At 36.8% G+C, this 576,716-nt stretch overlaps 1 protein-coding gene across 1 annotated transcript; it reads right to left on the bottom strand.

The window, feature by feature from the left end:
* Window positions 1-239,823: 239,823 nt before the first annotated feature.
* LOC120304818 (VPS10 domain-containing receptor SorCS3-like) lies at window positions 239,824-559,010 on the bottom strand. The gene is made up of 22 exons (XM_039335790.1): window positions 558,949-559,010; window positions 518,567-518,666; window positions 467,034-467,192; window positions 417,835-417,908; window positions 366,803-366,867; window positions 356,228-356,346; window positions 330,131-330,220; window positions 329,048-329,227; window positions 326,970-327,116; window positions 325,623-325,725; window positions 317,846-317,922; window positions 317,650-317,741; window positions 313,902-314,009; window positions 277,925-278,042; window positions 277,076-277,209; window positions 273,247-273,360; window positions 268,681-268,852; window positions 262,828-263,014; window positions 257,700-257,833; window positions 252,054-252,177; window positions 243,983-244,095; window positions 239,824-240,120 (listed from the first exon to the last, which is right to left on the bottom strand). Exons 2-22 carry the CDS (start codon window positions 518,621-518,623, stop codon window positions 239,938-239,940), a joined length of 2,550 nt encoding a protein of 849 aa, XP_039191724.1. The 5' UTR covers window positions 518,624-518,666; window positions 558,949-559,010; the 3' UTR covers window positions 239,824-239,937.
* Window positions 559,011-576,716: the final 17,706 nt, after the last annotated feature.

Raw genomic sequence — 576,716 nt, 5'->3', positions numbered from 1 at the left:
TGGCTCCGGGAGGCAAAGATCTTCATGAAACTGGACATATGTGGAGCTTACAATCTTGTCAGAGTTCGGTTGGGTGATGAGTGGAAGACGGCGTTTGCTACTCAGTACAGGCACTTCGAGTACAAGGTGATGCCATTTGGCCTCACCAGGTTTGCTGATCGGTTGAGGCAGGATACGCCTCCACTAATGGTGGGTGATGGGGTATGGCTGTCCACCAGGAACCTACCATCAACCTGGCCAGCCAAGAAGTTAGACCACTGATATTTAGGACCGTTCCCAATCAAGGCAGTCATCAATCTGGTCGCCTATCGCTTAACTCTGCCATGTTCCCTATGGGTACATCTGGTCTTTCACTGGTTTCTGTTGGTCCCTGAGCAACCGGCATGTCCACTCCACTGAGCTGAACCTCTCACACTGGAACAACATGACAGAGACAGCACTCCCAAGTACAAGGTTGCTAGCATTTGGGACTCTTGTTGGCTGAAAGGAAAGGCTATGGACTGAGAGGATGCGACCACCATTCATGCTCTTGCCTTGGTGACCATGTTTCATGAACAGTTTCCATTCCGACCGCACCCAATCTGGAAGAGCCTGGGGAAGGGTCCTGCGGTGCAGGATAGTATTGTGAGTCCGTGCAAGCCTGTGATCCCAGCAGCTGAGTCCGGGGAATCAGAGGAGGAGGAGGAGGAGGAGGAGCCATCAGAGTCAGAGGAAGGCTCTGATGAGTTAGAAGACTCACAATCGGACGAAGAGCCTGGCCCCTCCAATCATGTTCAGGATGACAGCTGTGTGGGGGAGATGAGTCAGACTTTGAGGATTCACAGCTGGACGTCATTATAGATGCTCATAAACGAAGGCAGTTATCTAGAGCAAATCAGAGAGAGTCAATACGACAACGCCAAGGGAAGAGGAGAAGGCATTGAGAAGCCACGCCTTGAAGCTGCTTTATAAAAAGGAAGGTGTGGGCAGTGCTGGTTGCTGAAGGCAACCATTTGTAAAGAACTTCAAGGGATCATGGTCTGTTTGTTTTACTGGTGAATTTCTTGTTTAACTCCTGCTCTGTTTGCTTTTTTAACCAATTATCTGTTGGAAAAGTATTCTGTTGTTTTTGTTTTGGAGAAAACTTATTAGGACTGTTTTTAAAATAAAAAGGGTTGGTTTTTCCAGCCTACTGATAAAAAATGGGTTGTTCTTGTGACACAACAAGGATGGACATAGGCTGGAACAGAACAATCACAATGGCAACAGGCCAATTTATCTTTGAGCTTCAAGTGAAGTTGCCTTAGATTTGGAGCAAAGACTAACAAAGAATGTTAACAGGGATTTTTAATAGGGAGTAATCATGACATCCTGATACATGTTGCATCATTTCTATATAAATTGATTTGTATTGGATATCAATGTATGATTAGCTATTTTTTTAAAAAAAGTAGAACAATTGATCTGTGATTCTGCTGCTCACTTTAGGCTAATAAAATCAAAAATATTGGAAATAAATTGTACTGTCTATTATGTGTTAGGAATCTGTGAAGAATTCTCACGCATTGTTCTGTGCACAAGTATTACAGGACCTTGAAATAAAGGCTCATTGTCTCTAAAAGTGGTCAGCTTCTGATTCAAAGGTGATCAGGAGTACTGTGTTCTCTATTTATGAGGTCAAGCTTTTGATAATTCCTGAATTACAGGAATTTCAGCAGAGGCATCCTTCTAGGTGGTTCGTAAAAATGGACATAAACTTCTAAGACTTAGGTTCTATTCAAGTTAAATAGACTAAAGATGGTGTCTGAATATTTGGCCATATGATTGGTCCTCTGAATGGTACAATTTAGCTCTTCAGATCATTGAATAATACAGTAACATGTTGTTTCTCAAATTTAATATTTGACAAGAAATATCCTTCAACCCCTTTTTCAAAATCAGAATGAACAAGCAGGGAAAAGAGCACAGATAATAGTCCCATGCAAATTATCTGTTGAGATGCTTTTCTTATTAGTGAGATATGTCCTATATCCTCATTTCAAATGAATGTGATCAAACATACCCACCCAAATTAGATTTGTATTAATTTGAATCTGAGTTTGCAAAGTCCTTATGGTTATTATTTCTTACAACTAATACAGTTTTTATCTCTACTTTCTTCTGCTATATAGAAGTTAATTATTACTTATTATCTATAATTTTATATCTGTTAAAGTGCCTGATATGCCCTTTTTCAGAAATATGATGATCTTAGAAAATAAGATCAAATTCTTCTGCAGTCTTTTTAAAGCTGCTTGCCTCCCATTCTCCCAACGTATTCCTCGGGATATGAGTAAAGCTATTCTGTCTGAAACAGTCTGGTAATAATGTAAATTAAGAGTACCAAGTCATTTATTAAGTAACTACAAGGTTTTAGCAGTGTTTGAAATTTATTATTATTATTTTGAATGCTATGGAATCAGTTTTGATTCCTGGCAACTTTTTTCTTGGTGGCATTTTGGAAGTACAATTGTTTGCCATTGCCTCCTTCCAGAGCAAAGAGAGAATGACTGGCCCATGGTCACCCACATGTGTTTGTACCTAAGGCATCCCTGGAACTCATGTCTGTGGAGATTCTCAGTCATCCAGATCATGGTTGTCCAAAAAGTGCTCTTTCATGAGGCAACTGGACTTTCTTTTTTCTTTTTGAATCAGGCAAGTCCAGTTGCCTGATGAAAAAGCACCTTTGGGACCTGTAACTCATGGTTTCCCAATTCCTAGTCTGGTGCCTTAACCATTATACCAAACTAGTATTCTAGAGATCTGAATATGGGTAAGATCATATAGATTTCTGAATTAAAATCTCCTCTGAAATCAGTATACAATATTTCTAGGTACTGAGTTTATATACATAAATATTAGAAAATGTTCTCTTTTCTCAATAAAGTATTCAGTTGCTAATAGCTTCAGGCATGATGCAGCATCAAGTTGAAATTCAACTAACAAGGACAACGTTAGAAAATATCAGTACAAAGGAAGATAATGAACATAGATTGTACTTTGTGGCTGATTTTAAGCCATATATTCCAGCCATACACTTGAGGCAGCCCCAGCAGCTCCAGCACCTGTGAATAACAGAAATATTATATTTCAGTGTTAATTTTTCTGAAGCTGTAATTTCTCTAGTTTTAAAGGTCATCTCTTTTCCTCAGGTATGTTTAACATCATTATTATGTTAACCTTAATGGAAGCCACCTATTTGAAATATTGCCCTGAAGATAATCGAAGCCTTATAGAGGAGAAATAGAGAAGAAAAACAGTGCTGTATAGGATTTCATTCCTATAGACTAAAAGCAACTAGATAAAGTTTGTGAATGTGGTAGAAAAATAAAAGATGAATTATTGTTGTCCTTTTATTCTGATACAATTTTAAGTTTTCATAGTTGTTGAACAGTTAAAAGAATCGTTGATATACCTGAAGAACAAAAGCAGAGATGATGATAATGATGATAATGATGGCAATAAGTACTAGCATACACAAAATAATATTGAGTCCAAAGTGACATAATTCAGACTCAGACTCAAATTATTCAGATTCATACCACCTGCTTTTAATGCAATTTATATTCTGGTCCAGTTGTATAAGATTGATCTTGGTTTCTCAAGCTTGAAGAGAGAATACGGACAAGATGCTTGTTATGTGTTGTCTACTCTATGTTTTCTTTGCCTTTTTCCATCTTAGCTCCTTTGAGCTAGCAAAGGGATTTGAGTAAATAGATTCAGAGAATGGTGAATGCATCTTTGTGTGATGGCCACACAAGGCCACTGCTGACCTTTAAAGTGGCAGTGGTCCACCCACTTAATTGATTTAGAGTGTTTTGCTAACTATTCCCAGACACAAATGTTACTTTTTGATCAATATGTTTCAGAGAAGGGTGGCTGGCAGCATCACACACTCTTAAAGAATACAAATTATCTTGATTATTTTTATGTAGTCTGTGATTATTTTTATGTAGTCTGTGTAGACCTCCTTTGAGACAGAATCAACTAATGGATCTCTTTTGAGATAGAGGCAGGTGAGTATGACTCTGTTGATCCTGCTTGATCTCTTATTCGTTTCCAATTCTGTTGACTATGATGTTCTCTTGGACCATTTTTATGAATTCGGGACCCTGTATTACAATTGTTCCACTCCTGCTCACATGAACAGTCTCAATGTGTAACATCGAGTAACTTAAGTCTACACACTGGTAGCTATGTCATAGTATGCCACAAGACAACATTTTGTGCCCTGTGATATTTTTGAATTTGCTGAGTATGATCATCAAGCATTTTGGAAATAAATAAAAAACATATACAGATGATACAGAGCTCTACTTTTATATAATATCTGAATAAATAGATTATTTGGGTGGTAATTCCTAGATCTGGAAAATGAGCTTTCAAATGAGATGCATTCCCTATTAAAGAGCAGATACACAGTTTAGGATATTTCTGAAGTTATCATGGTCACTGGAATTTCAAAAACATTCATAGATGGGAGTGCATACTGCTAGCTTCACTGTTATTCCATCTTCATCTTTTCCTGGACAGGAACAATTACAGTTATTCATATGCTAGTAGTTCCACATTTAGATTATTATAATGCACCATTTTCCACTTGATTTGAAGGCCAATGTTCTTACAGCATGTGAAGTGAAGCTGCTGATGGGATAACTGACCATGTGTTCAGTATGTTACACTTTTGATTAAGATATATATAGCTCCAAGCTCCTTGGTGTCAAGATACCTGTCAGTTTGCCTTCATAAGTAGAGACTGTCAGCCACTAAAATCAAAGGAAACTCTGTGTACTGATAGTTAATGAATGCCATCTGTTATTGGTGTTTACATAGGCAGGCCTTCCCTGGAACTGTGCCACTCTCTGTAAGACATTATTCCCTGAGGTTCAGGAGCACTCCCTCTATTTTCTTTTCAGTTTTGTTGAAAGCCTTTCCAGGACTAATGCTTGAAAATTTCTTTCCCGCACCCTTTTCAAATGAATACACTTTATTGTATAATGTTGTAACTATTGTTTTATTATTTTTTGTATTTTTATATGTATTTATGTATAATGTATTTTATTATTTATTATTTTTATTGTAGACTACAGTACAATATTTCTGTGTGCTTGAGCATATTAAGGGGCATGCACATGTATTAAAGAAAGAAACAAATATAACGTATTAGTCTAGAGCATTTAAAATTGTTCGTTTCAGGAAAATTAAAAAAATTATATTTTCTTTCATACACTTCAATTTTTCAGAGTATTAATAATAATATTAAGCATTTGAAGTATGTGCTTTGTAATGGAAGAAGAAACAGAGCTTTTCTCTTTGAATCATCAAAGCATCCATGTGCTTTTCAAAGCTTGGATGGGTGGATGGATGGATGGATGGTAAGGCCACACTTGGAATACTGCATCCAGTTTTGGTCACCACAATGTAAAAAAGATGTTGAGACTCTAGAAAGAGTACAGACAAGAGCAACAAAGATGATTAGGGGACTGGAGGCTAAAGCATATAAGGAACGGCTGCTGAAATTGGGTATGTCTAGTTTAACGAAGAGAAGGACAAGGGGGGACATGATAGCAGTGTTCCAATATCTCAGGGGCTGCCCCAAAGAAGAGGGAGTCAAGCTATTTTCCAAAGCACCTGAAGGCAGGACAAGAAGCAACGGGTGGAAACTAATCAAGGAGAGAAGCAACCTAGAACTAAGGAGAAACTTCCTGACAGTGAGAACAATTAATCAGTGGAACAGCCTGCCTCCAGAAGCAGTAAATGCTCCAACACTGGAAGTTTTTAAGAAGAGACTGGACAGCCATTTGTCCAAAATGGTGTAGGGTTTCCTGCCTGAGCAGGGGGTTGGACTAGATGACCTCCAAGATCCCTTCCAACTTTACTACTATTACTATTACTATTACTAATATTTGATAAACTGTTCAAGGTATCTCCTATGCGTAGAGAAAGAGTCATCTTCCTCTTCCCAGCACTGCAGATTAACTTGTTCTAATGTTTTGTGTAGGCCTATTTTGCATGCAGCTCTTGCAATTCTATCCTTTCTTCCATATCCTGTCCTCCATATTACTGTATTACATACTTAATTCACATTTTAGATTTCAGTTATTCACTCATTAATTTGAAAGCGTTATTAGTTATGCAAGAACAAATAGTTGCAGATGAAAATTATCTCACAGAGTGCTGTTGATCCATCTTATTCATTTCCATTTGATAATTGGTTAAATCTTAGATTATATGCAATAAAGAACATTTCATGTACTTAAGATTAGTTATATTGTTTATTTATACTGGACATTAATAAACTCCCCCAGAAACCATTTTCTTCTAGTAATAACTTTTATTTACAGTTCACAGAGAAGACCAGGGTTGATTTTAATTCAATTACTATAATTTGTGCTTTTCTTGGAAGTACTAAACATTCATAAATCTTGATTAGATGACAGCTGTAGTGGTCAAGCAGACTTTCAAAATATTTATTTATTTGAACATGACTTAGTGTAATGGTGCTTCAATCTCACAGGCATATACACAAAAATATTATGAATGATGATTTTCTGATTCACAATTGTACATTTAATGATGCATTCATAAAGTAACTGTCATAATATAAATAACATTTTCTACTATATATAAAAACATCAAATGATCTACCCAACACTCCCAAAACTGACTTCTATATAGAAATGTTTCAATATTACATCACAACTTGTAAAAATGCTATACACATTTTGCTATTAATATTTTCTATGAGACATGGGCTAATTGCTGCTTGTTATTAATAAACAGTTTAAAGAGTTAATGTTAAAGTCCTAGTGGACAATCACTTAAATATGAGCCAGCAGTGTGCTGCAGCTGCCAAAAAAGCCAATATGGTGCTAGGCTGCATTAACAGAGGGATAGAATCAAGATCACATGAAGTATTAATACCACTCTACAATGCCTTGGTAAGGCCACACTTGGAATACTGCATCCAGTTTTAGTCAACACAATGTAAAAAAGATGTTGAGACTCTAGAAAGAATACAGAGAAGAGCAACAAAGATGATCAGGGAACTGGAGGCTAAAACATATAAGGACTGATTGCTGGAATTGGGTACGTGTAGTCTAATGAAGAGAAGGATGAGGGGAGACATGATAACAGTGTTCCAATAACTCAGGGGCTGCCACAAAGAAGAGGGAGTCAAGCTATTTTCCAAAGGACCTGAAGGCAGGACAAGAGGCAATGGATTGAAACTAACCAAAGAGAGAAGCAACCTAGAACTAAGGAGAAATTTTCTGACAGTTAGAACAATTAACCAATGGAACAACCTGCCTCCAGAAGCTGTGAATGCTCCAACACTGGAAGTTTTTAAGAAGAGACTGGACAGCCATTTTTTTTGAAATAGTATAGGGTTTCCTGCCTAAGCAGGGGGTTGGACTAGATGACCTCCAAGGTCCCTTCCAACTTTATTGTTATTGTTATAGTTATTTTATTGCTGCATCAAATAAAATTACTTAAATGCATCCTGTGTAATGGAAGCTCTCTGTGTTATACTGTACAATCCAATTAGTACCATCTATATCCATTTTTCATCCAAGTTGGCTGCCCAAAAAATAATTGTACTGCTCTGAAAACTTTGAAAAAAAAAATCAGATAATCGATCAAGGTAATGTAAGAGCTATTAAAAACCACAATTATGTTATTTCAAAGCCATAACTTAAAAGTTAGGTTTTGCTTCCAGGCCCATCATTGATTTTTCTAAGGGAAATACTTTTCAGTTATGATGAAAACCCAAATAAATCATAGAATGATGAAGAAAATATATTTGTTTAGTTCATCTCACTATATATAGCCCTTATTGTGAGTTGAGTAATAAGAAATATTACATGGCTATAAATTTACAACACAGTTTTATAATCATGTGGCCTGAAATAATGAATAATTTAGCATTTTATTGATATTTTCAGTATTTAAAGCTGACAAGCAGTACATTAAATTTTATCATGTAAATCTGATCTGACAATTAAAAAAAACCTTTTGCCATCTTGTTGGTAATGATTGCAGTAAAATAAAATAAGAAATGCTAGGCAGAAAACTAATTGTTTTATCTGCTAATCTTTCTTTAGAACAAGTTATCTAGGAAGCATTTGATCACAGCATCAGTCCACTTTCTGCGTTTTATATACATACATATATCAGCAGTGAGATGCTAATCTTGCAAATAAGAAAATAAATAAAAAATATTTTCTAGATAGTTGTTAGCATATAATGCATGAAAAAAGAATTATATATGTTTCATTCTATGCAGTCTATCCAAGATTTAGTTAATAACCTGTGCAAAGTGTTGAAAGAATAACTGCCTATTATTGAAGATCTGGCACAATTCGCTCCAAGTATTTACAATTTGTTTCCACATTAGGTGTGCCTGATCAGAGATGGCAACGGGGTACCTGCATTTCAACTTGAGAAAACTCTCAAGCAACCAAAACTTCTAGAGAATGCATTGACTCATCACTGGAAGGAGGGATACATTATTTGAGCTAATATGATTTGGAAAGCACCTCTCTTGAATGTTTGCATTAATTCAGCTTGAGTTAAATTCATAGGCTTTCCTAAATCATTCCTAAGTCATTATTGTCAATGGACATTTATTTTAAGATTTTCAAAATTGTGCTACTCTACTATCATGAAAGAGGCAAAAAACAATGAACCCGCCTGGAGCTGGGAGAGGGGAAAGCTTCAAATGTTAATGTGAAATATTAATCATAAGTTAAAAGAAAAGAGGATATGTGTTTGGGAAAAACAAAGGTTTCAGTGATTGGTGGGAATGGAACATGTTTCTACATTTGGCAGAAAGAGGAGGAGGAGGAGGAGGAGGAGGGGGAGGAGGAGGAAATGCTGCCCATTTCTTGCAATAGTATTTACTAGCTCAAGCCTTTTCATTAGGACTTTGTAGACCACAGTTAGAACTTTTACTACAGCTAGAGAAAAATGCTGGCTATATCATACCAATACCCATAATTCAAGGAAAGTAATGAAGATCTTTTATATTTTATTTTCCTGGCAGAGGGGACTGAGTATTACACAAATTCTGAGAGAAATCCATCTATTCCCCAAGAATTTGGTGTGTCAGGATTCCACAATAATAACATCTATAGTTATGTGACCACTTTTGGCAGTGATTAATAGTCATGAAGTTACACAAGGCAGGAAGGTTGGGCCAGGGTTTGTAGAACCAGAAGGTTTCTAGAAAGCAACTTTGAAACTTAAACTTTTCACCATATGAGAAACCCAAACACTACAACTCCATATTGGAAATGGAAGGATTAGAAAACAGCCAATCATCATCAAACCTAAACTTTTTTTCATCCAGGTCTCAGATTGAAAACTACTTTCTTTTCTGTTTTGGAAAAGTGAAGAAAAAGATAATGACATTCTTGTTGACTCAGTTGGGAGATTTTAAATTTCCCCAAAGTTACGTGATCCTATTTCTCTTTTAGAGTGTCATAATTTATCCAGTGTTCTATATCCAGAGATATTTTCAGTCTGGTGGAGATACATGTATAGAACAAACAAGAAAATAAGTTCTGCCAATTCACAGCAATAAAGGAAATTCAACAATATTGCAAAAGGGAATTTGAGAATAAGATAGAAAAATAGCTGTTTCTTTCACAGAAATGATTTTAAACTTTGAAGGATAGGTTTTGGCATTGTACCACATTCCCAAAGAAGCAAAATAGTGTATGTAGCAGCTTTGTGGGACAATAAGCAGTGTATGGGCAATAGTAAATAGACCATCTACTGTCCTATCTATCTCGGCAGCCAATCGTATTTCGGTTGACTTATTACCAAATGACTTTTGAATTATTGCATTCTGGCTAAAATGGATTGTTTTTATCAGCACTGGAAGAAATGCAGATTATTCCAGATAGAGAAATAATATAGTTATTACTATGCTTATCACATATACCACCTTTACTTGGCATTCCAACACCAGTTGATGGAAGAGAAAATGCAGAAATAAATTCTCATTCAAACAAGCTTAAATAAAAAATTGAGCATGTGATATGCTCAAGAACACTGAGATGATGGATGGATGGATGGATGATAAATAGATGATAAATCGATAGATCGATAGATCGATGGATAGATAGATAGATAGATAGATAGATAGATAGATAGATAGATAGATAGATAGATAGATAGAAAAAGAGAGCAACAGAGATAATCTGTTTTGGCAAGAACAGTAGGCATGCTTCTGTTTATCAATTAATTACTTCTTTAATGCTGACAAGAACCTGCCATCCAGGTGATATATATCATGTGTATTTGTTTCATTTGTACACATGTGTAAAATATCCTAATAATATTCTAAGAACACAACTGGTAGCATAGAAAGTGTACAGTCATGAATGTGAAGAGGCTTCCTAAAATAGCACAATCAAATTTCAGTTTTTAAAGACTGTCAAGTTAAGTTAGTTAGTACATTCTGCTTATTGAATATTGGGCTTCGGAGCACCTATTTTTTCTTGTATAGAAGGAAAAAAAATCAAGAGTTCATAGCACCTCTTTCAATTAACAAATTTTATTAAAAGACACAAGCTTTTGTGAGCTTCACTTCATTAATGCATAAAGTGGTTACACCAGGGGTGTCAAACCCGCACGTCATGTGACATGTCGTGACAAATCATGACTTTTTTTGCCATTGCTGGCAATGGGGTGGGCACGGTTTCGCTATGATGCATCTGGCCCATGGGTCGGCAGTTTGATACCCCTAGGTTAGACTGATGAAGGATTTAAACTGGAGTGTGGTGGGGAAAGGTAATGGGGAAGGTGTGGAAACATAGGTTAGTTATGTTGGTGCAGGTTCCCTGTGAGACAGATTACAAGTATTTATCAATTAATTTTGCAATATGTTAAAATCTATTGGGTATGTAGAGACCTTCTGAGACTACCAGAAACTTTTTGATGTATAGGAATTCAACCATTTCTCACTCAATGGTGGTTTTAATGCCCCACTTTTCTAAAACAATTATTCTGAGGTCTGGTCTACCATGTCCTTGGAAGTTGAAATGCACCATTCTTTTCTCCTTGTATTGAGTCCTGATGTCAAACCTATGTCCACTATTTCTTTTGCAGTTTTTTCCACTGCTGGCAGAAGATAGAATATAAAAGCATGTACATATGCATAATTGTCTGTAGATTTACGACATAGGAATGCCACATTATACTGAATAGAGCTGGAAGGAACCTTGGACATCTTCTAGTTCAGCCCCCTGCTTGAGAAGCCCCCTATCATTTCAGACAAGTGACAGTCTAGTCTTTTCTTTAAAATCTCCAATGATGGAGCGCCCACGATTTCTGAAGGCAAGCTGTTCCACTGGTTAATAGTCCTCACTGTTAGGAAGTTTCTCCTTAATTCCAAGTTGCTTCTCTCTTTGGTCTCTTCCATCCATTGTTTCTTGTCTTGCCATCTGGTGCTTTGGAAAATAGATTGACACCCTCTTCTTTGTGGCAGATATGGTACAATGGTTCTGAGATAATATCTGCCAGCTCCTTCAAAACTCTGAGATGTAATCTGTCAGGTCATGTCTGCTCTGGTGAGGCCTCCGGTCAGCTCAACTCCACTGTCTGGTCTGCTCCTCTCAGCTGGCCACTCAGCTTCAGAGATCGGAGCTCTCTGCCTCCAAGAGTCTCTGTTGATGCTGTGTCCTCCCCCAGGTTTTGCCACCTCCAATTCCTCACAGCCAATGGATTACTATAGGCCAGGGGTCTTCATACTTGGCCCTTTTATGACTTGTGGACTTCAACTCCCAGAATGCCTCAGCCAGGCACACTGGCTGAGGCATTTTGGGAGTTGAAGTCCACAAGTCATAAAAGGGCCAAGTTTGAAGATCCCTGCTGTAGGCCTTTTGTCCTCTGCCAGACCTTACTAGCAGGAGGCGAGGGCGGGGGCTGCCAATTTCACTGGGGAGGGAGCAATGATCCAGTCCTCCACCTGGGGCAAGTCTCCACTTGGGAGTGCTGCAGGGCTGGAAGGACACAGAGAGAGGGCTGTGGTAGTCTACTTTACTGAGGCCTGGGTCGAGCTGCCTTGCTGCCCACAAGCTGGACTGCCTAGATTGGGGTCTGAGTCTGGGCAATTCTGAATAAATGTTGTGACCCACCAGTTTGCTGCTTCCAATAGTCTCCCTCCTTGTCTGCTGTTCAGCTGTTAGTTCTCTGTTTTCAGTTGCCTTCTTTCACCCACTCACCTCCAGCATTGGGCTGCTTAGTTGTGCTCTGGAACTGGCTCTCTCGTTCTGTGTTGCTGGCTGCCTCTAACACTACATGCAGCCATTTATTCATTGCACTCCTGTTTGCTGGTGTTTTCCTCCTTGCCCCAATTTCTTCTTTTCCTTCATCCTTTCTATCTTCTTTATCAAATTTTCTGCTTCTTTTTCCTTAATACTCCAGATAAAGAAAGATCAAACAATGAGAAAATGATTAAAAAACTAGTTTATAGTTAACATTATCTTTTTTTTTTTTTTTTTTTGGTCTTCATGCAATTTCAAACCATAAGTTTCATATTAGAAATCTCTTTGAAATTAAATAAATGGAGAAATAGAAAGTTGTATTAATGATTTGTGATTTAAACTGTATGCTGTTTACTCTCCTCTCCAGCCAGATAATTCAGTTTTCATGGAAGAATTAATCCAATGAATGAAATGATGTCATTTCCCTATCTTCACATTCAGGTAATTATATCTGAAGTGTCTTTTATTTTCAGTTCAAGTATAAGAGTTAAAATGCAATACAAGTATATGGATGGTACAATGCATGTAATTTCCTGAGAACAAGGTTTAGTGACTGTAATAAGTATTATTTACCCAATATTACCATTGTTCATTGCCTTTATGAATATTAAAATACTTATAAAGCAATGTTAGAAGGGCTAACTATTATGAGAATATTATTTCTTGCACAAAATAGTTTTTAAAAAGGGCTCTACTGCACCAGAAAAATTCTCAAACCAATATAGGAGAAATTTTATAACTATTAGATGCATCTGTGCAAATTAGGACTTTAGAATAAAGTATACATTTTTTTCCTCCAAATACAAATTCATAATAAGACCAGACCTCATAGACATTTATGTTTAAGGTTATAAAAGAAGATTAAAACCTTAAAAGAACATATTGTGATACAAAGCTTAGTAGGAACAAACAATGTCAAGCAATGTGTCCTTTACCATGACTCTTTTTATTTTGGAGACAATTAATATAAGAAAAGTATAATTACTTATATGGATATTGTCTATCCATATACCCTAGAAATAGACTAAAGACACATAAGTAATTAGTTTTGAAAGCTGAAATGTAGATTGACTTATAGTTTTAGAAATTGTTGGAAGAATATAAAGTGATCTCAATGGGGGAAAAGAGCATTTATAACAAATGACAGAATTTGAAATTCTTACAGTATATAGAGCCAAGACCATAGAACCAAAGATATAGGAGATAGAAAAGAGATAGCTGTGAAGAGACAGATAGATATTAAAATATGATCTGGAGACAGAACAAGTCAGACTATATGACCAAACTCTCAAATATCTGAAATATTACATCAGAAATCTAAAATATTACATTAGAAGAATGGAGAACGTATGGAAAAACTCAGTAAAGTTTACTCCAAGCTATAATTTTAGAAAAGGTACAAGATATTTTTACAGGTGATATATAATTGTGCAAGTGGATAAGAAAATGTTACAGAACATTGGATCACATGACCAGAATGGGACAACTCTATGCAGCCAACTTGCCGCAGCCAACTTGGTGAGGCCAACTCATCAGGGCCAACTCGCTATTGCACAACTTGCTGCAGGACAATTCACCAATTGAATTTTACTATTGGAACTAATTAAAAATATTTTATTTTTTGCCATTCACATTTCATTTTGTCCCTCCCTTTTCATCATTTCATTAATGATTCTATTCTACCATTTCTTCGATATTAGTATAACTCTTGTCCTGTGGCAAGTTTTCCTGTAGTGAGTTGACTGCAGTTTGTTAACCGTGGCAAATTGGCCATGGCAAGTCAGCCGTGGCAAGTTGGCCGTGCTGAGTTGGCCATGCCAAGATGTCCGAAACTCCACATGACTGCATGAAGTAACAGCACCCCAAATCAGCCACAATTCCCCACATTTCATTGTCTCGGGTGTAATGGATTCTATCATTCTATAAATTAGCTCTTTGTTGACAAGGTTTTGTCCTATGATGCATCTTTTCAGCCAGTTAAAGATTACAGACATGAGAGTTTTAGTAGTTATACAGATATACTGCTGGTATATGACTCCATCAAAATTATCCAAATATTTAAAGCAAGCAAACTGACCGCTAGTCATCTGGAAATATATTGTATCATCAGGACAAAAGCTATGTCTCAAGAACAACATAATCATGGTCATCAAAAGATGGACTGTTGTTCATTATCTTTAAGACTTTCCAGAAATAACATCAGCCTATATGTACTGTTTTCTGTCTCAGAATATATATTTCTAGTAATATCTTTCCACAAACATTAATCTTACAATGCATTTCATATGTATTTATCAGAAAAGTAGAATAGTTGGTGAACAGATTTCTATTTCTTAATATCTGCAAATCAGTTCAAGAAGTAAAGACCACCTATAGTATGTTTGTACTAGAATCCTTAAAAGTTACATTGCTAAGATAACATAGTAAGGGATGGTTTGCAGTAATTTGATTAAAGATGGATAAAAAAATATGTCAGTAACTGCTAGGAGACAATGGTGAAGATAGCATGACTTACATAACACGTGCAAGTATGCAGCAACTGATTGACTCAATGTCTTTGCAAGGTTAGCAAACATTTTTAACCACTTTCACTTTGCTAATATTAAATTTATATTTAAATAAGATAATATAATATTTAAATTTATATTTAGTGTAGATAAACAACAGATTTTTCGTATATTCTATAAGTGCAATATTTTTCATTTCAATCTATTTAAAGTCAATTATAAAAGCACATTTTTGAATAGACATGTGAAACCCAGTAATAACCCTTGCAATAAAAACTTAACAAGAATATTAATGGTCATAATTTGCATTGCAAGACCAATATTTTAAATGCTCTTTATTATCAATATTAGGTTGGCACTGTATTTTACCTATTTAGTACACTCCCCTCATCTATTTTGTTCTGCTAGAAAATTAAGGGCGCCCCGTAGCAGATTATTTTCCAATGGTTGCTAATGATTCAAAATGAGAAATAAATAAATGATAAATGAGTATTCATCATGAGAGCTACAACATGAGCCATGATTAAAAAATATTATTTGAGCATACGGATGCATTTTAGTTAACTTCTGATTGCTTTTCATATTCAGTCAATGCCTTAACCAGAAATACAAATAAGCACAAACTTAGGACATATTGAACAGCTATGGCAATTTATTTTAGTATTTGTTTTTGTTTTTTAAGAAATCTTGTGCTGCTTCCTGGGAAAAGAAATAGATTGGGCTTCTTCCAGAGAGAAGGTTATATTAATCACTTGCTGCAAAAGCAACAAAGTATTTAAAATGTAAAATGAGGACGCAGATTGTTGGGGGCCATATACTGATTCCGTAAATTGCTTAGAGAGATCTGGAAAGCACTATGAAACATATATAAGTCTAAGTGCTATTGTTGTCACTATATGCAAAATTGTTATCTGGGCAAAGAAAGTGAAAGAGAAAAGTGATTTGTGAATATACTTAGTTAGTAAGTCAATGAAAACTTTTAGTCATCCAGGTAGAATTGTCTGAAAACTGAGTCATGGCAACTAGATTTTTCTTGTTGGTTCAAAATGTTTCACTAACATCCCTGGACGTGTCCTCAAGGAATGCACAGGGGAGCTGGCTTGTGTTCTCACAGATATTTTCAACCTCTCATTGCAGCAGGCAGTGGTCCCATCGTGTTTTAAGATGGCCATCATCTTGTCAGTGCCAAAAAAGTCCACAATTACAGGCCTCAATGATTACCATCCTGTTGCATTGACATCCACCATCATGAAATGCTTTGAGAAGCTGAAAAAGGACACTATTGTATCTACCCTCCCGCCAGCTTTTGACCTGCTTCAGTTTGCCTACCGACCAAATCGCTCTACGGAGGATGCTATTTCTTCCGTTCTCCATCTGAGCCTGAAGCACTTAGAGGAAAGAAATACTCATGTGTGTTTGCTGTTTGTCGACTTCAGTTCGGTGTTTAACACAATCGTTCCCCAGCATCTAGTAGACAAACTGGGCCTTTTAGCCTTAAACACTCCTTTGTGCAACTGGATTCTTGATTTTCTTACCAACAGGCCCCAATAGGTGCGAGTTGGAACAAATACCTCTAATTTCATTTTCTTGAGCACAGATTCTCCTCAGGGCTGTGTCTTAAGTCCTCTGCTGTTCACCTGTTGGCCCATGACTGTTGTGCTAGGATTGCCACCAACCACATTGTGAAGTTTGCAGATGATACAACAATAGTGGGCCTTATTCAGGATGACAAGGTGGAAGCTTACCGCAAGGAGGTTGAAGGATTTGTGAACTGGTGTAAGGAAAACAGCCTAGTTTTAAATACTGGAAAAATGAAAGAGATCATTGTTGATTTCAGAAAAGGCAGGCACAGCCACACTTTTCTGTGCATAAATGATTCACCTGTGGCGACGGTTACCAGCATCAAATTCCTGGGTTTGCAGCTAACGAGTAGGCTGACTTGGTCGCTCAACAATGAGAAACTGGTGAAGCAGGCACAGCAGCACCTGCATTTTCTGCGCCGCATGAGAAAAGCACATCTTCCTTCCCCTGTCCTGACCACTTTCTACAGGGGGACAATCGAAAGCATACTGTTATACAGCATCACAGTCTGATTTGGAGGCATTACTGCTTCAGACAGGAAGGCGGTGCAGAGAGTGGTGAGAATAGCTGAAAAGATCATTGGCAGTTCCCTCCCTCCCATCCAGGACATAGCACAGAAGCGCTGCTTGAGCAGGGTCCGTAAGATTATCTGGGACACTACACATCCTCTTCATGACCTGTTTTCCTTGTTACCTTCTGGGAAGAGGCTTCGTGGTATCTGAAGCAGAATACCCAGATTCAGCCAGAGTTTCATTCCATACAGCATTAACCTTGCGAACTCTCAAGCTTCCTCCTTCCGTTATATATTCAAGATGGACAATATTTAATATTTATTTGCTACGTATATGTAGGGATGTGGGTCTATACATATGTTGTTCATAGTATGTTTAGGTGTGTGTCATGTACGTGTTTCACTTTGAGAGCGGGCAACTAAATTTCATTTCTGATGTGTGCTATTGTGCCCACAATATAAAAATGACAATAAAGGTTATCTTGTCTTATCTTATCTTATCTTATCTTATCTTATCTTATCTTATCTTAAACAATAAATCTGAAGGTATCACAAGATAAAAAAGGTATGTTAAGCATTATTCCTTGTCCATACCCCTGAAGATATGAAGATAGAAATGTTAGAAAATGTTCTGAAACCAGACTTGGAAGAAACTTTCTCTCAATGAAGCATTGAACGGCTGCAAATTCTTGTCCTGTGATAATGGGAGAACAGTTGTTCCTGCTTGATATTTAATGTTGAGTTGGACTTCATTTACTGTCACTATGGAATTCAAAGAAATTTCACTGCATGGAATAGATACAAAACTACCTTTGATTGTATATGGAAATAAAGAGTTCACATACCAGGAATACTAATACTGCACACAGTGAGGCCACTTCATCTTTGTCTGGTCTAGAATTTGTGTACATATTGGTGGGTTGTTTTTCTCCTGAAACACTGAGGACTTTTTTGCTTGGGTTCTACAACCACTTGATGGCCACCCATTTCTTTTATTCTATGGCATAGAATCTGTCAATTCTGATGGTGTTAATAATAATAATAGTAGTAAAGTTGGAAGGGACCTTGGAGGTCATCTAGTCCAACCCCCTGCTCGGACAGGAAATCCTACACCATTTCGGACAAATGGCTGTCCAGTCTCTTCTTAAAAACTTCCAGTGTTGGAGCATTTACTGCTTCTGGAGGCAAGCTGTTCCACTGATTAATTGTTCTCACTGTCAGGAAGTTTCTCCTTAGTTCTAGGTTGCTTCTCTCCTTGATGAGTTTCCACCCGTTGCTTCTTGTCCTGCCTTCAGGTGCTTTGGAAAATAGCTTAATTCCCTCTTCTTTATGGAAGCCCCTGAGATATTGGAATACTGCTATCATGTCCCCCCTTGTCCTTCTCTTCATTAAACTAGACATACCCAATTCTAGCAACCGTTCCTTATATGTTTTAGCCTCCAGTCCCTAATCATCTTTGTTGCTCTTCTCTGTACTCTTTCTAGAGTCTCAACATCTTTTTTACATCGTGGTGACCAAAACTGGATGCAGTAATCCAAGTGTGGCCTTACCAAGGCATTGAAGAGTGGTATTAATACTTCACGTGATCTTGATTCTATCCCTCTGTTAATGCAGCCTAGCACTGTGTTGGCCTTTTTTGGCAGCTGCAGCACACTGCTGGCTCATATTTAGGTGATTGTCTACTAGGACTCCGAGGTCCCTCTCACAGTTACTACTATTGAGCATGGTGCCACCTATGCTGTACTTGTGCATTTGGTTTTTCTTGCCTAAATGTAGAACCTTGCTTTTTTCACCATTGAATTTCATTTTGTTAGTTAGTGCCCAGTGTTCAAGTCTGTCAGATCCTTCTGTATCTTAAGCCTGTCTTCTGGAGTGTTGGCTATTCCTGCCAGCTTGGTGTCATCTGCAAATTTGATGAGTTCCCCATCTATCCCTTCATCCAAATCGTTGATGAAGATGTTGAAGAGTACTGGGCCCAGAACAGAGCCCTGGGGCACCCCACTACACACTTCCCTCCATATAGATGCAGTTCCATTGAGGACCCCTCGCTGAGTACGGCCGGTCAGCCAGCTATGGATCCATCTGGTGGTGGTTCTGTCTACCCCACATTTTTCTATCTTGTCAAGTAGTAGGTTGTGATCTACTTTATCAAATGCCTTACTGAAGTCCAAGTAAATTATGTCCACAGCATTCCTCTGATCCACTAATTTTGTCACTTGGTCAAAGAATGCAATCTATGCTGTCCTGTCATTTTATTCCTGCAATAGGCTTGTTTTGAATTTGCTCAGCTGTGCAAAAGCTGCTTATTTATTCTCTTTTTGGATGGTGAATAGAGAATCATTGCAGAGTAAGTGGGGTTAAAGAAGAAAAGCACCTCTGGTCCTTTCTTATTACAGAATCAGAGAACATCAGCACATCAGGGAACATCAGCTCAGCAAACACCATACAGAACTATAACCTGACTGATCCTCGTTAGTAAATTTCTGTTAGTTTGGAACATTGTTGCCATTTCAACAATGCTGTACTGACATGATCTGCTTATAATGAAATGTTACATTGCTCCTTGCATTCATTACTTATCCCTGTCTTTGGGAGCATTTATGCAGCTATTTAGAATGAAATGTCCTTAATGGATATTATCATAGAGCCTAATCAGTTTTAATATACAGCTTTATGATGCTATCCTTTATCCTATATCTTAAATTACTCATTGGTTGAAATCAGAACTGCAAATTTAATACAAGCTATTAAGTTATTAAGGCATATAAGAGTATATTGCTCCCATAATGTGTAATATATTCACACATATATTTCTTCTCCAACTAAACTTACTTTTTTCTAAAAATTGAAATCAAGACAATTTTAACTTGTTTTGTAGAAATGATGGAATCAAACAGGAAGCATAAAGTTGATTATAAGAATAGTAGACCCATCAGTTATTTTTAATTTTCTTTATATGTCAAACTTTTGAAGTATGTCAAAAGTTAATGTCATTTGTATATGTTCCTTATAAAAAAGCAAATGCTTTCCATTTTTTGTTGTTTGTCATCCTCATGTGAATGCTTGAGTGCACATTCCACTGTACAGTAAGGAAAACATTGTCAGGCAATGTAAACAGAAACAAAATGATTTAGTGAATATTGTTTTGGATCTGTCACTAACAGCATTTGAGACTCAGGTTTTGGTTTTGTTTCTTTGTATTTGTAGTAGAAATTTTCCTGCTGCACCTCACATAATTTCATACTTTCTTGTTTCATCAGGAGTGGGAGAAGGCAGTAAAGCAAATATCTGTACTCTCATCATGTCACAAATTGTCTCAGAAACTTAGTTCATCAGAATACTATCTTATAATGAACCATGTATATTGCAAACTTTCTTTGGCATTGCTGCACATAGCTTTCAGAAAATGAATTAGTTTTATGGTTGGTTGTACATTCAGAAGAATTTATTGCAGAAGACTGAATAAAAAACATTCAATATTTCCAATGAACATATTCAGTATGTTATTCAAAAGTACAATTTTGGAAATTTTGATGTGCTATTGTGAAAATATTCATTACTTCAAAAGACATTCAGACTGTGAGAATTGGGACAAAATCCAATTTGAATTTGTTCAGTTCAAGTTGCTATCCAATTAAATTTGGATTTCTAATTCAATTCGGAGAACAGTTGGTTTGAGTCAGACACCCCAAATTCAGTTATTGGATGAAAATATTGGATTCTGACCAAATTTATTTGGGCCCAAAAAAATCTGTAGTCACTTGAATTATCCAAATCAGCCTAACACATTTGATTTGACTATTCAAATAAATCACCTTTAAGTTAGATGTTTAGTATCTACACTTCCCCCCCAAAAAATATTATTATGCTGATTGGATTTCAATTACCTATAGCAAAATTGTTGCAAAGCCAAAATAGTTTGACTGTATAGCATTGGGAAAATATCCTTGTCTGCTTGTTTATGAAAATAATACAGTGGAAAAATGTCTATGAAGATTCGCAGTCATCCAAGTCATCTTGAATAAGTACCTTTGGGACACAGTGGAAAAATAATTGTGCTAAAAGAAAATAGGAGCAAACAATTTAAACAATAGATACCCACTTTATTAAGGATTTTGTACAAATATGTCTTATTCACCACTATCCTATAGACATAACTGAACTGCTACCTAATTTCATCAGTATAAGCTGTAATGGAAGTTCTATATTCCAATTTTACAAGATATCCCTGAATTTCAAAACATATGCATCTTTGAAAATGTTTCTAAGTGTGTGGAATAGTTAATGTAATACCCATTTTAAATCAGACCATCATATCCTATTATGTGTCCATCTCTGATGGGCTGTTATTACTTGCTTTGTTTACAAATTGACTAGATTAATATGGTGCCATAGGCAAAGGCAGCAGATGTGAGAAATAAGTGACTGTGGTGTTGCCATGTCATCTTTTTTGTAAAGAAAACTGTGTTACAGCTTCTGTCAGTTCTCATTCCCATCATTTACCAGGGCTAAACAGGTAAATGCTGGCTGATTTTTTTTACCCACTTAGTCAGGGTAAGCAGACCTTGCAGGTGCTGAAAATAAATTAACTCACCATTAACTTCAGTTGTACTTATGAACATTACAATTTCTGTGGATGAAATCATAATTCATTATATACACAGAAATTAAGAATATTCTAGATTCAAGCTACAAGCACTTACAAGAACAAGTAATCACAAATTTTGGTGATAGTACTAAATAGATAGGAAAATAACTAGTGCTGGATAAAGTTGCCAACATTTAAATTTTAATGTATTTTGCATGGTCACTCATGGTATTCTCTAGCTTATATATTGGCCAAAAATTTTATGCCTGTCATGCCTCCGTTGGAGCCTGAATCTGCTGAGGAAAATGAGCTGGAATGGGACCCTATGGAGGTTGAGGGAGAGAGTCTGTGGCTTCAGAGGAATGTGGGGAAGAGCAGGCAGATGCAGGTCAGGACTTTTCAGGATTGGGACAGGATGAACATGAGAGACAGAGCTTAGGTGATGAGCAAGGACCACCCCCTCCTGATCCTAGAGCATGGAGAGTAAAGAGAAGGAGGGAACAACGCAGGCAGGCTCAACTACTCGGGAGGAGAGTGCTCCGCCCCTCTCCACAAGGCACACCTGGAGACTGAGACTTAAGGAGACACTGTGGGGAGGGGCATTTGTCGGGAACAAACACTGATTTCTTGGAGTTTGGGGTGCTGCTGCTGATCTTGGAAACAACTCTCTGATCTCTTGTTCTGTGTTGTGATTCTGCTTGGAAACCCTGAAACTGACCATTGGACTGGCTGACAAATTTGATTTGGTGTTCAAATAATTTGGATTGTATTTTGGCTTCTCTTCTGAAACTGCTCAGGCAAGCTTGTATTTCCACAAACTCATTAGATTTTGAATATATGTTTCATTCCTTGTTATCCACATGTCCTTGAGTAAATTACTCTTCTAATCTAAGTGTATGTGAAACTACTTGCAGCCAGAGGCTGTTGAAGGTGTGTGTGTGTCTTACTTTGTTCTGGGGCTTGCCAGAAACGTGGGAACATTTGGGAAAAATTGGAGCAAATAAAGGGCAGTTTGAACTGCCAGTTGACTGTTTTGCCTCTGTGCTGTGCCCTGAATCATCACAATACCCAACAAGTTTTATTTTCTGATTCAGTTTGGTTTCTTTACTGCTCTCCTATGAAAATAATGCAAATGATGCAGTAATACACCTTCTCCTTTTAACTAGAAAAACCTGGATTTACTAGGTACTGGTAGACCATTAAGGTAGTGCTGATTGACCTTAAGTGGCAAGAGTGTTCCATTATATTAAAAAACATTATCAAGCTGCTTCTCTTGATTAATCTCTTGATAATAGAGGACCCTTAACAGGTTTTATTAGGGAACTTGTGCCAACTAGTCAATTCCACATTAAGAACATGGTATTCAAGGTACCAAGGAGACAAATCACATAAGACATTCTGGACTATAGGGTCTCCTGCTTGAGTAGGAGGTTGGAGTAGAAGATCTCCAAGGTTCCTTCCAGCTCTATTCTGATTGACTGATTGATTGATTAAAACAAGTATTTGGAATTGTTACTAGAAATCTATGAGCAACCTATTCTAGGGTTGTAATATAGATGTTGTATAGTTATAGCAACTGGCCACAGCATTTTACATCATTTCTATCTTCCAGATGATCTTCATAGACAAGCTTACATAGAGTGCATTATAGTTGTTTACTTGTGGAGTTTAAGTATATGAGTTGGGAAAATTGATTTTTTGCTTATAATGTAAGAAATATAACTGTGGCTTCTATTGGGATCTGTCAATGAAAATTATTTTGTGAATTAATTTATCTTGCTTGTACCTTATTTCTAGATTCCTAGGAAGTCAGAGCTGTATTTCTGCATTTCCCTTTGACAATTGATTGGTGGCAAATAAAAATGGGAGCTATTTATTTTTACTTTCCAGAGAATGGTTAATACCTTATAGTTCAGCCCTTTCTTTTGTGTACTTTTGTGAACCTACAAGACGTCAGCATCTTCTATTATCCAGCACACTGGATCGATTCCAGACAACAGTAAACCAAGAACTTATCTAGAGTTTATTGAACAAACTAAAATCTCTTGATTCACATACCTTTCTAAATCAAAATGACACACCCACTACACTATGGCACATTGCACACACACAAACACTAGAGTTGTGTACCTAATACACATAAATAAAATGTAAAATATATAAAACAGACATAAAAGTAACTCCCTATTATAAATAAAAAACTGAGATACCATGTATTATATTTTAGATGTAATTAAAACAATTTCTGGCATAAAACAACTTATAGAACTATATATATACTAGTCCTATTGCTATGTGGAAACAAGTATACTTGCAGATATACATGGTTGGAATTAAGTTTTGAAATGAAATAGGTATCTATGTGAGGCAAGATTAGTGATTGTATGATATGTTAATGAACCATTCAAAATAAACACATTAATGAATAAAATAACTGATGACCAAGTAATATACAAAGGCTCCTTATAATAGTTGACTTATATGCACAACTTCTAATTTCATTGCTCTGAAGATACTTTTCAGGCCAGATATTTTTCAAGCATAGTAAGTTATCTCTACCTGCTTTATCTTAATATTACTACCCTATTCTATAAAATAGGCTATCATATCTGGGCTGTAAAAATCCACATAAACACTTGGGAGCAGCAAAGACAGAGGTAGTTTCCTCTAAGATACGTTTGAGCAAAGAAGTTCCTTGGAGCAAAATTATGAAATAGTTCTCAACTTCCTAATTGAAAAGCAAAATCTTTCAAAATTTCTAATTGTTTCATTGGGGGGGGGGAGATATTCCTTACAGAATTTTAATCGCAACAGGTATCAACATCTAACTAAACATCACAGATGCTCCAAATATTATGCAGTTTGTCAATAACTTTTACGCATTATCAGGTTCTTGATTTGGATAGAAGTCATGCTGGGTGTATAATGGTTTTCAGCCAGGCAGACATCATTTTAATAATACTGGCGGTGGATGAGGATTATCAAGCGCATTCACCCTTTAAGTACTCCTTATAATGTAACCCTCAAAGCTGATGTTCATAGGAACAATGCTGGAGATTAAAATATTTTTAGGATGACACATTAAGACAGCTAGGCTGTTTTAAGATCTATTAAGACACCTAGAATATGTCAAATGTATGCCAGCTGTGCCCTTCATTTAATAAAGCTTTTTTAAAAGTGTATGATTTTACATTTGATGTTTTGCTTATTATTTTCTGCCCATTTCTCTAGGCTACATCTCTTTGAATTTTGTTTCTATTTATCTGGCATAAACTACCTTTGTCATATGTGCATCTTCGGCTAATTTAATATCTAGGCAATATATACAATTCTTGAACAGCATATAACTTGGAATCAACTTTGTGGCATGCCAGTCAAGATATTTCACTAAGAATATAACCTTTAATAAGAATTTGCTGGGTAATACTCATAGAAATTTAATGAGCATAGTACAACAGTTTTCTTTTCTAACTTTTTAATAAAAATATAAGGAAAATTTTATAGAAAAATATTGCACTGTTGTATACAAGATTGCTTTGGTTTTATATTTACAAAAACATTTAAGCATCATAATTCTATAGTTCTGTAACAGTTTATGTCATAACTAGGTTATAGAATATATTGAATTATGAGAGCCTATTGTGGATACCCTTTCAAATAACTATCATGGAAGAGGATGGGCTTATCTTTTTGAAAAACTAGTTATATGGTGGATGTAATCTGATTTTTTCTAAATTTGGCAACCTGATGACCTGGGGACTTCATGCTGATTGGAGAATTTTGGGAATTGAAGTCCAAACATTTTAAAGTTGCTAAGTTTGAACATCATTGGTGTAACCATCACAAAACCACATTTAACAGAAGGCAAATTGTTTCCACAACAATTTCCTGCACCCAAGTATGCTCTCTAGCATTCCAGCTTGTATCTGCTTTCTTCCATCCCTTGGGAGATATAACTTATTCCAAACATTTTACATAGTCATCCATGGGCAAAGGGTAAGCAAAAATGTCAAGGTGATATACATGATCAAAGGCTTTTTATGTGTAATACATAAGGATGGGAGCTACTGTTTCAACTGTTGTTTTGACTTTTTGACCCCACCTCTCCACCATCAATGCTCCACCCACTCTTTTTATTTTATTTTCTTAAAATGACTATTAGTGCTTATGTATTATGATATAAGTTAATATTAAGACTTGGCACTTTGCATAAGGAAGGAAGGAAGGAAGGAAGGAAGGAAGGAAGGAAGGAAGGAAGGAAGGAAGGAAGGAAGGAAGATAGAAAGAAAGAAAGAAAGAAAGAAAGAAAGAAAGAAAGAAAGAAAGAAAGAAAGAAAGAAAGAAAGAAATGTGACTTCCTCCATTCTAACTGATGATAATATGAAAACATTCAAGGGAACTTTTGGAATAGTTTCTTCATTAGAATTATTTATATCATTTTTGACAAGATCCTATCCTATGGTTTCCTCCAATTATGAATTTGGAACTATGGTTTGCTTGCAATAAAAAATGCAAAACTTGATTCATTGTCAAGCAAGCAGAGAATATCTGATTAATATATTTTCTCTTGCTATTGAGTACTTGCTTTAGATAGTCCATATGTTTCAGATTGTTACAATGAGTGATCAAAGATATACATGCATAACTGCAGGGAAATACTGAAAGTTTATTAGAGTCTCAGATATGGGTGAACTTTGAAAATATAAATCCATCATCTGACATCTAGCAAGAATAATAAATATGAGTGGAAACAAAGCCAAGCAAATGAGGTGTGTGAACTTGTTTGTCTTGTTGCTCTGATGATTAAAGACTGCAGATGGTACATTATCATGCCAGGTAATTATGACACATAAAACAGTCCAGCTATAACACAATCAAGCTCACAAAGGACTCAGTTGTAAGCTTTGTAAGTTATTCAAGGAAGTAGTGGAAGTGCCAGCCAGCCGGTTTTTTTAATCGTGATAAGAGAATCTTTAAATGGGTTCCTAATACACAAAGACAGCTGCCTGGGATACACCTCATTTAGCTGGAATTGCCTTGATTACATTTATGATTCCTCCCTTATTGGCCAATAGTCCAGCCATCATTTATATTCTCATTTGCTTAACACACCACTAAGATGCCTTTCTAGTGAACTGTTTTGTTTTCCTGTCTCCCTATGTACTCTGGTTGCCACTGAATCCACGAGACTGAAGCCATTTCCAAATGATATAAATATCTGCATCCCAGCAAATAGCATTCAGGGATATCTTTCTTATGATTTACTCAACACTTTTTCTCCCTTAGTGATACTTTGGAGAATAATAGGCATGTTTTGAACATGACATTTAACAACACTGTTGCTTTGCACTCTTTGGAAAGCTGGTCAAGCAGTTGCTTTGCAGGTGGAAATCCCCCAAGAAGATTTGCTATGGAGCTAACAATTTTTTTTTTTTGAAGCAAGTATACAGTATAAGGTTGAAATCTAGTGCTACAGCTGCAATACAAGTCTATATCGATTCAGGAAATCCTTTTACATTTTAGCTATATTTAATATATAAACATGAGCCAATCCAATCGATAAAGTGGACCAGTGCCCAGTTTCTCCTTAATTGTTTTTGTATTCCTTGCAAATTCTAACTTCCCAACAATGATTCAATGATCCTGAAGCAATCATTCAGGATCAATGTTTCAAGACACTTCCACTTGAACTTCAGCCAACTCAAGTATCAGAAGCTTTCAAAAAAGCTTTTAACCCAAGATGGGCATCTAAGGTGCAGCATTTAATATTTTTTGGTAAGAATGTGGGCTACAGTGAACAAGAAAGTGATGCAGAAGTGACACATGGATATTGTAGACATAGACGGATTAAGGATTTTTCCATCTGTTTTTTATTCTCTTTTTTCCTATTTGGGTACATGATGTTGGTCTTTACTTTGATGTTTAATTTATAAATACCATTTTGGGAAATTGCAGTACATTTTTATGCATATAAAATGGCAAGAAAGTGAACTACACATTTTTGGCAAGAGGACTCAGAGGACTGCAAAAATGGGGTTTCAGGAGCCATCTATCGCCATTCACTCATTCCCATTTCTTTTCAAATGCAGTTGGTTTTGTTTATTTCTAGGTTAGAAGAGAAGGTTTATTGAGAAGCTGTTTATTTATTGGCTTTTAGCATTTTTCTAGGCTGTATGTTTATGAGAATTATCTGATTATAGAAACTGTTAGTGGTTTCTTACTACCTTAGACTCTATTTCAAATATAGTTTTCTCCTTTTTAATTTATAAAGGTGAGATATAATTTTAAAATCAATGATTATGCAAATGTATCTTAATTGCTATGCACTTAAACTTTGCTTAATCTAGTTCATGCTGCAAATGAAATTTAGCAAATAAACAAACAAAAATGAAGCATCTACAGATTTACAGTTGATCTGCATTAACTTTGAGCTCTCTTGGGACATGACATTGACAGTCTCTTATATGATTAAATATCTTAGAGTCGCATAACTGTAGTCTTAATTAGTTACTGACCCACATTCTACAGATAAATAAATAATCAACCTAATTAAAGTAAGACAACATAAAATTTTGTTTAAGTCAATGGTGTAATCAGAACAGGTTTACAGACACTATAACAAAATTTAGTTACATTCAAGGAAACAAAATCATACTGACCTTATAAAATAACAATATATGTAATAATCAGAATTATCTGAGTATTTGTTAATGAGAAAGCTATAAAGACATATAGTGAATTCTTATAGAAAGGACAGTATAATAGGACATGATTTTTCCACAAGGTTTGTTGGAGTTGTAGCCCCCTCCTCGCCCCCTCCTTGCCCTTTCTTTGCCCTTTCTAGAGGAAACGTCTGCGGCAAAGCTCGCTAGCTCGCAACACAAATGGCAAACCGCATGACAGTTAAACAGGATGTTATGCAGAACTAAGCTCGAGAAGGCACTAACCACATGGTTTTGTTTTGTGTCGCCAGGTGGGCAATATAGGTCAAACATGACATGTACTCTTGACATGCTCTGAGACTAAGTAATGGGAGTGGTTTTAAGCTTATGGCGCAGCAAGAAATTATATGTATGGCACAAATGTATCACATGTAATCAATGCTTATTTGCATACTGTAATCAATAAAGTAGTTCCCGGACTTCGGTTCGGGGCAGTCCCACCCCAAGAAAGCCTCTGTGTCAGGAGTCTTCTTTAGTGTCAGTTCGTGGGATCTGCCCCACGTATGGGGGGATAGCAAAAGTACAATCCCCTCAGGTGGTGACCCCGACGTGATTCGACCCGCAAGTCGAGTGTATGTCCTGTTGCAACTCTCAGGGCCGGTCGTCGCAGAACGAAGCACCCTCCTAGACGTGTATGTCCTGTTGCAACTCTCAGGGCCGGTCGTCGCAGAACGAAGTACCCTCCTAGACATCTCTCGCAAGTCGAGTGTATGTCCTGTTGCAACTCTCAGGGCCGGTCGTCGCAGAACGAAGCACCCTCCTAGACGTGTATGTCCTGTTGCAACTCTCAGGGCCGGTCGTCGCAGAACGAAGCACCCTCCTAGACATCTCTTGGTACCCTCATACTTCACTCGGCAGGACGCCTACTGCAATTCAGGGCTGGTCGTCGTGGAACGAAGTACCCTCCTAAAACTCGTGAGTATGGGGGCAGAATTCTCTAAGCCTCAGGTTGCGCACCTCCACGAACTTAGGGAATTGACCAAGACCCGACTTAATGGTGGGAAAAATCTGGCCGTTCCCACCAAGTCAGACCTGATCAGTCTGCTAAAATATATTTATCAACAATGCCCAGCCTACCCCGAAGAAGGGTCACTTAAAGAATCTGTATGGATTAAATTAGGAACATATTTTCATGAGTCCCCTAGGGCTCCGCCGAAAATATTGATCACTTGGCGGATTGTCATGGAATATTTAAAAATACACAAGAATACCATGGTCGGGGCTTCAGACCCCCCGCCGCCATATCAATCTGGCATTCAGAACCCTCCCCAGATAGACCCTGTAACGGTGGCACAAGTAGAAGCCACGGCCCCGGCTCAGACCGCTCCGAAAACATCAGAAACACCTGCCGGCGCTATTGCTCAAGCGCTGGCTAGAGCTAAACTTTCGGGCGATTTAGAATTAGATGAATATGAAATGTGCTACCCAGTAGAATTTGACACAAATGGGGCTCCATATATCGAACCAGTCCCTATGAAGTTAATTAGGGATATTAAGCAAGCTGTCAATACGTATGGCATTCAAAACTCTTATGTCATAGGGTTAATAAGTAATCTAGCCAACTCCTTTTACATGTTGCCATCCGATTGGAAAAATTTGTGTCGCATGATTTTGACAAGTTCACAGTTTGTGGTATGGGAATCAGAGTATAAGAGGGAAGCAGAAGCCATCGTTAGAAGAATCGGGGGAAACTTGCAATTGGAACAATTGATCGGCGAAGGACGTTATGCTTCTCCTAATATCCAAAAGAACATGTCACGCGCTGCATTTGCTCATTCTAGTTTAGCAGCGCAAAATGCTTTTTCAAAGATAGACGACCCAGGCTCTTCTGCCGCAGGGTCGTTCGCAAAAATTTATCAAGGGTCCAGTCAGTCCTATGGAGATTTCATTGATCAGTTGCAGAAGGCAGTTTTTAGAGAGATCCGGAATCCCATAGCACAAAAGGAACTTATAAAAAAACTAGCTTATGAAAATGCCAATGAAGATTGCAGACGTATCATTCAGCCTCTCCTCAGCAAGCCTGATGCCGAACTGGCAGATTACATCCAAGCATGCCGAATCGTCGGCACCAATGTCCACAACATGGAAACTTTAGCAATGGCATTGCAAAACATCAAAGGGGAGACGTCTAAGAATGGAAACTGTTTTAACTGTGGCAAGCCCGGTCATTTTCGAGCACAGTGTCGTGCCCCTGGGGGCGGCGCACATCAGTCAAATTCAAATCAAAACAAGCCGAAAACTGTGTGCCCCCGTTGTAAAAAGGGCTATCACTGGGCTTCCCTGTGTCGTGTGAATCCCCCTCCCCAATCTGCCAACAATAACAACCAGAACCAGGGAAACTAGTGGGGGGGCACTCAGCCAGCCCTCTCCCCAAGGCTGATTCTTTGGCTACATTTAACTTAAAAGAAACCTTTATAACATCTATGCATGCTGTTGCTGCCGAAACTGTTTCTATGCAAATACCTGGTCTTACATATTTTCTTCCTCTTACTTTACCTGATGTTTCTATGCCGACAAAAGTCCCCTTGCTTTGCTATCCGGCTAGAGACCTCATCTCCCGCGGCGTTTTCGCTTCCCCTTTCTTGGTTGACTCCGATGATTTTTCTTCTCTGGCTCTAATTTGCATTGTTGACGCTCCTTTAGTCATCTACAAGGAAGACCTGGCTGCAATTGTGATGCCGGTGGCCCTGGAGTTCGATCCCCTCGCTTATGAGGACATGGAGCCGATTGTTCCCCCCAACCCCTCTCTTAACAATTACCGAAAGCACTTTCTTGACCACCAATTGCTTGCTTTCACTTCCACTATTCATTCGGATAAGCCTTTTGTTACCTTTGTGTTAAATAATCGTTCTTTTTCAGGCATAATAGACACCGGAGCAGATATTTCAGTAATTAGAACCTCTGAGTGGCCTGTTGACTGGCCCACCACCTCTTCCCCTGCCGTCCGAGGCGTCGGAGGCATCCAAACGGCCCGAATTAGCACCTTGCCTCTGTTAGTCACTTCCTCTCACACCAACAAACAGGCACGTATTCGCCCTGTCGTCCTTCCCCTGCAAGTTAATCTTTGGGGTCGGGATCTTTTATCCCAAATTGGGGCCACATTAACCTTTTAGGAATGGCAAAAACTGCCCCCACCCCTCTATCCCTCACTCTTTTAGACCCCACTCCTGTTTGGGTGGATCAGTGGCCCCTAACAAAAGAAAAATTGGAAGCATTACAACAGCTAGTCAATAAGGAGTTTCAATTGGGCCATCTGGTTGCATCTACTAGTCCTTACAACTCACCTGTTTTTGTGATAAAAAAGAAATCTGGAAATTGGAGATTTTTACAGGATTTGCGTTCCATAAACAGACTGATTGCTCCTATGGGACCCTTCCAACTGGGACTTCCCAACCCAAATTTAATCCCAAAAAATTTTTCTTTAATTATCATGGATCTAAAGGATGCGTTTTTTTCCATCCCTTTGGATCCCAAAGATCGCCAATTGTTTGCCTTTACCATACCAGTGTTTAATAATGCATACCCATCTGAGCGTTTTGAATGGACAGTTTTGCCTCAAGGAATGATAAACAGTCCTACAATGTGCCAATATTTTATTTCCTTTTTGTTGAAGCCATTTCGTGTGAAGTATCCCACCTTTTTATTTTATCATTACATGGATGATATTTTAATTGCCTCTTCTGCTTGTTTTGAGATTGTGTCCACTGTGGCCGCTGAGCTTAGAGACCACATGGCTAACAATGGACTGACAGTGGCACCCGAAAAAATTCAAACAAAAGAACCATTTTTGTATCTGGGCCATAAGGTCATAGCCTCCAATTCCTCTCCAATACTGCCCCAATTAACACTTCCCAATCCTGCTACCCTTGTTCAGATGCAGCAATTTTTGGGAACCCTTAATTGGGCACGACCATATATGGGCTTAACCACCTCACAATTGGCACCTCTTTTTTCAGCCTTGCAAGGTCACAAATCTCCCGGTGACAAGATTTTTCTAACATCTGAACACCTGGAAATTCTCAAATTAATCACTCAAATGTTGTCTGTCAAATGGGTTGATCGTGTCTTGCCTGATGTTCCTTTGTCTCTTATAATTCTAAACACCCTTCTTCTACCCACGCTGGTTGTGGTCCAAATTGCATCGCCTTTGATGATTGTCGAATGGATGCATTTGCCCCACACTCCACGCAAAACTATCACCTCTCGTTTCTCCCTGTATGCTTCTTTGTTGTTCAAAGGACGTGTTCGATGCCGCCAATTAACAGGCACTGAGCCAGTTGCTCTTTTTGTTCCCCTGCGACTTCCCCTGTGGGAACAGGTGTACAGGGAATCTGAAGAACTCCAAGCTGCTCTAGCCCAGTGGCCAGGACAGGTTAAGTATCATTTCCCTGCTGACCCCCGTCTGACTCTTGTCCAAACTGTCCCAGTGAAATGGCAATCTCCATGTGTGTCCTTTCCTATTCCTTCTGCCCCCACAGTTTTTGCAGATGGAAGCGCCCACATAGGCGTTTGTACTTTCTTACAAGATGGTGTTTGGCAAACCCATCGCACCCATGGCCACAAGTCTGCCCAGAGGGCTGAAATGGCCGCTTCTGTATTGGCCTTTTCTATGTTTAAGGATTCTGCCTTTAACTTAATTGTTGACTCTTTGTATGTTGCTCATGTTGTTAGTAATATCTTTCAGTCCTATCTTTCACCTTCATTAGACTCATCTCTAATGGCTCTTTTTTGTCAGCTACAAGAATTAATCCATGCCCGTGCCCAACCGTTTTTTATCGCCCACATCCGAAGTCACCAGCCCTTTCCGGGCATGCTGACAGAAGGTAACGCAAAGGCGGATGCGGCAGCAAAGGAGCCTTTAACAAAGGAACCTTTGGGTAAAGAGTCTCATCAATTTTTTCCCGTGACTCCGCTCACGGCCTGGGAAAGTCATAGCTACTTTCACCAAAATAAAAAAGCCCTCATGAAACAGTTTTCATTGACATCGGCCGAGGCTTCGGCCATCATCCAGCAATGTGCCACCTGCAGTTTACAAGCACATGCTATACCAATGGGAGTCAACCCACGTGGGTTGGCCACTTGTTCCCTATGGCAAATGGATGTCACTCAATATCCCCCTTTTTCCCCGTGGAAGTTTTTACATGTTTCAATTGATACTTTTTCAAATTTTATTATGGCCTCCCCCCAAAGGGGCGAGGCTACGAAGCACGTAATTAATCATTGTCTCCGTACATTTGCAGTGATGGGATGCCCCAAAGAGTTAAAAACGGATAACGGCTCAGCGTATAGCAGCGCGCCGTTTTCCTCTTTTTGTCAGAAATGGGGAATTGCCCACAAGTTTGGGATTCCTTGGAATTCTACCGGTCAAGCGATCGTTGAACGTGCTAATCAGACCCTAAAAAACATGCTAAAACGATTCGAACAGGAGAAAAGAACTCCTGGCCTCCCCTCACTGCAAGATACCTTAAATCGAGCACTCTATTCTCTCAATTTCCTGAACCTCACAGGCACTCCACCTTTGTCGGCAGCGCAACGCCACTTTGCCACGCCAGAGTCACCGACAATCAAAAATTTGCGCCCTCCAGTGTATTATCGCGAGTTGCCTGATCCTACTTGGAAAGGTCCGGCTGATCTCATCACCTGGGGGCGAGGCTACGCAGCAATCCAACTGCCTGATCGAGTACTGTGGGTGCCAGGGAAGCAAGTAAGACCCTATCTTTGCAAACCTGCGGGCCCACCCATTGCATCGGAGCCTGATCCTCCCTCACATCATGATGCCTGAATCCACTCCTGACCTCGGAGGGGAACCAGACCCCTTGTCTTTTCCACCACTTCCCGAATATGGACCTCCGGATAGCCCCCCGACCTACCAGGAAAACGGTCGGGGGTCCTCCAAAGACTCCCCTCCTCCCTATAAGGATCCGCCGCGATGTCCCTTCATTCGAGGTGGTCTAACATTTACCGATTTGCTAACTGCGCGAATGTCCTGCTCGCATTTTGTATATCATTTTGTAATATTGACACTGTTTATGATATGTATTTTCTTGGCTATGTGGGTGGCTTTTGCAGAGAGTGACAAGGCTAACAATACCTATCAAAAAAATCGAAACTGGAACCAGACTCCAACTCCTTCGCACAGAGTGCGCAGGGAGGTGGATGCCAGTTGTGACCGATGCATCGTTCAGGTTAAACAAGGTCTGTCAACTGTTCTCACCCTGATTCATTCTAATATTGTACCAACTCCCTGTCCCCAGAAATCTTTTTGTATTTTTAACAAAACTCAATATGTGACCTGCACCAAAGGATTGTCATTCACGTGTCATAACCCGGCCCTGCCCACACGATATAACATCTCCATTTGGGCAGGCATTGGGATTGTCAAGGGACCGCCTCAAGCAGCTCGGTTATAGTACGTGAATCACACAGTGGTCACTAAAGCCAAAAATTGGGCTATAACCTTTGATGTCTGCGGTGCCATGTCGAAAAAATCCTTCCGTGGCTGTGGACATCGACCTGCTGGTTATAACAATGATCACAAGTACTTGTGCACTAGATACCCACCCCTAGAGCCTTCTCAGTTTCCACAGCCCTGCATCGCTTGGGAGGCCTACCAAAAAACAGTTTGGCGGACAATTTGTTTGCACACGAATGGGGGCTACAGGGGCTACTATAATCCCCTTAATGTTAAACAGCGCCTTATTCGTTCCTTTGTCCGACAACCAAATAGCAACAAGGTAACTATAGAATTAAAAAAAAATCATCCTCCCATGGAAACCTATGGCATAGGCATTGATGGATATGGATTAGACCCATTGACACACATCACCATAAAGGTCCAAAACTTGGAAGATGTTCAAAGAATTGAATGGTCCGTTTATGATCATCTAGCTAAATTAGAGACCAAAGCGTCTCCCCTAATATCTAACAAAGCACGAAACCTTTTTATAGAATTTGCAGAACAAATAGCCTTTACATTGGGTATAAAAAATTGTTTTGTTTGTGGAGGTACCAACATGGGGGAACAATGGCCATGGGAGGTTCATAAAGCAGATCCTGAGTATTTGAACAATCAAACAAAATTTGCTAATTTTACTTTTAGAAACCTGGAAGACCCTGTAGTGTGGACTTTAACTACAAATATTGTAGGAACAAATTGCTTTTTCAGGAATGGCTCCATCCCTGTTGGGACACTTCTTTGCCGTGGACAATGGGAAAGGGGCCAGTGGGTCTCCCCCACCAACGAGTCCGCTCCTGTACTATTAAATCATACCTTTTTCAATTATCTCCGCAGGTCCTCTCTCAATTGGACAGCACCGCAAGGCATGTATTGGGTATGCGGTTCCTTTGCATACGAGTACTTGCCTCCAGATTGGTCAGGGGCTTGTGTGTTAGGGTGGATCAAACCTTCCTTTTTCCTCCTTCCCCTGACTGCTAAACAGACCCTGGGTGCCCCGGTGTATGACAATTGGGGTAGAAAAAAGAGGGATGTGCCCTCGGAAGGCTATGCAGGTATACGGGTAGGCAACTGGAAGGACGATGAATGGCCACCCGAAAGAATCATTGCCTACTACGATCCTGCCACTTGGGCTGAGGATGGGTCCTGGGGTTATAGGACCCCCATATATATGCTTAATCGCATTATCCGCTTGCAGGCTGTGCTTGAGTTAGGCAGCCGACGCATTTCAGCCGCTTTAACCATTCTTGCCACTGCTCAGGACAAGCTGCGCACCGCTGTTTACCAAAATCGCTTGGCCTTGGATTATCTTCTTGCTAAGGAGGGAGGAGTGTGTGGAAAATTTAATTTGACCAACTGTTGTTTAGAAATTGATGAAACTGGAAAGGTAGTTGCAGATTTGACCAAAGAACTCCATAAGCTGGTCCATGTGCCTGTACAAAAATGGACTGGGATCGTGGATGAAGGAGGATTTTTGGGCGGGATTTTTAGGAACTGGAAGCAAGCAGCCTTCATGTTTGGTATAATCTTGTTAGGTCTCCTTTTACTTCCCTGCCTGATTCCCCTTCTTCGAAACCTGATACAAAGCACTGTGGAGGGTATGGTGGACAAGAGGACCATACACCTGGTTAGGTACAAGGCACTGCCAACCATGGACATACCGGACCCTTTAGCCATAACCCTTAGCAGTGAAGAAGATGATTTTTCCTTTAATTAGAAAAAGACAGGGGAGATGTTGGAGTTGTAGCCCCCTCCTCGCCCCCTCCTTGCCCTTTCTTTGCCCTTTCTAGAGGAAACGTCTGCGGCAAAGCTCGCTAGCTCGCAACACAAATGGCAAACCGCATGACAGTTAAACAGGATGTTATGCAGAACTAAGCTCGAGAAGGCACTAACCACATGGTTTTGTTTTGTGTAGCCAGGTGGGCAATATAGGTCAAACATGACATGTACTCTTGACATGCTCTGAGACTAAGTAATGGGAGTGGTTTTAAGCTTATGGCGCAGCAAGAAATTATATGTATGGCACAAATGTATCACATGTAATCAATGCTTATTTGCATACTGTAATCAATAAAGTAGTTCCCGGACTTCGGTTCGGGGCAGTCCCACCCCAAGAAAGCCTCTGTGTCAGGAGTCTTCTTTAGTGTCAGTTTGTGGGATCTGCCCCACGTATGGGGGGATAGCAAAAGTGGAATCCCCTCAAAGGTTACAGTACTTTGTGCTTTGATTTATCTGTTGATATTCCTAAGGGAAACAGCATCCTTTAGGATGATCTTACTCCTAAAGTGAGAGATAGAAAGAGTTACTCATTCCCAAGAGACCAAGACTGTACTCCTAAATTGCTCTGCTACTTTCAATACAATAATAATAATAATAATAATAATAACAACTTTCTCGATCATAAAATAGAGAAAGTCATAGAAAATGATAAAATTAAACTGCTCTGGGACTTCAGAATTCAAACAGACAAGCACCTGTAACATAACACCCCAGACTTAACAATTGTCGATAAGAAAGACAAAAAAGTCTGGATAGTGGACGTGGCAGTGCCTGGAGACAGCAGAATAGAAGAGAAAGAACTGGAGAAGATAACAAAATACAAAGACCTACAAATAGAAATAGAAAGACTGTGGCAAAAGCAAGCAAGGGTAGTACCAATAGTCATAGGCTCCTTGGGTGCAATCCCAAAACAACTGGAGCACCACTTGAACACCATTGGCATTGACAAATTCGCTATTAGTCAATTGCAAAAGGCGGCCTTATTAGGAACTGCTTCCATCCTGCGACGATACCTGTAATACCATCAAACATCCACATCTGCCTATCCCAGGTCCTGGGTAAGGACTCGATAGGTAGACAAAATGCCAAATCCAGTCTGAACATCTGGCTGACTGTGCAATGATTGATAATAATAATAACAACAACAACAACAACAATAATAATAAAGTTGGAAGGGACCTTAGAAGTCATCGAGTCCAACCCCCTGCTGAGGCAGGAACCCTACACCATTTCAGACAAATGGCTGTCCAGTCTCTTCTTAAAAACTTACAGTGTTGGAGCATTCACCGCTTCTGGAGGCAGGTTGTTCCATTGGTTAGTTGTTCTAACTGTCAGGAAGTTTCTCCTTAGTTCTAAGTTGCTTCTCTCCTTGATCAGTTTCCATCCGTTGCTTCTCATCCTGCTTTCAGGCGCCTTGGAGAATAGCTTGACTCCTTCTTCTTTGTGGCAGCCCATGAGATATTGGAACACTGCTATCATGTCCCCTCTCATCCTTCCCTTCATTAAACTTGTTGTTGTTAATTGCGAAGTCGTGTCCGACCCATCGCGACCCCATGGACAACATTCCTCCAGGTCTTCCTGTCCTCTACCATCTTCTGGAGTCCATTTAAATTCACACCTACTGCTTCAGTGACTCCATCCAGCCATCTTATTCTCTGTCATCCCTTCTTCTATTGCCCTCAATCTTTCCCAGCATTAGGCTCTTCTCCAGTGAATCCTTCCTTCTCATTAGGTGGCCAAAGTACTGGAGTTTCAACTTCAGGATCTGGCCTTCCAAAGAGCAGTCGGGGTTGATCTCTTCTAGGACTGACCGGTTTGAACGCCTTGCAGTCCAAGGGACTCGCAGGAGTCTTCTCCAGCACCATAGTTCAAAGGCCTCAATTCTTTGGCGCTCAGCCTTTCTTATGGTCCAACTTTCACAGCCATACATTGCAACTGGGAAAACCATGGCCTGGACTATACGCACTTTTGTTGGCAGGGTGATGTCTCTGCTTTTTAGTATGCTGTCTAGATTTGCCATAGCTTTCCTCCCCAGGAGCAAGCGTCTTTTAATTTCTTGGCTGCAGTCCCCATCTGAGGTGATCTTGGAGCCCAGAAAAATAAAATCTGTCACTACCTCCATTTCTTCCCCATCTATTTGCCAGGAATTGAGAGGGCCGGATGCCATGATTTTGGTGTTCTTAATGTTGAGTTTCAAGCCAACTTTTGCACTCTCCTTCTTCACCCGCATCAAGAGGCTCTTTAGTTCCTCTTCACTTTCTGCCATTAGAGTGGTATCATCTGCATATCTTAGGTTGTTGATATTTCTCCCGGCAATCTTAATTCCAACTTTTGATTCATCTAGCCCTGCCTTTCTCATGATGTGCTCTGCATATAAGTTAAATAGGCAGGGCGACAGTATACAGCCTTGCCGGACTCCTTTTCCAATTTTGAACCAATCAGTGGTTCCGTGTTCGGTTCTCATTGTTGCTTCTTGACCCGCATATAGGTTTCTCAAGAGACAAATGAGATGGTCTGGTACTCCCATCTCTTTAAGAACTTGCCACAATTTGTTGTGATCCACACAATCAAAGGCTTTTGCATAGTCAATGAAGCAGAAGTAGATGTTTTTCTGGAACTCCCTAGCTTTCTCCATGATCCAGCGTATGTTGGCAATTTGATCTCTAGTTCCTCTGCCTCTTCGAAATCCTGCCTGTACTTCTGGTAGTTCTCGATCCACATACTGCTGGAGTCTAGCTTGTAGGATTTTAAGCATAACTTTACTAGCATGTGAAATGAGTGCAATGGTGCGATAGTTTGAACATTCTTTGGCATTGCCTTTCTTTGGAATTGGAATGTAAACTGACCTTTTCCAATCCTGTGGCCACTGTTGAGTTTTCCAAATTTGCTGGCAAATTGAGTGTAGCACTTTTACTGCATCGTCTTTTAAGATTTTGAATAGCTCAGCTGGAATACTGTCACCTCCACTAGCTTTGTTGTTGCTCAGATTTTCTAAGGCCCATTTCACTTCACATTCTAGGATGTCTGGTTCGAGGTCAGTGACCATCTCATTGTGGTTATCTGGGATGTTAAGCTCATTCTTGTATAGTTCTTCTGTGTAGTTTTGCCATCTCTTCTTAATCTCTTCTGCCTCTGTTAGGTCTCTGCCATTTTGGTCCTTTATCATGCCCATCTTTGCATGAAACGTTCCCTTCATATCTCCAATTTTCTTGAAGAGATCTCTGGTCCTCCCTATTCTGTTGTTTTCTTCTATTTCTTTGCACTGTTCATTTAAGAAGGCATTCTTATCTCTTCTAGCTACTCTCTGGAATTCTGCATTCAATTGGGTGTATCTTTCTCTTTCTCCTTTGCCTTTCGCTTCCCTTCTTTCCTCAGCTATTTGCAAAGCTTCCTCAGACAGCCATTTTGCTTTCTTGCATTTCTTTTTCTTTGGGATGGTTTTAGTTGCTACCTCTTGTACAATGTTGCGAACTTCCATCCATAGTTCTTCAGGCACTCTGTCTATCAGATCTAGTTCCTTAAATCTATTTGTCACCTCTACTGTATATTCATCAGGAATATGATTTAGTTCATACCTGAGTGGCCTAGTGCTTTTCCCTACTTTTTTCAATTTAAGCCTAAATTTTGCAACGAGAAGCTCATGATCTGAGCCACAGTCAGCTCCTGGTCTTGTTTTTACTGACTGTATAGAGCTTCTCCATCTTTGGCTGCAGAGCACATAGTCAATCTGATTTCTATGTTGACCGTCTGGTGATGTCCATGTGTAGAGCCGTCTCTTGGGTTGTTGGAAAAGAGTGTTTGTTATGACCATCGTATTCTCTTGACAAAATTCTATTAGCCTGTGCCCTGCTTCATTTTGTACTCCAAGGCCAAACTTGCCTGTTATTCCGGTTATCTTTTGGCTTCCTACCTTAGCATTCCAATCCCCCATGATGATAAGGACATCATTTTTGGTGTTAATTCTATAAGGTGCTGTAGGGCTTCATAGAACCGGTCAATTTCATCCTCTTCAGCACCAGTGGTTGGGGCATAGATTTGGACTACTGTGATATTGAATGGTTTGCCTTGGATTCGAATTGAGATCATTCTGTCATTTTGGGGATTGTATCCCAGTATTGCTTTTCCTATTCTTTTATTGACTATGAAGGCTACTCCATTTCTTCTGAGGGATTCTTGCCCACAGTAGTATACCTGATGGTCATCTGAGTTAAATTCACCCATTCCTGTCCATTTTAGTTCGCTGATTCCTAAGATGTCGATGTTCATTCTTGTCATCTCTTTTTTGACTACGTCTAGCTTGCCTTGATTCATGGATCTTACATTCCAGGTTCCTATGGAGAAAAAATCTTTACAGCATCGGACTTTCCTTTCACCACCAGATATATCCACAGCTGAGCGTCCTTTCGGCTTTGGCCCAGTCGCTTCATTCTTTCTGGAGCTACTAGTACTAGCCCTCTGCTCTTCCCCAGTAGCATATTGGACACCTTCCGACCTGAGGGGCTCATCTTCCAGCGTAATATCTTTTTTCCTTTTAGTACTGTCCATGGGGTTTTCATGGCAAAGATACTGGAGTGGTTTGCCATTTCCTTCTCCAGTGGATCACATTTTGTCAGAATTCTCTGCTATAACCTGTCCGTCTTGGGTGGCCCTGCACGGCATAGCTTATAGCTTCATTGAGTTACGCAAGCCCCTTCGCCACGACAAGGCAGTAATCCATAAAGGGGTTCATTAAACTAGACATACCGAATTCCAGCAACTGTTCCTTATATATTTTAGCCTCCAGTCCCCTAATCATCTTTGTTGCTCTTCTCTGTACTCTTTCTAATAGATTTTTATTTTATACTTACAAGAAAAGAATTAATTGTAATAGCTAGATCATTCTAGACTAAGCCACTAATTCTATTTCTTTCTCTTTTTTCCCCTGTAAGAAAACTTGTGCATTGTCCTTTACATTCTTCTAAAGTAATGTTGTACCTTGTGCCAAAGTCTCCATGGGGAATTTCATGTGCATTCTTCAGGATGGTGCAGATAAAAATATATTGAATGAGATTCAAAATAAAAGATATTTTGGTGCTTCTGTTGCATAGCATAAAAGGATGAGCGGTTTTTCCTTTTGCTATAGCAATTACGATTGATATATAATCTGCTTTTTGTTAATTTATTAGAGAAGTTGTATTTGGACTGAATCAAAAAAAGGCAACTGATGATATAGCTGTTCAGATACTGCATTATTTTAAGATATTTATTATAGTAAACTTTATTATTGTTCCTCTTTACTACATTCAAGTATACATGCCCTAGGCCACCTTTATGGCTTTAACTACTTAGGCTAGAGCAGTGGTTCTCAACCTGTGGGTCGGGACCCCATTTGGGGTCGAATGACCATTTCATGGGGGTCGCCAAACAAGGCTGTCCGCCATTTTTTCCCCCTTTTCTTTGGCCACACCCCTGGCACCCGGTGATGTATAAGTGGTTGGGGGTCACCACAACATGGGGAACTGTATTATGGGGTCGCGGCATTAGAAAGGTTGAGAACCACTGGGCTAGAGGTAAACAGTACAGTATAAACAACACTCTGTCACTCATACACGCTTGTATACATACAGAATGAATAGAAAGCACTTGATCAATGATTGTGTTTTGTTTATTTGTTGACTTTTACTAAGTTAAAATTAACTCTAAACACCATAGGTTTTGGAAAAAAAGCAAATAAAGAGGCTTATTTTAAAGTATTTTAAAGAAAATTGCAAAAATGAAATATGATTAACCACATTCTTTGCTATGTGATTTTAAATGGCTCCTTCAGATTTGTTTTTGGCTTGACACCTAAATTCTTGAAACTACTTTTAGTAATTCTCTACTGTATACAGATAGTCCCTGACTTAAAATAGTCCTTGACTTGGAACAGTTTGTTTAGTGACTGTTTGAAGTTTCAAGGGTGCTAAAAAAAACTGACATTTTTCACACTTATGACCATTGCTGCAATCCTGTGATCACGTGATCAAAATTCAGATACTCGGGAAGCGACTTGTATTTATGACAATTGCAGGGTCCTGAGGTCATGTGACCACCTTTTGCAAAATTCTGACAAGCAAAGTCAGTGGCGAAGTCAGATTCACTTAACAACTGTGTGACTAACAACTGCAGTGATTCATTTAACTGTGGCAAGAAAGTTGTAAAATGGGGCAAAATTCACTTAACAAATGTGTCACCTAGCAACAGAAATTTTGGCACAATTATGGTCATAAGTCAAGGACTTGTATATGCTGTATGTGTGTTGGTGTAGATAATACACATAAATCTATATGGTTGCCAGAAATAAAGGCCATCTGTCCACCAATTCTAAGACTATCTATCCATTTATCTATTCAGCTTGATATACATTTAAAATCCTGATTATTATCTCCAACTCCTATATGATAATAATAACTTCTAGTATTTAAAGATTCCATGAAAACATTTCAAGTGAGTCTGATCAGTCTTCCTCAGATTATGGATTCATCAACAGGCTTTGTTCTGGCCTCAGTGTTGTGGAACTCCCAACCACTGGCAATTTATGAGACACCAACGTAGCATACTAATCCTGTTCACCAAGGTGTCAGTCTAAGTTGAATGTTTTTTGGCAGGATTATGGAGTTGCTTATTGATGTTATTTTTATATTGTTTGAACTTTTTCTTCCTCATACTATTCTTTTTTATTCTCTTCTGTGCTGCCAGAATCTGTGCTACCAGAATGCTTGATGCCAGTAGCAAAAACTATAAATAAATAAAGATCACTGCAGGTTGCTACCATTGCTTTTCACTTAGTGGCAATGTTGAATTCTAACCATTAAATATTATTTTAAAAATAATTAGAGTAGAAGAAGAAATAAGAAGAATTCTGTGTCTTTTAAAACAGGGGTCCTCAACATTGGCAACTTTAAGCTGAGGAATTCTGGGAATTGACGTCCACAAGTCTTAAAGTTGCCAAGGTTAAGGATCCCTGTTTTAAAACATATAACTGCTGCTCAATAAGAAGTCTATCGCTGAAGCTTACCTCCTTCTATCAAAACCACAAGGCATCTGTGACCCATTAGATATTATGGAGCTTAAACTCCCAGCAGCCCCAGTTAATATAAAAAGTGGTGGAAATTATAACAAATAAAGAATAGGCCCTCGTATTCTAATACATGAGGAAACAAAACAAATTAAGGTGTATTTTTGGTATGATATTTTTAAATGGTTAATCTGGCAAGAAAAAAAATCTTTTGATTATTGAGAGCCAGTTTGGTCTAATGGCTAAGGCACCAGGTTGAAAGTGGGAGACCAGGAGTTCTATTTCCACCTTAGCCATGAAAGGCAGCTGGGTGACTTTAATATAATTAAGTACATTACTATGAAGACTTTTAATGCAGAAATCAAATGTTCCTAGCAGTGTATTGGGAAAACTTCCCTTTAACACATAGTTATATAATTCTAAATCACTGTAACAGAATATGCTCTATTACTCCTTGGAAAATAGGTAATATTGCATGGTACCCAGCAAGCAGCATAGAATGGATATGACAGCATTCTAAAATCAAAGAAGTGAGAATAAAACACAAACAGTTCATATCCATACCTGAATTATGTTTATCAGCACATATTAAATTACATGGCCATAAGAGTTATTGACTCACTCTAAAATATGAACTGAGTGTTTGTGGGTGGGTGAGTATATTCATGTGGATATATTTGGGAGAGGAGGAATTTCATATCCTCTCCTCCCTTTGTAATTAAAACACAAGGATTCTTTCACAATTTAACTAGAAATGCATACACTGATCAGTTGAAGAAAAAAGGTGGTTGCTGGTCAACATTAAATATGTAATAAAAAGTTGTTTAAAATGCAGTTTTCCAATTCATCAATAAACCTTGCAGGAAAATGAAAATATGATTGAATTAGACACTGAATATTTGCTCTGCATTTTCTTCAAACAGATGATTTCATCATGAAATTGATTACATAAAGAATTACTTTAAGATTTCTTTTCATTTTTAAGACTATTCCTAAATAATTTCTATGGAGTAAAATGAACGTCATTACCCCATTTTAATGAATTTGACATGATGTGCACAGAAAGTAGACTGAGTGCAAATGGCCTTTGTAAATTCTCCACTGAATTTGTGGGGAGACAATTTTTTATTCAACACTTTCTGAAGACAAGATTTCTCTGAAAGAAGTTTTCTTATAATGATTCTGGATTTTAACTGAAGCTATAGAAGTTGTGATCACAGGGTATATGATTGTTCAATAAAAGAAAGAACATTTACTCACACACTTCGGGACATATAAAAATTCTTCTCTTCACCCAAGATATTGTTTTCAACATTCTCTTCTCTTTTTAAAGTATTTTGAAAACTGTATTCATTTCAATCAATTGTTATTGAAGTAAAGTAGAGATAATATTTTGTGAAGTCTTTAATCAGTACAAACCTTCTGTCATACATTCTGAAAAATCAGATTTCACACACCTATCATTGATTCCATACATGTAGAATTAGTATTCTTCCAGTGTTTGTTTTATCACTGGACAGATGGCCTGTCATGCAGCTTGCATTTCACTCCAGCCAGAAACCCAAAACATTTGTCAATTACACTTATAAGTGCAATTAGAAATCATCAACACTCTCAAGATGTGTTGTGGTAATATGCTTCTCTAGCAGCTCTAATAATTTGAAGAGAAGAAGTCTTTCCTAGCACTTATTAAGGCTAAATGCTAATTCTTGGTATTTTTTTCTAATAGTTCCAATAAGCAATCTGTTTGTGACATTTTATACATTGTAGAAGATTTCAGTAAATCTCCCAGGCAATGGTGAAATCACTGGCTAATTGTTTCAATCCGGAAACAACTTAAATGGTATCTCTTAAATGAAATGGAATGGGACTTGTGGACTAGCTGATAAATGTACATGAATACACGTGGATAAATGCATGGGTAGAATGTGTGTATAAATGGAAACATTTTTGCTGTTTTGTTAACATCTGTGTTTCTTTATGATGTTTGTAAATTTGGAGAATGAAGAAAGGCAAGAGAGAAAAGTGGTAAACTTGATTAGACTGCTTGAGGGAAGGAAATGTCATCTGGCTGTGTGTCTCATGTAAATTGAGCTGACATCCACTATGTTTGTCTTTTGGCTTCCTTGGATTCAGCCCAGTAGCCTCTGCAAGCTCTAGGCTAAGCAGTATTGGGAGTCATGCAAAGTGAAAACAAAATGGAGAGATGCAATAAAGCATGTGAAAATGGCTTGAAAATTGAATAGGTTGTCATGTGACAGGAGTTAGATTCTTCCTATTCAATGACACCTAGAGGAGTATAAGATACTATGGTTCTATATTCTCCTTCATATTTTAGCACAATGCTAATAGGCAAAATGTTCTAATTAAAAATGTTATACCAACTGTTCAGATCCTTGGATTTCCTTCCAAAAATGGAGATACAAATAAAACTATTATTTGGAATTGCCACTGTGTTACACTGAAAACCGGACAATAAAAATATTCATGGAGAGAGAGAGAGAGAGAGAGAGAGGAGGAAGAAGAAGAAGAAGAAGAAGAAGAAGAAGAAGAAGAAGAAGAAGAAGAAGAAGAAGAAGAAGAAGAAGAAGAAGAAGAGAAGAAGAAGAAGAAGAAGAGAAGAAGAAGAAGAAGAAGAAGAAGAAGAAGAAGAAGAAGAAGAAGAAGAAGAAGAAGAAGAAGAAGAAGAAGAAGAAGAAGAAGAAGAAGAAGGGATCAAAATAAAAATGTTCATATAGCTAATTTGGGGAATTAGAGGGATATGATTCCAATCAGTGAATCAAAGAAGTAGTGGTAGAATCTAGGGATAGAGTTAAAAGAAGGATCAGCCTAGAATCTCTATGTAGCTATAAATGAACTAATCTCCCTTGAATTCTGTTGACCTTTATCCAACTCCAAGCAGGCGTTAATAATTAACAAAAGCTAATAGCAGTTAAGTCAACAACGAATAATGAATAGCTCAACCTGATTAATATAATGTATTTTAAATACTTCATACCAATTATTGTCATCTTTAGTCTTATCTTTGTAACCACTGAGTTGACTCTTGCTTTGTTGAATTTTGAAGGCTGAAGTAGTTTTTGTTTTTTTGTTTTTTAAAAACACAAAATATCTCTATTTTGTGGCCACATGTCTTAGTCTTCTCGAACTGGCGCTCCCTCAAATCCATTTCAGGGCATTGGGCTATGAAGGGAAGCTCTACTCAGTCAGGAATTTGCTTATTGTTTCAGAATGAGGAAATTAACATTTCCTTGTCTTTTGCATGACTTTCTAGGTATTGAGTAAATGCCACAAGGGGAAATATTGAATAAGCCCTCACTTTTAATGGCTTAGCTGCACTGTATTTACCAGGAAATAAGATAAAATAAAAGCCATCCAAATATATATAATGGAATATCTTACTGATTTCAAAACTACATAAAGGCTTTCAAAAGTTATTATTGATGCGAAATAGTGGGATAAGCAGTAAACAATAAGGTCAATAATTTCATGCCACTATAAATTCACTGCTGCTACAGGAAATAAAACAGAATATGAAGGGGGGGGGAAACATACAATGGAAGGCAAATGTAGCCTGCAATTTTACAGTTTTCTCTTTTTAGGAGACAAGGGCCATTCCACAGATATAACTGTTGGTAATAAAATGGTTGGAGCCATCATTATGCATTGCCAAGGATTAATATTATACTGTATGGTGAATTAGGTTTTTTAACAGACCAAATATATCATCTGAAAAAGGGATGTCAACAATGTCAGCTAGCATCTGTGCAAATTCAGTATCTTAGCTTTGTTTTCATTAAAAAAAAAAAACATTACACACACAGACATATATAAATATTCATACTTCATGGACTTTAAAAAGAATGAGATCTCCCTCCACATTTACTTGATAACTTGGTTGTTGCATTTCAACTGAAAAAAAAATGCAATTTTTATGAAGTTTGTACATTTATTTCACTCTTGGAAATTCAATTTTTCACTTCATCAAAAACTAACAGACCAAAGAACAAAAGACCAACTTAGGTGAAGAAGAGAAGCCACAATCATACATTTTTGAAGAACAATTGTACACTCTGAACAACAATATAAATCCAGTAGATATACAGTATGTGCAGGTTTAACTTTTATAACATCTAAATCATTAGCACCTTAAATAGATTTCCTTTAGCATTCTCCAGTATCTTTCTGTTAGCAAAGACTGGAAGATTTCACTCTTATCAATCCCTTCTTGACTCTTTGGCATACTAGACAAAAGAGATTTATCCATTTTGCTGCCAGAATATCAGGAGAAAGGAGAGTGAGAAAGAAGTAATAGAGCAATTTCAAGATTCATTTGGAATCATGAAAGAAATTGGGTTTGCCAGAGGTCCAGTTAAGTCATAAAAGCTCTATTCAAGCTGTTTTCAGTCAAGTCCTTTCAATTGCATGCATGCCTCACACATTAATTTTATGAAGCTTGAAATCATATTTACCATTTGTCATCTTCCCAGGTTTTCTGCAACAGTTTTTACTATAAAAATCTGTTAAGACAATAAGATTTAAACAGTAACATAATTTTAGATGATATGGTATAAATGAAAATGACTGGACCAAATGGACAGAGTTGTCTATGGTAAAGTAAATATCAGGCCTCTTGGATAAACCATATAGGAAACAGGACCAGAGAAGCTAATTTTACTTTGTTGTAACATTCTACATTGACAGAATCTTGCAAGTCTGAAAGATCTTTGCAAGATCTTTTAATTGCTTGATTAATTAGGGTGGGTCCTTACTAAGTTTCTTTCTCTGATAGTTAAGCAAGTGCAGGCTCCTCTCTTTTCTATCTGATTTTTCTTAGGCAACATCCTTTCCTCTTATACCTCAAGATCATTCCCATGTACCCTTGCAGTAGATTCCTCCACCTCCTCCTCCTCCTCCTCCTCCTCCTCCTCCTCCTCCTCCTCCTCCTCCTCTCCTGCCTCTGCCTCTCCTGCCTCTGCCTCTTCTGCCTAATTCTCCTGCTTTCTTCTCTACAACATAAAGCATTGCATGTATTTAAAAATGTTTTAGGCTGTTTTGTGCCAGCCTAAAGGACAGACATTTTCTGTTAAAACAAGAATTGATCTGTTCAATGGATGTGTACCTAATTGTGTGGGAGGAAGAAGTCAGCCCTTACTGACCTTTACATGGTGATCTACATTCAGATTATCCTATCCAATTTTCCTAGGAACATTTTTCTTTTAAAAAAGGAAAAAGAAATAGTTTTGCCCTACTTCATGAAAACAGAATATCAAGCTGATGTCCAGATAATCTGATCAAGTCAAACTTTTATCATCCTTATGAGGATGCTGAGTGTTAACTGAAGCTTTGGAAGCTGTAACCTGTTCAGTAAAAGAACATTCACCCACACTCTTTGAGTCTCAATAACTACAGAACATCATTCTTCAGCCATGTATCTTCTCTTCTGAAAGAATTTTGAAAGCTATATTTACCCCAAATTAAAAGTAATGATACTATTATGTGACATCCGCACATAGTACAAACCTTCCTTTCTATATTCTTTATAGTCAAGAAAATGGTAAAATTTAGTTGTGAAACTTAGTAGAGAATAGGAATGGGGAAATTTGCAATCCACTGCATGCATCTTTACTCATACACATAGTCAATATGATAAATGCAATTCTCTCATTCTGGATTGCAGATAATTCTCAAAATTTATTAAAAATATTTTTTTATTTTTTATTTATAAAAAATTATTTATCTAAATTATCTAAATTTATTAAACATAAATTTAGACTAAAAGATAAATGGAGGTAATATTGTAAAAGGCTTTTTTAAAAAATGGAACACACAACTGAACAAATTAAAAATAATACAAATTAAAAGGTAGAAGGATTTAATACTCTGTATTGAATCCAGAATTTATAAAAAAAACAAATAAAAACAAAACAAAACAAAGCAAAATAAATCATTATTTCATTTCTTAATCAGTGATCTATAGGGATAGAACTTAGGAGATAGCAAGTGAAGGAATTTTAAAAACTTTCACAACTGTTTCAGGACATCATTTTAGAAAGGAATTATTTCTTATAATAGGTCATTTTAGCATATTAAACTTTCCTTATGCTGAAGAATGGATAAAAGAAAAAAATATTTTATTAATTTTGAATAATAATTAAAATAGCTATCTTGCTAGCTGACCAAGCAGTTGACCAAACAGTTGTATAATCTGAACCTCTTTTGTGTCTTGAAATTTATTCAAGCTGCATCCTCCAGAAAAGTTTGGAGTTGAAGTGACCCTCTGATTTTTTTTAGGGATCTTCCTAGAGGAAATTTTGAAAGCCTCTGAAGAATCAAGAGTACCACAGTTTCCTCTGGCTGCTAGTGAGGTTACTCTTTGATTTTGAAGAATCGGGTTTATAGAGGAACGGTACAATTATACATCTCAAGACTGAGAAAAGAATTTGTCCCATTAATATTATTATTGCTTGAGATGAACAAAACTATAGATTTTGTTAAAAGGACTTATAGCAATAATACATATATGCTTGCAATGTTACTAGTAACCTTGCCAAATGATTATCTGACTGGGACCTACAAGGCTGTAGTTTATTGTGAGAACACATAATTTGTACTGAAAACGTTCTAAGGTCATTTCCACTGTGCCCAGATATGGCTAGAGGGGAAAAAGGAAAGATCTCTTAGTAATCAATAAGAGTATACTGCTCTGTTGTTAGAAATTTGTCTTGTTTGTTGTGTGTGTGTGTTTTGTATGTGACTCTATGTGTATTGTGTTTCATGTGTTTTTCTGTGTCCATATATATAGTTGAGTATGTAGCTGAGTATCAAAAAGCTGTGGTGTTCTAAAAGTTTGATTATAAAATAAAATAAGAAAAAGAAAGTGAGAGTTCAAACAATCCTCCAGTGTCCAAAGTTGTCAGACCAAATATAATTATATGAATTAAATAAGGTAAAATTTAAGTATCCTTTTGTTATATATTTCCTGTATTTTTTCCTGTATCACAGGCTATATTGCCTTTAATAAAATAAAGCTATATATTCTGTATTTAATATATTGAAATTGTTGCTTTGGTTGAGGATTTTAAAGTTTTAAAAAGTTTAGCCTAGTTGGAAAACAAGATACTTTACATAAGACTGAAGCAACATTGAAGACAGATATGTGTGTGTGTGTGTGTGTGTATGTATGTGTGTGTGTGTGTGTGTGTGAGAGAGAGAGAGAGAGAGAGAGAGGGAGGGAGGGAGGGAGGGAGGGAGGGAGGGAGAAGGAGAGAAAGAGACAGAGAGAGAGAACAGGGACAGATAGAGTTCTTCCATTGTGCAGCATGCCTGAAAGAATAAGAAAAACCAATATGGTTGAAACTCTCCCTCTGTTTCCTTTGTCACAAAATAAAACACAGTAGCTTTTGTTGAAAAAAAAAATCTTCAGGGTCCAGTCCAAGCCGGGAATAAAAAAAATGGAGGTTGCTTAGGAAAGAAGGTTCAGTTGACTGAAGAACAGCAACATCATGCACTTCTGGGAAAGCTGACAAAATGAAGCTGAGAGTGGTGGGCTTTTATACCTTCTTTGGGCTTTGTATTTGAGAGGTTCTTCCTGTTCCTGTGCAATGAACTTTGACCTGAGGTTGAGCGTTTCTTTTTGGTATTCTAATGGTGGTGGGTTAATCCTCTTAAAGGTCATGTTCCTTGGAGTCTTTGTTTCTCAAATCACATCTTTTCTGGGGCTATGACTGAAGGCATTTTGCTTATGAATAGATGGCCCAGTTTTTCTGAATAATCAATAATCTGCATTTCTACAGAACTGGTTTCTACTTGGGGCAAGGAGATGGGGTTGGTTTCTGGGGCCTGGTTTCTATCTAAGATTTTCCATTATTTCTTTGTGAAAATATAATATTCTGCCTTTTTTAATATCATCAAAAACATTTCCTTTTCGGGGGGGAGTTGCTGACTTCCTACACTTTATTACAAAAAAATAGTAAAATTATTTCTCAGTGATGCTAAATCAGCAAGCATGTAGCAGAAACAGTTGTGTATGAATATGTGTTTTCTTTCAATACGCATATAAGAAAATAATTCTAATACTGAAATTATTTTCATAAAAAAGCACCCAGCACAGAACAATAGGGGCATTGTTTCTATACCACCTTAATGAATATTCATATAAATTTAGGATTTCCAATCACTCTAATTTACAGTGTTATAGGATGTTTTACCAACAATAATTAATTCTAGCCTATTTCCCTTATTGTTCTTTATTAATCCACTTCAATTACAATCCTTATTATTTCAGTTTGATTACTTGATAAATTACTTAATAATTTACTTGTGTTTATTAGAAAAATAGGAAAATATCACTTTGAATGTAAAAAGGGAAGGTGGAAAAGGTCTGTAATGAGATAAATCTTTTCACAAATTAGTGGTGATACCTTCTCTAAGAACAATTGACATTTGAGAATATGCTATTATCTCTGTAAATTAAAATGATCCAGATAGTCTTAATGTTGTCCTATTTTCTTCTTTCCAGACGATTAAACTATTATTCTTACCTTGTAGAAATCACATACTAAAGCTTCATATAGCTTTAAAATATAATAATACATATTCACTGATGATAAAGAAATTGATGACTGTATCTCCCTCTACATGGAAATACATTTTTTAATCCCTCCCCTCTTTTTTTCTACTCATGTGAGCTACAATAGTAGAAATGGCTTATGTATGCAAGATTCATCTTTTCTGACTCGACTAAGTATCAATACGATGAATATACTTCTCAGTTGGTAGGGTGATGCTGATAGTATATTGTAGTACAAAATAGTCTCCGGATTATACAATTATCATGGGTAGCATAAGCATTCAGGGAATAAAATTGTTGTTGTTGTTGTTGTTGTTGTTATTATTATTATTATTAGTAGTAGTAGTAGTAGTAGTAGTAGTAGTAGTAGTAGTAGTAGTAGTATTTCTGGTATATAATGACCAAGGGAACCATTGAAATACCAATAGCCATTTATCCTGGTTTTAAGATCCATCATAAAGCATGCACTTTTGTTCCTTCCTACATTTTTATGAAAGTCCAACTCCATTACTTTAATGGCTATTTCAGACTGCCAATTTTATTTATTTGTTTGTTTGGGGTTTTTTATCCTGATTTTATTATTTTATAGTAAGTGCATAATGATATTCCTTCTTCCTTGACTGGCTATGCCTGGCTGCGCCTCTTGTAGAACAATTTAACTCCAATTGGCAAAATTATATTATGGGTTAACACTTTCCTGAAACAAAACAATGAGGATTTACACACTACTTCTAAAGAAAAAAGTGTGATTAAAGGGCATAAGAAAAGAGCTGGCAGTTATAATCTTGATGGAAAGGGAAGACGACAAGTTGAGACCAGACAATTCTGGTCAATTTAACAATATGATTTTAAGGTAAATCTTTTTCACAGATTATAATTAAGTCTAATTTATAAATAATTAGAATGTGATGGCAGACATGTTTGTGATATTAATGAAACTATTTCAGAAATCATTGACTTTTCATTCTTGTTGCTAAAACCTCTTTAAAATACATGAAAGGAGATGGTTTCTGACCAAAACCTCCAGGCTTGTAATGCCCTTATGCATGAGTCTATTCAAGTATATAGAATACAAAACATGAAAGAAATATGGAATTGTCATGGGTCCTGCTCTTTCTCCATCTGAATGTTTCACACTGCAGGCATTGTGTATTAAAACGTAATAAAGGTTCAGTTTATCTTTAGAACTTCTCTATCAAAAGAGGGAACTCAGAGTGGAGTAGAATACATGTTATCTTATTTGTTTCAAAGTCAATACGTTGCAACACTTGACTACGATTTAAGCATTATAGGAATTTGAGTGCCAGAAGTGAAAGGAAATCACAGTCCTTTCATCAACTTTTCATCCAGCCAGCTTTTCTCATTTAAGCCATGTAATTTAGGGCAGAGAGAATTCATTTTGCCATTCTTATTGTTTAGCAATTGGGAGCCAAAAATTATTCTAGAGCTTCTACTTTCTGATTACATCCTATGAAGATACACTGTGTAATTGCAATATAATATGTTTTAATTATTTCAACAGTCTATCAGCATGTATTTTTATTCTGGAAATAAAACATGAAAACATAATATAAATCTCTTCTTTAAATAAGTTTCTTATCTAGGTAATTTAAATCAGGCTTTAACTTACTGTTTTAAATGACTTTGTAAAGTTGAATGCATCCTGCACTGCAAGGAAGCAGAGTACTGAAAAAGTGCAGTTTCATTAAGTTATCAGATAAATTTCTCACATGATTTGATACTGCATTAACTGTACAATCTGGATATCTGTCGGGATTTTTTTTAGGACCACTGCATTGCAGAAACATTTGGTTTAGTGGTCAGATGAAGTTTCTGTCCTGTTGGCATTCCAGCACATTTGTTCAGAAGGTATAGCACCCACTCAAAAGTTGTTCAAAACACTTGGCATTGAAAATGGGCAGCAAGAGGTTTGTCTGGGCAGCAAACTAAGCTTGGATATGCCAGCTAAGCTGCATCTGTTCTGCCACATGCTGCATCTCAGTTGACATGCCAGATTTGCTATCACATATCTCTGTTGAAGCCACGAGTCAAAATTTGAAAGCAAGACACAGAAGGAATGCACGCTGGGCATTTGCTGGTCGCTATTGCTGTTTTCCTAGATGATGTTAAATTGAATATGTTCAACTTAATTTGTAAAGAAATAGCTTTTGATAATAAAGCCTGCATGTGGGGCAATGCTCTAGAATTCTCTCTTCTAATACCATGGCCCTCATCCAAATTGTATTAAACCCAAGATTGTTTTGATAATATAAAAGGGCAATTGTATATCCAGTCTTTATCTAATATTATGTGTAGTTTGGCATTTATAAATAATAGCAGTGGAAATATCAGTATGATACAGGGCTATTCCAGTTCTGTCCAAAGAACAATCTCCTACCTGATCAACTGTGCTTGCATCAAGCTCAATTATAATGCTGAGGATTGATGTATACGTCTCCCTCTATTGAAAAAAATAAAATAGATGTGAAATCTTCACATTTCCATAGAGAGAAAGATACTGAGAAAAAGCACAACACCTTTTTACCTTCCCTGTTTTTCTCAATCAGCATGTATAGGTGAAAAGAGAAATAAACTCTTAACAGCTAGAAAACCAAGGAACTTAGAATTCAATAATATCTATTGTGTCCTAAGAATCTCTATGTTTAAAATCAAAACAGAAGCTTAACTCTGTTTGTGGAGGAATAAATAAATGAAAAATAAATAGGTGCAACAAGTCTTATCAAGATGCCATTAAAGTGACAATAGAACATCATGAAGATTGTGTCTCCATCTGTGCTAAAGTAACATTAATATCTGGGGCTTTATACTATGATTATATACAAAGCCCCATTTGCTAAAAACAATTCCAGACAATATGAAGATGTTCAGCAGGGCACAGTCTTACAAGAATGATATCAAGGCTACATGTTGTTCAACCCTAGACTCTGAAATTACAAGTGTGTGTGTGTGTGTGTGTGTGTGTGTGTGTGTTTGCCTTAATTAAGAATCTTAATAGTTTATCCCGTGTTTAATAAGCATACTCAGCTGAGTCTGACTGAATTGTTACATGCCAACACTTTATTTTATAGGCTTTCTCATAGAATAAGAAATAAGAGACAATCACAGGTCATTCAATTCATATCACTTATTGCAGCTTCCTGCAATATACATTCAACATGCAGTATCCAAGCAGAATGTCGTAGAATGCCATCTGATATGTACAGCTAAATTACTTTTTAAAAAATCCCACCTTAATAGTAATATTTCTATCTTCAGCATAAATGTTGCTGGGGTGATGATCCTTACAACCAGAAAATTAATCAAGTCATGTTGAACAGATCAAAGTGGTCAAGAATTGATCAGAAAAATGAAATCCTGGCATTTGTGAATATTGGAAGAAATTTTTGATCTGTTGCATAAAAAACAGCTTGATGAAGTCAGATAAAATGATATTCCATCTAGAAATTCATGTATTTTTTTTTACAAGTGGAAGGTTATAGGGCATCTTTAGAGAGGAAAAGGGGAAACAAACGATGATATGTGTAGTATTTGCATGATTATTATGTGTCCATTTTCAATGCAGTTTGCAATGACACAACTGTGCACAAGTACCATGTAACTTCAGATTCAGTCAATACATGTTAAAAACAACTCTAAGGTAGTAGAAATGAGATATGCATTTACCCCCAATGTCTGTTCTGCCTCCTTTGTTGTGTTCACTTCATATTGTCCATATCCAATATATATATTTGTCAACTTTGCTGAGGTTCACACTGAATTTCTTATCTTTTATGACAAAAATCATTTGGTATCAGTGGGGAAAATGATTGCTCTTGCACTTTCTCTGTCTCTTTCACTTTCTACTCTTATGTCAAATTTCTTTTGCTGCTTTCCCTCACATTATACTTTTTCTTGCACTCTGATTTTCCACATTGACCTATTTCATGGGCCTTAAAATTTTACCCATAGGGCTACTAAATGGAAGAAAGGACTATAAAGAATGATGCATTCTGCTGTTGTTTGCTTTCTTAGCCAGGTATTGCACTGTATCAAGGCCCAGCATTCCCTTCTGAGTAGATGTTTGAAAAATTGAGGGAGGGATGCAAAATCCATCCAATTCATCAGTGCTGGATTGTTCATCAAGTGACTTCAATTGACTGCCAGGCCTATTTCCATTCTCTCTGCATTACCTTTCTCTACAAGCAACAAATATAACTGAAAACCAAAATAAAACAGAAATAATTGCCCTACTTTTTCTTTTTCTTTCAACTTCTTTGACAACTCCCCTACCTAAAGAATCCTAAATAAGATCAGTGATGTATTTTTTTCTAATTCCATCAGTAATATGAAATCTCTGAGCAGGATAATTAATGCAGTGTCATTCTTCTCCTCGTGTTCTTCAGAAACTAGTATTTAAAGGTGTATTATCTTTGACAAATAATGTTATTATAGCATCAGAGAAAAGGATAAAGCCAATATTTCTCTTTTCAGCACTTCCACTACAATTACAGAAATAAAATGGAATGGTCAATAATGATCTTTTATAGGAAATGTTTGCTATGGTTTTGTTATTGTTTATTGCAATTGTTTATGTTAGCAATATAGTGCATATACAGCATAACTAATATAAACAAGATAAATACATAAATTAGATAATTACATAAATAGAATGCAAGTGAAGAAAGATTTCATCACTTTATTAGGTGGTAAGAACCAATAGATTTGACCATTATTAGCATACTGTCAGTGTATGCTAATAACACTCCACTTCAGTGCCCTTGACAACTACAATTAGAATTTCTATGTAATATTGAACCAAAAGGGATCTAAAACCAAGCAATACTGTATATAGTATGATAGATCAGCAACTCAGATATTCAGCAATATTTTCTGAATACATCCCAATAAGATAGATCTGCACCAACCTTTTCCTGCCCTTTGCTGCCCTTACAAAAAGTAGATATTGTAGTTGATTGCACAGACAGACATTTAGACCGGGTTTGGCATTTTTGTCCATCTATTGAATCAGAGATAAACAGATAGTGTTTTTGATGGTGTTAAAGATATTGTTGAAGGATGTAAACCTTTTACAATTGACTGGTGGTGATTTTGTCAATGCCAATGGTGTTCTGCCACTATTGCAAACCTACACAGATGTGCAAAGCTTAAACTTGTCTGCTGCTGGGAGACTTTTGCTGTGAGATGATCATTGACCTACAAACAGCTACACTTCCTCCATGAATGCCTCTGCAAACTAACAACCCAAGAAAGCATACGCTATCAACCACCAATCAACCAGCCACAAGCATGGCCTTCCAAATGGATGCAAAATGCTCCAATTCATGATCTTGTGTTTCTTGGTCCAGGTTGCCCACAACCACCTGGAAAAATACCAATGTATCATCATTGAACAAAAAAACCACATGCCTCAACTCCATCAAATAAGATCTGACAGACAACTTAGAACGCACAATCTACAGGAATGCCATCAAAATACAAAACCAAAAAGGCAACTCACTACAAGAGAAACTCAATACCATTTCCCCAAAATCACAAGACAACAACTCAGAACTATGGATCAGAAATCTATACAGCAGATATCTATCTGATGATGAAAAGACCATCCTCACACACTTTCTCAATTTCAACCATAAAGATGCTGACCCATTGAATTTCTTACCATTCTTGAATCCATTCTAAAAACACACCACCTGGACCAAGAAACACAAGAAGACATCAGACAAAGAATCATCCCCAATGTGCAACACAACAGACAAAATGAAACACTCAGCCAAAAGGAGAAGAGAGTACTAAAGACACTGAAACAAGACAAAAGCATTGTCATCCTACCAGCAGACAAAGGCAAACTGACAGTAGTAATGGACAAAACCGACTACATCAGCAAAGCCAAAAACTATCTAAATGAAACCAATGCCTACCAAACAATCCACAATGATCCCACAAAACAGAGAACAAAATAAAAGACACCCTAAGAAAAATGGAAAAAGAAAACAGATAACACCACTAGACACTTGATCAATTACTCAACCCATTCAATAAACTCCCCAGAACAAATTCTCCAGTACATCAAGCACACCAAGTTCAACAAGGAACAAATCATGGTCTCCTTTGACGTCACCACACTCTTCACTTTGATTGACATCGACCTGGCTAAACAAACCATTCATCACTAAACACCATACCCACAAAGATGATGCCACTACAGAACATTCCATGTCCACAGAAACCACCATGAAATGTCTGGATCTGTGCCTCAACATATACTTCAAATTCAATGGAAAAATCTATTATCATGTACAAGATACTGCGATGGGATCACCCATATCAGGCCTAATAATAGAAGCAGTCATGCAACAACTCAAATCCATAGCTCTATCCATCATGCAACCAAAATTCTGGACACACTATGTTGATGATATATTCATCATCAAATGCTCCCAAATTCAAGAAATACACCACCTACTCAATAATATATTCCCTGGGATCAAATTCATATTTGAAGATGAAACAGACAATGGACTCTCATTCCTCAACATTGACATAAGGAAACTAGACAATGGAGAACTGGAAACTCACATACATGGACCAGATCCTCAGCTTCACAAGCAACCTCCACACTGCACACAAAAGATCTGTGTTCAGACCCTCTTCAGAAGGGTCAGGGCACGCTGCAGCACCACAACACTAAGAAAAGCAGAAGAGAAATGTCTGCTCAATATCTTTCTCTGTAATGGCTATCCAAAAACCTTTGTATTCCAACACATAGCACCCAACCCACAACAGACCAAACAGCCAACCACCATGCAAAAACTAATCCTACCATACATAAAAGGGGTGTCAGAAATGACAGCCAGAATTCTCTAACCTCTATGAATAGCAATAGCCACAAACCCACAGCCACACTCTGCCAGGAATTATCCAGAACCAAAGACAAGATACAGAAGGATAAAAGAAACAATGTAATCTACAAAATCAACTGTAACCGCACAGCCAACCAGAGACAGCATTGATCCTGAACCAACCCACAAAAGCTTTCTCAACCAGCACTTCACCTTCCAATGACTCTCACCTGATGTAACCTCCCCATTACAAAATGTAACCTCCCCATACAAGATCCTCATTTGACACACACCACCTGACTCATCATAAGACCCATTACAAAACCCTCACTTGACACACCCACACTTGACCATCACAAGATCTACTGACCACACAAAGCCCTTATAAGCAGAAGGACATGACATCCCCTAAACATTAGAAAAGGACTGTTTAATAATATCACAGATTAGCAAGCAAGCAAGCAAACTTAATAAGTGAAAAAGGAAAAAGCTACACCAGCGTATAGAGAAGCATAATATCCCTGTTATGTCTATTTTCCACAACTTCTAACAACCTTGTTGGTGCCCAGATATTGAACATCTTTATCTGATGGTAAAAATATTCATTATCTAATCTATTTATTCAAACAGATTTTAGCTGATAGTAAGCACTAATAAGTTCTTTTGGAATCACTTTTAGGTTGGATTCTTTTGACATTCATTCTGAAACTGTGAAAAAAGTACATTTTGCCATGAAATTTTATTATAAAACAGTAGGTAGGCTTAATAAATTCTTCATTACTTTTGTCAGCTCTACAGCTATAAACTCCTTACAGACAAATGCCATTCTTTTTTATCACTGCAATATGTCATGCATGTTCCTGGCCCTTAATAAATACTCAGAAAATAAATTGATAAAACAAAGTCCTGGACAGAAACTCTGTTCAGCAAAGTTAGGTTTCAATAGCACTCATAGTATACTGCAACTATGTACTCAAGACAGATAGAAAAATTTACAAGTGCTTTGACTAACTGTTGCCTATGAATTCTCATTATTGATAAAATATTTTTTAAAAGGGGGCATTATTGGAAGGAGCAAATCCTCTTCCTAATGAATAGAACATTATTTCTCCATGAAAGTTATGTTTGCAAAAATATGGAGAGTTCAGAACATCCTTCCATGTTGAATAATATGTATGTTGTATCACATTGGAATATTCTATGAGAGCTGTTTAAAAATATGTAAGGCAATGTAAAAACACTAAAAATGCATTGCTCATTTGGATTATACACATGTCAAGCATGCCATGATTTAAAGCTTGACATTTTAAGAGCTAGAGACAATCAAAACTCCAATCTCTGTGCATAGCTAAATGACTACTTTTAGATGGTATTAGAATTTACAATATATTAATGAGAAAAGCAGAGTACCATATCTCCCAGCTTGATTGATATTGTTGCTGAGAACACTCTGTTCACAGAAGGATTTTTGAAACCATATGAATTAAGCATAGAATCATTATCCAAATCAAACCTGTGCCTATTTGAAATAATAGACAGTATTTTTAGAGTCTTGCCTGGTTTCTTTCTTTCTTCTTCTTTTTTAATAGTCAGACCTATTTTCAATTTTTCTGTGTGAGTCCTTACTTGTGATTAAAGTCACAACAGATCCCTAAATAACTGTTTTCAAAATCCCCTTGTTTCCTTAGCCTTTAATATTTTTATTTTCAGGGATGAAATGTCTTTTCCTTTGTGAAATATAGTCAATATCCCATGTTTGCTTAGGGACAAAGTTAAAAGCCCAAATAATAGAACAAGACAATAAAAGATGATATAGCACCAACACACCAAGCACCTTCACAGAATTTTGGTAGCAATATAATTGCTACTAATCATGATATCCCCTCATTAACCATGCATGGAAAGTACCAATTAATTTGTGTCAGGCATAAGGAGTGAGATGATATTATTTTGTTTTATGTTCATTCACAATGGACAAACAAGATGCAATGAGCAGGTAATAACACAACCTTCAGTGTGCCCTTTTTAGTGTTTAGAAGACACACATAAAAGCCCTATTTAAATACTTTCCCCTGCTCATCCATAAAACTATTCACCATAAGCTTGGATTAGATTTCTGACTGTGGGCGAGGGGAAAAGGATTTTATTAGAGAACAGAAGGGATGTTCCATGAGCATGGATAAATGCAAAATGCAGAACTAGAGGTGTAGGTATTGTTTCTTCTCTTGGGAAACGTTAAGGTGACCTTTAGAAAACAAATTTAATCTTCTGGAGTTCCCTGTAAGTAATAATAATTTCCTATGGGCAGGGCATAAGCAACCAGCTATTCAGCTGGAACAGATTATCCAAAGTACATAGCCATAGTACGACAAGAGAATCATAATTGAAGCCTTGCAGTTCCTCCCAATATACTAACTTCCTCTATATCTGTGGAATGTGAGGCAAGTGAGATCAAACTGATGTCAGAAGATTCACCTTTTTCTTTCATCATTGTGATGAAAGCAATAAGTTCCTGTGAATGCTAACCTACATTTAACCATTCTTCAATCTGACATCCGTACTGTAAATTGTGTTGGCTTTCAGTTACAGTTTCCAGAATCCTTAATCCGCAGGTCTCAGAAACAGAGTTGTTCCCAATTTAAAATGGTATTTTGCTGCTTGCTATTTGAGTGGGATGAAATAATGGATTGTTGCTGAAAAATAAGAGACTTTTATACTTAAGAAATCATGACCTAACTTTGTATAGCATGGATGTTCATAGTATGATAAAGTTAAGTTAACTTGGACTTTATTATTGCACATGCCATATTTAGAATAAAGCATAGATGTAAATGCAGATTATACCTGAAAACACCTTTTATAGATTTCAAGAAGCATATTCTAGAAGAGAAATGTCAGATAAAGGTAAGAGATTGGCTTACTGCAATTTACTGGAAAATTATCAAGGAGAATAAGAAATCAATTCAAAAGAATGATTAATAGCAGTAGGCTACAGTTGTCAAAGGTTCTTCCATTTACAGTTATCTGAAAGATTTCAATGGATAAAAAGACTTTGAAATGATAAATATATAATTGCTAAAATGTAGAAAGTTTTGGTAAAATTTGAAACTGAGGAAGAACAGGTTAAAGAATGTATGATAAAATGGGCTAATAATATAGAAATATATCAATGGGAAAATATGTGGTTAAAAGGTTGAAATTTACATTGTGTTATGTTGTGTTTATTAATGATGCATTGTATGTATTTGAAACCAGAGAAATTATGTAGAATAAAGGCACTTCAAATGTATGTGGGAACATAGTATCCAATGTTTGATGGACATGTAAAAAAGCTAAAAAAATGCATTCAAATAAACAATTTGATACAAAGGAATTTAAAGATCAATATTAATAAAGGAGAATATTTGTAACACAGGGTTGATATGAGGGGTCCTTGGTGCTCTCTAAGCTTGCTTATTTTCTTGCAGATGTTTCATTACCCAAACTAGGTAACATCATCAGTGCTAGTGATATTCAATTGAAGCTGAACCTTTTCCTTATAGAAAAAATGAACTTGTGACTTATAGGCCAGATGATGAAGTAGGATAGAGTATAGAAAAAAGAGAAACATGGTGTAATTTTAGTCAGGGCGTCAGAATATACTTTTACTTGTAACTGTTTTGGAGAATATCAGAGGCCACTTCTTTATATTTTCTTTATTTTTTGCTTTCTTTTGCTTTCTTTACTTTTTTCTTCTTATTATTTTCTATTGATTTGTGCTATCTGTTATCCTCTATTTAAAAATTTTAATAAAATTATATTTTTTTAAAAAAAAGATGAGAGAGAGAAAGAGAGAGAGAAAGGGAGATGCAGGACACCAGGCTGGAGAAGATTGGCTTACTTTATATAGGTAGTTCTCGGCTTGCAAGGACAATAGAGTCCAACATTGCTAAACAAGACAGTTGTTAAGTGAGTTTTCTCTCATTTTATGATCTTTCTTGCCACAATTAATAAGTTAAATCTCTGCAGTTGTTAATTTAGTAACATGGTTATTAAGTCACTCTGACTTCTCCATTGACTTTGCTTGCCAGAAGATCTCAAAAAGTGATCACATGATCCCAGTACACTGCAATTGTGATAAATACATGTCAGTCGTCAAGTGTCCAATTTTAATCACATGACCTTGGGGATTCTGCAATTATCGTAAGTATGAAAAATGGTGATGTCACTTGTGTCAGTGCTGTGTTAACTTCAAATGGACACTAAACAAATTGTTATAAATTGAGCACTAAACTGTACTGACCCTTTATTTTCCAGTGTCATTATGCAACTAAATGACCACAGATATATGTATATATATAGCTATGGTGAAGAATCTTATGTTGGAAGATAAGATAGTGATAAAACATCTGACCCTTTACCCATCAATGAAGAACTATAAAGTTTTGAGCATATATGGAAACTATATGGAAACTAATCAAAGAGAGAAGCAACCTAGAACTAAGGATAAATTTCCTGACAGTTATAACAATTAACCAGTGGAACAACCTGCCTCCAGAAGTTGTGAATGCTCCAACATTGGATGTTTTAAGAAGAGACTGGACAACCATTTGTCTGAAATTGTATAGGTTTCCTGCCTGAGCAGCGGGATGGACTAGAAGACCTCCAAGGTCCTTTCCAACTCTATTGTTGTTGTTGTTGTTGTTGTTGTTATATTGGAGAGTACAGTGCAAAGATGCCTTTATATCCTCAGCTAACTTTTCCTCTTTTTTATCTAAAGTATAAAGACTATAGGGTTTTTTTCTCTTACATATATGCACTTTATCAAACAAACAAAATAGTAATTGTAATACTTTGAATTGTTATAATTGTTTTGCTAAATTTATTTTTCAGTAAGAATTATTTCTCCTGTTGCAATATACTGTGCCTATCTCGGTGGCATGTGTCCCCTCTTGCTTTCTTCTGTATGTAAACTTACCTTAAATAAATCTAATTGGGTTCACTTCTGAATGGACTTTTTGTCAAACTCGAAGTGCGCATGTGATGTTACTACCATTATTGCTTCTCAGCTTGCCAACGCACTAGCGGGGAGGATAGGGAGAAATAGAATGCAGGCTCCAGACAACAAGAAGTCAGCCCCTATGAACCAAGGACATTTCAGCAGGTGTTTGCAAATCCACAAAGATACTTTCTCATAACAATAATTTGAGATTCGATTGGACCATGTGACCTGCATTAATCAGGGGAGGAGATTCTATATATTAATTACTGTGGTTTGCACGAGAATTAACCAAAGCTGAAATGATGTACTCAATAAAGTTTTGCATTAAGAGATCGGATCTTGCTCAGCTGGGTTTGTCAGTTGGAACCTTGACACTTTTATTATACTGCACTATTGCTAGGCTATAAGAAGTAAAAAGCTAAAGGATTCCCAGTCAGTTATATCCGATTCTAGGGCATCTTCTTTTCTTCACCAAGGGAGCCAGAATTGTCTGAAGACAATTTCTGTGATCACGTGGCCAGCCTGGCTATATGCCAAAGGCACACAGAATGCTGTTATCTTCCCACCAAAGTAGTACACATTTATCTATTCACATTTGCATGCTTTTGGACTGCTAAGTTAGGAGCTGGGCAAGTAACGAGAGCTCACCCCATTAAGTAGAGCTCTGCTCTCAAATCCAGACTGTCATCTCTCCAGCTGACAAACTCAGCATCATTAACACTGAACCATCATGCCCCCCTCCCCCCCAATCAGTAAGTAAGAAGTACTTTGGAATTAAATGTATTTTGTTACTACTTTGCAGTCTAACTTCCTCTCAATCAACATGTAATCAATTGGAAAAGTGATTTGTAATGACATTCTAATCAAAGATGTTTGATGAGGAAATTAGACTACTCAGTTTATTATCCTTGATTAGCAGCAAATTATTCTTGGTAACAGTTGCCATTCTCCCTCTTTATTAGGCAATGATTAGAAACAAATAACTGTTAAAACAGCTGGCTTTTAATAATAGTTTTATTAGTGTCTATAATTACATGTATAGAATATCTTCAATCAGATAATAAACCTTTTTCACCTGCACCCAATTTCACAGAGTCACAATTAAGCAAACAAAATAATTTTTATCAGGTACAGTAGTAATTTTGATGGGCCTACTAGAAATAAAAGGAATATTTGTGAAGAGCACATTAGAGATTTTACTGTTAGGCCAATTTTCTGAAGGTTAGCCAATAATTTGGAATAAAAATACATAACTAATCAATATGTAGAATTATATCTGTCCCTGTCCTACAAGAAGTTAAGTATAAACAGGGTTAGTGTTAGGACTAGTTTAAAAATGAGGATCTTTTAAAAAAAACTACCACAGACATAATGGGTTTATGTTAATTATTTTCATTACTTTTATTATAAATACCAAAAAAAACATTAGTTTTTTTTTCCTAAGTGACTGAAAACTATACAACTCAATCCTTATAGAGAGAAGATTCCAGGTTTAAATCTTGTTATCTCCAGCTTATGTTTTGTCAGACTGAGAGCTGTTCCTGTTCATGTAGGAAAGATACTGCATTATTACTGTAATGCAAGGGTGTTCAAACTCAATTTCATTGAGGGTCACATCAGCATTATGGTTGCCTCAAAGGGCCAGGTGGGCGTGGCTGGGTAGGTATGGCTGAGTGGCGTGGCCAGCTCAACATTGCTCATATCCAGCGGTGCCTGTAGGAGGCCAGGCAAGGCTGGGAGGGGTCATCCGGAGGTATTCAGTGGAGGAAGGTGAGACTAGGGTGAGCACCAAAGTTTCATCCACCAGAGGAGCCTTACCATCCCCCAAGGAGAGTGAGCACAGCAGCAGCAGCCTCGAGGACCAAGTAAGCATGGAAAGGTAGCCCCTTGGGAAAGTGGGGCTGGGCTAAGCTGTGGGATTCCAGTGCTCCTGGAGCTTAAGGGCCAAGCTGGGCACTTGCCCTCTGCTGCACATGGCTCCAGACAGCCCAGGGGACCATCAACACTAACCAGGTGCCCAGATCTTCCTCAGGGTGGATCCACATGTGGCCTCTTTCTCTGCTCAGGCTGTGGTGTTCTGTTGGCCCTGTGGCCTAGAATTCAGGGGGCAGTTGTCCTTTTCCAGGGGTTGGCTAGCATGTTGCTAAGCACCCAGTCATCCCAGGCCATGGCTCCACATTGGGCATGAGTGCTACGTTACCCCCTCTGACCATGACACACAATGGAGAGGGTGACTTACTATTTTGTTGCCTTCAAATTATTCTCCAATCATTAAAATGTAGAGCACTTCATATTATTGTATAGGTTGATTTTCATTGAAAACCTGACTTTATGGATGTTTCTGTTGAAACAAATGAAGATAAATGCAATACAGGTACTTTTTGACTTACAACAGGTTTTTTTAATAATATTTTATTAATTTTCCAATTTTACCTTAAGTATTTAAAAAGCAACATGGTGGCTGGGTTAATCAATAGTTCAATAACATACAAAAATCTTTAATACAAATATCAAGTTACAACATCAAATATTTCCTCTCTTTTTTCTTAATATCTACTATTTCATATTTAAGCTAATACAGTTCTTATTATATCAGCTAACTAAAAACATTGTTATTACATTTATCAATACATTTTTAGCTTATGTAGCTTATACATATCTTAATTACTTTTACATTCAATTTTTATACACAATCAATGTCCTATTATTGGTTTTTTCCCCAATTTTAGTTTCCCATCAATATTCAAATTTAACATTTGATATTTATAATTTCCAGGCTTTAGGTAACCAAAGTTTCCCTTATCTCAATTCATAACAGAATCTAATATTCAAAATACACATCTTATCTATTTGGATATAGTCTTGTTCTATTTCCTAAAAGTTATCTATTTCACACCATATTAAATCATTTAATTAATAATACAATATCCCCTTTAATAAATCAGAACCATTACAAGGTTTATATATATATATATATATATATATATATATATATATATATATATATATATATATATATAAATCTTGAATGTGCACCCTGTCAGCCCAAATATGGGAGAAAGAAATCTTCTTTCTTTTCTTTTTTTCTTTCTTTTTTTTTTTGCCTATATCAGCTCAATCCAGAGCCATCCACAAGCAGCAGTCAGCTGTATCAGGAGAGAGACAGGGGGAGGAGATTTTACCTTGAATGTGCACCCTGTCAGCCCAAATATGGGAGAAAGAAAGTAAGTTTGGCTGAAGAGAGTTAAGAAACTCGAAATAGCTATCCCAGTTCTCTCTTTATTCTTTGTTAGCAACCTAAAAATGCAAAATGATGTCGCAGTTGGCGACTGCTGCTTGTGCATGGCTCTGGATTGAGCTGATACAGGCAAAAGAAAAGAAAAGAAAGAAGATTTCTTTCTCCTATATTTGGGCTGACAGGGTGCACATTCAAGGTAAAATGTCCTCTCCCTGTCTTTCTCCTGATACAGCTGACAAAGTGAGAAAGAGCCTGTGGCTTAGAGGTTAATACAACAGCCTAACGTGCATATAGCCCAGGTTCGAATCTCAGAAGAGTAAGTCTGGCTGAAGAGAGTTAAGAAATTCGAAATAGCTATCCCAGTTCTCTCTTTATTCTTTGTTAGCAACCATATATCTATATATCTATATATCTATATATCTATATCTATATCTATATCTATATCTATCTATCTATCTATCTATCTATCTATCTATCTATATACTCTCCTGGTGTTCGTATTTTATTTGTACTATATGCTGCGTGATCGGGTGCTTACCCCGTCTCTCAATTCATCCCTTCTCCCTATCGCACGCTCTTCCCCATTGCTGATAGGAACGGTATTCAGGCGGACACCAGGTCTCCAGATCTCTGCATTCTGATTCCCACATTCTCACTCCCCTCTTCTGTGCTCGTCTTTGGGGGGACTTCAAAGTGTTCGTCCCGGGAGGGGGCTGCATTGTTGGTGGGGGTATTCCTTGTCTGCAGGGAATCCAGGCAGAATTCCGTGTCTCTCCCTTTCACCGTATGCCTAGGCAATCGAGCCATGCTTTCGTTCTTCTTCTCCCCCCTACCCACAGCGTCAGGCTGCAGGCTCCTCATGCTGGATCTTCCACACTCTCCACAGTTGTTGTTAAGTTCTGGGGGTAGGGGTCTATCATGATGATATTGGGGAAGGGGGAGGTCTTCCATCGGTGGATGATTACGTGTGTTTGATCTGCTCCGACATCCAGTTTACAGTGGAGGAAGAAAAACAAGGTTACCTAGCCTTCCTGGACGTGTCAATATACCGTCAGTCGGATGGGACGTTACTTACAGGGGTGTTTCGTAAACCCACCCACACGGACAGAATACTCCACTATAGGAGCAACCACCCCGTATCTCATAAAGCTAGCTGCATTAAAGCAATGTTTAAGCGCGTGGACTCCCACTGCAGCACTGAGGAGTTTAAGAAGAAAGAAAGGCAATACCTTTTCCGGATTTGCCAACGTAATGGGTATCCTTTGAGGTTTATCAGACAGTACGGTCTTACACCCCAGTCCCGGAACAACCAAAAGAGAGAGGAACCATCATTACAAAGAATGCGTGTTTCTTTGCCATATATTAATAACGTCTCGGAGGCAACAGCCAGACTGCTGGCCCCCCATGGAATAGAAGTGGCCCACAGACCCAATCAGACATTACGGTCCAAAGTCGTTCGCCCCAAGGACCCACTCCCTGCCATGGATAGATCAGCAGTAATCTATAAAATCAATTGCAAGAACTGCGATGGCAACTATGTGGGTGAAACAGCTAAGCGTTTAAGATCTCGCTTGCATGAACATCAGTTAGCTATAAGAAGGGGCGAGCAGCATTCTCAATTGTGGATGCATATGGCACAACATGGCCACCAGTTTGACTTTGTGAATGTTTGCATTATGTCTGAGGATGCCACTAAGGGAGGCCGGCTATTGAAAGAGGCGTGGTATTCCAACAAAGATGCGGTTAATCGTCACATTGACTTACATCCAGCGCAACAAGCATTGAGGAAATGGGATTTTAAACACCATGCCAATTATTATAAGCGGCCTGAACAATGCTTGCACAGCTGTAAACGTGACGGGATACCTGGCCTCCATCCTGAACAGATAGATGGAACTTTGGCCAACCCTCTACACTCCAGGGACACCCCTGTTTCGCCCGATCAACACCAATACTGCTCTAATGAACGTCTGAGGAGGCTACCACTGTCAAACACATGTAATCATCCACTGATGGAAGACCTCCCCCTTCCCCAATATCATCATGATAGACCCCCACCCCCAGAACTTAACAACAACTGTGGAGAGTGTGGAAGATCCAGCATGAGGAGCCTGCAGCCTGACGCTGTGGGTAGGGGGGAGAAGAAGAACGAAAGCATGGCTCGATTGCCTAGGCATACGGTGAAAGGGAGAGACACGGAATTCTGCCTGGATTCCCTGCAGACAAGGAATACCCCCACCAACAATACAGCCCCCTCCCGGGACGAACACTTTGAAGTCCCCCCAAAGACGAGCACAGAAGAGGGGAGTGAGAACGCAGGGAATCAGAATGCAGAGATCTGGAGACCTGGTGTCCGCCTGAATACCGTTCCTATCAGCCATGGGGAAGAGCGTGCGATAGGGAGGAGGGATGAATTGAGAGACGGGGTAAGCACCCGATCACGCAGCAAACAAATGGAATGGTGGAGAACTATCGACACGAAGATTGCCAGGACAGAGGAGGAGGGCATAGACCCCCAAATATGTAACACCCGTATGAAAGTTACTCATGACAGTGGAAGAGTGAGAAGAAAGGGTGTGGAGCAGGGATTGGGAAAAGCGTGTGTGTGGGGGAGCGTCGGTGAGCCCAGGGAAGCTTGTAACACTGATAGAGGAGAAACAGATGCCCCCAGGGTGGAGAATGAAAACAAAAAGGGGAGGAGGGTCAGTGCTATGGAAGGAAATAAGGATAAAGGGGTGGTGGAGGAGATGAATACCAGTAATGAGATAGTGGAAGGAATGATCCGGAAGAACCATAGAAGGAAGCGTAAGGAGAGTAATAAAGAAAAATCTGGAACACTAATTAACCGGCCGGGACCGGTGACGCGGTCCATGAGCCGGGTGCAGATGCCGGCAAAACCCATTTAAGTCATCATTGTTTACTGGCTCCTTAGCCCTGATGATGTTTGGAGTTTCCAAACGAAAGCTTGGCAGCTTTTAGTAAAGTATATTTTTATATTTATACTCTCCTGGTGTTCGTATTTTATTTGTATCATAGACATGCCCAGGAGTCGTATTTTTATGCAAATTTTCCAGCGCATATATATATATATATATATATATATATATATATATATATATATATATATATATATATATTGTCTGAGTTAATCAATAAATCAAACATATTCATAATTTTTTTTTCTTTGGGGTCTAATTTTTAAATATTAAACAAATAGAATCCTTATTTTCAACTAGTTTCCAAATATTTTAAATTTAATGACCAAAATTCCCCTTATCTCAACTTCTCCCTTTAACCCTCTAATTAGTAATAGTGTTTATCCCTAAGAAGTCAAGACCACAATCACTTAGTTTAATAACTTGTAGGTATGGCTTCTGGAAATTGGATTACAAGTGAATCAATGAAGTTACTCCCTTATCTTTTAAATTGTAATATTAATATATCCCTTTACAAACTATATATTTGATAAAAGCTTGGAATGGGGTAATCAAGCTGCCTAATTAGAAGAGTCCCTTGTTTCAGTTATTCAGAGCAGAACCAAAATAGGCACAATCAGCTTTTGAACAGGTCCCAATTTCCATTCAAGATTAGCTCTCTGTCAACTGATTTCCATTTTCACATCATCACTTTTAGAGAAAGGAAATGGTGTAACAAGCAGTGCAAGTCTCTGGTGAAGGCAGCAGAATATAGTCAAATCCCACTTCCATCAGAGAAGTAATGGAGAGAAGACATGTGTCTTTTTTCCATCAAGGATCATGGCATTGAACCACAACACTCCTGATCTCCAATGGAAAATAATGCTGTCAGCAACATTTACGACTAGGGAGAAATCCACTGAAAGAATAATTCCTCCTAAGAGATATTTGGATAACATGTCTATTTAAAGAAATAGGAGATAATATTTCAGTTTCAACTGGAATGTCTTTGCTTCTGCAACTGTCTTGTTTTCAACAAGGAATTTTTTTTTTCTTTTTATTTCTCTTGAGAAGGAGACCAGTATAACAGCTAGCAGGGGCTGGTGAAAAATCATGTCTTTTGAATACATGAAACCTCCCTGGATTTGCCAAAAGTTCAGCAGAAGTGTTCAAATATTAAATTTTTAAGTGAAGCACAATTTTTTATTTAATTCTGAAACCAAAACTTCTGTTTTTTTTTATATTACAGTATCTTAATGGCATCTGAAAGACAACACACCTAATTGTTAATTTACTTCAATCAGAATTTGCAAAGTGTCATTAACTGTAATTGGGACCTAACCTTTGAAGCATTACAAGCCTGCTCTAGTCCAAAATGAAGCATGAATGTGAAAGAAGTGCCACTTTGATTGGTAAAGTACTATTTATCAACATCTTAGTTTGCCCAAATGTCATAGGAATTTCAGTGATTGATGAATCTTTCCAGTTTAAACTAAGTCACTTCTGCATGCATCTACCCACTCATCCACTCTATGCTTCTTATTTCTACATTAATCTGTGGACTGAGACTGAGTAGGTAATCTACAAAAAGCTTCATATGTAAATGTGATACAGGTAGTCCTCAACTTACAATAACAATTGAGCCCAAAATTTTCAAGGCAGTTGTTTAAGTGAGTTGAGCCCCACTAACAACCTTTTTTGCCCTGGTTATTAAGTGAATAACCAGTGGAACAGCTTTCCTTCAGAAGTTTTATGTGCTTCATCACTGGAGGTGTTTAAGAAAAGACTGGACAGCCACCTATCTGAAACGGTATAGGATCTCCAACTTGAGTAGGGGGTTGGACTAGAAGATCACCAAAGTCCCTTCCAGCTCTATTCTGACTGATTGAATCACTACAGTTGGTAATAAAGCAGTGGTAAGCAAATCCACCTTCCCCCATTGACTTTTCTTGACAGAAGGTGATCACATGACCTCCTGTATGGTGCGACTGTCATACATACATGTCAGTTGCCCAGCACCTGAATTTTGATCACATGACCATGGGGCTACTCCAGTCATATAAGTGTGAAAATTGATCATAACTCACTTTTTCAGTGCTGTTGTGACTTTAAACTGTCACTAAAATAGTTATAAGTTGAGCACTGTCTATATATATTTTTGGGAGTGTCAAAAGATACATTTTAACATGAGCAAAGCCTATGATTTAAGTTCAGTATAGTATAAAAATACAATGAGAGATTGTTAATTGATTTCAATCTGATGTTTCTCCCAATAAAAAGATTCAGGACAGTTAATAAAGATTAAAAGTTCTCCAGTGTTCCTTTTAAATACTAGGAAACTTGCTTTTTATCATTTTCTTTTAAGCAATACACTTCTTTTCTACCTGTTAAACTTCAGCAATATCTCCTAGATTTATAAAAGTTCAACTCAAATAATACATTCAGAAACTTCTCATTAAGTAAACCATACTTCCAGCTCTAGATTTGGATATAGAACCCAAAGTTTAATTATTATTTTTCCCAAGTCTTCCCTCCAGACTAGATCCAGCACAACAGACAAGGCATGAATTATTTATCTTTCATCTCCTGTTCCACAGTAATAAAGTATGATTAAACTATATTCGTTGTTACAAAATGTAATAATGATTGATGGCCATTAGCTTAGATGATTATAGAAATTGATGGAAGATGGGCCTATCAACAGTTTAAGTTAGGAAGGGTAAAAAAAACCTGTAATTTTAGAGATAATATCTGAATATTAGTTCCTGAGACTGTACAAAGGATTGTTGCATTGTTGCCCTGCTTATAAGCTTCTAGAGGTATCTGATTCTTTGGATGTTCTTATCTCTAATTACTTTCTTACCTACTGTGATCTTCCATTACACATTTCTCACAATTATATTTAATATGGAATCATGCTAAACTGTACAATGACATCTTAAGGCACATACAAATCCTCCTTCCCTACATCCTGAAATCTGTGGAGCCAAGAACTAAAGGGGATTATCTTGCATTATCTTGTTTTGTTCCTTCTGAATTATACTGCATTATTATTATTTCATTGAATATAAAAAGTTGAAATCTGTGTCCTCTCAAATCCCCATGGACAATATTAGGACAACTGCTGAGTAAAGAGTTTGTGAGCAAGGAATCAAAATTGGTGAGGTAACTGCTTCTAATTGCCCTCTTCTTTAAAATACTGCTGACCATATTTAACAGAAACATATTTAACAATTGGCTACTAATCACTTTACCCAAGTTGCCATGACAGGTTGCTACTAAAAGAAGATAAGTTGTGATGGATTTAAAGACTTCAAGGCAGTAAAAGCTTATCACTTAGGCCAGTGGTTCTTAACCTTTTTGAACAAATCGCCCCCTTGAGCCAATGAGGAAGTTGTCATTGCCCCCTCCCCCAACATAACCTCTCAATCACAACATAGGAAATAATTCTTCAATTTATGCAAACACTTGTTTGTTTTCTTTAAAATTGTCATCAGGACATATTGATGCAAATAATTTATTTCCAGTCTTTTTCCCATATCTCAACTGTGTGAAAAATTTTGGTGCCACCTGTCACTTTATTCCCAAACTTCGTGATGCATGTATTTCATTATTATCTTATTTATTGAAGACACTTAAATGTAATGACCACTGAAAACAAAATTCAATTGCAAGAAAGTGAAATGCCCGAAAAGAAAAACAGTAATATTTAATGATTGAATTACAAGTGAAATTTAAGATGCAAAAAGAAATATAAAAAGGGTAGAGGCTGCTGCACAACGTGCATGAAGATAAGCAATGCATATTCACATATATACTGCGTTCTGTACTGAAGCTAGCTGGAGGAACATTTGAAAACACAATTCAATCCACTAATAATGAGCGATCTGATGTTTTTGTATGAAAAATATACAGTGATTCACTGTATGAAAAAATCTAAAAAGTGTCCCCAAAACTTCTCACTCCATTGCCCCCATATTGCCCTCTTTTCGTTCCTTCGCCCCCATGTTGCCCCTTTTTGTTCCATCACCCCCCTGAAAAATGAAATTTCCCCCTGGGGGGCGATATCGCCCAGGTTAAGAACCACTGACTTAGGCCACTCAACCAAGGGAGTCAATAAATAGGAGGAAAACTAGGCCGATAAAGTTTTAAGAATCAAATGTTCTTATCCATTGTTGTTCACAGAATGTCCTGTCCCAAATCAAGAAGATTTGATTACATTAGAGGTAGATATTTACATATTGCTTTTTATCATTATGGAGCCTCAGACCAATTATTAATAGCAGGCATAAGAAGCAGGCAATAGAAGATCCCAAGGTTGGCTTTCGTTTCTCTTGAGCTGCCTCATTCTTGTTAGTGGTGTGGGACGCTTTTCCATACAACATATAATTGAGAATCTGATTTTTAAAGATTCATATTTTCATAGAAATAGAAATAGAATTCTTTATTGGTCAAATGTGATTGGACACACAAGGAATTTGTCTTCAGTGCATAAGCTCTCAGTGTACATACTAACTAGATGCAATGCAAGGTGCAGGTCATCACCTTTAAAACCATGTATATCATGTAGGTACTTTGGGACCACTTATTTCCCATGGTTTCAACCCATTTTGCAAAATCCAGCAGAGTAGTCATCTCTAGGTCCTTTCTCTGGAACAATGTCAACAATTGCAAGGGTCAGGAGATCTGCCCTCTCTATCATGGTGCCTGCACAAAGAAACAACCTTTGTTCTGAGATCCAGATGACTCAATTCCATGGTCCTTTCAGAAGGCCAAAAAGACATGGATCTTTCCTCAGGCATTAAGGCTAGGATATTTCTGAAGTCCAATATATATCTATCTGTTGGTGGTTGCAAGTTCTTTTGGAGATGGTTGGTTATAATATAGATTATATAAATTATTCTTAATTGTTTTATGTACTGTTTATGTTGGTTTTTTAATTAACTTATTTTTATGTATCATTTGTTAGCCACCCAAAGTTATTTGTTTAAGTTGAATCTCTATATGAATTTTCTAAATAAAATAAAAGAATAGCCCCCAAAGTGGAAGGGAGGGAGAATATGAGGGTATTAACTATGGTAGATTTATGTTTATCAAATAAATTACAAAAATTGCAATAGTTATAGATTGCATTTATTCTATTAATATAGCTTGCCTTTATTCTGTGAATTTTTACACTTCCCATTTTACTGATGCAGAATGACTGAGCAGCTTAATTATTTACTAAAATTATTATTAAGAGAAAATCATCACTGGACTTCTGAGTTATATGATAGGTTTATCATAATTATTTCCAGATCAATCAAGGTTAGGTCTTGGGTTTACTTCCTGTCATAATTCTATAACATAGAACTCATGTTTAATTCTGACATTAATTCATTCCATAAAAATATTTTGTTTAAAAAAAAATCTGAATTTTGAGTACATTAATTCAAAAATATAGCAGATGGACTTCTGACTAAATATGTTATATTTTATACAGATGAGAATTATTAAATGAGAAAATATCAATTTAGCAGTAGCTGCTTACAAAACCAATTTTATTCAAATTGAGATGTGGCAATATATGAAAAGATTTTGACTGTAGGCAATGAATGTCTTATAGTTGCTAATGATATTTAGTTTATTTTACCAATGATGGTTTCTAAGAACTGATAAATTGGAGGAAAGTGAAATCACAAAATATATATACTGCAAAACAAATTACGATCTTCTTTTTTCTACTTCTTTTTATTCTTTTTTCTGCATTTTGTTTTTTATTCTTCTTTCTTGGTTTCTTTGTTTTTCTTTTTTGTATTATTTTGTGTCAGTTTATATGTTCTCTTTAAAATTTATAATAAAATTTATATTAAAAAAGAAAGAAAATTGCTACCATTGAAAGAGAGAAGGAAGTTTCTTGTTATGAAACTAATGAAATCTAAAGATATGGTAGATCATATTTGGCTATCACTGTTAAAAAAATAAAGTTAAAATTTGAATTTTAAATTAAAAGTTAAATTATATTCTGGTAGGCTCTTTGCAGTTAAATTTATAATTGTACATTTTCTTGTTTTAATAGACTACATTTGCCCTTGAATACTTATAGTGATTTGGGTGTACTCACGACAAAAATTTTCCAAAGATTAGAAATTAAGAAAAAAGAGACTATGTTATTTACAACCATGTGTAGGAATGAATATGATAGTTTTAAATATTCCTCAGACAAAGATAATCATACTAAAAGGAGTAAAGAAGATAGGAAATGGGGAAAAAAGTGAATGGAGAATTTTGGAAATGGAAACTTTCCTTTTTATTTTTAGAAGCCAGAAGGACAGGTATATATATTTTTTTTCTTTTTAAACAATCCTTCCTCAAGATACATTGTGTGGTGAAATGGTTGTATCTGATGATAGAACCTTATAGCCCTGAAGCAAAGCAACTGGCAAAAAGTGTTGAAAAGAAAACAAAAAGCAGATTTTTTTAAAAAAAGGAGTAGATTTCTGAATGACCTACCATCCACTGGACAAAAATCCAAGGCCCCACAAGTAATTATCTAGAAAACGAGCAATACTTTGGGAAGGAGCAAAAGGGGTTCCATATTGCTATGTTTATATTACCTGTCTGAATATTTAATTTTGTGCTTTTTCTTTAGGCACTGAATATGTCACTGCAAAAGTATGCAATGAAAGTACTTAATTAACTGAAAAAGATTTTCTGTATTACAGCAACAATTGTACTTTGCCCAGGTTGGCATTTAAGTTCAACTGTCAACACTGCTAATATTGAATATTCTTGCTTTGATAAAATATGCAGAACTGTCTGGTACTTTTAGAGTAAATTCAGAGGAGAATGAGGGAGGAGGGAAAAGCCCGCAAAAGGGAATGGAAGAGAACCTTTGCCCTTCAAACTAATTGGAGAACGTAAATCATGACAGCAAAATAAGGGAGGAGAAATGCTAGCAAAAATAACTGCTCGGTGGGTGGAAATTTCAGATCTTAGCATCCCTTTCATCATGCTGTGCTGACATTTTGTCACATGAATAAAAAGACTTTTTAGAATAAAATGCCTGGAAGTTCTTTGAAGTGTTTCATTAGTCAGAACCATGACATCATGCTAAGATCTCAAATCCTTTTCAACCGACCTGGGGTCCTGAATTCCATCTGCTGTCTCTAGGCTTGAGAGGAGCTGGTAAAGATTCAGGAAAGAAAAATCTATCATGAAAAAAGTGAGTTTGCTTCAAGACCCAGAAGCTGCTGATAACCCAGATGAGGAAACAACAGACAGCATGCTGTAGGAAGATGAATTCTGGCAGATCTCCCAACTGGAAGCAAAGACTTCAAAAACAGAATGGTACAGAGCTAACAAATGGCCTGCTACTCAAGTTTTGGGTGAGTCACTGGAAAGATTTCAAACCCCAGATGTGAAAAGCAGAAATCGATCCCTGCAGAGAGAAGCCTACAGCCCCTCCCATGAAGATCAGATCCTGGTTCCCCCAGCCAGGAACTGCAGCCCTGAAGAGAGAGGGTATCCCAGACTGAGGCCTCTGCAGCAATGGGCAGATTGGCACCTCCCACAGGTAGATGATCAGCAGCATCTGAGCTTGCCACAGCTAATAGAGGCCTTGCAACAGCTTGGGGTGGTGAAGAAGCCAGGAGATCAGCAGCTGGTGGGAGATTGACCACAGCAGGGAGATTGGCCACAGCCCCTGAATGTGCAACCCCTGGGCATAAATCTGCAGCCAGGGTGGAGCCAGTAACAACAGCCACAGTTGGGGCCCCAACAGCCTATGATTGCACCACTTTCAGAGCAACCTTCGATGGGGACCCAGAGAAGCTGGTTTTTTTTCCTCAACTAGGTGCGCTCTCATTTGAATTGCTGGGCCTATCTCTACCCAGACCTGGGGGCCGTGGTCGATGTGAATGCGTCCAGTCAAGAGGGAGAAGCATCCGAATGGCTGAACTATTTATATAATGAGCAAACCCCCAAATTGGAAAAAACCCCAACTCTTCCTCCTAGGGCTGAGGGAAAGATTTGAAGACCCATCTATTGGTCTTAAAGCAAGATAACAGATCCACAAAATAAAACAAGCCGGCAGGCCTGCCCTGCAGTATGTGTGGGAATTTCGCAAGATATCAGGTCGAATAGAGGAGTGGCCTGAACAATCTGTAATCCATCACTTCATTGAGGGATTAGACGATCACCTCTCTCAGGCATGCTTCTATTGAGCCATACCTGATCAGCTGCAAGAATGGTACCAGGCAGCAGTGAAGCTAGACGTTCAGCTCGCCCGCTATAAAAGCCTCCCCCACACTAATCTGAGCAGCAACCAGAGCTACCCAAATAGCAATCACCCCCATGAAAGCCTTCAACTACTGCAATGGCTGAGAGACCCTGGCCACCTACAGGCCCATCAATTAAGTGTTTCCTGTGCGAAGAGGAGGGACATCGAGCAGCAAACTGTCCAGTACCCTACCCCCGATTACAGAGCAGACCAGAACCTGCGGTGAGAAGGAAACCTGCCCAGCAGCTGATGAGAGAGAAATTCAACTGGGTCACTCAGGAACCTGTTGCCCAGATTACACCCCCCACTCTGGAGAATGCCGAGACTCCGGGTGGACCCTCCCCTGCTCTACCCTCCTTTGACAGCGGCGATGAAGGAGAGAACAACCTGATGGTGAGTCGACAAATCCCGCCTTTTTCACTGGCTGCCAAATTTATAATCCCTACGTCTGTGGCACAAATGGACTTAAATGTGCTAATTGATTCTGGATGCATCCGCTGCATTATTAGTCTGCCGTTTGCCATGAAAATGGGCATACAGGCAAAACAGCTTTCCAAACCTGTGAGGTTTGAGCAAGCCGATGACTCTCTGATGGGAGGACTCTTGTCACACAATTAACCGAGCCCTTACGCCTAGAAATAGGTTTGCACTGGGAGTTTATTCGCTTCCTAGTGGCTCCAAAAATGACTGAGACTGTGATCCTAGGGCTAGCCTGGTTGGACAAATGGAAACCGTTTATCTGGTGGGAGAAAGGAATGAGAACTGTGAGACTACCTATAGGGCCTAAGATTCAACCGCTGATTCAACCAATTTGCAGGACACCTTAGGCCACCCAATGAGTGAGTGCACATGGCTGCCTCACCGCTGCCAGGTGAACCACTCATCCCCAATGAACACCGGGACCTGATGGAGGCATTTAGTGAAAAAGAATGTGATGCCCTGCCCCCTCACAGATCCAATGACTGCTCTATCGAACTGGTGCCAGGAGCCAAACTCCCATGCCCGAGAATGTATGCTATGTCCCCCCTTGAAATGGAGGAGATGCAGTGATATGTGAACAAAAACCTAGCAAGGGGGTGCATCGAACGGGCCAAATCTACCGTGGGAGCCCCTGTGTTGTTCAAAGAGAAAAAATATGGGTCTCTTCATCTCTGCATAGACTAAAAGGGTCTCAACGCTGTGAGTTTGGAAAATAAATACCCCCTCCCTCTCCTAAAGGACTTATTAACCCATCTGGCTAAGGGGAGTGTCTTCACTAAATTAGACCTGAGAGAGGCATATTACCGGGTGAGAATAAAAGAGGGAGACAAGTGGAAATCTGCCTTCAACTGTCTTATGGGGAGCTATCAGTTCAAAGGCACGCCATTTGGACTACAGGGAGCCCCAGCTGTATTTATGCACTTGATTAATGAAGTCCTACATGATCACTTGTACAAAGGGGTTTTGGTGAATCTTGAAGACATCCTGATATACACCACAAATATGACTGATCACATGATTATACCCCAGAGTTCTCAAGGAACTGGCAGATGTGATATCGGAGCCACTGAACTATATTTTTCAAAGATCCTGGAACACAGGGGAACTACCAGAGGACTGGAAAAGAGCTGATGTAGTTCCCATCCTCAAAAAAGGAAAAAAAATGGATCCAGGAAATTACAGACCTATCAGCCTGACCTCAATACCTGGGAAGATCCTGGAAAAGATAATCAAACAACTAATCAACGAACACCTAGAGGCAAACAAAGTCATTACTAAAAGCCAACATGGGTTTGTCAAAAATAGATCATGCCAGACAAATCTTATTGCATTCTTTGACCAAGTGACAAAATTAGTGGATCAAAGGAATGCTGTGGACATAATTTACTTGGACTTCAGTAAGGCATTTGATAAAGTAGATCACAACCTACTACTTGACAAGATAGAAAAATGTGGGGTAGACAGAATCACCACCAGATGGATCCGGAGCTGGCTGACCTGCCATACTCAGCGAGTGGTCCTCAATGGAACTGCATCTATATGGAGGGAAGTGTGTAGTGGGGTGCCCAGGGCTCTGTTCTGGGCCTAGTGCTCTTCAACATCTTCATCAACGATTTGGACGAAGGGATAAATGGGGAACTCATCAAATTTGCAGATGACACCAAGCTGGCAGGAATAGCCAACACTCCAGAAGACAGGCTTCAGATACAGAAGGATCTGGACAGACTTGAACACTGGGCACTAACTAACAAAATGAAATTCAATGGTGAAAAAAGCAAGGTTCTACATTTAGACAAGAAAAACCAAATGCACAGGTATAGTATAGGGGGTACCTTGCTCAATAGTAGTAACTGTGAGAGGGACCTCGGAGTCCTAGTGGACAATCACCTAAATATGAGCCAGCAGTGTGCTGCAGCTGCCAAAAAGGCCAACACAGTGCTAGGCTGCATTAACAGAGGTATAGAATCAAGATCACGTGAAGTATTAATACCACTCTTTAATGCCTTGGTAAGGCCACACTTGGAATACTGCATCCAGTTTTGGTCACCACGATGTAAAAAAGATGTTGAGACTCTAGAAAGAGTACAGAGAAGAGCAACAAAGATGATTAGGGGACTGGAGGCTAAAACATTTAAGGAACGGTTGCGAGAATTGGGTATGTCTAGTTTAACGAAGAGAAGGACAAGGGGGGACATGATAGCAGTATTCCAATATCTCAGGGGCTGCCATAAAGAAGAGGGAATTAAGCTATTTTCCAAAGTACCTGAAGGCAGGACACGAAGCAACGGGTGGAAACTAATCAAGGAGAGAAGCAACTTAGAACTAAGGAGAAACTTCCTGACAGTGAGAACAATTAATCAGTGGAACAGCTTGCCTCCAGAAGCAGTAAATGCTCCAACACTGGAAGTTTTTAAGAAGAGACTGGACAGCCATTTGTCCGAAATGGTGTAGGGTTTCCTGCCCGAGCAGGGGGTTGGACTAGATGACCTCCAAGGTCCCTTCCAACTTTACTACTATTACTATTACATAAAGCTGGTGAGAGAAGTGTTAACTATTGAATGCCAAGCTTTATGACAAATTGTCGAAATGTGAATTTCACCAGACCCAATTAGATTATCTTGGCTAAAGAATTTCCAATGAGGGTATTGAAATGTATCCAGCCAAGGTAAAAGCTATAATCGAATGGCAGCCCCCAAAGACTCGCAAACAGCTTCAGAGCTTTCTGGGTTTTGCCAACTTTTATCGTCAATTCATCCCCTCTTTTGCCAAGATTGCCCTACCCCTTACAGAACTACTCAAAACAGGCAAAGGAGGAGGGAAGCCATGACTAGCATGGACAATGGGCTGTCAAACAGCTTTTGAGAATTTGAAGGGACTATTTGCTGCTGAACCGGATCTAAAGCACCCCTGCCCAGGGGAGTCCTTTGTGATTCAAGCCGATGCCAGTGATGTGGCAGCTGGAGCTGTGTTACTGCAAAAGAATAAAAGTGGAGTCCTGCAACCCTGCGCCTACACCTCTAAGAAATTTACTGAAAGCGAGCGGAGATGGGCAATCTGGGAGAAAGAGGCCTTCACAATTAGGTGGGCACTATTAAACTGGTGACACTATCTAGAAGGGAGCAAAGTGCCATTTGAAGTATGGACAGATCACAAAAATCTAGAAGCACTGAAAACTCCCCACAAATTGTCCCCAAAACAAGTGCAGTGGGCACAGTACTTTAACAGCTTCAACTTCACTCTAAAGTACATACCAGGAGGAAAGAACTTCCTAGCTGATGCGCTATCCCAGTTACCCCAATACAAAATTGAACGGGAGGAGGTTAACGAGGCAATTATCCCCAATCCACAAACTACTGCTCAACTTACACCTTGCAAGTCCCCCAATCTTGATGACCCTGGGGTAAATAAAATAAAACGAGAGCTCCTCACTGATCAATGGGTCAAAGATAATCAAACCTCCCTAACGTGCAGGGATGGCTTGGCTTACAAAGGGGGGAAACTATATTTGCCAGAAGCCCTCCATCTTAATGCTCCCAAACACAGCCATGATATAAAACAGGTTGAACACTTTGGATATTTAAAACCCCTACACCTCACCCGCCGGCAATTTTGGTGGCCGGGGATGAAAAGGGATGTGGAAAACTATGTAAAAAGTTGTACTGTATGTGCCACAATGAAAAGAAACCCAGGGAAAACCCTTGGGTTACTGCAACCCGTGGCAGACCGTTCTCAACCATGGGAAGAAATAGCTATGGACTTTATAGTAGACCTATCTGAAAGTAGAAGAAATACTGTCATCTGGACTGTAATAGACCTGTTCTCGAAGCAGGCTCTTTTCATTGCCTGCAAAGGACTCCCATCTGCCCAATGACTGACCAAATTTTTCCTGAAACATATCTACCGGCTGCTAAGCGAATAATTTCGGACAGAGGGGTGCAGTTCACAGCGAAGTTTTGGAAGAGTTTTCTTAAATTAATTGGATCATCTCAAGGTCTATCATCTGCTTTTCATCCAGCCACCAATGGGGTTGCAGAATCAGCTAACAAAATGGTGGAGCAATATCTTAGATGCTATGTTTCTTACCAACAGACGAACTGGACTGATCTCCTCCCTTTCGCAGAGGTGTTGTACAATAATTCTGTGCACAGCAGCACTGGCTACATGCCTTTCAAAGTGGCCACAGGAAAAGAGTTCAGTCCAATACCTGAATACCCTCAGGTGCCCTCCGCTTCCCAAACACTTGACCAATGGGTGAGGAGGGGGGAAGAAGTTTGGAGAAACACAAAAACTGCTTTAAAAAAGACTTTTGAAACCTATAAAAAGCAACTGATAGAAAGAGGGCTCCCCAAAGAACATTCCAAGTTGGGGAAAAGGTTTATTTGTCAACTAAATATTTATGCCTCAAATTGCCCAGCAAGAAATTGGGACCAAAATTCTTGGGGCCTTTCCCCATAGTAAGGATCATCAATCTGGTCACCATAGAACTAAAACTCCCTAGATTTTTAGGGAGAATTCACCCAGTCTTCCATTGTAGCTTGTTGAAACCTTATCAGGCTCCACTTTAAGACCTCCCCTGAAGAAGGCACCTGGGCCCCTCGTAGTTGCAGAACAGACCCACTATGAAGTGAAACGTATTCTTGATTTTAGAATTTTTAAAGGGAAATTGCAGTACATAGTACAATGGAAGGGATACCCGATGTCTGAAGCCACCTGGGTGAAATCCAGTGAGGTGAAACCTGACAGGCTCATCAAAAGGTTTCATGAGAAATACCCCAGTCTAGTCATTAACATATGCTTTTGTTTACATTACAGGATCTGTCCTTTTTGTAAGGGGGGGGCGGATGTCAACGCTGCTAATATTGAATATTCTTGCTTTGAAAAAATATGCAGAACTGTCTGGTACTTTTAGAGTTAATTCAGAGGAGAATGAGGGAGGAAGGAAAAGCCCGTGAAAGGGAACAGAAGAGAAACTTTGCCTTTCAAATTAATTGGAGAATGTAAATCATGACAGCAAAATAAGGGAGGGAAAATGCTAGCAAAAATAACTGCTCGGTGGGTGGAAATTTCAGATCTAAGCATCCCTTTCATCATGCTGTGCTGACATTTTGTCACATGAATAAAAAGACTTTTTAGGATAAAATGCCTGGAAGTTCTTTGAAGTGTTTCATTAGTCGGAACCATGACATCAGCTTTTTTTCAAGTGAGGGATTCAAGCAAGTCATACACATTTCATTAAGGCTGGAAAATTCTCTCTCTTTCTCTTTCTTATTCTCTCTTTCTTCTATATCTATCATTAATGAAGAATGCAGATGGTCATGTCAATTTTAATTAAAATTTTCATTTCAAATCAGCAGAGCAATTCTGGTTGAAGATTTTATTATTATTATTTAGGCTATGAACAAAGTATAAACTAAATCTAAGTGGATTTTGTCCATTTCTAAACTAGACTCCCATTTCCCCCTCTATTATACAATTTAAATCAAGACATAATTTGAAAATGTGATGCAAAAACACCTCTTTGGACTAGTGTTAAATAAAATGAAAGCAATTAATAAAATTCTGCTGTTTCTTTTTTATGCTAGATTATTTGCTCGAGCACATTTGGTATAAACTTCTACATGAGGCTGCTGGGTGAGCTCAACCATTGATCTTGGGTGAGTATGCTGATGATATCCAATTATACATCTCTACTCCCAGTGAATTAAGTAATGCCATGAATGTCTCCTTGTGGTGTCTGAAAACTGCAAGGGTCTGGATGAGGTACAAGAGACTTTAGCTGAACCCTGGCAAAACCAAGTTGCTTTGGTTTTGGAGGCCCATTGATAGGAAGTATATCATCTTTAATGCTAGATGAGTTTGCACTGCCCCAGACACACCCAGTGTGTAGTCTGTGTATCTTCCCAGTTTCATGACTCTTACTCAAGAAGCAGCTAGCCCTCATGGATAAGAAGACCTTAGTACTGGTCTACCTTGTGTGCTAGTTCCACCTGTTCCTGGATTGTCAGGCCTTCCTTAGTATCATTCATGCTCTAGTCACCTGCCACTGTCACTACGGTCATACACTTTACTTGGGATGCCCTTGAAGAGTCTCTGGAAGCTTCAGCTGGTATTGAATGCAGCAGGGTGGGCTGTTATGTAAAGTCATAGAACAGTGCATATTTCACCTCTACTCCACAAGCTTTATTGGTTGCCAATTTGTTTCCAGGTGCAATTGAAGGTGCTGTTTTTAATCTTTAAAGCTCTTCATGGTATGAGACCAGGTTATCTGAAAGATAAACTCTGCCTGGTTACATCAGCCTGCCTCATTTGATATCCCATAGGTTAGATTAAATCTCCATAGAACTAGAGACTTGTTTAGATGGCTCCATTTCTGAAGGGACATTTTTATTTCTGTCAACATGATTTCTATTTTTGGGTTTTATGAGATTTATTACTATGATCTTTAAATTTATATTTATGTTTGCTGTTTATATATTTTATCTATTGTTCTATGATACTCAGAGCCTAGGGTGATATAAATATTTATATCAAATACATATACTTATTTGATAAATAAGTAAATAAATAAATCAAAAAGAGAATAAACAAATCTTTTATTCTACTAAAAATAGTACTTGCCCTATGAAGTTATACAAATACTAATTAATTAGTTATTACAAAAATTTGTATGCTATTTCATTTCTGTAGAGAAGCTTATACAGTATTATCATAATGAAAATATTCCCACTGGAAAATATCAAAATCTCTCTACATCCACATTTTCTATTGGTTGCCACTCAGTCATTTTTTTCTTGAAAGGTTAGAGTGAGGTAACACAAGGATAATTATCTAGCTAATTACACCACAATCTAAACTGTAAATATTTTTCATTGTATTGCTTGATGTCATAATACAGTATATCCTTTTTTTCCTATTGGGAGCAATAGGAGGGCTAGGAAAAAACAAACTTGCAATTAAAGATGAATTAAAATTAGCTGTTCTTTACATTTTTAATTATGTTTTATGGTTTGGTTTGTCCTAATGTAATAACTATTATAAATATGTGGGAAGGAGGACACTTACAATTCAGGTTTGTGTTATATAATCAAACTGATATTAGAAGATAAGTTCTTGTCTATATTTTATTTATCATGGGGCACTGGTAGAACTTAAATGAGGATAGGACTTAACCACTAGCAGTTAAATTTATATATTCCCTCCCTAGTATTTTATAGCTCTTTCTGAGCAGTTTACAATGTCACCATATTGCATTCAACAATCTGGGTCCTCATTTTACTGACCTCAGAATATGGAAGACTGAGTCAGTCAGGATCAAACTCCTGGCAGAAGACAGAGTTAGCCTGCAATACTGCATTCTAACTACTGTGCCACCATAGCTCTCATATTATATTTGTAAAATAGGATTTGTAAAAGTTCATTATCTTTTTCAGCTTTGTTTGAAACTGATAATTAATCATGAGGCCATCAAGAAAAATGAATTCCTTATTCAAATTTTTCTGTCTGGGAGAATATTTAACTAGCTATTTCCAAATTTCATTAGATTAGGGTATACAGTATTTGTGTTCTTTGTGTAATTATAGTTGACTTTTCTCTGGCCTAAGAAGAGTGCATTAAGATATTTGAAGAATAGACTCATATGTACTCCCAATTATACTTTTTCTAATACTTTTTCTGATTTTCTATTTTCTCTAAAACTATCATCCCTACACAACAGAAAGGGGCATTGTCTTACCTGAACGCCTTTTCTCAGCATGATGATGGAGAATCCACGGATGGGTTGTCTTAATCTATCTGCTCCAATTAGACTAAGTCTGAAATTTAGTACCACCCCCTCTGTGCCAACTGCACCCCAGTTTTAGGCTAAGACGATACTCAGACTTTAGTCCGACGCGTCTGAACAATGTGGGAACCAGGCCAACTGACCTAATGGGAGGGAGTGGATTCTCCATCATCATGCTGAGAAAAGGCGTTCAGGTAAGACAATGCCCCTTTCTCCAGCATGATTGGATGGAGAACCCACGGATGGGACATACCAAAGCCCTGTGTCCCTAGGGTGGGGAATTAGATTGGGCCTGGGTCCCATCTAACATTAATGCGTGTTCTAGAACCTTGCGGCCAAATGAAGCTGTAGAAGATGCATATATATCCTTCTTGTAGTGACAGACAAAGGAAGAGGGCGATGCCCATGTTGCTGCTCTACAAATTCCCTCTACGGAGGCCTGAGTAGACCAGGCAGCTGTAGTAGCTGCGCCCCGGTTGAATGGGCCGTGATATGCCTGGGATCTCGCAGTGACTGAGACTGGTATGCCAGAGAAATACAAACTCTAATCCACCTGCATATTGTGGTTGAAGAAACCTTCTGACCTAGTGATGAAGGCTGATAGGACACAAACAGAGCCTCTGTTCTCTGGAAAGATGAGGTTCTCTGTATATAACAATATAAGCCCTGCGCACATCTGATTTGTTCCATTGTGATGTCATTAGATGGGTTAGGACAGAAGTCCGGCAAAACTATTTCCTGAAATCTAGGATACAAGGACTTGACCTTAGGCACGAAGGAGGGGCCTAGCCTAAGGGTTACCCTGTCCTTATGGAACGTACACAGGTCCTTCCTCACTGAAGAGTAGCTAGTTCAGATATCCTTCTCGCTGAAGTTACAGCAACAAGAAATGCCACCTTCATCGATAACTGTTTAAACAAACCAGTGTCAATAGTTCAAAGGGTGCGAAACAAGAGACTATAAACCTGATGAAGATCCCACGAGGGGTATCTATGTACAGTTGATGGTCTGATGTTGTTAGCTCCTTTTAGGAAGGAGCATATCATAGGGTAATGTGTTAAGGATTCATTGCCACAGGAAATAACTGTGGCAAGTGATGCTACCTGCCTGCGGATGGTGCTTGTGGAAAGCCCTTTGTCTAGACCATCCCTCAGGAACTCCAAGATAACTGGCATTGAAAACGCCAAAAGGTCAATTTTTCGAACTGAACACCAATTACAGGAGTCTCTCCATGTGGCATCGTATATTCTATTCGTCGAGGGTCGCCTGGATTGCTGAATCATAGCTATGACCCTAGACGAATATGAGTCTCAGCCTAAGGCCTGCCTCTCAAGTGCCAGATGGTAAACTGGAGTCATTGAGGATCTGGATGGCGTAGTTCCCCCTGAATGTGGGAGATGCGATTTGCTGGGATCCTCCATGGAGGTGATGCGGAGAGCTCCATCAGGTCAGTGACCAAGAGCGTCTCGGCCAATGCAGCGCAACGAGGAGGACCTCTGCTCGTTCGCGAAGGATCTTCCTGATCGTGGCAGGAAGAAACGGCAGAGGAGGGAAGGCATAGAGCAGTTCCCTGGGCCAGGGACTGCAGAGCGCATCTGTTCCCTCCGCTGAGGGAGGTGGGAACCCGGAAAGGAATCTGGGAAGTTGTGAGTTGGTGGGGGAGGCAAAAGGTCTAAGGTTGGGGAACCAAACCTGTCCACGATCTCTCTGAACACCTTCGGATCCAGCTGCCATTCGGAATGGTCCACGGTGGCTCTGCTCAGTGAGTCCGCCTGCTGGTTGGTCACTCCGGATATGTGCTCCGCCCGGATGGAGGCAAGATTCAGTTCCCCCCAGGACCCCAGCAATTTGGCCTCCTGCATGAGAGGCCTGGACCTTGTCCTCCCTTGTCTGTTGATGTGGCCTTGGCTGTAATGTTGTCAGTTAAAATCAGGACATGTTGGCCCTGTACTATATCGGCGAATCTCTTTAGGGCCATATGTATGGCTCTGAGTTCCAGCCAGTTTATATTGTTCTTTAGGTCCTGTTTGGACCACCGACCTTGAGGCCAGTGCGTGTGGAGGTGTGCCCCCCACCCAAACAGGCTTGCATTTGTGGTAATGGTAATCCTGTCTGGTTCTAATACTGTTCCCCATGACAGCGCCGGGGAGTCCCACCATTGAAGGGAGTTCAAGTCTCTGAAATGGAAGGAGAAGCCATGTAATTCTCTGGCATGGAGGCGTGCCCATGGCACAATTTGCACGCAGGACACCGTCTTCCCCAGTAGCTGTGATAGGGAGACCAATTTGACTACTCTGGCCCTTTAGATCCGACGTACAAGAGTCTGAATAGAGTTCCTTCGGTCCTGAGATAGGTAGACCGTACAATTGTCCGTGTCTATAACAGCGCCCAAATGGAGGAGCCAGGTTGTTGTATGACTTTTCTGGAAATTAACAGAAAACCCGTGCTCCTGAAAGACCTTGATGACTGGGGCGAGGTCTGACTGAGCGTTTCAGAATGATGATGACTGAATTAGTATGTCATCTAAATAGCATTGAATTCTGATTGGAATTTGTCTAAGGTGGGCTGCGAGCACTGCCAGTACCTTGTAAATACCCTCGGTGTCGATGAGAGGCCAAATGGTAGGGCTCTGTACTGGTAGTGGGCATAGCTGAATCTGAGGAATTTGCGGTGGTTAGGAAACTCGTCTCAGTTAGGTCTATTGAGGTAAGAAAGTCACCTTGCCTGATGCTGGCCAGGATGATTGAAGTGGTTGCATCTTAAACTTCTTATACCTCAAGTAAGGTTTAGACCTTTCAATCTAAGATTGCCCTCCAGGCCCCCAAGTCTTAGGGATGACGAAGAGGTTTGAGTAAAACCTTCGTCCTTCTTGGTCTTGTGTACTGGTTCAATTGCTCGTATTTGTAATAAATGAGCTATGGCCTCTGACATAAAGTCAGCCCTGGACCTGCTCGTTGGGATAGGGCAAGAGCGGAACTTGTCAGGTGGTTGAGAACAAAATTCTAGTCTCAAACCTTGCGTCACAGTGTCTAACACCCATGCATCTGTAGTGATGGCTGTCCAAGTGCTGGAATAAGGGGCCAGCCGGCATCTGTAGTGGTGACTGCCCAAGGGGCCAGCTGGCTTCCTATGGAAAGTGAGACTGTGAGATCACTTGCCTCATTTAGAGGAACGGCCCCTTGGCCTTGAAGGGGCCGCTTGGCCTGGATCTGTGGTCTGCTTCTGCATGCTGAACGATCCTGCTGTCGTTCTTGTCTCTGAAAGGAATAGAGGGATGCCTGGGCCCAGTCCCAGGATGGAGCTGGTCGAAAGGCAGCCTCCTGTAACTGCTCTGTGACATGAGTTAACCAGAGTTTTACGTTTGTCCTTACCTTCAGTTAAGTATGGTTCTAGTGCCTTACCAAAGAGATGTCCACCTGTGTAAGGTTTAGAGGCCAGACGCCACTTGGTCTTGGTGTCTGCTCGCCAATTCCTGGGCCAAAGGAGCCTTCGTGCTGAGATGTCTGCAGCAATGGTCTGGCAGTGTATCTAGCCATGTGCAGAGAAGCGTCGGCTAGGTACTGGGATGTAGCCACTAACTTACCCAGATTTTGGTGAGCTCTGAGCTGGTCCAGAAGGATCCTGTCCTGGAGCTCACGTAACCCAAGGGCTGAAGCCCTGGCGAAGAAGGCCATGGACGTTGCCGCCTTTGTTGCCCAGGCTGATGCCAGATGGGAACTATGCAAGGCGTCGTCAATCTTTTTATCCTCCGCCCTAAGTGCCTCATTTATGTCCCCAGGGATGTTAGCATTGGGAAACAATGAGTTCAAGGCTCATCAATCTCAGGAATCTCCAATAGGGAGGCCAGAGAACGGGCAACATTGAATAATGTTCTCTCTACTGCACCCGGGCTTAAGAAGGATCCTAAGTTCTCCCATTGTTCTTGAACTATATTCAGAAAAAGGGGAGGGCAGGGAATATTGTTCTGCGAGACTGAGGGCTCGGTGTATATGGCGTGGGGACCCTTGGACGTTGTAGGTGGGGTCTCCTGTTCTTGGGGGAGGTTTGCAGTAGTGCAGGCCCTGAGTAGCAGGGAATTAAAGAATGAATGGTCAAAGAGACTGACAGGAGGGGTGGGGTCAGAGGGAGTGATGCCCTCGTCCTCAAACAAAATCAGGCCAGATTGTAGATTCCAAATCCAATGAGGGATCCTCCATCAAATCTGGAGATTGTGGATGATACTTGGCCTGGGGGGGTGGCTGTGGGGTGTTGGAGGCCATAAACTGAGCCACAGCCTGGGCTATCATGGACTGAAGGAGGTCCGGGTTCAAGGCCTGGTTCTCAGGAGGGCGAAACCCTGCTGCAGTGGGGGTGAACGTGGCCTGGGGTCCTGGGGTGTCCTGGTTGGTTATGCCCCTCCCTGGGTCCACTCTTGTGGTTAAATCTAATTGGGGAATTCCCCTGGGGCGAGACCAGGCCCCTGGGGCTGAGGCACAATGTGAGGAAAGGGGTTCAAAAATGGACCTTCCCATCGTGCCTGTCAGATCTGGGGAGGCCGCTCTCAGTCTTTGGGACTCCTCCTCCCTCTGTGGCTCCCTGCTTGGCCGGGCTCACTTGGTGGTGTTCTTTCCACTTGCCTCTGTTTGACGTTTCCTCTTGGCCGGCTCGCTGGTTTTCTCTGCCATGATGAGCTGCTCTGGGCTCAACCTTGGTAAAACACGCCCCCTCAGTGCTGTAACTCACCAAGGGAGCCTGCAGAGATGATTCGGCCCATGAGGGGGGTGGGCGGGGATTGGTGGGCACTGCGTCCCTTGGGAGCGAGTTGGCCCTCCCCAGTGCAATCCGCTGTGGAGATGATATAGTTGAATCTCGAGGCCTCTGCCTCCGGTGATCATACACTGCCCTCAGGAATGAGTTACAGGCAGTCTGGGCCTCAGTCACATACAAAATGGCCACCGTGAGTCAATTCAAAATGGCAGCCGCAGAGTTCGTGCCAAAAAAAACGGCCGTTAGAAGAAGGCCTTGAGGCCTGAGGCCTAAGCTGCGATGAGCCCTCGTTCCGAGGAATCGCTTGGGCTCCTAACGCAGCGAATGGATTCCAAAAGAAGGCCATTAGAAGAAGAAAGCCTTGAGGCCTGTGGCCTAAGCTGCGATGAGCCCTCTTTCCGAGGAATCGCTTGGGCTCCTAACGCAGCGAATGGATTACAATTAGGTTAGCTGAGAGAGGCTGAGGCAGGCCGAGGCCTAGTAAGGCCTCCAGGCTCTGAAATTGGATCAGTGCCAAAAACTTTCTCCTGCTGCTGGGGCGGTCTGCTGAGGCCGAGGGACCTAGAAAAGGCTCCCTCCAGGCCTGATGAGCCTCGTCGTCCCTTGCGGAGCCCCCCAGTCAATTGGCAAGCTTACCCCTGCCTCTAAGGCCTCCAGGCTCTGGTTAGAAGAATGGAGCCTCTGATGCAGAGGAACGGCCCCTGGTAGGAGATTTCTCTTGCTTCTGGGAATCCAATTTTCAAGCTGATTGTGAAGCTGAAAGGCTCTCAAAGGGAGAAAGGGAAAGTTCCCCCCCCCCCAAAAAGGGAGGTTTTGTCAGCCTGTCAGCCTGCTAGGCTACAGGTTGGGATGAAATAAAATAGGAATACACAGTCATCTGCTCCAGGAGCGAAGAAAAAATGTGTCTTAGAGCAAAGAGACTAAGTCTAAAACTGGGGTGCAGTTGGCACAGAGGGGGCGGTACTAAATTTCAGACTTAGTCTAATTTGAGCAGATAGATTAAGACAACCCATCCGTGGGTTCTCCATCCAATCATGCTGGAGAAAATGTGTTATACTGATTGTGAATTCTGAGAATTGTGATTCAACATATCATAAGCATCATTTTTATAGAAACTGCGATAACATAACAGACTGAAAAAAGAAAAAAAGCTAAACAGTACAGATAATATTTTCCAAGGCAGGCTATGAGTTGATTAAATATTGTACTTTTGATAAGCACTTTATGTACTAATCTATAAGGAAGCCTGCTCGTAAATGAATTCATTGGTAGTACACCAAAACTCCAAAATTACATGATTTGCCAGCAATTGCCTCTTTTTAAAATCTTTCTAGAGAAAAGAAATGGCTTTCGTTTTTGTTTTCAAAGAAAAAAGTTTGGTGAAATTCTCATAGATAAGAGGTGCAGTTTTGGCACATCTCTTATTCTTTTTTTTTATTGAAAAGTTTTATAAAAGTTACACTATACACCCTAAAACCTACCCACCCTTAACCCCCCTTCTCCCTCCCCCACTTCCCAGAGCTGAGTACAGGGTAACAAATATAATAATCATACTCTAACTAACATTAACCAACTATGTAAATAACCAAGTCTGTAATGCGCTTTAACTCCAGCACATCTCTTGTTCTTAACTAGGCTAAGAGATTTGCATGAAAGTCCTCCCCTTCTTTATACAATCTTTAGCCTTCTCCATCCTCCCTGACTTCCTATAGTTACATTTAATGCCAGGGAAAGATACCAGAAAAGGCGTCCTCTTCTGTTTAATGACTGTGGCCAGCTGGGGAAATTTAGAATAATGGAAATAACAGATATGGCTACATCTTACTTAAACTAAAGGACAGATTTCTGTTTAGCATTGCTTTATACTAAAACCTGACTTCTGCAGCTTGCTAAAGAACTTTGAGCAATGGAGAAGACTGTAGCAGAATCAAGGGAAATGTAGACCAAAGGCAATAGATTCAAATCATGTGTGATGGTCAGCATGGCTCTTTTCTCAGTTGAACAGTTGGCCCTAATTGACTTAATCATTAAGAAACAGACTGTCTGTAATTATTAAGTTGCTGACCCATATCTTTAACTTTAAGAAATTAACAGCTTTAGGGTGTCTTCCCTCCCCATGACTTTTATTTCTCTTCTGAACTGAGCAGAACAATCAAATTAATTTCTTTCCAGAGGAAAAAAAATATTTCAGCCTTTTAATCCTGGAGTCATAAATTTATGTTATCTCAAAGAATAATCATTTAGAGTATTAATTTATTAAAATTTCAGAAGAATTGGTATGTAAAAGAATAATATGGAAGTGAGGAAAAGGAAAATGATGGGAGCATTGTGAAGTAACTGATGCATGACTTTTATTTGCACTTCATTACTGGCTGAAACTTCTCCATTATTTCTTGATATTTTATGCATGTACAATTCTGATTTCCTATATAAATAGAAAAATTAATTTAAGTGATTATTCAACACTTCTAAAAGCTTCCCTGGTATGCATATAAATGTAGAAAGATAATGTGATCCCGCCTCTGTGTTACCATACTTTGGTTCATATTTTATATGAAGTGAGGTATAAAAGTAATAATACAATAATTATAGTATCAAGGACCAAGGCCAAATCCTTCTAGTCTATCGACAGGGCACAAGGTTGGATTGCATAAAAGTCACCGTCGGTAAAACTGCTGAGTCCAGATTTCCCAAAACACTGAAGCTGTGAGATTAAATCAATATATTTACTGTGTCTGTCAGCTGGTGATCAGATACCAAACAGTTTATCTGTCTGTTGCACAAGGCTTAAGCTACATTTCCCAGCAACTAAAGAGAGGGGTAAACAAGAATATTTTCTATTCCATCCTTTCTTTGGAAGGATTGTGAAGCAAATTCAATTCTACTCCCATTCCTTTCCCATCTGAAATTGAAGGAGAAGGGCAAAATATAGAACTAGATACAATATTACAACATGCATAATTCTTTAATTTGAATGTTTCACCATGACCATTTTAAGCAAGAGTACCTATTTTCTGGGGACTTTCTGCCCCATGTAAAACTACCTAATGTAAGCCATTTCAGAGAAAAAGAAATCAAACTACAAACTTTGTTTTAAAAGCTGTTGATGACATTACCTCTTCCAATTTAGGAATCTGTTTTCAATATCCTGCTTTATTAAGTGAAATCATCTATGTTGACCCAAAGTACTTTAATTGCAATGGTCAGTGTAGCTACTCTGCTATACATGCATATCAGGTATCTCCCGAACGAATGGAAAATAGAAATTAAAAAGAAATCTAGAAAGGTCTCTATAAGTGGTGACCTTACCAAATCTTTAATATTATTATTGTCCCATTCTTTCCCAACAGAAAAATCAGGATCAAACATTTTATTTTTTATCCTCTCTGGGGCCCCTTTTTAGAAAATAGTAAATTACTAATAATGAGCCTAAATACAATCTTGAAAAGGATTTAAGAAAAGATAATTGCTCATCTTTGTGGGAAAAGTATATATTACTTGTCCATAAAAACCTTAATTGCCAATCAGTGCTGAGGACTTTTGGAGAACAAAATTTCATGCACATGTACATGTGCACACATACACACACAAGATTCAAGTACTCCTGCTCACAAGAATTTCTGAAAGATGAAAAGCTGTTTTCAAAGCATAACATGATAGCTTAGTACTATAGCAGCATTAAAAATGTATGTAAACTGGTTCTTCTATATATGGGAAAATCCATTTTGGCTTCTATCAAAGAAGCAGTCATAGGATAAGTGCTTCCCCAGAGTGCCTGAGTCAAAATGGTAACCAAAGTATTTGCTGTAGTCCTGGGATCACAAAAAGCATATGTATTCTATAGCTCTATTGAATAATACTATGTGAATGCAACCCCTAGTCAACTATATAGTTCTGAAGGAAACTAGAACATCCAGTTCCATCCATTTCATTGTAATGGAGTTTGCCCAGCATATAAAGGGGTATACTTAATCTTGGATTAACCTGTTACTTAAAATCATGGTTTATAGTTTGCATGATACCTTCCTCCAGCTATCACATCTTATTCAACAAGTCCTGGTTAAATCATGGCTATTAATTTGATCCTACAATAGATATATTAGGTAGACACTACCCCAACACACGTTCTATCATAGATAAGATTTCTCCTTTGAAGCAGAGGACATCTCCTAGCATGTAAACTGTCTCAAGCAGCAGGACTGCCAACTCTAATCTCTTCACTGTCAATAGACTAGTTGACTGAGAGGTGTTATTTTTAGAGGGTCTCAGGCAAAGCTGCATTGTGACAGTGAGTCAGGAAGCCATTTGGAAATGTGTGCTCCTTTAATGCAGATTGAATGGTAACTCCAGGCAGTGGTCAGATAGGCAGCAGCAGGGACTCAGTGTCACTCTGCTGCTGAAGCCAGCCACTGCATTTGCACTTTGTTTGATGTTACCTGTTCTAATGCTATTACTAATACTATGGCTATGAGTCCTTGAAGTGAAAGCTATCTTTATTCTAAAAATAGGATCATTTTGGTTCCAGATCCTATTCAAAGTATGGTAGTATTCACAGTTCAGCCTCAGTTTGCTGTGCTTTGCTGTTAAGCTGGCTTGTGGGGGTGGAATTAATGCTTGTTAAATGAAATGAATGTCCTTGAGAAGCTGACAGTTGTGCTGGCTGAATGCTATTTGTATACAATCAAACTCTGCTAAAGCACAGAGCAGCAGCTGATGGAAAAAGATAAGACATCTTTCAACATATTATGCACATCTTCAGAAGCAACATAAAGATGAAGACTGAACTAATTAACAGTGGGAATTCAGGAAACAGTTGAATGTAATTAAGCTAGTACTCCACCCACAGTGAAATTTATTTCTTTTGATAGGATTACATAAGGAGTGATTATCAATACCTCACCTGGGAGTGGGAACTTGAAAATATTAAGTCAATCTAAATCCACATATTACCATTCCCTTTTCTGTGATCCCTGTGACTGACAATATTTGTTGTAAAATAGTGGTAAAAAGAAAAGTAAAAAAACCCTATAAATTAAAAGCTTTTCCATATATTGCAGCTTTTATCTGCTTTTGTTCCACCTGTAAATGGGTTGGCTTAAGAAAGGGTTTGGTTTTTTTTTTTAAGATTTCAAATCTTTCATCCTATTTGGCTGCAGTGATCGCCAAATGTTCTGTCTGAAGTACAGTTAAAATGGCCCCTAAAAACCAACACCAATTGCTTTCTCTTTTTTGGCACTCCACTGAGGTCAATTGTTCTACTACTCCAAGTATAATCCAAGATTACATCACCTGCTTAGTCTGTTATTTTTATTTGGGGGATGAAGGTGCAGTTAAGAGCCCTGGTGATGCAGTGGTGAGAATGCAGTAATTCTAATTCTGCTGATTGCCGACTACCTGCAGTTTGGCAGTTCAGTTCTGACCGGCTCAAGGTTGATTCAACCTCCCATCCTTCCAAGGTCTGTAAAATGGGAACTCAGATTGTTGGAGAAAATATGCAGTAAATTGTTTAGAAAGGGCTGTAAAACAGGAAATATATAAGTCTAAGTGCTATTGCAAAGGAACCTGAATAATCTGCCCTTGAAATCTCCTTCAGGTTTTAGTTATATGGTCCAATATATCCAGCACTGATGTTATCATTGATTCATTAAATGGAAAAAAAGGATATTTTCCTATTGCTTTTCCGTGCTGACTATACAGTATGCTACATGAAAAAAAGTTGCTTTTTTTACTTGTGGTTTGAAATGGGAGCTTGAAGGCAAAAAATAATCTGCTGAAAAACTTAAGTCTATAACGATACAGCACTGCAGGATTTGTTTAATTAATCCTTTTAAGTATAACAAAAATATTGTGTTAATTTGTAGCACAAAGTGTGGTGCTATCCTTTGTTTTAGGGAAATAAATCAAAATGAAATAAATTCAGCTCGAGTGAATGGATCTGATTTATTCCATATTGCCTGAGTATGTAATTTTCTCCATGGTTCCTACTTGATCCTAGCAAGTAAGCAGATTAAATGGGAACCACTTGGTAAAAGTCACTGTTGTCTCTTGCTACAAAGACTGAATGACAATATATTGTCATATATTATTGACCATGATGCATGGGGTGGAGGGAGGTGGGAGTTTTATCTTGTGGATTTTTAACGTTGCAAATTGCCCATCCTTTATAGCCATCCAACACACACAGTAGTGGGATTCAAATACAGTTCTATGTGATGCAGCCCTGGGCCTCTGATGCCTAGAATGGACTTCTGGAATTGTCATCAACGAACTTCTGCTGGGCTGTTCTAGACCTGTGAGGCCTCCTCCAGGCCTCCGATGCCAAAAACGGACTCCTAGAAGTGGTATCCATGCACTTCTGGTGCTGTTCTAGGCCTAGGAGGCCTCCAAGGCCTAGACTGGACTTCCAGAAGCCAGCTGGTTCTCTGAATTTAGGTAAATTTAGCTACCTGTTCTCCTGAACCAATGCAAACTGGCTGAATCCCACCACTGAACACACACATAGTCACTGCATGTGGGATAGCTATAAAAATGTTAAATAATAAGTAAATGATTCAAATGTTAATGTTTAATATGATAAAGTCATAACTGTAGCATTTCTATTTTGTATAGTATACAAAATTTATTCTGAAACTAGGCCGAGCTGTTTAGCCCTGAACTTATGTCCTACAAATTTAACAAAGTAATATGCCTGACAGATCTTACTGCTTTAGATTCATTCTGAGAAAATTTTACTTTTGAAAGGCTTGATTCTCAAGCCTTTATAAATTGTATCTTGGTCTTGTACAACATCTACAGAGGACCACTTTTTCTGGGCAATCTTTATATGATACAATCCATGACAAACAATAAAACTTGCACAATAGTACTTGAACACTAATAACCTCTCTACACATCAAGCTTTCCAACAATAGAAGGATAGCAGGCTGGCTGAGTATCTCAAATGAATAGCCCTTCTTCTGCCTTATCCATATGGAAAGGCAAATGTGTGAATGGCTGAGTATACAGCCTTGCCTTATTCCTTTGCCAGCCAGGAGCCAGTTTGTTTTGCTATGTTCTGTTTGGACTATTTCACTATTCAGATGGTGACCGTAGGTTTTGCATGAGGACAATGAGATATTTTGAAGAAAATTCCATAGTTTGACATGTTATCCAAAATCAAAGGTCTTTATATAATCAATGAGATACATTTTGACTTCTTATTTATATTGCTTTAGTTTCTCAATTAACCAGCCTGCTTCAGCAATAATGTCTCATGGTTTTTCAGCCCTTTCTAAATCCAGCTTGAAATTCTTGCCTCTGCTTTTTTCCATATAGGACACTGATCTGTGTTGGATGATCCTAAACATCATTTTGTTAGTGTGTGAAATAAAAAATATTTTATGATAGTTTATACACTCTTTTAAATTTTGTTGCTTTGTAATCATGATGTAGAGTCAGACTATTGATTACTGATCATGCCAGATTTGCTGTTATATTTGGTTACAATGTTTACTGATTCTTCTGTTGGTTACCATGTTTAGGTAGATATTCCATAAATACCTATAGCTTTCCATCAATAAAGACTGGAGTGCTGATTTAATTTCATATTCTATTTTCATTGTCTATTTTATTTTTTTTCTATTTTTTCCCTTCTTTCTTCCCAGTATTTGAGGGGATCAAGCAAGCAATGCAAGAACTGTAATGTTGCCCAAAGAGAACCACAAAGACACATTATATTCAATTTAATCACAGATCCACTAGATATAGACAAAGTCCTGTATGCATTTCTTTTATTATTATCATTTAAAAAAAACCTTCAAATTGAAGGAAATTTTTTGCTAGACTTGGATTTAGATAATGTTTAGTTATGTAAGACATTTTTATGTAGCATCAGATGTATACACATTTATGTTTTATACAACAGTTTTTCATTTTTACTGCCTATACATATATATGGTTTTTAAAAAAGCATGCTATTTATTGTCTACTAGTCATTTTACCCAATAGGTTCTTCCATTTTTATTTTGCGTTAGGGCCTCACAGATCATAGGAGCAGTCTGGCCTATCCTAAGGCTTTGAAAAATCAGCAACCTTTGGGACTTCTTTAGCTGTTCACTTATTATTAGATCTTATTATTTCAGTATTTTTTATACATTTTGTAGTGTATCTTGCCTTCTGCTTTTGAGCAGTACTCAATACTAAATGCATAATTAAAGATCTTCAGTTATTTCATTTGTAGAGTTGGGTGGTTGTTTCCATTAAACATTTCATACTGTAGTCTAGAAGCATGCAGAGACTTTCTAATTCAAATGAAGAGCCTAATGTATAGCTTTGAATGCCTGGCATCTGCTCTGATTGCTCTGAAAAGTAGTCTAATCTGTCTGATTACTCAGATTTGTTAAAAAAGGGATTTGTTCTGCCATTCATTAGGCTAGGAGAAACACAAATGGCTGTAGCTTTTTGTTTTTCAGCAGAAAGGGATTAAATTTGAGGGGGGGGCTGATACACCAATTTTATTCAGTTCCATATTTTGAAAAGACCAACTTTCAATCAGGAGGGATGTTGAGCTTCTGAAGTGGACAAAATCTCATACAGTGATTAGTGGGGAGAAATCAAGGAGGTAGAACTAATCCAATTATGGCGCTGAGGCATTTGGTAGTTGAAGAAGGATCTTACAAAAAGGATATCAGAGGAATGGAAAAATTGAATATATATTTGCCTATCTCCAGATTTGTGGTTCCTCTTCAGGGAAAAAAAAGGATGGGGAAAGAAAAGAACCTAGATGTTCGATTCATGATCCATTCTGCTTTTTAAATAACAAATATTTTGCTACTAATATTTAAGTGTCCTAAGCCAGCAGTGTACTTTTTAAGATAATATTAGATATTTACGGGGCCTAAATGTCTTGTAAATCATTGAAAGGTATGTCTTTAAAAATTTGTTTGACCTTAAAGTGTGTTTAATGCTACAGAAAATGTTATTTCAGATATACTGTATACCTCAAAAACTGTTTAATAAGGTTGATTGCAATGTTGGAGATGCAAGTCAAGAGTTGGAACATTAAGCCAGAGGTCTGATTTGGATTGCATCACATAGGATAGTTAATATGACTTTAGCCCAATTATTTCTATTTATAGATGAATGTGTTCTGCTTGATGACATGCCTCAATGTTTTTAAGTTATTAAAATACTAAAACTGCACAGAGAAGGCCAAAACATATGATATAATTTTGGAAAAAGAAATATATACTACATCAATGTTTGAATACGATAGACCTCCTTCCCTTCCACAAAGGAGTAAAGAAGATATATTTCAAGCAATTTGATCACTTTTAAATACAAAAATATTCTGTTTATAAAATATCTGATATGACATCATATTGTTTATACTATCACATGTAGGATTTTGATTGGTGAAAACATTGTGTCATCTAAGCTGAATGTCTAATACAAACTATCTTTTATAATTTTTCTGGTGCATCATATATCTTAGTTGGCACTTTCAAATCTCTTTTATTGCATAGTTCTTTGAAAGGGTATTTGATTTTGTTGGAGACTGGAGCACAGTCTGACATCCACTGAATTGAAGCTAATCTGCCATTTAGGAGCACAGCACTGGAGCAAAGCAGGAAAGTGAAGTGATAGTCCACTTCTAAACAGAGTGGCACTGTCACTTTGCTGAATAATAGAAACTTTTCTGAATGTGCAATGAATGTGTAGAAATCTCTGGCACTGGTTCTAAAAACCACTCTGAAAACAATGGGAGTTATATATTATTATTTTTTCTAGAAGCTATTTTTTATGAACAATATAAATCACTGATGAGTCTTCATATTTTTTCTAAAGTTTTTTCCTCATTTGAAGCAACAATTTTATCTCTTTGTAAAAGTATAAGGTATTAATACATAACACATCTGTACAAGACACTTGTAATACTCAACAAACACAGGCACAACTGAATACATGTTTTATTTTCATATATTTGTGGACTGTATTCTTGATAGAATTATAATTTAACTAAGGAAATTGGTTCGGCAATGTGCATTGATCAAAAGAAAATAGTGCCTGCCCTAGTAACAGTTGCTATGAAACGGAGCTTCAAGCAAACTGTTTGCAATGACTATAGGATAAAATGCCCATATAGGTACCAGGCAAATAGCAATACACAATTTGAATTGATCAGCTATGATTCCATCAAGAATGTATTAAGAATCTTATTCGCCAGAAATACTATTCTTCCTCTTCCTCTTCTTTTTTTAAGGTTGACAATTAAAACTTGACAGTTGAAAAACTATTGGAAAAACCTTTTGTGCTAAGTAAGTGCACTGTGATAAAGCTTCAAACACTAGATAGAGCCCTCCAGAGGAAGCTTTCCAGAGGGAATTTCAGCAAAATCCTTTAAACTTAATCGTCTTAGAAACCAGATACAAAAGAAGCAGAAAAAGAAGGCAATAAAGTATTTTTCGACAAGTGGAGAGGTTTAGCTGGGATGAAGTTGAGGAGAACCTGGTATAAGAGAAAAGCTATTGAGCGCTTATTATTTGAATAAGATTGAATTATCAAAGCATTGTTAAAAGAAAGTTTTAAACAACCTAACATTAGAAAAATGCAATCAAATTTCAGAACAGCTCTACTTTTTATTCTTATACAAGTTAACATGGATGTGTTACCAGGAATTTAGGCTTCGCTAGCACTTAAAAAGATGATATTAGCATTTTTAGCATAGCAGTCTATGCTTCTTTTTTAGGCTTAGGAAACTGGTTCTCCTTTCAGCCAAGATGCTTTCCCTTGATGTGATACAACTAGCCTTTTCAGAAACTAAAAAAAAGGACTATATTCTGAGGTTATAGAATACATTTGCACAGGGCTTTTTTTCTCACGGAGTTCTGGCACCTTTTTTGGATGGAACCTTGTAGGGTAGGCAAGGCGGGTTGCATGACGTGTGTGAGTTCTGGTACCTTTTTTTTTTTTTTAAGAAAAAAAGCACTGTATTTGCAAGCATTAAAAAAGATATAATCCTAGGTGAGAAAGGGAGGGGTGTAATCCATGAATTTGCTACTTTTAGAATGTTATCGAGAATTAATGTTTTCTATTGTTTGATTTGTTGTCTGATTATGCTTTTATCACAAATATCCAATGTTTAAACTATTTATTTAAACTTGACTTTACTCCCTTAATAAATGTTTTTTTTTGTGCTTTACTTGAAATACCTATGGTTTGTATTGTTGTTGCTGCTGGTGGTGGTGGTGTGTGTGTGTGTGTGCGCGTGCGCAAAGGTACCAAGCATTTCTCAAATTTAGGGACAATTTTCCTCTTGGCTCATATTTCTTAGGCAACATATGCATCTGTAATTTAAGAATGTATACATGCAATAGGTTTGGGATTGGAGGCTAACTTTTATGCTAAGCTGTCCTGTTAAGCGAATACCCTTCCACATTTTATTTACTGCCTTGTGACAATGGTAAAATGAGGCAATTGGTTTTCAAGGACATGATAATTCCTTTCTCAGTTGGATACAGTCTGCAGAATATGGAATGGAAAGTAATATGGGGTCATCAAATTAGGATAAATGAGAAGAAAACTACCTAATAGTACTGACCTTTTTTACTTTTTCAAACCATACATTCAACAATATAAATGAATCACCCTCCGTCTTAACAATACAATTCCTCAGCTTTTAGAAAAAGAGATGTGGGAATTAAAAGAGAGTAGTGCTATCATGGTTTCAACAGATGAAACTCTTCAAAAAAACTTTGAGGCATTGTTTACCTTAAAGTATCTTTTATTCAAGAAATAAAGTATCGGCACTACATAGTTGAAACCAAAAACTAAATTCCCCTCCTCCAATAAACAGTCATAAATCACATTACCCAATTAGCTTGAAGCATGGGCTTTCTCCCCAGCCTCCAGCCCACCAAAACACTATCAGCTCTGGGCCCAATGTCCTTGGGCTATGACTAGCTGGACTCTCATCCCTATTCCCCCTCCCAGCATCAACTAATTCTAAAAGCAATAGAGAAAATGGCTGCACTTCCGTCTGTTGTCAAAGTAAGAACATCCAATGTTAGCAGCGTTGACAAGTGCCCAATTACTTTAAATCTATTAAATGTCTTTATGTTATGCCAGTAACACTTTTAGGAAGCTGCCATTCCTTTTTTTAATAGATGAGTATTCTTCATATATCTTTTTTTTTAGATTGATCAAATTATATATTTTCAGATTTATCTTCTTCACACATAATACAACTGCAGGGCCAACTTAGAAATATATGTAAATCAAGCATTAACTATATTCAAATCAGAATTAAGGTAGCAAATTTCAGAATCATTTTATACAAGGCATCATCTTCCTTTAGCTCAAATTTCTGTGAAAAATCCATAGCATAAACAAATATGTTTTTCCTGTCATGCATATTAACAAATATATGTGTTACTGAATTTTGTGTTACTGGAAACTTTACAGAATTAGACGTTGGCACAGAAATAGATTTTTTTCTCACTTATCATCAACCACTGCAAAATTATGTTAAAGCAGTTGTCAAACAGTAATTCTGCAGTTTACTTACAAGCTCCATTAAACCCACTTTAGCCCAATTTTAAAATTTAAAAAAATGTAAAAAAAAGTTTTAGAATTACATTCTTGTACTTATTTATGCAACATTATGAAATATTTGAAAAATAAGGAGATGAAGCCTATTGTGATTATTGGCTAGGCTTCAATTAGTCTGAGGAAAACATTGGTTATTAAAGAATTCTCAAAATTAACTTCCATTGATAAACCACTTTCCAAGGTTAATGAGTAAAGAACTGCAGCTTCCTTCATATAAAGCTCATGCTTTTGATAATACAACCATGAACAAATTCCTCACATATTTTAGGATATATATATATTTTTCCATTTGAACTGCTGCAGTATCATTTGATACTGGAATCGATTATTCTCTCATTGTATTTGAATTTCAAATAGTAGATGTGCATCAAATCCATTCAAAGAATTAATGTGTTAAACAAGCATGGTATTTTAAATACAGTATTTTCTTTGAATTTCTGAAATTATTTGACTGCTATATTTTCCCAATTATGTGTACCTCTCATTGCATTTCATATTTCCAATTCTTTCCTTTCCCCTTGAATTATTTTTAAAGCTATCCTCTTTGTTACTCTGGTTATTGGTGAATATGAGATTTTGAGTTAGTGGTAATGCAGATGCTTTATTTCATACTATTAAATACTTAAATTGAATCCAGATGAACTCCAAGACTCAGGTTAAGACAGAAATAAAAATCTCCTGCTGAAATGAAGGCTGCATTTCAAAGACCCAAGTTCCATTTAAAGATTTGTTTGCACAGGTAAATTTTCATTTATTTATTGGCTTTAGTAAGTTAAAATGCGATATTTAGCAATAAAAATGCTCTGAACACTGCCAAATAAAACACAACAAACAGAGGTTTTGAGTTAAAATGTAATTCCTATTCTATTACACACCGTTGTCTCTGTAAGTAAAATATATGGCTACTCAACTCTTCTAAAGAATTTCATCAAAGTAGCCTTACAAACATCTCAACACCTTCCATACAAATTGTTTAACACAACTGATCAAGTGAAGACTCTAAAGGATAGCAGCATCCAGGCCTCCTTCAGGCAGCAAGCTCTATCTCTCTCCCCCACCCCCAATAATAAATCCAAGATTAAAGCATTGGCCCAACTACCTGTCACCACCCAGGCAGCCTTTACAACAAGGAGAGACAGAGATTGGTAAACAGATAGGTTATTTATTCATTTAATTACCATATTTATATAGTTGCTTGTCTCAGGTAGTAACTCTTTGCCGAGTACATATAAAGCAATTCAAATGCATAAAAACAATTTTAAAAGATTAAATTAAAAAGATTTTTAAAAAGTTAAAAAACAAAATGGGAGAAAACATATAAGAGAGTGCATTCAATTAACCATCATATAATCATCTAATAGGCTTCTCCAGCTGCCAAATTCTTGTTTCAGGGTCTTTACAGCCAGCCTTGTCTTGGGAAGAATTATATGAGACCATAACAGAAAGGAAGATTTTGTCCACCTTAGGATGTTCAGATTCAATTCATATACAAGAACTTGCTTCTGTCACTCTCATAGTATCTTTCTGGTCACAGCTCCATGAGAATCTAGACTCTTCCATGGTTTCCCAGAAAGTAAAAGGAAAAGAGAGGAGGAATACTTTCAGCCTTGCTATTAATGTTGCCTTATAATAAATATAGTGTTAGCACTCGTGGTTGTGCTTCTTATCTAACTATCATTGAAAAGTTAACGGCTGGTGATTTCTAATGTTCCAATCTACCTGCAGAAAAATTGTCCTCTCTCTTCCAACAAGTGTGTCTCTGTGGAACTTTTTGCTTTGTTACAATAGGAGAATCTAAAACTAAAACTACTCTGGCAGTTAAAGTTTCCCCACCCTATCCAAAGTAGAATATCAATGTCAAAGAACAACTTTGAAAAACTCACTCTTTCTACCTCTAACCACGAGCCAATGTGACAAAATCAAAATCTGAGAGAAGCTTTTTTCTTTTCCTTGGCTACTTGCCTCTCACTCCAGCTAGCATAAATCCAGTGCCTTCTTTGCTCCTCTCCCATTTCCTACTTTTTCCTGAGCTCCTCAGGAACAACAGCAACCATCACCCTTGGAAGAATCTACATTTGTCAGGACCAACAATTTGTTCTAAAGCAAGTTCAGAGTTAAGAGAAGGAGCAGTCGAAGAGAAAATGAGTAAGGTAAAGGTTCTGTGCTGGGCAAAGAGCCCAGTATCAGAGAAAAAGAATTAATTTCCCATTTCCTGTTTCTTGTTCTTCTCACAGCAACAACTATAAGGTGATCATTTGCCCTGAGGACAGTAACTCTACTGACCTTGTTCCTGAGGTGTGATGAAAGGATCCCCAGAGACTGTACATAAAAGCATTAAGATCCATCAACATTCAGTCTGTTTATTATCACAAATTGTTTATCATCTGAATGGTGCAATAGTGGAAGAAGGCCATATATATGTAGCAGAAGCTATTTCATTCATGTGACTTCTTTAAAAAAAGAAATCCTTTATTTAATAAAATAGCACAAAGAAAAAAACAAGTAAAAAAGAGTGCTAAAAATTATACACAAGACCTTCTTAATAAGTGTATGGCCATGCAAAACATTTTCCACAACAGTTTCAATAAAATATATGCCACAACATTTTACTTAAGAACTTTCTGAAAAGAGTTCTTCAGAATGGTTGCTGTGATACAATTTCAAGAAACCACACAACACTGGGGTATTCAGTCTCATTTCAATAAAAGTAATGAGAACTGAGATTCATTTGGACTTTATAAATATGATATGCTGAATATGTTTTGTTCAAAACATTTTGAAATTTTTCTCCACTAATGTTAATAAAAAATTTTTCCAATCTCCAGACATATTATTTACTATGTTATTAATATATTCTAGGAAATGCTTTGTAGCAAAGGATCCTTCATTCTTTTCATCCTATATCTAATGCTAAGGCTATTTTTCTCAATACATCCAAGTTTTTTCAATAAATTCGCTTAACATCACGGGAAATAAGATTGCTTTCAATGGGATGGCAAAGAAAATGCACTAGGTAAGCCAAATCCTCAAACTCTATCACTGAATTAGTACATTCAAAATCTTATTAATTATTAAATCCATCAATTCAGAGAGAAAAAAATATATACAGTATATGCACACACACACACACACACACACACACACAGAGAGAGAGAGAGAGAGAGAGAGAGAGGCCCCAATGAAATCATTCCAAACACACACATGAGGTTAGCTCATGGAACATATATTTACAGACTCCCAAAGGTTGTTTCTCTCCTGGGGACAGAGAGAAGCAACCTAGAACTAAGGAGAAATTTCTTGACAGTTAGAACAACTAATCAGTGGAACAACATGCCTCCAGAAACTATGAATACTCCAACACTGGAAGTTTTTAAGAAGAGACTGGACAGCCATTTGTCTGAAATGGTATAGGGTTTCCTGCCTGAGCAGGGGGTTGGACTAGATGACCTTCAAGTCCCTTCCAACATCATCATCATCGTCATCGTCGTTGTCGTTGTTAGTATTATATATATATATATATATATATATATATATATATATATATATATATATATATATATATATATATATATATATATATATATATATATGTTGTTTCCCAGGTGGAAAAAATAGATGTCTTTGATGAATATTGCAGTTGCCCTACCAGTTATATAAAAATTCTGCCTTGTGCTATTCTATGTAGAATCCTAAAGTCATAAACTTCAATATATATCTTTCCTGCATTTTCCCATGGTTTTTCCATCTTTTTTGTAAGGAAGGAGCAGATGTAGCATTATTTAAATAAAATAATTGTCTCAATACAAACTTTCTTTCAAGATGCTTCGAAAATAGATGTGATATTATTCCTAATCTCTGAATATACTTAACAAATGCAATATAGAGCATAAAACAATATGATCATTATCAAATAGACTGTACAGATTATGCCATATTTAAAGAACCTTTTGCATGTGACTCTGATGTAAAGAGATAAAAATACATAGTTATGGATATAGATAAAAATAAAAACTTGGATTGTTGCTCAGACTGCATTTACTATTTTACTTTTGAAATACAGAGTTCTTAGCTATCTCATTTTATTACTGAAGTTGAAATAATGCATTAGAAATCTCCCATATGCCATTGGGGAATATAGAGTACAGAGTGGTGTATATGTGTAATTTACCATAGCATTTAGTGTCTTCATTCATATCTTCCCAATAATCCACTCCTTTTGAGATACTATTTTGTGCATGTATATTAATAATACACCAAGTCTGGAAAAGCAGCACCAAATGATGCAATTATATGGATGAATGTTTTTGTGTCATTTGCTATCAATGAGCATGTGAACTAGTGAAACATGATATAAGTAATTTTTTTCAATCATTTGGCTTCATGAGGGAAATAATTTATTTCAAAATATAGCCAGGCTTTTGCATTGGCTTTCCAAATGCATGCCTTTTTTGCTTTAGTTTTTTTTTTAAATTTCTCTTGCTAAAATTAACAGTAGACCATTTTTCCTCTATATTACGGGTGTCAAACTCGCCGCATCACATGACATGTTGTGGACATATACTGACTTTTTTTTTGCATTGCTGGAGCTGGGGTGGGCGCGGCCTCCATATGATGCAACCGGCTCGTGGGCCGGCAGTTTGACACCCCTGCTCTACTGTATGTAGTAACAGCATTTCATGTGGCAATGAATTGCAATCTGCACTTTGATTGATGCAGTACATTTTATACTGAATTTTCATTTAATCTGCAGACTGGAAAACAAACACTCACTGAGCATATTTTTTTACCTTTTTTGCTGATACAAATTCTTTTTGTGGTTATACTTCTATATAATCAAAAGAGAAATATTTCTTTGGAAAGAGGCAGTAGGACATCCTGCCTCCCTAATGAGATGGCCTGAGACCAAAGGTTGGGTGGCTGAATAGTGGGCAACTATTCAATTTCAGTAAGCGTAGGCTGTGTAGTGCTTCATTAGTTCACTTGTTCTGAAACATCACTGACCTATAAACCACATTTTGGGGAAAGAATTCAAATGTCTGTTTCCTGATGCTGGTATTCATCTTACAAATATATATAAATAGTCATACAATGCTTCTAGCAACTACCAGGTAGCTACATTTTGTACCAATCACCTGATTTAAATATACTGGCAAACTACAATCCTCAAGATTAAGCTCAGATTTTCCTTCTTAAGTCCTATTATGCAAATGCCCAGCTCTGGAAAAGGCCCCAGTGATGGTTAAAAGGAAAGGAAAGGAAAGGGAAGGAAAGGAAAAGAAAGGAAAGGATGGCTAACCACAAAGTTGATGGATTATTACAGAAGCAATGAATGCACCATTGGAAGATCTGAAAGAACAGGTTAGGGATATGGAGAAAATCTATTTATGTGATCACTAGGATGTGCATTGAAAATGGTATCACATTTAGAAAAATGGTCTGAGTTCAAATCCAAACCAATCCAATTATTGTGGCCACTATTTTAAAACAACTACCTTTGAAGATACTCCCAACGTAGGGGATATGCTTGAATATAGAATGCCATTATGGGATGGGAGGGTTAATATGGAAAATGCTGGGCAATTGAAGTTGGTAAAAGCACTTTTCCTAGTTTTCTGTACACCAAGCTGCTTCAACCACTGCATAAGTAGTTAGCTCTACTTGAGGTTTCTGTGTCCCCAAGAGTTAATAACATGCCTTTCCTAGCACTGTGAGAACTGACAGACACCTAGATAACACCTAAGCAGATATATAAGCATCCTAAAACTTGGCATCCTTCCTCCTGCTGATGGAGTGATTGCAGAAATTGTATCCCAAATCTTGGATTTTCATACCCTCAGAGTGTCTCTGCTTTGCTGATAACAGGCAATCTGTTAGCACATCTGGATCTCTACTCTTAAATGACATGAATTTAGAGAGGGTGGCTTCTAACCTTTGTCTTTATATCTTGCATATAAAGAAAAGTGGGATGAAGTAATGCTTATTCCTACTTATCACTCATCATTGCATTCTTCTTTAGGGCCATAAAGCAGAATGCAAATGAAATCATGTTTGTTGACACAATAAGAGTGGAAACATTAATAAAATCAAGACTTCTTGAAGCTTTAAGCTCCCTTGATCAGCATATTCTAAACTGATTCTTTCCTTTGACTATCCCCCTAATTAATGAACCTATCCCATGTATAGCACTTTTGTGTGAAGTTTTTAGAGGGAAAATAATTTGAATATACTTAGTAGAGTTTATGCTTAGAACAGTTTTATTGTTGGAAAAAGTTCTTTGGATACACAGTAGAATGACCATAGAACCTCTCTGCTATTAATTATAGAATACCCTTTTTTTGAAAGCCCGAAAAAATGCCATTGTTTTAAGGAGTTGGCCCAGTATGGAAAAATAGAAGGCTGTTTTAATGAAAGAAGACATACACCTGAATACTGAAGCATTTCTTCCAAATCATTGCTGAAGCCTGCATTGCTCTGCTAGCTAGCTTGAAAATGGGGGTGAGTGAGATGGATGTTTTAAAAGCAAGTCTCCTTTTAGAGCAGAGAGGGTTGTATTTGGGAAGTGTCTGCACACATTTAGCAAACAGCATTTCTATAAATACCAGCATACATAGAAATGAAATTGAGACTTTTTTTTTCTTTTTATGCTACCTTAAGCCCTTTATTTGGGATGGAGTTGGGGCAATTGAACGGAGCTGACCTTTTATTGCCTGGATGCCCTTCATAATGCCTATGCAAAGTTTGCAGATTTTTTTTTTTTTTTTTTTTTTTTTTTTGTGCCCTGATAGACAAATATTTGCCACTGACTAAGACTGAACTCTCAACTTTCTGAGAATCTTCACCTCTGGACTACTGTGCCTGTCCAAGCTATCTTTTGAAAAAGCACCTTTGAAACATCATTGGATCAATTCCAAAACTGTGTTGAAAAGAAAAGGCATAATTGTTGATCAGCACAGAAACTGGGAGCCCTGGACAATATGGATACCTAGAACGATAACCAGCTGTTGGAGCTGGTGCATCAGGCACCACAGTCAATCAGGGATAAGGTCTAAAATGGCCTGCGTTGGAAAACATCAGTTTTGAATTGAAGCTGGAAAATATAGTCTTAGGATGCAATGATTTGAGAGCAGAAGAAAGATGATAAGATCAACTATTCCTGAATTCATATTAAGTGGTCCATGCGGGCATTGACCAAAGTTGAAAGTACAAATCAGATTTACATTAGCAACAGCAGGAAAATAATCTTCCCCCACAAGTATTCTGGTTGGGTGAAATTGGCTGTTTTGAGTTTAAAATGGATCACATTCAAACCATTTTGTATGCTTTTCTTTACTTTTCAAGACAGGGATAGGTAGAGGTTTGCTTTTTTGTTTTTCAATCTTTGAAGCAACATACTTTAATAGTAAAACCTTTTTGAGTTCAGTCTATTATTTCTATTTTGAATAGTGTTACTTGCTCTGCAGGTTCTTATAGCAACTCCAATAGATTTTCCCCTTTTGTTTCTCTGCTTTCGTACATGCAGAATATAAAACACTCAAAAATGCAATTTAGCAAAGCATCTCATTGTAATAAAGCAGGCAGTAAATACAATTATTTAGCTGGTTTTATGAACAGGAAGCATGACTGACCAGTCATTTGGGAAATAGTTTGCCTTTAAAGGCATGGATTAGGAAGGCTCATGAAACTTGTCTTGCTTAGCCTCTTGTTTTCTCATCAAAGTGTTTTGTAGTAGCTCAGATCTTGATAAATTATCCCTGCCTTTTGCATCATAAAAATAAAAGGAGTTATGTAACATATTTAACAATACTGTGGAGACTACAGAGGATTCATGTAACAATACTGCTAGAAAATGTGGAAAGCAAATGGTTTCTTAAAATGCAAACCAGCCTCTTCCATCCTTTTATATCCAGAAGGCTAAGTTTAAACATGCAGCATTATAGTTTAGTTTACTTATGAAAGAAATAGAAGTCTTGAAAGAGAAAAGTTTATGGTCTACCTTCAAAAACAATTTCAGGAAGGAAAAGATACAATTTTAAAAATACACTTGGGGATTATTATAGGGGTGAAACCAAATTGTTTGTGAATTATAATGAGTGAAGAAAATAAAAACAAAAATTGTAAGCTTTCCTAATAAAATAGGTAACGTAATGATCAGAATATGTTGTTTTCCAATCTTAGTATGCATGAATGGGGAAGAAAAATACAGGTGGAAAAGAGTGAGGGAAATATTTTACTACTGTACAGCCTTAAAGACATACACAACCATAAGCGTATTTCTCAAAAGCTCTGAAAATGCAAGAAAAGTACATACATATAAAAGGCCTATATATGCTAGAAAGTCTGTTGTAAAATGAAAGTATAAACGTGATTTGTGAAGTTTAATACTTAACTGTAATACTAATAAATGTCAATAAATTAATGTCAATAATATGAAAGACAAATGAGTGGTTAATGGCTCCTATGATTATAAAATATATTTTAAAAAGAAGGATCAGAACATTAAATTACAGTCATGGTCAATAAATGGACCAGATTAATACTGATTTGTATGTCTTAAACACAATTTATCATTTTTACTAAAATTGGGTCTGTGTCTGTATATGCATAAGCAACTCTTCTGACTAAGCAGAAGATCAGTGATGCAACTGTTATTAGATATTTAAGGTAGATGCAAATTAATTATATGTAGTGGCTTTTTCAGCATCATTTGTCTATTTATTTATTTATTTATTTATTTATTTATTTATTTATTTATGAGACTTATATACCGCTTTTAAGTGCAAGCACTCTCTAAGCGGTGTACACCAGTAAGCAATGTATATATATATTTACATTGCCCCCAACAATCTGGGTCCTCATTTTACCTACCCCGAAAGGATGGAAGGCTGAGTCAACCTTGAGCCGGTGAGATTTGAACCGCTGACCTGCTGAACACAGTCAGCTAAAATGGCCTGCAGTACTGCACTCTAACTGCTGCGCCACCTCGGCTCATTTTTACTTGGTCAGTCTAAATTCATCTGAGCCCTTGGAGTTCCCTGTTTCAATGTCTTCATGTAATTTGATTTATCATAAGCTTTCCATTTTCATTTGGATACCAAACTAAATTCATCAATTGTAATATATTGATATAGTTTGTGATTTTGAGCTAAGAATAGTGATTATATATATAAATATGAACAAAATAAGATAGATTTTTTAAAAAATATGCCTTCATAGACACTAATTGTTTCTGCTCTTTCAAAAGTTAGAATGGGAGACAGATTGTATTTCTCAGCTGTAGAAACAATGAAATATAATCTTGCAAATGAAGGCAAAACAACCTTAAAGAAATGACACTTGTAGGAAGCGATAAAACAGATAGAAACTTGCTATAACCTTATTCCAGATGGCTGAACCACAAAGCATCACATTTTTTGGTCAATTGCTGGGTATATGAAACATAGTTCAACATATTTGGAGAATATACATGGGAAGTCTTCAGTCTCTGTCCTAAGGTTAGGGGAGATGGTTTTACTTTTTTTGTAAAAAGACAAAATTGGAAGATCTGTGGCTTTCCAGATACTTCTGAAATATAGTCCCAGTTTTTTTTCCACTATTGTTCATGATGGCTGGAGCATCATTGTGACACACCTGAAGCTTCCACTTTAAGTATGAAGACAAAATTATTCTCTCTCCAACTGAAAATCAAATGTTTAGAAGCAATTACTTTATTTTTGTTTTTGTTCTGTCCTTCTATTATATTTATATACTGACTTTTTTCTACCCAGAAATCTGCTATAAACAGCCAGTGAGCCACTAGGGAAACAAAAAGAAAAGAAAGGAAAGAAAAGAAAAAAAAAACCCCAAGAAAGTCATTATTTCTTGTTTGCCCAAGATATTTGGGGAGCTGGTGACATATCTCAGTGCAAAACATTATTCCAGCTGATGACAACACAGCCAAGGCTGTAATCTAAAGTGATGTAATTTGAGCTGGGAGCAAAACTAAAGAAGAAGTATAAAAAAACTTTCAGACTTATGAACAAAAGTTGAAAAACAGGAACTTACTGTAGCTGCATTATTAAGGGAAGCTATTGCATGAAAATTTCCAAAATATTTCTTCTGTTCCATATAATACTTTGAAGGATTTTTTTTCCCTGTGAAATTGCATATAAAGAAAATTATGCTTGCTTTTTTTACAATATTTAAAGCCGAAATGAAGTCCTAATCAATGAAATTTCTTCCTTTCATTTTTAATATTAAAGTTTTACCATTGCTGAAATTACAGGGACTGGTACATAAAGACAAATAACTGACATTAGCATCTTTAGAAATTAAATTTTAAAAATTAAAAGTGATAGTAATTAATAGTGACTAGCTTTATGCTGAACATTTATTTTGATTATTGTTCTTAAATTTTATGGGAGACATTGTTTTTATTATATGTTCCTTCAAAAAAAAGTACGTAATTTTTTGATGAAATTCTTATAAATTGATTTCAGAGTTTTTATATCTTACTTGTGAGATTGCCTGTCTTCAATTGAATAGTCACCATTCCAGAGGTCTGCAGATTTTGGGCTTAGTGTAGTTCAACTGCATTCCAAGAGATTACTTTGTACATCTTCTACCATAGTAGAAGATTCTAGGCAGAAAAGAAAAAGGGACAAAAGAATTGTAAATCCTTTGGTTTTCAAATAGTGTGAAGATTTACAAAATGACACAAAATGTTTTAACATTAGAAATATTTCAGGAGATTTTCAATCAAGAAGAAATAAGCATTTATAATATCAGAATGATATCTGCTTCTATAGACTGACTAAAAACCATGTTAAACTGATGCAGAAATATTAGAAACAGAAATAATGGATAATTTAAAAATATAGATTATAAAATAGACACAGCAATTAAAGTAGAATTTCAAATGACAAGCTAAGAGAACGATATTGAAAAGTACATTTTTACTGACTACACAAAAGAAATTGATTAAAGTTTCAAAAATCAAAGTGAAATTACAAAAAAGGTGTAGATTACAAGATAGGCAAGGGACAGTTAAACTGAAATTACAAATAGCAAGCAATGAAAATGACACTGATAATGACAATAGAAACAAAAATTGGAAATATACATAAGGTTATTGTGCAAATTAGATTATTGTGGGTTTGATTGGATGTACATAGTGTATATAGAATGTAGATCCATAGTATATAAAAATGACATAGTCTGCTGAATATATACTGTATAAAGGAAAATGTTCATTAAAAAAAAAAGAAAATGACACTGATAAAGGTTTTTATCTTTTACTGGATATACAAAAGAAGCTGGCTAAAGCTTTGAAAATCAAACTGGAAATACAAATGACATACCAAGAAAATGACATGGATAATGACATTTTCCTGGATTTACAGAAGAGGTTTGGACATTTATGCTCTAAGTGGGAAATATGCTTTGATTTATTTTACATCGTCTGTTGCTTTCTGGTAATTCATGGTATTCTCAGTTTTTTTTTGGGGGGTGGGGACTCTATAGATCAAAAGCATTACTGTAATATCCATTCTATCCTTTTCTTCAGTCCAACAAATTATGTATGAAGATATAGGGGAAAAATGCTTTGGAAACCAAAAGAAAGGAAGTTGATGAAGATGCAGTCTGGAGATTAAGACAACCCATCCGTGGGTTCTCCATCCAATCATGCTGGAGAATGACAATTCTGCAATCAAATCTGAAAGGTAAATGATTTAGAAACAGTCTGTTAAGATTATAATTTCAAAAAATGATTCATATACACAAACAAAATAATGGATAGAAACTTTTAAGAATATACAAGTTTTATGAATGAGCTTTAGTTATAAATTATAACTGTAAATTTCAGAAACATTTGGAAATAGTTCTAAATACCTTTTCGACCACAGTTGTTTTTCTTTCCTAATATTCCATCTGGCAACATAACTGGTTGACTTATATAGCTGTCTTGAAGCAATTTATCTTCATCTAAATAATAATAATAATAATAATAATAATAATAATAATAATAATAATAATAATAATAACAACAACAACACATAATACAACATAATACAACAGGTAGACAAAATGCCAAATCCAGTCTGAACATCTGGCTGACTGTGCGATGATCCATAATAATAATAGTAATAATAATAACAATAATAATAATAATAAAGTTGGAAGGGACCTTGGAGGTCATCTAGTCCAACCTCCTGCTCAGGCAGGAAACCCTACACCATTTCAGACAAATGGCTGTCCAGTCTTCTTAAAAACTTCCAGTGTTGGAGCATTCACCACTTCTGGAGGCAGGTTGTTCCACTAGTTAATTGTTCTGTCAGGAAGTTTCTCCTTAGTTCTAGGTTGCTTCTCTCTTTGATTAGTTTCCACCCGTTGCTTCTTGGCAGTGGAAACAAAAGTATACTTTACAATATGCTGGTTTGCCTTTTAAGACTACTGTATATATTGATACACAAATATATACATGCTTCTTCCATCTTACCAGTCAATTGTAATAACTATTTTAGTCAACTTATATCCACAGGGTCTAGAAATTATTTCTTCCTTACTTAAAATATTCCATAACTTGTAAAGGTGTGAAAAAACATGGACTTTGTACAAACATCTGAATGCTGATCTCTTTGCTTCATTCTTCATTTCATTAAAAGTAACCAAGATTATTATAACTATTTATATTATAGTATTATAACTATTTATAATATTATTTATTATATTAATAAAATTGTATTAAATATTAAATGACTTAAAGAAATAAATTAAACTGTAATTTTAAGAACATTTTATTATATTCTGCATAAAACTAATGTATACCTGAATATAGAAAATCATAGAGTGTTTAAATGAATATCAAATTGTCAAATTAAGGTTTTGGTTTTTATTTAACTGATGTGAGTTAGCATTATGGACAAGCACATCACAACATCTTTAGTTTCTAGATTAAAAAAATGAATCAGGTGGAATATTTGACAACATGGGTAAGGGAGTTACACAGTTCTTTTGCCCAGTGAACAGATTTGTAAATTTTCAGTATACAAATACTGTATGTGGCATACACAGAGCCAGTCTGAACTACGGTAAAGATCCAGCCTAAAACTAAAAATGTCCTGAATGCTTGGATTAAGTGCTTGGATTAAGATTAAAAAAATAATGTTCCCTTCTCCATTGCCCTCACATAAGAAAAAATGAAAGCGAAGATTTCCTTTATCAGACAGACCCACTTCATTATAAAAGTAAAAATAAAATAATAGCAACAGTAATATACTGTGCAGTTTTACCATTCTCTTCTTTCATCTCAGAATTTTTATTTGAACATTCAAAAGATTTTCAACTAGACTAAGAATGTGTCTCTATATACACAGGTAAATAGATCTAGACTCCTCTTGGTTAGTCTCCCAAGTTCAAAATGACAACCAATAGTAATAGTAATAGTAAAGTTGGAAGGGACCTTGGAGGTCATCAAGTCCAACCCCCTGCTCAGGCAGGAAACCCTACACCATTTTGGACAAATGGCTGTCCAGTCCCTTCTTAAAAATTTCCAATGTTGGAGCATTCACCACTTCTGGAGGCAGGTTGTTCCACTAGTTAATTGTTCTAATTGTCAGGAAATTTCTCCTTTGTTCTAGGTTGCTTCTCTCCTTGATTAGTTTCCATCCATTGCTTCTTGTCTTGCCTTCAGGTGCTTTGGAAAATAGCTTAACTCCCTCTTCTTTATGGCAGCCCCTGAGATATTGGAATACTGATATCATGTTCCCTCTCATCCTTCTTTTCATTAAACTAGATATACCCAATTCCAGCAACTGTTCCTTATATGGTTTAGCCTCCAGTCCCCTAATCATCTTGCTCTTCTCTGTACTCTTTCTAGAGTCTCAACATCTTTTTAACATTGTGATGACCAAAACTGGATGCAGTATTCCAAGTGTGGCCTTACCAAGGCATTATAAAGTGGTATTAATATTTCACATGATCTTGATTCTATCCCTCTGTTAATGCAGCCCAGCACTGTATTGGCTTTTTTGGCAGCTGCAGCACACTGCTGGCTCATATTTAAGTGATTGTCCACTAGGACTCCGAGATCCCTCTCACAGTTACTACTATTGAGCAAGGTACCCCCTATACTATACCTTTACTATACATTTGTTTTTTCTTGCCTAAATGTAGAACCCTACTTTTTTCACCATTGAATTTCATTTTGTTAGATAGCGCCCAGTGTTCAAGTCTGTCCAGGTCCTCCTGTGTCTTAAGCCAGTCTTCTGGAGTGTTGGCTATTCCTGCCAGCTTGGTGTCATCCGCAAATTTGATGAGTTCCCCATTTATCCCCTTGTCCAAATTGTTGATGAAGAAGTTGAAGAACTGGGCCCAGAACAGAGCCCTGGGGTACCCCACTATACACTTCCCTCCATGTATATGTGGTTCCATTGAGGACCACACACTGAGTACGGCCGGTCAGCCAGCTACGAATCCATCTTGTGGTGATGCTGTCTAACCCACATTTTTCTATCTTATCAAGTAGTAGGTTGTGATCTACTTTATCAAATGCCTTACTGAAGTCAAAGTAAATTATATCCACAGCAATCCTCTGATCCACTAATTTTGTCACTTGGTCAAAGAATGCAATAAGATTTGTCTGGCATGATCTATTTTTGACAAACCCATGTTTGCTTTTAGTAGTGATTTTGTTTGCCTCTAGGTGTTCGCTGATTCATTGTTTGATTATCTTTTTCAGAATCTTTCCAGGTATTGAGGTCAGGCTCATAATTTCCTGGATCCATTTTTTTTTCCTTTTCCCATACAAAAAATGAGTTAAATAATTCTGCTTTCTCCCTATTGCTTGTCACCTTCTTGCCACTTTCACCCCCTAATGGACCAATCATTTCCTTCACTTTTTTCTTGTTTTTTACATGTTGAAAGAAGCTTTTTTGTTATTTTTAACTTTGGTCGCAAGCCTTAGTTCATTATGAGCCTTAGCTTTCCTCACTTCATCTTTGTAGGCTCGGGCTATTTGCTGATATTCTGACTTAGTTTTGTGCCCCTCTTTACACTTTCTATACTTGTCCTTTTTATCTTTCAATTTATCAGAGAGTTCTTTATGCAGCCATGCTGGTTTCTTTTGAGAGTTGTTATTTTTCCTCTTTGTTGGTATTGTGCTGGACTGGGCTTTTATTATCTCACTTTTCAGAATTTCCCAAGCTTCTTGAGTTGTTTTCCCCTTGAGGATTCTCATCCATGGAGTCCTTCCCAAGCCCTCTCTAAGTTTATTGAAATTAGCTCTCTTGAAGTCCAGGACTCTAGTTTGTGTTTTATTGCTTGTACTTCCATAATGTTGAATTCCAATATTGCATGATCACTACCTCCTAAGGTTCCTGTGGCTTCAACGCCTTCTATCATTTCATCTCTGTTAGTGAGAATTAGATTCAAAATGGCTAATCCCCTAGGTCCCTTCTCTACTTTTTGGGAGACAAAGTTGTCTGTTAGGTTTGTCAGGAATCTGTTTGATCTTCCATTTGGTGCAGAGCTTGTCTCCTAGTTGACGTCTCCCAGTTGATGAATATACTTTAGGTTTTTGGGATATTATCCTAAGGCATTGAGGACTATGTGTGATATTGCAATGCAGTTAATTTGTTTCGGGGCATATCTCTATGTATGTAAGCTGCATTGTCTAGTTAATGTAAAATAAAAATGAAAAATAAATTCCACTGATGTTCTGAATCTCATAAACCCAGACAATCTGATGGATTCTTTCTGGGAAGAGATTGGCCAGGGGCACTTGGTAACCAGTCCAAGAACTTCATCCGTGACAGTTGAAAGAAGGTTTGATAGGGGAGAAAGCAGGTCTCTGACTATTGACTTATGTTTATTCACTTGAGTTTGTACGGGAATTGTGGTGTTTTGAAAGGGAAATAATCAGATTGAAACATATCCATTGTGACCTGATGAAGCAATTTCCACATCTATCACAGCAACATCAAATTGCTTTCCTTGAGGGCTCAAGTAAGAGAAGAAAGGATCTGTAACTTAAAAAAAGAAAGAAAATGTACTTATTTCTCCATACAACTGGGGAGTTCTGTCTTGGGCTGCTAGACTGTATGGATAATATAGGGCTGATATTGGCTAAAGCTCCAAAAAGAGAAACACTCCAATTAGTTAATTGGTATTTAGAACAAAACCACCTGGGACAGCAATTAAGTACATCTTTCTGATATTCAAGCAAAGGAAACTTATTACTCCTATTATTTTCCTCTACTTTTTTCATAGTCAAATGGATTACTTGGTCTCCACTTCCTGGCCTTGAAGGTGAGGAGTTGGTAATTTAACTGGTGTTTCTTCTCCAAGAAATGGTGTCTCTGGTCTTCTCTCACACATTACTCACAAATAACCCTTGCTCTCTGGTAAAGTATTGTATTTCTACTCTTCTTTTGAACACATTATTGTTACACCATCTTTATTTTGGAGAAAGGGGATTGTATAGTTCTGTAACGTGTCACTAGATAAAGCAGTATTGTGTTTTCAGACCAGTATGCAGCTTTGAACAAAAAGAATTGCTATAGTTCAGAATTGCTCCTCCCCTAAAAACTACCAACATTTATCTCCTCTCTCTTTCTGGAAGGCAGAAAGGATTCAATCCAAGGTAATAGATAATTGCTGATCCTGAGTCAAAAGCAGCTGAATACTTTGGCTAATCTGGCATCTGGTGCTTTTTGATGTACATGTAGGAATTCAGGTACTCAGATCATGAAAACCTATCTCTCTACATAGCAAAATGAGAGGGGTAAATTAAAGTGATAGAATTCTGAGGCTGCAGAGAAGATTGCCCTATTTCAGACTCAAGGAGCATAATAGCATTTCCTAATACACCTAAAACCTAAACATTTCTCACACCATTAGAAATCCAACATAACAGCCAAGGCATGTACTTAGTTTGTTTGTTATATGGGGTCCATACATATGTGGTATCTCCCATCTGTATTCTGAAGTAGTGCAAAATGATATTACTTTATCTCAGTGCTTTTTTTCTAAAAAAAAAAAAAAAAAAAGGTGCTGGAACTTACACACATCATACAACCCGCCTTGCCTACCCTACAATGTTCCATCCAAAAAAGGTGCCGGAACTCCATTCTGGGCATTCTATGAGAAAAAAAGCCATGCTTTATCTGGTTGCACTTATGTAGTCCAGATCTAAAATAATATCATGTGCAGTGGAGATTTAGTCCTTTCTGTGTAATCTAGTCATTAAGATTCAGTTCAATAAAAATATTTTGGACTTTGCTTTGCAACATGGCAACTAGAAAGTGTCTATGTTGGAAAATAGTGAATGGAACGGAACAAAACAGAACAGCAGCAGCCAAAAAAGCTAATACAATCCTGGGTTGTATAAACAGAGGCATAGAATCAAGATCACACAAAGTATTAGTATCACTTTAGAAAACCTTAGTAAGACCACATCTGGAATATTGCAACCAATTTTGGTCACTATACTACAAAAAAGATGTTGAGACTTTGGGAAAGAAGAGCAACTAAAATTATGAAAGGCCTGGAGACTAAAACATATGAAGAATGGCTGCAGGACTTGGATTTGGCTAGCCTAAAGAAAACAAACAGGTGACATGATAGCAGTGTTCCAGTATTTCAGGGGCTGCCACAAAGAAGAGGGCATCATACTATTCTCCAAAGTACTAGAGGGCAGGATAAGAAACAATGGTTGGAAACTGATCAAAGAGAGAAGCAACCTGGAATTAAGGAGAAACTTCCTAACACTGAGGACAATTAACAGTGGAACAGCTTGCCTTCAGAAATCATGGGCATTCCATCACTGGAGATTTTTAAGAAGAGACTAGACCAGTGGTTCTCAATGTTTGTGTGACGGCGACCCCTGTCACACAAACGTGCTGCGCATGCGCGGGGCCGCCCCATGCGCGGTGCACATGCATGGCGCCGCCCCCTGAGGGGGAAAAATGGCAGATCGCCTTGTTTGGCGACCCCCGAGAAATGGTCTATTGACCCCAAATGGGGTTGCGACCCATAGGTTGAGAACCGCTGGACTAGACAGTCACATGTCTGAACTGGTATAGGTTCTCCTGCTTGAGCAGGGGGCTGGACTAGAAGACCTCCAAGATCCCTTCCAACTCTATTCTATTCTATTCTAGAAAATATTCTCTCTTACATGGAAATTATAGTATAATAACTCCATTGAAAATGTTGTATGCTATAGCCAATGGATCCTAAGGATAAACTATATTTTTATGATTCATTTGCTGATTTGTTTGTTTCTTAAATTCTTCTTCTGGTTATTCTAATGTGATTAAATCAGGAATCCATGGTAATTATGCCTCTTTGAATGCTTATCTAATTCAATATATATTTATAAATATAAGATTGGATCAATCTGTAATATATTTCTACTTTTTCCTAAAAATATTGTTATTGAGCCATGATTATTGACCACTGCTATCCATCATGGCGTTTGTGAACAAAAGCTTTACAGTAATTATTACCAAATTATTAGCCTTTGTCATACCAAATCCACATGTTGCATTCCCTTAAAACAGTTTTTTTTTTACATTTGGCTAGTAGAATCAAAGTCCAATTTTACTTCAAACATTATCAACTTTACTTTCTGAGGGGTCATTGGTGCTCTCTGAGCTTGCTTGTTTCCTTGCAGATATTTCATTACCCAAACTAGGTAACATTATCAGTGCTAACAAGGACCCCTCTTGTTAACCTTGAGCTACAAATAGTCTCCTTTACTAGTAACTTTACTTTCTCTATGCAAACTAAAAGCTTTTGAATGGGTTCAACCAAATTTTATTGTTGCCTTTATCCCACCATTTTTTATTATTTAGTTAAGTTACTATTTTAATTTTGAGGCTTTGACCGCATAGCAACTCTGAGTGATTTATAGATTAAAATAAATAAATAAATAATATATGTTACGAGAAAAACTGACTGGAAAATAGAATCCCCAAAACAAACAGCAAAGTAAATAAATAAAACAAAGAGGTTCAATCAGCATCCTGAAAAGTACATGCAGTGTACTGACAAACACTCTTGCAATAATAAGTACTTGCTCAAAGGGTAAAAATGGCCTACAGAAGAACATGTCATGCTTACCTTATTATATGCAGGAACATACAGTGAGAAAAGAGAGAACTGTGTGTCTCAGGAGAAACGTAACAATTAGTTGAATACAATGAAAATGGGGTTGTGGGTGGCACGCTTAAACAAAAAGAAACAGGATAAAGAATGATCAAGTGTCGGATGAATGTGGATTGTATACAAAAATGAGTAACAGTATGGAACAAGTAGACTGATTATTTGCTCATACAGAGATAATGAATAAAGACTGAATTGCAAAACAAACACATTCAACAAGAGCGAGTGGCTTGAGAAAAAATGGCTGAAAAGTCATGGGTAGAATACAGATTCTCAAAAAACAGTATCCAATCTTAAGAACAAAAGACAATGTATGAATCAGTCTATGGATATAGAAGAAACATTTATCCCAGTCATTCCCCAAGAATGCTCATGTAATTTTAAACAAAGCAGGATATCTACCGAGAGAATACAGAATATTAGAGTTGGAAGGGACCTTGAAGGTCTTCTAGTCCAACCACATGCTCAAGCAGGTGACCCTGTACCACCTCAGACAAGTGGCTGTTGTGAGTGATGAAGCACTCACAACTTCTGAAGGCAAGCCATTCCATTGTTTGATTCTTTAAGACAGCCTTGCAGATTAACATACTGTTTCCCTGAATTTCAATAGGAGACACCCACAGTACAATGCTTCTGTACCCTTCTATATGTATTTCGCCCATGCTCTCTCCATCTCATCTGTCTAAAAAATAATGAATAATGGAATAATGGTGTACATATATATAAAGAAGTTAAATAATGCAAATATGAAACTAGAAAAACAGATTAAAGGATCATGAGACTTTTTAAAAACAATCATAAAACATACCACTATATATTTGAGTGCAGCAAATATGCTTTCATGAAATAAAAATATTGAAAAGGGAGATTAACCATCTGTCTAGCGAGTAGTCTATCCTTGTTAATATTAGATATTGTGATAATGATAAGCTATGCACTGTAACACCTGTACAGTCACATTTGGTATACAAAAATATCTTTACAAATGCTTCTAATATTATCATGTGCTGCTTTTAAATCTTCACTAAACACAAAACAGATTTTAAACTGATTATGAAGAAGTAGTCATTTGTTTCCCAGCAGCCACATCCAGTATTGCCAATTTTTTAAAAATGAAAAATATAATCCAAGAATAGATAGAAGGTCATCATTTCCCCATTAGCATTTGTAGAATTATGAATTGGAGGCTTTAGGAATCTTAAGCCATTTTGATTACTTTTCCAGCATTTGCTGTCAAAAGGATCTTTACTCCCTTCCAGACCACACTAGCTTTCACATAGTAATTTGTCATACATAATTTTACAGGTGAATTTGTCAGTGTTTGCCACTTCAGAGTTAGACTAGGAAAAAAAATGTGCCTGCTAGCCATAAAAGTAAAGCATTCATTCTAGGCCAACCTTCTAGTTTTCCTTTTCTCCTCATCCAAACCACCAACAAATTTTCTGGGAGAGGAATGGGTTTTTCCAGTGGTGGGATTCAAATATGTGAACAACCAGTTCTCTACCGCTTCCAGGCAACAAAAAATTAGCTACCGGTTCTGCTGAAGTAGTGCAAACTGGCTGAATCCCACCACTGGGTTTTTTCTCTTCTTCTGATCATCCACATTTTCATGACATATGTTAAGAAAAGGTAGTCTGTTTTCCATCACCCAGCACCATAGCTGGGATTATTCCTTGATTTCCAGTTGTCATTGGATTCACAAATGATAATGATGTCTATGGAGATTCTCAATTATCCAGGCACCTTTGGGACAGATGAGGATCACATTTGCACAACTTCAGCAAGGGCTCCAGCTACAATCTATTGTAGCTCCTATTCTCCTGGCATTTAACAAATCTATAACAATGTTGCTTTTTTGTCAGGATTATAGCCATTAAACATTTTCAGTGTTAAAGATAATGCACCCTTTAACTTTTGGATTTTTAAAAAAATTGTTATTACTCATTTGAATAAAAAGACAGGACATAAAATAAATAAGTAAACATCTGTGAATGGGGTAACTCATCCATTTAAATTTCTTTTTACTTTGGGATTGCTTCCCCCCCTGTCCCCAAACATTGCATTCTACCAATGTCTGCCTCTTAGCACTTTTCCCAAACAGAATTTTTTTTTCTCAACTCTGCCATACCTATTGAATAATCATTTTATCTGCAGTCTGAATAGCCACTTTTTTCTTTATATGCATTGTATGAATAAGTTAGCCAGAACTGTTTTTAATTATTTTAAATTTAAAAGAAATTAATACATTAAAAAGAAAATAAAAGCAAACAAAACTCAAAGGGCAGGCTTGATGGACCACTAGGTCTTTTTCTGCCATCCGTTTTCTACATTTTTATTTCTACATTGTTTTCTTCCAGAACTCTCCCTCTCAAATTATTATTTTTTGTCCAGCTTCCACTCTGCTTTTGTATATCTGTTTGAAAAAGAAACTCCAGTATTTTGGTGTTGTGCCTTATAGCTTCCATGCAATTTTCTTTTCCAGATCATAGTGTTCTAGTAAAAAAAAAAAAAAAAATGTGATTTTCACAGTCATGTTTTACTTAGGAATTTTTTCTACATAAAAAGCCTTATTATTCTTTAAAAGACAATATCTTAACACATTGTCATAAAATGAATTATGAAGCTTAAATATTATTAAAAGGGAATCTAGAGGTCTCATTTCATGCATGAGTTTAGTATTATAACGATATTAGGAAATATCCAATGTAACTTAATAGTTGCAGTAAAATATTTATGCATTGCTTTAAAAAATAGTCCAAGACAAGATAGGGTATCCAAAGATGTAGCTAAATCAGATACCACATAAGCAGAAAAATATCAGATCTGGTCAACTAGACAGTACAATAAAGAAAGGGGAAAGAAGAAGTTTTAAAATAAAAAGATAAAAAACATTTATAGAATGTAGATAATGGTTCTCCTCATTATTCAGCTATACCAGGGGTCTCCAACCTTGGCAACTTTAAGACTTGTGGACTTCAACTCCCAGAATTCCTCAGGCAGCCAAGCTGAGGAATTCTAGGAGTTGAAGTCCACAAGTCTTAAAGTTGTCAAGATTGGGGACCTCTGAGCTGTACTATGAACCTGTTAGTATTTTAGCAGAATGTTTCCAAGTTTACATATGTATACCGAGCCAAATTCAAACTTAATCTCTATCTGTTGATTGAATTTCTGTTTTTTGCATTCAAAGTACAAAAAATGTCTTAAAGTAATCTCCATATTAATATGTCTCTCAATTATACTTTCCATAATTTTATCAATAAGAGAAGGCTCACAGTGAATCACTATAAAATAAAACAAATGATGAAAAGTCTGTCATGTGAAAATGGCAGGCTATCATATGATAATAGAGTTTGTGTGAACATTATTTGCTTGGAATTCACCTGTTGCAATTGAGTTAAAAGCCAGCAGAGATCAACTCTATCTTTAAAGGGGAGGAGCTAATTAAAACTTGTGAGAGCTTACTTGAAAGTGATGAACACTGTTCCCTACAGAAAATAAATTAAAATGTCAATTTTACCTATAGTTGGAATGCCAGAAGAGTGACTTAAAGACACCATGAGACAGAGACAGCAGAAAGGTCTGCTATGACACTAGGGTTCATACAACCTGTTGAAGCATACCAGATCCTGCTGCTGATGTCTGATAACAACAATTTCTTTTCAGTGGATGTAACGGAGCATGGTTTAATCAAAAATAAAACATAATCTTTCTTTCATTTCCTCAGTTTTGAACACTGCCTATAGCTCACAATATATCCCAGGAGAATGGGCTGTCATGAGGAAAACAAGAAAATTAACAAGGATAGCAAAGCATTAAAAAAATTGCCGTCCACATGGTGTTTAACAAAATATTTTTTCTCAAAAACATAAACCTAAAAAGTCAATGTTTGTCTTCCTTCTGGGTTAGAAAAGAAGCACATCTTTCATATGAAAGACAAACTATAAAGGAAAGCCTTGTGGGTTATATAGGTTTTTTTGTAGGATAAGAATATATAACCTATGAATAGAGACAATTTCCTTTTATTTCCTTTTCATATGCAAGGTACTGACTATTACAAGGTTAAAACACCATGTAAGAATTTCACTAGGCCTCTATCCTCAAATTTGTATTCAGTTGTCTGTTTTATCTGTTCCTTCTCTGTTGTTGTTTCCTGGGATTTTTTTGTTGTAAAGTTAAATTGGAGATGAATTGGTTTATATTTTCAAAGTTATTTTGGATTTCTTTATGGTTTGAAATCATTCTTATTTGAATTAGTTGCAACATATCATATGTCATCTCTTGAAAAGTATTTATTTTTTCTTGATAGGTTCTTTCTATAAATCTCTGATTTTCCATGATGACCAAGTATCCATTTTTTTCTCTGCAAATAGCTTTGGGGTCAGAGTTAAATAGATACTTGTAATCCAAAAAGTTCAAAAAAAGTTTGTTTTTTGTTCCCAGACAAAGTTTGTCACAGCTGTTCTCTATTGTTAGAGCTTTGAAGGTCACAAGTAGAAATTAGTTTTTTCCAGATTTTGCCAAGTCCTGCATGAAAGCTATAGTTGTTGTAGTCTTTTCCATCACTAGATGTCAGCACTGGCTGATTTTTCAAATTTTCAAAATGAACAAATTGCCTTTAAAATGAGAATCTTAACCATTCAGTAACTTCAAACTTATCCAAATTTAGGTTTTATAGTCATTTCATTTCATTTCAATACATTTTGGTCCTCCATAAAAGGTTTAATTTGCCACTTCTGTTAGTAAAAGGGTGGGGCAAAAATCCCCCTCTTTCACTTTCAGAGGTTTTTTGCTTCTTGGGATTTTTTTTTCTTTCAAGAAAGTTGAGGAGCTTCCGCCGGGGAGCGACGTTGATGGCGGCTGCCTTGTAGCCATCCTCCTGGGACGGCGTTAGATCCGCGGTGTGCAGCGAAAATCAGCTGGCCCGCGGCTCGGAATCCCCTTCCCGGGCGAAGGGAAGGGGCAGAGATTGCAAGAATAGAGGTAGAACCTCTTAGCCCCCTCTGGATTTTTCTTTTGAGGGGACAGAAAGAGCATTCCCTCGGAGTTCCTGCTTTCTCTGCCTCCCAGCTGTTTTTGCCTCTTCGGAGGCAAAAGGAAACGCCGCTACCAGCTCCGTGTTTAAAGTCTTCTGGTGAGTAATTTTTAAAATGGACAGAGCAGTTTAAAGGATTTCTTTTTAGTTTAGTATTTTATTTTAAATTTTTCTTTTTAGTTGACTCTGATTCTTTTGTTTCTTTTTTGCTGGTACGGAAAGTGAAAGTAAGATGGGGTTTTGAAAGTACTTTGTTCTTTGTTCTTTTGTTTTTTATTTTTTTTTTCCCTGGGAAGATAATTTGGACTTAAATGAATACATTTACTGCTTCTAATTTTCTCTTTTATTTTTTTATTGTGTTTTGGATACTTTTCTTGGCTTTTTTTAAACTTTAAGAACTTTAGTATTTTTTTTTTCTTTTTTTTGTCTCCTCTTTCCTTTCAAGAGGAAAGAGAGAGAGAAGAACACTTTGAAAAATGGCTTCAAAGAGGCAACTGGCCTCTATACTTTCTAAGGTGGTTTCCTCTCCTACAACTTTAACTGTACAACAACAACTTAAACCTACACCATCAGTATTGCTTCCACCCTCTCCTCCTCTGCCAGGTTCATCTGCACAAGAGATTAAAGATATAATGGGAAATGCTGTATCCCAAATTAGAGATGAAATGAAGCAACTTCTTGAACAGAGTAAATCTGAAAGCAGAGAGGAAATGAAGGATCTTCTTAAACAGATTAAACAGATTAAATCTGAAACTAAGGAGGAGATGAGAGACCTCCTTAAGCAGAATAAAACTGAAAGTAAAGAGGAGATGAAGCAGCTGTTAGAAGATAATAACACCATTTTGAGACAAGACATAGTAGCAGCTTTGTCAGGCTTGGCTTCAGTGGTCATGAAATTGGATTCCAGAGTGGAGGAGGTCGCTGATAAAGTTGAATTTATTTAAGATAAATTTCAGGATATGGAAAGAAAGGTGGAAACTTCACAAGAGGATATTCTCATGTCCCAGTACAGGAAAATGGAGTATGCTTTGAGAATCAGGGGCTTGAGAGAAGATTTGAATCAAGACCTGACACAGATGGTGCTTAATGATCTAGCTCTTGTTTTGAATATGGATAAAGATGAATTACGCAGAGAAGTGGAAAAAGTCTACAGAGTCAATTCTTGGATTGCGAAACAAAAGAATTTGCCAAGAGATGTGGTGATCTATTTTTCTAAGAGGTCTCTGCGTAATGAAATCTTACAAGCTTATTATAATAAGAGATTTCAGATTGCTGCCCAAGATGTCATTATCTTAAAGGAAATTCCATCCAAAATTTTAAGAAACAGGAAAGACTTTGCTTTTTTAGCTAATGAACTCAAAGCAAGATAGATGTCATTCAGATGGGAGATTCCTATGGGTATTGTTTTGAGCCATGCGGAGATGCATTATAGGCTTAACACGGTTGCCAAAGCTAAGGAGTTTTATAATACGGTCCTGGGAGCAGGCTCATCTTTACCTATGATTCAGAAATCTTTGGATGGCAAAGAGGCGGAACAGCAATCTGGAGGGCTAGGTTTGATTCCTGCTGGGAAGTCACAAGTGGAATGGCAACGTCAAACAGAGGTTAAAGAGCAAAGGATGACCCGTGCAGCACATAGACGTAAAGAGAAGGAACAACAGAAGAAAGAAGTTAAAGAATCTACTCATGAAATTGCTTCATTGCCGGTGGGAGGAGCAAGACCCAAGAGTTCTGCAACACATTCATCAATGGCAGACCTTCAGGCAGTCTTCTCCAGGCTCCTGGTCAAGGGAGATGGTAAAGTTCCTGACCTGGAATGTTAACGGCCTCAACTCCCCTCAGAAAAGAAAGAAAATCTTTCACTACTTAAAACAACATAACAATGATATCATCTGCTTGCAAGAAACTCACATTTTACTTAAAGATCAAAAATATTTAGTTAATGGTCGTTTGGGCTCACATTTTGTATCTTCTGCCCTGGGGAAAAAAGGGGGAGTGGTTATTTATGTTAAGCAAAATTTACCAGTTTGTCTGGTAGAATCAGATCCCCAAGGAAGATATGTAATGGTTGAACTTGGTTTATATGGTAAGAAGATACTCCTTGTGGGACTGTATGCACCAAACCAGCAACAAGAACAATTTTATAAACTGTTACATCAGAAAATAATTTCGCTGGACTATAGATCCGTTATATTAATGGGGGACTGGAATGGTGTCTTAGATACACAAAGGGACAAAAAAGGTTCTTCTACCCTTTTCAAACAGGCTAAATTACCTAAAGCCTTTTTTGATCTGAAAGAGGACTGGGAATTGAGAGACTACTGGCGTGAACGTAATCAAGAGGAGAGAGACTTTACCTTTTTTTCAGATAGACATCAATCTCTTTCAAGAATTGATTTTTTTCTGATTACAACTGACTTATATAATAGGGTAAAGAACGTAAAAAATTTTCCTAGGACATTGACGGATCATAGTCCGGTTTGGATGGAGTTGATTCATGAAAAAGAGGAGAGGAGATCTTGGAGGGTGAATGAGAATTTATTTAGACAAGAAAAGAATGTTCAAAAGTTAAAGGACTGTTTAAAGGATTATTTTGTTTTGAATTTGCATAAGGGGACATCAACATCAATGGTATGGGATGCAGGTAAAGCTTTTATGCGTGGAATTCTGATAAAAATGAATAACGTTCATAGACAAAAGCAGATTCAGAAGCGTAAGGAATTGGAAGAGGAGATTAAATTAAAAGAAAAGTTTTTGATTTTAAATCCTTCAGATGAAAAGATTAAGGAATCTATAAAGCTTTTAAGAGCACAATTTAATATGTTGATGGCTGATCAATCTGCAACTAATCTTTTGTTTATGAAACAAAATACATTTTGTAATGCCAATAAACCAGGGAGATGGTTGGCTTATCAATTAAGAAAGAAACAGAGACAGAGAATAATAGATAAAATAAATTATAATGGTAAATTAGTGTATCAGAAGGAACTGATTAAGAAATCTTTTTTAGACTACTATCAAAAATTATATAAGACTACTAATGTACAAATTTCAGACATAAATAAATATTTAAGTGAGGCTAACTTTCCTAAATTGACAGAAGATCAGAAGCAAGAAATTAATGGTCCAATTACCAATGAGGAGATTGTGACGGTTATTAAGCAATTAAAATTAGGTAAAGCGCCAGGTACAGATGGCTTGACATCTATTTATTATAAAACTTTAGTTGAAGAGATGACTCAACCTTTAGTTGAGCTTTTTAACAATATATTGCAGGGTGCAGAGATCCCTCCATCATGGCGCAGTGCTTTTATATCCTTGATTCCAAAAGAGGATCAAGATCTTACTTTACCAAGGAATTATAGACCTATATCTCTTTTAAATGTAGATTATAAGATTTTTGCAAAAAATTTAGCTAATAGGCTTATGAAGGTTGTGCATCAGCTTATACATAAGGATCAATCGGGTTTTATAACTGGCAGGTACATGAAAAATAATGTTAGACAAATTATTAACATATTAGAATATTTAGATAAGAACAACCAAGTCCCTGCAGGGCTGATATTCTTAGATGCTGAAAAAGCTTTTGATCAATTGAACTGGCATTTTATGTTAAGAGCAATTGAGGAGATCAATTTTGGAGGGAAAATATTACAAGCTTTTACTGTTATATATCAAAAGCAAACGGCACAACTTATTGTTAATGGGGGTTTGTCAGAGGTTTTTACAATAGAAAAAGATACTAGACAGGGATGTCCCCTGTCACCTTTGCTGTTTGTTTTAACATTGGAAATTCTGTTGATTAAAATCCGAGAATCGCAGGAAATAAGAGGAATAGAAGTTAATAAAAAAGAGTACAGTTAAGAGCTTTTGCAGATGACTTGGTGGTTACTTTATCTCAACCTACCTATTCTGTAGTTAATTTACTACAGCTGATTCGTCAATATGGACTTGTTTCGGGCTTTAAAATTAATAATAATAAGACTAAAATATTAGCTAAAAATATGACTATTCAGGCAAACAGACTTTGGCTGAGTTGACTGATTTTGAAATTGTTGATAAGACAAAATATTTGGGGGTCACTTTATCTGTTTCTAATGCAAAATTGTTTAAGAATAATTATGAAAGGCTGTGGGCCAGTGTACAGAAGGACTTGAGGAATTGGGAGAAGTTACAGTTATCTCTCATGGGACGAATTGAATGTCCTGCCCAAATTTCTCTTTTTGTTTCAAATGTTACCTATTTTAAAGAATGAGGTTAATTTGAATGAATGGCAGAAAGGTATTAACAAATTTATTTGGGCAGGGAAAAAACCAAGGGTAAAATTTAAAATTATGCAGGACTTCCGTGAGAGATGTGGACTCAAGGTACCGAATTTGAAATTATATTATGATGCAGTGGTTTTTACGTTAATTAGTGACTGGGTAAACTTAACAAATTCAGAGATACTCCATTTGGAGGGATGGGATTTACTCTTTGGTTGGCATGCCTATTTAATATTTAATAAAAAAGTGGATCGGGCTTTTAAATCTCATATTTTAAGGATTTCTCTACTTAGAGTCTGGAGGAAATATTATAAAAGTGATTTTAAAATACCATTATGGGCTATACCTTGGCATGCGATAGAGGGGATAAAGAGAGATGTTAAAATGGATACGGTGTCTTATACACAATTACTTAGATGGGATGGTCTAAATTGGCAGTTAAAATCTTTGGAAGATTTGTTACATGAAAATATTACCTATTCTTGGTTTCAATATAGACAACTATTAGATAGATGGAAGATGGATCGTAATTTAGGTTTGCTTAGAGAAGATCAAAATCTTTTCAAGCAAGTAAAGGATCAAAGACAAACTCATATTAAAAGAATTTATGGGGTGCTAGTGGAACTGGATTCAGAATCAGAATTAATTAAAGATTGTATGATTAAATGGGCGCAGAATTTTGGTGAACCAGTTCTACTGGATACCTGGGAAACTATCTGGGTGAGAAATGTTAAATTTACACAAGCCCAGAATTTAAGGGAGAATTTTTATAAAATGTTTTATAGATGGCACCTTGATCCACAAAAGATGTCTCTCATGTATCCTGACTTACAGCCTAAATGTTGGAGATGTGGCTGTTTGGATGCCACTTATTATCATATTTGGTGGTCGTGTAAAAATATAAAAGCTTTTTGGATTAAGATATGGTGGAATATTCAGAGAATTTTTAGAAAGAGAGTAAAATTTACTCCACAATTATTTTTGCTTGGTATTGTTACTGATTGTGATGCTAAGGAGTTATATTGATGTTGAATTTAATTACAGCCGCAAGGCTGCTAGTAGGTCAATATTGGAAGAAGGAATCTTTGCCTACTTTGCAAGAGTGGTTTTTTAAAGTATCTTATTTGGCGGAAATGGCAAAGATTTTGGCTTTCTTAAAAGAGCAAATGCAAGAGAAATTTTTTGCTGTATGGGAAAAATGGATAAATTTTATACAATTTAAATTGGATATGAAAAAATACCATTTAGCTTTTTTATAACTTGTATAAAAACTCTACTTTTTTTTCTTTGCTTTGCTTTTTTTTAAATATTTTTTTTAAGGTTTATAATTCTTTATTTATATATATTTTGTTCTTAATTATCTTATAATTTTGTTAATTTCTTTTAATTAAGCCTATATTCTGCTCTGGGAAGCTCGGGGGGAGGGAGGGGGTGATTTGGGAGGGGTTGGGGGAGGGTTGTATTGTTTTGTTTTTTGTTTTTTTTGTCTTATTGTAGTTGTCATTGTTTTTTTTCTGTCTTTGTAAAAGTTTTTAAAAAATTTTCAATAAAAAAAAAAGAAAGTTGATAAGTAGGATAGAGAAAATCAATGTTCTTACCCAGATTCAAACAGACTGTTTACAATCAGCTTAAAATAGTGCTTTTGACTTCGGTTGCCTGCAGCTTGGGCTAGACTCTGAAGTTTGGCTAGCCTTTCTCCTGTTGGTTTCTGGAAGGCTTCTCCTGGACTGATCGGGTTGACCGCTGTCTCTCCAAGGTCCCGTGGACTTCCTTCCTTCTTTGCCACTTCTTCAGGATGGCTTCTGGCCCATTTAGGGTCCCCTAACAGGAAGATATTCAGCCAAAGGGCACGGAGTCCCGAACTTCTTAACTGCTGATGGAACCTAACAAAATAAAAAAGTATGGTTTAACCCAAGTGGAAAAAATTTACAAAAAATATTGGATTTGGAAGAGACAATTTATATTTTAACACTACAAAACAAATTTGAGGATAAGAAAAAAGATTGGACAAAATGGACTGCAGAGGTGCCATGAAAAAACACTAAAACTGGAGAGACAAACATGATAAGAGAAGAAGAAAGAAAAAGAAAGAAAAAGATTTTCAACAAAAATGAATGGGCAAATGTCTCTCACAAAGATATGGTACTTGACTTACCTTTTATATCTACAGTAACACCTACAAGAATATGGAAAGATTCTTTGACTCAGCAGAACATATTGATTAAGAAAGATACTGGGCAAAAGAAAAAGGCTAAAGTGAAAATTAAGAAAATAGATGATGAGGCCTATCAGAGAAAATATTTAAAAAAGAAACACCTATTCGAATATGGTTAAAGAAATAGAAAAATTTTGGATGAGAATTTCACTTTAAGAGGGAAGAGTCCCTCAAGTAATATAGTACTTTCTTTTTCTCCTTTTTTATTTTATTTCTTGATATGAGTAATATAAAAGAGTTGGAATGGCTTATATAAAGGAAATGTTTTAGATATCTAAAGGTGATTGACTTTAAGAAAATTACAATGGATTAAAAATGTTTTGAATAAGAGTTAAAAGACTAGAGGACTAGATTTTGTAAATGGAATATTTAAAGATTAAATATATTTCTAATTATGGTAAAAAGAATGAATATTTGGAAATAAATATGTATTAGTTTATAGGAAATAGAGATTTTAATTAGCATGCTATCTTTTTTTTCTTATTCTTTTTTTTTTCTTTTTTTAGTCTTATTTATTCCTTAAGAAAGGTAAAAGTATGAGAAAAATAGACTTAAATATTTAAATATAATTAACTTTGCGAAAATCTTAACTAGTAAGAATGTTTTGAACATTGTGGGAAAAACAAATGTAAACAAGAACTGTAAACAGGATCTATGATGAGACAACCAGAATGATTAGATAGAAAAGGAATATTATATTGAGGTGATTATTATCTGTAGAAATATTAGAAAAAATTTATACTCAATCATCATTCATTAAAACAACAAGAATTGTATTAACGTAAGGTTGGTAAAAGAGAACATTATAGGAAAAAGAGGAAATCAAGTAAAGTTATTATGTGGATTATAGATTATAGAAATCAACTGTTAGTAAATGTTTCTTAAATGTAAACCCAGCCAACACAGAGAATATTTAGGTGATTATGTTAAAAAATAATAAAACATATTAAAAAAAAAAAGAAAAAAAAAGCATTTCACCAGGAAGGTGTCTCTCAATGGGGCAGCAAGCATAGGAGGAAAACAAATTATATTCTTTCAGTTGCTAATCTTCATTGGATTGTGTCTTGCTACTCTTGAAGACAGCCTGGAAGCTATAACTGGAGGGATGATTGTTAAGTGGAGGAATTAAATGAGACATTGACTCTAATAGTACTACAATGGCCACCCCCCTTTAAAGTCCTATTATCCATCTATGTAGTGCTAAAACTCTCATTGTCATTACCATTAACTGGCTGAAGCCGTGCATAACAGGGAGATAATTTTTGAACCAAGGTAGCTCAAATGAGCAAATGTACAGAATGCATTGAAAATCTGAGACGCGTGAATCCTGAGGGATGAAAATCTGGTAAAGTTGTGGCTGCTTCAGGATGCTGCTGTGGTCAAGCGGTAACATGGTGGTCATTTTGAATATTCCATGATAATCCTCCTGCCACTTTCATAATCCCTTCCTCCCTCTTCCACCCATAATTGACTCATAATGAAGCAACTTCATAAGGAAGCAACTTTGTGGTGCATGAAGAAAGGTATGGTATTTATATTGCTTTGCATGCCCCTTCTCTGACACACAAACATGCACACGTATCTATATCCCATCTTTGTTCAGGAATTCCAGGTACATATATAGTGCTCCATCTTTCCGTATTTCCTCACAACAATCCTGTGAGATAGTTTGAGTTGAAAGTCACCAAGTGAGCTGCTGTGGATTTCTCTACTATCAATGGAATACATTACCTGCTATATCTTAGACCTTGCCCATCCCATTTCAGTTTGAACTGTTTCCTACTCTGAAACTGAGTGTTAATCTCCTTTGGCCACTAATGATCAAGTAGACTTCTCCTGCCCTGGCTCTCAGAAGGTCATATAATTTTTAAATTGTCTGTCATAGTCCCCTACAATTTAATGGAGAAGCTAGTAGGGATTCCAAACAGTTTTGAAGCTATAATGTCAATATAAAACATTGTAGTTAAAAAAACTAAATTAAATTATAATATCAGCTTAATTATGGCACATGGAAAGAGAGGGGGGACATCAAGGTCAAAAGATGATAGCAAATTTTGTTGGCATGCAGCAGGAGGTAGAGAGATTAAGAAACGGAGTACAAAATAGCTGCATGTTTCCAGAATCACAAGGAAAGGATAAGGAGACAAGAAAAGATGGAGGAAGAAAGGGAAGATCAATTTAAGAATATGTGGCAGAAACTAATTAGTGTGAGAATTCTTGAACACAACAATTCCTGCCTTCAAAAGTAAGACCTTAAATGAGAAAGAGTAAGGCAAAATGCACAACTTGGATGACATAATATTTCTGCTGATGTTGGTGCCATGGCCAAAATCTGCCTTCACTGTTATCTGTTCTATTCCCTGAGTAATTGCATCTAACTAACTCTTCAATTTAAAAAGCAATGATGATACAATACAACTGCCTTTTCAAATGGCTATTCCCTTATGTACCCAACCTGACCAGCACTTCTCACACCCCTGGGCACAGTTCCCTATCTACACCACACATCATCTTTGACTCATGCACTATCTCTGATTCACACTTATATTTACCTACCCCATGGCATGCCTTGCCCACACTCTTGTACCATTTCTGACTTGTACCACCATGCACCCGCTTGCTCTCTACTCCAACCAGCAGCAACCACTTACTTGCTTGCTGGCCTTGAACTTGCAACTGGAGCAATGGAGGCAGACAAAGAAAAAAGGAGGAGGAAAGGAAAGAAGGAAGGAAGGAAATAAAAAAGAGAAAGGGAGCTTAGAAGGGAAGGGAAGGGAAGGGAAGGGGAGGGGAGAGGAGGTACAGGGAGGGAAAGGAAGGGAAGGGAAAGGAAAAAGAAAAGGAAAGAAAGTACCATTGAATTTCATTGCAAACTTCACTCTGGAAAGTAGTAAAATGAACTGTTAGTGTCCTCAACAATTTGTTTTGAGGCCATCCATTTTTTAGAAATGATTTGTCTTGACATCAGTTAATCAACACTCATAACTCTTTTATAGCAAGTTCACATATATCATTGTTATAATTTTAAAGAGCAGATGGGCTTTCTGACTCTGCTGAAATAATAATACTGCAGGAATAAAATATACACTATAAAGAATATAGGCTACATAGCAAACTTTTGCATGAATGAATATTAAGTCAAAAACAATAGCAAAATTGAAGGATGGATTTTAGCTTCCCTATGAATTGGAATACAGGGACAGATTCAAAGGTTGTCACTTTCTCATTTACTGTGTCAAGTCTGAAAAATCAGGAAATCCAGACAGTTCACAAGAGTATAAAGCAGGGATTTTCAACCTTGGCAACTTTAAGACTTGTGGACTTCAACTCCCAGAATTCCACAGCCAGCAAAGCTGGCTGAGGAATTCTGGGAGTTGAAGTCCACAAGTCTTAAAGTTGCCAAGGTTGAGAACCCCTGGTTTGCAAGCTTAATTTCTCTACAAGAATCTGAACTATTAACGCTCAAAGCAAATTGGTGGTAGATAAGAGTCAACGGAATTCAAGGTGGGCTGTACTTAGATCTCTTGTGGGCGGGAAGTGACTCAAGACTGATAACATGTTTGACTCCTCCTTCAGGCTTAGCCTGGTCATCTTCTACAGACTGGCTTCTTTCTGGTGATGTTCCAGATTTTCCATGTCTTAATCCTTCAGAACGAAATTTAATTTTTAAAGGCAGCTGCAAGTGATTTAAGATGCATAGACACTTTTTAGAGCTATTGAAACATCAGTATGCTGTGAATGTGGGCCTTATATGTTTGTAAGTCTACAACTGGCAGAGAAGCACCATCTGTCAAAAAATTCTTGGTTACTGACCAGTGTCTTCAGCTGTGTGACTAAATGCATATCTATTTTTTCTCTTCTCAAAAATAATAGTAATAGTAATAGTAGTAAAGTTGGAAGGGACCTTGGAGGTCATCTAGTCCAACCCCCTGCTCGGGCAGGAAACCCTACACCATTTCGGACAAATGGCTGTCCAGTCTCTTCTTAAAAACTTCCAGTGTTGGAGCATTTACTGCTTCTGGAGGCAAGCTGTTCCACTGATTAATTGTTCTCACTGTCAGGAAGTTTCTCCTTAGTTCTAGGTTGCTTCTCTCCTTGATTAGTTTCCACCCGTTGCTTCTTGTCCTGCCTTCAGGTGCTTTGGAAAATAGCTTAATTCCCTCTTCTTTATGGCAGCCCCTGAGATATTGGAATACTGCTATCATGTCCCCCCTTGTCCTTCTCTTCGTTAAACTAGACATACCCAATTCTCGCAACCGTTCCTTATATGTTTTAGCCTCCAGTCCCCTAATCATCTTTGTTGCTCTTCTCTGTACTCTTTCTAGAGTCTCAACATCTTTTTTACATCGTGGTGACCAAAACTGGATGCAGTATTCCAAGTGTGGCCTTACCAAGGCATTGAAGAGTGGTATTAATACTTCACGTGATCTTGATTCTATCCCTCTGTTAATGCAGCCTAGCACTGTGTTGGCCTTTTTGGCAGCTGCAGCACACTGCTGGCTCATATTTAAGTGATTGTCTACTAGGACTCCGAGGTCCCTCTCACAGTTACTACTATTGAGCATGGTGCCACCTATGCTGTACTTGTGCATTTGGTTTTTCTTGCCTAAATGTAGAACCTTGCTTTTTTCACCATTGAATTTCATTTTGTTAGTTAGTGCCCAGTGTTCAAGTCTGTCCAGATCCTTCTGTATCTGAAGCCTGTCTTCTGGAGTGTTGGCTATTCCTGCCAGCTTGGTGTCGTCTGCAAATTTGATGAGTTCCCCATCTATCCCTTCATCCAAATCGTTGATGAAGATGTTGAAGAGTACTGGGCCCAGAACAGAGCCCTGGGGCACCCCACTACACACTTCCCTCCATATAGATGCAGTTCCATTGAGGACCACTCGCTGAGTACGGCCGGTCATAGAAAGCATTGCTCCCAACACCCTGTTGTTGAGAGGCCCCAGGGGTTCAACAATCTATTTTGTGAACACAGACCATCCTACGAAGCTCTACATTGCTCTACATTGTATATACTATAATCTGCTTCTTTTGCTGCTCATAAATGGCATTTCTCTGCGCATGAATTCTATGTTATTGGCTCTGGACCCATATTCCTGTTGTTTACATTGGCAAGTTAATTACATTAACATGAGTGTCATCTCATTACACTACCAGGGCTATACTTTCATTTGAAAAATCCCACAATGATATTTTGCTATCAGGATATAGATTTTTCAAAATGTATCTGCAATGTATTCCACTATGCTGTTTATGCTGAAAATAATCATATTCTCTGGAATGCTCTGCTGACATACACACATTTAGCAACAGTTTATGTGTATATTGAAGATTTATTTTTATATTTGTTTTTAAAAGTCTGAGATAAAGCTAATCTAATTATGGGTGTGGTATGCATTTTATTTTTGCATTTTATGATCTATTTTTATTTTAGTATACATTTACAGTTTTTTTAAATGGTTATGCATGACAGATAGTATTTTAAAATATTTAAAATAATTTAAATATATTTAATGTCAGAACAAAATAGCCTTTACCGAGTGCACTTCTATTTATTTTCTATGGACTATAGAAAATTACGTTTCGACTTTCCAAGTTTCTAATGGTAGCAGCTTGATCTACAATCACAATTATCTCATTAATTTTGAAGGTTGTTTTCTAATTTGGGGGTGCTTTACAGCTTAATTGGTAAATGAAAAACTTTCTTTTCTTAAGCAATGGCTTTTGGGGAGTGAATACTGGGTTCTAAAATGCACTGTCAACAAAAGAACTGACTTCCTTCTCTCCAGCCTTATTTCTTGGTTAGTAATACAAAACAAAGAGGAGCTGAAGCTGAAAAGCTGCTTCCATCTTGGAGAAACTCTGAAGAGTTATATTAACTCTTAATCCTTCTGAGATTCCAGAGGTGATGTTTAATCTCCAGCTGCTTGTAACTTTAAAAGCTTGTGATTTAAAGTATTATAGAACTACTAAATTTCAGCAATTAAAAACTACTGCAGAGACTCTGAAAACATATGTTGAAGGAAGAACAGTGCAGTTGCACTCATTTAATAAGAATAGGAAGAACTTAAGAATATAATCACAAGGCAACTAACAAGTGTTGGGAGTAATATGCTAAACATTTTGACCAGCTGTTGAAAAGATATAAAGATGTCCAAGGTGAATTGACTCATTTACAAAATCTGTTACATGAATAAAAATTGTTTTCTGAATATTGTCTATAATGCTTAACTACGATCATATAATGGAAAACATTTCTGTATGATACTTTCTCATCACATTCTGAACACAAGCTGAAAATAAAGACTTTGTATTATTTTTTTTCTGTATCATCTATTCCAGGGGTATCAAACTGCCAGCCTGCGGGCCGGATGCATCACAAGGAAACCGTGCCCGTCCCATTGCCGGCAATGGAGGAAAAGCTCCGATACATTGTGCGATGTCATGTGACATGTGTGAACTATTCTATTATGAAGATTCAGTAATTTTCATTTACCTCAGAAGACGACCCTGGCTGTGATTTGATTTGTCAGATTCATATCCATAATAATATTTTATTATCACTCACTCAAGCTGGATCTTTGGAACAAAACACAGGAAGATTTTTTCCCCAGATTTGTGTCTTTATATGATTGGAAACTAATATCATATCATCTTCACATAATTATGTAGAAATTTTCTAAATGGATGTTGAGGAAAAAATAAGCTTTGTAATGTTATTACTGATATAAAAACTAAATAAAAAAGAAGCAAGAATTCATTCCTGTCCTGCTGACTTCCAGTATTTCTTTCCAATGTTTCAGTTAAATCCATATATACTTGCAGACTTATTTCCATCTATCAGAAAAATAATCTATATATCAATGTTTATAGCTAACAATATTTCCACATTCTAGCTGTGTGGATTAGCTAAAAGGCAGAAGGAAAGTAAAGAAATGTTGCATAAAGTCTCCTAGAAGGCTTTTCTATTGACTCTTATATTAGATTTTATAATGTAAAGCAATGATTGTGATAAATATTTTTTTAAATCCAGTTTGTTGCATATGGAATTATAGTTATTTCTTCGTAGTCCAAGAGCCTTTGTAAAACATTTCATATAGTTTGCAGCAAATACTAATTGCTTCATAGACTAATCACTAGCAGAGACAACTACAGAATGCTATTTGTGCATTCCTTATGAATCCAGCCTAAATATATCACATTTATCTGATATATGAAAACATCCAACTCACAGAGACTTTATGTATAAATAAAAATGTGTACACATTATAAATAAAATAAGTGAAATCTCAAATAGACTAAAAGAAAGTACAAACAAAAATGGTCATAGGCAGGAGGAGCAAACATGCAAAAAATATCTAATCTGATCTAATCTAATTTTATCTAATCTAATCTAATCTAATCTAATCTAATCTAATCTAATCTAATCCATATGGACACATAACACAACCTAACCCAGAACTAGAGGAAAATATTAGGTTTTCAAGTCTCATTTAAAGCATAGGCAGATTATAGCAATCTGTACACTCAGAAGGATTTTGTTCCACAAGGTAGGTATCACAAAAGACAAAACATATACATACTTGTATTGACATAATATCATCTCCTGGTACTTTTGGTCCTTCTTTTTATTGCAAAGGGTGGTTCCTGTTCTAACAACTTCTCCAATTCTCCCTGATCCTGAATAGTCTCCATCTTCTTCACCAATATTTGCTGAAAGTCTGAAATGCATACAGGAGGAGTAATCTGTGCTCCAATTATTCAGTTCCAAAGTGAGCACTATTGACCAAAAGATTTTAGAAACTCAGAAAATCAAGAACCAAAATGAGATTTCAATACATTGTAATTTTTAACTGCTAAGGTATATATAATCTATACCTTATACCTATCTTCTTCTCCTTTCCCTTATCCCAATTTAAATGCTACATCAGTCTAATATGTCCTTTGATAAAATGTTGTTATAAAAACTGTCAGACACTTTTTATTTTAGGGGGATTGCAAAAAGAAAATTAGAATTTTTAGACATTATTATAGCAAAGAGGGAAGAGAGATTTACAAGCTATAGCATTCATACACACAAACAAATTTTAAACAAGACACCAGTTTATTAACAGAGACAATTATCACTGTTCTTTGTGAAAATAGTATAATACTTTGGTAAATTATAAGGTCTAATTTGCTTTCTGCTTAATATACAGTAAAGTATCTGTAAAGAACAGAATCTTATTTGTATTGTTAGAGATTAATATTTAATTATTTCAGGTTAATAAATAGAGAGTTAAAAATCCTCATTATGAGGCAGGATAAATGTGATCAAAATGAAAAAAATTCCAGAACTAATGTATAATCTTAATGGCATTTCTATGTTAATACTTACTAATTGTTTTAAACTTATTGATAAACTATTGATAAAGTTAGTGGACAAGAAGCAATGAATGGAAACTAATCAAGAAGACAAACAACCTAGAACTAAGGAGAAATTTCCTGACATCCAGAACAATTTTTAATTAGTGGAATGGCTTACCTCCAGAAGTTGTGGGTGCTCCAACACTGGAAGTTTTTAATAAGAAATTGGACAGCCTGAAATGGTATAGGGTTTCCTGCCTGAGTATGATTGGAGTAGAAGACCTCCAAGGTCCCTTCCAAGACTGTTACTCTGTTAGTCTGCCCTAAATTATCTTTAATCAAATTTTCATATGGCTTTTAACTTTCCTCACTTCCATCTACATCATAAGGCTTATGTTTATAAATTTACACCATCATGATATTTACATGATTTATCTCAAAACCCAATTAAAGTTATAACTGACCCCCCTTTATTTATTGTTCTAGGGTGCTTGATCTCTATTTTAATTATATGTCAGTTGTTTTTTTCAGAAAAGGAGAGGGATTTCTTTAAAAAATAGTGAATTAAATAAATCTAATTAAAACATGGTTTTAATTGGTTTTATAATTTTGTCTTAATGATTAGGAGACCCCACAATCCTGAACTATTAATGTTTTGTAAAACAGTTTTTGAAATTTGAAGTTTACAATTATATATTGTATACAACTGAAATATATAGGAAATCCTGAAAGTAATTTGGAATAAACTACTGCACTAGAGATTTAAATAATGTTACATTATCCTAAAAAATAAAATTAAAAATACAAATATTGAGGGAATAGAATTTTGTTGAAATAACCAGAACATCAGCTCATGTCTAAAATATACAGAATGTATAAATTATCATATTTTCTGGCGTATAAGATGATTTTCTAGGCATGGAAATCGGCACCGAAGTCGGGGATCGTCTTATACTCCGAGTCGCCTTATATGCCGGAAAATACGGTAATATATATAACAGCAGAGTTCACTCTGTCTATCTTATTTATCAACTCTGAGTTTATATTGATTAGCAACAATATTGGCTTTCTGGTCCACCCATCTCTCACATTTGAAACCAATTCTAACCTTCAAATACAGGAAATATCATGTTGCCTCTATAAATACACCCAAAATCAGCTCTTTTAGCATTCTTCTCTCATTATATTTAATTTGATATTAAATATGCTTAATTATATCTCATCCGTGCTAATTGTGGAAAGGAAAAGAACTGCAGTGTTTCCACTGATTATAAAATTTAAGAAAGGATTAATAATCAAACACAACTTGAATTCTTGATTTTGACACCTGTTCACCTTCTATGTACAGTTAGACTGGTGGAGGAGAAGAAGAAAGGAAGTATGTTAGAATTTTATTTCAACATATTTATCTCCTGCAAATAAAACTGAAAACAAAGAAATAGATTTACCTTTATTCTTTCTGAGTATCTATCTTTTATAGCTATTTTGTTTTCTAAACAGCAGCTTTGATTCAAATGAGAGAGTGGAAGTGATTTCCCTTTATTGCATCAGATAAACTAGCACAATTTTAACAAGCTCCATTCCTGCCTTAGCTACAGCAACTACATTTGTACATTGTCAACTTGTTCAGTCTCCTGACACAATCCACATTCATTTGTAGAAACAAGACTTGCAGGTAAGATACATGGATTTCAAAAACTAAAGAATGAAGCAGTGAAACCTATAATAGCAGACCATTTATTTTGTCTTTCCAGCTACTTTCTAAGCTTCTCAGGATACTGATGTGTTTTGGGGAAAAGGCAGTATTAACACTTGATTAGGGAGGAAATCCTATTAATAAATTAGCAAAACTTTAAAGATTGGAAAAAGTAAGGGAAAGTTATTTTTCAATAAGCTCCCAAAATTCCAGTGATTTCCTAGATATGAGTTAGGAAATTTATGGTTCTCCATTATTGCTCAGTTACAGCCTCCCTGCTTAACTACGACACTGTGGCTGCTGTGAGTTTTAATTTTGCAGCATCTGTTCACAGGTTTCTTTCATTTAGTCCAGAAACATATAGATTTACTTAAAAAGCACATGCATATATTTTCGTGTCTGGAGATGTTGCCATAGGTGACTAAAGATGAGAAAAACTGCAGTAACATCCATGATAACAAATATGTAAGCACATACTGTGGGACAATGACAGAAGAGTACAAGTCAAGCATGTTGTGGAAAATGAGCAAGCAGGCCGTAATCTTCATCTTGACCCACTGTTATATAATGAAATCTGTTCTCAGACAAACTGTATACTTTCCAGTGATAAAATCTGTGCCCTAGATTTTACCATTGTTAAATGTGACATGACCAGAAATCATGAGTTTTTATTTGGGGCTTTGTGGTTTTGGTGACTCAGATCAATACGTGAACAATGAGGTTCTCAAAAATGTCTTTATCTTTCCTTTCATATAATATATTTGCAGTATGCTTTACACTTTCACCATTATTTATCATTTTTATAGACTTTAAGTCTGATCATATAAGTTGCTCTGAAAATACTTGGATGATCAATATTTTCATGTTTAATAAATGAATGTGTTGAGACTTTTCTTTGTTTTTAGTATTAGTTGCAAAACTGTGGAAGACTCTTGAGAAGATTATGAAAGGCTGTTATTTTCTTTGTTGACTGCAAAAAAGTACAGTGCATACCCAAGCAATTTTCCAATGGATGCGGATCTCTTTAAAGATTAAATATTATACCCATCTAGCCAATGTGTGCCTCCTAGACACACAGAAGAATCATATCCTTCTATGAATTGAGTACTGAATTGAACTCTCAAAAAAAGTAGGAAATATATGAAATAATAAATATTTCCATTTGAAAATGAATTGGAAATGAACAAACCTAGTGAAAGAATTTTCTAATGATACTGACTTTGAATGAACTATTTATATTCTCAAGCAGAAAATAATTTTAACAATCTATCAAAATGGGTTCCAGTATGGCACAAATATGATGGAATCAAAGTGCTGTAACTTTCAGTGGCTTAGACATGCTTCTCTCACTCATTTTCTTACCCTCAGCTAAAACTGCACTTTCTGGATGTAGTCAAAGTAGATTTATGAGAATATATCCAGCTCCTTTACGATCTAAACAAATTTAAGTGCCAAGATTCAAACCAGTAGGATCTCCTAGAGGTCAAATCTGACTCCCAGGTTTTGCAAGTTAGTACAAAAGAACAGTCTCTAGTTGTGAACCAATTAAAAACAGCTTTACTACTTGCAGTGAAAAAATAGCAGTTGTACGTGCATACAGATGGGCAACATTATTACAAAAATAAAAGAATAACCATAAACAATAAAACTGTTCAATTCTCAGTGCTGAGAGCTTATCAGACAATGTTCTATGTTTCCTGTTTGTTAATAAAACTGTGTCCTCGACACAGTATATTATAGCAGCATCTTACACATTTTGGTAAACCAGTCTTCCCACTCTTTGCAAATATCCCAAGGCAACAATTGCTGAGGTAAGCATCTCTCCTTCCTCTGTGTGCTCCTATATTGGATAGTTCTATATGATCTAGTCTCTCTCCCCTCTATTCACTCTTCTTGGCTCTTATAGTTTTATCTTTTCCCCAGGGGATTTACTTGATGATTCCATGTTGATGAAGCTTGCCAACTGTTCCCTTTGAACACCCAAGCTGTCCTCTCTTTCAAGTGCAGAAAGTGGAATTCTAGCTGGCCAAAACAGTGCAGGGAGAAAGGACTTGTGCTTTTTCTTTTGACATTTGCATACTCATGGAAAATCTTGCTCTTCTGTGTGACAGAGTAAAAAGGCTATGCAGTTTTACCTCTTATTCAGTTATCTGTTGGAATGCCTCTTGCTACACCTTTTATTCCTCTTCTATCTTGCCTTGCTGCAGGCTAAACTTCTGTTCCCTTCAACTCTTTTTCATCCAGCTTCACAGCATCTTTGGTATCTTTCCCAACTCTTCAGTTTCTAAGTTTTATTTCTTCCATTTTAGCCCTGAAACAACTATTCTTGAGTGGCCTAAAGCTATTTTTGCTTTCCCCAGAAGTTTCTATTTCACCCACACACTTCTATCTTTTTGGTTACAGACTTTTGTAAGTAGATTTAAATTTTCTTATCTCTCCTAACAAATCTTATCCATTTTCATCAATCTTTCACTAATTTAATTATTTCTCAATTCTAATGCAACTTTCTGATTCATATTAGTATAGAACTCATAAAACTAAAATCTATGTTAACCAAAATTACACAAATTCATAGAAGGAAAAGCTGTTACCACTGCAGAAATCCTGAATTGAAATTCTGAAATTTAAACCTGCTTCTTTCTTTGGGATGTTTTTCCAAATTCTTTGCACTTTTTAGCACCTATCTCACTTATTTAGTCAGCATACACTTACATTTTTAGCATGAATGTTTATTTCTATTATCAAAACATTTTTGGCCAAAAAAAAAATCTTTCAAATAGTATATATTTGGGAAAGTTGCATTAAAAAAACCCACCTGTACAGTGGCACCTTGGTACTCATTGTTAAATGGTTCTAAAGAGGTGTAATGAGTACCAAAAACAATGGGTACCAAACAATTTTTTTCACATAAGGATTAATGTTGTGAGTCACAAGGCAGCTGACAAAAACAAGTTCTAGCTTGTGTGTCAAGTACCAAACAAACAATGAGTCCTTGGACAAATGTTTCACATCAAAACGTGTTGAGTACCAAATTCAACAAGTTTCAAAGCAGCTGAGTGCCAAGATACCACCCTATATTTAAATAGGTTGCATTCTATATTAAAGCACAAATTGGTAAATTAGACAAGTTGTATAGCAAATAAGCATATTAGAGGAAGATGCATACAAAACCGTTATATCAGGGAAAATTAATTAAGATCTAAAGAATGCCATTAAAGTTATAAATATACTGTATGAAAGAAACTCCAGGAAACTAACAATTACTCACTTAAATGTCAATAACTGGATATTTTCTGGAAAAGATAATTTCTCAGACACATGGAAGCCTGAAATAAACTGGGTAATTTTTAATCATTGTGTTTATATTTTGCAGTTTCTCTGAAAGCACAAGGAGATTTTATACCCCCAACATCAATCTTCAGAAAGTGTAACTATTGTAAGTTCTGTATTTGACTGAGGACTTGAACCTAGTCCTCTCCTGGTCCAAGTGCAATGTCTCAACCACTACATCACATACTGCATCCAGGGCTCACTCCATAGTGCCTCCCAACCTTTACATTTTATGAAATGAGCTGTAAAAAATAAAGAACATGACCTTAATGGATAGAGAGATCCATTAGCAAGACAACAAAAGCAAAGCATGGCTTGAGTCCAAAATAAAATGCATGTGTAAACATCTCAGACAACATTTCAGCAAAATCAGCATCTTAGACAATCCTTACACATAATCAAACTTGCAAAAATCTTTTAATAGTCCATCTTTATTAAAAATAGTTTTAGATTTCTGTGAGGTTTATTTCTTTTTCTGGTCTATGGTATTCCTTGTGTTTGGAGTCTGAAGAGAGTGAAAGGGGATGAGTATGCAACTCCATATTATACCCATTTTAAGCCCTCATATGTCCAACCAAACTGCCTAAAGGGGTCTTTAGTCATTGAACGTCTATGGAGATTCTCAGTCATCCAGGTCACAGTTGTCCCAAAGGTGCTTTTTCAAGAAGCAACTAGACATTCTTGTTTTTCTTTGAAGATGTTTTGCTTCTCATCCAAGAAGCTTCTTCAGCTCTGACTAGATGGTGGGAAATGGAATGGTCTTCAAAGAAAAAGAAAAAAGTCCAGTTGCCTCGTGAAAAAAGCATCTTGGGTTAGTCATTGAATCAATACTTAGAGAAGAACCCTATGACTCCAAATAAGCAAGAACATATAAATCCAGATTAATTATTTCAGAGCTATTAAACAGTTCATTTGAAGACACCTTGAAGAGGTTAATAATCCGTTGATTCCATAGACCTCTAGAGGGCTGATATCGCTAATCTGACTGATCAATTGACTTATATTCCACCTTTCACTAAAGAGCTCAAAATGGCAGACATAGTATTCCCTATTTTTCCTGACAATAAACTTACCACATCAATGAATGCCTGAAAGAGATCTTATTTACCTAATGATATACATGAAAATTATTTAAGGATTATGTTGGAGACTCATACATTTTGACTCTTTGCTCTTTATCCTACTGATCACTAGAAGCATTAGGAGTAAAGATTAGGACCATGTAACACTTCAATCCACATGGGTGATGGAGATGCTTAATGTAGCTTTTACCTAAACTCTTTAAAGTAGCTCTATTTTTTTTATTTATCAAGATTGCATAAGCAACTGCTGCAGGATTCCCAGAAAAGACTAATTTAGTTTAAGGGTGTTGATTGGTATTAACAGTTTTCCCCACATGCTCCAAATCAATGCAATGCAAATTTTAAAAAAGTAAGTTCATACAAACATGTACAAAAATCTGTATTAATTTTCAGAAATACTTTTAAAACAATACCTTAAAGTTATATATAAAAAGAATGAAACAAAGTGTTTCATAGGCCCATTTATCTTTACCTTGAGTTATTGCTAACTGATGAAAAAATAAAATATAGGCAAAATATTTCACCTAGCTATTTTAGAGTATCTAGTTGTAAATAATAAGTAATATATAGGCTACAATGGACCAGAAGTAAATTACAGGCTTAAGGACATGGTTTAATGTTTAGCTTCAGGATATGGGCATAAATCCAGTGCTTTTAGAAATGCCAGTATGTATCTTCTTTCAAAGAGATGTCTGGACCAATATTACCAAGAAATTGGTGTTTCTAAATCAGAAATGAGAGTTACATTAATTACTTCATTTAAGACAAAAATACATTCTCTATTTGTCATTTGGGATAGCAAAATATATGCAATAATTTACCAGTCCATGCTACTTTTGTGTTCTCATTTATTACTTTCATTACTTTTTGAGAAGTTTATGATATATATTAATAAGGAAGGCGCTAACCTGTTTTTATTATACGAAGCACCATAAAATGTTATATGTAGTATTCCTAGAAACAATTCACAAATTGCATATTGATAGCCTTAATATGCCACCTCCTTCCTCCATACTGCTTTTTTGTCATATTTACATTGTATAATATTAACATACCCAGCACTCTCTATTTCCAGACCTGCTTTATTCTACAAATCACAGAGTAGACATGCAATAGTTGCCATGGCTTTATATTCCTCACTATAAGGAAACATTAATTCTAAGCATGCATGCTTTTTAGCTATACTGCTACTAATATTTTCTGACATATAGTACAAAATAAAGGTGTCCGCAGGAACACTATTCACTTTAAAATCGCAAAATGATCTGCCGAAAAACAAAAACATACTATTAAACATGACTAGTCAAAGAGAATCAGTATAATAGGGGAAAAATGAAAACAGACATTTCATTACATGGAATGGTTGTAAGTGTAGTACTTATGTGATCTCCCTTTGCTTAGTCTGCACCAACTTACATTTTTTTATCTTCTTGCTCTACTTTTCTGGAATCTCATTCTTGCTTTAAATTTCTTCATCCCTATTCGTCCTTATAATTAATCAATTGAGGATTCCTCTATTTGTCGATCATATGAAAATAGGTTCAAAACATTACTTTCCTGCGTTATATCTACTGCATTGTCTTGACCAGTCTTTCTTTTTCTCTTCTCCAAAATTTTAATTGTCATTGGCATGAGACTGTCATTAGTTCAAATTTCACAAACATTGTCTAACACATTCTATCTCTGAAATAAATTGGACTTTCATGTACACCAGAATCTTTTTCTGTCTTTTCCTCTCTTCCTTTCCTCACTTAAAAGTTTACCATCATGGTATATTTTATTTGAACATTCAAATGGGAATTGCAATGTTAAAAGTATAAAATCAACAAAAAGTAAATCAATAAAAACATGAGATCAAGTAAGGACATAAGAAAAGAAATTCAAAAGAGAATATAAAAGCCATTATTCTAATGTAATTATAAGACGTAAAGTTGGTGTCAACTGTTAATCACATAAATAGATTTTCTTCAGAACAATCTGTTCCCAATCTGATCCTTCTGATCTTACAATGATGCACCCATTGCCACATAATTAAGTCTATGCACATATGGTCATCCTTTCTTTTCTAGGTTGATTGCCTATTTCTTGGTATTTTTTAGGTATCCATGGAACTCACAGATGTCTTCTCCATCACCGAAGTTTATATGCATCAATATTCTTTCTATACCATTTCTTCAAAGTACAATTTTCACTTTCCTAGATTGTCACAGGAAAGCCATTAACCTTTGTAGGTATAAGCAGATCCTAGTATCTGACTGTCTTTTCTAAAGCATTCATTGCTTTTCTACCAAGCGCTAGTCTGTATTTCTTTGATTGCTGGTGATTTTATTGATGATAGTTGATTCTAAAAGACAAAAGCATTCCACCACTTCAAAATTGTCATTATCAGTTTGAAAACAAGTTCATAAACCTGTTGTTATTAGTTTGGTCTTCTTTAAAATTAATCTACATGTTCTTTATATTTAAACCTTATCCCATTTTTTACTGTAATTCTTGGTTTTCATTAGTAAAGTTTGCAATCATTTGTAATTTCAGTTATCAGTTATAATATAATGCAGGCACTAAAATGATATTATTAATATTTAAAATTTAAAATGTTTGACAGAAGACAAGTATCTTATATATATAAGGTGCAAGACATGCTTTTCAGGGAAGACATTCAACTCATTCAGCAAGGACAGGAAAGGACAAAGATGACCAAACTGCTCAATCAAGCACATAGTGATGCAAAACTCAGTCTCAAGCCTACATTCAGATCTTGAAAATCTAGGATATGGCCAAATAGGTTTGCAAAAACTTACTAACATTCTCTCCCTCTCTCTCTCTCTCTCTCTTTCTCTCTCTCTCTCTCTCTCTCTTTCTCTCTCTCTCTCTCTGTGTGTGTGTGTGAGAGAGAGACAGAGACAGAGACAGACAGACAGACAGACAGACAGACAGACAGACAGACAGACAGACACAGAGATAGAGACAGAGACACAGAGAGACAGAGACAGAGACAGACAGGCAGACAAAGACAGAGAGGCAGAGAGAGGGAGAAAGATACAGAGTGAGAACACTTACTGTCTCTCTGGGTAATTATTTTCAATGTTAAATTATGGTTCTTACTATAAAAGGTTCCCCAGATCTACTCCTCCATTCAGTTAGAAACTGGATTCCTACTAGCGAAATCCATTATTTTGTGTCCTATAAGAGCAAGAGCAAGAGAACTCACATCAATTTTTTTTCTGATATAGGTTTTCAGGTATATGACGACTTCTACTGTATTCTTCTTCAGTTATTAGTTCTCAGAACTAAATATACTCTACCTCTTTATAGTTTCTGGTATTGTCTTAATGCATGTTTTCTTTCCCTGGACCTGTTTCATTTGCTCTGAATGTGTTATCCAGAACTGGAGATATTAGTCTAGCTAGGATCTGACAAAGGCAGAATGATGGTGGAACCATCTTTTCCCATTGTTTCTGCTTGCCCCACCAGCTCTAGCCTCATGTAAATATATTAACCAATCATAGGTAGTAAATGAGTAGCTCTGTGATTAACAAAAGTTTCCTAAATAGATAGTGTTGAAATGCAAGAAAATTCTCAAAACTGTTGTTTCTTTACAGAAGCAGCATTTGCTTTTCTTAATCGTTTGATACTTAATAATGTTTCGTTTTGTTTTTTGTTATAGAATTTATTTGGTGGTGTTTTTTTAGTTCATTTTACTGTGAAGATAGGAGGAGATGTTGCGGTTGATTCTGATATTTTCTGTCATGGGCATGTATTTTTTTCTCCTTTACAATTTCTTGTAGGTGATTATCCATGGAATAATGTAAGAGTGCTGCAATTTTAAACAGCTTCCACCTAATTGCTTCTCTTCCTTTTCTTTCTCCACCTTTTCATTTTCTGGTTTCACTTTTAATGTTAATTTTATCTGAATTATAATATACACACTTTGCTTCTACTTATATGCATTTTTCCCAGAAACTGGTTTTAGGCACTTCTCAATCAATAGATGCTCTTGTTTATTATTTATAGCCTGAGTCAACTCACATCATGTTATAAAATATTCCTTTCAGGCAAGCCTATCACCAAACAAACATCTCATGGTCCTAATTTCCAAATTGGCTCCTTTATTATTCAAAATACCATATTTCCTTTTCTTTTCAGGGGCAAATGTTCTGGGCAAAGTAATCATTTATAACTATGGTTGTAAGTTTTTATTTGAAAGTTACTTTGGTTAATATTACATTTGAGGTAAATATTAGCATTGGTGATATGTTGCTATATACAATTTAAAAGAGGAGTGATAAGAATACTCAAAACCTTACTAATCTTTCTAAGTAGAACTTGATTGTCTACACATAAAAAGTTTCTATGTGAGCTGGAACTATGTGAGACAGACTGTTATTCTGTATATTGACAACCAGTTTTTTACAACTGCTTAAACAGAATTTGGAAAGAGCAGAAGCTAATCAAGTACTGAATTGTCTTTGAAAATTTACACATTTAAGAGTTTTAATATGATGCCAGTTTGTAAACTAATAGAGGTTCTGCACTTGAATAATATGCTTCGGTTTCATCCAATTTGTACCAATATTTGTTAATATTTTATTCATTGCATTAACTTACCGACTGCTTTATTCAACTGAATGTAAAGCATATACAGAAGCAGCAGCCCCGAGTCAAAGAAAGAAAAGTAAAAAAAAAAAAAAAATGCTCAGCAGGGTATTGAAATACAAGGACACTTGGACTTTCAACTTATGATAAGGAAGTTCTTAGCATCAAAGCTATCAGAGGATCCGTAGCAGATTTTACTGGCGCTTTTGAAGAATTTGTTCCATAACAAGTTACAGATATGAATTGCAGTTGTAAAATATACAAGAACCACTACTGACCTTTTCCTAGAGAGTTTATATGAAGTAAAAAGAAAACCCTGCAAATTTATGTATTTATTGTATTTGCATGATATACATTTTTCAAACCTCTGGGCAACTTAAAGTATTCTTTTGCCTGATCTCTCTCTCTCTCTCTCTCTCTCTCTCTCCATACACACACACACACACACACACACACACACACAGAGAGAGAGAGAGAGAGAGAGAGAGAGAGAGAGAGAGAGAGAGAGAGAGAGAGAGAGAGAGAGAAGATTCTTCTAGCTATTCCATGAACTCGGGACATAAATTATAAAATTATTTGTGTAATGCTATCTAACTGTGTGTCTGTCTGTCAGAATTGCAATACATATCCTTATTTTGGAGCAATTAGTCATACATAGTGTCTTAATGGTACATCTGAACCTGTACTGGATTGAGAATCATTTGCTGAGCGCATATTTTGTAGCAGAGAAAGTAACCTAATATTGATCAAAACTTGTAAAAAGATATCTATCTTGGTTTCCTTGTCTTGAATGTTACCAATTTTATGTCTCTCTTTCTTCTCAAATATGGAAAAGAATCCTCTTATAACAATATGTATTGTATATGCAACCGATTTTAAATTAATAAAATGTATTACCTTTTTAAGGGAAAAAGAAAAAAAAAGATATTTAACTTTAAAAACTTAATATGGCCTCCCAAATATGGAAAAATATGACATCCATTTGCAGCAATCAGTGATTTCTGTCATCCTTCTCTTCCATTCCTCACATCAGCATTATTGTCCAGCTATGTTGCTTATTTCCAAAATAGAAATACTTAAGTTTAGCATATCCCACTTATAGAATTTTCTAAGCATCAGGTAATGACAAGCAAAGCAGGATAGTTCTTCTTGAGGAGACTATTTGTTTTTAAATATCCTAAATCCACCCAACAGTAGCTGTCCCTCATCATGAGGCAAATTCATCATTAGGAGTTTGAAAATGTTTCTCAATAGTGTAATGGCATCCCAGTTACTGATTCAGCTTAGAAGAATGTAGATAAACTAGAAGTTTCTTCTTCATCTATAGTACTTTTCAAAACTCTTTCCTTTGTTGGGGGGAGCATTTCAGATTTAAAGGCTTTTTTTAATGCGTTGTATACATTTACAGTTCTAATATGCATGCTGTAATATTTAGACCATGTAATATGAATATTTTTAATTCCTTTAATTTTTTTCAGTTGGGTATTTTGCCCAAAAGTATAGATTATTCAGAAGAGTGATATTTGTATTATAACAAGTAAATAACTTACACGACTAACACAACAATTACCTAGTGATGTATGAATGGACCTCATTAGAATTTGCCAAGGGGTAGAAAACAGAATGATCAATGTTGGTTTTTTTTAATGCAAAATCAATATTACATAATCTTTTTATTCCTATGGAGAATTTCATTCTCCTTTCAATGCATGTTCCCTCCCCATCACAGAAGGTTTTATTCTTAACAAGGATTACTCTGCATAGATTAAAGTTCCCAATGAGTCTAAATATTCTAAACTCAAAAGAGAAAGCCATAGAAAACACTAGAGAGCTTGGAGAAGAGATCCAGAATCAAATTCCATCCTTTGAATTGTATACTGTGCTTCTATTGTATTGTACTGCTATTACTTCTGATGACTTAGAAAGAATTATTTTTTGGTTACTTAGTCTCCCAATTACTGTGTCAGAAATCACAGAATTGTTCTTTAAGTAATTAAAGAAAGCACTGGAACTGTAAATGATTTAAAAGCCTTGAGACAGCATTTTATTTCTGTGATTAACTAAAATCTCTTTAACTCTGTTCAACTTTACAGATTATGCATGACAAACAGAATCAACATAAATTAGCCATTCACAATCCTTCCTTGCAAAATGTGAATGATAAAGTAATAGTAGTAATTTGAAACTATGCCAGGATTAGATTATATCTAATTTCAGTATAACTTTGAAATTATGGATCTCAAGTCATTTAGCACAAAAATGTGATGCAATAGGAGCAAATGAGAATCCAGAATATGAAAGTTATCCTAATGAGAGAACAACAAACTGTTACTGTCTCTTCCTTTTACAATGCTACTAGATAAGCTAAAAAACAATCCATACAATCACTTGACTAGCCTAAGTATCAGCTTAATACTGCCTTTGTTGTTGTTGTTAACTGCGAAGTCGTGTCCGACCCATCGCAACCCCATGGACAACGTTCCTCCAGGTCTTCCTGTCCTCTACCATCTTCTGGAGTCTATTTAAATTCACACCTACTGCTTCAGTGACTCCATCCAGCCATCTCATTCTCTGTCGGCCATCTCATTCTCTGTCGTAATACTGCCTAGTAAGTCTTAAAAATTCAACATCCAGTAATGAATTTGAAATGCAGCTTTCAAAATGATACTTCATGGCAATTCTTGATGAATGTCCTGTGTTCATGTCTTTCTGCTCTTTCTTTCATATCTTCCCCCCTTTTGTGTTTGCCTTTTAATATGAGACTATTTAAATAATCCAGGGACAAATTAGTCATTTTTTTAAAAAAAAAATGTAAATGTACTTTCTCAATTAATAGAATCACTCAGTTAATGCAACACCTATTGGTCTTTCTTTACTTTGCCTCTTCTCCTGTGGGGCTTTTTCAAACTATTCTCACAAGGACAGCTTGACTTGAGTTCCACATAAATGTTTTTTATTAGCTTCTGACTCCTCTATCATTTTTCTTTTCTATTGTTTATCCATTAAACAAGCCACTTATAGTCAAGTCTAGTTTACTTACTCCTACAATTCTGAGCTTCCCACTTCTTGCATGTCCTACTATTTCTTTCCCTCTCTGCCACTGGCCTGTCTTTCAAATAACAATTATTGTTGCTCTTATCTGCAGTCAGATTATTAACTAATCCTCCTCCCTGAATAATATATAGACACTCTCAACATGTGACCATGTAGATCAAATAATTAGAAGTGGGGTTGTTTTCAGTAACCTGACTTTATCATTTATTACTCCCATTAAAAGAAAAAAAAAACAAGTGAACTCATTTGTGGATGCCTCTACTGTAGCACAGGGTCAAAGGCACTTTCTTACAATTTCAATTCTCTGTCAGCTTCACTTAGAGTTATAACTGCCTTTTTCATTTGACTTTCAACCTTTTCCTGCCTACCTATGTAGGAAGGCATCAAATACAATAGCTGAGTTTGTTATTACAAAGCAAACTTATAGAAATTTGCTAGAAAAAATATAGAGAAATAGCAGACTCAGAAAATCTTGATTCCTTGATCCCTTTCACCTATTCTAATTCCTTTCCTTTTCCTTTTCATTTCCTCTCCAGGCTCATTCATAGGCAGTATAAATGTTACAGCAGTAAACATCCGCTTTCAGTTTTTGGCTCAAATTCTAAAGAAATATATTCCTAAACTTTCTTGAATGCAACATTTTACACATGGATGTACTATTGCCATCTCTGTCTTCATCCTGAAAACACATATCACTTTGAATATATAGACCAGAGGTCACCAGGCTTTTCATGCTGGCGGTCCGGAGGGAAAGGGAGTAGCTGGGAAAGTTGTGTGTGTGTGTGTGCGTGCGTGTGTGCAGGGATGGAGCTGCATATGAACAGGGCCGTGTGCATCCGCACGGCACTAGCGGCCCCGTTTGCGCAGGCATACAGGCGCTAGCCACCAGTGCTAACACACACATGCATGCATAAATGGGTTGTGCAACCCCATTGTGCAGGCACACAGGTGCTAGCCGCTAGCAATTGCATGCATGTGCAAATGGGCCACGCAACCCTGCATGCATTAGCAGACCTATTTGTGCAGGTGCAAAGGCACTTGCCACAGCCTCTAGCCCCACACTCATGTGCAAATGGGTCCATGGGCACTAGCGTGAGTGGGATGAGTGCGCATGCACACCTGCCCACACTGGCTAGCCTGTCCTGTGGCCCAGTGGCCAGTAGGCCATGGCCTGATAGTGGTCTCAGCCTATAGATTGGGGACCCTGATATAGACATCTGCTGCAAGTTGAAGGCTGGCTGAAAAGAAATATTGCTGATATTCATAACTGACTTTTGGATTTTGTTTGCCACTACAACAAGCTTCACTAGTTAAAATTCTAACATTTGAGCCTAATTGTAGTGAACAGATGGAGGCTGGATAAGCTGCTTTCATTGGCTGAGCTCTTAAAGGAAACAGAAGTGCTAGAAAGCTGTCTGTAGCCTTGCGTTCAAGGGGAGTTTGCTGTGTGGGACTGAGCTTGCCTTTCAGCCCTTCGTGTTTTCCAAGCTAACTGATGATTATCTCAGACAGTAAATGATTTGTCTGATGACTGAATCTTTTCCTTATGGCAGAAACGTATTTTCAAAAAATGGCTGCAATGTACATGGCTAGGCCTAAATTTCATTTGTCAGAAAGTCGTATTGAAAGATTGTAGTACCATTCTTTGCTTCTAGACATCATTCATAATACGTAATTTTAGCTGATCATACTTTAAAACAAAGCAAGGAGCTTTACCCACCCACCATTTCTATTTCTTAAGAATCCCACAATGCTTTTATGGCAACAGGTTATTCCTAAAAACAAGGAAGATGGTTTTCAGCATGGTAGCTTCTCATTCTTTTTTTAAAAAAATAGGTGGAAAAGGGATCTCCGTGATTTTCAGGGGAGTTTCAGTTCTGAAGCACTGAACTGTCAGTGTGTCATATTTCTGAAGCACCTTCAACACATGTTTCATTTGTGTTTCAGTCCTCGGTAGCTCATTTCAAATCAGTTAAAATGCTACAAATGAATCTATTCTCTCAACTCATATCCAGTTTTATAATTTTTGGTGTTTTTTTATTTTTGTAAAAACTTTTGCCTGGCTTATTTTATATAACATTCCATCATTCTAATTATGTTCAATTATTAGCTCAGTTTATTATTTTAATCCTTTGTTTAAACTATCATTCATAGTCATGGGTTATAAACCACCCTATCTGTATTTATGAATAGAATTAGTGAATCACTTTACTATAGATGACAATTCAATGAAAGATGAAAAGGAAATGTGATTGAGCTATGATAAAAAAAGTAGATAAAAGCAAATAACTTAGGCACCATTTAGCAATGCCAGAGCACCAAATATATTTGAGTTTTAATTAAATTGATTGGTTTGCTTCCATTTCAGAGATTTCCCTTTCTTATATAGAATCAAATTTTAAATGCACAGTTCTTGCAGCTTTTTCAGGAAATGGCTGGTCTAATCAAGTGTCTTACAGCCAAAATTTCTGTTCAGAACATTCTGTCTTATGATAATTTAGCTTTGATGCTGAATGATAAATTATATTGAAAATCATGGCTACAAAACATAAAAGCATTCCAGTCAGAAGAAATTTGGCTTGGAGTTCCAAAAACACCATTGATCAGAAATGTCTGCATTTTAAATATACACAACAGGAGCACTTTAACATCATGCCCACATGCTACTTAATTCATTTTAATATAAAGTGGCCTGAGAAAGCTCATGTTGACAATTCTACAGTCTGTTGCCTTGCTCTGTTCTCACATACACACAAAGAAAGAAATAGTAAAAGAAATAGAAAAAGAAAAAAAAAGAGATGCCCCTTCACTTCAGGGAAAGAAGACAAAGAAGGGAATAAACTGGCTTTTCCATGTTTCGACTTTTTAATTTTCCAAAATTGTTTCATCCACTGACATGAATGGTATCTATGAATGCAAAAACTCCATGCATAAATATATTTTCCTTTAGGCCAGGGGGAGAGGAGCAGAGAAGAGAGAAAAGGAGGGCTGTGCAATCCCAATTAAAAAAAAAATATTTCACTATGCCTGTATTTATTTTCAGGAGTATTGGGGACATCAAGATGATGGCTATACCCACATGATGAAAGTCCTACTGTTTCTTTACATATAACACATGCAATGCATATAAAGTTGGGGAGAGGGTTTAAATTGTATAGTAACACTCACCATCTTGACATATTTTGATTCCCTGCTACATGAAACTCTGGCATAGACCTTTGCATGGCTATTCATTTTTTTAATTTATTTTATTGCTTTCAAAAGACAAAAGAAAATGAAACTGAAAGATAATTGTGATAAAATTATTACAAACAATTTTCAAAGAAAAGAAAACAAAACAAAAAAGGATTTTTTTTAAAAAAAGTGAAAAATACAAGGGAAAAAGAAATATATATCATCTTAACAATAAGAAGTTCCATATATTCTATAGATTCCCTATCTGAATGCTCCTGTTTTAAAAACAGCTAGTTATGAGGTAGACTTAGATTCTAAAGAGCTATCAATTCTATTTTTGAAAAATTCCTTAGTTGCAATATTTTTCTACCCATTTACTCCAAAGTTGCAGTTTACTCTCTTCTACTATTCTTTTGCCATCAGTAGTTGTTTTTTTTCCCCTACCATAAGGGAAATGCAGAAAGTATTACTTGCCCTGAAAACCAGCAGCATGACATTTCCGGCCCCTTGTAGTCAGAAGCAGGAGAAATCAGCTGCCTTCATTTTGCCAGCCCTGGTCTCATAATACGTGTGCACTCCCTGTCCCTTCATCCCTTTAGCAGTAGGAACAGTAACCTTTCATTGCTGTCAGTTTCCTCCTTGCAGCGAACTGGGCCTTTCTTTGTGCATCCCCTGACCTTTCCTCAACATTTCTCTGTTTGCCTCTTTTGTCCTTTTCAAAAAGCTCCTTATTGATGTTTCAGCATAATAGAAGAACATAAACAAGTAATAAAGAAAGTTTAACAATACTAAATCAATGGCAAGTGAGGAAGGGATCAGAAAAGGGTGCAAGAGAAACTAAAAGGCCAAATTTAATCAGTGCCCTATTGGCAGTTTAATTGCATTTGGATACTTCTCTTCATCTTTAAGCAACATCTAATAAAAGATCTGCCTCGTGCTGTACTGTTCCAGCTACCATGATGAATCTCTATACATGAAAAGAAAATGTTTCACTGATGCTTTTGTTCTCTTTTATTGGATTGTGTTGCAAAATAAATAAAATTAGATTTTCCATAATTCTCTACAGCTGACTAAATGCTGAAGGTGTTTTCACTGTTTCCTTAAACAAATGCAAATAGCAGGACATTTTCTCATTTTTTTCTCAGCAGAGGTCTTTAAGCGAGATTAAATCTCCCACTCAATTGCTAATGCATTTTGCCATGCTTTTTCTTTCTCTTTTAAAGATGGCTGATTTAGGATTAAAGACTGTGTATGGTTTGAGAAAAGACTGGAGCATAGTCATGGTTTGTAAGAGGATCCAAGGTTCCAGTTTCAGTTGCATTGTTGTGATATTCCTCTAGGGACAGTTTTTCATTAGTTCTTCATGTTTTTCAGATTTATGTTGATGCATTTAATACATGGGAGCAAGAAGGAGGATAAGATGGAGTAGCTTTTGGCAAGCTTCAGGATTATGTAAGATTCTGCTATCTTTAAAATGGGATTATTGAGTCAGGTTTTCACAATTACAAACTTGGGAATGAGATGTTAAAAATCAGTGTAGAAGTCTGATGACATTTATTTAAGACACTTTAATCTATAGATGGTAGTAGTTTGGTTCTTTTTTGCAGCTCAGTAAAAGAGTTCTTTATTCAAATTTCCTCTAGAGATAATGGGGTAAAAGCTCATTAAATAAGGCCTTGATATTTCTTCTGAAGGTTGTTGTCATGGTTCCGACAGATGAAACTCTTCAAAGAACTTCGAGGCATTGTTTACCTTAATGAATCTTTATTCAAGAAGCATAGCATTGGCACTTACATAGCCAAAGCCAAAATCTGAATTCCCCTCCCCTGAGCACATAGTATTAAAGCACAATTTCCTCCTCTGATTTACAGTCATAAATCACATTCTCCAATTAATTTGATATGCAGACTTTCCCTCCAGTTCTCCAACCTGCTAATTCTTATCATCTCTTATTTCAAAAACCTTGGTTCTCACACTAGTTACAATATTGTTATGTCTAACTAAACTCCCAAGCACATTCCTTCTCTTCTCCCCCCCCCCCCAGTATCATCTAATTCTAATTCTAATTATAAGATTAAAACATAAGAAGGAAAATGGCTGCATCTCCATATGTTGTCAAAGCAAAAACATCCGATGTTAGCAGTGTTGACAGTTGTCTTCCCTAACAACTTTAAATGATCTGGAGTTGGTTGTTATCTGGCCAATTGTTTCTGGAAATGGCCAAAGCATTGCATCGGTACTTTTCATTAGACCAGACTGATTAGTTATACAGACTATTAAAATGTGACTTGGGTAAATCTGAAAAGTTTGCAGAAATTTCCTCATTTTAAAAACACTAAGTGGAATAATTGGGGGAATTAAGATTCTATAGCCATCAAAAAAATCCGGGGAACCATTCTACCAGTTCCTCATTAATTTGGGTATTGGAATATGAAAGAATAGTTGCCTTATAGGAAATCATGTATGTTTATTAAAGGTGCTGTTCTTAGTGGAAACTATTACTTGAGATGTTTGGTACTTCCTCTCTGCTTATATTCTTCAGAAAAATGGGCTAAAATGCCTGAAATCTGATTTTGCAAGATGTTGAGCAACAACATAATCTTGCAAGTTTTCTAGCAAAAATATTGGAACTTTACTGGATATGGCAATCATATTAGATGTAGTCCATTTATAAAATAAATTGTCATTTTCTCACTTGCACTAGGAATAATAATAATAATAATAATAATAATAATAATAATAATAGACTAAAAATGTGTCTCTATATACACAGGTAAATAGATCTAGACTCCTCTTGATTAGTCTCCCAAGTTCAAAATGACAACCAATAGTAATAGTAATAGTAAAGTTGGAAGGGACCTTGGAGGTCATCGAGTCCAACCCCCTGCTCAGGCAGAAACTCTACACCATTTCAGACAAATGGCTGTCCAGTCTCTTCTTAAAAACTTCCAGTGTTGGAGCATTCACCGCTTCTGGGGGCAGGTTGTTCCATTGGTTAATTGTTCTAACTGTCAGGAAGTTTCTCCTTAGTTCTAAGTTGCTTCTCTCCTTGATCAGTTTCTATCCATTGCTTCTCGTCCTGCCTTCAGGCACCTTGGAGAATAGCTTGACTTCCTCTTCTTTGTGGCAGTCCCTGAGATATTGGAACACTGCTATTATGTCCCCCCTCATCCTTCTCTTCGTTAAACTAGACATACCCAATTCTAGCAACCGTTCCTTATAGGTTTTAGCCTCCAGTCCCCTAATCATCTTTGTTGCTCTTCTCTGTACTCTTTCTAGAGTCTCAGCATCTTTTTTACATCGTGGTGACCAAAACTGGATGCAGTATTCCAAGTGTGACCTTACCAAGGCCACATTACACATCTTGTAACTCGTGTTAGTTTTGTGAATCACCCTTGGCCCTCAAAACACAGCTTGGAAATCATGATTAATAAAATTATATCTGGATTTATTGAGTGACAATATCCATTTGTTCTAAAACTGACATTTTCTGAAAATATATTTCAAATGTGGATCACATTTCCTCTACACTTACAGCGCTTTACCATTGAAGCAAATAGAGAGTATTATTTATTCATATATTGGAAAGGGTCATATGCTGTAAATTTAAAGATTATAATTATACTCTTTATAAGATTATAATTAATTAATGTAAAAATAAATTCCTTTTTTTTTTCAATGTAGGGACTCTGTTCTTCCAACTTCAAGCTAGATTCCTACATTTTTGCAAATCTTGAAAGAAGCATATAAGGTAAGATTTATTTGCAAACACTTTCAAATTATCAACCCTCACACCATTTAGCAATTATTGGAAAAGAGAAACTTTTTCATTGTATCAGTTACTACAACAGCACATGAAAGCATCAGAAAAAGATCAGTGGGGTATTGATATAACCAAGATCTGACTCTCTGTTTCCAGAGTATTCTCAAAGTAATGGATTATTTTCTCCTTCATGTTTCTATTTAGTATAATTACAGGGAAGAACAGAAGCAGGGCATCTTTTGACCAAATTTTGCAGTCATGGTGGTCTTTTCATTTGCACTAAAGCATAAAAAGCGGGAGGGTAACAGTATCCATAAAATTTGTTAATCTAAATCAGAAAATTTCATAGCTGAGAGTCCATATGCTTATTCAGAGAACCATTCTGGATAGTCTTGCAGCTAATCTAGTAAACTGCTGAATTTATGCATTTATGCTATATTACTTTTCTTTCCACTTTTGAGACAAACATGGTTCTTGCCTGTATCACATAAGTTAAAAATGAGCAACATATCTGTCCTTAGGCTCATACAGATATAACAAGGGAGGCAGACAGATAAAGTGGATGAGGAAGAGCAATTTGAAAATGCCAGAACAGAACAAAAGGACTTTATATCTATTTAGACACAGGCAGATCTCTCTTCTGTGTGAATTTACCTGAATAGGGTTGACAAAGCTGATCCAGCAGGCCTTGTGCTGGCCATGATTCCAGTGGCAATTAATTCTTGTGGTCTGATGTCAACTCACAATTGGAGCATTACCTTCTTTTTTGTAGGAGAAAGGAAACAAACGGCATGAAACTGTACATTTTTGTGCATTCAATAGACAGGAATTGAACTGTCTTGTGTTTGTGTGTGTGTGTGTTTGTGTGTGTTTGTGTGTGTTTGTGTGTGTGTGTGTGTGTGTGTGTGTGTGATGTTAGGTTGGCTGGGCTGCATCTCTTATGACCAGTGACAAGAGATACAAAATGCTTGTCTACTTTTCTGCAGTGCCAGAACAAGATATGAGAGTTCTACTAAACTCAATAGGTGCTTTTCTCACCCGACTCACTATTATTCAGGACTGATCAAACTGTACTGTTTTAAAATATAAGTAGCCAGATTAATGGATTGTAAAACTGGCAGTAGCTTGCTACTAACCATGTGTCTTTAGAACAGTGTTTCTCAACCTTGACAATTTTAAGGCATGTAGACTTCAACTCCCAGAATTCCACAGCCAGCATTGCTGGCTGTGGAATTCTGGGAGTTGAAGTCCACATGCCTTAAAATTGTCAAGGTTGAGAAACACTGCTTTAGGAGAATATAACCTGCCCATTGAGTCAGACTATGGAACAATTTGGTCTGGTATTCTGGGTCAACACGATCCAATTCAAAGGTCACAGCCTCCTCTTCCATGGTTGTTTCCTAGCAACCAGGATATAAAGCATTATACTAAAGTAGTAAAATACCACCAATACTAGTAGCATTGATAATCTAATCATTCATAAACCTGTCCAGTTCACTTTTAAAATCATTCAAAGTAACTACTGCTACTGAAACTGCTTGCAACAGATTCTACAACTTAACTATGCCCTGTGTGAAGAAATGTTTCTGCCTGTTAGTATTTAATATTAATACATTTAGTTTAGCTGGGTGACTTTCTGGTATAATATTATCAATATTCAACCCCTGCTTTTACATTATCTCCCCCTCCCCAGTGGTATCATCAGCAAACATGGCCACATTCCTGTTAAAAGCAAAATATACAAATAATTTATATGCAGATTAAAAATCAGGGTCCCAGCACCCATCCTTGAAAACCACACTATACATGTCTTCCCTGTATTAAAAATGCCAGTAGAAAAATGTTTCTACTATCTGTTTTCAACCAGTTGCCAATGCATTAGATCATCTTTTCTGTTTGCCCATTGTAGTTCACCTTGTCCAAGAGCTTTTGATGAAGGGCTTTTTTTTACAGATGTTTGAAAGAGCATGAATACAGTTTCTAATGAATTTCCCTTAGCCTGCTTGCTTATTGATATCCTCAGTGAAATCTAGATGATTAACAAGACAAAAGTCTGATCTGCAGAAGTCATATTGCTTTATTTCAGCAGTCTTTTATACTTTATTTAAAATAAAATTGTCAACTATTTTCTCTGGCATAAATGTTAATAGCATAATTTTCTCTATTGCTCTTGATTTCTTTTCAAAATTGAATTCACAATGGCTGTTTTCCAGTCTTTGGAACAAATGCTAAAGTTTAGCAGAAGTTCATTTCCATATTTACATTATCTAAGAACTCTTGGGTGAATGTGACTTGGACTTGGAGACATCCAAAGGGATTCAGCTGAGGAGCTAGTCATTTTGTGGATTGTACTTTATGCCTTCTTTGAAATGTAGGGCAATTCCACACCCAGTATGTCCTTCCTTGTCTTTTCTGAAAGATAATTATATATTCAGAGATAGTAATCTCTAATTCATTTTTATCCATTCTACAAATTTATGTAATTATTTTTCAGAACTCAGGAACAAATGCGGATGTTAAACAGAAGTTGCATGTTTCTAATATCAGATACTTTGCTTCTCCCATTTTAGCTCAGAAGCTCTTACATGTACAATATCTTAAACCAATATTAGGGCTTATGGCACATTTTTTCTTATTTACAAATGGCATAATATTGTGTTATTGATTTTCAGCAATAGTAATTGGTTGGATCAATAATTTAGATACTATTAATGCCTCCACAAATATGAACATATTTTTGGAGCCAAGATTGCAGAGGAAAAGTTGCTCATATTCAAGAAATTCTCCCTTAGGTATTTGCCATGATTCAATTTGACCCTTAACATATAGGTTCTATTTGAATTAACTATTCTAATATATATCTCATTGTTTCAGTTTATAAACATTGCCAACAAAACTTGTTGTTGTCCATATAGAAAATATTATACATTTATATACTTTTTTCATTTTATACAAGTTGCACGTAAAGAGTATACATTTGCTTTAATTTTTTTTGCTGTTTTATTATTTGATTAAAGTCTCTCTAGTATTTGAGGGGCTTCCACAAAGAAGAGGGGGGTCACGTTATTCTCTAAAGCAACAGAGAGTAGGACAAGAAACAATGGTTGGAAATTGACCAAAGAGAGAAGCAACCTGGAATTAAGGAAAAACTTCCTGACAGGAGGACAATTAACCAGTGGAACAGCTTGCTTCCAGAAATCATGGATGCTCCATCACAGGAGATTTTTAAGAAGAGACTAGAGATGGTATAAGTTCTCTGAGATGATAAGTTATCTGATAAGTTATCTGATATGGTATAAGTTCTCCTGCTTGAGCAGGTGGCTGAACTGGATGACCTCCAAGGTCCCTTCCAGTTCTATTCTATTCTATTCTATTCTATTCTATTCTATTCTATTCTATTCTATTCTATTCTATTCTATTCTATGTCTTTCTGTTTTAATATCTCTTTACTCACAACAAGGCAGTATACAAATAATGGACAGAATTGTATTATTATTGTTAGATTTTTTTAAATTCCATCTTTTCTCAATGAATTCAAGATTATTGTTAATTTTGAATTCATTATTGTTAATAATCCTGCATAGACAAGGCACATATTTTAATTCTAATTCATGGTTTATAATTCAGTATGGTCTGTAAACCTAACTAATTGTGATTTATTCAATAAATTGTGACTAAACTGTTTTTTTTTTTAAACTGTTGATTATTGAACCCCCAGGTTGGTTGAGTCATCAGGTAGTATTTCTGCTTCTGGGGTCTGAAAAACATCTCAATATTTCATGGAATAATGATGACTATCCATATGAAAATTAATCCTTAGAAGATATCAAATATTTTTAGATTCTCTAGCCTATTCAGAGCTACACAGATTCACAAGGTTTCCTGAATGTAAATATCAAGAAAGTAATGTGATAGGCAGAATAATGTGACTTAGTTCAACAAAAGTGGTGGGATGATCCATTTCAAAAGTAGAATATTCTTCTCAGGGCTTTTTTTGTCATAGAATGCCCAGAATGGAGTTCCAGCACCTTTTTTTGGATTGAACCTTGTAGGGCAGGCAAGGCACTGATTCTTCTTTCAAGTCAGGTTTCATCCTTTATCTTCTCAGATGTCTGTGACATACCAGATTTATGCAACCCCTTCAAATAGTTAGCATCATAATCCACATCATAACAATATATTATTACTTTTTAATAAACATTAAAAAAAATTTAAAAGCTAAAACTTTACTTGCTTCTAGGAAAACAATATGCCCTTTAGAGTAGTTTTGGGGGCAAAGGACAGTATTTGAGATCTTCTGATTAGCATAAAAAAATAGGGAACAAATTAAGAATTTAATTGCATAAATTTTTCTATTTAGAATAATTCACATGGAAAGAAATTTATTTGTGTTCAGTACCAAAAAACTGTCCCATTGACCTTTGCAATAGATTATTCAATACCCTCTTGTTTAAGTGAAAACAAATAAAAGAAATGCATGTGATCCAGAAATTTCAGCAAAACAAGAGCAGTACTTTAAATGAATGTTTTTGTAAAGCCTACAGTTTAATAACATTCTTGACTGCTACTGATACATAAATGTACATTACAAAATTTTACTATAAAGATGCAAAAATGACGAGTCAAATGTTGCTTTTAGCAGAAAATGTGACTTTTATTAATGAATTCAAATAAAAATAAAAAAGACAATAAGTCTGCTTCTGGAGCATTCTTTGATTTGACCAGTTTTGGAATTAATGTCTTTTAAAAGTTTCCATTGATGATACATTGCCTTGAAGATATTATTGCTTATTCATAACCTAGAGAGAATAAAAATTCCAGAGAAAAGAGAAAACAAACACAACATGGAGATATGCTAAACAGATTTTGTTACCATATGGGGGATTACCCCAAAGGGCTTTGGAATGAGGTTTACAAATCTCCACAGGAAAATTGACTAACTACCCTGCGGGGATTTAATCCTGAATCATCAACTGCTGGTCACCCAAAGTGAGCTGAATCTTTCTTTTTAATCATGCTGATTCATTGATGGCAAATTCATTTCTTTCATTTTGAGTTTTAGCAGCGACTTATATTCCCTTTTCAGGTTTCAAAGCTGTTCAGTAATAAGATTGTTAGAAAATTTTGTTTTGGTTTGGGGAGTTTGTTTGCTTTTGGTATTCTTGATTAAACCAACTTTTAGATATAAATACCAGGGTATTGATTGCATGTTTGACTAAGTAGCTATTTTAGACAGTGACAGCTGGTTGGGAGTTCAGGTATGTTTTGCAAATATGTGAAATCTTTGTGGAATCTTTTATTATTTCATTTGATAAATTTAGGATTTCTATGTTTATTCTTTTAATGATATTTATTATTAGGATTTTAGTGTTTTAATACTGGAATCTACCTAGAGTCATTTGTTATGAGATAGGTGGCAAATAAAAGATATAGATAGTTGTGTGTGTGTGTGTGTGTGTGTGAGAGAGAGAGAGAGAGAGAGAGAAACTACTTTTGTGTAGCAGTTAGTGCTTACTTTTATATAACCAGGCACCATCACAATATTTACATAATCTCTGAGAATATTTGTCAATTGTACTTAACAGTGTGCTTTCTCATTTTTTTTCTCTCATTCTACAAAAATTTACTTTAGGTATAGAGATGTTGAGTTGATAAATACCATTAATCAAGAGAATTATACACATATTCATTACTCAATTTACACTTGAGTAATCCAGTTGTCGGCCAATTGGCATGCCAGTAAAAAAAAATCAACCTTTCTAACTCCTGTATAAATGTAGTAATTTACAGAAATAAAAATATAGCACTACCCTTTTCTTCACATGTGCAATTTCAAGAATGTTTTAAGGATTTCTATTATGTGTTGCTAGTATTACTAACTGCTGAATGAAATGTGCCTTAGTAGTTTCTCACCTTTAATTTTATTTTATGTAGCAGGCAACTCCAATACCAGGCTTCATGGAATTGTGTTTGGTTTAGGGTGTGCTAATGCAGTAATGTTATAAATGTATTATGTCATTTTTTTTTCTTATGAATTTAGGTGAATATTTTTAAACTGCTGTGACTTTAAGACCCCTTCCCCGTTAAAATATAAAGTAACAAAGATGGCATTCTTTTATAAATATGACAGATCTCTATAGGTTTGCAACATTATTTTTTAGAGTCCAGAGTAGGTCTTAAGAACTGTAATCATGAAAGAAAGGAAAATCACTGAAAGAAACTAGAATGGATGAGAAATCCATGCAGGCAGAGAAATCATAAGTCATGAAGAACTATTCAAAATATGTTTGTACGCCAAATGAATAAATGGAAAGTGGGCATTACAAAAATGTTGTGATTGCTGCTTGGAAGTGAATGAAAGGAATGATATTACAAACTGTCACAGAGGTGTGTTGTGTTAAATTAGTGAAGAAGTAAGGATGTTTTGTGCAATGATGAAGTTAAAGAGGTTGTGAATGAGGGAAAAAACAAAAATGATTAGTGCAAAATGATGATCAGAGAAAGGTCCTATTTAATAGAAAGAAAATGATATTGCAAATAACATGGCCAGAGAAAGCAAGGAAAATTTTTAAAAGGCACAAAAAATGCAGAGAAATGTTTATGGAAATGTAACCTGGTTTTGGAAATATATAAAGGGGGCTAAATAAGAACATTTTGACAGAGTGAATGTAATTAACAATAAAAATGATGAAGTGGTTTGAGATGAAACTGAATTGAGAAAATGCTGGAAGAAATATTATAACTTGCTATGGCAACAATAGTAATACTTCAAGAAGTAAAATGGATATGAGTTCCTGAATGCAATACAAGCAGTATAAGAAAAAAATTCAATTATGTGTCGTCTTTGTGAATAATTCAGCCTTGAACATGGGTTAAACAAATATTTGTGATATTCCTCATTTTAAATATGCTGCTTGAGGAATGGCAATTAAAATTCATAGACTTATGTACTGCCCCATAGTGCTTTAAAGCACTTTCTGGGCAGTTTACAAGTCAGCATCTGAATCCTCATTTTACCAATTTTGAAGGGTGGAAAGGCTGAGTCAACTTTGAGCCTTATCAGATCTAACTCTAGGCTGTTTGCCTTCAATGCTGCATTCTAGCCAATGTTCCATCAGAGGTCCTAAATATATTAATTTATAAGGAATGTCTATAATGATAGATGTTGATTGGGGAACTTTTGTAGGGAAATGTTGCTATTTTATTCTAGTTGGCTGAGAACCTGAATGAACCTGACCGAGAACCTGACTATTTGCAGCAAATATTTAAAAAGTTGTATGGTGCAACAAGAAATATAAAAATTAATATACAGAAACCAAGGTACTTGTGTTTGAAAAGGAAAATGAAGTGAGGGATTACAAGTTATACATAAATGGCAAAAATGCAGATAAATTGATAGGCCCTCCTAGAATATTTATTAAAGAAGAAAAAACAGATGGAAACATTTTCAGATATGAAAAAGTTGATATAAAGTTTGCAAAGAATGTATCACTTTCTGTCTTTAATTTCTTTTACTTAGTACTGTTTAGACTATTTCTGTGCTTTATGTAACTTTGCTTACTTCACAAAAGAATAATATAATAGGGAGGGAAGAAAGGAGGGATGATAAAACTACTGTAGCAGTATTCAAACCTTTACCTTCTGGATGTATATACACTGTTTAGGCCAAAGTAGAAATATAATGTATCTGAAACCCTGCCTCTGGAAACGTTATCCATCATCATCATTGTCATCATCATCAGAGAATCCTACTATATAAATAGTTGACCTGAATTGTCTAATTTTATGACTGAAAACTCATCATGAAATATATCTATTACACTTCTTGTAATATTACAGATGAAAAGGCACATACTGCTTTTTTTGCATTCAGGAATTCTGTTTCCTGAAGTATTACTATTGTTTCCCTAGAAGGCTGAAATATTTCTTCCACATAGTCTCATCCTGGGCAAGGTGATTTGAGCTGCATCTTTTTTGGCTAATATCACTGTTACCACTATAAACATGTTAGCTTTCATGACCAGATAGGGTAGACAACTAGAATGAAACAATCAGCAACATCCTAAACTGCTACCCATCTGACTCTTTTTTTCAGCATGTATTGGAAAATTTGAAGAGATACTGTCTCTCACTCTCCTCCTCCCCCCAGATCTTGCCCTGAAGTGGCCCATTTTCTAACTCAGACGTTCCTTTGTCAGCATGACCCACCACATTGCATTTGCTGATCTACTTAGTTCAAGGAGATTCTGCTGATGAGTAGACAAATAGAAAGAATCATAAGCCTTTTTTTTTTCTTGAGAAGTTTTCACCAAAAGTATTCCTGGCTATCATTACAGAGAAAATATCTCATCCAGGAAGAAAGTTATGTAAGAACTTCCTAGATGTTCAATGATACAGGTGTTATTGAAGCATTTTTTAATGGAAAAAAAAAGATTGTCTATAGATTTTCTATAGTATTGGACTGAGAACTATACCCTTCTGAGTTATCTTTTCCCAGTAGAGATTTAAAAAAGAGAAAAGAATATCTCAATTAATTAGGATGTCCCATGTGAAAATTTTATATACAAGTGATTCTTTAAAAAATATTCTGAGTATGTCTTATTTAATACCATTCTAAAAATGCTGATCTAATTTAAGGCCTACAACATGAACCCAACAATTAAGCACTGAAATGGCTGATGTAGCACATAACTTGGTCCAGGTCAATGGAGTACCAGCTTGATAAAATCAAATGAATTAGCATATAAATGGACTGGACTTTGCCACACATCTATGGATAATAAATTGCAGAACATAAAACAGAATATAAAAACATTGCTAAAAAAATCTTCAGGATGTAATTAAAAATTAATATAGCAGCCACAATGGTTTGATAAAAGCTTTGCTTGGGTCTTGTGTGTGTGTGTGTGTGTGTGTGTGTGTGTGTGTGTGTGTGTGTCTTAGATGCAGCACACATTTAAATAAAGCAGATGGAATTTCAAATGTAGTATGATTGGCACCTTGACTTTTTTGACCACATCCTGTGGATTCTCCTGAACCACATCTTTTTCAGCATCATCCAGTTGCATAGGTTGTTCCTGGTGATATTCACATACAGTATGTGTGCTTGTAGAAACACCAGAAGCTTCCATTGCAATCACAACATCTTAGAGAAAGATGTTATTTTAAGAACTCAAAAAGAAATATTTAATCTATGCTTTTGTCTATTTTTAAGCATCTCCTTCGAAGTATTTGCATAGTTACATTAGTAATTACTTGAATTTTATTTGTTAGTTAGTTTTAGTGATTTAATGTCAGCTCTGGTTAGCTTACATTATACTCGGATGGGAGATGATGAGCAAATACTGGGACTACATAGGGTAAGCTGGGAAACTGAAATATAATCAAGGTCAGCAATAGCAAAATACTCCATAATCACAAGGAGTCAAACCAGACTTGCTGAATACTTTTGGAAAAACAGAGACTTCAAAGAATCATTCCAATTCTATAAATAAATAAATAAATAAATAAATAAATAAATAAATAAATAAATAGTAAAAAAGTAAAATAAACAAACAAATAAATAAATAAATAAATAACACCCATCTGCCATTACTTTTGATTTTGCAGCATTACCACAACATGAATAGCACGAGGGCACTGTAGCACTGAAAACTGATATAAAGAAAAAATGATTCTGTATCCTCTTCCTACTTCTGTTGGTTTTTAAAGAGTGAGATTCACAAATTATTCTAATATTTTCTGCCCTCAGAGAACCTTTCACAGAACTGGAACTGTAGTTGCAAAGATAAGGGTTATGAAAAATGGCTTCAATAATATATTGAAAACCTCTGAAAAATTATAAGAGTTCTGGTTGCCTTAAAATGTGGTTGTAGAAAAGTACACAATTGTTAGCCAATACAACTTTTTATTGATTGGTGCTATGGATAAGTTTATAGCTCATCAACCCATTTTACTACACAAGGGTAAAATATTGTTGAGGCCAGTGGAAGTTGAAAGGGGTGAAAATATTCAGTTTTTATACATTTGATTGGACAAAAGATGCAGTAGGAAAATTCAGTATTTCCTTCAGGTGGAGATTCTGAAATGAAGCTGCAGGCAGAGACATTGTTAGCTAGCCACATTGATGCCACTAGGACACTGCAATTAAAGCATTCCAAGGGATATATAGGTAGGTAAGAGAGAGATGATATATAGAGAGCAGAGATCATAGAGACAGAGATTATAGAGATGTGTGTGTGTGTGTGTGTGTGTGTGTGTGTGTGTGTGTGTGAGAGAGAGAGAGAGAGAGATGATAGATAAAATCTTTCCAGTTTATTAACTATAGGTTTAATCAGTGCTTTTTTTCTAAAAAAAAAAAAAAAAAAAAAGGTGCCGGAACTCACACACGTCATACAACCCACTTTGCCTACCCTACAAGTTTCCATCCAAAAAAGGTGACCCAACTCCGTTCTGGGTGTTCTATGAGAAAAAAAGCCCTGGGTTTAATTATATATTAAAACACTCCTGCAACTCTTAATATCTCTTTCTCCCTCTGATATTTACATGCAAAATTCAAAAATACGGTAAATCTCTGGCTTAAAGTAACACAGAACTGAAATAGAGGGAGGAGGGAAAAGAGGAGCAATAATTACATTCTGCAGTTATTACCATACCATTAATTCCCAAAGGTTTTTTTGCCACATTGGAAGGATGGATTCATGCATGCATAGGTCAGTCAATAGGTAGGTAGCTTGATTTAGATTGATCACTGTATTGCACTATATCATTTCGTATATCATTTTCTGGAAGCTCCTGAGACACTCTCTGTGCCATCTCACTGATGTGAAGGCTCCCTTTGACATAGGCTACTATAGTATCTACTATAGACTGCTAACTAATAAGTACTGCTAATTAGGATGCTCCAAGAAAACACTTTCATGTGGATAAATTAGATCACTATTGGAATATTTTCTGATCTACTATCTAAAAATAGCTTAAGCAAGAATATGTTCTGATTGATTATATGCCATTAAGTCAGTGTTAACTCCACAAAGATAGATCCTATTCACTATGGTTTGTCCCCCAAATGATCCTTTGGGTCTTCCAACAGTGTACCTAGTACTACTGAAATTGCCCTCCTTTCCTTCCACTTTCTCAAAGATGTGTGTCTTCACATAATATGTCCAAAATATGATAGTCTGAGCCTAATTATGTATGTCTCAAATCAGAGGTTTGGATTGATGGATTTGGGGTGGGGCTGTCCATGATACTTTTATAAATCTTCTCCTACTAAAGTTCAATATTCAGTATCAGTTCAGTATCAATATCCTTTTTATTCCACTTCTTCAAAGTAAACACATGGCATCTGAATATCTTACCTAGCTTTTCATGGCAAGTGCTAGTCTTTGGCATATTTCTGAAAACTTGGTACCTTTGTTGTTGATAATAAATCCTAAATGTAAAAGTTATTCAGCACATTATTATCTTTATTGTTAATTTTAAACTATATATCAGTTTAAAATTAACAATAAAGACAATATATATTGTTTTTCATTGATCTTTTTAAAATTTAATCTTATTCCCATTTTCTACTGTGATCCTTGCTTTTTATTACTAGAGTTTCCAGTTAATTTGATTTTCAGCTAACAAAGTAGTCAACAAAATAGCACAGGTTATTTATGTTTGTTTTCTCTGCTCATCTTCTTCCAATCCAGCTTTCCTTAATACGTATTCAGTATATATAGGTTGACTAAATAAGGAGCAGCATACAGTTTTGTCTCATTCACTACTTTGCCAACCTGGACCCAATCTGTTTCACCACATCCTGTTCATTCTCTGGCTTCCTGACCTGCATATAGGTTTGTCATAAGGAGAATGAATTGTTTTGGGATTCCTATTTTTCTAAATGCACCCCACTGATTGATGTGATTGACACAATCAAAGTCTTTTCTATAATCAATGAACCATTCAATGACTGCTTCTAGTTTTACCAAGTTTCCAGCATGCATCAGAATTGTTTCCCAGTCTATTTGAAATCCAGCTTAAACATCTCCCTTTCTATGCATCTCTTGTAATAAATGAGCTTAAGCATTATTTTTCTGGCAGGTGAAATTAAGGATATTGAATAATAGTTTTCACAATTTGTTAAGTCTCCTTTGTAATACTGTATGTAGACTTTCCTGCTCCAATCTGTTGTTGGGCATTGTGTTATTCTCCTAATTTGTATAGTTTGATTAGAACCTTTACTGATTCTGCTTCTTGTCATATTTCTGTAGTTGTTCCAACATATCCTATAATCTTCTGTTTTGGAAGCAACTAAGTGCTGATTTTATTTCATCTTCTAGTAGTAGGGGTTCTTATAAATGGGAAATATTTTCTAAGGTGGCTTTGATGTTAACGTCTTAAGTATATTCCTTTAATCTTTATTTGAATCAGTCATTATCTGTCCATCGGCATCCTTTAGTACAATAATTCAGGATTAGAATGTCCTTCTGAGTTCAGATATCTTTTAGAAAAATCCCTTGCCTTTTGTTTTTACTGTATGCTTCTATTTCCAGCATTTTTACAGATGTTGTAAAAACATCTTTGTCTCTTCTGACAGCCCCCTGAAAATCTTTTAAGTTATTTTCTGAGATCTTTGTCATTTTTGATTTTGGCTTCTCTTCTCATTAATTTCCGCTGTTTGCTTTGATATTCAGTTTGCCTTCTTCTGTTCTCATATGAACCAGTCTTTTTCACAATCATACCTGTTTGATTTTATTGCACACTTCTTCGGATACCCTGTCAATTACAGTCAGAATTTCAAAGAATTTCTTATGTTCTCTTTGAAATTGGGGGGCATATACTCAAGATTATATCATGGAAACTGGTTGGATTTGTCTTGCTTTATCTAACATGGAACTTTCATATAAACAGTTTGTGATCCATTCTACAGGTAGCAACAGGACCACAGCTTTGCTGATGACCTTCATAATTCCTCTTGGGACTATATATTCTTAGTGTACATTGTTTTCAAGCTGCAAATGTTCAAGGGATAGGGAATAAGCATATTAATTTCAAAAGGATGCACGTTTATGTTTCATGACTATAGTAAAAAACTTTAGTTATGTTGATTTAGAATAATTAGGTTCAATTTAGGAAGGGTCTAAAATGGGCATTCCAGAACACTTGATTTATTTAATAAAATAAATGGTACAGATAGATCTTGACCTATAACCACTCATTTAGTGACCATCTGAAGTTACAAGAGCATTGAAAAAAGTGACAATCAGTCTTTAAACTTACAACTGTCACAGCATCCTCAAAATTTGCAACTGGCATGTATTGATGATGGCTGAAGCATCCCAGATTCATATGATTATCATTTGCCACCTTTCCAGCCAGGTCCCAACAAGCAAAGTCAATGTGGGAAGCTGGATTTGCTTAATGACCCCATGAGTTGCTTAACAAGTACAGTGATTTGTTTAACAACCATGGTAAAAAGGTTGTAAAATCACACACAAGTCACTTAACAACCTCTTCCCTTTGAAATGGAAATTCTGGTCCCAACTGTGGTCATAAGTCGAGGACTATGTGTACAACAAGCAACAAGTTATTATCAGAATAACTTATGGAAACACAGACCGATTCAAGATTGGGGAGATTTTGTGGCAGGGCTGCATTTCATCAGCACTCCTATTCAGTTTTAAATTCAGAGGGAGTTTTAAGGAACTTTAAGTTACATAAATAAGAAGTTAAAATAAAAATTGGCAGTAGAAACATTAAAAATCTTAGATATGCAGACAATGCCACTTTACTGGCAGAAATGAAGAGGCTATAAAACTACTTACCCCAAAATCAAGACAGTGAAAAAAATGGATTGCATCTACCATATATTCTGGCGTATAAGACGACTCGGTGTATAAGACGACCCCCGAGTTCGGAGGCTGTTTCAATGCTCTCAAAAGTCATCTTATATGCCGGAATATACGGTAAATAGCAAAAAAAAAAAAAGACTAAAGTGATACAAAAATTGAATACAGTAATATTAAGATAAAATCTGACAACAAAGAAAATGAATCATTCTAGAATTTTATTTTCCAAAACTGACCAATAAGAAACATTGAACCTAAAATTAAATGCATAATATTACTCAGGTGCACCATGATGACTAGCACAAAAAAAGAATGTGTCTTAATACCAAGTGCAAAATAATAAATGCAACTGTTTTTTCTATAACCAAATGAAAATCGGGCAATAAAAAGCATATAAAAGAAAACCAGATTTGTTTGAAATATGAGTTTGGGATCACTACTCCACATATCTTTAACAGCCAAAATAATGAACATTGGAGATTTCAGACTGCATCAAGAAAGAAATATCTCTAAAAGCTAAGACTACCAAGCTAAGGCTATCTTATTCTGGTCATGTCATGCAATCAAATTATTTAGAAAAATCAGTTATGAAAAAAATAGTTGGAGCGAAGTCTGCAAAGAATGAAAGACATGAAGTAAAGGATTAGATTAAACTTGGAGGCAATAAATGAAGTTTTAAAACATCAGAAATTATGGAGAGAATGAATAAATAAAGTCTCTGAAAGTTTGATGTGACCTAAGTGGTGGAGGGAGAGAGAAAGGAGGAAAGGGAACGAGAGAGTGAAGGTGAGGGAGGGAGAGACTCAATAATACATATTCATGAAGGCCTGAGAAGTCATTTCAGATACATTAAAATCACAAATCCTGAAAAGGTTTTCAAATTTCTGAAACATGCAGTGTGTATTTTTATTACTGCAAATATATATGTATTTTTATTTATATATGTATATATACTGTGTGTGTATGTATGCATGAATATATATATATATATATATATATATATATATATATATATATATATATATATATATATATACACATATACAAAGTTAGATACAAAAGCTGCGAGTGGCACAATGAGCTGTGGAACGATTCATGTCTTGGCATCACAAGACAAAATAGAAAGACCTGCACATGGATTAGAGAACAAACAAAATTATACAATATCATGAAGAGAGTAAAAGAATTGAAATGAAAATGGGATGTTCTATAGTAAGATGAACTGATGCAGGTGGACCAAGAGTCCAAGATAGTCATAGAATGGATCCCACTTGATAAAAAACATCCACAAAAGAGATCTAAAATGAGATAGAACGATGACATCAGTAAGTATTGTGGGCCCAATTGGCAAAAGAAAGCTCAGGACCATATAGATTGGAAACATGCAGAAGAGGCCTTCACCCTACAGTAGATATATAATGGCTAAAATGAAGATGATGATGATGATGGTGATGATGATGATGATGGTGATGATGATGATGTGTGTGTGTCTATGTAGGTATATGTATAATGTTTGTATATAACAATAATTAATAACATCAATAGATGATAGGAAATATTTGTTTCCTGAGGCCAATAGAAACATGCGTCATTTGCAGATGAGATTTCAGGAGAGGACATCGACCCCATTTTTATATAATCCTTAGCTAAGAATGACTACATAGAAAACATCAAGTAGACAAGAAGTACTCATTAAAGATCTGTGACTATGCACCAGAATGACACAGGAGACTATCATAATTTTGACTGCATCATAATTACATACAACAGATTTTGACCATTCTGTTTCTGCTATATTTTCTCCCAAACATATACAGTACTTATCACACGTAAATACTAGTGCCTTGAGCAAAGGTAAATTTCTACAACTGGACATTCAGAGTGGATAGGCTTGTTCACATATGTCCTCTCATCAAAGTGATTTCATTTTGTTTTTGGTTGGACAGTGTAGAAGAGAGCTGAATTCCTTCTTTCACCCCAGGATTGATTTTGATTTTATGTACTGCAAAACATAGCTCTTACACAGTAGAAAATCATCCCATGCCTCCCTCCTTCCATGCCTAGCTTGTATTGCTTTATTGAAAAGTATCCTGTTTGTTTTTTTCTTATTCTCCACTTTTTTTCTTGTCTTCATTAAATGCCAATTGTCCTTGATGTGTCACAGCTTGCCTTGATAATATTTCAGCTGCCCATGTTCCCGTCACTTGCAGGTTGCTGGAAATTGATGGAGAAGTCTCTCATGATCACCAAACATCCTTCTTACTATCAAATGAAAACTAGAGTAATATGTGATACGTGTGGTTTTAGATTTGTGACACAAAGCTCTTAGAGAAGGTTATTAATGAAGCTGCCAGGAAAAGCAATATGTGAGCAAAATTGCTTTAGTTTAACTTAAATTGAAATAAAAATAAAAATATACATATCTTAAGATTATTTTAAGAACTGGAAGGTGGGAACAGTCACAAATAGCTAGATATATGATAGCTAGATAGCTAGATAGATTATATAGATTATATACATATAATCAGTTTCTGTAAGAAAAAAATATCAATAATGTTTTAAAAATAAGAACAGATTAGAACTGGCAGAAATCTTGTTTGTTGGCATTTATAGCCACAACTGCAGTAATTGAAGGAAAGCTGCAGTGAAATAGAGATGTTGGTTTTAGTTTCAAATACATTAACCCTTTTAACCATTGTCTATCCACTGCAGGATGAAAGTTTCCTCTGCATGTTTCCAACCATTACAATCCTGAGCTTTCTTTTGCCAATTAGGCCCACAATACTTGCTGATGTATATATGTTTCTACAGCCTCCCATCTTAATCAAATGAGTCAAGGTAGCTTACAAATACCCATCGGTAAATTTGTTATCATAAATTATTATTCAAGAGTGTTTTTGTTTTTTAATGAGGTAGATTATGTAGGGGATAAGAGAGAACAAGCTGTTTATTTCACACTTGCCCATGTTTTCTTATTTATTTCATTTATATATTTATTTATAAAACTTATATAGTTGCCTACTGCTCACAGAGACTCTAGGCAGATTACAAAAAATAAAAACAACAGTATAAGATAAAAATAAAATAAATAAAATAAAATGATAATAATAATAACCCCACCCATCCACCCCAGTGACAACACAGAGTTAAACTATTTGATAGGCTTGATCACACTCTGGATTCCCCAGGCCTGCTGGCAAAACCATATCTTCAGGGCCTGCCAAAGTGGGGGCCAGTCTAATTTCTGCAGGGATGATGTTCCATTTCTTACTGTTTTATTAGCAATTATACAATTATACAGACCTCACATTTAAATGATTTCTATGAAGTGCACATAATGTAATAGAATTAGTACTGATAGCCATATTCTATTGTTCTGTTTACACATCACAAATTATTGACCATTATTAATTTGAATAATTGAGGGTTGGTAGATTGGACTAGATCTGATTTGAATCATAAGTCCGATCTGGATTTCTGAATGATTGACTTATTGGATCAATTCAGCTTAATGTTGGAAAGCTGATTCTATTTGAGAAAAAAAAGTCTACGCATGGGAGAGCCGAATATATGAACTATGAGGTTATTATATCAGGACTAGAATGAATGGTGAAGAATTGTTGAGTAAGCAATTACCTTTTTAATGTATTTAAAGACTGTTTCTTTTCATCCCCTCCCTCTTTTCAGCTGTGCCAAGAATGACAGATTAGTAGCTTATGCTTCTATATTAGCTTGACATATAGTCTGCATGAAATGTCATAGGTATTAATTGTACCTTACTAAAATAAGGTAATTCTGTAACATGAAGTTTGCCATGTGAAATTGAGGCCTTTATTATTTTGCTTTGCCAAGCCTACTTTTAAAGTGGGATGAGGAGTAAAAAAAAGCCATTATATATTAAAAACAAGTCTTCAAACTGCTCAGAAAAATAAACTAGTAAAGACATATTATCAGTGTTGCACAACTGAACTATTCATTTTTATTACTAGGTTGAACGATGTTTTAGGTTGTGAACTAGCAAATGCCCTAGCTGCTTTCATCTTCAATATCTTCTTACTGTTCATGCTCTTTCCCACCCCTACTCCCCTCACTTTTCACTGCAAATGTAAAGCAATAATCAACCTGAAGTTTGATGGTCACAAGAAATGATTTGATAGAAATATTTCCACCTTGCCTAAATCATATACTGTCAGTTCAAGGCACTTCCATATAGTCTTAGATCAATTGGTTTCAGTGCTGGTTCAAAGTCTCATGTTTTCTTTGCAAAGATGCAAGTCTGTGACTAATAACAGATTGTTATCAATCTGTTCTTACATCTATATTTTAGATCCTGAATTCAAGGAAATGCCATATCCATTCCAACATCCTGCTCATTAAAATTTATTTGCTGCTTTCTGTCATTCTAATCCCCTTAGCAATACGCCACCATCACTACAGCTTTGATTTAATATTTCAAATCAAATTGCATTTTTCATGATCCAAAGTAGATAGAGCTTGGTGCTACGGGGCCCAGAATGGTTCAGGAGATACACCACTGAACCAATAACATTTTTCACTCTCTGTATTAATTAACTGAAGCAGTAATTAGCTCATGGCATTCAATGCATGTTATCAACATTTCAAAATTTATAAAAAATTTACAAAAGTAAAGATAAGTTACTTTCAAACTGGGAAGCAGAAATTATGATGTTTTGAAAGTATCCTTGGCCAGAAAGGTATAAATGGTATCTGAAACCATTTGAATTTTTTTCCAAACTTGTTTTTAACATATGATGTATGTTGCAATTTATATTAAATGAGAGTATGGAAATTGGCTTTGATATCCAATTTGGAAAATTGAGTCAATTTGATATGATATTTCAAGTCAAAGTACTGATTAGGATTTATTCAATTTTCTAAGTTCAAAGAAAGCCATTTTGCTATACACAAAATTCCCTTTATATACTATTCAAAGGAGACAAAAAAAGAATAAGAAAGAAACAAAAACTCGGAACACATCCTCTCGAACAACCAACACCTGGATAAGCAGGGATTAACACTAGATGAACAATTGAGCAGAAAACAATACCTTAATCAAGGAGAAGCCCTATCAAAGCTGGAAGGGAAGGTTCTGTATATGAACAGGAAGCAAACCCCACACTTACAAGCACTGATGATGTTATGTAGTTCAGTAATGAAATGTATATAAGCAAAGTTCAGAGACCATCAAGGGTCCATAGTTCAATCCTAAACTACATGTAGTATGTACCCTTTTACTGGAAACACAAAACTCTTCTAAATATTTGCATTCAATTTATTTTATCTGATTCCACAATTTGTTTATGAAAATTAATGTTTAGACCTCTTCAATAATTACCAACTTTTAATATAAAAGAATGAAAAATTATTAAAGTAAGCGAGTGTTTCATAATAACAGCATTTAATTTAATAATAATAATAATAATAATAATAATAATAATAATAATAATAATAATAACAACCCCCAGTGAGGCACTACCTTGACGTGGTTGTGGGGCTTGTGTACTCTGAGGAAGATGAGAGCTATGCCAGAGGTTCAACCATACTGGACAGGTCTCATCAGAGGAGTCAGACAAAGAGTGTCTCTCCCATAAAAAATATGGTGAGACATAAATTGCAGAATGCCATACTGGCTCGGACATCGCCCGGGTTAACAAGGTCCGCGCTAGATATTGGAGTTCCTGGATATCTGGTGAAAAATGGGTTACAGGACTCAGGACTGTTGGCTGAGCAACCAGGGCCAGCAGCTGCAGAACTACTGGAAGAAAAGGTGTTTACCCGTCGCAGATACACAGTGATTGAAAACAAAGAAATAATGATCTGTTACTACAGATCAAGTCCAACAAGAAGAGGATATCTAAAACGAATGCACCAGTTCTGGAAAGAACAACATCCAGAATCAGAAATAACAGAACAGAGACTAGCAGATCAACGCCGATTTATAACACGAAATAAAATATTCACAGAAACAGAATTGGACGAACTGCAAAGGTTTACCCAGGGCAAAGAAATCAAAGCCTTACCAGAAGTAATTCAGAATGTAGAGGCAAACCAGGGGGAGTTGGCAGTGAAGGAATCCAGCAGAGATATACAACTGTTCTCATTTGGAAACCAGGCACCTCTTCCTCAGGAAGAACAAAACCCTCTAACTAAAGAAATAAAAGAATTGAAACAAAGAATAACTGAGCATCTAGAACAGCACAAAAACAACAGAATAAGGCTACCTGCATTGAAGCTTGTTCCAAAGAAACAGCTAGCACAAGCATTAAAAGATGCAAATATTGCAATATCAAGTATAAGCACCAATTCACTGCAAGAAACAAACCAACTAATGTACAGCACAGCTGCAGTTATAACAGAATACCTGGGATGCAAAATCAACAAAGAAGAAAAACAAACAAACAGTGCACCAGAAAAATGGAAGGTTAGACTAGAAAATAAGATCAGCAAGTTAAGATCACATGCAAGCAAGCTAGAACAGATGAAAGAAAAGAAGCTGAAGAACAAGAAGACCAAAGAATACCTAATCAAGAAATACCACTTAGAAACAAGGAAGATCAAGGAAGCACTGGAAATAATAAAGCAACAAATAACAGCTATAGCCAGGAAAATCAGTAGATATGAAGCTCGAATTGCAAACTATAGGCAGAACCTCCAATTTCAATCCAATCAGAAACATTTCTACCAATCCATCAATGGAGAAACTGCAAGGAATCAGTCAGTACCTGACAAGGAAGAAACAGTGCAGTTCTGGAAGCAGATATGGGATAACCCAAAGAAATACAACAAGGATGCGGCTTGGTTAAAAGAGGTGGATGCAAATAAAACAGAAGTTGAAATGAAAGAACTAGTAATAACAACAAAAATGGTAGAAAAAAGAGCAAGGAAAATCAAAAATTGGTCAGCACCAGGTGAAGATGAACTGCATGGGTTTTGGTTGAAACATCTGTTATACACCCACTCATTGCCAACCAGTTCAACAATATACTACAAGGAGGAGAAATTGAAAAGTGGCTAACAACTGGGAAAACCTACCTAATAATGAAAAATCCAGCAAAAGAGGCAACACCAGGTAACTACAGACCAATTACCTGCTTACCAACAACTTTCAAATTACTAACTGGTGTGGTAGTTGATGCAGTACAACAGCATCTAGTTGAAAACAATCTCTTTCCACCTGAGCAGAAAGGAAACCGCCCCAATAGCAGAGGAACAAAAGATCAACTCCTAATAGACAAAATGATCTTGGAAAACTGCAAGAGAAGGAAGACCAACCTGAATGTGGCATGGATTGACTACAAAAAGGCATTTGACTCTCTGCCACATGATTGGATAATAAAGTGCCTAGAAATAACAGGAGTCAGTAGAAACATCAGAAAATTTGTGCAAAGATCGATGGCACAATGGAAGACACAGTTGCAGATCAATGGTGAGAGGCTGGGAGAGGTTAATATCAAGAGAGGAATATTTCAAGGAGATTCATTATCACCATTACTATTTGTTATTGCACTGTTTCCTCTGTCAACAATACTGAATAACTCAGGACATGGCTATCAAACATCAAAAACATCTGCCAGACTATCCCACCTCCTTTATATGGATGATCTGAAGCTGTATGGAAAAACATCATCTGAAATAGAATCGCTGCTCAACACTGTCCGTATATATAGCCAAGATATTGTAATGGAGTTTGGCTTGGACAAATGTGCCACACTTACTATCAAACAAGGAAAAATAGTGAAAACTGAAGGAATCAAGATGCCCCACGAAAATAACATTAAGAGTCTGGACGAGGAAGAATACTACAAATACTTGGGTATCCTTCAAGCTGACAACATCAAGCACACTGAAGTCAAGAAAAAGATTAGAGGTGAATACATCAAGAGAGTGAAGAAGATCTTAAAATCCAAACTCAATGGAGGAAATACCATAAAGGCAATCAACACCTGGGCAATCCCAGTCATTAGGTACACAGCTGGAATAGTGGACTGGACTCAAGCAGAACTAAAAGCAATGGATAGGCAGACCAGAAAAATAATGACAATGAATCATGCCCTTCATCCACGCAGTGACATTGATAGACTTTATCTACCAAGGCAAATAGGTGGGCGTGGAATGCTACAAGTACATCAGATGGTTGAAGAAGAAAAAATGGCTTTGGAAGAATATCTGAAGAACAATGATGAAGATGCACTGAAATTAGTATATCAGGAAGGCTTACTAACTACTGGAGAGACCAAACTGGCCTACAAGAAAGACCAAATGAAGAACAGAATAGAGGCATGGGAAGACAAAGCACTACATGGCCAATACATGAAAAAAATAGCTGGAAAAGCAGATAATAATAAAACCTGGCAATGGCTAAGAGCAGGAAAATTGAAGAAAGAGACCGAGGGACTAATTCTGGCTGCACAAGACCAAGCCTTAAGGACAAATGCATACAAAGTCAAAATTGAGAAGACAGCAACAGACAGTAAGTGCCGCCTATGCAAAGAAGCTGAAGAAACAGTGGACCACTTGGTAAGCTGTTGCAAGAAGATTGCACAGACTGATTACAAGCAGCGGCATGACAAAGTAGCAACAATGGTGCATTGGAAGATCTGCAAAAAATATCATTTGCCTGTAAGCAAAAACTGGTGGGATCATAAAATAGAGAAAGTCATAGAAAATGATAAAATTAAACTGCTCTGGGACTTCAGAATTCAAACAGACAAGCACCTGCAACATAACACCCCAGACTTAACAATTGTCGATAAGAAAGACAAAAAAGTCTGTATAGTGGACGTGGCAGTGCCTGGAGACAGCAGAATAGACGAGAAAGAACTGGAGAAGATAACAAAATACATACAAATAAAAATAGAAAGACTGTGGCAAAGGCAAGCAAGGGTAGTACCAATAATAATAGGCTCCTTGGGTGCAATCCCAAAACAACTGGAGCACCACTTGAACACAATTGGCGTTGACAAATTCGCTATTAGTCAATTGCAAAAGGAGGCCTTACTAGGAACTGCTTCCATTCTGCGACGATATCTGTAATACCATCAAACATCCACATTTGCCTATCCCAGATCCTGGGTAAGGACTCGATAGGTAGACAAAATGCCAAATCCAGTCTGAACATCTGGCTGACTGTGCGATGATCGATAATAATAATAATAATAATAATAATAATAATAATAATAATAATAATAATAATAATAATAATAATAATAAAGTTGGAAGGGACCTTGGAGGTCATCTAGTCCAACCTCCTCTCCAGGCAGGAAACCCTATACCATTTTGGACAAATGGCTGTCCAATTTCTTCTTAAAAACTTCCAGTGTTGGAGCATTCACTGCTTCTGGAGGCAGGTTGTTCCACTGGTTAATTGTTCTAACTAAGGAAGTTTGTCCTTAGTTCTAGGTTGCTTCTCTCTGTGGTTAGTTTCCATCTGTTGTTTCTTGTCCTGCCTTCAGGCGCTTTGGAAAATAGCTTGACTCCCTCTTCTTTGTGACAGCCCCTGAGATATTGGAACATTGCTATCATGTCCCCCCTCGTCCTTCTCTTCGTTAAACTAGACATACCCAATTCTGGAGTGTTGGCTATTCCTGCCAGCTTGGTGTCGTCTGCAAATTTGATGAGCTCCCCATCTATCCCCTCGTCCAGATCGTTGATGAAGATGTTGAAGAGCACTGGACCCAGAACAGAACCTTGGGCCACCCCACTACACACTTCTCTCCATGTAGATGCAGTTCCATTGAGGACCACATGCTGAGTATGGCCAGTCAGCCAGCTATGGATCCATCTGGTGGTGATGCTGTTTAACCCACATTTTTCTATCTTATCAAGTAGTAGGTTGTGATCTACTTTATCAAATGCCTTACTGAAGTCCAAGTCAATTATATCCACAGCATTCCTGGGGCACCCCACCACACACTTCCCTCCATGTAGATGCGGTTCCATTCTCATCCATGGAATCCTTCCCAAACCCTCTCTAAGTTTATTGAAGTCCAAGACTCTAGTTCAGGGGTGTCAAACTCAATTTCATTGAGGGCTGCATCAGCATTGCGGTTGCCTTTGGGGGGGCCGGGTGGGGGTGGCCAGGGTGGGTGCGGCCCACTGGGTGGATGTGGATGGAGTGGGTGTGGCCTATTGGATGGGCATGGCCATCTCTATATCGTTCATGACAAGGCAGGCAGTTGGGCACTCTCCTCACAGTGCCGAGAGGTTGAGCCAGGCGGTGCGAAGCTTGTCAGCTTTGCACCTTGCTGCCTGCTGAAACTGGGCAAACTGGGGGCTAGGCAGCATTGCACTTCTCATCAGATTTGCACCACCTGGCTCAGCTCTTGGTGCTGTGAGGATAGCGCCCCACTGCCTGCCGAAACGGGGCAGGCTGGGGACTGGGCAGCCTCACGCTTCTTTTTGGATTTGTACTGCCTAGCTCAGCCTCTCGGCGCTGTGAGGAGAGCGCCCTGCTGCCTGCCGAAACCCCTCCCCCAGAGCCCATCAAGCTGGATAGGTGAGGGCCATTTCCAGGTGATGGTGCATTTCTTCATTCCTCACAAAGGGTGACACCTCCCCAGCATGCACCCAGGGGGTGGGGCCGATGCAGCAGGGGCTGGTTCCTCACTGTTTCCAGATGGCCTTGTGGAGCTAAGACTGAATGCATTTCAGCATAGATGGCCACCACAAAATTGTACATTGGCTCCCGGCCGATCTGGGCCAGGGCCAAGGCAGTGGGAGCCGTTCCCTCACTGTTTCCAGGATGGCTTCGCGGGCCACATGAAACCACTTCAGGGGCTGCATCCGGCCCCCGGGCCTTGTGTTTGACATGTCTGCTCTAGTTTGACTGTGTTCTATTGCTTGTACTTCCATAATGTTGAATTCCAATATTGCATGATCACTTCCTCCCAAGGTTCCTATGGCTTCAACACCTTCTATCATTTCATCTGTTAGTGAGAATTAGGTCCAAAATGGCTAATCCCCTAGTTCCCTTCTCTACTTTTTGGGAGACAAAGTTGTCTGCTAGGTTTGTCAGGAATCTGTTTGATCTTGGTGCAGAGTTTGTATCCCAGTTGATGTCAGGGTAGTCCCCCATTACTATTGTGATGTGCTTCCTACATACTTTAGTTAGCTGACTAGCAAAAAGTTCATCTATTTCCTGTGTTTGGTTGGGTGCCCTATAGTATACACCTATGGCAATGTGATTTCTCCCCCTTTTATATTGACCCATATGCATTCAGGACAGTTTTCATCATTGTTGTGCTCTATTTCTGTAGAGATGTAGTTATTTCTTATATAGAGAGCAATTCCACCTCCTCTTTTATTTAGTCTGTTTCTTTTAAATAATTTAAATCCCTCTAGCTGTATGTTTCCTTTGTGGGTTTCATCCCACCATGTTTCCGTAAAGGCAACAATATCATATCTGCCCTCATTAACCTGAATTTCTGGTTCACCCTGTTTACTGTTCATACTCTGTGCATTTGTGTATAGACATTTGAGTCCTTTATGACCGACTTTGTGTTTATTTCCTACATAACCAGTGTGGTGCCTGAGTTCCCCTAATGTCTTACCACCTATTTCGTTAGTGCACTTTGTGTGGCACTCACTATTAAGAGATTGATTTTGCTTGACAGCAAGGTTGATATTCTTGTCCACACACACATCTATGTTACATGCACTGATAGCCCTATAATTTTTAGATTGCCAGGGACAGGAATGTTATGTATCAGTTAGCTCACTGTCCCCACTGTTTAATTTAAATATTCCTCCAGAAAATCTATGAATGTATAGCCAAGTAACTCAGTCCCTTTCTTTGATGGAAGCAAACCATCCCTTTTCTACATTTTTTCATTGGACCAGCTGCTGATATCGTGACTAATATATCCAAAGCCTTCCCCTTTACTCCACTCCTTTAGCCACATATTGAATTGTGCTATATGCTGGCCTTTTCCATTTTGGTCCTTATACACTGGTAAGACCTCTGAAAAAATAAGCTTATAGCCTATTCTGTAAGATCCTGTCCGAGGCTCTGGAAGTCATTCTGCACAGTGAGTACATCTTTTTGGGACAGATCGTTAGTGCCAAGATGTACAATAGCCTCCACATCACAGTCCTTGCTGGCATTCTTGATTATTTTACAAATACGCTTCTTGTCCCTACTGGCAGTAGCACCTGGAAGACACTTGTGTCCTTTCGAAACCTCTGTTTCCTTTCCTAAATTTACATCCTTTATAACTGAATCACCAACCAGAAGGTGGCTTCTCTTTTGGGGTGCCTTTCTGTTCTTGCATGACTGATGTGTAATACCTGATTCGCACTTCATCTCAGACCAAGATACCCTGTTTATTTGAGTTGTCATCACAAATACCTTTACCTGTCTCCTTAATGTCCCTATTAAGGTCAGCAAGGGCACTGTATCTGTTGTGCAGGGACACAGCAAAAGCTTTGTGTTTATGGTTCACAGCTCTCACCCTGCCAGATCCCACAGTTTTCCAAACTGCCCTTCTCCTGCAGGATCTTTGTGGTAGAGGGGGCTGATAGCTTGGAGGCTCAGTGGAGTAGAAGGGCTGAACTGGACATCTAATTTCTGCCTGAAGAGCAGAGATTACAGACCCTAGATAAATAATCTGTCCTTGTAGACTAGTGATTTGTTTACAGATAGGACAGTTTCCAAGATTGAAAAGGGTACTGCGAAAGACAGCTGCAAAACAAGTGTTGCACTGAACTATACCTGACATTCTTAGATAAAAGGAATCACAGACGCACTTGCCCTGAATGTACTGCTGCTGTTTGATTTTTGGTTAAATGTTTAAATGCAATAGATCCAATCAGCAAAGTCCCAGCTACTTTTGGAGCTGAACCCCTGCCCCACTCACAGTTATGCAAGCACTGGGAAGTTTAAATGCAATAGATCTAATCAGCAAGGCCTCAGCTACTTTTGGAGCTGAACCCCCACCCCACTCACAGTTATAGCAAGCACTGAAGTTTAAATGCAATAGATCCAATCAGCAAGGCTTCAGCTACTTTTTTAAAAAATACTTGAAATAAAATTAACTTTAGCTTTTTTTTCCTGGAGCTGTTTCTTCCAATCTAATTTTGTGTGATTTCTGTGTTATGTGCTCCTGGCTACTTGCCTTCATGACCAGAGGCAAACTCACCTGACCAATAACCAGCCAAGAGACAGTGAAGCCTTTTGTTTTGTTTATTGCAATATGTGGGGAGAAAAGCTTTCAAAGTTTGGTTCTCTCCAAAGTTTCAACCCAAAATATTCTCTTCTTTATACAACCCTGTCCTGGCTGCCACATCCCTCCTCTTTCCCCATTGGCTGAGGTACTATGAGATTACACTCTTTCTGACTGCCTCCCACCTATTTCCTTCTACATACTAAATCATACATCACATGTACATTAATAATATAAAATATTAGACATATTTGATTGTTTGTTTTGAGTTCTGGGCCCCTTAGAACAATAGGTTTTTTCCTGTTTTTCAGTTTAGTTAAGTTTTCCTGGCTAGCCATTTCCTCTTAGAGATGTTTTTATAGCTTGTCTTCTTCCTTTCCCACTCTAAGACCCAGCTAATTTTTGCCTATGTATTTATTTTACATCCTCCCTTTATGCTATCCTTTCTTGTTTCCCATACATTATAGTTTTTAGTAAGCTTGTGTATCCAGAAAATAAGTTTCCACTGCAGCAAATTCAATTTTAATTTTTTCTTTCAATATTAAATTTTGAAGACCATTCACTTATTCCTATCACCTGCATTCTATTTATACAAGTTTTCTCATATAAATAGCAAACAAATACAAGTTTTTTCTCTCTCTCCTTCCCTTCCCCCACCCCATTGTGCAACCTGATTTAAATCCAGCTGTACTTCTTGGTTCTAAAACTGAATTATTTCATCTACTGCAGTTGGATGAATTACAGCTCTTGGCAAGGAGTTTGGTTTGACGGAGGGAAAAAGACAAAGCTTCCAAATGCCTTGTGTTCAAATCACTCTGCTAAATTCCCTGGGTAATGCTCTTCCAATGACAAAGCTACTCTCCTTTAAAGATCTTTTATCAAATGATATAGCAGTACATTTTCAATAATCTCCATAGCAGAATGAAGAGACCCTGTTAGTGTTGTTCTCGGGGGGGGGGGGATCATAAAATTCACTGGTTAGCTACATTTAGGGATTAATCCTGGCTTTGAGCTCTCATGAATTTTAGCAACAGTGAGAGAAATGTAATTCAGTCTTTTCAGCTGATATGTATTCCTGTCAGTGGCTTTAAGAAAAGGAAAAAACTGAAGAATGAAATTTTGGATTAATAACCCAGAATACAAGGAATAATATACAAACATTTCTCTCCTCTCACTCAAAATAATTCTAGGTGGTTTTTCATTTTACTCCTTGTCCTGTTCTGCAGATCTTTTATACTTTAAAAAAGAAAGCACATGAGAGTGTCTCTGTGATGAGGGGTGCATGTTTTTGACAGAAATAAGTCTTACATGCAATGCATTCACTCTTTTATAGCTTAAAGGCCTATCATAAAACCATTTGGAAGGGATTCCAAAATTGTCTAGTCCAATCTCCTGCTCATTTCAGCAAACTTCTTATGGCAGCATATCTATTGGTATGTCTCTAATAAATTGAAGCAGATGATTTATGCAGTAAAACATATCTTATTAGCTATTATGGTGGTAGTGAACCTCAACTTATCGATGTAATAATATTTTTCCAAAATTTCATTCAGATTCATATCAGAATCATGATTAATATTTCTGGTTTTCAGGAGATAACGGGTGAATGTAATGAGTGTCACTTCTCACCAAGGACCGTCCTTGTAACCACTTTTTCTATTTCCCATTAACTTGCTTCTCTCTCTTGACACACTTCATATCAACTTCCCAGAAGGAGAGGGAAAATGGTGCAGTGGTTATTGTTATTTTTCCTCAAACTCTCATTGCCTGCTCACTTGCAGAAAATTAAACATTTATATGAAAATAATAATAATACAAAGTAATAGAGCAAATGTGGAATTTGTACTGATTCCCCTTTTGATCCTGAACTAAACAATGCACTCCTCACATGTCTGCTTGAACACATGAGACCTCCAAATAATATGGCTCAAATCGACATTCTCTAGATATGTGTGATTTATATTTCCATAATGGTAAGTCAGCTTGGCCATCTGCTTTCATAAGAGCTGAAATCCAATGCTTCAAGACACTTGGTTGAAAAAAGCTCAGACATGATGCCAGTCTGCAGTTTCCAGGACTGTTCTATGAGTATTCAAAGGACTACAAGTAAACTCTCTTCAGATCTTGACAACCAATGTGGCAAGTTCTAAACTGAGGCAGTAGGCTGTCTGCTCAAGAAGGATATTGGTGGCAGCTCCATCACTATTCTGCTACCATGAATTGGTTGCCATTTTTAGTTTCAGCCATATCCTTAATGTAACATGTCCTTTGGTCTCTGTAACTCTCCCCTTATGATTTTTGGATGGTCCAGGGGTCTTGATGTCACACAGTGATGTATCTTTTATTATTTCTTTTTATGATTGATATCTTTTCCAAATGTTCCATACTGTAGAATCACACTGAGAACTGGGTAGAAGCTAACATTTTTTTACAAATACACTGTGATACGTTTCATAAAAAATGTGCACTTTGCTAATTAAAAAATGCCAATTCTGGCCTCTCATTAGGAATAGCTATTCAGTTGCTTCAAGATGCTTATTCTGGATAGTCTGCACAGACAGCAAACCATTATTTATTATTGTTGGTTTTTTTATTGCTAGGAGAGAAGGAAAGACTTGTAAATGTTGCAGGATCATTAAACACTTTAAAGAGCAACATTTTATCTGTACTTTACTCTTTCCTGCTTCTTAAAACCTACAACATCTCTAATTAGGAATCACTGAGCATTACAAATTCCGTTGTCTCAGGGAACACAACATAATGAGCCTAGAGCACAATTCAGTTTCTTTCCCCATATTTGCCAAGGAGATGGATGTGACCATTTGGAAGCTAGGAATTAGTTTGAAGGGAAATGGTATACATTGACACAGATACCGTATTTTCCGGCGTATAAGACGACTGGGCGTATAAGACGACCCCCAACTTTTCCAGTTAAAATATAGAGTTTGGGCTATACTCACCGTATAAGACTACCCCTCTTCCAACGCACACCAAATAAAAATTAAAAAACATCAGATTTGATTTCAATATGGTAATTTTAATTCAAATGCTTATGACATGCAGGTACTTAGCAGAAAAACTGTCATTTATAAACATAAGGCTGTCATCAAACATATAAACATAAAACAGTGCAAGTGGATTAAACTTTTCCTAATTCACTCTAAAGCTGAAAGGAAGGATAAGACAATAAAACCATGGGAGCTGCCATGCTGTTTGTTTTCTAAGCTGTCAACCAAACTGAACTGATGATGATAGGAGGAAGATAAAAAACAATAGAAAGAGCAAGTGCCGGGCAAGTCAGCAACGCCCATCATAACTGCAAGCTATTTTTACAGGTTTTGCTTGCGTGACAGTTTCCCTTTAAAAGCCTTCAAAATCATCCTGTTCATCATCTGATATCATAAAAATATCAATGACATCTTGTGGTACATTTGTAAGGCAGTCATCATATGGATCGAATTCCGTATCAGATGGTGTGGTCTCAGCTTCAGCTTCCTCTTCATCTTGCCACAAGTAGTCATCCTCCATACCATCTAATGAATTTGATATGCCACACTTCTTGAAAGACTTGATTACTGTTTCTGCATCAATATCATTCCAGGCTTTTATGACAAACTTGCACAAAACATCCAACTGTGGAGCACGCATGTTTCCTCCTTTTGTGAATGACTTTTCGCCGCTAACCATCCATTCATTCCACTGTTCTCGAATGCGATCTTTAAATGGCTTGTTTAGGCACACATCCAGTGGCTGTACCAACGATGTCAATCCTGCAGGAATAACTGCCGCATCTGTGTTTATTCTTGCAAGCCTCTGCTTGGTGCTGGGAGTTAAATGAGCCCTGAACATATCCCACACCAGTAGACTACGTTTTTGAAGAAGTCCACCTGGTCGCCTGCTCCATACATTATCAAGCCATAGCTTTACCCCTTCTTCATCCATCCAGCCTTTTTCATTCACATGTACAAAACAACCAACAGGGAACTTGAGTTTCGGCATTGTTTTTCTTTTAAAAATAATCATTGGTCTCAGTTTGGCACCATCAGCTGTGCATCCTAGTACCACTGTAAAACTGGACTTCTCATGTCCTGTTGTTTTAATTAAAATTGTTTTTTCACCTTTTTGATGGACAGTTTTATTTCCAACCATATCAAAATTCATTGGAGTTTCATCCATATTTCCAATACTACTTAACGCATAGCCATGTTTAATGCGCTGTTGTATTACGTATCGATGGAAACTAATTACTTTGCTATCAAGATCTGCAGGTAATTTGTGTGCCATTTTTGTCTTTTGCCTCAGTACCATATTATGCCTTTTCAAGAATCTAGTACACCAAGATACAGTGGCCTTAAATCTGTTGCTGTGATCTGGGTTAGATTTGGCCCACTGAAGTGCAGACAAACATATTTTATTTCGTGTCACTACATAACCATTTTGGCGATGCTCATTCACCATGTCTGCTACATGTTTTTCAAGTTCTGGCCAATGTGGGGTGCCTCTTCTTAATGCACACTTACCCCTTGCCATACTCTTTAACGCTTTTTCATTTGCTTTCCAGTCCCGAACCATCTTTTCTGTTACTCCATATTGTCTTGCAGCAGCGCAGTTATTATGTTCCATGGCAAAGTTTACAACTTTAAGTTTGAAACTGGCTTCATATTTCCTTCTTCTTGCTGGTGGAGCCATGATGGCATCTTGACTGTTGGACATTTGTATACAGTACTGTATGTACTGGTGCTCTACTGTATGAACTGGTACAGATACTGGTGCTGTACTGTACCGGTACGTACCCAGTATACAACAACCAGCCAATCATGGCAAGCGATATACCTTATCACTGGCAAGCGATGTACCTTACCGGTGATTGGCTTGTTGTTGTATACAAAGCCTGGTTGGATTGGGTGGGTCAGCTCTCCCTGCCTGCCCAGCCCTCCCTGTCCTCTTATATGCCCTAGGGAAAAAATGGACATGCTAATACACCCTTTCGCTGAAGAAGGGGAGAGGGAGGGAGGAAAGGGAGCGAAGTTTTCTGAGTTCTCATTGGCCACCTGTAAGCCCAAATGAGTACAGTATTCTCTCCTCCGCAGGCGCCCTTTTATGCCAGTGCTGAGCGTGTGTGTGCGTGTGTGTGGCATGCATGCGACTCCCCCGGGCTGCGCACCGGGATCTCCGGAGACTGGATCTCCTCCTCTTGGTCTTCCATCCCACATGCGCGCGCGTGCACACACACACATGCCTCCTTTCCCTCTTCCCTCTCCTTCCAATCCTTCCCAGCTCAGAAAGCAGCGAGGAGAAGCGTGCGCGCACACACACACACACACACCCTCCTTTCCCTCTTCCCTCTCCCTCCAATCCTTCCCCCCCACCCTGATTTCCAGCTCAGAAAGTGCAAAGCAGCGAGGAGAAGTGTGTGTATGTGTGTGCGTGCGCGTGGCCTCCTTTCCCTCTTCCCTCTCCCTCCAATCCTTCCCCCCCACCCTGATTTCCAGCTCAGAAAGTGCAAAGCAGCGAGGAGAAGTGTGTGTGTGTGTGCGCGTGCGCGCGTGGCCTCCTTTCCCTCTTCCCTCTCCCTCCAATCCTTCCCCCCCACCCTGATTTCCAGCTCAGAAAGTGCAAAGCAGCGAGGAGAAGTGTGTGTGTGTGTGTGTGTGTGCACGTGCACACCAGACTGCCAGAGACACTTAGGGACAGGGAGCACAATGAGAGACAGCAAGGGAAAGAGGAACTTGCCTTACTCTGTTTCCTGGAACGCCATGGAGAGAATGGCACGTCAAGCGGAGGGGGGGGGTGACGCCTCTGCTAATTGCTTTTATTCACCACAGGCCAGATGCTGGTTTGCCGGGCGGGGGGTGGGGGTGGGAACAGCAAGTGGGAGCCTATGTAAAGCACTGGGAGCAACTCACTCCCAGTGCTAACTTTGTTGCTGTATGGATTAAAGGCCATTCGCTTGTCATTCGTTCCTGTTTGTCGGCTCTTTTCTGGGCACCGAAGAGGACGCGCTGACAGATATTTCAGTAGTTGCTTGTTGTAATTTTTAACTTATTTAAACCTTGCTGATTTCTGTACAAAATGATTCACCTGCTGAAGCATGCATATCTGCATTGGCTATTCATGGCACATTAATGAAAATTAAGGAGTGAGATAAGGAAAAAGTAATTTTTGTGCAGTACTGTAAAAATGGCTATTGATTTCCAGTAAGCACGCACGCACGCACGCACGCCTCCTTTCTCCCTCCAATCCTTCCTTCCCAGCTCAATTTCCAGCTCGGAAAATGCAAAGCCTGTGTGTGTGTGTGTGCGTGGGCGTGGCCTCCTTTCCCTCTTCCTCCAATCCTTCCCAGCTCAGAAAGCAGCGAGGAGAAGCGCGCGCACACACACACACACACACCCTCCTTTCCCTCCTCCCTCTCCCTCCAATCCTTCCCTCCCACCCTGATCTCCAGCTCGGAAAGTGCGAAGCAGCGAGGAGACAGATTGAGACCCCCAGGCATTTATCAGCCTGTGACTTCAAGTTAGCAAAAAGCAGCTGCAAACCACACGCGTGGTAGAGGTGAGCCGCAGGGACGGATTGCTGAAACAAACAGCTTAGAGTTTAATTGCTCTTCCCACCGCCACTTTACCAATCAAGGACTCTTTTTGAGTGAGGGGGGGAGAGAAAACTTGACGAGTAATATACCAAACCACATGTGTAAAGGAATAAAATAGAATACCCGTATTTTCCGGCGTATAAGACGACTCGGCGTATAAGACGACCCCCAACTTTTAAGAAGGTTTTTGTGTCTTAGAAAGTCGTCTTATATGCCGGAAAATACGGTATTTTAATTATTCCTCACCTGTTTGCTATGGAGGTTTTAGGCACACTAAGAAGACAATCAGTTTCTTTGTGACTGATATTGAGAATCATCATTTATATCACCAGAGTGCTCAAAGTAAGTGGGGTACATGTAATTGTTTTTAAGATGGCCTGACCTGAGCTTGTGTCTTGAGGCTAAGATCAGGATAGCACTTCTGTTCAAGTTCTTTAGTTTGTGGTACTGAGATTTTCCTCTAATATTGTCAAAATAATATAATTATCTGATTCATCCGAATGCAGCCATTTAGCTCAATATAATGCAGACCTCTATGCCAATAATCTCCATTATTTCTCAATGTCATCTGAGGCAGGATGTCATCCATTCATCACCATGTCCTGGAGGTTTGAGCATCATTCTATGTTAATTTATTTTCTTCCAACTATTGTTTTACTCTGGAGCAAAAGAAGGATTTGATGAGAGAAAAAAAATATCAAATGCTTTTCTTTTAAAAGATTTTTAGCTTTAGACTTGCCTCTTTTTTCACATTGAGATGGAAGACAGAAAAACATAGACACCTAATTATTTACAAATGAAAAGTTAGCTTGCTAAAAGCCATTCTGTGCTGAAAATGAGCAGTGAGGAATAAACAGTTATTTATTTATTTAGTTATATATTATTTATTTATAAATAAACTTATTTATCAGCTATTACTTCATCCTAATTTGACAGACTGATGTTTAAAAAATGAACCAAGCATACAGAGGAAAATCACAGAACTCTCTGTTCGATGCAGTTTGTAACTTAATAATTACTAAAGTTAGATTCATTTAATTAGTTGTGTATATATGTGTGTGACAGAGAATATTTTCCTTTAGAAGACTTATTGGCATGAAAGTGAAGCAATCACATTGCTAAATTTTAAAAATTGCAGTTGTTAAAACAGCTGAACTAGATTTTATTTCTAAAGATACAATATATCTTTAAATGGTGCTTAGTCAATTGTAATTTAAGGCTAAACAATTGATTCAAGGAGCAGTTAAATAATTTTAATCTTTTATTATGTAACTTTTATTGTATTTAATAACAGCAACTGTCCATCAGTGAAAAATACAAGTGCACATTTTAAATTAATAAAATTATATTGCTTTCTTTCTACTAAGAAAATCAGTTGATCATTTGGAACGATACCAGCAAAACTAAATCTGGACAACAAAAATATGAATGAATAAATATGAATAGCTGATAAAAGATACAGAAATATGAACTTTTTGCTTCCATTTAATGGACATTCTGATTTTGTAGCCCAGATCTGATCATCCTAAACAATGTCCTAGGAAATGCAATAGCTGGATGTTTGCAATAAAACTTAATTGAACATGTTTCTTTAAGATTGTGCAAATCTACTGGCATATATTGTTGCTATATTTTGATTGTGTAATTGGTTATATTCATATAGTTTTCTTTCATACAAAATTCCAACATACCAAATAAAGGATTACAGATCAGTGGTAGTGAATATATGACACATGTGTCAAAGGTGACATGCCACAGTGTTTGGGAACACACCAGTGTTCACCAACACCTGACAAAAACTTTTTTCCAAAAGCATGTCCTGTTCTCGCATGATTTTGGGGACCAGCTGAGACCAGAATGAGCTTTGTTCTCATACTACATCTAGATTGAAGTTTTATCAGAAGGCCATGCTCTCATGCAGCCCCCAGAGTCTTTGAAAATCGTGTGAAAATGGACATGCTGTTTTGTGCATTTTCTTAATCTGCAGAGTCCACAGAAGAGCATTTTCCAAAGCTACTTCAAGAAAGGCCTTGTGCAACCCAGAGTTGCCTCAGCTAGGCTGCAAGGGCCTGTCAACAGAAAGATAATTTTACCTGAAGATAAATGGCATGCTAGAGATCCTGCTAAATACACAAACATTTGTAATACTGTGTTTGTACACTCATGATCATTAAATAAATGAATATGTAAAGAATTATTTCTCTTTTGTTTGGGGACAAGGTAACACTCCAGCAGATTTTAGTTAGGAATTTTTAAAAAAAATTTTTTAACATGCTTAGATCAAAAAGTTTGCCATATTTGCTATAGATCGTAGTTATAGTTCATAATTTATAGTTAATGCTTAGGGTCCAATACTGTAGACACGTAGTGCTTTCTTACTATAATTCTTACTATATTATTATTAATAATAATAATAATATAAAGTTGGAAGGGACCTTGGAGGTCATCTAGTCCAATCCCCTGCTCAGGCAGGAAACCCTATACCATTTCAGACAAATGGCTTCTTAAAAACTTCCAGTGTTGGAGCATTCACCACTTCTGGAGGCAGATTGTTCCACTGGTTAATTGTTCTAACTGTCAGGAAGTTTCTCCTTAGTTCTAGGCTGCTTCTCTCCTTGATTAGTTTCCATCCATTGCTTCTTGTCCTGCCTTCAGGCGCCTTGGAAAATAGCTTGACTCCCTCTTCTTTGTGGCAGCCCCTGAGATATTGGAACACTGCTATCATGTCCCCCCTTGCCCTTCTCTTCATTAAACTAGACATACCCAATTCCAGCAGCCTTTCCTTATATTTTTTAGCCTCCAGTCCCCTAATCATCTTTGTTGCTCTTCTCAGTACTCTTTCTAGAGTCTCAACATCTTTTTTACATCGTGGTGACCAAAACTGGATGCATTATTCCAAGTGTGGCCTTACCAAGGCATTGTAAAGTGGTATTAATACGTCATGTGATCTTGATTCTATCCCTCTGTTAATGCAGCCCAGGACTGTGTTGGCCTTTTTGGCAGCTGCAGCACACTGTTGGCTCATATTTAAGTGAATGTCCACTAGGATTCTGAGGTCCCTTTCACAGTTACTACTATTGAGCAAGGTACCCCCTATACTGTGGCGCAGCAGTTAGAGTGCAGTACTGCAGGCCACTTTAGCTGACTGTGTTCAGCAGGTCAGCAGTTCAAATCTCACGGGCTCAAGGTTGACTCAGCCTTCCATCCTTCCGAGGTAGGTAAAATGAGGACCCAGATTGTTGGGGGCAATGTAAATATATATATATACATTGCTTACTGGTGTACACCGCTTAGAGAGTGCTTGCACTTAAAGCGGTACATAAGTCTCATAAATAAATAAATAATACTATACCTGTACATTTGGTTTTTCTTGCCTAAATGTAGAACCTTACTTTTTTCACCATTAAATTTCATTTTGTTAGATAGCGTCCAGTGTTCAAGTCTGTCCAGATCCTCCTGTATCCTAAGCCTGTATCCTAAGCCTGTATTCTAAGAGCTATTATGATAAACGGGAAGAGAGAACCAAGAAAAAAGCTTGAAATTATTGAAAGAAAAAGCTTTCTATAATGAAAAGCAGAGTAAATACTCTAGGCAGTTTATATATTTAATCATTGTAGATAAACCAATGTAGTGTATTTACAATGACTAAATATATAAACAGCCTAGAGTTGTTTATAGAAAATAACAACTTTTTTGTAAAGAACAAATAGTCCACCTATCACAAGACATATAGCAAAACTGAAGATGAAATTACCTTGTTTGAAAACATTTCAAGCTGCCTTGTGCTAAATCAGACAGCTGGAGATGACAGGGAATGTGTATAGAAATATCTGCATGCAATGTTGGGGTAAAAATGTCACTTGTGAACAATAATAATTTTATTATTATCAATAGAAACATTAGCTATATAGAATAATTTTAGCGAATCAGTACTGAACTTAGTGATCCCTTTTCTCTTGTAGAAAGCCAGTAATATACTATCTCTCACTCTCACACTGTTGCCTTGAACTGCTTGCTGTAGCTGAAGAAGCCTTAAAGGCAATAAAACCAATCAGCTGTTCATGAATAACTCACATTCTTCACATTCCTTCTGAATATTGGCTTTCCCAGAAGACTCTGTCTCTATGGATGTGACCTTTTTCCTGTGGTTCAGTATTGTGAACCAAAATTCTTGCTCCTCCATGGATTACTCTCCTCCATCTCAGAGAAATATAAGACAGATTTCTTATCTCCTTAGCTATCTTTTTTCCCTTTCTTCTTCTTTTCCTAGCCATATCCATTATTGCTCTCTAGAACTCTTCCTGATACTTCTCTCTGTGCCACTACCTAATGTCTCTTTTCATGTACCCATGGTTCAATTAGTTTTATAGCCTTCTAATTCTTCACTCATTGACAAGCAATTTCTTCCTAAAGTTGATGTCCCTTACTTTAAATTTAATTCTTTAATTCTTTGTTAGAAAAAGTAATTGGATTTGTAATGTTTCGCAGTTGCGACTTGAGCCTGCTTAACGCCCCTAGTTGGGGGCTGCAAGGCAAAAGAGATTGTAAAAAGTAAAACTGCAGTATAGCAGTTAAAAAAATGTCAAGGTGTAATCAATTAGACATCTGTCTGAAAAACTTCCTGCATATATATATATATATATATATATATATATATATATATATATATATATATATATATATAATGTTTTCTGAGGTTTTCGCGGGTATTTGTATGTAGGTCTTTGGTTGTTCGGGTTTTCTCCCACGTAAAATTGGAAGTGTCTTGGCGACGTTTCGACGAAGTCCCATTCGTCATCTTCAGGCTGGTGCTTTCAGCTTCGTGCCTCGAGCCAAGACACTTCCAATTTTACGCGGGAGAAAACCCGAACAACCAAAGACCTATATATATATATATATATATATATATATATATTCAATAATGATGGTGAAAATGCGACTCCCGGGCATAATTATAAATGGAATGAATAAAGCGCATTCACCAGGAGAGTTTAAAGTTAAAATACTTTAATTAAAGTATTTTACTATATTAAAAGGTTGCCAAGCTTTCGTTGGGAAAACTCCCCAACATCTTCAGGGCTGAGAGACCGTTTCTAACAAGTTAGAAGCTTGGCAACCTTTTAATATAGTAAAATACTTTAATTAAAGTATTTTAACTTTAAACTCTCCTGGTGAATGTGCTTTATTCATTCCACATATATATATATATATATATATATATATATATATATATATATATATATATATATATGTGTGTGTGTGTGTGTGTGTGTGTGTGTGTGTGTGTGTGTGTGTTTTCTGAGGTTTTCGCGGGTATTTGTATGTAGGTCTTTAGTTGTTCGGGTTTTCTCCCACGTAAAATTGGAAGTGTCTTGGCGACGTTTCGACGAAGTCCCATTTGTCATCTTCAGGCAGATCTAAGCAGAATCCATCACCTCACATGTAAAAAACTCATTCCAGTTTATAGAGATCATAAAGAAACAAAACTTACAGCCCAGCGACCTACTAGTGAGCTTCGATGTCATATCCCTCTTCACCCAAGTGCCTATCAAAGAAGCCTTGACAGCTATCCAAAACAAATATAACCCCCCCAAACACATCTTAGATCTGACCAACCACTGCCTATCCAACACATACTTCATCTATAATGGACAAAAATACAAACAAACAGAAGGAGCACCCATGGGATCACCCCTCTCACCTGTCATTGCCAACCTCTACATGGAACACTTTGAAACCCAAGCTCTAGAAAAATCGGATCACAAACCCAAACTCTGGCTCAGATACGTAGACGACACCTTCATAATCTGGCCACATGGGAAAGAAAAACTGGACAACTTCCTCACACACCTCAACAGCCTACACCCCAAAATACAGTTCACCATGGAAACAGAAGCTAACAACCAACTTCCTTCCTGGATGTCTTAGTCTACAAGAAATCCAATGGCTCCCTAGGACACACCATCTACCAGAAGAAAACACACACAAACCGCTATCTGCACGCTCTCTCACACCACCACCCAGCACAGATCAACTCTGTAGCCAAGACACTCATCTCCAGAACAAAACGCTTAGCTGACGAACAACACCTAAAACCCGAACTACACACTCTCACCAATGTACTAACATCCAATGGATTCCATAGAAATAAGATTACAAACCTAATCCAAAAAGAAACCCCCACTAAAATCCAAGACAAAGAACAAGAAAACGGCAAAGCCATCCTCCCATACATAAAAGGCATCACAGACAGAATCAGTAAGATCCTCCATAAACACAACATCAAAACAGCATTCTGCACAAACAGAAAAATATCCACCATCCTTAGAAACCCCAAAGATAAAATTGAATTAGAAAATCAAGGAGTATACGAAATCCCATGCACCACTTGTCCCACCACATACATCGGACAAACCAACAGAAGAATAAGTGCACGCATTGAAGAACATAAGAACTCAGTCAAAAAAGAGGAACCAACATCTTCCCTGGTCCAACACCTTAAAGCCACAGGACATGAAATTGACTTTAAAAATACCAGAACCATTGCCAAAAGTGAACATTTTAATAACAGAATAATCAGAGAAGCCATCGAGATAGAAAAACGCCCACACAGCATGAACAAGCGAGATGATACCTCCCGCCTACCAGCCATTTGGAAACCCGCCCTCATTGACAAACGACTCCCTAACACAAAAAATGATACCAGACCCACACTCACAAAAACCACACAGGATGTCACCACCAAACATCCACGCAAAAAACAAACCCAAAGCCACACTGACTATGAGGCACGACCACAAACCAGAAGCCAGACCACAGCTGCATCATTAGCCACTTTAAACCCCCCCAATCCATACATGAAGCAAACTGACACCCTCCATGAAGAGGAAGCACGACCACGAACGCGAAGCCAAGGAATGGCAGGGCAGCCCAAAATCTTGAATCCCTCTGCAACTCAGACTAACCTGAGCACAACCAAACAGAACACTCCCCCAGCCAATCAGAGCACAGCCAACCCCCCAGCCAATCAGAGCACAGCCAAGCCCCTAACCAATCAGAACACACCTCCACCCAATCAGAACACAGCCAAGCTCCCACCCAATCAGTTCATACCCCCACTGGCAGTTAAAAGGAAGAAACAGCCAAGACCACACACTGCTGCTCGAGGCACGAAGCTGAAAGCACCAGCCTGAAGATGACGAATGGGACTTCGTCGAAACGTCGCCAAGACACTTCCAATTTTACGTGGGAGAAAACCCGAACAACCAAAGACCTACATATATATATATATATATATATATATATATATATATATATATATATATATATATATCCCTCCCCCCCACCACACACCTCTGCCTCTGTGATCTCTGTTTCTCTATCTATAATCTCTCTTTCTCTACCTATATATTCTATCTCTAGAATTCCTATTTTATACCAAATGACATAACCTACAGAAACTTATACAACATTGGTTGTTCCTTGGGTCAACAAAAATAGACCGTATTTATCAAGAAGGTGGCCATGAAATGCTGCTACTACACAAGGCAGCTGAAGAAGAAAAAAATACATTGGAAGAATATCTGAAGGACAGTGAAGAAGATGCACTGAAGCTACTATACTATGAATACCAAGGAGACCAAACTGGCTTATAAGAAAGACCAAATGAAGAATAGAGAAATGGCAAGGCATAGTATTACATGCCCAGTACATTAATAAGCTAGCAGACAAAGTAGATAACAAGAAGATCTGACAATAGCTAAGAGCAGGAAAATTGAAAAAAAGAGAGACACAGTGGCTAATTATGGCTGCACAAGACTATGCCTTGGGAACAAATGAATATAATGTTGGAATTGAGAAGACAGCAACACACAGCAAATGCCAACTGTAAGAAATACCATTTGCCTGCAAGCAAGAACTGGTGGGATCACAAAACAGACAAAGTAATAGATAACTAAAATGCTCTGGGGATTTTAGAATTCAAACAGGCAAGCATTTTCCATGCAACACTTTGGAGTTAACAATTGCTGAAAAGAAAGACAAAAGAGTCCAAATAGTGGACACGGCAGTATCTAGAGTCAGCAAAGTAGAAAAGAAAGAGTTGGAGAAAAATCACTAAATACAAAGACCTGCAAATAGAAGTAAAATGATTATTACAAAAGGAAACAAAAATAGTGCCAATAGCAATAGGTATCTTGGATGCCATCGCAAAATACCTAGAGCAACATATGAAAAGCATTGGATTTGACAAAATCATCAGTCAATTGCAAAAAGCATCTTTCCTTGCAACAGTTTACATCCTGTGACAATATCTGTAAAGTATATCTTTAATAGTATTAAACAACACTTGCCTTTCCCAGGTCCTCAATAGGTATGCCAAAATGCCAAATCCAGTCTAAATATCTGGCTGATTATGTGGGTAATGATAATATATTAAATGTATGTGCTGCCTGACTCCCAGAAACTCTGGACAATCTACAAATTGTTTTAAAAAAGACACAATGGGAAAAATCAACACTACAAAATAAACATAGATGGCAGAGAAAACAGTGGATATTAAAAATATAATTGTTTTTCTGGTAACAAAAATCTCTCAATAACTTGGACTCTTATGTTCCTCACCAGTGCAGAGTTCCACAGCTGGTAGTCTGGAAAAGAGAAAGAAGGGTTGGAAAGAGATGGGATGAAATTATTAGGATTCAACAAAGCCATTCTTGTCTTGTCTATGTTGAATTTAAGATAATGGAAGCACATCAAGACTGAGATTCCATTAAGGCACTAGAAAGGAGTACTATTGCATCATCTAGAAAAATAACGAGAACATATGCCTGTGTAGTATTCAACATTCATGTGATAATAATAATAATGATAATGATAATAATAATAATAAAGTTGGAAGGGACCTTGGAAGTCATCTAGTCCAATCCCCTGCTCGGGCAGGAAACCCTATACCATTTCAGACAAATGGCTTCTTAAAAACTTCCAGTGTTGGAGCATTCACCACTTCTGGAGGCAGGTTGTTCCACTGGTTAATTGTTCTAACTGTCAGGAAGTTTCTCCTTAGTTCTAGGTTGCTTCTCTCCTTGATTAGTTTCCATCCATTGCTTCTTGTCCTGCCTTCAGGCGCCTTGGAAAATAGCTTGACTCCCTCTTCTTTGTGGCAGTCCCTGACATATTGGAACACTGCTATCATGTCCTCCCTCGTCCTTCTCTTCATTAAACTAGACCACAGGTCGGCAACCTGCGGCTCCGGAACCGCATGCGGCTCTTTGAGCCTTCCCCTGTGGCTGCCAGCCTCCTCTGCCTTTGCAGAGAGAGAGACAGAGACAAGAGAGAGGCATTTGCGCTTCCCTGCTTCTCTCTCTCTCTCTCTCTCTCTCTCTCTCTCTCTCTCTCTCTCACTCACTCTCTCTCTCTCTCTCTCTGTGTGTGTGTGTGTGTGTGTGTGTGTGTGTGTATGTGTAAAAGAGAGTGCACTCACAGTGTTCTCCGAGGAGTTGAAAAGCTTACTGGGCGGAGCTCCTCCCTTTGCTGCATCTCTGCAGAAGCAGGAAGCAGGAAGTGCAGGAGAGAGCTAGCTAGCCCAGCTAGGCTGACTCAGGAATTCTGGGAGTTGAAGTCCATGAGTCATAAAAGAGACGAGGTTGCTTACCCCTGAGTTGCTGGACAACAGCTTGAAGCTTGCCAGGTGAGCAGCAGATAGGAGGGGGGGATAAAGAGAGAGAGAGAGGGAGGGAGGGAGGGAAGGAGAGAGAGAGAGAGAAAGAGAGAGTGGGGGGGGAGAGGAGTGGCAGACCAAGAGCAGATAGAGAGGGAGGGAGAGGGAGAGACAGAGAGAGAGAGATCCTTTTGACATCTAAAATGAAGATAACACTGCATATATCCTTTTTTTACCTATGTGTGTATGTAATTTTATTCTCTTAAAGCATTCTCTTGGTGATCATTGTTTTAATAGTATGGATATTCCCAAGAGTCATATTTTTACTTTTATTTTTAATGTGTGTGTGTGTGTGTGTATGTATGTGTGTGTGTGTATTACATACACACACACACACACACACACACACACACACACCTATAATAAAGGTAAAAAAGGATATATGCAGTGTTATCTTCATTTTAGATATCAAAAGGGTTTTGCGGCTCCGGGTGTTTTGTTTTTGGTGGGAAATGGGTCCAAGTGGCTTTTTGAGTGTTTTGGGTTGCCTACCCCTGAACTAGACATACCCAATTCCATCAACCTTTCCTTATATGTTTTAACCTCCAGTCCCCTAATCATCTTTGTTGCTCTTCTCGGTACTCTTTCTAGAGTCTCAACTTCTTTTTTACATCGTAGTGACCAAAACTGGATGCAGTATTCCAAGTGTGGCCTTACCAAGGCATTGTAAAGTAGTATTAATACTTCATGTGATCTTGATTCTATCCCTCTGTTAATGCAGTCTAGCACTGTGTTGGCCTTTTTGGCAGCTACAGCACACTGTTGGCTCATATTTAAGTGATTGTCCACTAGGACTCTGAGGTCCCTCTCACAGTTACTACTATTGAGCAAGGTACCCCCTATACTATACCTGTACATTTGGTTTTTCTTGCCTAAATGTAGAACCTTACTTTTTTTACCATTGAATTTCATTTTGTTAGATAGCGCCCAGTGTTCGAGTCTGTCCAGATCCTCCTGTATTCTAAGCCTGTCTTCTGGAGTGCTGGCTATTCCTGCCAGCTTGGTGTCATCTGCAGATTTGATGATTTCCCCATCTATCCCCTCGTCCAAATCACTGATGAAGATGTTGAAGAACACTGAGCCCAGAACAGAGTCCTGGGGCACCCCACCACACACTTCCCTCCATGCAGATGCGGTTCCATTGAGGACCACACACTGAGTATGGCCGGTCAGCCAGCTACAGATCCATCTGGTGGTGATGCTGTCTAACCCACATTTTTCTATCTTATCAAGTAGTAGGTTGTGATCTACTTTATCAAATGCCTTACTGAAGTCCAAGTAAATTATATCCACAGCATTCCTCTGATCCACTAATTTTGTCACTTGGTCAAAGAATGCAATAAGATTTGTCTGGCATGATCTGTTTTTGACAAACCATGTTGGCTTTTAGTAATGACTTTGTTTGCCTCTAGGTGTTCGCTGATTTGTTGTTTGATTATCTTTTCCAGAATCTTCCCAGGTATTGAGATCAGGCTGATAGGTCTGTGATTTCCTGGGTCCATTTTTTTCCCTTTTTTGAAGATGGGAACTACATAAGCTCTAAAGGATATAATGAAAGAATGTCTACAAAAAGTAAAAAGGATCCAATCAATGATGAAAAAACCTGAGAAGTAGAATAATTCTACATAATAGAAACAATGTGATGAATTAAGTAAGAGTGCAACTATTGAAATATGATGCTGGAAACACTAGGAGAACCTAGGTGAGAAAATAATAATTGATGCTTCAAGATATCAAATATAGGAGAAATAATATGTATAGCATTGATAGATGTTTTGCCTTGACTAACAACAGATTATTTATAATGGGAACCCATGCCAACTTGGTAGAATATTCCATAGAGAAACTGATTGCAATGTTGATAATAAGATCTAGAATGAAGAGAGAAAGGGCTACTCTCTTTAAAAAATTGTATAGGAATGGAAATAAAGTATCTGAATGATGAATGGAATACTGAGAAAGTTCAATGACTCTTTTTTTGTTCTTCCAAAACAGGGCAAAGGTAGACATATTTTAGGTCCTCTGAAAAATTGCTCATGGAAAAAGAGTAATTTGCTAGGAAATAGAAAGAAAAGGGCAATAAAGAAATAAAGGAAAGAGGAAAAGGATCCATTAGCTATGGGGGCTGCTAAAATTATTTTGGCCACCGACACTTTTATTATTATTGAAGGAAAAGAAATTTCTGTAGGAATATTACCTTCTCAGTTTGAAATGGTAGGGCACAGAACAAAAATTATGCTTGGTATTTTCAGTTTTGGAAACAAAATAATTACCAATTTTTCAGTTCAAGCAGGAAAAACATTCCCTAGCAGCAACCAAAGAAGGTGGGGTTAAAAGAGAAAGAAAAATCTGCCTTTACCTGAGCATATACTAAGTTTTAATAATAATGCTGGTTTGTCTGCTTCAGCAGAATGAAGCAATTAGAAAGGAATTGTTGAAACCCAAATTTATTTCAAATGATAGTTTTTCACTAGTTGGGGCTAAAGATCTGTTTGAATGACAGAATTATAGGTTATTATCCATACCTCTGGAGATTATAGTGCAGATGAAATTGTACTACTAGGACAGTGGTGGCGAACCTATGCACGGGTGCCAGAGGTGGCACTCAGAGCCCTCTCTGTGGGCATGTGCGCCGTCGCCCCAGTCCTAGGCCTTCAGCTGGGTTTTACAAAACCTTTTTGCTTTAGGCCTCTGCTGCTGTGTGCAAAAAAAAAAAAAAAAAGGTTCAATCAGTCAATTTCAACTTCTCATGGGAAAAAAAAGATCTTGCAAAATTGGAATTGATTGATTGAACTTTTTAGTCCCACCCAGTCTGCCGTTACCACTGCAGCCACACCCACCCAATGGGCCACGCCCACCCACTGGGCCACGCCCACCCGGCACTCGATGATGCATAAGTGGGTTTGGAGTTGTAGTTTGGGCACTCAGTCTCTAAAAGGTTCACCATCACTGTACTAGGATAATGCATTAAGGCAATTTATGTAAAAGATCTAATAGACTTTTTATGAAGTGGACAGACTTTATCCTCATTGAAATACCAGAGAAGGGGGAGATGTATCTCCAAGAGTAACAATATGATAATTGCACCAAGTTTTCTTAAATATGTAATTACATTCCCTCTTTGTTTCATTTCTTTCCATACTGTTGAATTTCTCAAGGAAACATTTTTCTTAGGTCAGATAAAAACCAACAATATTGCCTGGCAATGAATAGAGGGAGTCTATTCTAAATTATAAGATTTACAATTATTCTAAATTATAAAACAATTAATAAATAGAGAAAATACTTCTCCATTTAAAAATGATCATTTGTTTACGCTATTAAAATGTACCAGATGATAGCTCTGTCATTTAAAATGAATTGAAAAGAAATTCTGTAAGGTTATGCCTGCAGAATTCCATAGGCTAAAAGTCAATGGGCCCTTAATTTATTCCAAACATCTGGTCATGAAATTCTATAATCTGACACACTCATTTAAAATGCATTGCTAATTGGGAAAGCCATTAAAATATTCTTGTTTTTCATTGTTTTCAAACAAACATCTGGACTCTAAAATGGAGATTAACATCTTTTTTATTACAGTCCTCTCTAACATGATACTTCCAGAGACACTAGAAATTCCTAGAGTATTCCTAGTAAAAGATAAGTTGTAGCCAATGATGATGAAACATATCAATAAAATAAAACTAAATTGTATACAGTTTTAATGCCTCAGGATTCAATTCTGAAAGGCCTTCTGGCTGCCAGGTCTCTGCAACTTTTCAGGAAAGTATTAAGAAGAGGATTTATCGTTACCTCAACTCTTTTTTAACTCTTGTATCTCCTGATGGCTGGAAACCCAAGTATCCCCTGATTATTCTAAGAGGGTAGGTTTTATTAAGGAAACATGATCACTTAGATTCATGTACTCGAGGTCCCTATTTTGCCCATTTTAACTGAATAACACAGTATTGGATTATCACTTTAAATAAAACCAATATTCACCACCAATACACTTGTTTTGTCTTCTTTCTTAGATGTACTAATTATGGAACTACATCTTAATAAGTGAGAGTATTCATAGAAATGATGCAATTCTATATAGTTTTCTACCAAATGTTAGCTTCGTTTCTGAATTTGTACTGGAGAAAAAAATGGCAGCTACTAGTAAGACTCTTGTACAGTTTTGTGTGGCATACAAAGAGAAAGAGAGAGGAAGAAAAAGGAACTTTCTGCTCTAAAGTGCTGGAACAAATGAAAACATAATGTACACCATATTGAATGACTAAATAGCTCTTCTAGCAGAAGTATATGGTGTTTATGTCAGTAGGAACAGTTAACCAGTTAGCAACCATATTTTTGTGTGATGCTAGCTAAAGGGCTCCTTTTTTTCCTCATAACTTATGTTAACAGCTTATATTTCCTGCACTCACTCTTTGGGTTTCATAATTTTTTTGTGGGGGGGAGAGAATATGTCCCTCCCTTTCAATCAAAGCTCATGAAAATTTGGTTTATTGCTAACTTGAAATAATGATTATAGTTTTAGTGGGCAATCAAACCCATTCTACAATTTTGAGCTAGTAGTTGGTTGCACTTAGTAAAATGTGTTAAAATTATATCCTTTTAAAAGAGAGCAATCAGATATCCTTGCATTAAATGTTCTTCCCTTTATCATTCCCTTATAGCACTACAGATAGATTTGTTCCACAGCGAAGGAAAATCTAAACGTGTGTTTCTTAAACAATGTGTATGATGTGCAAGTGAAATACAAGACCATCGACATAGCACAAGTTATGGTCATTTTTGAATCAATTCTTAAAAAGTAAGATTCAATTTCTGCTCTGCTATAGTTACTTATTGCTAGAGTGAGCATCTTCAATGCCACTGTACACATATTAGGTTGTATGACTTTATTACTGTTATTTCTCTGCTTTTCTTTTACAGTAACCTCTCAACTTCAGAGAAAAGCAACATTATAAAATGTTACAGAGTATCTCTGTCTTTATATCTTGAGTTTTCAACTATCATTCAAGTTATGATGCACAAAAAATCATGAGAAGAGAGTCACACTTAGCAGATATGTTTCAATAATATGTCAATAGTCCAACAGCATTTTCTTAATGTATATTACTGTATGGAGAAAAAGATGAACAAAAGAAGAATGGGGAGGAAAGGAAATTGCTTCGACATAATGCATATAAGGTTAAAATCTTGTACTGAATATAAATTTCAGTCTCTATGCATATAGTACATCCTAAGGCTCTGTCTCTTGAGACTAAAAAACTGGAAGCAGCAGACTATGGAAAAATGATTATTTTAAAATAATCATTACCGAAGCTAAGGAATATTTAGATTAATTTTTTTAATCATAGAGAAACAAAATTGAAGGACTAATAAAATTAATACAATGTGCAAGTGTTTTGGGTTCTCTGTGATTCTTATTCAGATTTCAACCTTTCCCCCTTTTTCCTCTCCATTTCTTGTTCCTGTAACATCAGCTCAAAAAAGAGTGTTCAGGATCATGAATGCTGCAAATCAACCAATCAACCAATCAATCATAGATCAGTTAATCTGTCTTTATTCTGTCATAGAGAAGCAGATGCTGCATATCTTTTTGTATGGAGTTAATCAAGCATTGTCTAAGCTTCCCTTTGTATTGGATTTCAGATATTTTTCTTCAGTACATCAGTATGATTATGTTTGTTTTTACATCCCCTTAAAGACATAGCTCAGCTACTAACCAAAATTACTCTCTTCTTTTTTAATATGAGAACTGTGATTCTTCTGTGGCTAAACTCTTCTAAGTCTCTGCCAGGCTATTGGGGATGGGATTAGGGATAGAGTGAGATGCCATGCTTTGACTACTTCCAGTGGTGGGGTTCAAATATGTGAACAACCGGTTCTCTGTGTGGATTCTGCTTCTGGAAGTCCATTCTGGGCCTGGGCAACAAAAAATTAGCTACCAGTTCTGCCGAACTGGTTTGAATTGGCTGAATTGCACCACTGAATACTTCCCTCTAAACTGGTTGCATTCAGATACTAACTTCATCTCAATATTAAGTTAAATATTTATGAAAAAGTTTTGGAAAATTAGATTAGTTTTAAATAAAATCATGTATAACCATATGCATTAAAATTTGTGAAAGCATCAATGGAACACTGGAATAAAAGATTAAGTTGAGGGATATCCCAAATGCTTTTCTCCCAAATGTGCATCACATACGGCTTTGACAGCAAGACATCCAGAAGAAGCTAGTGATGTTGAAGGCTTATTGTAGCAAAAATTGCTATTTTTCTTTAAAACTGTCCTCCAAAGACCCCATGTCAAGGAAGGACATGAAAGCAGAGTACATTTTATGTAGCATTTGAACTTCTGCCTAAGAAAGAAAAATACTATACCACGAATCCTTGCTTTATAGGACAGCTACTAAAATAATATATATCAACAGCTGTGATGTACAAAAATACATTTATTCCCAACAATTTCAAAATCACTGCCTTTTTACAGTAGAAATATTCAAATGCAACAATAAAACCAATACAGTATATATCTATTTTTATGTATATTTATATCTTTCATGCATTTGTCTTATTTATTTTTTAAGTATTACAGTTGTCTGACTCATTTAAACCTTAAAATGAGAAACAAATGAACATCAGTTTGTCTGAGCTGAAATCACTGTAGGTGTCCATGAAAAGATAGTTATTATGTTTATGGCAACTTGATAGTTGTAAAATTGGACAGACTTGTTTTTTAAGCATTCAATAAAGATGCTTTACTTTATATATGCAAGCCACACATAGCATTCAACTATGTGAACGTTTCCAACAGCCTACTCCCAATAATCTCAGGGAAATTGTTAAAGGGAGGGATGTGCATTGCAACATCAGCTTCCTGGACTTTAGTTGCCACAGTGGGATGATTACAAGAGAATTGTTTTTTAAGAAACTCTTTTCGGCTGAGGGCATCTCACTTTTTTTATATGCAAGTAGGCTCTTGAAGGGAGTGCTTGATATGGATGGTTGGAGAGTTGCAACATAGTGGTAATAAATGCATCAGGAGAATGGAAGATAATACGCAAAGTTTTAAGAAAAAAATAAGAACCTGAGAGGCCGTACCCTCACTGTTTAAGGGAACAGTGATGGTGGCTCTTTGAACATGAAACCCCTCCTTTTTTTTAGGTCAGATCAGTTACTAACAAAACCTCTCATATCCAGAATTCCATCCCCAATGAATGGACTGTTGTGCTATAAATTACAGACACCTGGCTACAGAAGAGCAAAGAATTCATCTTTCTGAATGTTGACTACCAGAAGATTGAAGCCTCCCCCACACACATACCCCCCAAAAGAAGAGTTTTTCAGACATGATGTTCTTTTATTCACAGATATCACTGGATTCACAGATGGAAGATGCTGTGAAGAGTATCTCTATACCAGGGGTGTCAAATTGCCAGCCCATGGTTTGATCATACCAAAGCAGTGGCCACCCCCTTGCAGCAATGTAAAAAGAATTGCAATACGTCACAACACGTCACATGACATGGTGAGTTTGACACCTGTGCTATATATCCTCATATTTAGTACTCTAACAGCAAGCTTTCCTGGCTAATTTCTGTTTGATGATAGTTATACAACCTGTATTTACTACTCATATCCAGTAGGGTAGGTTAGTGGGTTGACGAAAGCAACATTATAGAATTGCAGCATAAGCCAAATACCTTTTCGCAATGTCAGAGTTTTCATTGCAACAATCTGATACAGCTTTTGTCATTCTAATTAAAGGTGCTAGTTCCTATGGATGCCATTGCTGCAATTACAATGAAGCTACCTTTGAATAGTGTGCAGAAGATACAATTGGTATGGTAACAGTAGCATTTATTCCATGCCTTAGTACTTTACAACATTCTCTGGGTGGTTTACAATGTAATCATTACTTGCATATTGCCTCCAACAATCTGGGTCCTCATTTTACTGACTTCAGAAGGATGGAAGCTAACCTTGAGCCCTGTCAGGAGCAAATTCCAGGTTCATTTTAACCATTGAGCCATCAGGTCTCATTTACAGCAATCAGATGGCTAATTGATGCAAGGACAGGGAGCATTTTGCCTGTATTAAAAATGGCACTAGTTGCTTATGAAGCATAATCTAGGGCAAGGGTATTAAAGCTCTAGAAGGCTTAAACTATTTAAATAACTTTTTTTTCTGTTAGAAATCTGATCAGTTGTTAAGATTTATATGGAAGCTTTAATAAAGAAGTCCACCACAGCCTGTGACCATCTTTCTGGCACATGGAAGAAATTCTTCCAAATTGCTTGTGGTGACCATACTTATACAGGAAATACATTGGACCCAACTCTCTCATTGTTTAGATAATTTGTAAAGATTCAAGTCTTTCATCAGTCTTTTGTTATAAATTTAGGTTTTTTAAAAAAAGCTTTTGAGCAATCTTTAGTCCTTATTTAGTATTCTGTCTGTCTTCGTGCTCATAGAGGAAGAATAATTTACATTTCATAATAAATTGTGCTAAGCCTGTCTTTCTACAGACTTTATGTAATGAATATATATGAATACTTTCAAGAATGTCCCCACAACTTCTTGCATCCTCATTATGATTCTTTATAATGCTTATAATAAACTGCAAAAAAATCTTATAAATCCCTATGCTCAGAAAAATAAAAAGCTCCCTCCTCAAGATACATCACTATATCACTATCCATATCTCCTAAAATCTTATATATGTTTTAAAAAAATGTAGGCGTTGACTGAAAATACATTCCCTATCTCTATTATAGAAGCTAACATTAATAGTATTATTGGCAGAGGTAGGATAATTAGATATAAGACTACTTATGAGATGAATAGTCCTTATTTCCAAGTATCTAAATAAACTATATTCGTGCCAATTATTGGATTAAATTCAATCTGTATACCCATGCCTCTCAAGATATCCACCCACTTAAAGTAAATAAATAAAAGAGCAGAAATCATTTAATTAAATTTCTCCTGCTATCTCCAAAAAGCCATTCAAGTCTCATGAAAGTGTACGTGGCACAATTTGGCATCTGGATACTATTTTTGCATCCTTCCATAGTTCCTTTGGCCTGGTATTCTCCTATGTTCTTAAATTCTAAGAGGTTTCAGCTTAAGTATAAGTGAGGCTTTGCAGACTGCATTTTTAAGGCCTGGAAAAAAAGATGTCTAATAACTCACAGCATAAACAAAGAAATAATTTAGTTACAAGTATTTCACAAATACTAACAAAAGAACATGATTTACTTACACAGGCTAACTTGCTGAGTTAGTTGTTGTTGCTTTTTTTCTTCTTTCCCATTTCTTCCCCTTTATTTTTTTTATACAAATCTCTAGAATAAACATTTTTTATAGATTGCAGTTGTCATTAGCTGGACAAGCAACATTAAAGATTTGAAATGTAACCGAAGAGAGAAAAGCTGTGGGAGATGCATGGAATTTATTGGAAGGATGAAGAGAGGGTCAATCATGCTTTAGGCAGAGATAAATCATTAATTTCCACTTTTTTGCATATAGCAGGGACAGACAAACACACCTTTTTTAAAATCACCTGGTAACTAATTTGCTGAGGATAAATTGAAAGAAAGGAACAATTTTATGTGACACCATTAATCTAACATTGTCTCTCAGATTAACTTATCTTGGAGAGTTGTGAAACAGGACAGGACCACGTATGCTAGCTTGAATTTCTTAGATGAAGAATTAGAATAAGGGAGAACTGGAACCTTCTGTAATTGTATTTTGTGCTGCCTATGTAATAAACTTATTGACTAGGACCATCACTATTTCCACAGTTCCTGAGGCATAGTACTCATGAATAAGGAAGATATTCTTTACATTTTGGAGGTTACTGTATAAACATGAACCTAAAAAATCATTACAGATTTTTTAGGGATCAGCACTCTAGCAAAATACATTATTAATAAAAAGTATATTAATACAAATTCTTCTGAATACACAGAAACAATCTGTACCTGAAATGACACTCTCAGTAGAACAGTTTGCATATACTACATTGTTCATGTTTTTCATGTTAACCTGTGGATTTGTAAATTCTCCAATTCTAATATTTGTTTTGTAGAAACATTTTAGAATGTTTCCACAAGATCTAAAAGGGCTGCACCAGCTTTTAAACTGATCCTTCTGAAGTTTTTATTTTACTCAGAGCTATAATCTTTTTTTCTTCTCTTTGATAGATTTCTTTTCTCTGGATGTAAAAATAATTAAAATCTGTTGAATGACAGTAACTAGTTTCAGGCTTCTTTTTCCATTCCTGATACTTTTGCTGATCCTGTTTCTGAACATCACCAGTCATCAGGCAAATAACAGCCAAAAGACACCCATCCATCATTAGATGAACCTAAAATGTGGATCTTTTTACTACACAGATATGATCTCAGAATAGTTAATCAATCAAGCATAGTATTGCTAATTAAGGTCATTGAAATATGCTTCCAACAAACAAAATGGTCATATAATACATTATAAAGTGAAAGTCTATGTATATTAGCCTATTATATTCTCAGTGAAAATAATGTCATAGAAGAAATTTCCCCAATCTGGGCATCTTTAAGGATTTCTTCTGGAAGATCCTTAAAACATGGTTGGGTCAGCAGACTTGGGGAGTCTGACAGAAATGGTGATCTAATGAGATGCTGCAATACTTTTAACATCAATCTTCTCTACTGTCTTCCTATAACAATTTTGTGAGGTTTGTAATTGTATTTGTTTTCATGTTTTGATTTTACTATTGTTTTTTACTGTCATCTTTCTGAGATGAGCAGTTATATAAAGGTGATTAATATATAAAATAAAATTTCAGAATTTCAAGTCAACATGGCAGTAGCAGATTGTAGCACATAATATTTCTATTTCAATTAAACAGCAGTTTAGAACAGTAAAATCCAAAACCAACATTACATAACCTATTTAACTTTACCCATCTGATCATATCAGATGAGCTGGAAGCAAAATACAAAGTAAAATCATATGTGCTGAAAGGAGTATAGAGAAAAAAGTGGGGAAGAGTTGAGATTAAAATGTTAAAATAAAAAGAACAAAGTCCCAGATAGTGGCCATCACTACAGGTTAAAAGTCAGTCTTGGACTTTTTATTTGGCTTCCTTGTGGTGAAGAATATTTCTCTATACAGCTAACTAATTAAAATGGGGATATTATGGATTTTTCATCATATACCAGAGTTTTGCAGCTAAATCTATTAGAAGGTATAATTAACACCCTTCTCCTTACCACCTTCCTGTAAGGAAGAGAAAACTGACTTAACTAAATTGTATTTTGAAACATGCCTAAACCAGTACACACTTCCTTCTTTAGGGGATTCCTTGGCACTGTATTGTTAAAATAAGGCAACAGATTTAAATAGGACAGACAACTGATATACATTTAGATCCCATATGTGACACAGTTGTTCACTGCAGGTTTTCATTTAACAGTTTTGCTTCTGATATCAATGCAAATGTGTGTGCTGTGTGTATGTCTGTGTGTGGTTTGTTTTAAATTTATCTTTTGCTAAACATTAAATTATTTCTCAAGAAATAAAAATATATTTACATGGTAAGTATCTACATTATATCATCAGTATGAACATGCACCAGTGAGAGTCTCTTCAGACATTTGGTCAATATTGGTTGGGCCATTTTGTGCACTCCACCCACCCTCATTGGGATCTAAAAATATTATTCAAAGTGACCTCACAGAAACAGTTTTCAAGATTTATCCGATAATACCAGTTATCTGAATCAGAATAAGAAAGCACTGTACACAGACAAGTCTGGTAAGAGCCATTAAATAGCCTTTTGAGATTGCCGTTGGCAAAAAAAAAAAAAAAGCACAATTCTTTCAATTGAAATTTGGGATCTTATATCACGATTCATTCAGCTGTATATCATATTGTGATATGGTTTGCCAAATGCTCACTTATAAATGTCCCCTGGAAAAGAAAACAAAAAAGTTCACACCATTAATATTAATAATAATAACAAGAAGAATTTCCCTCCATCTAATCATAATATTAATTACAAAATAAAAACTGGGAAATGTTATTGTCAAAATGGACTCCTGGTATTAAACACTAGTGCAGTTCGGTATTTCCTTTGTGCTTTCACTGTTGGAGATCATTGAGATGCTTCCTAAGCAGAAGGAAAAAGAGAGAGAAAGTAAATTTGCAAATTGCATCTTGATTTCATTCTGAAATTATTTTAATTTGAGCAGACATTTTTTTCTTTTTTTCTGATAGGTGAATGGTATGTGAAAATTAATGCACAAACATCAAAACTGTTTTTTCATCTATGGTTGGTTGAGAACCTAAGAAATTACTCCAGATAAAATAAGGATGCTATATACTAGATATCAGAAAACACTGAATTATGGAAAAGAGTGATGGATAGTGTGACAGTAGAAGATGGAAGTCAAATGAGAAAGAGTTAAACAGAAATTCAGATGCTGAAATGGAAGTGGTAGCTTCCTTTTTGAGATATGAACCATTACTGGGCTGTCAGTTCCAATTTCTTATTCAATCTTTTTTTCTGTATTTATTGAAACACAATTTATGTGTTTCAATGGTGGCCTTCTAATGCTTTATTATTTTTCAATAAAAATAAATTGAAAAATTTGAAAAATTTTCTTGAAAATTTTCCAGGCAGAAAAACATTGTAATATTATCCAGAAGATAATACATGTATGAATTAATTCTCACAAAATCAGGGTAACAGAATCTGCCTACTGCAAATGTAAGGAGCAGATGGTTTTTCCATACAAAAGAAGGGGTCAAGCAATCGGGTCCATGACAGGGAAGAAAAAGAGCTTCAGAAGAGTTTGAATACTTTTTTTTTGTTCTTGAAACAGTAGTTACTAGAATTCTATTGTTATAGCTTCCTAATTTTTCTTTAATAAATATTATTTATTTTAATAAATATTTATTTATTTCATTTTAGTCCTGCTTGTTAGTTAAATTTGACAATCTATTTCTTATCTTTTCTATTAATGTAAATCTATTTTATCTGAGAAATATTTACATTCATCAATGGGAGAAAATAAGAAGCAAAGAATTTTCTATATGTTTAAGGGTGGTACAATTATATTTTGGGCAACACTTTAATTCTGAACCAGCACGAAATAAAGTGTTGGGGTTGGGGGGCGGTCACATCAAAAACTAAAACTGACTTAATTTGAATTACATTCTTAATATAATAAGAATTAATTAAAGAAAATATTATGATCACTTTTCCTCCTCCTTTCACACTGACAATTCAGATCCTTAGGTTGGGCATATATGATTGAGGATGGTTACTGTCACTCTCATTGAATGGATACCCATGTTGTTTACCTATAACCCGTGCATCCAAATCTTTGTCCATGAGTTCTTCAGGGTCTGTGAATTCACTAAGTGTAATTTTGGGTGCATTTTCATTTTGGCTAACAGAACCAATCATCTCCTGTTCTTTGTCATGTTGGACCTGAGCATAGATGTTGATCCATGGAATTTTCCTGCAAATAAAAGAAACAGATCTTCAGTTAGGTAACTGTTTTAAATAATAAAGATATTGGTCTTCTTAATAGTAATAATGATTTATTATTTAGCTAAGTCATGTCACAAAAATAAGAGGAAGAAAGGAGGAGAACTTTTTCAAATGTATCTGAAAGTACTAGGACTAATTTCATGCGGAATGTAGGAGAAAGTATTTAACATCTTAGAAAAAATTCACAAGAAAGTCAGATCTGGAAGACTGAAAACTTAAATATTCAGTTTATGAAAGCTGACACTCATTGGCATTTAATGCAAATCCTAAGGAGACAGACAGACAGACAGACAGACATCAAAGGGAGGAAGGAAGGGAGGAAGGAAGGAAGGAAGGAAGGAAGGAAGGAAGGAAGGAAGGAAGGAAGGAAGGAAGGAAGGAAGGAAGGAAGGAAGAAAATTTACACTACAATATTACAAGATAAGCCCTTGCATATATTTTTTATTTGAATCCTGACTAGAGAAAAATTTTCCACTGGATCACATTTTTGTAGCATTTGTATGCCAGTAAAATCCTATTTAATGAAACAATTATGGGAAGAGATGACTTCATGGGAGCACTGAAGTGGAAAAAATGAGTTGACTTCTCTAATCTGAACCTAACCAAAATCCCCTGGAAATTTTGGTGAGATAAGGTATTTTGCTATCCAGTATGAAGACTGATTCTCGCACATTGATTGAAAAAAAACTAATCAACAGTCCAACAGTCAAGAACGCATTAATCATCATCAATCAGAATAGAGCTGGAAGGGACTTGGAGGTCTTCTAGTCCAACCAAACCAGGTCCAGCAGAAATGGTAGAGCATTAAGAGCATGACAAGATATTTAGACATCCTTGTCATCCACTGCAGAAAAGAGGTCCCCAGTTGTAACGATCCTCTGTGCCACTGGGTTACTGAGAGAATGGCAGCTGCTTCACTTAGTAAGGTTCTACATTTAGGCAAGAAAAACCAAATGTACAGGTATAGTATAGGGTGTACCTTGCTCAATAGTAGTAACTGTGAGAGGGATCTCAGAGTCCTAGTGGACAATCACTTAAATATGAGCCAGCAGTGTGCTGCAGCTGCCAAAAAAGCCAACACAGTGCTGGGCTGCATTAACAGAGGGATAGAATCAAGATCATGTGAAGTATTAATACCACTTTACAATGCCTTGGTAAGGCCACACTTGGAATACTGCGTCCAGTCTTGGTCACCATGATGTAAAAAAGATGTTGAGACTCTAGAAAGAGTACAAAGAAGAGCAACATAGATGATTAGGGGATTGGAGGCTAAAACATATAAGGAACGGTTGCTGAAATTGGGTATGTCTAGATTAACGAAGAGAAGGACGAGGGGGGACATGACAGCAGTGTTCCGATATCTCAGGGGCTGCCACAAAGAAGAGGGAGTCAAGCTATTTTCAAAGCACCTGAAGGCAGGACAAAAAGCAACGGATGGAAACTAATCAAGGAGAGAAGCAACCTAGAACTAAGGAGAAACTTCCTGACAGTTAGAGCAATTAACCAGTGGAACAACCTGCCTCCAGAATCAGTGAATACTTCAACACAGGAAGTTTTTAAAAAGAGACTGGACACCCATTTGTCCAAAATGGTATAGGGTTTCCTGCCTGAGCAGTGGTTTGGACTAGGTCACCACGATGTAAAAAAGATGTTGAGACTCTAGAAAGAGTACAGAGAAGAGCAACAAAGATGATTAGGGGACTGGAGGCTAAAACATATAAGGAACGGTTGCGAGAATTGGGTATGTCTAGTTTAACGAAGAGAAGGACAAGGGGGGACATGATAGCAGTATTCCAATATCTCAGGGGCTGCCATAAAGAAGAGGGAATTAAGCTATTTTCCAAAGCACCTGAAGGCAGGACAAGAAGCAACGGGTGGAAACTAATCAAGGAGAGAAGCAACCTAGAACTAAGGAGAAACTTCCTGACAGTGAGAACAATTAATCAGTGGAACAGCCTGCCTCCAGAAGCAGTAAATGCTCAACACTGGAAGTTTTTAAGAAGAGACTGGACAGCCATTTGTCCGAAATGGTGTAGGGTTTCCTGCCTGAGCAGGGGGTTGGACTAGATGACCTCCAAGGTCCCTTCCAACTTTACTACTATTACTATTACTAAAATTACCTCCAAGGTCCCTTCCAACTTTTATTATTATTATTATTATGGATCATCACACAGTCAGCCAGATGTTCAGACTGGATTTGGCATTTTGTCCACCTATCGAGTCCTTACCCAGGACCTGGGATAGGCAGATGTGGATGTTTGATGGTATTACAGATATCGTCGCAAGATGGAAGCAGTTCCTAGTAAGGCCGCCTTTTGCAATTGACTAATAGTGAATTTGTCAATGCCAATGGTGTTCAAATGGTGCTCCAGTTGTTTTGGGATTGCACCCAAGGAGCCTATGACTATTGGTACTACCCTTGCTTGCTTTTGCCACAGTCTTTCTATTTCTATTTGTAGGTCTTTGTATTTTGTTATCTTCTCCAGTTCTTTCTCTTCTATTCTGCTATCTCCAGGCACTGCCACGTCCACTATCCAGACTTTTTTGTCTTTCTTATCGACAATTGTTAAGTCTGGGGTGTTATGTTGCAGGTGCTTGTCTGTTTGAATTCTGAAGTCCCAGAGCAGTTTAATTTTATCATTTTCTATGACTTTCTCTATTTTATGATCCCACCAGTTTTTGCTTACAGGCAAATGATATTTTTTGCAGATCTTCCAATGCACCATTGTTGCTACTTTGTCATGCCGCTGCTTGTAATCAGTCTGTGCAATCTTCTTGCAACAGCTTACCAAGTGGTCCACTGTTTCTTCAGCTTCTTTGCATAGGCGGCACTTACTGTCTGTTGCTGTCTTTTCAATTTTGACTTTACATGCATTTGTCCTTAAGGCTTGGTCTTGTGCAGCCAGAATTAGTCCCTCGGTCTCTTTCTTCAATTTTCCTGCTCTTAGCCATTGCCAGGTCTTGTTATTATCTGCTTTCCCAGCTATTTTTTTCATGTATTGGCCATGTAGTGCTTTGTCTTCCCATGCCTCTATTCTGTTCTTCATTTGGTCTTTCTTGTAGGCCAGTTTGGTCTCTCCAGTAGTCAGTAAGCCTTCCTGATATACTAATTTCAGTGCATCTTCATCATTGTTCTTCAGATATTCTTCCAAAGCCATTTTTTCTTCTTCAACCATCTGATGTACTTGTAGCATTCCACGCTCACCTATTTGCCTTGGTAGATAAAGTCTGTCAATGTCACTGCGTGGATGAAGGGCATGATTCATTGTCATTATTTTTCTGGTCTTCCTATCCATTGCTTTTAGTTCTGCTTGAGTCCAGTCCACTATTCCAGCTGTGTACCTAATGACTGGGATTGCCCAGGTGTTGATTGCCTTTATGGTATTTCCTCCATTGAGTTTGGACTTTTAAGATCTTCTTCACTCTCTTGATGTATTCACCTCTAATCTTTTTCTTGACTTCAGTGTGCTTGATGTTGTCAGCTTGAAGGATACCCAAGTATTCGTAATAATCTTCCTTATCCAGACTCTTAATGTTATTTTTGTGGGGCATCTTGATTCCTTCAGTTTTCACTACTTTTCCTTGTTTGATAGTAAGTGTGGCACATTTGTCCAAACCAAACTCCATAACAATATCTTGGTCATATATACGGACAGTATTGAGCAGCGATTCTATTTCAGATGATGTTTTCCATACAGCTTCAGATCATCCATGTAAAGGAGATGGGACAGTCTGGTAGATGTTTTTGATGTTTGATAGCCATGTCCTGAGTTATTCAGTATTGTTGACAGAGGAAACAGTGCAATAACAAATAGTAATGGTGATAATGAATCTCCTTGAAATATTCCTCTCTTGATATTAACCTCTCCCAGTCTCTCACCATTGATCTGCAACTGTGTCTTCCATTGTGCCATCAATCTTTGCACAAATATTCTGATGTTTCTACTGACCTGTTATTTCTAGGAACTTGATTATCCAGTCATGTGGCAGAGAGTCAAATGCCTTTTTGTAGTTGATCCATGCCACATTCAGGTTGGTCTTCCTTTTCTTGCAATTTTCCAAGATCATTTTGTCTATTAGGAGTTGATCTTTTGTTCCTCTGCTATTGGGGCGGTTTCCTTTCTGCTCAGGTTGAAAGAGATTGTTTTCAACTAGATGCTGTTGTACTGCATCAGTTACCACACCAGTTAGTAATTTGAAAGTTGTTGGTAAGCAGGTAATTGGCCTGTAGTTGCCTGGTGTTGCCCCTTTTGCTGGATTTTTCATTATTAGGTAGGTTTTCCCAGTTGTTAGCCACTTTTCAATTTCTCCTCCTTGTAGTATATTGTTGAACTGCTTGGCAATGAGTGGGTGTATAACAGTTAGATGTTTCAACCAAAACCCATGCAGTTCATCTTCACCTGGTGCTGACCAATTTTTGATTTTCTTTGCTCTTTTTTCTACCATTTTTGTTGTTATTACTAGTTCTTTCATTTCAACTTCTGTTTTATTTGCATCCACCTCTTTTAACCAAGCTGCATCCTTGTTGTATTTCTTTGGGTTATCCCATATCTGCTTCCAGAACTGCACTGTTTCTTCCTTGTCAGGTACTGACTGATTCCTTGCAGTTTCTCCATTGATGGATTGGTAGAAACGTTTCTGATTGGATTGAAATTGGAGGTTCTGCCTATAGTTTGCAATTCGAGCTTCATATCTACTGATTTTCCTGGCTATAGCTGTTATTTGTTGCTTTATTATTTCCAGTGCTTCCTTGATCTTCCTTGTTTCTAAGTTGTATTTCTTGATTAGGTATTCTTTGGTCTTCTTGTTCTTCAGCTTCTTTTCTTTCATCTGTTCTAGCTTGCTTGCATGTGATCTTAACATGCTGATCTTATTTTCTAGTCTAACCTTCCATTTTTGTGGTGCACTGTTTGTTTGTTTTTCTTCTTTGTTGATTTTGCATCCCAGGTATTCAGTTAAAACTGCAGCTGTGCTGTACATTAGTTGGTTTGTTTCTTGCAGTGAATTGGTACATATATTATATTTTGCAGTATTTGCATCTTTAATGCTTGTGCTAGCTGTTTCTTTGGAACAAGCTTCAATGCAGGCAGCCTTATTTTGTTGTTGATGATGATGATGATGATGATGATGATGATGATGATTTACAACTTCATTGTACAGAGATTTCTGTTCTGCAATTCAGCTTTATCTACAGCTCATCTGCAAACCCTCTAGGGCCAAATCTAATTTGTTGAATCCTGCAGCAATGGGGGAGTAGCAAAGTAACACCTGAGGGTGACCACTGGCAGTTATAGCCACAAACTTGCACATGGTTGTTCATCTCTGTATGAACATAAGCAGAGATGTCTGACAACATCCAAGGTACTAGGCAGCCTTTCTAATCTAGCACCACCCACATTTGCATGATGGAGTGGATTTAAAAATATACCCTAAAAATTGCCTGCCCCACAACAACATCTCATTAGTTAACTGCAGGTGGCTGATTGTTTCTATAGTAGTTGGAAATTAAGAAAAAAATGAAACTTATTTTTGGAGCCTGGAAGGTCTATACATTGCTGAATAAAGGCAAGATGTCAAGTCCTGAAAGACAAGCAACACTCATAGCATTGAGTGAGATCATGCTAGCAGACAAAGGTTCATTACAGGAAGTAGAGGCAGGTTGTTCCACTGATCAATTGTTCTAACTGTCAGGAAATTTCTCCTTAGTTTTAGGTTGCTTCTCTCTTTGATTAGTTTCCATTCATTGCTTCTTGTCCTGCCTTCAAGTGCTTTTTGACTCCCTCTTCTTTGTTGCACACTTGAGATATTGAAACACTGCTATCATGTCACCCCTAGTCCTTCTCTTCATTAAATTAGGCATATCCAATTCCATGTAAACAGCTTTAAATACTTGAGTGATAAATCTTTGGACATAGAAATAGATTTCAAGATCAGCAAGACTAACTAGGCACTGAGGTAGCTTCTCACAAGAGTGCTCAGTCAACATCTATATCTTCATAAAGTTAAAAGTTTACAGGGCTGTGGTTATTCCTTTCTTCCTAAATGAATGTGAGTCCATGATTCTATAACAAAGGCACATCAAATAACTGGAGAAACATGGCATGCACATTCCCTGCTCCACTCTTGGCATTCATTATTTCTCCAATCTGGAAGTCTTGGATTATGAAGATTCTACCAGCATCCAATGCCTGATTATCAGAGCCCAGATGAGATGGGTGGGACATGTCATCAGAATGGTTCCAGTTGTACTATAATGTACTGGAGTCTGGGAAAAGACCTTGAGGTTGATCATACAAGCACTACAAAGAGACTGTGAAAGAAAAATCTATACCACTGTGACATCCAGCCAAAGGAAGTAGAAGCTGTAGCTTCTCTGCTACAAATAGGAAATAATATAATTTTCTATTGCTGCATAGTATATCTGACATAATGAAGAAGACAATGTCAACTAATAAATTCAAATTCAGAGAATCTGATTAAACAACAGTAACAACAATTGAAGCAAACGCATCAAAGAGAAGGAGATAGTGTTTTTAAATAAAGAGCTTACTTGTATCAAAATTATCAAACGAGAAAAATAACAGAAATTATTTAACAAATTGGAATGGTAACATATACCTTGATTGCTTTTCTAGGCAATTAGAGATATCATGAGCTTTCTACAAAATAAATGTTCTGTGACTTTTCCTTTATTCACCTCCTTTTGACATCCTTTTAAATGACTGTTAAGTGGCTGGGAGGAAAAACAGTCAACACTTCTGTTTAATCTTATTTTCTCTAAGACAAAGTTATCAGGTACCTTTGATCTTTCCCTAAGATTTATCTTTTAAACTGTGTATGATTGTCCTAGTGCTCTTGCAGATTATGAGCCAAGCTCATTTAGCTCTAGTGCACGCTTGCCTGATTTTATATATCTTAATTAGGTCATTAATAACTCATATAAATATGTCATTATTTCTTGGAAATCTTACCTGATTTCTTTTCTCCTTCTAGCCCTACTATCTGTACCAGCTGTTATGCATTTTAAGCTTAAATGGGTTTTATGTTTTCCCTTCTCTGTCATGTTAGAGTAGATAAGAGGGCAATAAAATAAAATAAAATAAAATTCCATACTCTCAACTTAATCCAAATTTTTCTACCATGTTACATGAGTCACCTAAGTAAATACATTTCCAAAACAATATATGAGAAATACATATGGAATTGTACAGAGCTTAATGAATAGAAGGCCTCACATCAGAAATTTCTTTTCCTTTTGATTAAACTTGGATGGGCACAAAGGGGTATGCAGGGTGAGCTGGCCCAGTAAGATCCTTTATGCCGAAAAAGCAATATATTCTATCTTGAATCTTCAATTAGAAGCAGAAAGGCAGTGCTGATCTGTCTTAAACAGCCATTTTACTTTGATAAAGGGGCTTCCACACATACGCAGAAGTCATTTTTCTTGTCCACTTTGCTGCTTAGAAATAGGAAGGTGCTTTACTTTGTAGCGTTCCTTGAAGTGCTTCAACAGTGCTTTCATCAAGACAAAAGCACTCCTGTACAGATCTAGATATCATACTAATGAAAGAACTGGGTTTCTTGAACTCATTAAATCTCTCCTTCTCGGTACATAGTAGACCAAAAGAAAACTGAAAAGATGGTGCCCTCAGTCTAAATACTGTTGGAATTATAAAACAAATGTGGATCAGTTAAGGCAGTCTAGACTTTATTGACATTAAATATTCCACTTTTTTTCTCCACATATGCCTTTCTGTTTTATGTTCTTGAGAATATATTAAAGTATCATTTTAAAAATTCCTATGACTCTTTTAGTGGCATCATAGTCATCCTCAGTCAGATCAGAAAAGAAAATTAGAATGTGATGAATGAATATTAGAACTCTTAACATAAAATAGGCCAATATTCACAACTTGTTTTCTACTGTAGTATTGATCTACTATTTTCTTATTGAAAATGTTATATAACCTTTTCTTGCCATATTTGAAAAGGAAAATTAAAAACTGGGGATATTTCCTGGGAATTTTCTTGTAAATTCCCCTCATATCCAAATATATTCATACAATGTTTGTTTCAATTTTGAAATGTTGTACAGATAGTTTTCGGCTTATGACCGTAATTGAGCCCAACATTTTTGTTGCTAAGTGAGACATCTATTATGTGACTCTTGCCCCATTTTATGACCTTTCTTGCCACAGTTGTTAAGTGAATCACTTCACTTGTTAAATTAGTAACAGGGTTCTTAAGTGAATCTGATAAGACTTAACTTATCAGAAGGCTAAAGAAGGTGATCACATGACCCTGGTGGACTGTAGTCAACCTAAATATGAGTCAGTTGCCAAGCAACAGAATTTTGATTACATGAGAGGGGGATGCTGTAATGATTATAAGTGTGAAAAATAGTCATAAATCACTTTTTTCAGTGCTGTTGTAAATCTGAATGGTTACTAAATAGATTGAGGACTTCCTGTAGTAATTTTGGAGACAAGCAGTAGCTTCCTTCTTATTTCTAGCATGGTAACTAACTAATGTCATTATACTAAACCTCTACAGAGATTTTATTCTAAACAACGAAGACTACAACTGTGCTTTCCATCTTACTTCAGCTTTCCTTTGTTTTATAGACTTGTGTAGGTCATAAATGTAAGAATTGGTCACCAACTTAACATTTCATTGTCCTTGTAATGGTGAATGACTACCAAATGAGGCAGTCATCAAACAAGGACTATCTGTATATGTAATCTAGGAAAGATTTTTTTTTTTTCTGTCCTGTACACTCAACAAAGAAGCTGAACCAATTTTTTTATACCTGCCATGCTGAAGAAATATAGACTCACTTCCATCTGTTTTAGATGGTCTGTGGGGAAGCTCCCTAAGGGTATACACAGAAACATTAATTTTGAAATAACATATAACACAATTAATATTCTTCTTATATCATCATTTTTTTCACAATACGATACTTTTTATTCCTCTCAGTTTTCTTCCATGTGCACTTATCCAATGGCATCTCTTGCTTTATGCAGGTCTTTAATAAACCACCCGCATATGTGGTAGCAGAGTGCCAATTGTAACAATTTATAACATTAAAAATTGATGCAAACACATGTTTCCCCTGTCTCGGGTAAATAAAAAACAATATTCTAGCTGGAATTCTATTTCATCTCAAAAATGCACTTTGCTTTCCTGATGAGATAAAATCCAAATAATCACAGCAGACTAGGCTACAGATTCTCCAATCCTAAATAGTGAAATGTTCTTTGAAACAGTATTATAAAAATTTAAAAACTAGTTTTTCTGGACGAGGCCAATGCCTCTTCCAGCAAAGTACCTCTTCTAGGAATCAACAGGTGTATTTACAAAACTGAAATATACATAGGGTAATAATAGTTCTTGTTTACTTTCACACCCAGAAGTTGACATTTAAGCTACTAAATAGCCATCAGTAAGTACTATGAGAGGTTGAGAGTACAGTCCAATTTCCCTTTTTAAAAAAAAAAAAAAAACCCATCAACATCTAACAGTAGTGATCTCCCTAGTTTAACTCTGCTATCAGGCATAATTATCTTTGTTGGTGGCAGTATTGGAAATATTGAGATATTTGCCTTACTATAGATGAGTAGGTACTTCTACATGACAGTAAGTTGTTACTTTTATGTCCAGTTCCAAGAAAGACTGAGAGATGCATTGGCAAAGTCATGTCTTTAATATAAGCCCTCTTGAATTGTTTACCTGAACTTAAAAAGAGGTGCAATTGAATGAACAAGTATGTGTGAAAGAGGGGCCATGAATGCACGCATGCCTACCACTTCACACCTTACTACACTGAGTTTTTTATGGGTTCATAAAATGGGTTCATTATGGAGAAACAATCTCTCCCCATTCTATCACCCATAAAATTAACAATAAAGCATATCTGGATTTGTACCTGGTATCTCCAATTTAAACTCATGTTTGGCACAGATAAAGCTTTTTTGACAAATTCTCATTTGGAGCTGTGCATTACTAGCAGGACTTATTTATTCTTCAGCAGAATGAAAAAAAATGGAAACACACAGCAGACATGACTTTATATCAAAATCAAGTAAAGATTTTCCATGGAAACCTTCCTTCCTTCCTTCCTTCCTTCCTTCCTTCCTTCCTTCCTTCCTTCCTTCCTATCTTCCTGCCTTCTTGCTTTTCTCTGCATTTCCAAATGTTTATTGGCAGTTTTATCTCAAAATTGGATCTTTTTTTGTTATCTTTAGTTTGGTAGATATTATATGTATACACATGTATACATATGTACATGTATTTTTTCATACAGTATATTGCATTCTTTTAGAAATGAAGAGGTTTGCACATTCAAATGATGGCATGAACTATACTCAGAAGAATCACAATAATGAATAGATCATAGATGAGATTAAATATAAATCACTGGAGAGGAAATAACAAACATACCAGTATTCTGCCAAGAGAACATTCAGAAGCATGTCAATGTCCACATAATAGTGGAAGATGAATCTCTCTCATATCAAATGTATGTAATGAGCTACTGGGAGCAGAGGGCAAGTATATTACTACTGGTATGTATTATATAAAATTTTTGAACACCAATAATAATAATAATAATAATAATAATAATAACTGCTCTGTTCAAACACAAAAGGGAAGATACATGAAACCATTAACCAATGTGAGTTATATACTGCAAAGCAAAAATTGTTGGAACACCGATATACTGAAAATAGCAAACTGAAATGGACTGGAATGGTCACTTCTCATTACAGATGTTTCTAATCTAAAGGAAAGAAGAAAGGAAGGAAGGAAGGAAGGAAGGAAGGAAGGAAGGAAGGGAGGGAGGGAGGGAGGGAGGGCCATTATTGCTATCAAAAAAGTGTCAACATCCCTAAAATAAAAGAATGATTTCCATTTGAGTTCAGGACAATCCAATTAATATTATGATAATGTAAGTCTATGCTTTATTTCAGCCACTGACTCATAGGAAGGAGAACATACGGCAACTAGCAACCCCATCAACATGACTGGAATAGCTTATCAAAGTTTCATCACAATCAGTGACCAGAGGATTGATTATGTGCAATTCCCAAAAAATAATAATAATTGGAGCAAACTAGTATGTTTATATGTATGCATCCCTGCATGTATGTATATATGTATGTATGAATGTATGCATGCATATAAAAAAGAAATGTTTATAAAAGGGATTGTGCTACAAAGAGAATTACAGATACTGTACAATTACTAAAATTATTAAAATGCAGAGGTGCTAAAATATTTGAATTCTGATTCAGTGATTATTAAAAGATAACAAAATGATAAGTAAATATAATTATATAACTAGGGAAAACCATGGGCATGAGAGTAGATCAGTAATTCTGTTCACTAATGATTTTTTGAATTCCCAGTTCTTAATGCCTGATTACCCTATCCCTGCCACACCTTTGTTTCAAAGTAAGTAAGTATTCTATAATCTTCCCCTCTGCCATATTTTCTGTGGGCAATTGGATAGACTGTTGTTAAGGGGTTTGTTGCAGAATCTTGGTAGCCATATGAATTTTTTTTTAAAAAAAATTGAAATATATTACTCCATCCCAAATACAATACAACTTCTTAACACCTAATTTAAGTACATTAAAATAAAAAAAAATTGTTGTTTCCTACTCCTTTAATTTCACAAGAAAGATAGAGTTGCGCCTCCCATTCAGAAGATTGAAAGTTCAATTTCCTAGGTAGTGGCAGACATTTCTCTCTTAGGGCGCAAAGAGTAAATATCTGCTGAGAACTCTACGTAGGCATCAGGAAGGGCATCCAGCAGTAAACTCTCAGCTCCATCCAGTCACCCTGACTGTACCATGAATTAAGGGACTACAGAATCATAAAAAGAAAAAAAAACAGTTCTTGCCCAAGTAATGGTAACCTCTGGCAGATAGACATTTCTTTGCTATAAAACTATGTATTTTCTGAAACATGGGTTAAAAATTAGGCCAAATGTACCTTTTCTCCTGTTCCCACCCACTTTCTTGTATCATTATCTATATTTTGGAACATGACTCCAATATACTATCTTCTTGGTAGTCTTGGCTCTGAATAGTAGAAATATTTTCACTGATATGGATAACTGCATTCTAAACATTATATCCTAAATTATTTGCATTATGCAATGCAACTACTGATCAACTAGGCTTAGGATTAGAGTTTATTTGTAAGTTAGCAATAAATCTAATCTTCCTTCTCTTTTCTTGGTGACAGAAAACAATGACAAAGAGTTATGAAACATGTACCATGAATGAATAAGCAAACTATTTTATTGCGGTCATATAATTAAATAGAAATAATATAGAAAGACAGTGTAAAACTCTCAGCTCCATTATCTTCATTATAAAGACTGTTATTGATGGCATGAATCATTATGATAAAAATAAAAATGTGGTTAGGTTTGTGATGAATAACTTCATTATTTCAAATGTGGCAGATCTTGTAAAGTTGCAGCCAGATTTTGATAACCTTCTGCAAGTGCATTTTTCATAAAAAAGATAATTATGTCTGTTCTCTGACATTTTGGCTCACTGACCTACTGAAGTGTTAAGTATATCATTGTTTCATCCTGAAAGACACTTGAAAAAAGGATTAAATAGGTATGAAACTGATATTTTGCTAAGAAACTGAGAATGGAGATATTAATTACTGTGATTTGTTTCAACCAACAAATTTACATACTTTTCCCCAATATCCATAAACAATGATGGTTAGATATAAAATCTATATGCACATATACGAATACTTCTACTGCCTCTAATTGAAGCCCTAAGATTTCTTGGGGTTGTGAAACAGCAGTCATTCATGAAATTATAATTATAGAAGTTTCCCAAAATATACCTTCTGAAAGATCACTAAAACAGCATGGGAAAACTCTGTTAGCTTTTTTGGACAAATGACAAATATTTTGCTTCCTGAAATGGCAATGCTGGAGTCAGTTCAATCTATCAGTCAATCCATCATGCTTTCAGCAAGCAAAAATTATGCTGCTTTTGAGAACAGAGAGAATTCAGTTCCTTATTGACAGATATTTCAATGGAAAAAGCAATCAGCTGCATTGACCTTCTTTCATTTTAGTGGGCAGGTTATTGAGATGTAAGTAATGATAACTAATAACACTGATTTTTAGGCAACTATCAAAATGTATATACTGTAAATCCCAAGAGACAGAACATATGTAATGAAAACATTTTGTAACTTTTTTAAAATAAGCAACACTACAAAACCAGAAAAATGTAGATCAAAAGCAGTCTGAAAAGAATTGTATGCAATGTTATGTGAACCGACTTCTGCTTGTACAATATAAATATATCTTCCTCATTTTCAGAGCAGGCTGGGAAGAGAGAAGTGTTTGATGTCAATAGAAAATCCAATCCATTAGCTAATGGGCAAAACTGAGTATGACCCAGAGGGGTTAAAAACAAGTTCAACTTTTATCATGTCTTTCCAAATTTATAATTATGCTCTATATAAATGACTCTGTTACTTATATTTTATGTGCTAATTCTTGGACTCTGGGTATTCGGTAACCTGTATACCAATTAAATCTATGATGATAGAAACCAAGTGGATGGAAACATATACAGTTAGAAGTCTTTTAAACTTATTATTGCTAATTTCTATGATGTATATATGAAAATTAGATGTAATAATAATGAAATAGTGACCAAATACTAAATGAGCAGCAGCTACTAATCAGGGCCATAACCAGCTTAATTGGTTAATAATAAACAGTATTTTCCTAGAGGATCTGAAGAGTGGAAGAAAAACTGCAAAAATGCTTATCCCCTTGAAGTTACAGCACTTATTATTGTCCTTAAGAAGCAGTTCTGTTCAGCTTAACTCCATGAACTGGCTCCACTGATAATGGCTTGAACAATTAATTCAGAATGTGTACATTACATTTCCTAACTTTAAAGGGTTAGTAAGTCATATGTCTATCATCTCAGTGTACACGACTGATACTCATATTTATAATGAATGCCTTGAATTAATCTTTGCTTCCCTTCCTTGAATAAAGCATCCCCAATCCTCTCTTTCCCATCTTTTCCTGAAATCTTAAATCAATTTGTTGGAAAGCCAGCTACATTGTTTCATTTTGTTTCATTTGAGCAGATTTTCTGTGAATAGCAGAAAGGAGTACCAACATACCTTTTAAACTTGTAGATTAAAAAAACAGCCAAGCCGACAAAGACCACTGAGAGTAACATCAGCATTGCAGAACTGCTGTGTCCAGCGCCAGGATCAACAAGAGGTGCTGAGAGGTAGAAAAAGATAATATTATATAATAAGATGAAGTCATTAAATGTAGAGAAGGCAAATTGTATCTGTCTTTACTGCTGCTAGGTTATTATTATTAACAAGAGAACAGACACTGTGTGTTTGTATGTGTTTCTCTCTGTGTGTGCTGTAGTCAGAGGTAAGGTGAGGGATCAGTACTACTCCCTTGGAACTCTCAAGGTTCCAAGTAGCTCCATAATGAAAAAGAAATAGCAGGCTGCCCAGTAACTAAACCATTTCATTCATGCCATATATGCTCTTTTTGTATCTGCTCCCTGTTTTGTGGTCTCCAGTTGATATACTGCAACTATGCTGGAGACAGCTGCTAATCAGGAACAGTGTTTGCAAGAGTCAAGTCAATACCTTAAACAGGATTTATCATAACGTTGGCTGTAGTTTTTAATGCTAGGCAGAAAACAAATCCTTCATGCTTTTTTCACTTTTCATTGATTTGATGAAAGAAAATTGCTTTCAGTTTTCAACTATCCTTTTAGTTTTGAAAAGCCATTTGAGCTAAGAACAAATCACTTGCTACCCCCTCCCTAATTTTAATATGGTCACCAGGAGTTAAGATGTACTTGAAAAAACTTTATTTTATATTTTCCTTTTTAAAACCTATTTATTAGCTGTCATGATTGCTTCTTACAGTAGAAAAACCAAATAAAATTCCTGTGTTTTCTGTTCTTCTTTTGCTAGGTTATAAAAATAAAATTATGCTAGCTTTGGTTGAAAGACAAAGAAACAAATCTCTTCTTATATGCCACAGTCATGTTTTTATAAATTGGAATAGAATGTTTCATTCCTACTGAACATCAGTCAGTACCAAATTAAGCCTTTTCAAATAACTCTTTCTGTTTTTGAATCAGTTACATCAATTGTTTTATCCTCTAACTAAAACTAAATTTATGAATAGGGGATGACTGGATTTTTCAGGCACATCTCTTTTCAGTTTTTTCCAAGTAAAATATATTTAAGTGGATTCTACTTAGAGCAGTCTTCACCCACCTAGTGCCATTAAGAGGTATCTGGATAGCTCTAACAAGCTTTTCTGAATGTTTACTAAAAGTGCAGCACCAACTTGTTCAAGAACAATGCCCAGGATAAATATGATAGCTTTCTTTAATGTTTATTTTTCTTCCAGAAAAATATAAGCTGATCATAAGATATTACATTGTGTTCCCTAGATATTTTCTCTGGTGCCAACTTACCTAATGTTAACTGAGTGACATAAACAATTATTTCCACACCAGGCTTCAACTCAAATTGAACCAGGTTCTGATTTAGAGCACTGAAAAGGATTTCAACAGCCTGAGGAGAGGTAGAAGAAAATTAAATATTCATAAACAACAGAAATTAATAATAATTCTCCCTGGTATATGTGTATTAACAGCAGAGTTATTCACCACATGTTAGTTCTTTCTAAAATCCAAATTATTATATCAATCACACACAAAAAGAATCCTTTTGTGTCTCAGAATAATCCCAAAATATGAAGAAGAAGGGAGGGGAATCTTCTGGAAATAATGCAATTAGAGTTGAGAGTGGAATTGATAGCAATTACATTGCATTTTTTAATTACTAAGTTATTGCTGTTACATTATTTATCAGTCACAGAAATACATTTTTTAAGATTATGTTTGGAACTAACTAGAGCTGCAGCAGATTTAATTCCAACTGTAATTTTCTCTCTCTTTCTACACTCATGCTCACTTATTTATATGTGAATGTGTGCTTGCACATACACACACACACAAGTACACACATAAACACAAAAACACACACAAAAGAATATGGTATGTTGTACTTGGTTTTGCTTTCAGAAAAACCTAAGTTCAGTGCCCAGTCATTTAAGAGAGAGCTAAAAAAAATTCTACAGAAAAGTATGAATTTGTCAATAGGGAATTTATAAAACTCACAACTTTTGAATTACACATTTGGTACAGTGGGTTCACCTAAATGACAGAGATTTAATAGCCTGAGGGGGTGAAGGGCATTTTAACTGTTGTAAAAGCAGGGTTAAGATATAATATAAGACATCATGTGAAAATGTCCCTAAAGCTACATTAAATTTAGCTAAATTATAACACAGCATTATTTTTTTGACAACTATGTGTCAGAGGAAATGGCAGGTGCCAAATGACCTTGGGAGTAGAATGAAAACATTATGAAACAAAAACTCCCTCTTCCAAAATCACATCCATTTCACTTTATCATATGTTTTCACTTAGAAGTATTTCAGTTCAACACTTACATGAACAACACTTATATGCTATAGATTGTTAGACACCCATGCCTGTTTAGCAGGCTATCACCAAGAGTAATGAAATTTTCTGAAAGGACATAAGTCTTGCTCTTTAGAAAAAATTCAAAAAGAATACCTCTGATTACTAGAATGCTGAACTGAAATATGGAACTGGTTAAAAACTGGAGAGGGAAGATGTTAAACCACAATAAGATCAATGGAAAAGTCCTTTTGTCCAGTAAGCTTTCTGAAAGGAAAATCTCAAAGTCTGGGTTACAGCATACAGGCAGTCATTCAGTTCTCTTGATCCCATGTTAGTACAGGTTTAAAAATCCAATCTGGCACTTTGAGTAGGTTAGAACAAATGGAAAAGGAGCCAATTAATCTGGAAAAGCACTCATGTGTAAAGCAAGAAAATCTTTAAAAAATTAAAGTGCCTTATGCCTTTAGTTGTTTTCTGGAAGAAAGATTTTGACAGGTATAAGCTAAATGCAATGTACAAAGACTAGAAAAGCTGCACCTGCTGAAATATTGTATTCTACATAATTACTCCAAATACAGTGTGTTCCATTAAATTTTGATTATATTAATTACAGTAATTGTCTGATACCAGTTCGCATGTCAAAAATTTGCTGGAACAGTGAAAATCAGTTTGATACAATTATATTTGTCTATACAAAGGACAGAGGCAATTGTATTCTGTGATGGTGTTCCATATTTCAAAGAATTCAAAGCATGGTTAAAATGGAAAGGGAAAAAAGAAAGGGGAAAAATGGAAGGAAGCTAAAATAACAGATAACTGCAACTCCCTTCCAATTGGCTAAGTAATAGAGAGTTATATAGGCAAAAAATGGTGGGTTTTAGAAAAAAAATATTGAGCAAACAACAAGAGAACTTTTATTTAATTGACAGTTGTACAATCCCTTTCATTGCTACTCACTTATTATGATTGCTGGAAATCAATTGCAATACTTTCTACTATTTTGATAAAGGGAAAAAACAAGCAAATTTGAAATTTTAGTATTAAGCCAAAAACCTTTGGGCAAAAAGGGAAACTTTAGCATCCCTATTTTATCATGAGGCCACAACCATTTCTTGTCACTGCCCTACCTACCTTAGGCCTCAGCAAAAATTAATTGCCAGAAGTTAAGTAAATTAAGTAAATTCTCATTCAAATTTAATCAAACGTGTGGCCAATTTCTGACTTAAGGGAATTTATTACAGCATTACTATATATCCTGCTTTCTGCAGCTATTAGCATTTGTTTTCTATCCTACATATTTCATTGATATAGTACAAAAAATATTTGAATGTTTTGTTGCAGTTCAAAAAGCAATCTTGAATTGGTTGCCTATTGCTTTAGGATTTTTTTTGCACTGTGATTTAGCTACTGCCTACCTAATTAAATTCACGTTGATTAATAGTGTAACTTTCTACTGAAAAGTAGAAGTATGCTTATCTGGGTTCAAGAAAATTCACTTCCAAATGAGCAAGAGATTGTAATCAAAATTCAATGCAGAAGGGCTCCTGAGGTTATCTTCTAAACCACATGCAGTTTTTATGTACTTTGTTTTAATTGTCTAGGTGTACAAAGCTGAAGAATTAAAATCAGAAAAAATAATCAACAGTTTGGAATCATGTTGAAGTAATTTGCATCTGATGCAAAGTACGATACAGCAAACATATGATGCAGAGATCCTTATCTTCAGATTAATACAAGCCAAATCAAAGGCAGCATAGGATACAATAATCAATTCTCTGGTGTTTATGAGCATTTTCAATCAGGAGTTGGAAGAAAGTAGCAAGCAGAGATAGTTAGTACTTACAGTATGTTAATAAAGTTATTCAGAGTTGTAGTAATAGGAACATAAATTATAAATCTGATGATGGATGAATGAGTGATATATTTTTTCTTATATATTTTATCTGGATCCTAAAACCATCTTTATAGTCCCCATCTCCTAGTACTTTCATTTCTGCAAGTATGGCATTGTATTCGTTTTCCTCAAGTGTATACAGTATTATGTTTTTCTTCTCCCAATCTCTTTAATAAATCTCTTTAGTAACTTTCTATTTACTCAGTAGTATATTTGCCAAGAGAGCCAATCTGGTGCAGTGGTAAAGGCATCAGGCTAAAAACTGGGAATCCATGACTTCTAGTCCTGGCTTAGGAACAAAGCCAGCTGGGTGACCTTGTGCCAGTCACCCTCTTTCAACCTGAGGAGCAGGCAATGGCAAATCACTTCTCAAATCTTACCAAGAAATCTGTAGGGCTTAAGAGTCAAAAATTGTTTTGAAGGGACCCAATATATATATATATATATATATATATATATATATATATATATATATATATATATATATATTTGTGGAACAAAAGTATGCTATCCCATTATGTATTTTATTTTCTTGTTGACTTAACAATTTTATTGCTTCTACTGCATGCTTTTGTGTTATATTGTATTTTTAAATATTGACTTAAATTCTTAGATACAGGTTTTAAAATACTGTGTTTTAATTGGTTACAAACAAATATCTCACATCTCATGACAGATGGATATCAAAATGTTATATCAATTGTTCTAATAAGTCAACCCTCCAAAAACAAATACTTCAAAAATATTTTTTTTAAAAAAAAATTGAAATCATATGATTTCCATTTTTAGGTGGTTATCAATCACCAGTTTAAAGACAAAATCAATATTTATACAGAAAGTTTGGCAATCTTAAACATCCCAAATCAGTGTTTCTCAATTTTGTCCACTTGAAGATGTGTGGATTTCAGCTAGCAGAATTTCCCAGCCAGTGATGTTTCTGAGAATTGAAGTCCAACCATCTTCAAATGGCCATAGTTGAGAAACACTGCCCTATATTATAGTACTTTGAAATTCTTTTCAGTTCAGAGCCTGCTTAACAATTAAAGGAATGCGTAACCACCTGAAAAAAGGGGAACCCGTGTTTTACCCACCTGCTCTAAATCATCTTCACTGTATTTCCTTCTTTCTGAGATGTTTTGATGTGGTAAGATGAAAAGCTCAGCAGAGGTAGGCAATCCAGGGAATACTGCTACAAGAATTTGTTCCTTGGGAATACCAGTCACCTAAGCAAAGTGAGAAAAAATAAATAAAAACAAGATGATTCTTTAGTACATGCTATATCCTTAGTTTGTAAGTCATATTACTGTCAACAAACTCTAAACAATGGAAGAAAAAAATGAGCTTGCATCTCAATGTCCAAGGGAACTGGTATTTGGAAGCCAAATATACACCTAGTATATTTATAATGGGTAAACATTGCCTAAAAGAAGACCTGTTTTCACATTTGAAATTGTTTCAGAATTCTTGCTCTGTAATGTGTAATGTTACGTAATGAAAGTGATAAGTGATGTGAATAATATTGTGATTTTGCTCTATGATGTTCTTGGAAGACCTGGTGCATGTCAAGTTAGGAGGGTAGAATGACAACTTAATGTTCCTTAACTTAGCAATATTAAGAGTACCAAAACTTCCCTTTTTGGAGAATCAGCTGGCAAATGGTGTAGAAAAGGTGATAATATTCGATAAAAAAGAGGACATGTTTCTATTTTGATTGCAAATGCATGGATGAAAATTTGTATTAAAGTGAAAGTACTAAAGTCATAAGTTGTTCAATTAGTAAGTCATAATGTATTGTCACACATCGTGTTCTTCCCAAACCCATGCTAAGCATGCCTTATGGAAAGCTTATGACTGTGGAAACTTTTGTTCAGACTGCATGAAGAAATAAAAGTCTGAAAATAATATTTTTAATGTATAGGAATCTGTTTTTTTTAAAAAAAAAAAAAACCTGTTTTTTTGTCCCTGGTTATTCTTGGTGTGTACATTTGTTTTACTAAAGAAGACAAGCATAGATAAATGGTCTTTCTGATAAATGGTCTTAGCACTTGATACAACATGGAAAAGCATAACAATATATGCATGTGGATTTTTTTTAAAAAAATCACTTTTCATTGTACCAACAGTTTTTATTTCATTCAACAATTTTTGAAAGAAAACATTTAATGTAATAGTTCTTTATATAAAATACATCTCCAAAACAATAGAATACATTAATGTCAATAAAGTACTAACTACTTGACTAGATCTATACGTATTCTGAATTAGTGAATATTCTAGATCCATTTTTAGGCCAAATAACATTACTGAACATGTAATGGGCCTATAGGGGTTTCAGTAGTGTACCTAAACAATATATCCCTTCTTTCCAGCTTCAGATTTGATAAATATATTTGATATATTTCAGTCACACAAAATATCTTTTTGAAGCTAAAATTAGGAATTCAAACAATATTAGCATCTTGTTCTGGTCATAGTAGTTTCTAAGTCTGAAACTGCAATTCCCTAAAGGACTTTCCAAATTTAGAGAATAAGAATTTTGGAAGACTATACTCAATCTTTGTGCTGATTGTCTGTCTGTCTGTCTGTCTGTCTGTCTGTCTATCTGTCTATCTATCTATCTATCTATCTATCTATCTATCTATCTATCTATCTATCTATCTATCTATCTATCTATCTACCTACCTACCTACCTACCTACCTACCTACCCACCTACCAACCTACCTACCTACTTACCTAATCAGGACTAATCTATGCTGGATTGAAAGAAATATAAATTCCATTTATACATTTCAACCTCTTATGCCTTTTGTCTGTCTGTGTGCCTTTCCCTCTTCTTTCTTCCTCCCTCCCTCTCACACACAAAAGTTAAATTTTATTCTAAAGATAGAGTGATGTAAAACTCATTAAATAGAAATTTAATTATTATCCATGCAAAATCCTTCTACTTTTTTTAAAAAAAAATACATCAAAATGCATAGCTTCAGCTATATATATAACTATTAAAATAGACAGTACAAATTTTCACAAAAGTGTTTATTGACTGCAAAAATCAGTATTTTCTTAAAAGGGAATATGATAATAAGCTCTCTTTAATAAATAGAATTCATAATTTGTCTCTTTATTTTAATTATCTAGGACAGTGATGGTGAATCTTTTAGAGACCAAGTGCCCAAAAACTGTCCGCGCCCTGTTCCAACCCATCCCCCCCTGCCTGCCCACAGGGCCACTCACCGCCTCCAGGGCCTGCCGCAGATCGCTCAAGCAGCCCAGCAGCGCTATGGCAGTCACATTCTCTGCCACGCCCTGCAACATCAACTGTGCACAATGGGGTATGAGGGCAGTCTTGTCTATGCTGCCTGGCTGCTATGTCCTGGGCTGCGCTTCACCGTGTGGGCCACGCTTAGGGGCAAGTCTCCTTCAGGGGGGCTGCTGGAGAGGAGGGGTCGTGGGGGGGTGAGGCTGGGGCAACAGCATGTGTGCTCACAGAGAGGGCTCCGAGTGCCACTTGGGGCACCCGTGCCATAGGTTCACCACCATTGATCTAGGAGAACAGGAATTTTCTATTCTATCTATAGAATGTCCATGGGAATTATATCTCACTCTGTTTTATGTTTTAATATGGCTGTCAATCCTTTTGTAATTTGCTTAAAAAAGAAGTATCAAGTGGGTTTGAAGAACACACTGAATAAATGCAGGACATAGAGTATAAGGTTTGAAACAATACTGAAAACATTTAAAAATCAAGCTTGAGTTGTTCGCTTCACAAAAACAATTTTGATATCATTCACAGAAGTCAACCACTAACATCTTTGTCCTGTCCAGCTCCATAACCAGCTGCTCATGTTTTGAAAGAGTGTGAAGGAAGAATAGAAAGCAAGGTATTCATAGTAGCCTAAGATAGGATTTCTAAGCAAGCTAGCTCTCAGTCACCACAACAAACAGGGCTAAGAAGAAGAATGTGAAATTTGTGATCTGGTTGTATAAAGAGTAAGTCTTGATATTGATATGAAGACAGAAACTGGAGGGAGCCCAGAAATCAAAGAAGGGAAAACTATCTTTCCCTAACTATTGCTGGGAGTTCCCCTCACACATTATCAGCTGTTTATCCTGCCTTATAGAGTGCTTATAGCTGAGCTTATGATTGAGGAAAGCTTTGATCAGTACACTGGAGGCAGATGTTTCTAAAACAACAGAAAAAAGTGTACAAAAAGAAATGTGTCTTTCATATTCTTTTGTAATATAGCAAGAAAAAAAATAATTTTCAAAGCTCCTCTAGGTTCTGTTGAGAAAAGCCAGAGAATGCTTTTCTTTATCTTGTTTATCTGAACTTGCTGATTACTATTCGTTGTATATTTTTTAAGTAGAAGAAACAGAGTAAATTAAAAAATAACCATGTGCAAGATTATGTGAAATACAACATATATTTGTTTATTCAAAACCTATGTAATAATTGCAAAAAAGTGAAAGGGTTCATACTTTTTAAAAATCAATGCATTTATCTCTGATGAATTAAATACATACACCTTGTACTGCAGTATTTCTATAATATTTGCTAAGGTGGTAGACATAGAACTGAATTATGGAAATAAATAGAAATGAACATAAAGATAGCATCATTGTGTGAGTCAACTAAGCTCTATTGATCATGAAGACAGACAATATATCCATCTTGAATAACAAACATACATGCACAAAGTCAGTAATCATGGATTCACTGGAAAAATGCTATAATTAATCCCCCTTAATATTTTTGATTATATCATCTTATCATCAAAGGCTGCACAGATAATACTTCAAGGACTGCAAAACATTGTAGTACTAAGAAAACACAATAAAAAAACAGAACAAAACAAACATCCCTTTTTTTAAAAAAAAAAAGTCTGGGTTTATTGGGTGCTAAAAAGTGCTATATAATATTTATCTAGGTAATTGCATGTGTGTACCAGAATGATAAGCCTAGCTTTATCAAAGTTGCAGTGTGTAATTGAAAATTATAATCTCCTTTCCTGAATTGTGCTTGTATAGACTGTTCAAACTTCAAGAAAATTACGCTTATTATTAAGGAGATTTCCCTAGGTACTCACATGCACCAAAGCTGCTTTGATGACTCGGCCAATGTCTTCTCTCCACTCTGGGATATCAGGATTGTGGTAATCCAAATTGGGTGAGAATGATAATAGTTGAGACTGAAAATATTCTGCAAAAAAAGAGTGTCACGGTAAAATTCCAGTACAAACTATTAAGGTTCTTTACATTGGTATGGTTAAAATGCATTCATTACAAAGTCATACAACAAAGTTCTACATATAGCTAAAAAAGAAGCATATATTATCAGAGATGCAAAACATATCAAATATCTTGTATGTGGTTGCGTATACACATACACATATGGTAAAAATATAAAATGAACACCAGGGTAATAAAAACTGTAAAAGTTTTTAATAAATTAAAACTATAAAAGTTTTAAAAAGCGCCAAGCTTTCGCCGTCACCTGCCAGCATCCTCAGGGCTGGCGCGCCAGAGAATGAGAAGGTCTTTTATAGGCGTGTCAAGGTTTGCGCCCGGCTCCTTGATCTTGTTATCGGGCCTAATTGGTTCAGCCGTGTGCAATTAACCTGTACTTCTTTTCTCTTTTTGGTTGCATTTTTATCCTCATCCATTTCCAATTCTCCCAACTCCGAATTAGCTAGATGGCAATTCCAGTTATTTCGGTTGCCTTTATGTTCTGACCTCCCCTCAGGCTCAGGTAGTGCACATTCCACATTCCTTTCTCCACCGTATCTTGTCCGGTTGTTACTTATAGAATCGCATTCATTTCCGGTCTCAATACTTTCGTTTTTAATGTGTCCGTCATCCTGATGATCTCGTAAGTTACTATGGGTCCGGTGCAGCGTGGAGGGGTATTCCGCAAGGTGGAGGGGTCGTCTCTTATTCGTTGTCATGCCCAGCTGTCTTGCGCGTGTCCTACTCCGAGTACTCAGTCCAGGGGGTGTGTGTACAGCAATCAAGCCGCGCCCCTCCTGGTTGCAGCGCTCTTCCTCAGTTCTCCCCTTTTTTACGTTGTTAAAAGCGTTCGCATGTGTTCCATGGGAGTCCTCAGGATCGTCGGGTAGGGGGTGTGACGGCTCGATCTCCCGCACCCTGCCGCTCTCCGATCTTCCCTCCTCCTCTATAACGGTGTGCGAGAGTTCATCATCAACCACCTCCTGTGGTTTGTCCTCATTGGAGCTGATCGTTCCGGCTGCATGAGGGGGTCTTCTCCTCCTTTCCGGACCAGCCGTGATGTTTCTTTTGATGTGTAGGCAGGCCGTTACGTTTGGCGGTTCGCCCGCACTTCCACCTGCCGTATCTTCCCTCGTCTCTTCTTTGCTGTCAGGGGTCCGGACCTTGGTTCTTATCACCCCCCTAATCCTCTGGGATTGCAGCAGTCTCACGGGGGTGGTCGAGGTATCTCGCGATTGCTTTTCTTCCTCTGAATTGCACATGGTTTGTGGGGTAGTTCGGGTACTGCCCAAGTTGTTATTGGGCCATCGGGGGTGTTGCCGCTGATTATTGGCACTCCATGATCTTAAGGCCAAATAGGACGGACATAGGTCAATATGCCTGTTAATGGACTTACTGTCCGAGAGCTATGCCTCTCTAAGAAGGCGGCCCCCTTTAGTACTATCATTTGCCAATACACTGACGCCACTAAAGTTAAACTTATGGCCCAGATCCACCGTGTGGGCCCATATTTGGGAGTGACAGTCTCTCCTTCTCACTGCCAATTCGTGCTCATGGACCCTGGTCTTAATGCGTTTAGCAGTCTCCCCAATATAATTGCATTGGCAGTCCATGCAGTCAATCCTATAGACGGCTGCCGATCTTTCGATGCTGGGGAGCAGGTCCTTAGGGCGCATTATTGCCGCCCGCAGTGTTTGGTTGGGTCTATGGGCCACCTGTATTTTATATGGTGCCAGGATCCTAGCTGTGGCTTCTGATACATTATGGATGTAGGGGAGGGCAATGCGTGTGGTGGCTTGAGGCATGGATTCTTGAGATACGGAGTTACTCCGGAGTCCAGGTAATTTCCTGAACTGGTTAATAAATTTGACTGGGTAGCCGTTACGTCTACATATTTGGAAGAGGTAGTTTCTCTCTTCCTTTTTAGCTCTGACGGTGCTGCAGTGTGTCTCCACCCGTTGAATAGCGTCCTGACACAACTGGATTTATGGGCCATCGGGTGATTACTCCCAAAGTGGAGAATCCTGTCTGTACATGTTGGTTTTCGGTATACCCTGGTAGCTAGACATCCATCCACCTGGCGCTGCACTAATACATCCAGAAATGCTAAACTGCCCTGATCTTCCTCCTCCATGGTGAATTGGATGTCCGGGTATACCGAATTCAGGACGCCCATAAAGTCAGTCTTGTGTTGTTTCTTAATGACCGCAAACGTATCGTCCACATAGCGGGCCCAAAATTTTGGTTGATGCTGGGCCATGTATCAGAAGCCACAGCTAGGATCCTGGCACCATATAAAATACAGGTGGCCCATAGACCCAACCAAACACTGCGGGCGGCAATAATGCGCCCTAAGGACCTGCTCCCCAGCATCGAAAGATCGGCAGCCGTCTATAGGATTGACTGCATGGACTGCCAATGCAATTATATTGGGGAGACTGCTACACGCATTAAGACCAGGGTCCATGAGCACGAATTGGCAGTGAGAAGGAGAGACTGTCACTCCCAAATATGGGCCCACACGGTGGATCTGGGCCATAAGTTTAACTTTAGTGGCGTCAGTGTATTGGCAAATGATAGTACTAAAGGGGGCCGCCTTCTTAGAGAGGCATGGCTCTCGGACAGTAAGTCCATTAACAGGCATATTGACCTATGTCCGTCCTATTTGGCCTTAAGATCATGGAGTGCCAATAATCAGCGGCAACACCCCCGATGGCCCAATAACAACTTGGGCAGTACCCGAACTACCCCACAAACCATGTGCAATTCAGAGGAAGAAAAGCAATCGCGAGATACCTCGACCACCCCCGTGAGACTGCTGCAATCCCAGAGGATTAGGGGGGTGATAAGAACCAAGGTCCGGACCCCTGACAGCAAAGAAGAGACGAGGGAAGATACGGCAGGTGGAAGTGCGGGCGAACCGCCAAACGTAACGGCCTGCCTACACATCAAAAGAAACATCACGGCTGGTCCGGAAAGGAGGAGAAGACCCCCTCATGCAGCCGGAACGATCAGCTCCAATGAGGACAAACCACAGGAGGTGGTTGATGATGAACTCTCGCACACCGTTATAGAGGAGGAGGGAAGATCGGAGAGCGGCAGGGTGCGGGAGATCGAGCCGTCACACCCCCTACCCGACGATCCTGAGGACTCCCATGGAATACATGCGAACGCTTTTAACAATGTAAAAAAGGGGAGAACTGAGGAAGAGCGCTGCAACCAGGAGGGGCGCGGCTTGATTGCTGTACACACACCCCCTGGACTGAGTACTCGGAGTAGGACACGCGCAAGACAGCTGGGCATGACAACGAATAAGAGACGACCCCTCCACCTTGCGGAATACCCCTCCACGCTGCACCGGACCCATAGTAACTTACGAGATCATCAGGATGACGGACACATTAAAAACGAAAGTATTGAGACCGGAAATGAATGCGATTCTATAAGTAACAACCGGACAAGATACGGTGGAGAAAGGAATGTGGAATGTGCACTACCTGAGCCTGAGGGGAGGTCAGAACATAAAGGCAACCGAAATAACTGGAATTGCCATCTAGCTAATCCGGAGTTGGGAGAATTGGAAATGGATGAGGATAAAAATGCAACCAAAAAGAGAAAAGAAGTACAGGTTAATTGCACATGGCTGAACCAATTAGGCCCGATAACAAGATCAAGGAGCCGGGCGCAAACCTTGACACGCCTATAAAAGACCTTCTCATTCTCTGGCGCGCCAGCCCTGAGGATGCCGGCAGGTGATGGCGAAAGCTTGGCGCTTTTTAAAACTTTTATAGTTTTAATTTATTAAAAACTTTTACAGTTTTTATTACCCTGGTGTTCATTTTATATTTTTACCATGAATATTCCCAGGGTTCATATTTTTAACCTTTTTAATCACATACACATATATGCATATGTGAGTGCTATGTGTGTATTGCACAATTCTCAAAATTATTCTTGTTCTAGAGAAAATTGGCATTTGTGTCAGATGCTAAAAGTTGTTTCCAGTATGTCAAGTATTAAGATTAAATTATCATGTATTTAATAAAAATGTTTCTGGTCTCCCTTTACGTTTCCAGTGAATTATGTGTCTCTAAGTGGAGAAGATTTTATTCAGTATAAAAATCAACTATACATAAACTTACAACTTTCCAAACAAAAGAATCTTAGTCACCTTCTAAATAAGAAAAGTAGCAACAAATAATATTCATAAAAAAATACAGGCACTTTCACATTAGTGTTCTTTGAACTTCTCTTGGACTGCACCTTTGACTAATCTCACAATGTTGTATGGGTTCATTCCCTGTGTTTCCAGCTCTGTTCCTATTTTATTTCCTTGGTGCAATTCTACAAATGTGATGGCTCACTTTCCTATGGATAAGTTCTCACCTCATTTCAGGTCCCAGGTTCTGCGGTGAAGTCATTACTGCTCTTCCCTCCCCTGTTCCTACAATTTATGTCTTCTTGTATGCATGAGCTCAAATTTATTTCTGATAAAAATCCAATCCAAATATCACAACTACAGGCAGAGACCACCGTTGGGAGAGTACTACTTTATTGAATTGTCAGAATGCTACATTTCATTTTCAAAACTCATAGGATTTTTAATCCAATAGATTAAAAGTGGTCAGGCAAATAGGATAGTAGTAAGTTGTATTTAGCTGACATCCCTTTGCATAATTTCCTATCTGCATTTTAATAGCAGCATAAGTGAATACAACATAGGATGGTTTCAGGCTGTTTTCTGAGGCACTGGTGTGGAAACAAAAGCTCTGGGATACCTTGAACATAGGACTGCACTGCACTCCATATCCCAGGAGGAATCTGAGAGGGAGTCAAAAAGAGAGAAAAAGGAAAACAAACCTAAAACTTAAACAAGAGACATAAATTGACAGGAGATTTTTTAAAAAATAGTTTCACTAAGAAACTAATCAGATACTGGTATAAATCCTTTGTGTGACATTTGTCTCTTGCCTAACATTCTAAACTGTTTTGGTTTCATCAATATGTTTCACAATTAAACAGGACCAAGAGTAAAATGAACAGCAGCTTCCATAAACTAGTTTTTTCTTCCGTTGTATTTGATATGCTTTGTGCTCCACTCAGTACATCCTTAGTACCAGTACTCTGTTTTCCAAAAGCAAAGAGATACCTGTTTTAGCCTTATGTGCTGCCAAGACTACATAATGCAGAACAAATCAGATTAAGGTAATGACAGACAAATCAGGGTACAGCAGTTCATGAGACATGAAGAAATCACTCCCAAATTAAATCCTTGCAGTAGAGCAAGGCTAATTTAAGTGGTAGACAAGTTTATAAATGGACTTTTGGCTTTTAGTAGGGTTCTTGTCTTATTTGTTTGCTTTATTCTTCATCTTTGCTGATAGAGTAGAATAGAATTATTTATTGACCAAGTGTGATTAGCAGTGTTAATTCTGCTAATTTGAGATAGATAGATGATAGATAGATAGATAGATAGATAGGTAGATAGATAGATAGATAGATAGATAGATAGATAGATAGCGTAGATGGTTCTGCTCTTCCTCATCTTCCTATTTTCAATATTTCACTCTCTTTTTTTATGTTTGAAGATGTTTTTAAATGTTTTATATGTTTTTATATGTTTTTATGTTTTCATATATTAACCTAATGGGAATTTTAGAAGCCGAAAATCTATGACCTGATACTAATGATTTAGCGCACAGAAGTAAAACCCAAGACTGGGCCTCCAAGTACTCCAACTTTGAGTACAGACCTCAAAGACTTATAATCAAATTGTATGTTTTAACAGAACAATCAAGGACAGCTATTAAATAGTACTGATGGGGTGGGCAAAAGGTAAGTTGATGCATATAAAAATGAATTATGTCTCACTGCAGAAATGAAAATGTTTGATTATATTATTAGGCCATCTCCTTTTTATTCAGTATGATGCATATGGACAGAAATATGTGCCAATATATAATGCAATGCATATTACTTTTAGCTATCTTCCTGCCAACAAGATCCAATTCACTAAAAAGTAAATCGACACATTTATTGAGAATTAGAGATGTGAAAAGAATCTTTATACCACACTTTATACTTAATCATCAGAATATTCTCTGTAAAGTGTCATTATTATTTCAAGTCCAATTGTTTACTTGATAACAGAAACATAATGTAAAATCCTCCTCTGTGTGTGTGCACGTACATGTACATGTACATGCATGACTGGCCCAAGGTCACCAAGTTGGCTTCATGCCTAACGTGGGAGTAGATATCATGATCATCTAGTTTCTAGCCTGGTGCTTTAACCACTGTGCCAAACTGGTTCTCAAAGCCTTATCACTGATACACAATTTTCTAAAAGTTTTCTTCCCCAGCAAAGCAGTACTCAGTTTTTACATCTCATATGTAGAATTCTTTATAATTTATTTGGGTTGCAACTCTAAGCTTTCTTTATTGTTGAGAAGTGTCAGAAGATGCTGTGCTACCACTATTTTCTATAATAAGTCTTTCCATCATTCTTCATCCTTCCTAACTTCTGAATCTAAAAAAAATTCCATGGATTGTCTGCAGAATGTTTTCTTTTGGAATTTAATAAAACTTGAAGATTACATACAGCTGGACAAATGGACAATGAAATACTCATCAGCAATCTCGTGATTATGGTGAGTACCATAATGCTGTTTTTCTCTCATAAAAGTTTTATAACTTTCTTTTCTTTTCAAAGAATCTTTTAAAAATCTATCAAACTGATGAAAATGATCTTAAAATGCAGAATGAGTATGTATTATATGTATGTGTCTATATATGAATAAATATACTTTATATATGTGTGTGTGTATTTGTACAAATGTGTGTGTGCGTTCATGAATATGAATGTATGATGTGCACTCGTACTAAGCACAGTTCTGTCTCAGCTTATATATTCCAACCTTCAAAAGTGGATCTTTTATAAAAGAGCACAGCATGAACATTTGATCCAGAGTTTCTATTGGAATGAAGAATAATTTTTATGTACAGTTGTTCATACTATTAACTCTTTATATGCTTAACATGATTTATGCCCGGTACAATGTCAAATAATTGGGAGTTGCCACTTTATGAATATGATATGTTTTCATAATTTTTCCCAAAATCCATCAGAAGCACCAGTGTCCCTTTTTGATGGTACATTGTGATTGCACTTTCATTCAAAAACATCCATGTGCTCCAAACAATGCTACACATATGATAGAGTCAGAAATATATGTAGAAGGTAGTGTTACTGCCCAAATCATAAGACAATATTACATTGTTGTGATACAAGCTCTACCACTTTGCTACCTATTTCTGACTTCACAACATACATATAAAAGGGGCATAACTTGCATTAGAGTGGCTGCTTTTGCCATCCATCTTCCCTTGATCCATTCTGCAAATGCCTCTGATTTACAGAATGTGCATCAATGCTTGAGTTATATCTAGGAGAAATAATTCACATCATCATTCAATGTCTACATTTAAGACTTTATTTCCAACAAGACCAGAAATAAAAGATGCCATGATTAAGACAAACATATGTCTTTCACAGCTTCTAATATTCCTAACACTGTATAACTTAAAAGATGGATTGGTACTATATTCAGGAAGCCAAAAGCTAATTTTCAAGGTGATTTTTCTCCAATAAAGCAGGATAGATGCATGGTTATGACTATGATCTTGCTGTGATATTATACTATCCAATCATTAAAATAATTTGTTTTGAAGTATTTCTGGAAGATGTAGTGAGTCTGAGTGCTACATCCTTCATTCTTTCTCATATCTCCTTCCTAAACAATTATTACCAAATATATATTTAATTCTACCTTGTAAGTATACTTTAGATCTCTTTGCCAGGTCTTAAATTTCAAAACTTAGGTTTGAAGAAACAGGTGTGCACACCTTTTCAATTGCCTTTTGTCAACTCACCATGCACAGCAATATTTCGGGTGTCCTGAATCAGGACATTGCCAGCTGAGACCTGCACTGTGATAGTATTCTGTCCTTCATTGGTAAAGATATAAGAGATGCTGCTATCCAAGGTGATGAATGGCTGTAAAAGTGACATGCAGTTAGCAACAATTCATTAATTTATTCATAGTCATTTCATTAGCTATTGCCCAAGAATTTTAGAACTGTAAGACAAAAATCATAAGTACAATTGTAGATATGAGTATATCATTAAATCTGTATTTTTGATGGAGAAGCAATACAAATGAGAGCAGTATCTATGATAGCTAAAACCAACTTAGGTAATCTTCTGCATCACATTGCTTTTATGCGAGAACAAATCAGTGATGATTGATAGCTGAATCCATTTCTACAGAAATTGGCCTCTGTACAAAGCTCATCTGGCTGGGATACAATCTTTTAGAATGAACCAGCTAAAGACTTGTTCTATCTTTTTCTTTTCATTCCAAGTAAAGCCATTGTCAAGGCAATATGAGATCTTCCCCTTGGAAAAAAATATATAGCAATTGTTCACCAGCAATAATGATTGTACAATTGCAGGGTGATTACCAATTATTCTTCATAGCACAGTCTGAAGGATGCTGTGAACTGTGAAATTTCCATAGGAGTATTTGTACAACTGCAATTGTGGCCCATTGCAATCTCCTGCTATATTATAAGTTTTCAATTGCTGTTTGAAAAAGGATTCTTGACAGAGTGATACCCATTTGGGGCATGGAGGTTCATTGATAGGGACAAGTCTTGCATGTTTTCCTCCCAAATTGCTTATTATCAACACTTCTCCTTGATTATAAATATAGGGTATATATTTAAGGGATGAATATTATATAGAACTGTGACAGAGATCTCTGTGCAGGAGAGAGAAGTTGATGTGAAGTAATGCCCATGCCCTTACCCTTAGGTGTACCACATGTAAAGTAGGAGTGGAACTTGCTAGCTGGCATCTCAACTTTCTTTTTACTCTTCTGTAGGATGCCCTTGGCTGTGATTATTTAGAAATTATTTCCTCCATGTAAACTTTTCTCAAGTTTCTTTCCTTATATCCTCACAATTCCTCAGATACAACTTTCCTGGCTCTGTGTTTGTATACTTTTATTTGTCATGCTACCAAGAAATCCAGTTTTCTTTTGAAAATTTCTTGGTAGATGTTGCATTATCATGGCTGATTTCACCTTCATCATAGAAATTTAACATTCTGGTAGTTCCTTCAAATTTAATTCCAGCACTGAAGTCTGGAAACTAGCTCTAAATTAAATCAAGGAGTTTAAGGTTCATTTGTTCAAAGCCTAATAGATATCCAGATTCATTTATTAAACTGAGGTGATGCTATTCCAAGCAAATTAGCCTTTTGTATATATTGCTAAAATAGAGGACTTGCACTTCACTACAATACTCCTATTTAAATAAGCAAATAAAATCATTGTCCAAAATTGTATTGTATAATTTACAAAGATATTCTTAATATAGGATGGTTCAATGAAGTTAAACAAAGACTAGAATTTTCTTTGCACCAGTCACCTCATGGCTTTAGTTGAATCAGAAACTGACTGAACTACACTAATCCAATGAAGGTTGTGCAATACAGTGTCTTAGAAAATGGCAGGATAAGTAAGAATCGGTCCAGGATTTTGCCCTGCCTGCTTTTACTACTATTCAGTATGGAGTTTGTTATGCATTACACGGGAAAGGGGAAATCCTTTGTGCTGTATGATGGATTCTTCTTAGTTTACCATTTGTTAGCCAGCTAGCAAGAAGGGAAGAAGACAACCTTTTAGATACACATTAAGTTGTAATGGAGAGCCAGTTTGGTGTGGTTGTTAAGGCAAAAGTCTAGAAAACATCATGAATTTTAGTCCTGCCTTGGGCACAAAAACAGCTGGGTGACCTTGGGCCAGTCAGTGTCTTTCAGTCCTAGGAAGGAGGCAAGAACAAAACAGTTCTGAAAAACCTTGCTGAGAAAACAGCAGGGACATGTTCAGGAAGAATCTAAGACTCAGATTAAAGCAGAAGAGAAAAAAAGAGAAAGAAAATCAAGCACACAGCACAAGCTATTTCTGATCTTTCTCAAAGGTAGGTAAAAATGTCCCTGCAGATTTTACTCTGCTAGTTGTTGTGAACTAGAAGGAGCAATGCTCATCTCTGTTTCAAGGCCATTGAGCCAGCACTGCCCAAAGACATTTCTGTGGTCATGTGGCCAGCATGATGATATGGAGTGCTGTTATCTTCCTACCAAAGTTATGCCTATTTATCTACTCGCATTTGCATGCTTTGGAACTTCTAGGTTGGCAGGACCTGGGGCAAGGATGAGAGCTCACCCCACCATATGGTGCTCGCAGTCTTGAAACTGGGCTGCTGGCTTTCCAGCCAACAAGCCCAGTGTCTTAACCACTGAGCCGCCATGCTGCCCTTTTCAAAGACAGAATCTGACGAAATGATCCCATATTCTTTGAAAACTGAAAAGTGACTGGTGAAATGAGAGATTGCTTGTCTGCAACCTTCACTTATGTATTACATGTAAAGCAAAAATATGTTTAGCCAGTCTGAATGGAGAAATGGACAAACTCAATAGACTAGTGCTATTTCTAATGATTTACAATTTTTTTCTTATCAGCATGTAATTTCTTTATGATACAAAGAAATTACAAAATTTAAAATTCACAAAGTATCTTGTGCTTGGTTAATTGCATTGCTGTGTGATTTGCAATCTGTCTGCAGACAAAGATCTCTGCAATCAGGATTTCCAATGTGCTCATACAATGTGCAGAAACTGTTTTGTCTTTTGTTTTAAACAAGGATATTTAGATTGGGTTCCTTCTTTTTTACTGATAATATTTTTCTGCAGATTTTTGGAGAACTTTGAGATCCTTTTCCAAATCTCAGGAACTCCTGGCACTTGAGACAATAGTCTCTAAAGTAATTTGCTTGAAGAGACTGCATAAATAGAAGTCAGAGAGTGACAACAACTAGGGGACCCCTGAAGAGTCAACAAAGCACAAAAGCCCTGGGAGAACAGCAGTCCTCCTGCAGCTGTTTTTAATCCATGTTGTGAATAAGTAGATTTTTATCAGTGGAAAATTATGAAACTGGCTAAATGGCAGCCCTATTTAGTTTTCAGTTCTATCATCCTATGATTATCATCATTTTGCAAAACCAAATTTTCTGCCAGCTTTACGTTGTCCTCTATTTTGGCCATATTTTGAACTCACAATTTGAGGTTTATTGGTGATGCATAGATAACATTTAAATTGCAGATACAAAACTTGGTTTTCCAGATACTGAAAAATAATGCTAAAGAAATATTCATTTGGAGCTAAAACAAAAATTAGGTTTGATCTCCTGTTTTCCTTTGCCTGATAAGCTTATACATCTATTGTTCATATAAATTTATGTTTAAAATAATTTGAAAAGTCTCCTATGCCCATTGAATAAAATGTTAGATGCAGGACTGGCTTTAGGTTAATGCCCAGTAGGTACTGACTTAGGGGTACCAAATTTTAGGGAAGACCAATATTGCAAAGACTCTGAAAATACTATAAAAAAGCAACTATCGGTACAGCATACTCTGGGCCAGCATTGCCACTTGAGGGTTAAATATTCTTTTACAAAATTGTTGCTATATGACAAAAAATGAGTACTGATGTAATTAAAATTGCTTAATGTGTAAATAGGATGACAATGTCTGAGAAAATAACAGTCATTAAATGTCTATGGGGGAAAAAAGCACATTTGGGACAACCAGAATACCTATCTCTAATGACAATGTCTAACTGCATGCCATACATTTGTGGGAATGGACATGTATGAAGGATGAAATACATAAAATCCTTCCTATCATTAAAATGAAAATGTTTATTCAACAAGATTTATTTCTGCAACCCGAAGAAGATGACAGTTCCAAATCAAAGTCAACAAGGTACCAGACATATTGTTTCCACAATAGTAACAGATCAGCTGGATGAGGCAAAGACACTGTGATAGAAAAAGTCCTTGGAGATTTGATAAAAATGGGACTGACCAAATTTTGGTCCTGTCTTGCTTCTTCTGGAAGTCCAGTTTAGCATTTGAACAGTTATGCATGAGTGATATACCGTAAATGTGTAAATGGCTGGCCAGTACTAATTCACAAACTGAAAACAGGTGTAAACCTATTTGTTTCTACATTTCTTTCTGAGTCTCCCAATAAAACAGACTAAAGAACTGCAAATAGCATTGGAAATATTTTTCAACTCTTAGGTGCTTGAATATATTTTTAGGGTATTTTAGAATATGATTTTGGAAGAGTGGTGGATCTAAAGACTTTCTTGGCTCTTTTAAATATTACAATGGCTATAACTTCCTAAACAATTAGTCTTCTAAAGGAAAACCAGGCAATTAACATTATTTCAAGTTTATAGTATAATTTAAAAAAGGCTTTATTTAATTACACAATATACATTTTGCTGTTCATAGATATAATACCTAACATCTCCAGGTATAGCTGGGAAATATTTCTCTCATTTCCTAGGAACTGTTGCCAGTTACTGCAGATAATATTGATCCAGATAATTTAGTGCTTTGCTGTAAAGAAGATCCAATAGTATTTATTACTAAGTATTACTGCCATGATTCTTTAAATTTTCCAGTTTTAGTCTACCAAGGAAATCCTTGCCTTCTTTTCCCTGAACATGTACTATAGACCCTTTTATATTTTAGTAGATTACAGGAAGTATTCTTGGACTCAGGTGTACTTTCAGGCAAGGGTCTGAATTTAAAATATATATATCAATGGATGGGAAGATCAGTGGGTGGCAAATAATATCTTGTAGGAGCTTGTGTCTAGTATACATTCCAGAACCCCTATTAGGGTTCCAAAGAATTTCAGTGCACAGTTTGAAACAACTGTATATTTATGTGCTTAAAAAAAGCCAAAAAATCTTGGAGCTGTTGAACAATCTTACTGACGTACACATTTATCATCTACAAAGAGTATCAGACTCAGCAATCAAACAAAACTTCATTATTATTTCAAATTTAGGTTTAGAAATACATTAGCTGATAATTGTATATGTAACTAGTAACTGTCATTGGGCATTCATGTAGACCTCTGACATGTGTCCAAAAACAGAACACACAGCACGGGCAGACAAGTACAGAGTTGTTCAAAGTTGTTTAATTTGAATTCACAGAGACCAAAAGTGATTTGATTCCCAGTGGCTTTAAAATATGTGTCAAATTCTAAAATTCTATGCACAAGCTAGCCCTCTTAGAAATACTGTTTATTTGATCATCAGCCGTTTTTAAATGCTGAGCAGAAACCCAGAATTATCTACTATATACAATGGGTATAATTTTGAATTCTAGTAGTAATAATAGCTTCTAAACATAATGTTCCAATAACAGACAACTGTACATTGCAGAGACTCCTGCAAACAGCCACATGAGGTAGGATAAAAGGGAAAAAAAGAAAGGAAACAAAGTTTGGGAAATGAAGAAGCTGTTTTGACAGTAATAGAAAATTATACTGTTCTATTGCAGTTCCAGGTGGCATTCTTTTTCCAGAATAAAGATGAATCAATAGTTAATCCTGTCAGAGAAAATAAATATATTTCTAAAAATGGAACGAACCTTGCTATTGTTGCCAAACCACCAGAAGTAAGTGAGAGTGCCTGACTGATTTGGCCAAACTACAGCCGTGAGATTGACTTCCTTATTTCTGATGGCCACAAAAGGAGCACTCAGGTGGACACGTTCCACTGGACCTGTAGAAAGAGAATATGTATTGTAAAACAGACCTGTTTTTATCCATATCTTAAAGGTAATTAAAAGAAAAATAAAATTAAGCAGTTAAAAAAAAACATGTAACAGTCCCTTTTTCTACTTGGCACTTCTATCTGCTTAAATAACTATAAAATAATAAACAGTGCTAACTATTTAAAAATTATGAAGATGTCACATCTGAAGGAAAGCAAGCTGAGGAAGACTATTGCAATGAATGCTATTATATTGTGATTATATCAAACTGTGATCAATGTAAACAATATAAATTAGTCTAAAGTTTAAAATACCCACTAGCAATAGCAACTATCTCAGATGCAGAATTTTTTTCCCAAGTTTTTGGAAAATGGCTGAAATACAAATTAACCCTGGAAAACAGATAAAATCCCAAATGACTGCAGGGCAGTATTCTTCTCTTTCTTCAAAAAGGAAAGAAAGAAGATCCAGAAAACCACAGATGGATCTGATATATTGTAAAACAGTTCATAAACTGGGTTCTTAAGGGCTTTTAAATTAATTAATTAATTGATTGATTGATTGATTAATTAAAAAAAACAGATACGAGGCAAAGTGGTAAAGTCAGCATGGATTTCTCTGGAATATATCTTACCAGATTTGATCTGTTAATTTCCTTCCACAAATTATTGGAACATTTTAAATGCAATATTTCTTTCATTTCAACAAAACTGAAATGAAAATATCCCCTGATATTTTTCTTAACAAAATAGAAAATATGTATGGTTGTATGGTTTCTTAATTAAGTGACTACACATTAGGCCATAATCAGAGTGTTATGGTTCATCAGTGGTTCTTTTTCAAATTGGGAAGAGGAAGATGGGTGCAACATAATTCATTTTTTTTCTCAAAGATTAAGATGAAAAGATACATAATGCTTATCACCTTTGCAGATGCCAAGACCAAATGGACAGCATCATTAATAATTCAGAAAACAGAACTATACACTTCAAATCAATGGTAATAAGCAAGAAAAATATGATGAATGTAATAGTGAAATTGATAGGGTAAGTGAAGAAGTCATTCAAAGGATAAAAACTAATGCACAGATATAGGTTGGGGAATACCTGAGTTGGTAGTGGTACATACATACATGCATTTATACTGATGTATGTACATGGGGAAATATTTGTATATATCTACATCTATATTGTCTATATGTTCACTTTGATCCCAGTAGTGGATCATAATTGTTATGATCTGAATGGAGTTAGTATACATGATAGCTCTTTTTTTCTATCAGTGTCTCTCAAAACTATCAACCATGGTATCCTTCTGGAGCAAGTTTGGGCTGGAGAATGGGAACATTATTCAAATTCATTTACATTGCCATAAACTTCTGTTGTTGAAGAAAATAATTCAGATATTGTGATTGAATGCAGCAGTTTTCTCCTGGGTATCTGGACCAAATTCCACCACAGGTATTTTTAAAATAAATATATATTGGCAGAGAAAAATGTATGACTTATTGGTAAGAATTTGCTCTGGTGCTCCCAGTGCAATGCAACAGATGGCTATTTAAGTTTTCATGTGAAGAAATTAGTCATTTACTTTGTTGCTAATAAGGGGACAAAAAGAGACAGAAAAGGGATAAAAACAGTTGGAAAAGAGTGAAGTTTTAACTGCAATATAATTTGTCTATCCATCTGTTTTTCCTCCTTTAGTTTTCCATTAACATTCACATGCTGAAGTGAATTTTTATTTGTCCCTATTGTACATCAGGCATGTTTGGAATAGCTGATAGCTTCTTGCAGTTGTTTGGGTGCTCCAGTTAGTTTAAATGCTCTAATTGGGAGCAGGTGAGACCTTGCAATTAGTCATCATAGATATTATCCAGGTCAGTTCAAATATAATGTTTTACATTTAGAAGGGACTTTTTGAATTATTCTTTCGAAAAGAAAGGAGGAGGAGGAGAAGGAGGAGAAATGAGAAATAAAATTATAGTAGGAAAGAAGGAAATAATAATGGGAAAGCAATTATCTCATGCTAGTGTAATAAATATATATCATGTTCATATATTTCCAAGCACAAAAATTAGAATAAAATGATGGAGCTTTGACCACTGAATATGACAAGCAAACAGTGTGTTTCCAAGGGCACCATAGATATCAGAGAATACTAAAAAGTTGAATTTAAGGATTGTGAGGGCTGCTGTTTCTCTGAAGCTAACTGCAAATGTCTCCTGTTTCTTAAAAAAAATAATCACAGAATCACATATGGTAGTAATATGTTTTACATTTTAAAAGAAGAAAAAGAAAAAGAAAAACTAAAATCAGCACAAGAGCATCACAGTTTATAAGTCTTTCTATAAGATCTTCAAACCAAGTTACCCTATAATACTGTAGGTATATAATATGTTGTTTCTTCAGGACAAGTCTTTAATATACCAACAGTTGTAGAGAATCAGTTGCTGTCTTTGGTGAAGAGTGATTTAAACAAATGAGATTAGGATTCGGATAGAAACAGGCAGCACAAAGAGGGGGACTCACATTTCATTGTTTGTTGACTTGCTCTTAGCTTCTCTTGATCTTTATTCTTTTAGAAGAACAATTCTTCCTGTTTCTAAGTATGCATGATATCAATTATGAAACTGATTAGAAACTGACTGGAAGGATTAAAAATGTTTTGCTGATAATCTCTATAAAAATGAATAAAGGGTCATGAAAATCCATGATTTTATAGAGATTATGAAATTAATTAGAATAATTAAAGTTCAGTTTGTTGATAAACACTGCTTCTATAAGCAGAGAAAACAAACTGAAATTAAAAAAAATTGGAAGACCACCTGGATGGTTCAGCTGATCTAGAAAGCAGTGGCATGCCAATGGCAAGCATGCCTCCATATGCCCATGTAACACCTCTGTTTTATTAGCTGCGTTGGTTGCCAATTTCCTTCTGAGTATAATTCAAGGTTTGTGTTATTATTATTATAGTCTTATATGGCATGGGGCCTAGTTACTTGAAGGACTTCATATCTACCAGAATATTAGCCTGGCTAATCTTATCTATAGCAGAATAACAAGAGTTGGAAGAGACCTTGGAATCCTTCCAATCCAATCCCCTGCTCAAGTAGGAAACCTTATAACATTTCAGACAAATGGCTGAACAATCTCTTATTTAAAACCTCCGGTGTTGGAGTACCCATAACTTCTGGAGGAAAGTTGTACCACTGATTAATTGTTCTGATAGGAAATTTCTCCTTAGTTCTAGGTTGGTTCTCTCTTTGATTAGTTTCTGTCCATTGCTTCTTGTCCTGCCTTAAGTGCTTTGGAAAATAGATTGACACATGCACCCATTTTCTTTGTGGCAGCCCCTTAGATATTGGAACATTGCTATCATGTCACTCCTAGTCCAGATAGCAGTGGGAGTCAATCTATTTTACAGTCTAGTAGAATTGATGTTCCCCAGGTTCCATCAATTGATCAATACCATCTATTTGGACCCTGGAAGAACGCCTACTACTTTTATTCCAGTTTTTGCTTTGTGTTCTTTTCTTGCCTGAAATGTTTTAAACAATTCATAAAGAAGTCAGAATTGTTGGCAGCTGTGCAGCATATAAATTTATTGTATTATGGTTGGTCACACAGCTAGCCAGATGTTTAGACTGGATTTGGCAATTTTGTCCATCTATCAAGTCCTTCCCAAGAACCTGGTGTGATGATAATTATCTTGAATTGCAAAATTAAATGCAGCCTGACTAAAAAGGTTAACACTGGATCCACTGATAAAGTAGTTTGTGAAATCTATTTGCTCTCTGTACAAATAAAGCTATCTTGCCTCTTTTAGCCACCTCCTACAATGTTATTGATTATATATGAAGTACATATGGGCTATCCTATCTTATCCTATCCTATCTTATCCTATCCTCTAATCATAGAGCAATAGACTATTCAATATTATTGCAGTAATGTTTATGTATGATTCACTAACTTCAAATATTCCAATCATATTACAATACTCACCAGTCCCTAAAGACGGCAGGCTATTGTATGCTTGAAAGACCCCCTGAGTTCAATAAGATTTATTATACAGGCAGTGTATATAGAATAACAGCCTCCATCAACATTGTTTCCAAGGTTAATAGACCAGCATGATTTACTGAATGTACTGCACTTCACATTAACTCTGTATGCTTACAAATTTAAAAAGAACATTATGACATATTCAGGGCACCAAATTCCACAATTATGCCAAACTAACACCCACTTCTGTATTTATCAAACTACAAGAATTCTAATCAATGTACAAAAAGAGTACATGTCTATTATAAAAAGTACAAAATGTCACAATGTGAACCTAAAAAGTACATGCAGTACATAAAGTTGCAAGATGACACAATCAAATAGCTGAATTTACATACAGGCATTTTTCACATTGGTCATTGTTTTTGTACTAAAGCACTAAGAATTCTCACACTGAAATATGAATGTTTTCCATCTCAGGTAAATGATTACTCATACAAAAAAATGACAATTTTGAGAGCACAGTATCAAACCATGGATGAAATCCAATTAGATAATTATGACAAAAATATTCTTAAGCTATCTTTATAATATTTTACTATTCTTAGAATAAATAGTAATTTAAATTGATAAATGCTTCTAATATTTTCAATTTTTCATTAAATATGGTATGTTTTTGCAACATTATACTTTATACTATATAAGGTATGTTATTTGAATTTGAACAAAATGTGGAACTAATTGGAAAAACAATATGCAAGTCTATCATGTCCCTGCAATTCTCTTATTAGGAGTAGAATCTATTAAAGTTTGTAGGCCCAAATAGCACTCTATTAATATGAAATATTTGAACTTTTACAGTGTTTAAAAATATAGAGAAGAATGAGCTAAAATGGTAAAGTAATCAGATTATAGAAATTGGATTTAAGAGGCAAGTCTTCCAGAGCTATGAACTCTGCATTCAATCAAACCAAGAGACTTTTTGGAGACCATCTACTTACAAACCACATGCAAAAAAAGTGCTGCCAAATCAGAACCCAAGTTATTTTCTGCATAAGCTGTCACATGGAAGATTCCAGTGCTCTTATAAATGTGTCGGATACCATCTTCTATAGGACTGAAATTAGCATAGGATACAGCAGTACCATCCCCAAAATCCAACTGGATATTTGTCCTCTGGAGGTCACCCTGTAAGAAGGAATACCATTGTTTATTAATGTGGTTGATAAGGTCCACTTATATTACAGAGGAGATAGTATGGATTGCACCATATAGTTCAGGTTTACTATATATTTTCCCTGTACTTAAGTCCACTAATGGCTAGGTATGCATGAATCAATTTCTCAGCTTTTACAGTTTATTGTATAATTCCAGGTTAGAGATAAGTTATGAATCTTTTAAAATAATCTTTCTTAGGCACTAAGATAGTAATCATATTGTGATAGTAATATGATAGTAATAATATTATTACTATTAGTATTAATACTAATAGCACTAATAATAATACAACTTGCACGAGAGAAGGAAATTCCAACTGAGCTGTTGGATTTCAGCTGTTGCAATCAATTTTCTTTTCTTTCCATGAGATCCATGAGTAATATATTACATTCTGCAAACTCCAGGCCCTCCCAGAATGAAATCTGTACTATACTCATGCTTCATTTTCTTATAAATTTCTAGAGTAGAAGTACAAAGACAAACATACTATCCTCTTTCTGTAGCAGAATATACAAGTCCTGGAAATTGACAGAAGGATTTGCTTCATAAATTTTTAAGCTACCTGGATACCCTGCCACTATGAGTGCTTCATCCCTAAAATAATTCATGTTTTTTTCAGATATATGAGTTACTAAAACAACAACAAAAACTCTAGCCAGAAATATGGAGATAGGCAATATATGAGAAAACAGGGGCTTGGTTACCAGCCAATCAAAAGGAAGAATATGGGATAGAGATGATCAGCAGGCCTTGAAGGCAAAGATTAGTTGCAACATCCCAGTTTCATAATTTCACATCTCAAGGTATATAAAACTAGACTGAGAGAAAGAACTGCGAGTTCAAATTTGTTTTTCTTTAGTCAAATTTAGGCAATTGTGTTGACTACCATATTAGAATTGCAAAAATCAACATGACTTCCATGTAACAGAAAAGAGTTAAATTTTGCCATATCTCTGCTGGCATCTGCTAATCATCTTGATTTTTCTAGCAGTCCTATCAAAGTGTAATGTCTGGCAAGCAGAGGAAAGCCCTTTGGTTTGTCAGCCATATAGAGACTGGTTTTAAATTATTGAATGTATTAAGTCTAAATATATAACAGGGATGAAAAAAAAAAGAGAAAGTAACAAGACAATTTATTCTCTAATGGAAAAGATATGTTGGAGTACACTGCTTCTCAAAGTGTTCCAATGGTGTCCAGACTGATTAGCCTAGTGTTCTGCCCTTTCTTAATAAGGGTAATCCTCTACTTGCAGCTGCTGTTTGAAGCCCAGCCTAACTCTGGTTTTAGGATAAAGAACTAAGAGATAGCTGGAACTTTGAAATTATCCAACAACAGTAAGTTGAACAGAAGCACAAGTCTTTTACTTTTCCCTTTACGGAGAAATATATTATAATATATATACAGTATTATATATTTTTAAATGTGCATGAAAACGTTGAATTTAGCATATGGACATTATGTGGATCTCCAGCTTTTTTGTCTTTTGAGAAAAGCAGTGATGCGTAAGTGACCATTTTGTCTCTGTATAATAAATTCATTATCATTTGGTAAATGCAGCAAACTATTATATACAATAGCACCAAAGAGGCTGCTCTCTTCAAGGCATTTAGACTTTACACGGCTTAGCCTTATTTACTTTATGACTTTTACCCTTGCATTTAGTAGATAAATGTGGCCTGTTAAAAACTTAATTTGCTTTTAAATTATGTTTCCAAGTCCCTAAATTATCTGCATCTTCAAAAGAAGAAATGAAGTTATCAAGAAGACAGAAGTATTATATGATGAAAACTTGAGAAGACTGGAGTTCAAGATTGGAACTGCTGCAGTTTAGATTATGTGTTCTCACAGCATAGGCTAACTGCCGGCCAAAAGAAGAAATGCCAAGAACAGCCCAAGCATCTTTGTCTCTTATCTAATCTAGGACCACTGAATATGGGGGTCTTCTAAAGGTTGTTGAAATACAAATTCAACAACCTCAAGCCCACATGGGTAGTGATAAGATTTACTGTCACAGCTTGAAGAATTATCAGAATTCTGGAAAAGCATAGGTCTAGGATACCTTATCATCACTCTATGGTAACAGGTAAAGGTGATTTCATCATAGAAAACTAACTACTACTTTTCAGCCCAGCATGAGTGACGGTGTTTCCTTCAATAAAATACAGTCTTCAAAACACAGAAAACTTGGACCAAGGTAAACTGATTAAGACCAAAGGGTCCTAAAGGAGTTTCCCACTGCTTTTTGATTACTTTTTTAAACCAGCAGTTTTAAATAAATCTCATAGAAATTAAATGAAATGTCTCTTCTTCAGTCAAAGGAACAGCAAGTCAAAAATTATCTTCTTGGCAATAGATTTTTTTTTAATAACCTCAGGCAGATCATTGTGAATAGTTATTAATTTAAAATTAAGAATGCAAATGTTCAAAACACATACCATTTTTCTGTGGATTTTTGTATTTAAACACAAAATAATAGTGTCCTTATATCTAAATACTGACAGAACTTATTTCATCTTTTTACTAGCTTTTTCCGCATTGCAGTGATCTCCTAATCCCTTTTCTCTAACTATATCTCGAATATATAAAATAGTAAAATGTGTATCATTCGCCACACATGCTATGTCAGCTGTCCCTGGTTTATGAATATAAATTGCAATGGAAATGAAGTGGAGACATTTCAAATGGATAACTATCGCAATTCTTGGGATATATTCAACAGACCCCTATTTTAGATGGTGTAGGTCATATAAAATATCAAATGGGAATGTGACAATATATGCCAAAAAGTCTGGAAACTGAATACAGTTGAAACCTGATAGCTAGCACATGAGAAAGCTATGTTACTTACAAGGCACCTTGGAAAATCAAAAGGATAGCAGTCCTGTATAATAAATAAGCACCTTTGTGCTTCCTATAAATGTAAGCCCAGTGATGTAGACATTCAATATAAGGGACAAGCTTTTAATAATTCACAAGCATTTCCCCCATGTACCTGCCCAACTTTACTAAGCAATTCATAAAACATAAAAATAATGATTTACCCATATGAATATAAAACCTATTATTTCTATATATTAAAGAGAAATAGCTAAGTATTATAAAAACTACAGTAATTTCCCATTTAGACATTTATGAGATTAGTTAATATATATTAATTTTCAGACCTAGGCTTCAAGAGTTACTTACAAACCTGGTATAATTTCATAGGTGTTTTATTTACAGACACAGTGCTGAAAGGTATTAGAGTTTATTATGTGTGTCTGAATGTTAATTTGCTTCTCCCCTCTTCCATGCTACTATTCAACCTTTACCCATAACTTCCACACACACACCCAACGAAGACACAATTACATTAGCTAATGTGCCACAACTTTTGACTCATGTTTGTTTCTGGTGCTTAATAAGACAAGGTGGCATATCAATTTGTCTGGAGTTCTCAGAATTATTTATCACACGATGCTTCCTGCATAAATCTGAGGTCAGTATAACATGCACATAAATGTAAAAAGTGGCATTTCTAAAGGTTGGATATTCTAAGGGATTCATTGAAGGAACAGATTATTATACATTCTTTGAAATTAGAAGGTTTTACTATTAAGGCTTGCTTGCTTATTGATTGTTTCATTGATTTGACTTCTATATCTGACCATCTTATGTAATAGATTTATGGGCAAACACCAACAACAGCAGCAGCAGCAACAACAACAAGAACCGCAACAACAGCAGCAACAGCAGCAGCAGCAACAACAACAACAACAACAACAATAATAATAATAATAATATACCAAAACCTCAACAAATATTATTCAATACTAATAGTCCTCAGTTTACACCCAATCATTCAAAGTTAGGAAGACACTGAACAAAGGGAATTATGACTGATCCTCAGAGTTCCAGTTGTAGAATGTGATCCAATACCATCGGAATGCTTGACACCAGGCTCACATTACATCACACCTCCTGCAGTCTCATGACCATAATTTCCAATGTTCCCTGCCAGCTTCCACAAATAGTCAATGGGAAGCCAGCTGGAAGTTGAATATCATGCTTACTTGAGGTGCTTACTTAACAATCCATGCTAAAAATAGCAAGAAGGAGTATCAGAATTATGTCAGTAAGTGGAGCAGTCATGGCACATTTTATTACTATGCTGCTTACATTGGCAATTTTGATTCCAATAGCTGTCATAATCTGAGGACTACCCAGACAACCAACAATACAGTCCCCAGATCCTATCCCCTGTTTGGGAGAAAAAAACAGCTCTTCATTGATTTCTGGAAGACTAAAAGTGTGGAGGCCTACAGAGTCTGTTGTTCCAGAGGCTGAAGCTACTACAAAAAAGGCACACTTCCTAGATCCTGTTAGATGATAACATTTGAGAGAAGGGATCTGAGGCATGTCTCCTTATCAGACTTGATGGAACAGGCAGATACCGATAGGAAGTGGTAATCTAGCGAACAATAGCACATTTGTTGCTGTAGCAAATAGCAATGAATGTTCATGAGGTAGCAGATGTGTCAATCCAGACTTACTGCGAGCCAAATTCCTAATCCCAATTGCCATTTTCTTAGCTTTACAAACCATACAGAAGCACTCTCTTTACTGAGTAGCTTGTTTCTAAAATTAAAGCAGACAGCTGAGAAGATCACTGAGGCAGAAATCAACCTCAATCTTCTAATAGCTGAGTTCACTTTTACAAGAAAATGAACGAAAACAAAACCTTTTTTAAAATAAAACAAGCAAATGAACAAGCGGCACAGTACAATAATCAGTGCAGCACATAGGGAAGCAGGCACTGATTTGAAAGGAGACACCAAAATTGGGAAAATAAGACCATTTCCTCCTTGGGGACATAGCTCTATCCATCAGCTATCATTAAGACAAAATAAATTCTATTATCACTATTGTAAATTCAGCATAAGAAGACTGTAGAAGATGCTCTAAGTTATGGAGGAAATGGCTAACCGATCTCAAAGCCATTCATGGTACGGATATCCCAGCACAGAGCACTGAAAGCAATTGAAACCCTATGCCTATCCTCTTTACCCTGCAGAGTTTCGTCAGGCACAATCCTATGTCTCAGCTTTCTATCCATCTTTATTAATTTTTTGTTTGCTTCACCTGCAGTGTTATTGCCTTTTTATGTTTTGTTCATTATGTGTGAAAGTCTGTTCAGGATCTTTAATAAACAGCTACTGGCTTTCTAATTTGTATATTGCATCTGCTCTTTTCTGAATTCCTACATAGAAGCATTCATACAAAGTTTTGCACCATAGATGGATACAGAGTAAAAACATTGCATCAATAGAAGATGCAATTTAAATTAGAAGTTATATTTTGAACTATCAAATCATCAGTTCTGTTGTAAAAGGCATTAAGATTTGATTTGTATAACCATTCCAATTTGTATAACCTTTGCTACTTTCTTTTCTATTATACAGTATATCCATCCACCCACCCCAATTGTGTTACCAATAAACATTTACACATTGATAAAACACGGAAAAGGAGTATCAATTAAAAGTTGTATTCTTATTGTTTGGTTTGATGCTTTGGGTTTTCAAAGTTTTCAAAAATTGCACTAGGACAATTATTATACTTGATATGCCATTATTAATATTGGACATTATCTTACCTCTTCCATAAGAATTATGAAAGTAGTGTTGTAACCTTGTTCTGTAACCAACTTGCCAGTGGATGTGAGAATATGTAGCCCACGGGGAGCTTTGCCTGGGCACTGTTCAGGCTTGGCTGCATATTTTTCTAGCAAACCATCTGTGCAGTTATTAGAAACAATCCTCCGATACCTATGGAATTTTATAATTTCATATTTTAAAATTTCACAAAACTCAAATTTCATAGTTTATGTATTCAGCTTAAAGAAATGGAAAGGAAACCTATATTGTCTGCAAATGTTCATATCAAACATCTGAAAATATCTTCAGGTGCTGTTCAGGTAGCAAACTTCATTAAGCTGCAGTTCATTAGATGTTTACCTATTTTCATATCCCTTATTCCCCACATCTTTAGTGAAGTATTCCTTTTACATTACGGTACTTAAAAAGTAAAAGAAAAAATAGGAGACAAATGAGCTTTTATTTCACTAAGTTCTAATAAAAGTTATAGTGTTTCCCTTCCACTAGTGTGTCTCCATTTGAATTAAATCAGTACTCCATTACATCATGCTAGCCACATGACTGTGGAAATTCTTCAGACAGCTCTGGCTCAGTGGAAATGAGCACCATCCCCAATAGCCAGCAATGACTAACAGAGTAAAATCCACAAGGACCCCATTTACTTTTTGTTTTACTCCATTTGAACTAAATCTGATACAAATATACATTTATTTTATTTTGCATCTTCCTGAGGTTGCCCTCATCTTGACCCTAATCATAGTAAAACAGATTTAACTCATTCTTAGATTAACTGATATTAAAGAGAATTTTTCCTTCCAGCCGACAACATTCAATATTATGCTTCACTAGTCATAATGCCAGAAGCAAAATCAAGTGAGGGGTGGACTCATAAAGACATTTACTGGCTATTTCAGATTGATGCCAGTATATATCTACAGTCTGGTCCCTGATTTTCCTTCTGTACCATCTTTCTGCTTATGTCTCCCTAAAAAGCTGAACACAGAAATTCTGTGTGGATGGCTCTGGATTTCTACAAGACAGACAAATTAGGAAAGGGGCAGTGGGCATTTAACATGGGGAGTCCTTTTGTGTTCCATTGACAGCCCCGTTCTAACTATGTGAAGCAGTTTCCTGCTACAAGCTCATATCTACTCACTGTATGAATAATGGATGTCAACATTTTACATCCTCTGTGGAATGGTGAAAGCCATCAGCAGCCAGCAAATTTAATAAGTGGTCTATCAGTATTGGGTAATAACGCTGGTCTGCTCATTTGCAGTAAAGCATTCAGTAAAGCAGTAAGTGTTTAAGATTTATGGCCCATTGGAAATTTAGCACAAAGCTGAAATAGCATAACAGTAGAACCACAGTATGAATCTGCTCCTCTATGCCCTCTGAACAGAATACAGAGGAAACTGAAAGTTGGCATATGTCCTTTTTGTAAAGAAAGGAAAGATTTTGAAACAATTCTAAATAAAATAATTCTACCTCACATATTTATGTTATATATCTTAAAATAAACAGATAGTTTATAAACAGATCTTTCTTATTTTTGCTTTTATTACCCTGTTATGTTGTGCCATTAACTTCCATCTGGAGAGTATTTAATTTAGCTTTACTTTTTCTAGCATCCTTTTATGTCAAAATCATGCCATTTCCAGCCCCCAAGGTTGCACGTAGCTTCAGGAAATTAAGATGCAGGTACTAGTTGTTGTTAATTGCGAAGTCGTGTCCAACCCATCGCGACCCCATGGACAATGTTCCTCCAGGTCTTCCTGTCCTCTACCATCTTCTGGAGTCCATTTAAGTTCACACCTACTGCTTCAGTGACTCCATCCAGCCATCTCATTCTCTGTCGTCCCCTTCTTCTATTGCCCTCAATCTTTCCCAGCATTAGGCCCTTTTCCAGTGAGTCCTTCCTTCTCATTACGTGGCCAAAGTATTTGAGTTTCAACTTCAGGATCTGGCCTTCTAGGACTGACCGGTTTGAACGCCTTGCAGTCCAAGGGACTCGCAAGAGTCTTCTCCAGCACCATAGTTCAAAGGCCTCAATTCTTTGGCGCTCAGCCTTTCTTATGGTCCAACTTTCACAGCCATACATTGCAACTGGGAAAACCATGGCCTGGACTATACGCACTTTTGTTGGCAGGGTGATGTCTCTGCTTTTTAGTATGCTGTCTAGATTTGCCATAGCTTTCCTCCCCAGGAGCAAGCGTCTTTTAATTTCTTGGCTGCAGTCCCCATCTGAGGTGATCTTGGAGCCCAGAAAAATAAAATCTGTCACTACCTCCATTTCTTCCCCATCTATTTGCCAGGAATTGAGAGGGCCGGATGCCATGATTTTGGTTTTCTTAATGTTGAGTTTCAAGCCTACTTTTGCACTCTCCTTCTTCACCCGCATCAAGAGGCTCTTTAGTTCCTCTTCACTTTCTGCCATTAGAGTGGTATCATCTGCATATCTTAGGTTGTTGATATTTCTCCCGGCAATCTTAATTCCAACTTTTGATTCATCTAGCCCTGCCTTTCTCATGATGTGCTCTGCATATAAGTTAAATAGGCAGGGCGACAGTATACAGCCTTGCCGGACTCCTTTTCTAATTTTGAACCAATCAGTGGTTCCGTGTCCAGTTCTCACTGTTGCTTCTTGACCTGCATATAGGTTTCTCAAGAGACAAATGAGATGGTCTGGTACTCCCATCTCTTTAAGAACTTGCCACAATTTGTTGTGATCCACACAATCAAAGGCTTTAGCATAGTCAATGAAGCAGAAGTAGATGTTTTTCTGGAACTCCCTAGCTTTCTCCATGATCCAGCGTATGTTGGCAATTTGATCTCTAGTTCCTCTGCCTCTTCGAAATCCTGCCTGTACTTCTGGTAGTTCTCGATCCACATACTGCTGGAGTCTAGCTTGTAGGATTTTAAGCATAACTTTACTAGCATGTGAAATGAGTGCAATGGTACGATAGTTTGAACATTCTTTGGCATTGCCTTTCTTTGGAATTGGAATGTAAACTGACCTTTTCCAATCCTGTGGCCACTGTTGAGTTTTCCAAATTTGCTGGCAAATTGAGTGTAGCACTTTTACTGCATCGTCTTTTAAGATTTTGAATAGCTCAGCTGGAATACTGTCACCTCCACTAGCTTTGTTGTTGCTCAGATTTTCTAAGGCCCATTTCACTTCACATTCTAGGATGTCTGGTTCGAGGTCAGTGACCATCTCATTGTGGTTATCTGGGATGTTAAGCTCATTCTTGTATAGTTCTTCTGTGTAGTTTTGCCATCTCTTCTTAATCTCTTCTGCCTCTGTTAGGTCTCTGCCATTTTGGTCCTTTATCATGCCCATCTTTGCATGAAACGTTCCCTTCATATCTCCAATTTTCTTGAAGAGATCTCTGGTCCTCCCTATTCTGTTGTTTTCTTCTATTTCTTTGCACTGTTCATTTAAGAAGGCATTCTTATCTCTTCTAGCTACTCTCTGGAATTCTGCATTCAATTGGGTGTATCTTTTCTTTCTCCCTGGCCTTTCGCTTCCCTTCTTTCCTCAGCTATTTGCAAAGCTTCCTCAGACAGCCATTTTGCTTTCTTGCATTTCTTTTTCTTTGGGATGGTTTTAGTTGCTACCTCTTGTACAATGTTGCGAACTTCCATCCATAGTTCTTCAGGCACTCTGTCTATCAGATCCAGTTCCTTAAATCTATTTGTCACCTCTACTGTATATTCATCAGGAATATGATTTAGTTCATACCTGAGTGGCCTAGTGCTTTTCCCTACTTTTTTCAATTTAAGCCTAAATTTTGCAACGAGAAGCTCATGATCTGAGCCACAGTCAGCTCCTGGTCTTGTTTTTACTGACTGTATAGAGCTTCTCCATCTTTGGCTGCAGAGCACATAGTCAATCTGATTTCTATGTTGACCGTCTGGTGATGTCCATGTGTAGAGCCGTCTCTTGGGTTGTTGGAAAAGAGTGTTTGTTATGACCATCGTATTCTCTTGACAAAATTCTATTAGCCTGTGCCCTGCTTCATTTTGTACTCCAAGGCCAAACTTGCCTGTTATTCCGGTTATCTTTTGGCTTCCTACCTTAGCATTCCAATCCCCCATGATGATAAGGACATCATTTTTTGGTGTTAATTCTATAAGGTGCTGTAGGGCTTCATAGAACCGATCAATTTCATCCTCTTCAGCACCAGTGGTTGGGGCATAGTACCTCTCTCAAAGTTGTCTTGAATTGTAATTTTAATGTGACAGAAGGAAAGAATATTAATTACATGGAATAAATCATATTAATATTTTAACTTAACTAAAATTAAATTTAAATGTAATCTAAAATAAAACAAATTTAGTCTGTGTCTTGGCCTTGCTCTTTATCTTGCCCTCTCCTTTCTTTTGACCTGCATCCTCCAGTATGATACCTAAAGGCAAAATGCAGCCTGCAACTAGAATCAGGACGCATCTAATTTATGATCATTCTTTTTTCTTATTTGCTAAATTTCTGCAAAAGATAGACTAATTTCCAGCTGTAAGCTCTGGAAAAGAGGCAGACATCAAAGGAACTTTTTACTTACCCAGTGCTGTTCAAGTAGCTCTGGCCAAGACTGCATTCTTTTAACCAAGAAGATGGGTTGAACCAGAATGCTGGGATGCATTGATTATTATTGTGTCTTTCATAACCATAATCACTAAGAACATAATTTTAAAAATACATATACATTTATCTCATCTTCCTTCCACAGAGAAAATAGAAATGCATAAGAATGCTATCCTCACAAGAACTTTGTGAAGTGGGATTAAGAATAGAGATAGTGACATGCAAAAGGGTATGGTATGAGTTGTTAGTTCAACAGAGATTAGCATTAACATCAAAGCTTCCTGGTCCATATCTAATGTGAGAGACAACACTTATGTCTAAGCCAAATGTGCAGAAATAGTGCACAAGAAAAGAAGGAATAGCAAGTATGTTTCATTTATGTTTGTCCGTGGGTTTCCTTCCAGCCTACCGAAAATTCTATTTCTGGTAAGGGAGAGAGTTACAATAGGCAAATATTTCAAGAGGAAGCCCAGTCCTAATCATTAATTGCTCTCTACTGTTTCTAACTAGAACTATTCATAATACTGATAACATTTAAACTAAAATCTGATGCTTCAAGAATGGCAGCCAAAGTAGGGGATATATATATAGCCCTGATGATGTCGGCAGTTGGCCGACGAAAGCTTGGCATTAGATTAAATGTTTTTAGTTTAAAATTTTTTTCCTGGTGTTCATGTTTGTTTGTTCTTATAATATGACTATACCCAGGATTCATGTTTTTAACAAAATTAGTTATATATACATGAATGACTGAGTAAACAAGCAATGCACAGATGCTTTCCAAAGTAATGTGAGGCCTCATTTATAGGAGCAAACTAACAGCTGGATGCTGTTTGCCTAGCTCTTTTGCAGCTTGTTAAAGCTTTGGAAGTATGGAGGAGGCTATAAGTGCAAAGCTCTTTGTCACATGAATCCAAGCCACCTCACAAAATCCTTTTAACATCTTGGTATGTGTGCTATTAACAGGAAGAAGCCATCATTCCTTTACAGCAGTCCTGGGGAATGGGATTTTCCTATTTTTCTCCCAGATTGGATGTTCCTACTGATCCACAGAATTAATAGGATAACTTTGGATCAATCTCTCTCTTGCTCTCCTCTGCCTAACTGAACTCATTGGACTGTTTTTGTGCAGAGAGACAATTGAGAGAACCCCAAGTAACAATACTGAGTTCTCAAAGAAAAAGTTCTCAAAGAAAATACAGATTATAAATGCTATAACAGCATCATACACCACCCAAAAGAATGTCTTATCCTTTCAAACAAATTTTGAAAGCAATTTTTCTTACATCAAATTTAATGAGAAATGATAGCAGAAATACAATTGTTTCAGCAAAGCACTAATAGTAAGTAAATTTGTGCTCTCTATGTGTATGTGTGTATGTGGAGAGAGAGAGAGAGCGCAGTAATTGGGTCTATGAATTTAGTTGCCACTTTTCAAGTTCTCACACTCACAGAATCTGCTGTATCTATATGTAAAAGGTCTGTCTGAAATTTATATGAACTATATTTTTATATCAGCCAAAGAACTGCACCACCTCAGAGCCGAGGTGGTGCAGCAGTTAGAGTGGAGTACTGCAGGCCACTTTAGCTGACTGTGTTCAGCAGGTCAGCGGTTCAAATCTCACCGGCTCAAGGTTGACTCAACCTTCCATCCTTCCGAGGTAGGTAAAATGAGGACCCAGATTGTTGGGGGCAATGTAAATATATATATATATACATTGCTTACTGGTGTACACCGCTTAGAGAGTGCTTGCACTTAAAGCGGTATATAAATCTCATAAATAAATAAATAAATAAATAAATAAATAAATAAATAAACTTGTATTTTTAAATCCACTTTCTGATTATTTTTGGATTGAAATTGCATTTTTTTCTGTTTATGCTTTTTGCCATTTACTGGTGGATGGTATAATGTACAATGGTTATTATTATGTTCTGATTTTACAATAGTGAACTCTGAGATCTAAATAAATAAATACATTTCTACCTAAAAATATTCAGTGAAATGCCATTGTAGCTATTCTGTAAAGGAGTAATCCACAACTACTTCATGAAATAGAACAATATCAATGCATTATCTAATTATGCAAAATATTTGGAGAAGGATTAAATCAGAGCAGTCTTTCATAACAGCCCTTTCACTGATGGCAAGAAAATAACAAAGAATAATGGATTATCTGACACAGGTACAGTATGTGGACATTGTAGTTAAAATATTTGTTAAATTTCTGGACTGCTTTTAATGCTTTAGTTTTTTTGTTGTTCAAATTTAATCATTCTCAGTAGGTCACCCCTGCACATTTTAAGTATGCCTTGTAGTAACTTAGTAATTAAAATTGTTCAAGAGGGTCACATGTTGCCTCAAAGAAGGGAAGAGATGCATTAATATTAAATAATGTTAATGACTACATAACTCAAGGTCCTGAAGGCTGCAGACGTGTTCATTAACTTTTGGTAAATGTATATTAAAAACTCACATACTGCCCACCTTCGCACTAGAAAGCCCTGGAGTTTGTATGTTAAAAATTACTGAGTCCAGCTGCTGCTTCAACTTATTGGAAAAAAGCTTCCCTGACGAGGGTAAATAAAGTACTAAAGGGAAAATGAAAACTTCAAGCAAGAACTGTAGAAAGATTTCATGATTCGTTTTTCTGTGGAGCTTGAAAATAAAATCTGGATTATTTTCTGACGTTATGTAATTGTATGATCATTTAGAAGTTATTTTTCTCCTCCAACTCATTTCTCAAGAGAGAAGTGGATATTGAGAAGCTACTACTTTGTAGACTTTGGAGAGGCAAAAGGGAGTAATTAAGACTTCTTTTCAAGTATAAAATGTAACTTATTTTGCCAATTAATGGTAGAATGTAAGTCTGTGAAAGCATTCCTATGAAAAAGGAAAACAAGTAGTAATGGACAACCTCTTTATACAATACAGCAAAGAAAACAATTCACTGACTTATTCTGCAAAGCCCAATCTAAGGGGAAATAAATCACAGCTCAAAATTCAGTTGGAACAGGGTTATCTACACTCCTGCTGCACAGTATTTTTGTGCTAAAATTCAAGCTGAGCAATGTAAGTATGGTTTGATGCCAAGCATGTAAAATAAAAGGAGGGTTCTAAGAAATTTTTATAATATAGAACCTGGCTACAGTGACTCATGTCTTCATTACTGTCTAGTCAGACTACTGTAATGTGCTTTATTTGGGGCAGCCCTTAAAGAATATTTGGAAAGTACAATTAATCCAAAATGTAGTGGTTCATATCCTTTGTGGTTCCCAGCACTGAAAGCATAATTTTTGCAGACCCTGCATTGAATATGAATTGATTTCTGGATCTAATTTTTAAGGTGTTGACCTACAACATGTTTATGGCTTGGTGCCTGGGTACCTCCAGGACCATCTAATCTACCGGTATTTGCCCAAGTAACTTGATCTCTCATGGAGAAATTGTTGTAAATCCTACACTTTGATGAGGGGTTAAAGTAAGGTAGCGTACTTCTCTGTAGCAGTGTGAACCTTGTGGAATAGTTTCCTCATGGAGATCATACTGGCTCTGTCTTTGTTGGTTCTTTAGATGCTTTTAAAAATTTAATTGTTCCAGAAAGTTTCCTTCTGATATGAATATTATTATGATTAGTTTTATTTATTTACACATATTGCTACACATTTTTAATATGTTTCCAATTGTGTTATTCCTACCATGGATATTTTATTTTTTATTTTAGTTTGTCTTCATTCTGTTTAGGCTGCTGAAACTCTCTTTGGATTGTGGTGCCATACAAATATGTTTAACTGATAAATCTTACCATTCAAAGTCCCACTCAGCACAGATGCATGGTTCTGAAACAACTGTTCTTGAATAATCTCTAGACAATGCACACCATGCTCCTGATTTACGTTTCTTATAGATCTTCCTTTCTCCCATGACACATGGTTCACCCTTCAATGCAAAAGAATACTGAGTTGGGATATCATGGAAAAATGTACAGGTTTATTATACAAGGTGCATAGATGCTTAATACTAGAGCTTCTCACTATGAACATTGAGTTCTTACACTATCTTTATGACAGAAATAAGAACCAAGTACAATTATGTGTGAACTGAAAGTATAATGAAATGTAAGAATAATGGAAAAGCACTCTGTTTATTTCCTGATGAATGTTTTTCTATTGTCAGTCCTTCAAAGTAGCAGAGTTATTTTGAGTTTCTTTATCACAGTTCTCTTTTTTAAAGATTGTGTAATATTTTTGGCAAGTCTCCCCTTAATGTCTCATACCTTCCTTTCCCAAGATCAGTTTTACATTTATCTACAATTTGGCTATAAGCCAAATGCAGAAAGCAAGCTTTTCCCCATTATTTTGTTTCTTCCCTGTAGTACCATTTCATTTATTTGGCTATTTCTGAAATTCTGTCACTCATAACTTTGTTTTTCTGGCCATATCATTACAGGTAGATAATGAAAGCAATTATTGTCTGACATTTTATGAGTGGCCATATTTACTTTTCTAGTATCCTATTCAGATTTGCATTGCTTCTCATCTTCCAGTATAACTAAATCCTGTGACTTACATTCATTAATTTATAATAACACTCACAGCTAGGAATAGTAGCCCATCTGGGAAACAGAAAGATACAGTAGTTGGTGTATTCCTACCTGATTGTGTAAATGCCACGACTGGAAATCATCCTTGGTACATCTTCTGCTAAAGATAGATTTATAATCCACTTTTACCAGTTGCCATTCAGAACGGAGATTGAGATGGCCAAAGATTCTGAATATTTGAAGATTAAAGAAAAGTAAAAAAGAGAAGAAGAATATATACATAGATTAATTTTGCATACACAAAACATGTATTTCAAAACTTTTTTGTAACTTTAAATTATAGAAAGAAAAAGTCCTAATTTTTGGAAGAAAAACTGAATTAGATTTTTCTACTTTATTTAATACTCTATATGCATCCTTTGAATCAGTTCAGCAGACTCATCTTTTCTATAAGTGTTGATCTATGACTTCTGGAATTCTCATTCACTGTGGTTATACTTATATAGCTGAGAAAAATGTAATCTTAGATTGTAAAAGAAAGACTAGATTTGTTTAAATCCTGACATATTTTATTCTCTTCATAAAAGTATTATGTCTTCAGGCAACTTAACCCCATGAGTTTATTTTGATTTTAATAAAGATGGGGCAATGATAGCTGCTTGATAGATTTTGTTTTTGCTAATAAGATTATTAGAAATGATAAAATATTTGAATTCCAAGTAATGCTTATATTAGATATCTTATTAACTATATATATTTTATTATATTTAAAAACACTGAACTATTGGACTAAACCTATATCGCTAATTGTGATGGCTAGATAATAAGCATAATCTTCTGTTTGATAACTAGGAACCCTTCATTAGAATTTTAAATAAACACTTAACATTAATAGACAGGTAAATTTTGCTGGCTGAATTGCAAATGTTTTTTCACTAGTTAGATATTGTAAGATTAGAAACAAAGGGCACATGTGAAGAGATTTTTTTTTATTTTGGAGTTTGGGTTATGTGAGAATAATTCAAAGAACATCATGAATGAAAATAAATCCTGGATAGTAATAGGAATGCGTATCTCAAGAGTATCTCTATTCACTTTCCTCTCCATCTAATAATCACATGAATACAGATAACTGGAGCTGCATTAAAATGTCCATGCAAAGCTTTTCAAAAGAAAAACTGCCCTGGCTATGTGTGAAAGCGGAAAATGGATGTATTCCCATTTCTCTTACTCTACATAGTATGTAGAACATTTTGTTTACAGACAGTGTTGTCATCACATAGCCAAATCTAATTAGCTTCTTGGCAAAATGAGTTTGTAATTTTAATTAAATGATCTTTGTTGTTTTGGAATAACATGGCCTTCACCAAATAAGAACAACAATTGGGGGGAGGGTATCTTCAACGACAATCACAGCAGAGTGGATAGAAAAATATGCAAAAAAATTAACTTGAATAGATCCCTTGAATAGCAAATTTATGGTGAATGTGAACACTGCTGATTTTTAAAGCAATAAAATGAGATAAAACTCTCTAAAGTACAAAATATAAGCTTACACTCTTTAAGTGGCCACACGACCATATATGGGACCACTCATATCTGGCAGATGAAGTAAGTCACTCATATCTGAATATTGTGTATACTTCAAGGTTATTTGTTTGTTTATTTATTACATTTTTATCTCAACTTATTTTTATAAATAACTCAAGATTGCAAATATATACAATGCTTCTTCCTTTCCTAATTTCCACACAACAACTCTGTGAGGTGGATTTCTGGAGAGAGCGATTGGCCCAAATTCACCCAGCGGTTATCATGTCTAAAGAAGCAGTATAACTCATAGTCTCCTGGTTTCTATCCTGGGTGCCTTAACTACAGCATAAAATCCTATATAGCATAATGATTTGTTATTTGACTATGGTTCTGCCACCCTATTCCTTCAGATAAAGTTGGCATGCTTCAGTCCCAACCATAACCATTGAACCTTGAAAATCTGATTTTACTCTTATACCTTGGGCTTGGGTAAGTGAAGGGTACCTTTGGATAATTCTGTGTGTATGGAGGAGTCCTTTGAGGATTATTCTTTTTTGGACTATTTTTTCTCATATTCTTTTTTCCATTATTGTTCACCACACATAGTCATTTGGAGTTGGAAAGCCTTACATATATGATAAATAAGCTTATAAAATTTTCATTTACTGGTTACATAGATAGATATAAGATTACTTCCCAAATAATTTCCCCGATACATTGGCTTTTATTCACATTTTACATTCAAATCCTTGCAATAATAGATTCAAACCCCATAATATTTTAAATGATTATTTCAATTGATTCACAGCCAAAATTTACAAATATAATCTAAAATTTGGCATTGAATAAAAGAAGCAAATTATTTAAGAAATACTACATAATAACCTAAAATTTCAACTCATTGATGTGTTATTAAAAAACTAGCTTTAATAGCCAGACTTAAAAATCTGTCACCTTTCTAATTTTAGAATTTTCATTTACAAGCAAAATCTTAACATACTCTTTCCTACCTCTTCCTGCCAAAGTCTCTTATATAATTCACAAAACAATAAAATATGATCCACCATTTCAAGATTGATATCATTAGAGGGACAAAATCTTTGACATATGGGGATTTGAAATCTACCATACAGCACAGATATGTCCAAGTCGTGGCCCAGGAGCTGTATGTGACCTTTGACAGCTAGTAATGACGTCCCACATGATCATGTTATTGTAAAACTATATTAAATGTTTTATATGAAGCTCAAGACAATTCCTGTTCACTCACTGCAGCTCAAGCAAACCAAAAGTTTGGACACCCATGTTATGCAAGATTCGATAGCAACACATTTAATTTGGCTATTGAAAAGGCTATTCTGTATTTACTTAAATATAAACTATTCAGATATTTATGGAAATGAAAAGTATTAATTCTAAAAGTTATAAGTGAACACAAAACTTTGGCTTAAAACCATAATTCTGTACTGAACTAATCCATAATGTTTCTTTAATATAATGAAATTCTAATGTCATATCTCTGGAAAATAAATAACAGGGATCAATGCCAATCCAACTAATCTTTTGCGTCATCTCTTTAAATTACATACCTACAAAAGATTCATTTGGCATTTTCTAAAGCAATCCTTCCTTGGTTTTAAATATATATTTTTGCAAACAAAAGTTAATAATGCTTAGCCAACTCTTTGCTTTTAAATGGCATTGTCCAGCTTTCAGGAGAATAACAGAATTTGGAACACTTAAAAGAAAACGTTAAAATTTTACCTACACTTTGGCTACCTTATTATTTGGAAATGTCATCAAAATTGGAGCCCCATATAAAATTTGAAATGAAATTCTTGCACAAAAATCATGTACTGCTGCAGGAACAAATCTTCCCATTTTTGAATAAGCATATTCAAGCAAGGACATAATAGTAGATTTTGTTTTAAAAAATACTGCCCTGTAATAATATTGCAAGCATGATTAAATAAAGTGCCAAAATAACTAAAAATCTCTATTTGTGTTATCACATGATTATGAATTTTACAGATATAGTTTTAATTTTTTTCTCAAAAGTCAAAATTTTTTATTATAGTTAATTTAGCCCAGAATTTTAATTCTATTAACAGAATAAATAGTTACCTTAGAAACAGCAAATAATTTGCCTTTCAGAGAAATATAATATTTTCCTGCTAGGTAGGCTAATATAAAACACTGGTTGATTGTTGATCTGCCTTTTCTAAAAGCGGCCATTAGTTAAAGCTAAGTGTTTCTCAAGCTAAAAGATTATTTTTTTTTCATTTAAATTCTTTTTCATTATTACATAAAGTTTTCCTGGGACTGATAGCAAACTATTGGCTATAACTCACAGGGTCTTCTGTTTCTCCCTTCTGGACAATATTTAATATTTATTTGCTATGTATATGTAGGGATGTGGGTCTATACATATGTTGTTTATAGTATATTTAGGTTTGTGTCATGTATGTGTTTCACTTTGAGAGCAGGCAACTAAATTTCATTTTTGATGTGTGCCATTGTGCCCACAGTATAAAAATGACAATAAAGGTTATCTTATCTTATTATAGTCCTATTCCAGCCAAAGGAATTAAATCAGAACTATCTATTGTAGTAAATAGCCCCATTAATAAAGAGCCTCACCAATCTAGATTTTTTTTAAGATTTTGGTTAAAGTGGTTATATTATTCTGGCTGGCAGCCTTAACAGATTTTATTTTTGAAATAAGGTCAACAATTTCTCTGTCTGACACTAGTTCCCTCTGTGGAAGGGGCAGTAACTTTGATCTGATATTGTTTGCTATATTTCCAAGCTTCTCCCTGCTTCATAATAATTGATTAGAAAACTGTTTCCCAGGTCCAAGATAGTATGCAGCAATCTGGGACTGAGGGAGCAGTGAAAGTTTTAGAGTCTTTGTACAGAGAAATATTTATTAATACAGGTAATGCTTGAGGTACAACAGGCCATACAATAAATGTTCGAAGTTACAATGCACACCCCAAATGCTAAATACGAATCCATTTCAAAATTACAAATTTTGCAGCCCCATCTCCCATGGTCATTCGTCCTTACGATTGACTGCAGGGCCACATGGCACAATCAAGAAAAAGAAATCCAATATATTTTGTTTCCATGGCAATCATTTCGTCCCAACCAGCATAAATTGGTAGTGATTTGCCCTTGCTGGGGAGGAAAGGATTGCCACGGAAGCAAAAGAGATGGGATTTCTTCTTTGCTCAATCAGCACTAGCTTTACACTAGTCTTATGCTGGTAGAGCAAAGAAGAAATCCCATCTCTCTTGCTTCCACGGCAATCCTTTCCTCCCCAGCCAGGGTAAACCACTGTAATAGCTTCTTAGCACGACCAGCGTAAAACTACGCAGATGGAGCTAAGAAGAAATCATAGTAGTTTATGCTGCCTGGAGAGTAAAGGATTGTAGCGGATGCAAAATAGGCATGATTTCTTCTTCTTGATTGTGCCATGTGGACCAGAGAGGGAGTGGCCTTCTCTATCCTGACTTCCTGAGCTCGTCAAAGTGTAAGTAAGTGAATGGTGATGGGGTGGGATATGGAGGAAACCCATAGGGCAGGAGGCAGATTATGGGATATCTTATAGGATGGGGGAGGCCTCCTGGGAGTGCTTGTGACTGCACTAGGCCTCCCTCAGTGTCTCCTATCCCTAAGTCACCCCATGTTTTACATAAAAATTCACACATTCATTTAATGAAAGCATTGGGGAAAGCAGGGACAGGGAGGTTGTTAGTTAGGTGCTTCATTTAATGTAATCCTAGACTTCCGACATGAATGGGCAGGCTCCATTGATGTTATAAGTTGAGGACTACCTATAATGACCAGACATTTCCCTCTGCTTTCTGTTTCTTCTGATGTATCAGTATTCTATAATTTTTCTTCAGTTCATATTATCTTAAATGGGATTATTTTAAATTAAACTTGAGTATTTCAAATCTCAGCTGATTTGATTTAGTGGCTGCTTCAGGTACTAAAGTTTTATTTATTAAATTGGTTAGAATATTAATTTTTATGTGTGTGTGTAAAATCCCATTTGTATTATACATGATCTAAAAACTAAAGCTTCAATAAAGTTTAAAATTGAAGAGAAATACTAATTCAAATGTTCTGCCCCAAAAAATCCTGCAGTGTAAATTGCTTTCATGAATAATGTCCATGGAATAACACTGTGTCAGACTAACATTTCTATCTTTGGTTAGCAAATTTAAAAGAATAGGATAATAATAATAATAATAATAATAATAATAATAATAATAATAATAATAATAATAATATATTATATTCACTCAAGAGAGTGAAGAAGATCTTAAAGTCCAAACTCAATGGAGGAAATACCATAAAGGCAATAAACACCTGGGCAATTCCAGTCATTAGGTACACAGCTAGAATAGTGGACTGGACTCAAGCAGAACTAAAAGCAATGGATAGGAAGACCAGAAAAATAATGACAATGAATCATGCCCTTCATCCATGCAGTGACATTGACAGACTTTATCTACCAAGGCAAATAGGTGGGTGTGGAATGCAACAAGTATATCAGATGGTTGAAGAAGAAAAAAATGGCTTTGGAAGAATATCTGAAGAACAATGATGAAGATGCACTGAAATTAGTATATCAGGAAGGCTTACTGACTACTGGAGAGACCAAACTGGCCTACAAGAAAGACCAATGAAGAACAGAATAGAGGCATGGGAAGACAAAGCACTACATGGCCAATACATTAAAAAAAAGCTGGGAAAGCAGATAATAACAAGACCTGGCAATGGCTAAGAGCAGGAAAATTGAAGAAAGAGACCGAGGGACTAATTCTGGCTACACAAGACCAAGCCTTAAGGACAAATGCATACAAAGTCAAAATTGAAAAGACAGCAACAGACAGTAAGTGCCGCCTATGCAAAGAAGCTGAAGAAACAGTAGACCACTTGGTAAGCTGTTGCAAGAAGATTGCACAAACTGATTACAAGCAGCGGCATGACAAAGTAGCAACAATGGTGCATTGGAAGATCTGCAAAAAATATCATTTGCATGTAAGCAAAAACTGGTGGGATCATAAAATAGAGAAAGTCATAGAAAATGATAAAATTAAATTGCTCTGGGACTTCAGAATTCAAACAGACAAGCACCTGCAACATAACACCCCAGACTTAACAATTGTCGATAAGAAAGACAAAAAGTCTGGATAGTGGACGTGGCAGTGCCTGGAGACAGCAGAATAGAAGAGAAAGAACTGGAGAAGATAACAAAATACAAAGACCTACAAATAGAAATAGAAAGACGGTGGCAAAAGCAAGCAAGGGTAGTACCAATAGTCATAGGCTCCTTGGGTGCAATCCCAAAACAACTGGAGCACCACTTGAACACCATTGGCATTGACAAATTCGCTATTAGTCAATTGCAAAAGGCAGCCTTATTAGGAACTGCTTCCATCCTGCAACGATATCTGTAATACCATCAAACATCCACATCTGCCTATCCCAGGTCCTGGGTAAGGACTCGATAGATAGACAAAATGCCAAATCCAGTCTGAACATCTGGCTGACTGTGCGATGATCCATAATAGTCTGCTGTCTCCAGGCACTGCCACATACACTGGATAGTGGATGTGGCAATGCCTGGAGACAGCAGAATAGAAGAGAAAGAGCTGGAGAAGATAACAAAATACAAAGACCTACAAATAGAAATAGAAAGACTGTGGTAAAAGCAAGCAAGGGTGGTACCAATAGTCATAGGTGTCTTGGGTGAAATCCCAAAACACCTGGAGCACCACTTGAACACCATTGGCATTGACAAATTCGCTATTAGTCAATTGCAAAAGGTGGCCTTACTAGGAACTTCTTCCATCCTGCGACGATATCTGTAATACCATCAAACATCCACATCTGCCTATCCCAGGTCCTGGTAAGGACTCAATAGATAGACAAAATGCCAAATCCAGTCTGAACATCTGGCTGACTGTGCGATGATCAATAATAATAATAAATAGTAATAGTAGTAGTAATAATAAAAGTAATAACAACAACAACAACAACAACAATAATAATAATAATAATAATAATAATGTTGGAAGGGACCTTGGAGGTCATCTAATCCAACCCCCCTGCTCAGGCAGGAAACCCTATACCATTTCAGACAAATGGCTGTCCAATCTTTTCTTAAAGACTTCCAGTGTTGGAGCATTCATAGCTTCTGGAGACGGGATGTTCCACTAATTAATTGTTCTAACTGTCAGGAAATTTCTCTGAGAAGTTTGCTTCTTTCTTTGGTTAGTTTTCATCCGTTGCTTCTTGTCCTGTCTTCAGGTGCTTTGGAAAATAGCTGACTCCCTCTTCTTTGTGGCAACCCCTGAGATATTGGAACACTGCTAAACATTGTTGATGATCACCATCTGGCCCAAATCTGATATTAAATAATTTGATGAAGGAAAATCTTTGAAATAATAGTTTCATAATCCATTGCAAAAATCTGTTGATTATTAAAGAATTCCATGTATTCAGGCAAACATTCTGTTATTTTTTTCAGATTTGTTTTATTTTGGCTTTATTATTTTTATAAGTAACTTAAGGTGCCAAACATGTCTAATATTCCTTTCTCCACCACAACTTTGAAAAGTGAATTGGGCTATGGGACACTACAGTAACTAGCTCAAAGACACCCAGTCAGCTTTCATATTCATTGGTCTAGGATGTCCAATCTTTTGGCTTGACTGGGTTACATTAGGAAAGATAAATTATCTTGGCCACATATAATCTATACAGTATAGTTATTTTTTTAATATAAATAATAATGTTAAAAGTTTATGATCTTGTGAAGCTGCATTACTAGCTCTATGCAGAGCCACATGCGTGCTATGGGTTGGACATGCCTAGTATGAGGATATGAAATCAGTGTTCTGGCATTGGTATAAAAACTGAGTTTCAGTGAATCACATCCTATTATTTTTAACTAGACCAACTAAGTTACCAAAAGATAGAACTTCATAGTGTGATTTTAATTGTTAGAAAGATTTTTAAAAAGGACTCTTTCTCTTGTGTGATAAATCATTTTATTATATAAAAATAGTCCAAAAAATAAAAGGAAATTTAAATATAAATAAGATAGCATTTAATAGCAAAATACTGTTGAAATCTTAAAACAGCTTTAATTTTACTGTTTGCTCAACCCAATTATTATCTAGTCCCTCATCTTTAGCAGCTTTAGAATGATATCTCAAGAACTACCTTAACTAGTCTGATGGTTTAATTATAGTTTTCTTTTATGAAAAGGATCAGTAGTTAATTTCCCATTCCTTTTCTTATAGTCTATTCCCAAAAAAATATATTCAAGACAAGGCATCATTATTTCTTTTGATTACGTCTTTTTCTATTTTATTAATATTCTTCATTCTCCTTATAAAATATAATGTTCCTCTAACTTTCATTTTCACTCCAACATTGTATAACATATATACGAATGATCAACCAGTCCCTGACAATACACTTCTATTCATCTATGTGGATGATACAGCAGTGACCGCACAAGGATCAATTTGATGAAGTAGCTGGAAAACTTATGGTAGCACTTGAAAAATTAGGATGATATTACACATTGGCCATTTAAAGCCCAACCCAAATAAGACCCAAGTATGTGCTTTCCACCTCTGAAATTGAGATGCAACGGAAAAGTTGGATGTTATGTGGCAAGGAAACCAACTGCAGCACTGTCCAGCACCAAAGAAGCTTGGCACAACACTCAACAATACGCTTTCTTTTAAACAGCGTTACCTGAACACTAAGGCTAAAGTCAGCTTATGGAAAAATATCATCAGAAAATTGATTAACTATACATGTGGGGAGCTCTACCATCTCTGCAGCAGAGTATGCTGCTCCAATGTGGGGCGTAGCTGATATTGTTATCAAGGAAGCAGTATTTATTTATTTATTTATTTATTTATGAGACTTATATACCGCTTTAAGTGCAAGCACTCTCTAAGCGGTGTACACCAGTAAGCAATGTATACATATATTTACATTGCCCACAACAATCTAGGTCCTCATTTTACCTACCCCAGAAGGATGGAAGGCTGAGTCAACCTTGAGCTGGTGAGATTTGAACCGCTGACCTGCTGAACACAGTCAGCTAAAGTGACCTGCAGTACTGCACTCTAACTGCTGTGCCACCTCGGCTCATCATAGTGTCTCAAATCTACACCAATTGACAAAATTGGTATTGCCCCACCTAAGATCAGGAAAGAAGTAACAGCAGATGTCGAGAGAACTAAACAAGAGAATCATCATCTTCTGAACAGATATATGCCCCAAGACTGCCAACTCAGATCCAGGGACAGCTTTTTCCAAGACACTCTGTGAACTGGTGGGAATTAGAAGATAGGTTTTCTCTGCCATAGCTCTTGGTTAAGGAATATTCTCCTCTAAGAGAGTAAACCCTCCCAAACCTTCTGGCTTTTTGCAAGACTTTAAAAACTTAGCTATCTGAGATTTGGAAGGTGTTAAGGGCCTCATTTCTTGGCTTTATTGATATTTAATTTAATTAATTAACTAATTAATCAATTATCTCGGTTGTTTGTATTTTTAGAAGTTTTTACTGTTTTTATGATTTTTAATTGTTTTATAATTTTAGAATTTTAAGTCACCTAGAGTCACTTGATTGAGTTGGGCAGCTATAGAAATTGAATAAATGAATAAATAAAAACTTTTAAAATAAAATAGTAATGTTGATGAGTGAAAGAAAGAGAATAATCTCATACCATTATCTGGGAATGTGTATACATGAGTATGAACATTGATGGATCCCATGCCCAGATAGAGCAATATTTTCAAACAAAAATGATAAAAGGTAAAATCTTTTTCTTAGTGAAAAGGAATATGTCAGAATAAAATAGAGTATTAGCCATTCTTTAATGAAATGATTTAAAAGAAGAGCTATGCAGCTACTATGTATAATTTAGGCAGAAACAATACTTCAGTAAATGTAATTCAAGCAGTACAAATAAAAAAGATTTAAGATGAAAATAATTTTTCTCTAACATACATGTGTGACAAGAAATATATGTACAAGAACAGGGACACTACATCCAAGAAAAAGGGTACAATAAAATGAATGCCACCATTACAAAATAATAACAAAAGTAATTTTAAAAGTGAAAGTAAGCCTGCTAAGAACAAAACATCCAAGCATAACTCAATTTTGGGTTTCTAACTTTTGCTGTACCCCCTTCTCAGCTTTCTAAAAATTCAGACTAATACTTGTCCTCAGTGTAGGGGATAGTCTGATATTAGTTGGCAAACTATTCCAAAGAAGTGGGGTTGCAAGAGACAGAAGGTATGATTCTTTGGGTCTAACAGACGGCAATCCATAAAGAAAACCTCCTGGAATAAATAATACTTTACTCAATTTATTGGATCGGCAGAAGCTGCTGGCAGTAGTTATCCCATGGATATCCAGAATATTATTGGATATTATCCAAAGGAAGGTTTGAAATTGATTTGTAGAGCCTTTGCAACCATCCCATGCAGTATTAGGTAGGGAGTAATCCTAGAAGAACTTGCATCATTGAGAAGGAAATTGCTGAATTGGACTGTTGGGAATCTCATCTAGGAGGTAGGAAGTGTTCTATTTATTCTTCTTGTTGAAGTTATGCTAGCATGAGCAAACTCTGCCTTTTTAGAAAGAAGGTGTTCCATAGGTATATATAAAACTCCAATGGTAGAATAAAATGTATGATGAGTTCATAAATATATCTTTGGCCTACAGAATTCTAAAACTGAGAAAGGGGCGTTGTCTTACCTGAACGCCTTTTCTCAGCATGATGATGGAGAATCCACGGATGGGTTGTCTTAATCTATCTGCTCCAATTAGACTAAATCTGAAATCTAGTACCGCCCCCTCTGTGCCAACTGCACCCCAGTTTTAGGCTAAGGCGATACTCAGACTTTAGTCGACGCGTCTGATCAATATGGGAACCAGGCCAACTGACCTAATGGGAGGGAGTGGATTCTCCATCATCATGCTGAGAAAAGGCGTTCAGGTAAGACAATGCCCCTTTCTCCAGCATGATTGGATGGAGAACCCACGGATGGGACATACCAAAGCCCTGTGTCCCTAGGGTGGGGAATTAGATTGGGCCTGGGTCCCATCCAATATTAATGTGTGTTCTAGAGCCTTGCGGTCAAATGAAGCCATAGAAGAGGCATATATATATATCCATCTTGTAGTGACGGACAAGGGAAGAGGGCGATGCCCATGTTGTTGTTCTACAAATTCACTCTATGGAGGCCTGATTAGACCAGGCAGCTGTAGCAGCTGCGCTCAGGTGGAATGGGCCGTGAAATGCCTAGGAGCTTGCAGTGACTGAGACTGGTATGCCAGAGAAATACAAACTCTAATCCACCTGCGTGTTGTGGTTGAAGAAACCTTCTGACCTAGTGATGAAGGGTGATAGGACACAAACAGCCTCTGTTCTGTGGAAAGATGAGGTTCTCTGTATATAACAATATAAGCCCTGCGCACATCCGATTTGTTCCACTGAACCTCTATGTCATTAGATGGGTTAGGACAGAAGTCCGGCAAAACTATTTCCTGAGATCTATGATACAAGGACTTGACCTTAGGCACGAAGGAGGGGCCTAGCCTAAGGGTTACCCTGTCCTTATGGAAAGTACACAGGTCCTTCCTCACTGAAGAGCAGCCAGTTCAGAGATCCTTCTGGCTGAAGTTACAGCAACAAGAAATGCCACCTTCATCGATAACTGTTTGAACAAACCAGTGTCAATAGTTCAAAGGGTGCGAAACAAGAGCCTATAAACCTGATGAAGATCCCACAAGGGGTATCTATGTACAGTTGATGGTCTGACGTTGTTAGCTCCTTTTAGGAAGGAGCGTATCATAGGGTAATGTGTTAAGGATTCATTGCCACAGGAAATAACTGTGGCAAGTGATGCTACCTGCCTGTGGATGATGCTTGTGGAAAGCCCTTTGTCTAGACCATCCCTCAGGCACTCCAAGATAACTGGCATCGAAACCGCCAAAAGGTCAATTTCTCGACTGAACACCAATTACAGGAGCCTCTCCATGTGGCATCGTATATTCTATTCGTTGAGTGTCGCCTGGATTGCTGAATCATAGCTATGACCCTTGACGAATATGAGTCTCAGCCTAAGGCCTGCCTCTCAAGTGCCAGACAGTTAACTGGAGCCATTGAGGGTCTGGATGGCGTAGTTCCCCTGAATGTGGGAGATGCGATTTGCTGGGATCCTCCATGGAGGGGATGTGGAGAGCTCCATCAGGTCGGCGACTAAGAGTGTCTCGGCCAATGCGGCGCAACCAGGAGGATCTCTGCTCGTTCGTGAAGGATCTTCCTGATCGTGGCACGAAGAAGCTGCAGGGGAGGGAAGGCATAGAGCAGTTCCCTGGGCCAGGGACTCCAGAGTGCATCTGTTCCCTCCACTGATGGAGATGGGAACCTGGAAAGGAACCTGGGAAGTTGTGAGTTGATTGGGGAGGCAAAAAGGTCTAAGGTTGGGGAACCAAACCTGTCCACGATCTCTCTGAACCCCTTCGGATCCAGCTGCCATTCGGAATGGTCCATGGTTGCTCTGCTCAGTGAATCCGCCTGCTGGTTGGTCACTCCGGATATGTGCTCCGCCCTGAGGGAGGCAAGATTCAGTTCCGCCCAGGACCCCAGCAATTTGGCCTCCTGCATGAGAGGCCTGGACCTTGTCCTCCCTTGTCTGTTGACGTGGCCTTGGCTGTAATGTTGTCGGTTAAAATCAGGACATGTTGGCCCTGTACTTTATCGGTGAATCCCTTTAGGGCCATATGTATGGCTCTGAGTTCCAGCCAGTTTATATTGTTCTTTAGGTCCTGTTTGGACTACCGACCTTGAGGCCAGTGCATGTGGAGGTGTGCCCCCCACCCAAACAGGCTTGCATTTGTGGTAATGGTAATCCTGTCTGGTTCTAATACTGCTCCCCGTGACAGCGCCGGGGAGTCCCACCATTGAAGGGAGTTCAAGTCTCTGAAATGGAAAGAGAAACCAAGTAATTCTCTGGCATGGAGGCGTGCCCATGGCACAATTTGCACGCAGGACACCGTCCTCCCCAGTAGCTGTGATAGGGAGGCCAATGTGACTACTCTGGCCCTTTGGATCCGACGTACAAGAGTCTGAATAGAGTTCCTTCGGTCCTGAGATAGGTAGACTGTACAATTGTCCCTCTATAACAGCGCCCAAATGTAGGAGCCGGATTGTTATATGACTTTTCTGGAAATTAACAGAAACCCCGTGCTCCTGAAAGATCTTGATGGCTAGGGCGAAGTCTGACTGAGCGTTTCGGAATGATGATGACTGAATTAGTATGTCATCTAAATAGCATTGAATTCTGATTGGAATTTGTTTAAGGTGGGCTGCGAGCACTGCCAGTACCTTGTAAATACCCTTGGTGTCGATGAGAGACCAAATGGTAGGGCTCTATACTGGTAGTGGGCATAGCTGAATCTGAGGAATTTGCGGTGGTTAGGAAACATGTCTCAGTTAGGTCTATTGAGGTAAGAAAGTCACCTTGCCTGATGCTGGCCAGGATTGATTGAAGTGGTTGCCTCTTAAACTCCTAATACCTCAAGTAAGGTTTAGACCTTTCAAATCTAAGATTGCCCTCCAGCCCCCCAAGTCTTAGGGATGACGAAGAGGTTTGAGTAAACCCTTCATCCTTCTTGGTCTTGTGTACTGGTTCAATTGCTTGTATCTGTAATAAATGAGCTATGGCCTCTGACATAAAGTCAGCCCTGAACCTGCTCGTTGGGATAGGGCAAGAACGGAATTTGTCAGGTGGTTGAGAACAAAATTCTAGTCTCAAACCTTGCGTGACAGTGTCTAACCTCCCTGCATCTGTAGTGATGGCTGTCCAAGTGCTGGAATAAGGAGCCAGCCGGCATCTGTAGTGGTGACTGCCCAAGTGCTGGAATAAGGGGCCAGCCGGCTTCCTATGGGAAGTGAGACTGTGAGATCACTTGCCTCGTTTAGAGGAACGGCCCCTCGGCCTTGAAGGAGCCACTTGGCCTGGATCTGTGGTCTGCTTCTGCATGCTGAATGATCCTTCTGTCGTTCTTGTCTCTGAAAGGAATAGAGGGATGCCTGGGCCCAGTCCCAGGATGGAGCTGGTCGAAAGGCAGCCTCCTGTAACTGCTCTGTGACATGAGTTAACCAGAGTTTAACGTTTGTCCTTACCTTCAGTTAAGTATGGTTCTAGTGCCTTACCAAAGAGATGTCCACCTGTGTAAGGTTTAGAGGCCAGACGCCACTTGGTCTTGGTGTCTGCTCGCCAATTCCTGGGCCAAAGGAGCTTTCATGCTGAGATGTCTGCAGCGATGGTCTGGCAGTATATCTAGCCATGTGCAGAGAAGCGTCGGCTAGGTACTGGGACATAGCCACTAACTTACCCAGATTTTGGTGAGCTCTGAGCTGGTCCGGAGGGATCCTGTCCTGGAGCTCACGTAACCCAAGGGCTGAAGCCCTGGCGAAGAAAGCCATGGACGTTGCCGCCTTTGATGCCCAGGCTGATGCCAGATGGGAACTACGCAATGCGGAGTCAATCTTTTTATCCTCCACCCTAATTGCCTCATTTATGTCCCCAGGGATGTTAGCATTGGGAAACAATGAGTTCAAGGCTCATCAATCTCAGGAATCTCCAATAGGGAGGCCAGAGAACGGGCAACATTGAATAATTTCTCTCTACTGCACCGGGGCTTAAGAAGGATCCTAAGTTCTCCCATTGTTCTTGAACTATATTCAGAAAAGGGGGAGGGCAGGGAATATTGTTCTGCGAGACTGAGGGCTCTGTGTGTATGGCGTGGGGATCCTTGGACATTGTAGGTGGGGTCTCCTGTTCTTGGGGGAGGTTTGCAGTAGTGCAGGCCTTGAGTAGCAGGGAATTAAATAATGAATGGTCAAAGAGACCGACAGGAGGGGTGGGGTCAGAGGGAGTGATGCCCTCGTCCTCAAACAAAATCAGGACAGATTGTCCAGCCCCTGTAGATTCCAAATCCAAAGAGGGATCCTCCATCAAATCTGGAGTTGTGGATGATACGTGGCCTGGGGGGGGTGGCTGTGGGGTGTTGGTGGCCATAAATTGAGCCACAGCCTGGGCTATCATGGACTGAAGGAGATTTGGATTCAAGGCCTGGTTCTCAGGAGGGCGAAGCCCTGCTGCAGTGGGGGTGAATGTGGCCTGGGGCCCTGAGGTGTCCTGACTGGTTATACCCCTCCCTGAAACCACTCTTGAGGTTGAATCTAACTGGGGAATTCCCCTGGGGGGAGACCAGGCCCCTGGGGCTGAGGCACAATGTGAGGAAAGGGGTTCAAAAATGGACCTTCCCATCATGCCTGACAGGTCTGGGGAGGCCACTCTCAGTCCTTGGGACTCCTCCTCCCTCTGTGGCTCCCTGCTTGGCCAGGCTCGCTTGGTGGTGTTCTTTCCACTTGCCTCTGTTTGGCGTTTCCTCTTGGCCGGCTCGCTGTTTTTCTCTGACATGATGAGTTGCTCTGGGATCAACCTTGGCAAAACGCCCCCCCTCGGCGCTGTAACTCACCAAGGGAGCCTGCAGAGATGATTCGGCCCGTGAGAGGGGTGGGCGGGGAATTAATGGGCACCGCGTCCCTTGGGAGCGAGCAGGCCCTCCCTGGTTGAAAACGCTGCAATCTTGAGCCTCTGCCACCGGTGATCGACCACTGCCTTCAGGAGAGAGCTCCAGGCAGTCTGGGCCTCAGCCACACACAAAATGGCCACCGAGGGCTTCAGCCACACACAAAATGGCCACTGAGAGACAATTCAAAATGGTGGCCGCCAAATTCGCGCCAAAAAAAGGCCGTTAGAAAGAGGCCTTGAGGCCTGGGGCCTAAGCTGCAACGAGCCCTCGTTCTAAGGAATCGCCTGGGCTCCTAGTGCAGCGGATGGCAGGTAAATAGGCCAGCTGGAAGACGCTGAGGCAGTCCAAGGCCTGATAGGCCCTCCAGGCTCCAAAAATTGGGCCAGCGCCCAAAACTCCCACCTGCTGCTTGGGGTGGTCTGCTGGGGCCGAGGGACCTAGAAAGGCTCCCTCCAGGCCTGACGAGCCTCATTGTTGCTTGCGGAGCCCCCCAGACAATTGGTAAACTTACCCTTGCTTCTTAAGCCGTTGGCAGTCAGCGTGAGGAATCTGCGGCCTCCGACGATCAGCTGGCAGCAGGGAGTTCGTCGGAGCAGCGTTTGGCAAAAAACGGATCCTTTGAAGCAGAGGAACAGCCCCTGGTAGGAGATCTAATCTCCCTTGGGAATTTAATTTTGGGCTTGATTTCCTTAAGGCTGAGGAAGGAAAAGGTGAAAAAAGGGGGAAGGTTCCCCCCCCCCGGAGGGAGAGGTCTGTGAACCTGTCAGCCTGCTTAGGCTACAGACTGGGGATGATGATCCCTGGCAAAAAATCTTTATGTTGTCAAAGGTAATAATAAATGGAAATAAAAAGTCTTCTGCTCCAGGAGCGAAGAAAAAACATATCTTAGAGCAAAGAGACTAAGTCTAAAACTGGGGTGCAGTTGGCACAGAGGGGGCGGTACTCGATTTCAGACTTAGTCTAATTGGAGCAGATAGATTAAGACAACCCATCCGTGGGTTCTCCATCCAATCATGCTGGAGAATGTATGATACTGATGGAATGAAATAAATGTTTGATCATGTCCTTTTGGATTAACTGCAGAAGAATAATGATAGAGGCCTGTATTGCCGGAACTCTCTGACCAGCATGTTAAAGCTCTTTCTTTAAAAATGATGCTTCTTGGTAATACAGTGATTCAAAAGGCTGCTATACAGCTTTTGTGGAGATTTTTGAGAGATTCTGGTTTAATATGAATAACTAAACTGTACACAAGGGGGTGGCAACATATCTTGCATTAGCCTTGTTTGGCATGCATGGAAGAAGGTAGAGGACCATTGCACTTTGAAAAGCCTTGCAGATATTAATTTGTTTGTAACTGATGCTGTAGAGAAGGTAGAAATAACTGACTGCTAGGACAGATTGGTATACAGGAAGCCAGAGTAATATTGATGAAGGTATGCAGGAACCATTAGCAGATAAAAAAAGTAAATAACAACTCAGCTTTGGGAAAGATGGGTCCATGAGGAAGAGACAGAAAATAACCTTACCTTGATTATGTATGGTATGAGAAGGAACAGAAGGAAATTCTGGCAGACTTTCAAGATTTTGTTGGCAATAAAATGGAGTTTCAGTAGTTCTTACAATGGCTGTGATGGAAGTTAGCCCCCCCAGAAGGAAACATTAAAAAGGAAAATATATTTTTCCTCAAAAGGACTTTTTAAAACCAAACCTGGCCCCAAATCTATCTTTCTGCCCCAAGCAAGACTTTAGCCCCATACAAATGCAGATGTAAAACCATCATAAATTTGGAGCCAGAGCAATCAAGAAGGCAAAAGAGAAGATCTGCATACCCCACCCAAACTCTAGGAGTCAGCCTCATCACCTGGGAAGCAGGATATGATAATAGAATTAAACCACAGATATCAAGGCCTAGACAAACACTCAGAAACAGCCTCAAGGTTCATGCCACAGGAACAGGAAACTTGCAAACAAAAGGTTAGGGGGGGTATAAAACCTACTGCCCATGTGCTCAATCTCTCTTCTTCCCTTTTCTCCTCTGCACTTTCCTGAAGAACCATCTTTCTGCAATAAACTGTAACCTTCTTCCCAAAGCAGTCACCATGTTTGCTTATTTATTCCAGGCTTGGATGAACCAGGATGAAGACTTTACTTCTAACAATTTGGCACCCCGAGATGGGACTCCAAGCTAACCTCTCCAATGGACTGACACTGGTAAGCCCCATCTTGCCGGCAGCAGACCCCCTTGTGTCTGTGAATGGGTTTCCCAGGCCTTGCCCATGTGGAGCTAGGGTAGTAAAGGGAGTTTTGAGAGTTTGAGCTCAAGGGCTGCTTTGGAAAGAAGGTGAAGGTGAGTACCTCTAAATTTTAAGTTTAAGCCCAGGGGAACAAAGAAAATGTGTGTATTTCTGTTTGTGTGAGTGAGAAGACCTTTTTTTCCCCAATCACAATTGGATTTTGCTCCTTCTGGTCTTTCCTAGCCGCAGAAAGGATCTGTTTAATTGGCAGAACCTGGACAGCATGGGGGTTGGCCAGAGCACAGAACCTTTTGTTAGGGAAAAGGGAGAGACTGTGTGAAAATGAAATGGAATGAGTGAATGAAAGAATTGGATTTGGGCAACTAGCTGGTAAGGCCCTGTAAGCAAAGCAAAGTTAGGAAAGAAGTCTCACAAGGAGACTTTGACTGTATTAGGAAAGAAGTCTCACAAGGAGACTTCGACTGTGTTAGGAAAGAAGTCTCACAAGGAGACTTCGACTGTTAGGAAAGAAGTCTCACAAGGAGACTTCGACTGTGTAGTGCATGAAAGAAAAATAGACTTTGCTTAGGGCTTTGCTGGGAAACTAATTTGGCTAAATAAAGGTACTTAAAAGAGAAAATAAGAAATAGTGATTCTCTCTCTCTCTCTCTCTCTCTCTCTCTCTCTCTCTCTCTCTCTCTCTCTCTCTCTCTCTCTCTCCTCTATGCAACCACGTGGTATGTTTAAAATGTGTGCCTTCCCTAACTTGAGTTATCTGAAATTTATGGTGGGAATGACTAGGATGTGTAAAACTAAGACTTCTGTTGCTTGTCTTTGTGTATATATGTTTGTCAAAGTCTGTGTGTGAGAGGTAAATGTGACTGTTAACTGTTTCAAATCCAAAGGAAAAAGAATTTTAAAGTCTGCTAGAAATTCTGCTTAAAATAAGCCACAAAAAGGAAAAACCTCACTCTGTTTGTCTGGCCAACAAACAGAGTGAAGAAAAAAAAATGTGTTTGTTTGTTTGTTTGTTTTCCTCTTTCTCTGTGTGTACGCTCAAGAACAACCTTAAGTTACCAGGAGGGATTGTTTTAAGTTTATCTGTTGGAAAAGTTTCACTTGCATTTACTGTATGTGTTTTATCTATCTTTTTCCTGAAAAATGTGTGTCTATCTACAAGAGCCTTTTGAAGCTCAAGTCTGCTTGTGTGGGGAAATAATTTCCTTAAGTTACTTTTCATATCATATCACTTATTGGTGATGCTACTATGAAACTTTTCTTATCCCAAATATATAAGCATTTCTCAATCTCTAAAACGATGTGGTCTATTTTAGAATAAATGTTCTCCTACCTCTGGAAAGTTGCACACCTTAAAATATTAGGCTTTTAAAATTATTTGGAGTTTTCAGTATTCTCAAACTGTCTGCAAGCTACCCCCCTTCCAATTTTTTCCCCTGCCCTTTGTTCTCCATACCTTTTGTCTGCCTCTCCTGGGAGAGTCCATCCAGAAAGGGGGGGAGACCTTGTTCTTGTATCTTTCAGCCCTGCAATCCTCTCCCAAACCTTTGGAAGCAGAACACACAGACCCAGATGCTGCCTCCATCCATTTGAGCCATAGAATTGGGTTTTGAATCCAGCCATCCACTAAAAAGCCACCATGCAATCTAAGTTGAAAATCTTCCCAAGTCCTACCATTTCCCCAGATGCCTGTGAGAGCTGCAGAAGGAAGGATTCCTGGTGCCATGTGAAACCTCAGAAGAGAAAATTAAGACTGTGGGGGGAGGGTGGAAACTCATTGTAAACTTTTCTTTCTTGCCCCATTTGTATTGTAACAAGCCAGTTGAATGTATTAATGGAGATATGGCATTTAGGAATAGGTGGCAGAACAAGTACTGAACACCTTGGACTTCTATCTGGTGGGAGGGAAAATTTATACAGAATGTTTGTATTGACTATTTTGTAAAAGTGCACACACACACACCATTCAGAATCATACTTGAGTCTATCCCCTCCACCTACTTTTAGTAAAGTTCCTCAGGCTGATTTTTGCTCTATTGCACCAAAGCTTTATGGGACCAACTTCCAACAGATTCCAAGGGGGAGGGAACCAAGCCTCCTCAGGTAATTTGCAATTCATATGCCTGACTAAGGAAGCAACAGGAAAGATCCCAAACTTCATCTCTGAATATCTTGCACTGTTGGGCTCAGATTGGGATTCCTAGAGCTCATTATGTGCAATTTAAAGACAATTTAATAGCCTGGCATATTGGCTAACCTCAATTGGACATTACAAACCTGGATGCATTGAATTAAGAGCTAAGGCAGGAAACAACCCTTGAAATTGGGCAGCCAGTGGTCATGTAGTAAGGAAAACCATGGCTGTGAAGAATTTTGGGGGGTATGCAAACCTGACTGGAAGCTAAAGGTGATATCCAACATTTGAAAATCATTGGCACAGAATATTGGACACTATAAATTTCTTTTCCACCTAATAAAATTTTGCCCTGACTTTTAGAACTTTATGGGTGCAAGCTCCCCTTTTGGGAGCCACTAAAGGGATCTTTTTCTGCTGCCTCCATTAATGTCTCTCTTTTTTTTTTTTTTTTGCTTAATAGTTTAAAAGCTTGTTTACTAAGTTTCTCTGACCAGATCAATTTTAATGTTGTGCCAATAAGTGTGTCATACATTTACACACTTAAGGCACAAAGTGGGGATTGCCCATGTGCTCATGTGCTCATGTGCCCATGTGCTCAATCCCTCTTCTCCCCTTTTCTCCTCTGCACTTTCCTGAAGAACCATCTTTCTGCAATAAACTGTAACCTTCTTCCCAAAGCAGTCACCATGTTTGCTTATTTATTCCCGGCTTGGATGAACCAGGATGAAGACTTTACTTCTAACAGCTATTTCCTAATTTGGCTTATCTTGAAAGGCTTATAATTGTCTTGTTCTTGTCCTTTGGTTGTCACAATAAAAACTTCTTTTTTAAATAACTACTGCTTTTTCTAACAAATTCACAGTTATTGTTGCACAACTTTCCACTGCTTGTCTCTTGCTCTTATTTGAGAGTCAAGTTAAAAATATTAACAATAACAGCTACAGCAACACCCTTTCACAATACAGACCAACACTTAGACTTTTGAGCCAATGTGATCAACCATTCCTAAGAATTCTGAAACTAGAAATCTATACATCAGAGGAATAGTTAGTTATTAATCATGGTATGATTTTCTTGAAATACCAAGGTTAGTATTTATCTTTCCTTCCAATGTATCCATATGTATCAAATCATACCTGTGTAGATTTGATCAAAGCCAGCTTGAACACATTAAAAATCTTACTTTCAGAAATGCTATTCTTTATATAATCAATTATATAGTAAGACTAGAATTCTATTGACAACTTTTAAATGTTTTGTCATTGGTAGAAGAGAGCAGACATACTGTATGTTCACACTAAAAAGTCAATGAGAAAAGTTACTAGTTCATTTCTCAGTGCAGAAGAACAATAAAAATGGAAGCCCAGGTAGATTTAGACAGCAATACCTTCCAGAATATGTACTTTTGGAACTGACTGTTATATTACTCTTAAATTCTATCAATATTCAATATAAATTGTGAAATTCCTTTCCACCTCAGTAGAAAGCATATATGTTCAGCCTTTTACAAAAACAAGTCAGGGATGGATGCCACTAATTTATGAACAATTTAAAAAATAAATAAACCTAGAAAACTATGAATTGTTTGCAGATTTATGAGCAAGTCATTTCAAAAAGGTCAGCAGCTATCCTGCAGTAATTAAATATTTCATTAATGTTTAAAATACACAATAATTTATATATTAAATCTCATCATACTACCCTGGTGAAGTAAGAATTTATCATTGTTTTATTTTATGCTATAATCTATATGAATTAGAAAAAAGTGTGAATTCTTCCCTTATCATTTCTCTAGTGAGAAGTTTTTTTTCCCAAAGGACAATTGATTAATGCAGTAGATTACCAAGTTATTTATGATTTGTATTGGAAATTTGCTTAAGAAACTATCCAATAAAAACCCAGAAATTTTAACGAAAGAAATGTTCAAACAAAAAGGCATTTACCATTTCCTGGCTGTTAGCTTCACTCCAATGTGTGAACGCTCAAGATATAAAAATAGCAGTAAAAAAAATCATTCATTTCAAATTATAACTTCCAGTCACCTTTTATTCAAGTTTGAATAAATCAAAGTCTTAGCTCATCATTAGGTTAGGGCTAGGCTGCTTGCCTCATGATAGATTTCAGCTTTATAAGATTGTAGTACTTTGCTATTTAACATCATTCATTGTAACATGCATATAGCAGTTTGGATTTTCTGCTCTATGTACAATAGTCTTTTTGAATGTAAAAATGCTTCATTTTAGAGAAGCCATTTTTCTTATATGGATGATGCAAAGGAATGATTCTTTCCAAGAAAATAATACATTAAACTGCTTTTAATAGTTTTATCTTAGCACTACCTTAATTTGCTCTTGTCTTAATTGTATTCCAGTGACTGGCCTTCAAAAAACATATTTTCTAATATAGAATTACAGACAAATGTGACCTTTACACTTCACTCTTTTTTTTTCACCCACTGACAATGAAATTTGAAAAATAATGACCATTAAAATGTAAAAAAAAATAGAACAAGAGTTCTAAAGATAACAGTAAATCCAAGATAATGAGACTCAGATTTAAGCAGCAGTTTTGATGAAACAAAACTATGGATAGTCAACATAAATTATATTTACTTAAACAGTAATATGCCTTTTTTCCCAACTGAGTCAAAGGATGAGGGGTCAGAACTTGGCAGGATGTCCAGCCCTGAACTTGTTGACATTTTTGAGAGCAAAATAAAGTTGACCTTACTGATTCCTCAAGAAACAAACATATCAACATTCTTAACTAAGCCACTTCTTTAGATAATCTATTTAGCAATAAATGTCAGAGTTAGGACTTTTCAGAAGCTTTTACTATTATCAGTAATATTTTGTAGTAATGTTTATTCTATTTGCCACCCAGAGTTCCCCTTTGGTATGTGTGTGTGTGTTTGTGTGTGTGTATGTGGAGAGAGAGAGAGAGAGAGAGAGAGAGAGAGAGAGAGAGCACTACATAAGCATATTAAATAAAATAAAAAATAAAATTACTCACAGTGTTTGCTGGATGGATCACTTCACTTCATGGGGGCTTGTTCCTATGGATATTGTTTTGCAGTGATTTAAATCCTTCTTGTTATGTTATATCCAGAAAGTGAGAAAGAGGAAACTACCGATTGGTCCTTATGCAAACAATGGTTCTCTCAATGTCACCTTCTAAATCTATTGTAATATTTAAATTACGATATTGAATTCTACTTTTCTTTCTCATTTCCTTCCAGGAAAGCAGTTGGTGTCCTTGAACACTTTCTATTTTTGACAATGAGTGGGATGAGAATTTCTGCACTGATCAGACATATCTGATAATTAACTTTTGTTAAAAGCTTATGAAAGAAGGTTACTATTAAAAAAAAACCTCAATTGATATAAAACACAGTAACTAGCCTAGTAACTGATATACAGGTAATGGGACAGATTCATATCATTTTGGAAAAAAATGTACTTGAAATAGCCATGATCAGCTTCCTACACATGATTTTTTTTTCTAGCTGCATTTGCAAGTTAAGCTCAATATGAAAGAACTGCATGTTACAGATTAGCATAACTACTGTGATATACATAATGAGCAATAGAGAGACACACAAACACACACAGTTTGGGCCAAAAAGCTTGCCTTTATGAATGGAAAGAAAAATAGAACATGTATAAAATATGGATTGTAACTGCAACATTGAAGCCAACTTAATGGACTGTGCAAGCTCCTGATTTTTTCTATTAAGGTATAAATAAAATTAGTGTTCAAGGAAGTCATCAGTTGCATAGAAATTGAATGCAAGAAAGTGAGTTCAAGAACCAGGATGTAATTGATGCAGACATAGATCAAGAATTGGAAGAGGAGGCAGAATTAAATTAATTAATCAATGGCAAGATAATGCACATGGAAGAAAGGATAAAAATAAAAGAGACATAAAAGATAAAAAATGACAGATTAAAGGAAGATCTGCTACCTCAACCCTTCATAATTATTTTACTAAACAATTGAAAACTTGAAAGGATTATTTTTAAACCTATCAATCGATTCATTCATTTAGAGGTATAGTGCTTAGTGGTTGCCTGTATAGTCCAACAATATACCAATAAATAAGGTAAACTATTGTAGAAGACATACAAGATTTATAAATTGATACATAAATCTCAAAGTTAAGCATATATCCAACAGTAATACATTTAATCTAGAACAAAATATAAAAACAGCTAGACTAAAATTGGCCAAAATCAAGTTTCTGTGAAAGAATTTGGAGGTTTATTTTTAAGAAAGGGGATGCTAGTGCTTTTCTTCCCCCACACTATCCATTCTACTTCTCATCATTAAAAATTCCCATTTCACTTTCCCACATACCACAGAAGGCCAAAACTTACAACTTCTGGATATCTCAGCACATCAAATAGCAATTAGAGGTTACATATATGAGTTACATCATTATAACAGTTTCCCTAAAAGGCTTGTTAAGCCTTGTATCATTAAACATCTCCAGCTGAAATCCTCTTGGACCATCTCAGCTTCAAAGGTAGCAGAAAGAACTCCTAACAGGAAATTATTAAATAAACCCAAGAGGAAATGTTCAATTATACAAAAACCATGGCAACATACAGAGATTTTGTAAAACAAACACTTCCTTCAGTATAATATTCAACATCTCTAAAAATAAATCTGCTGCTTTATTATATTTTAACATTGGGATTTAGGAACTAGGGTACAGAATACATTAGAATATTTAATTGCCTAAATAAAAATACCCTAGATTAGTCCAGATAGTGTAGTATAGGTTTCTCAATTTTGGCAACATTAAAATATGTGGTTTTCAACTCTTCCATTTGCGCTAGAACCCACAGACTTGTTTGCACATGTGCACAGGGCTAGCAATGGTGACGGATAGTGCCTATATGCAGACACAAACGGGGCCGCCAGCACACATGGGTTGTACAGCCTATTTGTGCATGTGCACAGCACTAGCAGAGGCAGCGATTAGTACATGCACGCATGTGCAAACAAGCCGCTAGTGCCCTGTGGGCTGAACAACCCATTTGTGCATGCATGCAGTGCTAGCAGAGGTGGCAGCTAGTGCTTGCATGCACAAACTAAGCCATTAGCATTGTGTAGGTTATATGGCCTGTTTGCAAGCGGGGCTAGCAGCAGCTAACATCTGCGTGCATGCATAAATGGGACTGCTAGTGCTGTGCGGGCACGCACAGCCCCATTTGTGCATGGCCCTGTTCATACATGAGTGTGTATGCATGCGTGCATAAATTTCCCACCTGTTCCCTTTCCCTCCAGGCCACCAACATGAAAATGTTGGTGACCTCTGGTCTAAAATACAACTTCACAAATTTTTGTTATTAGGAGCTGAAATCTAACACATCTGGACAATGTAAAAGCTGTCTATTTTTTTCTCTATACCTCCAGCATTTTTAGACAATCTGTTTGTTAAAAAAATAATGAATGTATTATTTAACAAATTATGAAATGTTCAAGCATATGAAATCTATTTTGTCTAAGGCTGTACTTATACCACATGCATATTCATAGTAAGTATAGTTAATTCAATTAACCCAATTTTACAGGTTCAGCTTATTGTCATAACATACTGAACATAAACTAATCAAATAAGCTGAATTCATTCCACATGGTATGCTAAAATGAAGTTTTCATGCCAATTTGATAGTAAATCTAGTTGCAATATAAATTAATAATTTCAATTAATTGAGGCTAGACTATGGAAAAAATGGGAAGTGGAAAAATTTCAGAACAGAAGAAAAATGAAAGGCAGATAGCTAAATCAGATTTATATTTATGGGTGATACTGAAAAGAACTGGAATGGAATACTACTTCAATCCATTCACTGATCCTAGCTACAAAAGAAGGAATAAAATAAGAAAGAAAGGAAGACTACTGTATATACTTGCAAATAAGCCAAAAATCTTAGGTGTCAAAATGCACCTAAAAGTTGGGTTTAACTTATCTGCAGATGGGTTTATCCATGAGTATATACAGTAGTACTTGTTAAAAGCATCTTTAAAGCTGCTCAGGATTGCTGTATTGGTGAGATAGGCAGCATATAGATTTTAAAAATAAATAAAGTCATGGATAAGCCTATCCATGGATAAACTAATCCTTGAATTTTTAATCAAATGGATTATCCAGATATAAGGCAATTGTGAAAATTTAAAGCTGTAAAAATGTTGAGGGGTCAGCTTATTTGTGGATGGTACATTTTTCATGGTATTTTGGTTAAAAATTCCTCAGTTCTTCAGGTGCTTTCTTGCTGAAAATATCTCTCCACTAGTGTGTCTTTGACTTCACATGACTGGTTCCTCATGGCAGCTTGCCCTGTAGACAGGTCTTAGGTGTCAATCTTGGGATTGGATGTTCTGGACCTGGCATATAAACAAGTATTGTTTCTTGGGCATTCTCATCCTAAGAATAAGAATAGCCAAAGATATACTAAGACAGTTTGCTACAGACTTTAATAAGGAACATCGATTTTAATGGCATATGTACAGTACCATACTTCTTCCTAATTTATATCTTGCAATTCTGTGTTGTCTATTAACTGATTCATGATCAAGCTAATAAAGCTATTGCATTTATACTAATAATCTTGTGATTGTTGCTGCTCAATCCAGTGTAGGACATATACAAATTTTGTGTATATCCTGATTTAAAAAAAAATTGGCAAGGCAAATTCTGGATTATTTCACTGTGTTTTGTTTGACTTTAGATCTAGGTTTGTTTGAAAACCAAATTTAGGTTTTAAAACTGGAATTCTGCACTGAAGAAAGAAGGTTATACATTATCTAAAATCTCAGGAAAGATTTCCCATTTAATTATTAAATACCATATGAAGTTACGTAGTCACATAATCATTCCAAGAAGTTCTGCAAAGAAGTATCAAAAAAGAGTCCTTCAGTTTTGTTCTGAAAGTATGAAAATATGAAAAATTCTAGTACATTTTAAATTTCTTTTTTCCACTCTCCCCTTAGAGCAGTGCTGGCTGTGGAATTCTGGGAGTTGAAGTCCACATGCCTTAAAATTGTCAAGGTTGAGAAACACTGCCTTAGAGGATCGCAAAAGTAGTTAGATTTTACTAACTGAAGACAGCTCCACAAAAAGCTGTGGAATGAAGAGCTGTTGAGTCGACTGGCTTTTTGTAATTTCTCTCCAGAAAAGGAGAGGATTTGAGATCACACAGAAGAGTTCCACACAGCTGCTCCTCATGAGGAGATTGCAACTCAACTATTTCCAATAGGTTTTGGCCTCTGGAAAATGAGGGAATAGCTGTCTTGCTCACACTATGGTCAGCACCATAGGTTTGCATACTTACTGTTTTAATTACTTTTGGATATTGCTTGTTAACTGCCTTTCAGCTATTATGAACATTCGGATCAATTACAAGTGAAAGAAATTTTAAATACAAGTTTAAGGCCTTTTTTCTGGAATAAATGGCAAACAATAATTTAAAAGTTTCATTTTAGAAAGTTACAAATGGACCAGGGTCCTGATGAATTTGAAATACGTTTTTGGAATTAATTATAAAGAATCCTTTTCATGAGAATTTTTTTGTTTTGAATGTTTTTTTTTTAAATAAGAATTTAAGAACTGGACCTAGACAGAACTAGAAAAACTAATAATTAGAGTTAAACTAGAAGAACACTCAAACTCAACTTACACATACAGAATGAAGAAAAATATTTTAATGTTGGATATTTTGAAGAATATTTTAGAACAATTGCCATAGAAGTTAATTTTAAGTATGTATGCCTCTATAGATAGAATGTGTTTCAAAATATTTTGCTGATATCAAGATTGAAATTATCATGATTTATGGATTTATAGATAAGACGTGGAATATGGGAAGAAAAGATCATTTTGTATTTTAAGAGAAGGTGATAACTTACTAAAATTGTTTATATTTGTAAAAAAGGAAGAAATTTTTTTTCTTATATTTATTTCCTTTTTCCTACTATACAGTATCCTTATTTTTTCCTTTCATTTTTATTTATATTTCTACTTTTTTTTCTTTTTGCTGGCATTTTTTCTTTTTTTTCTTTTATTTGTTTATATTAATTTTTACCATTGTAAATAGTAATCTTTAATAAAATTATTTTAAAAAATAATTCTTAAGATTAAAATTATTATTTTTTATTTTGTTCAGACTGGAAGGTAAATCTACCCAATCATTTTTCAGATTTGCTGTTCCAAAGGTCTCAAATAGCTTTAAGATGGTTAATAGGCAATTTATGAATGTGATTTGAAAATTTATTAAAATGTGGCTTGCAAATTTAGTGTCCTTTAAAAAAACTCTACCATGAAATTGTAAGCAAGATGGCTAATCCTTTTATCTTCCAGAACTCAACCCTATGGATAACCACTATTCTGTAGCCTTCTTGCAAAGATCAGTCATCCAATCTCCATCCTCTCCTTATTTGGAGAAGTTCCAAGAATTCAGTCAGTCACCAGTTCCTTGGTCTTTGCTGTAGTCATCAACTGTGCTTTTGTGAATATATCTTCAGTTCAGGATGCCTCCCCCAAATGCCCAGAATAGCTTTATTTCCAATTAAGTTATTTTTTCCAGCTGTCTCAGTGAAAAGTTTACAAATGTAGGAGGATAGAATTGGCATATATTGGTGACCTCTCAAAAAGAAGCAAGAAAAAAAATAGACAATAACCATAAACCACTGAATGCTAATTTATTTTAGTGGTTAAAATGAGAATCTTAGATTTTTTAGAAAGTAGCTATTCAGCTGCTTAACAATGTAACAGGCACTTTTCTTAAAAGGTTGGCACAAGTGTGAAAACACAGCAAATGGTATGCCAAGGAGCAATCTCTGAGCTACTGCATGATGCCAAGTGCAATTAGTGAAGTAAGCTGCTGAACGTATAATTACTAGGGGAGGGGGATTTCTGACTACAAATTAGTCAGATGGTTACACTTATGAGGAGAATGTGGAAAAAACATGAATGGGATATCAACATATGCATTTGCAAAATTACAAATCAAAGCTTTTTTTAAAAAAAAATCTTCTGTTAATATTTTCCCATTGATTCCAGATAGCTTCATGTGATATTTGCTTCTAAAGAATTCCCAGTTACATAAAAAAAAAAAAAAAAGCTTTGAAGAAGTAGAAGGAGGGAAAAATTGGTCATTTAATATTTAATCATAAGTATTTGTTGTTTTGTCTTTGTTTTACCCAAACAGGAATTTCTTTTCTTAACTTATTATTGTTTGTTAAACAGCAACAGATGGTCCGGCTTGAGCACATATTGGTTTTTATCATTATTTTGAACAAAATTAACTACAACACGGATATCTAAAACAAACAGTTTGTCAACTCTGACTTGCAACAGAAATCAAGAATAATAAAAAAAGTTTCTTCCAACATATTAACAACAAGAAAAAAAGCCAAGGAAACTGTAGGTCCACTAAAGAGGCCACAGGGAGAAAGCAGAGCTGCTTAACACATACTTTGTATCATTATTCACACAAAAAGAAACTACAGCCTAACATACCAAAAAAACCACTACAAAAGACAAACTAGAAACAAAAATTAAAATAAGCAAGAAAATGGTAAGAGAACACCGATCCAACCTTGATTAATATAAACCGCCGGGACCCAACAGATTACATCCCAGAGTTCTGAAGGAGCTGGCAGATGTTATCTCACAAACATTGCACCACAACTTTCATAAATCCTGCAGCACCAGGGAAGTACCTGAGGATTGGAAAAAGGATAATGTGGTTCCCATCTTCAAGAAAGGGGGAAAAAACGGACCCAGGAAACTACAGACCAATCAGTTCTGGGAAGATCTTAGAAAAGATAACCAAAAAACAGATCTGCAAACAACTAGAAGCAAACAAAATTATAACTAGCAGCCAGCACAGGTTTGTTAAAAACAGATCATGCCAAACAAATCTTATTTCATTCTTTGATAAAGTGACTAAACTAGTAGACCAGAGAAATGCTGTGGACATAGTATACTTAGATTTCAGTAAGGCATTTGATAAAGTAGACCACAACCTACTTCTTGGTAAGTTAGAAAAAGGTGGAATAGACAACATCACCACCAGATGGATTTGTAGCTGGCTGGCAAACCATACTCAACAAGTAGTCCTCAATGGCACTACATCCATATAGAGAGAAGTAAGCAATGAGGCACCACAAGTTTCCATCTTAGGCCCAGTACTCTTCAACATCTTCATCAATGACTTAGATGAGTGAATTGAAGGGGAACTCATCAAATTTTCAGATGACGCCAAACTGGCAGGAGTAGCCAACACACCAGAAGACTAATTCAGGATCCAAAAAGATCTTGACAAGCTTGAACAATGGGCCCTATCCAACAAAATGAGTTTTAATGTGGAGAAAAGCAAAGTTTTACATTTCGGTAGGAAAAATCAAAGGTACAAGTACAGACTGGATGAGACCTGGCTTAAAAACAGTAACTGTGAGAGAGACCTTGGAGTCCTAGTGGATGATTACTTGACTATGAGCCAGCAGTGTGCAGCAGCAGCTAAAAAAGCTAATACAATCCTGGGTTGTATAAACAGAGGCATAAAATCAAGATCACGTGAAGTATTAGCAACAAAGCAACAGAGCAACAAAGATGATTAGGGACTAGAGGCTAAAACATATAAGGAACGGTGGCTGGAATCTGGTATGTCTAGTTTAACAAAAAGAAGGACGAGGGGGGACATGATAGCAGTGTTCCAATATCTCAGGGGCTGCCACAAAGAAGAGAGAGTAAAGCTATTCTCCAAAGCACCTGAAGGCAGGACAAGAAGCAATGGATGGAAACTAATCAAGAAGAGAAGCAACCTAGAACTAAGGAGAAACTTCCTGACAGTTAGAACAATTAACCAGTGGAAAAACCTGCCTCCAGAAGTGGTGAATGCTCCAACACTAGACGTTTTTAAGAAGAGACTGGACGGCCATTTGTCTGAAATGGTATAGGGTTTCCTACCTGAGCAGTGGGTTGGACTAGATGATCTCCAAGGTCACTTCCAACTTTACTATTATTATAAGCAATGGATAGGCAGACCAGAAAAATAATGACAATGAATCATGCCCTTCATCCACGCAGTGTTGTTGTTATTATTATTATTAGTAGTAGTAGTAGTAGTAGTAGTAGTAGTAGTAGTAGTAGTAGTAGTATTGCTTTATAAAAGACCACGCCTGGAATACTGCAGCCAATTTTGGTCACCATATCACAAAAAAGATGTTGAGAGTTTGGACAAAATTCAGAAAAGAGCAAATAAGATTATCAAAGGACTGGAAACTAAACCATATGAACAATGGCTGCAGGACTTGGGTTTGGCTAGTCTAAAGAAAAAAAGAAATAGGGGAGACATGATAGCAATATTCCAGTGTTTGAGGGGCTGCCACCAAGAAGAGTGGGTCACATTATTCACCAAAACTCCAGAGGGCAAAACAAGAAACAATGGTTGGAAACTGATCAAAGAGAGAAGCAACCTGAAATTAAGGAGAAACTTCCTGACAGTGAGGACTATTAACCAGTGGAACAGCTTGCCTCCAGAAATCATGGGTGCTCCATCACTGGAGATTTTTAAGAAGAGACTAGACACTCACTTGCTTGAGCAAGGGGCTGGACTATTATATTCAAATACCACTCCTGGTATTTATCTAATGGCTTTTGAATTTCTTCTACAAGGCCATCTCTATAGAGAATACTCAGTTGGTATGAAGTCCTATGATTTCTTTATTTGGGTATAATATCAGTGAAATCAAAGGAGCTTAGTACATAATAGACAAACATAGATTGTAGTGATAGCTTCTACCAAGTTTTTAGTAGGCATTAATGGAAAGTGTCCAGTGTTATTTGTCTTAAAAGAGAAATAATTTAGTTCTGTCAGAGTATATTCAAAATATCATTATGCAAATATTTAGGGAACAGAAACTGCTTATAAGATTATTCTTAGAAAATCTGAGACCTGAGCTTTTGGAACAGAGCTAGATATTTCCATGTCCAACTTCAGGATTAGGAAACTGATCATAATTAAGTTTGAAAAGGATGACTATTAAATTTCATGAACGATTAAATATGTGATCAGCTTATTATATATGTAAATGTGCATGAATCTAAAAGGTTGTAAAAATTTGATGTGTTTTTAATATTTTGATTGCACCTTTACTGAATGTGTCTGTGCATGCCATTTATTAATTTAAAAAAAATACAAATTAATTTTGGATATAGGACTATGCAACCAGTATCTAGTTATACTGTAGATATTACAAGCAATAATTGACCCATAAAGTAGCTCTTAAAAATCAAAGCCTTAAAATGGAATTTGGGTGGTTATTCCTAATTATTACTTAATCTGTTTTGCTCTTTAATACATATCTTTGAAATAGCCAGGTTGTCCCAATTTGCCCAGATAAACCTTTGCTCTCTTTGTCCCTCCCTCAAACACTTATGACTGGTTTTGTAGATAACTGGGATATCAATGAAATCATATATTCGAATTCTATGGAACCTATGTATTTGCAGCTGTTCCCATCAAAGCTTTTCTCAACTAGTGGTCACAAAGAATATTTATATAAAGCTTCCTTTACCTGATTAAAAGTAATCACAACTAATTTATCAAGCTTTCTTTGTTGTTTCTGTTTTTTAAGGACAATGCTGATGAAATGCTTCATAAGTATTTTGAAATGGACACATGGAAGATATTAGGAGAAATTGAGCTATTTCTGTTTTCTGGAGACAAACGTGTTGAGCTTCTTTGATATGTCTTTGCAATCATTATCTCATCAGATATTTATACCCAAAAATAATCCACTCTTTTTACAATAAAGGAAGTGCAGACTTTGGCAAATTATAGGTACATATAATAAATCAGTGTAATATCCAGCTTATCCATCATGTCAATCTAAAGTTGCCATCTCCAGCTGAAATCAGTACTAGAAATTTCTTTACAGCTATGTGTCACATGGTCTACCTGTATTTTTTATACTTTCATGAAAATCTTAATTCTTAGGCATACATTTCCCAAACAAATGTATTTTACTATACACTTTTTTTTTGGGGGGGGGGTGAATTGGACAACTCTATCATAAAATTCAGAGATTTATCTTTTCAAAGATTAATCATTTTGGTTTGCATACCATAAATGCAGAATTAGGTATACATAAACTGTATAAAAATGCAAATAGAAAACTATCTCTATTTAAATTCCATTATGCTTCAGATCAAAACTATGCTTGCAAAGAACATTTTATATTTACATACATAGAGACAGAGAGACTGAAAAATCCAGAATTCTTTTTTAAAAAGTAATAATTGATTACTTTGTGAAACTCTAGCCATTCATTTACCTGATATTATCCAATGGACAAAACTGAAACTACACTAAGAAATGTAAGCAAACACACTTTCTGAAATATGAAATAGCCAAAGCAATATTCAATGACTTGTCTTATAAAAATAAGCTGCTTGGACCATATTTGCAGAATAAAACATTTTTTCTCATTGAAGCAAAACTGCATTTGACTAGAAATACATCACATCCTGTCCCTCATGTACTAGAAGAGAGTTCCTATAGCAGGGGTGTCAAACTGCCGGCCTGTGTTATAGATAGCAACTAACACCTGCAATAGAAATACAGGCAATCCCTGGTTTCTATATGTCAGATGTAAGGATGAACTGTAGATACAAATCAACTGCCTATTGTTAAAAATGGTGGATAGTGTTCTCCTTCCTTGAGTCAATGAACTATTGAAGACACACAATGTTTTCAGGAACTGCTGAAGTCACTGATTTTTTAATATATAGCCTGCTTTCAGTAGTTTTCTGTGATTCCTAAAAGTATTGCATTGCTTCAGCAGTTTGTGGGCTCTAGGAAGAACAGCAGTGTCTGGTATTTTCAATAATAGGCAGACATTTGTATGGATCAGTTCCAACTTATGTAGAAATTCAAGTTAAAGACACAATTGGAATGGAACTCACTCTTAACCCAGGGAGTGCCAGTACAATATAACAAAATTAGTAATAGGAAAGGCTTTGTACCAGTAGAACCAAAATACTTGCTAAGACCAAGAGGCTTAAAGTTCAAAATGTAAACTCTCTCACTTTAAAAAGACAATCCCAATGTGGGTACCTGGCAACCTCTATTCCCCTACTCCCAAAACAAAAATACAACCCATATGAGTAACTGTTGTATATAAAAAGAAACTTGTCAGCCACTTATAGTTATTATGATTCCTACTTCAAACCTCAGAAGTCATCAGCCAGCCATTATTTTCCAAATATTTAGAAAAGGAAGAAGTAGTGATGAAACCAAGCAAAGTGTCTTCAAATATTACTTTGACAATTAGATAGATAGATGGATGATATAGGCAGACAGACAGACAGACAGATGATAGATAGATAAAACAAATGATCAAGACTGTTTTGTCTTTAAAAAGAACATTTGATGTGGATTGTTTTATTTCTGGCTAAAGATAAATGTGTGAAGTGATCTATTTAAAGGCTATAAGGGGCAATGAAACAAAATGAAAAAAGTACAACTGTAGATTTAAGTCTCATCCTGAGCCTTGAACCTTTGTTTTCAGGCCTTCACTTACTTCAGCTATCGAGATACATAATAGTTAGATTTATATGCCATTTAATTTTCAAGGTGAGTAGTTGCAAAAGAAGATTGACTTTTACTGACATATTCATTGACAGGCAGAATTGTTAGGGCCCTTAACAATGAATTGTGGCATTGAAAAGTAATACTCATATAATCTGAGTCTTAACAAAAATAATGTATTTTTTCTGACAAAAAGAAAGATCTGGAAATACTTTTTCATCCCACATATATTTTAATTTGTAAATTTAAATGTTAGTAATTGTTTTTGTTCCAGTTAATATCATACTTAAACATGGGCAAGATAACATGGATTAATTTGGCAAAAAGAAGATATATGTTGGGATTACCAGATTTGGGCTGCAAAAATTTCTATTTGTCCAGTTCTGGAACCCTGTTCTATGCATTATCTAGATCTTAACTCCTTACAGAGGTTTATCTTAATTATCCCAATTGACATAGTCCAGTCTTAAGAAAAAAATGTTAAAACTTCTTAAAGTGTGCCTGCATAACAAGAGTGCAAGGTAATCTAGAGACATGGTCTGTTCTCATTTTATATAAGTATACAAAGATGAGAATATCCAGTATGATCAGGTTATTTAATTGGTATAAATAAAACAGAATTCTGAATCTAACTGCTCCTAGCTCAGTAAATATCAGTAGCTTGTTTTAGTATCACACATATTTAAATTAAAGCTGCAGTTAAAATTTACAACAGAAGCATACCATCAAAGCTACAAGAATAATAAGATATAGTTGATATACTAGCATAAAATTTCAGACTCAAGAGAGCAACCCAGAGTTGCCCTGGAACAAACCTGACATTCTGTTTGATGGATGGCCTAAATAGCTCATCTCTACTGTCTCGCAAGGCATCTTGTTTAAGTCTGCAACTTACGTCATTATCTGAGTTTCTATGCCTGGCTCCACTAGGGACCCATCCACAAAGAGTGGTGCTGATGTGAAGCCATATTTATTCCAGGTCCTTCCTTCATCGAAACTCACCCTGAGATTGAAAGAGATAAGATAAAGACACATGAAAATGTTTCACTGGAGCCATTTCCAAGGTAATTAAACAATGTTTTTGACTGATGAGAGAGAGAGAGAGAGAGAGAGAGAGAGAGAGAGAGAGAGAGAGAGAGAGAGAGAGAGAGAGAGAGAGAGAGAGAGAGAGAGAATAGTTGGATTTTTAAACAGGCATCAATCTTCACAATCTTCCATATTATTAATACTCTGGTTCAACATACTTTGAAGGGGTAATACACCACAATTAAAGTAAGTAAGTGACAGCAATGTTTGATTAAAATGATTGGTCTGATTAGAGGAAAATAGAAGATCATATACAATAACATGCACAGTGAATTATTGTGTGTTTCTTTCCTGCTTGAGGTCTGGTGCTATTTATAAAATTCAACTACACTTCTTTTTAGAATGACCATGAAAAAATATTGTGGAAAGCAAACATTGTATTAAACACAAACAAGAACTTTAATTAGTGCAAACACAGTTGTTCCATAAAATAAGAATTTTCAAATTTGTAACCCTAAATAAAATATGTATCAAAGTGAGTGATTAGTGCTAAAGTGCCTGAGGATTTCTACATGTTTGTAACATCTTTAAATGGCATATGTGGACAATTCTGAATTCTTAATTGTAAACCATCCAGAGTCATTGACTGAGATGGGTGACCAAAGAAAATGCATGCATGTATGTATTCTCCACAAATGAATGAATGAATGTTGGTATTCTTATGTGAGATCTATTCAAATAATGTGAAAATATCATGAGATTTGGAGCAGGAATAATGCCCACAACCCGTTTTTTACATTCTTGGATATGATCTTAAATATGGAATCTATGAGATGGAGAAATCTCATAGATTTAATTTTATTGTGATATTACTTATACATCATTACCACTTCATTGTGAAAATTTCATCAATGGTGACCAGCAAAAAAAAAAAAAAAAATGGAGCCAATGCATAGTTCATTTAAGAAGCTGGAAAAATATTTCCATTGAATAAAATATGCTTTTGAGATTGTTCTTTATGAAATCTGATCCGCACCTCATGAACTAATCTACAAATGGAAAGTTAATCTTTTACACTTCAAAAATTTCCTGATGCAACTCTTTGTTTCAAATGCATTTCAAAATAGATAACTTGAGGAAAATAGGCATAGTAAATATGATTTACTATGATTTAAAAGTTCTGTATAATACATTTTCTCTTAAATGATCCTTTAATATTTAAATAAACAGCAGACTGAGTAGTGCAAAAAAAAAACAAAAAACCAAAAAACAACCCCACCATGGAATTTCTTTTGGAAGTACCTACTGCAATTATTCAAATTAAAGCAGCCTTGACAGATGTTTATCTTGAACTGCCCAACAAAGGGGACCCATCACGTTTATAGGTAATTAACCTCACTGTTGCATTGCTTTATAAAGAGTTTTTTTTTCTAACGTTCAATCTGCCTTCCTGTAAATTAAATCCATTATTCCATGTTATGATCTCTAGAACAATGGAAAACAATTGTTGAGTTTCTTTGATATGTCTTTTTATTTTTTTTAACCTCAACATGCAGACAAAATTTCATCTGTAGCTAACTGTTCACTAGGTTAAATAAAATGTTCACTTATCAGCCACACCTTCTCCCATTCATCAAGAAGATATGAAAAAAGTCAGTCATTAGGTAGCAATAATCCAATCCAATCCTATTTGGCCTTGGAAAGTTAACCAAATAATCCATTTGAAATTTTAAAAGCCTAATGAGGAAGACATATGATAATCAGCAAAACTTAATGAGCTTTCCACATTCCCATCTCCCAGCCACTACAGCTTCACGATGATGAAAAAATACTCCGCTTTTTCAAAGTCTTGCAAGTAAGAAGGAAATTTTGACTTTTATCAGTTTTGCTGATAACTATGTTCTATCATCTTTCCTCAATTATCTGAGGGTTTTCAGAAAAAGAGATGGATATACAGAGACAAAGAGATTCTCTATCTATCTATCTATCTATCTATCTATCTATCTATCTATCTATCTATCTATTCTATTCTATTCTATTCTATTCTATTCTATTCTATCTCATATAGCCACCCATTTCAGCAGAAGTGATTTTGGGTGGTGTACAAAAACAAGGAAATTTATATGTATTTATAAACTAACAAAAAATTAAGTTTTGATTTGAACAATATTCTGTGTCAATAATATCTACTTGTTTGGAGATCATTGTGTCATGAATCTTTTTCTTTCTTTGTACTCTTTATTCTATAGTTTTATGTTCTTTTTAAAAAGTTTTATAAATTTTATATAAACAAGGAAGTGGGTATCTCCTTTGAAGCTTAATTGAAATCTGATGAGAAACAAGGTCTGGTTTTTTAAGATACTGAATTACAGTCTTCAACAGAGGCATGAGGACTGACAATACAATCTAGTGTAATATTGGCTGATTATTACATTTATGTGTTGTTTGTCTGAAAACAGGCTTTTGAAACAACACAAAATAGTATGTCAATTAAAAAATACAAGATATGAATAGAATGCTTATAGGGACTGAATGAGTAGATCCAAATAAAGTTATAAAACAAAAGTGATATAATCTCATTTTTCCTATAAGAAATAATTTTAAATAATGTTTCTCAACTTTTTGCATACATACTGCCTTATCAAGATTATTTTAATTGACACATATAATGTTGACAATATCAATTCTTGAAAGCTAGCCAATTGACCTCACAATCTTGTCCATTAAAAAAATTCAGGAGCTGAAACATCTACAAGAAGCAAAGCAGAGCATTAAGTAAATTTATTAAGCAGCAATGCTAATTGTACAGATGGAAATTCCATTTATCACCATAGCAAAGATAATCCTACTTTACTAAATAAACCAAAATAACATTTTCCTAGTTATATATATGCATGAGATGCATTGCTGCCTTGTGATTTCTACTGATGACATTTGTTCATTGCGTAATCAATGAAGACTCCAGTCCTGGGCTTAAATATTAGCTTCAAAAACTCAATAAGACTTATTTTTGTTTTGAATTGTTTTTCTTTGTAATTGACTTTTTAAAAATTGTGCTGGGATTATATGTAGTGCTGTGATTCTGATCAGCATTTGAAAATGGATTGCTTGCCATCTTGCTTTCTGGAATTTTATAAATTTTTGCAGGTGTCTCTATCAGACCTTTGGGATAGATCAGGTTAAGAAAACAAATATACTCATATTGTTATAAGGTTGTAGTGACAGAATCTTGCCAGTCTGAATGTAACTCCCCTTTCCCTGTCTTTATCTATAAGAGGTCAAGTCTACAATGTTTTCTCAAATTACATTTCTGCTTTGGATTCAGATTTCATTTATCTGAAACCTGCGGCTCTTCCTCCTGTTCCTCAAAGTTACTCCCATAGCCCATTTAACTTTTCTACTTTATTTGCTAGTCTAAGCTCTTTGTAACCTTTGAAAAATATTCAACAAAAGAAAAAAGAACCAATGCAAAAAAAAAACAAGGATTCCATTGCAAAACACACTGCAAATTATATTTGTAACTACTACTATCAGCAGTAGTAGTAACTAGTTATTACTTTTGGATACACTAGTATGAGGTTCAGCAAAGAGCATGGTAAAAGTAAAAAGAAATTCACCACAGATGTCGAATAGGCATTGATGTGTGTTTCATGGCCACAAGTGCTCCACCCCAATCAAGAAACCATACATTGTATTCTTCCTCAAAGATCTGCAAATGAGAAAGGCACAGCATAAATTCTGCATTCCTTTAAAGAAACGTGAAATAAATACGTGACAGAAAAACCTGTTTATTGAGCTTGATGAAAGAATTACCTGTCTCCAGGAATTTCCACCATCTGAAGAAACAAACATGCCAACCTCAGTATATGACAATTCTGCACCCACATTGCCTGAAATATAAGGATATATATATATAAATAAATAAGCTCCCGTATGGCTTAAGAAGAATAGCATATTTCACCAGCAGAAAAACAATTGAAAAATTGTATTTAAAAAATTCTATTGCTTTAATTTGGAGAATACTGCAGAAACAGGACAAACTAAAGGAATGAGTGCATAAATACATTAATGTGTAGAGCTACCTAACTGAAGCACTAGGTCCATTAGATCTATATTTGCAGTGAGTAATTCCAGAGCTTATTTGCAACAGGGTTAAACTACTCTTAAAAGGACTTGATTAATTTTTGGAATTCAAAACTTTGACTTAGCTGCTTTGCTAAGCAGATCATCTGTGCCCCTTCATTTGGACCTCATTCATTTACATACTACTGCTCCACTCAAAGTTAAAGAATGGAATATCTCCAGATCTAGATTGCACCCATAGAACTTCAGTCTAGATAAAATTGAATCAGAGATAATTTAGCCCTATCTGAACTTACATTGGTTCCTATCTGAACTAGACACTGCAACAGAATCTCAACAGCCTCTCCTGGCTGACCTAGAGTTGAAACATACAGCTGGATATCATTAGTGTATTCATTATATTGAACTCCAAACTGATAAATGACCTCACCCATAAACTTAATGTTGCATAGGAGGAGAAAAAAAGGTCAAGTTTTGTGGTAACCCGTAAATGAAGAGCCTAGGGAGCAATCTCTCCCTTCAACCAATACCAAAGTTGGCCTTAGAGGAAGGAATATAGCCACCATAAAAAAGTGATCTCTATTCTCAACCTTCCAGAGTGAGCCCTGAATGAAGCATGGTCAACGTTATCAAAAGATAACTGAGAAATCAAAGATAACAAGGATGAGAAATGAACTCTATCCCACTGGTCATCTAAAAACATGTTTGTCCTGGACTGAAGCTAGTTTAGATAATCTGCTTCCACATTCTCTGAAAATAAGAAGCAAACAGAACCAATGAAACCACCTACAATTTAATTGAAATAAAGTTTTCCTAAATTACATATTTGATAATGAAATCAACTTTGAATTGTTATTTCACCATAAGAAAAGATAAAGTTAAATGAAAACTATTTTTTTCTGTTTTGTTTTATCTTAAAAATGAAAGGAAGATAAAGTCAATTCCCAACTTTTATCACTTCAGAGCAGGCAAAATAAATACACACTAATGAAAATGTTAATTGAGCTTCTGACATTTAATGTTGGAAAATGAAGAATGAAAGCCCAGATGCAGCTTGACACATTCCTACTAGTGAATAGAAGGTGCAGCTGCCAACTTGCAAAGACAAATAAATTGCTAAAGAACAAAACCTGAAATTTAGGTATTATTATTGATACAAAAAGTCATCAGAAAAGTTCTTAATAGCAACTATTAAAATGCACCATTTAATAATGTCATTTTTAAATGAACAGACTTCAAGAATTATTACTTGCATAAAATTTAAACAGAGATTATTATAGAGACTATTTCTGAATATACTAGGAAGTGAAAAAAAAATCCTGTGCTGCATATAAACATTGCATATGTCCAAACTTCACATGCCCAAACTTCAAACTCTGCCATTGCTGCAGATAATTACAACAGAAATCCAGGAAGCTTTCTCTCTTTCTTTTATTTTCCCAAGTATGAGTGATTCTATGGATACCTTAGAGAGCATGTATTTGAGATGCTTTTTATGTTTGGGATGGTATACTCACATCCCCAACCTCAACACAAAAAAAACCTGGTTCACTTCTAAGTTTCTTAAAAATACTATTTTAAATCTGCTATTTTTTAAAATAGGTTATTATAGACGAGTAAGCAGTTTGTTCATTGTGAGTCTGAATCTTTGGTATACTTCCATCAAATATGTTCTTATTTAGAGAGAAAATTATAGCTTTACTAATAGTTTAATTGATTCCTAGTAAACAAGAGCTCTGTTAGCCATCTTCATTCTGGATTTCATTGCTAATTTAGTGATTGCTTAATAAAAAAAATCACTAACCCTTTCCCTATGGAATTATTGAATAAAGAAGACACTCATACTTTATAAATAATGCAAACAGAAGCTTATTTATGGTGTATACTATGTAGTTTATTTCAATAACTGTTTAAAGCTATCTGAACTTTCTGTTCAATTAAGTCTGCTGATAATTTTGATGGTGTTTTCAGGTGTATGATCCCTTTTTCATCTCTGTAAGAAATACCACATTGCACATAGCATGCACAAAACCAAAATTTTGTGCTGAAAACCAACAGTCTTGTTTCTATATATGTAGATAAGGAGTTCTTCCTAACTTCTGCCTACCATCTTCATAAGCAAATGACAGTTTTCTTGATTGGAAAGGAAAACAAAACAAATGGATGAGTGTAAGGAAAAGTTCTTTTTCAAGGTTTGATCCAGTTATGATTGTAGATCAAAGTACAAAGCTTGTTTTCCTGTATGTTTTCATAACTAAGAGGTTTACATTTCAATATCCATTCAATTTAAAATCTAATTTCACACTATATGTCAAATCTAACAAGTTTCTATAGAGAACTTTGTAGCTTGTAGCTATCTTTGTCTTTTTTATGAGTTACTGATATAAAGCAGACATAGATTACAAATAGTCCTAATTATATAATGCAGGTCTTCTCTAGAAAATATCATGTTAGAAAGCCAATCTGGTAATACTAGTTGTTCAGAGAAATCTATCAGTTTATTAGTCCATTGCTGTTTCTTAGACTGAGCTATGTGAATTATACTACTACCTTGTCACTCACCAATCTAGTCAAAGAAACACTTTAAGTCTGAGCATGTAACAGCCATATTCAGATTTGTTATGGTCATGAATGTAATAGGATAATAGCGAGGTTCCTATAAAAAGCAATATGCCAGCTGTTTGACATTTCTGGGAAATTACAGAACACATGTCAAGGTATAAACACAAGTTATCTATAATAACAACAATTCAACATTTGTTTTATAACCTTGGACAGCTGTCGCTGAACTGAATATGCTGGGTACCCTGCATCAAACTGGTTGATGATGGCCACCCTGATGAGACAGCCTACTGTGAGCAGGTAAGTGCAGATATACAGGTACTGTGATGGCTATCAAGGCTTGGGCACTGCTGGCATTTAACATTATCACAAGCTGTTATTAGAATAATAATAATAATAGTAGTGGTAGTAAAGTTGGAAGGGACCTTGGAGGTCATCTAGTCCAACCCCCTGCTCGGGCAGGAAACCCTACACCATTTCCGACAAGTGGCTGTCCAGTCTCTTCTTAAAAACTTCCAGTGTTGGAGCATTTACTGCTTCTGGAAGCAAGCTGTTAAAGATATGTTTTATGGAAAAGCACAGAACATCAAATACATGGCAATAGTGTTTCCAAGTTATTTTTGGTAAGGAAAAAGCTGTTCATCAGTTATGAATAATAATTCTTAGGTTCCAGTCACATATATTGTACATCTATTGCTAAGTCCATCTCCATTTGGTTTTATTGAAGGGAATGTCCCAATGTATATACAGTGGTTGCCAATCATTCAATTTCCAAACCATAATAACCCCAGTACAAAGCTTGAATAGAACATTGCTTAAGAGTAGGGGCACATTACACCACAGCAGTCCTGCTTAGATCTAGTAGAATGTATAGTAACATGATGGTGCTTTCAAGAAACTCTGCCACTGAATAACAGTCTGAGGGAGAAATTTTCTTTCCATATTCTGTAACCTGCCAGGCCTCAAACGAATCATGATAGTCTAGATCATAATCCAATATATGTGATGTATCATTTCAATATATCAATTGAAATGCTATTTCAACATTTGCACAAACACCTGGTTTCAGTGCTTAAGGATTATCCCTCATAGTGTCCATTGCTTTCCAGGATTTATCTCCATGTTTTAATATGGAATTGCTGTTTTAGTATGAAGACAATGCAGGCCAATAGGCCAAAGTAACAATAAAATAATATGTAGGAATGGATATAAGGGTCACTCCGATGACAGCAACATGGATTGATGCTATTTCACACATAATTGCCCTGACATCAGGATCAGCCCAGTGTTGGTATATAATAGCCTCAAAGAGAACAGTAACTAATAGACATGGCCAGACAGGTGGATAGAGAAAGATTGGAGCCAACTAAAAAATTAAACTATTCTGATCATAACATAATCAGCTGGATGTTTCAATGATCACCAGTGCAATTATAAAGCGACTGCAGTGTTTTATTTCTTCCAAATCCAGAATTTTATTTTCTGTCTTCATGGAGGAAGATTTAGAATAACTCCAACCCACAAAAAATATTTAGTGAAAATCCTGGAACTCAGCAGATATTGAGTTTTGATTGTAACCAAGTGACAGATCTCCATGACTCTTTTCAACTTCAGCTATAATTTAGAACCACAACTCCATGTATATATATATTTTTAATTTCTTTACTCTTACTTGTAAGGCACCTCTATTTATACAATATCTTACTAACCAGTCATAGTGACAGTGAACTTAACAGAGATCATATTAGGATAGACATAGTGCTTTGCACCTGCCCACATCATATCTTTACATTATATTCTTATATATTAATTACATACTATAAAGGGAAATATTTCAATCTTTATCTAAATTATGTATCTCTCTGTCTCCGTCTGTCTGTCTCTCTCTTTATATGTGTATATGTGTGTGTGTGTTTGTGTGTGTTTAAAAATCATTTGAAAGGAGAGGGAATCAATGCTATATATATATATATATATATATATTTGTTTTCTGAGGTTTTCGCGGGTATTTGTATGTAGGTCTTTGGTTGTTCGGGTTTCCTCCCCTAACCATTCAGAACACACCTCCACCCAATCAGAACACAGCCAAGCTCCCACCCAATCAGTTCATACCCCCACTGGCAGTTAAAAGGAATAAACAGCTAAGACCACACATTGCTGCTCAAAGCACGAAGCTGAAAGCACCAGCCTGAAGATGACGAATGGGACTTCGTCGAAACGTCGCCAAGACACTTCCAATTTTACGCGGGAGAAAACCCGAACAACCAAAGACCTACAAGACCTACATATATATATATATATATATATGTACCAGCCATTTGGAAACCCGCCCTATTGACAAACGACTCCCTAATACAAAAAATGATACCAGACCCACACTCACAAAAACCACACAGGATGTCACCACCACACATCCACGCAAAAAGCAAACCCAAAGCCACACCGATGATGAGGCACGACCACAAACCAGAAGCCAGACCAGAGCTGCATCATTAGCCACTTTAAAGCCCTCCAATCCATACATGAAGCAAACTGACACCCTCCATGAAATGAGGCACGACCACAAACGCGAAGCCAAAAAATAGCAAGGCAGCCCAAAATCTTAAACCCCTCTGCAACTCAGACTAACCTGAGCACAACCAAACAGAACACTCCCCCAGCCAATCAGAGCACAGCCAACCCCCCAGCCAATCAGAGCACAGCCAACCCCCCAGCCAATCAGAGCACAGCCACGCCCCTAACCAATCAGAACACACCTCCACCCAATCAGAACACAGCCAAGCTCCCACCCAATCAGTTCATACCCCCACTGGCAGTTAAAAGGAAGAAACAGCTAAGACCACACATTGCTGCTCGAAGCACGAAGCTGAAACACCAGCCTGAAGATGACGAATGGGACTTCGTCGAAACGTCGCCAAGACACTTCCAATTTTACGCGGGAGAAAACCCGAACAACCAAAGACCTACATACAAACACCCGCGAAAACCTCAGAAAACATATATATATATATATATATATATATATATATATATATATGTATATGTGTGTGTGTGTGTGTGTTTTCTGAGGTTTTCGCGGGTATTTGTATGTAGGTCTTTGGTTGTTCGGGTTTTCTCCCACGTAAAATTTGGATTGCTAGCAAAGAATTAACGGAGAACTGGAATAGCTATTTCGAACTCTTTAGTTCTTTTCAACCAGACATACCCTTCTGAGATTCAAACCTGGGCTGTCTGCATGTTAGGCAGCTGTATTAAACCTCTAGGCCACAGGCTCTTTCTCATTTTTGCCAGCTGTGTTAGGGAGGGAAGAAACAGGGGAGGAATTATCTAGAATGCTATATGTTACACCCTGTTGACCCAAATATGGGAAAGAGAAATCTTTTGCCTTGTATCAGCTCAAACTAGAGCCATCCACAGGCAGCAGAAGGGTATGTCTGGTTGAATCTCAGAAGGGTATGTCTGGTTGAAAAGAACTAAAGAGTTCGAAATAGCTATTCCAGTTCTCCCTTAATTCTTTGCTAGCAATCCAAATTTTAGAAATGTATATGATGTCACAGTTGTGACTGCTGCCTGTGGATAGCTCTAGTTTGAGCTGATACAAGGCAAAAGATTTCTCTTTTTCTCTTTCCCATATTTGGGTCAACAGGGTGTAACATACAGCATTATATATATATATATATATATATATATATATATATATATATATATATATATATATATATATATATATAGGTCTTTGGTGTTCGGATTTTCTCCCGCGTAAAATTGGAAGTGTCTTGGCGACGTTTCGACGAAGTCCCATTCGTCATCCTCAGGCTGGTGTTTTCAGCTTCGTGCTTTGAGCAGCAATGTGTGGTCTTAGCTGTTTCTTGGTATGAATTGATTGGGTGGGAGCTTGGCTGTGTTCTGATTGGGTGGAGGTGTGTTCTGAATGGTTAGGGGCTTGGCTGTGCTCTGATTGGCTGGGGGAGTGTTCTGTTTGGTTGTGCTCAGGTTAGTCTGAGTTGCAGAGGAGTTTAAGATTTTGGGCTGCCTTGCTATTTTTTGGCTTCGCGTTCGTGGTCGTGCCTCCTCTTCATGGAGGGTGTCAGTTTGCTTCATGTATGGATTGGAGGGGTTTAAAGTGGCTAATGATGCAGCTGTGGTCTGGCTTCTGGTTTGTGGTCGTGCCTCGTCATCGGTGTGGCTTTGGGTTTGTTTTTTGCGTGGATGTGTGGTGGTGACATCCTGTGTGGTTTTTGTGAGTGTGGGTCTGGTATCATTTTTTGTGTTAGGGAGTCGTTTGTCAATAAGGGCGGGTTTCCAAATGGCTGGTAGGCGGGAGGTATCATCTCGCTTGTTCATGCTGTGTGGGCGTTTTTCTATCTCGATGGCTTCTCTGATTATTCTGTTATTAAAATGTTCACTTTTGGCAATGGTTCTGGTATTTTTAAAGTCAATTTCATGTCCTGTGGCTTTAAGGTGTTGGACCAGGGAAGATGTTGGTTCCTCTTTTTTGACTGAGTTCTTATGTTCTTCAATGCGTGCACTTATTCTTCTGTTGGTTTGTCCGATGTATGTGGTGGGACAAGTGGTGCATGGGATTTCGTATACTACCTTGATTTTCTAATTCAATTACGAAATCCCATGCACCACTTGTCCCACCACATACATCGGACAAACCAACAGAAGAATAAGTGCACACATTCCCAAAAAATATCTACTTCTGCTTCATTGACTATGCTAAATCTTGCCAAGAAAACTCCAGGGATTTGTCTAGATTATCACCAAAAGTGAAATAAACAAACAAAAAAAAACCTGACTCAAAGGCACTCAATTAATTGATTAATTAACAAAACTCTGCCTATAACTGTTTTCCCCCAGAAATGTTCAAATGCAGATAACATTATTCTGTCAGCTGTCCCTGAAAAGAACAGGAAGAACTAAATAAAGCCATTTTATTTACCTGTAGCAACTAGAAGTCCAGGGACTGTCTCTTTGCTTGAAATGCTGTCTGAAGTGTAAGGGTTTTCAGGGATTTGCAAATGTAAGTGCAAGGAACAGAAAGGCTGAAAGAATTGAGAAATCGTTGATAAGTTGACTTTGAGGATATAGACTAGTTAACCCTCTTGATATCATAGTTTACATTTTCTTCATTCAAAAATAGTATCATCACCAACAACAACCTCACCAACAATTCATTTCCAAAAATAGGTTATTACCAGTTTTATCTGCTCGTGTGGGGTTTATACATGAAGCTAATATGAAAAGCATTCTGGTTTTTGTACAAATTATGGAAATAATTAGGGAAATCTCCTACTCTAGAAACTTGCTTGTTGTTGTTAATTGCGAAGTCGTGTCCGACCCATCGTGACCCCATGGACAATGTTCCTCCAGGTCTTCCTGTCCTCTACCATCTTCTAGAGTCCATTTAAGTTCACACCTACTGCTTCAGTGACTCCATCCAGCCATCTCATTCTCTGTCGTCCCATTCTTCTATTGCCCTCAATCTTTCCCAGCATTAGGCCCTTCTCCATTGAGTCCTTCCTTCTCATTAGGTGGCCAAAGTATTTGAGTTTCAACTTCAGGATCTGGCCTTCTAAAGAGCAGTCGGGGTTGATCTCTTCTAGGACTGACCGGTTTGAACGCCTTGCAGTCCAAGGGACTCGCAAGAGTCTTCTCCAGCACCATAGTTCAAAGGCCTCAATTCTTTGGCGCTCAGCCTTTCTTATGGTCCAACTTTCACAGCCATACATCGCAACTGGGAAAACCATGGCCTGGACTATACGCACTTTTGTTGGCAAGGCGATGTCTCTGCTTTTTAGTATGCTGTCTAGATTTGCCATAGCTTTCCTCCCCAGGAGCAAGCGTCTTTTAATTTCTTGGCTGCAGTCCCCATCTGAGGTGAAACTTGCTAGACACCCAGTATTCTTCAAGAGCTTTCTTTTCATGGATTTTCAATTGCAATGGCAAGTAGATCATATGGTCTGGTTTTCTCCAGTTTGACTTTAGTGAAGTAAAATTACTAAATCACTTTCCCTTCTAAAGTTGGAAGTATAACACTATATAATTAAATAATAATTCTTCAAAGTCCTCTTTTGGTAGAAAGCAATGAAATTTAAGATGAATTCATAGCCTGTTATTAAATGTTTGTAATGATTCCATGAATATTTTTTCTGGGGAGAAGGTGATATATTAACCGTACAGGGATGGGTTTCAAGGAAATATTGCATAGACATCAATAAGTTCCTTTCCTATTTAAACTTGGGAAATTGATTCAAAAATTAGAGGTTGGAAATTTTCTATCACTGACCAGCAGACAGTGAATGGGGTCCCCTCTCAGGTCAGAATCTGGAGCTTGTAGCAGACGCCAGTCTCTTCCTTTGTTGTAGGTGATAAATGTTTTTATTTGTTCTTCTACTTTCTTGTTAGCCAGCAATATACCTTTGATCCCTGCTACCTAGGAAAAATGATAAGAAATGAAAAACCATATTGCAAGATTAGGCAAAGACAAGGCACAGCTAAATAGTGCATAGATATTTATTAGAAGTCTAAAGATTGTTCAAAGCAAATGTATTCAACCCAAGCAACTAAAAAGTTTTTTTGCTTCTCAGCACTCTGGTAAATCTCAAATTCTATAAACTATCAGTTTCTTGGAATTTTTGAAATGTTCAAGATTAACTAATTTATCCTTCATCAGCCTGATGCTCTGCAGATAATACTGATAGTTTAGTTCTCAAAATTCCCAGCCTGAATAGTGACCATTAATATATTGCTATAATTTCTGGGACTACTAAAATTATTAGGACATGTAGTTATGGGAGACTGGAGCAGCGATTGCATTTAATTTTTGAGACATTCAACAAAGAATATCAAAGATGAAATATAACTGATGTGTCTGCTTTTAGATCCCTCCTTCCCTACCAACGTGCCCTAGTTTAGCTCATTCTAAGAGAAAAATATATATATAATTTATTCCACAAATCAACTCACTGAATTACCTTTCACACTGGCAGAAAAATGAGAAAACATCTCATAAAAGGGCTTTTTTAAAAAAAGAAAATGAATGTAATTTTAAGTACAGTAAATGTTTCTCACAAAGGCTTCTATCATTCCCAGCTATAGAGACCTATTTTGGAAATTCTCCAGGAAGTGAGTTCAAAATATCCTATCAAAAAACAAATTGCTTTTTAAGAGCGCATAAGAGAACTTTAATCTCATCTCCAGAGAAATTCCATTTTGGCAGCAGAACTCCTAAAACCTTTGCTTCCCCCACCCCCTGCATCATAGGAATTTCACAGTCCCATTTTATACTTCTTTATTGTACAGACATTGCTGGCTTCTACTATAACTCTGATTCTGAACCATGCTCCTAATAAAAAGGAAGGGATATTTATTACAAAAACTCCAGCTCTCGTAAATCTTGTATGTGTGTGTTTGTGTGTTTGTGTGCACGTGCTTGTATAAATATTTATTTATTTAAAATATTATATACCATCCTTCAAAATCAGAACAATACCTGAAACTAGAGCTTAGTTCCTTTCCTTTTATTTGCTATTTGCAAAAACCTAAAATTTGATCTTTATATTAGTCAAACACAATCCTATAAAATAATGTTGCTATTAAATAGGATAGCCAAAATATCAAAATGGAAGAATAAAAATGACAAAAACAAATTATGGTCCATCACAATATGTTATCTAGGGTGTGTGTATGTGCATGTGCATGCACAATATACAGTATAAGGTTGAAAAGGATTTATATAATATGAATATGTGTGTATATATACATCCATACATACATACATATGTATATGGATGTATATATGTGTCTGTGTATATAGTTTTTCTTTTTCTCGTTAGACTGTGATGTGGGAAGAGGAGAGACTGGATCCTTTGCTCCTGTGCCTCTAAGCTATATATTAAATTAAACAATTAAATTAAAACAATTTAATTGTTTTAAATTCTGTATTTTTTAACTTTTAATTTAATTTAAGAGATAAAAAGATGTATCTCTTTTTACACAATGGAGTAAGAGGGAAAATGCCAGGTGAGACATTCCTGAAAGATAGGATCTACTAGGCTGCTATCCATAAGCATAGGGAAGGTTCAGGATTGGATTACTCAGAAAAAAAGAAGTTTTGAGACTGCAGCCCTTTCAGAATTTAGCTATTCCACTACAGATATGAATAAATGTTGTTTCTGGTATAATAAAATAATTGGGAGCAAGAATTCATTTTTATATTCTGAAAGCGTTTAGAGATCTCTCAACAGATTTGACTCCATCTTCATTTCTTCTTGTAATAACAGCAGTCTTTTCAATTAAATACCAGGAAGTGAGTTTTACTTTTATAAGAGGACAAGTTGCCTCATTATGATCTTGGATGCATACCTCATAAAGATCAATGATAACATTCCCTTCTAGTCCTCGGCTGCTCTTAACATTCTCCAAAGCTAGCGTAAAATAGACTCCACGAACATCAGAAATGTAGAGATTGTATGTGTCATTTTGGTTCCATTCCTGAACTGCAGCAAACACCTGATTCTCATCTGTGCTGATAATATGCATGTCCTGTTAAGGAAGATAAAAGACTTATTACTTCCAATCTTTATATTTCTTTGCCCTTTGGGACACAAAGCAATTATCATGCCTTATGCCACTGCAGGGGAAAGATCATGAGTTATGAGTGATGTTAAACAATTTTCCATTAGACCAAGCCAATAAATTATGACATTCAGGTATTCTTATTTGTATGTTTCTTAATTTTAAATTGGCTACAGGGTAATCAGTGTGGAAGAAGAAGACAGATTCCAGAATCTTTAAAAAAGTTTCATCCTACTTCATTTTTTTATTTATACACTTGCACCTTTTTATTGCTCTTCAAAGATTTGTAGCTTCAGAGCCTAAAGGTTTCCCTTGGCCAGCAAGAGACAAAACACAATTGTCAAGCTAACAAAGATACTAAGCCTGAACCTAGTTTTTGGGTAACAGGCAGTAACAAAGGTGATCAATTTTTAATACATCCCATGCTTAAATTTAGAGTTCGTATCAATATAACTCCTAGCTATCAAAGCCAAATATTTCCAGTAAAAATGCTACTTCCTATCGATATAATATTACTAATCAAAGAACTATTTCAGTATAAAATCACAAATGCACTGGATCCATTGATTTCCAGTTGCTTTCAAACACAATCAATCAGTTGTATGCTTGTTGTCAAGCTGAAGTCAAAATATTAGTTATTAATATAACATTACAGCAGCTCACCAACCATATAGCCAATAAGCTTTGGTAGACATCCCATTTTATTGCATGGGGTAAAGAAAACAAAGATTCTGAAACATTTGGATTGGAATCACTTATCGGCACTCTAGCCATAATTTATTATAGAAATATGACAATTTTATTTTGTGTATAATAATGTGAGAATCAAATACTTCATTCTTATTTTTGTAGGTGTTGAGGTACATTTACCTTTGGTAGTGAATACTTAGGTAATTTTATCTGAGTAAAGGGTTCTCTTTTGTAAGACACGTAGTAATTTGCTCTCCCACTGGAAGTCACCTGGGTATAGATACAAAATAATACAATTAATATTCATTTAACATATTATTACATAAGCAAACCTGAAAGCATTTTGCAACTGTAAACCAAAATTGCAAACCAATTATAAAACAAAATTATTTTATAAAGACATTTAAGATTCTATAAATGCCTATAGAATGGCATCAAATTAAATTGTTAACCTATAATTACATGGCTCTAGCATTTCATGTCTAAACTTGACATGGCTTTATCTCCAGAGGTTCCAAAGAAAGATTTTGCAAAGTTGGGGGTGGGGAATGGAAGGCTGTTGCACCAAACTCAACTGACTATTAAGGAAACTCCTCTTCCTCTGAATTAGTTCTAGAAAGATTGCTTTATAAATTGTTCTGCCAACTACTGAAGCCAGACTAAATTGGGGAACTATTTGTTAGAACAAATTATAAAGCAATGGGTTTCTAATGTTGGAAATTGCTTGCTGCCAGCTTGGATTTCTTAAGAACAAGGCATACTAAATCAGTCTGCTCTCTCTTTTTGAAAGCAGCCATTCTAGCCAACAACAATAAAATATATACTGCTCAAAAAAATAAAGGGAACACAAACGTATAGGATCCTATACGTTTGTGTTCCCTTTTTTTGTGAGCAGTATATATAGTTGCCATGCTATGTCCATATATTTAACAGAGTATTAAATAACAGTGAAACAATAAGGAAGGGAAAGTGCATTAAAAATTGAAATATGATGAGTCATATACTTTCAATAAAATAATCTCTTTGACATGTCCTTGAGGGCTTACATATCAAACTCTGATGTTAAGATAAGCCCAAATTACAGACATGGTAATACCACCTTGTAAATGGTTCCATCCAAATTAGGTATCCTTTTCACGTTTGAAGTTATTTTAAACAACAAGGCATACTCCAACAACTTGATTTGCCATTTTTGTTCATACAAAATTTATTTATTAAATTTATATACTGCATGTTCCCAATGACAAGGTGTAGCACTTCCCAGTGAAAAAGCATAGATGTTCATTGTAACAGTAATCATATGCAAGCCTAATGCAATATATTTTGTAGAAATGTAAGATTTATTCATATTTAACAGAAATATGGAAGGTTGAAAATAAAACTCAACATTTAGAATGTGCATCATTTTGTTAAAAAAATCATTTCTCAAAATTATTTAGTTTAATAGCATTGCCACCCAGATATAGAAGAATGATACAGCTTGATTAACTCAATTCCTTTTTAGTCAGTTAGCAGAGGAGGGTTCCCATCCTTTATGTCCTCTACACTTATTCTAAGGAGAAGTATTTAAGGGAGTTTGCCTCTTCATTCTTTTAAATTTTAGGGCCGAATTACTTCATTCTCTTAGAATGTTTTTGTTTTGTCTACATTAGACTAAGTGAATGGGAGCTCATTAGCTAAATAGACTGGTCATATTGACAGATAATTTAAGAAGAAAAAATAGCAGGTGAGCAATGAGGTGGTCAAGAGATAATTAGACAGCTTTTCAGATCTTTGGTGTTAAACTCTTGAGACTTAACCAAGTTGTATACTAAAGCAGTGAGGTTTGAAAGTGGTTTGTCATGGCTTCCCATAGCTTTAAATACAGTACATGCCTAACAGAACCGGCTTTAGTCAGGGGAAAGATCCATTTATTCAAGTTAGCTAGCTAGGAAAGGACTCCTGATATTATTATGTACCATATACTTAAGCTTTTTATTGTAGCAGATATTTTTATATTAACAAGGAAATATGCCCTAATTAACATAAATTTTCCATCTTCCTTTTTTCTTATTTTTAGTATCACTGCAAGCAAAGCAGAATCTTATTCTATATTCTTGGGAGAAAAAAACTTACTGTACTAAATATAAAAGATGCCTATTATAAATTAGAGAATGGCTCCCATATATGCCAATAATACGGTACATTGAGAATACTAAAAAAGGCTCTTTATTTAGAAAAAAAATATTAAAATATTTTCATTTTATTAAAAATAAATATTTGTCAAATGGATAGTGTACTATGTGTCAGTACTGGATAAGAAATACAAAATGTTTTTGTCAAAGTAATAACATTAAACTTTATTTTTAATAAAGCTTGTCAAACAGCAGTTTGGTTGATTAATTTCTGCATCCACAATAAATAAAACAAAATACCACAAGATTGGGCCTCTTGCCATATGAAACTTTACCTAAATATACAACAATTGTCATTCTCACATTTCTTTCTTCAAAAAAAAAAAATTCCATTGCAATTTCATTAAAATAATAGGGAATTCAAAGCAATTTATAACATAAAAATATAATTGAAAATCATAATTGCAATAATAGAATCTATAACAGAACCACCAATAATAACATAACATAACAGCTGCCTCTAAAGACCACTCAAAAACTGCATTTTGTGCAAAATGAAGCAGACCATATATTGGTCGATAGTTGCCACTTTGCCTATTGTTTTATGGTAATTTTGTATTTTTATTTTGTTTCTTCTACATTTTTATATTTTATAATATGAAATACAAGAACTCATTTTTGACCTAGTGTTATATAAAAACAATAGATTAATAAACAAGCAAAGAAATACATAGATAACCAACAGAAAAACAAATAAATTGAGACTGCAGAATCCTTACTTCAACTACTTTTAAGCCAAATTGTGCAAATTAAAAATTGAAGAGTACAAAAATCAGTTGATACTTGTCATATTAAAAATCCTAGATTGTTATATTTTGTTTTAAACATTTAACTCTCCAAATAATTATTTTCAAAATATGAATGGAAGTTTACAAACTATAGATAGAAGTGATCGAGAAAGTGTTATGTAATAATTGACAAAGTAATATAAAATTTGCTTTGATTCAATCTTGATTTTTAATGACCTCAGAAACATACTAATCATATAGTAGATTTTTATTCCCTCTAACAGATGGAAATGGACACTTATTATATCATCAAGCCCAAACTACTCTTATGTTCTATAAATCAACTAGGGTTTCAATAGAATTGCCAAAGATGAGGTAGGAAAATTCTCACCTCTCAATTTTACCCTTTTATCTAGTCCTTACTCTTGCAGAAGTATATAGCAGTTGCCAACATAACAATTATCTGTGCCTGAAAAGATAATTACAGAGTTACAGATAGCTTTTCCATTTTCAGATTGCTGGCTCCAAATAAACAGAATACCAAATTCTGTTTGTACAGACTGGATACCACTTGGGACAGACCTATAGTCATTATGGCAGAAATTAAATCCTGAATTATTTGATCACGAATATGGAAATTTCCAGGACAAAAGAACTACAATAGTCATTATCACTTGATAAATTACTCCAGTAAAAGAAATATTTATGCAACAGGATGGTGAGTATGTCCTGGTGTCCCTGTATCACCAGTACCACTCAGTTGCATCAGCAACTATTCAAAATTGGTGAGCTGCAAGATGGAAGTTTGGTCAGTGAAATGGAATTTTTATATATGCATACCACTACCACACTTTCTAGCCCTGGCATGTTGTATCATAGAGCCCAATGGGTACAGGTGGTCCTGAGCCCAATGGGTACAGGTGGTCCTGAGCCCAATGGGTACAGGTGGTCCTGATTTGCTCCTTCCTTCTCTGTTAACCAGGTTTTTAGACACACGCCAGGTCAACATGTTCATGCATGATTAAATCATGGATAACAAATTTTTATCAATAGCTGACCTGGCAATAAGCAGTGGGTATTTAAATCAGGGAGCCCAATACAATTTCCTTGCTTAGAGTGCAACCAAAAAAGAAAGGGAGCCAAATAACAGTATGTCCTCTTTTCCCTGCAATGACCAGGTTGCACCCTCACATGTTATTTTTCCCTGTCATTGGTTACATCAGTACTTATTATATTCATGTTCTATTCTTCCTAATCTAAGAGAGGGCAATTCTACAATGGAACAGTGGTTATTCTATAAGTCCTAATAGAAAAATATACCAGGAGACAGCAACATCTTTTATACTTTGCTTTCATTGACTAAAATCCTTTAGTTCCATTCCAAGAGATTGACTTTGATAGAAGCTCACTGTTACAGCTATTGACTCATGGCTACTTTCACTAATCAGGATGCTGCATGAAAACACAGTCACTCAAGTTAAGTTCAATAAACATGGCTATCTTACTGCTGATACTGCAATTAGCTGAGGAGTGAAAAAGAGACGCATTTTAGTTTCTCTCCTGTATAATATTTATACAAATTAAATGGTTGCTACTCTTACCAAAAAGGAATTTCATCATACTAACCTTAGGCTATTTGGCAATGTTGTTTCATTGCTTACAAAAACAAAGGAGAAGTTTGAAAATTTTACCACAATTGTGTAAAGAGGAATAGCTTACAATTACGGTAATTACTAAGATCCAGCTTACTGGCTCAAACTTCTATTTTCCATTAGCCCATTGGCCCTACTAATTCTCTCTAATGACTTCATGTCACTAATTCTCCCTGATGACTTTGCATCAAGATGGAAAGTAAAAAATAATAGCTGACCTGCATTATTGCAGCCTTTCTATCTATTCTTTGTCAATTCTAAGCCTAGAAAAGTGACAGCTGAGAGATTTGCCAAAGATTGTTCGATACTGCATGTCAGAGAAACTTGAACATTATAGACAATGCACAAGGGTGAGTTACTTTTGGGAAACCTTTAAGATATGTTAAGAATCTGTTTAATCTGGTTTACTCAGAACATTGTAGAGCCTTCTTTTTGGCCTACTTTAATATTCTACCCTTCACAGTATTGGATGGAAGGTTTCCTAAAACTCCATTTAAACCCCATGAAAGAAATTTCCCCTATGGCCAGAATAAAACTGAAACCTTATACATGTATTTCTTCATGGTCCCTTCTTCAAGAACCTACATGCTGGTATGTCTATACCAACTCCTAGTAGAAACTGAACTTTCAGTGATGGAGAGATTTATTTATTTATTTATTTATGAGACTTATATACCGCTTTAAGTACAAGCACTCTCTAAGCGGTGTACACCAGTAAGCAATGTATATATATATTTACATTGCCCCAACAATCTGGGTCCTCATTTTACCTACCCCGGAAGGATGGAAGGCTGAGTCAACCTTGAGCCGGTGAGATTTGAACCGCTGACCTGCTGAACACAGTCAGCTAAAGTGGCCTGCAGTACTGCACTCTAACTGCTGCGCCACCTCGTTTATGGTTTATTTTCTACTCTTAGATTATAACTCTGCTATTACAAACCATGTTTCTTAACTTATTTGCAGCAATTGCTATTAGAAGGGTTAGGGTCTATTTTGTTTTGCTGGTTTATATTTTATTCTCTTTTATTTACTTCTTATAGGTGTAAGGATATATATTTTAACCGGCAAAATCTATATTGTAGTTTTATCACTCTCATTTTATTTGAGCTTGCTTTTATGTATTGTTTTAGGGTAATAGCTATTTTGTGTCTATTGACTATAAAAAAAATCCTTTTCCATTCTTCCAATTTTGCCAAACTCTAGCCCATACTCATGAATGAAACTAGAAAACTGAAGCATTTTCTTCCTTTATAACAGACTTGTGGGCTCAGAAATTCTGGTAGTTGAAGTCCAGAAGTCATAAAAGAACCATCCTTCTCCACTCTTTTCACTGGTAACTTTGCTAGGCCAAGCTTGCAATTTTTATGCCAGTCAGCAGTCGATGCAAATTCTGCAAGTTGGTTTCTACTGTACGTAATTTAAGCAGTCCTGGTCCTGGAAGAACAGTTTTTGTTTTCCCTGCTTCTTTCATGCAATTTTCCATTATAATTTCTTCATTTTATAAAATAAACAAGCAAGAAAATGAGAAATTACTCCCATATCATTAGCAAATAGAAGAAAAGGAGTTTTGGTACCAAAAACAAACAACAAAAAAAGATTTTCAAAAGTTATAAAACTTTGAGGACTTACATCACCATGAAAACTGACAACTATTTTCAGAGTCCACTTATAGAAATTTTGACTGTTCTCAATTATCTAGCTCAAAGACAGTTTAAAAAACAACAACACCTAATTGAATGCAATGATTGGATTTTGCCTGAACAGCCATGAAAAGACATTGTTTTAAGGGAATGGAAAAGAATCCAATATCTGGAAAAGGAATATCAAAATCAGATTTTCTTTTATAAATTTGTTTACTTATTCTGAATATCTTTTTAGGTATTGACTTCATAAAAATTTTGGGGGAGATTATTGATAAGATAAGATAAGATAAACTTTGTTGTAATTTCTTTTTACTGTGGCATCAAACATGAAATTTAGTTGCCTGCTCTAAAAGTGAAACACATACACGATACACACCTAAACATACTATGTACAACAAATGTATAGACTCACACCCCTACATATACATAACAAATAAATATTAAATACTGTCCGTCTTGAATATATAATGGAAGGAGAAAGCTTGAGAGTTCACAAAGTTAATGATGTATTGAATGAAACTCTGGCTGAATCTGGATGTTTTGCTACAAATACCATGAAGCCTCCTCCCAGAAGGTAACAAGGAAAACAGGTCATGAAGAGGACGCTGTATGACAAGATGCTCTTGATCGTCCCCCTGTAGAAAGTGATCAGGACAAGGGAAGGAAGATATGCTTTTCTCATGTGACGCAGAAAATGTAGGTGCTCTGTGTCCGCTTTACCAGTTTCTCACCGTTGAGCGACCAAGCCAAACTCTTATGTTTCTAAATTGTGGTATCTTTGAAATAAAATATAATATCTAATTCTGTGACAAAAATATTTTATCTATTTCTGAACACTTTCCTTCAATTTGAATTTTTTCATTAAACTGAAAGAAAAAAAATATTAGAAATTAAATACAACATTTCTGTATTTCTGTTAGTATATATTAACAATCCTATTTTCAAAATAATAAACATCTGTCTGGTGCTCTGCAGCCTTCCTGGCTTCTCATATTTTAGTTTTATCACAAATTCAACCCATGAAGCTTTTTTCAAATCAGGAAGAAGGAAAAGCCAATAAAGCTGAAGAATGATGAATAAACAAGTAGCACAAGAGCAGTATGTTCTACCATATATTAGCAATAAAATAAGATCGAATTTAACATTCCATCCAAAACATTCCTAAGGAAATTTAAAGCATCCTGAAAACAAGGTAAAAAACCAGATCTTCTCTGAGAAGGAAAAGTAATAATGGGAAATCAGAATTTCTCTAACATAATGTCCTCTAGATCAGTTGGGCTCACAACACAGTACTTGATCAAACTGTGTCTCCTAGGAATTCTGAAACTTTTAGCCCTAGTATAACTAATGGCACCAGGTTGGGGAAAGCCAGGGAAATGATTCCAAGGCAGTTGTATCTGATTACTTAAACTCATCTTTCCCTATCTTGATCTGAATTATGACTAGAGATACAGGATTTTATATTTTGTATTTTTCATATGATACCATTTATTAGATTAGATTTTTGAATTGACCATGGGAACATTCAACATTAACATTCTAAGTACTGAAATTTTTATTCTGTAGTACTTACTTTAAGAAGTATGCATGGTTTATGAAAGTACAATAAAATTCTCTATTATATCTAACCTTTTCTGCCTTTTAAGATTTCCAGTAAAGCACAAAAAATCTCTGCGTAGATAAAGTTTTTTCTTTCTTAGACATTCAGTCTGTTGTACTACTGTAGCATCAATAATACACTCAGCCTTCATATTATCTCTAAGACAAGTGGCACATATCTATAGATAAGCTGTCATTCAAAAGTGCGAGATGTTCCATAATGCTACCTTTCATAGAAGGACTGAAAAAAGATTCTCCTTTTGGAGCCAAGATTTTTTGAACTACAAACATTTTATCATTAATGCTGCAGTGAACCACACTTAATAAAGACATATAGGAGTGAATTGTTTTGTCTAGAACTAGCAGGAGATATAAGAACAAGTCTTCTCTCTGAAGTCTTAAGCACCAATCCTGCATTGCTAGGATAAATTACAGCCCTATTTTCTTCAGTGACTGCTACATTATAAATCAGGACATTTTTTTTTTCTTCAAAGGCAAGAGAGAGAGAAATATCAAGTCCTACATTTTATTAGAAACCCCCTTCTTTTCAGTTCTCCTGACAGATTTTCATTCCCCAAACCCCAGTCCTGCACTATTCTAATCTTATACAAAGGGAAAGGCTTTTGTAAAAGAGCAAGTCTTGGAAAAGACATGGATTACTATAGGATAAAGTCTGGAAAAGTCTTCATTCCCTTACTTCTCCACCCTTTTGTTCAATTCTCCCTAGAAGGATAAAATTCCTACTGTGGAAAGATATAACAATCATGTAGACATTATGTTATAAGATTGTTTAGATTATAAAACCAATCTGTGTTCACAACACTGAATATAAGAGGAAAGGGTTGATTCTGACTGAGGTTCCAAGCATATCTATAAGACATTCCAAGCTGGGAAATCAATTGTTCTTTTTTTGAATAATTGCACAAGTTATCCTGCAGTCCTCTACCACCTTCAAACTAACATGGACTGGGAAGATATCGTATAAATACCATGGATATTCAGCCAGCCAACTAAAAGAAAAATAAGAAAATCTCCATGTTGTTATTTTTTTCTCTAGCTAAAGTCACTGAAAAAAATAATCTGCATCAACTAGATGATTTGCTCTAACCATTTCTATTTCCTTGAAAACTTTTACTTATTCCAGCAATCTGTTTGACACTTTGGAATCCAAACCTCTTTAACGGAGAAGTTATTATAATTACTTAAGAAACTGAGACCTGCTGGAATCCTCCTTGCAGTTCCAGTCCAATGGAAGTAGATAGGCCTTCCAAAACTTGAAATTAGCTTCTCCAGGCTATTAAAAGCACAAACTTCCTTAGTCCCCAGAACAGAAGCTAGTGGGTTCAGGAAATGAAGCTCCACTGACCATTGAAAGGTCTCCTTTTCTCTCCTTTCCTCACTCTGCAAATATTCCTATCTCCAATTTTAATGAATAAGATGGAAATGTATACTTGACATCTATTCTTTCCATCAACCCCTTATCTATTATTTATGTGTATACTATAAGTTGTCTTTCAGCCCACTTTTCCTTTTTTTCTTTCTCTTTCAAACATTTGTTATTTAAAGTCCCTCTTTTCCTCTCCTTTCTCTTGCCTCTATTTTCCTTTCCCCCTTTCAGTGCCAAAAAAGGCTTATACACAGCATGTATTGGAATCTTTCTCTACCCTAAAAATTGCATTATACATGCTGTTCCGTTGTTAGCCTCCAAGGACTGTTCATTGCTATTCCCTCAACACTGCTTAAATGCTACTTCCCTACTGAGTGGCATTTGCCCAATGATTGTTACTTTGCCCTTATTGCCATTTCACATTAACTGTTAATGCATCCCCCTAAGTCTTCATGAATGTTTTTCATGTTTTCATTGCTATTCCCTCAGTACTGCTTATGTTTGAAAGACTATTTTCTCATTGAATGCTACTTCTCCAGTGACTAGTGTTTTCTCTTTCACTCTCATTTCCCATTGAAATACTTTTATTGTGTTCTCCCTCAATAAAAACAACTGCATTTTCTAAGTTTTATTTGGTCACCATTTTTGAGTTCCATATTTGCTCTGGAAGGTACAGTTATTAAGTTCTCTTTGGATAAAAGATCTCACTTGTATACTAGTCTCTGCTAGATAGTCCCTACACAATAGAATGGCAATGAATGCAGCCATCTGATCTATCAATAAGTAATATTGCATGACCACTTCAGTATACGTGAAGAATTTGCAATATAACCACACAGTAGATGCCAATGTATAAAAGTATTTCTTTATTGCTGGCCTTCCTGAAAGCCCTCAAACTTATTTGATCAATGAGCTTGGAAATGTTTTACTCTCTGTATATTGTGTTTTCTTGAAAATAACACGTAGTCTTATATTTTGGGGGGAGGGACTAAAAGACCAATTAGAGCTTATTTTGGGGGATGTCTTACGTTGCGGCTACCCACCCACTCCATCCCGTCTGGTTGCTGCCATGTGGTGAAGTGAGGCAGGTGGGGGAGTGACACATGCCTTGCACCCACTTACCTCAGGGTCCCACAGCCAGGCCACTGCCTGCTCGGCAACCTCCCCCCATCTCTTCAATGACCTACTGCCCACCCACCTCTGAGTGTGTCTTGTTTTGGGGAAAACATGGTACTTTGTTGCCATGCTGTCACTTTTATTTTTATCTTGCTTTTATTTAATTTAAATTATGATTTTAACGGTTTTGTCTACTTTGTTTTTATTCTGTATGCCATTTACCACTATAAAGTGAAACTGGTGTCTATACAAGAATGATAAACTATTGAACAAAATTGTATTAGTATTGAAAGATAGCAAATACGGATTATTTCATTTATTTTATTTGTTAAATTTATTTGCCATTTATCTCACCCTGGGTCTACTCTAGGTGGCTTATAACAAAGAAAGTAATGAGAAGAATGTAAGCAGAAGAGAAATAAAATAATAGAGCAATAAATTAAGCAATGAAATAGAACACAAGAATACATCACTAACCATACCTCAATATGAATGAGAGTAAAAGAAGCGGAAAAGTGGAAAAGTGATTTTGATGGATTTTTTAAAAAGAGAAATCAGGTGAAAAAAGATCAAACCAAGGGTCCCTAGCACTTTGACTAGAATTTGAAAAAAACCTGAAAAAAAAAATAGAATATTTGGGATGAAGCAAAACATTTGTTGGGAAAATCATTTTAGAGATTTGTATAATAATGAGAGCCAGTTTGGTGTTATGATTAAGGCATCAGGCTGTAAATTGGGAGACTGTGAACTGTACTTCTGCCTTAGGCACAAGTCAGCTAGGTGACCTTGAACCAGTCCCTCTCTCTCAATTCTAGGAAGAAGCCAATAGCAAATCATTGCTAAACAACTTGTTAAGGAAACTGTAGGGACAAGTCCAGACAGTTGCCAGAAGGCAACAGTGACTCAAAGGCACACACAAACACACATTTACAAAATAATAATATGTCAAAAACAGATTTATAATTTATGCTTCAAAATGTATTGTCCAAATGAAACTTGTTGAAAAGGAAATCATAAATGCAACTAAGTTAAAAAATGACAACTATGCAGAGAATAGAATAGAACAGAACACAACACAACAGAACAGAACAGAAAACAGAGTTGGAAGGGATCTTGGAGGTCTTCTAGTCCAACCTTCTGCTCAGGCAGGAAACCCTATACTACTTCAGTCAAATGGTTGCCCAATCTCTTCTTAACAACTTCCAGTGTTGGAGCATTCCCAACTTCTGGACACAAGTTGTTAATTATTCAAATTCTCAGGAAATCTATAGATAGATTAACTGGAAAAATGTTAAAATATTGATGTAGTTTACTTATTGAGTGACTATGCAATTTGTTCAATGCATACCTAGATTGCAATTTTGCCTGATGATCAGAAATATGTCATTATTGTTTTCTATGCAAAAGGAAACATAGCAAAAGAAATGTAAAAAAAACTAACGTGAGCTTGTAGAAAGGTGTTAAGCAATATTTTGATTCATCAACTAAAAGAACTGACAATGAATAAACTAAGGAAGTGCAGTGAGGCATACATGAGGTAGAGGAACATGGGCCAGATTTTTGCTCTTTACCAGATCACTGAAAAATGTATAAATGTGAGAAGGAAAATGTTGCTATGTTTATTGATTTAGTGGAAGTTTATGATAAATATTCTCATATAGGAATGTTTTGGGTGAGATATAATTGAAGATTAGTTGCTGAACACATGAAAATAAACAGTGAATTGTGAATAACTTTAGTGTCAAACTCGTGATGTCACATGACATCGCACAATATATCAGGACAATTTTGCCATTGTCAGCAATGGGGTGGGCACAGCTTCCACGTGATGAGTCCGGCCCATGGGCCAGCAGTTTGACATCCCTGCCTTAGTGAGTTGTTCAAAACCATGCAGGAAACTAAGACAAGGATGTGTGTTGCCTCCTTGGTTGCTTAACATATATATTAAAACTGGTTTAATCAATTCTTGTAGTAACATTAGAGGAATTTATTGATTGTAGATTGGAATGCATGTGTATTTTTATATGCAGAAAATGCTGTGATGTTGGCTAAGAAATGAAATAATTTGCAATGAGTATTAAACAAATTGCATAAGAAAAAAGAAGTAAATTGTTGTAACATTAGAAATACATTGATTGAGAAAGTAAATTAATATAAATTCATATGGTATTGGTGTTGGAAATGGTGGACTGACATTTTTTTCTGTCAAACTCAAGATAAAAAATGGCAAGACCAGGAAGATGATGTGACCAAATGCACTCTAAATATATATGGCAAAAAGATAATGAAAATAGATGAAGATATGCACCTTGGTAAAATATTCACTGAAGATAACACAATGAATGCAGAACTTTTTAGAAAGTTAGTGAGTAGGATGTGATCTGTTGCAAGTAATTATATTTGATCAAAGAAGCAACAATATTAAAAATGCTTCTGCTGGCTTTGTTTTAATGAAATTGTAATTGGTTATGTCAGGACAAATACAAAAATTAAATGAAATGAAACTGGTTTAGGTTATTTAAAAAAAGATCATTTCAAGAATGAATGAATGATGAATGGAATATAGATATAAAAGAAAAACAAATGTAGAAAAAAGCATGTTAGTAGTAGTAGTAAAGTTGGAAGGGACCTTGGAGGTCATCTAGTCCAACCCCCTGCTCGGGCAGGAAACCCTACACCATTTCGGACAAGTGGCTGTCCAGTCTCTTCTTAAAAACTTCCAGTGTTGGAGCATTTACTGCTTCTGGAGGCAAGCTGTTCCACTGATTAATTGTTCTCACTGTCAGGAAGTTTCTCCTTAGTTCTAGGTTGCTTCTCTCCTTGATTAGTTTCCACCCGTTGCTTCTTGTTCTGCCTTCAGGTGCTTTGGAGAATAGCTTGACTCCCTCTTCTTTGTGGCAGCCCCTGAGATATTGGAATACTGTTGAAGTGGTTTAGTCATGCAAAGAAAGTGAATGAGGGTCAAGTAGCAGAAAAAAAATATGAAGGAAGAGGGCACTGAGAGGAGGACTGAACATCATTAAATAGAATTTATGAGATCCTAAGAATGAGAGACATGAGCATTTTAAAGGCAATGGGTAAAACACTATGGATATGGTGGAAATAGTTTGGAAGTATAGAAAGATATGGAGAAGTATAATGAATAATGTTGATATAAACTAAATTTGGTTATATTTTCTTTACTTTTTCTCCACTTTTGCTTTTATTTTGCTTACTATTTCTTCATTTTAGTGCTTCATGCTGTGAAAATAAAAAAAGCAATGGGCATGTGTATATGTTTAATATATTTGTATCCTACCATTCAACTAAAAATTGAAAGGAATGGAATGGAATAGAATAGAATAGAATAGAATAGAATAGAATAGAATAGAATAGAATAGAATAGAATAGAACAGAACAGAACAGAACAGAACAGAACAGAACAGAATAGAATAGAACAGAATAGAATAGAATAGAGACGTTGGAGGTCTTCTAGTCCAGCCCTCTGCTCAAGCAGAAGAACCTATACCATTTCAGATAAGTGACTGTCTAGTCTCACCTCCAGTGATAGAGTGCCCACAATTTCTGAATGCAAGCTGTTCCACTGGTTAATTGGTGCCCACATGGAAGTCTTTCCTTATTTAATCCTCACCATAAAAATCCAACAAAACAATATTGCTTGAGAAATAGTGGCTGTTTCAGTCACTTTGACAATAAAGTGCTGGTTTGAATCTCAGTCTCTCTAGCCAACTCCTTAATCTTCAGTCATATTGTTTCTCTGATTGCTTAATTTCCTCCTGTGCCAACTCTTCCTGCTACAATGGTCACAAAATGGAAGAGAAGCAGCTGAAGGTGGAACAGTCTGAAAGCAAAATATGGTTCTGCAGGATCTGGTAATCTAAAGATTATCATGTCTGCTTTATAACAAGTAACATGTGCTCAATATACAGAGCTGTAATTATTCCAAATTTTCTATTTCCAACCTGTTCTACTGGAAAATATTGCATCTCATCTTTTGTATGTAGCAAAAAATCTAAATGATTATAAAGGGAAATGGGGGAGATCATTCTTAAGATTCAAGGGGAAAAAACTCTGACCAAATCAACTATAGACTTAGCCAGGAGTTTCATCAAGGGAATAAAATAAAGCTTTAGCTGATAGGACCAATTTGGTGCTTGTCTCAGCAAGGAAATAAAATAGCCTTTTTCATGATTGACCTCCCTGGTAATATATATCACAGGAAATTATCAAAAACTTCATTAAAGATCTCTGGTTAGTAATAGAGTTGGGAAGAATCATTTTTAATGTATTTTAGTAAAATTTTCCTATAAGCAAACTTGCCTATACTGAATTCTTGGTATTATTGCAACTCCCAGCCCCCTACCCTTTATTTCATATTTGATTAATGTCATTTAATTATTTCCCCTGTGCTCATTTATCATGCTTAACCCAAAATTAGCTGGGTTTGTGTTCTGCCTTTCTTTCTCTCTGCTTATTGATGGGCTCATTAATCTGTAAAGATATGGGGGGGGGCAACTGTTGACATTCCATTTAATGAGTTTAATTGGGAAGTTGGCCAACTGACACCATTCCTTTTTTCAAATTGTATTTGTCATCTCTCTTGTTCCCTCCCACACACACTCCTCCATTTCTCTTGTCCATCTCCATATCATGCCATGTTTATGCTGTACTTTATTGTTACTTTTTCCTTTGATTCAGAGTAATAAAAATGAACCCTTCCTACTCAATAGAAAATCAAACACCAACATTATGGTCTCATTCAGACTCACTTCAACAATATTTAAAGGAATGGCATAATTTAGACAGAATACACAGAGAAGAATACCTCAAGGAGAGTCATATTAATCACCAAGGATGTATCCAAAACTAAAGAATACTTCAATAGGGTTGAGTGATTTATATGACAATTATGCTGTGAGTCAAAACATTTGAAGTGGTTCCAATATTTAATTTCGTTTTCAAGTGTATTTAGAGTATATAATTCATGCTTTGCAAAAAGCTCTTCGTGGGTCTAGGTTTCTAATAAAAATAAATAAAAGCTGAAAGCAGCAAAGGACATACCTCACTGGCAACAGAAGTAAGAAGATGAAGTTCAGCTGGTACAGCACAGGATGGCAGGGATGTCCAAGGGCAGGGCAGTGAGGATAAATTCACCTGGAACTGGGCTAGACAGCAACTAGCCTCTCGGGGAAAGGCAAGCAACCCCAGAGCTGTATGGTTCCTGGGTCCTCAGTAAGAGAAGAGACTACCTCCAACTCTCCCCACCCATCTATTTCCTCCCATCTCTACTCTTTTGGCCACCCTACCCAAGGTGGAGGGAGTTAGAAGCAACTTACCTTACTGAGGACCATGCCTGAAGTGGCTAAGATTGAGTGGGTACTCATTTAAACAACCTGTGATTCTTAGTGAATGTTAACAGTGTAGGCAATGACATCTCAGTTTATGACCTTCTCATCTAGCAATGGAAATTCTGTATTCAATTGTCATAATTCAAGAAGCACTGGTAAATATTATTTAATCTAAGCAAGCTTCTTATTGCCCATTGACTAATTAGGCAACTTTCTTATCTTTTCCACTCCGTGATTACTGCTGCCCTAAACAATTCTACACAGCCATAGAAAGAAATCAGAAGTGAAACTGTCACTGCAGCACCCACAAAAAAAATTACATCTGTTTTTTTTAATGCAGAAAGCTGTTTACATTTAATTATTTTTATGAAGAACTTCAGGAAGAGAACAATGTAAGCTTTTTAGGTAGTCTTATATCACCTTATGCATATGTTTTCTCTCCATCAGACAAAATAGGAGAAGGAGAGGAAGATAGTAAAAGAAAGAGTATAAAAAGAATAGCAGAAAGAAAAGCCTCCAGAAGCAGAAGAACTTAAAGTTAACACATTTTTGCCAGCAGATGTTTTGCTTCAGGTTCCAAATCCAATAATTCTTGGCTTAGTTTAGAACAAACAGTGATAGAAATTGGGAAATTTACAGAGAAGCAAATAAGAGAATACCTGTTTGAATATTGTTCATATATCTTTAAAGTATCTTTGCTTTAAAAAAAATAAGCTTCTGTTTGCATAATCTCAAGTCTCATTGGAATTTAGAGAAAAGGTGTAATGCATTTCCCTCTTTTCATAATATGAAGATCAACACTGTCAGTCATTATTTGTCAATAAAATAGCTGATATCATGTTCATCCCAGAAATGTATTCATTCTATTATTTTCATTGTAAGCTTTTAATGATTAGTTAAAAAAAAAATCTCAGGGAGCTGACCCATGCAGTCCTGCCAGAATTCCTTGTCGGCATTGATCACAAAGATAAAAGTCAATTGGCACTAAGGAAGAAGAAGTTAAAAATAAATGAGTGGTTCAATTTATGTTGAAACATAATGGCTCTAAGTTAAGCTATATATATGAGGGCACATATAAGTGCGTGTACTGAGACAGTACAAAATTTTATATCAAGTTCAAAATGTTGAACAGTATTAAATAAATTTAAGAAAGTTATACAATACTTATGTATGTTTCACATAATTTCTATTTTGTATCTAAATATATTAAATATAGTTATTATAGAGGAACATCATGGGTCTGATTTATAAGCTAGACCCAACATATACACAAGGTTAAGTGAAAGTCATTTCTTAAAGCTAAAATGGGAAAGCAGTTAAGTCAGATTTTATTGATTTGATCATTTCAAGGCTGTCTTTAGAAATAATGACTCATGATAAAGCATAGATATCTAGATATTGGTGAATAACCAATTCCAGTATGCTTCATTTGTGGCTAATATCCCTTTCTCTTCCCTTCCTAGCAGGTAGGTAAGTGGTTGCTGCTGAGTAGGGGAGAAAGCAAGGGATTGCAAGAATGGCTGGGAAACTGCCATGGAATGTTCAAAATGAGCAACATGTGGCTGCAGCAGAAGCAGCCCAGCAATGCTGAAGCAGCCAGAATTTCCCAAATTTCATTTCCTCCAGAGTTAGGGGTCTTGAATTTTATATGCATTCTGTAAGTTAGCCATTTGAGGTACCTTGATTCAAAATTGTTGCCATGTAATGCATTGTTTGACATTTAAAGGTTATGGGATTAGAATTAGTAGTGTGTAGATAATGGGCGGTGGGAGAGACAAGAAAGGTAGAGTGACAGACAGCATAAACAATCAAGAAGACAAAGATTCCTCACTCCATAGCCCTCATTTACATTTTTTATTGTATGTTTCATGAATCTGAGTAAATGCTTTATATGAGAAAAAAACATGAAAATAATATTTCTGGCCCAGATTCCTAGATAATAATAATTTATTACACCAACATGACACCTGTTTTTGACTAATGGTGCACCATTTTGAAGTAGAAATGAAGTGCAACCACATGCAGAAGCCAATCCTACTTATATTCAAGGTAAAAGTCATAGTTGATATTGTAAAACATAAAGAAGCATTTAAACTTTAGGCATTTATGACACTCACTCAGAAGAACTTACAAATTCTAAGATAGGTGTCATTATCATAACCTTTAACTGTAAAAAAGTGAATGCATAAAGTGCTATTACATAAAATGATATTTTAGTGTTTAATATCCTCCTGGTTATTTAAGCAAAAATAAATAAGACAATTTACATTTCTGTGGTCCATTCCCTACTTTATTTGGAATGGATAATTCACTTGAATTTGGTCCAACAAGGTCAAGATTTTTCATTACTCCCTCACCTTCAAGAACTTTTTCTTATTTATTCAAGATCTCTGGTCAATCCTAATTTTTTCAAAGTAAATATTTGTAACTTTAGCTAAGATCTATTTGGTGGGGATGGATGAGGTGGAATTAACTTTTTGTGAGACAGCTAAAATTTCATTAATTGCATCCTTGTGGGATTTCATTTTATATCCTGAGAAAAAAGTATTTCATCAAGGAAAGAGTGTTTGATCGAACAATATAGTTAAACATTATAAGCCAAAACATTCATATTTAAATTAATTAAGTATAATTTACTGAATGTCAATATCATTATCAACTGCTATTGTGAAAACCTACACACTTCCTGGAAGTAAATCTGATTGACCATGGGTTTTTTTTTTTTAGCTAAACTTAAAAAGGGTTGCATTGTATCATACATCAAAAATTAGCTAAACTGAGAGGTCACTCATTTGTAATGTACTTTGTCTCCAATATGGTCTTTGCAATTAAATGGTTGATTTATGTGAATAGATGTGATTTGATTCATTGCAATCAAATCAGATATTTCAGATAAAAATTATCTTGTGGGTTCCAGGACTTACTTTTATTGTATAAATACAATTGATTGATCAGTGACAGCTAGAGAACTATGGAACTTCAACGATTTGTAATGCTCTATCACTTTAATTACAAGAAAAGAGTTGAATCTGACAATTGTCAACAGTCTGTTAAGGATTACAAGCAAATGTTTATATAAGGTATCACTTTGAAAAACTTCTGAATTGGATAGAACAAAATAATATATTGATGGAGGAACTGGATGTATTAAATGAGAGAGAGGATATAGACTAATGTCAAGTTTTACTATATCAGCTAAGAAATATTCTAGTGCCCCAAGAGTCTCTTTATATTTTCAGGGCCTTAAAAATGTCATTTAATTTTAGAGGCAGGTTATGGAAGAAACTATAAGAATCCTACATTGATAGGTGGTTATTGTTTCTAATTAAATTGAGGCATAATAGCACCCCTATTGTACATTATATATTAAACTGCCAAAGTGATAATTTGTGTGAATGAAGCTTTGAATGATGTTTGTCCGTAAAGCTGTATCACAAAGCAAATATGGTCCTCTTGCTTTTTAATACTTTACTGCTGGCCCATTTTTGAGATGCCAATTTCTCTGCACATTCTGTGACAGTTTCAGGACTAGAATCTCTGTGCATATCACAACTTTGCAACTTCCTTCAAAGAGTTTCCTTGAAGAGTATGTGCTGAGAGTCTTCCAGACGGTATAGCTTCAAAGATGCCCACTGAAACCACTCAGCTTGAAAGCAGGTGACCATAGAGTAGGATGCTGAGGGGTGTAGAACTGAAGAATGTAGTACCCAGCCAGCTCTGGTGGAAAACTTCCAGACTGGGCAACTGTTGCAAATGCTGCAACATGCAGTTTCCTTGGTCTATACATGTTAAAATTCTTCTAGACTAGACAGGTCTACAAAATATCCTCAATATAATCAGCCCAAAAGTACTCTAACCAATGTGTGTGGGGGGAGGGAGGAGAAGGATGAAAGGATCTTTTTTCTGCAGTGCTAGAATGCAGCCATTGGAGTTTTTCAAAACTGAACGGATCCAAGAAAGATTTCAGCCAATTCCATAGGTTGCTGAGGAGTGTACTACCCAGATAATACTCAGGATGAATGGATTCAGCAAACACTGCAGGGATTGCCCACAGTGTGTTCTGAAGAAACTTAGATTTAACTCCTTGATCATAACATGCTGGAAATCTCACAGAATGAACAACTTCATCAAACATTGAAGGTAATTCCCAGGAGAACTTTAATGAGTATCAAAGGACAACACTAAAACAGATCTTTCTTTCTTTCTCTTTCTTTCTTTCTTTCTTTCTTTCTTTCTTTCTTTCTTTCTTTCTTTCTTTCTTTCTTTCTTTCTTTCTTTCTTTCCCATGTTTCCATATCATCCCCAACTTGACAAATATTTGAAACCACCTAAGTGGTTTCACTGAGATGAATTAAATGGTCTTCTTATTTTGGAGAAATAAATCAGTTCAATTTTATCTAAATCTATTTTGTGTTCCTCAGGTCCCTTAGATGTAATAATTATCTCAAAAGCTTGATTGATCAGATTCCTACTAAAAAAAAGGTCAAGCTAGATTGCATATTAGCTTTCTTCTTGTTTAATATTTATGTTAACTTTGTGGCACAATCCTTAACCAATACTGTAAAGAGCTTTATTCTTTTATGCTGACCATAAGAAACTTGAACTATGGTCACATTTCTGTAGACTGATGATATGGCAATCTTTTTGACAGGTTTGATAGATTTATAAGAGGGCTTCATATTTTTCCTTTTATTATGTTGTGGAAAGCCTAACCATAAATTATGGAAAAATAAAGCTTCTCTTTTTCAAAGAGAAGTAGGTGAGAGATTAATGGAAATTACATAGAATAGTCCAAGACCTTTAAATATCTTGGGATCATCTTCCATGCTTTAGGCACCTGGAATATGAAGGGAAAATCAGCAGCACAAAAAGAAGTAAAGATATTCCCCCCTCTCTCTCTCCTTCCCTCCCTCCCTCCCTCCCTCCCTCCTTCTTTATCTCTCTCTGAGAGGCAGTGATTTCAAACTCAATACACATAATGTATTCAAAGCTAACTTAATTCTTTTATACCTTTTCATTGTTCAGTATGGATTGTATAAGAAACTTAGTAAGACCTATCTTCAGGATCAAGAGCTGAACTGACCCATTAAAGCCAAGTGGAAATGGCTGGACCCCAAATACAGTGTCTTTCTATTAATGAAAGGTAAGTTTGATAAAAGTTGATTCAGTCATTCATCATTCAAAGGCTACTTTGCTTAATTAGGAAGTTGCATAAAAAGTGTTACCCATGTACTTAATGTCTTTACTGATATTTCCATTTAGAAAGGAATGAAAGAGGCTGCATTCTGGCCTTTCTTGTCCTTAATATTTATGAAAAGTCTACGGACATCATATTTGCCAAAGCAAATATGCTAAATTTGGCATGAATAAATTAAAATCTATTTCTGACAGGGGCATATTAGGCTTCTTTCATACTAAAGGAAAGCAGGCAAGAATACACCTGGTACCACAAAATTCTTTAACACTGTGACTTCCCAAAATTGAACTTTACTCATTCTATCCTTTTAACTGCTTCCATAAAGAGTGGCAGAGTGAGACCAACTCAATGCCAGGGAAATGTCTATTTCAAAGAGCATATAATAACTGTTTTTTTCAGTCCATATTCATAAAAGCGCTATTCCAAATATCTTGCTGTATATGAAATACAACACTTTATTTAAAAGCTGGAATGATCCCACTGGAATATAGGGAGAGTCTTCATATGCTATGTCTGTTTCAAGCTTTGATAAAGCCCTTGACCATCATGATCCTTCTAGTTATTATTACTTCTTTCTGGAAAACCAAGATCCAGAAGGATCATGTCAGTGAGGCCAGGATATACACAGGAAGCCTTCATATCAACTAATTAACTGTTCAATATTATCTGCTAAAAACTGTTTCCTTAGTTTGCTTTAATGTCTTACCCTCTGAATATTGAAGTGAAATTATACAGTAGTGGCCAAAATTGTGGAAACATTTTGAGAAAAGTGTATTTTTGAGGTTTGATGTCTAATAACACCACTTTTTTGGAGTAGTATCATACAATTATATATCAATGGAAAGATAATTTAATCAAGAATGTAACGCAACATAGTTTGTTCAATTATCTATACTATATTCTATGAAAAGTTATAGCCAAATAACCAGAAAAAGGAAGCACAACTTGCTTAGGTTGATATCAAGTAGCTTTCCTTCATATGATTGTAGTCAATGAGCAGGAGTGTTTAGGGAGCCAGTCAGGTGCCATCTTGTTTTGGCAATGAGCCAATCAGATCACAGTAGGATTCAGTTATTGATATCATGTATTGAAGCTGAGAGGAGGACATTTGTCAGTGTGTTATGTGATCGCTATCAAGTTGGTTCATTTAGTGAGCTTATAAAACATAATAAAATTAAAGTAATGGTGCAAAGAGTTGACTGGTTGCCCAGAAAGCGATGTAAAATAGTATTAGTAAGTGAACAAGGCTACAGTTATGAAGAAATTAGAAGAAAAATTGGTGGAAACTTAACCAAAGATGGCATTTCTACTGTACACTTTTCTGAAAAGGTTTCCACAATTTTGGCCACTATTGTAACAATATTCCTTTTGAAGAGCAAACCTTTCCGAATGAGCTTTCAAAAGAACTACAATTCTAGCCCACATGCTCTTTGCATCCTACCCTCATAACTTTGCTTGCTATGAGTTTAAGCTCTTCTATGATGAATTGCATGATCTCCTTCAGCTGCCACTGCTTTACAAAGGAAAACATTCTTCTGAATTTAAAATCTTATAAATATGCAAACTATTTTTATGATTTCTATGCTATCTATTTCTGTTACATCTCACTGGTCAGAACCATAACAAAGTATACACACACATATATACATATCTATCCACTTAGTAGTTTAACAATTTAATATTTTAGTATTTTATTCACAAAGTAGTTTTATAATTTAGTTTTACTATTCCACTACTTGTACTTATAGTATCTTGCAATTTGAAGCATTTTATTTCTATTAATATTATTAAATATTCTATTTAATATTAAATATTCTATTTAGAAATCTTATTTAGATATCTCTGTATCTAAATTTGAGCTGTGTAAAATTTTACAAATATATAAAATGCTAGTTAATGACTATAATATATACATTTTTACTCTGTAATAGTTCTTGAAATGTTTCCAACTCCTATACCTTTGTTCTGAATAAAAAGTATAGTAGGACTGGAAAAAAACTGTGAGTGATAGCTTTTCTATAATACTTGACATTTTAAAAATATTATAGTCTATATCATGCAAGGCAACATTGCTTGTTCTAAGATGTGTGCCAGTTATGTGGCTGGATTCAAGAAAGGGCACTCACATATATCATATGCATACTATTCCTTTTGAAGAAGATTGCTGGGAGATGTAAAGAAATCTTTAATAGTATTACTGGAAAAAAGGGGGATCAAGTGGCCAATGAAAAATTTAGATACCATATATGCCGGCGTACAAGGCGACCCGGTGTATAAGACGACCCCCGTCTTTATCACCGGGCTGCATTCCTAGAACGTCGTCTTATACGCTGGAAACTACCAGTATTTCCGGCGTATAAGACGACCCCCATCTTTGGCGCCGATTTCAGTGTTCGTGGAAGTCGCCTTATACGCCGGCATTTATGGTAATTTTTTACAGGCTTCCAAAGACTGCATCAAGACATGAATATTTCTTGAAAACTGCATAGTAATTGCAGGCAGTATATCTCTATAAAACTGTGGGTTGGCAATTTGTATATTAGAAACATCGATGCTGTAAAGTAATCTGTTCTCATCATGTGCTACTTGGATTCTTATAGCCTAATAGAGAGGGGAAATCTCTGGCCCTCCCGATATTTTTGGATGACACATGCCATAAACTCTGACTTTTAGTCATGCTGGCTAGATCTGATAGGAATTAAGCTCAACAATATCGGCAGGGGTGTGGATTATCTTCCTCTGTTCTTGTAGATGCCTTTGATCACCAAGGAACCTAGTTTCTTGCAGGTATGTGGACTTTTCTATCGAACGTACACTAACATTCCAAATTTATCCTCAATTTTTACTTAGATTCAAATAAAACGGAAGTTCTGTTTGAGTATAACCTTCTATAGTTTTCTTGTGAACCATACAAGCAAGGGGAGAACATACAGGCCTTTTTGGCATAGAAAGGTGAATGAGTTGTGTGAGTTTTGTAAGTTTTAAAATCTTCATCTGAACTTTTAATGTTCAAAACAGCAGATTACAAAAATATTCTGTAACAGTAGCTGAAAAACAATGATCAAAAATTTGATGCATTGCTTTTTTAAAAATAGCAGCAAAGATTTTGAGCCCCAAGCATTTTGTTTCTGATGAATGCCAACCAGTGCAAATGAAAGATTACCCTGTCAATTCTGTGCAAAGTGTCTGATATTTGTTGCTTAACTTCAGAATAAAAAATAGGACTTGTCTTTAGAAGGTTTTACCTATCCTCTAGAAATGATGACTGGGATTACGGTAGTTGAAGTTCAACATATGAAGGGGAACCACATGATGGAGAAAGCTGCTTTAGACAATCATGTGTTCTAAGTGTAAAGGAAAGTCCTAGAATACTTTGTTGAATTGCTTCTGTCATATCCTCATAGCTTGCTATTTCCAGAAAGAAATACTATGCAAATTCATAAGATCACTGCAAATAAAAAATCCATACACTCCATAAATAAACTGATCAAGGGCCAGCATGGCCAATACTGAAAAACTCTGAGATCTGTAGTTCAGCAACTGGAGGACAACCAATGTTTTACAGTGAGTTCGACATGGAAGGAGAACATATATAATGGATTATGGTTTTGATAGCATTCAAAGGGTTTACAATTTAAGGACATTAGTGCATTAAATACAGCTTTTTTTATAAAAGACATGATATTTGTATTTTGCCTTTTTTAAAAAAAATATTTATTATTAAATTTATTTATCTTTCCACAGGGACTTTTTTATATGCATGCTGCAATCTTTGAACTAATCTTTATTCTTATCAGTGTACATCACAACTTTTATGTTACATCCATTGGTTAGCCTTTTCTTCAGAAATTCATAGCAATTCATATAGGGAGTTTCAGTTCATGTTTCATACCATTAGAAAGCTGTGAAGTTAAATGTATTCAGGAAAAAAGCTAATATCGGTCAGTGAGTTTCCATAAGTGAGGATGGATCAACAACTGAATTCCAGTCTGCCCATGAAATAATGTTAACTTTCTTCTGTAAAAGAGCCATTTCAAGATGGTCCAATTTCTTCCTGAAAATAAATCTTCTGGAGCAGGAATCAATTCAAAATGTTCTGGAGCAAAAATTACAATTAAAACACTAAAAACAGCTTTCTGTTCAAAAAGACCTACAGTATTAGAGCATCCCTGGAATCAGTAGATTAGGAACTGTGATGACACAATGTTTAGAATGCAGTATTGCAAGCTAACTTTGTCCACAGTAATTTGATCCTGACTAGTTCAAGGTTGACTCAGTCTTCCATTCTTCCAAGGTTGGTAAAATGAGGACCCAGATTGTTTTGGACAATATGCTGACTTTGTAAACTCCTTAGAGAGGGCTGTAAAGCACTGTGAAGTAGTATATACGTCTAAGAGCTATTGCTACTGCTATTGCTAGATTAAGAGAAAAAATATTTTGAATATTCCTATTTATAATATCATTTTAAAAAACTGGATATATTTTATTTCATTTTCTGAATTTTACCTTTTCATCATATATATTTTATGTCATAATTATACTACAATCTATAATTAGGGAAGATGTAACCTGTATGCATCTGCTTTCCCCATATCTAGACAGCCTGTCAATTGAATAGTCACTGAATGTCTGTTTTTCTAAATGTAAAGATGGATGTCCTTTATATTTAACATTCTATTAGCTTGATATTTTATATTTAATAATACCTGAACAATAAAATTACTATAAATATATATTTATATTGTTTGGACAGTTATCAGGAGAGTATTGTCATAACCTTGAAAAAGAAATGAAAGAGCAATTAAATAAACATCATCTGAATAAGACAAAAGGGTCAGAAAGATGCTCAAGATATCTTCCCTGAATTCTTTTTAGTCTAAGGAGAAGCAGATGGAAAGGCTGGCAGGCTTTTAAAATTCTGTTAATATATCCTATAACAATAAAACACTATTCTAGTAGTCTTTGCAGTGTGTGTTTTCTAACCTGGCATAACTTAAAAAGACTGATCGTTACATTACCCACAACTAAAGAAAACATGGATGTAACAGGAAACATTTTTTTTTAAACATGGGAAAAGGGAAAACCAATAACAGTAGTGTAGCACATTCATTTTGCCATAAATTATCAATACAAATAAAATGGAGAAATAAAAATATTACATATATTGAGAGATAGATAACTTCATTCTTGATATTAAGATAAGCATTTTGAGAATATAATCGATATTTCTTTATTAGAAACATGAAAAACAACTGTGCTCTTATCACTTTTTGTCAATGAAGGTTTATTCTGTTTTGAAAATATGATCAATATTCTTGATTCTTTAATAAAGAGAATTTTCCCATAGTAATAAATTATTTCCCAGTTAGGTACCATTTTGATAACTGGGAGGTAATTCTCTCATAAAAAATATGCCAAGATGTGTAGACTTACCTGAATAAAGATATATTTATCCTGGACAACAAGTGAACTTGTATCAATGGAATGCAAAAAAGGTCCATTCCTAGTGGTCTCTGAACATTCTTGAATTCTACAAGTTATATAATGGGCATCTGTATGGGAAAGATAACCTTGTATGAAAAAAATGTTGATCAACAGTTCGTTATACATTAAGAAAAGCAAATGGCCAACTTTGTATTCTATATATTCTCAGGTTAGCCATGCCATCCTATTGCGTATTTCTGAAATTCCTGTTTTTTTTTCTTCTACTTTTAATCTCCCAATTAGGTATTAGGTGAGCAATACATCCATAACATTTTTTAAAAAATTCACCTTTGGGTGAAGGTGAAAAGTAAATTCCCCACTCTTTTTTTAATTAAAAAGTCTTACTGAAATTTTGTTGGATAAGGCCTGGGAATAGACGTAGGATTAATATGCTTTAACAGGTAAATGAGGTGGGAAGAGATACTTTTTTCCTCTTCACTGAACAGTGAGAGATTTTGGCATACTTAAGCATAAGCATCTTATTTAAATATTTTTACCTATCTGAATTTACAGGAATTATAAAGTGCTCCAAAACAGCCTAACAAATTCCAGAATGTAATCTGTCTTCTGATGCCACTTTAAGCAAGGCAAAATACTTTACTATGTCCACTGTATTCATCTGGTAAAACCTGTTATTTATGATAGTTTAACAGGATTTCATTCTGTCTGATCGTCCCCAAAGTCCAATGGGAGCAAAGTGCCCAATTTATTCACATCAACATTTTAGGTGTATTTCATTTCAATTCCTATTCCTAATCATTCAGGATTTTGTTTTGTCATCAGTTAAAATACAGTGCAATAGTTCAAAGCAATTCATGTTTTTGCATGTATTTCATTCATGCTGAATATCCAAACCTTATCTACAAAAGCAAAAATTATATCTACAGTCTTTCACTATTCATTCTTTAAGTACAGAGACTTTCTATCTTCTAGTAAACAAATAATTCTAATTCTATCTATACATTGTAGTACTGATCAAAAGATACTGTAGCAAGATTTAAGACCGACTCTTCATTAGTCTAAAATGCTAATGATAAACATATTTTTAAATTGTATTAGTTGTCAGCAAAGTTTGTTGAGCTCAACTATGCAAATTATTTTTTTCCTGAGGAATCTAGCGACATAGTCATAAAAGATTGAGCAGCAAACATACACAATTCAATTACTGGATTAAAAACAAATACATTTAAAAATCATTCTTCTTGGATATTTTGATGGTCAGACTATAAAGCAAAGTGTCATTACAAATACATAGCAATTAAAATCTATTTTTTTCTTGATCTTATAAGAATTAGGCATTACAGATTGACCCAGACTGGGATCCTATTAAAAGATAACTAATAACTAAATGTTCAATCAGTGTAATAGAGCCTGGGATAAATTTACTGATTTATATATCAGTATATACATACATACATACATACATACATACATACATACATACATACATAATCACTCCAGCAATATAATACCTATTTATTTGCTGGAGTGATCTGTGTGTATGTATGTACGTACTGATTTATAACTGATATAACTGATAGATTATGAATAACATATAGACATTTCCATAAATTCTACATACAAGAAATTACCTATTTAATGCCTAATAGGTAATTTCTTGTATCTAGAATCTATGGAAATATCCACCATACGTTATTCATAATCTATTAGTTATGATATAAAAATTTGCTTAGCACAGTTTATGAAAACTGACTCAAAAATTTAAGCACTGAACTGAGAGATTGGATTGAATTTGGATTTGTTATCAATAATATATGGAAATATTTGTATTGCATAAGAAATGTATCATTCTGATATATTTTCACTAATAAACTAATATATTCCAAAAGGATACCTCCTTAGGTTTCACAGGGACACAGGAAAAGTTCTATTTCCTCAGTCTTCTCTTTCATTTTTTTCCTCATTTAAGCTTACCGCCTTATCTCATCTATTCATTCAGGAATACATACCGTACCTGCATTTACTTTATAAATATAGCATAATGAAACAGCATGAAAACACCCTTTAAACATGCATGCATCTAGCTACAGTCATAAAAGCAATTTGGCATCCACTTCCTAGTGCAAATGCAACATGTGGGTCTGCACGAAATAACAAATGAAAGAATAAAAGTGGACATGTCTAATAAATAATCAAATTTAATAAGGAAATGAAAGGAGGCATTTCCTGGAGATCAGAATCCATGAAGCAGCTAAGAACCATTTTGTCAAACAAAGAAGCAGAAAAGAAATCAGCTCTTAACCAGCAACGAGCCACATTTTTTCTCTCCCAACATAAAGAGACCATTACAGCAATGGGAATGATGTTTTGATCTCTATGATTAAAAAAGAAAATCTTGCAAAGAGACATATGTTGAAGGCAGCTGATATATTAAATAATTATTGAAATAAAGTATTAAATTGTTTTATAAGAGAGAAATATAAGTGTTATTAGGAAAGCAAAGTTAAATACTATATAAAGATTAAAAAAACAGATTCCATTAAGTAAGCAGGATTTCCTGCTTTATATTTTATATTTATATTATTTAATCACATCCTACCTACATTGCAGAGACATTCAATTCAAGATTTGACATTATCAGAAAGTTGCCATCTTTCTGTGCAATCCAACCTATCTGAAAGGTATGTTGTTATATGGATAAAATAAGGTTACATGTTCAGACGTTTGAGCTACTAAAGAAAAGGTAGGATATAAATATAATGTATTGTAAAGAAGAGCCGTATTTGTCTATGGTAACAAAAATCAGAAGGCATCTGGTAGCACCTTTTCCATTTAGCAAATTTTATCAAAAGACATAAGCATCCACAAGGTGCAGCTCATGTCATAAAATGCATAGAGTGATTTGACTGATATAGACTTAAACTAGGAAGAGACAGGGTGTGTGAAAGGAAGAGTAAGAAAGATTGATTATGCAGACACAGGTTACGTGTGAGACAAATTATAAATACCTCCCAAGTTAACAATTATAATATGTTAGAAAGCCACTGTGGGTTTTTTTTATTTGTTTTGAGACCCTCTGAGATTATCTGGTCCTTTTTGATTGTGAGTTCAACAATTTATCTCTCAATAGTGCTATTAAAAACTCAGTTTTCCAAAACAATCACTTTGAGATAGTCCACAGAGTATCCTGAAAGTTTGAAATGATCTGATATTACTTTGTCCTTGTTCTGAGTCCTCATGTCAAGCTTCTATCCATTACTTTTTTTGCACAATTTTTTTCCTATTTGTCCTATGTAGAATTCAAAGAACAATACTGGAAGATGATGATATTTATTCCATTAGAGGTAGAAAGGTGAAGATACCTATAATCTTTGTATACTTGCTAATCCCTGTGATTGAGTTGTTGATGTCGATATGTGGACAAAAGAGACATTTGAGATTTTGGAGTGTCTGATTCTCATATTGGCATAAATGTGTAGGTTGTTTGTTGTTGCTTGTGAGAATCTGGCTCAGGTTGGTTGGTGGTTCTTTGGATACAAGTAGAGGTTTGCCTCCAAGTGCCTGAGGAAATGTAATGTTATTGTCCAATAAGTTTTGTAGCTTATTAGTAATATGTTTGAATGTTTTAAGCTGTCAACTGTCTGTAACTAACAACCAGAAGTATTATATTCTTCACCTATAATGTGCATGTAAGCTTAATACTTATGATGGATTGATGATGGTTGTATGTTTTCATTTTGTTATGTATCTTGCCCACCCCCTGGGGAACTTCATAATGGGTCTTTCCATCACAACATAAACAACATTCTCCTTCCATTAAGAGTTGACATTCTATTGATTTGCTAATAGTTTTATTTTGATTTTATCTGTTACATTCATTATTATTAATGATCTTATTTGCTTTTTATATTTATTATGTTATTGCTTTATAGTTTTATATGATTGTCTTCTATTATAATTGATAGTCAATCAATTTTTAAGAGGCAAGGTAGTTCACCTTTCCCAGTGTGAAATATAGCTCTGACTGCAGGTTAGTTATCTTTACCCAGCAGCTTAAAGCAGCATCATTCAGGAAGCGCACTTTCCCTCCTGTTTGTCCAGAAAGCAAACACCTAATTATTTCTCCCTCTACTCCTAAGGTCAGGGTAGTGTTAATAAAAAGGCTGAATTTGCAATCACATTTAACTTCCCTTTTGGCTAATTCAAAATGGAATTTCATAGATCTGAGAAGTGCTAAAGTGTCAGGCCAGGCACAGCAAACCACAGAACAGCAAAGCAAAGGGAGGAGAAAGCTAAACTAGACAGACCAGGGAGAGGCAACTGCAGGAAATAATAGATAACTCTTGCTGCAACAGGTATACCTCTACTCATGGGAAACTCTGTAGCCATGGACCTACTCTAGCAACCTCCTAAGGAATCGGATAGAACTCTTGTACACTTCATAGAAAGAAGAAGGAAAGGTTGTGTATAATAAGTGGGCATGAGCCCTTAAATGATTCAGCAAAGAATTATTGGCACAAGACATCTTTTTGCTCAATCTTCAGTTTCTAAAAGGAACATTTCTAGATCTTGAGAAGCTCATTTCATAGGTTATATACTTCTGTAAGAACTTAAGCTAGATCTTCAATAAAAAAAACTGGTAAAATAAAATAATTTTATATGCCTTTCTCAGAAACATAGCTAAATGAATGGATTGCAAACTCCTCTGAACTGCCTTACTAATATAGCTTCCTGAATTGGGAAATATGAGATTAATAACTTCTCTTTTCAATTGATGGGACTGCTAGGAGGGCCATTGATGACCTGCCAAAGAGTTGTTTGATTTCTTGGAACAACCTGTGATTTGTTCTTCATTAGTATCTAGTATCCAGTTTCTAGCTGAACCAATCCACCAGTGTATTGTGGATTCTCTGACAAGTTCTTCTTTTCTCTTTGATCCTTTGTAGGAGTTTACTTCCTCTTTCATCACTGATTCAACTAATATATATTTCTTCCTTGATTTGACTTGGTAGTTGTCTTGTATTTTAGGCAGGAGAACATGCCAGACTTTTAGGAGCATCTGGGTCTTGATAAGAGACCACAACTTACTACTCGATAAGATAAAAAATGTGGGTTAGACAGCATTACCACCAGATGGATTCATAGCTGGCTGACCAGCCATACTCAGTGTGTGGTCATCAATGGAACTGCATCTACATGGAGAGAAGTGTGTAGTGGGGTGCCCTAGTGCTCTTCAACATCTTCATTAATGATTTGGATGTGGGGATAGATGGGAAACTCATCAAATTTGCACATGACACCAAACTGGCACGAATAGTCAACTTTCCAGAAGATAGGCTTAATACACAGAAGGATCTTGACAGACTTGAACATTGGGTGCTACTAACAAAATGAAATTCAATGGTGAAAAAGTAAGATTCTACATTTAGGCAAGAAAAAACAAATGCACAGGTACAGTATAAGTAGTACCTTGCTCAATAGTAGTAACTGTGAGTGGGATCTTGGAATCCTAGTGGACAATCACTTAAATATAAGACATCAGTGTGCTACAGCTGCCAAAAAAGCCATCACAGTGCTAGACTGCATTAATAGAGGGATAGAATCAAGATGATGTGATGTGTTAATACTACTTTATAACAACTTGGTAGGGCCACACTTGGAATATTGTATCCAGTTTTGGTCACCATGATCTAAAAAAAGATGTTGAGATTCTAGAAAAAGTACAGAGGAGAGCAACAAAGATGATTAGAGGACTGGAGGCTAAAACATATAAGGAATGGTTGCTGGAATTGGGTATGTCTAGTTTAATGAAGAGAAGGACGTGGAGTGACATGATAGCAGTGTTTCAATATCTCAGGGGTTGCCACAAAGAAGAGGGAGTCAAACTATTTTCCAAAGCATCTGAAGGCAGAAGAAGAAGCAATAGATGGAAACTAACCAAAGAGAGAAGCAACCTAGAACTAAGGAGAAATTTCCTGATAGTTAGATCAATTAATCAGTGGAACAATTTGCCTTTAGAAGTTGTGAATGCTCCAACTGGAAGTGTTTAAGAAGAACTGGACAACCATTTGTCTGAAATGGTATAGGATTTGCGCCTGAACAGGGGGTTGGATTAGAAGACCTTCAAGGTCCCTCCTAACTATTGTTATTATAATTATTATTATTGTTGTTGTTGTTGTTATGCTAGTCATTCTGCATTTAATGCCAGAAGGTTTATGCTGCCTTAGGCTTTGTCTTCTATTAAGAGTCCTAAATTTGAAATAAATCTCATTTGTCCTAAAGTTGTTATCTGTATGAATTGAACTAGATGAAAGGCCACATCTTAGATAGAAGTTCCAGAATCTGCAAATTAAAGGAAATACTCACCTCCCCTGGTATCATCAAGCATCTTCAGGATATTGGCACTATTAGATTTTGGAAGAGCAACAGACAGGATGAAGCAGGAATAAAATCAATAGAAGACACAGATCATGGACTTGAAGGACAGAGGAAGCTGCTATCAATAAATTTTTCAGAGATGTACTGCTTGTGTCCATTACAAGAAACTAATTTGAGTAAAATCTTAGACAGGTCCCTCTCTATTTTATATGAAAATAAAGTGAGGGAGGAGAGAAGCATATTCAGATTTGGAAGATTAATATACTTAGTCTAAACCTAACAATAAAATTAGTCACAGTAATAGTAGTTCTGATCTATATTGCATTGTAACATTTTTTGGGGTGGGGATGGGGGTCTGGTTGACTTTATAAGGCTGTCAGAATCTCACCCATTACACTAAGTTTATGCAAGCAATTGGCCTTGAGACTGGGAAGATACATGGTGTCCAGATATATGAGCAACTGTAGTGATATGTGGGAAAGATTTGAAGCTGGATAGTGGGTGGGGCAAGAGGATCGGAAGGAACCTTCCCTAGTTTCTTGTAAAGGAGATGGTGAGAGAATTGTACTTTCAGATTTGCCAGGTTCTATTAATGCAGCTTTATAAATAAAAGGGAATTATCTTTTTTGGTTGTATTTTCTATTTGGTCAACCTGGTAAAGCTGACAGAAAAACATATAAGATTAGATGCTGAAGAGTGACTTTTCTTTCTTTGGGCAGGAAAATCAGACCTGTTTTGGAGTCCAGAATGGCAATATGACTTAAACGATTAAGCTTTAATTAAAAAACCCAAGGTCTACATTTTTAATCTAGGATCCTGTTTGATTGAAGTAGATCTAATTAACTGGTCATCCAGTCAAGGATTCACATGAATTCTTTAGGATATGAAATGGCTATCACAATAACCTTCATATATTTTCTGGAAGCAGACAAAACTTATCGAATCCTTGGCAGAATTGAAAGACTTATGAGCAAGACAGGACCAGAAATAGGATATTGCCTGTCTGAGGAGGCAACATTGGAATGTTTTCTAATCAGAGCAAATGTCATAGTACAATAATCCTGCTCTGTTCTTGAAAAATACATATGTTGTATTAATGAAATTATGAGCCAATAAAGATACTAGGGAAAATTCCAGTACCTCTAATGGAAAATAAAAATTACTGGGCGAGATAAAATAATCTTGTCCCTAATGTTTGGATGCCATTCAAATGTCTTTTAAGTTTTTAGATTATTTAATTATCTGCTTCAACCCTTGTCACTCTTAACATAACATCAGAGGGAAATACAAGAAGGCACAATGATGTATGTATTATTTAAGATGACATAAATAATACATTGATTATTACAAAGAAAATATATTCTGCTATGAGATAAGAACTTTAATTCTATTTATTTTGAAAAACGGGGAGAAAAAGAACTTTTAGCAATCCTATGAGGGGCACCCAAGATTTTGGTTAAAGCATTTTCATTCAATAATTCTTTGCCAGTTTGGAAACAGCTTTGGACATGAGCAATGTTGAATAGCTGGGCTGATTCATTTCCAGATCATGTATTACTATATGTAGTGGAAACCTTCTGTTTTTGTACACTTAATTTCCAATGTTTTCATCATATTTGTTTTTGAATCTGGTTCATTTTCTCTGAGCTTTTCTCAAATCATGTTGCTCAGACTCAGGTTTGTCTTCCTCTTTTTGTAAGGAGACGCAGTGAGGGAATTTTTATGCTGCAAGATATGCAAATGTTGAAGATAAAGCAGTGATTTTTGCTCTTTTTCTCAGCATAACCCAAATAGTCAGCTTAAAACCACAATGTCGCATCATACATTTTTTGGAATATAACCAGTAAGAGACTTGAATGTTAGCTTCACTGATACATGAGATACTTGAAGGTTTTGCTTTTTAATGTAAATTAGTCTAATTAAATTATTTTTTGTATCTTGGGAGATTGTTTTCTGTCTGTTCAGTTGTGTCCAATTTTTTAAAAAAATTATTTCCATTTTCTCAATAAGGTTTTTCAGAAGTGCTCCTAGGCTGAAAGTGAGTGGCCCAGGTTTGCACAGCTGGCTTTGTGCCTAAGGTGGGATTAAATCTCAGAATCTCATGGTTTTTAGAATGTTGTCTTAACCACTATATTTCTTTAATAAAGAATAAAGGTTATAACGATAAATATTAAAAAGATTCAATCTGGGTCGGTCACCAGGACCCATCCTCAAGGAACTTCTCTCTCACCAGAAGGTGTCTAACAACTCAGAGACATTCCCTGAGGATGGGCTTCAACATAAGTCTGAAAGCTCAGAAGACTAAACCTCTGGTCCCAATGACTGACCCAGATTGGATCTTGTAACATTATCCTGGAATGTGTATGTTTGCCGTCCTCTGTGAGAAGTATTAAAGTTAAATGTTAAATGTGAATATAGACGGAATATAAAAGTGACTAACCAGTACAAAATAAATATCTCAAAATAATTTGAAGATAGAGGCATGAATGAATGAGGATGCAATTGGAAAACAAATAAGAAAGAAGAATGAATTTTCCAACAGGAAGATTCTTTTTTTTAAAATCATGACTATAAACATCGATGAAATTTCAAAAGAGAGTTCTGAGAAGTTTATAGGATACAATTTGTATATAAATATGGTCTCCAAGTATGGAAATGTATGGAAAATAGTGTTTGCATAAAGTAGATTTGTTTTCACTGTTTATTTTTGCCTGTGTGCTACTAAAAAGAAAAAGGCTGGGGTGGCTAATGATGTTAAGCCAAAACAAAACAATACTGTAAAACTGTAAATTCATATTTTAAATATTATTGTTATTTTTTAAAAAAGATAAAAAACTAACAAAATACAAGTATCATATACCACAAACACCTTCATCCTCAGTCATGAGGAGAAAAAAATGTGTTCAATGTTTTCCTGAAGCCCAAGCAGGACAAAGTTGTCCAGATTCATTCTTGGCTAAGTTATTAAATTTATAGGCCTTATGAATCCATCACAACTTTTGATAACATAAAATATGAAAATATAATATTTTTTTTTATAAATTGGTGGAGTGAACAAACACCGTGTCCTCAGTTAACTCCACATGATGTTATCAGTAACTAGCATTACTTAATTAGGGATTTCCAGTTGCTGGCAATACTTATCTCTGAATCTGGCCTTTCAAGAAGTTTTAAGACAATGGTGAGATGTATTGTATTTCCATTTAAACTGAGGCTATTATTTCAAGTTCGCATATGTACATGTAGATTAGCAGTTGTGGCATTATGCAGATCTGTATTCTATTTTGTATTCTCTTGCAATACATAAGAGGCTTAGAAAGCAGAGTTAAGGTGCAAAGTCTAATTGTAATTCTGTACTATTCTTTGGTAATGGATGTCAAATTAGAGCATTCCTCTTTTTAAAAGCATATTTAGTCCAATTTATTCCCCTAGAAATAAATAAAATAAAAGCTGTTTTTATATAAATTTTCTTTATATAAAGATGTACTAACTTTATTTTTTATTAATTTCATTTTTAAATTTGTTTGCCACACATCTCATGGCAAGGTGATACTATAAAGTAGAAGTCTTATAAAACTACTAATTAAAATGAGAAACTAGCTGTTTTAAAATCCCAATTTCTTCTCACTCTTGATCTCTCTTATCCTAACACCCAGATTCTAATTGGGGCATTTAAATAACACACAGAACAGACACCTAATAGCTATCAAATTCTTATTCTAGCAGACAAATGGAAGTGGTCTTATAGGTTTCTTATCCCAGCAAGTACAACAAACTCATATGGCTTCATCCATGGTTTGTTTGTGAACCAAGGACTCTGGCTTGCTCCTCTTGAGGTAGAAGCCAAGAGTGCCATATATGGATATGGAGGAGGGGGAGAGAATGAGAGACTGGGAGACACATAGTCATTCTAACATATTCTTTTTTGTCTTAACGAAAAAAAGTATATTTCCCCTTTATTTACTGCCTCTAATAAGTTTGTGTTCCCTTCTCCTTCTATTTCTTTCCACAGAAATGAAAGTTGTAGAATTGTATTCTCTTGGTACCTAGGGCTGGAACATACAGCAAAGAGAGCATGGTGACTCACATTTTCCCTATCAATTAAAATGCAAATCAAAAAACAAAACTAAGTAAAATGAAATATCTTCTTCTTCAGCTTGATAGACTTGGTACTGAGACACTCACGTCCATCTGGTGTCCGAGCTTCCATATGTACAAGGTCATGCTCCTTGTCCAAATCCGTGACAGACCTGAGAGAAAAGAAGAAGCAGCAGAAAAGAAACAAATCAATCTGTGCAGCAGAATGCATAATGGCAGGCAAAGGTGAAGATGGATTGAGAAATGAGTGGAGAAAAAACACTTGGCCTCTCATTTTAAACAACCCAACCTAAAACTGCAATTGATTCAATGCATGACAAAGAAAGCAACAAACATGGACCTAATAGTTTAGTTTAAAAAGCACATAGAAACAGCAGAGAAGAAATTTTCATTTCATTTCATTTGCTTTTAAGAACTCTGAAAGCTTGCCGACTTTGGCCATGGTTTGGCTGTTGCTGCGTCTCCAATGTCTTATGCTGCTAGGGCTTCTGTGAAGTTCCTAGGGACAGGTCCCAAGCAATGTGCTACCTCCAGCATTTGCATACTGGCAGGCAGAAGGGGGAACGCGGTTCCAACCAGGGCACTGAGCCTGGTCTTACCCCTTTAGTGACTTAGCTCCCTTCTTCCTAGTAGCATAATCCCACCTTCATCGCCACTGTTGTGCAGTGGAACAGTGAGACACTGAAGACATGGAGTTGAATTAACAGCTCTTTATTAGGTTCTCACAGAAGCAAGCTCTAGCACAACAGTTCTCAACCTGTGGATCACGACCCTTTTGGGGGTCGCACGAGCCTTTCACAGGGGTTGCCTAAGACCATCAGAAAACACATATTTCTGATGGTCTTAGGCAGGGCTTGTCAACCGCCTTCTCTACCCCCCTCCACTCCACCTCACTTGTTTGTGGAAAATATGCTGCTTGGCTGCAGTCTGCACAAACTCTACCAAATGTGCCCTGCAGGGGGCGCATGAACAGCGCAGGTGCAGAGCAAGGCCCCGCCCTCCCCAGAGACCATTGTGCAGCAACCGGATTGACTTCTTCTCGTGCACACAGATCAGCGAAGGGAAGGCCGCCACAGCACCCAACTCCTGCACCCATCAGCTGGCGACCCCCGAACTTGCGCTTGTCAGCTGGGAGGTCTGGCAACAGCCCCCGGTCTCCTTTGCCACCCCACCCGTCCTTGACTCCTCTGCCCGCCGGGGCTCGACAGGGAGAGAGGGAGGGAAGGAGGAAGGGACTCCTCCTCCTCCTCTCCTAAGCTTCAAAGCATGATTGGCTTCCCAAGGGTGCCACAATTCTCATGAAAGTGAGTGGAGAAGCAAAGTGGGCGAGAAAGCTCATGATGGGCTTGAAGGAGCACTTGTCAGCGTTGGTGATGAGAAATTCCCCACAAGCCCAGGGAAGGGGTGGAGAAAAGGAGCCCGCTTTGGGAGAAAACTGCCACCTTCTTTTTGGCTTTGCACTCTTCTGTTCCTTGGCAACCGCGCTGCCAAACCTCTGCTGGCTGGAACTTCCTTTCCTTCCCTCCCTCTTGGTCTCGTCCTCCTTCCCTCCTTCTCCCATTGTCCCTTCCTTCCTTTCCTTCACCTCCCTCTTTGTCCCTCCTTCCCTCCCTCTTTCCCCTTGTCCCTTCTCTCCTTCCTTCCTTCCTTCCTTCCTTCCTTCCTTCCTTCCTTCCTTCCTTCCTTCCTTCCTTCCCTCTTGTCCAGGTTAAAGGTGAACCCTACAGCTGATCCACACTTCTGCAGAGCAGCCAAGAAGCAGGTCAGCTGTAGCAGCTCTCCTTGGCTCCTGCCCAGCAAACTTGCTCGAGCTTTGCTAGAAAACATGCCGCTTGCTAATTTAGCAGAAGGGCAAATCAGCTGTAGCTCAGTGCTGATCCTGGGGCTTCTGCTAACTTAGCAAGCAGCATGTTTTCTGGTGAAGCTGAGCAAGTGAGCTGGGTGGAGCTCTCCTCTGCCTCTGGCAGCCTGTTCCCCTCCCCTTGTCCCTTCCTGGGCACAGAGGGGGGGAGGAAGAAAGGGACAAAGAGGGAGGGAAGTAAGGAACAATGAGAGAGGGAAGGAAGGAAGTAACAATGGAAGGGAGGGAAGGAAGGAAGGGACAAAGAGCGAAGGAAGGAAGGAAGGAAGGAAGGAAGGAAGGAAGGAAGGAAGGAAGGAAGGAAGGAAGGAAGGAAGGAAGGAAGGAAGGAAGGAGACAATGTAACATTCTGAACATTCTGAGCCATTGTGATGTTTTGAATCTACGAGCGTGAAAGTACCAACCCTCAAAGCTGCAAGCACCGTAGCAGGGATGAAAGGGGAAACCCCTCGCTCTTCCAACTCTCATGCTGCTTAAGTCTTCACGTATGGTGAGCCACTGAGGCCAATTTCCTCCATGAGAAGAGAACGCTTTCCCTCTGCTCCCCACCCACCCGAACTCTACTCCTTGAAAGGGGCGGGGCTGAGAGACAGGAGCTCCTCAAACACCATGGCGGGCGGTTCTTAGGGAAATTGCCCTCCTCTCTGACCATTTCGAAATAAAATAATAAAATATACTAAGGGCAATTTGGGATTCATTTCACTCCAAATGCAAAGCTGGGAGATGTAGAGAATTATCGGAAAGTTGTCATTTCTATAACTGAATCTTTTTCGAATAACCAGGAAGAAGATGATCCTAAATTGTCAGAATAGAATAGAATAGAATAGAATAGAATAGAATAGAATAGAATAGAATAGAATAGAATAGAATAGAATAGAATATAGACCAGAGCAGAGCAGAGCAGAGCAGAATAGAACAGAACAGAATAGAATAGAATAGACAATATGGAAGAGAGAATAGAATAGACAATATGGAGTAGAGTAGAGTAGAGTAGAGTAGAGTAGAGTAGAGTAGACTAGAATAGAATTATGTTCAATTTGTAACAATGAAAATACATCCTGCATATCAGATGTTTACATTACAATTCATAACAGTAGCAAAATTACAGTTATGAAGTAGCAACAAAAATAATTTTATGTTGGGGGTCACCACAACATGAGGAACTATATTAAAGGGTCGCGGCATTAGGAAGGTTGAGAACCGCTGCTCTAGCAACTGCTTGACTTATATTTATATGGACCACCACTAGGCGGCAGCTAATCAGTTTAAAGTACTCAATCCCACCTAAAACACAAGGCTTAAAGTTATACAGGCAGACAGTCTATGATTCAAATAAAGCAATCAGTTAACCGTTCTTTATAACAGACCCTTTGAATTGCTTAATACATAACATCATCCATTGTCTAATCCCCTCCTTAACAGTTTGTCCATGCCTTTTCCAAGGTTAGCTTTACATTCTTTTATATCTTGAAATCCATTTTTATTTATTTGATTCATTAATTAAATATTATCCCTTTTTTTCTCCAAGAGATCAAGGTGACATACGTAATATTTATTGCACAAACTCAAGCCTAAGAAGTAGATTGGATTGAAAGGAAGTGACTTGCTTAACACAATCCATTGAGCTAAAGAAGCTGGTAATGCTTTTGACTCTGTGGTTCCTTGGTCATAATCCTTCTTTCTAAATGCTACTTGGACTGTCTCATATGAGCAATAATTAAAGCTATATAGCCTGTTTATCAACTCAAATTGAGAATGCTTGTTAACACACAGCCAAAAGCCCCAGCAGGAAAAGACCAATCCCACTGAAAAAGCTATGTCTTTTGGCAAAACTTAATCATCATTTCTGATTGAGAAGTTCTCAGCATATAGATGTGCAATAGAATATGCACAAAAGTAGGTACGCTGGTGTCACAAGTTAGTTTGGAAGAAAAACAAAACTATTTTGTTCATATGTGTTTTTCCAGTCCTCCCCTATATGAATAAAATAATAACTTCAAAAAACTTCCTCAAAATATTTCAGCTTGCACATCATTGCTGCCTTGTTTAGAAGCATACATACACAACCCACACAAGTATGAGTATTCTTTAATAATTCATAAAAATTGATTCAAGAAGACAGATGTTTTGAATTTGTAATCCACCACTAACCAAATTCATAGACATGGAGGTGACAGTTCATAATCCAATACTCTGATAATGTCAAGATTAATTAAAGAATTCCAAGATTGAATAAGTAAGACTTAATGAACTTTTATTATTACAGGAGGACATATGTGTTACCAAATACTATAGAGCGTCTTTCAAATCAATTTTATTCCTGATATTCCCTTATTACCGATATGACATGCTAGTAAAATATTTATGATTTTTTGATTATCTCTCTGGCATCAGATAGAAAACCATGCAAAAACAGAAGGATATATTACTGGATGAGCCAAAATAGTTAGAATTAAGCCATAAACTTATCCCAGTCTTGGTTTTCAGAAAAAAACATATGTAATCAACAGATTTATTGGAAGCAAAAGAGATCTACAGGAAGCTTTTATTAAACAGAAATATTTTGAAAAAAGCAAAGTCAGAAAAATTACTGGCCTATCAAATGAATGCAGGATAAAAGTATTATTACTATATTTGGAGTGTAACCAAATATATTTCCACAATGAAAGAGATGTCCCAAAGATGCTTTTTCAGGAGGCAACTGGACTTTCTTCTTTTTTCTTTGAAGACGTTTCACTTCTCATCCAAGAAGCTTCTTCAGCTCTCATTGGATGGTAAGGAATGGAAGGATTTATATTTCTTGCAGACAGCTGGTCATTTGCATTCTTTTAGAGAGTCGTTGAGGCCATTTGGAGGTTTATCTGTGTCCTCATGGTCACTTTAGTGCAAATGTGTGTGAAGCCTTCTTGGCTGCAGGAGGTTTCTGCCCTTCTAATTCAATTTTATCTTTGGGGTTTCTTGAAATTGAATTAGAAAATCAAGGAGTATACGAAATCCCATGCACCACTTGTCCTACCACATACATCGGACAAACCAACAGAAGAATAAGTGCACGCATTGAAGAACATAAGAACTCAGTCAAAAAAGAGGAACCAACATCTTCCCTGGTCCAACACCTTAAAGCCACAGGACATGAAATTGACTTTAAAAATACCAGAACCATTGCCAAAAGTGAACATTTTAATAACAGAATAATCAGAGAAGCCATCGAGATAGAAAAACGCCCACACAGCATGAACAAGCGAGATGATACCTCCCGCCTACCAGCCATTTGGAAACCGCCCTTATTGACAAACGACTCCCTAACCCCAAAATCTTAAACCCCTCTGCAACTCAGACTAACCTGAGCACAACCAAACAGAACACTCCCCCAGCCAATCAGAGCACAGCCAAGCCCCTAACCATTCAGAACACACCTCCACCCAATCAGAACACAGCCAAGCTCCCACCCAATCAGTTCATACCCCCACTGGCAGTTAAAAGGAAGAAACAGCTAAGACCACACATTGCTGCTCAAAGCACGAAGCTGAAAACACCAGCCTGAAGATGACGAATGTGACTTCGTCGAAACGTCGCCAAGACACTTCCAATTTTACGCGGGAGAAAACCCGAACAACCAAAGACATATATATATATAATATATATATATATATATATATATATATGTTTTCTGAGGTTTTCGCGGGTGTTTGTATGTAGGTCTTTGGTTGTTCGGGTTTTCTCCCGCGTAAAATTGGAAGTGTCTTGGTGTCTTGTGTATATACATATATATATATATATATATCTTCAAAGACTGAAATTAAAATGGATTTGTGCCTTGTTATTTCATATTTTGTAGACAGGTATACGAAGCAAAGATCTCTTCTGGCAAAAAAAAGACACCTTGGACAAAACAAATATTGCTTTTGTGAGCATTGAGAGTGGCATGTAAATGAATATTTAGCCTCAGAAATTGTTGGCAAAAACAAAAATCTATAATTGCCTATGTGATTTATGAAGTAACTTCTCCCAAATTAATCAAAGGCTTAGAATAGAAACCACTTTTTTGTTGGCAAATTTTCCCCACTTAATGTGGTGTGAACAAAACTGTAAATAACAGATTATTTTCCAGACAAGTAAATCACTCCTTCCCCTTATGTTCCCAGATACTTTAATCACAAATTTACAGTGCTCTGATCCCTAATGCCTCAAGATCCAAGGAGTTCCAAAGGTAAAGAAATAAAATACAGATAGTTTGTGGTGAAAATTCTCATTCATCAGCCCAGAATTTTGCTAGGAAGGCTTATCTAACTTGTGGAGCCATTTAATTTAGCTATTGTGCTGAATGCTCTTTTATCTTTTAAATTTATCCTTTTATTTATTTTTAAGTCTGTTATAACTGTTCTGATATTGTTTCTTGCAATTCCCATGAAAGTCCCTGGATTTCACTCAAGTTTTTTTTTAATTCCACATGCAGGAATAGTTGGGTTGAATTTCCAAAACAATTTTTATTAGTTTTCCATTTAACACCAACACAGCTTAAGAACCCACGTGGAAACATGGTGATCAATTTTTTTAAAAAACAAACAATAACATAGTAAATATATACACATTATTTCTTAATAATTTCCCTCTCTATCTATATAGAATATCATAATCAAATTAATATATTTTTAGATGAATTCATTCATTATTATGTCTAACCATCAACTGCATTAATTTCTTTTATATCATCCTCTTTGATCGCATTTTTCTCTTCTTCCCATGTTTTTTTTCTCTATCTCAAAATCAAATGGCGTCTGCAGGCCAACTTGTCCTTCTGAAGCGAAATCATCCAGTTCCTTATCATAAGTCCTTTGTCTGTTGATATCAAGTCTTTTTTCCAAAATCAATTGATTGTCCAACTGTGAGTTTACTTCTTCCACCTCGGTAAGTGGAGCACAAGCCTCTTGTGTATAAACTGATGTTTCACTTAATCCTTGGCTTTTGCCTTGTCGATACAAAGAAATCTCCTTTGAGCAAGCAATTATCTTCTCCATATTTTCTAAAATTTTGTCTCAAATATACTTATAAATAAGATCTACGCCGGTTTCCTCCATCTTTATTATATTTCAAATCCTTATCCTTTTGAAGGAGACTATATTTAAAAAACGATCACAATATCCATCTCTTCCCATTTTCCTCGTCTTTTTCCTTTGTACAAAATGAAAGCCTTTCCAGCGAACAAAAGATAGCACGTACAGTAAATAAATTTGTCAGAGAGTATCCCCCAGAAAGTAATCAGATGTTCAATCCTTCCGGACACCATAAAGGTAAAAGCAAACAATATTCTCCAAATATTATAAAAAACTTTCTTGAGGCTCCCAATATCCAAAAATAAAATCAACCATGAAAACAAAAATAAATTTAATCCTTTGTGCTTCTCTTCCCCCGTTTAAAAAGCCACTTCACCAGAAAAGGGAATAATTCCAAGAAAAAAACTTTTCACAGGCATAAAGAAAATAGAGGTGAAAGGAAAATCTCACCGAGTTCTCCACGGTGGGTCCATTTGCTTAGCTGATCTTGTGGCTTGCGGTTGGTGCAGCTAAATGATCGGCCATTTTACTGGTGATACTCAGTGCACAGAGAATGCTGCTGTTCCTCTGCAACTATCCGAAAGCCTCCTCAATGGTAGATGCTTCTCCAGAGTGTCTTTTCGACCCTCTAAGGGGTCTACCGGCAGGGGAAACTCGATCGGCAAAGGGATGACTCCCTTCGCCCGACCGCACCGCCGCGAACCAGAACCGCAGTTGGGTTGAATTTAAGGCTTGGTTTAGTAATAGAGTAATTCTCAATTTCAAATACTCTTAAAATAAAAATGGCTTTTAGATATGCTTCTGTGCTTTCAGTGAAAATTGGCCTGTTTTAGTAAAGAATTTATAAAACAACTGTACAATAAATTTTATTGATTAATCATCTCAATATATCAACAAGAATAAGTAACTTGTACTAAAATAAAGCAAAGAGCTATTTTTCAGAAAAATGGGAAATATTTAATGATCACTGAAGTAAATAAGCACAATTATCTCTTGGCTAAATATTATTTGAGAGGGACAGAGTAACAAATCAAACAATTTTATATTAACAGTAAGATCTGATAATCTGCAGAGAAGTCCATTTAAAATATAGTCCTGATAAACTAATTTCATAAATGATTAAGGAAATCAAGAGAAAAGGCTGAATTCAGCCTCAGGTAAAATTCACTTGGAACATATCTACATTCTGCAGAGAAATGAAAATATGCTGTGCATTTTCACATGTATTTCAGATAGTTAGGTGGGTTACAAGGGGTTTCAGTGAGTTACATTCTCTGTTGGAAGTAGAAGACAAATGAAGTAATTATGGAATTATGTTAATTTGTTGAAAAATAATGGGGAGTTTCATGTGGACTTTCTGGCACAGATCATTTCTGCTCTGCATATCACAGCACACAAATGACAGTGGAAGCATTACATAGGTGTTCACTATTTTTCTCACTTTTACCCTTAAAAGTGCCCTTTTACTTTGGTTGATGTATGATAAGTTCAAGCAAAAATGCTTCTTTTTTTTTGACCACGATTAACAGGAAACTTCTTGTCATTTCTTCAAGAACATAATTATTATTTTGCACTTTCCAAGATTCCAAACTGTTTTTAATATAACCCAGAAACTTCAAGATTTATTTATTTTATTTTATTTTTAAAATTTATAAGCCGCCCCACTCCCAAAGGACTCTGGGCGGCTAACAATAAAAAACACATAAAACATAACAAAACAATACAAAAACAATCATCCAGGGGTAAGGTTTTATAAAACCCAGGCCTGCCGGAAAAGCCAGGTCTTAAGTAGCTTACGGAAGACCAACAGGGTGGGAGCGGTCCTAATCTCCGGGGGGAGCTGATTCCAAAGCGTGGGTGCCATCACAGAGAAGGCCCTCCTCCGCGGCCCCACCAAATGGCACTGCTTGGCCGACGGGGCCTGAAGGAGGCCCAGCCTGTGGGATCTAACCGGACATAGGGAACTATGAGGTAGTAGGCGGTCTCGCAAATAGCCTGGCCCTGAGCCATATAGGGCTTTAAAGGTAATGACCAACACCTTGAATTGGACCCAGAGACCAATAGGCAACCAGTGCAGCTCATGGAGGATAGGTGTAACGTGGGTGTATCGAGGAGCACCCACTATCACTTGCGCGGCTGCATTCTGGACCAACTGTAGTGTCCGAATACTTTTCAAGGATAGCCCCATGTAGAGCGCATTGCAGTAGTCCAAACGTGAGGTGACAAGGGCGTGAGTGACTGTAAGGAGAGCCTCCCGGTCCAGGTAGGGTCGCAACTGGTGCAACAGGCGAACTTGTGCAAAGGTCCTCCCAGCCACAGCCGTCAATTGATGTTCCAAATTCAGCTGTGGATCAAGGAGGACACCCAAGTTGCGAACCCGCTCCGAAGGGGGTATATTTTCTCCCGCAAGAGTCAACACTGGACAGTCGACATGATCCTTGGGAGGCAATATCCAAAGCCACTCGGTCTTGTCAGGATTGAGCCTGAGTCTGTTAACCCCCATCCAGACCCTCACGGCTTCGAGGCAAGATGATCTTAATGCTTGAAATAGAAATTGCATAAAATAGTTTATCAAGCAGATATTGACAAAAAAATCTTTGGAATTTTATTTTTGTTCATTCTTACATATTAAGTTATACTTACATGTATTCTGTGTTATATTACTGACAAATACAGATCATATATGAAAATCTTTTAACATGAAGCAGTTATTAAGCAAAATATCATGACTCTTTTTAAAATCAACATAATCCCAACATGCCCACTTGCAGTCATTAAATGATCTTGTTGTTTAAACAAATGAAGTGCCTAGGTAAAGAGTGGAAGGGGACAGGGGAGGAGATCCTTGGAGGCTCTGCTCCAGAACTGAAAATCCTTCCTGCTAAAATCCAAACACAATTTTTAGCTGAGCAGAGAGACTAAGAAGGCCTGAGCTGAATCTTCTGGCCCTCCCCCACACACAGATACCCTTGCTCCTTTCGTTACCCTGCTGTCTCTCTTAGAAACTGAAAATCCTCCCTGCTGAAATCCAACTAAAGAGATATTTGCACACAGGCCTGCACCAGTCCTCCCAGAGTCTCCTCCACTGACCTAAGGCATCCAGCTCTCCTTATCTTACCACACTGCCTCTTTGTGCTCTGCTTGCACTGTAGCCCTGGTGGCTCAGTAGTTAGAGTGCAGTATTGCAGGCTTACTCTGCCCACAACCTCAAGTTTGATCCTGATGGGCTCAAGGTTGACTCAGCCTTCAATCCTTCAGAAATTGGTAAAATGAGAGCCCAGATTGTTTGGAGCAATATACTGACATTGTAAAACCTCTCAGAGAGTGCTGTAAAGCACTATGGGAGGGTATATAAGTCTAAGCACCGTTGCTATTGCTATTTTGGCCACCTCTCATCTCTGGAGACTGGCTGAAAGATCTGCCTTTTAAAGGAATTCAGCTCCCCTCTATGTTCAGAAGGGAACTCCCTCAATGGGGGAATAGGAAGAGACTTCAAATTTTCAGGATTTGAATTTCTTTTCTGCATTCCTTCACAGGTCTCCACCTCCCCTCCATGCACAGAAGGGAATTCCTCTGACAGGGTACAGGAACGGATCTTAAAACATCAGGATTTTAGCTCCATTTCTGCACCCTGCCAGATGAATTCATCTCACCTTAGCAGGCAGCTCTTGAAGTCAATCCCCAGAGAGGCATTCCTCTGGGCAGGTGGCAGGTATGCACAGGTTACCAAGCAAACAGGTCCCAATCATGTGACTGCAGGAGTGGTAATATAACATTTTGGATAATTGGGAGTGCTTCACAGGCTATAAAGCACCCTTTCTTGTTAAATGAATGATTGTAAATAAAGGGCTATTTTTTCTCCAAATATAGCATTGTGAAAAAAACATTCTGAAATCTTGGATAGTGCAAAATAATAATTACAATTCTTGATGGATGTCAAGAACTTTTCTGTTGATGGTGGTGAGGGAAGTTATCCCCCCACCAGAAGGAAATATTAAAAAGGAAAATATATTTTTCACCAAAAAGATTTTTTGAAAAGCAGAAACCAAACCTGGCCCCAAATTTCTTTGTCCCAAGCAAGAGCTAACCTCATAGAAATGCAGATATAAGACCATCAGGAAGGTTGGAGCCAGGGAACTCAAGACAAAGAAACTCTTAAGAGTCATTAGCCCAGCCCCAGGGAAGCAGGAGATGTCTTTTGGGATATAATAGGACTAACCCATTACCAACAAGTATACCAGAGAGGCACACCTAAGCTCAGGTCAGAATACGTGACACAGGAAAATTTCTCAAAGTTCATGCCACAGGAACAGGAAACTTCCAAACAAAAGGCTAGAGAGGGTATAAAAAAACCCCTTGCCCATGTGCTCAGCCCTTCTCTCCTCTGTTCTTTCCTGAAGAACCATCTTTCTGCCTCTTCAATAAACTTTAACCTTCTTCCCAAAGCAGTCGCCATGTTTGCTTATTTATTCCCGGCTTGGATGAACCAGGATGAAGACTTTACTTCTAACAGTAGTCAAAAAAAGGAAGCATTTTTGTGTGCCTAATTTTGGAAAAGAAATAACAGAAAAACCAGATTATTTTTTTGTAAAAAGGCAGTTATATTTTTAACAGCACATTTTACTTGCAAAGCAGGAAAACACAACACTACTTTTTCAAAAGATAAATGCAAAATTTAAGTGGGTTCTTTCTCTATTATATGCATGTTGTGTCCATTATACTCTGAATAAATGTATTGATGTATATTGAAGAAGTGAGAAGTCTGGATGATTATGAAGTTTCAATTCATGTATTGGTTCATTGTTGTGTAATTCTATTTATGCTGAAATGCAAGTAGAACAAATCTTCTCTTCTTTACAACAGATTAGGGAAGATAAAACACAGTTAAGAACCTGGAAATAAGTTTAATAAAGTTAATATGAATCAACATTTTTTAAAATTTATTTATTTATATCCCATCTTTGTTATTTTTATATATAACTCAAGGCAGCCATAACACACAATACTCTTTCCTCCTCCAATTTTCCCCACAACAATAACAGGAGAATAGGACTGAAATAGAATGGTTGCTTAATAAAAAGAGACTTGCTTAATAAAATTAAGCAAGCACATAAAATGAAAGTGTCCAATTCCTTCTTTCTCCAGAGTAAAAAGCTTTTGGGGCAATGTTGGAGGAAGCAGGGGAAGAGAGAAGAAATGAGATAGGTACTCATTTAGCAACCACAACTGAGACTGGCATCTTGTTTTCTTATTTTTCTCCTCCTCATTTGTTTAAGCAAACTCTCTGCTCTGCAAGATGGGTTGGGGGGGGGGGAGAGAGAAAAAAAACAATTTCTGTAGACAACCTCTTCCATGTCTGACTTTTTTTTTTCCTCTCCCACCTTGCAGAGTGGAGAGATTACAAAGGAAGGGATTACAAGGGCATAAGCAAGCACACAATGGGGATACATCAGGCTGTTTACATAGTGCCCTTGTGGATGTGGTGCCATCACATTCCTTTTGATGTCCATTCCCATTCTGTGCTTGCTTACTCTCTTGTAATCTCTTCCTGTCCGATCTCTCCACCTGAAATGTAGGGGAAAAAAGAAAAGCAACAACAGATCAGGCATAGGTTAAACACAGGGCATGTACTGACTATAATGGCAATCATGACACTGAAGAATACTGGAAAGGTAATAAATGTGGGCCTAGATCATAAAGCTATTTTAAGCACCATTGTAGCTTTGAATGGTTGCTGAATGATGCAGTCACTAAGTGAGGACTACTACGCATTTATTTCAGAAATATCGTCATTGTGCAGATTGCTTTTTTTCTGGAAATAGAGCAATTGCAATATAAGTAGAGCAGCAGAATAATAACTTTTCATAAATTTCTGAATGCAAATGATCATTTGGTATTTAGTGGCTCCAACTAGGCTGTTGGTTGACAGTGCAGAGGCCAAATAATGTGTAATTTTTATCATTTGTAATTCAGCTGAAAATATAAAAGATCATTGTTATAAAAGAAAGGAAGAGATAAATGAATATCTCTACATCAAAGGGCAATCAAGGACAATGACATTTTTTTTCCGCAAGGATGATGGCAAAATGAATCAGAATCTGCTTTATATACTTGACAAAAGTTTGCACACAAATTAAAACCTGGGAAAGATACTTAACAATAGTAATACTATTAGATTATTGACTGACTCAATATGAACTTAATCAAATGTTTCCTTTGTTTGTCAAATCTAAAATGTTTCACCCAGTACAATTTGAGCCCCTTGAACTTCATATGGATCTCTAACCATATTTTTGTGGTGCCTAAACCTCTCTGAACATAATTATTAAGAATTAATGGTAATTTTCCTACTATTTGAGATAGGAAAGACTGGAAATTATAGTGTGTGCTTAAAATAGTTGTAATAGTTTTGAAAAAGAGAAAAAAGTACACAATTCTGCCTTTCCAAGATCCAGTGGGAAAAAAGAAAACAAACTTAATGCAAATTTAATACTTTGGGGCTTGTTAGGAAAAAATTTCTTTAATTTTACATTAAGGAGATTTTACTTTTCCAATTTCAAATATATACCCTAAGGCAGGGGTCCCCAACCCATGGTCCATGGACCAGTACTGGGCCACAGCATGCCAGCAACCAGTCTGCACAAACAAGCAAAGCCCCATCTGCAGGATGCAGACAGCACATAAAACCACACACCCTCCAGTCCGCGGAAAAACCTCTCCATGGAACCGGTCCCTGGTCCTCAAAAGGTTGGGGACCTCTGCCCTAAAACATATCTTTTTCCTCAGGTTAATGAATGGAAAGGCACACATCCTGGAAATGTGTCCTAATGGACCATTTGGGAAATGACATTTTGATATGTCTTACAGTTACAGCATAGTAGAGCTGGAAGGTATTAATTTTCTTTCCTCTCTAGCTATTAGATAGATGTGATGTGCAACAAACTCCAGTTTAATTCTGGTAATTATGCTAAATGCTCTCATGGAGAAATCCAAACTTGAAATGAGCAAGAGCAATATTTTTCTTTGAATAACCTGGGTACAAGTTTTACGCCAAGTTTTTATGAAGTTTTGCTATCTGAGAAGTTGCAACAAAAGAACCATTTCTTTAAAAAAATGCAGAGTGGCAGTAACTATAGTTAAAACATTTGTCAATATCTAAATAAAAGCCAGCAAACCTAGGTCTTTCATAATGTTCCACCTACTCCCAACTTCTAGAGGATTTGACATATTCTTTATAAAACAATATACCTATAACAATTACTTGTAAAGCATTGATAGAGTGTACTAAACAATTATTATAAAGGATTGTTAGAATGTAGTAAGTTAGTGCATCAAGATTATAGGGAGGCATGAAATAAATTGAAATGGCCAGTACGTGTACATTAATGAAAGAATATTTTGAGATCCATCTCATTTCTATATAATTTAAAACTATGACTAATTCAATTTAAAATATTTATTTTATATCTATTGGGCATCTTGGAGTCTTTTTGTGATAGCACTGGTTGGTTCAGATAAATGTTGGAAATTAATTAGTTGGATGCAGCATTGGTTCTTATGAGGAGATTGTATTTGTAGGCTCTCATGTTATTTTGAATTGTATACAATTCCTTCCACTTGCCTTGATCCCAGCAAGAAAAATTGCAATATACATATAGTCAGCCTTACTTTCATTTATTCATTATTTACAAATGTCCCCAGCTTTACATCAGAAGCTACAGGCAGCACTAAAATGAGTAAGAGTACCCAGCCAGGACATCATGAACACATATGGTCTTCCCACAGAGTTGTAGATTAAGCTGATTGTCTCCTATGTAGAAATAAATATGCCCTCAGTTGCCTCTAGGCTTCAGCATGTTGAAGTTTATAAAGTACATAAGAGGAACCATAATAATCTGCGCTTCACATAAAACTTTATGCATTCATGAGACTATTTTTCTATGCTGCTGAAATATGGCTTCTGGCTTATGCTTTGAATAAATGTCTGAAAGTTGCAGTTTGCTAAAGTTATAAGGTTGCCAGATTTGTTTTAGAAATTCACCCACATGTTAATTTGCTGCATATTTTGGGCCAAGGCTCAAGCAATATCTTCTTTGTCTCTCTGATCTAGTATTCCTGTTACTGGGTAAAGGCAAATAACAACAATTCAAATGTAGCAGGAAGATTTTAACTAGATTCTTTTCATAAACATGCTTGAATTCTGTTAGTCTTAGATAACAGATAATGATATCTTACTAAAACTTTGTGTACCTCAGAAATGATTTGCCTTGCCCTCAAAATTGTTCTGATTTTCTTTAGGTCTTATATGCAATTGAGAGAATGTATATGATTTTATTTATTTTTGCCTTTGAATCAGAATTGACTCCTGGCAACTGCCTATGTACGTCCCTGAAGTTTTCTTGGCAAGGTTTTCCAGAAATGGTTTGCCATTACCTTTTTCCTAGGGCTTAGAGAGAATGATTGGCCCATGGTCACCCAGCTGATTTTGGGCCTCAGATGGAACTAAAACTCACAGTTTCCCAGTTTTAACATGATACCTTAATTGCTAATCAAACTGGTTCTCTGGATATAAATCAGCAAGTAGTTAAGAAACAAGCAGAGTGCAATTCAACTTGTCAATAGTTTATGTATTTACTATTGCCTATGATCTAGTTGTATTCTCCATTTGTTTTGACCTGATTGACAACTTTATTCATAACAAATGATGGGGAATGAAAAGAGGATCAATAGAACTCTCCAATTATTCTACTTTTCCTTTAATATATGCATATACATACATACATACATACATACATTACAATACAATACAATTATATAATATATATATATATTATTAGCAATATATAGGGCCTTTGAGAAATTATAATGTTCAGGACCTACTCAGTACCTTAATCAATAGTAAAGCAACAATCTATAATTAAATATTGCTACTTTGCTTATTTAAAATAAATGAGTTTCTGGCTGATATAGTTCAGGAAATTTCTTTAAAGGTGTGCAGTATTAATCTTTCTCTCTAGCGCTGTTCTGATAATACTTGGGAGAATATGAAATAATTGTGTATGTAACTTGAATGCATTTGGATAAACATTTTAATGCCAGGGAAGAAGACTGGGACTAGCAGATGTGATTCTTTTTCCACTCACACATAGTCTTATTCCATGTTTATTCCAATCATTTCCAATGCCTAACCTTAACAAACCTGAGCAGAAATCACAAGAAATAAATAATTATCTTCAAGTATAATGTTTCTGACTCAATTCAGTCTAGGTATTAACATACATCCTCTCTTCAGTCAAAAACTAAGAAGTGAATACAATTGCAACACAATCTTATAGCCAAGAATTAGGCAGTGAATAATTCATCTAACACTAAATTAGACATCCAATAGGTATCTCTGGCTACTAAGCAAAGCAACAGTGCTTTATAAAGCTAGGCAACTTTAGGAATTGCATCATTTGGACAAACCAAATACTTTTCTTCATCTACTGGTCTTTCATCCCAGTGCTTTCCTTGCCATGCAATGAAGATAAATTACCTATCTGAAGTTGAATGATTCTGAGGAAAGAGGCAGTTAAAATCAAGGGAATTAGAATCTTCATTTAATTCCATATTTCCTCTTCTCTGGGTTCTTGAACCAGTGGGGAAAGGAGTAAGTTAGCTCTGAGGATTCAGTTTCACAACTATCTGCTGATGGGCATTGGGTTAGGGGCAGGTGTTATACAGATCTTTGCTACAAATTTAATTTTTTTTTAATTTGCTGTGAGCTATCATACTATTTTCAAATATCTTCTAATTAGATTATTTTAGCAAAAACATTAGCTGATCAGTACCTAAACACATTTATTTACTTATTTATCAAATTTAGAAATCACGCACCTCACTCTCAGAGTGGCTAGCTAGATTATATTTAGAATTTTTGAGGTACAGAGCCAAACCTTTTTGGTACTTTTCCTGGGTTTCAAATGCAAAGAATCTATCTTTAAATCATTTCCTAAAGCACAGTATGTTTTTTTGAATTGTTCTGAAAGACTGTTCTATTATTAATAAAACAGGATAAAATAGCATCAGCTATATCAGAGACAGGTGAGCATAGGATGCCATTGACCAAATTAAACTATAAACATTTGTACCTTGAAGCTCACAGAAATGATCATTGATCAGGTTTATCTAATAATGTAAAGAGAAATGAATGTCAGTTTTATATTTTGAATTAGTTTTATTTTTAATTGAATTTTTTAATTATGAATTCATGTCTCAGATTTGACAGACACCAGGGCTTTTTTTGTCATAGAATGCCCAGAATGGAATTCTGGCACTTTTTTGGGATGAAACCTTGTAGGGTAGGAAAGGCGGGTTAAATGACGTGTGTGAGTTCCGGCACACACACATTAAAACATTCTTGCATCAATTTCAGTAATTTGTTATTATTTTAATTCACTGTTGTACACTCTCCAGAGTAATGCTCTTATAGGATGGGCAGCCATATAAGTATGAATAAATAAAAAATAGTATCACTTCCAAATTTGTCACACAGAAATGTTTCAAGTTGAGAAATATATTATATATATTTTCCAAGGACTAAATATATTCAATCCCATCGGTAGAGAACATTTACCTGTATTACAACTATTGCATAAATAGTGCCTCAACCATGTAAGATCAGAAAATCTATCTTGCCGTTATCCTAAATAAATAAAAAGTACTTATCTTGTTAGGTCTTTAGAAATTCTCCAATATAACTAATTGGATGCATTAACCAACATTTTGGGAGACAATTGTCTTCTCCAACATAAGTGATTCCTGCTTTTTCCTGGAATATCAGAACAATACAATTTTATTTGTCAAACTCAGAGTGTGAATAATATGTTTTGATTGGAGGAATATTTTCTCCAAATGGGAGTGACTTAAACAAATTAAAAATATTGTTGCATTCTCTTCTAGTTTTGAATTTACCAAGTACAGCAGAATTGATACTTTATGACTGAGTCTACATGATAGCCAAACAACAAATTAGTCAGCCACATTTTAGCTTATATGTAATGTGTATCATTTATAGTTCAATGATACCACCCTTTGTTGGTATCTGCACATATATACATATAAACATTTTATAGGACAATGAACCAATATATTTTTGTTCTATTCTTCTATTAAAAGGGACTCAAGGCAGTTCTCTTTCTCCTGAACCATCTTCATTTTTACCACTGCTCAAATCAAATCAAGTTGGCAGATGATGATAAAGCCAGGAGGAATGATAAAGGTCATAATTTTGTTGATATGTCCCTTGACTACTGCTAATGCAGCCTTCAGAATAGGAAGCCTCCAGCTACATGTGCAACTGGTTCAAGATTATTAGCCAATTAATAACTTTAAGAGACTCAAAATCCCATTAGGAAGAAAGAGCCTCTCACAGCTTTTAATTCCTTTTTTAAAAAATCATGACAGTTCTTCCCTCTTTGCTATCTTGCAATTTTTTCCTATGACTGACTTAAGTGTTCTCGAAGGTTGAAAGGGTGATAGTACTATAAGGTACATCTCTATCTGAATTAAGAAAGAATCCTTTGCCTGACAGCATTAGAATATTCTAGCAAATATCTTATCACTGGCTCAAAGAAACTGAACAGTGGGAAACAGGAAAAGAATACTTTATTTACCGATGGATTCATTTATTTCACTGCTTGAATTTATGCCACAATTTTCAAAATAAATAATTTTAAATAGTTTCACTAAGTCAATTGGAAATTGAATTCATGCAGGAATGTAATGCTTTAGGAATAATGGCTTTAGGAAGAAATTAATATTCTCCTTTTAAATGTGAGCTCTATTCTGTTCTATATTTGTAGCAAATAATTTACCAATTATTTTAGAGATGTTTTGTTTTAACAAAATGAAAATATTAAAGGTCAGTTCTGAACATTTTCCAATTCATTTTTCTATCAAAAAGCAGCCTAATTTATCATTTATTCCTACTGGGAAAAGATACAGGCTTTTTCTCAGAAAGGAAACAAAAGATTAATAATTTCTCTCTCTATCCCAGTCACGCTCCCATCAAAGCATATCCTCAGCTGCATTTCAGTATAAAATAAATAATCCCTTTTAAAAATGTGAATTTATAAATATATTGTAAAGTTTTGCAACAGGACTGTTCTCTTTAACAATGGAAAGAGACTTAGACTAAATCAACTAAATGTGTTTCAAGGTTATCAGAACAAAATGACAATATATTCTTGGTAAAAGAAGGCTCATACAAACATAAGAGCTGGTCTGTTTACTTGATCAATTTCTTTGCAATTTCATATAGATTAATGTTTCATAGAAAAGCCACCTGATATTAAAATGTAATACATGTTCACATGTAATTTGCTATTGGTTCCTGATAAAAGAGTTTCTGAATATGCATTTCCATGCACAGACAACCCATAATAGCCTTAAAAGCGGCTATGTAAACCATACGAAGGATATGGAGGCTTTTCTTATGATAACATGTTTTGTGAAGTGACCTTTTTTGGAAATTTTAAATACCCTATAATATTTTAAGTGTTCTCTGATAATTTGATGGGGGTTCTGTGAAAAACTAAGACACACACAAAAAAAAGAAGCAGAGTTTCAAGGACCTTCTTAAAAAAAAAATCTACAGCCAGAAAAAAACTTTGAAAATCCCTCATCTATTGGATTCTGCATATTCAGGGTTTAAAATTTCTTTTAAAGTGTCATCGTATTTAGTTTTCCTATAAGGAATAAAATTATAAAACCAAATAGTGAATGTATGATATAGGCCTTCAGAGACAACTCTGTTCTATTATTATAATACTAGTTTTTAATGGTGTTATAAAAAGCAAGAAACTGAAGAAACTTAATTTAATCAGAAATCAAGCTATGATTGGTCTTTACATGTAGGAAATACATGGGGAATTATAAATAATTTAAAAATAATAACAATGGCTAAAATCTTCCTACATTATTGAATTCTGGAATGTTGGCAATTTCACTCTAAAAATATCACAGAATTTTACCACAGTAAAAGATAAAGAGAGAAAGGAAACAAAAGAGAATTGATGATTAATTCTAAGAGGCTTCTCTACCCAACTGCTTCTTTACAAAGAAAAAGAAAATACAATAGAAAAGCAAAATAACACAAAGATATACAAATTTCCATCTACTCAGAGCAGTCCATGAAATATATTCCTACTCTGCATCTAACTCCATTGCTCCTTAGAATTGATATCTAGTTCCTAATTCTCCATTGCAATTGGTGCTTTGTTTACTTAGAATTTCCCATCCACTTTTAATGACAGGAAATTTATTATTCCTGATTGGTTATTCAAAGTTTGATTGTCCTAGACTTTAATGATCTCTAGCTACTTTCCAGACAGATTGATATGACAGACATGATTGACAGCTCAGATTTAAGTTTTCCTTTCACTCTTTTATGTCTGATTTCTACCTATTCCCTACAAGGGCATGTCCATATAAGGAGATATGGAGCAACCTTTCAAAGATTTTGGCAAATGCTGTGGATGTCATTGTTCATATCATCTATATTTCTATAGAAGAGCCATGGTGACACAGTGGTTAGAATGCAGTATTGCAGGCTAATTCTCTGACTGCCAGCAATTTCATGCTGATTGACTCAAGGTTGCCTCAGCTTTCCATCCATTTGAGGTCAATAAAGTGAGGACGCAGATTGTTGGGGAGCAATATGCTGATTCTGTAAACCATTCAAAGAGGGCTGTAAAGCACTATGAAGTGGTATATAAGTCTAAGTCAGTGGTTCTCAACCTGTGGGTCGGGACCCCATTTGGGGTCGAACGACCATTTCACGGGGGTCGCCAAACAACGCAGTCCACCATTTTTTTCCCTTTTTCCTTAGCTGTGCTATTCCCTTTTATTGAACAGAGTCTAATTCTATTGGCTTTCAAAAGCCAATAGGAATTGTCCAGGCTGCCTCTGCCCTGCTGAGCCCACCAAAACTCCCATTCTTCAAACAGTGCTGCACCAGTTGAGTAGTCCTTGACTTATGACAGGGTGAGTAGTCCTCGACTTACGACCAGTTGGGGGTCGCAGCATTAAAAAGGTTGAGAACCACTGGTTTAAGTGCTATTGCTTTGTGCATTTATGTAGGTTTCAAGTTATCATTCTGTTTATAACTAAATACGTTACAGCACAACTTAATGGGACATAAAATATTATAACACAAACATCTGCTTTAATATTTATTTTGTATTCCAGGAATTTATCTAGTACCATCAAAATCATTTTATCAGGGATTAAGAGTCATACACTGAAGGTTGAAATGGCACTGAGTTTAAAATGTTTGATCAAAATATTAATTTTAATGTCCATATACCGTATTTTCCAGTGTATAAGATGATTTTCTAAACCATGAAAATCTTCTCAAAAGTTGGGGGTCATTTTATATACCCAGTCATCTTATACGCCGGAAAATATGGTTACCAAAAGAAACCAAAGAGGTTGGCCACAAATGGTTCAGTTATAAGTATTGAATTTGCAATCAAGAATTTTGCAGGTGGGGCCATTAGAGGAACAAGAACAACCCCAGAAATTATTTCATTTTAAGCGCAGCAGCCCTTTGCGCCACAGAGCAGCGGTTTTCGGCAGAAATGGAGAAATATTTCCCAGGGTGGAATGGGACGAGGTAATCCAGCTGCCTTTACGTACCCACTTCTTCCAGCTGCCTTTACGTGCCCTTACTGCGGTTCACCCCAGGCGGGCCTTCTAGCTCCGCCTCTTTCTCCCTGGCATTTTCCATCGCTATTTGGCTGCAGGGGACATTTAAATAAGCATTCGGACTGCCAATTCGCATGGCAATGCGTAGGCCACCTCGGACACAGGAAGGTGAGCCAGGAGGGAAAGGGAAGAGGAAGAGGAGGAAGTCAAGGTGCTGGCCAGCAAAAGTGTGGGGAACGGAGAGCCTCGCAGACAGAGCAAGCAAACTTACAAAAAGGGGAGCCCTCCCTCTCTCTCACACACACACATAAACACACATGCGCACAAGCTTCCTCTCCCTTCTCTCTCTCTCTCCAAAGGCACCAGAACAAAGTACGTGGGGGGAGGGGGTGCAGCCATGCAGCGAAGCCTGATCGGATTGTTATTAACTATGTCATTGTGGGGGCAGGAATGGCAGCCCCCCCCTCGACCACTTACGAGTACATCAAAGCAAGCTCCTCACCCCTTGGCGTGGGGATTGGCTGTCCGGATGAGAGTTTATATGTTAATAAAACAAGGCTTCTGTTGTCCTGGAAACACTTTCACCCCCCGCCGGGGAATCCAGGCATCCAGGCTGCTGCTGCTCTTCTGCCTGACGGGGAATCCCACGAAGGAGCTCGGGGGGGGGGAGATGCCTGGCTGTCCCTGTCCTCTCTGTGGCAGGACAGGGACAGAAGTTGTGGAGTACCCACAAATTCTGGAGGCAAGTTTTTTCTTTAGCAATAGGCACTGCTGTGGTAGAACCATTAAATATAGTTCCAATTCAGCATGCAGTTTTTTTCCCTGTCACTTTTAAGATTAAATGCAAATAAAAGGGGCAACACAAGATGATATTAAAAAAAACTATATAAAACCTGTGTCAAAGAGTCACCCATTTTTGGAAAATATTAATTTTTTTTAACTGGAATTTTGCGGTTACCTTGTTTCCTTTTTCCTAAAAAGCATTAATTGCATTAGAAATTGAAACTATGGTGAAAAAGTATATTTCAAAATTCCAAAAAGATAATAGCTATAATACAATTGCATGGCTGGTGGTCAGTATATACCTTTTAAATTACTTTATCTTCCGGCGTATAAGATGACTTTCTAAACCATGAAAATCTTCTCAAAAGTTGGGGGTCATCTTATACGCCCAGTCGTCTTATACGCCGGAATATATGGTACTTGGATCTGGTCCTAATGATTTCAGTAAAACTGCATAAGGGATGTTGTGCTGAATTGTTATAGTAAATAATTTGGACTCCTTTTAATATATTAACTATTAGAGTTTCTACCACACAAGGAGAACACAGCAATTCAATGGAATTGTTAGAGCAAACTGAATTGTGTTAACTGAGTCCTGATTATGACAGGATACTCAAAGCAAAGAACCAGTTGACATCCCAGTGAGCAAAGTAATTCAATTACCAAGGAGGAGTCACCTTAGTGAATGAGGAAGTCATCAAGACAAATTGAACTAAGATTACTGAAAAGGGGACATACTGATGAAATCAAGAGTTATTGAGTTGTGTTACCATATATATTTAATCATCTAAAAGGCAGCCACTAAAATGCTAATACATTGCAATGATTTATGCAATGCATTAATATGTTACCCAAATTTATTCTTGCTGGACTTAGTGTATATACAACTGCTACTTTTTTCTCAGTTTCTCATATTTTCAACTGGAAGTTTCTTTCATCTTCTTTGTAGTTCAGCTTTTCATTTAAAATATATACCGTAAATGCCGGCATATAAGGCGACTTCCGCGAGCGCTGAAATCGGCGCCAAAGACGGGGGTCATCTTATACGCCGAGTCGTCTTATACGCTGGAAATACTGGTAGTTTCCGGCGTATAAGATGACGTTCTAGGAATGCGGCCCGGCTATAAAGACGGGGGTCGTCTTATACGCCGGTCGCCTTGTACGTCGGCATTTACGGTATTTCTTATATTTCTTCCACTCAACTTATATTTCTGAGCAATTTCCTCTAAATTATTGTGTTGTTTTTATTCACACACACACATACACACAAAGAGGTATGCTTTTAAGGTATGATTTTTTAACTAATAAAACTTGAAAAATGCAATTGCTTTTTGTTTTGTGTATAGATTTAAAAAATACAAATCGGGGAAGTTATTAAATATATTTAAAATAACACATTTCTCCATTATTATTACTATACTCTTACATTTTATAAATATAATATTGATAATATTTTTGGGCATTTGTGGATAATTTCAATGTGTTTTTGAAATGATCTTTTAATAAAATATGGGGTACAGTCAGGTTTTACATAATCTCTATAAATGAAATAAGCTGATCATAATTATGATGAGGATAAAATAGTTGTTTTTAATCCATCCAATAATTGAAACTTTCTAAGTAGACTAAAAATACCTTAAAGCAATGCCACAAAATCAATGAAAATAATTCAACCTATGTAAACCTCTGATTTGTTATGAAAAAGACAAGAAATAGCTTCATAATAATATGAAATAAGGTAAGACAAGTGTTGACATTGTAGCATAAACATTATCTCAGACTGCTGCATATTGAAAAATCATAGGAATTAATATTCTGCTTTAGGGTTAGGACTTTCATGAAATGGAATGGTAGCATAATAGTACACTAAGGTAGAATTTTCCTCCTTTTGTTGGGAAAATAATTGTTAAATTTTTAAAAGGAAAAGGAAGTTGAAACAATAATTCAATACTGCACATACATGACTATCACTCATTCTTTGAAACTGCAGACAAGGCCCGTTAGGAAGAGGCATATAAAAATGTGCAAATCCATTTCTCGGTGGACCATAATGCTATGGGTAGGATAGCTCAGCAACTAATTTAAATTGCCAGAAAAATGATGCAGTAGGTTTGAAAATCTCCTCTAGAGCTTTGGGCTAAAGGAAAAGACTTTTTCCTCCAGCTTTTAAACCCTGTTTTGCGAACAGATGTTTGCTGTGCTGTGCCTTCAACAGAGTAATGCTAGCAATGTTTAATTTTCAGAAAGAGAACCACAGGAGATTCAGGTTTATGCATAGCCACCATCTGCATTTTCTTCATAAGACAGGAGAGATAAGCCACCACTTGCTGATTAGAACAGAGCAGTTGCAGATTAATACTTTCTCTTCTTTTTCTTTTTTGTAGTTAACCCTGGGAATAATAGTAGTATGCAAATTGTGTTCCACGTATTACCTAGCAAGGCTTCAGCAAGCAGGAACGCTTGAAGAAATGTTAAAATTTGAACACTGTATGCTAGAAAATGAAGTTATAGTAATTTCTGAAGTAATACTCAGTATTTGATGTTCTGGACAAAAGATTAACAATGTTAAAAGACAGTACAAATCTACTGAAAGATGTGCTCCTATGTGAAAGATGTGATTTTTTTTTTTTTTTTTGCCAATACTTCCGATCATTAAAATTGCTGTACCTTTCTATAGCTGCATTGGGATTTGGTCCTAGTTACTTTGAGTGCATATGCATATCCAGTTATTTTCCTTCAAATCAGCTGCAGTGTCAGTCAGGAGCAGCTCCTGGAGTTACAAGTGGAGCAAGAAGATGCAAGTGATTTAATGATTTGAAAAGAGATGCTTTATGTATGATCTCACCATTTCCAAAGGATTTTGAAAGCAATGAAATGATGAGGGGAGTGGAATATATAAACCAGTCCATACAAGTTGATTTTTAAATGGAAACAAGTATTTCAAATACATTTTTCTCCTTCCGTTATATTGAAGTGGTACAGCATACTCTACCACTTGACTGTCCTATGTGTGGAAATCAAAGCAAATTTATCAGATGGCCAAATATACCCTGCCTCAGCTGATTTTTGTACCATGTATTATAATTGCAGTCACAACACACTTTGAGGCAGGATAAGAAAACTTCTAAAAAGATGCCATTATTGCCTACTGAAAATAGTTCAGATGTTAGAACTGAAAAAAGAAATGGAAGGAAAAGTATTTTTAAAAGGCTAAAAGTAGATTTTGGTCTTCCAGATAAAATACGGATGAAAGTGAAGAATGAAAGAGACAGATATGAAATAGTAATGTAGGATGCAGAATTGCTATTGACCTTCTTCTTGAAATAAAATTCAAAGTAATTCTAAAAGTGAGTATTTGAGCGTTAGAAAATCTTTATGGGGCAAAAACGTCAAAGAAAGCTCAAACCCTAAAATAAAGCAATCAGCAGTCCTTCACATGTTGCTGCATTGCAAGTTTCATATTCCTTCACACTGAAAGGCTAGAACTCACGAGATACAGAGTACTTAAGCATCTAGATGGCCAGTGGTTGCCCATCCTTAAACATGCTATTTTGGTAGTCTAGGGATTATAATCCAAAAATCTTGAAAACAGCTGGCAAGGAAATCATGATAGCATTCCCTGGTGAAGGAAAGAATATTTAAATGAACGAATGTTGTCAACTATGAACAGCGTTAATTTTTAATTTTGATTTTTAAATACATGAGTGAAGCTTCATTAGTACAAATTGGAGTTTGTAAAATAAATGTCACATCAGATTTCATAGGTTTTCATATTGGAAGCTCTAGGCAAGAAGAATCTCACTGAAGAAAAAGAATAAAAGCACTCCTACATGCCATTATCTGCTGCAGTTTGCTGATCAGAAACTGATATCTTTGATACTTTCAGTATTTCAGACTTTTTTTGTCAGGAATACATCAATGTAATAGTTGTGTGTGTGTGTGTGTGTGTGCGCGCGTGTGTACGCGCGCGCGTCCAAAATGTGACCATGCACTTATAGCATCATATGCTATAAAAACAGCAATGAAGCACAGAATGTGTAGACATTTTCTGCAGACAAAAAAGGCTTTGCTTCAGTGCATAGTTTGAAATGAAATACTCAAAGTAGCATGTCTTCACAGATTTCAACATCCTAATTTTTTTGACTCTAAAAATCCCTGGCAATTTGGGAAGATGATACTCTATCGACACATATAAGACAATGAAAATTAAGAACTGTAGTTTAGGTGACACAGACATGTTTGAGTGTCATATTTCACTAACATCTGCATTCTGATAACCCAGGTTACTGTTACCATATGATAGCCTTTCATTTTAAAAATCTATGACAAATGCATTAATTCTAATATTGGGAAGGAATATCCAAAATTGCCCCCAAATTTGGGATCATGTGAAACCAGAATTTATGGAGAATACCTCAGGATCTGGGGTGGAAAACCTGTGACCCTCCAGCTCTTAAGTACAGTTCCAGCTGCTTCAGTCAGCAAAGAATGGATTTTTCATTTTTAAAAATGGACATAAATCTAGCAGAATGGAAATTAGCCCTGCAGCATGGAAAATAAAAGTGATTGGATTTATAGCAGTGTTCGCAGTCCTAAAGTGAGCACTTGAATTTTAAAGTAACTCATCTAGAAATATGCCCTGGAGTATAAGAGAAGTTTGTCATTGCCCTGCCCTGAAATGATAGAAGTGTGATTTCTTGTATAGATGGAGAATTTATTTTACTTAGAGGATAGAAGAATGTTGGGTGTGGTTTCGCTTTGCTAATGAAGTATAAGAGAAGAAGAGTTGGCACATCTTATCTCCAAGGAAGACTATAATAAACAAAATAATAGAAATTTCATCTAACGGATGGATTACTAGTTTGCTCATTCAACAAAGTCAGTGTATATGCTGGAGCTTTTAAAGTTTTCAATGATAAAAAATAATAAAATAATAATTAATTATGAAAACAGTCCAATATATCTCACATTCATATCTATGATCAATGTAGAAGAAGCACATGGACTTTGCCTCTTTACCCCTTTTTATCTGGCTAACGTTTAGTTACTTAAATATAAAGACCCATATTTGGATTAGATTCGGAATAAAGCAAAGGATGAAGTGGATCAGGTCTATATACTTAATGTTGAATAACAAAGAACCATATATACAATTTATTAAGGTACATATGTTCTAATCTTCAGAATCTCCACATAATGTTTTTCAGTTTACATAACCACTTAAAAGCCAAAAAGAGCTACGAGTCAAGTATCTCAGAATACATAGAGCTATGTATTTTTCCTATGATACTCTGTTTAAATTATCCCTTTTGTACTACCTTATTGCCTCTGACAAAAAGCATATTGTATCTGAAATCAACTAGGTGCAAACTATTGCCATACGGCATTCTTACTTTTCTCAAATCATCTTTTGAAGTTAACCTTTTGTGGAACAGGTTCTACCCTGCTTATCTTATTTTTCTCTTCCAAATGCTGTTCTTTAATAATGTTGATGTTTTAATACTCTCTATGTGGAAGGTTCCTGTTGTGTTTTCGGTTTGTTGGCAATTGATGAAGACACATGGTGACAAATAACAAGCTCTTTATTCTCTCTCTCCTACAACCCAGTAAACAGCAAAAGGCACACAGGCCTTTTATAGGGCCAGAGACCCAGACAGTGTGAAACAATAGAAATTGAGCATTTTTGTGCCTTGCGCATGTGCGCAAGGCTGGCGCCACCCTGTCTGGTCCCAGGCAGTTTTTGGAATGCCCGGGACCATTTGCAACATTCTGAGCCTGTTTTCAGCTCTTGCAGGATCAGGACACAACAACCCTCCCCCCTAGATGGAACACACCTAGCCTACGCACAGGTGCATTGTGCAATGCAGGGAGACTGGTATACAGATGCATTATTCAAATGTAAGGAGGGTGAAAATGCTTGGGTCTGCACGCAGGCAAACCCCTTTCAAAATAGTTATTAATTCAAATAAAATATATCCAAAATCAAAATAGTATATGAAACTCTTCCTAAGTGTTAATTCCCTCATTCAGAGACCTCATAGAAAGGTTCCTCATATGTTGACAGCAACCTCACATAATCTCATAGATGTTTAGGTGGGCACTTGGCCCGCTGAGACCTTCTAACGGCCGGTGAGGTTGCCTAGCCTACCTGCTCACCTGCCAGTCTAGGCAGGCTAGGTCTTTGATGCCCTGAAAACCCAGGTGACCCTGGTAAGGGTGCCTGGCCTACCTGCTCACCTACCAGACTAGGCAGGCCAGGACTTTGATCCCCCAAATACCCAGGTGACCCTCCCAGCTGCTGACTGGCTGGACCCTCTCAGGCCAAGCCAGTATACCTTGGAGGGGTGGAAGTCCCCGAGTCCACAATGGACTCCTCTTGGGAACACTGTCCCTCGAGCCCAAGGCCAGCAGTTGGAGAGGCCTGAGTGACGGAAGCGCCCCAGTACTCCATAGCCTCCAAGCACGTGCCAGAGGTGCCAGAGTCAGGAGCTGCCTCCATGGCAAACCCGCTTGCTACTGACTTCCTTTTTGGACCCATTGCTGAATTATGCAAGTGCCCTGATGGAATTCCCTTTCTATGGCTGTGTTTGATTTATGTGGATACCCCTGGTCTGTCTCCCTGTCTGGAGCACTATCTGACATGTTTGAATAATGTGGATACCCCTAGTGTGACTCCCTGTCTGGAGCAATAACGAATGTGTGGGTGACCCCCGTTCCTGGGAATTCCTGTTTGGTGCACTTGCGGAAACTTGGAATGACCCCCAAACAGCCTCAGCAGCTAGTGAGGGCCTATTAGGCCTGAGAACCTGTGACCCAGAATGCATATTATGGTCCTCTCCCCCCGAGAGCGGAGCCAGGAGCAGAAACGTGGCTGATCAGTCTCCAACGCAGTTGGTCTACGTGTCTGCGAAGAACGCGGCCATCATCCAAGGCAACTTTGTATGACAATGGCCCAGAGACCTTGGAGACCACAGCTGTGACCCAGATATGTCCAGGCCCATAGTTCCTTTCCCAAACCAGATCACCCACCTGAAGTGCCCTAGGTGCTCGCGGTTGTGACACCTGTGAAGCCACCCAGTCTAGGTGTAACTTGTCCAGTTTGGTGATGAGGCGGCGACCCCAGTGGAGTTCTGCAGGGCACTTTCCTGTGGCTGGTGTGGTGCAGTGTGCAAGAAGGAAATCTGCTAACCTGTGGTGACAGTTACCGTAAGTCAGTTTCTTGAGGGCATCTTTGGTAGTATGCACCATTCTCTCAATCTGTCTGTTGGAGGTTGGGTGGAAGGGAGCAGAAGTCGCATATCAGATCACGTTGGCCTGAAGAAAAGCCTGGAACTCAAAAGAGGTAAATTGAGGGCCATTATCTGAAACCAGGACATCTGGAAGCCTGTCCTCTCAACACCTGGATGGTCCTGGCAGTAGTAGTGGAGGAAACAGGAACAACCTCTAGCCACTTGGAATGGCTGTCAACAATGACAAGGAAGAATTCCCCCTGAAAGGGCCCAGCATAATCTATATGCACCTGTGACCATGGGGCTTGAGTTTCCTCCCACCTATGTACTGGGGCCTGAGGCATTTCTGGCCATGACTGTTGGCATGCTTGGAAGCCATTCACCTGAGCCTCAATGGCTTTATCGAGCCCAGGCCACCAAAGATGGCTGCGCGCAAGGACTTTCATCCTTACAATTCCAGGATGTCCCTCATGCAGAGAGTACAAGATTCTAGACCTCAATGAGCCTGGGATTACTACCCTCCTACCCCATAACAGGCACCCCTTGAAAGTGAAAAGTTCATGCTTTTTGTGCCAGAAGCTTTGGAACTTAGTACATGTCAGGCCATCCTGACAACACCCAGGTCAGCACACGTGTAAGTGTGTGATCAGTGGCAGTTTCTGCAGCCACGTCCCTAGCATTTATGGGAGATTCAGGCAGCTCCTGAATGGAAAGAATATTAATGGCAGGAGCAGGGTCTGCCTCTACCTGTTTCAGAAGTAACCTGCTTAGGCCATCTGCATGACCCATCTCTTTCCCAGGTTTGTGAACTAGAGTATAGTCATATGCTGACAGGAAAATGGACCAACTCAGCATACGAGGAGAAATGATATGTGGTGTCTGTTTGTTTGGTGTCTGGTAAACAAATCCAGAAGAGGCTTATGGTCTGTATAGACCGTGAAGTGGTGGCCATATAAGAAATCATGGAATTTCTTTATGCCAGCCACTATGGCCAAGGCTTCTCTGTCAATCTGAGCGTAATTCCGCTCTGCAGATGACAGAGTCCTTGAATAATAGGCCACAGGGACTTGTGTCCCATCAGCCTTCAGATGGCTAAGTACTGCTCCCACCCCATAAGGAGATGCATCGCATGTGATGCAAACAGGCAAATGCTCATTGAAATGCGCTAAAACAGCATTTGAAGTGAGCAAGGCCTTAACCTCATTGAAACTCCTTTCACAGACTTTGGTCCGCTGCCATGGAGGCTGCTTGTCTAAGAGCCTGTGTAATGGCTCTGCCACTGCAGCCTTATGTGGAAGAAATGCATGGTAAAAATTTAAGAGTCCCAAGAAGGCTTGCAGTTCACTCTTGGATTTGGAGCTTGGGGGCTGCTGAATTGCTTGCAATTTGGATTCAGCAGGGTGAATGCCTTGGGCATCAATCCTGAAACCTAAGAAGTTATTGGAACTATCTTGCATTTATCCTGCTTTAATTTAAGGCCTGCTTTTCGAAAACAAAGCAAGACAGCCCTTAACCTTTCTGCTAAATTTTGAGATGACTCCCCAGTAATGAGGATGTCATTGAAGTAGTGACAGACCCCAGGAATACCACGAAGTGTGCTCTCCATGACACTTTGGAATATGCCAGGGGCTACATTTACCCCAAATTGCAGTCTTTTGACCTTGAAGGCCCCCCTGTGATTTACAATAGTCTGGGCCTCTGCAGATGCCTCATCAACAGGTAGCTGTTGATAGGCTTGTGCCAGGTCAAGTTTCGCAAAAATCCACCCCCCGCCCTTGAGGGAGGCCAGAATGTGGCTTACAACAGGCACTGGATAAGTGTGCTATTGCAATGCTTTATTCAGTGTGCACTTATAATGCGCACATATACGGATTTCCCCATTAGCCTTTAGAGGTGTTACTATGGGGGTTTCCCCATGGACTAGAATCCACAGGTTCTAAAATGCCATGCTGGAGCAATTTGTCCAGCTCAGCATCTATCTTACTTTTGAGGGCAAAAGGCACCCTACTAGGCTTGACCCTGATGGGCGTGATAGTTGAGTCTAACCATAATGCAATGGGAGGTCCCTTGTAGGATCCTAGCTGTGAACTAAACACATCTGCAAACTCCTTGCAAACCTCTGCAAGGCCCAAAGTTTGGAAGTTGTGCAGCCTAGTTACTTGGATTCCCAGAGCCTCAAACCAATCGAGTCCAAAAAGACTCGTACATTCTCCCCCAACTACCACCACATCCAGGAAACCTTCAAAATCCTTATGCTGTACCTTGAGTGTGGCCTCCCCTTTTACACAGACCTTAGAATTTTGAAAATCAGTGAGTATTAGATTCGATGGCCTGAGTTTAACTCGAAGGCCACTACTGCTGCATATCCTTTTGAAGGTGTTAATTGAAATAATTGATAGAGCAGACCCAGTGTTCAACTTCATCAATAAGGGAACTCTCTGCAACATCACATTAATGCAAAGTTTTTTCTTAAGGGGCTTGTGTGTCTCTGTCCTCAGAATACTCCTCCGTGATGCGCAGAAACCCACCCTGTGTTGGCTGGGGATCCTGTTATCTTTCTGAAGCAATTCTTCCCAAGGTTGGACCTTCTGGTGACCCAAACAGACAGAGGCAATGTGGCCTTGCCTGCCACACGCCCAGCAAATGGTGGAGCGGAACCTATAGTCAGCTTGCTTGTGGTGTCCGCCACACCCGAAGCACTGAAGAGATGCTGGGGCCTTGTCTGGATGCCCCTTCAGCCTCCTCTCAGCTGGCTGGTGAAGACTGTCCACCTCCTCTTCAAGATCCACTTCTGACTCTTCTCGAGCATCCTCTTGATGGACGGTAGCTGTGGCTAGAGGGTTCCTGATGAGCCGCAAAGCCTTCAGAGCACCGCCTGCTGCTTCTTCAGCAGCCGCCTCTCTTAACACGTCTTGGAAGGAGACCTCTTCTTTTGCAAAAAATCTTCTTTTGTAAGTCTCTGCTTCTTAAGCCACAGACGAAGTGATCGCGCAGCCTTTCTTCCAAGTCCTTGAACTCACAAGACCTGGCCACTTGCCTTAAGGTAGCAATAAAGTCCGCAGCAGATTCACCTGGCCTCTGGTCTCTCTGCTCGAATGCATGCCTCCAAGCGATGACGGATAACTTCGGTTGGAAGTGTTCCTTCTACATCTTCTTCAAGTCAGCATATGTTACTGACTCCAGAAGTGCAGGGGCCACCAGATTTTCCACGATGTCAAAAGCTTCTTGTCCATAGGTACACAAAAGAGTTGCTGCCTTCAGGCTGTCTTCTCTTATCTCATTTACTCTAAAGTAGTTCTCCACCCGTGCTATGTAGGAATTCCATCTCTCTGGAGGGGGGAGACATCAAAATCAGTCAAGAGGCCAATCTTCGACATTGTAAAGTTTACAACCTTCACCAATTACCTCCTCTGCAAGCTGATGTTTGGGAAAGGGTCCTTTTGCCGAGCTCACGCCCAGCAATGCTGTACTGGCAGGCTGAGTCGCGAATGCAGATGCCGTCTCCCCCCTCGTCAGGACTTCCTGGGTGAGTCCTTAATTCTTTTTTTTATTGCTTGCAGGGATCCCACCTTCGTCGCCAGTGTTATATTTTTGGTTCATTGGCAATTGATGAAGACACATGGTGACAAATAACAAGCTCTTTATTTTCTCTCTCCTACAACCAAATAAACAGCAAAAGGCACACAGGCCTTTTATAGGGCCAGAGACCCAGACAGTGTGAACCAATAAGAATTGAGCATTTTTGCGCCTTGCGCATGCACACAAGACTGGCGCTACCCTGTCTGGTCCCAGGCAGCTTTTGAAATGCCCGGGACCATTTGCAACATTCTGAGCCTACTTTCAGCTCTTGCAGGATCAGGACACAATAGTTCCCACAAAGATTATTTAAAAGACATACAACAAAGCACAGTGTTCATCATTTTGATTGAACATGGGAATACATTATTTCCTATTGCATAATGATGACTGAGTGTCCATAAAAAGAGCTATAGTAATTTCACAGTTTAAAACATTTCAGGTTAGAATGTAGCTGGAAATCTTTGGGAGCATAATTTAATGAAATATTCTAGGCCAGTCCCAGTGGACTGAATTAACATCTGCAGTGCTAACTTCAGTGACTAGATTTCTAGGACGTTTGCAAAAGCAGGAATTAGGATGGTTAATGTGCAAGATAAGACAGAAAGTTGCCAGCTATCTTGTACTCAGCTAATTTCTTCTCTTTTCAGCAGAGGAACTAAAAGAAGAGAAAAATGTTCTATTTGCTTAATGCTCCCAAGGAACACATATAACAGGTATAAAAGGGAAAGGAATGGAATGAAGCTGTGTTTTACAAAGACAAGAAATGTTATAGATGGACTGCTGATTTGCAAGGCTAAAGCAGCAGTTCCCCTCAAATTTACCAGGAATATTGGTCATTCCAACCTCAACATATCAGAAAGGCACTAATTTAGGAAAGCTAAATTCAATAATATAAAAGTTATTATACAACAATCTGACTAACCCTAAAAATATGGTGAGACTCTTCATTTCAACTATTCTTCTTGATGTACTTTATATATTAAATATATATAAAAAATCAGGCGATGTGACAGCTATAAATTCCTAATTTCTGATTTAAAAAAATACATGTGCAATTGTTCATTATGCATCAGGAAGAATGTTTGAAGTAAACTTTTTTATGAAAAGTTTGAGTTTTTTTATGATCTTAAGATGACACTGATCATAGTTGTTATTACAGTTTGCCACATAGTCGGACATATGTTCAGACTGGTTTTGATATTGAGATAGGCAGATGTTTGATGGTGTTAAAGGTATCATTGCAGAATGTAAACTGTTCTGAGTAAAACTGCTTTTTACAATTGACCGATGGCAATTTTTTTCAATGTGAATGGTTCTCCAGCTGTTTTCAGATTGCATTCAAGGCATCCATTGCTCTTAGTACTACCTTTGCTTTCTTTTGCCACAGTCATTCTGTACAGGTCTTTATATTTTGTTATCTTCTCTATTTTTTTCTTCTTCTATTCAGTTGTCTACAGATACTGCCACATCCACTATCCAAACTTTTTTGTCTTTCTTATCGAGAATTGTTAAATCTGGGATGTTATGTGGCAGGTGCCTATCTGTCTGTATTCTAAAATCTTAGAGCACTTTATATTCTTCCTTTCAATTACTTTCTCTATTTTATGGTCCTACCAGTTCTTGCTTGCAGGCAAATAGTATTCCTTGCAAATCTTCCAATGCATCATTGTTGATACTTTATTATTATTGTTTGTTTATTTGCTAAACTTGTATGCCACCCATCCTGTTAGAGGTGACTAGGGATGAATGTCTAATGGATAGTGGAACTATAGGGATGACATACAGTGTTGTTTCTTGAAAGTTTGTTATTTCTAGGAGACTCTAGGGCAAACTCTTGAAATTATTCTATGTGGTAATGAATATGAAGACTACTTGAAGCAAGCAAAAGATGCTGTGGGCAATTTTACTTATGTTGAAATAGAAAGGAGGCTATGTCTCACTAACCATTGAAAGAGATTGACTTCTAAATAGAATGTCACCAATTTAACAGTTACTCTAGTTTCAATCAGTTACAGGAGGTAGCAGTGCTTATCAATCTTAGTTGATCTCAATAAAGCTAAGGATTAGTCCTGATTAGAAACTGAATACCATAGTCGTAGGCTAGATTAAGGTGTTTTTTAAGGCAATAGCAAATCACTTCATTAATGAAGAGGACATGCCAGGAAGTACTTGATACAAATACCAAGGATAAAGCTAATCCCATGATTCCCACTCTTATCTCTAACTATTCCAAGCCAAGATCACAGCTCTCCAAGCTGAATATTATATTCTCCAATGTGCCAAATTTCATATCTATTGTGTCCTGGACCTGATGAGGAACCTCAGCAGGCCCAGAAATGTTGCAATTGGTCCCAGGCATTCTAAAAGTTGCCCGGGACCAGACAGAGCGGCGCCAGCCTTGTGCGCATGCGCAAGGGGTGAACAGGCTAAATTCCTATTGGTTAACACTGTCTGGGTCTCTGGTCCTATAAAAGGCCTGCGTGCCTTTTGTTCCTTTGCTTGGGTGTTGGAGAAAGAGAATAAAGTGTTTGTTACTTGTCATCATGTGTCTTCATCATTCACATGCAAACGAAGCACTCAACACTGGCGGCGAAGGTGGGATCTCCTGCAAGCTTAAGAAAAAGATTTAAGGACTCACACAGGAAGTCCTGATGAGGGGGGAAATGGCATCTGCATCAGCGTCTCAGCCTGCCAGTACAGTGTCACTGGGGGTGAACTCAGCAAAAGGACCCTTTCCCAAACATCAGCTTGCAAAGGAGGCAATTGGTGAAGGTCGTAAACTTTACAATGTTGAAGATTGGTCGCTTGACTGACTTTGATGTCTCCCACCCAGAGAGATGGAATTCCTACGTAGCACGAGTGGAGAACTACTTTAGAGTAAATCAGATAAGAGAAGATGGCCTGAAGGCTGCAACTCTTTTGTGTGCCTGTGGACAGGAAGCTTTTGACATCGCAGAAAATCTGGTGGCCCTGCACCTCTGGAGTCAGTAAATATGGTGACTTGAAAAAGATGTAGAAGGAACACTTCCAACCGAAGTTATCCGTCATCGCTTGGAGGCACGCGTTTGAGCAGAGGCCAGGTGAATCTACTATGGACTTTATTGCTGCCTTAAGGCAAGCGGACAGGCCTTGTGAGTTCAAGGATCTGGAAGAGAGGCTGCGAGATCGCTTCGTCTGTGGCTTAAGAAGCAGAGACTTACAACAGAAGATTTTTTGCAAAAGAAGATGTCTGCTTCCAAGATGTGTTACGAGAGGTGGCAGCTGAGGAAGCAGCAGGTGGGGCTGTGAATGCTTTGCAGCTTGCCAGGAACCCTCCACCACAGCTACTGTCTATCAAGAGGATGCTCAAGAAGAATCAGAAGCGGATTCTGAAAAGGAAGTGGACAGACTTCACCAGCCAGCTGAGAGGAGGCCAAAGGGGCATCCAGACAAGGCCCCAGCATCTCTTCAGTGCTTCAGGTGTGGAGGACGCCACAAGTGAGCTGACTGCAGGTTCCGCTCCACCATTTGCAGGGCATGTGGAAGGCAAGGCCACATTACCTCTGTCTGTTTGGGTCACCAGAAGGTCCAACCTTGGGAACAATTGCTTCAGAAAGGTCCCAGGGTCCCCAGCCAAAACAGGGTGGGCTTCTGCGCATTGCGGAGGAGTATTCTAAGGACAGGGACACACAAGCACTTAAAAAGAAACTTTGCATTAATGTGATGTTGCAAGGAGTTCCCTTACTGATGGAGTTGGACACAGGGTCCGCTCTTTCAATTATTTCAATTAACACCTTCAAAAGATGATAAGAAAAATCCTGGACTGTGTTGAGATGGATGAATTAACAAAAGAGATAAAAGAAAAGGAAGATACAGAGTACTATATAACATGGAACAAGTTGTATGACTGGTTGGAGACTAGAAATAATAGAGGAGAATAAATATGGAAAGGTCAAAAGTGAAAATATGTGTATAATAATGTATAATAATAATAATAATATGAATTATTCTTAATAAGAAGTAGAGTATGAAGGAAGAAAAATTTAAATAAGAAACAACGGGGCAATAAGGACAAATATTCTAAAGAAGAATAAGGGGGGGAAATATAAATAATAGAAGATTACAGTTATGTAATCACTGTTAAAAAAAGAGGAGGAGTATATACTGTGTGTGTATGTGTGTTATGTTTTGTTTTGTTTTGTTGGTTCAAAAATAAAAAAACACCTTCAAAAGGATTTGCAGCAGTAGTGGCCTTCGAGTTAAACTCAGGCCATCGAATCTAATACTCACTGATTTTCAAAATTCTAAGGTCTGTGTGAAGGGGGAGGCCACACTCAAGGTACAGCGTAAGGATTTTGAAGGGTTCCTGGATGTGGTGGTCATTGGGGGTGAACATACGAGTCTTATTGGACTTGATTGGTTTGAAGCCCTGGGAATCCAAGTAACTGGGCTGCACAACTTGCAAACGCTGGGCCTTGCAGAGGTTTGCAAGGAGTTTGCAGATGTGTTTAGTTCAGAGCAAGGATCCTACAAGGGGCCTCCTATTGCGCTATGGTTAGACCAACCATCACGCCCATCCAGGTCAAGCCTAGGAGGGTACCTTTTGCCCTCAAGGGTAAGATAGATGCTGAGCTGGACAAATTGCTCCAGCAGGGCATTTTAGAACCTGTGGATTCTAATCCATGGGAAAACCCCATAGTAACGCCTCTAAAGGCTAATGGGGAAATCTGTATATGTACAGACTATTGTAACTCACAGGGGGGCCTTCAAGGTCAAAAGACTGCAATTTGGGGTAAATGTAGCCCCTGGCATATTCCAAAGTGTCATGGGGAGCACACTTCAAGGTATTCCTGGGGTCTGTCCCTACTTCAATGACATCCTCATTGCTGGGGAGTCATCTCAAAATTTAGCAGAAAGGTTAAGGGCTGTCTTGCTTGTCTAAGAGCCCATTACACGGGCTCTTAGACAAGCAGGCTCCATGGCAGTGGACCAAAGTCTGTGACAGGAGTTTCAATGAGGTTAAGGCCTTGCTCACTTCAAATGCTGTTTTAGCGCATTTCAATGAGCAATTGCCTATTTGCATCACATGCGATGCATTTCCTTATGGGGTGGGAGCAGTACTTAGCCATCTGAAGGCTGATGGGACACAAGTCCCTGTGGCCTATTACTCAAGGACTCTGTCATCTGCAGAGCTAAATTATGCTCAGATTGACAGAGAAGCCTTGGCCATAGTGGCTGGCATAAAGAAATTCCATGATTTCTTATGGCTGCCATTTCACAGTCTATACAGAACTAAGCCTCTGTTGGGTTTGTTTACCACTAACAAACAGACACCACATATAATTTCTCCTGGTATGCTGAGATGGTCCATTTTCCTGTCAACATATGACTATACTCTAGTTCACAAACCTGGGAAAGAGATGGGTCATGCAGATGGCCTAAGCAGGTTACCTCTGAAACAGGTAGAGGCAGACCCTGCTGCTGCCATCAATATTCTTTCCATTCAGGAGTTGCCTGAATCTTCCATAAATGCTAGGGACGTGGCTGCAGAATCTGCCATTGATCACACGCTTACACACATGCTGACCTGGGTGTTGTCAGGATGGCCTGAAAAGTGCCCAGATACTGAGTTCCAAAACTTCTGGCACAAGAAGCATGAGTTTTCCACTTTCAAGGGTTGCCTGTTATGGGGTAGCAGGGCAATAATCCCAGCCTCATTGAGGTCTAGAGTCTTGCTCTCTCTGCATGAGGGACATCCTGGTACAGTAAGGATGAAAGCGCTTGCGCGCAGACATCTTGGTGGCCTGGGTCCGATAAAGCCATCGAGGCCCAGTTGCACAGGTAGCAACTGTGCCAACAGTCATGGCCTGAAATGCCTCAGGCCCCAGTACATAGGTGGGAGGAAACTCAAACCTCATGGTCATGGATGCATATAGATTATGCTGGACCCTTTCGGGGGCAATTTTTCCTGGGCATTGTTGATAGCCATTCCCATTGGCTAGAGGTTGTTCCTGTTTCCTCCACTACTACTGCCAGGACTATCCAGGTGTTGAGAGGAATTTTTGCATCACACGAACTTTTAGATGTCCTGGTTTCAGATAATGGCCCTCGATTTACCTCTTTTGAGTTCCAGGCTTTTCTTCAGGCCAACTTGATCTGGCATGCGACTTCTGCTCTCTTCCATCCATCCTCCAACGGACTGGCAGAGAGAATGGTGCGCACTACCAAAGATGCTCTCAAGAAACTGACTTACAGTAACTGGCATCACAGGTTAGCAGACTTTCTTCTTGCACACCGCACCACACCTTGCACTGCCACTGGGAAAAGCCCAGCTGAACTCCACTGGGGCCGCCACATCATCACGAAGTTAGACAGACTTCACTCCAACCAGGTGTCTTCTCAGGTGTCACTGCCACAGGCTCCTCAGAGACTTCAGATGGGTGATCCGTTCTGGGCTAGGAACTATGGTCCTGGACATCTCTGTGTTCCTGCTTTCATCTGTAAGATCTCTGGACCTCTATCATATGAAGTGACCTTGGAAGAGGGCCGTGTCCACATCAATCAACTGTGCTGGCGGTTGTCCTCTGTGAATTCCGCCCCTGTCTCCACTCTCGGGGGGGAGGGGGCCCAGGAACGACATCACACTTCAGATCAACATTTTGAGACCCAGCTTCACTGTTCCTGGGAAGCACCGCAGGTTGCTAGGAATTTCCCAGGGGAGGTGCAAGGGCATCCTCACGGTTCAGCTATTGCGCCATACAGGGAGTCATGCGTATCCGCAAGAGCTCCAGACAGGAATTCTCCTGAGAAGGGGTTTGCCATAGAAGCTGTTCCTGACTCTGGCACCTCGGCGGCAGGGGACTGGAACTATTGGGACACTCCTGCAATGCAGGTCACCTCTGAGACTGGTCACGGGCTCCAGGGACTAAGTTCCCTGGAGCCATTCAGGGTAATTGGGGAATCCTCAGCCACTTCAGAAGGTTGGGGAATTTCAGCTGCTCTAATGGAGCCTGGCAACTTTGCCAGCACGCCTCACCAGGGGTCACCTGCAAAATCTGTGCATAAAAGTCCTGGTCTAGTGAGCCCACCAGACGGGCCAGTGGGCCAGGTGCCCTTAGGTACAAGTCCTGGTCTGCCTAGCCGGGCAGGTGAGCTGACAGGCCAGGCACCCTCCTTGACCTTGCATAGGTCACAAAGAGCTAAGGCCCATCCTAAGCACCTAGGTGAATATACTTCTTCATACACAGCCTTTTGTTTCTTAAATTTTTCTTCTCTCTCTTTTAGAGAATGTCATCAACTCTATCCCACTAAGACTTTCTTGGTCTTCACCATTCTTTTGTCCCTTTCATTATTTCTTCATATATTAGTGTTATGATTTGTTCCTCATTCATGATGAAAATATTTTATCATGCTTCATTCTTATTAGTTAATTTTTGTATTCGATTTGCATTCCAATAAAGGAGAATATTTGTAGCTCGGGGTTGACATGAGGGTGTCCTAAGTGCTTTCTGCACTTGGTTGTTTTCTTGCAGGCATTTTATTACCAAAACTAGGTAATGTCATCGGTGCTAGTCTTTTTTTCCTTATATGTGTCATGTCTCTACTGATAGTGCCCAGTCTCTCCATGTGCTCTGACATAATGGCTTCTTCCAGCTGTTCCTTGAAATGTGCTATGGTGTACAGATATTTGTTTAATCTGAGGTGTGCATCTGGAATCATGAGCGGTATCAATTTTTTTGCCCACTTTCTTGCACTATTTTCCATCCAGCTGTGCAGTTGACTGGAGGTTTATATTTGACCATGGTAGGCAGGGAATGTTGTCATAGGCATTCATGCAGGAATACAAGTGCTCCTGCAGGCAAATTTTTCTCATTTGTGTGCTTTCTGAAGCATTTGACATCCATATGTGTCAAATAAAGCAGAATACTTGTAGCTCAGGGTTGAATTGAGAAGTCCTTGGTGCTCTTTCAGCTTGGTTGATTTCTTGCAGACGTTTTATTACCCAAACTAGGTAACCTCATCAATGCTAGACCTAGTCTGGGTAATGAAATGTCTGCAATAAGCAACTAAGCTCAGAGAGCACCAAGGACCTCTCAATTCATATTCATTCAGCCCCCATTAATTTTGGATTCCATTTCTTTTCATTTTACTATAAATATTTCTTAATATCCTATCTCCACTGAACTCTAATTACTTTTATGTTCCTCCTGAATATGCAATATCCAGTTCCATCCAAAATGATCCAAGGATTCATTTTTCTCAACATACCACATACCTTTCTACTAGCATCTGCATGAACCCAAAGTGCACATTTTAATCTACTTTCTCTGGTTCTTCACATATAATGTAATTTGCAATGATATACTCATTTTTATTGCCAAACACAAGTTTCTCAATCTTTTATACATTAATGGTCCAATCCATATTCCTCATTCCATAAGCCAATGTAACTAACATTTTCAGCAAAACATTTGGATACTCGACCAAAATCTTGGTGTTGTCCAGAGTGCATACATATTTCTGTTCCAACCAACACAGCTCTAATGTCACCATAAACATCTCATATACTTTTATCTATCCAGACATTAAACAACAATATTTTGTTACTCCAAGCTCAGTTATAATTGATTCATTAAGTTTTCCATTTCATTTCCATCATATAGTACTTGTAGTGCATTCAGCAATCTGATTATATAAATCAACAAGCTTAATAAATTTTCTGAATTTTCCAAATTTTTGTTCACTATCACCACAGATACTTTCTCAATAAAAATTTTACAAACATCTGCTCAGGCAGACTTAACAAACCAAAGCCCCTATGGTTTTGCATTTATACCTACTATAAGTGAATTCAGTGAGCTGTCAGATTCAGTCTTCATGCACCCATTAAGTATGTTGAACAGCCATTTTATAAACAAGCAACATCCATATTTTAACATTCCCCAAGTTACAGCTGCAGCATCACCAATTTTCAGTTGTCACAGCATTTATGACTTACTTACTACTTTTCATTAGAATTTTGTAGACATTAACATTTATACCATTTGTTTTTATTCTGTTATTTGATATGTCACTATCAATCCCATACAGATCATTAAAATACTTTTTCCATCATTCCTTCACTCAGGTTTAATCTCAAATCATTTTATCACATTCATTTTTAATTCTTATTAATTGGTTAGAAGTTTCTTGTTCAGCTTTTTCTTGTTGTTGTTGTTGTTAATTGCGAAGTCATGTCCGACCCATCGCAACCCCAAGGACAATGTTCCTCCAGGTCTTCCTGTCCTCTACCATCTTCTGGAGTCCATTTAAATTCACACCTATTGCTTCAGTGACTCCATCCAGTCATCTCATTCTCTGTCGTCCCCTTCTTCTATTGCCCTCAATCTTTCCCAGCATTAGGCTCTTCTCCAGTGAATCCTTCCTTCTCATTAGGTGGCCAAAGTACTTGAGTTTCAACTTCAGGATCTGGCCTTCTAAAGAGCAATCGGGGTTGATCTCTTCTAGGACTGACCGGTTTGAACGCCTTGCAGTCCAAGGGACTCGCAGGAGTCTTCTCCACACCATAGTTCAAAGGCCTCAATTCTTTTGCGCTCAGCCTTTCTTATGGTCCAACTTTCACAGCCATACATTGCAACTGGGAAAACCATGGCCTGGACTATACGCACTTTTGTTGGCAGGGTGATATCTCTGCTTTTTAGTATGCTGTCTAGATTTGCCATAGCTTTCCTCCCCAGGAGCAAGCGTCTTTTAATTTCTTGGCTGCAGTCCCCATCTGAGGTGATCTCTGAGCCCAGAAAAATAAAATCTGTCACTACCTCCATTTCTTCCCCATCTATTTGCCAGGAATTAAGAGGATCAGATGCCATGATTTTGGTTTTCTTAATGTTGAGTTTCAAGCCTACTTTTGCACTCTCCTTCTTCACCCGCATCAAAAGCCTCTTTAGTTCCTTTTCACTTTCTGCCATTAGAGTGGTATCATCTGCATATCTTAGGTTGTTGATATTTCTCCCAGCAATCTTAATTCCAACTTTTGATTCATCTAGCCCTGCCTTTCTCATGATGTGCTCTGCATATAAGTTAAATAGGCAGGCGACAGTATACAGCCTTGCCGGACTCCTTTTCCAATTTTGAACCAATCAGTGGTTCCGTGTTCGGTTCTCACTGTTGCTTCTTGACCTGCATATAGGTTTCTCAAGAGACAAATGAGATGGTCTGGTACTCCCATCTCTTTAAGAACTTGCCACAATTTGTTGTGATCCACACAATCAAAGGCTTTAGCATAGTCAATGAAGCAGAAGTAGATGTTTTTCTGGAACTCCCTAGCTTTCTCCATGATCCAGCGTATGTTGGCAATTTGATCTCTAGTTCCTCTGCCTCTTCAAAATCCTGCCTGTACTTCTGGTAGTTCTCGATCCACATACTGCTGGAGTCTAGCTTGTAGGATTTTAAGCATAACTTTACTAGCATGTGAAATGAGTGCAATGGTGCGATAGTTTGAACATTCTTTGACATTGCCTTTCTTTGGAATTGGAATGTAAACTGACCTTTTCCAATCCTGTGGCCACGGTTGAGTTTTCCAAATTTGCAGGCAAATTGAGTGTAGCACTTTTACTGCATCGTCTTTTAAGATTTTGAATAGCTCAGCTGGAATACTGTCACCTCCACTAGCTTTGTTGTTGCTCAGATTTTCTAAGGCCCATTTCACTTCACATTCTGGGATGTCTGGTTCGAGGTCAGTGACCATCTCATTGTGGTTATCTGGGATGTTAAGCTCATTCTTGTATAGTTCTTCTGTGTAGTTTTGCCATCTCTTCTTAATCTCTTCCGCCTCTGTTAGGTCTCTGCCATTTTGGTCCTTTATCATGCCCATCTTTGCATGAAACGTTCCCTTCATATCTCCAATTTTCTTGAAGAGATCTCTGGTCCTCCCTATTCTGTTGTTTTCTTCTATTTCTTTGCACTGTTCATTTAAGAAGGCATTCTTATCTCTTCTAGCTACTCTCTGGAATTCTGCATTCAATTGGGTGTATCTTTCTCTTTCTCCTTTGCCTTTCGCTTCCCTTCTTTCCTCAGCTATTTGCAAAGCTTCCTCAGACAGCCATTTTGCTTTCTTGCATTTCTTTTTCTTTGGGATGGTTTTAGTTGCTACCTCTTGTACAATGTTGCGAACTTCCATCCATAGTTCTTCAGGCACTCTGTCTATCAGATCTAATTCCTTAAATCTATTTGTCACCTCTACTGTATATTCATCAGGAATATGATTTAGTTCATATCTGAGTGGCCTAGTGCTTTTCCCTACTTTTTTCAATTTAAGCCTAAATTTTGCAACGAGAAGCTCATGATCTGAGCCACAGTCAGCTCCTGGTCTTGTTTTTACTGACTGTATAGAGCTTCTCCATCTTTGGCTGCAGAGCACATAGTCAATCTGATTTCTATGTTGACCATCTGGTGATGTCCATGTGTAGAGCCGTCTCTTGGGTTGTTGGAAAAGAGTGTTTGTTATGACTATCGTATTCTCTTGACAAAATTCTATCAGCCTGTGCCCTGCTTCATTTTGTACTCCAAGGCCAAACTTGCCTGTTATTCCGGTTATCTTTTGGCTTCCTACCTTAGCATTCCAATCCCCCATGATGATAAGGACATCATTTTTTGGTGTTAATTCTATAAGGTGCTGTAGGGCTTCATAGAACCGGTCAATTTCATCCTCTTCAGCACCAGTGGTTGGGGCATAGATTTGGACTACTGTGATATTGAATGGTTTGCCTTGGATTCGAATTGAGATCATTCTGTCATTTTGGGGATTGTATCCCAATATTGCTTTTCCTATTCTTTTATTGACTATGAAGGCTACTCCATTTCTTCTGAGGGATTCTTGCCCACAGTAGTATACCTGATGGTCATCTGAGTTAAATTCACCCATTCCTGTCCATTTTAGTTCGCTGATTCCTAAGATGTCGATGTTCAATCTTGTCATCTCATTTTTGACTACGTCTAGCTTGCCTTGATTCATGGATCTTACATTCCAGGTTCCAATGGAGAAAAAATCTTTACAGCATTGGACTTTCTTTCACCACCAAATATATCCACAGCTGAGCGTCCTTTCGGCTTTGGCCCAGTTGCTTCATTCTTTCTGGCGCTACTAGTACTAGCCCTCTGCTCTTCCCCAGTAGCATATTGGACACCTTCCGACCTGAGGGGCTCATCTTCCAGCGTCATATCTTTTTTCCTTTTAGTACTGTCCATGGGGTTTTCATGGCAAAGATACTGGAGTGGTTTGCCATTTCCTTCTCCAGTGGATCACATTTTGTCAGAACTCTCTGCTATAACCTGTCCGTCTTGGGTGGCCCTGCACGGCATAGCTTATAACTTCATTGAGTTACGCAAGCCCCTTCGCCACGACAAGGCAGTAATCCATAAAGGGGTTTTTTCTACCCATTTCCAAAATCATTTTTTAAAAAATCTGTTTCCCTGTTTTAATTTTCTCTTCCTTATCTTTTTGACTACCTCTGTTTAATCGTTTTTCCTAAACATTGTGCAATATCTTTCTTTATCTACACACGATGGTGGTATAAATAATGGTAGTCTATTCCATGTTCAGAGCCACCAATCATCCTTGTATTCTTCACTAATTCAATCTTTCATCTTGGGAATTAGATGTCATGCATTTTTAATCATTTGTTTTTCATGTAATACATGTAAATAGATTAAACCATGTATCTGAGATATGATTGCATACCCTTTAATTCATAGAATATGATAGCACTTTGGGTATTCTTCCAAAGGAGAGTAGAGTTGAATGACCTAGAAATCTGATAAACAATTTAAACAATCTGGGTGAATATGAAGGTTACAATTTTCATGCCCTTTCAAAATCACATTGAACTATAATTCAGTGCATAACTAGCTGTATATTTCTTTATCTAGAGCCTCCCAATTAGAGTAATGAGAGCTTATTTACCAAAATGACCTTTACTACCTCCTGTATGCAGTTCACTTTCCTACAGAGATTCCATATTACCTTTGCATACTTTCTGTTTGTTTCTGAACAGATTGTTGTATTTCAAATTAAATACTGGACAATTTTTAAAAAGAAATAAAATTAATAGTACTTATTTGAAATGGGAAATCATTATTTAAAAGAACTTTGCCTGACAGCAGTGCTTTTTTTGTAAAAAAAAAAAAAAAAAAAGTGCTGGAACTCACACATGTCATACAACCCACTTTGCCGACCCTACAAGGTTCCATCCCAAAAAGTAATGGAACTCCGTTCTGGGTGATGTATGACAAAAAAAGCCCTGCCTGACAATATGCCAGCTTAAAACAGTGAAAATGGAATGATAGAACACTTGTTTACAGGCACAATGTGTAGGCATTATTTCTGGAGTCACAGTTTCTTAGGGCAAAGATGACACTTGCAGCAACAATTAATCATTCTGCACCCCAATCTATGAACAATACATGTATACCTTTTATATAGAGAGCTTTTATCCAGCAATTCATTAATTTCGTATAAAGTCCAAATAATGCAACTGCATTAAACTTGTCCAGTTATTGTAAGTACAGCAAGAAAACCCAACTGTTCTTATTACTGGCACAACCTGTTATGTTAGAGGGAAAAGTATTTGATTGCAACTCAAATAACCCACTTTATTTAAAGAACAATGGTATATCATGGTCTGTGTATCTGAAATTCTTCTGTAACCTCATGTCTCCTCTGCTTAATAACGGCAAAATTAAACTAAGCTTCTTCTAAAGATGAGACTCTGGGGAATCCCAGGAAACAAAAGAGCAGGCGTTTCAATTCTCTCTTCTTGCTGAGAATAGATTCTGCCTCATATAGCCACTGATGTATAGTCATCTTAAAAGAGTTGGTTAATTTCCAATGGGAAAAGGCATAAAAGAAGAATCTCCTTATCTTTAATGGAATGTTACTGAACTATACAAAATGGCTCACATTCAAAATAAGTAGAGAAAAGTCTTGTCTGTTTTGCCATGATAAGAAACCATGTTTAGTATACAGCGTGCATTCTACTCAATCTGCTAAATATGAGAACTCTTTAAAGTCAGAGATAGGGTTGCTCCCAGATGTTTTGTAGCACTATTTAAACAATAAAATTAAACATTAAAAAATCAGACTCTAACTGGATTAAGCAATTGTATTTAATCTTGTCATTCAAACCCAAGAGTTATTCCCAATAAATCTGGAAATGCAAGAAAATTCATGACATTTCAAAGCATTTTACACATTGGTTACACTTGAAGATAACGCACAAACTTCAGTTTTGTAATGCACTCTCTTCCTTTGCTTCTTGTAGCCACAGGAGATCAAAAGCATCCTTTTTTTTAATTAATTGTGGTTTGCCAACACATTCTTTGGTTAATGGTAATAATAGCTTATTAAAATAAGCCAAACTCAAAGCCTGGCAATGTTAAGCCAGCTAATAACATTTAGGAGAAAGTAAAATATATATTTTAAAATGCAAATTAAAAAATAGCAATAAGATTAAAATTGGTAAGAACTGTATAGCTGAGCAATTATGTGGATAATTCCAAAAACACATTCAGGAAATCATCCAGATCCATCAGACCATTTTTATCTGTCCTAACATTATAGAACTTTATATTGGTCTTCTGTATAAATCAGATGAAGGAGTAACCTGTGCAGGAAACTGAAGTCATACTTCAAATCATTAACTTCATTCAAATAGAAATTCAAACCCAACATTTATCACACAAATACTAGATTGGAAAGCCTAGTATTTGCATAAGCAAAACTTCTTAAGCTATCCCTAAGTGGAAATCAGACAAGAAAAAAAACTTACGACATTCCAATTGTATTACCCAAGTTACCCCAGCTAGCTTGGGAAGAGACTAGTCAGACAGAAGAGTGAAACACCAGTTCAGTCACCTCTATTTCTAATACATATGAAGCATTGCTACTAGTTTCTTTGCATTTATGTTGAGATAAAAAGCATAGATCTATAACCAAACTCCCTTTAAACTACTAGATGGGGGGGAACCAATAAACCTTTGTAGTATTAACCATCCAGTTAAACAACATGTGTTCCAAATTGGCAAAATGCAATATGGAATATTTAGGTAGACTTCCTTGACCTTCAAACCTAGATTGCCATCCCACAAAATTGGCAGAAATAAACTGCCTTCTCTTCCAGTATCCAGATTCTGGATTTATATGAAATACATATAAATTTAGTAAATAAATCAACTGATCTGACATTAAAATATCAATTTCAATTTAAAGGGGTCACCACTTTTATTACTTTAGTTAAGCCTCCTCCTTAAAGGAAGAGACTATCAGCATGGGCTTGCTCTCTATTTGTTGATGCTTATTTAATACGAATGCTGCTTCCCATAGTCTACCCTACCAGGCCCAGACAAACTAGCAGTCCAGATTTCCTCCCACCCCATCATGAACCCATTGCCCTGAACTAAAGACCTTTATTTGGGGTTTCAAAAGGCTAAGATCCTTTTCTTTTGAGTTCTTTTCCAGTTCCTCTTAAGATTATACTTTAAAGGGTCTTGGTAAAATTATAAAAAAATAAGAATAATTTCTTGCCTGAAAAAGCTGGAAAACTAAAAACTACTGATACCTAGTAGAGGATTAGAACATAGCACACTAATGCCCAGAAATAAAGAAAAATCTGTTCCCTTGAACTCTAATAACCTTTAAGAAGACAGCTGCTGGGAACAAAGAAAAGAATACATACTGGGCCAGCTATAAGATTAGAAAGTGGTTGAAGGAAAAGAAATACTCTGTTGTCTAAACTCAAGAATTGTTTATAGAAAAAGAAAAACTTTGATTTTTGACTAATCTTTTAGGGGAGGATTTACAGGAAGGATTCAAGGTGGCTAAATATACTGAACTGCAATTTTGACTGGTTGACAACTGACTCCTGAATGAAAGAACTGTTACAAAACATTGATTTTACCGAAGCCTTGACAACTGGAAATACAGTGGATTATAAAAACTTTATATAAAGATAAGAACTATACAAAACTGGACTGTTCAGATTTTGACTTTTGGCTCGTATGACAAGGCTAATTACAGAGACTATGGCACTGATGATGGATTATTTGAAAGGGGAAGATAACATGGATATGGCATACTTATCAAAAAATGACACATTTAATATCTACTCCTGGAGGACTCAGCCTGGAATATCAAAGACCTCCAGAAATAACATTTCAAGATAAGACAAATACTCTCCAAGAGGAAATTTATGTAATGTTATGACAGATGCAAATGACAATAATTTTAAGCCATGAAGAGATTAAACACAACTTTGATGACATAAATGAGCACATTTCTAATTAAATTCACAGTGAAAAAATACTCAGAAAATGATAGTAAAAATGAACAAACAAATCAGACAACAGAATACAAACTAGAAAAAAAATGACTTAATCAGCGAAGTTACAAATGAAGAGAATTATAATTTCATACAAACAGGAAAAAAGTTACAAGACTTGGGCATAACACCAAAAATGGAAAAGATACCTTATTCATTAGAACGTCAAAATAAACCTGAGGATAAGAAAGAAGACTTAACAAAACAGACACTGCTAGGAGAATCATTGTTTGGGAGGCAAAAGGCATATATTTTATGTATTCTGTCTTCTTCACTCCCAACAACATTTACAAAAATACAAGAACTTTCTGGCAAGCAGAAAATAACAATTTGGAAAGTTATTTGGCAAAAGAAGAAGGCCAGAGACAGATTCAAGAGATATGATTCGAACAAACGCTTGCTTGAATATAGTTAAATGAACAGAAAACTTTGGCTATAAAGGGGCCTTACAATAAGAGGGATAAGAGATATAAGTAATATAGTACTTTTGATAATATATAAAATGTAAAAATATTGGGATAATGTATGTGAATAAAAAGTTTGAATTTCAAAGATAAATTAAGTTTGAAGAGAATTAGGATTAAGGAATGATTGAAATATTGAGGGGAAATTAAGCTTAAATAAGAACTTTGAAAAAAGGACATATAGTGATTTAACAAATTAACTTTTACAAATATAAGTGAAATATAAACTGATCAGAAAAGATGTTATAGGTAGATGTCATAAGATAGATAAGCAGTATAGTATTTTTATAACATACGAAATATGAAAACATTGGTATGATGTATTAAAATGGAAAATTTGGATATTTAGATTTTAAATACTGAGAAAATTATGACTGATAAGAATTGTTTGAATATTAAGGAGAAAATAAGCTTAAACAAGATTTACAAAAATAGGATATGGTGAATCAATAAGCTGATTTTTATAAAAATAACACAAGTTGATAAGAAATGTCACATATGGACGCTATTATTGTTGGTACAAAGATGGAAGAAAATTTTCATATTTAATCATTTATGTATTGAAAATATTAAAAAATATATTTAAGGTTGAAGGAGAATGCTATTAGGAGAAGAGAAGATCAAACAAATATACTATTAATCAATATACTAATTATGGAAGTATATTAATTATTATTGACTGTTAATTAACTACTATTAATTTCTGTGCATGTGTGTTTTTTTAATTTATGAACCAAGACAACACACTGTACACAGTGGTGGGATTCAGATATGTGAACAATCAGTTCTCTGTGTGGATGCCGCTTCCAGAAGTCCATTCTAGGCCTGGGCAACAAAAAAATTAGCTACCGGTTCTGCCAAAGTGGTACGAACTGGCTGAATCCCCTACTGGCTGTATACCAGGCATTAAGGATTGTTATTGTAAAAAAAAATCAATAAAACATTTTTTTTTAAAAAAAGGAAACTTAATAGAGACACTTCTTCCCTCCTGTCCTGGATAAAATAAACTAACAGGACAATGTATTCCAAAAAAATCTTCTATGCAATATTATAGAATTCTAATATGTCATACATGGATATGCAGTTTTAATACAAAGTAAGGAACTCACCAATAAAATCGGTTTGGTGTGATCCGTTCATGCATGATCTGCCATCTCCTTCCAAAATCCATAGAACTGTACAGCTGTAAGATATTAAGAACCAAATTAAGTTAAACTATAACTATGGCAGACTTAGTGTTAGTCCACTGCAACAAAAGTGACAATATATAATAATAATAATAATAGTAAAGTTGGAAGGGACCTTGGAGGTCATCTAGTCCAACCCCCTGCTCGGGCAGGAAACCCTACACCATTTCGGACAAGTGGCTGTCCAGTCTCTTCTTAAAAACTTCCAGTGTTGGAGCATTTACTGCTTCTGGAGGCAAGCTGTTCCACTGATTAATTGTTCTCACTGTCAGGAAGTTTCTCCTTAGTTCTAGGTTGCTTCTCTCCTTGATTAGTTTCCACCCGTTGCTTCTTGTCCTGCCTTCAGGTGCTTTGGAAAATAGCTTAATTCCCTCTTCTTTATGGCAGCCCCTGAGATATTGGAATACTGCTATCATGTCCCCCCTTGTCCTTCTCTTCGTTAAACTAGACTGTTCATTAAATCTGACTGTCCTTTAGGTCCTGCTAAAGCGCTACACCTAGATGACCTTGCCTGATTTTCAAAAAATTAAGTTGGGTTGTAGAATTCAATGGTAAAATTATAGGAAAGAATACCAGGACTTATTTAGGGTAGATCGCCATTTTTTAAAAAAAGCAAACAAATAAAGAAGCAGAACAAAATCTTATTTTGGTGGCTGTCATGAAATTACTAAGAAACCAACTCCACTGTAAAGAAAATTTATATTTAAAAAGACTACACAAATTTTATGTGTGTTTGTATGTGTATAGGGAGAAAAAGAGATAATGGATAATGGATAGATTTTTCTTCTTCTTAATGTTTTCTCACAAGTGCAGGGTCTGCTTTTTTCACATGAACTAAGCGTTGGTTGTGAACAGAATTGACTGGCTGGCTTGTCACTTAAGCCTGGCATCATAGGTTGAGAGCGAGTGACTGGCCCAAAGTCACTCAGTCAGCTTTAATGCCTCAGGCAGAACTAGAATTCATAGTCTCTAGTTTTTTAGCTTAGTGCCTTAACCACTAGACCAAACTGGCAAGAATAAATTTGTCATTTTCTTGTCATTTAATAACAGGCTGTAAGTTGCACATGGATAATGTTGAAATAAATTTTCTACTGAACTTCTTTTCTTGAAAAAAATTCCACTGCAAGGGTCAAACAGATATGTACTGAGTATTTTACATACATTTGAAATTTAATAATAAAGGCATTCAGACATTGTATTTAGGGCTTTCATTATTATAACTGATATACAGACAATTCGTTTTGAAAATTTATTACTATGTTTACTGTTATAATCAACTCCCAATTTCATTAAATAAAATCCTACTGGTGTTATTCTATGTCCTATTCATCTCATCTGGTGTGAAACCAAACTGATATTAAACAATGAGTATTCAATTTTTTCAGGCCAAACACAGAAAGCAATGTCAGCAATCTGAGAAAATCTTAAAGTAAAATTAGGTATACATATAATCAGAAAAAGAATATTACCAGGGAATAATATAAAATCTGGACATAAAATTAGATTGTTAGAATGACTATCTTACATCTTTCTGGAAGTACTGGCACTGTAGGGCCAGCTCTACAATTAGGCACAGTAAAATAAATATTATATTATCAAAGATACTTTCTTTTAGTTCCCTGTATAGGCACTTCTGGAATTTTCTGTTTTATATATCAGATGTTGATCTTAACCACTTTTACTAGCTAGTGCAATGCCCAGCCTTACAGTCTTGGTTATAATACCCTCTTGGGGGAATCATAATTACTAATCATAATTAAGAATTAAACCTTTGCTTCTATTTCCAGTTGGAAGGGAATTGTTTTGTTGCACGATGAAAGAATTTAATCAATACGTTTGAATTTATCCTTCATTTATTTTGAATGGAGATTTAGCTTATTTGTTTAAGATGTGAATACATTTTGGATTTAAACTGTAATCTATTTGGGCACATCAATCATTATATGTAAGTTTCTTTGTTGCTGAAAGCATGATATGATTGTGTTTTAATGACTTTCAATTTTTTAATTCCATTCTTGTTACTTGTTGTTGTTAGTTAGAAATAGGATATAAAAGCATTAAAAGTAAAGTAAAACAAGATACCAATTATACCGTATCTGGGGATATGCCAATATTATTCTAAATATTATTCTATTTATAATGTGTGAAAGAAGGAACACACAAGTAGAAATGGCAGAAAAACAAAACATTAGTTTATAGCCTCCATGGAAACACTGGTGCCTAAAAATTAAATGCTCTGACAGAGATTACACATCACAACATATCAGAGAATGCCAGAATGTCTCTAGAGTCCCAACTAAAAGCAACCCCCTCCAACCTTCCATCTTCAGCTTTCTTAAAGGCACATATTCAAATTCTGTTATGTACTTTCCAAGTATGTTTTATTAAAATAGCAACCAACAGAAAAGAAGGAGAAGGCACAGCATCCCCCCAAACACCGACAACATTAGGGACTATACATCCACTTTTTCTGGGATAATGTAGTTGCAATCTAGCCAAGCAAAGCAGTGTTTGAGCAAAACTAAAGCACCATCTACACAGTTTACTTGTCCCAGTGCACTCGGCAGATAAGTTGCTAAATAAGTGTTCTTAAAAAGATGAAATTTCAGACAGGGATCTAGCTGTGTAGGTGTGTAGGTGTAAGGCTTACTCCATCTTTTTTTTCTTCAATTGTTTTATAGATTAAAGTTAGATTTTAGTCAGTATAAAAATAGTTATATTAAAGTAGGCATAATGTAGTTAAAATCAACTTGAAAATGTGGCAGATAAAGTGACTGCAGAAGCCAGGGTCCCGCACCCCTTGAAGCCAGCAAATGTGAAATACAAATCAACCTACTGAAAACTCACACAAAAAGACACAATATATACCCTTCAGCCCATGACTGAAGAAAAAGAAATGGTGCCATAGCAATTCTCTTGCATCAGTTGGGTAAGCCTCTTTCTCTGACTCTCCTAAATTGTCCACAAGGAACATCATGCTTAATATGCAAAATAGCAGGTCCAGACTGGAATACCAAAAGCCATCTTCAGGATGACTTGTGCTAGAGATAATATCAGGAGGAACGTCCTTGGCAAATGATTGTAGCAAATAGACTTCCAGAGAGTTGAAAGCAAGACCTCTTCAAGAAATATACGCCTATGTTGATTTCTACTTACCTTGAAAAAAAGGCCACCATATAGAATTAATCTATAGAAATAAATTATAAAAATTATAAATCCATAAAGCTGATACCCTTGTTACCTAAATTTGCTAATAAGATTAAAACCTAAACCGCCCTGTCATCTAACTGTATTAATGACCATTCTGTATATTTATTCACTATGGCTTCCAACAACTACAATTACGCTTAGACATGTTGGATTACAACTCTTTTCAGCCCAACCTCAATTTCCATTGTTATTGAATAAGGATGATAGGTATACATTTGGGCAAAAATGTTCAACAATTCACCCAAATAAAAAAGCAATAATTAGAGTCAAGACAGAGTGATGGCAAAGGGTGAATGGTATGCTCAACGGAAAATGGATGGTTCCAAATAACTTAAGCCTTTAAAGGTCAATATTAAGGCTTCAGATTGGCCACAAGCAAATTTCTGATTGGATAGTTTGTGATATGTTGAGTGTAAAAAATATACTTTTATCCATTCAAAGTTCTTCATGTATCACTGGGAAAAAAAACAAATGTTATGGTATGTGAATTCTGAGACTTAAGGGCTCATAATAACATTTGGCAATACTGCGTTACATAACTCAAGTCTTCTTCTTTTCTACCAAAGACTAGAGCAGTGGTTCTCAACCTTTTTAATGCCGCGACCCCCAACTGGTTGTAAGTCGAGAACTACTCAACCGGTCGTAAGTCGAGGACTACTCAACTGGTGCAGCACCGTTTGCAGAATGGGACTTTTGGCGGGCTCAGCAGGGCAGAGACAGCCTGGACAATTCCTATTGGCTTTTGAAAGCCAATAGAATTAGACTCTATTCAAGAGAGTCTATTCTATTGGCTTTCAAAAGCCAATAGAATAAAAGGGAGTAGCACAGCTAAGGAAAAGGGGAAAAAAATGGCGGACTGCATTGTTTGGCGACCCCCGTGAAATGGTCGTTCGACCCCAAATGGGGTCCCGACCCACAGGTCGAGAACCACTGGACTAGAGCAAGTGCATATTATTTGGATTGAGTTTTTTCCATTTTTTTTAAATAGCTTCGTGTTATGAAGCACTAACCCTTTCATTGCAGTTAATCATGTGCCCTACAGTTATTTGTTCAAAAGCATCCCGTCTATCATTGTGGGAACTCAATAATTCTAGTGGTGTGGAGTGAGAGGGTTTTTTTAAAAAATAAATAAATAAATGAATTTTGATTTCAGGATGATTCATGGGAGAAGGATTCAACTGAACTTGTAGTTTTCAGGTGAATTCACAGAAAAAGTTAAGGAGGCTATTCATTTGATAGAACTGGACTTTACTTCTTTCCATCCTTTCTAGCAATCACCTATGAATTTCTATGAAAATTAGATGATCAAGAAAAGCCACTGTTATACTGTGTTATTCTTAAGAGGCGGAGGAAAAAGATCCCCTTATTCCACCTTTGATTCATTACCGCCTGCATGCTATTAATCATGTATATAAACAGAAAGGTCAATTACACATTATTTAAAGTAAACCAGTAAACGAAAGGATTCTTTGAGCATAAATGTGGAGTGCCCTTGCTTGTGGGACCCAAAGGAGATGTCAAATGCAGCCAAGAGAAATAAAGTCATTTGTAGTCAATTGCTATGGAGGGTGAAGGAAAGCAAGCTGGTTTATTGTGATTTGTGTGTATCATTTTGATAAGGATTTTTTTCTAGTGTCTTTCAAGATGACATTACAAATAATATATCATTTCAGGGATCAAATACACTAATTTTTTAACATAAGAACAGATACACTTCCATATGGAATAGGTTATGCTACTATAGCTGCATTTTCTCAATTTCATTTTCAGCTCTATATATTGTCATCCTCCTATGTTAAATCATGAGAGAGAAAAAAGAAATTACTAAGAAATAGATTCTAAATTCAAGGAAATGTATTATGCCACTGCACTGGGAAATGCTTAAATTAATACCCATTTCAGAAATATTGTATTCTCTTTGCAATTGTATTTAAAAAAATGGTAGTTCAGTCTTTTCATTGGACTGCAAGATTTTATAATAAAAATAGGATAGAATATATCATAAATATAATATATCCAGAATACAGTACAATACAGTACAGATTAATGGTATTAATACTTGGTAAGGGTAATACTTGGTAAATAGAATAAGGAGACCATTTGGCAATTTAATTGAGATGATTGATGAGTAGAGGTTATATTTTTAGTATTCAGACTCCATTTGTTGTAACTGTGATTTAGAAAGGGGGACTTTAAAAAGAATATACAAGTTTTAAACTTACAGTTTCTGGTAACGAGAAAGAAAACTATTCATAAAAACATTATTTTTATAAAACAGAAAATATAGTAAATATAATTGAAGATTATCATAACTAATAGTTCAAAATATTTTGTTTTATTATATATTAAACAAGATACAACATTTTGAAGACTAAGGATGTAAATTATGGGCTAGTTGAGTAATTATGAGTTAACAAGATTATTTTGAGGTTCATTTACTAAAGTTAAGATTTCCCTCAAAAAGCCAAATGCAGCACTTGAAACGCCTTTCCAGTTTCTGCAAAAGTTCCAACATGTGGTTATTTCAACTATCATAACTCGAAACAGGTGCTCGAAATGGAAACAAGAAAGTATACTGGGTTCGGTCAGAATTACATTAAAAAAAGATTGAGTGTAATTTTTTTCCTTTATTCTGCTGGCAAGAACCAGTAGAGTCTTGATTTCTTAAAGGTCCTAAAAGTGGAATTTTCTGCAATGTCCATTACAATTTAGAGTTAGATAACCCTTTAGAGTTATCCTCCCCTTTATTGATTACTGCCTTATCGTGGCGAAGGGGCTTGCGTAATTCAATGAAGCTATAAGCTATGCCATGCAGGGCCACCCAAGACGGGCAGATCATAGCAGAGAGTTCTGACAAAATGTGATCCACTGGAGAAGGAAATGGCAAACCACTCCAGTATCTTTGCCATGAAAATTCCATAGACAGTACTAAAAGGCAAAAAGATATGACGCTGGAAGATGAGCCCCTCAGGTTGGAAGTTGTCCAATATGCTACTGGGGAAGAGCAGAGGGCTAGTACTAGTAGTGCCAGAAAGAATGAAGCGACTGGGCCAAAGCTGAAAGGACGCTCAGCTGTGGATATATCTGGTGGTGAAAGGAAAGTCCGATGCTGCAAAAATTTTTTCTCCATAGGAACCTGGAATGTAAGATCTATGAATCAAGGCAAGCTAGACATAGTCAAAAAAGAGATGACAAGATTGAACATCGACATCTTAGGAATCAGCGAACTAAAATGGATAGGAATGGGTGAATTTAACTCAGATGACAATCAGGTATACTACTGTGGGCAAGAATCCCTCAGAAGAAATGGAGTAGCCTTCATAGTCAATAAAAGAATAGGAAAAGCAATACTGGGATACAATCCCCAAAATGACAGAATGATCTCAATTCGAATCCAAGGCAAACCATTCAATATCACAATAGTCCAAATCTATGCCCCAACCACTGGTGCTGAAGAGGATGAAATTGACCGGTTCTATGAAACCCTACAGCACCTTATAGAATTAACACCAAAAAATGATGTCCTTATCATCATGGGGGATTGGAATGCTAAGGTAGGAAGCCAAAAGATAACCGGAATAACAGGCAAGTTTGGCCTTGGAGTACAAAATGAAGCAGGGCACAGGCTAATAGAATTTTGTCAAGAGAATACGATGGTCATAACAAACACTCTTTTCCAACAACCCAAGAGACGGCTCTACACATGGACATCACCAGATGGTCAACATAGAAATCAGATTGACTATGTGCTCTGCAGCCAAAGATGGAGAACCACTATACAGTCAGTAAAAACAAGACCAGGAGCTGACTGTGGCTCAGATCATGAGCTTCTCGTTGCAAAATTTAGGCTTAAATTGAAAAAAGTAGGGAAAAGCACTAGGCCACTCAGGTATGAACTAAATCATATTCCTGATGAATATACAGTAGAGGTGACAAATAGATTTAAGGAACTGGATCTGATAGACAGAGTGCCTGAAGAACTATGGATGGAAGTTCGCAACATTGTACAAGAGGTAGCAACTAAAACCATCCCAAAGAAAAAGAAATGCAAGAAAGCAAAATGGCTGTCTGAGGAAGCTTTGCAAATAGCTGAGGAAAGAAGGGAAGTGAAAGGCAAAGGAGAAAGAGAAAGATACACCCAATTGAATGCAGAATTCCAGAGAGTAGCTAGAAGAGATAAGAATGCCTTCTTAAATGAACAGTGCAAAGAAATAGAAGAAAACAACAGAATAGGGAGGACCAGAGATCTCTTCAAGAAAATTGGAGATATGAAGGGAACATTTCATGCAAAGATGGGCATGATAAAGGACCAAAATGGCAGAGACCTAACAGAGGCAGAAGAGATTAAGAAGAGATGGCAAAACTACATAGAAGAACTATACAAGAATGAGCTTAACATCCCAGATAACCACAATGAGATGGTCACTGATCTCGAACCAGACATCCTAGAATGTGAAGTGAAATGGGCCTTAGAAAATCTGAGCAACAACAAAGCTAATGGAGGTGACAGTATTCCAGCTGAGCTATTCAAAATCTTAAAAGACGATGCAGTAAAAGTGCTACACTCAATTTGCCAGCAAATTTGGAAAACTCAACAGTGGCCACAGGATTGGAAAAGGTCAGTTTACATTCCAATTCCAAAGAAAGGCAATGCCAAAGAATGTTCAAACTATTGCACCATTGCACTCATTTCACATGCTAGTAAAGTTATGCTTAAAATCCTACAAGCTAGACTCCAGCAGTATGTGGATCGAGAACTACCAGAAGTACAGGCAGGATTTCGAAGAGGCAGAGGAACTAGAGATCAAATTGCCAACATACGCTGGATCATGGAGAAAGCTAGGGAGTTCCAGAAAAACATCTACTTCTGCTTCATTGACTATGCAAAAGCCTTTGATTGTGTGGATCACAACAAATTGTGGCAAGTTCTTAAAGAGATGGGAGTACCAGACCATCTCATTTGTCTCTTGAGAAACCTATATGCGGGTCAAGAAGCAACAGTGAGAACTGGACACGGAACCACTGATTGGTTCAAAATTGGAAAAGGAGTCCGGCAAGGCTGTATACTGTCGCCCTGCCTATTTAACTTATATGCAGAGCACATCATGAGAAAGGCAGGGCTAGATGAATCAAAAGTTGGAATTAAGATTGCCGGGAGAAATATCAACAACCTAAGATATGCAGATGATACCACTCTAATGGCAGAAAGTGAAGAGGAACTAAAGAGCCTCTTGATGCGGGTGAAGAAGGAGAGTGCAAAAGTTGGCTTGAAACTCAACATTAAGAAAACCAAAATCATGGCATCCGGCCCTCTCAATTCCTGGCAAATAGATGGGGAAGAAATGGAGGTAGTGACAGATTTTATTTTTCTGGGCTCAAAGATCACCTCAGATGGGGACTGCAGCCAAGAAATTAAAAGACGCTTGCTCCTGGGGAGGAAAGCTGTGGCAAATCTAGACAGCATACTAAAAAGCAGAGACATCACCCTGCCAATAAAAGTGCGTATAGTCCAGGCCATGGTTTTCCCAGTTGCAATGTATGGCTGTGAAAGTTGGACCATAAGAAAGGCTGAGCGCCAAAGAATTGAGGCCTTTGAACTATGGTGCTGGAGAAGACTCCTGCGAGTCCCTTGGACTGCAAGGCGTTCAAACTGGTCAGTCCTAGAAGAGATCAACCCCGACTGTTCTTTAGAAGGCCAGATCCTGAAGTTGAAACTCAAATACTTTGGCCACCTAATGAGAAGGAAGGACTCACTGGAGAAGGGCCTAATGTGGGAAAGATTGAGGGCAATAGAAGAAGGGGACGACAGAGAATGAGATGGCTGGATGGAGTCACTGAAGCAGTAGGTGTGAACATAAATGGACTCCAGAAGATGGTAGAGGACAGGAGGACCTGGAGGAACATTGTCCATGGGGTCGCGATGGGTCGGACATGACTTCACAATTAACAACAACAATAAAGAGTTATCCTAGCGGTAGTGATATATATTAAAATTGTGGACAGTAAAATCAGATAATGTATAGATAATGCTAGAATGTCCTAACATTCTAGAGATCATTTGATTGTAATTTACTTTTCACATTAGTACTAGCATTTTTAGCCTACTAGACAGACAAAGTGAATATGAATAGAAACTATATTCTTACCCTATTCCAAGCAATGGAATCATTAACATTCTGAGCAAGCAAAAATAACTTGTCAGAATTTGTGCATGATCTGATTACAAATGTTTAATGTCTTGAAATGAGCAGTGTGGTGGCCTAGTGATGAAGACTTTCACTTCTCACTTCCACTTTCAATGTAGAAGGTTGAAAATTAAGTAGCTGCAGATGTTTCTCTATACTAAGGTGCAAAGAAGAAATAGTTTCTGTGAAGTCCAGCCAGTAAATGCTTAGTTCCATCCAGTTAGCTCAACTTTATCCTGAATTAAGGAATTACGGGGTTGTAAAAAAGGAGTTTGAAGTTGTTTTGAAATGTTACCTTTTTAGACCTTTTATCTAAATATTTCATTGTGTCTGTTGATGATAGATTCTTATTTATGTTCTCTGCATTTCTGCTGTCCTAATCAGGTAAGTCCAAGTTAGTCTTGACACTTTCAGTGCTAACAGACCTATGCTAATAATGTTCCTTATAAAACTGCAATTGTGTTACAGGAATATTCAGCTGGGACTAGGATGTCATATCACCTATAATCAGAAGCAGCAATATATTCATTTTTTAATCAAGTGGATGACAATAATATGGTATTTGTTCTATATGATTAATCGGAGAAGACTTCGTACAAGTTTTAAAAATGGTATTTAATTCAATCATTATTTCTAATGTTTTTTTAACAGTAAGTGTCAAAAACAAAACAAACAATGTTTGTTATAATGGAAAAAAAGTCAGTTTCTGTAGTTAATCATTTTCTTATTATAGTAATTTGTATCAGTTATGATAAAGTTATATTGTTCTGTGATGACAGCTATGTACAATAGTTTTAAATATTGAGTTTATTTAATGGTTTGTCTCTTTTTGACAATATTCAGATCTGTGTAATTACAATATATATTTAAAATAAATAGCAGTCTTAAAAAGATAATTACTATCAGCTGGTAGGTAGAATGAAGGAATGAAAGCAGGTTATGATGACTACTTGAAATTCTGACATGAAGTATTCTAGCTTCTTTCAATAAGGCATTGTTCAGAATAAGTCATTATCTCAAAATCTGAACATACTGAACTTAAAAATGAGAGGTTCACGCCAGTATTGCTACAGCAGCAACTTGTCACTGCCATTGTCATTTCTGTTGTAACAGATTAGTACTAAGCTTACACAGAGTTGAGTCAATTCTTCAGCAGGCTTGGCTGCAGAGATTTCTTTTCCCAGGGAAGCAAAAATAATCCTCTAGTGTTTTCCAAATCCTTTCAGGCCTAGCAGTTGTAGTAGGGAATCTATACTATATGATTCAAGCAATTATCACTCCTGTACTGTTTAGGATGGGGACAATAATAGTATATTTTAAACTTTACACACGTCCAATTCTACATATGTAGATCTCTTCTCCAAATGGCATTAAAACCATTTTCACATACAATACAACTGACTATACAGTTAAACCCCTTTATGGATTACTGCCTTGTCGTGGCAACATTGTACAAGAGGTAGCAACTAAAACCATCCCAAAGAAAAAGAAATGCAAGAAAGCAAAATGGCTGTCTGAGGAAGCTTTGCAAATAGCTGAGGAAAGAAGGGAAGCGAAAGGCAAAGGAGAAAGAGAAAGATACACCCAATTGAATGCAGAATTCCAGAGAGTAGCTAGAAGAGATAAGAATGCCTTCTTAAATGAACAGTGCAAAGAAATAGAAGAAAACAACAGAATAGGGAGGACCAGAGATCTCTTCAAGAAAATTGGAGATATGAAGGGAACGTTTCATGCAAAGATGGGCATGATAAAGGACCAAAATGGCAGAGACCTAACAGAGGCAGAAGAGATTAAGAAGAGATGGCAAAACTACACAGAAGAACTATACAAGAATGAGCTTAACATCCCAGATAACCACAATGAGATGGTCATTGACCTCGAACCAGACATCCTAGAATGTGAAGTGAAATGGGCCTTAGAAAATCTGAGCAACAACAAAGCTAGTGGAGGTGACAGTATTCCAGCTGAGCTATTCAAAATCTTAAAAGACGATGCAGTAAAAGTGCTACACTCAATTTGCCAGCAAATTTGGAAAACTCAACAGTGCCACAGGATTGGAAAAGGTCAGTTTACATTCCAATTCCAAAGAAAGGCAATGCCAAAGAATGTTCAAACTATCGCACCATTGCACTCATTTCACATGCTAGTAAAGTTATGCTTAAAATCCTCCAAGCTAGACTCCAGCAGTATGTGGATTGAGAACTACCAGAAGTACAGGCAGGATTTCGAAGAGGCAGAGGAACTAGAGATCAAATTGCCAACATACGCTGGATCATGGAGCAAGCTAGGGAGTTCCAGAAAAACATCTACTTCTGCTTCATTGACTATGCAAAAGCCTTTGATTGTGTGGATCACAACAAATTGTGGCAAGTTCTTAAAGAGATGGGAGTACCAGACCATCTCATTTGTCTCTTTAGAAACCTATATGTGGGTCAAGAAGCAACAGTGAGAACCGAACACGGAACCACTGATTGGTTCAAAATTGGAAAAGGAGTCGGCAAGGCTCTATACTGTCGCCCTGCCTATTTAACTTATATGCAGAGCACATCATGAGAAAGGCAGGGCTAGATGAATCAAAAGTTGGAATTAAGATTGCCGGGAGAAATATCAACAACCTAAGATATGCAGATGATACCACTCTAATGGCAGAAAGTGAAGAGGAACTAAAGAGCCTCTTGATGCGGGTGAAGAAGGAGAGTGCAAAAGTTGGCTTGAAACTCAACATTAAGAAAACCAAAATCATGGCATCCGGCCCTCTCAATTCCTGGCAAATAGATGGGGAAGAAATGGAAGGTAGTGACAGATTTTATTTTTCTGGGCTCCAAGATCACCTCAGGTGGGGACTGCAGCCAAGAAATTAAAAGACGCTTGCTCCTTGGGAGGAAAGCTATGGCAAATCTAGACAGCATTCTAAAAAGCAGAGACATCACCCTGCCAACAAAAGTGCGTATAGTCCAGGCCATGGTTTTCCCAGTTGCAATGTATGGCTGTGAAAGTTGGACCATAAGAAAGGCTGAGCGCCAAAGAATTGAGGCCTTTGAACTATGGTGCTGGAGAAGACTCCTGCGAGTCCCTTGGACTGCAAGGCGTTCAAACCGGTCAGTCCTAGAAGAGATCAACCCTGACTGCTCTTTAGAAAGCCAGATCCTGAAGTTGAAACTCAAATACTTTGGCCACCTAATGAGAAGGAAGGACTCACTGGAAAAGGGCCTAATACTGGGAAAGATTGAGGGCAATAGAAGAAGGGGACGACAGAGAATGAGATGGCTGGATGGAGTCATTGAAGCAGTAGGTGAGAACTTAAATGGACTCCAGAAGATGGTAGAGGACAGGAAGACCTGGAGGAACGTTGTCCATGTGGTCACGATGGGTCGGACACGACTTCGCAATTAACAACAACAACATACAATTAAAAATCCAGAATATTATGTAAACCAGCTAGCCCAGACAGCACTGGGCAATATAATGGCAGATAAACCCAAACCTGTACCAAATAATTATGAAATTGTTACTCATCCCTTTATCCCTGGTCAACCATGTTATACGAATCCAATAAGCCATGAGGCAGGGTCTAAGCTCATATAACCAATTAAATAAAGATAAAAATATACAATGGGCAAAACCATAGGATTATCCATACAAAATTCTATATAAAGAAATGGCAGCTTATAACATGCTGCTCAAACAGACTAGCTGGAGTTTCAGCAATGATATCCACTGTTTTCTGCCTAAACAAGAAAGAAGGGGCACTGACATAATAAAATCTAGCTAGCAGTACCATGTAAATAGATATAACCAAACAGCACATGAAAGTTATATTTTCCTAAATAGTGACCCTTGATTGAGTCAATGTGGATATAAGTGCAAAATGAAGCAGTAAGGACATACGATCTGATTGGTGGCTAGTTGAATTTAGCATGTGCCTCAGATATCTGAGAAAATGCCTTCCGTATAATCCTACACATACACTCATCAGAAAAGTTTCTTTTGTCCCTGCTAATTCAACTTCTGTCCCTGCTAACTAGCCCTCTTTTTGATGTTTGCATATTTTTACATGCCACCCAACTCCTAGTAACTCTGAACAGTTCACAGATTAAGATATACATCTTTATAGATATTATTTTAATTAATGATCCTATTTTTCTTTAATTTTAATAATAAATTCTAATTAATACTATAAATTAATTATAGTATTTAGAATTATTATAAGCATATTTTTAAAAAAAATCAAATAAAAGTATTGTAACAGTAGATTCTATTTCGGAATCTGAAGAATCTTCCATCATTTGGCTACACCTGCCCCAGTAACCCTTGCTTCTTATTCTGTCTGATCAAGACAGCTTGCACTTGCTTTTATGTTGACAAATGGAATAATTTAGTTCCCTTACTGACATTATTCATTCTATGCTATTTATCCTCCCATTTCACACCACCATTTTACATCATGCTAATTATACAGCAGCTCACATATTTTAGACAAGATTAACCAACACTGAATGATGTGAATGTATCATTCCATAATCCATCCTAAATTTGGAGCAAAGTCAATTTATAGAGATGATAAATGAGTTGTTACTTCAACTGTCTCTGGCCCAGCTGTTTGTGAATGTTTCAAGCTGATAACAATGCTCTATGAGGTCTGATTATGTACCCAACTGGCAACAGGTTAGAAAATGTTTTGAGTAGATACTTTCCAGGTATTTTTTCTTTCTTTCCAGGTTTCCAGGTACTCTATTTCATTCAGATTTTTTTAAAATTTAAACTATTACATACTTATTTTTAGGAAAAAATCATTGCAACTTCTATTGTGTGAACCTTTCTGTTTCTTTTTCCAGCCACAATAGAAACTAAGTTTCCAAGTCAGAATACTTTTTCACATGGTATTTGTCCCACTCCCAGGTTGGCTGTAGACCGCCTGAACTCTCACTGTTCTCTCCATCAATGACTGAACCAATTTATTTCTAGCTCTTCTAGAACAGAAAAGTAATTGTTCTGCAGCTACTCTTCAAATAGAAATGTGGGGGCTTTGCGGAATAAGTGAATCCCTTTGGCCACTTCTTCTTCATCTTCTTGCAGAGGTAGTTTTACAATTTCTTCTAAACTAAACAAGAGGGTATTTTGGCAGTCCAGTATCTTTCCTGAAATACTCAAGGGTTTATTTTGTTGTCTGCTTTTGAGAATGCTAAATGCCATACATGAAATATTTGGTTTTTGATGGATAGGAATGCAGTATAACTGTATTGTTTGGCTGCTGTGCTTTACATTCCCTGTTTGTTAATCAATTCATGTAGTGTAGTGAGGTTTTCAATGTCTAATAAATGAAAATAGTGCTGCTGTGGAAGTACATGAAAAGAATTTTTCGTTCTTTTCCCATACAAAAAAACAAATTGTACTGCTAAAACATGCATATTGAGAGGCTCTCTTACTAATGCATTGTTCCTAAGTTTTCAAAAGTCTTTTTTATCCTTTATGCAATTTTTCCCACTCTAACTCTACGTTCATTACTTTTCACTTCAGTTCCCAATTCTGGTTTTCTGTTTGTTTCAGGACTTTGCTTTACTTCATCTTGTTATATCATCCTTAGTGGTTCCCTGATTGACTAGCTGTTATTCTTGTCTTTCCATCTAGCCCTGGCCTCAGTAGTAAAAATGGGGTTCTAATCAGTTAATAGGAAAATGTAAAGCCTTTATCTTATGCACCAACGAAGATTTCAGATAACAAAAGCAGAGAATAACTGGGAGCAAGGATTTTAACCGAGACAAACTATATGTTTATTTAATTTTACGTGCTACCCAGCTCCTAGCAACTCTGAACAGTTCACAGATAAAAAGAGAAAAATACAAAACTGGAGAAAAATAAAGAAAATGGCAAGGATAACAAAAACAATGGACAGGAAGTTGAGAATAAATAGTTCATGTAGTTGCAAAAAAACAAAAACAAAGCTAAGGTAGTAAGATCAATTGATAAAGAACACCTCTTGTTTCCCTGACTTTTTTCTTTCTTCCATGCCATGAAAAGCACTTCAAAGAAAGTATAAGGCTCCATCCATTTGTTATGTTTACTATCTAAGTATACTAGTATACAGTAAAGATGAGAGATTGCTGAAGGCTAGATAGGACTTACCTCTGAGATGCTCTAAACTGCCCAAGTTAAAAAAAATATAATAAAACAAATCAGAACTATCATTAAATCACTTTTATGCAAAAAAAAAGAAAGCGCTTCAATTTTATAATCAGTCTGGTATAGGTCATCTTATGTTTCCTATGTCGAAATTAAAGAGGTTTGTTTAGCCCTATTTCAGATTTCTTGCTTTATTATACTATACAAGTCTGATAAGGATTTCATTTTATTTAAAGTTGTGAAAAAGCTAATTTGATTTTGCATTTCCAGGACAAATATGGAAATGTTTTGTTTGCTTCAGACTAGGTGCTGCCTGACTCCAGAACTTCATGATATCCTTGAACTTTTTTCACAACTTTTCTGAACTTTGCAATAGACTTCTTGGCTTAAAAATGTATTAAGTTATCTATACAAAGCATAATTTAGGAAAATATTTGTAGAATCGTGTATATTTTTGTGATTGATATATTTAGATTCATGTGTCATTTCTTTTTAATTAATACTTATCTATAATCTGACTAGTGCACAAGTAAGAAAGAAAATAAGAAAAAAACAAACAGACATTAATATGTGTGACAATAACCCAAACCAGAAATAGACTGATCTATCCATCCATATCATAGAACAGCAGATGCTATTCATATAAAATAGGAAGGAATTGTTACCCTCTTGCCCTGATTGTCAATTCCCTGAAGAAATCTGACTTGCTATCATGGGAAATTATCTGTATATTTTAAAGGCTTAAACCACTAAAATGCAAATATTTATTAATATTCTATAACAAAAAGCTGGATTTCATGCTATGCAAAACAATCACTGATCATTGACAGGAAGATTGCAAGAATCACTATCAATGCATATTTAATTCATGGTCCTGTCTGCTTAAGCACTGTACCAGAAAAGATTAAAATAATTAAGTGTGTAACTAACATTGTTCCTACAAGATTCCATGTGTTCTCCAGTGATCTTTTCAACCTCAAACACCATATGACTTTTTCTGCCCCAGGGGGTACCAGTGAATTTAACCAGTTCCATCAACTCTTTGATATATATTTGTTGTGTTAAGAAATTCTGTCTAATGCTGGAAAGACCAATATTCCCTCTGGGACATTCAGATAATGTTCTTTGTACTCCTTATTCCCAAATAATTAGGTAGGATTTCAATATTGCAAAATGTTAGCATCAATAAGAAGTTAAAGGAAATAGAATTCTTAACTCTGGAACAATGACACTTTTGTTTTCCTTATTGTAGCGTGCATTTTTTTAAAAAAAATTAAATCTAAATACTGATATGGATTGATTGACGTTACAAAGGATAGCATTGCCTTTCCTTTTCTAAGGGTAAAATATATATTCTTAATCCATACTCTTGGCAAATAAGATAGGGTAATTAAAACTAAAACTGAGATTCGCTCTCAGATTATTGTATCGGAGAATGGAAATAATTCTGTTCCTCTCTACACACACACACATACACATACACACACACAACTGTTAAGATATTGTTCACATGCCTGCCAGAGAAAAGTAAATCTTTAATTGATATAGTACTACTTCGAAATTGCAGATCAATGCAAAATAAATGATATCAGTATTGTGGATGGATTCTGGCCTACACAAAACAAGCAAAATCTGGCTCAGCAGCATTCAAGTACTGATGATGATGTGATCCATCTCAAAGTCACAAGCAACATGTGAAAATCTGCCTGGATGATCTGGCTTACTTTGAGGCAAGTGGCTTGTACACACAAGCAGGGCCTGTGCACAAGGGCAAAAAAATAAAATTGGCCTATATGAAGAAGGGTAGCTGCTTCAATCTTGCAAGCCAAAATGCCATGTTTCCTCTGCTTCCTTCAGCACAATTCTATTTCTTATTACTGATGCTGAGCCTAATAGAAATATAGATTTCCTCCTATTATACCATGTTTTACAGCTTTTACTGCTTCCTTGTACCAATTTCCCACACTTCTTCATGGCATGTACCTCTCAGGTTGTAGTTTCCAATTTATTATGTTCCATTAAATCATGGATTATATAATTATCATGAGTGCTATCAGTTTTGACTCCATTACAGCCTAAATGAAGGCATATAAATCCTGACTGTCCTCACCTTAGTCAGGAATGCACACAGAAGATACCCACATCTTTTGATCTATGTATTGTGATTCCATGCCAGCCTGTGCTCCCAACAGCTGAGTCTGAGGAATCTGAGGAGGAAGTGGAGGAGGCATTTGAAGGGCCATCAGGGGCAGAGGGAGGCTCTGATGAATTACAGGACTCACGGTTTGATGCAGAGCCTAGGCCCTCCAGTCATGTTCCTGATGAAGCTCAGCTGTGTGAGGAGAATGAGTCAGACTTGGAGGACTCACACCTGATGGACTTACTAATTGATGCTCGCACATGTCGTCAATTAGCTAGAGTAAATCAGCAGCAGGCAATACGGCAACTCCAGGGTAAAAGGAGAAGGCAATGAGAGGCAACGCCTTGGGACTGCTGTATAAAAAGAGGAGGTGTGGGCGGTGCTGGTTGCTGAAGGCAATCGTTTGCAAAATACTTCTTGGAATCCTGGTCTGTTCGTCTGGTCTGCTTGTGACTACTTTTCTGTTTGCATTGTGTTTCCTTTGGACTATTTCCTTCATTTGGACTTGAGTTTTGCTGTTTGTGTTTTGGACTATTTGGCAGGTTTGTCACCCATATTAAAAGGGGTTTGTTTTGTTTTAAAGTCTCCAGCCTATTTTATCAACAGGGGTTTGGTTTTTGTGCCTTTAACAAGGACGGCAATAGGCTGGGGTAGAACACTATGCCCCAATTTGCTGTACTGCATTGTCAGTTTTTCTTTAAACTCATCCTCCTTAGGAAAACTCTTCCCAGGTTAGTGGACATTGTTATCCACACCATCAAATAAATATCCCTGCTCGCCATCAGGAACAGTGAGAGATTAAACTTGGACAATGAGATTAATGTTCATCTTCTTTCGCAAATACAGATTTGATTTGGCGACTTCTTTCCGTTCACTATTATTCAAACCCTTTCAAGAAATCAAGGCAACAGAGTCTTAGCTAAGTGAACTAAATGGAAAGTGTAAATGCCAGATCCATTCAACACTAATACAGTCTGACAAGTGAACTAACAACTGCTATTGTACCGAAAAACCATTGCCAATGAAAATCACAGCTGATAAACTAGCATGTTCCAAGGATTACCCCTGGGTGATCTCAAATCCCCTTATATTGTCCATTACAATGCATCCAAATAATGCAATCACATAAAAAGACTGTTGCACCATCAGGGGATGAGGCAGAGAAAAAAAAATTTCTCCTTTGATTTCAACTGTTTCCTTCTACTATTTATTGTCTATGACCAAATTGAAGTCTTACCAGAGCAGTTTAATACAGAGTTTGATGCAGAACATGTATGATAGAAAAGATCATGGTATTTCAGGTGTCTGAAGGTTGCCATACCAGCAACTAGAAACTTTTTCTCTGTATGCTAGCTGGTTTTTTTTTTCTATATCCAGAAAAGTCTGGTTTCAACAGGTGACCTTCCATAAATGATATATACAGAACTACCTGCAATCTACAGTTCTAAACTTAGTTTATGAGATGAATGTATAATTGCTTTTATTTATATTTAACAAAAACAGAGTTTGCACTTCCCAGAGTAATATGCCAATCAGAATTCATTTTTCCACATTATTTTTAACAAGGTTTTCAATTTTAAAAATGTGTATAATAAAAATGCAGATGGAGGCAGTGAGAGAGTGACAGTTATAAAAAATGTTTCATGCTCATGAGGAAATTGGATGAAATGAATTTACTAATCTGTTAGCCTGGTCTACCTTGAAAATAAATCATATGAAATTTATTCCAGGGCAATCAACTACACATAATAAGCCTCCCAGAGTCACATAGTTTGATTTGGGTAGCCTTTTCAACCTGATAAGTTGCAATTTTTCCCTTGTTTAGTTTATTAAATTAATAAATAAAGTGTGTGTGTGTGTGTGTGTGTGTACAGCATGTATTTATGTATACATCCTTAAAACAATGTAATTACCAAAGGATAACAAACATTCCAGTCAAGAACTACTGAAAAAAAGATACCTTTCTAACCATCAGATGATTTAGTTAAAAACCAATGCAATCCTGGGCTGCATTAATAGAACAATAGAATCAAGATCATGTGAAGTATTAGTACCACTTTATATACCATTTACCACTTTGGTAAGCATACACTTGGAATACTGTATCCAGTTTTGATCACCATAATATGAAAAAGATGTTGAGACTCTGGAAAGAGTACAGAACAAAGATGATTAGGGGGCTGGAGGCTAAAACATATGAAGAATGGTTGCACAAATCAAATATGTCTAGTCTAGTAATAGTGCTAGGGTATGACATGATAGCAATGTTCCAATATTTGAGGGGCTGCCACAAAGAAGAGAGGGTCAACTTATTTTCTAAAGGACCAGAAGACAAGACAAGAAGTAATGATGGAAACTAATCAAGGAGATAAGCAACCTAGAAGTAAGGAAACATTTCCTGACAATGAGAACAATTAATTAATTGAACAGCTTGCCTTCAGAAGTTGTGGGTGCTCCATCACTGGAGGCTTTTAAGAAGAAACTGGACAGCCACTTGTCTGAAATGGTATAGGGTCTGCTACTTAAACAGGATATTGGACTAGAAGACCTCCAACATCTCTTCCAATGCTGATGTTCTACAGCTGGGGATCAAACTGTTTCATTCCTCCGTGCTTCAGCACAGAGAGATCCTAATTTATGTTGTGTATAGGGAACAACAGGCTGCAGATGAGCATGGCATGATGAAGTGGCTGTGGGTACAGGGAACCTAAGGATCCAATTGCTTTTCATCTTTAGTTCTGGATGGTGTTGTTGTCACCCTTTTGGCCTTTCAGAAGGGTATTAAAATTTAGTTTTGCCTGCTGCTGGAAGTGGTTGATAGAGTCAGAGGACCTTATTCACATGCTGTCCATCTCCTTGGTTCTGCTTTTTTTTTGGCGTAGTTTTAAAGTTTTAATATATGAAGTTTTACATTTTTAATTGCTCTTATATTTATTTTTAAATGTTTTGTAAGCTGCCCAGAGTCACCCCATCAGGCAAGTGGGTGGCAAACAAACAAACAAACAAACAAACAAATAAACAAGTATTCATTTTTATTTATAAGCTCTTTGGCATCTAAGGATTTGAGAAGAGTGTAGAGAGTAAAACTGGAACTTTGAAGGTTTTTTTTTTCCTTGCATATGTATGCAATTAAAAAAAAACCAGAAACACCTAAATGTTCAGACTAAACTGGGAATGCAGTAAAATGGGGAAAACAAAAATTAAGAAGAATCATGTGAGGCAACAGTGTGCCATGGGACATTATGAAATCACTTTAATAAGTAAGCGTTAGGAAACTAAATGATCTCTCTGATGGAGACAAATTTTTATATCTGGATTCTTGTAATGCAAGATAGATGACAACATGACCCAGGAGGCTCCTTCTACCTCAATGCATCTGACAGACTCAAAAGGTCAAACTGACACTTAACTTAACAATCTGAATGAAGTTTTTTATTCCAGCAGAGGTGACCTTTATTGTTGGAGACTTGATAGATTTTGAGAAATTGTTGCTTCTGCATAGGTGATGGGTGCAAAGTCAGCATTTTATATATCTTTCAGCAAGTTTATTATGCAATAAAAAAAACTTTACACCAAAATAACAACATGCTATGTAATTTATTATGACACAATTTTTCTCAAGCTCCCCTCTCAAGTGTGTATAAAAGCTGTAGGTATGGCATAATAATTATTTGCATTGAAAATGTGGTTGACCTCATATTTCATTGCTTTGTTTGTTTTTCACGGCTCCATAGATACAAGCTAATTATTCAATTAAATTGCTGCTTAGATTATTGAAGATTGAGCAACCGTTTGACTGTGGTAGTCTAGGACAAATACTAATATATGGATACATTTAGATTGAAATTATGAATTTAGACTGACATCTGTTCAAAAATTGACATGGTTTCAATATTCTCCTATGAGAGCCATTCTCAAGGTTATTGAAATTAGTGGTGTTAAAGGCAGAATCTGCATAGATTTGTAGCCATATATTATAATTTTAATAAATAGTCCACACAAAAAATCTAGTTCTATGGCTAGATTAGATAGATAGATTAGATAACAAGATCATCACTAGTTAAAAGTCATTTGTAGATGAAGTTTGCCATCTTCTGGACATTCACATAACTTCAACCCTAATATCTGGCAAGGGGCTAAGGTCACTACAGCTTTACTCTAAAATCAGCCACTAAAAACCATTACACATGAGTGTGTGCGCACACACACACACACACATATGCAGACATCATTCCATGGAGAACTATTGGGCAGCCATTGTATTGATTTGGAAGATTTGCTGGGGATAATGAGAGACACTCTACAAAGGAAATAACTCTAGAGTGTTATGTTCAAGTGGTGGAACAGCCAACATAAAAAAAATGCTTTCCTTCCATTCCTGCTAGTTAGCTGAATGGACCATTTCTTACATTACAACTCAGTTCTGTAATAGCTATATGAACTAGCTATTAGAGAGAAATGTTGTTCAATAACCTGTAAATGCAAAATATATGCTTTTTATGCTTATGTAATCTAACTGGATAGATTCCCAAAATAAAAAGCAAATTTCATATTCAATAAAAGCTTAAATTTTATCATATGAATATTAGCATTTCATATGATGTTATTCTGGAACTCAGTGTTCCAATAAATTATTTTTATATGTCATATTGGGCTCCTTGTTCTAGGATAAATGTATGCCATAAATGTATATGAAAAAAAGATTCAAAATTTTGAGAAGAAAACAGTTTCAGAAAAATAATTCAGAACATTAAAAAGTTAGCCATTAAAATCTGTAATCCATATGTGTTATACAGAGAATTATTTAATTTATTTAGGAATCTTGCTCCTGGGGAGGAAAGCTATGGCAAATCTAGACAGCATATTAAAAAGCAGAGATATCACCCTGCCAACAAAAGTATGTATAGTCAAGGCCATGGTTTTCCCAGTTGCAATGTATGGCTATGAAAGTTGGACCATAAGAAAGGCTGAGTGCAAAAGAATTGAGGCCTTTGAACTATGGTGCTGGAGAAGACTCCTGCAAGTCCTCTGGACTGCAAGGAAATCAAACCAGTCAGTCCTAGAGGAGATCAACCCTGAGTGCTCTTTAGAAGGCCAGATCCTGAAGTTGAAACTCAAGTACTTTGGCCACCTAATGAGAAGGAAGGACTCACTGGAGAAGAGCCTAATGCTGGGAAACATTGAGGGCAATAGAAGAAGGGGATGACAGAGAATAAGGTGGCTGGATGGAGTCACTGAAGCAGTAGGTGTGAGCTTAAATGGACTCCAGAAGATGATAGAGGATAGGAAGGCCTGGAGGAACATTGTCCACGGGGTCGCGATGGGTTGGACACGACTTCACAACTAATAACAACAAAATTATGGTCATCACTATAAGAGTGCTGGTGAAAAGGGGGACTGAGACTAGCCAGTCTGAAGCCATGGTTTTGGAAGTATGAGTTTGCAATGGGTAATTAGTAGATGGGGAAGAAATGGAGGTAGTGACAGATTTTATTTTTCTGGGCTCCAAGATCACCTCAGGTGGGGACTGCAGCCAAGAAATTAAAAGATGCTTGCTCCTGGGGAGGAAAGCTATGGCAAATCTAGACAGCATACTAAAAAGCAGAGACATCACTCTGCCAACAAAAGTGCGTATAGTCCAGGCCATGGTTTTCCCAGTTGCAACATATGGCTGTGAAAGTTGGACCATAAGAAAGGCTGAGCGCCAAAGAATTGAGGCCTTTAAACTATGGTGCTGGAGAAGACTCTTGCGAGTCCCTTGGACTGCAAGGCGTTCAAACCGGTCAGTCCTAGAAGAGATCAACCCCGACTGCTCTTTAGAAGACCAGATCCTGAAGTTGAAACTCAAATACTTTGGCCACCTAATGAGAAGGAAGGACTCACTGGAGAAGGGCCTAATGCTGGGAAAGATTGAGGGCAATAGAAGAAGGGGACGACAGAGAATGAGATGGCTGGGTGGAGTCACTGAAGCAGTAGGTGTGAACTTAAATGGACTCCAGAAGATGGTAGAGGACAGGAAGACCTGGAGGAACATTGTCCATGTGGTCGCGATGGGTCGGACACGACTTCGCAGTTAATAACAACAACAATTGGTAGTTCTGATTCAAGATGATATCTGTTCACATTAATAACCTAGTCATACAGGTTTAGTAGACACCTGACACCCAGAACTCTACACTCCTTTGGATTCTGCTATTTTAGCCATAATTGTGCTGAGATCTAGAGTGTCTCAAAGATGCTTTTAAGGAGCCAACTGGGGATCTAGAGCACTACTGTGATTGTGTACATTTGCTCATACTTGTTCTGAAATAGGAGGATTTCCATCTAGTACAACCTCATTTTTCATGATCATAGTTTTATGCCTATACTCATTCTGAATTGCCTTTCTTTTTGACTTGTATTACATTGCAGATTAAATGTCTATGAAATTTTACAATTTGTGACAGATCCATTGGTGTATATTTAGCAACTCCTTTGGACCTACCCAGCCATTACATTAAGAGCTCAAATATCTTCTCAAATTATTTATTCTATTCAAAGCAACCCAGGACAATACTGAATTTTTATGAGCCATCTTTTGTAAAGCTACATGAAAACTACTTAAAGGTTGATGTTCCTAAATTTCCACAGTGTGTGATGCTTTTGAGGAATTAACTTTGTCACTTATGTCTATAACCCACTTATGTAGTAAGCAGAAAAAAGAGGCTCATTTAAAACAATGTGAAATTAGGCTCCTACAATCTTAAAATGAGCTTAATAAAACAACAAATTATTCATTACTCAGAGAAAACATTTTAAAAGGATTGATTATGACAGCCGTGTTATTAGAAATGTAATTCAGGAGTTGGAACATTAATTCATGTGGTCCTGCCTTGTCTTATTATAATATTTATTTATTGCTGATATAAACCCCATATTTGGAATCTGAAAAAGTAGCAATAACAATAGCATTAAACTTACGTACCACTTCATAGTACTTTACAGCACTCTCTGAGCAGTTTACAGAGCCAGCATATTGCCCTCAATAATTTGGGTCTCATTTTAACAATCTTGGAAGGATGGAAGGCTAAGTCAACCCTGAGCTGGTCAGGATCAAATTCCTGGTTGTGGCTTGAGTTAGTCTGCAATACTGCTTTCTAACCACTGCAGCACCACAACATAAATTAACTTTATGGCTAATTCTCACACTTATGACTATTGCAACATCCCCATGGTTATATGATCAAGATTCAGGCACTTTACGAACACTGAGTCTTTACAACGCATGCAGCATCCTCAGGATCATTATTTGTATGTTTCACAGCTGGCTTCAAACAAGCAGAGTCAGTGTGGAAACCAGCAGTAAAGTCAAAGTCATATGTTTCATTTAATGACTGCACTAGTTTGTAAATCCTTTCCAGCAATATTATGTCTCTCCCAACTACTGGTCACTTAACAATGGAGTTGCTGGTTCTTATTGCGATTGTTAAGTGAAGAGTATCTGTAGGTATTTTTAAATCAACATTTTAAATAGTTTCTTTTTTTACAAAGGGACAAGGAAGACTTTAAGCAATAAGGACAATTTTAATACAATAGTGGCGAATATCTGTAGCTCGGGTGTAGGATGAGGGTGAAGGTTCATTCTTCGAGCTTGTGAGTTGGTTTCTGAACATTTCATTACCAGGCTAGGTAACATCTTCAGCAGATTTTAGGGGATATCAGTATCAATCCTCTTTTGTTGCAGAAAATCGTCGGCCATGCTACCACCCACCATGCTTATGATTTCATTGAAACCTGGCACTCCACAAGCAATTCCATCAATAGACACATTGACTTACAATCAGTCTATGGACCCCTCAGAATCCAAATCAACCACACAGTCAACCAGAGACAGCACCAACCTCAACCCACCCATGCAAACCCCCTCCCAGTTCGCCTCCCAATGACTATGACTTGAAGTAACCTCCCCATCACAAGACCCATCACAAGACTCATTGATGACTCACATCTGACCCATCATAAGACCCATCACAACCCTCACTTGACATACCCATACCGGAAGCCTTTATACACAGAACAACACTGATATTGACAACCCCTAAACTCTGCTGAAGATGTTACCTAGTCTGGTAACGAAACATTCAATAAACCAACACTCAAGCTTGGAGAATGAACATTCACCCTCAAGTTTAATATAGTTGTTTTGTCTGGAACCTGTTTTTTTCAAGACTTATTCCCCCTTTTCTTCTCTTTATTATCATAGTAATTGATTTTGAAGCTATATAAAATGGTTATTATAACTGCATGTATCTGTTCATTTTTCTTCTGTTAATTAGTTTAGAATAGTAAAATTAAGTTTAACAAAGAAAAATATTTTTGTAACTATTTGACATTTATTTTTGTTCCTCTTAATATTAGTCTGAATCCAATCATTTGAATCTTCTATTTAATAAACTTTTCCCAATGGAAACTAAACCTTTCCCTTTGCAAATATACCTCCAAATGCTAACACATCTTTGTTCTCATGTGCTCACATCTTTATTTGGACACTAAAAATCCTTATCTGTAGCCTCTTTTGATTTGGGGCTACTTTTGCATCCATAAGCAATCAAGTTCCTTCTCTACAGTTAGAGTAGTTATTTTCATATTTAATTTTGCAAATAGTTTTGCATGAATAACACAGACTTTGGTTTAATTTTGCCTGTGTTAAGATAATTCTGCTATCCAGAATAGCATGAAATCTGTCCTGTTGTATCCAGCATTGCATGCAATCGTCTCGAGATTTGACAATTTTCTTCTCTTTCCATGTCTGCTGAGAATCTATGCACTAATCTCTGTCTGCATGATTACGTGATTGAAGATATGTTGTGGAAATTGATGTTGAAAATGGGAAGGCTTTTTTAATAATAATAATAATAATAATAATACAGACATAACACCCCAGACTTAACAATTGTCAATAAGAAAGACAAAGAAGTCTGGATAGTGGACGTGGCAATGCCTGGAGACAGCAGAATAGAAGAGAAAGAACTGGAGAAGATAACAAAATACAAAGACCTACAAATAGAAATAGAAAGACTGTGGCAAAAGCAAGCAATAGTAATAGGCTCCTTGGGTGCAATCCCAAAACAACTGGAGCACCACTTGAATACCATTGGCATTGACAAATTTGCTATTAGTCAATTGCAAAAGGCGGCCTTACTAGGAATTGCTTCCATCCTGCGACGATATCTGTAATACCATCAAACATCCACATCTGCCTATCCCAGGTCCTGGGTAAGGACTCGATGGGTAGACAAAATGCCAAATCTGAACATCTGGCTGACTGTGCGATGATCCATAATAATAATAATATGATGATGATGATGATGATGATGATGATGATGATGATGATGATGCATTCCTTTTCTATGCCCAATACAAAAACATACAGAAATGACAATTTTTGAAGAAGTGATCAAGAAAACTGAACACTATAATACACACACACACACACACACACACAGAGAGAGAGAGAGAGAGAGAGAGAGAGAGACATAATGGTGAGCCACTGGTGTAGGTTGGAGAAGAAAGTAATTCCAAAAGGCAATAATTGCAATTTTAGGTGAAATAAATGAATTGATTGCAAACTTTTCATTTGCATAACTTGCACTTTTAGTTAGAAATGGAAATTTAAATGCTTTTTATAGCTTCATTTACTACTTGTTCATAATTTGTGCTGTGTTAACAAGCTTGTAAAAACAGAAATAATAAAGAAATAATTTTTCTAACTGATTTTTTTTTGTTTTACATTTTCACCTCCCTTGGTTTTTGTGCATTTCAGAAGATTTAATTTGTAATTTAAATTCCCATTCTAAAAATCACATGAAAATTGATTATCACTTATTCTAATATGCAGGGCTTTTTTTGTCATAGAACGCCCAGAACGGAGTTCCGGCACCTTTTTTGGATGGAACCTTGTAGGGTAGGCAAGGCGGGTTGTATGACGCGTGTCAGTTCTGGCACCTTTTTTTTTTTTTTAAGAAAAAAAGCACTGCTAATATGGATGTATCTTCCCAGTATTCAAATAATGGATTTTAATGTTTTATAGTAATAGCCTACATCATTCTATTGCTAAATAAAATATATTTCTGGACAATGATACTAGAAAAGTTTTTCATCTGCATGAAATTGCTTATTATCTATTTCTTCCTTGCAAGGTTCCCTGAGTCATTGTTTGCTTCTATGATTTATTTATTCTTCCTTGTTAAAGCAAATTTCAAAATCTTTTCATGAAGTCAGATTACTGCTCTGAGCAAAAACAAAGCCCTGCAGAATCAACAGCTATTGAAGATAACAGAACCAAACATTTCATAAAATAGATTGTGATGCTATCAAAAAGTAGGGACTAGATTATAAAATAGCCATGAATATAAGATATTATTAATCTGAAAGAGAATCATAACAGTAGAATCTCCCTTCCCATATGGACTTTTAATTTGTTCTAAAATTCAGTAATTTTCAGTTTTGCTTGAGGAAAAAAAAAAAAGCAAGACCATCTATTTGGCCAAGTCCTTTCTGGGGTCCCTGGTGCTCTCTGAATTTGACTTGTTTTCTTGAAGACTTTTCATTACCAAACTTGGTAATGAACCTTGGGGGATTTTTTGCAGATGCTTCTTTACTAATCTAGGTAAATGACTTTGTTTGGTAATGAAACATCTGCAAGAAAACAATCAAGCTCAGAAAGCACCAAGGATATATGTTCAGTTTAACAAATATTCTCTTCTATCAAATTCTCTCCATCAGATGAGCCAAGCCTTGTACAGAACACAGCCAGAAATAATCTCCAATAACCCAAGACCATATTCTCAAAATTGATCTAGGTTCAAGGTATTCTTCAAGACCATAAGAACATGGCAGTATTGAACCATGTATTAGATAGGTAGAGATATCTACTAAAGATTGGGTCAATCTCCCTAGATAGTCACGAAGTCAGATCAGTCTTCAAAATCACCAATTTATTTAGATAGGGTAATTATGACCTCCAGTACAAACTATCAATTTATTCATGAAAGTAATGTTTACTGCTTACAAGCATGTACAACTGCCTGAAAAGCCACCTTGACATTCTTGCCTTTGTTCTCTAGATCCTACCTGTTTCTCTTTCTCTCTAGACTAACTGTGACTATATTTGGGACTAGTTTGGCTTAGACAATTTATAAATTACTTTCTAAATTAGATCTCTGTTTTAGAATAAGTTTGGAATTAGACTGGATTGTGTCAGTATGGTTGTTGCCTTACCAGTCCCTAATCTCATCCCATGGAAAAAAAAAAATCTCATCAGTTCTTTTAGCACAGTGGTTCTCAACCTGTGGGTTGGGACCCCATTTGGGCTCAAACGACCATTTCACGGGGGTCACCAAACAACGCAGTCTGCCATTTTTTCCCCCTTTTCCTTAGCTGTGCTAGTCCCTTTTATTCTATTGGCTTTTGAAAGCCAATAGAATAGACTCTCTTGAATAAAGTCTAATTCTATTGGCTTTCAAAAGCCAGTAGGAATTGTCCAGGCTGTCTCTGCCCTGCTGAGCCGCCAAAACTCCCATTCTGCAAACGGTGCTGCACCAGTTGAGTAGTCCTTGACTTACGACCGGTTGGGGGTCGCGGCATTAAAAAGGTTAAGAACCACTGTTTTAGCACCAAATATGCAACAATAATCTTTTTTTTTTCATTTTATATTTCATATCTACCAGGGGCAGGGAGAAAGGGTAGAGTGGGTGGAAATGGTAATAGATGTACTGAGCATGAGTTAATTTATAAACTTGTTAAGTCAACTTCTCATGAATTCAACGCTTATGAGAAAAAGCTGTTTAGTATGTTGAATGGGCCTTAGCCTTTATTTCAGTATTTTTCCCCTATCGATCTCAGCAGTAAAATACTGTATGTGAATCTTGTTTTCTACAAGACAATATTGTAGGGTTTTTTTCTTTTTTATTTGAATAGGAGAAAATAATGTCTCACCTCAGGTTTCTGGTTACAAGAAAATAGAGAAACAGCATTATTCTCTAACATTTTCATAGCACTATAAATCAAAAGAACATCAGGCTACAATGTTTAATTTAAGTTAGTAAACAAGACTCAAGACTTTTCTTATACATTTCTATGAAGTTTTGTTATGGAATCTTTTTGATTTAAATACTCACTTGAATTTCCAGCATTAGGGAAGATGCTACTTCTCATTTTTGAGATAACTAAAATATATGTTGCTGGGGGGGGAGTATTTTATGAGCATTTGCTTCTTCAATATGCTGTATGCTCTGTTTGCAAACATTATAAACTGAAGAAGGGACAGGCTAAGAGTGCATATCATCTGTCTGCTTTTTGTTCCTTCTCGAAGGACTTGACAACCAAATTATTTTACTGCAGAAGCCATGTTTATTTATAATTTGTATCTTAATTGCTAAGCAAATAACTTGAAAAGGTCTCAATATATTTAAAATAAAACATAGTAGATGGTTATTAGGGATACTTTTTATATGTCAAGTGCCAGAAAAATCAGGAGATCCAGGCAGTTCAAATGGCTATAATGGTTTATTGCAAACTCAAGCTCTCTAAAAGAATCTGAACTATTAATGGCCAAGAAAAATTAGTAGGAGATAAGAATAGAAGGAATTCACAGTGGGCTAGACTTAGACCTTTTGAGGGCGTGAAGGGACTCGTGACTGATGATGCATTTGATCCCTCCTTCAGGCTCAGCCTAGTCATCTTCTACAATATAGCCCTAAAATGAGTCAGAAGTTACTTTCTTTTTAAATCTTTAAGCTGTAGCAAATAGCAGATGTTTATAATAATCATTTATTAGAGAATAGAATTTTCTCTCCTGAGGTGCCACTAATGACATTTCCCATTGTGTTGTTTCCTCACAGGAGATTAAAACACATTTAAATATTCTCTAGACATCAAGTCTTTTAACTGAATTGATTACTAAGATTCCAAAATAATGTAATAAATATAAGTGCTATTCTGATGGAAATAGAGATCTTATTTTGCATAATAGGAGTTCTATGGTGGGTAGATTTGACACATCATTCAACTGTCCCTTTCAATAGGGAAGTGGAAACAATTAAGATTTGCTACTAAGCAAAACAAAGCTTTAAACTTAGTAAGCTTTCATAATCGGCTTCTTTTTCTCACAATGGGACAACATGCATTCAGAATTCAGTTTGTGGCTGGTACAGAATGCGCAATCTATTCTCAAAATAAGTGGGTAGATGCTGCATAATTAAATTTTATATTTTCTATAAAAAGTACCAGCATTAACAAAGTTACCATGATAAATGCAGAATCATATTTCTTCCTGCCAAGTTTAATATTTTCTTGGTTTCAAACATAAACAATTGTAACATCTGATTATATTACCTGCTATATCAACTCCACTTAATTAAAGCATTTTAAAAGATGTTTTGTTAAATTTAATGAGTGATATATCGCATTGCAACAGAATGTGCAGCAACACAAACATTTTATAGAGTGAACATTTAAGGTTATTCCATTTTTTTGCAGCCTATAGCTCAAGTCCCCATTACCTGATTTAGTTCATGTTTGCTCCAGCAGCAAAATTGTTGGAGAGAATGGTGCTCCTTTGCTAATGAGTTTGGTAATCAAGGCATCTATTTTCACTTCAAATTGGCTAGATTGGAGAAAATTGCAAGACTAAATGACTAGAGCTAATTAGAATTATAAAAATATTCATCACACTGAAGAATGAGCATTTGGTCTTGATTTTTCTGGTATTTACATAAAGCTGCTCTTTAAGAAACGGTGATGATAAATTGTCTTCCCCTTAATGAATTGAGCAAACACTATTTCTGTTTTAGCCATCCTTTCATTTAAAGTTGCTTTTACATATTCATAATTTGTAAATGAAGCTAAGTGATTCTGATTCCTTGCATGATTACCATATTCAAAAACTTGCTTCCCCAGTTACTGTTAAATATTCTTGAACTTGGAGTTAGTTCTTTTAGCAGGATGCATTCTTCCACATCTTGTCTGTTATTATGCACACTCTGGTACTCCTTGTCAGATGGAAGCTCTGATGGTATGCTCACTATTTTCATTCATAACAATATAACAATAATATCCTCCCAGTAGAAAACGAAATCAGGATCAAATTTTTAAATGAGTCTTGGAAACCTACAACCACACCTTTTCTCCAACCACAGAGTTTGCTCTATCTTAATAGTCTACTGTTTCATTTTAAGTTTATTTTTTTTTATTAAAAGTTTTACAAATTTAATACAACATAACCCAAACCCCTCCCACCCCTTCCCCCCTTCCCCACTTCCCAGAGCTGATTACAGGGTAACAAATAAACAATCATAATCTAACCAACATTACCCGACTATACTATCAATCAATCTATAACATACTTTAACTCCTTTTCAAAACAAATGTTAACTAATTAAAAACAATAATAATAATAATATAATTAAATCATAACACTAAAATAATATAAATTCAACCATATTAAACTGTTAATAATAATCTAAAATCTACTCATAAGCAAGATAATACTTTTCAGTCTCATATTTCTTTTGAATATAATCAATCCATCTTCTCCAGACCGAAATATATTTTTCTTGTGAATGGTCCTTCAAATAGGCAGAGATTTTCGCCATTTCTGCTAAATTAGACACATTAAGTATCCATTCCATTCTTCCATAGTAGGCAAAGAATTTTTCTTCCAATATTGCCCCACCAATAATCTTGCAGCTGTTATAAGATTCAGCATCAAATTAATTTCTTTAACATCAAAATCAACCATAATACCCAACAAAAATAATTGCGGAGTAAATTTTATCTTTCTCTTAAAAATCTTTTGAATATTCCACCAAATCTTAATCCAAAAAGCTTTTATATCTCTGCAAGTCCACCAAATATGAAAATAGGTTGCATCTAAACTTCCACATCTCCAACATTTGGGCTGTAAATTAGGATATATGTGGGACAACTTTTGGGGATCCAAATGCCATCTATAAAACATTTTATAAAAATTTTCTCTTAAATTTTGCGCTTGGGTAAATTTTACATTTTTAACCCAAATTGTCTCCCATGTATGCAATAAAATCAGCTCTTGAATATTTTGAGCCCATTTAACCATACAAATTTTAAATTTATTTTTAATTATCCCAATGCAAATATTGTTTGAGAAAAGAGGTTTTTCACAATATAATTCTCTTTATATTTATACTTTTTCATACATATTTTGTAAAATTTGATCATGTTTATGAGACTTTCCATGACTATTTCATACTTTAAGCAGATGGCTTTTTTCTACTTCATTTATGAAAAATCCATAGCAATGGCATACATAAATGAATAAATAAATAATAAAATAACAACTTCCTCTGTTTTTAAGATTGCATAGTACAAAGGTTGATGCTGATGACTAATTTACTTTTCTTTGTGTGTGTCTCTCTCTCTTTCTCTCTCTCTCTGTGTGTGTGTGTGTGTGTGCACATGTTTGTAAACAAAAGACAGTTGGCAGAAACTTCAAGGATGAAGTTTTAATATAGTTGAAATGACGAGCTTCCGGTGGCGCTGCGTTGCCGATGGCGGCTACTTTTTAGCCTTCTGTCTGAGACAGCGTTAAAACCGCTGAGGACAGCAGACAACAGCTGTTCTGCGGTTTAAAACCTCTTTCCTGGGCTAAAGGAAAGAGGGGAGTTTTTCACCCTGAATAGTGGTAGAGCCTCTGAAACCCCCAAAGTGTTTTTTTGGGGGTGTAAGGAGTGCTCCCACGGAGTTCAGGGTGTCTCTGCTTCTCAGATGCCTTTGTCCCTTGTTGTTCGGGACAAAGCAAGACGCCATTCCCACATCCGCGATTAAAGTAAACTGGTGAGTTGTTTAAAAAGCGGACAGAGCTGATCAGTGGATTTTATTTTTGGGGTTTTACTTGGACTTTAACTCTAAAGAACTATTTCTTTTTTATTTCTTTTTCTTTTCTTTTTGCTGAAAGGGAAAGTAAAATGGCGATGAGAGATTTTTTTCTTTCTGAGCGTATGGGAGGAAATTGAATGGGCTTTTGATACTTTATTACTTTTTTATTCTTTTTTCTTGTTACAATGGTTTTGGATTTCTTTTTTTCTTTTAAAGAGGACTTTGGGTTTCTGTAGGGGAGGTATTTCCTCTTTTCTTTTTGTTCATTTTTTTATTTCTTTTGGGTTCTTTTGGATTTTTTCTCAAGAGGAAGAAGGAAAACTTTTTAAAATGGCTTCAAAGCGTCAAGTGATTTCTACAGTGCCTAAGGTGGCTTCCTCTCCAGCAATATTACCAGCGCAACAAGCTAAATCTAGATCACCATCACCTTCTCCACCTGTACCACCACTCACAGTAAAAGATCTCTAAGATGTTATGGGAAATGTTGTATGCCAAATTAGAGGAGAAGTGAAGGAGCTTTTAGTAGAGAGAAATAACATCTTGAGGCAAGATATAGTATTGGCTTTAAAAGGACTTGCTTCTATTGTTGAAAAGTTGGATTCTCATGTTGAAGAAGTAGAAGACAAAGTGGATTTATTGGAGGAAAGATTTGAAGGGGATCATTACAATCCTTCCTGCGGGGGGGGAGAGGGGATGATTTTGTCGGTAAGAATGTGTGCACACACAGTTCCATTTATGCAAGCGGTGTGCATGTGCGGCCACCGCTCATGCAAATGCAGCACACGTGCACCCGCTTGCTGGCTGCTCTTGCAAATGGGGATGCACATTAGCATGCTCACTTGCCATTTTTGTGGCTCAGTTTCAAATAGAGATTGGGACCCCTGTTAATTATTAAAGGAGTCCTTTTAATTATTAAGACATCAGCCAGTTTATTTGTGTCCAGTGTAGCATCTTTTTCCATCTGATTCTTCTAGCCTGTCATTTTTGAAGCTATTTTCAGATCAGTCTCAATCTTGTTAAGTAAAACTTTTCCTCTTTCATTATATCTTTGATATAGTGTATTTACAGATACAATCTTAAATTAATTTCTGGGTCCATTATTCAAAAATAACCGTCATTTTGTATTAGGATGTCAAATTGTTTTCCTTTAGTTTCTGATTCCTTCTTCAAAGTCTCATCCTGTATCACTACAGATCCAGACAGACTCGAAATACAATAGGAAGCAATAATAGTCTCTACTGCCAAAGCAATTTCAACTAACCTTCCACTGGAGCTTAGCAAAGTATTTCCATATTGTGTGTTTATCAGCCACTTAAAACTACTGATTTTATATTGTGAAACTACTATTATGTTCAGGATTGTCTTTAAGTGCCCTGGACATCTTTTGCTAAGCTGAAAAAAATCTTCAGAAGACCCTATATCTTTATTTAGTCTTGCAATTACTTTTTCACCAGTAATGTTCACAATTCAATAATTAATGAGACTAGCATGATTTAACCTTAAATTAATCAGAGATTGTGACTTCTATATTGTCTCAAGTTCCTCAATGAATCATTCCATAGAATATCTTCCTTATAGCTTACATGGCAAAAATGTGAACTATGCTGATATTTGTGGGCAGAAAGGAAAGCATATACTTTGCTCCTGCCATCAGTTTTGTTCCTGAAATTTAGATTTCCATACTGCCACTAGCCAATATCAAAGGTAAACTGGCCTGTCTAAAAGGACTTCATTGAGGCATAAAAGCTTTATCTATCCAAAAGCTTTGTAGGTCTATTTTTCATCTACAAGTGTTCTTAACTTTTTGTTAAGAAAGATGGTTCCCTTTGTGTAGTCCACAAAGACTAACTTCTGAACTTCGCAATCATTTGGGATCAATACTCTTATCCCTTCATTTTTGAACTCTTGAAGTGGCTGCAAATTAGATCTCAGAGGAGCCTATAACCTGATTTGCACAAAAGAGAGACATGAATATTTAACTGCTTTAATATCCATTATGGAAAGTTTGAACGTACTATAATGCTGTTTAGCTTTATATAAATCTTTGAAGGATTTGTGCTTTTCAGGACCTATACTGGGCACTTTTCTATTTAGATTATTTTCCTATTTAAGGTGCAGATACAGGGAATGAATAGTTTTTACTCTCTTATAAGATCTATAGCAAACTGGAAAAAAATTGCATCTTTCAACTGCATGTCATGGATTATTTCAGCTATAATATTTCTTCAAAGCAATTTCAGATGAACTGAGAAAAGCTGAAACTATTTTATGCGGAATCTGCATTGTTAGGAACATATATCATATTTTAGATTTTGCCTATGTTTATCTTACATTTGTTCCTAGTTTTGCTCCTAATTACCTGCTGATTCATTCAGAAAGCTGCTTTCTTTAGTTAGGATTCCAAGCCCCCCCAATCCTTTCAAATAATCAAACAAGACATAATTGTGAGATATTGTGAAGTATGCACTTCTTAATACACGACCAGCCATCTAGTTCCTATTATTGTCCCTTCAAGTGTTTTTCCTTATTCCCAGGCCTGGAACATGTTTTTGTAATTACCAATACATAGTTTCTCCAAGGTCATTTCTGTGGCTTTCTATATCTACATGCCCCTTTTTGACTGAGGCTGGTATGTTTCATTTTGCCTTGAGTGGTGTACTTTTAAAATCTGCTCCAGAGTTTGATAACAACTTGTTTTCCTATATATTTTCCCCCCAACAGCTCCAGTCAGCTAAGCAAAATTGTTATGCTCTTTAACAAGAGGCTTTGGTCATCAAAAATGTTTTTCAGTAGCTGTACCCTGTCATTCGGTGGACATGTAAATCAGCCAAAATATGTTGGATGCATTAATTCAGAAGATTTTAAAAGTTAAAGTACAACTGGAACCAGAGATTTTTCTTTTGAGACTAACAGGCATGCAACTAGAAAAAAAAGTTGTGGAACTTTGTTTTTATGTATGACAACTCTGGTGAGACTATTATATACACAAAAGTGGAAAGGTTTGACACTATCTACAACAGAGGAATGATTACTGAAGATGATGGAATGTGCAGAGATGGCCAAATTAACCTCTTTGATTACAGAAGAAAAAATATCTATATTTATAGTAAACTGAAAACCCCTTACGGGTAATCCTTGACTTATTATCATACTTTACTCCAGAATTACAGTTGTAAGTAATGCCAGTAGTGAAGCAGGTTACCATGTGACTGTGCCCAATTTTACAATCTTTTTTTGCAGGGATCATTAAGTGAATGTGGCAGTTGTTAAGCAAATGCCATAGTTGCCAAGGTAGCCCATTACCACAACAGGGTTGTTGTTGTTGTTTTTTTTTTTGCCAGAAACTGGAAGTAAATACCAGTTTCTAGCAAAAAAAAAAAACCCTCATAAATTGCAGTCATGTGATGCAAATAGTTAAAAATGTGGGGCGGCTGTTGAATGCCCAAATGACAATCACATGACCATGTCAGGGGCCTGTGTGTCAATGGCCATTGAAACAAGCAAGCTAGTGCTTATGTATGTTAGACTATTTCTTTTTTTATAACAAGTTTTTATTGATTCCCAGTTTTACATTTAAATATTTGGAAAGCAGCGTGGTGATTGGGTAATCAATAGTACAATAATAAAATCTTTACTACATATCTCAGGTTACATCATCAAAAAAAAATCCTTCTCTATTTCCCTTAACATTTGCTATATCATATTTAAGCTAGTAAATTTCTAATTATAACAAGCTCAGTTAAAACATTTATCATTATATTTTTACTTATACATATCCATATCCTGTATTAAATTTTACCTAATTTTTAATTACAATATTCCAATTTAACCTTTAATATCCATAGTGTTTAAATTTCGGGTAACCCAAATTTCCTTTATTTCACTACATAAAATTTATAATATCTAAAATACACCTATTACTTACTTGGATATATTCTTATTTTATTTCATAAACATTTTCTATTTCTCATCCTGATACATCACTACTTACTAATAAAGTATCCTTCATTGTCTCAAATCCATTGTCTGTGTTATCTGGGCTAAACAATAATTTGAAGCTATTCCCTGATAATTAATTTTCATTTCCCTTATAAATCTAAATCCTCAATATTAGGCCAATTAATCCCTTATTTTTTATCATTTTCCAACAATAGTTAACTCTAATAACTGTATTTCCCTTCATCCCAAAATCTCCCTTCAGCCCATTAGTTAAGACTTTAGGATGCTCTCTAATAAATCAAAAGACCCCATTTTTTAAATTTAACTCTAGCTTTCCTTTTATGCCAACCAGGCTTCCATACCAATGCCTTTAGGTCATCAGATGGATCTCCCTTCATTCTTGTGCATGTTACTTGAATCAAAGGAGACTATCTAGTAATCAATTTTCCAGAAGAATTGGCCTATTTATGGTCATTAAGTTGTCGCCCTGGTAACCCAGATTCCCATATTTGCTCTAACATATTTGTCTTCAGTTCAATCTGGTCTTGTTCCTCAGGTTTCTTCTGGTCTAAGTAAAAAGTCATGTCCAATTTTATGGTTGTTGTTTGGTTGTCTAGGTTTTCTTTAGCAGCCTCCATCTTGGTATTACTTTGTTTGCACTTCTGTTGTTTTTTTGGTTGTAGATTTTTTAGCTACAATCAGGATTTGGTTGTCTAGATTTTCAGTACATTGTACATGTTGTTCTTTAAAGTCCTCTGTCTTGGTATTAGTTTCTTCCACTTCTGTTGTTTTTTGGATTGAGTTCTTTCGCTTTCGCTTTCTAGATTTAAGCTGGTGCCTTTATCTTTCAGTCTAGCTTTAATTATTTCAGTAGCTTCAAGATTTTTTCAAGTATAAGTTTGTAATTAAGTGAAGTTTGTTGCTGGTCCTCCATTTCTGATGTAGTTATAGATAGTCCTTTAGTGAAGGCTATTTATTAAACAAAAGTCAATCAGTATTCACCTCCACAGTCCTAAAAAGCAATTTCACCGCCTAGCTGTTCTCTCAGCTTTTAATCTCTTTAAATAATACCAAGGACAGATCTGGGCTATAAGCAGGCCTTTTTGTCAAAAATATTCACTTGCTCTACCACGTTTCACCACAAGATATTCTCGATAACAGATTTAAAATCTTTTTCAGATCCCAGGCTAGGTTTTTATCCAGTTTAAGTTCTTTTCCATCTTTTTTACAAGTAGATAGAGTAGCAAATCCACGTGAAAGTAGCAACTTTTTGGGTCCCCAAATATCAAAAAGAAGCAAATCTGATTATTTAGTAATTCTTTTCAAGGCTTTATTTTCCCAAGTAGTCAGACACCGCCATTTTAGAGGGTGGGAGGAAAGCATTCACTTCCCTCTCTCCTTACAGGGGGAAGAAATTTCAAGAAGCTTTTAACAGGAAAAATACTTAGGGTAGAAAGAAGGTAGGATCTCACCCAATTTCTCCGCAGTGCTTTCAAAGTGCTTGTTAGTAATTTTGGCCTCGGCTGGCAGCGGCTTGATGATGGGCCATGTTAATCTTTTCCCTGTCAGTTCAAAGAGTTGCCCGGGATCAAACGGGAAAGCTGTCACCCTTTCGCGACCATCTGGGAATCCTCTTCACACTCATCGCCCCTCCAGGGCAACTTCCGACCCTTTTCAGGGTCCCCTGGCAGGAGAAAACCAGACAGTGGAGGGAGCGATCATCCCTCATGTCCGCCAGCACTGCGATCGCAAACCAGAAGCCTTATGTTAGACTATTTCTTGCCCTACAATCTTCCTTCTATATCTATGCCTGGTAAATTCAGCCCACCTAATCTTCCTCTTTCTTTTTTCTTAGGAATGAGAAGAATTGTTGGGGTCTTTTGTGCTCTCTGAGCTTGGTGGTTTTCTTGCAGATGTTTCATTACCAGCTAAATAAACTAATGGACTACTAGCACTGATGATGTTATCTAGTTTGGTAATGAAATGTCTGCAAGAAAACCACTAAACTCAGAGAGCACCAAGGACCTCACAGTTCAGTGCTGAGCAACAAATATTCTCTTCTAAAAATGAGAATTACAAGACAAGTTGCTTTAAGTCCTTCTTTCCTTGCTATAGTCCATAGCTGGACAATTTAGAGTTCTAAAGATAACCCATCCCACTTCCTTCATAACTTTTCTTTGCCTCATTTTGGACTAGAGTTTATGTTTTATCTGCCACATAGGTTAGGTTAGGTTATATGTGGTGTTATGGATGATAAGAGGAAGTATCAGAAAATTCCAGTCTGGGTGCTAGCATATACAGAATATTGGATTTTAAGCTTCTGTAAGATGAACAATGTCTTCATATTTATAGCTTCCTAATTCTCTTCTTTGGTCTGCTTTGGAATGAACAGTTGTGAATTTGATTGCTGTACTTCACACAAAGCCTTGACAAACAAGACAAAATGTTTTCTTTTAGACGATTTATTGAAATTTTACTTAATATAGAAAGCTTCTGTTTTACATTTTAATTTCTATCATTTTAAAATTATTTTCCATGTAATGCATCTCTAGTTTAGAACATTGGTTAGCAGTGCAATTTTTCTGTGGCTGATATAAATGTATTACAAAACTAACTATATTTTGTTGAAGCATAAAAATATTTGGAGAAAGTTTTCATTTTTAAGTAATTTTCCTTATGCTTCTTCATACATATCATCTATTTTGCTGTGATCTTCTAGGTACATATAGATGTTATGCAATCTAAGAAGCCATGATCAAATCATACCCAGAATTATACTTTCAAATTGGGACTCTGATTACTGAAAATACTTTGCTAGGATAAAGATTGAATACCATGTGTCATAACAGCAGGTTGCTGAATTAGAGTTTAAATATATATGTTTTACATGATAAATAAATTCAGGGTCTTTCGGACTGTCTGTTATTGATTAAGGTATTCTTATGCTCTTCAGTTAGTTCTTAAACTGTAATATAGAGTCTTTTAATATACACAACATATCCATTTCCATATTTTAAAATAAAACATTACAGATTTTGCAGAATAAAATCTGATCAGTTTGTCAATAACAATGTTTTACTGTAATAATTTTTACTTATTTTTTAACCTCTATTCCCTTAAAAATATTTCACATCGAGCCATATTTTTCCTGTTGATATCTTTCACACAAAATAAGATAAATATCAAATCTAGGATGAATGGAACCTGGGAAGGCCAGGAAAAGGAAGGAAAGTATTTGGGAAAAGGAGCTTTTCATGACAAAACTATTGATTTCAATCATCTAATAACAAGATTCTTTTACTATAAATGATCCATAGAGCTTTGGCTAATGGGAGGTTTTAAAATGTTAATAAATAAATCTTTTTAAGGAAATCGGGTTCCTGCTAGATGCTTACTTGAAAGTATATTTGAAGGCTATAGTGACTGAGACTCCATTATAAATCTCCATAGATAGATAACTTGGAGCTAACTTTATATGTGGATTTCCTATGTTACCAGATTTGTTCTAAAATACAGACTTCTTTTTTTGAAAAGAATATTACTAAACATATTGGTATGCATGGACCCAGTGGATCATTCAACAGTTCCCTTTAAGTAATAGATGAATTGTGCACATGGGAATTGAGATTTAAAACAGATTATATCTATGAGAAAGCAATGCATCTTGAACAAACAACAAATTGATTTGCTTTCGCATCAGACTGTATACTGTCCCCTCTGCCTTATATCAGATGGTGCATTCCCCAATTATTCAAGCTGAGTGACACTTAAAACAGGTCAATCAGCATATTGACTCTCTTTTACTATAACAAATAAGACCAAATTTATTCTTGTCCTTTCTGGAAAGTGGACGAAACTTCAAAGAAGAGTTAAAGAACATATCAGTCTTCATTTGATCTTTTCATCAAGGACAACCAATGGTCTAAGGTCATCTTTTGCCTGTGAGTGATACCCATGGCACCGCAGCTTTTAAAAATGCATTTATTTGCTGTTTGATCTCAGCACTATGATTAGCACAGAAATGCTTAGGTCAATTACGTATTTTCTAAAAATATTGTTGTGATAATTTAATTGTTTTGTTCTTGATTCATGTTCAAGAAAAGAAGGTACAAGATTCATTTTTTTCTGTTGTTTTATTCAGACATATTTGAATTATAATATTAATGTTATTATTTGCAAAAGGACATTGATATTTACTGGTTCTTGTAATCATAATGCATTAAGAAAGTTTTTCCCAACCTGATACCTTCCAAATGGGGCTGATCCTTATACAAGATAAGTCCAATATATTAAAAACACCCTGGGTTGGAAAATGCTATATAGAAAAATAGGGTCATAGTATCCTTGCAAATGTATCTCTTGTTATTATAGTCTCTTTGGATATCACCATAATACTCAAAACTGTCAATATAGATAATGTAGATATTATGTTTACCAATAGTTAAAATGTCTGACAGTTTATTTCTTTAAATTTAAAAATAAATTCAATAGACATGGTACTATCCTTGCATTAAATATTACATTGGAAAGAGGTTTGCCAAAATGCAACTGTATTCCCTCCCCCTTCTTCAGGCTTGACTATGTGCAATCCAGTTGAAGTTGGCTCCTAGTGACTACATGTGTACACCTATAATTTCTCTAATCTTCAAGTAATCCAAAAATATTATTGTTAGCCAACCTCTTTTATCTTTCTTTCAATTTTTTTCTACTTTATAGATTTCTTCTTCACGTAAAATGTCTAAGAGTCAGCCCTTCAAGGTAGCCCAGGTCAAGAAGCAGACAAGAACAACCGGAAATCTACTTTATTGTTAAAAGATAAGATATAATCTTGAAAGCCTGATAGATATTTTGTCCATTTACAGGCAGACACATGAACACAGACACACACAGACCCACAGAGACACACATAACACATATGTCAAATAAAATCAAGGGGAGGCAATTGAATTTCTTTCTCATTCATCCACCCTTCCAGGCTAAGTTATATTTACTTAACAGCTATTGAATTCCTTCTTCAAGGTCGTGCCCATATTCCTTTATACATTTCCCCCCCCCCATCAGACTGAGTCTCCCCTCCTAGGCACAAAGAAAACACTGGGAATAAATTACAAATTCACTCCCCCCCCACCTTAACTTGGCAGCTCCACCATGGTTACTAGACAGGATCAGATGAAGCTGGAGAGTCCACTCTCTCTTGACCTGTAATAGAATGTTTATTGCAACCGAAAACCAAGAATCATCTTCATCCTGGAGGTACTATCTATTTATAGTGAAGGTAGATTAGGGAGATAGGGGATATGTGGGATGAATCTTGTGTACAAAGTATGGATCACAGATATCTGTTTCAGTTTCTAACAGTCCACCAAACTCAGCATAACTCTTCTAGGGAATCAACTACTCTAAATGCTCCCTCCTGGATCTATCATGCAAAAGAGATTCTGCCTTATATTTTCCTATCCACTGGAAAAGGAGTGGGGAGGAACAGCTTTAGAATGCAAGGAGCCTCTTTATGCATAAGCAATGAATGATGGGATATTCAACAATCCTTCATAATCGACAACTGCAAACGAAAGGCCAATGGGTCAATATGTTGAGTAATTAACATAATGTTTTTCAGTGGACAGGTGAAAGAAAATCTTAGTGGAAAGATCCAGCATTCCCCAATTTTGGCACTGTCTTACCTGTGTATATCTGTGGTATGTTTGGTAATGGTAACTTTCTTTAATCTGAGGGATAAAGAGCAACAGATGCAAGAGTTCTGATGTCAGCCCTTGATAGGCTAGGTTAGGAAACAGACATCACAGGAACTATTGGAGTTTTTAAGGGGCGTAATAATAATACAATCAGGAAAACGTGATAGAGTCTCCCTCCCTCTTGAACCCACACCAAAAGAAACAAGTTGGGGAAACTGACATTTCTGTTTGAAGACTAATATGATATTTATATAAGAGTTTTTGAATTCCTTCTTAAAGGAATCCTGTCTTCTTCACCATAATTTGACTCTAATCATTTTGGCCATGTCATACAGGGGAATTCACTGGAGAGAACAATTATATTTGGAAGAGTTAGTAAAAGGAAACCAGGCCTCCAAAGAACATGGTAGCTGGACATCATCAAACCTGACACTAGCCAGGGCATAGAAAAATTCAAAGAAGTAGTGCAAGATCGGAAGATGTGGAGAGCCCTAGCCTCTAGAGCCACCAAGAGTCGGAAAGGACTATATGGATAACATCATCATTATTTGTGTCTAGAATGAGAAATTTGGATTGATTTGTTCTATAATCCATTTGTTTGTTTTTCTGGCTGGCTTTCTCACAGGCCTTCTTTAACACCAACTTTCAAGAGCATCAGTAAGCTATTCTTTCACTTCTATAATGTATCACAAAAAAAAATCATTGCTGAAAAGTTCTGTTTTTTTATAGAAAAAGACACGTCCCAGCATCTGAATATCTTTTCTAAGGCCTACGTTGCTGTCCCATTAAGTGCTAGTTTGTAACATATTATTTGATTATTTTTAATCTTAGTTTCATTTTTCTCTGTGCTTTCTGATTTTCATTAGCGGAGCTTGCAGGTTGTTGACATTTTCAGTTTACAGATTAATATTGCCAGGATTGGTCAATTATTGGTATTTCTTCTTCCAATTATACAACCACACGTATAGTCATCAATCCAGCCTCCCTCAGTATATATTCAGCATATATATTAAATAAAAAAAGAAAGTATGCAGATGTGTTTCATTCCATTACCAACCAGGAATTGGTTTTATCATGTTTCACCCAGATTTCTTATAAAGATTCCTATTTCCTTAGGACATTCTACAATTTGAATAGTCAACATAACTGAATGCCTTTCTATAATCAATTATACATACAAACATCTTTTTGGTATTATTTGGCTTTCTCAAGTATCTACTGGGTATCAACAATAACGTGTCATAATTAAAGATAAGACAGAGTCAGATCACTATGAAATTTGGGGAACTTTTTATGATTGGCTGAAAAGAGAATACGGTTAAAAGATAGTTAACATCAATTTAGATGGAAGAAGAAGGAGCAGATAAGGAGGGAGACCCAGGCGACACAGTATTGAATAACTGAAGGTTGTATAAATGTTTATAGAAGTATATACCGAGAAGGTTAGATAAATAGAAGTATTAATCTTATTGTATATAATACAGATAGGGAAATTTGGAGAGAGGAGTTGCTCGGACATTACCCCTGAATTGTATCTGAAGAGGGATGAGAGGGAAGAAAGGAGACGAGAGAGAAAAGAGTAAAGGAGGGAGAAGGAAGTAGGAAGGTTGGAGGAAGAGAAAAGGGGAGGAGAGTGGTGAAGGAGGGGAGAGGAAGAAGAGGGAAGTAGGGAAGAGACGAAAGGGAGAAAGAGGGTAAAGAAGAAGGAGTGTGGATACGGTGAAAGGGAAAATGGGCGAGCAACACCAAAGTTATGTGTATGTATTTATTTCATTTTGTTAAAAGTATCTGTATGTGAGTGTGGAGGGAATGTATGTTAATATCTGATAAGTATTACGGTATATGTATGGGGGAGAATTTGGAAAAATAAAAAATTATTAAAAACAAACAAACAATAAAGTGTCGTGTTTTCTGGCCTTTTGTAAAGCTAGTTTGAACTTCAGAAATGTCCCTTATACTGTATGGCTTTAATCTATGTTGGATGACCCTAAGCATTATTTTGCTAACATATGAAATGTACAATACTTTGTGTATCCCAGTAAGCCTCTTTTCTCTGCTATGGTTAGCTGTAATGGTATGTGGAAATAGCTATGAGAGACAGGGAGAAGAGCCACCATCAAAGTTGGATAAGAGGCAGTGTAGCCTACAAAAGGAATGTAGTTATGACAAACATCTTAGAAGGAATCCTCCCTAATTTCTAAGCCTGTAAATGTGATGGGGGGAATGTACTTTTGTGAGATTTGTTAATGTTACCCTACAATAAAGTATAATTGAATATACTTCCTGTTTGGACTATCTTGCAAGGCTAACATATCCAAAATTACCTCTTTCAATCTATTGAGATTATATACTTTTGACAATACTTAGTCCTAAATCCTACTGCTACTGTTCCTTTGATCTTCAAAGATTAAATATTGTAAACAAACAAGCAAGCATTAAACTGGAGCCATGACAAACTCTAAATCAATAAGACCACATGTGAAACCTCTTGAATTTCTTCATCTATCATCATCAAGTGAAGGAGGAAAAAAACCGTATCTCTTAATATTTTGCTTCTTCAGCAGAATTTTGAGTGAAGTATTTGAACCATATAAAAGAGTTTTAGCAAAATATTCCAACCCAGAGTCAACGTATCCCAAAGAGATCATCTTGACAGGTACATCACATATTATATCCAATTCTTACAGATGATCTTTATAAGCATAACCACAATTGATTTATTTTTCTTTTTTGCTTTCTAGCTTAAAAACAACATCAATCCATTCAGCAACATCAAATGGTATAGTTTTGACATTTGGCCTGGTATGGTAAAGCCATTTAATATGGTCATCTATCTGAAAATATCACCATTGCATCATTAGATAATTAACAATATATTTCTGATGTACCTAAGCATTATATAATAGAATGTTTACAAATTAATTAAATCATGTAGGTAAATATGAAATATTTGGTACAGGGCAGCAGAAAAATCAATATCTTTTGCTAAATGAGCATTAATGGAGTTTATTCATCAAGAACTAGAGAAAATCATTTCTGAACAAAAAATCAATATAAATTTTGCAAACATACAGATACTTAAAGAATAACTTTAGAATCTATCATTCATATGTCTTATATTCTCTATTTCCTTGGCCCTGCTCACAATTCCCTTATATTTGCTCTCCAGACAGAATAAAGATGAAAGAAGGCTATGAAATTATTAAGATTCCTTGTTATTTCAAATGAATATATCTAGGGAAAAAAAACATTTCTGTGAAAACATTTTTACTCTTTTTCTCTTGTAAATCTATAGACCATTAATATTAGAGTTTAAATGGTTCACAGTTCAGTACTGTCACAAACATTCACAAATAACATATAAGAAAAGAAAAAAAAATGATCTTCTGTGCTCCTTCTGTTCAGTCTTAAAGTTCTATGTGTTACTAGTTTCAGAGGTATTTCCTTACCTAAACAGAGAAACAGAATGATGATGGGTGGGCAAAAAACAGTGGGAGTGGGAATGACTTCCAATGTCTTCCCAACTTCCCCATTGAGTCTCCTGGTGGGAAGCTAGTAGTGAGCATCAGAAATCCTTCCTTCCTTCCCTCCTTCCTTCCTTTCCTCTCTCCCTATCTCTTCCCCATCCTTCTTTCTTGTCTTCCCTCTCCACCTTTTCCTTCCTTCCTTCCTTCCTTCCTTCCTTCCTTCCTTCCTTCCTTCCTTCCTTCCTTCCTTCCTTCCTTCCTTCATTCTTCCCTTACTTAGTCTCTTCCCTTCCTCGCTTGACTATTTGATGGCTTCTCCATTTATTTTGTTAGAAGCTTGCAGGGAAAAAGTCAGTGGGGAAACTAACTGGAAATTGCAGGTCCAAGGTCAGCAGGCAAGTAAGTGTCTTCTGCCAATTGGGGGAGGAATAAAAGGGTATGTAGGGTTGTGAGTCAGGAATGGTATTTGGGGTTACACAAAATGTGTTGCATGGGTTGGGAAGAGTGTTTGAGCCAGAGATGCCACATACAGTAGGTCAGTGAGGGCATGAGATTGGACATCATAATTCAGGAAAGTTAGCCGGGGTGCATGAGACTTCTGTATAGGTTGGGTAAGGTATGCAGGAGATGGCACAAGTCAAGAAGAATGAATGGGTGTTGCAAGGGTTTGTGACAAGTGCTACACCAATAGGGGATGGCATCAGAGGCAGCATGTATCAAGAAACATGTGAGGGTGTGAGAGGTGCTTCCTGGGTTGTAGAAAGCACATGGGAGGTGGCACAAATTGAGAAAGGGGGGGGGATTGGGCCAGGCTGGGAAAATGTGTGGAGGACAATGGCATAGGCCAGGAAGGGTGCAAGGGAGTTCCTTCCTCCCTGTTCCTTTGTCTCTTCTTTCACCTTTCCTTTTCATTTACAGTAAGCAGGAATATGGCTGCTGCTGGGTGAGTGAGAGAGTGAGTGAGTGAGTGAGTGAGTGAGTGAGTGAGTGAGTGAGTGATTGTCAGACTAGCTGAGAAAGTGTCACAGAACATTTAAAATGAAGTTTACATGATCACAGCAGTATCCACTAGTACTGAAGCAGCACAAATTTCCCAAATTTCGTTCTCTCTGGAGTTATGGGTCCTGGCTTCTGGACATATTCTGTTAATTAGCTCATTTGGTTCAGTTAGCATATCTTGGTTCAAAAATTGTCCTCTAATGCACTGTTCACTCAGTTAAGAGTCATTATAGCAAGAATTTTAGGACTATATAGATGCACAGGCCCATAAAAAGTGGGAATTTGGAGAATTAATATTTCTATTTATTTCTGCTAGATGCTTGAGGGGAAAATCACCCATAATGTGCTTCATAATCTTAATTGCTTCTATTAGCTCAGTCACCCAATATGAATCTTTACTGCTTAACTATATTGTTAATAGATAAAAAAACTATAGAAGGAATTAGATAGAACACTTTATGGAAAATTAACAGATAAATGACCTTATACCTTTTTCCTCTAACAACGTTTTATGACTATTTCTCAGAATGTGCTATCTTAGGCACAACCTGAATATGTAAGTATATTGCTTCCTCTAATAAAATCATTAATATCTTTGTGCCAAAGAATACTTTGTATGAGACAAATACATTGTAAACTATATTATAGTGTCAATACTTCTGGGATAACCTAATTCACATTAGGAAGTAAGTGACTTCCAAAAATAGAGCAACCAACGAGACTGTAGGTTTCTTCTTCTTCACACTGTGATGATACATTCTAATAGCATAAATCCTAATTGAGAAATTATGTAGAGATAGGATCTGCATAATTCAAAGGAAGACATAACCTGTTGTAGTTGCAGCAGGTAACCAGGTTGCCTTCTTGGGAATATTTAAAGCCAGGCTCATAACTATCTAGCCTTTTAGAACAAACTCTATTGGGTTGCAAAATGATAATACAAAAAGCTGTCTGTGCCTTGCCCCTTGCATTAAAAGCATTTTTTTCATCTTTGCCGTAAGCTAAACAGTCACTGCTACTGTTGCTCCATGTGAAACTATGAGCATATGTTTTTTCTCTTTCTGTTTGATGTTGCATTGAAAATGTACCCAAGAGAATTTGTTATTGTCTTATGAAACCTGACTTAGTTGGGTGCCACAAACCTGGATTTTGACATCAAAACAAACAACTATAGTCCAGTTAGTTTTACTTCTTTTGTGCAAAGGGACAGGAATGAAACAAGAGTAAATGAGCCTCACAATATCAGCAGGCTACTTGTCCACAGGAAAGAAAAATAAGTCAGGTATATTGATTTATCGTGCCTGAATAATAATACCTAATGAAAAAGTCTGAAAGTCCAAGCCCTGAAGAGGGATATATGGGAATAAGATAACAGTTGTTGCTAGCAGTATGTGTAATGCTAAACTACTGTTTGGTATTGCATTTGAAATGGTGTTTGGGTAAGTGTCCAAGGAAAAAGGAGAAGGGCATGTACCTTTTGGTCAATGCTGTATGCTAGAATCCAGTCTTCTTGCTTAGGATGGAATAGCAGACTCTGGATATAGAAGCTGAGTCGATATTTTTGATAGGTGGCTCCTTCATCGTTACTGATGAGTATGCTACTTTCAATTTCAGGATCACTTAAGAGCATTATCTATAAAAAAAGTAGGAAAAGTTAAAGAAAGTCTAATAATTTGATAACAATTGAAAATACTATCATGCATATATAACACACATTTATGTAAGATTTTCACACCAGGAATTCTGATACCAACTCACAATCACATATTAAATGCTAAGCAGGATTTGGCAGTGCATCACCTGCAGGTGCCTAATGAGACATTCCAATCTTCAAATATCACTAAAATCTCATGAGAATTTATTTAAAAGTCTCAAAATGTCAGAAATTCTCATGTGAGAAAGCTGAAATCTCACAACATCTCTTTAAAAGATCATGAAATTTTGATGCTGTCATGATGGCATAGACACTTGCTATAATGTACAAAAGGTTGCCAGGCAGAATCATATATCAACTTCTTTTGAACAGATGAGTGTTATTAAAAGAAAGCCAGATGGCATCATTAATTTATTTTTCAAATTTGTAGCCACACACGCTCAGCAAAGCCAAACTACTGACTGAGAAAACTAAGACCAACACAATCATTTTTCATTTAGGATATAGGAACCCCCCAAGCTAAGAGATAACCATACATGATTCAGGTGTACAGGTCTGACCAACATAAACAGATGAATTTCTAATTCTGTTTAAAAACAAATCTTTTTGAATTTAGAGATTTTACTCACATGCATAACTCTGTAGAGCAAAGAGAATACAGAGCAGCATAAATAATTTGCCATTATTCTATAAATTGTACAAATTAAATGAATACTTAAAATGTAGCACTTTACATATGGAAGTGTAGAAGAATTACGGTAAAATGCAATTATAAAAAGAGTGCACATATATCAGCCATTTGTCCCAATGAAATGACCAGTCTAGGTGCTAATGAAATGACCTGTCTCAGAAGAAAAAATATGTAGCATATGAACTATTAAATATACATATTTGAGGTAGTGGAGTCCAGGGTATGCTAAAGAAGTTAAGATAAATTAGGAGGAGAAGGAGGAGGGGGAGGGGGAGGGGAGGGGGAGGAGGAGGAGGAAGAGGAGGAGGAGGAGGAGGAGATGTTGTGACAATGTAATTAAAGCTGCATCCATTACTGATGTGTGACCCTGTCTTGACTTTTTTTTAACTATACACTGCAAACATGCCTAGATTAAGGGTTAGCATTTGAAGACACTTGTTTTGCGTTTTAATTATGACTTATCTAATAGCTCTTATAAAGATAGCTTATCTAAGAACTTATCTTTGCCTTGCTAGCTTTCAAATTCAAATAGTCTGGGTAAAGCTTGATAGCAATAATGTTAAGCCAAAATCATACATGAACAATAACTAATCCTAATGCCTACTATGAATGTTTTGTGTCAAACTTATTTAACTTGGTAGTTTCAAAACCTACAGTGATGCTTTTTGGTTTATGTAAAATAAATTCTCCAGAAATCAGCATAGTAAATTGCATCATCCTGGACTATCCAATAAGAATTTTTAAAATGATTCATATATTAACAATAGTTACACACTATGTAATTCATAGTCAAAAGATACTGGGTTTAGTGAAAAATCAGAAAAAAAACATTTGTTAAACTGAAGCTTATCTAGTACCTAAACAAAAAATTGAAAATATATTAGATTTTGTCATTCTCACAAGAATTGTCTTTCAAATCTACTACTATGAAATCTGGGGAACTTTTTATGATTGGCTGAAAAGAGAATATAGTTAAACATCAATTTAGATGGAAGAAGAAGGAGCAGATAAGGAGGGAGACCCAGGCAACACAGTATTGAATAACTGGAGATTGTATAAATATTTATAGAAGTATATACCGAGAAGGTTAGATAAATAGAAGTATTAATGTAAGAGAAAAATAATCTTATTGTATATAATACAGATAGGGAAATTTGGAGAGAGGAGTTGCTCGGACATTACCCCTGAATTGTATCTGAAGAGGGATGAGAGGGAAGAAAGGAGAGGAGAGAGAAAAGAGTAAAGGAGGGGAAAAGGAAGTAGGAAGGTTGGAGGAGAAGAGGAGAAGAGGAAAGAGAAGAGGAGAGAAAGAAGAGGGAAGTAGGGAAGAGAAGAAAGGGAGAAAGAAGGTAGAGAATAAGGAATGTGGATACAGTGAAAGGATAAATGGGCGAGCAGCACCAAAAGTCATGTGTATGTATTTATTTCATTTTATTAAAAGTATCTTATATATGAATGTAAAAAGAATGTATGTTAACATCTGATAAATATCACGGTATATGTATGGGGGAGAGTTTGGAAAAATAAAAAATTATTAAAAAAAAGAATTGTCTTTCAAATCTTAACTTGTCCAAATAGGAACTTGGAGATTTAGAGGCAAGAGCACCAAATAACATGGGGATTGCCAATTTCACAAGATATGGGCTACTTTTTTGAGGGATGAAAGGAGGAATTATGTCATAGACACAAATTGTTGTGGTTTGAATGAATAGTGAAAAAGCAATAATTTTATTCTTGAAATACAGCCCCAAAATATCACAAAAGGCATTTGAATCCAAAATACAAAACACAGACAAGTCTATATTCTGTGAAAATAGATGCAAAATGGATTTGATAAGCAAATCAAAATTCATCATACCTATGCAAAACTGAAGAATGTAAAGCTACAATATATGTTAATCAAACAGATGTTTGTAATACATCTATTACAAACAATTAAAATATAACCTTAAACCTTAATGACTTTCAATGTACAAATCAAACTAACATTAATAGATACATGTTTTTCAAAGAACACTAAATTAGCAAAGTTCATAAAAAATCTATGTATAAAACTATGATTGCAGAAATAACTTTACCAAGAGGAAGCAAATAATAAATATTGAATTGTGAAAAAAATTCATATTTCCTTTGCTCTTCACTGGGATAGACATTGCAAAAAGATCTGGGTATAAAGTAGTAATTTTTTAAAAAAGGTTGTTTACATAGTCACAGACTTAAAATGGAGAGAATGAAGAGTTAGAGATTCAATGTATTAAACTTTGCTAAACATCATGAATGTTTCAACTTATACCTTGGACTATTGAGCTCAACACATAATTGATTATTCCTTCCTTGCTGAAAATCTAATTTTATGGGCCCCAATATCAAAAAAAAAAAAAATCAATAGAAAAAAATAAGAAGAAGAGAGACAAGAAAATTTGGGTAATATCAGGATGCGGAAAACTTTTGGTGCATGAAATAGTGTCATCTTGTTTTGGAAAGCTACCTGAAGGAAAGCTACCTGATATCAATCTAAGCTTCAGGTGGTCCATGCACACATACAGATATGTGCACTTATACAATAGTGGCCAAAATTGTGGAAACCTTTTGGGAAAAGTGTACAGTAGAAATGCCATCTTTGGTTAAGTTTCCACCAATTTTTCTTCTAATTTCTTTATAACTGTAGCCTTGTTCACTTAATAATATGATTTTACATCACTTTCTGGGTAACCAGTCAACTCTTTGCACCACTACTTTAATTTTATTATGTTTTACAAGTTCACCAAATGAAAGAACACAAAAAACCTAACCAACTTGATAGCGATCACATAACACACTGACAAATGTCCTCCTCTCAGTTTCAATACATGACATCAATAACTGAATCCTACTGTGATCTGATTGGCTCATTGCCAAAACAAGATGACACTTGATCGACTCTCTAAATACTCATGCTCATTGGCTACAATCAGATGAAGGAAAGCTACCTAATATCAATCTAAGCAAAATTGTGCTTCCTTTTTCTGGTTATTTGGCTATAACATTTCATAGAGTACAGTACAGATAATTGAACAAACCTTGTTGCATTACATTCTTGATTAAATTATCTTTCCATTGATATATAATTTTATGGTGCTATCAAAAAAAAAGGTGGTGTTATTAGTCATCAAACCTCAAAAATACACTTTTCCCAAAAGATTTCCACAATTTTGGCCACTACTATATGATGCTCTTTTGTTTTAGGCACAGTTCCCAAACTGTCTGTTCTAGAGGAAGTTGAATATTTCATTGTGTTTAAGCTGCTATGATTACATGTTGATTTATTTCTTTCAACTGAGGTGTTCATTTTTATTTATTTATTTATTTTGACTGGGCCAGCACAGATGAAGTGACTGGTCATACCTCTATTGCTAATGAGTTAGGCTAGGTGAGGAGTTATGTGTGTAGAATTTGGAATGAAGCAGCAGGCTCTAAAGAAGCCTAGGGCCCAGTGAGAGAAACATTATGGTTCTGACTGACGCTGAAGATTAACTAGAGTGTAAACTATAGAGGAAAACATTGCATCAAGGGATAACTGAAATCAGTCCTGGAGCAGTTCTGACTGATGGCAAATATCTCTTATTTATATATAGTTTTCTCTGATGAAAAATCAAAGGTTCCTGTCACAATTTCTTGGTAGCATTAGCTGTATTCCTTGCACATAGCATCAGGTCTGGTAAAGCCACAACTGGACTAAAGTTGACACCAGTAAATTCCACACAATTGCTGGCTATTTCCAGACAGGTAGATACTAGACCAAGCAAGATCAAATTCCAAGATCAAATTCAAGATCTATTTATTTGGTGAAACTGCATCTATCTATCTATCTATCTATCTATCTATCTATCTATCTATCTATCTATCTAGCTACACATACATGGAGAGAGAGAGAGAGAGAGAGAGAGAGAGAGAGAGAGAGAGAGAGAGAGAGAGAGAGATACCAAACCATATTCTGCCTTTGTTTTTTTTTTTCTTAAACTAATTCTGAAAAGCAAATTATTAGGTTGGATTTTGGTGGTATGTTTGTGTGTGCGTGCATGCGCATGCACCTGTGCACATACACTGATGTTTGAAGATTCTCTTGAGGAAACTACATCTAATGTGGGTCAATTAATATTCATGATCTTCAAGAAAAGCAACTGTCTGACATAAAATTAATAATGTATGTGCATACACATGCACTGATTTCACACACAAGTGATGTTAATATAAAAATAGTACCACATATTAGGTTTTGGTCTGCTGCTTAGATCTGTGCATGTATGTGTACTCTGGGATGCATGTAGGTCCAACTGATGCTGAGATTCAGGATGCTTTTATATATGTAGCATGCCAGACAGACTGACTGACAGACAGATATTCTATGCCTTTGAGGAAGGAGTTGGGCTCTCTTTATGCAATGTTGGGCATGGTTGATGCAGCCCATAGTTCATTTTTTACTTAAAAGGCATGCTTAAACTTCTTGTTCTGACCTTAACATGTTTAGCACTTCAAATGAAAAAAGTGGAACTGCTTTGTTGAGCAAGGGATATGTATGACTCATGACTGATTACTACTTTGTTTCAGATGCTAGTGAGTATTGTTGATGTGTATGTAGTTATATTTAGAAAAGAAATGTTGGTAGCCAGGAAGGAGATAATTTTCTATGTTCCCAGAGCATTTCTCTTAAGTAACAACTTCCTTCCTTCCTTCCTTCCTTCCTTCCTTCCTTCCTTCCTTCCTTCCTTCCTTCCTTCCTTCCTTCCTTCCTTCCTTCCTATAGTAGGGTGGAAGGAGGCATGTTTCTCTAAGGTTAGACAATAAAGGTTATGATTCCAATTATATGCAAGGAGATGCATTTTCAAATTCCAGTTCTAACAGGAATACATGACAATCACTATCCCTTGACACCTAGGAGAGAATTGCTCAGCACTGGTTCCCATTGATTTTTCAATTACATTTATCTCCTTCTCCCATTTCATGTTTATGTTTGGGGACTTTCTAGGCCAGCATTGTTGGGAATCTGGGCATTTTGTTTGGGGGTTCATGGTCATGGTGAGGCTATACATGCATGCATGCGTGCAGCTTAGAGGAACATGGTGACCATGCCACTAATATGTTAGTAATGCATTGATTTTTTTACTGAGTCCACCTGTGAGCATCTGGGACCTACTGTCAATCTCACAAAGTGGCAACATATAATTGAAAGGACCAAGAGCACACCTACTCAGTTTGAACATACTGGACAGACAAAAATGAAATGGTCCATCCTCAGATAACCAGCCCCTGTGCCAGAAAGATCTTTATATATAGCACTAGCATTGGTAACTGCACCTGATAAATAATACAGCTGTCAAAGCAGCAGTGAAAATAGGTAAAGGCAAGTTAGAAATTAAGGAACACAAGGACATTCTGGTCTTCAACAAATGTGACCAATGTAATCTCAGTGCTGTACCCTGGCCTGAAATCCAATTGAAACAAGCCCAGATAATCCACTTCCTCAAAATCCCTCTCCAGTTGCTGACCAATCACTTGTCAATAACCTTCTTCACAAAGGGAGTTTGGAAACTGGATGAAAACTGCACAATTCCGTTGATGTAGCTTTACAACAAAGTAGAATTAGCTTATAAGGTTGTGTCTGATCATATGTGGTAAGGCTGACATCAGTCTTGCAAATCTGAAACTATAATTCTCCCACCATTACCATTACATTCCAAGAACTTAGGGGTGGGGCTCTTCTTAGCCTCTTGGCCTGCCCACTATGCAGCTGTGGTCTATACTATTATCTGATCGTTCATAGGCAATACCTATTCACCCCATCTCCCAATGGCATTTCCACATAGCATTGCAAAGGTGGAGAAATAAAGATGTTTCATTACTTTATTGCCACAATGTAACCCTTCTGTTTCTCTTCTTCCAATAAAGACCTAGGCAATTTTTTTTTTTTGAATTTTATTTCCCAGAGCTTCTCAGACAATCAAGGTACACCCCAGAATTGGTGCAAAGAGAATTGGATGGGGAGGGAGTTGGGTGGGGAGGGAAGCAAGCCAGAAAATGATCTATTCATGGTGATAGTAGTAACAACAAACACTAGATCACATCACAATTTCCCTGAGACTAAACAGAACCAGTATGGAACATCTGGCATATGTTAAATTCAAAGCAATGCTTATATCACCTTCACTAATCCAGAACAAGTAAGCACTCACTCTGCACTGTTCAGTTCCTGATCTGTTCCTAGTTATTCACTGTTGTTGCTTTAATGTAGCCACAGTCTTCATAAACTATCATGTCTTTATTAGGCTCTAGAGTCAGTCCTAGTTGATCTGAGAGTCTTCAATTTAACACCAGCAAAAATAAACTGATTCTGGTTGTGAATTAAAGATTAAAGGATTCACAATCAGGGAAAAAAACCTGATGGGAAAGGGGTTATCAGACTCCCTTCCCATTTTAATATGGACTTTCTACAGCAAAATTGAGAAACAAAAGCTTTTTCTATATAAAAAAATGGTTTATATTTTTTTGTAAGCTAAAAACTGCCTCAGCACACTATATGTCTTCAGTAAAGGATCCACCCAATACTGATTTAAATTAATCTCTTTTCATTAACAGCTAATAAACAAACACCAGCAATAATGTGCATTGAGCATTGGTTTAGCACTATTATTTATAATTGCTAGAAGGAACACCAGAACATTGTCAAATATAATGTATAGGCTTTAAATATCTAATCATTTTCCATAATAATAGGTTAAATAGCAACTCTTTATAAAGAGAAAAATATTATTCATTTTGTTATATTCTAGAACAGTTTCTAATGTATTTTTTCATGGTGCAGAGCTGTCTATTATTGTTGGGAAAAAATCTTGCAAAATGCTATTGAATGAAATTTCTTCTAATGCTTCGTTCCAGTTTGCAGAATTCAGCCCTAAAAGTTTAATTAAGGCACAATCAAGATTGGACATGTAATTGTAGTTCGAGTAGGGCAAAAAGATCAGCTGAAAAAGGAATGAGTAAATACAACTATGTGGGCTACGTTGAAATGATTGAAATGTTTTTTTTTGTGTTTGTGTGTGTTTGGGTTTTTCTATTAGAATTCTGAACATCAAAAAGATTAAAGTATGTTTCTTTAAAAATGTGTTTCTAGACCTTAATAAGAATATTAAGAAAACATAGTAGTTATACTGAAACCTTGATATAGAATAAAGTATGATGCTGCATCTGCCAACAGATGTGAATCCCATTGGAACATACTGAAGACTACTTACTAAATAATTGATAGATAAAAATGTAAATATTGTCACAGACAAAATACAGTGAAACAACTGAATATGACCCATAATTTATAATTATATTAACTATATTATTAACCAACATTATTAGCAAAAGACTTTAATATCCTGTGTAAATGTAATCATAATATGTGCTGAATAACCTGAAGGGATCTAGGTGTAGGCTAGTAGAGCACTGTATACACACTGTCTACCATATCCCAAATAAAAACAAAATGAACATGTTCTTTCCTTTTTCCTCCTGACAATTTAGTTTAGGATTTCATCTAATGAAATTGATCAAATCTAGCATCATTTTATTCTGATTTCCACAGCCAATACACAGGGTTATTCATTCAAGAGAAAGCTTAGATCAAGGGTTCCCAACTCCTGGTCCATGGTCCGGTACCAGGCCACGCATGCCAGCAACTGGTCTGCACAAACAAGCAAAGCCCCATCTGTGGGATGCAGGCAGCACACAAAACCACACATTCCCTGGTCCACAGAAAAACCTTTCTCCACGGAACCGGCCCCTGGTGCCCTAAAGGTTGGGATCTCTGGCTTAGATTACATAATACAATTAGGATTAAAGCCCTGCATATAGTCTGCCTCTGTAGTGAAGATATTGCTATAAAATGGTTGATTTCCATTATATACTCTTAGAACAATGCTCAGGTCTAGAACTAAAGAGGCTGATTCTGCATAATCTAATCTTCACTTGAAGCATATCCTCAATATGCCTGTTTTAATTTATTTAAAATACATATCAACTTTTCACCAAAAGTATACTTATGACTGTTCACAGGTATCCTTCTTTCCTGCTTCTGCAGGCTTTTTCATTCCTGGTTTGCTTCCTGCTAGAGTAATTTTAGAAAACTACAAATTTTGCAATAGCACTATGATTAAATTAAGACTTCTGCTTTTTGAGATGAGTTTAGCCAATCAAAGGCAATACTTAAAAATAGAGAAGTTATCAATATCATCCCATAAGAATTCTGGATGGGCCAAAGGAGAGTGTTTTATATCCTAGTCCCTGCCCATCCCAAATCAAGTTCCATAGTTATTTTTATTTATTTATTTATAAAATTTATGGGCTATCTATTTTACATCAAGATAACTTGAATTCAAGATCGAATCCATATTGTGTATAGTAGGAAGCTTTTGTGCCTTAATTGTTCATTTTCAAAACTGATGTAGTGGAGTACTATGATTCATGACATTTTTTTCAAAAGCTAGATTTAATTTTTATATATTCCTGAATAAATTCTCCAAAGGTTGATGAATATTTCTAAGTAGGCTACTAATTTCTCACTTTTTAATCAGGGTATATCTGAGATTATCTATCACCCAGGGATAACATGGCTGAACCTTTTATTTCTGCTTCTGGTAAAATCACTTATTACAACTTAGAAATTAACATAATAACAAATTTAATTATTAGATATAAATTCAGATGATCATCTTTGTGGAACACAATGATGTAAGTGTTCAGGATGAAATGCACTGTCCTATTATATATGGGTTTATGGAGCATGTGTTATAAAAATACTTCAACCATACTGGCAGTCATTTGAAACCAATCTCATAAAATCCATGTGAATCTTGAAGTGCTAAAGGTGCCTTTGACTACGGTAATGAAATAATACCCAACTGAAACAACAAGATTACTGCATTTGCTCCTCATTTTCCATTTTTAAGTCAAATATTTTTACTTTTCATTTTTAAAGAATTTTTTTAAAAAAAATTAAACTAGGTCTTCTGCAAAACAGAAATACAAATTTATTTACAGTGTGTCAATTTTAAAAAGTCAAGCAAATATATTTCCCAAAGAAGTTATGCAGAAAATACATAAGGTAAAATTGTAATGCATTTATTTGCAGTAGTGGCCAAAATTGTGGAAACCTTTTGGGAAAAGTATATTTTTGAGGTTTGATGGCTAATAACACCACCTTTTTTGGGAGTAGTACCATAAAATTATATATCAATGAAAAGATAATTTAATAAAGAATGTAATGCAACAAAGTTTGTTCAATTATCTGTACTGTATTCTATGAAAAGTTATAGCCAAATAACCAGAAAAAGGTAGCACAACTTGCTTAGATTGATATCAGGTAGCTTTCCTTCATCTGATTGTAGCCAATGAGCATGAGTGTTTAGAGAGTAAATCAGGTGTCATCCTGTTTTGTCAATGAACCAATCAGATCACAGTAGGATTCAGTTACTGAAGTCATGTATTGAAGCTGAGAGGAGGACATTTGTCAGTGTGTTATGTGATCGCTATCAAGTTGGTTAGGTTTTTTGTGTTCTTTCATTTAGTGAACTTGTAAAACATAATAAAATTAAAGTAATGGTGCAAAGAGTTGACTGGTTACCCAGAAAGTGATGTAAAATAGTATTATTAAGTGAACAAGGCTACAGCTATAAAGAAATTAGAAGAAAAATTGGTGGAAACTTAACCAAAGGTGGCATTTCTACTGTAAACTTTTCCCAAAAGGTTTCCACAATTTTGGCCACTACTGTATAGTCATAGACTTATAGTATATCTTTCAGAAATTAAAAGGATGCTTATACTCTTTTGTTGGATTTTCCAAATGTTTTTTTAAAAAATATTTAGCTAAATATTTAATATGTAGCTCTTTTCTATTTCCCTCTCTTGGAAAGGGAAAATAGATCTCCACACTTACTTAAAAACATCACATGAAGGTGTGAAGGTGAGTCGAGGGGTGTTTTTTCAGTATCTCTCTCTCTCTCTCTCTCTCTCTCTCTCTCTCTCTCCTCTCTCTCTCTTTCTCTCTGAAAAATCATCCCTCAACCCACCTCACATAATATTGGGATCACAAGCAGATATCCTGGGTATTCAGCATGTGATCCTCAATGAACTGCATCTACATGGAGGGAAGTGTGTAGTGGGGTGCCCCAGAGCTCTGTTCTGAGTCCACTGCTTTTCAACATCTTCAACATCAATGATTTGGATGAGGGGATAGATGGAACTCATCAAATTTGCAGATAACACCAAGCTGGCAGGAATAGCCAACACTCCAGAAGACAGGCTTAAGATACAGGAGGACCTGGACAGACTTGAACACTGGGCACTATCTAACAAAATGAAATTCAATGGTGAAAAAAATAAGGTTCTACATTTAGGCAAGAAAAACCAAATGTACAGGTATAGTATAGTATAGTATTGCTCAATAGTAGTAACTGTGAGAGGAATCTCAGAGTCCTAGTGGACAATCACTTAAATATGAGCCGGCAGTGTGCTGCAGCTGCCAAAAAAGCCAACACAGTGCTGGGCTGCATTAACAGAGGGATAGAATCAAGATCACGTGAAGTATTAATACCTCTTTACAATGCCTTGGTAAGGCCACATTTGGAATACTGCATCCAGTTTTGGTCACCATGATGTAAAAAAAATGTTGAGATTCTAGAAAGAGTACAGAGAAGAGCAACAAAGATGATTAGGGGACTGGAGGCTAAAACATATAAGGAATGGTTGCTGGAATTGGGTATGTCTAGTTTAACGAAGAGAAGGTCAAGGGGGGACATGATAGCAGTTTCCAATATCTCAGGGGCTGCCACAAAGAAGAGGGAGTCAAGCTATTCTTCCAAGCGCCTGAAGGCAGGACAAGAAGCAACGGGTGGAAACTAATCAAGGAGAGAAGCAACCTAGAACTAAGGAGAAACTTCCTGACAGTTAGAACAATTAACCAGTGGAACAACTTGCCTCCAGAAGTGGTGAATGCTCCAACACTGGAAGTTTTTAAGAAGAGACTGGACAGCCATTTGTCCGAAATGGTATAGGGTTTCCTGCCTGAGCAGGGGGTTGGACTCAATGACCTCCTAGGTCCCTTCCAACTTTATTATTATTAAACATGGTTTAATACTGCTTACAGAAAGTGATTCTCAGGATACTTTGGCACCAAGTCATAATTACACAGTAAGACAATTTCTTTCTGCCCTTACTCTCAGGAACAATATTGAATAAATAAAATATTATCTTCCAGTTGCTTGAACAAGTGCTTGAACAAGTTACATCTCATGCCTTTTTGCTTCCTCAAAAATTCTCCAAGTGATTTCATTGGATACTAAAATTGGTGCAATGAACTATTCAGGAAAGCCTTCAATTGCTCTCATAAGACATGGGTTTATGCTCTAGATATGAAATGTTCACCCTGATCGTACACAGAATAACAAATTCCTTGAAAAATAAAGCACACATTCAGAATGTCAGTGCTTATATAATACATAAAATTAGCTTTCTTGATTAAAAAAATTAAAATAGAGTAAGTTGAATAACACTGAACTATCTCACTGCCTTCCAGCTTTGTGCTCAAGTATATGCCCTAAGGTTGTAAACTAAGAGGCTGGCATAGATTTTGTCTAATCTTTTCTCTCTCTCTGGGTAACTTGTCTCCCATCTCTGTTTCTCTTTTCTCACATGTGTTTGGAAAAAAAAACTTTTTTGCAAGGCAGGAACTCATCTATACAATGAAGAATGTGGGGAAAACATAACCCTCCCACAGCTTTCATAATAATTTCAAAGGTGAAGTGATACAAAATGTTATGTGTAACTCTCAAGAATGGCAGTTTATGTTCTGCTTTGTTCTCACTATGTGATACGATGTTTCAAGAACTAATATCAGAATTTGGGAAGGAAAAGTTTACAGTATGAAAGCTGACACACATGGGCCTGACACACATGGGCCTATATATATAGCTAGTATCATGGAAACAGTTTAAAAGCCTGTCTTCAAGTAAAACCACTGTGGGGGGGGGGGGAAGGTTCGGTCATTAAGTTTGGTCCTAACATATAGAATCTCATTATTCCTTTGTCAACAGTTTCAACCCCATCTCAAGAGCAAAATAGTTTTGTTAGCTGACTGTTAATCTAATAACTTCTATTTTTTATTAATACAGATAGCCCTTGTTTAGTGATCACAATAGGATTATTGCAGAAATTGGTTGTTAAGCAAAGCAGTCACTAAATGAAACCAGGACTGTGCTTATCATCCTACTTCAGCTTTCTTTTGATTTAGAGACTTCCAAAGGTCACAAATGCAATGATTGGACGTGTGGTTACTTTTCATCATTATCATAACTGTGAACAATTATTAAATGTGGCAGTCATTAAATGAGGACTACCTGTATGACTATTTCCTTTTTTAAAAAGTGTTATAATTTATTAGCCATCAGCAGACCTTGTTATAGCCTATTTTATCAATTGACTTTGCAGAATATCCTAATTTATGAATTATGATAAACCACAGTTTCTTTAGACGTGGCCTAATGACTAAGTCACAGTGACTTAGGTTTACTCAGCACACTATGCTACATCCCATGGTTTATAAATCACAATGGCTAGATTCATGCAATATAACAAGTTGCAAATAAATAAAGATCTTTATAGCTTACTGAAACATATGAACCCAGCCAAACTGTAAATGCTGACCTTTTGTCTGTTCTGAATCTACCTCTATTGCATTCAGCATTTACTAAGAATATTTCCTCTTGCCCTAAATGAATTTCCCAAAAATTCATATTCATATACAATTTTTTTAAAAAAAGTAAAAACTGAACACAATTTTTTTAAAAAGATTAGAAGTATGGTTATTTAAATTTAAAAAGTATTATTTCGTCAGAGGAATGTAGATAGCCCATATCAATGAGTGAATTGGATACCCAAGTGATTTTATTCATGATAATGTAAGAAAATTGTTAAAACTGCTCCTTTACAAAAGGATTAAAAAAAACAAACTTAAAAATGTTCTGCCTGGGCTGCTATTGAGTTAATGGAGATATATCTATCTAACTAATTGCATTGTTGGTTTTTACAGTAATTGTATTAAAAGTTACAATTAAAAAAAGGTAAAAAATAATACAAATTAAAAAATTAAAAAATAAAGAGAAAAAATGGGAAGTGCAGGAAATAAAAAATAGGAACAAAAATAGAAATGAAATAGAAAAAAGTTTTTCCAATGCATAAAGGCCTTAAGGAATACAGTTCACTTTGATGTGATCCTAATCAAATATCAATGTGCAGATTAAAAAAATTAAGGATATAAGAAGCTAATATTTTGAGAAAAAGAAAAGGCAAAAGAGTTAAGCACATTTAGTTTGTGAATTCAAAATGACCATGAGAGGACATAATAGCCATTTTATTTGCACACATAATTTAACAAAACTATTAGTACAATTTATTTGACAGTATTGGCAATTGCAGAATCAGAATTCAATCTACGTAAGTATTATTATGGAATTTCTAACCTGCTTTTCTGTTGGAATCCATGCATACACAAATCCAGCATTATTTTAACAAGCAAAATTGTTTTTGAAATCTATGAAGACAACCTGAAATATGCTTTACTCTGAACTCTTATTACAGAACTATATAAATAATAAATACTGCCTGTTTTCCTACCCTAAAGTTTTTAGAGCAACTACCCTAATATATGCAGGAAAAGCCAAATGTACAGATGAAAATGGAAATGAGAGATGGTTGGTGAATCAGTGAACAGTCTTAATCGATTGCTGAAACTAATGTATGAATAAGAATAGACTTATCCATTAGATTATTAATGCAATTCTTGGCTTTGAAAACTGACATATTTTCAGAGAAAATACATTTGGAAAAGGTGTCTTTGACAGTAAAACATAAGATGGAATGGGGCAATCAGTGAAGGTAGCTAGTTGTTGGGAGCACCTATTATTTGTAGAATAGAATAATATAGCATATGGTCTACCTCAATGTCCAAACTGATTAGCCACTTTACAGTAGATATAATATGATATGAAGATATCATTCAGAAAAGATTCAACTGTGATGTATCCCATCACCAGACTAATCTAGCTGTTGTACATGAGCAACCATCAGAAGTGATGAACGTTTTGGGAATAATTAATAGAGTTAAAGGTTTGGTGCAAAAACACCTGTGCTAAGAAGGTAGATATTGTAACTCTTCCAAAAATCAAAAGAAATAAAGTTGGGACAGAATAAACAGGAAAAATGGAATTGCAAGAGTTGGGGCAGAATAAACAGAGATTATATATTAGAAGAAGAAATAGATAGTTGGTGTGGTTAGAGAGAAGGCTAGATAGATTAAAGATTAGGGGATTTAATTATTTGTGACTGATTTAAACCTAGAGAAAGAGTCTGGGCAGAAAAATAAGAGTGGGAGTAGAAAACTGTGTCAGGTGCAGAGCATGTCTTTAGCCAAGAAGGCAAAAGCCATAAAAAGAAAATGTCCTCAGAAAAAAACAGTTTAGAAAGAAATAACAATAATAATAGAGTTGGAGGTCTTCTAGTCCATTCCCCTGGTCAGGCAGGAAACCCTATACCATTTCAGACAAATGGCTGTCCAGTCTCTTCTTAAAAACTTCCAGTGTTGGAGCATTCATAGCTTCTGGAGGCAAGTTGTTCCACTACAGTAATTAATTGTTCTAACTGTCAGGAAGTTTCTCCTTAGTTCTAGGTTGCTTCTCTCTTTAAGTAGTTTCCATCCATTGCTTCTTGTTCTGCCTTCAGGTGCTTTGGAGAATAGCTTGACTCCCTCTTCTTTGTGGCAACCCCTGAGATATTGGAACACTGCTATCATGTCACCCCTCGCCCTTCTCTTCATTAAACTAGACATACCCAATTCTAGCAACCATTCTTTATATGTTTGGGCCTCCAGTCCCCTAATTGTCTTTGTTGCTCTTCTCTGTACTCTTTCTATAGTCTCAACATCTTTTTTACACCATGGTGACCAAAACTGGATGTGGTATTCCAAGTGTGGCCTTACCAAGGTGTTATAAAGTGGTAGTAACACTTCATGTGATATTGATTCTATCCCTGTTAATGCAGCCTAGCACTGTGTTTCATTTTGTTAGTAGCGCCCAATGTTCAAGTCTGTCAAGATCCTTCTGTATCTTACACCTATCTTCTGGAGTGTTGGCTATTCCTGCCAGTTTGGTGTCACCTGCAAATTTGATGAGTTCCCCATCTATCCCCTCGTCCAAATCATTGATTAAGATATTGAAGAGCACTGGGCCTAGAACAGAGCCCTGGGGAAACCACTACACACTTCCCTCCATGTAGCTGCAGTTCCATTGAGGACCACATGCTGAGTACAGCAATCAGCCAGCTCTGTATTCATCTGGTGGTGATGCTGTCTAACCCACATTTTTTTTATCTTATCAAGTAGTAGATTGTTGTCTACTTTATCAAATGCCTTACTGAAGTCCAAGTAAATTATATCCACAGCATTCCTGTGGTCCACTCATTTTGTCACCTGGTCAAAGAATGCAATAAAATTTGTCCGGCATGATCTGTTTTTGACAAATGCTTTACAGTAAAGGAGAAAAAAGATAGAAAGAGGTTAAAGAAAGCAATTGGGCTTAGGAAAAAGGGAGATCTTTCTCTTCCTACAACAGAAGAAACTGAGAAATTATTCTTGTCAACAAAAAAAATATAAGAAAGAAAATAGAGTTCTCCTCTGAGTAGAACTGTCTACTAGAGATTTCTCTCTCTGCACCCAGAAATAGAAGAAACTAAGTGGACAATGGAGCAGAAGGAAGAACCAGGGCAGAGTAATTGTGGCCAGAGGGGACATGTGGAAATGGACTGGAGTAAATGACCAAAGTGGAAAAAAGGAAGCAAAAGGAGTTATCTAAAGGAGATCCAGACCAGGTGGAAGAAACAGAGAGTGGGAAAATAAATGCACTATGTCCTAAATTTGAGTTACATTTGTTTTAAAAATAGTACATTTTAATTATGTTGATTAGATATCCAATCTATTTGTTTACTTCCAATAATCATCTTGTGACACATACAACACCAGCACTTGTGGAAGTTGTGCTGATAATTGAATAAGAATTGATTAAGGAGGTTATTTCTTGGGTAAAATAAAGTAGAATAAAAATTATTCTAGGATTTAAAAAAAAAAAATAGCCACCAGCATGGAAAACATGCAGGAAAGATATTCCAGAAAAGGATTAGACATATATTTTCCAAATTTCTGGGAACCAGCAGAGAGAAACATTATCTGAGCCATTCAGAAATTATATTCAGTTTCTTGTTTTCTGCAGGAGATATGGGATTTGCAAAGCTGCTTAGAAAATAATATAAGCATGCTTTTTGCAAAATATCTGCTTGTGACTTTATAACGTTCATATTGGGATTTATAATATAAAGGAATATATAAGCATAGGACAATGTAAAGAACACAGAGTTTAAAATACCTAAAGTAAATCAAAAGTTTTGACTCCTGACTATAAGACAGCAATCCAGTCAGTCTCTGCTCAGTTGCCTGTGGTCTTATCTCTGAAGATAACAGCAACAGATTGTCAGTGGAACATCAGATACAGTCTCTAGACTATAATCTCTAAACCCTGAAGTTTCACAGGTACTGGGTCTTAAAAGACCACCCCAGTATATTGATTGAACATAATTGATAATTAGGGTTGTGTTATTTTCTTAGCCATACATCTAGATTGCTAATTGTGTTATTTTCTTAGCCATATATTGGGGCTAATGCAACCATGATGTTGTATACTTGACTTCTTCATAAAATCCTTTCTAATTCTCTCCCATGATGGAGTTCTTGAGAAGGTTTCTAAGACTAACTATGAGTAAAATATTGACTACACAAAATATTTCATTATAGAGATGTACAAGGATTGCTATTGAGTAGAGAAAATGAAAAAAAGAGCAAGAATAGCAGCAAAAAAATTAATCAGTTTGGAGAATTTTGTCCAGAATTAAATTGCTTTGAGCAGAGAAAACAGATATCCCAATTGAAGCCCTTTTCTCTAGGTTTCAGGGCTCCTTAATTTAAGCAGATTTACTTTGAATAGTAAATTGATCTCCTCTTCTAATATTTTGAGGGACAATACTTATCTCAAATCCTCCCCAGAAAAAAAACATAAACTTATTGGCAACACTGGAACACATGTCATAGAGGCTGATTTTAGTCTTAAGTCAGTACAAGCAGGTTTTCTCTTAGCACTATTTGCCATTATCATAATACTCTTCTTTTAAGAAACATAAAATCCCATTAATTGGTAGCAGGTAAAGCTTGTGCTATTTTTTTTAAAAAAAGATTTTACAACAGACCATGGTCTTCTTTACAGCATGAAATATGCAGTTCCTCGATGCCTTCCATCCCCTACTGGCTATCTGAAATTTAACAAGCAAATACTTCTTATCCTGGCTGTGCCTTCTAATTAAAAGTGAAAAGTGTAAGTGTCATATACTGGAGGAGAGAGGGGGGGGGGGAGAGAGAGAGAGAGAGAGAAGCAAGGAATAGGATTATAATTCTCCTAACAGTCCTTTTACATAGACAAATTTAACTGCTTTTCCTATACAGTTCTCTAAATTACATGTGCTGTGCTATGCTGGACATCAAGGGCTAGAAAAAGTGAAAAGTTCACCTGAATTCTTTTTCTTGGCCTTAATACTAAACATCTGATCATTTCTAAATGAGTGAAATCCTGTTTGTTTATTACTGCTGAATAAATGATTGTCTTCTACAGAATACAGAGTACACAGTGCCTAAGCAGTCTTGGTCTTGAAAACTCAGAAGAAAGCTAGACATTATATTGTAGATACAGTATCTCACCAGTGAGATCAATACATCAGGCATAGTTTCTGAATAACACTACAGTTAAAGATCTGAGAAGGAGCTGCATTTCCTAGTATGATTAGGAGAAGTTCAATATATCTGTTAAACAATGCACATAATGCATATGTCCATGTGGTACAAATAATGAAAATGCAGCATGTGATTCTGCACAGTATGCTATATAAATTTATTCCACTGTAGATAACAAACATCAAAGAGGTTTGGTAGACCAAAGGAAACATATATATATTTGTATATGTAAGACATTTATGGGAATGAGGAGGCGTTAGCCTGGTAGTAAATTATATATTATGATTGTAAGCTGTTTCAAAGTAAAATTGCCATTTTGCAATTGACTGATGGTGATTTTGTCCATGCTGTTCAAGTATGTATGTATTATTATATATATCATTTACTTCCAGACTAATACCCCCTTGATACCATGAATATCAGTAATGTCAAAATAAAATATATTTAGTTTAGTCACTGTTATGTCCTGAGCCTTGCAAACGGGCTCGGGGTGTTTGCAGGCAGTCCCGGGCAGGTGCAAGCTGCTCGGGACCAGACAGGCTGTTGCCAGCGCCTGTGCGCATGCGCGGGTGCTGGCGCGCGAAAAGTAACACATTGACCCGGGGAAGGCCTATATAAGAGGCCAGGAGTTTTGTGCGTTGCCGGAGCATTCAATCTGTAAGCTGAATGAAGAATAAAGCAAATCTGAGAACTACAACTGCTTCTCGTGTCTTGCCATTTCGCAAGGGACGCAACACTGGTGACGAAGGTGGGATGCCTTACATCAACAGAAAAGAAAGAGGTGTAAGCTTACCCAAGTGAGTCCTGAGCGGTGGAGTGGCATTGACTCGGCAGCTACCCGCCAATCCAGTGCGCATTCGGGGGTAGGCTGTCTGATAGACCCGTCTCCTAAAATGGCAAAAATTGGAAGGCTTTCGGAGTTCGACATCTCACATCCAGAGAGGTGGTAGTCCTACGTAGCCAGGGTGGAGAACTACCTCAAGGTGAACCAAGTGAGGGAAGATAGCTTGAAGGCTGCCACCCTGCTGTGTGTCTGCGGTCAAGACGCCTTCGAAATGGCAGAGAACCTTGCAGCACCTGTCCCACTAGAGTCTGTCAGCTACGCAGATCTAAAAAAGCTACTGAAGGAGCACTTCCAGCCCAAGATGTCCGTCATCGCATGGGATCAATGATCCGGCGAGGGATCAACAATCCGGAGAATCAGCCAAAGAGTACATCGCCGCATTGAGGAAGGCCACCAAGCACTGTGAATTCAAGGACCTCGAAGAACGACTGAGGGACCAATTCGTGTGCGGACTAAGGCATCGAGAGCTACAACAGAGGCTTTTTGCCAAAGAGAACTTGTCTTTCCAAGATGCCTTGAGAGAGGTCACCGCAGAAGAAGCAGCAGGCGGCGCCATCAAGAACATGTGGCCGATCAGGAACAGTCCAGATGTTGCATCCGTGCACCAAGAAGAAGTCCAAGGGAACTCCGAGGAGGATCCGGACGAGGAAGTCGACTGTCTCCACCCCACAAAGGAAGGGAACCAGAAAGGAAGCTCTTCAGCTCTCCCCAAGTGCATCGGCTGTGGAGGTCGCCACAGGAGAACCGACTGCAAGTTCCGCTCTGCTATCTGCAGGGCGTGCGGAAAACAAGGACACATTGCAACTGTGTGCCTGGGCCGACGAAAGGTACAATCCCAGGAAGAATTGCGCCTGAAAGGGACCAGGGTTCCCAGCCAGAATACGGTGGGGTTTTGCGCTTCGCGAAGAAGCATCTTTAGGACAGGCACACACAAGCCCATTAAGAAAAAGCTGTCACTTAAGGTGAAGCTATAAGGGGTTCCATTAACTATGGAACTAGACACAGGGTCTGCACTTTCAATCATCTCTTTGCATACGTTTAGGAAGATTTGTTCCGGCAGTGGAACTCAGGCCAAGTTAAGGCCTTCTGACATTTTGCTAATAGGCTTTCAAAATTCGAGAGTGTGTGTTAAGGGGGAGGCCACCCTTAACATACAGTATAAGAATTTTGAAGGTCCACTAGACCTATTAGTAGTAGGGGGTGAACGAACGAGTCTCATAGGACTCGATTGGTTTGAGGCCTTGGGGATACACGTCACGGGCTCAACAGCCTACAAACACTCGATCTACAGGAAGTCTGCAAAGAATTTGCAGATGTTTTCAGCCCCCAGCTGGGCACATTCAAAGGACCCCCTGTGTCCTTAAAACTAGACCCCACTGTCACTCCCATTAGAATTAAAGCAAGAAGGGTCCCTTTTGCTTTAAAGAGTAAAATTGACACTGAGTTGGACAAACTGATCCAACAGGGAATTCTGGAGCCTGTTGATTCCAGTCCCTGGGAGACCCCCATTGTCATGCCTCTAAAGGCAAATGGGGACATTCGCATTTGTGCTGACTACAAATGCACTCTGAATAAGGCATTGAAGCAACCTGCCTATCCTGTTCCCATGGTCAGTCATATTTTGGCCTCCCTCAAGGGGGGGCGTGTTTTTGCAAAGCTTGACCTAGCTCAAGCATATCAACAGCTGCCTGTTGATGATGATGCTGCTATAGCTCAGACTATTGTGACCCACAGAGGGGCCTTTAAGGTAAAGAGGCTACAGTTCGGAGTGAATGTCGCTCCTGGGATTTTCCAAAGCGTAATGGAAAACACACTACGGGGTATACCGGGGGTTTGCCCCTACTTTGATGATGTCTTAATTGCAGGAGACTCCACACACATTTTAGCTGAAAGGCTAAGGGCTGTCCTGTTAAGGTTCAGGAAAACAGGCCTCAAGCTTAAGAAGGACAAATGCAAAATAGGGTGCCTTCTACTGAATTTTTGGGGTTCAAAATTGATGCTGCTGGGATTCACCCTGCTGAATCCAAACTAACTACCATTTTAGAAGCACCTAGGCCAAAGTCTAAGGCCGAACTTCAGGCCTTTCTGGGCCTCCTGAACTTTTACAATTCTTTTCTTCCACATCAAGCTAGCGTAGCTGAGCCTCTTCACAGGCTATTAGATAAACAAGCAGTGTGGCAGTGGTCACAAAAACATGAGGCTAGTTTCAATGAGGTCAAGGCCTTGCTCACTTCTAACAGTGTACTTGCACACTTCAATGAGTCCCTTCCTGTGTGCATCGCTTGTGATGCTTCCCCTTACGGGGTAGGAGCTGTCCTGAGCCACCTCAGGTCTGATGGAACTCAGGTTCCTGTTGCATATTACTCCAGAACATTGTCTTCTGCCGAGCGCAACTACGCTCAGATAGACAGGGAGGCCTTGGCTGTTGTTGCTGGAATTAAAAAATTCCATGATTTTTTATATGGCAGGCATTTCACGGTCTTCACTGACCATAAGCCTCTGCTGGGACTGTTTACCACACGTAAGCAAACTCCCCAAATCATCTCCCCCAGAATGCTTAGGTGGTCTATTTTTTTGTCCGCATATGATTTTTCCTTACTTCACAAGCCTGGGAAAGAAATGGGCCATGCTGATGGCCTCAGTAGATTGCCCCTGCCAGTAATAGAAGCTGATCCTGCGCCAGCTGTCAACGTTCTATCTATCCAAGCCTTGCCTGAGTCCCCCCTGAACGCTAGGGATGTAGCTGCTGAATCGGGCACAGATCACACACTTTCGCGTGTCCTTTCTTGGGTTTTGTCTGGATGGCCTGAGCACTGTCCTAGTCCTGAGTTTCAGAGTTTCTGGTCTAAAAGGAACGAGTTGTCCACCTCTCAGGGTTGTCTGCTTTGGGGAAGCAGAGTTGTCATTCCCACCTCAATGAGGACTAGGATCTTAGGGTCCCTCCACAAGGGTCATCCTGGCATTGTTCGAATAAAGGCCCTTGAGCGCAGCCACTTGTGGTGGCCTGGCCTGGACAAGGACATTGAGGCTAAGGTGCATGCATGCCACCTTTGCCAACACTCTCGCCCAGAAATGCCCCAAGCTCCTGTGCATAGATGGGAGGAAACACAGTCCCCATTGTCTAGAGTGCACATTGACTACGCTGGGCCCTTTCAGGGTCAATTCTTCTTGGTCCTCGTTGACAGCCATTCAAAATGGCTTGAGGCTGTACCTGTCTCATCCACCACCACTGCAAAGACTATCCAGGTACTGAGGGGGATTTTTGCTGCACACGGGCTCCCTAACGTCATTGTGTCTGACAATGGCCCTCAATTTACTTCCTCCGAATTCCAAGCTTTCTTGCAGGCTAACATGATTCGTCATGCCACTTCTGCACCCTTCCACCCGTCCACCAATGGTATGGCTGAACGCATGGTTCTCATCACCAAGGACGCTTTGAAGAAACTCACCTACGGGGACTGGCATCACAGGTTGGCTGACTTCCTCCTTTCTTATTGCACCACACCGTCCACTTCTACAGGAAGAAGCCCAGCTGAACTTCGCTGGGGGCGCAAACTGACTACTAAGCTTGACCGGTTGCATCCGAACAGACTGCCTTTATCTACCTCACACCCCAGGGCACCTAGACAACTACTTGTGGGTGCCCCGGTTTGGACTCGTAATTACGGGCCTGGTCATACATGGGTCCCGGCTTCTATATCCAGGGTCACAGGTCCTCTGTCTTACGAGTTCTCCCTGGACAACGGTCGTGTCCTGCGTCGACACATTGACCAACTCCGCCCTAGGCGGGACCTTCCAGCTGAGACTCCTGGGTCTTTTCCAGGGGGGAGGGGGACCCCTTTGGGCAAAGGGAAGGACACGGGCTGCTGCCCATCAACAATGATGGAGCCACAAACGGCCCATTCCAAGATTCCGCGAGTGCTCCAAACAGGAATTCAAGGAGCTTATCCAGTCATCAGGCATTCATGCCTACTCCAGCCAGGGAGTCACCCCGGGGGCACAATCACTATTCACCTGCACCACTCAGTACTCCAGTTAGGGAGGATACCCGGGAGCATCCCAATAAATCATACCCCGCAAGAGAGCTGGCACATAATCCCCAGAGTTGGCCTGACCTTACCCCTAGTCCTACAAGGGGGCAAACATACAGGGAGGTGGTCGAGGAACCAAGTCCCGACTACAACACCTCTGACCCAAATCAGGGAGTAACTGAGTTTTGGGAAAACACAGAAACCCACACAAGCCCGGGCACAGAACGGGATTTAGGGGATGGACAGCCTCCTGACAGGTCTTGGACGGACCTAGGAGGTTCTACAGAGACGCCCAACAGTGGCCATCACTTAGAAGGGCCAGAGAGCCTACAGCTAGGCGGGTCAACCAGGTCACAAAGTGACAGAAGCCCTGGCCTGACGAGCCCGGTGGGCAAGCAAGCAGGCCAGGCATTGGGGCACAGTCCTTGGAAGGCACCAAGGCATGATAAGGGGAACAGGCACACATCACCCCTCGGTCAGGGGGCACCTGCCAGACACCCAGAGCTTAGGAGGTCACAGAGAGCAAGGAAATCTCCTAAGTACTTAGAGGATTACATAACATTGCTGGCTAAACAGAGCCAGTAGAAGTGTAGGAGCACGGGGGAGTAGAGCACTGCATCAAGAAAAAGGGTTGCATGTTGGTAGTAGTTTTAGCCCGGGGGAAAGGGGTGTTATGTCCTGAGCCTTGCAAACGGGCTCGGGGCGTTTGCAGGCGGTCCCAGGCAGGTGCAAGCTGCCCGGGACCAGACAGGCTGTCGCCAGCGCCTGTGCGCATGCCTGGGTGCTGGCGCGCGAAAAGTAACACATTGACCTGGGGAAGGCCTATATAAGAGGCCGGGAGTTTTGGGCATTGCCGGAGCATTCAATCTGTAAGCTGAATGAAGAATAAAGCAAATCTGAGAACTACAACTGCTTCTCGTGTCTTGTCATTTCGCGAGGGACGCAACAGTCACCATATGATATATTTAATTGATAGTTTATTTTTTATTAAATTGTAATACTATTGCATTGTTTCATGTTTATCTAGATTGCTTATCTTGTGTAAGTTGATCAGTATTTACTATTTCTGTTTCAAATTAGCCAATTAGAATAGAATTCTTTATTGACCAAGTGCGATTGGACATCCAAAGAATTTGTCTCCAGTGTATAAGCTCACAGTATACATATAAACAGTAAGTCATATGTCATAAGTCATAAATCATAGTTACAATCACTGGATATATGCTTCCAGTTCTCTATGAACTAATGAATAATGCATCCGATCACATAAATAGTAGCATGTAAAATCCTAAAAACTGAGAGAGAGAGAGAGAGAGAGAGAGAGAGAGAGAGAGAGAGAGAGAGAGAGAGAGGCTGACAGGGACAGAGATTATGCATTATCCATTTATACATGTGTTCTGAAGTAAGAGAGAAACAAATGCAAACAGGTTTTCTAAGAGTGGACCAGATATATTGTTCAGAAACTTACATCACATCACAGCTATTTTTCAGAATCAGAATATGATTAATGAGGATGAAGGCAATAATAATAATAAGCATCTGGAAGTGTTCGGTATCTTAATCTGAGCACAAGACGGGGTGGACTTAAGGTACCAAATTTGAAATTATATTACGATGCGGTGGTTTTAACACTAATCAGTGATTGGGTAAATTTGACAAATCCTGAGATACTTCATTTAGAGGGATGGGATTTACTTTATGGGTGGCATGCCTATTTAATATTTAATAAAAAAATGGACTGGGTCTTTAAATCTCATATTTTAAGAATTTCTTTACTTAGGATTTGGAGAAAATATTATAAAAGTGATTTTAAAGTTCCATTATGGGCTATACCTTGGCATGCGATAGAAGGAATAAAAAGAGGAGTAAAAATGGACATGGTGTCTTATAGTCAGTTACTTAGATGGGATGGGCAAAACTGGCAGTTAAGAATACGGGAAGATTTAGCGCAAGAAAATATTATTTATTCTTGGTTTCAATATAGGCAACTAGTAGATAAATGGAAGGTGGATTGTAAATTGGGTTTTCTTAGAGAAGATGGAAATCTTATTAAGCAAGTCAAGGATCAAAGACAAACCCATATCAAGAGAATTTATGGGGTATTAGTTGAAATGGACTCAGAAACGGAATTAATTAAAGATTGTATGATTAGATGGGCGCAGAATTTTGGTGTCCCAGTCTCATTGGACATTTGGGAAACCATTTGGGTGAGAAATGTCAAATTTACACAAGCACAGAACCTTAGGGAGAATTTTTATAAAATGTTTTATAGATTGCACCTTGATCCACAAAAAATGTCTCTTATGTACCCTGACGTGCAACCCAAATGTTGGAGATGTGGTTATAAGGATGCTTCCTATTATCATATTTGGTGGTCATGCAGAGAGATAAAAGCATTTTGGATCAAAATATGGTGGAATATCCAGAGAATTTTTAGAAGGAGGGTAAAATTTACTCCGCAATTATTTTTGTTAGGCATTGTTACAGATTGTGATACAAAGGAGGTTGTATTGATGTTAAATTTGATTACAGCCGCTAGGCTGTTAGTAGGACAATATTGGAAGAAGGAATCTTTGCCTACATTGCAGGAATGGTTTCTTAAAGTAGCTTATCTGGCGGAAATGGCAAAGATTTCGGCTTTCTTAAAGCAACAAACGCAAGAGAAGTTCCTTGCTGTTTGGGACAAATGGATAAAATTTATACAATTTAGATTGGGTATACAAAAATATCACATAGCTTTTTTATAAGTTTTATTTTTATATATATATATAGATATATATTTTTATATATATATATATAAATATAAATTTTTTAATTTAATTTTTTATTTTTATTTCTTAATTTTTAATTAAGCCTATATTCTGCTCTGGGAAGCTCAGGGGGGGGAAGGGAGGGTTTTTGTGAGGGGTGGGGGATGGTTTTTTTTTTTTTTTTATATATATATGTAATGTTTAGTTTCTTTTTTGTATATGTTGTCTTTTGTTTTGTATTGTTTTTGTCTTTTTGTAAAATTTATAAAACTTTCAATAAAAAAATAAAATAAAAAAAAAAAAATCTGAGCACAAGACATAGTCTGCAAGTTTACAGGCAGATAAGTAAGTTCTATCAGTGAACCACAGAGGAAAAGAGGATCACTCCACTGACTTCTTATGTTCCTAAGAGTTCCCAAGCGTTTAGTTATGACTCCAGCTACAGTCACTTATCTTTAGAATTACTTTTAACTGTACTTCTTCATTTATAGAGCAAGAATATAGAAGTTGATTTGCTTTATAAAATTTGTACATGGTGATTATTGAGATAATACATGCAAAATGACCAGAAAATTCAAAACATTTCATATTGCAGAATAGTTAGCATATGGTGTTGGTTTAATCCACTCCCCTACAAATCTAAGAGGCCTTAATTAGTCTGTATAATGCATTTAAAGATTATACTTATAAATTATATCAAAATTATAAAATCCTTGTCTGTGTTCTATAATTGAAATAAACATTTTACTTTTTTTGAACTTTAAACATTCCATAAGAGTTTCAGATGATCACTTGGACACATGAAGAGCTCAATGTGGAAAGAAAATTAACTAAAGCATGAATATATTTTACAGCTTCTATTTATATAACTTCTATTTATATATATATATGAAGAAGTCCTATTTGCTTTGATTAATCCTATACAGGCAATATGTCCACATACAAAACTTAATATGAACAGCACTGAACTTCATCCAGTTGTCTACAGGCAGAGTGCAAGCATCATTATTTTTATAAATACCTCAAAATGGTAAACATATTCAACACATCTTCTTCCTTCTATTTCCCCCACAACAACCCTGTAACATGATTTGAGATGAAAGAGAATGACTGGTGCAAGATGGCTTTCATGGTTAAGGCAAGACTTGAATTCACAATTTCTTGCTTTCTAGCCTGGAGCCTTAATCACTAGACCAAACTGTCTTTTATATCAGATTGGATGTCCAGAACTTCAGTAATATATCCAGCATGACTTATCAAGGGAAGAGTCCACTCACCATTTATCATATATTCAGTTGTACATGCAGAAACATTATACACATATCTCTTCTCATCATGTGTTGAGAAGGGAAATGTTCAGTGCTGGATATATTACTGAAGTTCACACCGGTTTGGCAGAACAAGTAGTTAAATTTTGTTGAATGCACACTGCTTCCTGAAGTCCATTCTAGGCCTTGGAGGCCTAGAGGAGACCTTCCAGGCCTAAAACAGCCTGCCAAAAGTGCATTGATGCCACTTCCAGAAGTCTGTTCTAGGCCTGCATCCACGCAGCGAATCAGTTGTTCAGGTATTTGAATCCCACCACTGGAGATATTCCACATATGATAAAAGAGCTATGTGTATACTTCATTTTTTCTCCATTTGCCTTCTACCTGCATTCAGACAAATTGGACTACCCAATTAATACCTGAAAATATGCTATTAAATAGCCATTTTATTTCATTACAAATATTTTTTTAATTTGCTTTTGTCTTTTTATAGCTCATTTCTTATCTCACTAAAATGTCTGATATGTAGATATACTGGCATTCATATCCATAGATTACTTTTTTCTGCTTCTGAATATCTTAAAGAAATAAAATAATATAGTAAAAACCCAGATCTTCCTAATGCAGGGATTCTAGGAAATGAAGTGCAGAAGGCATAGCAATTGCTCAGATACAAAGCATACAATTGGATGCTTTGGATCCATAAGTGGATTCTATCATTTGCAATAAGCAAAAGACATATCCATTTAAGAGGCTTAAGATTTATAAAAAATAAAAAATCCAACTATTTCATGCCCAAGGGGACAAAAACGCAGAACAAAGATGGATGCAATTCACCATTAATAATTTCTTTCCATCCTGAATAAATTCCAAAGAATGTAACACTCAATATTTTCTGTCTAGTAAAGGAGAGGACAAAACACATTCTTCAAATGTTCCTATATTTACACATATTTAGGGCTTGAAACATGAAAAAGACAGATTTGCTTCTTTTTATATTAATTGTAGCCTTCAGGGCAATATCAAATAATAGAAGCACTTCTTCCCCTCTGGGATAACTCTCTACCATTCTATTATTTTTTCCTGCCTAAAAAAATCAGAACATGCTGACTCATTATTATTGATTGATTATTCTACTGACTGCAAAGCACTCTTCCCTTCCTCATTAATGTGAAACTATCCTATTTTTCATATTTCATAAATTAATACATTTGTCTTGCTGAAACATTTACAAAGTAAATGTCTGAAAAAGAGAGAGAGAGTAGATAGATAGATAGATAGATAGATAGATAGATAGATAGATAGATAGATAGATAGAGTAAGTTAATATTAAGAATAATTTTTCAGAGATACTGTTCCAGCAATAGCTTTACTTTCAAATGCGGAATCTCTGTACAGTTAGTACAAAAGTCTTAGATGCTGATTTTCTTCGTTTGAGTTTGGTTTGCATAATTGTTACTAGTAATATTATCAGTAAAAATCCTCTCTTACATACTGGCAGTGTTTGCACAATATTTTCACCATATTTGCACAATCATTTTTGTCCTATTGTCTCAGTCTGTCCAAGTTTCTCTATGACATCTTATCAAACAAAATCAAGACAGATTTTGGATTTCTTGTGTTTTTTTCTTTCCTTGGAATTCAGTAGTATTCTTTGCTCCTTTAATAGTTTATTCTTGCCTTCTCAAGGCCAGGTCTACAATCTTCTATGTTCTTTCAGTCAGGTCATTTGTCTGCACTTGCATCAATCATTTGGGAAATCTATACCACTCTCCACAGGCTCTTAGCTTCTCTTGCAATGGAAGTGGAGATTCTTTATTGTGCTAGTTGGGAATAATGATAAATGGAATTTAACACATCTGGAGAGCACCAGATTAGATTACTTTTTAGCAATTTTTTGTCTGAGATGCCAACAGGTTCATTTCTAAAGTATCAGAGCAGTGTGACATTTAACACTGCATACAGTTTAAGGCAGTTTTTTTTCTGTCAGACAACCACTCATTGGTAGCAGAGAGATACATAGAATGCTATCATGGAATGACCACCCATATTTTTTCAGATTAAATATAGTTGCCCTAATCCATGACCAAACTGATGAGAGTACAATCACCTCAATGTTGAACACAGAGAATGAAGTATCAGTAAATAGAAAGCTTCTTGAAAGTAGTATCTATTTAAACTGTTCCTCTTCAGTAGACGGTGGCTTTCAATACACTATAATCCAGTGTAAGTAGTAAAGCTATGCTTGGATGGAGGTGAAAAGCTTCTGAAATAAAAGTATTTATCTGCACTTATTCAAATGCAGAACAATGTTAAACCACCATGTGCGATTAATAAGGTGGGCCTCTAGCAAAATGTTAATTATGCTGGCTGTTTAATCTTCTGAATCTTGCAATAGATACTAGGGCTTTTTGCTTTGGACTGGACTTTAATCCTATTATTGCCTATTTACTCTGCTTAAGTGCTTCATGTCTAATGATGCTCCTTATATTGGTGCAAGAAAAGAACAGATACATAAAAATGTTCATGCATTCATATACTTCCTATAAATTTACACTGATAAATTATAGGGCTACACCCCAGATTAGTATGCTCAATATGGCAATGATTATTGTCCCCTGAATGTTCCCAGTTATTGCAATTGTAAAACTACAAAGCAATCCAGTGCAAAGTAGTTTCTGTGACTTTGAGTAGAGGAGCTCCACAAAATTAAATAGGAATTACAGCAAGTTACTAAAATGCAAATTATGTTTTTCATGCCAGTCAATAAGAAATTATATGTGAAAAAATGTCCTACTATCATGTCAACATAATGCAGCCCACCAGGTAGCTAAAGGAAGTTTCAAGATTATGACAATGTTCTTGTCAAATCGGTCATGCTTTAGTAGTTGAACAATTTTCTTTTTTCCATAAATCTAATAACTGCAATCTAACAAAAGACTCTAAATTTGACACAACTGCACATTTTATCTTTCCTGAATAAAAATCTTTACCTTTTGAGTTGAGAAAATGATCATTACTTCTGTTCTCTATGTTGCATTTTCTCTGAAAAAACTTATTTGTTAATCCCCTTTAACAAATTAATACATTTTAGTTCTTTGCTGTTGTTTCATCAGATTCTGAAGTTTCCAGCAGAAGTAAGATATCCTGGTTAGGTACCCTTTGCCTCTAGCAAGAGAAATGGCCCTGTGAGACTAATGGGCACTGCATAAGATTGAAGAGGCTTCAATTCAACTGGAAGCTCAGGTAATATAGCCTCCCATTAGTCTGAGTTGAATAGTTAGCAGTTCCGCAATAAATGTATTTTGTTGAGCCTTAGGAAAAAGATTAGAAATAAAAGACAGGAGAAAAACAGTTCTATTATACCTTCCCTTTGGCTCTAACACAGACTGCACTGGGGTTGATTGTCTGCTCCCTCTATTATTATAAATACATTTTCCTCCAACTTGGAGAAATGTATGTCAGTGTATAGCACATGCCAGTCAAAATAATGTCAGTGTAATGAGAATGGAAAGATTTTAAAGGAACCTTTCACCTGTTCAAGATTTCTAGGTTATGCTAGATTTCTTCTACCTCCCCAGCACCAAGTTTGAGATGCAGTTAACAGATAACTTAAAAATTAGTGTTTCCTTCTGAAACACTAATTTGCCCTTATAGTTTATTTTGTCTATTATTCTCTGTCTCTGTTTCTTTCTTAATTGATAGGCCAACCATCTCCCTGGTTTATTAGCATTACAAAATGTATTTTGTTTCATAAACAATAAATTAGTTGCGGATTGATCCGCCACCAACATATTAAATTGTATTCTTAACAACTTTATAGATTCTTTAATCCTTTCATCTGAAGGATTTAAAATCAAAGACTTTTCTTTTAATTTAATTTCATCTTCCAATTCTTTACGTTTCTGAGTCTGCTTTTGCCTATGAAAGTTATTCATTTTTATCAGGATCCCACGCATGAATGCTTTATCTGCATCCCATACCGTTGACATTGAAGTCCCCTTATACATATTTAAAGCAAAATAATCCTTTAAACATTCCTTTAACTTTTGAACATTCTTTTCTTGTCTGAATAAGTTCTCATTCACCCTCCAAGATCTTCTCTCCTCTTTTTCTTGAATCAGCTCCACCCAAACTGGACTATGATCCGTCAGCGACCTAGGAAAAATCTTAACATTCTTTACTCTATTATATAAATCCGTTGTGATAAAAAAAAAGTCAATTCTTGAAAAGGATTGGTGTCTATCTGAAAAGAAGGTAAAGTCTCTCTCCTCTTGATTACATTCCTGCCAATAATCCCTTAATTCCCAGTCCTCTTTCATGTCAAAAAAGGCTTTAGGTAGTTTTGCCTGTTTAAAAAGAGGAGAAGAACCTTTCTTGTCCCTTTGTATATCTAAGACACCATTCCAATCACCCATTAATACCACGTATCTGTAGTCCAGCAAAGTTATTTTTTGATGTAGCAATCTATAAAATTGTTCCTGTTGCTGATTTGGTGCATAAAGTCCACTATAAGTATTTTCTTACCATATAAGCCAAGTTCAATCATCACGTATCTTCCTTGGGGATCTGATTCTACCAGACAAGCTGGTAAATTTTGCTTCACATAGATAACCACTCCCCCCTTTTTCCCAGGAGCAGAAGATACAAAATGAGATCCCAGACAGGCGTTAACTAAATATTTTTGATCTTTAAGTAGAATATGAGTTTCCTGTAGGCAAATAATATCATTATTATGTTGCTTTAAGTAGTAAAAGATTTTCTTTCTTTTCTGAGGGGAATTTAGACCGTTAACATTCCAGGTCAGGAACTTTGCCATCTCCCTTGGCCAGGAGCCTGGAGAAGACTACCTGGAGGTCTGCCATTGCTGTATGTGTTGCAGAACTCTTGGGTCTTGCTCCTCCCACCGGCAGTGAAACACTTTCCGAAGAAGATTCTTTAATCTCTTTCTTTTGTTGCTCCTTTTCCTTGCGTCTATGTGCTGCACGGGTCATCCTCTGCTCTTTAACCTCTGTTTGACGTTGCCCTTCAGCTTGCCACTTCCCAGCAGAGATCAGACCTAATGCTTCAGATTGCTGTTCCAGCTCTTTACCACTCAAGGGTTTCTGAACAGATGAAGCTGAGCCTGCACCCAGGACCGTATTATAAAACTCTTTAGCTTTAACAACCGTATTCAACCTGTAACGCATCCCCGCATGGCTCAAAGCGATGCCCATCGGGATCTCCATCTGAATGGCATCAGTCTTGCTTTAAGTTCATTAGCTAAGAAAGCAAAATCTTTCCTGTTTCTTAAGATTTTTGATGGGATTTCCTTTAAAATGATAACATCTTGGGCAGCAATCTGGAATCTCTTATTATAAAAAGCTTGTATAATTTCATTGCGCAGAGACTTCTTTGTGAAATAAATCACAACATCTCTAGGCAAATTCTTTTGCTTCGTAATCCAAGAATTAACTCTATAAATTTTTTCCACTTCTCTGCGTAATTCTCCTTTATCCATATTCAGAGCAACAGCTAGATCACTAAGCACCATCTCCATCAGATCTTGATTCATGTCTTCCTTGAGACCCCTGATCCTCAGGGCATGCTCCATCTCCCTATACTGAGACATAAGGATATCTACTTGTGAGATCTCCATCTTGCTTTCCATATCTTGAAATTTATCCTCAAAAAAATCAACTTTATCAGCAACTTCCTCCACTCTCGAGTCCAGCTTCACCACCACCGAAGCCAAACCTGATACGGCTGTAACTATATCTTGCCGCAAAATGGTATTATTATCTTCTAGTAAGTCCTTCATTTCATTTAATTCCTCTTTGATTTCAGATTTAATCTGTACAACAAGCTGCTTCATTTCATCTCTAATTTGGGATACAGCATCTCCCATTATGTTTTTAATCTCTTGTGCAGACAGGCCTGGCGGAGGAGGAGAGGGTGGTGGCTGGGTCGGTGGTACATGTTTAGGTTGTTGTTGTTGTTGTTGTTGTGCAGTTAAGGTTGTGGGAGAGGAAACCACCTTAGGTAGTATAGAAGACGGTTGTCTCTTTGAAGCCATTTTTTAAAACGCAGTTCTCTCTTCCCTTCTCCCCCCAAAAAAGAGAGGGGAGAAATAGAAGTTAAAAAGAACAAAAATGCTGTAATCCTTAGAGTTCCAAGTTCCAAAAAAGAAAAAAAAAGAAGAAATCAAGAGAGAAATCCAAAGCCAAGAACAAAAAAATCAAAAGCAATCATTTAAATCCGATACTTTCCAAGAAAAATAAGAACAAAGAGACAAAAGAAAAAAAAAGAAAAAAAAGCCGAACACTTTCAAAATGCCATCTTATTTTCTCTCTCCGTGCCAGCAAAAAAGAACAAAGGAGAAATAACCAAAACTAACTAGAAAAAGAAAATAAAGCACTAAACTATATAAAAGAAAATCCTTTAAACCGCTCTGTCCGCTTCTAAAGTTACTCACCGAAACTCTGTAACCGTGGAGATAGAAGCGGCAGTTTCTTTTGCTTCCGAAGAAGCAAAAACAGCTGGGAGGCGGAGATCAGCAGGAGCTCCGAGGGAACACTCCTTCCACCCCCTCTAGGAAAAAATCCAGAGGGGGTTCAGGGGTTCTACCTCTACTCCTGCATTCTCTACCCCTTCCCTTTGCCCGGGAAGGGGATTCCGAACCGCGGGCCAGCTGATGCGCGCTGTGCTCCGCGGCTCTGACACCTTCCCAGCTACAAAATAGCCGCCATCGCCGCCGCCCCATACCGGAAGCTCCCTCCCAGCACCAAGTTTGAGATGCAGTTAACAGATAACTTAAAAAATGATAAATGACAAACAGGCACTAAATAAGTGCTAGTAAGTGGGCCCATAAAATTGCAACTTCATAATATAATTGCTTAACCAGATTACATGGAGAAAGTTCAGCAGCAGTATTCTAAGGAGATTTAATCATAAAGGAAAGGCAGAATATCCTATTTAATCATAAAGGAAAGGCAGAAAGTCCAGATTCAAGCAGAGACAGAAAAGAATTTTATGGAAATGAGATTCTCAACTGTGATATTCCTGTTATTTGTGCACAGTTCCATATAGACTGTAGAACACTAATGCTCCCAGATCTATTCGAAGATGTCAGTGTGTAGCCTCATATACTCTTTGTTAACTGCAGTTGTGGGAGGAGAATCAAATATAGGCCTAGTTATTTCATAGTTAATCTGTCTCCAGTTGTTTCTATCTGTCCAGTGAGATTGGGCTTTGATGTCACTTCAGTTAATCAATGTAATTTATCAGGGCCTAGGAAGCATATCTTCTCTATGGTGGGACATCCTTTGGAGCAGTACCTCTCATGGGATCCAGACAGCTTCTGATGATGTTCAGAAAGTTATTGAAAATATCGCCTGGGACATGATGATGGTTAAATCCTGACAGAAAGTTCGGTTTGTCATAGAGAATTTCTCTTCTGGAAGAATATATTGTTTCTTTATATTTTTATTGTTCCTACCTTTTTAGGTTAAACTCCCCAAGGACATTTGGATTAATTGTATAAATAAACAAAAAAATAATATTTATTTATATTCAAGTCTCAGACAGTTTATTACACAGTATCATTTTGTATTATTGGTATTGTCCACCCATTAACTTCTAATTAGCTTTCCAATCCTCTGTCTTTTTACATTTCTTGTATACCCAATTTAATGCCTATTTTTCTACTCAGAGCAAGATAAGAATCCTGTTGTCCTCATCAAACCTATTGCCTTCAAAGTTGGCAAGCCCATCCAATAAATTTTGCCTGAATATGATGTGAATTTGCACAAATCTAAACAGACCTAGCATTTTAACCACTGGTCAAAAATATTTCAATTCCTTACCTTAATAAACAAAAGTGCTATCTTGGTATCTTGAGAAAAAATGTGCAGAGTCATGTTTTGTTGCCACAAAAGAGAACATAGAAGGCACAATCCTCTCTTAATTGTTTGGAGGAATTGAATAGTTGTATTTATTTCCCAACAAAGAAACTTACAGCAGTGAGGATAGCTATTACCAGAATGGTTATTCATAGTTTAGAGAAAGCCAGTTTATTATGGATGCCGTTTCTTCTAAAATTTGTTGCAGATCCCTAAGTCACAATCCACCCTCTGGTTTAAACCAAACTACAATAACTCATACAGAGTAAAATTATACCAGATGCTGCTTTGCTTGGTTTCTCAAGTAAATCAACAGTTAGCAGTATGCTTGTAAAATGAAAAACATGTCTCAGAATATACTTTCCTGATTAGAGTCCCACAGCAGAAAATCTCAGATTTACAGACTCTCCAGCTTCCTGTTATAAATGGAAATTATAATTCTGCAAGAAACTGCTAATCATGTAGCAGTCTGAACACATTAAAAAGCATCAGGTTATTTAGAACTCTGCTAGCCTGGCAATAATCAAGCATAAGCTTTCTGGCATTACAAACAGCCATAACAAATATAAAGGAGAAACTGAGATTTAAAATATAAAACTTTAAATTCTTAAGTAGGTTTTTTCTTAAGTGCACCTTTTTTGCAATATGGTTATGACAACAATGTACCAAAGAAGTCCACAGTTAAATAAACTAACAATAGCTTGTTTCAAGTTTCCCATCACTCTCTTGTTGTGGATTTATTTGTGTATTTGTTTCCAATATTTTTTATATTACTAGACTACCAAAAAGATTCCCGGTGATAAGTGTTTCCCTGTCAAATGATTAGTCATTTTAGATTAATGGCACCTTGGGAAAATATTAGGTCAGTAACTTCAGCCACCATTTTGGGAATAATTCATCACAATGAAACATACGTGTTTTGGATTTGTCTGCCAATGTAGTTTGTAGGAATTTAATTCATGCAATATGATAATATGCAAATCATATTAATTTAGCATCCATATTAGATTAACTCAGATAATTGTTAGTGGGCAAGACTAATTAATGATCAAGCTTCCTTTCCTAGATGGACCTTGGTATAAGTTTCTATGATTCAGTAAAGAGATAAATGGAAGAATATGTGGTCTACAAACATTTTTTTTTTTTTTTTGCTTTTATGGAATATCTAAGCTCAGTATTTCTCCCTCTCTTCCACGATTAAGAAATTAAATTAACAAAACCAGTCATTCACCTGATGTACTTTTTAACTCTTCTATAGAAGCCACAAAGCATTTAAGCAGTGAATCAAACCAGCTTCTTAGAAAAAGAGGCTTGGAAGGGATAAATAAATGGAATCTTAATTTTTAAAGAATAGAAAGCGCAAATAAGTTTTATTGGTTTAAAAGGAAAGGAGAAAGCTGAACTTTTCATACTGAACTTCTTATACTTCTGGTTATAATTGAGCTGTAGAGGCATTGCCTTTGACCCAGGTACATGATATTTATCAAACTGGCATTCCAATACTTTCATTATTCTTATTTAACAGCTGAACAGAGGCATTGGGGAACTCAGAGAACCTGATAGGCAATTCCCACTGTAGTTCTGCAGGATACCTAAGACATAATTATTGTTCTGTTTAATAAATCAGTTAGGAAAGAACATGTGTAATACTTTTGTTTTTACTAACTACTACTTCCTTACTTCTCTATTGAGAATCATGACCCAGCAACCTTTCCTCAGAGACAGAAACCAGGATTATTAAGATGTGATAACAAACTAATGTCCTGCATTAAGAAATTAATCTAACAGGCCAGCCAAAAGATCCATGAGCAAACAACATTGTGTGGAAAACCTTTATATCAAACATATAGTCCAGTACTACCAATACTGAATACCTTCTGATGTATCACAGGAGAAGGAGGGGAGACTTAGAATTAGTTCTCAAATTTACCCAGGAAAGTGGTTTGAACACTATTGCACCTGACTACATAATCCGTACTCTCTAAACACATAATTGTAGTTCATTCTGGGTTTCATACACATATCTGGATATGGAAATAGCATGAATGCATTGTTCAGATGTCTACCTTCTCTGAATACTTGTTTTTATCATGTGAAGTGATGTATTTATTTAATGAGTTTGTATGCTATTGAGTTTGGTCAATATTTGAGCTTGCATACATTTATTGTCATAAATATAAAACATAACATGCTGCAAAACACAGTTTAACACCAGAAATTTGAATTTCATTTCATTTCATTTCATTTACACTTTCAAATTAAAGATGGAACTGTTCACAACTCTTTGCCCATAAGGTCTGCCGAAAAAGTCAGTGTTTGATTACCTAACAATGCAACACATTAGCCCATAGCACAAAAAGCAACTCTGGCCAATGTGCAACGATCTAATAACAACAACACATATAAAAACAAAATGTGTAAATCCATACTAAAAGATAATTATTATAAAAACAAATATACAAATCCTAGACAAAGAAAAAATAAGACTAGACACCTCATCATCAGAGCCATTAAAGCATATATCTGGTTTCCTGGGAACCTCAGGCCTGATAACATAAGGAAGGAACTTGAGGAACTTCCAAAATATAGAAAGGAATGAAGCTGGTCTTATTGTGGGGGGGGGAGAGAGAGAGGAAGAAATAATGTTCCATAAGGTGGGTACCATGGCAGAGAAGGCATATTTCCTGAGATGCACCAAATGTAAATCTCTAGCTGATTTTGCCTGCAGTGTGCTTACTCTGCCACCTCTAATGGGGCTGGTGATATAACAGCCCCTCAGGTAGCCCAGTCTAATGCCATGAAGGACTTTAAAGGCTAAAAAATAGCGCCTTGAATGGGACACAGAAGCAAACTGGCAACCAATGCAGCATGTAGAGCAGATGTGGTATTCCAGGAATATACCTAACTACACAAACCGTTGCATTCTGTACCAGCTGAAACTTCTGGGTAATCTTCAAGGGCAGACCCTTGTAGAATGCATTACAATAGTCCAATTTGGAGATAAGTAGTAAGCAGGCCTTGTTCATTGTATTTATGGCTATTAGAGAATGTTAAAGTACTTAAAATTCCAACCAATGATCTCAATAATTTCACGGTGTTTTCAACATTAAGCAGCATGCAAGGTTAATAAATTATTGCTATTGTACAAAAACTCAAGCTAGTATTGAATCTAAATGAGAAAATTACTTTATGAACGTATTTTACCCATGTAAAATGAGTGATACCGTAGTCTTCAAGAATTTCTTTTTAGGGGGAGAAGGGAGGTAGAACTGCCAAGGCTGAGAGCCTTGCATTGGGAAGTAATAATGCAGTGCTGAGGAAGAATAGCTGTAGTTGGATAGTTGCTTTATTTCTTTTGCACTATACTACTTATAGAATATACATATTCAGCTATATTTTTCAGTGCAAGGAAACATTGACCTAATTGCTTCCACAAGTGGAAAAATGTTGCTCTTCCTTTGCACAGTTAACAAAAAAAATTAAAAAATGAAGAGAATAATAGTTGTGGCAATGTTACCACCGCTCCACCCAAATGAAAATTGATGGGGTGAGGGAAAAGAAGGAGAAATCTATAAACTTTGTCTAAAAGACTATCCTAAGATGATGAAGCTTTAATTTTCCTGATCTTTAATTTTGGACATATGTGAAATGCAAATAATTATGTAAAGAAAAAAAAAACTATAGCCCAATTCAATAGCTACTGTGTGATCCTTGGCAGAGGGTTAGGTTATTTTTATCTATAGCTTTTTTTGTATTTCCTGCATTAAAGGCTGAAAGGCACATTCTCCAGCATGATTGGATGGAGAACCCACGGATGGGTTGTCTTAATCTATCTGCTCCAATTAGACTAAGTCTGAAATTTAGTACCGCCCCCTCTGTGCCAATTGCACCCCAGTTTTAGACTTAGTCTCTTTGCTCTAAGACACGTTTTTTCTTCGCTCCTGGAGCAGAAGACTGTGTATTCCTATTTTATTTCTTTTAGCTTAGTGCTAACCATTTTTATTAATAGATTTGATAAGATTAAAAAAATTTTTCCAGTGATCATCATCCCAACCTGTAGCCTAGCAGGCTGACAGGCTGACAAACCTCCCCTTGGGGGAGAAACTTTCCCTTGCTCCCTTTGAGAGCTTTTCACCTTCAGAATCAAGCTTGAAAATTGGATTCCCAGAAGCAAGAGAAATCTCCTACCAGGGGCCGTTCCTCTGCATCAGAGGCTCCGTTTTTCTAACCGCCGCCCCGATGAGCTCGCTGGTGCCAGCTGATCGTCGGAAGACGCGATTTTCACCCGCTGACGGCCTGCGACTCCGGAGGCAGGGGTAAGCTTGCCATTTGACTGGGGGGCTCTGCAAGCGACGATGAGGCTCGTCAGGCCTGGAGGGAGTCTTTTCTAGATCGCTCGGCCTCAGCAGACCGCCCCAGCAGCAGGAGAAAGTTTTTAGCACCGATGCAATTTTCGGAGCCTGGAGGTCTTACTAGTCCTCGGCCTGCCTCAGCGTCTCTCAGCTGACCTAATTGTCATCTATCCGCTGCGTTAGGAGCCCAGGCGATTCCTCGGAACGAGGGCTCATCGCAGCTTAGGCCTCAGGCCTCAAGGCCTTCTTCTAACGGCCATTTTTTTTGGCACGAATTTGGCGGCCGCCATTTTGAATTGATTCACGGCAGCCATTTTGTGACTGGCTGAGGCCTAGACTGCCTGTAGCTGACTACTGAGGGCAGTTTATCACTACCTGAGGCAGAGGCCTCTAAAATTGACTAACATCATCTCCACAGACGGATTGGATTGGGGAGGGCCAGCTCGCTCCGGAAGGACGCAGTGCCCACCAACCCCCATTGCCCACCCCCCCTCACCAGGCCGGATCATCCCTGCGGGCTCCCTTAGTAAGTTTACAACGCCAAGGGGGGCGTTTTTGCTAAGGTTGAGCCCAAGCAGATTCAGCATGGCAGAGAAAGAGCCGGCCAAGAGGAAACATCCAACAGAGGCAGGTGGAAAGAATACCACCAAGCGAGCCAGGTCAAGCAGGGAAACCAATAAGCAATAGATGAGGGAGGAGGAGTCCCAAAGACTGAGAGCGACCTCCCCAAGTCAGACAGACCCAACGGGAAGGTCCATTTTTGAACCCCTTTCCTCACATTGTGCCTCAACCCCAGGGGCCTGGTCTCCCCCCAGGGGAATTTCCCAATCAGAATCAGCCACAAGAGTGGCTTCAGGGATGGCCACAACTGGCCAGGACACACTTAACTTGGGGCCCCAGGCCACATTCACCCCCACTGCAGCAGGGCTTCGCCCTCCTGAGTACCAGGCTTTGAACCCAAACTATCTTCAGTCCATGATAGCCCAGGCTGTGGCTCAATTTATGGCCTCCAACACCCCACAGCCCCCCCCCAATCCATGTACCATTCCCAATCTCCAGAGATGATGGATGATCCCTCATCAGATCTGGAGTCAACAGGGGCTGAACCATCTGGCCTAATTATGTCAGAGGACGAGGGCATCACTCCATCTGACCCCACCCCTCCTGTCGGTCTCTTTGACCATTCATTCTTTAATTCCCTGCTACTCAAGTCCTGCACCACTGCAAACCTCCCTCAAGAGCAGGAGACCCCACCTACAACATCCAAGGGTCCCCATGCCATATACACTGAGCCTCAGTCTCGCAGAACCATATTCCCTGCCCTCCCCTTTTTCTGAATATAGTTCAAAAACAATGGGAGAACTTAGGATCCCTCTCAGGTCCTAGTGCAGTAGAGAGAACATTATTCAATGTTGCCCCCTCTCTGGCCTCCCTACTGGAGACTCCGGAGATTGATGAGCCCTTGAACTCATTGTTTCCCAATGCTAACATCCCTGGGGATATAAATAAGGCACTTAGGGCAGAAGATAAAAAGATTGAGTCAGCACTACGCAGGTCCCACCTGGCATCAGCCTGGGCAACAAAGGCGGCAACATCCATGGCCTTCTTTGCCAGGGCTTCGGTCCTATGGTTAAGGGAGCTCCAGGATATGATTCCCCCCGGACCAGCTCAGAGCTTACCAGAAACTGGGTAAGCTAGTGGCCACGTCTCAGTACCTAGCCGACGCTTCCCTGAACATGGCCAGATACACGGCCCGGACCATCGCGGCAGACATCTCAGCACGAAGGCTCCTTTGGCTCAGGAACTGGAGAGCAAACACCAAGGCCAAGTGGCGTCTGGCCTCTAAACCTTACACAGGTGGACATCTCTTTGGTAAGGCACTAGAGCCATACCTAACCGAAGGTAAGGACAAACGTAAAACTTTGGTTAACACAACAAAGAAAGGAGTCAGGTGTTCGGGGAACAGCATGTCGCAGAGTAATTACAGAAGGCAGCCCTTTCGGCCAGCTCCATCCTGGGACTGTGCCCAGGCTTCTCGCTCCTCCTTTCAGAGACAGGAACGACAGCAAGATCGTTCAGCATACAGAGGCAGATCACAGTTCCAGACCAAGCAGCCCTTTCGAGGTGCAGGGGGCCGTTCCTTTAAACGAGGCAAGTGATCCCGCAGTCTCACCTCCCATAGGAGGTTGGCTGGTCCTTTATTCCAGCATTTGGGCAGCCACCACTACAGATGCATGGGTGTTAGACACCGTCACCCAAGGTCTGAGACTAGAATTTTGTTCCCAACCACCTGACAAATTCCGCTCTTGCCCTATTCCTACGAGCAGGACCAGAGCTGATCTTATGTCAGAAGCCATAGCTCATTTATTACAAATACAAGAAATTGAACCAGTACCACAAGACCAAGAAGGACGAGGGTTTTACTCAAACCTCTTCGTCATTCCCATTCAGGGTGCTGGAGGGCAATTTTAGACTTAAAAGGTCTAAACCTTTACTTAAGATATAAGAAATTTAAGATGCAATCACTTCAATCAATCTTGGCTAGCATCAGACAAGGTGACTTTCTTACCTCGATAGACCTGACTGAGGCATATTTGCACATTCCTATTTTTCCTGACCACCGCAAATTCCTCAGATTCAGTTATGCCCGACGCCACTACCAGTACAGAGCCCTACCATTTGGCCTCTCATCTGCACCGAGAGTATTTACAAAGGTACTGGCAGTGCTTGCAGCCCACCTCAGACAAATTCCCATCAGAGTTCAATGCTATTTAGATGGCATACTAATTCAGTCATCATCATTCCAAAATGCTCAGTCAGACCTCGTCCTAGCCATCAAGGTTTTTCAGGAGCACGGTTTTTCTGTTAATTTCCAGAAAAGTCATACCGTACCATCAACTCGGCTCCTCCATTTGGGCGCCGTTATAGACACAGACAATTGTACGGTCTACCTATCTCAAGACCGATGGAACTCTATTCAGTCCCTTGTACGTCGAATCCACAAGGACAGAGTAGTCACATTGGCATCCTTATCACAACTACTGGTGAAGATGGTGTCCTGCATGCAAATTGTGCCATGGGCACGTCTCCATGCCAGAGAATTACAGTGGCTTCTCCTTCCATTTCAGAGACTTCACACCAGCACATCCCACCAGAAGGTCCGAGTTCCACGGTCGGTGTTGAACTCCCTTCGATGGTGGGACTCTCTGGCACTGTCACGGGGAACAGAATTCAAAGAACCAGACAGGATCACCATCATCATAGACGCAAGCCTGTTTGGGTGGGGGGCACACCTCCACACACACTGGGCCCAAGGTCAGTGGTCCAGGCAGGATCTAAAGAACAATATAAACTGGCTGGAACTCAGAGCCATACACATGGCCCTAAAGAGATTCAGCAGCTTAGTACAGGGCCAGCATGTCCTGATTTTAACCGACAACATCACAGCCAAGGCCCATGTCAACAGACAGGGGGGAACAAGGTCCAAGCCTCTCATGCAGGAGGCCAAATTGCTAGAGTCTTGGGTGGAACTGAATCTTGCCTCCATCAGGGCGGAGCACATTTCCGGAGTGGCCAACCAGCAGGCGGACTCACTGAGCAGAGCCACCGTGGACCATTCCAAATGGCAGATGGACCCGAAGGTCTTCAGAGAGATCGTGGACATGTTTGGTTCCCCAACCTTAGACCTTTTTGCCTCCCCAACCAACTCACAGCTTCCCAGATTCCTTTCCAGGTTCCCGTCTCCATCAGTGGAAGGAACAAATGCACTCCGCAGTCCCTGGCCCAGGGAACTACTCTATGCCTTTCCTCCCCTACCGCTTCTACCTGCCACGATCAGGAAGATCCTTCGCAAATGAGCAGAGGTACTCCTGGTTGCGCCGCATTGGCCAAGACGACCGTGGTTCACCGACCTGATGGAGCTCTCCGCATCCCCTCCATGGAGGATTCCAGCCAACCGGATCTCCCTCATTCAGGGGGAGCTACACCATCCGGACCCTCAATGGCTCCAGTTAACCATCTGGCACTTGAGAAGCAGGCATTAGGCCGAGACTCATATTCGTCAAGGGTCATAGTCATGATCCAGCAATCCAGGTGACCCTCGACGAATAGAATATACGATGCCACGTGGAAAAGCTTCTGTAATTGGTGTTTAGCTCACAAAATTGACCTATTGGCGGTTTCAGTGCCAGTCATCTTGGAGTTTCTGATGGATGGTCTGGACAAAGGGCTTTCCACAAGCACCATCCGTAGGCAGGTAGCAGCAGTTGCCACAGTTATTTCCTGCGGCAATGATTCCTTAACGCAGTATCCCTATGATACGCTCCTTCCTAAAAGGAGCTAATAACGCCAGACCACCAACTGTACATAGATACCCCTCCTGGGACCTTCATCAGGTTTTACAGGCTCTTGTTTTGCCCCCCTTTGAACCTATTGACACTTGTTTGTTCAAACAGTTATCAATGAAGGTGGCATTTCTAGTTTCTGTAACTTCAGCCAGAAGGATCTCTGAGCTGGCTGCTCTGTCAGTAAGGAAGGACCTGTGTATCTTCCATAAGGACAGGGTAACCCTCAGGTTAGACCCCTCCTTCGTGCCCAAGATTAATTTCTTGTATCATAGATCTCAGGAGATAGTTTTGCCGGACTTCTGTCCTAACCCATCTAATGACATAGAGGTTCAGTGGAACAAATTGGATGTGCGCAGGGCCTCATATTATTACATACAGAGAACCTCATCCTTCCGCAAAATAGAGGCTCTGTTTGTGTCCTTTCACCCTTTGTCACTAGGACAAAAGATTTCTTCACCCACAATAGGTGGATTAGAGCTTGTATTTCTCTGGCATACCAGACTCAGTCACTGCTAGCTCCTAGGCATATCACGGCCCATTCCACCCGGGGCGCAGCTACCACAGCTGCCTGGTCTACCCAGGCCTGCATAGAGGAAGTTTGTAGAGCAGCAACATGGGCATCACCCTCTTCCTTTGTCCGTCACTACAAGATGGATATATTTGCCTCTTCTATGGCTTCATTTGGCCGCAAGGTTCTAGAGCACACATTAACGTTGGATGGGACCCAGGCCCAATCTAATTCCCCACCCTAGGGACACAGGGCTTTGGTATGTCCCATCCGTGGGTTCTTCATCCAATCATGCTGGAGAAAGGGGCGTTGTCTTACCTGAACGCCTTTTCTCAGCATGATGATGGAGAATCCACTCCCTCCCATTAGGTCAGTTGGCCTGGTTCCCATATTGTTCAGACATGTCGGACTAAAGTCTGAGTATCGCCTTAGCCTAAAACTGGGGTGCAATTGGCACAGAGGGGGCGTTACTAAATTTCAGACTTAGTCTAATTGGAGCAGATAGATTAAGACAACCCATCCGTGGATTCTCCATCATCATGCTGAGAAAAGGCGTTCAGGTAAGACAACGCCCCTTTTACAATTGAAGTATATTTTGACCATTATTCACATAATATATTAATCCCAGTTTAACTGTTTTTAGGTATTATTACTATTGTCTGAGCACATGGTACTAATCTGTATAATCTGTATTTATTTCTCACAAATCATTTTTAAACTATTTAAGTTATTGCAAGAGAAATCTGGATTGTCTAGAATTATAAAATGACAATATACTCAATGAAATCATGTCTTGATTTCATAGTTTGATCTAGATCCATTAACCAATTCTGAGGTTCCTGAAATACTATCAATAGTGGAATATCTTTTGGGTGATTTTAAGTATAAATTATTTCTTATAAATAGTTAAAAAGTAACATTAAGCTGCATATTTGTATTTGCAAAACCCTTGGAAATAAGATTAGTTCAAAAATGATTTTTTTCTTAATGTTTAAACATACAGCTTTTAAAAATAGCTATTAATTTCCTTATGTTGAAAGAATAACAGGTGTAATGATATGTTTGCACATATATGTGTATTTCATTATATTTCACTGTTTTTGTTTAATATTCATATTTTTGTGAGTATGGTTTTACAAATATTAATATAATTTAAATAAATAAATGTACTTTTGAATTATATACCAAAAAGTGGGACTTGCCACTATGTAAAAACATATGGATTTATCAGGCAGGAAGGACAGCCAATTATTCTTAATGTTGGAAAGCAATACAATCTAACAATTAAAATTTCAAAATGCAATTATGTGTTCACTTTTTATTTATGCATTAACTTCCTATATGTATAACAAAAAGATGTTTACTATTTGCTCAAGGCTTGTTGATATGCTTAAAAATTATTTATAATTTGGGAGAGGGTATTTTTTTTCTGTTTTTAACGTTTTTCCCTTTTTTGCCTCTTTTTTGTAGATTAAAGCAACATAAAAAAATTAAAAAAACATTCCCTGCTTAAAGACATCTTTCCAAAAGAAGCATGATTTGCTAAGTTGCCAAGCTGCCCTTATTACACTTTTTCCCCCTAGCAATAAATATGAATCTGGTATTCTTTAATTCTCATCCTAGGCATTCATATAAATAAATAATGAGGCTGTCAAGGATAGTCCATCCTACTTTGCAGTCAGATCCTTAGCAAAGAAACTATCCCCACCATTACCATCCTTGAACAAACTAGAGCAATACCCTCTAATTATCTAACATGAGTAATCATAAATACTTAAAATATCTCCACATGTAACTTTTGTTTTTAATCAAAATATGATAAACTGTACAAATTAGATATCACAAAGGCAAGGACAAATTCACCAAGGTTCAAAAATCTGGGTGTTGGGTTTCACGTTATATTCCTTAATAACCTAAATTAAAATGCACGTGTTTTTAAGTTTTATCCATAATAGAATAAAGGAAATAGAAAACAAGACAATTATAAATACTGTAGTTGAAATATACTTATTCTCAGAGAAAGAACAACAGAGATTTTCAGTTTATACTCTTTTGATCATAGCAATTGCTTGCTAAAATATTCCTGCAATGCTTCAAGGGATTAATTTAATTAGTAAATTAATCAGTTAATATTATAATTGCCACTTTATATGGAACATTACAAAATTAAACTCATGAAGGCAATTTAAAGAGAAGATTAATCTGAAAAATAGTTGATTTTAATCCTTAGAATACATACTTTTTGAATCTTTGTTTTTTATAAAGGCAATGATGAATAACTAACATTGTGAATCAAATCTAAAAGATAAAACTCAACCATTCATGTAAGCAAATCCAATTATCTAAAAATATAAAGGGACAAAGTTGAAACTCTCAATTCATATTATTCAAGTTTTGACAAATATTCTTTTCTCTACTTATTCAGCTTCAGTTCAACAAAGACAAATTATTTTTCACTTATATTCCCAAACTTTACTAGACTGTTTTGTTATTTTGAGATAGACATGTTTCTCTATATTCACCTTCATCATGTACCTGGCACTGACACAGGTAGATCCAATTGGCTATCATCCCAATATAATTGCAATACAGATAGGAAATTTTATGAAAAACAGGGTTTCAAAAACTATGATTCGTTCAATCCCCTTTTATTGAGCAGCACAGAACAAAAAAAAAAAGTTTGGGGAGAATTATACTCTTATCTCCAAAGCTAGAAGGCATAATCATTCATGTGATCCTCAAAAAACACATGTATTCCTATATTGGAAAACACAATGAGTTATTAAAAGAAAAGAAGCAATTTTAAAAAATTTTGAATTTTTCAAATGTCAGAAATCCACACAAATTGAGTTTTTTAACAAATAAATATAAACTTTCTCCCCTTCATTTTCTGTGGCACAAGATATCTTCAGTGCTTCAATGGATTGATAATGGCCTTGTAGATTTCTAGAATTCCAGGTGATTTAGGGTGCAACGTGTAAACATCAACCACATTTCAAATGCATACAGCAATCTTGATGAGAAATAATACTGTACTTTGTAGCATACAACTTTTAGCATTTTCGTTTATAATTAAATAGATATTTTTTGTTTCCATGCTTTTCTTCATCAGCTGAATCCAATGAAACCAGGCCACTTTTGATCAGATGTAAGCCTCCTTTCTTTTTTTCTTAGTGTCTTGAATACACACTACATTTATATTTCTTCAATTAATTTCATAAATTAATTCAATCTGTTCATTAATAGACAGGCCTCTGGTTATTGACTTTTCTGCCATTTGTAGCTTTGGCACAACAGTTTTAGAGAAGACTAGGTTACCAATATGAGTTCAACCTGTGCCAATATGCTGCATTCTATTCTAAGAAGGATAATACTAATCAATTTGGGCCAATTCAAGCCCATATGCCTCTAAGTACAATAAATACTAAGTTTTACTAAGTATTTCTATTCAAGTTAGGACCTCAAATTGAGAGAATATTTTGCAACATAGCAATAGCACTTAGATTTATAGACTGCTTCACAGTGCTTTACAGCAATCTCTGAGTGGTTTACAGTGTCAGCATATTGCCTCCAACAATCTGTGTCCTCATTTTACTGACCTCAGAACGATGGAAGGCTGAGTCAACCTGGAGCCAGTCAGGATCAAAGGAATCAAACTCCTGGCAATTTGAGCAGAGTTAGCCTGAAGTACTGCATTCTAACCACTGTGCCACCACAGCTCTTAACATAATGTTATCTATATCAGGACTTTTCAACCAGAGGTACGCATACCACCTGTGGTACTTTGCCACATGGCAGGTGGTACGCGACCATCCTAAACAAATATAGTGGGGGAGGGGAATGAGCTGAAGCGACCCAAGCCTGAGGGAGAGGCAGCTGCAGGACTGTCTGGGCTGGCAGAAGCCCCAGGAGCCAGCAGGACTTCAGCTGATTGGCTCCAGCTGATTGGCACTTCCAGAAGCAGCATGGAGCTGGAGGTGAACTGAAGAAAAAGGTAGGGAGAGGAGAGGAGAAGCTATAAAAGGAGGTGGTTTGGGCGGGAAAGGAGAAAAAAGACAATAGGGAAAGAGGAGGAGAACTCAGCAGGCAGGGAGGAAACAGGGACAGGGAAGAAGCAGCAGCTGTTGCTGGAAGAAAAGATCCCCTGATTCATTTTCTTCAGCCAGGAGAATGCAATCAGTGCTGAAGCCGGCAGACAAGCATGTTGGAAAGGAGGTGGGTTTATTTAGTTCTGGATCAGCTGGCAGTTTGATTAGGTTACCATAAGGATTTTTGTACAGTTTTTACAGCGTTTTGTAATTCAGAGGCTCAGTTTGTGTGCTTTCATTATTGGAATATTTTAGTCTGTATTTTAGGCTAGCAATGAGTCCAAAGTGACTTCCATAGGTTTAATCCCTTTAAACAAATGTAATTAATTTTACCCACTTATCTTGAGTCTGTCTATAGCTTTTAGAAAGTTTTCTTGAAGGTAAACAGGCTTAATTTAAGGCTAAAGCTTTTTGCAAATTGCCAGAGCCTTTCAGTCTCAGATTGCAACATTGTGACATGTGACTTGCCTGAGGTAGCTTAAAGAAAAAAATGGAGTTTATGTGTTTTTTTATTTTGTGAGCCCTATCTTTAAGGATACAGGGAAAAGATGGGAGGGTGCATTCTTACTACACTCAGAAGGAAGAGAGGAAGAAGGGCCGACCAGCTAGCTCAGGGGTCTACAAACTTAGCAACTTTAAGACCTGTGGATTTCAACTCCCAGAATTCCTCAATCAGTCATGATGGCTGAGAAATTCTGGGAGTTGAAGTCCACAAATCTTAAAAGCAGGGCTTTTTTGTCATAGAACGTCCAGAACGGAGTTCCAGCACTTTTTGGATGGAACCTTGTAGGGTAGGCAAAGCGGGTTATATGACGTGTGAATTCCGGCACTGGTTTTTTTTTTTTTTTTTTTTTTTACAAAAAAAGCACTGCTTAAAAATGCTGAGTTTGAAGACTCCTGAGCTAGCTGGTAGTGGTGCATATTAATAAACATGGATAAATTTATCATACATTTGTCAATGCAAAGGGAAAGTGATTCAGCAAAGGAACAGCCACTGAAGAAATTAAAGCTGGTACTTTTTTTCTTTTTTTCTACAGTTTGTAATATTTTATTAGATTATAGAATAAAATACAAAAGCAAATAGTAGGACACGGTGGGGAGGAAAAAGGGGAGGAAGTGAGGAGGAGAAGGGAAAAATAACAGACTTCCTCTGTTGCAATAGAAGGAAGCATTAACATTGAACCTCAACTTTTTACTTTTCCATAATATTATAAAGTAGCCATTTCTATAACAACAAATGAATCTAATCAATAAAACCCAAATTCCCCCCCTTTTTTTAGTCATCAAGTTTTTGACACCTTGCTAAGCACTGGTGGTACTCAAATATTGTCATGTCCTAAAAGTGGTACCATCTGTAAAAAGGTTGAAAAGCCCTGATTTATATCTCACTAACCAGGAGATGCAATGAAATGACAACCCCATAGTATTATACTAATAAACGTAAGCTGCCATGGGCTACTACCAGGAGTGGAGCTTGTCATAGTTCAGAAGAAGATCATATCATACATTATTTTTTACTTCTTGGGTCATCTCACTGAAAACTCCTTCAGTTAAAATGAGTATGATTGATTTCCAGGGAAGAAATGGAAGACTGCAGATGGCTCCATGAAAAGCAGAGCCAACAACTACAGTGGAAAGAAGATCCAGCAAATAGACTGGCTCTTCTGAACAAGAAGAAGACTTCATTTATTGTATTTTAAGAAAAGGTGAAAAATTGCTAAAATTGTTTATACTTGTTTAATGAAGATTGGAAGTCACTTCTTTATATATTTCTTTCAATGTTCTTCACTGAATTCTTATTTTTTTTCTCTCTTTCTCATTCTATTTTTCTTTTTTTTTCTTTTATGCATCTACTGTTTCTATTTTTTTAGTTTTTCAGTTTGCATTAGTTTTTACTGTTCTAATTATAATTCTTAATAAAGTTACTATTAAAAAGGCAAGCATTATTAAAACATATATAACTACCTTAACATCTAATTATATGCTCATAAGCTTATTTTGAATTAGAAGTGCTAAACTAACTTCATGGCCTAAAACTAAGCAGCATATTGGCATAATGAAGCTAATTTTAGGAATTCTATAGAAAATTTAGAATAAATGAACCATACTGGGAAGTTGCATGAGGAATAAAGTTTTTAGGGTCAAGAAAGTATCATTTAGAAAGTAGAGGATCTGCCCTGATTAAAACAACAAGCAGTATAAAATCTTTTTAAAATGTTACAGTGAGGGAAGTAGAAAAAAAAATGGGGATCATATTGCCAGAATAACAGAGAAATAACAAAAAATTCTTCAAACACATTAGAAAAAGAAAACTAGTCATGAAAGCCATTGGTCCCTTAGATAAAGCAAAAATCAAAGGTACACTAAGAGAAAAAATCTAAAAGTAGATGTATCTACTTTCTAGATTTGTATAAAATCTTATACCAGTTCTGTGTGTGCTTACATAGTTGCACGAAGAAAATTCTATGACATTTTGGAGGCTCATTCCCAGACATAAGAATTGAAATTTAGAGGCTAATTGGTATATAAACTACAGATTAATTGGTATATTAACTATAGGAAATAGATGCTAAGTACAGAAAGTTATATTTGCAAAAAAAAAATCTTCAACATTATGTTCTTGATTTAGATTTGGAACTGTCAAATGATTAAATGGACTTCTTTATTTTTCACTTTGTAAGAAATAGTTTCCTTACCTTTCTCTTATTAGTAGGACTGACGTAAAGATAACTCAACACTGTCTTTAGTCCCATCTTGTCATTTAGCTTTTCATATGTTGTACCATAATCTGTGGACCTGAAATGAAAAGAATATATTTAGTAATTTAAGGGGGTGGGGAGTAAAGGGATGAATAAAACAGAAAAAAAAAGAAAGAGAAAAAGGTAAAAAGAAATAGCTTCCAAACTTCTTTATAGGAGATACAAATAAATGTCTTATTTCCTCTTTATTTGTAACTCCTGTAAAGAAGGCTGGAAGCTACCCATTCTCATATTTTACTCTTTCTAATTATTAAACCCATAAAAGACCGATTCCTTTATTCTAGTTTCAGCAAAAAGTCAAAATCAGTTTTATTTTAAATATTACTTGAATATTTAATATTTACTCTTATCCATGCAACTAAACAAATGACAAATGGTCAACAATTGATTCATTATGTGTGGTATCTAGTTGAATTTAGTTTCTGAGGCAATAGGTTAAATTTAGATAATTCATGAGCACATTTATGCTTACTGGGCTCTCTTACAAGAAGAAAGGTTAATTTTTGCTAATTCCCTCTTCAATTTGAAGCCTTTATCAAAAACTATTTTAGAGATGGGAAAGCAACAGAAGCTGCAATTTAAAAAGGAAAAAGTGGACAATATCCTTCCATTTCTTCAGCAATGACATCTACAGGTTCCTAATCCCTTCTATAAATGAGTGAATTCATATACACAAGAACAGGTCAGAATGCAACCTGTAACAATACAATGCGCAATCATATAACCAGAAAACAAGGTTAGAACAAGGTTTTTCTTCCTTTAAACTGACAACAAAATGATTCTGACAGGGTGTGACTCAGTGTAGCTTTCTGACTACAACATGTAACCATCTAAGTGCAAGTTCATATATCATCCATTGCTGTGATTTTATTTCACCAGGCAGTTTTCTCTCTCAATCCCCAGGTTCTCCAAAGAACAAATGGATTTTTTCTATACAAAGACTTACAGTAACTTGTAGGCATTTTCCTGTCAGACAAATGAAGGACAGACTGTCTAAATCTGATCAGAGCATATTCAGGCTGTTATGTATCCATTCCATATATGTTTTAGTGATAAATACATTAAAGTTATTAACTAGACTTAAGATTCTGGGGTTTATATCAGATGGAGAAATGCTCTTAGACATCTCTGAGAACCAATTATTGCTTCCTTGCCTTTGTATATTATATCAAGTTCTGCCAAATTTCACTTACATCATGGTTCCTGGTTTTTTAAAAAATAAAGTAGTAAATATCAATGAGTAATGACATGAAAATTATTATACATATAGAGGGCCCACACACACATTGGAAACTCAGAGATTCCATGCCAGGTGGCTTTTTCTACCTGAGAAGAAAGGCAATATACCCAGTCCTTATTTAATGATTGATCACAATGGTGATCAAAAAGTTAACCTTGCAACCAATCCTTGCATTTATAACCTTCAGAGGTCTGTAAAGCACATAAAAGTTGAAGTAAGATTGTACATCCAATTAAGTTTCACTTAGCAATTGCTTCACTTGGTGGTCCCAATTGTGTCGCTAAATGAAAAATTTGAAAATGTAATAGGATGATCTAGAGAACAAAGTTACTTGTTGAGCAGCTGAAAATTTCTGGTCCTATCTGAAAGGACTTTCTCCTCTATGCCTTCTCTTTTTTCTTATTATTGATCTTGTGTTGTGATTTCAAGGAAAAGATAGCTTTACTTTAATTTATCTTCTAAAAGAAAACTGGCAACTTTTATCACTGTCCACAGAATATGAAGACAGTATCTTCCTCAATGTTTTCTCATTCAATATAGCAAAAGTCACTTCAAAAAATTTAGTTACCAAGAATTTCAATTCCAAAACATACATTTTGCAGACACAAGTATTGCAAAGATGAAAAAAGCCTGATTACTATATTACATGGTAATTTATGACTGTGTTAGTTGACCTCATTTGTTTCATTAATTCTGTAATTAATATAAACATTCATGTGCTATGTTTTTAATTTTCATAAAAGCATCAAGGAAAATATAAAAACTTCAGAAGCATACTTCTTATACAAATCTACATTCATGTCATGCTACACAATTGCCATCCAATATTTATTTCTATTTAAATGTAGTAAAAAAAATAGAAAATTATACACATAAATTGGTATATGAGATCTAATTTTCTAAATAGTACTGCAATAAGGGTTCTTGTATAAAAATGCTTGTTTTAGTATAGAAAGAGAGGTAAGTCCTTTGTATCATTGAATGACTGGCAAAAATTAATTTCTTTCCAACCTTGTAGTTTTTGATTTTAATTATAGAAGCAGAAAGTATCCATTTTCATTGTCTTGCTCTAAGTTTCAAACTGTAGCCTATAATTGAAAAGAACATGAGCATCTGCAATAACTCCTGACCTTCCAGAGCACAATCAATATGCAAAATAATTTATGTCTCAAAAGGAGCCACTAGAGCATAGGAAAGTAACACATGAGCAGTGATACATTTTGATTACCACAAGTACAACAACTGCATGAACTCCTCAGTTCCTTCTGGAAGATGTGCATTATTGTAAAATAGATAAGAAATATGAATTTGAATGAATTATATATTTTAAATTATGTAAATGTGACCTAGAGATGGCAAAAATGTTTTACCTTGTATGTAATTGATACTTCATTTCCTTAATCCATATGTCTCTTTGAACATACTCTAATATCCATTTATTAAATATTCTATAGATTTTTTTATTTTATTAAAAAATGTTAAATGAGTCACTTTGGTCTACTGTTAAGGCACCATACTAGAAAGTGTGAGTCCGAGAAAGTGGGAAACTGAGCAAGTCTTTCTTTCTTCTATTTGTGCTGGTGACATAAGGGGAGAGATACTTCTATGCTTATAGCACATCTGTACTGTCCCAGTCCACACATACACATCATGACCCAGGGTTAAGCATGTTTATTTCACACAACCAATCCCATAATCATTCCCCAGGTCCCACTCTCTGGATAGTGCAGTCCTTAGAGTCAGTTACAAGTGACCTCTCCAAAAACTCTGGCTGGACACAGCTAAAGCAATGGGAACAAGGCAAGCCTCAACCTCTTCTGCACCTAAGGCATGGTGTGGGGAGCAATGCCAGAAAGATGAATTAATAAACGATGAGCAGGGTGAGAGCAACCACCAAAAGCAACCATGACTCTACAGATTCCAGGCATGGGGAAGGCAACTTGATTTTGATAGGTTCAAGGCATGATGAAGGCAACCTGACTCTTGCAGGTTCAAGGCACAGTGAAGGCAACTTGACTTCAATGGATATAAGCCATGATGATGGCAACTTGACTTCAATTTGTGCAAGGCACAACAACAGCAGCACAGTCTCAATCAGTTCAAGGCAATGAGCATTCACGGATGGATTATGAACCTGTCTCCAGGTTTCCAGGGTCAAGGTAAAGAGGCGCTGACTGATATGCTCCTTAGGAGGGGGTGAGGCTACCTCCTCATGAGTAATCTCACTGACTTCCATTGCACCTCCCACTGCTTGACTCTGCAAGACCCAGAATCAGGCAGGGTGGCAACTTCTCTTTTGCAATGCACAGCTGCAGCTGAGCCTTTTCTTCCAGCCTGCACAGCCAGCTGTTCTTCCAGTTGCTCCCTCTTGGATTCCCTTGATGTTCCTGGCACGGTTTCACCCTGACCATCTGATTCTGCCACAGAGCCTTTCATGTCCCCCTGGTGCTTCCTATAGTCCCTCTCAAATGTCCCCAGAGCCAATTATTTTGTCATCATCAAAACCAGCACCAGAGGGAGCCATCACAGCATCTCCAGAGGGGATCCTATCTCTATGTATTATTGCTTTTCATGAGGTAGAACTCATGTAGGAGCTCATGGAATTTTTCACATATAAACAAAGACTGGAAGTTATAGAGGCAAATGTACCTATTGACTTAAATCTTCAATACAACTGGAATAGTGAAGAGATCCATCCTTCCTTGTATGTTGGATTGCTCATACAAAATTATTAACTGAACATAAAATAATGCCTAAATAAAGTTATTATACCACACTTTTGTTATTTTCAATTCTTTCTTTCTCTGGTTACTTCATATTCCCTTTACTTTCTTGCCATTGTATAGCAAACAGAGAATAGTAATTCACAATATTCACTACATAAGAAAACTGTAAATGATTTATGTAACAATAAAGCTTCATACACTATTTGGAATTGTGTTAAAAGAGCAACTGCAAGATCAATAGGACATTACTGCTGCTTCCTATGATATATCTTAAGTCAATTGTGACAACTGGCTTTTATTTTTTTTAGAAGGGTGAAGTCAAGTTGAAAAACCGGCAGATTAACAGCATTTGGCCAGGATCCAAATTTTATACTGTACTTATCTATCTTGGTACCAGGAACAGGTTTATTGTTGAGAACTACATCCCTTTAAAAAACAGCTTGGAATTAAGGTTTCTTAAGGTATAAAGTGGGAATAATTAAGCAAATAACAGTGAAAATCCAATAGCTATAGATCCATAAGGTCATCCAGTTCTAAGTGAATAAATATATAAAGGTTTTGCAATGGCAAGAGCAACAATAAAATTTCAACCTAACCCATCAGCAAGAGCTTAAGCATAGAAGCAAACAATTAAAACAAGAGATTTTAGAGATTCATTTGACAGATTTGTTGGATAGATGTAACATGCAAAAAGTCCTCGACTTATGACCACAACTGAGCCCAAAATTTCTGTTGCTAAGCAAGACATTTGTTAAATGAATTTTGTCCCATTTTACAACTTTTCTTGCCACAGTTCTTAAATTAGTAATATGGTTGTTAAGTGAATCTGGCTTCCCCATTGACTTTGCTTGTCAGAAGGTCACAAAAGCTGATCACATGACCTTGGAACACTGCAACCGTCATAAATATGAATCAATTGCCAAGCATCTGAATTTAATCACGTGACCATGGGAGATGCTGCAATGGTCGCAAATATGAAAAATGGTCATAAGTCATTTTACTCAGTGCCATTGTAATTTTGAATGGTCACTAAACAAACTGTTGTAAGTCAAGGACAACCTGTAATGATTTAAATTGATGGCCAGTTTGTTTTGCTTTGCCTACATGTAGACAGTAATTTGGATAATGGAAAATTATTCCTCATACTGATTTAGTTCTAAAATATCCTTTGGAAGGCAAAGTCCCTAGGAAAAAATTTAAGGTACTCATTTTGCTGCTTCCAATATTCATATTGAGAGCAGTTTTGTCTAGTGGATAAGGCACCAAGCTAAAACCCACGAGATCATGAGTTCTAGTCTTTCCATAGGCATGAAAACTGATTGGCAACTTTGGGCCAGTCACTCTCTCCCACCCCAAACCATCAGTTAGAACAATTAACCAGTGGAACAACCTGCCTCCAGAAGCGGTGAATGGTCCAACACTGGAAGTTTTTAAGAAGAGACTGGACAGCCATTTGTCTAAAATGGTATAGGGTTTCCTGCCTGAGCAGGGGGTTGGACTAGAAATCAGTGGTTCTTAACCTTTTTGAACGAATCGCCCCCTTGAGCCAATGAGGAAATTGTCATTGCCCCCCTCCCCCAACATAACCTCTCAATCACAACATAGGAAATAATTCTTCAATTTATGCAAACCCTTGTTTTGTTTTCTTTAAAATTGTCATCAGGACATATCGATGCAAATAATTTATTTCCAGTCTTTTTTCCCATATCTCAACTGTGTGAAAAATTTTGGTGCCACCCGTCACTTTATTCCCAAACTTCGTGATACATGTATTTCATTATTATCTTATTTATTCAAGACACTTAAATGTAATGACCACTGAAAACAAAACACTGGGAGCCACAAAACCCTTTTGACATCTAAAATGAAGATAACACTGCATATATCATTTTTTACCTTTATATTATATATATATATATATATATATATATATATATCTTTCTTCACTGTTATCTTCATTTTAGATGTCAAAAGCTCTCTCTCTCTCTCTCTCTCTCTCCCTCCCTCCCTCCCTCCCTCTTTCTGCCCTTGGTCTGCCAGTCCTCTTCCTCCACTCAGTGTGTGTGTGTGTGTGTGTGTGTGTGTGTGTGTGTGTGTGTGTGTGAGAGAGAGAGAGAGAGAGAGGTACTTGTGCTTCCTCTCTCTCTCTTTCCTCTTTCTCTCTCTCTTTCTCTTTCCCTTCTCCCTCTCTCTTTCTCTCTTTCCTCTCCCTCCCTCCCCCTTCTTTCTCCAGGTGAGGAGAGAGAGAGAGAGAACTAAAGGCAGACGGTGACGAAGGGGTGGGGGGGGCAGGAGGCAGCAGAAGACCCCCTGTCACAGCTGGAGGCACTCCCCACACGGTTCACCGGACACGTGCACCTTGGACGGATGGGGTCAGCCAGGGAAAGGGACTTCCTGGCCATGCTTCTTCCAGGGGGCAGGGCACCCGGGCACAGGGCCAAAAAGGAGCCCTGCGAGGGGACAAAATCTGAGAGAGAGCAAATCCGAGAGAGAGAGGGGGGGAGGGAGAGAGAGAGAGAGAGAGGCACAAGTGCATCTCTCTGTCTGTTTCTGAAAATGGCGGAGCTCGGAGCCGTAGGGGAAGACTCAAAAGTGTTCCCCAAACCTCTCGCTCCATCGCCCCCATATTGCCCCCTTTTCGTTCCTTCACCCCCACGCCGCCTCTTTTCATTCTATCATCCCCCTAAAAAACGAAATCACCCCCTGGGGGGCAATATCGCCCAGGTTAAGAACCACTGGACTAGATGACCTCAAAGGTCCCTTCCAACATTATTATTATTATTATTATTATTATTATTATTATTATTATTATTATTATTATTATTATCTCACAGGGTTGTTGTTGCAGGAAAAATGGGAAGAGCAAGGAATATTAGGTATGTTTTTTGTCTTTTTTATAAAAATAATAAAGACAAGGTAAAAATAAATAGAGTAAGTACAATGATAACATTTTTACCTTTCCCCCCTCTCCTTTGAAGTCAGTAAATCAGTAAATGAGAATGTGTAGGCATCTGACTATTTCGTCTGACTTGAATGAAAATACAGATCATTTCAAATGAGGAATCAGACTTTTGGTGAATTTTATTTGAATTCAGCTTATTTTTGTTGTCTATCTCACTGCGTTTTCTGATCATTGTTTAGCAAAGGAGTTACATTTTACAACGGACAAATCGTAAAGGTTGAGGCAGTTCCCTGGACAGAGACAGCTTCTATAGGTTCAAACATTACTTGGCATCAGAGTTATTAAACATCATGTTTATCCATTCGTTCAAAAGGAAGGGAGAAGGAACCACAAGTTTAAACTTCTGAAGGTGTAAAAGCCTTAGCTATAGCAGTGGCAATCGGCTTTCGTACATGGCTTCATTTTTCGTCTGCAGCAAAAAAAAATTTGTTTATAAAATAAACAATAAAATATAAAGAATGAGTGACTATTTAAATTATCACTCATCTTACCAAAAGTGACTTTGGGTGGTGCACAACAATCAAGATTGCACTCTAGTTAAGCTTTGTCTGTGGGTCTTCTGACAAATCAAACTAAAGAGCTAAACTGAACAATTTATTTTCTGGAATTCAAAGATTTACTGCCGAGTCTAGGTTAGAAAAGCCTGACAGTCTCACATTTTATTTGCTTTTTGCCCTCATGAGGACAAAGATGTTGTGTCAATGCAATTCATGTGATGTCTGCCACAGAATTATAAAATATGTATCAGAGATTATTAATTGTAGAGTCAGGAAATTATAAATATCTTACTGTAGTATATATCAGTATTTATGAGCATTCCTCTTTTCTGATTTTTTACTATTTTTTTTATGGAGGCCTAGGATCTTATTTTTCTTGTATACTTTAAAATGGCCAGATTGTACTGCGGAATTTTAAATCCAATAAAGTTACAACAAAAAAGGCAATCACTACATTTTTGGGTTGTTTGATGTCAATAACAGGGATTTTCCCACTTCTTTATCTGCTTTAAAGCAAATCCAAACCCACCAAAAATCTGCTGGAATTGGGAGGGAAGGAGGGAGGGTGGGAAGGAAGGAGGGAGGGTGGGAGGGAGGGAGAAAGGAAGGAAAGAAGGAAATGTAGTACTGAAATATGATAAGGCATTGTTGCTCTATCATCTGCTGCAAAAACCATTTTAAAGAGATAGCATGTAACTATTGTCAATTCACAAAAATGCATTATTTTCTAGATGTACTATTCTATTACAGTCATCATTAGTTATCCATTTCTAATACTTGTCATTTTTACCTCTCAGTGTTAGAGAGAGCTCCTGTGCAGCCACACTGGCTTCTTGACAGGAATATTTTGTAATGATGTTCTCATTATTTCAGCTTTCAGAATTTCTCTTTTCAACTTTTTTCTTCAAAGATTTTTAGCCATGAAACCCTCTATCTGAGCTCTTTCCTGAAGGCTAGGAAGAGTGGTGATTCTCTCTCTCTCTCTCTCTCTCTCTCTCTCTCTCTCTCTCTCTCTCTCTCTCTCTCTCTCTCTCTCTCCCCTTACAGATTCAAGATCAGATAGCCATTTCCCCTCAAAATTCCTACAATTTTGCTTTCACCAGGTCATCCCAGATAATCAGATCTCCCTGTTCCTATCTGTACTTCTAAAAGATGAAGATAACAGCAAGGAAACTTAGGCAATCCATTTTTAGCAGAATTTGAGTTCCAGCAGATTGACATTTGAAATCCTCCATTCCTATTATGGTTTCATCAAGTTTTAATCTTTTTCAAGAAAGCTTTGCACATTCAAATACTGTCTTCTTGAGTGGGTGATTTATAAGGTATTACCAGAATCAATTTACATTCTTTCTTGAATCCTTATAGATCTATTCAACAAGGCTTTGTATCTAATCTGTTTCTCTATGATGTTTCAATTCACAACTCTTACTTTGTATATACCCAATGTAAACAACTGTAAACAACATACAGGTAGTCCTTGAGTGCAAAATTTCTGTGGCAAAGTGAAATATTTAAGTAAATTTTGCCCCATTTTATGACCTTTCTTGCCACAGTTAAGTGAATCACTGCAGTTGTTAAGTTAGTGACATGGTTGTTAAGTGAATTTGGCTTCTCCATTGACTTTGCTTGTTAGAAAGACACAAAAGATGATCACACGATCCAGGGAAACTGAAATTCTCATATGAATTAATCATCAAGCATCTGAATTTTGGGGGGAGGACACTGCAACTGTCATAAGTGTGAAAAATGGTCTTAAATCACCTTTTCAGTGCCGTTGTAACTTTGAATGGTCACTAAATGAATTGTTGAAGACTACTTATATTGTCAGGTCTGATATTTCTCATGTTGTACTTCCTTTCCCTTCCTAGGATTCAAAGATTTGTTGTTTTCCTTATTTGCATACAGAGTCTTTAAAAACTGAAGTTTCTACAACAGTATAAGTCCCAGTACTAAAATATATGGAAAGTGTATTTAACATGCAGTTTCTAATCTAATTTTTAATCTATAGATCTGTATAGCTATGCCATGTAAAAGCAGAAGCTCTAGAAACCAATTGATTTATGTATCATATCAAGTACAGGTCAAGGATTTATATACTGTACAAATTATAATATATAAAGAGTTAGTACTGGAGACTAGTGACTGTGGAATAATGTGCCTATTGTTTCAAACCTGAAGATCTCAGTAGTTATCAGCCTGCAAAGATTTTGTTCTTCTCATCAAGCCAGGGTCTCATCAATAATACCTTCCCTGTCAGGTTTATCAAGTCCATTCAGAGCTTCCTCAAATCCAAAAGAATTTGGTGGGAAACAATAAACTTGTTGGACTGGAATCTTACTGGAACTGATAAATAACCCAAACCTGTAGCTAATTCCAGGCCTGTCATTGTAATGTAGAGTTTGCAACTTAAAAGAAATGATTCAATCAAGGAATAAGAAGGCACAAAATGGTGGCTGGGAAAACTGGGGGAGAGCAACAAACCAACACGTTTTAAGGGAAAGATATACTTTATTACTGATTTCTAATTCCCTAGGTCTGGAGATAAGAAGCTTGTGCTTCTTACAGAGGCCTGTAAACAAAAGTATAACAACTATGTCAAAAGAAAGCAAAGAGTATACCAATAATAATAGGCACCTTGGATGAAATACCAAAACAACTGCAACACCACTTGAACACCATTGGCATTGACAAATTCATCATCAGTCAATTGCAAAAGGCAAAAGAGCTTACATACTGTAATGATATCTCTAACATCATCAAACATCCATATCTACCTATCCCAGGTTCTTGGAAAGGACTTGATAGGTAAGACAAAAATGCCAAATCTAGTTTGAACACCTGGCTGACTGTGTGATGAATCATATGCCTGAATCATATATACGGTATATGGAAGCAGACTTCCCTTCCTTTTATTCACCACCATAGAATGCCTTTTTCTCCCTTTATCATTTCATAAAGCCATATGTACACCACCAGCTCAGTGGATAAAAATATCACTGATACATTTTTAATGAGAAAAAGTTTCAACCATGCCAGAAGTTATTTACTACCTGATATTAGCCAAGTATGATTTAAATGAAATGAATCATCTGTTTCAATTTTACCGGGCAAATAGCCACATTTTATCAACAGGCAGTTCAAACAGTAAAATGTAAAAGTGAAATCTAGTTCAAAATATTTTTCAGGAAACAACCTCCAAGTCATGGCTAAGCAAAACAAACAAAACCATGTCAAACTAAACACATACAACATACGATATATGCAAACTAACTAAAGACTGGGAATATTTTAACAGATAAGAGTTTCGTATAGTTTAGAAACATTCATTTTATTTGTTCATTTAAATGCATTAACCAATCCACTGCTGGATTTGAATGAATTCATTCAATATATAATATACAGACATAGTGTTACTCTTTTATGACACAAGCCACTTTTCACACAGAGTGGTATGTTCAATTGTGCAATATTCTGGAATTTTTTGAGCTGATTGAAAGAACTGAACCTAATGTCTATCAGTTATTTTGAAGCTTATGGCATGATGTGGGGGGCTCAAAACAGTTAGCAGAGCTGATTGTCATACATTTAACACACCACTGCTTGGTTGAAGATTAATTCATCCCAGAAAAACATACATATCCCAGAAAAATATGGTATGCAACTAAAGCCCAGATTGACATACTTCAATACTATGAGTTAAGTTTTAACATAAGAAGTGCCTAAGTATATCTCTGGTCCTTATGTGGATTACAAGCAGTCCTTGACTTACAACTGGTTGCTTAGCAACTGCTTGAAGTTATGAACTACATAGAACAAGGGAGTTGTGAACTGGTTCCAAAGCTGAGACAGTACCCCCCCTGACCACATGAACATACTTCATGTGTTGGCCACACAGCTGCATTTACAGCCATTTTCAGCGTCCTACAGTCACCTGGCTGCATTTTACAATGGTTTTGTCAAAAACCAGAAGTTACTTCCAGTTTTCATCAAAAAGATACCAGGCTGTACAATGGGTTTATTTAATGACCATTGTTCCAATTTACAACCGTCATGACATACCATATCAGCAGGCTCCGTTACAGTCATATGTCAAAGACTACCTGAATTTAAAAGTATAGAGTAGTGGAATGATCCCGGTAACACTAAGATCCTGAGAAAATAACAAAATAACAAACATTACACTACAAAATACAAATATAAAAATAACAAAATAACATACAAATTACATAACATACAAGATGTGTCAAACAAATTGTATTTACTCAAATCTATAATCAGGTAGAGAAAATTATGTAGTTTATTATGATGAACAACCCTTGGTAAAATGCAGCGGCAGCACAGTCCTGTCCTGAGCTATCTTGTAACTCTCTTGAATCTAAAGGATGTCCTATACAATATATAAGTTGATTTATTAGTTGCATTTCAAGGTGTCTAATCTTATGGTCTGCATGGTGCATGGAGTTATGGTCTGATTTAAGTAGGGTACTACTTAACGATAACCAACACATTTGTAATTTTGACAGCTACAATTTCACTGCAGTTCAAAGAGAACAGAAGATTAAGTAAGGCAAACAATATTATTGCTTGCATAAATGACTGCATTTACAAGTACACAGCATCAGATATTACATTTACAATAATCAGGGTAGCCTAATGAAACAATGACTGTCTTTATCAAAATCAATGGTGATGTGTTCTTTTTATAATGTCCTCATGATTACATTACTGGTATCTTTGCTTCAGGAAAGGGAAAAGGATGAATGAAAATGGGACCTAGGTCTTAATGACACCATCAATAATTATCTCTTAATCTAATATATAAGTTGCCACCTAACAAAAACCCATGAAGCCCGGGTTTCTGCAAGATAATATGCCTTCCGAATAGCCTCACATTGCAACTGTCTTGCATCTCTTTAAGTGCTATCACAGGGATGGAAAGTAAATTAGGAAATGTCATCTCCCTTCACAGTTCCTGCAAGCAGCTAATTTAGCAGCTCTTCTTACAGGAAGCAATGAGTGAGATGATGATGTCACTTGGGTTTTCCTGAGCAGATATTATGGGAATGATACAATACTAAGGAGTAATATAATTGCAATTATTAAAATGAATGTATTCCCCCAAATAAATTATCTGTGTCAAATAGCATCAATTCCAGTTCCTGGAGAAAACTTTACATGAATGGCAAGAAACAATAAAAGCTGTTTATTATTTCTGTTTATGTAGAACAAAAAAAAATAACTTAAAATTTTACAAGATTCAAAATATAGAGACCTTGCTCTTTCAAATTTCAAACTACATTACAGAACAGGCTGTTTCTCATGGTTAGCTATTGTGGAATGCAGTCCAAATTCCCAGGAGGAAAAGAGTGCAATCCAAAGAAGCAAAAGACAGTGAAGTTTAGATAATTTGTGTGCAATTAAAATCTTTTTGTTCACTGGAATGTCAATCAAATCCCTTTTTCTCAAGGAATTCTCAATATTGTTAATATCCATGAAGAAAAAAAGCCCCAAACTTGTCCTCTTGAGAGCTGTAGATTTGCTTGGAACTCTTCTTTCAGTTGCACTCGGACAGTTATATTTAAACCACATTATAGTGAAGATTGGTATCAGGTTTGTATTCCAAAAGTGCAGTTGTTCTTTGCACTGTCATATATTTGTGAAAGGCCTGGTGTCATGTGACTATGCTGACTAATGGCAATTCTGGCAGGTGTTATCATTAGGCAAATCATTAAGCAGCCTCCCACAGTCCTGTGGCTATCATTTGGAATTTCCTGCCAATCTCCCCATTGACTTTACTTAATTGGAAGCAATGCATTAAAGGTTGAAAATTGTGATCACATAACCATCAGATGCTGTAATGTCACAATTGCAAGACAGTTGCCAAACATCCAAATTGAGATCACATGGCTATGGGGAAGCTGTGACAGCCACAACTACACGGAACCCATTGTAAGTACCCCTTGTTCAATGCTAACTTTGAATGTTCACTGTACAAACAAACATTAATTCAGAACTACCTATAATTGCATACACAAATATGGTCAATCCAGACACCATGAATAGTTAAACAACACTGCAAAAATTATTTAGCAAAAGCCAGAACATATCACAGATGACACATTTACAGATTTCTGAAAGAGTAATAACTGAGTTCAAAAATGAGATGAGAACGTTAAACAAAGTGACAGAATTTGAAATACTTATACAGAATCAAGACTACCAATTAGGAGATACATAGAGAGAGAGCTAACTGACACACACACACACACACACACACACACACTCACATTCATACTTAGATATGATATAGAAAACACATACAAATATGAATGATAAATTGAATGCAAATATTTAAAGAGAAAACTACAATAAAGCAATGGGAAGAACTATGGAACAATCTATAAATTCACTCCAAGTCAAATTTTGAGAGTGACTGGTATAAAATGTTCTGCAGAGAATAGACAGCTCATCAATAATTACCAAAGTAGACAAATCAACCAGAACTAAATGTTTTTTTTCAAAAACAGAAGGAACAGTCTATCATGTGATGAACATGTAAAAATTCCCCAAAGTATTGCAAAAATATATAATACCATATGAAACTGATCTGAAATTTGGAGACTATGCAGCAATGGCAAAACCAACAGTGTAAGTATTCATCTAAAACAGATGCTCCACTATTTTCAAGCAAGAAAACAATGTTACATATTGTACAATAAAATAAAATCATATAGACTACAGTTTCACAGATATTGCAATTCAGTTAGAGTACTAAAAAGAGGGAAGTCATATATTAAATATTTCTTTTATTTTAGGGGTGATTCTTTTTTCTTGTTTAAACATTCATCTATGGAGCATTAAACTCAAGCATTTAAATGTTTCATAAACATATTATAAAATTATAAAATATATAATTCATAAAGTTAATATACTCTACTCAGAACATTTATTAATATATTGAGCAATAATTGCATAGCTTCAGTAATTATCTTTTAATTCATAGATACAGTAACATTTTATTTAGAAATACACATTTCTTTTAAATTAAATAAAATTATTATAATAAGACTAATATAATAATAAAACATCACAGATGTACTTCTTAAAAGAGAAGTGTGCATGTTTGTGTGGGTGTGCAGATGTGTGTGAGTGTTTGTGTATCTGAATATGCTGTATTATTATTAAATAAAGTTTCATAACTGGCAAAATTGAGAGGGAGAAATCAAAACTGAAATACAACATCTGATGTAATAATGATCTGGGGCTTTCATTACAGAAATTCTTGGCTTCAGGTGTTAATTGGCCTTGATGAAATTGCTGCAGTGTGTTTCTAATAGTTATTCATCACAGGGCAATACGCACTGATTTCTATCACAAGTTGATTGCAAAACATCGATTATTTCTTTTTGAAATCACTGTCAACTCGAGATTTTCTGGTAATATATTTAAATTGTATAAAGCAGAAATTATCAGACTTTTCTAGTCCTTAGGCATCATTCTATAATTTTGTATGATGCTTTTCTTTTAGTGAGGCAAGGTAAGGTTTTCTGTTTTGTTATCTCCATAATGGCTATGAATTTCTAGTGAAAATCAAGTGTCAAGCACTATTACAATATTCTGATATTGCTTAATATCAGAAGTGGCATAGAAATGGTAATGTTCAACATACACCAGAGGGTTTTCACAAAATGCAGATATCAGTGATGTTGGTTGAGAAATCCTGCTTCTCCAGCATGATTGGATGGAGAACCCATGGATGGGTTGTCTTAATCTATCTGCTCCAATTAGACTAAGTCTGAAATTTAGTACCGCCCCCTCTGTGCCAACTGCACCCCAGTTTTAGACTTAGTCTCTTTGCTCTAAGACGCGTTTTTTCTTCGCTCCTGGAGCAGAAGACTGTGTATTCCTATTTTATTTCATCCCAACCTGTAGCCTAGCAGGCTGACAGGCTGACAAAGCCTCCAACACCCCACAGCCACCCCCCCAGGCCATGTATCATCCACAATCTCCAGATTTGATGGAGGATCCCTCATCAGATTTGGAATCTACAGGGGCTGAACAATCTGGCCTGATTTTGTTTGAGGACGAGGGCATCACTCCCTCTGACCCCACCCCTCCTGTCGGTCTCTTTGACCATTCATTCTTTAATTCCCTGCTACTCAGGGCCTGCACTACTGCAAACCTCCCCCAAGAACAGGAGACCCCACCTACAATGTCCAAGGGTCCCCACACCATATACACCGAGCTCTTAGTCTCGCAGAACAATATTCCCTGCCCTCCCCCTTTTCTGAATATAGTTCAAGAACAATGGGAGAACTTAGGATCCTTCTTAAGCCCCGGTGCAGTAGAGGAACATTATTCAATGTTGCCCGTTCTCTGGCCTCCCTATTGGAGATTCCTGAGATTGATGAGCCTTGAACTCATTGTTTCCCAATGCTAACATCCCTGGGGACATAAATGAGGCACTTAGGGTGGAGGATAAAAAGATTGACTCCGCATTGCGTAGTTCCCATCTGGCATCAGCCTGGGCAACAAAGGCAGCAACGTCCATGGCCTTCTTCGCCAGGGCTTCAGCCCTTGGGTTATGTGAGCTCCAAGACAGGATCCCTCCGGACCAGCTCAGAGCTCACCAAAATCTGGGTAAGTTAGTGGCTACATCCCAGTACCTAGCCGACGCTTCTCTGCACATGGCTAGATACACTGCCAGACCATCGCTGCAGACATCTCAGCACGAAGGCTCCTTTGGCCCAGGAATTGGCGAGCAGACACCAAAACCAACTGGCGTCTGGCCTCTAAACCTTACACAGGTGGACATCTCTTTGGTAAGGCACTAGAACCATACTTAACTGAAGGTAAGGACAAACGTAAAACTCTGGTTAACTCATGTCACAGAGCAGTTACAGGAGGCTGCCTTTCGACCAGCTCTATCCTGGGACTGGGCCCAGGCATCCCTCTATTCCTTTCAGAGACAAGAACGACAGCAGGATTGTTCAGCATGCAGAAGCAGACCACAGATCCAGGCCAAGCGGCCCCTTCAAGGCCGAGGGGCCATTCGTCTAAATGAGGCAAGTGATCTCACAGTCTCACTTCTCATAGGAAGCCAGCTGGCCCCTTATTCCAGCACTTGGGCAGTCAACCATCACTACAGATGCATGGGTGTTAGACACTGTCACGCAAGGTTTGAGACTAGAATTTTGTTCTCAACCACCTGACAAATTCCGCTCTTGCCCTATCCCAACGAGCAGGTCCAGGGCTGACTTTATGTCAGAGGCCATAGCTCATTTATTACAAATATGAGCAATTGAACCAGTACACAAGACCAAGAAGGACGAAGGTTTTACTCAAACCTCTTCGTCATCCCTAAGACTTGGGGGGCTGGAGGGCAATCTTAGACTTGAAAGATCTAAACCTTACTTGAGGTATAAGAAGTTTAAGATGCAACCACTTCAATCAATCCTGGCCAGCATGAGGCAAGGTGACTTTCTTACTTCAATAGACCTAACTGAGACATGTTTCCTAACCACCGCAAATTCCTCAGATTCAGCTATGCCCACTACCAGTACAGAACCCTACCATTTGGCCTCTCATCGACACCGAGGGTATTTACAAGGTACTGGCAGTGCTCGCAGCCCACCTTAGACAAATTCCAATCAGAATTCAATGCTATTTAGATGACATACTAATTTAGTCATCATCATTCCGAAACGCTCAGTCAGACCTCGCCCTAGCCATCAAGATCTTTCAGGAGCACGGGTTTTCTGTTAATTTCCAGAAAAGTCATACAACAACCCGGCTCCTCCATTTGGGCGCTGTTATAGACATGGACAATTGTACGGTCTACCTATTTCAGGACCGAAGGAACTCTATTCAGACTCTTGTACGTCGGATCCAAAAGGCCAGAGTAGTCACATTGGCCTCCCTATCACAGCTACTGGGGAAGATGGTGTCCTGCATGCAAATTGTGCCATGGGCACGCCTCCACGCCAGAGAATTACATGGCTTCTCCTTCCATTTCAGAGACTTGAACTCCCTTCAATGGTGGGACTCCCCGGCGCTGTCACGGGGAGCAGTATTAGAACCAGACAGGATTACCATTACCACAGATGCAAGCCTGTTTGGGTGGGGGCACACCTCCACACGCACTGGGCTCAAGGTCGGTGGTCCAAACAGGACCTAAAGAACAATATAAACTGGCTGGAACTCAGAGCCATACATATGGCCCTAAAGGGATTCATCAACATGTCCTGATTTTCACCAACATGTCCTGATTTTAACCGACAACATTACAGCCAAGGCCCACGTCAACAGACAAGGGGGGACAATGTCCAGGCCTCTCATGCAGGAGGCCAAATTGCTGGGGTCCTGTGCGGAACTGAATCTTGCCTCCATCAGGGCGGAGCGCATATCCGGAGTGACCAACCAGCAGGCAGACTCACTGAACTGAGCAACCATGGACCATTCCAAATGGCAGCTGGATCCGAAGGTGTTCAGAGAGATTGTGGACAGGTTTGGTTCCCCAACCTTAGACCTTTTGCCTCCCCCACCAACTCACAACTTCCCAGATTCCTTTCCGGGTTCCCATCTCCATCAGGGGAGGGAACAGATGCGCTCCGCACTCCCTGGCCCAGGGAACTGCTCTATGCCTTCCCTCCTCTGCCGTTTCTTCCTGCCACGATCAGGAAGATCCTTCGCGAACGAGCAGAGGTCCTCCTGGTTGCGCCGCATTGGCCAAGACGCTCTTGGTCGCCGACCTGATGGAGCTCTCCGCATCATCTCCATGGAGGATCCCAGCAAATCGCATCTCCCACATTCAGGGGGAACTACGCCATCCAGACCGTCAATGACTCCAGTTAACCATCTGGCACTTGAGAGGCAGGCCTTAGGCTGAGACTCATATTCGTCAAGGGTCATAGCTATGATTCAGCAATCCAGGCGACCCTCGACGAATAGAATATACGATGCCACATGGAGAGACTCCTGTAATTGGTGTTCAGTTCGAAAAATTGACCTTTTGGCGGTTTCAATGCCAGTTATCTTGGAGTTCCTGAGGGATGGTCTAGACAAAGGGCTTTCCACAAGCACCATCCGCAGGCAGGTAGCAGCACTTGCCACAGTTATTTCCTGTGGCAATGAATCCTTAACACATTACCCTATGATACGCTCCTTCCTAAAAGGAGCTAACAACGTCAGACCATCAACTGTACATAGATATCCCTCGTGGGATCTTCATCAGGTTTATAGGCTCTTGTTTCGCACCCTTTGAACTATTGACACTGGTTTGTTTAAACAGTTATCGATGAAGGTGGAATTTCTTGTTGCTGTAACTTCAGCGAGAAGGATATCTGAACTAGCTACTCTTCAGTGAGGAAGGACCTGTGTACGTTCCATAAGGACAGGGTAACCCTTAGGCTAGGCCCCTCCTTCGTGCCTAAGGTCAAGTCCTTATATCCTAGATCTCAGGAAATAGTTTTGCCGGACTTCTGTCCTAATCCATCTAATGACATAGAGGTTCAGTGGAACAAATCGGATGTGCGCAGGGCTTATATTGTTATATACAGAGAACCTCATCTTTCCACAGAACAGAGGCTCTGTTTGTGTCCTATCACCCTTCATCACTAGGTCAGAAGGTTTCTTCAACCACAATACGCAGGTGGATTAGAGTTTGTATTTCTCTGGCATACCAGTCTCAGTCACTGCGAGATCCCAGGCATATCACGGCCCATTCAACCGGGGCGCAGCTACTACAGCTGCCTGGTCTACTCAGGCCTCCGTAGAGGGAATTTGTAGAGCAGCAACATGGGCATCGCCCTCTTCCTTTGTCTGTCACTACAAGAGGGATGTATATGCATCTTCTACGGCTTCATTTGGCCGCAAGGTTCTAGAACACGCATTAACGTTGGATGGGACCCAGGCCCAATCAAATTCCCCACCTTAGGGACACAGGGCTTTGGTATGTCCCATCTGTGGGTTCTCCATCCAATCATGCTGGAGAAAGGGGCGTTGTCTTACCTGAACGCCTTTTCTCAGCATGATGATGGAGAATCCACTCCCTCTCATTAGATCAGTTGGCCTGGTTCCCATATTGTTCAGACGCGTCGGACTAAAGTCTGAGTATCGCCTTAGCCTAAAACTGGGGTGCAATTGGCACAGAGGGGGCAGTACTAAATTTCAGACTTAGTCTAATTGGAGCAGATAGAATAAGACAACCCATCTGTGGGTTCTCCATCATCATGCTGAGAAAAGGCGTTCAGGTAAGACAACGCCCCTTTTTCTTTATGGCAACCTGCTAGCTTGTTTTTATTTTTAAGTTAAATTAAGGTGGGAAAATAGAGCATCAGCCAAAAGAACACGAGAAAACCAAAAGCTAGTTATTTTATACAATGAGGGATTTAATCCATTTTGCTAAGGACATTAAGAAATGTCACTATAATTGCAAAAAATAAAAACAAATAAAAACTAGTTGTGTTTGAATGTTGATGGCATGGTACTACTCACAGTGTTGTATTTTGTTCAGTCATCAAAATCAAGTTTCATCTTATTTAAAAGAGAAGATGTTTTTTCTCCATTTTGTGGAACAATTTAAGCCATTTTGGAATTCTATCTTTATTGAAAAGGACACATGCAGAATTCATGATAGGACACTGTGAATACATGTTTTCTTATAAAAATAAGAAAACATAGTAACTTCACACTAAAGTAAATCCAGTTTCAGCAGCATCCAGTTAAAAGTTTAAATTTCTATCTTACTCAGCAGTGAAACCAAAGAATAAAGTATGGCATTAACATATTGCATGCTATAGTTTCACCTAACAGCAATCCAAATAAAGAGAAAGGACATAAAAGCATTGATATGTGTCAAAGATAATGGAAAGTAGCCAACCCATTTCCAGATTGAGTAAAATCTTGCCAATTCCCACAATGAAATGTTCACAAGTTGGTTGGTTGCCAGTTCTTAGATAATATTCCAACAGATATCTCCAGATAAAAACTATATCACAAACAGGGTTTCAGATTAATACCAAATACAAAACAAAAGCCAAGGTGAATAAAATATGAAACATTTTTCCCCCTTAAATGAAGATGATATTCACATATTGCTGCTTTTTAATAGTCAGACTGTATCCAAATGTATTGTAATGTCTCAGGTTTTCAGCCTCTGATATATTCCTTCCAACTTTAGAGGAACATCATTACAAGTAATTGTTCAAGAAATTATTCAACCCATATATGTAGTACAACTTTTTCTACTATATACCTTAAAAATGTATATACTCTTGATATGGTGATGGAATGTAGTTCAGAACTGCAGGATTAATTAGGCACAAAGAACCAAGAATGGCACACACAAAGAGTTACTTCAGAGTATAGTAATTTCTTTATTGTGGAACCTTGGTGGCTCAGTGGTTCAAATGCAGTACTGCAGGGTGACTCTACCCACAGCCAGGAGTTCAGTTCTGACCAGCTCAAGGTTGACTCAGCATTCCATCCTTCCAAGGTCAGTAAGATGAGGACCCAGATTGTTGAGGGCAAATTCCTATTCCCTCCTGCAACTCTGGACTACATTCCATCACAGATACTACTTTTAAGATTATGCCTGTTACATATTCTTAAGCCTAAACTAAAATAGTATTTTGATCGAAATTATCATAATTATTCAAAGAATATTAATTAGCCTACTAATTAATTGGCAGTCAATTGAGATTATTTAAATGGGTGACTGTTCTAATTTACAGAAATAAGTCTTATTGCATTTTACGTTGCCAAAACCATATTTTTTTCTCTTAGTCCAGATATCATACAGCAAGGTTGTCTCTTTATTATAAAAATGGATAAATGCATTAATATAAATTCCATCTGTGTCACCACTTTTTATCTATTAATTCCATATATGTTAATTGTTTCTAAAACACATTGGAGACTCTGCATCCATTTAATATTCACAACATTGCCAATTATGAGCAACATTATCTATGCAACTTTCCCAAGTACATACAAGTATAGACAATATTTTAAAAATATAATTCCTAGGGAACTCAGTATGTTTTAAGAGCATGAACTGAAGCTCTAAATGTAATCTAGTCTATTTGAGATTAATCCAATTTGTCTCAGATTGCATATGCCATTCAGAGTCACCTCAAATCACGAGACGAGTGGCATATAAAGTTAATAAACATTTAAAATACATACATACATACATACATACATACATACTGACATCTAGAAGTTCAGACTTCAGTCCCAGCATTCTCAAGAATTGTGCTGTCTGAGAATTTGAGAAGTCCATAAAAATGGAGGATACTCAGATTGAGAAAAAGTGCTGCATAACATGAGCACGGGGGAACCAAATTTCCCTTTTTATTATGACATAGCATGGGAAAAGCACCAGTAGTATAACTTATTTGGTTTTTCAACAGAATGGAATAAATTTGCAAGCAAGCTAAAGGAAAATCAAAGAAAGATTGAGAAGCTAAACTTTTATTAAAATATTATTTTAAAAACCATTGTAAAACCAAACTGTGTAACTTGGGTTGTTTTTACACTGACTGTGATATATTTGTAGACATAATAGACCCCTGGTAACTATTGTTTTTCCAACATTTAAACACAGTATGAATTGTGCAAAAGGATAGGATATTCGTAAAGTAATGCTCCCTCATGAATGCAGATCAGTGGTTTCTGGGTTTCAGCCAAGATACAAGGTTAGCACAACTGGTGTTTTCTACAAAAAAAAAAAAAAATGCCATTCAACAATATTAGCTAACAAATCCATTTCATAAATGTTCAGGACAAGATACTAGATATCCATAAAATTATTCTGAACACTAGGTATACAACTAAGTATCTCTTCCATTCCCACCTCCGCTCTCAGTTTCATCACCTGTTCAAGAAGCTGCAAGTGAAAAGAAGGCTGCCCTATATTGACTTAATTGCAAATAATGTTTTGTATTCCTAGTACAATAGACTAGTTTTGAGTTGGGTATAATTACACACCATATTCTGTAATAAAAGAAGTAGTCTTGCTTTATGGATTATACAAAATAGAGAGATTGAAAGTACAACATAGTTCCCACACTTTCCTAAGTGTGTTTGCTATAAAAGCCAGCAGCTATGAAGCATAAGACCGGCCAATGATTCAGATTTATCCTAATATATTTTTCTGCATTCATTCATTTCCTATTAACAGACGCTGTCAGCTGTAATTGTCTAGAACTGGTCAGAAGTTACCCAAGTAATGAACAATGAAATAATGTTTTATTTTCGTGCTTTTCTACATATCCTCCCATCTCCTCCCTTCTAACAGCACCACTGCAGCCCTCAAAGAAAGTGAGATCTCGATTTCTTTATTTCTATGTCTGTATTACTCTTTTAATTTACACTGATGGAAAGGATTAGATTAAAAGATTGCTAAAATAAAGAAAAGATTTAAAGCCAATTACCAGAACATAATCTTGCTCAGATGGGTATGCTAAGAATAATTACCATCGCAAGATGACTCCCTATTCTAGACATGTTACAGAAAACTATGTAATTTAAATATAGCAACCAGCTTTATCTGGCAAGCCATTCATGTTTAAAGGTTCACCTGCCCAAACTAACAAGAAGCAGCATTCATCACACACACACACACACACACACACACACAAACACACACAAACACACAGGATCCTACCTCAGGTATTGTGCCAAGTTTAAGACAATTGGAGCAGGTGCATAAAAGGTAACAAAGATGATCAGAGGACTGGAAAATTAAGTCCTACAGACAAGTTTGAAGGAACATATATGTTTAGCCTTGAGAAACCTGAAGGAGGATGGCTCACTTTCTATCAACATCCTAAAAGCAGGAGCTCTTTAACAATACTGCTAATTTTGAAAAAGAAATAGTATTTTTTAATTAGAAATTCTCAAGTAAAAGCTGGACAGATGCTTAATTTGGATTCCTGCACTGACCAATTGTTTAGCATTGGTTCAGGGCATCTGCTATACATGTTAGTACATATTCCTCTAAACTGCATTGTTATATATTCACTCACACAACCAGTTATTATACAGTAGTTATCTCAAGGTTGGGATGCTGCTCAGACTGTAATACAAATTTCTCTAATGAAATGAAATTAGACAAAGCTAATCTGAAGCTTATGTTTCTTGCCATTTTATTTTACATCATTACTTAGGGTTTCTTTATTAAGCATCTTCCAACATGTCTATTTAAAAAAACCCAAATAATTTAGAAATAAAATCAAAAACAAATTTAGGTTAACAGTATTCAAAAATATATCCACATCATTTTTAACAGTAGCAGAATCATCAGTAGGTTACAGCATTCAAAATATTGTATTATTTCTCAGTTCTTGATAGCTGATGATATAATCTTTGAAAGTCTACTCAAAAGTAATCACAAATGAGGTCAATGGTATTTGTTAAGAATGTTTGTGTGGACTTTCAGGCATGTAAATTTTTATGAGGGATAACACACATGCTAGGCACAAGTAATGCTGCAAACTCGGATTTTTCATTAATACTTTCTAGATACTAGAATTGCATAGCATTTTGAATTCATGGGGGGGGGGAACGGAAGCTTCAGACTTTTGCAGTGCCTACTAGCAAATCCTTAAGTTATTAGGTACCTGTCCCTAATATCACACTGTAGTTTGAAAAGAGGCAGCTGTGTAGTCCTGTGAATTGATGCAGCTGCTTTAAGAAGTTGCCAACTAGTGCCAGCTCTTTTGCTATGAAATATTATTCAACCTTCAAATGGAAAATGGCATAAAACTCTACCAGATATCATGCATAGTTCTTCAGAAAACATTTTAGAAGTTATTTACAACAGTTTATTTTTTTCTAACATGGATTATGTAGTTATTATTAATTATAATCTTTGTTTTTTATGTTGTTAAAAATATTCGGCTAAATGAAACCCCAAAAGGAGTTAATGCAGTAAATATCTCTATCCAGAATTTGTTCAAGGTGAACTAACTTGTCAAAATTTATCAGCTCTAGTATTTTATAGAAATAAGAATGGAAATGTTTCATTGTTCATTTACAAATATAAGACATACATTATTTATCAATAGCAATCTTACATCTGAAGAAGTACCAGCGAAGAAAAAGCTACTTGGAGATTATTGAATGTTCCAAGGTATTTTTAGGTATTTCAAGCACTTCATTACATATAGCTTAAAGGATGGTAAACCATAAGACCATTTAAGACTATTTTTGTTTGATTGCATACTAGCTATTTTAAGTCAAGACTATAAAAAGAAGAAATCACTAAGAAAATATGAGTGTGTGTCTGTGTGTATGTATGTGTGTGTATGTCTGTGTGTGTATATATATATATATATATATATATATATATATACACACACACACACACACGCGCACACACACACATATGAAAACCATAAAGTTTTCTACAATGTATCAACTTTACTAAATGCTTATTCAAGAATTCTTTGTTCTTCCTTCAAAAATATGCACAACCATTGCCATCCTTTTGTTCACTCATCTGAGGTGAATATTTCACTGCTTCTAAGCAAGAAAAGAGCTCTCAGGTGAAACAGAAAGAAATTGCCCTGATGATGGATGTGTTGGCATGGTCTAGAAACTAAGGTAAGATATTCATTTCTTATGTTGCTCATCCGTCATAAATTGCAGGTCATCCTTCAGCTTTTAATGGTTTAAATTCCAACTTAGCATAATGCCAAAGATGATGCAAATTAGGAGCCCATTACTATTTCATAAATTTTTCTTTTAAGCAACAACTCTATAAATTATTTAAACAAGGCCATTTGGGGCCATAGCTATATTAAATTAATAACTTGGAGCAAGCGTCTTTGAGTTTTAGACACCTACTTTCCTTTCAGATTCTATTCAGATTTTTTGAGATATGAAATATCCCCATGGGAAGAACATTTGTACATAAAACCTAAAAAAGTCATCACAGTTAGAAATGCAGATCCCAGTATTGTTAGCAGTACCTAGTCTGAGATACTATCCACTCCATTATCCTCACAGAACAATTGTATCTCCTTAGATGATTCCAACATTCAAATATTTATTTTAATCTGTGTCACTCAAAATCCACTTTAGAGCATTATCCATCCTTAAGAATGGATACTGGTAAAGTCTCTGGAACTTAATTACAAAAGGTGGAAGAGAAAAAACATTTCACTGGACAAATTTGGATACAATTCGGAATGCTTTTTATAACAGACAACCGTATGATTTCAGATATGAAATGGGAAGTTCCTTCTTGTAATGCCTTAGGGCAGAACAAAACATTTCAAAGACAATGTGTTCACCAGGATAAATGAAAACAAAGTATATTTTATTTAGAATTCCATAACAAATATATATAATGCAGAAAGCATGCTCTGGATTCCATTTACTAGGGAGTTAGGCTTGGTGGGTCCTGAGAGATTCTGCTGTGCACCATCTTAAGGAAATTCTCTTCAAAATGACTTGGGAGATGAACAAGAATAGAGCCTGTTTTTTCATAGCAAAAAAAAGAAATAAAAACTCAAGTCTCTTTTCTCTTTTCTATTAAAAGAAGGCATACAATTTGTCATCAAAGTAATCAACTAAGTGAGGGTAGTAAAAATACATAACTTTAAAACTGAATCAGTACATTGCAACTGAACTTTAAAAAGGGAGTTGGTCAGGGCAGCAAAAGATCAGTACCATCTTGTCATAAACTAACTCCATGAAGGGTATGAAATAAGTCAATTGCAAAATTATGGAGAAAATTACAGGATTAGGGAATAATTATTTCATTGGAACTCAGTTAAAAAAAAGATTTCTTCCCAGGAAGAGAAACACAATTGAAAATGTCCAGAGTTTTTGAGAAGTCCTTGACATAAACTGTTTATTGGAGAAAATTGCAATTTTGGTAAGTACAGGGGGAAAAAACAGTAAAAGCAAAATGGAGACTCACCTGAGAGGAGAAATCTATACTTCTGAATGTTTATCAGTGTTCGATTTTCCAGACTCCTATTGTCTCCTAGATTTAGGTCAGCAAATTGTCCTTTAATTCATTCAGTTTCTGGATACCTGAAATAGAACTTCTCCTATTCACAATAAGACGCCACCCTTCTGGTGATTAGATAAGATTCTGTAACCCTCTGAATATACAACACAATACAGAGTCCTGGCTAAAAAAGACTTTGCCTGCTCTTGATTCATGATGTTATGTTGTGTTGTCTTGTCATTTTATCAGCTGCTCTGTGAAGTTAATGAGGTGGAGAGCAATACAGAAACTTTTTCAAGATGGAGCAAGTATTTGAACCTGTGTATTTTTGTTTCAAGGCCAACAGTAGCTTTTGTCAGCCAAATAGTGGTTTTACTCAATTTCACTGAAAGAGCTGCTTAATCTGCAGCAATCATCGTATAGAAACTAATTGCACAACATACAACTCTTTGGATAGAAGCTCTACAAATTTAACATGAGAAGCTTTCTGTCCACCCATTAACATTTGTTTATTGATGGGGATGAATATGGTAGAAAAGATAGAAATGTAAGAAAGAGATACATCAACAAATGTATTGCTTATCATTGCTTATGCTTCAGAATTATACAATTCTGAATACTGGATTATTTTTATTGAAAATGGTGAATAATCCTTACAGATCAAATCTGATGCACTCTACTGCTCAGAAAAATCCAAAGAAGCCTTTCTTTTTCATTGAGATAAAGCACAGCAAAGCCACCCAGCATCTTTATGAAATAAAGCATAGCAAAACTGCCTAACATCTTTATTTACTTGACTACTTTTACTTGACTTGATAGACCATTTTTTTAAAAAACTTAAACAGAGTTTCTTATTTATATTTTATAAAATGCTTTTCAGTGAATTGTCCTAGAAATTCCAAACAATGTGACCAACTGGATATATATATTTTTCCACTGGAACTCTAATAGAATTTGTGAAACAATTTACCCTTGGAGAAACAACTCCACAGTTCACTTTATTTTCTCCTGCTATTCCAGAAATCAGCAATATGTAAAATCTATGAAATGTGTAACAGAGATAAACAATACATAGCTGGTTGATAATATGCTATTCCCCTCGATACAGGTCTTTGCAGGCAAAATTTGGCAGCAAATTATCAGATAGAAATTATTTTGGGGTTGGGGTTTTTTGTCAAAAAATAAAATAAAATAATAAAACAAAACAGTTGAATTAAATCAGCAATAAGATTAACCCGCTTAGTTTTTTTCAAAAACCTGAAAACCTTTTTTTAAAAAGCTTTTTAAAATGGCTAAATGATCAAGAGTACCAAGAAGCTTTCAGGGTCTTCGTAATAAGGCATTTTAAGGACTTAAATGTTAATCTCTTTTTGATTGACCATTCACTATGGCCATCTCCCCATTTCCCTTTTTTCCCCTCTTTCTTTACAGCTGCTTCTTCCCAGTATCATCCTAGCTGATAGTGGATCATTTTTTGTGAATCACACATGCTATAAGGCCAAAATAAGTTGTGACAGGTTTGCTGTTACTTGCCATCTTGCAAAAAAAAAAAAAAAAAAGCAATAGAGATAGTTCATTATTATGCTTACAATCAAAAGTATGTTATTTTCTGTGTACAGTATGGAATAATCTGATATTTATCTAGTTAATGAAAAGTTGTAATAAAAGTCTTAAAATTTACATGCCTTTGCCAATCTGGGAAAGAAATGAAAAATTAGGTATTTAGTGTTTTTTTTTTTTAATAATCATACTGTTGGTGCCAAGCATACCAACAAGAAGAAGCAGTAGTATCAGAATCTACAGGAACAGATTTTTTAAGAACCAGAAGAAACAATGTTATGTACGAATTCAACTATATTCAGGAGAAGTATTCTCAGTATACTAAGTATATAAAGTTGATGTGATCACTATTTGCGTACTTGTCAGCCAGCTCTCAATTACACTGCAGAGTCTCACAGATGCATAATTGCCATTTGCAACATTTACTGCTGGCTTCCAACAAGCAAAGTCAATGGAAAAGAAGGCATGAGGTTGCAAATGGCAATCATGTGTCTGTAGGATGCTGCAACTGTATGGGATTCAACTGATGATAGCAACTGGATCTGTTGGAACTGCTGTCATAAGTTAGCCCATTCATGTGACATCACATCTTATCACATTGGTTAGAGATGGAGTTTCCAGTCCTAATTACTATTAAGGAAAGACTACTGGTACTGTTTCCTTCTGAGATCTAAGCAGTGCTTTAAAAAAAAAAAAGTGTTGGAACTCACATACGTTATATAACCAGCCTTGCCTACCCTAAAAGGTTCCATCCAAAAAAGGTGTCGGAACTCCGTTCTGGGCGTTCTATGAGAAAAAAAGCCCTAGATCTAAGTCATATCTGAGGTGCCCTCAAAAAGCAAGCATTTACTTTCCAGCTGATTACCTTGATTTCATTTAATGCAGCGGTTCTCAACCTTTGTGTGATGGCGACCCCCGTCACACGGACGTGCCGCGCATGCGCTGCGCCCCCATGCACGGTGCACATGCGCGGTGGTGCCCCCATGTGCAGCGCATGTGCGGCGCGCATGCGTGGTGCATGCATGGTGGCGCCCCCTGAGGGGGGAGGAATGGTGGATCGCATTGTTTGGTGACCCCGATAAAATGGTCGTTCGACCCCAAATGGGGGCACGACCCATAGGTTGAGAACCGCTGACTTAATGCAATGATATTATTGTATCCTGGTAGATTCTAAATTCTATTTGTGTGATGTATTTATATCAGTTTATCAAAATAACCCAACCAGAACAGTATGTGTAGAGCCAGAATTAGTTTCTATTCTTCAAAAATAGCTTTCTTTTTTAGTATTGTTTATATTTACTTTCCAAGTAAATTATTATTGTCTTTGATTAACAAGATCAAAAAGAAAATTCCAGATATTTTTTCTCATCGTTCTTGAAATATTAATCTTCCAAATCAATTTTTTACAGGTGGTATTATATACAAACAGGTATATAGGTAAGGTAAGGAATTTGATACATATTCGTTTTATAGTTGAGTGTGTTGTTCTGTATTTTACCCCTTCTCCTAGTGTTTCCTGAGCAGTATTTTGTTCTTCATGGGTTTAGTTTCTTGTTATTGCATTTTCTTTCTGTTTTACCATGTATGGTTGTTTGTTGAATTCTGTGCATATGTTTTAGGTCATCCATATATAACAGGTCAATATCTGAATTGGCATACCTAGCCTTTAGAAACTACAACTCGGCTCACAGAAATGGAACCTCTGTTCAAAGTTCCCATCTGTTTCCAACTTCTATACTTTTTGCCTCCTTATGAGAACATTAAAATGAAATGTCCATATCTTGTTTTAGAGTATGCCACTCAGAATTATCTCCATCGTCTTACATTAATTGTAAATCAGTTTTGTTATTATATACCTCAACTAACTTCCATAAGCTAGTGCCATATTTTAACATATAGTCAAAAGCTTATAGTTAAATGAATTAGTTATCTACCTGAGAGAAGTTACTTATTTCAAAAGTGCATGTAGCTAAAGGATTTTAACAGCTGTATCTCATTTCTATCCATTTATTATCACAAGTTCTTCAAAATACATACATCTTGACTGACCAGCTAATTAGAAATAGTCAAATGTATCTTTGCAAAGGTCCCTTCTAAATTGCTGTAGAGAAAGCACTTTGTATGATCAATAATTGACTGATTAAGTATGCCTAATGCTGTTGGAATGTGAACTGATTGTGTAATGGTGCTAATTAATAACTGACAAAACATATTCCAATTATTCACCTTTATGAAAGTCATATGTAATAACAATCCTTATCGTAGTCTACTGTAGCATTTATAATGGCTTCCGGTTGGTTGGCCTGAAGATAAAAAATGTTTCTCCAGAAAAAATAAGCCTGCAGAGCAACAGAAATGTAGGTAGGTCTAAGTCTATGAAAATGTGGCTTTACTACAGCCATTGATGTCTATGAGAAAAGTTATACCAGTTAAGTCTGAGCAAAGATCCACTATACATAGGTTTTGCATTTTGATATACAGCAGTAGCTGGAACTCTTTTGCAGTAGCTTCTATAGTTTTCCCACACTAAATCTATTTATTAAAAGTTCTGATATACCTGAGTACCTGCTTATCTGTTTCCAGTCCAGCTTGCTGGGAGAAGTGACAGTGATAATCTCAGGTAATTGAGGTGTACAGAATATGCAATGTGATAATATATGGTATGGTATTGTTTGTGATGGTGTAGCAGTGAATATTTTGTTGTATTCTGGTTTTTTTTATCCTCACAGATTTAGAGACTAACCTAAGAAATGCACATATATCATGAACACCTTAACTGAACAGCAAGACCATACTAACCACATATTAATTACTGGGGACCTAAAATACATAGAAGCATCATCTCCAGATGATTATACCGGAGGGCCACTTTTTCAGATGGTAGGGCTGTCTTCTGAATAGCAATGAAGTATTGAGAAACATGGTACTTAATACAATAGAACAACCTTCTCCAATCTTTTCCCCTCCTAGACCTCTGACTATAGATTTTACCATTGTTAGTAGGTATGGCCCACTAGTCATATTAGCTGCAAATGATACAATTGGAATATCCAAAAAAGTTGCTCATCCAGCAAGAAAAAAAATACACATTTATGTTGGTATCTGGGAACTACCAACCAAAATTAAAGCCAAGTGAGTAATACCACAAGCGGCAGCTGCTTTTTTTTTTCAATCTAGAGAGATGGAGAAATTGCTGTTTGAAACATTTCAGAACTGCCAAAATAAATCTTTATTTTCAGATGCCAATTGTAACAATTTTCTGGCATTTTAAAATAGGCCCTGATTTTTTTTTTTTTTTTTGCTAAAAGTAAGCTGCAAAACTAAAAGTGTATTGTTTCAAGTCACACCGTGATGCTGAGATTTATTTCAAGACCACAGATCCTATTGCAACAATTCATTGGAAAATGTATGACCTGTCATCCTGTCCCAGTTTGCAATCATCCTTTTCTGAACAATGTGTCATGGAGAGATGATGAGGTTTGAAAAGAAGGAAAGGGCATAGAAGCACCATAAACAACTGTCCAAAGGCTACTATCTGCCTTCACTATTTATACTGTTTCTCCCATTTCTTACATATATCAAACCTGTCCCCATTTACAAACTCCATTATCTTCTTTTGGGATACTTGCTAGTGTGCCTAATTGCCTTCTAGAACAGTGGTTCTCAACCTTTTTAATGCCACAACCCCCAACCGGTCGTAAGTCGAGGACTACTCAACTAGTGCAGCACCGTTTGCAGAATGGGACTTTTGGCAGGCTCAACAGGGCAGAGACAGCCTGAACAATTCCTATTGGCTTTTGAAAGCCAATAGAATTAGACTCTATTCAAGAGAGTCTATTCTATTGGCTTTCAAAAGCCAATAGAATAAAAGGGAGTAGCACAGCTAAGGAAAAGGGGAAAAAATGGTGGACTGCGTTGTTTGGCAACCCCCGTGAAATGGTCATTCGACCCCAAATGGGATCCCGACCCACAGGTTGAGAACCACTGTTCTAGAAGGTAATTTTTTCTGAATATAAGATGAATTGCAGTGGTTAGAGAACAAGTTAGATAGCAGTATTCCAGTTAGATAGCAGTATTAAGGTATTTGAGAGGCTGCTACAAATAGGAGGGGATCAACTTATTTTCCAAAGCACCAGAGAACAGGATAAAAAACAATGGATGGAAACTAATGAAGTAGAGAAGCAACCTGGAATTATGGAGAAACTTCCTAACAGTGAGGACAATTAACCAGTGGAACAGCTTTCCTTCAAACATTGTGGATGCTTCATCACTAGAAGTTTTTAAGAAGAGACTGGACAATCATTTGTCTGAAATAGTATAGGGTCTCTTGCTTGAGCAGGGGGTTGGACTAGAAGACCTCCAAGGTACCTTCTATCTCTATTCTGATTGATTGAAGTTCTAAAAATTTATTTGTGTGCATTTAAACTAAACTATTACAGTCTTTACAACTTTTATTAGATTGCTAGTGAGTGGCTGGTTCAAAGTAACACAAGCAGCATGGAAGACCTTTCACAAATGAATATGGTATGTCAAAATAATGATCTTTGCTTGAAAAAGCAAGTAGCATGTATGCAGAAGAATATCTTATCTGTAAAACGTGAAATGAATAGTTCTGGAAACCTGCCAGACAACTTCTTATATGCAACAATAACTTAAAGGGAAGGGGAAAGCAATTGGAAAATTACATGTAATTGTATAAAATATGTCTATATATAAAATCAGATGTTAGAGGGTATGATATTATTGTCAGAATATATGTGGCTACATTGTAATTATGTACATTTCTAACACAACTAAGCCTGTTTGAAGCTCCAAGTTATATATCCAAGATTCAACAGAGTGAGTGGGGCAAATTCTGATCCCAAACGCAGCAGCAAATACGGTATCTATCCCCAAAATGTTTGTTTCACAAATGTTTTACAGCCTCATTGCTGTAATACTAAGTTCATTAAATCACCAGCACAAAAAATTTTTTCACTAAAAATGCTATTTAGAAGATCACAGTCAATTTTAAAACACATATTAGAGCAGAACATTCTCAGCCTTCAACTTTGATCCTATTAGCCTTTTTTACAGACTAATAATGATACTTTAAGTCAGGGGTGTCAAACTGCCAGCCCATGGGCTGGACGCATCACATGGAAGCTGCGCCCACCCCATTGCCGGCAATGGCAAAACCGGCCCGATACGTTTTGTGACGTCATGTGATGTCACAAGTTTGACATGCCTGTTCTAAGTGGTCTACTTTCCATCTTCCTAATCACAAATCCTTGAATAAGGTAGATGCACAAGTAAATGAGCAATTTTTGTAGAAGGTATACATGAATGAGTTGTTAGGTATATGTCTGCAACATATAACAATAACTCAGCATACAAACTCATTGGAAAAGAGCATATTTTGACAAACTGTAAAGTAATTATTCTAAGTCAAAAACTTCAATTTTATATCATACATTTATTAAGGACTCCAAGGTGTAATTAATTTTGTTTAGCTACAAACTACAATTTGAAAATGCCAAATATCATTAGTTTTATTGCATAAACCATAATGTTGGGCATCAAGACTGTCTATGTGAATATTATATGTTTATATTATACACACTCATATATACATACATACATATATGTACAATAAATTTAACATTTCAAGAGTTTATACTTTTGATTCTTAACTCATCAAGCTGTTACATCTATCTCTTAAACAACAGGAACTAATTTCTAGGAAAGAAAAAAATAAGTTTTATTAATGTTGTTCAGAAAGCCTATCATTTGGTTAGGATGTCCAACTGCTTTAACCAATAATTAGTGTATATAACCTAGCATTATCTACCATCCTACAAAGAATATTAAACAGTTTTCTGAGTGCACTGTGTTTCTGTAGAATAACTATAGAGTTTCTTGAATTATTGTGATTACTTCATTAGCATTCAATACAACTGACTGCCTGTTGTGTCCTGCCTATCCACATTATGCAAAATATCCTTCATTTGTTTAGTGCCCTCAAACTGGAGTGAGATTCCGAACTAGTGATGGCATCTGAGAAGATGAGGCTTTTTATGTCCACTATTAAGCAGCTACATGTTGGAAAGAAACTATGGATCCTATGAAGATATATGCTGGAGTAGTATTAAAAAATTGCTCTTATAAATTCCAGATATGATTTGCCATACTATTGTCATGTCCCCTCAGCCATCTAGTACTTATCAGAGTGCTAAAATGAGGGTAAAGGAGAATAGCATCAGTAGGCAGCTACTGTAGCTATGCTGTAATAGCTATGTATGTAAAGATGCTGCCTGCTAATAATAACCCATTTATTTGCTGACCTGTTTCTTTGCTACTATTATATTGGTAATAGAAATCACATAATGTCCTAAACATTATGAATCATTTGTCTGAGATTCTCTTCTATAGCTTTAATATCAGTATATGAGTATGTGCTCTCTGGCCTGCAAATTAGATTCAGCAACATTGAAAATTAGATTTTTCAACAGTTAAAAAATGATAACTCATTTCGAATAATGGTCTCACTGTTCTGGATCTCATTTTCCCAGTAAATTATATATGGCTCTATTCAACTTATTTATAAATTTAAATACATTTTATTTGATATTTGATTGATAACCTATACTTGCTGATTAAGCACAAGAAAATAATTGTTTGGCAGACTTTCAATAAATCATGACAGAATTTAGTTCCAAGTATTTGCAACTCCAAGTCCAACTTTCTTAAAACAATGCATATGACCATTAAAAACAGTCAGAAAGGGAACTCTAAATTACTTCATTAAAGATTGCAGAGTCAAATATCATGATCGTTATACATTGAGCTAGCAAGATCAAAAATGGCAATTCTCAATGTTTAAAAATAATGTTTGAAATGTAACAGATATCACATTGGCTGAAAACCAATCATCTAACTATTCTAAATAGCTACATTTGTAGACTACTGACTTCTACAGTGATGAAGTTAGGAAAGAATATAACTTCTATATATTTTAAAAAGAGGCCTATTTTTAATCAACATTAATTTATCATAATATAAAAAGGCATATGCATGCACTTGCATGAAAAGCTACCACTGAAGCATGGCCTCGTAGCCATAGTTGGAAAGCAGTAAAAAATATGGAGAGAAGAACGTAAAGTCAAAGTGAATCTACTTTGACATTTGGCAGATTACATAAAGCTATCTTTGTTTTAGGCCTTTTGTAAGGCTTTGAAGAAGTTCACAAAGTATCAAGATCAAAAATCAAAACTGAAAGATCATGGCATTAAACATTTGGCTGACTGTGTGACTAACCGTGTTAACAATTGTTATTAGTATTATTATTTGTGGATGACAATTTTGAACCTGGTTGATAAAAGCTAAAATCTCACAGTTGTAGGCTAAAATAGAAAGAAGTTGAACATGAAGGAGGCTTTAATTTTTTTTTTCTTACCTAAGTCCAAGGTATTAGATAAAAGATCTAAGCAACAAAAAGTATAAAAATTCAAAAATAAAAAATAAGACAAATGGAGGAATGATAAGATTTAACAAGTATTTCATTTGCCTTCCTCTTAAAAAAAAGTTCCAAACATTTTGGTCCAAATCCAAGATAGTACCTCCAAGAAAGAGAAAAGGAGCTATAGCATCCAATGAAAAATGGCCCTGGGAAGGATAGCACTACATAGAGAATATGAATCAATCATTACATTTATGACAGATCTTTGAAAATTTCCTCTTAACCAGGCACCATGGTGAACATCGACTACCAGAGTGCTGCAATAAAAGATGTAACAGACCACAGACTGTCTGGCAATGAAGAATGCAGTACTTGTACATTTAGCTTGGTCTTGCTTCATAGATTTTGACATTATTTTTAACATGTTGCTTTCTCTTTTAAATAAACAAACTGTGCAATTACAGAACAGTCTTTTTCTGACTGTTAATTTAATTGTGATTATGTAAGAAAGGCCAGCACCACAAAGAATTTAAAATTACCACTGGGTTAATCACAGGGTGATTAACTTAACCATGAAGTTTCAAACATTTCTCTTTTTGAGTACATTTCCAGATCTTGAACAAGGTCAAAATTCTGTAAATATCTGATCTATATTAAAACTGTTTCCACCACATACAAATGAACTTCAGGCAACATCATAAAGATCTTGAAATTTTGAGGAAATGTCATGATCGTACAAATTGTGAAAGATCTAAGAGAGATCCAAACTGCTGGTTATTCATGATTTGGATAACCTACACCCCAAATGCATATAGAAAAGGGAAAGCTCACTTAAGGTCTAGAGGTAACCCAAAGGAAACTACAATGTGAATTCTGTATAGATATGGGCATACCTATGAAGTGATTTCCTGTTACCTGACAGTCTACTTCAACAGAAAAGAGCAGTTCAAAACAAATAGTATTCATTTTCATTTGAGTAATGCAATGATATCTCTTTTAGTCAATCTGCAGGACTTTCTGGTGGGATCCTGATGAAAGAAATGAAAGACCTCCCAAACTAAAAGCTGTTTTTGTTGGGATATAGTCTGTGTTCAGGGAAAGCTCCCATCTGATAGATTGGTGAAGGTGAAACAGAGCAAATACTATTTTTTTACTATATTTAATTGGCCGTGCTATAGATCTTGTTGTAGAAAGTAATGTAATAAAACTGCTAATTATGTCACCCAGTACCCATGTATCACCTCTTTCTTCTACATTGGAAATGCAATGACAGATTCAGTGTATTACTGGAACACTATCAAGAGTCATATATATTAGGTGCCCTCATGAAATTATGATACATAGCATTAGAACATTTCTGTCTATCTCTGACGGTCCCGAGGTTTGAAGAAAACATGCATAATATGGATAGTACTAAAATATATTGACATCCCAAAGAGATTCAATATGAAAAAAACAAAATATATAAGTGCTAGAAATGTCTCATGTAGAAGCAGCTATTTGAAGAATATACGTCAAATCAAGAGAACTTGCCAATGCCATATTTCATCTATATTCTTCAAAAAATAGGTAATAAGGACAAAAAGCTTGTTTGTCCAGACTTTCCCAAATGGTTCCCAATTATACAAAAGTCACTCACATACATACACAAACACACAAACACACACACACACAAGGAAAGAGCAGTCAAATTCCAGCTGAAATAACAAGGCAAACAACCTGAGACTAAAATATTTTAGTACTTTTGAAAAAAAATCTAAATAGATTCCCAAGTTCAAAAATTTACATTACTGAATGGAATAGGACATTAACTTCACTTAGAGTAAGAAAAAGTGTTCCATTTTCTATTATGAAGTCAAGAGAAAGGAAGTAGTCCATTATTTGTACTCCTAGTCTTTCAAAACCTGCCTGCAGCCATGTATAACTGGATAAGCAGATGCAACATTACAAATCCAATGACAGTAACAATTCATGCAAATTGGTCATGTACAAATAAAGCTACACTCTCAGTGCTTTGTTTAGGCAGGGACGTGAGCAGGAAGATTCACAAAACACAATAATCAGTTTGAGTTCCCAAAAAAGAACCTGTTCTGGCAATTTAGGCTTGCCTAGACTTTAAAGACTCCCATAGCAAAATCAGTGAGAGAGAAAGAAAAAGAAAAAAGAGGAAAATGAGAACAACTGAATAGTGTCAAGGAGCTTTTAATTAACAGCCAAGCTAAAACACTACTATAATATGCAGGTTTTTTTATTAATTCACTCAGATTCAGCAAGAATTCCACCAAGGAATAAAAAGGAGCAGATGCAAAAGGAATACATTAATAAATCATGACTGTCATTAAAATTTGTAAACTAATATTTTCTGGAAAATCTCAGCAATTAGTCTTAAGAGTTTTCTCGGCAAAAAAATAAATAATAATAATTAATATATCTGAAAAGATCAGTATCTCAGAAATTTGCTGGCCCATGGAAAGTTCATTGATACATCAATTAGAGGACAAAACAAATGGATCAACTGGGATTATGATTTGTGAAACCATAAAGACTTTCCTGGGATTCCACAGGCATTTTAATAAAGGCCAGAGATCCATGGTGAAGTTCAACTCCATAAACCTTCATATAATGGAAACAGAATTCTTTTTTAATTGCCATGTTTCTAACAACTTGAATGCAGCCAAAAGACTGATTAACCTGCCTTAATTTGGTATGTTTTGGAGAACTGAATCTGCATTACCACTGTGGTTTGCTATAAATGTTGACTCCTTGAAAACAAAACTGTAGTCACCTTTCCTAAAGTATTGCTCCTGACAATCTGGTTTTGGGATCTCTGGTTTTTATCATATTTAAACTTTCCTAATGTAAGCATGTCTTTTGTTGCTGGTCACACTCAGTTTATAATAAAACTGAATTATTTATCACAGCCTTCCTTCAGGGAGACTAGTGTATCAAAACTTGAAGAATCCATACTATTAGGAAGGTACTAGATTGATGAAGACTGGAATATATTTACAAAGGGAATATATTCGTAAATACTTCATTAAACCACAGCTAAAAGAAAGCATAGCTGACACTGATCAATAGAAATTAAGGAGCAATGTACTGTCATTGCACTTAATTAGCAAAAAGTTTTATTTAAAGATCCTCTTAAATTTGATTTCCTTTTGACTTGAAACCATTATGATAGCTATGACCAGTCTTTATCATTCATAGCTTTCTTTATACTTTGGATTGGCAAATAGCCATAATACTCATAATCACTGAAATAGCTACAGTCAGGGCTTTTTTTTTTGTCATAGAAAGCCCAGAACAGAGTTCCAGCACCTTTTTTGGATGGAACCTTGTAGGGTAGGCAAGGCGGGTTGTATGACATGTGAGTTCCAGCACCTTTTTTTTTTTTTTTTTTTACAAAAAAAGCACTGGCTACAATTGACTTATTTCTGAAAAGAGAGGGTAGCTCAGATACTGCTAGCTGATGTCTGCCTTTAGATCTGAATGGGTATTACAAAATCAGATTTCATTTCTTTCATTTCCATTTTGTTTAAATTAAATATAATTAAAATGACTTCTCACCAATAGCAATGCAGTATCACTTAGACTTATATTCTGCCCATAGTGCTTTACAGCACTCTCTGGGTGGTTTGCAATGTCAGCATATTGGCCCCAACAATCTGGATCCTCATTTTATCAACCTTGGAAGGATGGAAGGCTGAGTCAATCTTGAGCCCTTTAGGATCAAACTCCAGGCTGTGGGCAGAGTTAGTCTGCAATACTAATGCTAATCCTAATTTTTTTAAAAAAATTCAGATGAAGGGGAAAGGCTAGAGGTCAAAAAGTCAATAGACAGAATCTAGATTACATATTGGCTTATCACGTAAGCAAACCTACTCTAGAAGACTAATACTGTCACCTGACCTGTGCTGACCTATAAAAACTAAAGGCATGGTTTCCACATTTCTTTATTTATACTGAACTACTTTGTAGCTTAAACCTTTGACTGACAAATCCTAAACTTTAGAATCCAATCCATGGTGCTTCTTTTATTTCAAGAGATTTTGGGCAATTATAAAATCTGTGGAATCCTTGGTACTATTTGAGCTTAGTTGTTTGCTTGCAGACATTTCATTACCCAACTAGGTAATATCAGTGCAAGTGAGCAGGAAACTTGCTCCCTGTTTATATATAGTAGCTTGACTGCTGCTTTTGGTGGCAATGGGTTTTTCTCTTTGACAGTGTCTTAATTAGGGTATAGTTTTCTATTTGATTGCTTGCCTGGTGTTAATCCCTGCTTATCTGAATGTAGGCTGCTTGGGAGATTCCAAGGTAAATAGATGTTACCATGACAGCAAAACAGTGAATGAAATCTATCTTTGGTGTAATACATCAGAATCCTGCTGCTCTTAACTTCTTATGCTTTCACAAGAAAATACCTACCTTGATGTCTAATTAGCATTTCTAATCCTGTCACATCCACTTTCAAGTTTTAAAAAGGAACTCACATATACATAATAATATCAGCGGCCAACTTAATGTAGAGGAGGGATTGGGATAGGGATGTTATAGTACAGTATTTGCTATACAGCTTTCATAGTCATATCTGGTCTGCAGAAGCTTTTTGGACTCATCTAATTAATTCTTCAAGATAATATTAACATTCTTTGAGCATTTAATATCAGATCATTTTCATACTTTAGTGTTACCTTCATATGGTAATGATTTAGATTCTAGTTACAGAAAAAATTGTTTCAAAAATGTGTTTGATTATAAGTTCAAAATATATTATTGATAACTGTCACAACAGGGCTTTTAAACAACAAAAACTCTCCTGCTCATAAGGGCAAAGAGGCAATATGTGTTCAGTTCTTCACAACATTTCCTTTGTCTTTTTACATCGCCTATTACTCAGAAAAAGATACCATGTAATCTGCTTACCTCCAAAGTGAGCTTTCAGTAACGCTTCCCAAATTGAAGTCATGCAGCTTTGTAAGAATGAGAATCACCTAAGAAGAAGAGAAAGAGAAACAGATGAAAAGCATCTTCCATTAACTTTCTGAAACATTTGAAATCACCCAAAGGAGAGCTTAATATTTATCCATACAATTTGGGGTATTATAGGATCAAGAAATGAATAGGGAGAAAGCTAAGGTTCTCAATATTGTAACTTAATGAATCTTCATAGGTAGTAATAGTTTATTATATTGCAGATACAAAATGTAGTTAAAGATACTGCTGGAAACATGCCACCTTTTATATAAATACATCTGGATATATTTCATTAACAATGCAAGCCTTTGCACCTTTGTTTAGGAAGCACTACATTGTTCAACTGGGTTCTTCTCAAGGAATTACACACTGACTTGCAGTCATCTTACAGAAGAAACAATGAAAATTCTTCTGCAACTCCACTGCATGTTCCTCTTCTTTGAAAGTCTAAATCAGAAAGTCTAAATCTGAATGTGGCCTATTCAGAACCGAGCTGCACAAGTGGTGAGTGTGTGCAGCTCCACTTGTGTGAGTGACAGACACTCATGCATGAAACTCATTTGTGTGAGTGTTATGCAAAGGGAGCTGCACACATATGCTTATCCACCACTCATGTGGAACCATCTCCTCTCCCTGCCCCACTGCTGCCAGTTCACAAAGCCAGAAAGATTGGGGACCTGTGGTCTAAACTATCCTGCCATTTTTTCTCATTTGGGGTATAAATATTAATGTATTTGTTACCACAATGCATTTATTACCAACCCACACTGATATCAAAATGACCAAACATTCATCACGGTTTTGCAATGCAACTTCCACCCTGTCACAGCAACTTCACCCAAGAGGATGCAAGCATTGAATATCCATTAAGATATCATTATAAATGTTTTATTTTTTTGCTTCCATTGCTCCCTCTTCAAGATATCTATGTTTGCTACATTTTTTAAAAAAAAAAATCTGCTCACAAAAGTCAGCCTTGCAATCATTGCTTTTAAATGGATAGCCAATGAAGCACTCTTTTTTCCAACTTAATGAGCCCTTTCATCTATACTTGGAGTACTCAGCTTTGGTATAATAGCCTATCAAATCTGCCTTGCAATTTCTCAGATTCCTTCCCTCTAAGGAAGGCTTCTGCCTCTCTTTGCTTTATTTTCAAAGTGCCAAAGAATTTATTCTGAATTTCTGCTTCTGTGTGTATGGTTACTGCTACTGTGTATATGGTTTTCTATTACTCATTTTTACAGCATTCTGAAACTTTCCAGGTTGTTAATGCTTCCCAATGATATGTAATATCTTCCCTTTGGATTTTCCTGATATATAAGAAAAAAATGGGGACTACAGGCTGCTGAATATGAAAAATCAGATATTTGTTTTCTTAACCATCTTGAGTTAAATACAATATTAAATTAATATTTTCATTAAAATCCATTTTAATGTTTTAGAGTGACTTCTTCCTGAAACTATGAGAGGTATTCTGCATATGTGTGTGTTTAAAGATATATCTCAAGCAACATTTCTAACAGATTTTAATGCACAAATGCTCTATTTTGTCTTAAGTATGGCAGCTGTTGGAAAATTCAGCACAGAATAAGTCACAGCCATGTCATATAATATATAGGTGGATGAATGGCTTTGTAATTGACAATCACAGATTCTTACAAAAACTATCAGGCGAGTAGTAGATGGCTCACTCAGCTAGCTGAAATCTGTTTTTGCTGATTAGCACTTTACCATTCATCAATAGCTGTTATTACAATCCATTTAATAGCACTATATCATTGGTCATTTAACAGACACAAATTGCTTAATTTAAGAATCCTGAAGCTAAACTGGATGTAAGATGAATGAATGAATGCTCATACTATTGAATAATACATGAAAGTCACCCTCAGGTTAAGAACAAATTCTGTTCCCTAACTCTGTCTTTAACCCAAATTTGTGTTAAAGTCAGAACCTGTACTTACAAACAGACTGGCCTATTACTGAAAAAGATGCATGGAACTGTCCTTCCTCAAGGCGACAAAACATTAAAGCCATACAAAGCTTTCAGGAACTGCTGAAAATTGCTGTAAATTAAAAATGCCCAGCTTGAGCAGTTCCTGAAAGCATTGTGTGGCTTTTGTGCTTCATCAATGCAAGGAATAACAAAGTCATCAGCCATTTTTACTAATGGGTAGCCTGTCTATAACTATAACTAAGGGCTGCCAAACTAGTGGCTAAAGTCCAGTTTACCTGCTGGGCTTAATTCCATTGTAAACAAATCCTTTGTTTCCAATTAGTTACTATGCACTGTGGCAGGATTATTCTCTGACTGAAGAAAAATGGTAGAACTGTGCTTATTTGGTTTGTTTGACCAGTCCAGGATGAATAAAGGAACAGGGGAATCCATCAACCAGATGCTCTGATAAATGTGATTTAGATAGACCATTAGGCCATCACAAAGATCAAAAGAAAAGAAGGGGCTGAAGTGCAGAACCAAAATGTTTTAAGTCAGTTTCATGTTTAGCTGATTTATATAGACACTCTAGCACAGGGCTCTTCAAACAGGCACGCTGGTTCAGGAATTCTGGGAGCTGAAATCCACAAGTCATAAAAGGGCCAACTTTGAAGACCCCTGCTCTAGCAGTTTAAGATTGCAATTTGGAAAAGCCCAAATCCAAGTTTTCATTGTTGTAATTTACATGTCAAGAGAAGTCTCGGTTGATTTTAATGGGGATTTTTCTCTTGAAATGCAACAATTTGGAGAAACCATTTTTATTGGGCTTGGAATAGGGATGAAAAAATTAGACCCCTTTTCTATTCCTCATACAGTAGACTGTTGGCTTTTCCGGCTTTCCTTTTCGGTGCTAATTACAAACTAAAATATAAAATTGAAGTATATTCAACTTTGGCCTATCTTTCTATAGATTAAGGCATTTTCCAACAAGTTAACCAGCACATGTACTTTGCTGAATATGCCTAATTTCTTCTTTTCAAATATCACAACATGACTCTTAAGAAATTTCACCATCACACAGTTGAAGATAATGACAACATTTCCAGCTCTGACTTAAAGCAACTGACTCAGGAGATAGAGTATGAAATGAAAAAGAGCAAATATCCATAGAGCTGAAGCCGCAGTATCCAAATTAGAAAGAAACTAAGCAAAAAGGGCTTTTTGGCAATAAATCAAAATACTCAAATGGAACAGAGAAGTAATGCAGAAACACTAAGGTACCAATTCTTTCACAAGAAATTGTTCCATTTGTTAAGCATTTGTGTTTCTGTTACCATCTTGCCTTGTCTTTGATATCTGTTTCTGCTTCTGCCAGTTGCTTTCTGATTTATATGCCTGGCTCAATTTATGAAAGCTCCTAGATAGACCTCTGACCATTTATACACCATTGTATGCTGATTCCATTACCTAATTGCAACATCTGGCAGACATTTATCCTTAGGCAGGTCAGAGATATAGGCCGAGTTCTGATCATCTTGTTACTGCCTATCAGGTTGATATCACTGGCAATCTAGCATTAATTTTCTCTCCAATAATTTGTACCCATGAGAAGTGTTACAAGAGACAAATGTAGCTGGTCATCCAAACTGTAGCGTATGTAATCAAAACCTAACAAGACCAATGGGAGCTTTGTTTTTAATAGAGATATATTTCATCCAGAGATACAATTTCTAGAAATGGGAAGGCAGAGAAATTTGAAAATTATAAATAGAAAATCTATAGATTGTAATGGACCTGGCTTTCCTCCATGTGGATATTGAGTGCAATGGCAGAAATGTGAACTTGGACTTCTTTTATCCAACCCAATCTAGACAATGCACTATATTAGTTCTCACATGCTGAGACATATGAATCGTATACTAGCCTTTTAAAAATGCCACCATCGCCACCTTACCCGCATTGTAGTATTCTGCTAGAACATTTTGGAAAATCTTTTCAAGTTAACACACACATTATTTGTCTTATACCCCCCCCCTCTTTCATTTCCTATTCTGTCTTTCAAGAAGCAGACTTCAGAGAATGTGAAATTGTTCTTATTAAAATTTTGAATTCATTTATTTCTAAGAACCAGGGATGCAGGTTAGGAACCCCAGTTTTTGAGGTCCATTTTTCACATAATAAATGATACACACTGAAACTGTCTCTCAACATCCAAAGTTGACAAATGGCAGGCCCCATTCAATTTATGACATTAATTGTTCAAGGTAAAATTATGTAAATTGTTGACTTACAACAATTCATTTAGTCACCATTCAAAGTTACAATGGCACTGCAAAAAGACTTGTGACCAATTTGTGATCATCTGCATCAAAACATTTAAAATCATCTAAAGTAAGCAGAATACAGAAGATACTGAGGAAGACTTTTTCTCCTCCTGTTCTTTGCCAGCCTCAGCTCATTCCAAGCTTTAGCTTTTTCAACATCCTATGTAGGGTTCCAGCCTAGGCTGTCTATATTATTCTTATTTTTCAACTGCCAATTATATACGCTTCGATAATATGTGTTTTATCAATATGCACAGCTTTTAATTTGTATCTTGCCAAAATAGATCCAATTTTGAAATAACAGACTTTTCATATTGACAAACTACATAATTTATTTCTTTAAGAAAAAGAATCCATACCAAATTTCTGATATTATCGTCCTATTTTTTCTATCTTATTTTGTGACTGATTATACATAAAGAAAATTAGGACAGAGAAGGAAACAATTTATCTGTCCCTGCTTTCTCTCCCCCCCCCCCATCCTGCTATGCTTTCGGCTTCTTCTAGGGATTTTTGAATCAAAAGTTATTACTATAGCAAATGAGTTCATCTCTTGTGATAGTATTTGTTATTTATTATAGTTTTAATAAAAATAACTACAAAGAAATAAAAATTTCCCAAAGCTTTGGGGATGATATTTTAGCAAATGGAATGACTGGAAGATATGGCCCAACGTAAGTTAGTGAATCAATAAAAATAAATTATCTTGACTTTTTTCCTCCCTGTTGCATACTATAATGCATAATAGAGATTCTTAAATCATATTTCTGCCAAATGGTGGAGATAATATCTGTGTGTATGCATGTGTGTGTCTGTGGGTATGTATGCACACACAGAGAGAAAAACATAGACAGAGAGAGGCTTACATAGAAATAAAGTTCAATCTACCTTTTTTAAGGTAAGTGAGATCTCTTTCCAAGTGGGAATGCTTTTTATTTGCAGCAGACCTATCTAGCAATGCTGGCAAAAAATACTATGGGGAACACTTGGAGCTTGGCAGAGGGAGTGTTTAAATAACATTATAGGTCTTTTTCAGAATCTAATGTCTGTATTTTTGGTTACTTACAAGCTGTTTCCGTTCTTGTTCTGTTTATTCATAATGCCTTGGGATTTTACCCCAATGTGTCCCTTCTGTTGCTGTGAGGAATGATTAATATTCCTTGTGCTCCATCAAATATAACCTGACATAATTTAAGACTGATTTTTTTAAATATTACCAAGTTTTTGTATTGAGCCTTTTCCGTAGGAAGATTTAAGATATTTATGATATATTCCCCCTTTATGGATTACTGCCTTGTCGTGGCAAAGGGGCTTGTGTAACTCAATGAAGCTATAAGCTATGCCATGCAGGGCCACCCAAGATGGACAAGTCATAGCAGAGAGTTCTGACAAAATGTGATCCACTGGAGAAGGAAATGGCAAACCACTCCAGTATCTTTGCCATGAAAACCCCATGGACAGTACTAAAAGGCAAATTGTCCATGGGGTCGCGATGGGTCGGACACGACTTCGCAATTAACAACAACAACAACAACAATGATATATTCTTGTCTCTCACAAGAATAGCATCTGTTCTTTTGTCAGTACTGGAAAAGTTGTATGTTGAGTAATCAACCAAAAAGCTAATGAAGCCAGTTTAAGAATACCTGAAGCTATTTTGCAGTGTTGTTGGTTTGTTTTTGTTTTAACTTCAGGCAGCTATTCTCATTTTAAAAGGTAGGGAAGTAAAACTTCCTTTCTCAGAAACCTGTAGGAAGGCAGCAAGTAGAAGCTACCTGGCTGTAATGAATTCTCTCCTGATACAAATGTTTTTAGATGATAGTCTTTTTTCCTATTTCAAAAGGTTCAATATACAAAAGCACTGCTGAAGCTTATGTCACAACAAGCTTTCAAACTCTAAGGAAGGTTAGAGAGATGGGACTGCAGGTCCCATCCATGCCTGAAATTCTCACCTTCTTGTAAAATGTCTTCTAAAATCTCAAGAAATAGCACATAGAGGAATCATAAAGTTACAAAAATCTTGCAAAATTCATTAATTTATATCTGATATGTATACTATTAATTGAGGGAGAGACTGCAGATATTATTTTAGAACTGATATGTACTTGCTGGGAGTCGGGCAACAAGTAAAATAATAAGACTGAAGGATAAAAGGACTACCTATCTGGGGGAAGAGAATATGTAAAACATTTTGACAATTTAGGATTGGCAAGAACTTTTAGGGAGAATTTTATGAACAAAAAATGTTGTTCTTTGAAAAATGTTAGGGGTGCAAAAGATCTGCATAGTTACCAAATTTGTTCATTTCTAAACCATCTGGATCTGATATGGATCTGAGGATCTTTGGAACTTTTTTTCCTCAACTTTGTATTTTTCAAGACCAAAGTAGAAATCACAACAAACACTCTGAATTGTTTCTAAAATGATGAGCACCAAATACATGGAAGTATGTGTGAGAGAAAAAAATATATGCTATAGTCCATCAAAAAGGAGTCACCTAGCAAAGATGCCTAATAGACATATTACTGGTATTCATCTGTTCCCATTGCAAATATTTTCATGTCATTGCATACTTCATTGAAGAAATATTCCAAGAGTTGCTTAAAACAAGGGTTGTCTTTCATTTCATTATGAAATGAAACAGGAGAGAAATGTTGAGTGGTACAAGCCACCTTTCCTTGTGAAGGTAATGCATGAGATGAGAAACCATTGCTCCCAGGTCAAGATACAAACTCTACATTCTTGTCGATCATGGAAAGTAGTATTTCAAGCACAAGTCTTGGTTGTGGTGTTTTTGGAGACTAGATTTCTTCACTCATCAAAAAAAGAGAGTTGTTCATTGTCTACTCTACCAAAAAGAATCCACACTAAGAACAGGAAGAGAAAGGAAAAAAGGGGAAGAAAACAATAGCAGAAAAGAGAGAGAAAGAAGCATTCCAACTTGCCTCAGTAGATTTGCCAAACATCAAAAATAATATGTTACAATAATAGTTTCTTGGTGACTTTATACTGCTATGTTAGCCTCTTATATTAAATTATAAAAGCATGTTATAAACTTTCAGGTGAAGTTAAATATAAAAGCTCGGAATCTAGGAAAACCTATAAATGTAAATTATTATGGGAGGTGGGGGATATTTCTAAAATAAACCTATAAAATAAATCAACAGATCAAAATACCACCCTACCAATGCAAACAAATAAAAAAGGGTTAGATTTTTAATGATACGCTGCAACAGGCAGCTAGTCTTTTAAGATTCATTAATTCTCTTTGATTCATACAAGCAGAAATAAAAATGCTCTTGATAAGAGACTGCTAATATAACCAATCTCATTTTCTCTCTTCTTATAAATTTTATCTGCCACAAATTCTTTCTATATCACCTGAAGAACCAAAGGGTGCTTATTTTTTGTTTCATGATTTCCTTAATAGTGCCATTTGCAATTTTAAAAAGATGAAGCTTTGCAAGATGTAAGCATTAGGAGAAAAAAAAACAGTAATCCTTGAAAAAAAATAGCAATCTTGATGTAAATGGAGGCACACTCATCTTAGGAAAGAAACTGAAATATCAAATCCCATTGTAATTATCATAAGAATTTCTGTCTTGAATTTTGATTAAAAGAATAGGACTGACATGATATGAATAAAACTTCAAGTTGAATCAAGAATCAGATATTATAAATTATCCTTGAGAAGAATACCGTATTTTCTGGTGTATAAGATGACTTTCTAAAGCATGCAAATCGGCTCCGAAGTCGGAGGTTGTCTTATACGCCGAGTCATCTTATACACTGGAAATTACGTAGTTTCCGGCGTATAAGACAACTTTCTAGGCATGCAAATTGGCTCCGAAGTTGGGGGTCGTCTTATATGCCGAGTCATCCTATATGGTAGTGTACATTCAAAGTGACAATAAACTTATTATTCTATTCTATTCTATTCTATTCTATTCTATTCTAGGATGCATTATTTAAGAACAGCATGTAACTGCAGATAATTGCATCCCCAAGTTATGCAAGAAATACTCAGGTGCAGTAAGTTAAGTTGAACAATGGAAATGCCTGGAATGTACGTCTGGTCTAAAACTGGAATCAAGTCTTATTGTCAAAATTCCTGATATGTTCAGGAATTAGCGAGGCTACAAGAGTTTATTGCAGATTGTCAGGTCATATTACATTTGCATGCCATGAAACCTAATGAGGGATCCTTGATGTTCTCTGAGCTTGATTGTTTTCTTGTAGATATTTCATTGTATGAGTATTCCTTGTTTTACAACCATAATTGAGCCCCAAATTTATGTTGCTAAGCAAGACCCTTGTTAAGTGAATATTGCCCCGTTTTAACAATTTTTCTTGTTGTTAAATGAATTGTAGCAGTTGTTAAGCTAGTAAACTGGTTATTAAATGAATCTGGCTTGCCCATTAACTTTGCTTGTCAGAAGATCACAAAAGATGATCACATAACACCAGGACACTGCAACTGTCATAAATATGAACCAGTTGCCAAGCATCTGAATTTTGATCACCTGAACACAGGGATGCTACAACAGTTGTAAGTGTGAAAAACATTCATAAGTCACTTTTTTCAGTGCAATTGTAACTTTGAACAGTCACCAAATGAACTGTTGTGAGGACTACCTGTACTGATGATGTTACCTAGCTTGGGTAATTAAACGTCTGCAAGAAAACAACCAAGCTCAGAGAGCACCAAGAGCCCTTCATTTCCACTCTGAGCTACATATATTCTCCTTTATTAAACTTAATATTGACCTTGTTTCACTTAGTATTTTTGATCATATAGTTTGTTAAGTGATTACTCACCATATTGCCAAACAAATAAAACAAATCATTGCTATAATTTTGTATCTTTCTAACAGAAATCTAAACTGTGGGCAGTTACCCTGCCTTCCCCTGACAATTGCCAGGAAATTCTGCTTATAAATCAATAAAATGACTTATATGACTTTGACAAAGTCCTTGAGAGTTCCAGGAATTTTCAACAGAGTGAAATGTAGAGAATTTTTAACACATATGAACCAAACATTAAATTTATGAACTAAACATTAATGATCTTTCAAATGTATCTAATACCTACAAAAGTATGTTTATCTTGATGATGATGTCTCCAAGCCATATATAAACTATGTCTCTTTCATTCTTGTAGATTGCACTAGTATACCAGTATAGGTATTTAATACCAATATAGGTGTTTAGATCTGCATAATGCACAAACTAGACTAAAATAGTAATTCCATCATTTGTGTTTCAGCAATTGTCTTAGCATATTGTATGAAACAAGCTCTCACTTTAAGCTCTGTTTTTGTTGAGCATAACATGACATGTAAGAATTGTGTTAATCCTAACATATCAGAGTTAATATGCTGATAAGCCAGGCATAAAAATAATAGCCATTTTCTCATACCTAATATTAAACTGCACAACCCTGCATATGAGTAGAGACATTTATCTCCAAAAGTCAAAATGATAAGTTCACACCCAGTGTAAGATAAATGATTTTCTTGACATTAAAGGATGACATAATTTCTGCCTTAGGTACTAATAACTTTTTTGTAATTCATAGAAAATGTTTATGCAATAACTCCCAATTTTGTTCTCACTGTTCAATTGAATACAGCTTTCTTGTTCCTCTAATAAGCACATTTTGTCAGTTCCTCAGATGATAAGAAAGGCATACAAAGAGAAGTACACAGATTCCTGGCAGCTGTACAGGAATTAGGAACCTCTGCCAGAATCAACTAAGTCACTTTACAAAGTACCTGTCTTTTTAATCTGCCATGGGCCAAAGAGGAGAGGAGGGATAAGATTGTCAATAGCTACTTTGAATTTAACCTTACAGGAGGTATGTAGAAGGATTTCTCTTTGCAAAGAAAAAATATGCTATTTCCTAATAATAAACAAATGGGAATATCTAGAAGCTGTTAAGAGAAAAATATAGATCTTTATGCTGCTTTTGTTCCAATCATTTTCTTTTTATTATTTTTAAGTTAAGCTAGTAAGTTAAATAAGGTTTTCTCCATTTAAAACCTTTTTTTACCTATTAATATTGTCAAGGACAATTTTTTTCCTGCTCTTGGGTAAGTGCTTTGTTATTTTTAAAACAGAAGAATGAGAGAAAGAAAAATCAAACTAACAGTAATGTAACATTATGCTGAATATTTCAATGCTGAACAAGGTGAAAGAGACAGATTTCTCTATTCCTGTTCCACAGATGTTTACTTAAACCCACAAGCAAAGAAGACAAAAGAAAAAAGCATGATGGCTCACCATGAATCTGTGAAAATAGACTTAAAGTTTTTCAGGATAATATAAGATATAGAGTCTCACAAGGACTATAATAGGCAGCAGATGAATTTGAATTGTAAGGAGTCTTCCAGAACTGCAACAGATTGCTAGGGTAAAAAACATTTTGGCACAGAGATACATTTGGATAACCTTGAGGTCTTCTCTCTATGACAAAGGATAACATGTTTGGGGACTAAAATATTCAGTTACCTCTGAGTAAATTCTGGGGGCTACACTTCAAAAAGAAGGAAGCCAAGAAAAGAAGTGGGTGGGGCCAGTGCAATAACTAATTCATTTCAGTTATATCTAAATTAAATTAAACATAGTTAATATTACTCTTGTATATTTAGTAATTTTATCTCTTGTCCTATATAAAATGACAATTCAGCAGCAATAGGAACTCTGGGAATCCCATTCAAATGCTTTCAGGGGATGAAAACTGGAACCTGAGATTGTGCAATTCTGTCGCTATTGTAGAGAGTCTAGCACAGTGCTTCTTTCTTAATACCTATCATATTTCTTCTCTTTCTGCTCCATTGAATGGATGAGCATGCTAAACAATGACAAAAGAATTACTCATCCTCACAGTAAAATTATTAAAAACTGTGAGCTTTTTATGGAACACTGTGAGGTGTTAAAAGAATATTGGGTCATAAAAAATACTAATGGTTGGTTGCTTCCACACAAGCAGATTTATAATGCTGAAAGAATGTAAATTCATTATTTGCTATCCTGTCACTGATTCTACGCATTTCACAAAAAAAGTACAGCAAGTTCTACCTGCTATTTCCCTTGTATTACTTATTTCTTAAATGCCCATGCAATTCATTTGTCAAAATCTATTATCAGTTGAGTTATGAGTAGTTTTCTAAATTAAACATCTCCATTAGATTAACATTTTAGGTTGATTTGGGAATTTTTGGCAAGAGAAGAGTGGAATAATATATGAATAAAGTCTAGAGAAAATGAGACAGAGGATAACAAAGCTAACAAAGCTGATGGACAGAATCTTGAGAAAAGAGTTGGAAGGCACCTTGGAGGTCTTCTAAACCAACCCCCTCTTCAAGCAGGAGACCTATACCATTTTAGACCCAATGGTTGTCCAGTCTCTTTTTAAAAACCTCCAGTGATGGCACATCCACAACTTCTGAAGGCAAGCTATTCCATTGGTTGATTGCTTTCACTGTTAGGAAACTTCTCCTTAGTTCTAGGTTGCTTCTCTCCTTGGTTAGTTTCCATCCATTATTGTCTTGCCTTTCGTGCTTTGGAAAATAGTTTGACACCCCCCCCCCCTCTCCTCTTTGTAGGAACCCCTCAAATATTGGAATACTTAAGTCTTTCAATTGAACCAGTTGGGGATGAAGTTGGACAAAAGTTATTAGGTCAACTTTACATGATGTACAGAAGTACAAAATAATAAGAGATACAATATATTAATACGAATTTCCTCTGTCAGGTTTACTCCTGTGGTGATGGGTTTTTGAGCTAATAGGCCATTGTCTATTGCTTGTGAGAGGCCAAGTAGTGGAGCAGGCCACTTTCATCTCTGAAGATGCCCACTATAATTTCTAGAAAAATGCTAGAAAGCCAAATTGTTAGACAATGGCCTATTAGCCTGGAATATATATTTTCACATTGTGGGCTAGAAATTCTGTAAGGATTTCAATCTTCCATGAGGATCAAGTAGATGGACAGAACCTGAATGCCTGAGAGGGAGGTGTCAAATCTGTAATGGGATTGTTTTAAGCAATATATGTGTATGCAAACACACGCTTAATGTAATTCTTAGGAGCACAATGATGGAGCATATGTTTTACATACAAAAGTTCCTAAATTTGTCTCCAGATTAAAACTGAATGATAGTCAGATTTTGAAGACAACCAAAAATGATGTTCTCCATATTCTGCAACCATACTGGATTTCTTGAGAAAGGTTGTCTTGCCATATGGAAAAAGACCAGGGTCTGGTTTTCCAGTTTAACTTATTTCTTGAAGATGGCTTCCAAAATATTTTAAGTTCAGAAGGAAGACTGCAGTATAGACTTAAGTATGAGAATCAAAGACATGGACTATAGCAGTTCTCAAATAGCAATGTCACTTACAAAATGAGGATGGGCCCTCCCATAAAATATAGTAAGTCAGCTCTCGGTTGAGAGATCCAGTTTGGTGTAATGGTTAAGGTACTGGCTAGAAACTGGGAAAATGTGAGTTCTAGTCCCACCTTAGGCATAAAAACAGTTGGGTGATCTTGGGTTAGTCACTCTTAGACTTAGGAAGAAGAACGCAGTAGCAAACTATTTCTCAATATTTGCTAAAAAATAGCTGCAGGGCTAACCCAGGCAGTTACCAGAAATCAGTATTTACTGAAAGACACCCGCACACAAACACTTTGATGAGCTGGGAGGGATACTGAATTATGGATAAACCTAGTCTACCATGCTATTGATCTGATGCTGACTCATTTCACTGCACTTGAAGGACACACTTTTCCAGGACAGTTCTGTGCTCCAGCCTGTCTTTTTATATGTGCGGCTCTAAGAGTTCTTCAGAGTGATACATTAAGACTTGGCTTTAGCAGCTGTCTGCACAAGCAGCCACTGTGGAGAACTTAAAATGTGTCCCTGTGAAAACCTGGCACAGAATGAACACTGTAGAACAGCTGTTTGGGTGTCCAGGTAGAGATGAATAGCAACCTTGCAGGGTTACAGAAGAACAAACAGAAGTGAATGGTGAAGGAAGCAACAAACTTTTTACTGTCTTAAATGACAAACCTTCCTGTCTTAGTCAGCAGAATCTTATAGGCACTCACTGATAGGTGAAATGACTTTGACCAAACCAATACTTTTCTTGTTTTCCATCCTTTGTTAAATTCCATATCAACTTTTGAGTTTTCTCTTAACTGAATCTGTAGCCTGACACCAAAACAATACTATTAAGAAATCTCTATGCTGAGCAATCATAAGTACAATATCATCAGGTGATAATTTCAATTTCTGTTCTTGTGCAGTTGATTTGACTGCAAAGTTTCTGCTGTTTTGGCTTATTTGAGTTGCCAGCAGTTCTAAGAATATTTCTATAGAGAGAGGCTTACACTGCCATAGTCTGAAGGACAGAGATATTCTGCATTTATGTGGCTACATTTTTGTCTGTGATAAAGCAAATGATCTAGTTATCTCACATCTGTGAGCCTCTGCTGCCAGCTGACTACAGAGTTAAATGTCTAGACTCTAGAGATTCCAGATTTATTTCAGTGCATGTCATGAAGCCTCAGCTGATTCCATCAAAACACAGAACTTTAGAAGCAATAAGACCAACATATCCATGTGACAAATTCTTAAATGGAATAAAGCAAAAGTAGCTCTTTGAGGAAAATCAATGCAAAATTCTACAACCCTTTAAAAGGACTTCATTTGAATTAAACTGGTTAAAGTAGTAATAAAGTCAAATTAATCTTTAAAATTGGTTTATCAGTTATGTTTTCTTTTTCAGCATAAAAAGGATAAAAATTATATCTGGATCCCAATATTTCCAATATTTTTCTTTTGATATTGTATCTCAACAATGTTATTGTTAGTTGACTTGAGCCTCATCTGCTGACAAAATGTCAGGCTCAAAATCCAAGAATAAGAAAAAAAATGTAATTTAAAGGTTTGATTGCAGAACATGCTCTTCCCTTTTCCAAGAAATTTCACTCAAAGGCCACTTAAGTTTCAACAGAAGGAGGCCACTTAGTAATTTGCCAATGAGGCAATTAACCCATAATATATTCTGTACTCAGTACTCAATATGTGTTACTGTTTTTACTCAGTAAAAACTCAGACTGCTAAGTTTATAACAAATTAAATTGGCCAAGCTAATTTTTCAATTTCTGCAGAAATGTACATAATCTGTTTTCAAAATTTGAGACATGTAGAATAAAATGCTGTAGAATGGATGGAAGTGGAGGCTTGCCTGATTCATATTAATGTTTGAACAACTCTCTTGTTATTCCTAGAACAGATAATGGTCAGCTTAGGAACAATGGTGATATATAGCCGTAAATCATCAAACACATCCAAGAAAATGATTACATGACCACTTATGAGGATGACTGCAAAAACTAAATGTTCAAATCAAATTATCAGATAACATGACATATGCTGCAGCTGAGTGCTCTTAATTAAATAAGTGATCCAAAGGCATATAATAAACGTATAATGTTATTGGCTGTGAGCTATAGAACAATTTAGAATACATGAATTGCTGTGTTAAGCAACTATAGTCTGTATTAACACTCAGGAATGATAGGATCTGGCAAAGAGCTGACCAACTGTCGAGCACAGCCTTTTACCATTACAACAATAACTAATTCAATAATAAAAATGAACATCTTAATCAAAATATCCATTTCAAAAAGGAAAGTTAACAGATCATGGCATAATTTAGTCTATCTTTTAACAAGTCCAAATCAAGGTATTCTTACCATTTGAGAATATTGATCCTCATACAAAGTCAGTGGGAAAATGTAGTAGATATGTTTTTTCCTACTTGGCGCAGTCCATATGTATTAAATTAGAATTTCTCATGCTAGATATGCCATTTGATATTATGGGATTTGTAATGCAACACAGTTGAATATTGTTGGGCTGGGAAGTCTGTCATAGAGTGGAAAATATAAAATAGCATGCACATATTTAGATTTTAATTAACAAAGATAACAGTTGGCAGCAATTGTGTACTATCAATTTTCCTTTAGATGTCTACATTTAAGAACATAGGAGGAAGCTAACCTAATGCTTACCAAGCCTATCACAAGACTGGGGAAGAAATAACTAAATAGAAATATTTCTTGCAATTATATATAAGCTGGGATGCAGTTATATCTTGATATTCAAACTATTCCAAATTTTGTGTTAATTAACAGTCAAAAACTAGAAACAAAAATGCATGTATTGGGAAAACTGTCACACAAAAAAGTATACACCATGAATAGCATATACCAGGGGTAGGCAACCTTGGCTCTTTTATGACTGTGGACTTCAACTCCCAGATTTCCTGAGCCAGCATGGCTGGCTCAGGAATTTTGGGAGTTGAAATCCACGAGTCATAAAAGAGCCAAGGTTGCCTACCCCTGGCCTATACAACCAAGTTCAAGAAGACTTCTGAAAGCATCTACTTTTAAAAAATAACAACACAACTTGATACAGAAGCAGGATAGAATGATATGAATATGAACATGAAATGGAACATGATCAGTCTAAATGGTCCTAGAAACCAATCAAGTATATGATAGCTCACTATAAACAGATCAAATCAATAGCCTTACCTTGCTAATCCCAAACAACAGTTTTCAGAGAATATAATGTCACCCATCCTGAGTGTAGCCTTAATGACTACTGGATATGAATGTGTAAATCCTTTTCCTTCCAAGTCATCTAAATAATGATGTGGCGTTGCCATTTTCTGTATTGAAACTCTAAAAGATTGGGCTGGTTCACGTATAACATTAACTATGGTTAGTATAAATACAGTTTACTGACTATCACACAAGTGGCTAGCTTTCAACAAAAATCAAGTATAATGTGTGAATTCAGTAACTCTAATGTTGACAAAGGAATGAGTCTTTGGGGTATCTTTTTCTGCTGCCAAAAACATTTAAACAGAACATCTGGTACAAATTTATGTTTGTTCTGTCTATCCCTCACACACATACATTTCTCTCTGACCAATGTATCCAAAATGATTAACAAGATATATGGTATTATACAGGACTTATCTGTTAGGTTGTAATAAATGATCTTCATAAATGGTCTAGATGAGAGAATCAAAGGGGAACTATCAAATTTTTAGACCACATCAAGCTGGGGGGGGGGGATAGCCCAACACTTTAGAAGACATACTCACAATTCAGAAGGATCTTGACAGATACAACACTGGGCCTTTTCCAACAAAATGCAATTCAGTGGTGAAAAAAGTAAGGTACTATACATAGGCAAGAAAAACAAAATGCATGTGTACAGAATAGATGGTATCCAGTATCCATCTATAGAATAGATGGTACCCTATCAGAGGGACCTAGGTGTCCTAATAGACTACCACTTAAGAATGAGCCAGCAGGTTCTGCAGCTGCCCAAAAAATGAATTCAGTCCAAGGTTGCATCAATAGAGGGATAGATGGAAGAAGTGATAGTACTGCTTTATACTGCATTGATAAAACCATACTCAGAATAATGTGTCCAGTTCTCATCACCATGATACAAAAAAAAAATGTTGAGACCTTATAAAGAGTGCAAAGAAGAGCAACATGAATGATAAGAAGTCTGGAAGTTAAACCATATGATAAATGATTGAGGGAACTAGGTATGCCTAGTCTAATGAAGAAAAAGTCTAGGGGTTATATAATAGCAGTCTTCCATACTTGAGGTGTTGTCACAGAGAAGAAAGGGTCGACCTATTCTCCAAAGCACTTGAGGGAAGGACAAGAAGTAATGATGGAAGTTCATTAAAGAGAACCAACCTACAACTAAGCAGAAATTTTCTGACAGTGAGAGCAATTAACCAGAGGTTGTGGGTGCTCCATCATTGGAAGTTTTCAAGGGATTGAACAGCCATTTGTCTGAAATGATATCAGATCTCTTTCTTAAGCAGGAGACTTCCAAGGTCTCTTCCATGACTATTCTCCTATGTTCTAAATATTCGTAAGAAAATAGTGTTTGGGAATATCCTTGTCCATTGATTTCATTACTGGGATACTGTAAGGACCCACCCCACTTTGCATCTTAAGAAGACAGAACTCTTGGAATAATTCTTCCAACAGGAATCCTTTATTAAGAGAAAATGGTTGCAGGCGTTCTAGACAGGACTTGGGGTCCAAGCTCTCCAGTTCAAGGTTTTAAGGGTTTCCCCAGCAGCCCCACCCAATCAACCTCCTCTTTCAGCGACAGTCTCAGGCATTACACTTCCACCCCCTTTTCATTACTGCCCGGCTGGATGGAGATTTCAAAGAAACTACATGAAAGGAAAACAGCCCCATTCTTATGGTTAGTTCTTTTGCAATACACACATTCAGTTCCTTAGAAGTATACTGAAGGAAGTGAGGGCCATAAAGCCCCTTTGTTCTCCCCCTTCTCTCCCTCTTATGGCAGAATCCAGAGAAGGCAGAATTAGGGTTTTCTATAT

Source organism: Crotalus tigris, unplaced genomic scaffold (genome assembly GCF_016545835.1).
Source record: "Crotalus tigris isolate CLP2741 ecotype Arizona unplaced genomic scaffold, ASM1654583v1 scf7180000017659.2616968, whole genome shotgun sequence".
In the NCBI taxonomy this organism is placed as follows: domain Eukaryota; kingdom Metazoa; phylum Chordata; class Lepidosauria; order Squamata; family Viperidae; genus Crotalus; species Crotalus tigris.
The sequence above is the reverse complement of the archived record's forward strand: the minus strand, read 5'-3'. Positions and strand labels throughout refer to the sequence as shown.

What these genes read in the sequence shown, in the direction of transcription:
- LOC120304818 (XM_039335790.1), bottom strand. Translation starts at nt 518,623, where the DNA reads ATGGGACTAAAGACAGTGTTGAGTTATCTTTACGTCAGTCCTACTAAT. An exon ending in TTATCATTGATCTTTATGAG is followed by an intron (nt 327,117 to 329,047) that starts GTATGCATCCAA and finishes CATTTTTCCTAG; the next exon opens with GTAGCAGGGATCAAAGGTAT. An exon ending in TCATAATTCTTATGGAAGAG is followed by an intron (nt 263,015 to 268,680) that starts GTAAGATAATGT and finishes TCCTTCTTACAG; the next exon opens with GGTGACCTCCAGAGGACAAA.